Below are 481122 nucleotides of genomic sequence, written 5' to 3' on the forward strand. Positions count from 1 at the left end.
GAAAGGAGCGACAACTGATAAATTTGTTCCTCATTGTGACGTGACAATCTTTAGTGCGCAGCAGAGGGTCAAGCTTGTCACTCTTTTTGGTTAGTCCTTTTCAATTATAAGAATTTTGTTAAGTAAACCATTTATATTTGAAAGAGTCTAGCCAAAAAGAGCGACAAGCTTGACCCTCTGGCGCAAAGAACCCATTTCTCAGTCTCGTCACCAGCCTGAGGACGAAGTTCATATGCAGTTCTTTGCGCAATAAAGATTGTCACGTCACAATGACCCACATGGCTGATTTGAAAAAATATTTTCTCACACATTAAAATAAAGGATCAAATTTATCAATTGCAATTGTCGCTCCTTCTTTCCTTTGCTTCACTTCATTTTTGCACTCTCCCTCTTCCTTTACCCTTTTTTTTTTTTTTCACTTTTTTCATATTTCACCCCTCCCATCAATTTTGCTCTTTTATTTATTCCAAGCCTTCATCTATTGCCTTTCCTTTCCTTTCCTTTCCTTTCCTTTTCTTTCCTTTTTTTTTTTTGCCTTACATATTTTTCATTTTTGTTTTCATACAGCGACCACGAGTGTGAAAGAGTATAGAATATACCTTTGCCTATTTAACCATCATTCTCCCTGCATTTCAACCACACTCAGTCCCACTCATCTTAATTTTCAATGGCCACCACAAGGAGCTCAACACAAAAAAACATGGCTGCAAATGATTCCACAGAGAGCCAAGCACAAAAAAAAATGACTGCAAATAAGCCTGAGGATGCCTCCACACTCAATAAACGAAAAAGAGTAAACCAGCACCCACAACGAAAAAAGCGCGCCATCCCACTGCTACTGCTGAACTGCGTTGTCGAAGGAGAAGCAACGTCGTTCCCAGTAGAGATTTTCTGCGATAAAACGGTCGGGATGCTCAAGCAAGCCATCAAGGTAGCAAAGAAGCCAGAACTTGATCATGTTGCTGCAGATAAGCTCATCCTCTACAAGGTCTCCATCCCTGACAAAGGCGAGGCCATCTTTGAGTCAGAAATCGAGTCAAAAGAGGCTCTCACAATCGCGTCAATGGAGCTTTGGGAGATATTTAATTCTGAACTTCCAAGGAAAACTATCCGTGTTTTTGTCAAGCCACCACAGCGAGGTATATCCTTGGCTCTTGATGGACTGATTGTTGATATTTTCAGCTGATGAAGCTTGGTTTGTATCTTAAACGGCCATGTGCATAATATCACCATTTGGTTTGTGTCTTGATAACTCAACGTTCTTTCTCATTATTCGCTTTTGATACTTAGCTCAGAAAAGAAAACAAGATGGAGATTCTGGTGAGTGCTTTTGGCCGAGAATCTGGTTATTGATCATTTTAGAGTGATGTGCAATAAATCAAAAATATTGACTTTGATCACTCTATCTCCTTTATCAGAGTCACCCTCTAAAAAAGCTCGTCCAAGTATAAGTAGCAGAGGTGCTCTTAGGGATGCGATTACAGAAGCAGGGCTTGTAACGAAAGGGATAGTGAATGGTAGGCCTGCCATCTCGCGTCTAAACTCGAAAGAGAGGGTCAAGCTGCTTTCGTACATGGGAGAGGAGTTATCAGAAGATACTATTTACTGCAGCATTATTAGCGTGGCTTGCGAGCTCCGAAATTCTGGTGGTATCAAGGGTTCCAAAATATTGACTGCCCCTGAGGGTTGTATCTTCCCTGTTGCCGGAACAAGGCATCTTTATATCAGAGATGAATATAAAGAGCTTTATGACCATATTACATCCGAATTAAGTACCCCTCATGAAGTAACTCGTTTGAACCGACTCTTTGTCACTGGAACGCCTGGAATTGGGAAGTCAGCCTTTTTGGTCTATTTTGCCATCCGCCTCCTTGCCGAACACGATGAGGAAAATCCACCGATTATTATTTTCCAAGAGAAGCAGAGTACCGAATGTTATGCCTACGGAGGAACAACTTGCCAACGTTATGGGGAGAGAGTAGATTTCAAAAATTTCCTTGACCAACGTGAAACGTGGTATTTAGTTGATAGTGGTAAAAATCCTCAACCAGGTGAAGCCAGGACGATATTTTCAGCATCGCCAAGAACTCTCTATGGGCATTACGATGAACTCACCAAGGAAAATACACCAAATAGCTACTATCACATGTCACTCTGGAGTCTGGATGAGCTTAAGGAATGTAGAGCCAATGTAAAGTTTTTTCATGTAGTGAGTGAAGCATTTTTGGAGGAGCTTTTTTACGACTTGGGGGGCGTGCCAAGACAGGTTCTACAGTGTCCAGCCAATGTACTATCCAAAAATCAAAAACATACTGAGCGTGCTAAAGAAGCTGCGTTTCTCCGCGTCAATGATGCCATTAGAACACTCGAGAAACCAGCAGATCTTCTAAGCCTCTTTGCACGAGGAAAAGATGCGAGTGGATTTAGTTGTTTACTCCATAGAGTCCCCACTTCTGACCATCTCCACTTCTACCTGGTGTGGGCATCTCGTTGGGTCGAATCACAGATTATGGACAAAATAAAGGATGACACGTGGGTCGATGTGTTGGCGAGACTTGTCATAGGCGGAGAGGATATAGATAAAGGCCCACTGTTTGAAATCTATGCTCATCACTTATTTCGACGTGGTGATATTAGATTTCCCTTTAGGGATCTCCAGTCAGGCGAAACAGGATTTCTTGATTTTCCAGCAAATCCAGAAGAGGTGTTTATCCGGACTTCAGAGGAATTATCAAGGCTCACTCAAGCAGCTGGCAAGTTGTTTGTACCAGAACATTCTAAATTTCCGTGCATTGATTTTGCATTGGGACCCAACAAGCTATTTCAGGTCACAGTATCAGAGGAGCATGCGATCAAGCAAGCACCATTCAAGGAGATAATTGATTGTATTACTGGACCCTGCTTGAAAGGAGACCAATCAAAGTCGAAGGGAAGTGATGATACTATTTTCCTCTATTTTGTGGTGCCAGGAGACGTATATGACGATTTTCAAGTTCAGGACTTTCTTACCACCAGAAATACGGTCGTCCAGAATCCATATAAATGCTTAAAACATGTAAGACAGCGTGTCATAAAAATCGACATCGAAGCTGCATATTCAGGAGGATCAGCCGGTACGAATCTGAAGAATTAAATCGAATAGCAATCAAGTGGATGAAATTTTGTCTTTTTTTAAAAAAAGCATTATACCCGTTCCTTGAGAACTTTTTACAATGGTTCATTCTTTATGAATGAAGCCATCATTATTCACTTACCTTCTAGACGAATAGATAGAGCGGTTTAATCCGTCCTCCCTTCTACTGGGGCATTTAGAACTTTATAAAGTTGTGATCATTGTGCGATCTTGTGTGCAAGAAAAGGCAGGATTTTGTGATACTATTATCAAAGAGTTTTGTAAAAACGGATAGAGATGAAGAATCCTGTGGAGAACCCAGTGAGAGTCTGATGATGAGACCCAAAATCATATTATTATCACCAGGACAGCTGGTATTGGAAATTATCCTTTCTCGTATGCTTTGTCATCTGGATGCTTGCCATTTGCGGAAGACCTATCAATTATCATCATCCAGGGCGCCAAAACGTTTACCGGGAGCTAGGATGATAGCTCCACTCTAAAGACATAAATGTCCCATGGTGCGCGTGCACGGGATGGCAACCTGTGGCCAATGAAATCATATTAGTTGTATGTTCGGCCAATTCAGTGTCAGTATGTGAAGGCGGCGCGTCTTGAATCTCTAGGCGTCCAGGGACATGGAATAAAAAAACATCAAGAATTTGGCCAAGGCTGCCACGCGCTTGATCGGTAAAATGTGATACAACATTGGATTGTGTCGTCAGTATATTAATAGTTCTCGGTATATTAATGCTGCATGCTGCTGCTGAGGGCATCAATCTCGCCAGAATCATCCCCTCTCACATCAATTCATGCTAGACGGATGAAAGATTAGGAGGAAAAGGTCCTTGATGTCTGGGATATCCACGCTTGTTTATAATCTCACCAAAAGTTCTGTGTCTTGCGTTCATAGGCGGTTAATCGCAGTTTGGTTTTCGTATACCCCTTGAAGAACGCAAGCAAAAATGCCTTTATGTTTTATATTTGATACTCATCAATTTACCCTTTTTACTTGTCCGAAGGTAGAATGACGCCTAGCCAATGGATGCTATTGCAAGTGTGTCCACAGGTCCTTGGAGAAGTCCATTGAGGAAACTCGGTTCCATCCAGGACAGATTTATTCCTAGCGCTCTTCACAAAAGTAGCAGAATTACTTGGTGGAGTTGGCTTTAATTGCCTTGACAAGCTCCTGCAAGATTGGTTCGACAATCTAATCAGGGTCCTTTCGGAGCGGCATCAAAGCAACTCTATGTTTTTGGTTGTTTTGAACGAGGTGCAGGATATGGGGAGGGGAGGCTAAATACCAGTTTATTAATAACGACGACACTATGCGACCAATATTATCAGCATTCTTTCATGGATTGGAGGGCTTATCAGAGGATTTACCACGAATTTGCATAGTTCCTTGCGGGATAGGCTTTTGTATTTATGATCCTGCTTGGGTTAAGGGAACTGGCAAAGCTTCAAGGAATATCGAGAAGTTCTCGATGACTCGAGGTTCAAGAGTGCAGTATCGTTTCCTAGATGGGATAATCAAGCAAAAGTCCGGACATACTTCAAGACACTTGTGCGATATTTGGAGAAATAAAGTTACTCAAGCTCTGCATCAAAGCGGAGAGGCCATTTTAATGATCAAGCAATCGAGATGCTATATGCTTGGTCCTGTGGTCGTCTCCGTCCAATGATCACTATAATAGAGAACGTCATTGGACGTGCCGATGCAGGCCTTTGGAAGCAAGAAATCAAGGGCCTGGTGTGGTCGCTCACTGATCCGGGATATAAAGAATCTGGTAACCTATGCCATGAGTAATCTAGAATTCTGAAGCGTATTAACAAAGGGGATGCAGGAATTAAAACCAGTGTCGACATCAGGGAAACCTTCGGTCGAGCCGTAAAGAATGAATAGATTACTATATAGTAAAGACTTGATATTGGAGTACAATGAGCCTGTTCCGGTCGAGGTTTCGTTTGCTCGAATTGTCGTTAATCAAAGGAAGAAGGAGTTTACAATTATCGTTGAGCCAATATCATTTATAGCAGCAATTAACTTGTTTGAAGTGGATGACTCTTGATTGGCTAAATTGGTTAATAGTGTGTTGCTAGACACCCCTACGTCTCGCACAAAGGGCACACACATTTTGAGTATTTCAGTCCCGCTTTGTTTAATTTCAATCTTCCAGAATTATAACAATGAACGAATTCTTAGATACTCACTGTAACAAAGACTCCATACATGAATCCAAGTTAATCTCGCTTTTTTTTTTTTGTTTTGTTTCCAAAAGAGAACCCATCTGGACCAGATATCGTCTTTGTATTAGAATCGGAGGGTAAATATTATCCTGGTTCCGTACAGTCAAAAATCGGCGATAAGGTCAAGAATTAAGGATGCCCACAATACAACTTGCCATAATTGCATCAAAGAACACCTCTCATCACCGTCTTCTCTCGGCTTTTGCTCGAATGGCATATCCTTGTTGCTGTTGTTTAGGCCTTACTTATCATGTTGCCTTATCACGAACAGGGTGATTATTCGCTAGCTAAAGTCAAAGAAGTTCCTGCCATCAAAGACAAACGAATAGAAACGACGTACTCAATATTAGCTTGTTGAACTTCCTTGAAAGTGCAAGGGAGTCCCTCAAGAAGTCAGAATTGACTCGAGCTGTGGAGGATGAGGGAGAAGGAAGCAAGCCCAAAGAACCACAGGCAAGGAGGACATCAAAGAGAATTGCCGATAAAGCTCAAGCTATGGAGCATCGCCCTAGCTCATGGGATATGAGTCCAACGTTTTCAAGAAGTTTGGGGCTCCTCTTCCAGTTTATGTTTGCGTAGTCTTCATCAGTCAGGTCTTCACCGGCTGCCTTTAAAACACGCCGTGTTAAGGAACCCTTGTGAAAGTTTCAATCCCTGGCTGAGATCTTCTTCATCTACGTCAGACTGCTGCTGTCTCTTCGTCTGGATTGTGCCATAGGCAAGTGGATTCAGAACAAGGCCATTGGTAAAATCGTCCCTTTGAGTTTGAACCGAGTTATACCTTTGTCTTGTGCCTGTAGGGGTACCTTGTCTCGATAGCCATGAAACATGCGATCTCCTTCAATGTCACAAAGAGAGCCTGTATCTAGACCTCTTTTGTTCCCTGTACACATTCAAACACTGCAGCCTTGGGAGGATTGTCGAGAGGATGTCAGTTAGAACGTGTTCAGACAGATACACATACCGAGGGGGGACGTAAGGAAGTCTGTTTTTTTTTTTTTTTTTTTTTTTTTTTTCACTCCATTGTTCTCTGGCAAGAAAAGCTCATCGAACAATAAAAAAATAGAGAGCTTTAATAGAGAGCAATCGACTGCAGAATATGCATGAGGATACTCTACACAAAGTTATATCTTTGTGCTCCTGTGGTGAATACATGGGTAGATTTGACTCGGTCTGTAGGAACTGATTTGAAACAAGTGGCTACATCCTTGTCAAAGGTAACAACAAAAGAAAAGAAGTCTTCTTTCTTCTTTTTATCAGAGAATGGCCTCATATGATGCTCTTTGCTCCAACAGCTCCAGCACTTTTGCGTTAAAGCAGAGATATTCGTTGGCTCTCGGGTTCCGGCATCATTGGTGGAGATAGGAGTGATGTAGTTGCATGCGCTTATTGCTTGTAGTAAGAACTATCTTAGTACCCTTCCTTACTAGACGACGCCCTGTTAATGGTGATATTGTGCAGCGCCTTGTGGAAGGAGGGAGAGCAGAAGCGAGATTAATACCGATGCGTTTGATCCTCTCCTAGGAGTATTTTTGATTATGGAGTGATCGCCAAAATAAAGTTTGTTCATTTCTTCTGCTTGTGTTTTAGCAAAATGTGTTTATGCATGTGCTACTCATGCTCTCTTGCCAAGGACTTGAACAGGCATACCAACCCCTTCTTCCTTGCTCTCATAACCGCTCACATCCTTTCGATGCATTCTTTCGCCGTTTATGTCCACTACATCTGAACCACACACAGTTCACCACTCACTCCAACAGAGATATTTGTATCACCTTGGGTATGATATGTTGCTGTGGTTCCCTCTGGTTTCAACAGGCCCAACAAACTCTATTAGCAGTGTTTATCAACCCAAATACATCAAGGGAACGCAAGAAGACGAGTAGGCAAATGATGCGACAAATCAAGTCTCGTCGAGCTGTACAGAAAAAGATCAAGTTAGTCAGGCTGTAGAACGAATCAACTCAGATTGCCTCAATCATACGACGAATATTATCATCACTATATCACATCAATCAATCAATAAACGATACAATGAGGCCCCCCAAGCGGACAATGGAGTCATGCGAAAGTCTTCGTGAGTATTATGGTCTAACCCAACAGTTCGAGAGGAAATAGTCCAATTGTTGGAACTAAACATGAGTACCAAGGGGGCTGCAGAGGACAAGATCCTTAACCACAAGGGGATATTGTTGCAGGAGCTGTTTTCCTTGAAAGGATACAAGGACGTTGGACTGCAATCTGATGATGGCCCTAGAAGGAAACTACGGACATCGTTCTTTACAAACGGCCTTACCCTAACACTTCTTGCCTATGACACATCGAAGCAAAAAAGAGGAAGAGGTTCGCAAGCTGCCCAACCTTCGGATACTCAAAGATCTCAAGCAGTCCAGGCTTCTTCAAGTGCTCAGCAGGGATCCTCGTCTTCAGGCCATGGTGCAGGCGATGGTGGTGATGATGGAGACGACGACGGAAATGAAGATGACGATATCTTGCTGGGTATCAGCGATATTGACTTGCTGGAAGTTGATGAACCATTCTTAGATGGCAATGAGGGAGAAGAAGCAGCTGAAGAAGGTACATCGAGCACAAATCCACTGTCCCCGGCGAGTCCCAGTCCCCGGCGTGAGATCAACTGGAAGCAGAGATCCCGTCTCCTCGAGAATGTAGAAGTTAAATATGACACCCAGGCAGCATGGGACCAGTGACGACAATAAGGAGACTATATATAGGGCGCTTGTCGATTTCTATAATGACGGGTGGTTTGTTCGGAATAGCTGGGATAATAGAAAAGCACAGAACGGATGGGTTGATTATGTGATCAAGGCAATTCTGAAGCTTGCGGGCGGAAGCAATGGAAGAAGAAGAGATGCCAATACGAATGCGATGATCTGTATTGGACTAGGATCATTCAAGACAAACCGAGGACAAGTATCGAAGCATGGGATATTGATGAAGAAGCTTGTTGAAAAGGTAAAAAAAAAATCCTTTGATCAATGACATTTAATTTTTGAGTCTTTTTTTTAACGAGTATTAAATCTGGCTCGAACAGGCAAAATCTCTAGACTACCCCATTGCAGGTTGTCATGAATACTACACATCTGCCAAGTGTCCACGGCCTCACTGCGACAGTATATTGGAGAATGTTCCTTTTCGATCCAAGTACTGTCGAAATTGTAAAGCATACTTTGATCGAGATGCTGTTGGTGCTGAGAACATCGCAAGGGTCTGTGAGTCGCAGACAAGAGAGCAAAAACGACCTGCAAAGTATATGCCGCCGGACGGAGGAACTCAAGGCCAAGCTTCTAGCGGTAGTGGCGACGGTGGAGGTAGTGGTGGCAGTGGTGGCAGTGGTGGTGGTAGTAGCAGACCCACAAAAAGGAAATTTTCAGATGAAGGAGGAGGAGGAGTAGGGGGATCAAGACCACCGAAAGGACCTTTGCTGGGTCCAGGAGGAGGGGGAGAGACAAGCCGGCAACAACAGTAGGACACAATCTACTACAAACATGACTAGGTCCAGAAAGGCCTTCGTCTTAAAAAAATTGTAAGTATTGGCTTGATAGTACTTTTTTTTCTTGGTTAATTTATTTATTTATTTATTTATTTCTGTCTCTTTTTGAATAATGCAAAACAGCAAATAATAAATGCATGATACATGAAAAATGTAATTATATAGATCAAACATAAATGAATGAAAGGATGAATGTGGGACACACATCCTTGGGTGTATATCGATCTATATCAATATTTTTTTGTCAATCAATGTCACTATGTCTATACATATCACATCACGTCAATCAAGATGTATTATTTACGTTTTAGTGTAACAATGCTTTTTTTATTATTTTTATCTCGATCCCTCCATCTCAAATGGATATAAATACTGTATATATATATATATATATATATATGTGTGTATATATATATTATATGTAAATGTATAAATATATATTGTGTGTGGTGTGCAACCAGTCAAGGTTTGCTTTTTACAAAGGTGCACGAGGTCCAGTGACATGAAGATCCACTATAACAAGGAAAAAAAAAAGAAAAAAAAAAAATTAGAATTAATTATAAAGATTCAATTCCATAACGCTTGATGAAGAAAGAGAAAAAAAAAAAAAAAAAAAAAAAGGAGAGAGAGGAAGATGCAAACAGAAAAAAAGGGACAAGACAAAAAAAAAAAAGCAAAAAACTCTTGCTTGATTGGCTGGCAAGTCCATTAGCTGATGTTTGTTGTTATTGTTGTTCAAAAACTTACTCTCAAGTCTAAACTCTTTGTTCACTCCAGGTGGAGTGATGTTCGCCGGAACGGCTACCTCTCCATCCTGTTGAACCAGTCCACACAGAAGAATCAATTGGAGCTTATGTCTTTTGGCAATATGCTTCGTCTCCGTAAACGTCGCTAGTTCAGCAGGACCCGGAAGTCGTATCGGGAACCGTTGTCTGCCATATTCCTCTCTCCAGATCTGAACAACGTTCCTGATGTCGACGCTCTCGAACATTTTCATCTTCATCTTCATCCTCATCTTCATCTTCATCTTCATTATCTTCTTCTTCAGACAATCCCTCTGCATGCTTTCCTTTGCCTTCATCCTTTACTGTTGCTCTGTAAAGACTGCGCTGGTATTGTTTCTCTCGCTTCTGCAGGTGCATAGTCAAATAAAGTGTCACTACATCCGTCTTAAACTTTGCCTCAATGCTATTGATAATCCGAGCATTCGAATTCGAACCCGAATGATTTTTGCTAACGTTGATACTATTGTTATTGTTTTGTCCTTCCCGAGAAGAGCGCTCATACTTTTGTTGAAGAGTAAAGTCTACGCTATGTCGCTTTGGCTTGAAAAAAAAGTTGCGTCTAGTTTCCAGAGATTCATTCTGCCGAGACTGCTGCTGCTGTTGTTGTTGTTGTTGTTCCTGTTGGTGTTGCGTCGTCAACTCCTTGCTTGAAAGATACCTGGAGTGTTGTTGATGAGGTTGACGGGCCTCATCCTGTAAGAGATCATACAGATGAGAATGGCTTCCATTATACGTCTTCTCCTGATACATCTGTGGTAGACTCGACTTCTTATTCAACCCCGCTTTCGTCCGCAATTTATTGGCCCCTCCATCCTCAGCCGTTGTCGTTGTCGTCGGTTGCTCATAAGTAACGGATTGTCCATCTTGTTGATTATGTAGCTGTCCTGGTTGCTCCTGCTGCTGCTGTTGATGTCGCTGCTTTTTCGTGCCAACGGACTCTTGACTCATCCTAGGAGACCTTAATGAGCTCGTGGACTTTGGCGATGACAACTTCTTCAGCTTGGGTGTCGTCGGCAACACCGTGACCTCCCGAAGTAACGTGTGCTCAACCACCCTCACAATCCCCTTCTTAACCACAAACCGCGGTCCTTGGGGGAACGTCGAATCATTCGATGGTAGAGCCGAACCATTGCCACTGCTCTCCTGATCCGCTGTCGATCCAGATCCAAACTTGTTAGACTTCCCATCATGTCTCCTTCGATGATTACGCCTATTTGGCTTGAACCGGATCGTCAGAGGAACGGTCTGTCCAAGATGCACTGTTTCTGAAGGGATCGAGCAAGAGTAAGCCATCCCAAAGGGCTCCCACACTCCTGTATAGTTGGCCGAATTCTCATCATCCGACATCGAATCCTCAGACTCGGGTTCGTCATATCGTGATGATGACGACGAAACAGATGTGCTAGGGGACAATGGTAGTACAGAGTTTTGGGGTCGTGACACCTCTGCAGTCGGAGATGCAACCAAACTACTAGCCTTTGCATCACCATTCGAGCCTTCGGTCGAGGCCTTTTCTCTGTCCGTTTCGGGAGGAGAAGGTGGCGGGTTAGGTTTGGGCGACAATGGGGGGATCGAGAAGCTCAGCAGTTGTTTTGGACGCGAGAGATCAATAGTCGGGAGCATATTGAGGGCCGATTTGATAGCCTTCGTAGGCACGGTCAGAGAATTGAATGGGGATGTCAGGACAGATGAGGCTGGGGATGATTGTTTCGATGATTGTGTCTGGAGATCGGGTGATGGTGATGGTTGATCAGTAGCCTTCTCAATCCCATTGTTTCTTTCCTCCTTGTTAGGATAGTGTGGCGAACGAGGTGATGCAGGGGAATGCAAGGGGGATTTTGGCGGAGATGGTGGTGAAGCAGGGGCTAAGCAGGATTGTAATACCCAAACTTCCTGCGAGGCTTCAATGTCACTGATACAGGGGAATGGTCTGTGAAGGATGGCACGGATGGTGTATTTTATCTTTGCATTAGGACTATAACTGCTGGATGGTAGCAACAGAGCTGGGGATTGAGGAACAGGTGCTATATGTGTTGCGGTAGAGCCGAATGGTGCCTTGACAGAACCAGGCAGTAATGGGGCTGATGGTCTGGTCAGGGCCAAAGGGTGGATCAGAGGGACTTCAAACTCTTTTTCATAATCACCAGCAATTACTGTAAATCCTCCAGGCTTGGTATGCTCAAGTGGGAAATGCCAGATTTGGTGACCTAGAATCTCTTCCGTATGATGGTTAACAACTTTTTTGTTTTCTAATGCTATTAAAAGTGATGAGGGAAACAAACAAATCGGAGAAAATGCAACAAGCATGCGCGTTGCGCAGAGTGTGGATGAAAGTCAAAAAAGTAGAAATGAATATTAGTAAATAAGAGAAGAATCAAGTGATATATACGAAAGAGAGAGAAAGAGAGAGAAGAGAGAAAGAGAGAGCAGTATCATGGGGCATCATCTAATACCCGTGGATAAAAAGCAGGCCCGATTTTTTTTTTTTTTTTGTAATTCAAAGTGCCCAACCTGTTTTTTATTTTTTTTATTTTTTTCGTCATTTTTTTTATACTTTATTTTATTTCCTCCTTTACCTGTCCATTGGGCCTCTGCTTTTGCTTCGTACATGATGACAATATCACGACCACGACAATCATAGTTGGTTGCGAACTTGACTGTGCCCTTGATAACTCCAACCTTGTCTGGTGTAGAGCCATAGACAAGAGGCATGCCATGGGGGCCAACATGATCCGTGGCAATATGGATTGTAAGTGATTTGAATTTTGGATCGGAGGAGGAAGGAGTATTCTTATGAGCAGACATTGTAAATGTGTATATGTATAGATGTATATATTATGGTTGTATGTATTTTATCGTTTTTTTGTTCATAAAGTGATAAATCCAGGGCGAGCATATTTCCCGAGTCTAACCAGAGTAACAATCCCCGGTACTTGTCTGCAACTTCCTTGATGATCCCAGCCTTCCAACCGTACTCTCCACGGGCAACGTTGATGTCCCAAAAGGCTGGGTATTGATCGTAATCGAAATCCTTGTACTCATCAATATATTGGTTGTCTTTGAGGTACTGTAGTTGAGCCAGCTGTTCGTTGGTCATCCCGCCCAAGTTATAGACGACTAGGGTTGGTCTCGTTTCAGTCCGTTCCAGTCCTTCGAATACCTCTGATAATGAATAGAGAAAACTCTCCAGGGCACAAAAATGGTTGGCGGCGGCAGTGACGATGGTAAAGTTCTTGGTTAGGTTTTCTAGAGGAGAAACGGTATGGTCGATAACATAGGGCAGATCTCTTTCCGGATCGGGCAATCCATCCATGGTACTGTCATCAATAAAATCGGGATCGAACTCCATCTCTGGACCTGTACCATAATCGCTGTATGGGTTGTATGGAGTATTGCTGTGTAATGGTATTTTGTCCTCTATTAGATAAGTAAAGTTCAAGAAGAAAGAATGTTAGATAATGAAAACCGACGATTTCTTTTTTTTTTTTTTTTTTTTTTTTGCTGTCCTGTCCTGTCCGACATGGCAGAGAAGAAGAGAAAAGAGTCTTCTTCCAATTTGTCTTATTTAATTTGGGAAATGGGAAATGGAAAAAAAAAAAAAAGGAGGGGGGGAAAGAATAACGGAACTTTTTTTTTTTTTTTACAAATATCGATTTTAGTATATACTATGACAAAGCAGTGACAAGCAAATCATGTCATACATACTTATTTCCAAAACATCTGGAAAAAAAGGTTGAAGACCTTACAGAACCAAGCCAAGATTAGCATACGAATTAATTTAGATGTCTCATACTCCAGAGCTCCTTGACATGCCCGATGCAAATGTTATTTAGGGACATCTGAATATGGCCGTCAATTTCAACGGCACATGTCTCATTAGCCTGCAGCTGCCTAGCACTTTTTGTTACTTGGAGGGGTGGGTCTCACGCAAGATGCAAGCAATGTCTGTTTGGCAATGGATGTGCATGTCTCACAATCAAGGTAATTCGTTTCCTTTGGTACAAGAATAGGAAGACACATAGCACGACATAATTAAGCAAAGCAGCACCTTCGATTATTTCTGTCGATCCTCCCTTCTCTACTCCTCTCTTCTCTTTGATCAGACTTTCGGGATCCGGGTTGCTGTGGTTGTAGTAGCAATAAAGTCAAATATCCAATAACTTTAAATCTCGCTCGAACAACCGTCAAATGTCCGTGCACATGCAGATTTTAAGATTTTGATATTTCACAAGGTTGAAATTGAGGGGGAAAGAAATAGGGGTGAGTAGAAAAGTAGTTTATGACAATTGAGAAGGAAGGAAGTAGCGGCGCGTCTGTGTTTCCCCTATGATTTTTTTTTTTTTTTTTTTTTCTGATGTGAAAGAGCATGTTTCGGATGGACTTGAAGAAATAATAGCGAAAGCATCCCTTTTTATAGTCTATTACCCAAAGACAAAAGAAAAGAAAAAAGTTCAAGGAGGTGAAAGAGATGGCATAAATATTATGCAGAACATATAAATCTGCGCCCCTGCGTTTTGCTCTTTGCTATTCTGCAATCCAACCCCGGTTGGTGATCTTGCTTTCAACTTCCTCATAGCTATGGTATATAGACCTTTTTTTTTTTTTTTTTTTTTTTTTTTTTTTTTTTTTTAATTTTATTTTTTTACTTCGATTATCATTAAAATAAAAGATTTGTTATACTCTTATCAACAAAACGTACATGACCCGAAGCTGTGTACTGTATCAAGTAGATATTATATGTGTCTTAGGTTGCAGGGGTGGTCGTAAAAAGAAGGTGGTACAAAAAAAAGTTAAAGTTCAACGACAACAACGCTGAACCATGTATTTCGTCATCAGGGTTTTGACCTGGACGTGTTCCAACTAAGATATTCCTTTTATTTCCTTTATAGTGGATCAGTAGTAACTTATATCATCTCCATCTACAGATCTTTATGTAAAATGAGCATTAACATGTACGAGAAAGTTGCGTAGACGGACAACGACAAGGAGACGCGGATGAGACAAACAGTCAAAGTAAGCCTTATTATCCTTTTACTTCAGTAAGAGACAAAAATTTATTCTTTTTTTGAAGTGGTTTCGCTCCACATACCGAGTTCTTATCCCCTTTGGTATTGGCCTTGCAACCGTCATTTCCTTCCTAGGAGGTGTCAGTATATTATGTCGTAGAATAGGATATCAATAGTCCCATAAAGGGTTCTAATATGTTCTTACGACAGGCAAAAATGACACTAACGTTTCACCTCGCATGGCATGATATATGTTACCTATCGAACTTGGAACCGTCAATATCGACATGCTTACATCCAACATATATATATTTACTTCAAACCATATGTAGATGTAATATACGCTGGTCATGCTATGATGACGCATAGCATAAGTATTATTAAGAAGTAACATATGCGCGTATGTGTGCTGATGTATTCTGATACAGCAAGTATTAAGAGTATGAACATTTTTTATTCATTCATAGATATATTTATTGTTCGTTTTCCTCCCTTCCCCTTTCAATTAGTCTACAGATTGAATGAGTGTATCAATTCCCTCTTTCTCTTATCCTTATTATCACTCTACCCTGAAGTACGCCTTCTAAATTACTTTAAATATCTCCTTCTTCCCGCTTTCCCCAGTGTCCACGTTCCGGATTAAAGACAATCCACCTTTCCTGTCTCTAGTTGTCGTCGGTTTCTTGAGAAGTATTCGCGTAAGCATCGGCGATTTTGAGCTCCTTTTTTTAACACCCATGAATTGGTACCCTCCTTTTTTTTTTTATTATTTTTTTTTATTGCTGCTGCCCAACCTTGCTATATTTGTGCATTTGAAACTTCTTTTTTACTAGCCCTTCTTGGATATGGAAGCGGGCTCCCTTCTACCTCCGTTTCGCTCAGATCAGCTTCCTCCTTATCATTATTCCCAATTGTTTTTTTAGAGTCTTTTTGATGACGATCGGATATAAATTTTCAATATTCTCGAGTGTATTGGCTGCCACCAAATTTAATTCAATGGTCGTTTTTAGATTTAAAAATATATTCTATGACCAAAAAAAGAAATGGACGACATCTTCCTATGCAATGTTGCAATGCCTTGGCTAGCGTTTTTTTAAAATTCAAGTGATACATGTATAAATATTCATGCTTGCAGAAGATGGGAGCGCTGTATGATCTGGCTCCTCGTTTAATTCCCCCCTATTTACTACTACAGGACTAAAAAAAGAGGCTATTTTATTTTATTTTTATTTTTAACATTTACACTCTGTAGACCTCTAAACCAGAGAGTTTGTAGACGTTGACTTGAATATTTTTGGATATCGTGTCCTGCTGGATCGTTTTCTGCTCACTTTCTTGCATTTCTAGTCCACTGCATGGCGAATGCAGCACACACTTTTTTTTTTTTTTTTTTTTTTTATTGTTATATATTATTATTACAAGAATGCTTTCTCTATTTCCATCCCTTTTCATCCTCCGCCTCACTTTGCTCTGAAGCGACAATGCAACTAGCCAATTCCCGTCTGCGTGTTGGTTTTGCGACTAAAACTATGGCCAATCTATCTCCTCTCCACAACCCACCTGTTGTCCTACTCCTTTATCCTACATAGTGCTCATAATCCCCTTCCTAAATGCTCAAATGCTTCGAAACCAGGCCTTGGAATATTCAGATTAAAAAGAATTTGAAAGCTGTGTAGTAGATAAAGGGCGGGTCCCTTCTCATTTCAAGCTCCCATTTTTTTATTAATATGCATACATATTTTAAACTAACCTCCACTATCACCTTATCCATTATGCAAAAAAACTGGTGATGTGAGTTCCTGTCAGATCTTCACAGTTGTTGCTCATTATCATTTCCTTGTCTTCTCACCCCATATTTGTTTTTTCCCTTACTCTATTATTCTCCTACTCTCCTACTCTCCTACTTTCGTACTCTCCTTCTCTCTTTCTTCCTCTCTTCTTCTTTTCTATTCTCTTCCTCCCTTTTTTATCCCCATTTTTTTTCCTCTTTTTCATTTGTTTGTTTCCTTAGACACGTCTATATACTTATTTTAATTTTTATATCTTTCTTAATTTTTTATTTTTTATATCCACTAATAATCTTAATACATTCCCCAGGCATTTGTATAACATCATTTCTGGTAATACTTCACCCCTTCCTCCCCCTCACCTATACAATCCCAAGACCAACAACCATATAGAGCCTCATGAACCCTTCCTTGGGCATCAATCCATGATTTTCTTTCCCTATTTGATCCCATTTCAGTTTATGTCTTTAAATCTATATCATTTCAGCCCAGCTTCACGACATATACCATCTATAACTTTTTCTAGCTTTTTCTAGACTATACATGTCTTTGTTTTTCTTCTTTGTTTTCTTGCGATTCTTCAGGACGTAAGGATGGAATAATTGACGGCGTAGTTCGGGTTTACACCAATCAACATCCAACATTTTTTTTTGTTCATTACCCAACTTACTGTCTTTTACTTGGGTATGCTCAGGGAATATCATCAAACTATAATCCTTGATATACACAAACGCATCATTAGGCCCTATCTACACTATTCCATCCTATTATGTTCATTTCCCATACCTTGTATTTTCTTTCTTCTCTTTCTGTGAAAAGAAAAGAATAAAAAAAAAAAAAAGCTGGCCTTTACTTTTTGGTGTAACAGGTCTTGGAGCACATGGACGCACGGACATAAACATTAAGAATTTTTACACTTTATTTATCTGTTTGTTTGTTTTGCATTGACCATTGGAAAAGGGTTCTTCCGCTAATTCTGATATTCGCTGATCGTCCTTGTTCCATTATTTTGAATCCAACCTTCAATAAGCATTTTGGATCAGCGCATTACTACTTCTTTTCTTGGCGACAAGCAGACTAGGGAAAGAAAAAGAAAAAAAGAAACTAATATTTTTTTTTCTTTTTTTTTTTTCTTCCAAATAGATACCAGCTGGACAACACAACCCAAAAGGATCCTCGACATTTTCTTTTAATGACCCATCACTTACCCCAGTTTTTACCTGATTAATTTTTTATCTTTAAAAGAAATATGGCCTCAAAATATCAAGAACGTTCCTTCTCATTCTCATCCTTTTCAACATCCATTTCAACTGCTGCGGGTCAGCGACTCTCCTCATCACAATCCTTCTCTACATCAACTTGTTCTTCAAATGGCCTACAACAGCAAGTATCACAAGCACCCGAACGGACAATGGGTCTCATGAGTGCAATTCTGATGGTAATGACAGGGTATGGTGACTATTTCCCTACTTCTTATTTTCCTTTTTCTTCTCCTTTCCTTTCCTTTCCTTCACCCTCTGCTTGTTTCCTGTTCAACATACAAAATGATGGAACAATCCATAGACTAACATCACCTTGACTTTTTTTTTTTACCTTTTTCTCCCTCCCTGGCCAAACCTTCAGATCATTGGAACTCTCATCGGCACTGGTATCTTTGCATCTCCAGGGCCTTTGTTCGATTCCGTAAACTGTACCCAAACAAGCTTCATGATCTGGGCATTCGCAGGTATTATTTGCACAATCGGTGCATTTGCCTATGCTGAGCTGGGGACCATGTTTCCAGAGTCAGGTGGGGACTATCAATACCTGGCTCGAGCCTATGGCAAAAAGATGGCATTGGTCTTCGGATGGTCTTTTATTACCATCTTGAACCCAATTGGCACTGCAGGGATTTCTGGCGTCCTAGGACGGTACGCAGTTGATATGATTATATATTTCAAGACAGGGACCAGTTCAGGTGCGGGTCCTGCTGTTGCAGCTGTTGGCGCTGCAATGGTGACCGGTGCAGGAAGTGTTTTGAATGGGACAAATTACGTCGCTCCACAGGTACATTCACCCTTTGCACCAGGGACGCCTTCTTATGCATCGTTCCCTAATGACCCTTTAGCCCAGAACCAGACAGGCGCGGTCTTGCCTAGTTCAGGTCATTCGGATGATATGCCATGGGTCGTACGCTCCTTTTCGATCGGTTCCATCTTAGTGATGGGAATGATCAACATATTTTTCTTGGAGGGAGGCAAATATGCGAGCAACATCCTGGCTATGTTCAAAATCGGCGGCATGTGTATGTTAATCGTCATTGGGAGTATGCAAGCTGCGAAAAACCATGCACAAAGTGAAGCCTTTAGTATCCCGATCGAACAATCCAGCCACAATATTTCCGATTATGTGAGCGCGTTGTGTTTCGCATTTTTCGCTGTAAGTTATGCAAAAAAAAAAAAAAAGATTTCTCCCATTACTTTCTCTTCCTCACAGCTTCTTTTTCTAATCTTTTTCCAATCTTTTTTTTTTTTTTTTTTATTCCTCTTCATTAGTATAATGGATTCAATAACATCAATCTCGGTCTGGGAGAGCTTCGTGACCCTGAAAGGAATCTCAAGCGTGCCGTCTGGATAGCAATGCCCTTCGTCACTATCCTGTTCTTACTCGCCAATTTTGCATTCTTTTCCATCCTATCTTCTCACGACCTACGTCATGTCCATTCTTTATCTCTCCATGCGGGTCACACAGTCTTGGGTCAACCTGGAGGGTTTATGATGGCAGGCACAGTCGTCGCATCAGCTCTTGGATCTATCAACGCTAATATCTGGGCTGGATCTCGGTTGTTAGTTATTATGGCCAAAGATAATGCCATCATCCCCTACCCCATCGGTAAAGTCTGGGCACGAACTGGCACGCAAGCCACTGCAATGGGTATCTTGGTTGTCCAAGCTTCGATCCATGCATTGATCAGTTTAGATTTCAAGACGTTTTCTAAAATCTATTCAGCAGTCGGATGGACTTGGTATGGCCTTTCTATCCTAGGCCTCCTGTACTTGCGCAAGAAGAAGCCAACATTCCCAAGGCCTGTAAAAGTGTTTTGGCCTCTAGCGCTCGTGTTCGTGATGGTGGCATTCTTCCTGGTGTTTGGGTCCTTGACATTGGCATTTATGAGCACTGGTATTAGCCCGGAGCTACAACAGTCGGAGGGTAGCAAGGGAGAGCCAGATGATGCCGAGTCCGGAAGATACACACCTGTGATTATGTTTGGTATGGCTATTTTGTTCATGACAGGCGTTGTTCCCGCGTTCTATCTGACAAAGTGCTTCAATCGACGACAGCAACGCAAGCGTGCAACCAAATATGGGCAATCTGAAGAAACCCTTAACCCATACAACAATACCGATGGTCAGAGCAAAGACCCAAATGGACATGCTGGTGCTCTTGGGTGCCCTCAGCCCGACTTCGAACGCAAAAAGCTATCGAGACGGTTTTCAAGTTCATCCTCTATCACCTTGGTCATCGAACAAAAGAAGATTAAGAAGAGGCAGTACCAACAACATCAACAACTAGAAGGCTCTCGATGCAACAGTCCTCAACCTGCACATTTTGAAAGCGATAGTGATGATGAATATGGTGACAATGAAAAAGAGATTGCCCGCGTGCAAGAGCTTCGCTCTTCAAAACTTTCATATGACCAACGCTCTCACAATCCCCTGGATGATGTTGAGATGGGAGGTGCTCGTACAAATAATAATACCCAACATCAAAACAGCAGCAATAACAATAATGACCGGATCGATACCTACTCTCCATTTTCGGGTCCAGTAATGGCCATTACAATACCATCGCCGGAAGCTTACAGAGCCGCTGTAAACTCTCCATACAGACAGTGTCCGTCTCAGTTTTTGGACATCCATGGAAATGGTAGATCAGGTCCAAGCTGTTCCGAGATCACTTTGAGTCTCGCGGATGAGTATGTTTGCAGTACTAATGGCGAAGATGATGATGATCGCACCAAGGAAAAGGACTCCCAGAGTCAAGACAAGATGGGATGAAAGATCTTCAATTCTGTATTTATATTTCCTCTTTTTTTTTTCTTTTTTTTTCTTTATTTTTTTTCTTTCTTTTTTTTATAAAGTTGTCTTTAATTATTTCTTTTTGCATTGTAGATAGAGCATAGATAACATTCTTTATCCCGATCATTAAAAACAAAAAAGACAATAGATAAATATGGCTTGAGTATTTTTAAAAAAGTACTCCACGGGAGGAGAAGGTCTTTTTATTTATATGGTACAAGTTGATAAAAAAAAGTATAGGGTGGAAGCGCCCTACACCAATATCCAGTTTTTCGTCCTTAATTTTTTTTTTTTTTTTTTTTTTTTTTTGGAATATCCGTAGTAATCTGTCACTCAGTCTTCGTCCAACTCATCAACTTCTTCTTCGTCATCATTCCTATGCCGCGAAGGAGCTTCTATATCTTCGTCTTCTTCTTCCAACTCATCCTCATCTTCTTCCTCTTGGCCGTCATGGTCATTATCATTGCCTCCTCCGTCCACATCTTCCTCTTCTTCGTCCCCGTCTCCGCCTCCATCATCATCCTCATCTTCATCTTCATCCTCATCTTCATCTGTATCTTCTCCAAGGCTTTCTTCCTCCAAATCCTCTTCATCATCCTCTTCAACTACTTGCTGTTTCTTAGATTTTTTCTTATTTGTGGTACTAACATCTTCACCATTTTCATTATCACTGTCACTGCCCTCTGCATCCGAATCATATTCTTCCATAATTTCATCTTCGCTTTCCGGTGCAAAATCCTCATCATCTTCATCATCGTCATCGTCATCCAGAGGGTTAGCCGAGATTGTCGCTCCTGCTGCTGCCCCCGCTCCTGCCCCTGCAGCTATTCCACGTTGCTTTTTCTTCGTGTTCGCTTCACTCTGTTGTGATGATTGACTAGCGCTTTCAGACATTAAATCATCATCATCTGCAGCTCGTTCTCTCTTCTTGGAACTTGCAGAAGAAGATGCAGTCGTGGGTCCTTTATCCTTCGCTTTTAGATCTGCACTCAAGCTTCTGTCTCGAATCCCAGCCTTCTTGATCCATTCTTCAACTTGACCGAATTCCTTAGTATCAATCATACTAAAGCCTACTACTCGACGGTTATCACCCTTAGTCTCTTGTGGGACGCCCTCAAGATCTTCTGTTGTAGCGTTTCCGCTGGTATTGTCCATCACAATCTCCATATCAAATGTTCTTGACGTGACAGAATGAAAACCAATTGCTTCTATCACAGCTGATCGCATGAAGAGAATAGGCTTCCGGAACGCAAACAGGATCCCTGTTGGGAGTAAATACATCGTTCCTTGATTTGATTTTAAATGTGCAGAGAAATTGGGGTATGCTTGTGTGCGACTTGCAATGATATCGATCGCAGAAGAGTTATAGTTGGTTGGATTGGAACGATGCAGAAAATAGGAAAGAATTGAAATTATGATGGGGTCAGGTCGTTTGGAGCCTGTAATGAAAGGGATCGGCGGAGTCTGTTTCTTTTTGTTCGTAGCAACCACAGAAGAGTCAGCTGACATTGATCGTAAATCATCCTCAAGTCCTACAAGCTGTTGATGTTGTTTATGAAACTCGAGTGTAAAATCTTTACCGTCGTCCGCCAAGGGTACGGCCCAGACGGCGTCCTTGCTGCTGCCTGTACTAATTCCAGAGTGTTTAAAAAACAAGATTAATGCTGTCTGTTTGGTGGTGCGTTCTAAAAACGGTACTGCAATGACACGATAGAGAGATTCATAGGGTGCACTACAGATAATTTCTGTATTATTTGTGTTGTTGGCAGCGGAAATGAGAGCTAGATCTCGTTGATGGAAAGAGAGGACTAGTTTCTTGCGGATAGGATGCAAAAACGATTGAGGGGAGGTGGAGTAGATAGCAGGACCAATGTCCTCAATTGTTGTATTAAGCTTTGCTGGCGCTGTTGCAACCGCAGTGGATATGTTGGACCCCGTTGTTGTGGCTTCAGAGGGAGTCCTGTTAAAGTATTGAGCGATTCCTTGTACAGGCTTGGAGGGAGATCCTGATTGCTTGATCTGAAAGTATGTGAGCAATCTTGTCATTACTCCAGCAGTGTCTGGGTAAGTCGTGACCAGGTCCTGCACTGCCTTGGCCAAATCCTTGTCATCCTGAATCGTTGCCGTGACAAGCTGCGGCGAGAGAGTCATGTTGAAGAGAGAGGGAGGGACAAGTAGTACACGGAAGAAAAAAAGAGCTAATTGTTGTGAAATGAATCAAAAGAAAATCTATTTGCCACCATGTAGGAGACGCTGGCTGCAACTTGTAAGGAACATCAGCAGCCTGAGTGGCTTATGCACAATGCACGACATTTTTTTAAGTTGATACACGCTCCAAGGATGACAATCAGAAGCAATTGTCCCTTATTAAGGTTATTTTGTTTTCTGAGCATTATTCCAAACCAGACAGTTTGATGATTTGACTTCAACGCAAGCAAAGCGCAAGGGATATCTGTTTACTTATTGAGTGATGCATCTAGAGAGGAGCCGCTGCACAGCACTACTTGGTTTTTTTTATTAAGCATATGTTTGCTATTGAGCTATCTACATCTTACCTGGCTACTATCTTAAGCTATATAAGGCCAGACTCTTAGCCACCTTGGAAAGTACTTTCCTTTGTCACTATCGAAAAGTCTCTCCAAGATGTTGTCCGGAGCACACCACGTGGAGGTGGTCTGGCATCGTGCTCCGATAGGTCAGGCCCCATGGCCTTGCAAACGCCCGCACACACACCCATTAACCCATTTACCCATTTACCCGTTTACCCATTCCCGCCCAGCCGAAGGGGCTCCACCATCGCATAGCTCATTCAAGAACCAGCGTAGGTATATGCCCATTCGGACTCTTGGATATGCATTATTGCTATATTAAAGTGTTTTGTGTTAGTAGGTTTTTTTTGTTTTGTTTTGTTTTGTTTTTTTTTTTTTTTTGTTCTCTTTTAGTTTTTCATCGTCTTTTGAACTTTTTTTTATAGACACATATCTTTTGTGTATTTTTTTATTGTCTTTTTTCTTGTTTTGTTTTCTTTACTTTTGTTTTTCTGAATATTTATGTATCTTTTTTCTTTTTTTCTTTTCTTTTCTTTTTTTTTTTGTTCTTTGTTCTTTATTCTTTGTTCTTTGTTTTTTTTTTTTGATTTTTGATTTTTGAATTTTTTTTGCTTTTTTGTTTTTTGTTTCTTTTTTTGTTTCTTTTTTTGTTTCTTTGTTTTCTTTTTTTTTTTTTGTTCTTTTTTGTTCTTTTTTTGTTCTTTTTTTTTGTTTTGTTTTCTTTTTTTTTTTTTTTTTGTGTGTTTCTTTTGGTAGGTGTTTGTTTTTGTCTTGATGGGTCTCGTTTGACTTTTCTTTAGTTTCATACTTCAGTTGGTGGCGTCAGCCTTTGGGTACCAGTGCCTCCTAGAGCACACCGTGAAGAGATGGCTCGGTCATCATGCCCTGGGGCTGCTTGAGGCTGTCAGGTTGTTCTGGGAGGGCTTTCAAGTGAAGCAGTCGGGTCGCTTTAGCGAGGCCGTTTGAGCGAGGCCGTTTGAGCGAGGCCGTTTGAGCGAGGCCGTTTGAGCGAGGCCGTTTGAGCGAGGCCGTTTGAGCGAGGCCGTTTGAGTGAGGCCGTTCGAGTGGAGTGCGACTATGCGAGTGCGACTGTTTGAGTACGGCTGTTTGAGCGAGGCCGTTCAAGTGCGGCTGTTTGAGTGGGGTCGTTTGAGTGGGGCTGTTCGAATGTGGCAGCATGGCCGTGACTTAGACTCGAGCTATGAAGCTCAAGCTGGCTTAGATGGATCTGCACCGTTTAGAGTCTAATCGTGAAATGAAAAGAGAGAGAGACAGACAGAAGAACAAAAATCAGAACAAGAACAGTGCAGCATAGACTGAGGAAGCTAAGAAACTCAGTAGGGGTGTGTGTTTAGAGAGTGTTGCTTACCTTTCATCTTGGTCAGGAGGCCGATGGTCGGGGAGACCGAGGAGAAAAGAAAAAAAAAAAGAAGAGAGTCAAAATTGGTCCTTTTATTTTCTTTTTCTTTTTTTTTAACAATAAAAAAAAAAGCTTGACATGTGCTGAGTGACTTCTGAAAGCGCAATATCAAAGTAATGGATATAATAAATATATACATGTAGCTTGCTTGTTGTACGCTCAAGAGTGACCAATAAGAATATAGAAATACAAAGAAAAAAAAGCGGCATTGCGGCTATCTACGCGTTTTTTACGTCATTCATTTTATTTCACATGAAGAATGGGAAAGCTCTCACGGCTGGAGGTGGGAAAACAACTGTCTTCAAGCTCTGCAAGCTCATGCAAGCAGCATTCGAACCCCAACTGCTCTTGAACTATTTACTCCTGTTAGTAAAGCTGGTTTTCTTTATTCCCTTCGCCTATTCTTTCTCTTCACTCCTGACAAGAGGTGGGATAGACTATTGTGGGAACTCTACCGCAGCAGGCTGCCTTTTTTCGAGAACGTGATAGAAAATAACACATGACAATCCTCAGAATACCTCTGCGCCTTTTTTTTTTTTTTTTTTTTTTCTTTTTCTTTTTCTTTTTCTTCATCCAATGCAATACAATGTAAAATAAATATACAATATAATTCAGGACATTATAGTTGATCAGGGTGTGCATTTGTGATTTCTTTATTTGAAGGTGAAACCAAGTATTAACATTTGTATGTGGACCAATAAAAAGCACACAAGTGCCGGAAATATGACATGTCTCACTTTTATCGCGTTCTGAATAGAAAAAAAAAAAAAAAAAAAAAAAAAAAAAGGGCGAGCTGAATACAGCCTGCTGAAGCACAGTTCCCACAATAGTCTATCCCACCTCTTGTCAGGAGTGAAGAGAAAGAATAGGCGAAGGGAATAAAGAAAACCAGCTTTACTAACAGGAGTAAATAGTTCAAGAGCAGTTGGGGTTCGAATGCTGCTTGCATGAGCTTGCAGAGCTTGAAGACAGTTGTTTTCCCACCTCCAGCCGTGAGAGCTTTCCCATTCTTCATGTGAAATAAAATGAATGACGTAAAAAACGCGTAGATAGCCGCAATGCCGCTTTTTTTTCTTTGTATTTCTATATTCTTATTGGTCACTCTTGAGCGTACAACAAGCAAGCTACATGTATATATTTATTATATCCATTACTTTGATATTGCGCTTTCAGAAGTCACTCAGCACATGTCAAGCTTTTTTTTTTATTGTTAAAAAAAAAGAAAAAGAAAATAAAAGGACCAATTTTGACTCTCTTCTTTTTTTTTTTCTTTTCTCCTCGGTCTCCCCGACCATCGGCCTCCTGACCAAGATGAAAGGTAAGCAACACTCTCTAAACACACACCCCTACTGAGTTTCTTAGCTTCCTCAGTCTATGCTGCACTGTTCTTGTTCTGATTTTTGTTCTTCTGTCTGTCTCTCTCTCTTTTCATTTCACGATTAGACTCTAAACGGTGCAGATCCATCTAAGCCAGCTTGAGCTTCATAGCTCGAGTCTAAGTCACGGCCATGCTGCCACATTCGAACAGCCCCACTCAAACGACCCCACTCAAACAGCCGCACTTGAACGGCCTCGCTCAAACAGCCGTACTCAAACAGTCGCACTCGCATAGTCGCACTCCACTCGAACGGCCTCACTCAAACGGCCTCGCTCAAACGGCCTCGCTCAAACGGCCTCGCTCAAACGGCCTCGCTCAAACGGCCTCGCTCAAACGGCCTCGCTCAAACGGCCTCGCTAAAGCGACCCGACTGCTTCACTTGAAAGCCCTCCCAGAACAACCTGACAGCCTCAAGCAGCCCCAGGGCATGATGACCGAGCCATCTCTTCACGGTGTGCTCTAGGAGGCACTGGTACCCAAAGGCTGACGCCACCAACTGAAGTATGAAACTAAAGAAAAGTCAAACGAGACCCATCAAGACAAAAACAAACACCTACCAAAAGAAACACACAAAAAAAAAAAAAAAAAGAAAACAAAACAAAAAAAAAGAACAAAAAAAGAACAAAAAAGAACAAAAAAAAAAAAAGAAAACAAAGAAACAAAAAAAGAAACAAAAAAAGAAACAAAAAACAAAAAAGCAAAAAAAATTCAAAAATCAAAAATCAAAAAAAAAAAACAAAGAACAAAGAATAAAGAACAAAGAACAAAAAAAAAAAGAAAAGAAAAGAAAAAAAGAAAAAAGATACATAAATATTCAGAAAAACAAAAGTAAAGAAAACAAAACAAGAAAAAAGACAATAAAAAAATACACAAAAGATATGTGTCTATAAAAAAAAGTTCAAAAGACGATGAAAAACTAAAAGAGAACAAAAAAAAAAAAAAAACAAAACAAAACAAAACAAAAAAAACCTACTAACACAAAACACTTTAATATAGCAATAATGCATATCCAAGAGTCCGAATGGGCATATACCTACGCTGGTTCTTGAATGAGCTATGCGATGGTGGAGCCCCTTCGGCTGGGCGGGAATGGGTAAACGGGTAAATGGGTAAATGGGTTAATGGGTGTGTGTGCGGGCGTTTGCAAGGCCATGGGGCCTGACCTATCGGAGCACGATGCCAGACCACCTCCACGTGGTGTGCTCCGGACAACATCTTGGAGAGACTTTTCGATAGTGACAAAGGAAAGTACTTTCCAAGGTGGCTAAGAGTCTGGCCTTATATAGCTTAAGATAGTAGCCAGGTAAGATGTAGATAGCTCAATAGCAAACATATGCTTAATAAAAAAAACCAAGTAGTGCTGTGCAGCGGCTCCTCTCTAGATGCATCACTCAATAAGTAAACAGATATCCCTTGCGCTTTGCTCGTGTCGATCGTGCTTAAGGGAAGATGCCATTCTTGGGAAAAAAGAGAGCTACACAGGCAAGGGTGTCGAATTATTATTCGGATCTCAGTGACCTTGAATGTCCTTGTCCTTATTCTCTCCAAGGACTGGGTTATCTTCGCCTATCTATTCTCCTCTCCAACAAAACACTTTCCAGAAAGACATTAATAGCGTATACGCCCTTTATGTTTTGATCAAGGCGCTGTCGACCTAATGTTTCCAGGAACACTCGCAATTGCTCACTGAATACACCTGAACCTTTAATTTCATTTCATTATTCCATTTTTGAAGCGATGGCTGCTACGTGTTCCACGCGTCTCACACCTTCATCTGTCATATACGCTTCGTCTATCAAGCACCCTCGCCCTGTTTATAGCTTTCTGAACCATCCGACACCATTTCTCAGTCGGGATCTACATCAGGCGTGCAACATATGGGCCATGCAACACACCATCCGAGTTATTGCATACCGAGGCTTGGGAGTGCGTCTCAAGGGCACTTCCATTTAAAAGATTAGAATATTGTGCGAAGGCTATGGTGGGGCTTTATAAACGGCTTCCGCCCGGTAACAATAGTAAAACAACTTCTTAGTCTCCTTGACTATCAGTCACCAAACATTTCGCGAATTACAAAACCAATGAGCGGCGGAAGATATGAGGCTGTATGACAAGATTTACAGCTCACCCCTATCGATGAGTACACTGCACCATATAGACCCATATAGCGTATACGATGAATTAATTTACCACTCACGTGGGGCAGACGATATTGTTGGTTTTAGTTTTAGTCACGTGTAGAGGGTTCGCCACCAACTATTTAACGAGCAACAGCTCAGGAAAATCTGGCTCCTTGTTCCTTATTTTTACACAAGAGCCATTTGAGTACTGACTGTTCTCGTCCAGGTAAAGAGCCCTCACAACGTTCGTCGTCAGTAGCCATAGATCATTAAAGGTTCCTTATTTTTACACAAGAGCCATTTGAGTACTGACTGTTCTCGTCCAGTCTTTGAGTAGTGTGTGTGTTCTTTTATTGTGTTAGAATTATTTATCTATCTGCAGCTGGAAGTGACCGGCTTCATAATCCACCAAAACGACCTAAATCTCCTACCACATCTGCCCCTAAATTTTGCAACAATATCTTATAGTATATAAGATGTCGTCTGTCCAGAAATAAAGACCCCTCTCTTTGTCCTATTGAACTTTGGTTCCATATACATAGTAAGCTATATCAATTAGGTTAAAACATTGCATACACTTCGATTGACTTTCTTGAACAGGAGAAGAGGAGGGAAGAAGGAAAGGCAGCAAGAACTGAGATTGCTTCCAAAGTTGGCTATACCGATTGCATGAACACAGGTTGTTTTTCTTAATGCGGGTGAATTTGTCCTACTTTAGAGGGTTACAAGCTGGAGCTGTCCCGGATACAAGAGACATTGGTCTCTCAGTTACACCAAGCTTAAATCATCAAGTTGCTGCTGAGCTCAATTTCACTACCAACCTACATTGAATCACAATCTCCTTCATAAAAAGCATGTGTACCATGCTGAAGAAGCTTTATACTTTTGCTCTGAAACCAGTTAGAGAAAGTATAAATATTGGTATGAATCTCGTGCACGAACAGGCCGCAAACCTGCTAGACCCTACTCCGATACATAGTCTCTATTTGACCCCCGTTTACTAAGAGACCGGTAATGATTAGTGACATTATCCTTCCTATGCTAGCAGCTCTCTATTATGTGTAATCAATCTTTTTATTGGTACTCGAGATTTTAGAACTAGACTAAAATAAATAAATAGCATATGATGCCGTAATCCTCATCTTTCTTTTTTGATGTGGTAGAAAAATGAATGGGTGTGGTGGGGCAAGAGAGAGTCGCTAGCTCGGATAATGGACGCAAAGACGTCCTTTGTCGTCTTAGTATTGCATGATCATACATATAATCGACTGCAGCGAGTGGAATATAGACATCAATGGTAATAGCCCAAGAGCAAGCTGAGGCTGCCTGAGATAGTGAACCTTACCAAAGATACTGAAAGCGTGTTATTTAGCAAAAGATAGGGAGCGACTAAAATATATTTAGTAGTAAATGGGTTTAAGCATATATATTTATTATGAACGTTAGAGGTTTAAACTAAGTCGCTACAAAGCTGAAGTATTGGCGTAAAGCATCCGCAAGGGTCTCGGGAAGACTGTTGATGTTCTGCAGGACCACGTAGTAGTCAAATGGGAAGGTTTCAAGATATGGGTTCAACGACAGCTTAGGCACACCATTAACGGTTGTGAAGCTAGCAGTTGTCATTTTCATAATCGACTCCTTCTCAGGCTTATTGTCCAGGATAATGAAGATCAGCATGATTTGGTGCTCAGCTGCCTGGCGGACTAACGCCTTAAGTGTGTCATCATGGTTATCGCAAATTCCATCTGAAATAATAATTTGAAGTTGCCACAGCTCTTGAGATCGTGCTGCTCCAGATTGATTCATCTTGGCATGCTGTAACAGTGCAATTGAGGCTTCCATCATCTCCTTGACTTTGGTCTTGTGTTGATCAAATCCAAATCGCTGCAGAACCTTTGCTCCGGCCTCTCCTGTGAAGGGTTGGTCAAATGGATGGAGCAATTCAACCCGCTCTCCAAAACTCATAATGCCAATCTCCCCAACTTCCAGCTGTGAAAGCGCTTTAGAGATCAAGGCTAGCGACTCGTAAGCTAGTTGAACAGAGCGAGATTCGGACATGGAGGTAGAGTCATCAATGGCAATCATGACCTGATACTGCCGCTTCGAGGGTTTTGTACGGCGAAGCCAGATCTTGTCCTTCTTGAACTGCGAAGCAATGTAGGGGATGATCTTTTTCATGTTTAGGCGCTTTCCAGTCCTATAATCGCCCTTCAGTTTGGTTGCCTGTGTAGGCTCCAGGATCAATCGTAATTGCTCACAGAGACCAAGAGCAAGATCCTGAGTCAAATTGTCGTATTTTTGCCAAAGTGCTTGAGCCTCTTTGGGATCCCGTCCTCCTGATCTCCAATCGCCAAGAGAGGTTTCCAGCTGCTGACGAAGCGCCTCAATCTCCTCAGGCTTGAGTGGTTCATGGACGGCAGCAGCCTTATCGGCTTCTTCACGCTTCCTCTGCTCCTCTTCATCGTCATCATTCTCTTGATCCTTCTTGCGCTTGTCCATGCGCTGAGAGAAAAAAGCACCTGCCGCATTCTCAGGGTTGGTCTGCTCCATGACATCCTCATCCAGCTTAGGCTTCTGCTCCTCAGGGCCTTGGTCCATGTCCACATCTTCGTCTTTAGGGTCAACATCCATATCTGCAAATTGATCCTCTTTTCCGTCGTCTTTCTTCATTTGTTCCTCATCAATGGCCCCTAAATCCTTGCGGTCTTGCATTTGCTGCTCATTTGCATTGCCCATAGTCTCCATGTCATACGCCTCATCATCATTTTGAAGGTATTCAAATGCCTGGTTTTCATCGACTTCCATCTCCTCACCTTCCTTTTCGGCATTCTCATCCTCCTTAGGCGTTTCCTCCGCTTCCCTTTCATCCTTTTCCTCCTCTTCAGGATCAGCAAGGTCTTGCAACTTTTGTTTCCAGTTTTTAAGCGCCTCAGCCAAGGATCGATGGGGATTTGTCTCCGGCTTCTTGAAGTTATCTTTTTCTTGTTCATTTGAGGGGCGATTTTTCTTTTGTGAGTTATCACCACGGTCCCGAGGCTTATTCTGTTGATCCTGTTGATCCTCCATAGTTGGATCAGTTCTAGAAGATGATGTAGGCGCACTCTCCATCGAGCGTTGGCTGTCAGCTTCAGCCTTAGGATTCTCACTTGAGTTAGCCTTGCCCTGTTCACCCTCAACTCCAAACTCTTGTTTGGCCTCAGCATCTTGATCGGGCTGTTCTTCCTGCTCTGAAGACTTCACTTCATCGCCTTCTTCATTTTCTTCGTCTTCCTCCTGCTTCTGTTCCTCCATCTTTGAGCGAGCTTGTTCGTTAGGTCGTTGACGTGAGTCATCACGGGATGCTTCATCGTCCTCTTCTTCCTGCTCTTTCTCTTCGCCATCTTCCACCTCTTCATCGTTAACAATAGGCTCTGCCATCTCTTCGTCCTCATCGTTGTCAAGACCCTTCATCTCCTCATCTTCCATCTTCTCTCCTGAAGCAGTTTCTTCATCTTCCCTACCATCATCTTCATCCTCATCCTCATCCCTACCTCCTTCATCTTTCTTGTTTTTAGGATCCTGTTGCTCTTCAACATCCATCTGGTCTTGAAAAGGCTCTTCATCAAGACCTTCATCATTGTCGTCTTCTTCTTTTTCATTACCATCCAAATTTAGATCATCAGGTAAATCCAATGTCTCTGCTTCTGGGATCTCAACTTGTTGTTGATCATCCGGTCGATGTTCGGCTGTCTCCTCCTCATTATGGTCTTCGAACTCTTCTTCTTCAGCTTCATCGTCTTCTTCTGCTTCTTGGTCCTTCCTTTCTTCATCACCACCTTCTTGGGTTTCAGCCTCTTGATTATCATCTTTACCTTTCTCCTTCTTTTCTTTCTTATTCTTTTTATCATTGATATCTTGCTTGCCAGAGTCCTCCTCATCCTTGGCAACCATATCAGATTCCTGCTCATTCTGTTCTGTTGATTTATCTTCATCAATCATCTTGTCGTTATCACGAGCATCCTCAGCTTCATCATCTCCCCACATCTTTTCATCAATGGCTTCTGGATTATCGTCGTCGACATCGCCAATAGCCTCGTCAGGCTCTTCTTTATCTTCATCGTCCTCGTCATCCTCGTTATCATCTTGATCTGAGGAAGGCTCAACGTCCTCCAAGTTGCCTTCAAAGTCGTTCTCCATTTCAATACCTTTGTCCTCTTCTTGAGTCTCTTTCTTATCCTGGTCCTCTTGCTTCTTCTCGTTCTGAGTACCAAGAACCTGCTCTTCATCCTCAATTTCATCACTAACATCCTTCCCACCTTCACCCTCACCAATACCCGTGCCTGCAACACCTGTTTCCTCTTCACCTTCTTTCATCTCTTGCTCCATCTCTGGAATACAAAAGCCCTTGCTGAAAAGAATCGAGAAGGTATTGCAAAGGACATAGGTCAATTTGTTAATAGTCTTATGGTACTGGACAAAGTGGAACAAGTGGTGTTGAGCTAGGAAGAGATATTGTTCGATAAATGGATAGAGTTCCTGGAGACGCATTGTAATGAAAGCCTCGGCCGCTGCTGCTGCTGCTGCTGCTGCTGCACCTGGAACGCGAATGGCTTGATGAATCTTTTGGCTGATCGAGCGGGTTTTCTTGATCATTGATTCCATTTGAAGGATGCGGTGCATGGTCGTCAGCTTCTTATTCTCAGACGTGATGAACTTTTCAGGCATACCGTATTGATCCTTCTCTTCCTCGTCCTCCTTTTCGCTATTTTCACTCATACCAACTGTATTATTGGAAGAGAGAGTTCCAACAGCAGCTACAGCTTTGGTCTTTTTACTAATATCTTGGACCCGTAGAAGCACGAAGGTAATACATCCATCAATCTCGTCATTGATTTCTTGAACAAGTTTTTGCATGGACACAGTACCCTGGAATGATAGATTAGAGGGATCGATGGTGGTAGTAGAGAATGACCATTGGCGAGGAAAAGATTCGGTGATCTGACACAGCAGAGGATCTAGGACACTTTGCGCTTCTGGCATCTCTTTGAGAAGGGAGACGAGAATATGCTCGATCTCGTGAACAGCATCCAAGCTTTGCGATAAGGTCTCCAGGATCAAGCCTGACAAAATTGGAGAGACCCCTCCAGTCATAACAGGGGTTAGATACCATCGGTCAACGACCTTATCTAAAGAATGTTTGAGTGACTTTGTCTTGACCAAAGCAGCTTGAGCATTGACCAAAAATTGGTTACGACCAGGAGTTGTGGAGTGACGAGCAGTTGCCTCAAGTACTAACATGGCGTCTACAAAAAGATCATAAAGCTTGTCGAGCGCAACCTTATGATAGATGAGTGTATGGGGACCATGAACATCGAGCGAGACAGTCTTGCCCTTGGGGAGAGCAAAGATACCTTGGAACTGTGAGGTTACTCCACGGAGTATGTCCATAGAGGCCTTCATGGACCGCAGCTCCTGGCGCTGTTCAATTACCAAGTTGACAAGATGCTCAGTATATCCACGACTCTTCTCGGCCTCGACAATGGTGATGTCCTTGGGGGGCTGCTGCGACAGACTACGGAGTTGCATCATGCGGCCCACAATTTTGTAAAAATAATCATCAGACCTCTTCCACAGTTGAGCCACCTGTGAACCCGCAGGGACAATTTTGTCATTTAATTTAGCTTGCGCCTCAATATCCTGGATCTCAGTGGGAGGCAAATGGAAAACATAACCCAATAGATCTTCCTCAAGACGAACCATGCGGTGACGGTTCAACCCCAAACGTTGTAGCAGTTTGAGTAGATCAACAAGTGCACGCTTGCGGATCGTCTTCATGTTTTTGAGCTGAGACTTATTCTCTTCTGTCATTTTAGATGGAGTTTCTTTTTGGAAATCTTCGATCTGTTGGATGATGTCGCCAATGAGTTCCTCTAGAGGCGCACTCTCTGAGCTTGACATTACTACATTTTTGGCCATGATTTTCTTCAAGCGATTAAAAGTAGAAGGTAAGTTGAGAAGCGCCTCACTGGGACTTAGTGTAATTGACTGCTGAAGCAGTTGTCGAATAGGCTCTGAGATATCTGTTACCATAGTTGTTTGTGTGATCCAAACATCTATGTTTGGCTGATTGACCTCAGGAGCCTGCTTCTTGTTGGCGCGGACAACAGGTGCTTCCATCTGGTAGGCTGTGATGATATCTGTGAGGGGTTTGCGGAGAATATCTCTGTACTTTCGGAGCAGCTTGTTGAGACGACGATGGGTCTTTAGAGCACTTGCCTTGAGTGCATGAATGTTTGTGTCCTTCCAGCTGGCAATTTTGACATGTTCCTTCATCTCCTTCTCAATGGGTTTCCTTGAGGTGGAGACATAGGTCTGAATGCTCTCAATAAACTGACTGTAATACTGATGAACATTCCAAATAGCGTCTGCAACCTTGGAAGCGACTGCGACGGCTGCTGTCGCGGTAACATTGTTGATGCTGCTCTCATCTTGGCTCTCCTTGAGACGCTTCTGACGCTCTGCAAATGTGAGTTCGCCTCGGATTTTAAGATGACGGTGGAAGGATTTGAGGAGATCCATACGAGGCAAGAAGTCCCCAACGCTGGAAGCCTGTAAGAACTGGTCCAAAACACCGAGAAGCGCTTTAACATGAGCAAGGACATCGACTTCGATCCCTTCATCCACCGCTAAATCCATATCTCTAGTAGGCTTTATAATCGATCCATAGAAATGGAACCACCATGAAAAGACGCTCTCAGCCTGGCTCTTGTCCTGGATTTCAAGCAACTTGGGCCAACAAGTCAACTCAAGCTGTCTCCACGAGATGATCAATGTCTTAAGTTCTTCTTGATTTTCAAGAATAGAGTATTCGCGACTAGCATTCATCTGCCAGTCCTCGGTTTTAAGCAAGAGAACTTCAATACCTGCAAGTATTTTGGCAACAGGGGAGTCTAGCGGGAAAGCCAGTAACTTGTCGCAGAATTCAATCAGAGATTCGAGGATCGCGTGTTCCGACCAGATAGAGTGGATGCTCTGGAGACGATAGCGGAGCTTCGTTAAAATAGGAATAATCCTGACAACTTCCGCCACACGCTGATCCTTGTAGAAATCATACGTGGGGTCTGACGACCAATAGTTGTTATCTTTTCCTGTCAACCATTCCTCCGTCAGAACACTCGAGAGCAGGTGTGCGCCTTGAGAAGCTGTATCGAGTTGGTGCCCAAATGAGCATTCGCTGACATCTGACAGCTCGGAAGCACGATTGTACCAAGACCAAATTAGAAATTTGCGTTCCTGGATCGTCATAGTCGGAGTGTCTGAGCATTTGTCGAGTTCAGCTGCACTGAACAAGATCTTGTGAAGGTTGCCAATTGAGATTACATCGTGCTCATCAAACGTCTTTTCCTCAACAGCAGGTGCTTCTTTTTGTTGATGTTTGTTCTGATCTTCATCATCTGGAATAGTCATATTCTCATCAGGAGCTTTGAAATCATCTGCAAAGTCCGGAAACATCTCCTTAAATGTAGCCTCGTCGATCGCATCATCGTCCATACCCTCATACTTATTGACTCGCTGCTTGTAGAGTGATTCTTGCTCGATCTTCATCTTGGCTGCATGCTCTTCACCTTTAGTCCAAATATCCGTTACTTCTGTAAACAGGTCATCCAAAGTATCAATTGAAGGCTTATCAAGAATACCTGTTGCAGCAATTGCACGACGTTGACGCTGAAGTGCAGTGATCAGATACTTTAAGTAGAATGACCAAGGCTTCGTGACAATGCTCTTGCCAAACACAGTGCGTTTAACAACTTGAAGAGTTGCGGGCTGAGTGACCACGTGGAGCGAGTCAAACTTGTCGTTGTTGTTATGACCCAAGCTTTCCAAGCGATGGTAGTCTGGAACTCGGATAAGGCAAGTGACAATTGACTCTAGTGCCTCGCGATCTCGAATATAGCTTAACGCTGACGCTGAAGCCACCAATCGCATACCAAATTTGATTTGATAGATTGAAACAATGAGTGGCTGCAAAATATCTCTATAGGCTCTAAACTTTAGCCCATTACGGCGGATAAATTCGGAAGTCACATCTTGGAACAGCTTTTCTTGATCCAGCTGCGATCCATCTTTGTTGGCACCTTCGATTTTGTCTATAACTCCCGAGATGGTCTCCTTATTAATCGCAGCCTTTTGAATCTGCCAAATTTGCTTGAATAATTCTTCGAGCTGAGAATTTGAGGGACGCAAGGCCACATCTATCGCAAAATGTTCAATCTCGTCTTCGATTCGACGCAATTCAGCCAGTTTTTCCAAGATTATGGCGTTCTCATGAGACCCTGTGAAGGAAATCTCTATTTCTTGACGGACCTTGATCTCTGTCTGAAGAGAGTCTTGCTTCGTTCGAAGAGCATGAAGCATCAAACGAGGTTTTGCAGTTGGGTCAAGAGAATAATCAGGAATATATAATGCAATGAAAGCGAGACCTATGTTGACCCAGGATTTGCCGTGAAGATTCTGGAGTTGAGTATCGATGCTGTTGTTGCTGCTATCGTTACTTACTCCAGATTGATAAAATCGAATGCATTGTATCAATTGAGAAATAGCAAGCGCAAGATGACGACCCACTGAAGACGGTTTAAGTGTGATATCCGTAGATTTGAAGTGGGACAAGGTTGAAAGAGAAGACTCGTAGGCTTCGCTCTGATGGGCTTCACTGTCCAATGAACTGGCAATGGTATCCAACGCTACGCGGTATTGTGTAAAATCTAACTCTGTGTGCACTTGAACTATCACATCGATAATCTATTGATATAAAAGAAAAAATGACTCTAATGTTAAAGAATTGTTACTTGAGAAACAGAAATAGCCACAATCCCATGAAAATTAGAGTGACACGTTACCAAGTTGATAGATGAGATCAGGCTGATTAAGGAAGCAGCAACGCGGTTAATATGCTTGGAAATACGAGCCTGATGGGCCACTAAGGAACGTGTTTGCTCCAATTGAGTATCCATCGTGCTGATAGCTGCCTTCGGTAGAGTGGTTCTAAAGGAATGATGATACATTAACATAGTGAAAAAAAAAAAAAAAAAAAAAAAAGTTAATAGGCTTATCCAAGTGACTAAACATAATAGGAACCAATGAATCTATGGACTTCTTTGATTATACTTACAGATAATTGAAGTAAGCAGCAGTGTTCACACTTTGGAATAACTTGGCGGGACCTTGAAGTGCAAATAACTCACGCACATCCTCATTTAAAATTTTCCCGCCAAAAGAGTCAAACTTGGTATCCTTGAATGCATTATTCCAGAGACGCGCATGCCAGTTGTGAAGAACATCCTGAATCAACCGATTAAAAAGTGCCTGAGTGTTTTCATTCAAACCTTTATAGTAGCGGCGTATAAAAACAAATTTTTTTATATTAGTAAGCCATTTAATGCTAATACACAAAAAAAAATTTTTTTGTGTTTACCTTTAGCATCAGAGTCAAAGACCCATATCAAGCGCTTATGTGGCACAAAGTCGATTGCAGAGCGAGTTGTAGATTTCAACGAGAACTCATACAGGGTCCTAATCTCTTCTAAGGTCTTCCTGGATAAACGATCGTTTTGTGGTAATTGTTGTTGCAGTTTTGAAAGCAAGCCCATCTCTGCCACTGTGCTTGAAAAATCCATAATGGGGTGCATGAAATTCTCTGTATCCTGAATATTTTTAGATTTGATCTTGGGATATCCTTCAAGTTGCTTTTGAACACCTTCGATTTGCTTTTGCAAGTGCTATTTTTTTTAGGGAAAAAAGAAAAAGATAAAGAAAATTAGTCTATAGGAGGATATCCATTTCTTCTTAATCTGAAATATATCATCACTTACAGCTGGGACATGTTTGATCGTTTTAAGCAAAACTGCTCCATTCTCAGGGCTCTGGTCCACAAAGTAAAGTGTCGCAATGGCATCGATCAATGTGTCCTTGAATTCGGGAATATTGGCAATCGCCCTAGCTTTTGCCAATACATCTTGGTCTAGGATGGCTTCATCAGACCAGACATCGACCGTATGGGCAATCTTGAGTAATTCATGCTCTATAGCGACCAATTCTTCAGATGCCAAAACCGAGGGGTGTAAGCGTCTCCACAAATTCTTCATTAATGTTCCTGTGGTCAATACCATGGCTTCAGTCATCACACTGAGACTATGAAATAATGGACCAAAGAATTCTGGAGACAACAATAATAAGAAATCACCGGATTCTGACATCAATTTAACCAGAATCATAAGTTCGCCCACGTTGATAGTTGATTCCTGAACAGCATCCCAGATCATGTCACGCTTATCAAGGAACAGATGGAGTTTCGTAGCCTGGATATATATAACAACATCAACGATCACCGAACGAATGTTAGCTTAACGGTGAAATAGTCATCAATGGTTTCAAAAAAAAGGGGGGGAAGAGGTTTGACGCAAACTTACATTCTCATCGCTTGCTCCATTCAACGCTTCAATCCATCGCAAGATGATCATGCGAACAGCCGTGAGACAAGGGCTGATCTGTGCCACTACCTGATGCTGCAGCGGCTTGTCCCAAAGTTGTTGCTGGTACAAATATGAGATTTGCACAGTGTTTGGCTTTTTGCCCCTCGCTTGTGCATAGACTTTAGCTTCAATGTACTCCATCTTCTTGACTCGGATAAAGAGCGCGATCAGACGAGCTACAGACTGATACTCAATCCATACATTCTTCGCTTCCGTATTAGTCTCACAAAGTCTGTCGATCGCCCAGAACAAATTCGGGTTCCGACGCATATCAACAGGCTAGGCAAAATTTCCATAAATAAAGTCATTTTGCACATTAGGATACTTTTGCTCATTCCACTAAAATGAAAGCTTGCCCACTTTTTTTTTGTCTCACCTGAAATTCCAAAAACTTCTTATTGAGGGCTAGTTTGGATGCCAATGCTTCTTTCAGCTCTACAAGACGAGGCATCATAGGACTTTGTGACAATTGATCCAAGATATGATCAGCCATCAGTGCCTGTGCTCTGTTTGTCTCATTCAAATCATTATTCTTTAACAGATTTTGAAGCCAGGTCTTTCGTAAACAGGCGTCAAAGAGAGAGCTTGTCTCTAAAAAGTAATGAGCTGCAGTCCAAATCATGGTCGCTGTCGTAATTCCATTAGACTCATCATCCAAGAGTAAGAGATACATCAAGTAGGATCCATCCAATGACACAGTTGCCAATTTTGATTCCTGAGAAAACATGCGGCCTTCGAGCAAGTGAGGGCAGTTCGTAACTGACAATGTACTCCTAATGCTCATTGATTCCACATCAAATGAAGGCGACGCCTCCAGAGCATCAACTTTGGGCAGCTCGAACCAGTGATGGGATTCATCATTCTGTTGCTGCATCGCTGCCTTGGGGACACCCTCAAATGTATATACTTGCTGGACACCGTTTCGAAGCGCCATCTCAAGATATTCTCCACGTTGTAGTCTCTCGACCACAAAACGTGTGTAGAGTAACATATCCTTAGCATGAACTGTCTTCCATGGCATGGTCAATTTGAAGTAGTCGTGAATGTAACGATGGATTTGGCTGATCTTAGACGGAACACCGGATCCTCGAATGCCGAGCGAGTTTGCAATCTTTACTGAATCTTGTATACTGTTGATCCACTCTGCATCCACTAGCGTAATCTCGACTCCACGGTTTCGCATGGCTCTCGAAAGCTCGCCATACCGAGGATCAACCGTCATAAATATCCTAAAATTGGGATGCGGACGGATAATCTTAACTTCGCCATCGATTAATCCACGCTCGTTCACCATTAAAGTGCCATTGGGCTCCATTAATGAATTGAGCCGGTCCAAGACAGAAGGGTTACTCAGGTTGGCATTGTCGATCAACAACCAATATCCATGCTCTAGCGCGTTAATCAACGATCCATCAATCCATTCAAATCGTCCGCTAACAGAAGTCAATTCCAAGTTACGCAGAAGCTTGAACTTTTCATCTAACTCTTGAGCATCCTTTTCGAACTCACTCAGCTTGAACTCTCGGACTAGATACCACAATTGATTCAACAAGGACTCGATTGCATTGTTACGCATCACACGTTCATCTGCAACATGACGTGCCAAAGAAGTTGAGGTACGTTTTGAGAATTTATCTTGTGAATGAAGCAAGTAAAGACTCTGGCTGACCTCGCGAGCGTAAGCAAGTGTGCTATGCTGACCTGGGATTAACAGCATCTCGCGAGAAATACGGCTTGCGAGGCGAGATAGTCCGAAGAGGATATGCTCTTGATGCCGCGCAACATCAACTTGCTCAAACCCACCTAAAAGCTCCATAGTGTCGACTCCAGAATTCATCGAAAACTCCTCCAGCTTGTTTCCAGTTAGGTTGGCTAGGAGTCGGACAATCGAGGTTTTACCACTCGAAGCTGGGCCTGTCAAGATGGCCATCCAATTGACTTCCACACATTTCATTATACCCTCCAATGGTCCAAGGAGCGACTGAAGTAGGTGTAAATCCTTCCCAAGAACATTACTTGTATCTCCATGTCGACGGGGAAGAAGCGAATGCCCAACTTGTAAGTGCATTTCGTCCACGTGGAAGTAAGGGGATTTAGTGCGAGTGTAAGGTTGGTCAAAGATCTTCTCAAACAATGCAACTGTTGCAGCACGATCCTCCTCAGTTCTCATACGCTGTAAGTAGATCAAGTCCAGATGTTCTGCAGGGTCATGATTGTATCCAAGACCATGGTTAGACATAGTCATCAGCTCCATCCAGCGGAAAACATCGCGCAGGTTGAACTCCCATGGACTGCCCTTACGGCCAAAACTAAGCTTGACCATCGTCTCTTCAAACATCTGGTAATTGAACTCAATCATTTTCCGCAACATCGAGTCTTCAACTTGAGGAAACAGGTGCTTACAGATAAAGAGGATGTCGCTATCCAAGAGTTGCTCCACGAAGACCTGTGTGAAGCGGTTTACGAATGACTTGGGCAGCCCTTTACGACCGCCTCCTTGTTGCAGAGGGTTCTGCGCTGCAAAGACTCGGAAATTCATGTTACACTCGAATGTTCTGTCTAGCTCTGGGATATAAACCGACCCACGATGGTCTAGACAGGAATTCAAGCCCTCGAGCACACTCTGACTTGCCAAATTGATTTCATCGAGCAGCACCCAGTCACCACTCTTCATTGCTTGCAAGAACGGTGCGTCTCTCCAGGCAAACTCGCCACTATTTCCACCTTCGACTGGTAGATCAGATCCAAACAAATCCATTAAATCAGTCTGCTCTGACAAGTTAATCCTAACCAAGTTGTGCGCAGAAGCTGTCGCAAGAGCAGAGATGAGTGATGTCTTCCCTACACCAGGTGAACCCTCCAAAAGGATGGGTTTCTTAAGCTGCATCGCACGAAGGACTCGCATGGCATTGTCGGTTGTAGTGGGTGCCAGCAGCGTAAACTTGATTTTTTGGTCTTGTAGGTTTCCCTTCTTAATGTAAAACGGGGTGATTCCAAAGAGTCCACTGTCATTCTTAACTGTGCCAAAGCCCTCTGTAAAGATTGCAGCCTCACCCTGTTGCAAGACCTGTTCATTCTTACTCAATGCCATTAAACACTTGAGACGGAACTCTCTCAAAAGAGCTCCTGTCATGGATGCACCTCCAGCAGAAGCATTCGATCCAAGGCCATCCAAGAGGACCAAGCTTCCTCCATGAACGAATGCCTCCTCAGCTGTCAATTGGCCCTTAGCCATCAATGCGTTCATAAAGCGAACCCAAGCCAGGATATCTCTCAAGCTGACCACAATATGACTCTTACCCAACTCATGTGTGAACCAAGTAACAAAGTCAAGAATCCTTTCTGCAAAGCCCGCCATCTCAGCCTTGTATTGGATTTGCTCCTCAATGATCTTGACCAAATCTTCGCGGTCTGTAACAGCGGGGACCCAGATCTCCGTGAAACGGTTTCGGAGGGCAGGCGACAGTTCTTTCTTACCATAGTCTCCACCAGGGTTCATGGTAGCCAGAAACTGGAAGCCAGGGACTCCATTCATGACCTCAACTGTCTTACCTCCCTTCTCTGCCAAAACCAGCAAACGTTGTGGTTCTAGAACACTGTTCAGACGCTCCAGTACCGAATCGTCTGCCAACGAAATCTCATCCAGCAAGAACAAATGACCGTCCTTCATTGACTGAACCAAAGGACCGTCATGCCACTCAAACAGTGTAGTTGCTTGGCGGTACATGCGACGGAGCTCTGCTATGACTGCAATGACTTCAGCTCCATCTTCTGTAGTTCGACTCTCAAGTTGATTAACTTTGACAAATTTCTCAAATGCAGTGACTACCACATCCAAGTCTGCTTCATCCAGCACAAATGTTACTTCGCCTCCCATCTTGACAATAAAGTTGACAAGCTCATTCTTAGTAGACACAACCATACCCTGATTATTTCGAACTGGGCGTTGGCCTCCTAAAAGGTCCGCAGTTTCTGTGTTCTGATGACAGTTGACGATCACCAGTTCGCGGCCCAGATACTCGGACAACATCTGACAAACTGTGGTCTTACCACATCCAGTCTCTCCAACAAGCAACACGGGCTCATTATTCTTGAGGCAATGGCTCACCAACGTGAAGAGACGCTTCATGGCTTTGGTCCAAACCACATTCTCGCGTCCACCATGGAATCTCTGCATATAATCCAAGACCTCGGGGCAGTTATACATGCGATCCAAATTAATTGTGCTTCGCATCACTTCCTCCAAGACCTCCTTGACCACAGCTCGCTCTTCATCTTTACGACATCTTTCTGCCAAAATCATGTATCCATCCTGAGCTAGTTCCTCATAGCTGCCTGCACCTCGTCCTGCCCATCGGAACAAATCTCGTAGTGTGATAAATCCATGTCCCTGTTCAAACAGTCGGGTGGTCTGGCGACGAGCCATCAGTTTCTTGTAAACTTCTACGAGGCGTTTACAATATGAAGGAGCCATCGTACAACGACGAGACAGGATAGTTTCCAGCTCGGCCTCTGGGATCTCATCAAAAAATAGTTCCAGAAATCGGTTCCTAAAGGCTCTTGAGAGTTGCTTGCGTCCCCCATACAATCCCGCTGGGTTCTGAGTCGCAAACAGTATAAAATCCTGATGAGGCTTCACAATCTCACCTGTTTCAGGGATCACTAACTCTCGATTATCATCCAACAATCGATTCAGAGCCTCAAGAACATCACTAGGAGCCAAATTGAGCTCGTCCAATACAATCCAGTATCCATTTTTAAGTGCTTCCACTAAAACACCTTCTTGAAAAACGAGCTGTCCCTCCGAATTAGAGATATAAGTCCCAATGTACTCTTGCAAATCCGTATGCTCATGATTGTTAATTCGAACAAACTTGTGGCCCAACCGATGTGCCAGATATTCAATCATAGAGGTCTTTCCTGCAGAAGTAGGACCTTGAATCAAGATTGGGAATCGACGTGTCATGACCACACGAGACAAATTATTGAGGTTGTGCTCCACAGATGGCGTCAAAATATACTGCCCATCATCTCGAATCGGATGAGAGCCGCATTGGAGCCAGAAATGACCAAATTGGATCATCTCTCTTCCTTCTTGAAGAGGATAATCTGGCTTGCGTGGGATCTGAGTGATGACTTGACGTGGGTTCTTGACACCGTTCAACAAATACTTCTCGACCAATGCTCGGACAGTTCGCTCACTTTCTCTGCTCAGCTGAGTCAAAAAGGTCATACTGAAAGCTTCATACATCGATCGACGCAATCCATATGTGGCCACGATCTCACGAACAAACTGTAAGGCCCTTGTTAATGTTCTCATTGAGAAATGAGGCCGTTGATTAGCACCATCTACCAACTTGTGTGCATAACTTAAAGCCTTGACTGCCAAATAAAAATCCGCAATGTCGGGGATGGCTCTTGAATCGCTCAGTGTACAGGATTCGAGATATTTTTTGATGATTTCCAACAGATCCTCACGTCTAGCATCTGGTGGATGGACATAAAACTCTGTGAACCGATTCCGTAAACCTGGAGGCAAATCCCGTTTGCCTACATCTGTTGCAGGATTCATACAGGCAAACACACGGAAGTTCTTGTGACGGACTACCGGTTCAGAATCTCCTCGTTCTGCCAAGAGAATGCTGCCATGTTCGTCCTGAAGCAATCCACTAAGACATTCTAGCGTTTCGGTCGTCGCCAAGTTGATCTCATCCAACAAAATCCAGTCTCCACGACGGACTGCCTTGACAAGTGCACCCTCCAAGAATGAGAACACGAATTTTGCAGACGACACAGAATAAGTTTCTTTGAGAATCGCGAGCTGATCTGCAAATGTTTGCCATTCTCTTTGAAGTTTGGGTGAAAGCTTCTTTGATGCTGTGCTCGCTGCTGTTGTCGCTCCTACTGCTGCCGTACTGTCGACATTTGTATCAACATCTCTTTGTTGTTTCCTACTCGTGTCTAGTTTACTCTCTGCCATCTGAATCGACTGTGACCAAGCCTTGATCAATGCATCCCATTTGCTGTGCATATAGAGCTTATCGACTAGGTTTATGAACTGCTGATTTTTCTTTCTTGAAAACGTTCTCGAAAAGAGATCATCAAACATGTTCTTCAATGGTACTGCAAGGACCTTCACATCCACAGGTTTAAATCCTCCCAATAGATCTGAAGAATCTGATTGTTGAGATAAATTAATGACTGTAAGGTTATGGTTCAACAAACTGGCTAGATGTTGAACTACAGTTGTTTTTCCCGTTCCAGTTTCACCAACCAATAACACTGGTTCGTTTAAATGGACCGAAACTGCAATCCGCTCCATTAGTTTTGCAGCATGTGCAGTCTTCGCGAAATCTGATTTTCTTATTCCTTTCTTGACTTTACGATGACTTCCCCCTTGATCAATACCCAAGATTGGAAGTGTCACGCGGCCGATCGTAATATTGTCTGGGTCGCGATCATTGAGTTCTGGTGTATAGCTGTTGATATAATGTCGAACCATTTGCTCTGGAATCGTCAAAGCAGCACCTAATCGGACCAAGACTCGCTCCCAAACATCATATTCTGCAATCATGGAACAGAAACAGTCCACGGCTTCTGAGAACAGATCTTGAAGAATCTTTTCATCCACTCCTCTCTTAGTACTGATCAGGTTCCCTAACGCCATGAACCCCCCTTTCGCCTTGATTAAAGTATCTATACGAGTACACCACTTCATCAAATCACGAGGCGAAATAACGCGAGAAACCATGGATTGAGAGGATGAGAACTCTGATGATGCAAAGGTAGCGGAGATGGCTTCAAAGACATGCATGATCAAGTTGGGCAGAATTTGATCAGGTCCTAGCTCCTGGAACCGTTCATGGATAATTTGAGATAACTCCTGATGCGAAAGCGAGTTGACCTGAACGCGTGTCCAGAGGTTGGCTCCAATACTAGCATCAGCCCCGCCGACATTACGTGCCATTAATCGCCCACCACCCGAACGAGATGGAATCATGGATTGAGTCGCGAATAGCTGAAATCCCTCATGAGCAGGGATCTTTTCGCCACGACTAGGGATAAAAAGTGTCCTGGATTCCAGTAATGGAAGGAGAACTGATAGAACTTCCATGGGGGCTAAATCGATGTCCTCGATCAACAGCCACTTTCCTTCCCTGACAGCCGTCGTAAGCACGCCTGCTTGCCATTTAAACGATCCTGGTTTTGAAGTGGAGACATATGTACCCAATAGTACTTTTGAATCTGTTTGATCGCCCAAATGGATCTTGACAAGATCTTTGAAGAAAAAAAAAAATTAAAAAAATTAAAAATAAAAAGAAAAAGAAAATAAGTAATACTGAAATATCATTAATCCACTGCAACTTATAAAAAAGGACAGAAGTAACTTTTTATACCATCACGACCGGTCACTCTGGCAACTTCTTCTACTAGTGCAGTCTTTCCAGCACCTGTGACACCCTCTAATAAGACGGGTGCGCCAATTGAGAGCGCGAGTCCGATAGAATGTAGATTATGTTTTGTGGTTTCTGTCAAGACTAGTTTATGGCCCGACAATAATGATTGTTGAGGATGTGGATTGTTGGATCTTGGCAGGAGTACACCACAGAGGTTGACTGTCAATGGTGAAAGATCTTCAACCATGATACGTCGATCCGCTAATGATGCAGTGGATGATGATAATGATGTCGACGTTGGTGGATTCTTGAATAATGCAAGTTGAGCCGCTGAAATCCGATCCTGCTCCAGTAGACTGAACAATTTCAAGTCATAACGAGTAATATAAAAGTAAAAAGAACATTCAAGTTAGATACCTCTCTTCCTTCTTCCATCCCTGTGAGCAATGACAAGCAATAATAACTATACATCAATCCTCTTCCTCTCCCTCTTTAATTCAGACATAGACACTTACGACAACAGATCCGCGCGATACTTTTGGAATCCGACGCTCCATTCAATACTGTCCTTGATATTCAAGTGGACCTTTAGGGCTTCCGATATCTGATCGTCCCGAATATCAAGCACAACTGCTAAACATTGGATCGCCAAATATTTTAATGGCTCATCACTGAATCCCAAACAGCTATAAACCGGTGTCCAATCCCACAACGTCGAAAATGTTGACGATGAGAATTTCAAAAGTCGATAACAAGTCATCAATGTATCGTGAGCTCTTTTTATTTCATCCTATATACAAGGAGAGGACAAGACAATGATTATTAATAATTTGTGCGATCCATAGAGTATCCGTTTGAGAAACATGAAAACACTGGATTTTTTTTTCTTTACATAATAATAATAACTATAACAATATACCTGTTGAGGATCCTGAATGTGTTTGTCTGTAAGTGTATTGAGCCATTCCAGTGGCGATGGATATTGTAAAAATATACGAACTGCAAAGCTATTCATTTTGGAAACAAGAGGGCAATGGAATGAAGTGGACCATGGTTTAGTAATTAAAGTTGTTTTTCACCCAAAACCCAAATCTTTCTTAGTTTCTTTTCTTTCTTTCTTTCTTTTTTTCCTTTTCTTTTTTTCCAATACCTCTTAACTTGTGGAACTATAGGAAGGATCAGCCCAAAGACCTGTGCAATCCTTTGTAGGTCCTGCTGTAATGAAAAATTTGTAGGAAATGAATCAATGTCTGTGATTGAGTCTATGTTATCAGTGTCCATATTCATCTTGGGTGATGATGCTGCTGAAACTGATGCTGAAACTGATGCTGATGCTGATACTGATGCTGATGCTGATGTTGATGTTGAAACAGAGTCTGGAATCATCCATCGAGCGACCAGATCAAGGACAATAGGTCGATACAATTCTACGATCTTTATTGCCAAATGCTGGTTCTTAAGCAGGTTCGACAAAATGTTGAGCACTTGTGAAATCTCTGAACGTTGAAAAGGGTTTGATCGATCAGCCAAAGCATGCAGTAATTGGAGTTGCGATGCAGTCATAACTTTGTTATTGTATGAGGCCATTTCTTTGCCCTTCTCCTTGAAGGTATCCAAAAACTCAAGAAAGTTTGTGGTTGCAGCCGCGAGATCCATGCTGAGTGGATCATGGATAGTTGACACTGAGGTGAAAGGGCCAGAAGATGCCATGATTTAATAAAGATGAAGTGAAAAGTAAAAGTTTTTTTTTATAGTGTGTGTGAAGAGATTAAAAGATGAATGCTATGAATAGTAAATGATATGCAGATGATAGTGTGATAAAAATGAAATGAAATATGAAGGGTCTTTTTCCTGCTTATACTATTGCTCTTATTCTTCCTTTCTAGTTTTTCTAGTCTTTGTGCGCAGACGAAGAAAAAAAAAAAAAAAAAAAAATGAGAAGGAAGGAAAGAAGGAAGGAAGCATAAAAAAGCAAGGTGCAAAGTTCAAGGGAACCTTTCTAAATAATTAGACCAAGTGATTTTTTTTTTTTTTTTTTTTATTGTGGCGCATGCTGAAATAAAAACATAAGAGTGACTGGTTTATTAAAACACATAAAAAAACTACTGAAAAAAAAAAGTAATTAGGCTTCACTGCGCCTTTGCCTTCGATACACCACTGGCAGTGCTACTACTTGGCCTGTACTTGGGAAGCAAATAGAACTTGTAGATGGGATACACAGTGAGTAGTGTCAGGAACACCATCCAAAAATAAATAACCGGCTTGGGTGCAGGATCAGGAAACTCTCCTTGGCCAAACTTGAAAACGATTAACACTTCGGTTGCAATATTGGCGATCAACAACCAAGCCTGTGGCCCAATGCGCTTGCAATTGCTATTACACAAAGCGAAAGGAAATAAACCAATAGAGTATGAGTAATGGCATATCCTAGATTAGATATGTAATCACAGATCTCAAATACAAGACGCTACTTACGCATCGTGGAAGTACTGATAAGCCTCGCGCACACCAGGGATCCCGAACATAAAGAAGGCAAAGATTCGAATCACATTGATGATATGTGCGGGAGGAATCCACAGTAACGTCTTAAGGTAGAATGCGTTCAACTCGCAAATTAAGAACTTGAGAATGAGAGTTGTAGAAAGGAAAAGAGGTCTCTGTGAGTACGATACAAGAAAAGCACAATGTACAGACTAGCAAGAGTTCCGGGTGAGGATCCTGATTGATCTCTTTACCATAGTGAGTAGAAAGATAACAGTACAATAACTCTTAAAGTTCTTGGTGGAATTCCATTCAAACTTCGTCCAGGACTTTGGTGTGAACTGCTGCATCGTGCGCTTCATCTTTCCCTTGATGGTTGGGATATCTGACCATCCTTGCCAAGAATACTGCTTCATCTCAAAGTACTCACAGGTCTTGACACCCAAGTACATGCCCAACCAGTTGCAAAGTAAAACATCCAGAATCCACTAGCAAAAGCAAACAAACAAGGTAAAAATAGCTCTGCTTAATTAAAATGATGGGTCAGGGACAATTAGCAAGAATGAGATCGTAGAGCAGCAACAAAAAAAAACCTACATGGTCCCACCAGCACTCGTCAAAGTTGTTGAGCTGGTGCGAGAGCGAATATTCCATGACTTCGAACATGATTGACAAAATCCAACAGAAAGTGTAGTCACGTATGATCAACGCCTTACAGAACCATCCGATAGCATGAGCAAGGACAAACTCATCAAATACTTGACCCTACATTAAGAAGTAATATAATAAAGGATCCCAGATGGCGGGAAGAGACAAGAAAAGGATATATCAAAAAGATACGAGATGAATGAATTCTCCTCACATAACATTCAGAATGGAAGAAATGCTCTCTGACCAACTGAAAAGGCCATAAATCAAGATGCTAAAAAAAAAAAAAAAAAAAAAAAAAACGGGGGAAGGGGAGGGCCAATGAGGGCCTTGCACCTACCACAACGTTGTCCCAAGTCAATTCACAGGCGTCGCCATATGATTTTTCGGGCAATGGAACACCAAGAGACGGATCAAGATACTTGAAGAACATTCTCGCATCATGCTTGTTCTAGTAGGTGTAACAATGTTTAAGTCTGTTTAAGTTTGTGTTCCCTCGTTTGATCATCGACAACATAAACAAATGATGCGAGAGTGAGAGTGGGAAAGTTGTAAACTACAGATGACGAAAAATATAGAATGGTCCAGCAACTTCTTATCTTTCTAGCCTTTTTTTTTTTTTTTTTTTTTTTTTTTTTCCACTGTTTTACCTGGAAAAGTAGAAAGACGAGAAAGAGCTGATACACGACACCTAAAGCCAAGACAACTCGCCAGAGAGCAGGATGGGGTCTCAGTAGTAAACTGTCTCGGAATTGAAGCATACCGAAGACGCAAAAGGATCCAATTGCTGCTGTCACACCACTAATTTGGCAAGGATGAATCGGAAAAGAAGGGGAAGACCTCTGTCATCAGTATATTAAATGTATTAAGTAAGCACTTTATGAAAGCTTTTATGAGAAAAAGGACTCGTACAGCTTCACGTTTGCACTTGTATCATCAATATCGGGAGTCATCGCCACGTAGACAAGACCGAGCAACATGGCTCCGAGGATGGTAAGAGTTCTTGGCGTATCTATTAGTCAATAATAGCACCGTAAGGTATGTTAGATTCCCTAGTTCCTGGATCTGATATCACTGGAATTTGTTTTGCCATACTAAGTGTCCTTTTTTTTATTAGCATAATAATCATTACAGAAGAATCCTACGGCAGGGTCCTGCTCCGTATGTGTTTTTTGAAACTGAACCGAAGTGTCTTTAGTGAACCATTCAGGCTTATCGTCAAGTGAAGAGGATGCATCCGAAAGAGTAGACAATGCAGACGAACTGGATGCCTGGCGTGACTTGAGGAGAGTAGACCGAAAAGTCATCTCTGCATGAACATGGTCATGCTCTTCACTTGTGGAAGCATTCGAGAGGTGATCCTGTGAGATGGTCATTGTATAAAAACTCTCTCTCTCACACCCTTTTTTGTTGTTGTTGTTCTGCTGTTCTGCTGTTCTTCCGAATAAAAAAAAAAAAAAAAAAAAAAAAAAAAAAAAGTGGAATTGTTCTTCCTGTGAATCCAACAATTAACGAATGAGAAAAGAAATAGACGAGTGAGAAGTTGATTGAATCAATATAAAAAAAAAAAAAAAAAAAAAAAAAAAGAAGCAAAAGGACGAAATATTACTGAACAAAATAAGCATTTTTTTGATCTTCCTCCCAGGTGTCCAGTCATCTGCTTCTTCCCTGTTTCTGCTTCTGCTTCTATTTCGGCTTCTGAATCTGAATCTGAGACTGGTACCAGCAACCGTTGATTGGCGGTGATGACTCTTCTCGAACTTCCTTGGCAAGGCCACGTTGCTTGGCTTTCTTTTTTTATTATTATTATTTTCCTTTCACGGGTTGCTGTTACAAAGGATTGAACCACAGATCCGGACATTGTAAGCTTTGAATATCATGAGTCGTGCCAGTACTTCACTCGGACAATATTAATGATTTGTACAGTAATATATCTCTTACTTGGATGTATCACCAACCTGTAGTGTAATCACTACACGCCAAGATCATATTAAAGCCCTATACGATGCAAGCTGTTTCATTTCGCCACCAGAACAATAACATACTATCACAGATGGCAAATCTGGATACAATAAATATTAAATATGGTAAGAGAGACAACAAAGATAGTCCGAAAAAAAAAAAAAAAAAAAAAAAAAGATAGAGAGCCATGCTTGGCAAGATTAAACTGATTCATCAAGACCAAACCCAGATGTCAGAGGCTACCTGCTATATCAAGACTTCTACAATAGGAAAGCTTAACTGTTCACTCATTTGATTTTGCTCAGTGTCCCTTGATCCACGTTCTTATGAAAGGTCGGTCATTCTTAGAAAAAGTTCTGAATGTGGACAAGAGGATAATCAAAACAAATGGGTAGATTGGCAGAATAAAATTAATGCCCATCAAATTGAACGCGTTCATCCGGTCATTTCAACTCGGGTATTTTTTAGTAGTAACAAAAGCTACTTCACTTTTTGAAAGAAAATACCAGAAAATACCACAAAGAAATGAACCACTTCTTCTACCAGAAAAGTTCTTCCTCACCCTCCAGCAGTAACAGTCGGGATATTTTGGTCATACTTCATTATGTCATAGTTAGTGGATTTGACTGGTTATCTCTTAGATTTGCACTCTGTCACGCACTGTTTCTCGGCTCCCTTGTAGAAGTAACATTGGAGCGACCTGGAGGTAGGATCACTTTACTGTTGAAAACAATAAAAAAACGATATGGATAAAAGGTATGACAGCTCCTCTTCTCTGGCAAACAAGCAACATCGATTTCACTTCAGAGGAAGTAATGTTTCCAGCACTCTAGTACGTTTGTATGGATTGATACAGAGGACACACCGTGGGCGATTCATATCATTAGTTCTGTTGAGACATTCTTGGTGAAAGCAAGTAGGATCAAGAATTGAAGAAAGTGAAAGGATGAGTATGACTTTTGCTTCTTAAGCATGGTCTTTCCCATCCAAATCTAATATTTGCCACCAATACACATCATTTTAAATGTAAACGGGAATGTCCATGCATGCTGCTAGGAAAGGGGAAAGAAACCCAGGCCACTGTGTCTGTGCCTGCCTGAAACAGAAAAGGTGGTATACAAAAGTTTGTCGCCATTTGCCCTGGAAAGACTTCTGTTTTCTCTCAACAAAGCTCACGTGCTCTGGTGCCAAAGTGCACTGGTGCATCGGTTGCTTGGATATAACAGCACTATTCTATGATAAGCAGATGACAGACTGCACCGGCTGTTTCATGAACTATAGACAAAAGGATATGCAAACACAGACGCAACGACAGAAATTGTGCATTAAACATGGATAGTTGTGTTGTCTGACCATCTCTTTTCAACGTCTCTCTCATTCATCCTTTTCTTTTTCGTTCGTTCACCCCCTTTTGGAGGGTTCTCTTGTTGTTGGTACCCTACACATTATCTGTCAAGCGACCCGTATACCATCACTATCGATCCCCACTTTTCGCTGCTTCAACGGCTAGAACTGCCATTACCGTTTGCTTTCTGTTGTTCAGTCAGTTTGTTTTCATTAATTGTAAGTGTTTAATCAGAATTTTTAACAATACTTGACATGCCTAACCCCTTATGAATAGTAAACAAAGGAAAACTTCCCCCTGTGTTCCCCCTGTGTCATTCACGGGACCCCCGGCGGTGAAGAATAAAAAAGAAATGTTCTACGAAAATGTTGTTGAATGTTTGAATGTCTGCCAAATACAAAAAAGGCTGAGAAACGGATGACATCCTTATTCACCCCTTTATTCCAGCGTATGTTGTATTACATATGTCATGATGTCGCTGTTGAAGCTTGTTTGTTTGTTTATGTACACTACTCCGCTCAGGGACACAGACAGGGCACGCGCACGCGTGGGCGCATTTTTGGGAAAAGAAGAGAAAACAATGATTATAATATAGCCATTAACATCAAGAAGCATCTCTTTTTCCTTCTTCTTCCTTTCCCTTTTCTTTTTCTTTTCTCATTCCACTCTTCGTTTCAACGCGTTCTCATCTATTTGTACATAGTCTTTATTCGATTACCCTCTAATCAACCTTTTTAGAATCCATCTTAAGAAAACGCCTTTTTTTTTTATCCGTTGATTACACCTATTTATCAAGACAGATATACCTCTTTTATTTTTTCTTGTTGTTGTTAATCATCATCACTGACCTTTGTTTAATTCATTCTCTTCCTTATTGATGTCTTCAGCGCAGGCCAATTGAGGACAAAAACAAAAACAACAACAATAAGGAAAAAAGAAAAGCAAAGCAAAAGCACCACACTTTACAATATACCACAAAAGAGGATAGCAGGAGTCCCCGCTTTCATTTGTACAACCCACTCCCCCTTCCTTCACTCCTATTCCTTCCTCTCTCAAAAGCTGTTACAAAAGCATCAAGATATTAAACCATGTTGTCCAATGCAAGACCCATGTCGGCACTGATCTCAGTCTCGTCATTAGGCGACCTGACCATGAATGGAGATACCGAAGATGTCACAGGTAAGAAAAAAAAAGTGAACAGATAACAAGATGACAATATACATGTGTCTGCATCACCATTCGTTCTGTCAGGAAAGGAAAAATAGGGAAGACCTTGACAGTACACAAGGAAAAGCTAGTCTAACCACCAAGGACACAGAAATGAGAGAGATGAAGTGCAGTTATTTTTTATTTTTTCATCATAACCAACGCACTATACGCACAAACCATGTCTTTGTTGTTGATGGTGCTGGACAGGTTTGGTTTAGTGCCTTTTCTGTGTATTGTGAACTTTATTGAAAATAATCATTGCAGTTGGAAATGTCCCGACCGATGATCGATGTGTGATGCCATTACACCCTTATTTTGGTAAATGATTAAACGGGCGAAAGAAGACTAGTGGTCAGGTCCATACAATTTATGAACAGATGGCCCAAAACGACACTTTTCCTCCTGAAATTTCCCGGCATATGGCTTCAGTAACAGCGGTTGTGCCTAAGGGAATTCACCACGACAACAGAGACAACAACAGCAAAAGATAGGAAAGTTTTTTTGCTTACAAAGGGGCTCCTCCAATGTGGGGTGTGTGAAAGTGGATGGATCGGATGAACACATGATTTTATTACTATTCCAAACCTGTGTAGGTGATGCTTTCACAATTCAAGAAACCCAAAGTGGATTCAAAAGAAGGGATGGAAAGAGCAACTATACGATGCTGGGATACATTGCTGAACATGGCTCATTCAGATGATGACATTACTCATTCATTCGGTATATACAATTCATTACTAACACTATCTTTGCCCTTGTAAAATACTTTTACTTAGGCATGAGAGGTCGTATTCGACTGACACGCGAAGACGGGGCAAGAGGAGGCCGCTGGATGGATCAGTCTCGCAAGCAAGTGCAAGCATACGACTACCTGTGCCATATTGGAGAAGCCAAAGAGTAAGCACATTTCATCCATTATACTTTTATATATATAACAAGAAATGCCATCTAATGGACCCTAATTATTTATCGATACATCCTTATTGTAAATTAAAGGTGGATTGAGGCCTGTATTAATGAAGAGATCGACCCAATTATCACATTGGAAGAGGGTCTTCGGAATGGCGTTGCATTAGCAAAGCTGGCACGGTTCTTTGATCCATCTTCAGTAAAAAAAATCTTTGAGCATCCAGTTCTTCAGTATAAGCATTCCGATAATATCAACTGTCTCTTTAAGGCTATGCGCAACATCAAACTACCAGAGGTAACCACAACAACAGCAAATTATGATTTCTGCATTTTATGACATCTGTGCTCTCAAAATTTTTCCCTCTGACATCATTTTTTTTTTTTTTTTCAGATTTTTATTTTTGAGTTGACAGATCTATACGACAAGAAAAACATCCCCAAGGTCATCTACTGCATCCATGCACTCTCACACATGCTTGCTCAAAAGGGAATGGCTCCCAACATTAAGAATCTTGTAGGAGAACTTCAATTCACAGACGCAGAAATTCATGCAACCCGTCAGGGTTTAGATGCAGCAGGCGTATCTCTTCCTAGTTTCGGTAATGTTGGATCAGCACTAGCGAGGGAATTAAAAGGACCCGAGTTTGCAATTGCAGAAGCAATCCCTGAAGAAATAGAAGAAGAAGAACCAGAACCGGAGACTTTACTATCAAATCAGGAACTACGGGATCTTTTCTGGGCCAACAATACAGATTCAATTGTAAGGTGTCAAGCCATATGGAGGGGTGCTTTAGAGAGGAAACGATTCTTGGCACGGAGAAATATGCTTATGGAGGCCGAAGAGTTCTTTATTAAGCTTCAGGCCCAGACACGTGGTTTGCTTGTGAGGCGGAAATTCCATAACCGACTACAAGAGCTACATACGTTTGAGCCGCAAGCGATAACAGTAAGTCTTGCTTCTTTTTTTCACTCCTTTTCCAGCTCTAGGCCCTTGGGCTTAAAATTGGGGATATATAAAGAGGAAATGTGATCTAACATTCCTTTATCATAACAAACTGTAGATCCAAAAACATGTTCGTGGCTATCTACAACGCAAAAAATACCAGGGCCGTCAACAACATTTTAAGAACCATGTTGACAGCGTTATTAAGATGCAAAGTCTTTTCCGTGCCAAAGCTGCCAAAGACGCCTATCGCAGTTTGAGTAGGTTTTTTTTTCTCTTTAATTGAGATTATTGAGAAGCGTTGAGGTCTCATCTGAAAGTGCTTTTCCTTTTGTAGCTACCTTACGGATGCTGATTTCAATCTTTTTTTTTTTTTTTTTTTTTTTTTTTAAGCTTCGGGCATCAACCCCCCTATCTCGACGCTCAAGTCTTTCTTGCATCTCTTGAATGACAGCGATTTTGATTTCGAAGAAGAACTAGAACTTGAAAACTTACGTCAGCTGGTGGTTCGCCGTATTCGCGAGAACACTCAGTCAGATGCTCAATTAAACGAGTTGGATATTAAGATTGCATTGCTGGTTCAGAACCACATTACACTGGATGAAGTGATCAAGACCACAACTTCGTTGACGAAAAAGAAACAACAGCGTCGCATGTCAATGCCAGTCTCCGCTACCAGCAACCCTTATACGCTAAAGTCGTTGGACCGTGAGAGTCGTGACCGATTAGTGTTGTATCAGCAGCTCTTCTATTTACTACAGACTCAGCCCACGTACTTTAGCAGGCTGTTCTTTATGATGTCTAAGACTGGATTGTTCACAGACAGAATCAAGAAGCAGATTGAGAGCATTGTCCTCACGCTTTTCGGATATGCACAAAACTCACGAGAGGAGTACTTGTTGCTCAAGTTGTTCAAGGTAAAAAAAAAAAAAGCACATTACACACGCTTTGGCTTAACAATGCCAAGCACATCCGTGAAGCGAATGATGAATCCTAATTGAACTTTTTTTTTTTTTTTTTTTTTTTTGTAGCAATCTATCTTTGAGGAAGTAGGAGAAATTCTGAATGTCAATGACTTCATGCGTGGCAACTTTATGTTCGTGAAAATGGTCATGGTCTACGTCCGCGGAGCCAAAGAACGTCGTTACTTGCGTGATCTTCTTGGCCCCCTGGTTCGCCAAGTCCTTGAAGATGACTTTTTGGACCTCGAAAGTGATCCACTCATGGTAAAAAAAAAAAAAAAAAAAAAAAAAAAAAAAAGCTAATGTGTTGATGCTCTTAACGCTTCCTTGCCCATTAATACGTCAACCTCTGCTTCCCGAATAAAAACGTAGATCTACAAAGCCAGTATCAACAATGAAGAATTGCGCACGGGTCGACCTTCAGAGCGTCCACTCCATATTGATCACACCGAGGCATTGGCTGACCCAGAGACCCGCACAACATTCATTCATCATTTGCAAGAATTACGCCTGCGCACTGAGATGTTTTTGAATGCAATTCTGGAAAGCTTACCAAGGATGCCTTATGGTATCCGTTACATTGCCAAGGAGGTTGGAAACGCTCTTCGCTTAAAATTCCCTGAGGAACCTGAGGAAAACATCATGAAGGCTGTCGGCAATTTGATCTACTACCGATACCTCAACCCTGCGATTGTGTACGTTTGACTACTTTTTGAAAAAGAGGAAAAACGTATGCCATGAATGAAAAGACATTCTAAGCGTATCTCGCTTTCTTAATTTCTCATTTGCACTTTTTTTTTTTTTTTTTTTTTTTTTTTTTTCTCTCTCGCCATGTTATAGTGCGCCAGAAGGTTTTGATGTCATTGAGGGAGTTGTCAATCCTATGCAACGTAAGAATTTGGCCGAAATCTCCAAGATGCTCAACCAGATTTCAGTCGGAAAGTTATTCTCGGACGACAATGTGTACCTCAAGCCTCTAAACGAGTATGTAGGCTATGCAGGAGCACGTTTCGCCACATACTTTAAGAATGGTAAGGCTTACAAGCAGGAAAGAATCACCTAACGGAGGATTAGAAAACCCGAATGCTCCTTGCTTTCTTACTGACCCTTTCAATTATTTTATTTTGTTTTTATGCTTCTCCCAATAGTTGTGGAAGTCGAGGAGCCTGAGATGCAATTCCAGATTAACGAGTATGTTGATCAGGTGAACACAATCCGTCCCACTGTCTATATCTCGCCCTATGAAATCTTCAACATGCATGCTATGCTTATCGATAAGATTGATTTCCTTGCACCAGAGATGGAGGACCCTCTTCGTGTCATTCTTTCAGAGCTTGGTAATCCTCCAGCTGGTTATGAGGAACATTCTCAGGGTCATGGTGAAGTCTGTTTAACGTTGCAGAATCGGTTTACAGCCAATTTGGATGACCCTGATATGGATCTGAAACATTTGTTTGTGGAGACCAAGCGTTATATCCTGGCCATCATTCGCATTCAGTCTGGTCAGAACTTGATGGAAATTTTAGAGCGTCGTGTGACAATTCATGAGGAGCAAGCTTGGGAGGAACTGAAAGCCACAGAACTGAACCGTCAACAACATCATCAACGGAGAATAGAAAACGTGTCGGAGTCTTCGTTAAATGACCATTTCCGTGCTGCAGCGAATAATATGATGGCGGACATGAATGCGATGAGATTCATTGAGTTGAAGCAGCATGCAATTGACGGTATCTTGCAGCTCGAGTCAACGGGCAAGGTGACACGAAAGAATGGGTACCAGGATATGATCAATGCAATTGCACTTGATATCCGAACTAAGCACCGTCGTCGTCTCCAGCGTGCAGCAGAATTGAACCAGGTGAAGCAGACGTTGAGCAACTTGAATGAGAAGAGACAATACTTGGAGAGTCAGATTAAGTCGTACCATGATTATGTCGAGTCATGTATGAACAATATTACGACCAAGAAGGGCAAGAAGCAACGCTATGTGATGCCCTTCACGAAGCAATATTTCCATATCCGCAACTTGCAGCGACATGGCAAGGTGCCTCAGTTTGGATCGTTCAAGTACACGGCTCAAAAGTTGTTTGAGAAGGGAGTGTTAATTAAGCTTGAAGGAGTGTCTCCTAAGCAGTACTCACAGATTTCGTTGACAATTTCATGTGACGAACCAGGATTGTTCCAGATTGAGGCCGAGACCTCGATTCTGATGATGAAGATGCCAGTGACGAGTATGGAGTTGAGGTTAGAAGATCTATTGCAATGCCAGTTCAACAACATCCAGATCATGAGTCTGTTTGATGATATGGCAAAGGTCAATGTGAATCTTTTGCTTTTCTTGGTTAACAAAAAGTAAGTTTTTGGTGCTCTTTTTCTCTTTCTCTCTGTGTGCTTGTGTGTGTATGTGGCCATCAAGCCCATCAGTTTATGCAACTTTACTAACGTATGATTGGACAATTGTTATTGTTACAGGTTCTACATCTAGACATACACACGCGGTCCATATTCACACACAGCAGGAAGATGACAGGTGTAATAGACGTGCCGCTGCATTTCTCCCCTTTCCTCGCCTCACCCCTAATGTTAATAATCATTGTGACCAAATAAATTTTTTTTATCTATTCACCACACGCGTCCAAATCTTTGACACGTCACAGGAGACGAATTTTTTTTTTTTTTTTTGCATCTCTTTCCTTCCCTTTTTTGTTTTCTTTTTTTTTTTTTTGCTCCCATTGCCATTTGACCTTGGCCTTCATTGGCCAAGGCACTGGTTTTTGTAATGTCGACCTTCTGATGCGTCGGGTTTATACATTTACTTTTCCAGGATAAAAAAAAAAAAAAAAAAAAAAAAGTAAGAACATTGAATTCAATTATGAACATGTACAGAAAAAAACTTGGAATGAATGCTGACTCGACAATATCTTTGATGCAGTTAGATGCTCCGCTCGAGTTTTCTTGAGCGTTAACATGAAGTTGGTGGGAGTGTCTTCAGGGAGCACAGCTGGTATTACCACTATGTGCTCCACCTACAAAGTAAGAACAATTGATGATACTGGATGGTTCTGCCGTTTTTTTTTCCTTTTTCCTTTTTTCCTTTTATAATGATACTTACTACCCGGATGCTGTCTTTGTTTTAATAACATCAATTAGAATAAAAAACGAGATTCAAAAGAGACACGGGTATGGATCTGTTATCCTTGATTCATCAATTTTGCATAATTGACTCGTCCTATTAACTTTTCTTTTTTCTTTTTTCTTCCAACAGCTACAGAAACGGTCTTTCGATCCGTTTCTTAGCCGGCGGCGGGCGGGGAGAGGGAAGTGAATCGGAGATTGTTGGATGGAAACCAATTTCATCCAAAATCCAAGAAATCAGCCAGTCCCCGCATAGGGGTTGGTTAATCGGGCGGCGCCCCCCCTCCCCCTTATTATACCCTGCTGTGTCTTGTAATCAGTTTTTTTTTTTTTTTCTTTTATTGCGCTGGAGCGCCGGATGATGGCTTAATTTTAATCAACATACCTGCCTCATTCGGAGTGAACTCCATGTACATTAATAAAATAGATTTTTTTTAAAAAAAAAAAAAAAAAAAAAAAAAAAAGAGTATCGCGTATGATGTCGAGAAAGAAAAATGGAATAACTCATTCACTAATATTCAAAGGAACTGTTTAGTAAAAAACATTACAGAATACAGAGCGAGTAGTTGGATAAAAGAAAGAGGACTACAAGAGAAGAATGAATTCCCCCCTGATTCCCCCTGTCCGTTCAACAGCTCTGATTGGATGTGTGAAATAATTGCTAAGGATCTGATCTTTGTGTTCAAACTGCAGTGTTCATGCAGCTCCAACTATTGTTCCAATTGTTCTGGGACGATCTTGATTAATAACCACATGCTTTCTCCCTCTATCCCTGTACCCACCTGCTCCAATCTTTTCTAAACATCAGGAGGCGAGATATCTCTTTGGACGGAGGATATTCCATGGATTCTTTCAGTCTGAATCACAGATCCACTCATAAATCTTTGGGAGAGATGGGCTCAGAACCCGTTATTTTTGTCGGAGTACCTAGTCTGGTCACTTCGTTCGAAATAATTTTTAAATACATCCGCGGAAACTGTTATCCATATTCTCTCCTTCAATAGAGCGCCTATCCCAAACCTGTTCTTCCTACCGCACCTGTTATGACCACACAATCGTCGTGTAGACTTGTTGATCTTTTTGAATCTCATTTCTGACGACATGCTCCCGATTGTTGGTTTGCTACTCTTTTGTACTCCTGTTGCCATTTGAGTGTTATGTGTAGAATTTTATTACAGACATGCTTTTTTCATTCAATAGCCTGCCTGATACATCTAGGCAATCCTCCTACTACTCATCCTTTTGATAGCCATATCGTGGAAAAATTATTCATCATCATATCATTTGTATATGCATCATGCCCCATGGGGCTATTGGGGTGTTTTTTTTTTTTTTTTTTTTTTTTTTTTTTTGGAAAAAATGCTAATAGTATTTTGTTTAGCCAGTACGACCACCTCGGTTACCCCACCCTTTAGGATTATCGTCTTTAAAATCGTCCCAGGCTCTAGCCTTTAACGTCTCTGCTTCTAGACCTGCTTCGTCATTATCATCAACTTCCTTCTTCGTTGGCTCTTCAGTTCCTCCAGACAAAATGTTACCACGCTCCATCTCTTGATCCAGATATTGCTCAATGGTCATAGTCGGCAAACTATGGCCTGGCCGGAAGACACCTCTCATCATTTCAGTTTTCTTGCTGGTAATCACAAATGGTCTCAAGGGTCGCCCTTGAGGGTCCATTAATGGTCCTGTAGCATTCCTAATTCGACTGTCCACTCGTGTACCATCTTCGCCCCCATTTTCATTACTACTACCCTGTGCCGCTCTATGATCATTGGATCCTTGCGCTGCTTTCCGTGCTTGCATTTCTTTAAGCATTGGTAACTCTTCTTGAATCCCTACTAATTGCTCCATACTTTGGAAGATTGAGTATTGTAAATGCAACAAAACAAAATCACGGTATTGATCTTCCAACTCTGGGCTTAATTCGCCCTCATATCCACTGCTGGTAGTCCCTAACGCCTTGTGGAATTCCTTATGATATACCAAACAATATATAAATATAATATATAAAATTGAATAAAATCAGAGTGTCAGAACTTTGTCTAGTAAGGCTGAGTTATCATTGTCTGAGATTGGTGTTTTTTTTTTTTTTTTTTAAAAAAAAAAAAATAAAAAAAAAAAAAAAAGCGTTACTTCGATCCGATTCCTCATTTCCTTTTCACGTTTGAATCGTGCAATCTTTTCGCCTCGTCGGGTAGCTGCATCCCGAGGGGTATTTGCTGTGAGTTGTTCCAGGTATTTCTTATCCTGAGCAGTCAGAATCTCGTGTGTCTCGCATTGAAGAAGAAAATGATCAAAATGGTCCTATAAAATGAAAAAGGAAGCTCAGTAAAGGAAAATCAAGGTCGTTTCCTCTCTATCAATGCTACAGCAATAAATGAGATCGCTATAGGCGCCTGTTGACGCGCTTTTTCGTGCAAAAAAAATAAATAAATAAATGCGGAATCAATTTTTTTTTTATTCTACCTTAGAGGTGTTCAGAGCAGAAAGGCGATCCTGACTAACGCGCTTGAGAAACAATTCGCCAAGATAATATTTAGTCAAAAGGAATCTAAACCAAAGAAAAAAAGAAAAAAAAAGTCAGATCTCAAGCAAAAGGTTTTCATTCTTAACTATCCACCCCACAACTGTGTGTTACCTAAGATCCTTAGTGCTGATATCCTCCATAAACTCGTTCTCGCTAAACAGGCTCAATTGCTGCACCATCGCCTCAGCCCTTTCGAAACCTTTGATAGACTCATTGACTTTTGACTAATTTAGAAGAAAAAAAATACAAAAGAAAGAGTTTGTAAATGTATGTATGCATAAAGAGATAAAGTCCTTTTGTTTGTTTCAAAAGTCAACCTTGGGCTCCCAAAAGTGGAGTATCCGTGTGTTATTAATACATATACAATATATACAATTGCATTGTTTCTCCTTCTTCCAAGGTTGTCTAAAAACAAAGGTTTTAGCTGTTTTACCTGATATTCCTCCGAAGTTGAAGAGAGAGTAGTTTTCTGCAGGTCTAGATAGAGGGTCTCTGCTTTTTGGAAGACCTGGGCAAGAGATGCGTCATTTTCAGCCATGGAAAGGGCAGTTGACTGAGGAAAAGCGGAAGAATTAAATGTTGAATGGTAAATAAAGAAAAGGTTTTCTACGAATGCCAATTACACATGCTCAATTGCCTCTCATTTAATGCAAGTGAGAATTGCCATTCACACTGTGGCTTACACGTGTAAATCGTGTCATACAAGGAATTATTTTTTTTTCTCGGAGAGACTTTAGGTACTCTTTAGAAAAAGCATAGTCTAGTCGAACTTTTTTTTTCTTCTTCACTCTTCAACACGCATTCGTCTAGGCTTTCGGCTTCCGGGCAAGGACATAAATATCACACGTCCTCCCCCATTGCATAATTTACAAAGCAATGGCATTTCAAGCTCATCGAGTGATCTCTGGACGTGGACTGATCAGATCCGAGTGTAGTCGAGGCAGAGTCCACACGCATTATTTCACACGAACCTATATCCATACAACTGGCAGCCGGCTGCAAAATAGGCACCCTATTGCCATTTTCCACTCTATCCCTTCAACTACTTCTAATCATCAAATATCTCTTAAGAGATCCCGCATTATCATTACTCGCACATCATCCTCGGCACCCGTACGCTCTGCAGCTGCTCTTCCAACAGGGGCTCAAAATATTTTCACAAAACATGATCAGGACCAGGATTTTAAAGAAGGCTTCTTTACAAGCCAATCCATAGCTTCATTATCATCAATTCCATTGTCACCATCAACATCAACAGCAATAGTAGCAGCATCAATACCCTCATCTACATCTACAAGCGCTTCCACGAATCTTGCTCCCGAGGGGTTCCAAGATTATGATATTCGATGGAAGGAGATCAAAAAACCAACTTTGACAGGATTAGTTCCTATATACATGGATCTGGCCAAGGCACGTCTCGGAGCCTTGGTAACACTGACGACGATGGCAGGATATGCCATGACACCAACTGCTGCTAGCTTACCCACCCTGTTCTCCTTGACAGTCGGAACAGCACTCTGTATTACCTCCGCTAACGCCTATAATCAATTTGTGGAACCACCCTATGATGCTCAAATGTCCAGGACAAGGAACAGGATTTTGGTCCGCAAGGCAGTCTCACCTTTACATGCATGGTCTTTTGCCACGGTTACGGGAATTGGAGGTGTCAGTCTATTGGCTACGGCTGTTAACCCATTGACGGCTGCTTTGGGAGCTGCCAACTTATTTCTTTATGCATCTGTTTATACGCCTATGAAGCGCATGTCCATTGCTAATACGTGGGTGGGAGCCATTGTAGGGGCTATCCCTCCAATGATGGGTTGGGCTGCGTGTACGAATTCACTAGACCCAGAGGCTTGGCTTTTAGGAGGATTACTCTATGCATGGCAATTCCCACACTTTAATTCGTTGGCCTGGAATTTGAGGGCAGATTACTCCAAGGCGGGATATCGTATGATGGCAGTGACGGATCCAAAACTGAATGCTCGTGTTAGTCTTCGGTATACATTAGCGTTGGTTCCTTTGGTGACCTTGGCACCCTATCTAGATATGACGACTTGGTGGTTTGCGATTGATGGTAACATTGTGAATGCGGTCATATTGGCAGGTGCAACCAACTTTTGGCGCAAGAGAGATGACAAAAGTGCTCGGCAGTTGTTCTTTGGAAGTTTGATTTATCTACCAATAATTTTAGCATTGATGATGATTCATAAGAAGGGGCACCAGAGTATTGAGGCTGAACCTGTGTTACCCTCACAGCACGCTTTAGAGGACGATGATGATGAGTATGAATATGTGGATGAGGATGAGGATGATGGGGAGGAAGAAGAAGAAGCACAGCTTAGTAGTTCAAAAGTCAACACAGCCAATAGAACATAGTCCTCATCAAAGTAATGAACTTTTTTGCATTGACACCTTGGTTATCCTTGTTTCTTTTTTGAAATTAACGTTGGACAAGCTTTTTTTTTTTTTTTTTTTTTTTTTTTCTTTTATCCTTCAGTTGTCCATACATACCATGGTAGAGCATCAACTGCAACAAAGAACAGCATCGTACCTGAGACAGAATCAGAAATGGCATTCATTTTAATGTTGCTAACATGCTACAACATCCTTTTTTTTTTTTTTTTTTTTTTTTTTTTTGAATCCTTTCTGCCTACAAGCCTATTCTTGCTCTTCAGATCAAAGCCGAGCTCGAGAACATCACCGAGCTGATTCCTGCTGATGCAGATCACACCTGGCACTTCAAGGTGCAATGTACCAAGTGTCGCGAGATTGACCCTAACGTCATTACCATGAACGCCATTGTAAGAAAAACACATTCATGTGCTATATATTAAACATTAATTAATACAAAGAGAGGATACAGCCTGATACTTTTGTTTCGCGGCATTTTTTTTTTTTTTTTTTTTAACTTCAAATAATAGGAGAGAGCCGAAATGGGATCTGGACGCGGTGAAGCCAACTTGGTAATGAAGTGCAAGTTCTGCAAATGTGAAATTTCAGCTGGTAAGGATCTTATAAATCTGTGAGAGGAAAAGGTCTTTGCAACAGCATTGAAGCCATTGATGTCTTTTTTTTTTTTTTTTGACTAATAATATCTTTTTACATTAATGGATGTGTACGATAACGATAGACTTTGTATCCAAGCCTGTTCCTTATTTGATTGAGAACAACGACAAATTTGCGACAATTGCTACGATTGAATGCCGAGGATTGGAACTTGTTGGATTTGAACCTAGATCAGGATGGACAGCCAAGGGTGCAGAGTCTGGCACTGTCTTTGAGGACATTGATCTTACAGATGGCGACTGGGCTGATTATGATGAAAAGGTAAGCAAATACGTTTTTTTATTTTCTTACCTCCACCTTCTTTAAATGATCTAATTCTTTTTTTTTATTATTATTATTGCTATTCAGAGTCAAATGCCTGTTGGAATCTCCAATATCGAATCCAAGTTTATCAAGACCAAGTAAAAGAGAAGACTACAAGTGAGGGAAGCAAAACTAGGGTCGATAACAGACAACAGAATCTGTTGTTCATTAATAATAAAAGAAATCTCCCATCTCTTTCAAAGGCTATTGCAATAAGAATGACCATAAACTTCGATTACTCGCCATGATCTACTTAGTCCCTATCAATTTACTTATCCAGGTTTGGTTCATTGTGGTAAAAATGTTTAACCACATTTCGCCACATTAAATCCTGGTCAGCGTCATGGCCATTACTGCTGATAATACTTGAAGCATACTTTTCCATTGCTCTTATGACTGATAGTCACCTACCGCCACTAGTTAACTTTCTACCCACTTACAATGCATGATATTCATCAGTTTCGGCCAACGAGTATCCTTGACAATCCTTCGACTCATAAAACAGATACAGAGCCGGTACCTATGGCATCCACAGTTCCAAAAGGAGAAGAACGAACCAAACTTGCTATAGCACCTTCTCTAGGTCTCTGCGCAAAGCTTTCGCATACAATTGCGTCTTATACCGTCATTTTCCTGCTCATATCCGCTTATCGTCTCTATCAAACTCGTAGCGCTGTTGAAACTTTTGCCTTACAAGCCAAGCAGACGTTTGCAAAGGATTGCTATGCACTGGAAGATACCATTACTACATTTATATCTATGCCTCAGTTCGCCTCCCAGGCTGCTCATCGGGGTCTTGTGACAAGCCTTGATGCTATGATAAGTCAGATAGGATATGGACTTGTCATGGTTATCAATGGTATTATAGCAACACTCGAGTTTGCTGTCGGGCTCTTAACAGGTACCTGGCGTTGTTTCTTGGACAATATAGCAAAGATAGAGATACCATTGCTGACCGAGGTAGGACTGGGAGGCATTGAGGCCATAGATCAAGTGAACAAAGTATTGATCGGTCTCCTAGTTCTACCACTGAACGAGCTCCAAATCGTGATACAAGGAAAAATGGCAGATCCGCAAGTTGATTTAGTTTTACAAATGTCAAAAGCAAAAACAAGAGCAATTATTTCAACCTCCCAGAAAAAAATTATCTTTTGTGATAAAGCTTTACAAGATTTGGTTGCTGTGGACACGTTCACACAGGAGCTTCAGTATTGGATCCGTATTGGGACTTATTTAATGGTGGCTGCTGCATTGATAGTGATCATAGGTAATATGGTATGGACAATATATTCCCATAGAAGATGGAAAATGCATGTTGAACGCATCCAAGATCGACTCACTGCCTACTCGCTTTCGCAACAACAAATTGCTACGTCTGGTATTTCTGTCGATTCAAAGCCCTGTGCAATACAAATAAGTCAAATGGTCCGCAATCCACTCATGTATCGGTTCACCCACTGGTCTGCCAAGCGTATCTTTCCCAGAAACAAAGACCACCAACACCTGTACAACTGGTTTATCTCCTATATCACGCAGCCTCAAGCGGTCGTCTGTCTAGTTTTAGGGCTCATGGGCTTGATAATGATTTACAGTCAAGTTATCTTTATCAACTATATGCGGACGGCGACTCACCATTACTATTATGGCCCTATGATGAACAGGGCAGCCACTTCATTGACAGAACTCTCAATTACCGTCTCAAGGCAAGTCAACGATGCCATATCCAGCCATTCTACCTTGTTTGCAACGGGAGTCAATGACGGGCTCCTGAATATTGAGACAGAGCTAAATACACATGTATTTGATTTGATCGCTGTGGCTGCAAGAAGGATAAGTGCAGCTTTGATAGATGTGGAAAGAGTCATTGTAGACGGAGTCCGTTCAGTCTTTGGAGAGGACAATGTATTTGAGAAAGTGACTCTGACAGTTTTACAATGTCTATTGTTCAACAGAATGATGATGATTGAGTCTGGGTTATCATGGGTACAACATAATGCAAGGCTTGAGCTTCCAAGGGTCTCCGAGAACATTTTGATGGTGAACTCGACAGAGATCAACAGATTTGTGGCGGAAACCCTTCATGGCGCAGCTCTTTTTGATCGCCTTGCCAACGCTATCAATACTAACAAAGAGGACAAAGGGGCGATTAAGCTAGCTCAGATTGTGATTGAGAAAGTGCTTTTAGAGTATGAACGCAAGTTGCACCAAGACCTGCCTATCTATTATGCTTTGATGAGCGTTTGGTGTGCTATAGTGTTGATGGGTCTATTAGCCGTGATGCTGACCACTTCACAAAGTTAGAATCTTGTGTATTAAATTCACTATCTATTAGAGCATTCCTTGTGCGTCATCTTTCTTTCTTCAGTATCCCATTTCACAGATCCATTTTAGTCGCTCTTTTTTTCCAACTCCAGACAGTTTCATTAAAATGTTAAAATGCACTGGCGAAAATCACTGCTTGCTTCAAAATAATTTGGCATATTTGCCAAATTAAATATGCAAAATTAGCAACATTGAATCTACAGTTTCTCAATGTCTCCGGAAGAGGCATCATTAGTGGATCAAAGATCTTAGCTCGTCTTTCCTTTTCTTTGTGGCACAACCTTCCGCATCAATTTTATTCGTTTTACTGGTATTTCAGAGTGTCCAGGATTCATCAAATGCGCGCTACAGACTCATTAGTTTCTATAGTTATGCGGATATTAATGATCGGAGGGGTACCAAAGCCCAGCCCCCTCCCACACTGGTACATCTCTGTAACAAAGGCATGTTTTTTTCGGTAGAAGTCGATTTCATTGTCTGACATCCTGGTCACAGGTGAGGATGAAGTCCTGGTGACTTCGAATGTCTTTTCAAACACGATAGCTTCACTTTGCCTACCCTCTTTAAGATCCTCACGAGCCATCGTCGTGCCAGAGGCAGTGGAATGAGTGGATTGAGTAATTCTCGGCAAATATGGCTCCTCGGGAGACTTAGCAGTTGCAAACTCGATCCATACTTCCTGAACTTTCTTTGCAAATTCCTTCTCATCTTCATTGAGGAACTTTTGTGTATATGAGTTGTAGTTATTACTTATCTGTCTAAAATTTTTCACTGAGGGTAGAAGTGGCTCCATCGACCAGCTTTGTAGCTGTTTTCGCAACTTTACCAAAAAAAAACCGCTTTTATCAGCGGTCAAGGAAAAGTTACAATTCGATAATCCAGAGATCTTCAATGTAGGAAACGATGGAATCAATGTGAAGTACGTTGTCCGATGTTTAAATCACAGTGCCAATTCGTTCCGAGATCTACATTTTTTGTAGGACGGGATTAAGACGATTGTCTATTTCCAGAGTATCTGGGGAACAGAAAATGCAGAAAATTATCTTTGATATGTCTTCAGTAGTGTTAAAATTGCTGTCTATCACTCTGTCAAGTCGGAAGCAAAATATGGATTTTGACAAAAAATGAAATGGCGAAGACGCCAACTAATAAGTGACTTTTGTCCCCAGACTGTCCACTAGGACGTTTTTTTTGAAAACTCTCGCCGTCGATGGTTTCTGGTATGGTGCATCCAGGGTGCATCGGGATATTTTTGTATCAGACTACATTATACCCCATTGGATGAGAGCTGATGCTGCGGGATATTCAAAGGGTTTTAAAGATGGGTCCGAAAGAAGTGAATTGGGGAAGGAACAAAATCCTTTTTTAGTTGCTTTATTTCCTCACAAGAATTTTTTATTTTTTTTTATTTTTTATATTTTTTTCTTCCTTTTCTTTTATTCGCCTGCCAGCTTGGCATTGGGCGGAGTAGCAACAGATTCATGCAGAGCTAGGAACTGTGCAAGTCGTCGACAAAGGTTTTCTGCCTGTATTAATCGTGTGGTGATCTCTGTCAACATCGGACTCTCCACCTGCACAACCTTGTCCTCGATTGTTGTTGCAATCTTACCACGGTATTTACTATTTTTTTTTTTTTTTTTTTTTTTAAAAAAAAATTGTAAGCTTTTTCCTTTCAATTATTGATAATTCAACAATAACAATAAATATATATATATTTTCATATACATACTTGATGCCTCCTTTTGACGTCTGACCGACTTTACTGGATGCTGGTAAAACTACTGATTCTAATTCCATACGCATATCATTGTGATAGAACATTGTGAGCAAAAACAAGCTCAAAAAAAAAAAAAAAAAAAAAAAAAGGCAATACAAGGACTTCTACTTCTCTACTTCATACCATTCGTTGGGGGAATTAGAGATGTCGTAGCGCTGGAGTTTGGTTGGTATTCGGAACCGGCATAACGAGGCTGCTGTGACGAAGATGGCGATCTGGAAGGCGACCACGGAAGAGCCTTTGAAGCGAGCTGCTGCTGCTGATGATGATGGTTAGGTTGAGAGGATATGGTATGATGATGCGACACTGGAGAAGGTGGACGAAGTGTCGCCTGTCCTTTCTGGTTTCCACGGTCTCCTCCATCACGCCCCGCTTGCGTAGCACCCTTCTGTTGTTGTTGTTGCTGTTGATGCTGTTGCTGTGAAGTATTTGATGGTCCGTGTAGGTGCTGATGACGAAGATGATGCCCTTCCAAAGATGGTGACGAGCCAGATGAAGACTGCGTCGGTGCCCCTGTGGGGGTTTGTTGTAAATAATTGGTACGCGTGTTGCCTCCTGAATACGATCCGCTAGTATTACCACCTGTTAACTGCAAAGCATAAGCAGCACAGACCACTTGGGAATCCCGGATGAAGAACTCAATGACAAAATCTTCGCTCAACGCAGGACTAAATATCTTTATAATAGAGATAAAATAAAAAAAAGCAAAAAAAAAAAAAAAAAAAAAAAAAAAAATGCGATATGAAGGTATTAGGTAAAAGAATCAGAATTTCTGGGATCCCATGCTAGCAATAATAAATATGTATAAAACATCCTTGTTGGCTCAACGTACTTTGGGATCACAAACTCGGAAAGGATACAACTTTTCTTTTCTTGGTCGTGCCATGGCATCAATTGCTGCGCGAATATGTCTCTCCACCAGTCCCAAAAGCGTTTTCAGAGTCCGTGTTGTTTCCTGAATATCTAGCGTTAATGGGGTCTTCGATGATAACGATGATGGTGATGATGATGATGAAGAAGTGGCATTAGCTTGCTCCTGACGTTCAAGGTGGTGACTATTGCTACCAAAGCCGTTGTTGTTATTGCTGGCTATGATCATAGCCCAATAGTCTTCCAGTCGATGCATTGCCTCCATGATATGGTTCTGTACATCCTTAATCTGCTCCAACAAATACGGCTGTGTGACATGACCGGGGGTTCTATGTGAGTGAAGCAGTTGATTTGTATTTGATGGAGGTAACGGGACAACTACTGCTGGAGCTAAAAGAGACCCTGATGTCGCTGTAATCACTACCGCTGCTGTTCCGCTTGGTGGTGCACTCGACGTAGGGGTTGTAGTCCCAGTTCCAGTGCCAGATGTTGTCCCTCCTGTCGTTGCTGTTACTGTTGCTGACGAATGAGGCAAAGACCCGAGAGTCTGCTGTAGTATTAGATTAGGTCCTTGCATAGGGACAGTAACAGATTGAGGACCAGTCATTGATCCTTCATCTCCTTCCTCATCTCCTTCCCCTTCTTCTTTTTCTTCCCCTTCTTCTCTTCTAGGTGCAGAGGCAACAGTTAATGTGGATGTAGCAGGATCAGAAGCTGTTGTTGTTGCTGTTGTTGCTTCAGAACTTGTATTTTCTGTATTGGCTGTGGTAGCACCAATATCCATTTTAATAGATGATGCAGCTGATGAGACTGCCGTTGAAGAGGCATTGGAGAGTGCTGGGATAGATAATCCTGTTGCTCCAGATGAAGGCGCAGTCGCATTGATGGGAACATAGGAATGAATAGCTGTTTTGACGACTGCTAACTTTGGCAACTTGATTGTCAGTTCCTTGATGGATATCGAAAAAAATACGTGTATAAAAAAAAAAAAAAGCAGAGCATGTAAGTGTCACGTTGTAATATAGAAGTCAGTTTCGAGGTATATGTTAGATATAAATACTTTTTTAAAAAAAAAAAAAAAGCCTTACTCCTTTGACAATAAAGCTGCCCGAGAGTGTCACATATCCCTTGAGTGTATCATTGCTAAAAAAAAAAAAAAAAAAAAAAAAAAATGCACATTGTTGAGCATTCTTTTAATATGGCCAAAAATAATCTAAATGTTATCACTCAAAGGGAGGACATACTTTCCAGAGGAAATAGCAAGCGTCAATGCTCCTTTGGTATCATCCTGTAGTCGCGCTGCTTCTTGACAAGCCTATGTATGTGCATTGCATTGCACCGAATGATTTTTCCAGATAAAGAACGTTGATCACTTTGTAAGAAAAACGAGAGCGATTCATATAGAATGATGGTTGTATCCTTTTTCTTTTTCTTTTTCTTTTTCTTTTTCATTTTCTAATGACGTTTCTTTATTTCTCTACCATACCACAAGTGCCAGTTGTATAGTTCGAAGATTTGGTTCAACTTGTGTCGTCAAGAACCATTCCTGCTCTGTTCGCTGTCCATTAGAATCATGTAGAATGAGTTGATTGCCAATAAAGAAGAGTCTACAATGACTGGAGAAGAGGGAAAAGGGGACTTTATTCTTACGAGAACTCTTTCTTCTTCCGCCAGTTCTTCTTCAAGTGTTGTCAATGGTGCCATTATGTGAAAATGGGAGGTATGTGTGTATGTAATGAACTGAATGAACTGGCACAAACATGCACACGCCATTTTTTTTTTTTTTTTTTTTTTTTTTGATCCCACGTGGTGCTCATACCCATGTAGATTTTTATTCAACTGCCCTAAAATTATGATCTTATATCTTTTTCATACTACTGATGAGATGGTAGTGGAGGGACTGCAGGGATATCTGAGGCGGATGGATCCAACAATACGTTCTCAGATGCCATCATGAAAGAGGATCTAGATGCAACGGAAGCAGGCCTAGTGGCTTTCGGGACAGGAGGAGGAATTGTTGCTGTTGTAGAGGTTGTTTCTGTTAATGGAGTACTAACAACTGGCTTATTAGTTCCAGTACCCTCCAACAAACTTGAATCGTTCAACAAGTCATAAAAACCTGCAGGGGGTTGTGAAGGGCTAGGCCTTGATTGGTCCTGTTGTCCTGTCAAAGGTGGAGGAGGCATGTAGTCCTGAAAGTTATTATTGACGGGATATGTATCTGCTGTTGTTGTTGTTGACGGTGCGCCTTGATATATTACAGGAGATGGTGATACTATTGACGAGGATACAGTGGGATGAACGCGATAGGGCGAGACATTATGGTAATTATTAGTGCTATTGTTATTATTATTGTTGTTATTATTATTATTAATGTCAATTCTTTTTGAAGATAAAGGCGAGCGTGATCCAGAGGGCGAAGATGGCTGTCGATGTATTTGTGTGCTGGTTCGAGGTTGTCGGTAGTCCTGTTGGTGATAAGTCTCTGGGACAGGTGGCGACGATGGTAAGACAGAAGTGCTAGCAGGGTAAGGAGTAATAGCCTTTTCAATGGGTGGCTTTGTATTGCTCGAGGTCACATTCTTTGGTGCCATTACTGCTTCTTGCTGCGTAAACGCGTCTGAAGAGGATGCGGTTGATTTGGGGCTGTGAGTCGTGCTACCTATTTCTTGTTTCTGTTGTTGATGTTGTTGTAATTGACGATGTTCTTGGTCTTGCTGCTCCAATTGCCCCAATGGTGGAACTTGTGAATGGTACTCTAATGGCGACTTTTTAGCGAACCACGCCGGTTGCTTTGCCAGGCGTTGCTGCAGGAACGGTGGGTAGTGTCGCTGTTGCTGTTGAAAAAGTGCGACGTTACTTTCAGTACCATCATTATTAGCAAATCCATGTGGTATTGGGCTTTCGGAGTATTTGCGCATCATTGACAGTTGTTGATAAAGCTCCGTATCTCGAGCCTCCTGTTCACGCTTCCGTTTGGCCCTGAAGAGCAGTCCGGCTATCAATATTAGTAAAGCCACGGCCCCTGTAGCAATGCCAGCGATAAGGGCCACATTAGTTGTTGACTTTGGATTAGAGATGGAGCCGCTGCTTGATTCAGACTCATTTGAGGGGACAACAGTTATATCAGTCGTTAAAGATGTCTGGACTGGATCAATGGATGACGTTAAATTATCTATGGAGGTTGTTAGAGTTGATGTCATGACTGGTGCAGTGTGGGTTGTGGTAACCACAATTGGAGGTTTGGGCCTAGGCTTGCGAGAAGGTGCTGGAGCCGGGACAGCAGCAACTGGATGTGACCCGGGGTAACCCTCTGTTTGAAGAGAGGTCGCACCATAGTCATGACTCTTTAGGCTCATTTTTTTGTTTGTTTATGTTGTTTCTTTTTGACTAATGATGCCTATCAATGTTGCAATTGCTGTTACTATTGTAGTTACTTTGCCGCTATTATTGCTGTTACAACTGCTGGTGTTATTCGTGCTAGTCAAGCTGAGGAGGCGAAGAAGTGAGATAGAGAGATGAAAGGCGTGAGTGTACGGGAGGTTGATATTTCGGCGTAAATTTAATTATTTCCAAACAGAAATGGGATTAGTGTGCTTGTGTGGTAACTAGGATATTAGAAAGGAAAGGAAAGGACAAAAAAAAAAAAAAAAAAAAAAAAAGAATGAATAAATAAATGAAGATGAGAATGAAATGCGAATGCATAAAGAATGAAAAAAAAGGAGGGAAGGTGAAAGAAAAAAAAAAAAAAAAAAAAAAAAAAAAAAAAAACACAACCCCGGGCATACGTGCCGCCGAGTGAAGAGTTGTTTTGTTCAAAGCAAATAAAACAAACAAAAATTCAGGCACAAAAGTGCGAAAAAAGAGATGCATGTCAATCCAAGCTTAACAAATGATGTGACACAAGTGCCTTTTTCAACATCTCCTATGCGCAGGCGAAAATGGGCTGCTGCAGTTGCTCACTCTCACTCTCATGACTCTTGTGTAAACATGTTTGATACTAACTGGCCCAATTAGATGAGGCTATTGAAACACAATAGGTAAGCTGGATACTCTACTTGGACACTTCAATTGCACCTGAATGTTCACAAGGTGAATATATACATGTAGCATTCAACAAATAAAACAAAATGAAGGGGAGACAGCTGCAATAAAAACTTTGGGAGACTGAACAATCATATATATATAGTATTTTCTTTATTAGTTCATAATCCTTTCTCCTTTATAGCTGCAACAATTAAAGAAAAAGTAGACTTGATCGTCATTGCATTAAGCTTGATAAATTTAATAAATTACACATTCATGTACACGTACACATATACACATACACATTAACTTGTACATGCACATGTTGTAGTCTAAAGATTGGACATGCTCACTTTTTTCAAATGAAATCGCCTGTGCGCAGGGGAGGGAGGCTGTTGCTTACCTGGATCCATCCCTGTGTAATTTAATCAGCTTCATCCCCCCCCCCCCACTCCCCACAATCATGCACCGGATTGTTACAGCCAAAAAAAAAAAAAAAAAAAAAAAAAAAAAAAATCCTTAATTGGCTCTTTAATGATTTGATAATTTAAAAAGGGTTCATGTGTCAAGCAGCAAAGCACAGCCTATAGCGTATGAGAACCTTGATGGTAAGGCCACTATTAACGCTGCATCAAGATCTCAGATCGTAGTGTAAGGAAGTAAGAGTAATGTATACATTTACACGATTGACATAGCACGACGCGTCACGAACGACCAAACTTTTATTCCTATCATTGAATCTTTGAAACAAGTGCGTTTCAGTTTTAATCACATGATACATCATTGCGCCACTCATTTGAAATGGATTTCCAGGGCAGTGGTTTCAGCCTTTTTATTTTTTTTATTTTTTTTTTTAATCTGTGTAATAATGTCATGAAGCAATGCGCATCATGCTGTTACAAGAAGAGGAAATGGAAAAGAGTCGTGTTGTTTTCAAGAACGAGAATTTTTTTTTTATTTATTTTATTTTTGTTGCAGAGTATGGAATGACAGTTGGTTAAAAAAAGATTGCTTACTGTGTAATGTAAAGTTTAATACATCAAAAACTTTGGGGAGAACGCGCATTTTGTGTTAGTAACAAGAAATTCAAAAGAATGCAGCCAAACTCAAATCACTTTTTTTGCACAAAACCCAGCATTTCAGCCAATTCCGTATCCCAACCTACCTGTCTTTTGGAAGTGAGTGTGGACACATTGCTGTTCGCATGAATATGAAGAAAAGAAGAAGAGGAAAAAAAAGGCAGTAATGACACTATACATTTTTTTTACTGTTCTCGCAAATTCGCATTACTATCCTCGCAAGAAATGTTTGTCAATCATATTGATCTTATTGATCACATTGATGGATAGGAGATAAAGACGAAGAAGGAGGGGTGAATCGGGGATGAGGGGGAAGGATGCTTCGTATTCGCGATATTCCGTTTATTTTTTGAACCTATAATAAATTGGAACGAGATGACCCCGTATGCTGTGCTGTCGAATGTAAATAAGGATCCTTCTTGTAATGAGTTTCTCTTATTTGACAAGATCGTTAAGGAATTTAGGGGCCGAATATATATTTTTATACTTAAACTAACACATCTTTTTGGGGAGTTTTTTTTTTTTTTTTTTTTTTTTTCGTTCTTTTCCTACTCCTTCACTTCCTTTCTTTCTTTCTTTCTTTCTTTCTTTTCACTTTTCTTGCCTCCTCACTTGTTCTCTTTTCTCTTTGCATAGGTTGTTTTCAATCTATGCTCCTTGGATCACACATTTCCTCACCCTCTCCTTTCTCATTCACCTCCGAGGACGTGGCACGGTCAATTTGAACAACAAAAAGAATTTTCTTTACTTTTTGAGGATATCTGCTTCGCCGATTGTTTTAAATAATTTTTTTTGATATCCCCGACGACTTTCTTGATCAAAGAGATCAAAAGGAAAAAAATACACACAATGCTGAACTCGTTCTTCGATTCCCTTTCAGAGGCCGCGTCTTTCCCAGTGGACCAGGTCCGATGTTTGACAGCATTGCTGTTGGCCTATCCCTTGGCTTTTGCGTTCCGTCTGTTACCTGCCAACAACCCCAATCTCAAACATATAGCCTCAGTTCTGACCTCATTCTTCCTCATTGTTGTCATTGTCGATGATCTGGTCGGACTGATGCATTTGCTCGGATCAAGTATTGCTGTCTGGCGGATCATGGGCTCTGTCAAGGGCAAATGGGGTCCCAGGATTGTCTTTATCGGTGTAATGATCCACATGAGTGTGAGGTAAGAAAAAAAAGGAAACATTGCACCGTTACTTCGTTTATTTGTAACGATAATTAAAAAAAAAAAAAAAAAAAAAAAAACTCTTGATTGATCAATGCCATCACTTTCTTTCTTTTCTTTGTTTGTTTGTTTGTTTGTTTGTTCGTTTATAAATGGCTGTGCCTGATCAGCCATTTAATGCGACAGATTACTGACTACCGCGGCTACAAGTTGGACCATACCGGACCACAAATGATCCTTACAATGAAACTTACCTCTTGGGCTTTTAACGTCCATGATGGCCGTCGCAATCCCAAGGTAACAATCAACAGCAACAAGATGCACCTGTATTGCAACGTTGTCATTGTCATTACCATCAATCCATCCTCATCCCATCATTAACAAATATCTCTCCTTTTTTTTTCTTTTCCTTCCTTCCCTCCTCCCTTATAAGGAGTTGAGCCGATACCAGCAAGAACATGCTATAACAACATTCCCATCCCTTCTCCACTACTTGAGCTACGTTTTCTTCTTCCCCAGTGTCCTTGTCGGCCCTACATTCGAGTACATGGATTACATCCGTTTCATCGAACTCTCTCAGTTCCGGGATTCCAGGACTGGAAAGATTCATTGGCCTGCTGGCAGGGTCAAGGCCTCAATGAAATGCTTCTTGTTCGCCTTGGTTGCTCTCGCCTCTTTAGCGGTCCTTGCTCCTAAAATGGATGCCAGCTGGACGGTTGAACCCGAATGGAAGGCCTTGCCCTATCTGTTGCGTCTTGGCTATGTTCAGTTGGCTGCATTTAGCGCTCGCTTCAAATACTATGCTGTCTGGAAGATGGCAGAAGGCGCTTGTGCTTTGGCTGGATTTGGTTATAATGGTGTGGACCCAAAGACAGGAGAACAGCGATGGGATGCAACCTCCAACGTTGATGTGTGGGCATACGAGTCTGGTGAGAGTTTGAAGGAACAGCTGGATGCTTGGAACAAGGGCACGAACCTTTGGTTGAAACACTACGTGTACTTTAGAGTGATGAAACCCGGTGGAAAACCAGGGGCGTTCGAGACTTTCTCTACATTTGCTATCAGCGCATTATGGCATGGGTTCTACCCCGGCTATTACCTCACATTCATGTCCTCTGCTTTCGCATTGACAGCTGCAAAGATCTTGAGGAAACATCTTCGCCCACGTGTTATTTCAGCCACTGGACAACCTCCTGCATGGTACAACTTTATGGGAACTCTCCTGTCACAGTTCTCGATGAATTTCCTGACCATGCCATTCTTGCTCTTGACATTCAAGGACAGTATTGAGGTCTGGAAGGATTTGTATTTTATAGTTCACATCGGTTCCATTGCTGTCGTATTCCTTATCCCTGTTCTCTTCCCATCCAAGCGGAAATCCAACAAGGAACAGCAACAACAAGAAGAAAAGTCAGGGATTAATAAGATCAAGGAAGTTGCTCACCTCGTTGCCGAAGAGGCCTCAACAGAGTCCGTAGAGGCCGTGACTGAGATCCTGAGCGTTTCCAGTAGCACTAAACTCAAGACCTACTAAAAAAAGGGAAAAAAAAAAAAAAAAAAAAAAAAAAATAGTCATTGTATAAAGTATTTCATACAAAAGACATTCTAAACAGCAACATTGCATATTAAAAAGTTTATGATGTGAGTGTAAAATATATATACAGGACCTTCAAAGATGAAACAAAAAGCTAAGCTCGCCAGACAACTCCTCTTCATGTAATAATAATAACAACAATAGTAATAAATATCCAAGTCAAGAAGTGCTAAATAAAAAAATATATATATTATATTTATTATACAATTACAAAAAGAATGAAAATGAGAGACTGCAAGGATTTATACCGACAGCAGCAGTAGCAAAAAGTCAATATAGATCCTGAACGAACAAGAAACCATATGAAATCTGGCAACCTTGGCTCGGACTTTTTTTTTTTTTTTTTTTTTTTTTTTTCCTATTTTTTCAAGTAAGGTAATGAACGATGGCCCACATGGCGAGCAAGGTGATAATGACACCAGCATAAAATATCCATTTATCCTCTGCGCTCCTGCGTTCGATCAACTGTATCACATTGCGAGACAGACCAAGGGTATTGGCAGCATCCAATATCTTGCGTTGCGTTGACTATTCGATCAGTTGTAAAATAAATGAATAAGGTTCCCAATATGTCAGTTATCAATGCTTCCAAAAATAAAAAAAACTCATCAGTCATTTCTTTATGTGGATAAAAAAAAAAAGGCTTACTTTAAGCATCGGTCGCTGTTGATAGAGATCGTCAAGCACATCTTTTCCTTGTTGCAGCATGTCGTCCAAAACTGAGCTTGTCTTTTGAGCAAAATCTCGCTCTCTGATAGCATGAGCCTGCTGCAGATAAGGCGATACTGATGCTGTTTGGTATGGGTGTTCCACTGCCCGTGAGTGTCTTCTCTCCAGCAACTGCGAACGATTCCTAGCATGCGACGCCTACATATATATACATATACATGCACATAAAAAGGGTATATACAATATCAACATAACAAAATAGTCAGTCAAAATGCTCAATTTTCGACTTGGATTGTTGAAAAAAAGGCCGATGATAATGATGAGCTCAGAAAAAAGAAATAGCCTTGGACATCTCCGAACGACATATTACCTGCTCTTCTCGATTCTTTAGTTGCGCGAAGCTTTTGTTGATAGAGTCATAGTCTTCTCTAAACTTTGTAACACGTCTAAGGAAAGAGAAGAAGTAATAATAGTAATCTTCTTTTTGTTAGAATCTGATCTGATACGCCTGCAAAAAAGTTAAAAATCTGAATTATTTGAGCAAATACATACGCAAACGCTTTTTCTCGCTTGGCATCAATCATCTCCTTCTTGGCCATAGCATCATAATCATCAATCGATCGCTTGAAGGCATTGACGGTAGCAGCAATCTGGCCTAAATAAAAAAAAAAAAAAAAAAAGAAATTATTAGGATACAATAGATCTTTTTTAAGAGTAAAGTTGTCCATTTTAAATTGTGAACGGTGTGTCTATTCGTATTCGCCCAAAAGAATTATTCCAAAAATAAAAATACAAAAAAAAAACCGTCTGTCATTGTCAACGTGGCAGTAAATTCTTCCGGCTGTTAACTTCTTCCCCTCCACCCTCGATTTGGGCTGGAGCTTCTTTGATACTGGATAAACACAATGTTTGCAAGTTTTGTCAACGTGTCAAGTTCGAAACTATGTTGCCATGCCGTGCTTTTTTTTTTTTTTTTTTTTTTTTTTTTTCCTCTTAGCAAAAAGGATGTCTCGGACAAGATGGTTCCAAGCTTACTCTCCTGAGTATTTGGTGCTTAACATTCCTGATGGCGGGAGTTTTTTTTTTTTTTTTTTTTTTTTTTTTTTTTGGTGAAATAATAATACATCATTGTTGAATAATGCTTTGCTTAGCTTTGTTCTGCTTTGTCTTCGAAGGGTGTAAAAAAAAAAGGGAGTCTTTTTTTTTTCTTCTTCTTACCCTGAAGAGCTACACTGGTGTCTTCGCCAGACTGAAACTTTTCGAGGTCCCGTTGTAGAGCGTTGACCTGCTTCAATGCATGATTGTAGAGTGAATTCATTGGTGCTAAATAGTATCCTTGTAATTCCTTTCCTGACAATGAGTGTTTAATGAAAGAAAGAGAGAATGAGGTGTAAGAGCATGACACAGTTGAGGAACAATGTAATGACAGAAATGAAGACAGAAGGATGAGCAAAGTGGAGTGGGCTCGAAGCTGCTGTGGATATCAGTCACGTGTATCACGTGGAATAAGCGAACGAACATTCCTCAATGCTTTTTCTAGGACAAAGGATAAATAAATAATGTATGCTGCACGCGTATTATATTTTTTGATTACTATTATTCCTCACAATGGACATTGTCTATGAGATCAAATGACATCTAGCCTGTAGAAATATCTATGACTATCTTGAATGAAACGACGCGTCTTTAGTATATAATGTCTTTAGCTCAGGCTGTGCGAGAGAAAAATAAAAAAAATTAAAATAAAATGCCGAGAGATTTGATTTAGCCAATGGGTAAATGGTAAATGAGAAATGGGGGAAAAGGGTAACAAAAACATTACAAAAAAGTCAAAAAAAGTCGCATAACTGCTCACAGCTCTTATGCAACTGTTTAATTGTTTAATTGTTTATTAGTTCCAGTATCCAACTCTATCGTCCCAAAATGGGAATTTCTGATATTTTGTCCTCCTCCGCACATCATACTTTAAAAACGCGACCCTTTTCCCCCCTCTTCCTCCTTCTTCTCCCATCATTATCCCCTCTACATTTCAAAAAATAAATATACGTATATATATACACACGCACACACTTGCATCCATACTTTTTTTAATCCCTAATTCTTCTTTTACTTTGCCTTCTTGTTCATTAACACAAAAAAAGAAAGAAAGAAAAAGACAATGTCTGCAAGTCCAATAGCACGAATAGTCTCGATCGCAAACGCAGCTAGGTTGGCTCGCGTTCTATCCAACCGTGCTTTTACCACTGCCAGCAAAGCCAGTTTCGCGCCTTCAAGTTCCCCTCTCCGCAGAGCTATCAATGCCTCTGCTCACTCTTCGCTTCGAAATGAATCCATCAGCAACCGATTCAATTTCAATCGGTTGACTGCTCAGCAGCAGCAGAAGCAGCAAGTATCGTCCTCAAGGCTCTTCTCCTCCTATGCTTCAGCTCTTAAACACACCAGTACCACCACCAACTCAACTTTGCCATTATTCTCCACAAAGAATACTGCTATGGCATCCTCTCCATATCTTCAAGGCCAAGCCATCCGTGGGTTCTGTAAAAAAGCGTGGCGTAACGAATTCGAGTCGAAACACCAAGCTGGATATGACTATTGGAATAGCCTTTACGGCGCTCATGGCCATGATTACCGTCGTGGTCGTGGCTGGCATGGTTGGGGCCAAAACCTGCATGATTATCACAAGCACATCCGGAGGTTCCATCGTCATCATATGCACTATCATCGTCGCCGCCCTATGCGCTTCGTCTTCCGTATGATGGCCCTATCCACCTTATTCGTGGCTGTCCCTGCTATCGTCGTATTTGACGCCCCTTATAGGACCTTGGCTGTCGTTCCATTGACTGTCTTTGGTACCGGTGCAGTGCTTATACTAGCGGGTCGATTGCTTTATGTTGCACTCCCCATCTTGGCCATCGGTGGCGCCACAGCCTTTTGGGTCACCACCATGCCAGCTGCTAGCACCGTGAAGGATCTACAAAAGATCTTGAAGCGTGATGAGAAGGGAGGCCAATACTCTACTGCTTTAGGCGCTTTGGGTTCAGAGTGGGAAATCCAACGAGCTCAGCCCAACGAATGGTTCCGATGGACATTCCCTGAATCCGGTGATAAGAAGCAGCTTGATAAGGTTGATATCCGTATCGCTGTTTTTGATCCCAATGATTATAGTGACCGTAAAGCCAGGGCCATGCGTTTCTTGGACAAATTCCAGGGCCATGATGACTTGGACGCTACGGAGGATATGAGGCATCATTGGAAAAAGAATAAGAAGTACGAAGATAACTGTGAGATCCTGAAAAGCCTCCAAGTCAAGCGTGAGGGTGATCAGTTTGTGATCAAGATGGAGGAAGATGGAGAGAAAGTCATGGAACATCCGTTGGCCAAGAAGTATTTGGCACTCGGACGTATTGTTGACAGAGCCGCCAAGGAGATGGAGGCTTCCCAACCAGGTCTTAAGCTGGGTGAGCAGGTCGTCTTGGTTCACAAGAATAAGAAACATGAAGACTCGTTCTGGAACCGCTGGTCTCCCTATGGCGATCTGTCGCTCCGTATCCCTTTTAACCGTACCTGGATTAATGATCTGGATGATTTTGAGACCAAGGATTGTATGCGGTTCAAGTTAAATACATGTCAGGAATATGCAATTTATTTATTTATTTATTTTTTATTGTAGCCATGTCCAAATGTACAAGAAAGTTAAAAAGAAGGATGAGATTCTAAAGAAAAAAAAAACAAAATTGACCAATTTTTTTTTTTTTTTTTTTTTTTTTTTGCTGTTGTAGAGAAAAATGACTAGAGTAGATTATATGGATAACATCGTCATGTTGCTGAGAAACAACAAAATACCCCGTGAATCGGATGGTGGCGTCAGTATTCAATAATAACTTCCCCTCCTTCTCCCAGCTTTTTTTTTTTTTTTTTTTCCTGTTGTTACTGCTGTAGTAGCAGTCGTAGTCACTGTTGTAGTAGCAGTCGTAGTCACTGTTGTAGCTACTACTGTAGTAGTGGTAGTAGTAGTAGTGGTAGTAGTGGTTGTTGTTGTTTTAATGATAATGAGGAGGAAAGGAGTTATATCATCTGCGTATGGTAGAAAGAAAAATCTCTTTTTTTTTTTTTTTTTTTTTTTTTTTAAACATTCTTTGGTTGACTCTCCAACAATTGACGTTCCTCCTTGCGCTTCTTATCATAATACATGCCTCCACCCAAGAGTGCTGCTATCGTAAAGAACTGGAAGCCTACACGGGCCCTGAACATGTGTTGAGCAAACTCACGACGACCTGTCCTGACACCATAACTAGCTCCCAAAAACGCTGCGATGGTCAAACCAACACCTATTTGTTTTTTTTTAAAAAAAAAAGACGAGGAGAAACATTTGTCAGCCAATGTTTGGAATGGAGTTTTATGCCTCTTATGCATAGCTCTTATTATTTTTTCTTCACTCAAGTCAATAAAAAAAAAAAAAAAAAAAAAAAAAAAAAAAAAGACATTTGACTTGCCTGCACTGACAGCCTTGTTCTCACGGAACATTCGTTTGACTTTTTCCAAGGCAGTCTCGGTTTCCTCATCGTAATAATGATCGTCTGACATGGTGTTTTTATGAATGAACAGTTTGAAGACAAAGTAGAGAAAAAGAAACAAAAAAGTTATGTGTGTGGTTGCTGCGTGTGTGGAGAAAGAGATAGAGAGGGAGAGTCTTTTTCCTTCGGGAAAAATTGTATTACAAAAACACTTGCGTCCGGCACTTTTTCATTATTAAACCCTTCGCAGTCACGTGGCTGGATCCAGTTCCGCGCACACGCTTTTTCGCACGAATAAAATGATTTTTATTTCCAATGGATCAAAAGCACTTTGACATATACATCTATATACAAACTATAAACAAAAAAGCAAAAGAGTGTAGAGAAGAGGACAGAAAGGGTGCGAGAGAGAAGCCGATCTAAGGTGCCCATGTCTCACGATGGAAATCCACTGCCCACTTGGCTCTCAAGATCTGGCGTTCTACATGCTCTACAAATGCCTCAGGTCCACCCCCAAAGACTGTGATCAAGCCCCGGTCTTTGCCTGCAAGGCCTACTCCCTTCTCCATGAACCTATCAATCACTACTTTCACATTCATCCTTCCAACAGAGTACACGACATCACCTTCATCCCAATTACCATCTTCCACACTCAAGTCTTCATCTTCAAGTTCAAATTTTGGGTATGGCAAATCCGCTGAGGCTGAAGCTGAGGCTTCGTTGGTATTGGGGTTTTTTACGAAGTGTTTCCCAGTCTCGATATCCTTCAAATTGCTGGCATTCAAAGACTTGATCAAGACCTTGCGAGCGTACCAAACTGCAAAATAACCAATGATCGAAACTAGGACCGCATGACCAAATACGGGAGCAACCGAATAGAAACCATAACAGATCTTGTACTGGGTCGCTGTCATCTTTGCTCGGACATTACAATAATGCTCAGGCCCCTCCCATTTGATTGCACGGAGGATAAACCAAAACCCAAGCGGGATACAGACCATGATCGCAGTGACATGCAAATCCAGTTTAGCAAGACGAGTCGATACAGAATTCGACTGGGCATCATGGAACGTTGGCAGACGCTTGGAATCATAAGTCATGGCACATGTCGGTGACGAAGAAGTGAAAGCTGTGCCGTTCGCTCGAAAGTCCTCTTCAATCCTCATCTTCTCAGAGATAGCAGACTCATCAAATTTAGTCGAGACTGGACTACAAACCAAGGAGACTGGAGTAGAAGACGAGACACTGGACGAGTCACATCGTTCTGACTGCCTTTTATTTTCGTTGTTGTTGCCAGCCGTGGGTTTGTCAGTTGATTCAGAGTGGGTGTGGCTCTCTACATCTGTAAGGCTTACATTGCTTTGATCAGTAGCAACATCACCATTAGAAGCAGACGAAGTGGCCTTTCCATTAGCAGACTGATCCACAGGCTTTGACTCCTTATTAAGGCCACTAATCACAGTAATAGGTGGGGGCATCCCCTCAGTAACAGTACGCCCGGATAATGCACGCTTGAGCATTGTACCCGTACGTCTCAAGGACTGGAAACGCTTCCTCTTTTGTTGCTTCTTCGTCAAGGACTGTCCAGGAACTTGAATATCATTCTTGATCACATGTGCATGTGCACCCATCAATGTCTTGGCCTTGTCAGGACGAGAGACATAGACCTCTACGTGTAACCAAGTGGTGAAACGAGGGTCGCGTGTAATCTGATGTAAAAATGAGCCATAGGCATGAAGTTCACTACGGGTTCGGAACGTGCAAATCAAATAGAACTGCATTCGAAGGGGCTCTTTGGAGGATGCGATCTGTGCAGCAATAGCCTTGATCAGAGCCATGAATGTAGTGATAGCGGCACCAGCTAACATTTGTATTTTTTTTTTTAAAAAAAAATGTTGATAAATCACTCTAATATTTGCTAAAAGCTAAAGAAAAAAAAAAAAGAAAAAAAAAAAAAAAAAAAAAAAAAAAAAATGAATGGATCCAAGAGATGGCATTAGTCTTACCAACAAAGACAATGAGCACTTCAGACTTTAGGTAACCATGCTGGCGATCTCCAAAGACACCATCGACATTTGCCTTGATACGAATACGTTTATCCTCGGTTCCACAAAGTTTGGCCATGGCCCCTGTCCAACTCTTCTTGGTTTCATTGTATGTTCGGATGAATAAAACGATCGACTGTGGATCTTCTGGCCAGTAGCTGGCGATTGTGAAAGGATGATACAATATCCCCAGCTCCGGTACCTGAACTAAGATATAGTCACCGGGGTAATAGGGCTTCATGGGTTCAGGAGATCGGAGAGTCATCCGAATAATATCTGCATCTGCATTCAAAGCAATTGAGGCCTCTGGATAGAGGGTCCTAGCTTGGATCGTCTTTGGAACAAAGCGGTCGATAAAGAACAGGATGACCGAGGGTAAGACGTAGTACCAAAGCATATAGTATGGATAATGTACAACGGTAGCCACCAAGAAGATCACCGTTATAATACGGTGCACTGTCATGAAGACTGTGTAGAGTCGACGGCGGACTTGAGGGATCGAAAGAGCAGCAAGGATTAGAAGCGCAAACTATTGGCATCAATGATAAGCAGTAGTAGGGAAAAGATTATCAGGCTTTGATAACTTTTCAAACAAATGAATAAATAAACAGACGTTAACATGCAGCATGTCTTGCTTACCCAGGCAACAAAGCCCATGAGATTCATAGTTGCACGTCCCGTATCATAGAAATTAAAGTTCTCTTCCCAGGTTCCGTTTGCGATATAGTATATGCAATACCCAATCGTGTGGAGAACAGACCAGACCACAACCACCACACCAAGCCATCGATGAAGAGGTAGGAGCTCCGAGTAGGTGAACCCCAGGGAATGAAGCATCGAACGACGCAGGATCAGGAACAGAATAATGGAGCAGCTAGCGAGGGAAGCATACCCGCCGATGAAGCCAATGATCACTATACGGGGCGAGATCGATATCATATTTATAAATGCTATGTTGTCAGCTCACCTCGTAAAGAAATAATTATAAGGTCATGGCAACATATTCAACTTACAGCCAAATGCCTGTAAAAAGCCATATTTAGCAAAGTATCTCATCCCTGTTGGGATCGTAGAGAGGATCCACGAGAGTTTCAAGAGGACAATGGTTCCGACAAGACACCAATATTTGACTGTGTAGCCCCATAGGATATGGTGTTCCCACAACGAGATCTTTTGTTGCATATTTGCTGGTGTGGTCACCTTTGCGATCCCATGTTGAAACTCGCGTTCTGATCGGAAATAATGGCCCCAGACGGTGGCCATGTGGCCTATGACTGAGGGCAGGATCCAAAGTGCAGTTGTGAAATAGTCACGGTTGTTGAGATAGAAGATCCATTCACGAGTCTTAACCCAGGTTACCCAGCCATCGAGCAAGAACCAGACTACGATAATGAATAGACAGCACAAGACGATCCCTTGAAGTGGATCTATACGTAGCAGCCTCATATTTATATGGGCGTGTTCGAATGTGTATTATGAAGAGAAGAAAGCTGTCAGTTAGATGACAGTGAGAAATGAAACTAAAGGGAGAGAGAGAGAGAGAGAGAGAGAGAGAGATAGGAAAGGTATAAGAGAGGAGATAAAAGGAGGGAGAATGGAGGGGGTATGAGATTGACAGCGAAGGCGCCTCCTCAAACTGATAATTGATTTACAAGAAGGGACAAAGGATGGATAATGAAGAGGAGGAGTAGACTATCAATCCACTCCTTTTATATAAGCGAAATCTAAGGAGGACTAGAATCCAAAAAGGCTTGAAAAGTAGATCATGATCGGTTCACGGGGGCACCATGTAGTACATCCCTTCTTTGTTCTTTTCGTTGCCTTTGATCGTGTACATTACTGCAAATACCTACAGACAATGTGGTGAGTGCGAGCTGCGAGATTGTCCGGCCAAATAAGATCAGACAAGGTCGAATGAAGAAAAAACAGATCAGACTAGCCATTTTCTCACAAATCAGCGCATGTTATCGAAAAAAAAGAAAACAACAACAACAACAAAAAAAAGGTATAGTATTATAATTCAACTGATCATGATAACATTAAATAATTTAAAAAGAAAAAAAAGAAAAAAAGAAAGCTCTAGTAGCATCAGAATGGGGGCAACATGTGGCAAAACCATCCAGATCATTCAAAAAAAAAAAAAAAAGCAAAAAAGCAAAAAAAAAAAAAGCTCTACGAATAAAATGATACGTTGTGATCCCTCATGATATGTTTATCAGATCCTAGTCCATGCTCACTGTCCCTCTTCCTGCACAAAAACAAGGGACTAGGCGCTTTTAGGGAAGCGAGAAGTATAAAATGTTTATAGCAAAAGCCAAGAACTAAAAAGAAACTATGCAACAAGGGTCATTAACTTTTCTTTGAGGTAGAAAGGTGTTACTTCAGAGGGCTTTGGAGGGGACCCTGGAGGCAAGGATCAGACAAAAACAAAACAAAAACATTATATGTAAATGATGCTTGTGAATGGCGCTGCTGAGCATGAACTCTTTTTTTATATTTTTTTTTTTTTTTTTTTTTTTTGTTTCCTTTGCAACGCTTATTAGATTGAGTTAAAGTGTAATAAAGCGCGCATGAAAAAGATTGCCACAATAAAAAAATGTATAAACTTACTGAATGGTGTTGGTGCTGGTGCTGATGGTTTGCATCATACCCGTCGCAAAAGTCTGAAGCCCGATCGGGCATGGGTACATGTATATATATATTATACATTACAATATGATATAATGTACAAATGCACTCACAAATTCAGCTATAAGTCGAATGGGACGACAAGTTTGTGTTAATTGAAAGGTGTTTTGTGTATTCTTTTATCCTTTTCTGAAATTCTTGTAGATGAAGGCACTAGCCGGTATATTGCCACTTTGGGTCTAATCATCTCATCGGGCCAAGAAAAAAGCTTCAACAAAAAACACGCATGTTTATGTATCTATATAGTATAATATAATACCTTTTTTTTTTTTTTTTTTAATCTTGTTTCCTTTTCATCTTGTTTTTTTTTTTTTTTTTTTTTTTTTTCTTTGTCTTAAAAAAGATCATCTCTTTGACTCCTCTGCAGCCCGCCTATTCTGTTTATTAAGAGAAGCTTAATTTGACATGAATATGATGCGAATCACATGGATGATCGCCGAGTATATGAGTATATGCAGGTGTCCAACTATCTCCTTCTCTCGCCTATGATATGCTTTTTTTATTTTGTTTATACGTCAGTCCAGTCATCGTTTCAAGCGCCCTGCTGTATAGTTGCAAACGGAGATGCAATTAGAAAAAAAAAAAAAAAAAAAAAAAAAAAAAAAAAACGCGTCAAGGAATTTTTTTTTTTTTTTTTTTTTTGGATCTGATAAGGAATTTTAATTTGCATACGTGACCCGGGAAATACCGCTTTTGGATGTATTTGCATCTGATAACAACAATTGACTCGGACAAGAGGACAAGAGGACAAGAGTGCAAATCTTTGAGCTAATGACATCAAAACACAAATACAAACAAAAATAAGAACCGGCTCTCTTTTTTTTTTCTTTTCTTTTTTTTTTCCAAATGATGGTTGAAACTCAGTATACACTATTCCTATCCAATGCTACCAGTAAGGACAAAACTCTTCCTTTCATTCGTTCTTCAAAGATCGATATGGAATGGTTCCATTAGCTGGTGTTGACAATAACAAGTTCAGGCAGGGAAAAGAAAAATTACTATTATGAAGCTACTGTCAGTTGGTAAAGCAGCAATCATAAAGACTTTTTATATATATCTATCTTTGTTCTATAAACTTTCCTCTTCTTTTTTTCCTCTAAAAACCACAGCAGGATATCATTGTTTATGATACTCCATGGGTCCCACTCACATCGGTACATTGGACGATATATCTTTGTATTTTTGTATACTTGAATCTGAGCGTAGGATAAAGATCGTCATATTAATCCATGTATCTTTTTAAATGGTGATCTTTTGTCCATCATATGCAATTCTGATTTTGGGCAGACCCTCGCCATCCAGAGCTCGTACTCGTTCATCTTCAGTATAGTGATCAGCCGAATGACAAAACCCAACAATGAATGCACGCTCCAACTTTGGTTCAAGGCTAGCAATGTAGTCAAGCGCCTGAGGAATGCTGAAATGTGAGGGATGAGTCGATTCTTATTATTGATCAATGAAGTCACATGTTTTGTTATTGTCGTTGGGCATTCGTCATTGAAAAAGTGGGAAGGAAAAAAAAAAAAAAAAAAAAAAAGATTAGGATTAAGTTCAGCGACAATGACATTATAAGAGCGTTCTCTCATGCCTGTCGCCTCGCTCAATTAATGTTTTACGTATTCTATTTCCCTTGATAACTTTCTTGTTTTTAAAAGTTGTTTTTTACCTTTAAGTCCATCAATGACTAAAACCTTGGAGCCTCGGATTTTCTCTGTAGTACTCTCAGGTATAGTGGAACAATCTGAGACCCAGCTCACGTCCTTGAATCGGAAACCAAGTGACCAAAATGGTTCGCCTGTTGCAAAGTACTTGCCATGATGCACTAAGTTTAAATCACAAACGCATATAAAGCATAAGAATTGACATGATCATTTTGCATGTTACGACCGCAGTTGAAATTGGCCATTAAAGAGTCTGTCGATATCTCCCAAAGCCATAGGGGCCTCCTTGACGGTGTCCTTCCGTTTGTCCTCTGTTTCCTTCTGGTGCGACCTCCTTTGACTTCATACAAAATATTATTTTCACTTTTTTTTTTTTTTTTTTTGGAGGAGGAGGAGGGTTAAAATAGTTTTTACCTGGCAACGGTGTGAATTTGAGTCCTTCAACCTCAAAGTCTTTATCATGTTCAATAATATGATATGTGAATGAAGGAATATCACCGCCTCCTGTAGCTTGTGAGGCATCGACCATATATGGAAAGGCGGCTGCGATGCAATTCATGGTGACTTGATCCAGATACACTGGAATACTATGTGGGGTATCCTTGTCCAATAAACACCATGACCTGAGATCATCCAGTCCAAAAAAGGCATCCGCATGTCCATGAGTGATCACCTAATGAGTTTGAGCGGAAGAAGAAAAATAAAGAAAGAAAGAAAGAAAAACCAACGGGCAGCACGGATCAAAATACTGTTATTTGAAGGCAGTCGATTCTATTTCCTCTTTTAATTTCCTTTGAACGTTTTTTTTTTTTTTTTTTTTTTCTGTGATCATTATTCCGTCCTCATATTTACCAAAGCATCAATGTGATTGATGTTGTATTTAGGAAACCATTGCCTTGCTGATTCGTAATAACTCTTCCCACAATCAATCAGGATGTTTCTATTCCAAGATCAAAAATCGAGGAAATGTCAGCCATGTTCGCTTTGATGAAACAGGATCTATATACCTCTTTTTCTATATATATACATATATATGTATTCATATATACCTTTGACGTCCATCAGCTTGGGAGAGGCGGACCATGGCACTAGTATTACGCCTAACATTCTTAGCGCCCTCTGGTGTCAACGTTGACAGACATACTTTACAAGCAGACTCTGGGTTTGAAATACATGGAACTGAAGGCTAAAAAATCCACAGATTCATTCAAGCAAAGGGTTGTTAAGATACTGTTGCATTCCAATGGATTCATATGTTACGCATAACGTTCTTCCAAAAACTAGATCCTAATGCACAGACATTGTATTTTGTTCTTTTTTTTTTTTTTTTTTTTTTTGTCTGTCATGCTATGCTTATGCCTATGCTACGTTTTTCTTTGCTTTGTTTTGCCATGCACAACTTTTTTATTGTCTACTGTTGTGTTCATTCTCATCCATTCTCATTCAAAAAAAAACGGATTCATCATTACAGTCACATTACCACGCTGCTAGAGGTTCCAGTTCCGAGAAAGATGAGTTCTGCTGATTCAATCATTGTGAGGAATTCTATGTTCAATGTTCTATGTTTACTTGTTAAAGATGATTAGATTTGGAGGAAGGGGGAAATGTATGAGAGAGAAGCGGAAAGAGAAGTTGGACAATGGGAATTCAACAAGACAAACAAACAAAAAAAAAAAAAAAAACTTTTTAAAGGCGAAGACCAAAAAAGACTGACTTGTCCGAAGAAGCCTTTTTTTTTTTTTTTTTTTTTTTGAGCTTCAAGAGTATCAGAAGTTGGAAGCAGTCATAGTCCTCACCCAAAGGATGACACACACAATGGGTCAGTGATTATATCATCAATTACACTTCATAACTTTATAATCGTTGTCAATTAGAACCGGAGAGTTATGAATACACACCATTCCTTTCATCTTCATCCAACTTCTTGACCACTCTGTCAAAACACTCTAATGTACTTGCCATATTCGGATAGCTCTGTCCCCTAAAGACGGTGATCTGCAGGCTCTCTTTTTAATGTTGCTTAATTAACAAAACAAGGGTCCATCCACTTTATTCTTTACTTGTAACCAGTTATTCTTTCTCCCACAGTGCCATGCTGCTTATTGATGTCCTCAGTCGTGAGGCTTGCATGAAATAACATGCGCAAATCTACACTCGCTGCACATACTGTATTTGAACCGGTAATCTATGATCGATCTACCTGGTGCCGTTGCTGTTATCAGCGGTATTCTTTCTCCCAAAATTGCTGTCGCTGAAGCTGTCTCTACTGATAGGACTTGATGATTATCAGCTTGAATTGAGACTGCTTTGGACTTGTGTGCCATTGACGATGCTGTCACAATCTGTTCGGACGCCTCACTTACGACCAACGGATGGGATTGCTCTTTTATTGCTCCTCGTTGCATCAGAAGCTCCCTGTTGACTGCGCCCAATCCAACTACATCTTGAATACACATGTTGCTAGCATTGAGAAATGTTTATTTGGTGCTCCATTTCAGTCAATACTGATATTGATCTCTCCCTTTCACAATCTGCCACATCCGAACAAAGGCATCCTCAGATCCTGTGACCAGAAAGCAGCCTCCTTCAAAAGTACTCCATACAAGTGTCCTAACACGTCCGACTTCAGATGGGATTACTACCAAACACTCGTCTGTCCCTGCATCCCACACTCGCACTGTCCTATCACCACTGCCTGAGGCAATATACTTTCCATCAGGTGAAAAAGCCATTTCCGTGATCCATTTAGTGTGTCCTTCAAGAGTATGCAAAACAATTCCCGTTTCCATATCCATCACATCAATTTGTCCATCGTCATAGGCACCAGTCATCCGCTGACTACATGGTGAAAATGGTCCTTTTCTTGTATAAGCTCTAGTTGTGTAACAAAGCTCCCCCCGTTTCTGTATTCCGTACTTGCAGCTCATAAGAGGGATAGCTGTGATAAACCACTATTTTTCGACCGTGTCCCAAAGCTGTACTGTGATGTCGGTACCACAAGTGGCTATTTGTTCTCCATTTGGCGAGTATTTTAGGTCCATGATATAAAGGGAACGCCCTACAAGGATATGGATGAGCTTTCCTGTTTGCGCATTCCATTGGTATACCATACTCTCGGAAAATGAAGCAGCGAGTTTTCCACTAGGAGAATACTGAATGCCGCGGACGCTATTCCTATGCTCCAACTCGTACTTTTTCTGACCAGATCTAACATCTAACATCCCATACATACAAGTAACGATCAGAAGTGCAGCGAGATATAATTTCCTCGCCATTAGGTGAATACACAATTCGTTCAATTCCATATCCATGGTCCATCTACATCATCTGCTCCCCTGATATCGCATCCCACAGTCGTACTGTCTTGTCACGGCTGCCGCTTGCAATGTGAAGTCCATCAGGAGAGTATGCCACACTTCTCACCTGGTCCGTATGACCCTCTAAGCTGTATTTGAGCATCCCCGCTTGAGTGTCCCACACCCGTACTGACCCATCATCGCTAGCTGAGACAAGATCGTTTCTACCTGGTGAGTACACTGCACTGTTTACTTGAGCTTTATGGCCCTTCAATCGGTGAATCAGTGCTCCTGAGGTTGTATTCCAAATTGAAACTGCAGTTTGGAAAGAACCCCAGATGGCGGTATATCGACTGTCTGGCGAGTATATAAACCTCGTACCAATCTCAGTACCCTCAAGAGTTGAAAGCATTTCCTATGTTGACGCATCATAGAAAGAAATTGAATATTTACGTGAATCATCTTCGATAACGGAGGCAGCGAGTGTCTTGCCATCAGGCGAGTATGATCCTTCCAATACCTCGCCACCAACTTTGAGAAGCGGTCATTCTCCAAGCTGTACACCTGCCATCTTTGCTCCGCTTAGGTCTGCTTCACGAAGCCAGCAGTTCCGTAAGTTGACCTTCCTCAGATCCGCTCCTTGTAGCTGAGCATACTCAAATATACCATGGCTGAGATCTGCTCCTGGGATCCGGATACCTCGCAAGTCTGCTTCAATAAATGACTCGCCTGCTTGGATCAAGATTGTCATCGCATTGGCTGCTGCTATCCGCCACTTGCTATTGCTCTTCGAGAGCTCCACATATGCGTACAGCTCCTGTTTGAACACCGGTTCAAGACGAACACGGTCCTCTAAGAATTGAAGGATAGATGACTCACTCACAAAGCTTCTCCATACTAAAGGTGACACCTCATCAATCTCCACTACTTCCACTTCCTGCTCTTCCTTCTTGGTGCCCATGGCTTCGAAACTATATACTGAACTGATGCTCTGCCGACGAGAAGTTGCTATCGTCGCCTTTGCTACTTCATCGATCGCGGAAGCACTCATTGATTTCTTCGGCTCAAAGATCGCTCGTACTAGACTGTACTCTAGCAGTGAGCGATGCATAAACCGGTGCTGGCTGCCTGTATGAGTAAGTGGTGAAGCCTCGCATAGAAGGTTCCTTCCATTTGCTTTGCCGAAGTACGCTTCTTTCCATGTGTCCTTGTCCTTGTATGGTGAGTAATCCACTACTGGGTTACCACCTTGATGTTTGTAGATTGCTATGGCTAGCTCGGTGAGATATCTGTGCAAACCCTTCATCTAATAGTTTGTGAAACATCCTTCTGTCTTCCAGTCCTAATGCACCGTTTAGTCGCTTCTTGCCTCGCTCGAGCCATTGCTCAACGAACTGATCATACAGTGTGACGCGTTTGATCTTGGTGTTGGAGCCTCCTTGATCTGGATCTACCATTCGTGGGAGTACTTCTAGTGACATCGATAGTATGAAAGGGCTCTTTACAAGGTCTTGTAGACTAGGGATCAGCTTGAGTGCATGTCGGTAGTCCTTCGCACGCCACATAGGATTTATGGCATCGACATACTGTTCGATGTAGTCATCGATCTGAGTCTCAGAGAATGGCATGATCACAGCCTCTTCAAACAATCCAGCGTCTGCTTGGTGATTGCGATTCGTAGGCTGGAACCGATCTTGATAGTCCAATCCGAGGTACTCGCTGCGGCAGCTAATCACCATCTGAGCCATCCACTCTCCAGGCTTATTCAGTTGATTGGCGACATACAAGTTGTTGGTCTGCATGCTCTCATCATACCCATCACAGATCAGGATGAATGACCGATTCTTCTTCAGCTCCTTGATGCGTGAGTCTGTAAAATCATAGTCTCGCAGTTGCTTTGTAACCAGATCCTTCTCTGGCTTGTCGATGGCTGGAAGATTAATAAATAGTGGAATCCGACCATGTCTCTTTTGGTATGTCTCCCAGAGTGTGCGCTCTAGAGTGCGATTGAATGTGGACTTGCCTGCTCCTGAATCTCCTTGGATAAGTAACACTTTCTGATCGCTGCCCAGGAACTCGCTCACCTTGTCCATCAGCAAGAACAGCTTATTATCGCTTGCTTGAGGACTTGCTTTAGCATATTGTTGGATGTAGAATCCATGGTTGCTTCCAATCTCCATCCGCCGTCGCTTTAGCTGCCGTAGACTGTCCTCAACACTGGGTCGGTTTTGTGCACGATCAAGCAAATGTGAAGATGTAGATGGAGGATGTGTGACGAAGAAGGGATGCTGGGTCGTTGACCCTTGAAGACAATTCTTATATAGTTCTTGTTTCTTGAGGTCTCCATATTCCTCTAGATCATTCAAGAGAGTGTCTGCAGCTGGAAAGAGAAGGAATAAGAGTATGTGTATGGAGTGAGTAGGTAAAATCATCATATACTGAGCGCCGCCAATATCCAAGTATATCCACAGAAAAAGAGAAAATATATGCACCTTGTAGGCCATTCGGTGATAATAAGGATAGCTGTCTAACGATACTTATGATCCATTGCTTGACATGTGTATGGTAAGGCCACTCTTGGTCATTCTTGTAGATCTCTCCTAGGAACGTGATGGCATCATGTCGAGTATCCATACTCCACTGTGTATCTGCTGCAATCTGTCCCAGCCTCTGACATAGTCCCCATTGGAATGCTGCATCATTTCTGCAGGGTGCTTCACACATAGGAGTCTTGAACTTGGTCAGTTCGCCTATCTGGAGTAGTGCGTCGGCTCCACGCAGTGTTGGATACCATGCTGTTTTGCGACTAAAACTGAATCCTTCCTCCATACATTGTCTGAATGCCGATCCACTCTCATATAGTGATGTTGCATTTTCATATATCCCTAAGCTCATGTAAATAGCAGCTGTCACAGAAGGAAGTCCTCTCTGGGTGTTGCTTATCTCATCCATGAAGGCATTCAGATCTAAGCCTTTGACTGCACTCACTACTCCAAACAGTCCTCGGAGCACTGCTGATGCCCGTCGAAGCATGGCTTGCATTGTTGATTCATCGTCTGGAATATACAATAGAGCTTGGAAAGCATAAGCTGCTTGGTAGACAAGGTGTGGATCTGAGCTATCTTTTAGTCCCTGGAGGTATACAGCAAGTGGCTCATGAAGTTGTTCTCGCTTCAGACCCTTGACTTGGTTGTTGACCATGACATCGAGCACATGTGAAACTGCAGCAGACAGGCGATAAAGGTGGTCTCCAGATTGGCCATGGGTACCTTGTAAGCGGGAGCTGAGAGTGTTAAGGGTTAAGACAAGGTCATCCGAGCCAAGGTATCCAGAAGGGCCATTTTGCATCAACTGGGCCAATCCCTCCAATAAATGAACCGCAAGCATGATGTTCTGACTGATCCCATTGACTAAAGTCATAAGCAGTCTCCTAAATTGGGCTTGATCCAGGATTGGAGTCAGGGCCACAACTTCAGTGACAGTGGACTCGGTCTTGATGTCCTCGTTGATGAACATGTCAATCACATCTGATGCCAGTTTATGCAGTCGCTCATGCTCATCTTGGTCGTTTGATATGGCCTGGCACCACTCTTTCTCGCGGTCATTAAGATCACTTGTTGAAACAGAACCAATAGAAAGCAGACTAAGACAATACACGAGCTGGTGGATATCGTTCAGATGGGTATTAGCATCTGGTAGGCTGTGCCTGATGATCGTTGGAGGTTCATTGTGATCAAATATGTCCTCAGGAATAGTTGTATTGGTCAGCGCTGGCACAACTTTATTGGATCTGGTGCTACTGGCTCCACTACTTCCTTGTTTAGCGCCGGTGCTGTTATCGCTGCTATCGCTATTATTGTTGCCATTGGCGCTGTTTCCCTGGACGTATCCCCATTTCTCAGCTTTCCTGGCACGTCTTTGAGCACTGTCTGAATGACCTAGTTGTTCATATAAGCGAGCAAGTTCATGGTAGGCTATGGCTATGTTTTGGCGCAGTGCTAGGTTTTCATTGGAAGCTATAGAGGCTGAAGACATTAGGATGTGGGATATTCTCGCAGGCCGCTGCATCCGAGATAACGCAGAGTCAGCATCGAGACATAGCTCCATCAGAATGTCATTATCGTCGTCTATAATGCGAGTACCCTTCATGTAGAAATCAAAGAGTCTCAGGGCCTGTGCTGGCAAGAGTGCGCGTCGTGACAGAGTTCCCATAGAGTCAAACATGGCTAAGGTAGTATAGTTTTTTTATTTTTTTATTTTTTTATTTTTTTATTTTTTATTTTTTAATTGACAATGTTTATTGAATAAAGAGAGGAAGAAAGATAGAAAGGGAAAAAAAGTTCTTCTTTCCGCACGTGGCTCTTGAAGAACTCGAGTATCTGTGAATGATGCCATGCTTTCTAATCCATCTTTTTTTTTTTTCCCTCTCCACCTTCGTTTGCATTCCACACATTGTTTGTCTCTCGGGTCTGCTTCACATTCCCTTTTCCCGCACATTCTTCTTTACTTGGGCTGTTTTGCACGAATCTTTAATCTAATTTTGAATACAAACCATCATTTGCATGTCACACAACGATGATCAGCAACCATGGAAGAGAAGGAACCCGTTATGGACAGTCATTTTCTTGTCTTGTATCGTCGCCTTTGCTGTCTTGACACCATTAGTAGAAGCTCAACCTCCTCCTAGTCCGCCTCTTCCCTCTTCTGGAGCCTCACCCCGGGCAACAAATACTGTTTCTACCTCAACAAGGACAGCAGCACCCTTACCGTCTCAGATACCTATCCCGCCACCGGATCCACCAACGCCCATTGTTAACCTTCCTCCGGGGACTCGTGAGTTACAGGATGGACAGGTTGTCGCAGACAGAGTTGGACAAGGTCAACTTCAGACCTACCATTTATCAGTTGTTCAACAACATCTTCCTGTTCGACGACAATTGGAGCGGATCATTTTTCATCCAGGCCCAAAGGAACTCTACAAACGACAAGTAACGTACTCGCCGACATCATCGGCAGGCTCTGGATCATTAATACCCACGTCAACTACTTTTGGGGTTGGAGGGCCTATACCAGCACCTACCAGAACCATTGCACCTACACTTCCTTCGCCTTTTGCAAATGGTACATATGCGGTGTACATATCGGTATCAACGTGCTCAACACCCAAATCAGGAGCCAATTTATGTCCACCGTTAATGATGTACATATCCGTTTCAGCTAGTCAACCCCTACCAGGACCAGGGCAGGACCCTAAAGTGGTGCAGGTAGTTACGAGTCAGGAGGGTTTGATCCAGTTCACAGCTTATACGAATAAGGATATTTTCTTTAGTCTCCAAGCACCGGCCTTGCAAGGTGCCTGGACAGGTGATTGGGCTGTAGAAGTAGGCGCATCAAGCCAAGGTAAGGGAGGAAAAAGTTAAAATAAAAAGCGTTCGTTGCGATAGAGTATAATGGCACAGCCCTTTTTGAGTTTTTTTTTTTTTTTTTTTTTTTTTTTTTTTTTGGTTTGTTTAGGATATGTGCAAGGATATCAGAGTTCACAAGGATTAGTTCTCGATGATTCGGATAGTACCAATGCCAGCTTCTTGACACATAATTTCACAGCAGTTCCGACGTTCAAAGTTTATTTGGTCAATTCGACTTCTTTACCTGTAGGGCTGACCCATTCGTTATGTGCGATCGAGGTCATTCAACCCATGCCTCTTACCAAAGCCAACATGGTGGTGACTCAGACGAATAGGACGAGTAATTTGGATGGGTCTCAAGGGAGGTTGATCCTTCCACCAGAGCCAACGTTTGAACAGTTTGGACAACGACGACAGGTATTGGTTCAGGGCTTGAGACCGGGAACAGAATATACTGCGTTCTTTATTACGGATGTGTTGAATCAAGCAGGAGCTGAGGTGATGTATGCGATGACACCCTTTAGGACTAAACGACGTGATAATTGTGTGTTGATCACGGATCTACAACTTTGCAGGGAGGTAGCCTATGCAGTCCCAGTCACGCCTCTCTCGACGTTACCGGGCAGCAGTAGTGGCACGACGGTCCAGCAGGATGTGAAGCATTACTATGATGATTTCACAAGTCGGTTGATGGAGACTTTTACAAAAGTGTTGAAGCAGTACGATTGTTCGAAATCACAATATTCATTTATCAGGAACTGTACAGATTGTGAGCGGGCCTATCGACGGTGGCTGTGCGGTGTTTCGATCCCTCGGTGTACGGATGTGGAGGATATTACGGATTCGAACAATTACGGATATGTGAGGCCTGAGGACATCGATCCTCATGCGGCAGAGAACCCCTATTTACTTGACCGATCGAATGGACCTGTGGTCGTTGGGAGAAATACCAGTACATCGAGAGGAGCGGTTGCTCAACTGTCTGCTGAGAATAATACGTTGATGAACCCAGGAGAGTATGGGGAGGTGTTGCCATGTGTGGATCTGTGTTATGATGTTGTGCAGAGCTGTCCAAGTTTCTTGGGATTTAATTGCCCGGTCAAGAACATGGGTGGTAATTATGCACGGATGAATGCTGGGGGATTCCAATGCAATGGATTGGGCATAGTATCGATTCCATCAGGAGCAAGGGCCTCAAGGTTGTCGATGTTGAAAAAGCAAGGGATTGTTGCGATCATGGTCATAGTGTCGATTCTCGTTTCATAAAGGGTGACAAAGAAAGAAAGGGAGAAAGAAAGTAAATGACCCTGAAAAGAAATATGGATTAAACTAGGATGAACAACAAAAAACTGTCTTTGATATCTCTTGGACATAATAGAGTTGAGCTGGTTAGTTGATTAGTTTGTTAGTTTGTTAGTGAATGTTGTGAAAAAGAACAAGGACAATTGAGTGTACAACAAACAAACAAATGACAAATGAGAGAACGTGCTAAAAGAAAAAAAAAAGGTGGCTGTGGTTTTTTATTTAAAAAAAAGGGTTAGGCCATGCAGCAGCAGCAAAGAGCTAAAAGGGAGTAAAGTAAAGCCGTAGCTAGGCATGCTATGACAGAAGTAACCTTCGAGTGAATCTCTTCACCCCCGTTCTGCCCCTAGTCCAACTCCCTTTTCTCTCTTTTCTGTATTCCCTTATTCCCTTTTCCTCTTTTTCTTTTTCTCCTTCTAATTTCTCCTTTCATTCTCCTACTCTGCATGTGTGTGTCACTGTCTAAATATGAAGAAGATGAAGATGAAGATGGATGCATGCATACCACTTTGAGAGCAGTTTTTTTTTTTTTTTTTTTTTTTTTTTTGTTCCTGGAAGCAAGAGGCGCGTGTTAATGTGTTAATCAAAGTATAATTTTTTTTTTTTTTTTTTTTTTTAGTCTAAGGGACAATCAACTCAACTTCACACCTTCTTCTCTTCATCATCATCTCTCATCCATCCCATCCATTCGTATTCATTTTCCCTTTTTTTCCTTTATTCTTTTTTTCTTTTTTCTTTTCCCTTGATCCCCAGCTTGGTTCCATCTGTTGCGTGCGTCTGTGTGTGTTGTTGTTGTCGCACGTAGCAACCCGGTTTGGACCTTCTTTCTTACCCTAAAAGAGAGAGTATTTCTTTTAATTTGTCATCTGTTCATCACCCCCAATCAATCAATCAATCAATCAATCAATCACACTCAATCAATCATTCATTCATTTAATCAATCAATCAACCCATTCAATTACATTTAATTACTTTTAATCTTTCAATCCAAATGATCTCTCCTTCCAATCTACCTTCCCCTGCTGGGTACTCCTTTGGGTCTTATGAACCCATCCATAATAACACAAACAATAGTAACCATCGAGGGAAAAGTGATAGCCACGAAGCCTTTATTCGACAGCGTCGAAAGAGTTCTGTAACACCATCACTCTCTTTGCTTCGTAATAACAACAACAACAACTCAATTCGTACACGTAGTCAAAGTCTGGATAACAACAACAACAACAGTAACAACACCATCTTCAGCCTTCACAGCTCTTCTTCTTATTCTACTTCTACTTCCACCTCTACCTCCATTGCAACTCTTGCTGGGAAAATTGCTCATTCTGCTCATTCGGCTCATATCACAAACACTGCCACTGTTGCTGCCACTGCTAATGCCTCTGGAACCACAATGTCCTCAACAACATTCCAAAAAATCAATGCCCTCTCTTCTACAACAACTACAACAACTGCAACTACAACGACTGCATCTTTATCGGTAGCACTCTGTCGCTCTTTGGTCTTGAAATACATTTACATGACCTACTTATTCTTTCTCCAGCTCTTGGTCTGGCCTACAGCCGCAGTCAAGAAATTCCTTTATCAACAACAACATAAACGGGCAGGAATGGCAATAGCTACAGGATCAGGACTAGGATTCGGAGCAGTCGACATAGGCAGAGTTGCTCAGGACTTTTTAAAACAATATACCTTGGATAACCATCTTGCACCTGTCCATGACAGTGACAAACTTAACAATAATACCGACACCAGCACTAACATTAGCATTAATAGTAATAATCATAACAGCAACAATAACAACAACAATAGCAATAATAACCAACACCAGGGTACTACAATGCTGAGAAGATCTTCTCGGTTCAAGTCACGATCAGATCTAGAAGAGATTGCTCAATCATCTACACCATCATCATCATACTCAACAACAACAACAACAACAACAACAGCAACAACAACAACAACAACAAAACGAAATAGTGGTGGTTTAGTTTCTAGATCATCTTTATTATCATCAGGATATGGAACAGATTCCATGGCCGAGGATGGAGGCTCTGGGGATAACTCGACCACCCCAACGTCCTCCATGATCCGTGGGAATCAAGGGCGGTTAAGACAACGGATGTCTCGGCCCATGTCGGGCCTTGGACATGGAGGATTCGGAGCAAGGAAAAAAACCTTAGTGTTAGATTTGGACGAGACATTGATACATTCCACATCCAGAGGATCACGCTCTCAAGGATACATGGTCGAAGTATTGGTTGATCGACATGCATGTCTATATTATGTCTATAAACGACCTCATGTGGACTACTTTCTGAAGAAGGTATTTTAAGCCATGCAGACAACTCATATTACTATTATTATTATTATTATTATTGTCACTATCATTATTTACTAATACTCATTATTATTCCATTATTCATGGAAATATAAAAAATATAGGTGTCTGAATGGTACAAGCTGGTGATTTTTACAGCTTCCATGGCAGAATATGCAGATCCTGTCATCGATTGGTTGGATCAGAACCGCACCCTGTTTGAAAAACGGTATTTTCGCCAGGTAATTATGAACACATTCAACATCATCCATGCGGGTCGGTTCACATCATGATCCTTTCTTTTCTTTTTTCTTTTTATTTTACAGAACAGAGCACTGACCTCTTTTTTTTTTTTTTTTTTTTTTTTTACGTTATTCTTCTTATTTTTACGTTTACGCCTATGTTTGTTTATGTTTACGTTCATGTTTTCGTTTACTTTTATGTTACTGTTACATTTACGTTTACTTTTTTTTATCATAGGCTTGTTTCTTCCGTAATGGTAGTTACTTGAAGGACCTTACGGTAGTAGAACAGGATTTGTCCTCTGTCTGTCTACTTGATAATTCACCTGTATCATATTCACTCAATAAAGGTAAGCAAGTAGGAAACATGTGTGTGTATGTGTGTATGTGTGGATGTGTGGATGTGTGGATGTGTGGATGTGTGTATATACAGCATGGCATGACCTATTTTTTTTTTTTTTTTATTGAATTTTTTTTTCCTTTTTCCTTCTTTTTTCTTTTTTCTTGTTTTGTTTTCTTGCTTCTTTTTGTCATGGTAACAACACATAAACACAGAAAATGGTATCCCTATCGACAGTTGGATCGATGACCCGAACGATGAGGCCCTGTTGGACCTACTTCCGTTCCTTGATGCTCTTCGATTCACAGAAGATGTGCGGTCTATCTTATCTTTGAGAACCATTTAAAAAGAAAAAAATAATAATAATAATAATAATAATCTTCCTTCAAAATCTAACAAGATTTATTAAAATTAAAATATATAATTAAAAAGTAAAAGTAGAATTAAAAATAAAATTAAAATAAAAATAAAGCAAAGTAAAAGAGGGAATGAAAATGAAACAAATGCGCTCCTCTTTCATTTTTCATTGATCATTTTCCAGATTAATTTAATTGTATTTACATGTCTATCTCCTTGTCGGATTTTATTTTTAATATCAATTTTATCGATTTGCTTATTGTATATATTGCTGACCATTCTATTGATCTATTGCTTTACTCCTTGCTTTGCAACTTACTCTGACCACACCATCGGCTCTCACCGTTCATCCTCTTCCTTAGCCAACTCAGTCTTGACTTCAGCTGCTGTCTCCTTCTCCTCCTCCTTCTCCTCCTCCTTTTCCTTCTCCTTCTCCTCTTCAATTTCTTTATTTCCTTCTTCTTCATCATCATCGTCTAGCAGCTCTTGCCAGTCATCCACTACCTCGTCTGTAAATTCCCCTTCCTTTATAACCACAAACTTTGCCAAATCATCTTTCATCTTTGAATGACGGCCGCTGCTACTGCTCTCAGCTGAGGTCGAGCTAGATCCACCAGCTGTCAGGACCGATGGTGGCAACGATGATATAGATCCAGCACCTGCTACTTCCTCATCCCATGCATCCGAACTCAATGTTCCTGCTGCCTCCTTGGCCTTCAAGATCCTCTCCTCTTCGGCCCTTTTGGCTGCCGCAATACGCTCATCATCATCCAATAATGCAAACGTATTTGCTACTTTTGCAGGCGCATGTTTCTGTTGTAACCATTGATTACCCTGGCTAGCATTGAAGAATCGTTTTTGAGATCCACCCCCAATACTTGTATGACTAACCACCTCTCCCTCCTTATTGACCCAACACAACTCAACTCGATCGCAGAGGTTATTGCTCTTGGCAGCCGCAGCCTTGATCCCTGTTCGTAAGCGGATGAGCACAGCTTCTAATTCATCCATCTGCATCGAACCAGGATGTGGTACCAATACAGCGTCATCATCTGTCAACCACCGGATGCCATACTTGATGTTCCCGAAAATGGGCGCCAATTGTGCCGCTAGCTCTGAGCGTGTAAGTCCAAAGGCCAAATCATGCAAGTAGATCGCATTCACGGGATCTTTGATCGTTGGCTTCCGAAGTTGCTCCACAGCATTGGTAGTGCCACTGCTAGAAGAGGATGCCCCAGTTGATCGTCTCTGACGACAAGCTTGAGAGACCAACAGGTCAGGCACAGATGTGTTATGTTGTCTCATGATATTGACACTTCGATAGGGCTCAACATCCACACTCTCCGAGATGACATTGTAGTGAGCAGCGAGCTCATGAACAAACTTGCGGCGATGGCCCTTCATTGGCGGGAAATAAAGGATCGGTTTCGAAGTATCTGCAACCCATTCTGCCAATTGCTTCTCAATCTTGAGCGTAAACTCCATACTAGCAGAAGCATAGTCCAAAACATAATCATCGTATTCAGGTATGCGAGGACCCCTAAAATAACAAGTAAATAAATAAATAAATAAAACGTTGATATTTAAACAACGAGTTCGTTTTCTGGGAGGAAGAAGAAGAGAAGAAAAAAAAAAAAAAAAAAACACACTTTCAGATACTTACGGTGCATGCGTTCCTTCCTCAATCTCGAGGGCAAGAGCAACTCGTCGGTTACGCTCTGCGATCAAGCAATAATCATTGCATTTGATGATTCTTGGTTTGCCATCCCATGGATTCTCTGTAGTCGCATTACAGGCCGATTCCATTGTCAAGTGTCCGCATTTGCAGCTTGAAGGTACAATCACAGAACAAGGTTGATCTTCAGGGCATGGTGTGTCACCATGACATGTCATACCACACTTGTGTCCGCAGCTCTTGCGCGGTTTGGGACAAGGCTGATGACAGACATCTGTTGGTGGTGATAGACATCCGCCAGAGTGACATGACTTGATACACGTATGCAAGTTACAATCCAGTCGCTTGCCACAGACCTTGCCACATGATGGGTTATTCTTGTGACAAGGTACATTGGGCATAAGGGTCTTTTTACACATACATTCTTTTGGTACGAGCATAATACAGGGCGGACATGGCTCACTATCGGGATGGCAAGGATGGTTGGAGAAGGAAGTGTGTCCACAAGCGCGTGGACGCGTGCAACTATACCGACACTTTGGAATAGGAGTGCCACATGGGATAGGAGCTTGCACAACAGTGCGGCCGCATGCACATGAGAGGTCTTCAAATGAAGCGCCTATTTTTAAAAACAAAATACAGATTGTTTAATCAAATCAATTCCAAAAACGTGCATACCCAAATGACCGTTGAAAGAAAAAAAGGACATTAAAAAAAACTTACGCAGGCAAGGGTTGCAATGTCCTTTGTGGCACAACATTTCACAGGTATGAACACCACATTGGAGCTTTTTGCCACACACTAACGGACAAGTATGGGCCTCCAAAGCGGCAGGATCGATCTTTCCTGTTTTCGTCTTGTTCTTACCAGGACAACATCGATTCGTGCATTCATGTTTGCCACAGGTACGAAGGCCCCTACACAGACGGTCACACGTTGGGAGCTCATCTCCATAAAGACCCAACTCTGAGCAAACTCTCTGGACCCTGGTGGATCCACAACGACAGTTCACTTCAACTTTCATCCTACATGGTGAGCATTCACCGAGATGACATTTTTGCATGCAGCGATGTCCACAGTTCAAGGGTTTTTTACAAACACCTCCACAGACAGGAATCGGGTCAGTACAGGACTCTCTTGTCTTGCCCTTCAACAAAACCTCGACGGACTTTGATCCACAGGGACATGTCTTGACTACTTCAGGTCTGGCAGGGCATTGCCCTAACTCTTTATCTAATGGATGACAGCCCTTGGTGCACTCATGATTACCACATGCAAGAGGCCTAATTTTGAGATCAAATAGATAAACAGTTAAGATCGATTGAATTGATATCTCATGAATAGAGAGAGGAAGCCCATGATCCTAAAAAAGACCTCAAACGTTCACAACATACCTATTACAGGTCTCTTCACAGCCATAAAATCCTGTCACATCCTTGCCATCTACTATAGAAGTTCTAGGCTCCCCATCGCCACAGCGCGCTTGGCGTTGATGCTTTCCACAGTAACATTGCTGCTCCTCTACTTCTTCACAGGGTGGACACAGCCCAGGGTGACAAACAGATGAACATGTGTGTTTTCCACATCCTAAAAGCTCATCACAAACTTTGTTGCATGATCTTCCTGTTTGGAATGTAAAATCTGTGTCAACACAGCGCAGTTGGAAGGTATCGTTTCCACAGTAGCATGATTGAATAGGGCCGAGACCACTGCATGGGGGACATGGCCCAGGATGGCAAGGACTATAGGAAAAAGTAAAAATAAAAGTAAAACCAATTCATGTGTGAAAAATAAATAAATAATAGATAAAATAAAATGTTTAGCGCAGCAAAGCAGAGATAGAAAGACTTACATATTACATGGATGAGGACACTCTCTAGAGCGACCGCAACGCTCCCCACAGGAATGGGGAGTGAAATAACGGTTGAACTCTGGGTTATTGACCTTTCCACAGAAACAGACATACTCCTTTGGAATCGACATCTGAGTGTTCTGGCATCCAGGGCAGCGCCATCCAGTTCCGTTATTATTGGCATCTAAGTATCAAAGAAAAAAAAAACCCCCCAATACGACACAGAGTACAGAATTAGTCGTCTCTCCTTTTCCTTTTATACACATGTTAAAATAGCAGAGCCATCCTAACCCAAAGTTTCTTTTTTTTTTTTTTTCTTTTCCTCTTTTTTACCTTCAGACGATTTCTTGGCCCATTTAGAAAGACAGTCCAGATGGAATGCAGCCCAACAGACCTGACAATTCCAAATCTTGTGGGCTGGCCGGATGACATCCCAACAAACCATACAATCATACGTCGAGTTCGTAAGGCCAGTCGTAAGCGCAGCCATCAGATCTTTATCTTCTTCCGCCTTTCGTACAGACTTCCTGGAATGAACAAACCGTTGTTGCTGTTGTCCGTTCCTTGGACCATTTCGTTGAGGCCTAGAGCTCTCTCCTGTCTGCTGCTGATGATCTGCGCCGTTGAACGATGCTACTGCTGCAGAAGGAAATGCACGACCACCCTGATCAGCTGTCTTTCGATTTCTCTGTCGTCTATTGTTATTATTGTTGCTGCTGCTACCTTCACCATCGCCTTGTTGAGAGCTACTATTATTGCTATTGTTATTGTATCGGCTATTGTTGTTAGATCTACGGGGATTAGAAGAAGATGTTTCTGCTTGTGTATTATTTGCTCCATCTTCTTTAGTTCGTCGTGATCCTCCCCTGTTTTCGCCTCTACTTTGCTGATGTGATTTTAATACGGAAGTTGATGATGGCGAGGGTGATGATGATAATGAAGATGCGGTAATGTTGGCTTCCTTGTCTTTGCCTTTGCCTTTACGACGTCTTTCACGACGACGATCTAACCCAGATCCAGATCCAGAAGCACCAGATTGATTCTTCCTGACCGATTCTCCTTCTTCTGAAGGCTCAACAGGACGCTCCATATTGATTTCAATATCATCTTCGTCGTCATCGATGCGTGCACCACCACCACCACTGAAACGATTCTCGGGGGTTTGTTTTGGCGTACGTCTGCGACGGCTCTTGCTTTTGTTGTTAGTGCTGTTGGTGGTATTGGTATTGGTATTGGTATTGGCATCGACATCGGCATTGGTATTGGAGGTGGTAGTGTCAACGGATGCAGATCCGATAGCATGATCTGAAGGTTTGTTGTCCTTTACTATCGTTCTACCGTTGGCGTTATTGTTTGATTTATGGACTGAATTACCTTGACGTCTACTTCGATTCCGTGGATTAGTGCTATTACTATTCGATCCTGATGGTTCTGCAGAGGAGCCTTCCTGAGAGACTAGAGCAGCTTGAGGGACATAATCCTTGGCAGCTGGGTTGAGCTTGCCTTTACCCTTGGCTGGCAATGATTTCTTTGAAGATCCTGACCCTTCAGTTCCAGTTCCAGTTCCAGTTCCTGATACTGCTGAGGCATTGCTCATACCAGTTCCAGCTGAGGCAGCACTGTTGTTAGTGGTGTTGTTGTTGGTAGTGTTGTTACTTGAGTGGCCATGATTGACAGTGTTAGCTGAATCACCCATGGAGATCTGAATGTGAGATTCTGGAATTGTTTTATTCTTCCTTGTTATTGTTTAATATGCGCTTTTTGTTTCTGTGAAACAAGGACACGAGTGTAAGGTGGGCAAAGAAAGAAGAAGAAGAAGAAGAAGAAGAAGAAGAAGAAGAAGAAGAAGAAGAAGAGAGAGAGAGAAAGATAGAAAGAAGGACCTAGAAGATAAAAAGTCCACTCCCTTTCCGTTTCAGTTACATGTACTGAACAAGTAAAACACTACACCGCAAATGAGGCTTCATTCCACTATTGGATAATTTCTTTTTTTGATCATTGACTCTGACAACTTCACTGCGGCAATTCAATCGCTTAATAAGCCACCCGCAGTTCTTGGCTTCTAACCTTTATTATTCCTATTCCATAGACCCTGTAAAGATGTAAAAAAAAAAAAAAAAAAAAAACTAACCCAATCTAGAAAAATAAATGTTCAAAGTGATTAGATAATGTGGTTTATTTTTATTTTTTTTTTTTTTTTGTCTGTTTAAGTTCATGATAGATCCGTAATAAATGCTATATCATAAAAGAAAAAAAGATATGAAATGAGATAAAATGATGAGAAAGGGGTATAAGGGAGATACTGGGAATATGAGAATGAAACCAGTTACTGTACAAAAAAAAAAAAATAATAAGAAATAAAAAATAAAGAGAGAGAGATATCTATAATAATATATCCTTATTTAAGGCGACATGGGCCCTTCGTTACGAGGAGCCAAGCGAATGCTGCCAGAGTGCATAGGAGTTCCGCTCGGAGGTGACATTGTTCTGTAGCCTGGACCGGGACTAGGCATTCCACCCGGGGGTGACAGTGTTCTATAGCCTAGACCAGGGCTAGGCGTTCCAGTTGGGGGCGATAACGCTCTGCAACCTGGACCAGGGCTGGGCATCGGACGCATCATAGGCGAACCAGCCATAGTGGGAGGATGTCTTGGCACAGGGGCTACCATCATAGGACCACCAGGAGGCGACATTGGATGTTGCTGTTGCTGCCAGCCCTGAGAAGGAGACATGTGTGGGCGCATATTAGGAGATCCCTGTCCCCAATGTGACGATTGTTGGTGGAAGGATGGTTGACGATGAGGTCCTGGTACAAGAGATGCAGTTGATCCATTGTTGCTTGGGGTATTGGGGCTCAAAGGTCCAAGAGGGCTTCCCATCATCATAGGTCGAGGTGGGTTACCAGCCAAGGGTGGAGTCATTGCCTGTCTGCCATTATAGTCAAAGTGATGTTGCTGTGGTCCAAGCTCGGGCGTGACCTCCGTTTTGGATTCACCATTTTCGGTGTAGATACTGGGAGAACTGCTGAGACCTCGTAAGAAGGGTGATCCATGGATACGCTGTCGCTCTGCGCGCTCAATCCGTTTAGCCTGACGAACACGAGCCTTCTCATAATCATCCCATCGCTTGAGAGGTACCTTGGATGAGTCAAAGATCCCATCTGCATTACCGTGTGCCTCTCCCTTGGCTTCTCCCTGCACCTTACGGGTCTCACCCCAGGAAAAGTCATCAAAGTGCCAGTACGCGTACAAAGGAAGGACAAAGTTCCAGACTGGGAGCGCCAGCAAGTACACAAACATCCAGGCGACGTAAATCAGCTTGCGGGTTGTGAGCAAGATCAGGATAGCGGGCATCGTCAGGACGAACACAAGCAGGATCAGAGGTGCAGCCTGAGCCAAGTTGGTAATCGTAATCAAAGACAGGTTCACGATCAAGACTACAGTCAAGAGCATGGCCACGGGCAAGACCACTGTTCCGATCAACTCCATGAAAATCACAAACTGCATTGAGAAGCAGAACGTTCCACACAAATTACGAACCAAAACCAACTCTAACAAGTTGTGAATAGTGGAGTTGATCCACCGCCTCCTCTGAGACAACAGCACGTTAAATTCATCCGGCACAACAGTCTTGCAGATAGCCTGAGGCATAAACATCATCTTACGATTGGGGAAGTTACGAAGCATCAATGTTGTCAAGAAACGATCCTCTCCCAGTAACAGCAAGTTCTTTTGATGAAGGGTGTCGACAATGTTTTGGGAGTATTCCTGAACAATTTCGGGCTTTGTAATGATCGGTACCCAATCCTCTCCCTTGCGTGCCTTGAGACGGTACATACAGAAACATCCAGGCAAACAGGTCACACCTCCAAAGACTGACTCGAATCCCTTTCCAAGATGATGTGAGATGTAGTACTCAAACACTTGAATTGCCGTGACCCAGGACTGACGTTTGTTGGCGATCTTGGTTTCCCCACAGAGTCCCATAATCAACGGATCGTTATTCATACAGTTCATCAATAACTTCAATGAGCTTGGGTATACTTTTGTGTCTGCGTCCACCATCAAAACAATCTCAAACTTGTCCGGGGTGACCTGCATCAGATGTTGGATCTTGCGGAAAAGTTCATAGTCCAGGGGAGTCATCCGATCGTTATAGGTAACACGCGAGAAAAAGTTCATCAGAATCAGCTGAGAATCACGTTTGCCACGGTTTCCGGCCTTGGGTTTATCATGCTCTGCTTCGTTTCCGCATTTGACAACAAGGACTGTTGGGACACGATGGTTTTTCCAGCGGAAGTAGCCAGCATAAACCTTGGCGCGGTTGTGCTGTTTTGATCCAGCAGCGACAGCAATGTAGGATTGAGGGGTTGGGTCCGAGTCGAAGGCGGGGTCGAGTTCCATGAGGCTAGAACAAATCTCTGGGGTGGAACGGTCATTGCCGGATCCTGTGATGATTCCATCGCAGATAATGAAGAGCAGCTTTTTGTTGTCCGGATACTCTGTGCCCGCAAGGGACTCGATCGTAGTGCGGAGTGAAGCCTCTCCTTCAGAGTAACAAGTGACAAGCATGACTGTGTGCAGATCCTCAAAGGTAGCCTCACCGCCTACTGGGGTTGTTGTGCGCGACAAGCCTTTTCCGGGTGCTGAGGCGACGATCGTTGTTCCTGAGGAGGCTGCGGAAGAGCTACTGTGGATCTTTGCCTTGGAAGGTGGTCTGGCGAGTTTAGCGGACAAGAACCAGTCAAAGATGATGGCCATTGCAAAGCGAGACATGACAATGCCGAGCACGACTGTTAACGACACAAACATGAACAGGTCCGAGGCAAAGCATCCAGGTGTGGCCTTGTCAATGAAGCCAGCGCCGAATTTCTCGACCAGGCACGAGGCTGAATTCTTGAGGGATTCGCGTTTGAAGAATGTCTTTGTAGCATCCCGTCCTCCCTCGGGCATGGGTAGATCTCTGACATAACGCAAAACTGTATCGAGCTCATCGTTGGGGATGGGTGATTTATAAAATGCAAAGTACTTGTCGAGGTTGAGCACATTGCCGTCAATGACCATATAATTCGCTAGCTCACTTCTCTCCATCTGGTTCCAGTCATATCCAGCTTTTTTTTTGGGAACCTGACGAAGTTTATATTTTGAATAAAGAGATTCTCGTGTGGCTGTGATTTCACCGGGACAGCCTCCTGGAGCCAAACAGTTGTCGAACTTTGCTGCAGCAGATTCGAGTCCGATGCAGTGAGGAGTATCCTTGGCAAAAAAATTGCTGAGGTCCTGGCCTGGGGTCAAATCATCGAGGAAAAGGTCTTTAGGGTAGGTTGCGTCACTGGCCGAGAAATCATAAATATTTCCATTAATTCCATATAGGCCTAAAGTATTCCCCCATTACGAAATGAATTGAATATTAGTCATTTAAATTAAACATGATGGTTCTCCTTCAATTGGGAGCGGCGCGAATTAAAGGTGATCAATGGTCATTGGTGTCGGAACAATAAACATGAGAAATAGAAAGAAAGAAAAATGCTCAGCTTTCCATGGCACATGGCTCATAATAATGAGAAAATCATGTCAAAGAAAGGCTCACAAAAAAAAAAAAAAACTCGATCTTCTCCCCCCCTTTTTTTTTTCTTTCTTTTAATTCATTTGTTACAATGAAGGGACAGGAAGTGGTCGTGTGTGTGTGTGTATGTAAATGTGTGTGTGTGAATGTGTATTTGTGGTTGGGATATTGATGTGTGGTGCAACACAATGTGATACAAAATGAATGTTGTAACACTTTACATGCAACAGAAATACCCAGCTTTGATTGACAAAGCAGACAACGACTCTTTTTTTTTTTTCTTTTTTCTTTTTTCTTCTTTTGCAGGGAGAAGTTAGGGCAGGGCAGGGCAGGGCAGCAAAGACAAAAGTGGACAGGGGCCCTTTTCAAAAAAATCTCTGATTTCGGACTTGTAATCCCAAGGATGATTTTTTAGTTCCTGGGCTGGATCTTTCATTGGAACGATAACTCGATATCCAATTGATGGTCAGTGTTTTTTGGATTAGTTGCAAAGTTGATTATTCTGGACCGAGCAATATAGTCCAAGAATCTGAACAATGACTGTCTGAATCTTTTTCTTTTTCCTTTGCTTTTGAGAGGCGCTATAGCAGTAGACTATCTCCTTTACTCCAAAATGAGCAAGCTTAGCATCGTTGTTCCTGAGAAATCGACTCTTTGTCTCCCCTTCTCCCATTTGTCTATTTCGCCCTGTGTCTTTTTTAACAATCCAATCCTTTCCCTTTCCCTTTCCTTCCCCATCAAGAATTACTGCTTGTCCAAATCCAATCATTATGAAATGGATAAAGGGAGGACAGTAAAAGAAGAAAAAGGATAACTAAAGTCCTTAAGACTTTTTTTTTTTTTTTTTTTTTTTTTTACCTTGGGATTGCACATCTGCATATCGAACAAATGTCTGTGCTCCTTGTCTGTCACTGCTAGGACACAACAGAAAGGAGAATCCGACTGTCAAGAAGGCAACGATACCGCCGATGAACAAGATGATCAGACATAAAGTGACCTTCTCTCGCCAGGCCTGTTGAACCTGTTTGTCGGACATGCCGCACATCTTCAAGAACGGTGGCAATGCCCAACAGGTCATGATTCGAGAACAGATCACCCAACAGGATGCTGGTTCGTCCTCCTTCCGCTTCTTGAACATCGTCTCTGGGGTCTGGAAACGATCGGGACGGGAGAGGGTCTTGCCACGATTCAGAGTGTTTCCCCGGCGGAGGGTGCCACTCCTAACAGGAGGACCTCCGCCAGGGCCATGCACAGATCGTGCGCCTGTTCCATTGGGAACCCCAGTCATACTCTTACTGTCCTGGGGAGAGCAAAGTGTGGAGTGAAAGGGATGAGACTATATCGCCCTTGGTTGATCAATTGAGCAAAGAGTTTTTTTTTTTTTGTTTTTGTTTTTTTGGTTGTTGTTGTGGTTGATGTCGTAAGAAGATGGAAGGATTGAGGGAGGATCGAGGAGGAAGGGAAGAGGAAAAAGGGAGGTAGACAGAACGGGTGTACTTTAGGTTTTTCAAACGATTTTATTTCCCCCCCTGTTGATTTAAAGTGTTTGATGAGTGGCGGGTTGTACAGTCCAAGGTTATTAGAGACGGATGATGGATCAAAAAAGAATAAAGAAAAAAGAAAAAAGAAAAAAAAAAAAAAAAGTGATGGCAAAAGGGAGTAGATAAATGTATCTTTGTGTGTATTGTTCTTCTTTGTCAATGAGAATAAAAGTGTCTCCCTTGACTGTTGATGATGTTTGTTTAGATAGAAAGAAGGAATCAATGAAGGAGAAAGAGAGAGGATGGAGGAAGGATGAAGAAAGATGATTGTCTGTTACCGAGGAATAGAGAGAGAGAGAGAGAGAGAGAGTGGAGAAGAAGAAGGGTGAGAAGGATGAAGAAGAAGAAGGGTGAGAAGGATGAAGAGGAACAAGGGTAAAAAGTAGACAAAGGAAGAGAAAAAAAAAAAAAAAAAAAAATTAATTAAACTGGGTTTAGCTTGAAGATCAAACGGGACCTGAATTTTATTGTTCCACCCATTAAATTGCAAAGACACCTAACAAAGAAAACACACCAAAAAGGACAAAGTCATGGCTGTAGCAACTGTTGACAACAAAAAGTGCAATGGATAAAGAAAAACCACCACTGCACTTACTACGTTGACGTGTGATACCTAAAGGAAGGGGAGGGAGGAGGGGGGGGGGGGGGGAGAGGGGCTAGGCTGTGTAGATTTGTATATAACTTCTGTAACTCTTCTCGATTCAATACTGCTTTATCTTTGCCTCTGTCTCTGTTATAGCCCTTTCAACTCTCCTTTATTCATTCATTCATGTTTCTTTATTCATCCCATTTCATTCCATTCCATTCACTCATCAATCCCATTGCCAACCAAGCAAGTGTGAACCAAATAAAGAAAAAGAGGGTCCCATTGGACTCTAGACTGCAGCTGGGTTACATGTACATGTAAAAAAAACTTTATACGCGTACAGTGTATTCACACTTTATCTTGTCCCACGAGCCAGGTCGGATCAAAAGTGAGCAATGGCCAAGCATTGTCTAATATGTTTAATATTAATTATATATAATTATATAAATAAATATGTAATGTTAATATTAATATTAATCTGAAAGATGGCAAAGTAACCCATGGCTGTCTTATCTAATTTCAATGTTGGAACAAAGAGACAGTAGAAACAAGGGTGTGGATGACCCTATTTTTATAAATATGTAAAACATAACATGTAGATATAATATCTTTCAGGACTCTTTTTTTATCTTTCCTTCTTTCTTTCTATCTTTTCTTATTTCTTAATCAAATTATATAAATACAAATGTGATAATTAAATCTCAAATACCCATGTGGAGAAAGTGGTAAGAGGGAATAGGGATTGAAGTGAAGGCGAGGGGATCCCAAAGGTTTCTGTCTGATCTAGGATCAAGTTCGAATCAAATGTTCAGGCACACTTTTACCCTCTTTATTTGACTGGTTTGCGCCCAAGTGATTTTAGTTTTATTTTTAGCTTTTATTTTTTTTTTTTTTTCAGAGGTGCTTCGACCAAATCGACTCTTTGAATAAAGTTTTGTCAGGGTAACATGTCCTACCTCGACCATTACCATAGACATGCATATTTTTATACAAAAAAAAAAAAAAAAAAGTGATCGTGGCGTACATGCTGCCAAAACGCATGGACTTCAATGTGTGTGACAGAGAGGTACATGAACACGTTGTGTTTGTCTACCGTACATACACATAAAACGCATTCACCCCTTCGCATAGTCTGGCTCCTAAAACACGAATAAAGTCTATTGCTGTGCACAAGCCAATGATTTATCTTACACCATTTAGACACAGCATTACTTTGCACGTGTATTAAAAACAAAACTAGAAAGCAAGCAAAACTATCTTTTGCAACCATTGTCCATTTCATTTTTTGTTTCCCTTCTCAGTAACATCCCTCGTCAGAGATAATGAAGGGGAGCGACTTGATCTTTGGCTCAAACACCGTCAGAGGCTCCACCTTCGTGCTTGGTCGGATATACACGCTCGAACCCATAGATACCGAGGAACGATCCAAGCTTTGGTCCGCACATGGTGCTGCCTCAACAATCGTGGCCTTGTTTTTAACCGAAGGTTGATAGATCGTTGACGGATTCACCTTGGTCAGAGGTTGGATACGAGTATCAGAACCCAAGTTCACGTTCGATTGACTGAGAACCCTATGTTCTGCTGAAGCAGCAATGATCTCGGGTCCTTTATCCTTTACATGTCCCTGATAAACAGTAGAAGGCAGAATCACATTCTTGGGCTTGGCAGTGACAACTGAACCCATATCCACATTGCTAGCAGGGATACTCTGCTCACAACTCTGAGTTGCAGAGGGAATACATTCGACCTTGGTTTCCTTCTCCTTCTCCTTCTTCTCTCCCTCTTTCATCTCCTCCTTCATCTCTTCCTTCTTGACAATATTGCGCTTCATTAAGCCGTGGCTCGAAGGGCTCGCATGGCCCATACGTCCAAAATCATCACCCTTGAACATTCGCATGGCAGGGCCCTCCATAGAAGGCATCTCACCACCTCCCAGGGATTGAAAGTCCATGCCTTCCGCAAGAGGGACCGGGCAGGCTGACTGGACGATGGGTGCATACGCCTTGACTATGGGTTGATATCGCGTGACCGGGATCACTTGAGTTACTGGGACGATGTTTGTAGTCGATCCAACATTCACATTCCCAGAATTAGCCCTTTGGTGGCAAACATTGCCGGGACAATCGCTTGTTCTCAATGGAATGGCTTGAACCGCATAGACAGCGATGATAGCAACGGCAGAAACGATCTTGAGCATGACAAAATCTCTCTTTTTTTTTTTTTTTTTTTTTATTGTTTGCTAGTTTTCGTTGGTGATAAATGTGTATATATGAACTTGCTGTTTTAAAGAAGGAAGAGATGCAGTAAAGGAAAGTGTCTGACGAATAATGGTGCCATCGCTCAAACTACATTTATACTTGACATCAGCAGAAGATGTTTTTCTATTTCATTAAAAGAAGCTCACAAGCAAGTGTTTAAAGGATATTAACAAATGTAGTCGAAGAGTTGATCAGCTTCAACTAGACGAACGGAGATTTAGATCCGGCAATTTTTTTTTTTTTTTTTTTTTTTTCTTTTTCTTTTTCTTTGCTCGATATCGCCTTGGCCTGTTTATACGATAAAGAAAAAAAAGGGTCCTTTTTTTCTTTAATGAACAGAACCATTAAGTGCTGATATTTTTTTTTTTTTTTTTTTTTAAGCCAAAGTAAAAGGAAGATGGAGGTCAAGTTGTCAGGATCACTACTGATGAACATTACCCCACAATGTCACTTGATCTCGTCCTAGGCTACAAATGAATGCGCGTAACCTGGAATAGAATACTGGAACACTAGAACACTAGAACACGTTTTTTGCAACGCGTCTCTCTTTCTTTTTTTCTTTTTTTTTTAAAAAAAAAAAAAAAACATCATTGGCGATTTAGCCTTTGTGCTCACTTATGGGTATTAGTTCGCTCCCAAGAAAGCGGCTACGTATTTAATTTTAGCATTGCGATCTGACAAATAAAAAATATTGAAAACGTTCCAGACTTTCAGCCCGCCAGTAGGCTGTGATGCTTAAAAGTCAAAAGAATACCACATCTCTCATTTGATTCCAAAAAGAAATCCAAACACTTTCTTTACTTGACGGCATAAAGAGAAATCTGAAAACGTGCGTGAATGGGTTCCACATTTCTTTTTTTTTTTTTTTTTTTTAAAAATAAATTTGAAATAAAAAAAAAAAAAAAAAAAAAAAGAGTTACACAGCATTGGATTGTAAGAAAAGGTGAGACACGAGATTTCGGGGGCGAGATGTAGAATGTCAAGATTCCTTTTCCTTTGTTTCGCACAGAGACACAAGACGCATGGGGTTGCATGCATGGCTTTATTGATATTGAAGCGAAGCATGTGTATTCCGAACCAAGTATTCATCTACTCTACACAACAGAATAAAAGCAAAAGTATGCAAGAGCAAAAAAAAAAAAAAAAAGTTCAGGCGGTGGATTTGGATTTGGGTAGGGGCTCAACTCAACTATTGCTCAGAATAAAAAAAAAATTGATAAAAGGATTTATAGACTTATTCAAAGACTTGACGCGTTTCTTTTGGGTGAATGTGGGATGGAGAGAAAGAAATAGAGGAACAAGCGTAGATGATGACAATACAGTAATACAACTACTATACGAAACTGAGAAATGATTGCGCGTGAAGTAAAAAAAGAATGGATTTTAGTAAAGTAATAAATGACTTGCACAAAGTCTTTCTTATCGCACGCGCGCGGCATAGACTTTCACACACCACTTGACAGTGAATGTGCTCATTTCCGCTCGACATGGTCATTCATCTCTTTTGTAGATTGGCATGTATACACTTCTATATTCCCATAGTTACTATAGCACCGTAGCTCCTTTAGCACAAGTAAAGCTTGTAGTTGTTTGTTGTTTGCAGTTGTCCAAAATGATAATAGCAATATACAGACAGGCTGACAAGTAGCAAAAGGAAAGAACCATAGTCAAAAAACAATAACACGCATTCACACACGATGAATGGCAGTGCAAGAGCCTGTAGTGAGGGCGCGCGCATTCTTGCTTGCCTTTTGCCTAAACGGCAAGGGGACAAGGGAAATACGAACTAGGAGAAGAGAAGGAGAACCTTTTTTTTTTTGCCATCATCTCGCTCCTTTCAACTCTCTCTCTCTCTTTCTCTCGTCATCGCCATTTTATTTTATCGTTCCATCCCATCCCATCCATTCTGCACTCATCTGTGCCAGCTTTTACAGCCACTTTTTTTTTTTTTTTTTACGCCTACTTCTTTTTCTCACTTACTCATTCTCACATAAACAGTCTTTCATCAACGACTCACATTCTCTCTCACTCTCACCCTCATTCTCATTCTCACTTACTTTCTCATTCTCTCACAGCGTACCATTGCTCCTGCATCTCTTGCGTAGGGTTGTGTGAAATATACAGACTTAATTGCAAGTTCCTTTTTTTTTTTTTTTTTTTTTTTTTTTTTTGTTTCAGCCGAGAGATGCATCTGTTCAAGAGCAAGAAAAAACCTGAAGATCCTCTGGCTCCACCACAACCAACCTCTCCAGGCCGTGGATCCGATCGAGGTTCATCCGTTAACGGTATGAGTATGGCACCTAGACCTGGCGGCCAACAGCAACAACAGGGGCAGCAAGCTCCCGCTCAAGGTCAAGTCCAAGGTCAAGGGCAGGGTCAGGGTCAGGGTCAGGGTCAGGGTCAGGGTCAGGGCCAGGGCCAGGGCCAGGGTCAGGGAGGATTTACAATGAGCATGAGTAACGGAAGTAACATCAGTAACATATCCAACGCTAACCTTAGTAATACTGGCTCGGGCAATAGCCCAAGGAACAACAACGCGGATCCAGTCCAACAACAACAGCAACAACAGCAGCAATACTACATGTCCCAACAGCCGCAACAACAGTTCTCTCAGCAATTGCATGCACCACCCTCTTCGCGGGAGAGCGATAATCTCTCGATCAATAACGGCATCCAGGGTGGACAACAAATACATCAACAACCATACCAGCAGCAACAGCATGGTTCTTATGGAAATGAGTCCATACTCAATTCGCAGACTGTTCAATATCCTTATCAACAACAGCAGAATGATATGCAGAGCCAAGGATATACTGTACCTAATATGGACAATGCCGGAAATGGAGGATATGGCATGGATGGTGATCAACAACATCAATATCAACAGCAGCAGCAGCAACATATGGACATGAGTGGTGGAAATGGTCAGGATGGGTACTATGGCATGAATAACAACAACAATGGAAATCCCAATCCTGGTGGTTACGACGTGAATGCATTGACAAGTGCGACATTGAACCTATCAGGCCTTGGTGGCAACGGTGGCAACTATCAGAATGGCATGGACAATAACAACATCAATAATAACAATATGAACATGAACAACAATGGTCTTGCCAACGGTAATCCTATGAACAATGGTGGTAATAGCAACAATGATAGTAACAACAACTCTGGGGAGCTGGTTCTCTCAGCAGATGTACGCAAGCTTCAAGATGAAGTCTTGAGTTGGAAAAAGTCTCAAGAATCGTCTCAGGCCAAAGTGAACCAGTTACGAACGACGTTGACACAAAAGTCTCAGGAGAACCGGGAGCTCCATCAATCGCTGACACAAGTGACGCAGGATCGACTGAGACTTCAAGAGTTAGTACATAAGCGTGAGAAGGAGATGGATGAGCTTCGATCAAAGTATTTGAATGATGTCCGCCAGATCCGTGCTACAGATGACGACCATTCCACGATTGAGAACCGAGTCCGTGTGCTCCAGGCTGCCATCCTCCAATTAACTAAATCGTCTGCAGGTGACCGAGCTGCAAACTTGAATGTGGAGGAGGTACAGTTGCTTGTCAAGAAAAAGTACAAGTTTGGAAACACTCAACCTTATATCCTCAATATGTTCTTGGAAAAATACATCATGGATACTCTATTGGAGGAGGTTTTTAATGGACCACCTTTTTATGTCGGATTTGAACTATGCAAGGAGTATGGTGCGATCCATAAGTGGATGGTGGAAAACAATTTCCATGACCAGGCAGTTCGCTTCCGACAACAGTTATGTTTCCTATCAGCCAGGGCACCGGTTGCTCAAGCATATGCAACTCAAGAGGCACAACGGATTGCTAAAGGGTTTGAAATTAAACTAGAGCGCCTGTACCATAACTGGTCTGGACATCAAAAGGTATGATGAAGAAAGAAGTAGAAGAAAAAAAAAAGCTTAATATCCAAACAGCTTGAGATGATGCTAACAAGTTCATATTTTTTTTTTTTTTTTTTTTGTAGGTGCTGGATATGGTGACGAAAGCTATTGAGCTTAGCTTGACGATGCGGAGTCAGAATGCAGAGATTGTAGCACAGGTGATTTCTAATGAGACAGACTTTGATCCTGAGCGGATGGTACCAGCACACAAGAGCAAGGAAGGTGGCAAGGTCAAGGTGTGCGTGATGCCATGCTTTGTTGACACGAATGGAGTGATCATTGGCAAGGCTAAAGTGTTTTGCGGATAAATTTTAGAAAGAAAAAAGAAGAGTGAAAGAAAGAAAGAAAGAAAGAAAAACTTCCGAGCCAAATGTGGGGCAGACAATGCAAATTGCAGGCGTTATTTATACCGTGTGAATAATAAAAAGAAGATTCCGAAAGAAAGAAAGAAAAGATATTGTCAATGGCTATTTTCTAATATGTCAATGGATATATACACATGCTCCACTGTAGGTTATTCATCTTACATTATACCACATTGTGAACGAAATATGTGTATCAAAGTAATAGCTGTGGTGCTGTAGGCTACTCTCTGTGGTATGTTTCTGCGGCTGAGATGCCATCAGAAAAGTTTAATTTTCACAGAAAAGGAAAGAACTTTTTTTTTTTTTTTTTTTTTTTTTTTTTGGCTCCTCTTCCTCATTGCTCCTCACTCACTTGTTCACACTTTTTTTTTTTTTTTTTTTTTTTTTTTTTCTTCTTCTTCTTCCCACTTTCTCTCATCTCCATCGCAACTTCATTTTTCTTCTTCATGGCAGCAAAGCAACAAGGTCAGATTCTATACCTTGGATCTACTGGATCAAAGAATGGTCCTGGAGGATCCCTAAGCACTAGGCATGTCTTTTATATATATAATTGTTTTTTATTCATGATTAGATGAAAGGATTAACAAGCAGAATGGTTGAATGAATGAGTGTTCATTGAGGTTTACTTTCGCTAACCTTTTTTTTTTTTTTTTTTTTTTGTTGCTTAAATAAAGGTTTCAAAAACTTGCTCAAGCACGCAACAGTGGTATCACGATTGTCAATCAACCTGTGGCAGGCGCAGACCCTGTCGGTGGTCGTGGACTAGGTCTTGGCTACAAAACAGGAACCTCCCCATCAGGGCTAACGGGTCAACGTATTATTACAAATAACAAGCGAGGAGGGACAGGAATAGAAGCAGGAGCAGGAGTTAAAGGACTGTCTTTAACAGCCTCTGGGAAGGGTCTTCACACCCCTGGAGGACTGGCTAGAGCCATGCAGGAACGCGGAACAGGAGTAACGGATGAATTCCTGTTGGCGCCAGCTGTTGCTCTTGGGGGCTCGCCAGGCCATGAAGGCAGAAATGGAAAGAAAGGAGGGCCTGTTTCTAGAAATATCAAGGGTACCAGCAATCACCCTAATCATACTCAATCTAATCGACACAAGGCGATGGTATTAGGAAATCGTCCTGGAAGGAAACAATCAGGAAAGAGCTCAAGTACATCGTCGTCATCATCAAGTCCACAGCTACAATCTAACAAGAAAGAAAACGGTTTACAGCAACAGAAACAAAAACAAAAAGGAGCAAATGCTAGCAAGGCAACAGCAAAAGGAGCTGGGAAGGCTAAGGGTGCAAAACCTGGAAAGCCCGATGTAAAGAGCCTGGATTCGGAATTGGATTCATATATGATGGCCAACAGCCATACAGCAGCAAGTCTACTTGACAATGATTTAGACTCTTACATGGCAGAAAGATCAGAAGATGCATCCTGGTGATTGCTTTTACTATTCTACCTATTTATCTACCTACCTACCTTCCTATCAACCAATCTATCAAGTTACCTCTCTTTTTCTTTTTGCTTTCCTTTTCTGGGACAAAGCATCGCATTACCGTCGCTAACGATTTAATATCCTCTTTTCCTGCTTGACGAAGGAAAGAGGGAGGATACATTTTTTAAAAATAAAACAATTCAAGTACGACAGATGTTCCTGAGTACAAAGACCCTTAAGCACGTTGACTCTCAATGTCTGTGCGAATCAAATTGATCCAGCAATCCCATATTCAATAAAAATAGGCTTTTTGCATGTTAAGCTCCTTCTCCCATCTCCACGTTTTTCGACTGCCTCTTTCCTCTTTTTTGTCCATTCAGCTCTTGGTTCCGCTTTAAACCATCGCCAGCACTTTCAATAAAAAAAATAGACATGGCTTACAGCACACGGCAGAGGTAAATCGTGGAGTCGAAGAAAAAAAAAACTCCATCATAGACTGCAGAGATTCCCGATTCCATGTAGACTTTTAAACCCTCCTCTTTCACCTCTTTTTTTTTTTTTTTTTTTTTTTTTTTTCCTAACGCAAACTCGTCCTTTCATGGAAATGTTTTTATAATAATTACTATATTAATAGGCAGCAAAATGCCTGGCAACGGAATCAACTTTTTGCTGAGAGCAACACACCATCATCATCAGGGCGAAGCACACCTTATGACCCAGCACGCATGTCGGACCGGGAATTACTTTCATTGGAAAGTCAAAACGATGAGGAGCTTTCCGGATTGCATTCCAAGGTAGCAATGCTAAAGAAGGTACGACATGGAGTAGCAAAATGAGGACGATGTCTTTGAAGGAATGGAAAAAAATAAGAAAAAGACGTTGGAACTATGGAGCGTGCTTTTACTGTTTTATATAATGCCCAAAGAAGAAGAAGAAAAAGGAATTAAGAAAAAAAAAAAACAACGATTTTTTATTTTTTTTTTATTATGTTTGGTAGATCACAATGGACATTGGACAAGAAGTTCGTGATTCAACGACTTTCATTAGTGAATTGGTAAGGCTTTTATTCTTCCTCTTTTATTTACTCAGGAATATATCTTTTAAGCAGAAGGGGGGTTCAATGAGCTTACGAATTCACCTTTGATCTATGTGTCTACGGGATGAATTTTCACTTTTAAAATAGGATCAAGACTTTGGACGGACAGGAGGATTATTGAACACAACGTATACACGACTAAAGGTCATGGCATCAACACAGAATGGTCGATACATGTGCTATATGGTCTCATTTTGCATTTTCGTGTTTTTCTTTGCTTATTTCTTCATATACCGCCGTTAATTGCATATACATGTCTGTTAATTTGATGAATAAATATATTATATACAGATATACAAGCGGATAATTAAAGTGCAATGAAATGAACCATGCATATGCAAGAAAATAGGATGTTCTCCTGGCTACATATTCTAAGCTTAGACCATACGCCGTAATATTACCTTGCAGAGAGCAATTGAGTCTCGCGCCACCAAATTTATAGGCTCATTCTCATTGAAAGAGGAATGAGAAAGAGAATACATACTTGAAGTCTCTAATTTTTTTTTTTTTTTCTATTTTCTTTATTTATTTTTTTTTATTTTTGCCTCCAAGTAGTTTGTTTATTATTATGGAGCAGTTCTGATATTAAACATGTTAATAAAAGAGACCTGACCACCATCAACAACTGCAAACAGAACTTTGGGCCATTCTGGTGCGATTTTCTTCTTTTTTTCTTTATCAGATTTGGATCCAGTAGTAGTAGTAGTAGTGGTGGTGGTGGTGGTAGTAGCAGTAGCTACTGTTGTAGGTGTAGTGGTGGTGGTAGTAGCGAGAGTAGTAGCAGGAGTAGTAGCAGGAGTAAGAGTAGTGGAAGTGGTAGCGGGAGTAGCTGCAGTAGTGGTAGTAGGTGTTGTAGTAGTAGATGTAACGATAGCAGTATTGCTCGCCAAAACATCTCGAGATATGACCTCTTCCTGCGCTGGATCTGGTTGACCACTCATCATACCCTTTAGTTCATCAAGAGAAGGCAAGGAAGCATCAGCGTGGACAACGACAACTCGATAATCTGGAATACCTGGTTGTCGCTTCTTAAAAGTACCCGCAGGTTTGTAAACATCAAAATCAATTCTATGATTTCCATTGATATCTATGGTGTCTTGGTTACCACTGACTGTGGAATGAGTCCGTTTTTCTGAATGAGTAGGAGCAGAAGCTGGAGCACGAGCAGGATCAAGAGCAGGATCAGAAGTAGGTGTCTGTTGGACAAGGCGCATCGTGGGTATAATCTGTAGTTTCTGTAAAATCTGATCTAGGAGTTATTTAATGAGGAAAAAACGTTAGACTTTTTTTTTTTTTTTTTTTTTTTTTTTTTAAAAAAAAAAGATAAAATAAATTAAAATAAATAAAATAAGAGGAATAATGCTTTACTGTAAGACAGCTGATCGTTGTGAGCAACAAGAGGTCGGCTAGAGGGACTATTCCAGATAGTTGGGATGGATCCCAATCTCAGCCCTAGCCCGACAATGCTTGTTATTGCTCCTCTCCATGATGCAGTAAAATAGTTCCAGAATAATGACCACCATTTCAAAACGCTTGTCCAGGGCCTTATGAGCGCTTGGCTTTGTGATTTTAGCTTATCCTGAGCTCCAGATCCACGTACATGGCTATCATAGGTCCCAGGTCTAATGACAATAAAGCCCAGTCGCTTAAGATATGCATATGTGATGTATCTATCCATTGCTATTGAGGCATTGTTCTTGCGCTCTTTCCCTGAAACAGTCTGTTGAGCTTGAGCTTGAGCTTGAGCCTGTGAGAGATAGACATTCCACATCTGCTGCACAGTCATATTATTGCCATGATAGTCAACCAAGAATGATCCACGATCGACAAGATAAAGTGCCTCTTCTGGATAGAGATAGATTTGCCCATGTAGAGTATGTCCCATGCTCACAAAATGCGTCCCTCTATTTACTGTCAACCTGAACAAACCAAGCCCCGGGTCGTAGACAGCACAGGAAAATGTCCGTCTATTTTAAAGAGAAGAGTGTTACTAAAAAAAAAAAAAAAAATAAAGATCTCAGAACGTTATTATATGGTAATATTTCGTTCCGAATCTACTTACTCAGCAGCATGACGCTCTTCAGAAAGAACTTGAAAGTAGGCGTCAAGTTTCTCTTCAAGTAAAGCTGGGTTCTGGGACTCTTTGCCTTGCTTACTTGGTAGAGCTTGTGAAGATGAAGCATCCTTGCCTCTGTTAGAAAAGAACTGTTAGACATAAACGGCTCAGAAAAAGAAAAGAAATAAAAAAATAATAAATAAATAAAATCATTTGAGTGATATGGAGATGATGTACCCTTTGGAGCCGCTCAGAAGGGTACGAAAGTCTGGATGTTGGTCATTGTCGTCCTGATCCGCTGCATCCATGCTAATGAATTATAGAATGAGCTGCGCCTTGCGGTGAGCACAGGGTTGATCAATTAATATCACGTGCAAAATTTTACCCACAGACGTTTTTTCATCATTGCATGTCTGTGCCTGAACTTTTATTTTTTAATTTGGTGGCGCACATACCGTTGGACAGGGATCTGACATTGATCATTTGGGCCAAGCAAGAGCTTTTTTTTGGAGTAACATTGGGGGAATTGTTATACTAAAGAACCTAATCTAAAGCCAAGTAGTATTTCCAACCTGTGGGATGCATGGAGATCTCCCGATCTTTCTAAGGAAAGGACTAGCAGCAGGTTCCTGGTGTAAAGTTTGCTGAACATAGCTGACTGACACTACACTATGATCGGCCTAGGAGATACGAATGAAAAGTGACTCAAAGTCTGGCAGCAATGGTCGAGGGTACGATCTTAGTTCGCTTCAAAGTGATGACAGTGACACATGTAGTCGGAATCATGATCCCTATCATACGACCCTTATGAGAAATAAAGTTACTCTCCGGTCTTAATCTCCACAAGCAAAGGCTGAATGATTTGCCCGTCATCTCTATAAAGTGCTCTTTCAGAGTATCGTATGTCATCGATCTTTTTCTCTCTCTCTCTCTCTTTTTTTTTTTTTTTTTTTTTTTTTTACATTCTCATTTCATTTTGCTCATTCAACGTTCTTTTTATTTCATCTCATTGTCTTTCGAGAGTTGTGTATAACGTCTTCACTCCGCTCTTCCTTTCCACTCTTTCACTCCTACCTTATATATATTCTCATTAAATACCTCTTATTCACTTTATCAATTGCTCGTCACCAGACAGGAATAGAGATCATGGGTAACCTTCGATCGCAGATGGTTCATGTCCGCTACATTCTCGCTTCTACTTTTTTTTTTTATGGCTTTCTAACAACCCTCTAATGTCTATTCTGATCTATTGGAACCATTAGCAAGCAGCGTTAACGATTTCATTGCAGGCAAGTGGATTGACATTCTCCTTATTCTTTTCAAAGGATTGTTGTTTTTTTTTCTATGCATGCTATGATATGCATGCTTGGATCGCTTGAAAAAAAAAAAAAAATTTTTTTTTGTCCCCCATTTTTGTCCTTTCCGGTCTAATCCGTTTCAATTGCACATGTTTTTTCTCTTTGACATGTCGCACGGAATTTGCCATGTGGAGTTTTGATCTTGATTATCATCGTTGCAAGGGATTGTCTGTTTCTCTTTACTAAATTAGCCAAGATATTATATCTCTTCTGTTTTGTTTTTCATTTTGTTACAAATAGGTTATATCAGTGGAGTAGCAGGTTTGATTGTCGGAAGTCCTCTGGATGTTCTCAAGGTAAGTAAATCGATCAAAAACTGAGCGAGTTTAGTACGGGGAGATTTGTCTTGGTTTAATCAGGAAACATATTCAATACAATTGCGATCCGACAGTGTCTTTTTTTTTGTTTTTCTTCTCAAAACCTATATGCTTTTTCTTTTTTTTTTTTTTTTCTTTTCTTTTTTGATCAACGTAGGTTCGGTTACAAGCTCAAGCCGGTTCGGACATAGCCAGAAATGCTTCTACAAACAAGAACAATTTGGTTAGCATGGTTCAAAATGAAGGAGTAAGTCTTGATAAGAAAAAAAAAAAAAAAAAAAAAAAAGAAAGTCTGGAGCTTGGCAGTAAAAGCTGATAGAAAGCATGAACAACAGTAACAACAGCAACAGTGACATGCATGATTCTGCAAAGAGGGGAAAAAAAAAAAAAAAGAAGAAAACGCTTACTCAAAGTATCATCTTTGTCTTGTGCAACGTTTCTGAAATTAAACCTGGAAAACAAAACAGTTCGGATCATTGTTCAAGGGTATCACCTCACCCATCATTGGCTTGGCGGGACTCAATTCGATCCTCTTTGCATCATACTCGGCATCCATGCGATTGTTCGAGACACTTTCACCCTCTCCTGTGTCACCGTTCTATGCCAGTAATGGTGCAGAATCATACCAGTCTTTGTCACATGTTTTTGCAGCAGGATTTGTAGCGGGCGTTGCTTGTTTCCTAGTCAGTACACCCACAGAGCTGGTCAAATGTAGAGCGCAGGTGATCGCCTCACGTCTGGATCCTACTTCCTCAGCTGCAGCACAACGTGCCATCATGAGTGAATCGAGCTCGTGGCAAGTAACGAAGGATGTTCTTCGGCGGTTTGGACTCCGAGGATTCTATCAAGGAGGTCTCGTCACCATCCTTAGAGACGCTCCTGGATACGGAGTATACTTTTGGTAATCGTTATTAATGACTCTTTATTTTAATATGTCTTGTATTTTATCAAAGCAACAACAAAAGAGTGACAATCTAACTGTCTTATTATTATTATTATTATTATTTATATATTGTTGCTGTTGCCTTAAATAGGTCTTATGAAGGGCTGAAGAGGGCATTAGAAATCCCACCAGGAGAGACAGGTGGAATCAACACATGGAAGCTGCTTCTTGCTGGAGGTGTTGCAGGAATTTGTTCTTGGGTTTCTGTATACCCATTAGGTAAAGACAACAAGGCAAAAAAAAAAAAGATCAGTTTCTTGTAACTTTGGCTAACTTTTATTTTATTTTTTTTTTTTTGTAGATGTAATCAAGACGAGACTTCAGACACAACCACACCTTGTAACTACAGACCCATACAGCAATATCCGGACACTTCCTATCACAGCGGCTGCCCGCATCCCCACTCCAACCACTAGCCTCCTCTCAAAGACCCATACAGATCAGCGTGGAGGATTGTTGCACCAGACAAGCCGTCAAGGACATTCACAAGTATCATCCTCAGTACCATACAAGGGCATGGTCGACTGCGCATTACGATCTTACAGAAGTGAGGGCTTGGGTGTATTCGTGCGTGGGATGACACCGGCAGTCCTACGTGCTTTCCCAGTCAATGCAGTGACCTTTTTCGTCTACGAGCTGGTGATGGCAGAGCTGCAAAGAAATGACTAGATTGCTTAGACATTTAAAGTGAAATATTAAAAAAACAGTGATTAGATTTGACCACTACACAGGTTTTTAGTTCATTTTTTTTTAAAAAAAAAAAAAAAAAAAAAAAAAAAAAAAAAAGGAGGATGTGTGTCAAGCCGGGATGCCTGCCACTCCTTTAAAAATGAGCCAATATGCTCCTACGCGCAGTATATAGTGAAATGGACCCTGAGGGTTACAGATTGATTGTACATTAGGATTGTAAAGAGATACTCTGTCAAACTTATCAGGAAACAGATTCTAGATCGATTTTATAGAGAATTTGCGCAGGACTTAAAAAAGCAGATTTAATTTAATATCAATGCATATCCCTCTTTTCTGCCCCTCACTTTCTGGTTCCACTCCTCTCGATCCACCCTTCCTCATCCACTCCTGATCCCACCCTTCTTATCCTCAGCCGAAATATGGCAAGTCATCCATTTTCACTTTTCAAGTCTGATTTTGACTGAGGACGAGCTCGAGAAGGGTGGAAGCAGAAAAATAGATCAAGAAGGATGGGTCAAGAAGGGAGGAATGAGAGGGGGTAGATCGAGAAGAGTAGAACCAGAAAAGTGGGAGCCAGAAAGGGGCATAGAAATAAACTTGGCTTATATCACGTGAAAATGTTTATTTATTTATTTATTTTTTTCGCGTCTTTTTTTTTTAATAGCGTATGTGTGCAAGTCCTACAAGTGTGTTTTCCCCTGTGTGCTCAGCTTTCTTACTCCAGCCTCGACTCGCCCTCACATTCATCCTTTCTTCAGAGAATTCTCTCTAGAAAAAAAAAAAAATAAAACAAGAACAATAATAATAATAGACCAAGATGAACAGAGCCAACGTCAGGGTGAAATACGCGGATGAGATTGGTAATACTCTTTCTCTTTATATTTTTTTTTTCTAAAGCCGAGGGGTAACAACAATCAACATGTCGAACTTGCCCTAAGGGCTAACAACCTCGCATTCTGTTTATTCTTAGGGCACATCAAGAACTTTCTGCAGTCCTTCAAGTCTGCAGTGACTGAGGCTGATGTCGAGGATACTGGAATGCAGGTTGATGACACCCCTCAGTTGAAGTACCTCATCCAACTGGTAAATTCAGAAAGCATAGCGTTCTCAACAAAAAGAAAAGAAAAGAAAGAAAAACCTCCGTCTTATTAGAACACCAAAAACTAATACAAATAATAATAATCAACAATTGCTAGCAAAGGATCGCCAATCGCAGACAAAAGAAACTCCTTATTCATCTTGATGATGTTATCAAGGCAAGTTGATAAGGAGATCAAAGGAACCAAAGGAAAAAAACCTCAAAGTGAAAAAGCTCACGACTAACTCGATCTTCGTTATTACGGTATCATATCATTAGCATGATCGTACATCAACATCCAACTTGGCTCAAAACATCTTATCCAACACCAAGCGTTATGTGGGATTGTTCTGCAGTGCCATCGTATGTATCTGGACGCGTTTTATCAGAATCATACGGTCTTTTTTTTTTTTTTTTTTTTTCCTTCCTTCCTTCCTTCTTTCTTTAATGAATTAATGAAATGGGTTCTTCTTTTGTGTTCATAGGATGCAATTATGCCAGCACCAACCGAGGACATGGATCATACTACCTCAGTTCTGGATGTCATTCTTAGCCAACGCAGGAGCCACAACAATAACTTCATTGCTGCTAATGGAGAGGTTCCTTTGGATCAATTGCCTTTCCCACCCGCGTTGACTAGAAGATAGTAAGTTTGGTCTGGCGAGAAGGAAAAAAAAAAAAAAAAAAAGACGTCCTGGCAGGAAGTAAATTTTTTATAATCAAGTAAATAGCCAATTAATTTTTTTTTCTTTCTTTCTTTTCCACTTTCTATGTTGTATGGGTCAGCCAAGTTGTCTTCAAACCACCTACGCAGCAAAAGGCACTATCAGTTCGTGAGATCAAAGCTGAATACTTGGGCAAATTGGTGACACTCCAAGGAATCGTCACCCGTGTCACGGCTGTGAAGCCCTTTGTTGAAGTAGCGGCTTATACCTGTGAGATCTGTGGTAACGAGAACTTCCAGGAGGTGACAGCACGTCAATTCATGCCCCTGACAGAGTGTAATTCACAGGTCTGCAAGACGAATCAGACCAAGGGCAAACTTCATGAGCAAACTCGTGCCAATAAGTTTTTGGAGTTCCAAGAAGTCAAGATTCAGGAACTTGTACGTTTACCTTTTTTTTTTTTTTTTTTTTTTTTTTTCTTCTTGTTTTCTTCATTATGATGGATGATCATATTCGTATAATCGCGACAACTATTTCGAAACAGGATGTGATCAGTACAGTTCCGTGTCAGTCATTATTTTATTATCAAATGTACCCATGGATGTCTCACCAGAAACCATTGGCCATGGCTATCTTTTTTATCTTTATCTCCTCCTTTTCCAACACCAGACACACCAAGTCCCTGTTGGACATATTCCTCGCTCAATTAAGGTGCACCTGTATGGAGTCATGACTAGGAGCATGAATCCCGGTGACACTGTTGCGGTCTCTGGTATCTATGTTCCAATCCCCTATACTGGATTCCAAGCCATGCGTGCAGGACTTTTGACGGATACGTACCTGGAGTGCCATCATGTAGAGCAGGCAAAGAAGCAGTATACAGAAATGACAATCTCAAGTGAAGTTCAGGAAGAATTAGAAGAGATGGCTCAGGATCCAGATATCTACAACAAGTTGGCTCGATCGATCGCACCAGAGATCTTTGGTCATGAGGATGTGAAAAAGGCGTTGTTGTTGCTCATGATCGGTGCGCCCACCAAGATTATGGGCGATGGCATGAAGATTCGTGGAGATATCAATGTCTGTCTGATGGGTGATCCAGGAGTGGCTAAATCGCAGTTGCTGAAATATATCTCGAAGGCTGCGCCCCGTGGTGTGTACACGACTGGTAAAGGAAGTTCAGGCGTTGGTCTCACGGCTGCAGTCATGAGAGATCCCGTCACGGACGAGATGATTCTTGGTAAGTGATTTACCTTTCAGTTACTAATTTGATAAAATAGGAAGAATGTTTTTAGGGAAGGGCGAATATTGCCAATAGTGTTCATCTAATTTTTTTTTTTTTTTTTTTTTTTTTTTACAGAGGGAGGAGCATTGGTTTTGGCAGATAATGGTATCTGCTGCATTGATGAGTTTGACAAGATGGACGAGTCAGACAGGACGGCAATTCACGAAGTGATGGAACAACAGACAATCTCAATCTCAAAGGCTGGAATCACGACTACACTCAATGCTCGCTCTTCGATCTTGGCAGCCGCTAATCCTATTTATGGTCGTTATAACCCTCGCAAGTCACCTGTCGAGAATATCAATTTGCCTGCAGCTCTGTTATCACGTTTCGATATCTTATTCTTGATTCTGGATACCGCTAATGAGGAGAATGACTCGAGATTGGCCTCTCATATTACATACGTTCATATGCACAACCAAGCACCTAGAATGGAGTTTGAGGCATACAGTGCTAGTTTGATGAGGTAAGAAAGGTTTTTTTTTTTTTTTTTTTTTTTTTTTTTTTTGAGTGTATTCACTCCATATTTCAATTAACATCTCATGGGACACTGGTTTTTTTTTCTTTTTTTCTATTACTTTTTTTTTAAAAAAAAAAAAAAAAAAAAAAAAAAAAAAACAGACACTACATCGCTGCTGCACGACAGAAGCGCCCTGTAGTCCCCAAAGCAGTTTCTGAACACATTGTGGATGCGTATGTGCAATCACGCCAAAATGGCAAGGCTGACCGCGAGAACGGACAAGAATTTACATATGTGAGCGCACGTACGCTGTTGGGAGTGTTGCGTCTTGCTCAAGCAATGGCTCGACTCCGATTCTCAGATGAGGTGTCAGTAGAAGACGTGAATGAGGCACTGCGCCTAGTCGATGTTTCAAAGGCATCGTTGTACGATCATGACGGCAGTGGACAGCATGGTGATGGAAATGGCAAGACATATTCCAGCCCTACGGATAGAATTTACAACATTATCCGTACAATGAGCAAGGATCCTGAAGATAACTGGCGTCTTGTGGAAGAATTGAGGTTACAAGATATTCGGGATCGTGTTCTTGCAAAGGGATTCAAAATTCAGGAGTTGGAGGATTGTTTGCGAGAGTATGAAGAGATGAACATTTGGTTCGTGAACGATGCACAGACCAAGTTGACCTGGATTACGAGGGACTAAAAACGAAGACAAGAACAGAAATGAAAACAAAAAAGAAAGTGAGGATGAATGAAAGCAGACCTTTTTTTTTTTTTTTTCGCATGTAGACCAAGTCCATGGACTTACGAATGAAGATGCCAAAGAGTAGCTGTTGACACAGATACCAAGTAACCGAGGACTTATAACATTTTGAAAAATAAATAAATAAATAAATAAATAATATTACATTACAATTTTTTTTTTCCTAGGCTTTAAATGTCATCGCGCGTGCTTCCTTATCTTCTCAATCTGCTCTTTTATTGAATAAATATTTAGTTAGTAAACTTTAGTAGACTGGCCACATTTGCTATCTTCGTCTATTATAAATCTCGAATGACAACCATTTCAAGATCAATATGGAGATTCGGCAACATTCCTCTAATGAAAAAAGGGTCCGGAAGAAGGCAGAAATTAATAGGGGGAGCACTTGGTGCTTTGTTTTTCTTTAGGCTATGGAGAAGAAGGAATGAAAATGGTAAGAGTAGAGGAAAGTGAATGGCAGTGCTTCGTGATGATACAGCTTGATATGGACCATGTTATATTCAGGATCACAGATACCGATCATTGAAGTTAGGATGATACACATTTACGTATGTTATACATACTTAACAAAGGAGTTTCTGTCTTTGTACTTAAACCCAGAGCTCCTATCCGATAATCGAATAGAATTCGTAAAAAAATTTCACCCCCTTTTTATATGCACTCGAATTTCATTTGATTATCGAATAGGAGCCCTGGTTTAATGTATGTTCGCATTCATTTTTCTTTTTTGGTAGGGGTTGTAGATTATCTTGCTGGATGATGATGGCGATGAAGATGATGATGACGGCCCAAAGGATGGTATTGGCTTCCTAGACAATGATGATGACGGCTCTAGGGATGATGGTGCTTTCACCGATGATGATGGCTCCACTGGTGCTTGGGGCATTCGTGATTGGAGCTGTGACCTTGCCAACAATGGTGTTGATAGTTGCTCCTGTAAATGGTCAATCCAAACCACTTCCTCTATTATTGATTCAAATCCAGGTTAGTTATTTTTTATTTTATTTTTTATTTTTGATTTTATGTTTCACTTTGGAATACTTTCCATACTTTTGACGACTGCGTTAAGTTTCTCGATCTCTTCTTGCAAGGCGACCGCATTGTTTGTGGCATTTGCATTCATCTTCTCTATCTCCTCTTCCAAGGCGGTTGCTCTGTTCGATATGGTTCAGACTATCCCCTCCATCTGGATCACTCTTTGCTCAGCACATAATTCTCTTTCCTCTGAACGCTTTTCCCTTTCCTCTAAACCTTCTTTCAAACGCGCATCCCTTTCCTCTGAACGTCTTTCCAGACGTGTGTCCCTTTCCACAAAGAACTGTTGTAATTGCGTTAATATGGCCTCCTCTTTCATCATCCTGTCATTCTCTAAATTTTGTAGGCGCTGTCGCTGCTGTGGGTGAGCTGCCTTGTTGTAGTGGACATTTATCTCCTCCTGGCTCCCTGGCTCTCGTCATCTTCATTCTCATTAGATTATTAGACTCTAGACTGTTACAACTCTCATACTCCTCTTCAACTACCTCTTTTCCCTTCCTCGGGACACATTCTCTTTTTGATGGATAAGTGTATTGTACGAGTTTGTTATACTGTTGTTGTATCAAACTTGGCTTATGGCAAAGGTGGCTATTGTTGTCTTCATTAAAGTCCTTTTCATCCTTATTTCTTTTTCGGCTCGTTTTACTGGACTGTGGCAAAAGGCTAGATTGCTCTTGAAATTGACTTTGTGATTCTTGGGCACGTGTATTTTTAGGTGGGCATCTACTATTGCCACCTTTGTCTTGGTGACAGGCCAGTGCTCCTATTCGATAATCGAATAGGAGTCCTGGTGACGGCATTAACCAACGCTTTAATAACCATACATTTTCTGGCATGGTGGCGCAGGGTATCTCCTCGTTTACAAGTCCACTTTGGTTGGCACTCGCACATAAAGTGTCTGTCGTTGGTCCGAATATATATACTCAACGCGGGCTTTGTCAACATAACATGTGTAAGACTTTCTATAATATGGAACTGGATATGCCTATCATCTGATGCGATGGTTGGGTATCCAAGCTCACACCACGAAAGAGTACATTTTGCTGGGGGCGCTTTAGGCACTTTGCTGAGATTAAGGCGGAAGAAGAAGTGTATTTTTTTTTGGATGAAGTTGATAGAAGTGTCTCTTCATGCAACCAGTTTTGTCTTTTATACGGTATAAAAACTCGGCCGATGACTTTTTTCCACAGGCGAGGTCAGATCTTGGCAGGAAACAATCATTGGGTCATGCGGTTTGATCCTTTTCTATTTTGAATCAGCACATCTCGGAAGTTGTATCACTGATCTGTCCAACGGATCAACAGTTGTCCACGATCCTTACCGGAAAAAGTAAAGAGTGCACAACTAACATAGTCTGTCATGAACTGGATACATTTTTTCATTATTTTAAGTGAGTTACCTCGTTTTTCATAATTCAGTTCATACTGAGTCTTTTAGAACACGAGCACTCTAATTCTCATTTTCTACCAAAAATAAAAGATAGGCAATGGTTTATGCAGTTTGATGCAAATCCAACAATAGTCAATGAACTCAACAAGAGGCTCAAGGTCAATCCTCGTGTTCTTCGACATGCTGTCATTCGCTTGGGATCCAAGTTGGAGGATATTGTTGCGTCTGCTGAAAAGACCGCCACGAAACTTACCATTCCTTTCTAATTTAACAATTTTCTTTTATTAGAAGAAGAAGAAAGAAAAAAAAAAAAAAAAAAAAAAAAGGAAAAGGATGAAGAACTTCTGATGGTATTAACATAAAAAAAGGAAAAAGAAAGGAATAACCGTCTAAAATTGGATCAAGTCAATTTGGATGCCTTCTCATAGAGGGATTCCACAACATTGGCCATATTCTTCATCGTATCCAATGCACTATCATATGTCTTGTCCACAGGTGTGTCCTCAAAAACAACAAGACATCCAGCTCCTTGATCTAATACTCCCAACAATGTCTTGTCCAAAATCATCTGCGAAAGTTTCACTTCCACATGCTGTGCAGGAAGTTTGATGATCTCTGCAATATGAGAGATCTCGACCCTTGAGAATGGCTCAATCACACGAATCAAGTTTTGCTCCAACAACTTGTCATACAGTGATGCAAGATGGGATTTAATGATAGGGTCGTTATCCAGCTCTGTGAAAATAAGAATAAAAACAAAAATAAAAATAAAAAGACCACTTAATCAGTTGGAGAGCTCCGAATCAGTCAATACAAACGAAAACTAATCATATACGCAACAAGAAATACTCTCACCTTCACGGTAAGTGGTCAATGCCTGTTCAAATTCCTGTAGGGAGCGATTCTGATGAGCTGCTGCAATGGCCTTCATGGCTTCGACCTCTATTCCACGGTATTTGAGTGCAACTTTGCTGTTCAAGATTGCTTGAATATCTTCAGACTGATTTTAATTGACAAAAAAAAAAAAAAAAAAAAAACATTAGGACGATAAAAACTCAACAATGGAAAAGATTCACTTAATCGTGTGACAAGTTAATAGTACTAACCAAATTGAGCATGACTTTGCAAAGAAGCATGTACTTCAACGCAGAGATGGCTCTTGGATCTTCAAGTGAAGAATATCCCTCCAATGTTTCATAAAAGTACGAGAATGCAGTCTTGTAATCCTTTTCTTCAGCATGGAGGATTCCAGATTGCATATCTAGAGCAGCCTGCAACAAGGGTGGACAATAAATAGAATTGGCAGAAGTACGTGCTGATGTGAGAGCAGCCTAATAATGATTTAAAAAAAAAAAAAAAAATCGTTACGAAATTGATCATCTTCCGCTTTTTGCAACAAGAGATGAATATTTCGTGTCATAACAGCTAGATCTTTTATTACCCTAGCCTTGGGCAAATTGCGCAAAGCATGGCAGACGCGACTCTCAAGCAATTGCACTTCAACAAGGACCATCTTGTCATCTAATTTCTTGAGCTCCTTGAGCAATGTTGCTACCAATGCCAAAGAATCACTGTACATCTTATTGTCGAGATACAATGCAATCAACCGTGTCTCCAATGCTTGTTTCAAAAAGATGCGTTTTTCCTGGATCGTCCATTCGATGGTCTGCTTACACACCTCAATTTGAAGAGGGAGGGTGTTTGGGATCTCTGAGAAATAATCGATCAATGTTCGAACTGTTTTGTAAAATAAAAGGAAAAGAAAATGGGAGAGAAAGAGAGAGAGAAAGAAATGAAAGCCCAGAAGAGCCAGCATTTGATATTAGATGAGGATTCAATTCTTGATTGCAATAAAGCCCGTCTTCATCTGATCGCCTATTTTTTTTCGATTTTTTTTTTTTCTTTTTCCATAGCGTGTCATAACGTACTGATCTTTGCAGTCTTGGCCTTGGGGATAGATGTGATCAGTGTTCGAGAGTCATGGATAAGGGCAGCGAGCTCATTTGGACGACTATATGAGGTGAGTTGAAGAAGTGTTAGTCATTGGATCTTACAGATATTTATTCTTGTACATAAAAAAAAATAACTTACTGAAGATCGCGATAGCATTGTGCAAGCTTTAACAATGCTGCCTCTTGCTCATTTCTGGCATTTGCGTCTATTATTCAGAGGAATAGGTAGGTGTTAACGATCTTTGCTCAATTCAACGCGTATTGTAAAAAAAACCCCCGTTTCACATGCCTGTTCCTGCAGCAGCCAGTATTCCCTGGTAAAGGGGAATGGCCTGTTCTGGTGAGGTCTTTTGGATTTCCTCAGCTTGAGCAATTGAGGCGATGGAAGGCATGGTTATGTCGTATATGGATGTGTGCTTGAAAGCGCGTTTTTTTAAAAAGAATGTAAGAATGTAAAAAAAAAAAAACGGACAAAAGGCAGGCGAAGCTTTACTCTCAAAACGTAAGCCTACCCTTTTTTCCTACGAGGATGACGTCACACAAATCACAGTTGGAGAAGGACGCGCGAGCAAAATGCATGCGCGTTCCCTCTCTCTCTAAAATTATTGACACGCATTTCATCCTTCTATTCTTTCATTCTTATCGACTTGCAACACTATCTCGTAGCTATTACGACAGTATCCAGCAAGGCATCTTCCTTCAAGCACTCTCTTTTATAGACCTGTCTTTTTTACCAAATAAGCGCCAAACAGCATTCATACCATGTCGTCTGAAGAAGTTCCAAAGATCCCTAGCATTGAGCTGTCTCAAAATCGCTTTTTGCTGACCAGTGGTCCAAAGGAAACCCACGCCCAAGCTCAGGAAGAAGTCATGAAGAAGATCAAAGAAGACAGTACGGCCTTTGTTTCTCTTTTTCTTTAATACTTTCAGCATTGAAAAATATTTGTTTTTTATGTCCAAGTCTGATCAATTGGATACTATGCTTTTTACATTTGAAATATAGATATGGCTCCATTCTATGAGCTGATTTGTGAAGAGCAGGGATGGGTTGTGGACCAGGCATTACTGAACCAGATGAAGAAAGCAAACGAGGAAGAACTCAAGAAGCTGGATGAGAAACTCAAGGATGCAGAGGAGAACTTGGGAGAGACTGAAATCTCAGATGCCCTTCTCGCCAGGGCAGAGCATTTTGCAAAGATTGGTGATAAGGTAAAGAACCATTCACATATATATATTAGTCAAATACGATCCTTGGCTTTATATCGTCAATGGCAAATTTCGGACCATCCGCCGCATTTATTCTAATAAAGTAATCCCTCTCGTCATTGGACTTTATAGGAGAAGAGCTTGACAGCTTACCGTGTTGCATTCGAAAAGACAGTGGCATTGGGAAGCCGTCTTGATATTCTCTTCGCTAATATTCGTTCAGGATTTTTCTATCGGGATAACGATATTGTTAGCAGAAATATCGAGAAGGCTAGAACGTAAGGACCCAGATGAGAAAAAAAAAAATACTTTTTTATTGGTGTATTTATCAAAACACAGCATAGATTATGAGATTTTTAACCTTCCAACTTTTGCTACTGGAAAACCGCTCAAAAACTAGCATGATTGAGGAAGGAGGTGATTGGGACCGTAGAAATCGTCTCAAGGTCTATGAGGGCGCTTACTTGCTGACAATCCGTAACTTTAAAGGTGCAGCAGATCTGTTCATTGCCACATTGTCAACGTTCACCTCAACAGAGCTTATGGAGTACAAGGAATTTGTTACCTACGCTGTTCTCTCTAGTGTATTGGCCTTGAAGCGTGTGGATATCAAGAACAAGGTATAGTCACCTTTCTTCCTCTTTGATATCAATGGTTATTTGTTTACCAAAACAAGGGTTTCCAACATCCTCAGACTTTTTTTTCTTTCCCTTCTCTAGGTGATTGATTCACCTGAAGTCCTGGAAGTCCTGCATGAGATTCCCCATCTTGAGGATTACTTGCGCTCACTTTATGCAGGAGACTATGCCAAATTCTTTGTTTCATTGGCGGCCTTGGAGACATCATGCATGAAGCGATCCTGGGTCCTTTTCCCTCATTACCGTTACTATATCCGTGAGATGCGCATCCGAGGATATGCTCAGCTCTTGGAGTCTTACCGATCTGTTACTATTCAGAGCATGGCACATTCCTTTGGAGTGAGCGAGGAGTTCATTGACAAGTATGTAACATCTGCCATTTTTTTTTTTTTTTTTTTAAAAAAAAAAAAAAAAAAAAAAAACTCTTGATAGTTCTTGTCCTATTCTTTTTGCATTCCACTAATAAGCCCTTTTTCTATTTTTCTTCACCTGATAACTATTATTATATAGGGATCTATCCAAGTTTATTTCAGCAGGTCGCCTCAACTGTGTGATCGACAAGGTGAACGGGATTGTTGAAACGAACAGACCTGATGCGAAGAACGCGCAATATCAACAGGCGATTAAGCAAGGAGACATTCTTTTGAATCGTGTGCAAAAGTTGAGCCGTGTAATTAATGTGTAGAAAATGAAGAGGTTGAAGCTAGAAAGAATATCCTGGATGTGCAACAGTATTTCGGAACTGAATAAAAAAAAAAAAAAAAAACTAAACACTACAAAGAAGTGCGTCCCGTGACTATTTTGGACATAATGTATAAATTAACCCACAAAGATAGGAAAAAGAATATGCCCGCTTTTATCGCAAGAAAGGTCTCATCTGTCCTTCATTACGTGCTAAAAAGGACGCTCATTTCACTTTGCACTAGACGGGCAACTCGTGAGGCTCGTTTACGCTGGAGATATCAACACCAAAGAATCAGTCCCAAATAAAAAACTAAGATCTCTCAAATATCGGTATTGTCCACCTTATCCACCTTGTCCACCTTGGTCTCCGCGTCACTGGCACGTGTGTCTGTGTCTGTCTAGTTATCTTCCATGTTTATTCACGTCTTATTTTCGTTTTCTTTAATTTTTTGTTCCTTCTGTTGTATATTCAACGGTTCGAGTAACTGTCGATACCACTATTGATTGAGGACAGTGTCTTACCTGGAAATTGTCACTGGTCAGGGCAAACATCTGGGGAATTGGACGAGGTACAGATTGCCTGCCTGGAAGCAGTAAAACATGTATTCATGGGATCACTGTGGACTGAGTAGCCATGAAGAATGCTAATATACTTTTCATACGAACAGGAGTATTTTTTAGGTTTGTTTTTACCTAAGAGAAAAGTAAATATCAGTAAAATATAGACCGATATTTTACTTTGGTAAATTTACCTCATGTTCGTTTGAAAAGTATATTGGTATGCTTCACTGCTGAGTAGACATGGCACAGATGAAATCCTTTATAATTATTTTGGGCCTGATTTCAAAACAGCCATTGGCGGAGGATACATTCAATCATCACGATTCAACTCAAGGCCTTGCAGGACAAGGCTCCGAATCTGCTGCTTGGGATAGCTTCCATATCGTACACTGAGCATTGGTGCTTGGTGGTTTACCAGCATAAATATTCAAGCACAAAAGAGGTGGGTTGGAAAGAACAGCGAAGGCGAAGAGTAAAAGATTCTCAGTGATAGCTGAAGGGAAACCAATCAGCTTGGACTTCTTTGTCTTTTATGACTGGAAATGAAGCACGAGTAGAAGGAGGGGCAGGAAGCGAGGAGAGGAGGACCTTCTCCTTCTGAGTTTGACTTTTTTTTTTTTTTTTTTTTTTTTTTGTCAAGCGGATTTTTGAAGATTGGTCCTCCAAGGCAGACTTGATGACATGACGGTTTAGGTGAAAGGAAGACAAAGACTTTATTTTATTTGGAACGCACAGCCATTTGCTTTTCAATCCATAATGTCAATTGAAGTCCATTCATAATGGAGGGGTATTAAACGCATTAACGAAAAAAAAAAAAAAACCCCCCGCTGCAGAAAATATTTACACGCATTATATATACTACATTCATGGATTATAGCATTGGTTTTTCATTATGATAAGTATGATATGTTCAAATACAACGGGAATGAATTGGGAGTTGGTTAAATACTTTTCTTCTTTTTATCATTTTTGGTCAAGTCATCCTTCATGACGTCTCTTGGTTTTCACGTCCTTGACCCTGTATATCAGTCTCTTCTTTTAGAGTCCTTGAAGATGCCATAAGACTAAACAAGAAAGCAAGGAACCCGCATTATGAATGTCAGTAACCTTAATCAAATTAAAGGATACCAAAAGGGGAGGGGGGTTTTTTTTTTTTTTTCGGTCTGTATTACAGTGAAGAGTGGATGGTCATTAGTCTCTTCATCCATTCTGCTTGCACGACTGTGTCCTCGACAGTGTCCTTCAACACCTCTAGATTCCGCTGTAGTTTCTCCAGTGACTCATTGAGAACCGTGTATTGTGTAGCACGTGAGGTTGTCGCTGCTATGGAGGAAATTCCAGAAGACATCGTTGTTGATCCCACTGAGAAAGATTAGTTGAAAGAATGCAAGCCAATGTTCAATTTCACAAAAAAAAAAAAGGCATCCTTAAGGGTGATTGCGATGTCAACTTTAAACACCCTACAACACGTATGAACCAAAACGTAGTTTGAGGAAACAGCTTAGGTGTCATCATCTTTTTGTTGCCATGTCCATGAAAACTTTTTTTTTTTCGAGTCTTTGTTTATAAAAATAAGAATAAAAACATGTCCGTGAGAATTTGCAAGAGTGATGTTCAGCAGATTCGTGTTGTGGGTTCGTGCATTCTTTTCTTTCATCAGACTGAAATTGATTTCAAAAGAACTTTTTTTAATTGCTAAAGTCAAACCTTGATTCATCTTATTCAATATATTGTTTTTTACCTACGACTTCATTTGTTGCTTCATAAAGGATACGGTGGCAGCAATGAAGTAAAGAATATGCATACTTATTGTCTGAGGATTTCCATGTTTTAACCTCAATCCCGGCTCATGGAGCGAGAACGTCCACGACGAGTAGGGCTTTTGCTTCGGTCGCGTTCAGAGCGTCCACCACGGTCACGACCACGATCTGAGCGGTTTCCACGCTCCTTGCTGCGAGAGCGGCGACGATCACGGCTGCGAGAACGTCTGCGATCACCGCTGCGGGAATGAGAGCGCTCGCGTTCTCTGCGGTCACGACCTCTGTCTCTATCGCGACGGTTATCAAAGTCACGGTCCCTACGCTCGCGTCCATCATAACGGTCACGATCACGTCCACCGCCTCCACGACCCATTTCACGAGGGACATTGTCGCGTGTAGGGTCAAACTAGAAATGATATGTAGGAGAAAAAAAAAAAAGAAAAAAAAAAAAAAAAAAAAAAAAGTTGGAAAAAACGCATCTTTTTGTCTGTCAAGTTCCTTGAAGGATAGTTCGAATGAGGACTTACCAAGCGGAGAGAGATGGGTTTGCCTTTCAGATTCTCTCCATCCAACGTTTTGAGGGCATTCTGTACATCTCGCTCGGATGAAAACTCTACAACACTACAAGAGAACCAAAAAAAAAAAAAAAAAAAAAAAAAAAAGAGATAAATCAGCAAACACAGCCTGCGTTAAAATGATTACAAACCATTTCTTCCACTAAAAAACTTACCCTTCATCATCGCGCCCCTTGCTGAGATCCGCAAAAGTGACTTCGCCTGCTCTGCGCATCAAGTCCTTGATGTCCTGTTATTGGTTCGTGAGGAGAGTTCCATAAGTCACATAGATGGATGAGAGGGCAAAACGTGTTTAGGGACCAAGTACAAGAACGCGGACTGGACATGAGAGGAAAAATGCGATGCAGGTCATCCTCAGCCCCTCCTCAGGCTGTTTCAAGGAAGGGAAAGGAAGAGCCAACCCATCCGCTATCATCTTTAAACGAGGACACGGTCATCAATGGCAAGAGAGGAGCTATATCATCGATCCTTTGGCCAGAGTTTTTGACTGCTAGCTTTTGATGACATGTTCCTTAAGGGCCTGGGTTCTCCTAGAGAGCCAGCTTGTAGCCTCGGAATATAGTCAAGTGCTGCCATGCGCTGGAGTGTCGAGCCTCTTGGTACAAGTTGATTCGAATTACCAAGGCTAATTGATTGGTCTGTGGCCCTGCACTCCATTGTCACATTGGTCACAGTTTTGAAGATAGATATCCCTCCATCTTATATGCTTATGTTGTTTCAATCTCCAGCAATCTCAGCAATCTACAGGCATCTGATCTATCCCGGACCACTGATGTGTTGCATTGTCGAACACGAACACTTCATTTGTTCTGTGATGCCCCTGGATAACCGAAACACTGCTCTTTTTTTTTTTTTTTTTTTTTTTTTTCCTCTCTCAAGTATTATCCAAATAACTCTCAGGAGCCAGATAGTCCAAAGATGATAGGGAAGAGGGGGTATGAAAAGGAGAAGGGAAAAGGGTCGAGCTGGCTCATTTGAGTCCTTCAGTTTTTCGTACCTGCCAACTGACACCATGTGCCAGATTCTCGACAATAAGACGGAACTCGGTTCGCTCAGGTGGTCCATATCTAATTAATGAGCAGTGCAAAAAATTGGTAAGAGGTGAGTCGAATGCCATTTGCTCATGTTTTTTATGTGTTCATTAATATGTAGGCGCATCAATTCTGTATTAATTATGTTTAATTTGTATGGTTTGCAGATGGCATGAATTGCGCAATCAAAAACAGAGCATTTTTGCCACGCGGTTTAGCCTTAAAAAAAATTCATTCAAATAAAGGAAATATCATTGTATAATGAGTACTCTACCTTCGTTCATCACGGTCTTCTCTTCGGCCATCGCGTCTGCGTTCCCCACGCGCAAGCTCAACCACGAGTCTAATTTTGACATAAAAAAAAAGTTCAGAAACCAGACGTTTAGTGTTCAGGAAACAGAGAGTTTGTAATGTATTTGTATTAAAAGTCAGCATGCACAGAGCAAGTATAAATGTATAAATGTAACAAAAAAAAAGAAAAAAGAAAAAACAATGTTCCTGTCTTACCTGTCACCCATGAATTCCTTGCCATTGAGATCGTACACTGCATCCTCTGCATCTTTTGTCTCTGAAAATTCTACAAAGCCAAAACCATTCTTCAAAGTCACCTCACGGATTCTACCGTAGCTCTTGAAGAGATTTTCAATGTCTCGGTCCGAAGCATCACGAGAGAGATGACCCAAGTATACACGAGATGTCATCCTTGGAAATATGAATTCAGAAAAAAAAATAAAAATAAAAGAAAGTGGACAATAGATGGAGGGAAGGATAAGGAGAGAGAATGGGTTGGAAAAGGGAAAGCCAAGAAGTTTTTTTTTTTTTTTTTTTTTTTTTTTTGGCTTGCCATTTTCGGCATCAGGTGACATTTGTGCTAAAACTTCCAATGGAGCACAGCCCAAGAAGATGGCGATCGCCTTTGAACACGTTCTAAACTTGACTACTCGACATGTTTGAAGGTTGTGTGTTTCAATGTCACTAATGTAAAATACCCGATTAAATGCTTATGTAACTCTGATATTGCATCATGCAGAACTATTTTTTTTAACGTGTCAGTAGTATATTTCTCATCTCTATCCCCCTGTGCATCTATGGCAGTTTCTTCAATTCTTTTTCTTTTTTTTTTTTTTATTCATTTCCAGTTGTGGTAGAGCCTATGAATGCTATGCAGGAGCCTACTGCTTCTCCATATTTTGCAGCTTCGTTGAAAAGTAACAGCCTCTCGTTTCATTATCTGCTTTGTTGTTTTCGTGTTTAAGCACAACCAGCAGTGCTGCCAGTCATGGCGCCAGCTTGACCACCAGTAGTCATCGCGCCAGACGATTCAAACTGACCGGGGGTAACACCCATGGGCATCCTGTTACGATGCAATGATGAGGAAGAGAAGGTAGAGCCAAAATTTTGACCAGCAAAAGCACCTCCGCGAGCATCCTGGGCTCCACTCATAGAAAAAGATCCTTCCGAGGCAGCGGATCCGAAGGGTGGCATAGGAGAGAAGCCTGATTGATCAATGCAGGGAGCCGCATGGATGATGAAAGGCAGAGATTCGATCGTGGGCTGGAAGGTCGTCAAAGGTTTAACATGGACGTTGGGTGAGATATGAACCTGTGAGCCCAAGAGGACGCTCGATTGAGGCAAAGACTGATCCTGTTGAGGAGCTGCATCAATCTGCGTGGTGAGCTGGTTAACCTCGGGCTGATATGATGTCTTGGGCAACACTTGGGTCGTAGGCTGAATAAAGACATTGGAGCCCAGGTCCACGTTTTGTTGAGGCAGGGAGCTGGATTGAGCAGGAGCAGCAGCAATGTTGGAATCCAGTGACTGGACGTGGCTTTGGTATGTGGTCGAAGGGAGGACCTTGTTCGTTGGTTGAATCAACACTTGCGAACCCATGTCGACATTCTGAGCAGGGATGCTGGCCTGGCAATCTGCAGGTGCTTGGAACTGCTTAAAGAGCAAGCTGCCAGACGAGGGACAAGTAGCGGCTTCTGATTCAGGAGCAGTTCCAGACTCAGGAACGTTTCCAGTAGGGGCTCCAGCAGTGGCTCCGATAGTAGTCTGGTTAGGATCCTGGCGTTTTACAAAGCGACGAGCATTCAAGGGATCAAGAGGAGAGTAAGTGCGTCCATAGTAACCGCGACCACAGTAACCGCGACCATAGCGACTATATGGGTAGTTGTCATAGTCATAGCCACCATATAAGCCTTTGTCATAGTAATCGCATTCCGAATCAACCAGAGGGGCAAAAGCCTTGACAATAGGCTGGTAGCGGGTGATAGGCGTGACATCTGTGATGGGCTTGATATTGGTGCTAGAGCTGACATCAACATTGCCAGAGTCGGCAACTTGGTAGCAGGCATCGCGGATAGGAACGGCCTGGACCGAGGCAGCGGCCAAGACGAGGGCAACAGTGAGCTTGAGAGAGATGGAGGCCATGGTTAATATTCTTTTAAGGAATGAGTCTTTGTTGTTTTTTATTGTGTTTTGGATATTGCTCTGAAGCTGTGAGGCTGTATGGTTCGGAGTTCTTGAAAGCTGGTAAGGCTGAAGTAGGATTTTGGAAGGTTGGGCAAGATCGGTCGCGCTTTTATACACAAGCAAAGGATGTAAGAAGAAGAGAAGTCTTTGGAACCCTCTGTAATATCATAGATAATTATCCGAGGTTGGAGCAGATACATATTCCTGATCATGATTAATGTCATTGTCTTTGATGATTCTGCAGCATCTTTTGCTGTCCAAGGCATAAGAAGGCCAACCAAAAAACTGTTTGATAGTAAGACACACATGGAACAAAAAGTTGATGGTGACTTTTGCTGAATTGTAGTCGCCGCAAATGTAGATGGTGTCTCGGCGCGTTCGGATGAAGTACTTAGACATTGATCGCAGGCCTTTTGTGTTCTAGAAAATGAATTAGACCGATGGTATGGAGTGATGGTAGGCAATATTAACTTCCTAACCTGTGAATGCATCGGACAGATCCCCAATGAACGAAATGTTTGCGGATATCCGGTCAATCACGATTACATGTAGTTTTCTTCTAAGGACTACAGTTGACCCCAAAATGCTTTCCACTTTGGCATATGAATCAGTAGAGCAAAAGAAGCAAGAAGCGGGAAGGCGTAAAGGATAGTCATGTCAATAATACTTTTCAACCATTGCTGTGGTGTGTTTAGGCTGTGTGCCAGAGAGTTCAGATTTTTATTATTGTTTCCCGCGCAATATGGACGTTCATTTTATTTTTATTATTTTATTGCATTGCCTGTTTGGACTTTGCCAAATCGACTGGCTTACACAACGATCTTGATAACCTTGTGGTGCTCTGCTGTCTCTTTGATTTTATTTCGGTTTTGCATTTGCTTGATCTCTCCTGTTGATCGCATGCAAATATAAGGTCATTCATTCTCTCTTCTAGGTGAATTGACTTTTTTGTAGGTAAAGAATAGCAATGCTCATTGTTGTCGTCTTTATATTTTATTTTTATTTTTATTCATCTTTTTTTTTTTTTTTACTCCAAACTGATCAACCAAGTAAGAGAAAAAATATTTATTTACAAGAAAAACGTATCTTCCATGACAGTGGGCAATGGAAGGATCAACAATAAAGATCATGTCCTTGAAACGAAAAGGAGCAATACTAAAAAGTATCTTTCTCTACTCTCCACTCCTTCCTCATCTTTTGCTCACCATATGATCCATATGATCCATATGATCAGAGGCAACCGAACATTGTCATCCCCATCAACAACAAGTCCTTTATTCCTCTAGGGTATTTATCTAACATCAGTGTTCCTTCTTTGACCGCATCCTTTTATATATATATATCTATCCATTGCTTTCTTTGAATGGTCTTCAATGATGGGTCTTTGGCCTATTCAGAAAGAAAAACAAAAAAAAAAAAAAAACGTTGGGGACGATATTGGATTGACGAGTGCCAGACTCAATACGGGTATGGGTTCGTCATGAAAGGAGCCTGGAAATGACTACAGATGATCAAAAGGATTTGTGTAGCCAAAGTAGAACTGTCTTTCTTCAACCGATAATAGAAAGTGGGGGAGTGAAGAGTGAGAATGAATGCATGGCGTGAATACGTTGTCGCTGGTGATCGACCAATGATTCCTTTCATCATGTCCACCCTTATCCCTGACCATCTTTGATGGAAATGCATTAATACATTGATGGCTAGATGAGCTATCTCTGAGGAGTCCCTCTGTATCATCTACGAAGCAAAGCAGTGTCAAGGATGATGATGATGGTGATGGGTATAGCATCAGCAAAAACGCTCAAGGAACACAGCAACAACATCATAAAGTGTTTTCCTTGTCTTGCTTCTTTGAAAAGCGACGCAAATTCGCACTGGCTCGTACACACTTTTTCCGAAGAAGGAAGTCAATCAGCTCCACCATCGTCCTTTTCCTTTTTTTTTTTTTTTTTTTTTTTTTTTCTGTTTTCTAATTCCTATTCTAATTGCCATTGCTCCCTCAATTACTACAGCTCCATCTCCCCTTTTACTTCTTTGGATCTTCCTTTTAGCGATTGTCTGCCACAACGAACGTGTTATTTTTACTTTATATTTCTGTGTATTCGACTATAAGATCTTTTGCCATAGCCGCGCACATACCCTTTTACACCAGCGTATCCGTAGGCCATCTTCCTAAGCGCCCCATCTTTATCTTTTTTATAATATTTATTTCTTTCCTTCTTCTTGTTCAACTTCTTCATTCTCCTCTACTCTTCACCGCTAATACAGTGTCTTGTTATTTCTTGTTTGTTGCTCTTTTCACTTTTCGCTGCTCAGTACAAGTGTGCTCTCTCCTTATCATCTCTCGCAGCATTTCCAGGCTGCAACGCTGAGCCGTACTCCGACAAAGTCCTCTCGCAATACCTGGCAACATCAATACTAATATCGCCGCCAAGGCGATTACTGCAAACCCATCCACACCAAAAAAAGGTATCTCTTGTGACAACCAACTACACTTCAACCTGACAGATATTCACGACGAGGCAGCATTGCCTCCACAAGCCCTTCGGGGAAGCCAACAAGCCATTATCGAGGCCATCAACAACAGACGTCGCGCTGAACGATCTCATGAGATGATTGCGCTTGCTAGAGGGTCACTTGCCACAGGCAGTGGTAACCATCATAACCCTTCTTCTTCAACTAAGCATTCTTCTGCATGGATGAGTCCATCTCGCCTATCTTCACAGCAAAACAATCGCTCTCTTGGTGCAGGTAAAAAAAAAAAAAAAAAAAAATATATAGAAAAAGGCTTCAAATTTAGCCAAGCAATATAGCAAAGTGAATCACATCTGCCCCAAGACATCCTAGACATCGCTGATCACTTTTTGTCTTCCTGTTATCTGCAATGAATAGTGCGCCAAGATGGTCAGCCTATAGCCATACCGTTAAGCATAGATTCAGTATCATCTGGTCTCAAGATTCGTATCCCTAGAGATTTGCCTAACTTGCCAGAAGCCTTCCGCAAGAGGGGAGCTGTTCGTTCCCAGTCATCCACAACAGCATCAACAAGCACCGGATCAGGAACACAACCTGGAATCAAGCGCAGCCATAGTACTATGGTACAAGAAGACCACCCGGAATCTAATGATTACGTTTCCTATGGTAATCCAAAATTTGACAATGTACATGTAAATAAAACGGCGGATGATGAAAAAAAAAAAAAAAAAAAAAAAAAAAAACCAATACTCAATAACAATTATCATTATCATTATTATTTTTAACTGTCATAATCTTAGCTGTACAAGGTGAAGGTCCCAGGATCAAGATTGTTAGAAGACATCCACCAGCACCAGGATCCATCTATGTGTCACCACATCTTGCTGGTGCAAAGAATTTGGCCATCCGCACCGTCCGAAACCCTACTTCAACATCTGCCTCAACCATTAATAATGCCTCCACATCATTGCTATCAGCACCTTCATCGGCTTCAGCTCCCATTCTACCTCCTTCAGTTCAAAAGCATCGCAATCACTCTAAATCAAAGTCAAACTCACCGAGCTCCACACCAGCTCGCATCCCCTCACCGGCTGCTGGCGTTTCAGAGACGACTATTGTATTACCAATATCATCACCTGCGGCTGAATCTTCAAGGAGCGCACAAACAACTGCTGGCTCACGATCAGTAGATGGGGTTCTGCAAATGGCCACTGCGGGCAGTGGCACACCAAACAATTCGGCATCAGCAGCAGCCAAGGATGAACAGAATTTGTCCTCATCAATATCCTCAACGATTCTGGACTCTGAATTTGATGCTCTAAAACCTATTGAGCTTGTGCGCGTGGGCATGGCCATCTTGGGCCTGTTGACCAGCAACACATTCTGTAAGAGCTTTATCAATAAGGTGCCGACCACACTAACTAACTACCATTTGACGATCAAGAAGCCTATGGATTTGACAACAATCGAGCACAAGCTGTACAAAACCCTGGCCCTTGCTGGAGCGGAGTCGGGTACATTTTCCAATACGCTAATTAAATCGGCTGAATGGCTTAGCTCGGGGGTCACAGAAGGATATGCGACCCTACAGGACTTTGAACGCGATCTGAGGAGGATCTCTCAGAATGCCACATATTACAATTCACCAACTCATATCATCTACAAAGATGCACAGGAGTTTCAAAACTTATTCACCAACCTATTAACTAGTTATCGTCAAGGGTAAGATCCAATATTTTAGAAACATAAGGTTCTTGTTAAAGTTTATTTGTCCTTAAGAATGCACTATCGCTATAACTGTAGTTGCTAAAAGCGAGCTTGCTTGATGGGAATAGGAAACTTATTTTGAATATTGCACTACCACAAGAAGCATATAGACCGGAAATTATATCAATATCGGAACCAGGGTTCGTAAAGAGTCGACACTTATGCTGGACGCGATGAGTATAAGACTTGTTTCTTGGGTATCAATGACTTATTTTTTTTATTTTTTATTTTTTTACTTTGAATTCAATAGTCCGCTTTATCTCTTCCGAGCTCATACCTTGCGAGAGATGGAGCGTAAAATGACTGATATTTCGACCGATCTCTACGCGAGCTTTCATCAGCCTATTTTCGACATTTGTGCAGAGCAAATTGGCCAGCTCTCTCCTGAAAAACCTCGCTTTGTTAGGATGTACATCAATAAGAATAGGAGTATTTTAGCGAAAAGTCGAGACGAGCGATTTGCCAGGATAGCCATCATCAGTGACCTTCAAGTGGGAAAACCTTACACTGTCTCCAACCCTACACCAGATAGTCCTAGCAACGCCAACTCATCTATTAGCGCCAAACCAGGTACTGGATCAAACGGTGCTGGTAATGCAGGAACGAGCATGGTGCATATGACGGCCAAAATCCTGATTGGCAAACCAATTGGTGATCGACATGACATGGTCACCGTTGGCGATTTGGACTGTCCTAACGCATGGATTACAGTTGCCTGTGTCAGAGCGTTGGAAATCGATATTGAAGTCCCCGCCAAGTTTGACAAAATCCTCGCAAAGATGCGGCATGAGGTTGTTGCGTACTCTTCGGACGCAAAGATAGGACTAGAACACCAACGGTCTTTTGCTGACGCCTTAGGGTTGCTTTTACCTTCATCTGCTAAAGGTAGTTCGATCGGACAACGGTCTTCCATTCCTGGCACGAGCCCTGCTCTTAGCAGCACAGCTACTGCACCCCAAACTATACCTCTGCCCTCATCCAATGGACTTGGACTCGGGATTAGTGTCGCTGCTCCACATCCTACGCCCACACCTGCCCCAACTATAACAACACGCGCCTCGGCATTAGGGGGCACGCTTGCCCAGAAAAACACTGCAAACGATCAAAAGACCGAGAGATTCGTTAAACACAAGTGGGTGGATCTTCATGACCAGGGACCTGACGGCCAATATCTAGTCAAACTACGGATACCCAGCCTGCAGAAGGCATCCCATCGTCCAACACCAGTCTCAGCGGTGACCTCTGTCACAGCAGCTCCACCATTGCATCCCATTGCAGACTCGACACCTTCCACGTCGCTCTTGCCCACCCGCGTCAATGTTCTGTCAAGTCAGGTGCCCGCCACTCCTTTTTCTGGAGCTTCCGAAAGAGAATCCTTATCTGCTCCTGATCGTATTATGCTAAAGGAGCAGATCACAAAGCGAGGATACAAGATGCTTCAAGACCTGAAGGCTACTGCCAATGAAAAGAATGTTCCTTATGTCCGTTGGAGCGCCATTGAGCCGACACTGACCATTGACTCTGCGCATGGACTGTTCAAACGGATCTATCACGTTCGTGGTGAAGAAGGTCTTGTGGTTCAAAATTTTAAAGAGATGGATGCAGAGTCGTTTGAGCAGAGGGTACGAGAAGTCGCATGTCTGCTCAAGCTACGAGATTTGGAGGGCGTTGGACAAATTCAGTCAATCATTGATGATGAGGATGATCGGCTCGTTGGACTTTCAATGACAAAGTATGAGTACACTCTCAAGCAATACGCAACCAATGCACGTCGTCACCCCACCCCATACCAAAAACTGTGTCTTATTCAGGAGATGGTCTCAGCCATGTGCGCTATCCATCAGGCTGGTTTAGCGCATCGGGATCTGAGCGAAGTCAATATCATGGTGAATGAAGACCCTAATAACTTGCTAGAGGACGGTTCCCCTCGACCTCATGTAAAAGTGATTGACTTTGGAAAATCTGTCTTTGTGGATCGGGATGAAGTCCAGCGTTGGAGTATGCAAGAACATATCCCAGAAGATGAATTGGCACTGCTTCCCTTTGTGGTCCTTCCTCCAGACCATGGCTATAAACTGTATAGATCTATCTTGACGCTTCCCCGAACTAAGAATGATCACACGCCGTTACCTCCTGTAGACCCTAGGTCCGAGGACGTGTACTCACTAGGCGTATTGATATGGAGGACATTCAGTGGCAAGTCACCGTGGAATGGTGCGATTGAAGATGATCTAAAGACGATTCGTTATTTGGTGTCGACTGACTCTCAAATCAAGTTTCAGCTGGAGCGAGAGATTACAGGGCCCGTCTCCCGTGAATTGTTGCTACGCTGTCTGACAGCCCAAGCCGATACTCGATACACGACGCAACAGCTCAAAGAATGGCTGGATCAGCCCAGTGTTGCTGCAGAATTACTAAAGGAATTTGAGGCGCTGGGAGGTGGCCGCAAGAAGCTAAAGAAGAATTTGGATTAACAGAGAGAATCGTTCGCCCGCATCAGATTTTGGGGAGGCTCATATTTCATGGACCATGCCTCTCCCAAGTACCCACCTATTGTTTTACCCTTAACTCTATACTTTCCGTTATTGTATTCTTTTTATTTCCTGTCTGTTATATTTATTTTTTAACCTTGTTTACTTCTGGCATTTTAATCGATCATACATGTACTCTCCAAACATTATTCCACTTATCATCTTTTTTTTTTTTTTTTTTTTTTTTTTTTACAAAAAGGAAAAGAATCATAACATCATTATTGATATCAACATTACTATTAATAAAAAGCCTTCGTGTTTATTGTATATTAGAGGACACTGAAATATAAAAGTAAAAAAAAAAAAAATAGCAAGTAGTAATAGGTTTAATTTCGTTTCGCATTAACATAAAATGGATGTAAAGACACTGATGACGATCAGGATGGTCGCTAATGAAGTGGAGACCTTTTGGATAGGGGCAGCGGACGACCCTGATCCCGATCCCCCCCTGGCTCCGGTGTGGACGCCTGCAACTACCCCGGTTTTAGGCTTACTGCTGTCTGAACTGCCGCCACGTCCACCACCACTACGTCCACCACCACCACGGCCACCACTGCTACCCTTTCTTTTGATGAGCGGATGTGTCTGGACGACTACTGACGGGAGGATATTAGGGGTCTTGGATAGTACGTCCTTGCTGTTGCTACCGTCCTTTTTGTCGTTGTCCTTGAGGTCTAAAAAATCAGATAATATCGTGTCAATGTCCTCGTGCTGGTGAAGCTCCTTGTTCTGGCTGTGGATCGCTTGTTGAGGTGCAGAAGCTAGGACGGAATTTGGATCCGAGATCTTGAAGGCAGGGATATCAACTGAGTTCTTGGGGCTGCTTAAATTTTTGTGAGCGTCTAAAAGGTGTTTTCTATTGTCCACAGGAGATGCATTGGCAAAAGTAGAGGCGAAAGTGACGGAGAGGAGAGCGATACAGGCAAGTGTGATTGTAGACCTGATTGATATTGTTTTTTTAGTTGTCATGATGCTGATGCTGGTGGTGCTGATAGTAGAAAAAGAAGGTGAAGAAAGTAAAGAAGAAGAAGAAGAAGTAGTAGTGATGATGGGAGGACGAGAAGGCATGGTATGAGGAAGTGACGAGACTGTGGACCAAGTTGAAGGATAAGGGACGACGGCCGTGTTTTTGAGCGTAGCTTTTTTTTTTTTTTTTTTTTTTTTGATGAGTGACTTTGCAAAATGGACCCCTTGTAAGGAATTTGTGGTAAAAGACTTTTTGTTTGCTTGCTCGTTTGTTGTTTGTTTGTGGATAAGCAACAAGTGATGGGGTGCGTAAGGAGAAGAGAGGGACCACGTGTACGTGAACGCGTTTTGTGACTAGAGCCCTCTTTGAATAAGAGACGAACGACGGGAAGGAAAAAAAAAAATAAGAGTCGAAAAATAAAGACGTGATTTTTTACTAGTGTTATAGTTGTTAGTTGAAGAAAGTAGAAAAGTAGGGGAGAAGAAAATAGAGAAAAAAAAAAGGGTGGGGAGCCTGAAGGTATTTATTCAATTCTTTATGGCAATAAGGTTCATCCACATGTCAAAAGATGCTTCTACTTCTCTTGACGTGCTGACTATGTCAGTCCTTCTTTACAGAGCACATGTACATGTACAGAGGGTAAATGACCGTCGTAACAACGAACAGTAGTTGTGGTGTTGAGCATGCCGCCGTCCAGAATTTCTTTTTTTTCTTTTTTCTTTTTTTTTGTACACCATTTGCCCATTTGCCCAACTGAGAGCAATGTACTGTACCAATGACACCGCCACTGGTACACAAGCACCTCTGAAATAAATTTTTTACCAGTCCTTCCTTGATGCGCCGTGAAAAAAAAAAAAAAAAAAAAAAATCCTAGCGAAGGAAAAATATAGAAAATGGGAAGATTATATGGGCAGACCGAAAGTGAGGAAAGAGAATGAAAAAGGGGGGAAAGGGGGAAAGGAGGAAAGGAATGGATATAGCCCTAAATTCTAATGCATTCTTATCGAATGACTATCACCATAATTGACAACCACACATCTACGCGAGATGATGTGGTGGCAAAGATCTCCCATTTTACGTCATCTCTTCTTTTCGCTCTCTTTCTTACAAAAACCACTATGATACCCAGGATATGTTTATGAACCTAGCCTAGAACCCTAGAGATTGATTAATATGATTTATACGTGACGCGTCTTTTATGCAACCACGGGCTAGATAACACTTTATCTTTAAAAAAAAAAAAAAAAAAAAAACTCTGTGTTCGACAGCGTACCATACGAGGCATATCAGTGCATGAGGGCCACTATATCCTCATAGTCGAGATAAAAATGGCCCTCCGTATCCTCAAACTCTTACATTCTTGAGGAAAGATGGAAACGGAAAAAAAAACACTGATTGTTGCATGTATTCCATCATATCAAGTAAACAAACAAAACGCCGTAGTAATTAATGTAACCATAAATATCGACCGCATACTGAGACATCAAATTTCTTTGTTACAGCATTTGAAAAGCATCGAGGAAGGCAGGTTTTTTCCTTGGAATAAGCAGACAAGCCCAGCTAGTAAGGAGTTGACCCAGAGAGTCTCAATATAAGATGAGCGAAAAACAAAATGAGATTGAAGCAGTTTGGTACTGGTTTACCAGCACTAGTACTATTAAAAAGATTGTAAATCGTTCATTTTGGAGCTCCTTCGCGCAGCAGGCGCAGTGTTGTTGACACAGACATCATAGAGCATTTTTTGTGATTTGTAATTCGTGTAACAGTGGCTGCGATGATCGGTGTGCACATTGTAAACTTTATTCCTCGACTTTTGCGCAGTATAGACCCTATTGTTTATCTTCAAGTGAGGAATAGAACCAAAAACGAATAATATGCTTGGTGCTAGGGCCTGATGTCAACTGATAGATGTTCCCCTTTTGACCCCTGTTCCTACTCTCTATTGTCCTCTCTGCCACAAGGGAAATGATACTCCCGTCATCCTAGCCTTGTTATCATGTGTAATTGTACATGTGGCAAATGTCGATTTTATTTTATCTTTTTTTTTCATATCTTCCTGAACTTCCTCTATTGATCTAACTTTGGTTACTAATACCCTAATACCGATATCTATTATGCCCTACTAAGCGCTTTAGGTCTTTGCAGTCTTTCATTTGTGTGTACGACTTACGCAGCAATAGTGATGCAAAGGCGTGATGAACCGGGGTCACCATAAAGAATCCATGCCATGAATTGTTGTCGCACGTCTCTTTGGATTTGGCTATACAACCCTCCGTTCATGGCATGTGCCCTTATATGGCAGGTATACGGCCGTATCGGGCCTTAACGCTTAAGATTGAGGACTGTTAACGATTATGTCTGCAGCGGATGCAGCCAGACATCTTTGTGGTTGATTCTTGTGATTATAGTGGCGTTTATAGCTATTATTTTTGTAGGGTGTTTGACCCTTTTCAAGACAAGATCTATTGCGTTTATAATTGCTCTATGGTTTCAACTTTAGGTACATCCTTTGATCTTGATGAAATATACCGGGTAATCTGATAGGCAAGATTTTTTGGAGGGAAGGGGAAGTCTGGAGGCCATACTGGCATGAATTGACGTATTGGCGCCATGTATTAAGGAGCTGGGTTAACTTTTATTTCTTTTAATAGCATATAGCCGTATAATCATTATACCAGTTGAGAAGATGCCAGTTAGGAAAGAAAATACTATACCAGAAAAGAACTCTTGTCAGACGTGAGTGCTACAGAGGTTCTAGGTTGAATGTAGTCAAAAAAAAAAAAAAAAAAAAAAAAAAAATCAAGGAGAAGAGGAGACAATCCAATCTGCTACAAAATGGTAAAAAGGGTTGTTTGGCATGGTCCATGATCAGAGCGTGATGCAAGTAAAATAACAAAGTTTTTTTGCACATGAGCAATTAATTTTTTGTAAAATAGCAATGTCTGATGAAGAGAAAGAGGAGAAGGAGACTCAATTGGGACAAAGGTCCAGGTCTATTCGTCTCCATTGGCAATCAAAGAGTTGACATGTTTGAGCGACAGGGGGTGCTGGATAATTGAATATCCTTGATGGGATGAGAGCAAAAATATATTAATAATAAATAACACGACTGCTTCTTTTTTCATTGAAACCAACGGCAATGGGTTTTCTTCAGACCCGCAACAACGTACATAAACATGGATATGAACATGAACATGCACAGACAAGTGCACAGTGTGGTGAAGCAGAGACAGGCACGGTTAGCGAAGCAGCATAAAACGATAATAGTAGTTTGATACAATTAGCAACAGGGGCAAGTGGGGGGAGTGATGGTGGATGTGAAATGCGTATGTACGAAGTATTTGTTTGCATGTGTGTAGGATGGACATGTGTGTATCACTTGTCTTTCCTTTTTCGTTTTCCGTGGTAACAAAAAAATAATTTTTAAATTATCCTGTAATTGTAATGACATTGAACACCCGCGACCTCTGATCACCTCACTCTGATCACCCTCTCTCTCTTTAAATCACTTTCTTCTCTCTATCTCTTTCTCTCTTCCTCTCTTCCCTTCTTCTCTTCCTCACCTTCTTTATCTTCTTTCAACTCTTTTATCACCATCTCTCATTTACAAAATCAAAGAACAAAAAAACAACATGCAGACCGCCGACTCGTCTACAATTGCCTCTTCAGCATCTGTACACTCAAAACATCCCTTCAAGGAACCCAAGCAGATCGAGGCCCTCAAAAACTTCCGAGCTTTGCTCGGCCCTGACAATGTCAACTTTGATGACGCTGTGAGTTTCATTTCATTTCACCTTTTTTTTTTTTCATTCTCATTCTTTTTCATTTCATTCATACAAAATTTGGAAAAAAAAAAAAAAACGCGCATGGCCGACGTGTTCAGTTTCTACAACCCATTAGATTCTGATCTATCGTTCTCTTTACTACTATTATTATTTAATTAGGAATTGATGCGATTCCTTGTGGCAAGGGGTTTTGATATTGTAAGTATTCTTCCAAGATAATTGATAGTATCATTGACGCAATGACGAGAAAAGTGAAGGAGACACTCGAACTTTATGCATCTAAAAAAGAGCGCGGATAATGAAAAAAAAATAAATTGCAAAAAATAAAACGATGACATCGATGGACATCGTTTTATTATTATCCGGCTCTTTTTTTATTTGTTTTTTTATTTGTTCGACTCGACCCAGATAAAACTGTAATCAAGAACGTTTATCACCAAGCAGTGTCAGTATTCGCCCAAGTAATAGTATATAACACATACAACAACACAAAGAATGAGGGGAACTGGGGAAGGGGAAGGAAGACAGGGATCAATGGACAAAAAAATATAAAAATGGCGGAATGTAACCGAAATTAGGATGCAATACAGAAAGGGATAGACCGAAAATAACCACAGATCTATCTGTCTGTGATATTTAACTCATTGCATCCCTGGTTTGTCGTTTTTTTTGTCCTTTACTCTTTCCGCAAACCTCCTCACCTCTTTTTTTTTTTTTTTTTTTTCTTTTGCAACATAGAACGGTGCAAAAGCTCAGTTGTTTGCTTCCTTGGAATGGCGAAAGACAAATAAGGTGGATGAGCTCCCCATCCCAGGACCTAACAATCATAACGGAGTCATGTACGCTGTTCGTGGTTGGCATTCAGTTCCCGATGCCAACGTTGAAGCTGGTCAACCTAATGTTCCAGAGCACGCTGTCCGTCTTCAAAGATATATGGGAGGCAGTTGTCTTCATAAATGGGACAAGACTGGACGACCCATCTATATTGAGCGCATGGTAAGAAAGATAACAGAGATTAACAATCGAAACTAGATTCTCTAAACATGGCTGGGTTTGACTGCGCATTGCTCTGAACTGAACGACAAATAATCGATTTAATTCATTCGAAAGCACAGCGAGCATATTGAACTGAATGCTCTTTTTTTCTTCTTCTTCTCTTCTCCTCTCCTTGATTAGGGTCAACACAATGTCAAAGGTTTGGCCAAGAATGTTACAACTGCCGAATTAACAGACTATCACATTCGTTGCTGTGAATTCGTCCACAATACTATTATGCCAGAGTGTGAAGAGCGCTTTGGGACAGATGACAAAGCCATTGACAAGGAAACCGTTATTTTCGACTGTACTGGCATGGGATTCCACCGTAAGTGAAAAAAGCATGGTTACTTTATGGTTTTTTTTTTTTTTTTTTTTTTTTTCTTTTGTATCGACATAATTTCATTGATTACTGACCATTTTAATTTGTTCAAAAACGTTTAGAATTGCATATGGAGGGCTTAAACATGCTGAGATCATTGACCGACATGGATCAGAAAGCATACCCCGAACGTCTTGGGAAGCTTTTCATTGTTAACAGTCCCATGGTCTTTGTCAAAGTATACTCTATGATCAAGAAGTGGCTTGATCCTGGTGGTAAGTCCACATGTTGAAGGTCTTAAAAAATGATCGCATGTGATAGATGTGCATTATTTTTTAGTATTGACCTAATTGCTCCATTTCTTTCTTTCTTTCTTTCTTTTTTTTTTTTTTTTTTTTTTTGTTTAATAGTCATCCAAAAGATTCATATTCTGGGCAAGGACTACAAAAAAGTATTGTTGGAACATATTGATGAAGAAAATTTGCCTGATTTCCTTGGTGGAACTTGCACCTGCAGCCATATGCCTGGCGGATGTGTACCCTCCGAGATCTTGAAAAACATCAAGCCTGTTGAAAAGTCATCCCCTACAAATAACAATGACCTCCTTGCCGTACCTTCCTATGTACGCCCTCGATCCTCGTCCATATCATCTGCAAATTCAATCATGGACATTGTGATGCCTGGTAAACCCAAGGATGGCTTTTATCAGATGGTGTCGACTATTCCTTCTGGAAATACATGTGAATATGAGATCGTAGTTGCTGATGAGGAAGTAGAACAGCAACCAGAGGTGATTATCAAATTCCGTAGTAAAGGAGTACGTGCTGCCTGCGATGGATTTCACTTCACAGTAGTGCGGTTCATGTTTGGTGAACAGGCAGATAGTGGTACTATGTAAGTTTCTTTGGCTTGATTGTTCTTTTATATATATACATGTATTTAACTATTAATATTGTCCTGTCAAATAATCGATATTTTTAATATTCATCTATATTCTAACTCTCCGTTCCGTCGCCACATTTCCCTTCTGAAATACAATAGTGTTGTCCCTACAAAGTTCTACCCGCTTACAGAGTGCCCTGATAGTGGAGAGGGGATCGAAGTCAAGTTCAGAGCAAAGGATGCAGGATTGTATGTCATGTCATGGAAGCCTGAGAGTTCTCGAGGTCTAGTTCAAATGGAGTATGGCGTCACAATCGATGGTATCCTTGGAGAGCAAGGATCTGATTCGCCTTGAACAAAGCGAATGGAATTCCTCCAGGGTGGCTGCCTTTGAAGAAACAGCTTAATGTAATATTTTTCCCTTCACTAAAGCTAAGATTAGTAGGTAGAATGCATCAATGTAAATCACAAAAAAGATGTAAAAAAAATTAAGAGCATAACAGAAATAACCAGCTTATTAAGAATGGAGACTTCAACGTTTTATTATGTTGTGTTTTGATCCGATGGATACAAGTGTAGAAGTTGACATGGAGACAGAATAACACTACTGCGCAGTTACCAGGTCTTTCTGGGCGAAATGTTGTGAACTCAGATTAAGCAGTTTCGATAATTTCTTACTTTCTCCGTCGATAGACTATGGCAATAGTTGATTTCCATTTGGAGTAATTTCAATGCCTTACCGTTTTTACTCAGCAATGACGCCAAGTTCCAGGTCGAATTTGTAAAAAAAAACCCCCGATCAGTCACGTGCAAAAGGGACAGAAAGAAATACATAGCCCGACAGACTTATTGATGGGGATCATGATCCATGTTGACTGGCTGGCTGAGTAAAAAAAAAATATAAAAAGACGTTATTCACCCACTCTCTTTCCATCTTTTTCATTCTTGCTCTAAACCTCTTTACTCTACTTCCTTACTCTCATTCTATTTTAATGTAAGCTATGCCTCCCTTTTACAGAAATACTCATTGCTGCGCTCTCATTCATTCTGGCAACACTTGTTTGTGAATCCCTTTACGACGACTTTGTAGATCTTCTCTTGTTACTTTACTTTATTTGTTTTATTTTATTTTATTATTTATTTCGCCTCTTATTTTTTTTTTTTTGTATTTCTCTTTCCATTTGGTTCCAAACTTTCATCATTCATTTTGATCATGTCCTTCGCAACCTCTGCGCTGTCTCGCATTCGACTGGCTGCAGTCTCTGGACGCACCAGACTTCTTTCCACACCATGGAATCGCTTGCCATACAGTGGTGGTGCTGCCACTTTTGGTGCGATCCCATCTGTGATTCACAGCGCAGCAGCAAAAGAAGAACCTAACCGCGACTCTACTACTGTTACTTCCACCTCCACTGACCCTTCTACTGATCATAAAGATAAAAAAAGAAGAATGTCTTCCTCTTCAACTTCAGCCATTATCGCATCTGCTTCCGCGATTCTAACTACTGCTTCCATTGCCTCTTCTTCGTCGCCTACAGATACAAGACATTTCTCGACCATGCCACCAGTTGCTCAGGAACCTCACCACTCCAAGGTCGTGATCATTGGATCGGGTCCTGCTGGACACACTGCTGCTGTGTACCTTGCTCGTGCTAACCTCAAGCCTGTCATGTTTGAGGGAATGATGGCCAATGGCTTTGCCCCTGGTGGACAGCTTACTACCACCACTGATGTTGAGAACTACCCTGGTATGTCTTATTAATTATTTATTTGGTTTTGGTTTTGGATTTGGATTTTTTTTTCTTTTCTTTTTTGAGCAGTTGGGTCAATGACGAAATTACACTTTCCCCTTTTGACCGCTGGGATCGGGATTGATCGGGATTGGGATGGGGATAAGCGTGGAAAGTGTAACCAGTCTGGCTCACTTTTTTTTTTACATATTTTAACAGAACTTTAAGAAGATGGCATGCAATGAAAAAGGAAGAGAGAGTTAAAAGTGGTCATTGTTGAGGAATCAAACTGAATGGTTAGACGGGCGATAAGGCAGGGGGCTGAATGGAACAGTAAGGAACAAAAATAAAGCTTTAATGGATAAAAACCGGGTCGTTACTAAAGAGCGTGCACGCGGAATATGAAATGGATTGGACAAATATATTTCTAGTGTGTACAACAGTATCATTGTGTAGTAATAGATAATGTTGGAATTTGTATAATTAATCTGATAACCATTTGTATTTATCTATCCTATTATATAACAATTAGGTTTCCCTGAGGGTATTATGGGTGGTGAGATGATGGACAAGTTCCGCGAGCAGTCTATTCGCTTCGGCACTGTCATCCACACTGAGACCATCGGCAAGGTTGACTTGACTTCTCAACCCTTCAAGCTCTGGCGTGAGGGTCAAGAGGGAAGTGAGCATCCTACTGACACTGCTAACTCTGTTATCATTGCCACTGGTGCCTCTGCTAAGCGTATGAACTTGCCTGGTGAGGAGACCTACTGGCAGGCTGGCATCTCCGCCTGCGCTGTCTGTGATGGTGCTGTCCCCATCTTCAGAAACAAGCCTCTTGCTGTTGTTGGTGGTGGTGATTCTGCTGCTGAGGAGGCCGTCTATTTGACCAAGTATGGTATGTATACTCACCGCACTCAACTTTTTTTTTTTTTTTTTCTCCTGACATGTGATGAGCTAAAACAAGCTCCTTTTGATCTTACTGACGAACATCACTTTTATCACTTTTTATCCCCTCTTTGAAAACAGCATCTCATGTCTATGTTCTTGTCCGTCGCGATAAGCTTCGTGCTTCCAAGGTCATGGCCAATCGTCTGTTGAGTCACCCCAAGGTTACTGTTTTGTTCAACACTGTCCCCGTTGAGGCCAAGGGCGATGGCAAACTTCTCAAGTCACTTGTCCTCCAGGACACTGTCACCAAAGAGACCCGCACAATGGATGCTAACGGTTTGTTCTATGCTATTGGTCATATCCCTGCCACCTCTCTCTTCAAGGGCCAGTTGGATTTGGATGAGGATGGCTACATCAAGACTATTCCTGGTTCGACCTTGACCAACATTCCTGGTGTCTTTGCTGCAGGAGATGTTCAAGACAAGCGTTATCGCCAGGCTGTTACCAGTGCTGGAACTGGATGCATGGCTGCTCTTGACTCTGAAAGATGGTTGGAGGAGCACTACCCTGATCAGCATTAAGCATTCGTTTTGAATAGTTTTCATTTTCCATGTAGATAGACAATAACCAATTTATCATCAATTAAAAAAGTTAAAAAAAAAGAAAAAAAAAAAAAAGACGCGTGTAGAATATACATGTAGAAGGATTGACCTTTGACTTGGCTTGGATCCGAAATTTATTTAAAGAGCTAACTGAACTAATCTTAATCGTGTGGGATGGATGCTACTGCACGTGCGCACGGTGTAACCTTGCACCATTCGTGCGCCACAAACACTGAGCATGGGATACGACAACAAATAAACAACTCCACAACTTTAGGTGGATTCAAAGAAAGACGAGAAGGAAGGAGAAAGAGGGAAGGAGAAGTGGGTGCGATGCCACTGCAAAAAAAAAAAAAAAAAAATTGTTGAAGAGTCTATGAGCCCAATTGGTCGCATAAGCAGCTTTTTCTTTTTCTTTTTCTTTTTCTTTTTCACAAGTGCTCAATGCGCGCGCGTAAAAAAGCTTCTTTTTCTCCTTCTTTCTCCTCCTTCCCCCTTCTCCTTTCCTCCTTTTTCTCTCCTTTTCTCTTTTTCATAAATTGAATTTGTTTTATTTCTCTAAACCTCCCTTACGACCTCCATCTTGTCATTTCTCATTCACTTCCTTCTCTGCTTAAACACACATTTGCATTCAACATTCAAACAAAGCTCAAAAGAGAAACCTTCAAAAAAAAAAAAAAAAAAAAAAAAATTTAAAATAAAAAAAAAAAAAAAAATGAATAGCGTCCAGCAGCCAAGTGATATCATGGCGGCCTCTTTTACGTCGCCTGTATTCGAAGTCAACGACCCCTGGGGCTCGACAGCGCCTAGAGGATTCGAGCCATTGGACGTCAGCACTGTTCTCTGTAAAAATAAATTTGTTTATTCTTTTACTTGCTTTAGTTGCCATGCTTTTAATCTTCAAGCTCTTTATTTAAACTCTGTCTGCCTTTTCCACCTTTTTTTTTTTATTTTTTTTATCATTGCGGTCGATGCTGTCCTGTCTGTGCCCTGTCTGCGTCCTGTCTGTCTAATTCATGTTTGTAATTGCATTACCGCACATCAAATATTTATCATTTCATAAAATACTTGCGAATGGTTTTTATAACATTCTTCCCCCCCCCAAAAAAATTGTGATACAATGGGATGATGGTCCTTTCAAATGGGGATTAAAAAAATGTGATGACTGCATTAGCGGGACTTCCTCTTCCAGGAATCTACACCACAGCGTTTGATCTGGCCCAGCCCGAGGGCGGGAAGATTACAATGTCGGCGTTGAATAAGATTCTAAGCGTCAGTGGTCTTCCTCATGCCACTATTGACAAGGTAATTAACACAAAAAAAAAAAAAAAAAAAAAAAAAAAAAGAGAAGAGTGAGAGGAAGCAAAATAATAGGTCGAGGACTTTTAAAAAAATGCAAACAGGAACAAATCGGCATGATTTTCATGCGAAAGAGATGAAAGAGGACAAGTGACGACAGCTTATAAAAGTAAGAGAATGGGAGAAAAAATAAAGGAAAGAAATATTCCCGTGGATATTCCGTAGATGAGGAAAAAAAAAAAAAAAAAAAAAAAAAAAAAAAGGTACAATACATTGCTATGCGTGGAAATATTTCCATTATTTAACCTCATTCCTTGGATATGCTGTTGCTCGGTCTTGCTGAACTTAGATCATGAATATTGTGGTCGCACCCACGCGATCAAGAATCACAAAAGGAGAATGCAGTGTTACACTGGCCTTAGTAGCCATGGCTCAGAAAAACATGGACCTTACCATCGAGAACTTGGCGATGCACCGGGAAGGTAAACAGGACCACTCAAAAAAAAAAAAAAAAAAAAAAAAAAAAAGAGACAGGCATGCAAGAAAGCAAAAGGAAAAATGGAGATTCATGTGCAAGCCAAGTGATGTCCTTGCCTTGTCAAGTTTTTTCTTTCTATGTTTTCCATCTGACTTTTGCCCATCTTTCTTGTTCAACTATTTTTCACCTTAACGCCCCAAGACTTGCCGATCCCTCATTTGCCAGGACTGGAACTCATTGATTTTGGGCACAATAATGATACAGATATCTATGCAACATCATCATCATTACCCCGACACCATCGTCCAATTCATGTCGGAACTAATGTGGCAGATCCTTGGAGAAATATGTCTTTTGTCTCCATATCTCCAAAGGGTAATGGAGGATACCCGCCAGCACCATCTTATCTAGCCTCACCTCCACTTCATTCGCTTGAACCTGAACCTCAAACCACATTAGATCCAGAAGTGACAAGGAAGGAAATGTACCAATGGTTCTTGAATGTTGATACTATTAGGATTAGCTTTGCACCAGAAAAAGAAGGCATATTTCTATTCAGGCACACCAATTATATTGTCGAATCGAAGGTTAGCTTGCATGGATAAATGGAGATATTGGTTTGGAGTGTGTGCCCATGAATTCCCCCGTTGACCTCATTATTACTGCTTGGCTTCAATGTAGAACCGCCAAACGACGGTCGTAAGACGGTACAGCGATTTTTGGTGGATGCTAGAAGTCCTGTCCAAGAGATTCCCATTCAGGATTTTGCCCAATCTCCCACCTAAGAGATTAGGAGGTAAATCGATAAACTTCAGCCCTCGATAGCATATGTCACTGGTTATACAAGCAGAATTACAGATACTAAACATCGGTCGGGAAACTTCAATGCATCTATAAATTGTGGACAGTAGCTGATGAGGCCTTCTTGGAGCGGAGACTACGTGGGCTCACGAGATTTATGAACGCACTAGTCAGACATCCAGTCCTGAGGAATGACCCACTTGTTGTGTCCTTCTTGACAGAGCCGGTGGTATGTAATGATAGGGAATAGACTGAACACACTCATACTGTGATGAAACATTACGTCGAATTGAATCTTTGACTTTTATTCTAAACGCCTCTTTTAAACAAATAGGAATTGGCATTATGGAGGAAGGAAGTGGTGATTTCAACAGAGGACGAGTTTACGACACGACTCCCTATCTCTCCAGCACTCGCAGAGCAAATCCCTCTGGCATTGGATCTGGAACTAGAAACCATCAAGAAGCGGCTACCTGCTTCAATAGAATACTACCGCAGCATGGTACATGTGTTTGACCGTATTCAAAAGAGAACGGAGGCCAATGCGGCCGACTATACCCGGCTCAGTCTTGCTCTGAAGTAAGCCCATTGGCCTGTAATGTTTTTGACTTTGTCAATAAGCGATATACCAATATAATCAAATATTGACATTGGCTCTTTTTACTAATTGCAGTGCGTTAGCGGATTGTGAGAGGAAATGTCATATTGATGATTGTTATAATTGTGGGCAATTAAGTCAAGGCTACAACAAGATTGGTTCTCATTTTAGTCAAACATCTGGGCTGTTGGAGGAACAGGCACATGCTACACAGCGTGGAATGGTAGAAAATCTGAAGAGACATCGTGACTTGCTGGTCTCTGTCCAAGAATTGCTACAGCGGCGGGACTATTCAAAAGAGGGTAGTCTTTCAGAGGTTTTGAGGAAGAGGATTGCCTCAAACGAAAACAAGCTCAAGTCATTAAAGAACTCGGCTGAAACTGCCGCAGCAGCTACTCCTAACTCGGGCTCTGGAAGCCCATCAGCTGTAGGTGATTCTGTGGGACTGTACGACGCACAAATCGAAAGGGTTACCAACAACATCAACTCTGTAAGTTGATTTAATACTTTTTTTTTTTTTTTTGCCTGGCCATCACTATTATTGCTGTAGTGCTTTTCCATTTTTATTAAGCATACTTTTATTATGATAATTACTATTATCATCGTTATCATTATTACTGTATCATTTTAGGATCGCGCTGAGCTTGAGATCCAAAACCAAAGAGCAATTTTGTTACAGCACACACTTTGGATGGAGATCACGTATTATCATAAGTGCCACGCACAGATCGCAACAATGTATCAGGCATTTGTTCATGGTCAAATGAAGACCTGCCAAAGTCTGTACGATAATTGGAAGGCGCTCTCACCAACTGTGCATGATCTACCTATGGAAGTCAATGGGTTCAACTAGCCCCACACTCCATGAGATGAACCAAGCGATAATTCTCTAAGATGAAAACACTCTTTCTCAATTATCTCAACCTTATCCCATTCCACCATTTGATCTGAAATAACCATTCATTCATCCTTGCACAGACCATTCACATATTTTTCACCAAAATACCATTTGTAAACGGAATACTTTGTGTATAACATTAAAAAAAGGCTCAAAATAGCATCATTTTCGAAAACTTGAAACACTATTGTTATTAATGATGGGTTATCGTCATGATTTGGGAGCCGCCTTGAAAAACCTTGAAATGCTGGTTAGACTGACTTCCTCTTTCTTGACCTTTTTGTTCTTGTCGAGCCCTGCTGTTGGCTTCCTACGCTTGGACCCATGGCTAGTGACAGAATTATCCTCAACTTGGTCACTGATATTTGTAGAGACCTTATATTTTTGAAGGAGCTGGAAAGTTTTATTAATTCCTGTGGGGATTGCTGCTGTGGCCAACTCCTCTGCTGTCAACCATGCTGTCTCAAGATTGGTGGTGACGTTGATGGGACTACTGTCATTATTACTTTTCTTGCCACCACTGTTGCCTCTGCCTTTGCTACTCGACTCTATGTTTTTGGTCCCTTTGCTTTTTTCTGCATCAGAGCTCTGGACCAGGACATGAGTTTGCATGTGAATCAAGATCCATTCTACGTGATATACTTTTCTAATATGAGAAAACAGATGTTGAACGCTCCCAAGATCACGCCTTTGAATCTCTTTGTCTGTATGATCCTCGATCCATCGTTGTTGAAGTGTCTCGATCAAATACTTGTGACTAGATTCGGAGCGTTGTTTGTAAGTGGAAAGTATTGATGTATCCGAGGGATCCTTGCTTTTACTACTGTTGTTGGCCCCATGATCCAGTTGTAATTGATCTTGCTCTACGGTTGGGAACTCCCACATCCCAGCCAGAAGGCCCTTATCAGGCCGTTTGACCAACAAAAATTCTGATATAGACTCTCCCGACTCAAGGCTGCGCACACGTTCCAAAATAGACACTGCACACTCTACAAGATTGAAAAAAAGCACTTTCATTTAATAAAGGAGACAATATGGGGGGTTTTTTTTTCTTCATCCTCAATCATCTGTGTTACCTTCATCTCTCGGGGCTTTCTTGATGGCTTTTCGTGGATATTGTGTCACTATTCCTTGATCTTTGCTCTCTACATCAGCCGCAGGCAAACATAATGTACATTCATCGCTATCGTCTTTTCCGACGATGGCTCCATCTTCTTCCTCTATCTGACGTTTCTGAGACGCGCCGATAGTTTCCTGACGATTCTTCTTCAAGTCCAGCATCTAAAACAGTAAGATATAAAGATATAGTTTCCTTTTTCTTTTTCTTTTTCCTTTTATTATCTCTGCAGTTCTTAGGCGCCCTTGCTTTATCAAAAATGAATTACCTCCGCATAAGCCCTACAACTTGTCCGCACAGGACATTTACCGCATTGAGGGTTCTGTGGCGTACAGATTACAGCACCAAGCTCCATTAGTCCTTGATTAAAACATCCCGGACGATCTTGATGCACTAATTCCTTGGCGATTTGCCTTGATATTAAAAATTAAAAAAATAAAAAAATAAAAAAAAAAAATCTCGATTTCTTTTTTTCCTTCTTCTTCCTCTTTTATCGATCTAAATATGAGGAGAAAGTATATAAACAGTCTACTTACCAGTGAAGATCAATAACCTTAGGGCTCTTTACATCTCCTCCAATGGCACGTAGCCGTGATAGCACACGTATCACATTACCATCCACGAGCTCTGCTGGTACATTGTATGCATGCGATGCGATTGCGCCTGCAGTATACCTCCCGATCCCTGGGATTTCCTTCTCTAGTACCACAGGGTCCCTATATGTGTTTTATATATATTGTGTGTCAACATCATAACAGTCAAACCATAACCCTTTAATCATAAAAGCAATCAACCTCTTTCCTTTCTTTCTTTCTTTCTTTCATTCTGTCTCTTTTTGATATAAAATCAATACCTTGGTAGTACACCGTTGAACTCTTTGACGACCTTCTGTGCTCCAGAATGCAGGCGTGAAGCACGAGAGTAATACCCCAGCCCTGTCCAAACCTTATTAACATCCTCAAGGTCTGCAGCAGCCAAATCATGTATAGTAGGCCATTTCTCCATCCATGTATTATAATATGGAATCACAGTGGCGACTTGAGTCTGCTGGCACATGATCTCCGACACCCAAACCTCATATGCGCGTTGACCAGGATGTTGCTTTTCATATTCTTGCATAGATAAAGCTTCCATTTCTGCCGCTACTGCCGCTGCTGCTGCCGGTAGTGTTGGTGTTGATGCTGCGGTAGTTGTGGTGGCTGTGGTGGTGACTGTTTTGTTTTCTGATGCTTCTGTTGGCTCTAATGTTTTAGGGGTCCAGAAATCACGCCGCCAAGGTAATTTCCGATGATAAATGTCATACCAGGCTAAGATATCATCATGAACTCGTTTCCGAGATTCATTTCCCAAAAAGCGATGATACTTGAAAGAATGTTTCCCATTAGAAAGACGGACCCGAGCAGCATCCGTTACTAGATCTTCCATGTCGGAGATATGGTCCGAGATCACTGCAGAAGAAGAAGAAGAAACTGCCGGTGATGTAAAAGTAGAGGTGGTTTTCTTCCGCGTTTTTGGCGTTGGCGTTGCTGTTGTTGATGCTGCTGTTGATGCTATTGTTGGTGCTGGCATTGTCCGTGATCGGCTAGACATTATCTCTGCAAATGCATTATGACCCTTGCTCTTCTTGTTACTATCGTTGTTGCTAATATCTTCAACCTGATTGCTGTCCTCCGCCTCAGTCTTGATAGCGAGCGCTGCTTTAGTAGCTGCTTTTCTTGCGGGCCTCATTTCGGCTTTAAATGATGTCTGATTCTTAAATTCCAACATTGTCTTTTAGCAAGATTTCTCAGGAGAGGGTTTTTATTGCGCCACTAATTTCTTTGTTTCCAAATTTGGTAAAGCAACGTCTGAAACATTTTTTTTTATCTAATGCCTTCTCTATGCTTTGGTGGAGATAAGCCCTTTCAGCATATCAAACGAATTGCCATCAGGCTGAAGTCTATGTTCTTCGTTTGGAATATCTCTACCCTGATCATCTACAGCAATTGTCCTCAACAACCCATAATCCAATGAGATACCTTGGATTCGCACTCGTTGATGAGGTGTCATTGTTGTCAGGGTCACAAACGCATTCGAGTGTAACCACCGCTTGTAATACAGCTCTTCTAGCTGTGCGAAACCCGTCCCATTGCCATGCAGGAACAAATTATACATCTCCTCCAACTTCACAAGGATATTGGCCAACAGCGATTCTTGTGTGAATAGTGCTAAATTCTTGCCTGTCACCCTATTATGATATCGAATCAGATGATTTATTGAAGTCGTTGGGTTCGGATTGGTTGTATTGACCCCACATCCTAGAATAATGCGAAAAGGATGATTAGTGGTTTGAAGTAACGTCCATTGAGCTTGGTCATGTATCTGCTAATCGACTTTATCCCTTCTTACCAATGACTAGTAAAAATTCAGATCCACTAAAGTTTGAGTTAACAAGAACTCCTCCAATCTTGACCATCTTGGGGAGGACACCCTGTTGCTGTTGCTGCTGCTCTTGTTCGTTCTCTTCTAAGGGCGCCTCTGCATAAATATCATTAGGCCACTTGAGCTTCAATGGAACACCCTCATATCCGGGCAATGAGCATACACTTTCCACAACGGCTAAAGCGACCAGATATTGCACAAAGACCGCAGAGGCATGACGTGCCTGTACAGGATGTCTTAACACCATCGAAAACTGCAGACATCCTGGTGGCGAAATCCAAGAATTACGGCCGCGTCCTCGCCCTGCTATCTGCGTCGTGGCATTACACACAAATCCATCGGGCAAGCGTTGGCAGAGCGCGAAATTCTTGTCCAGCATGGTCTGTGTAGACGTGACAACTTGGCCATACAGGAGCGAGTTGCCAAATTTGAAATTATTGAAACTACTCATTTTATTTTGCCCACGAACTGAATGCAGATGCTTAAAATAGTTGTCCATGTTGAAATAGGGCGTCAAGGAAGGCGCAGGTGGCTGCTCTGGGCAGAGAACAAGGTTCTTAATGATCTTCTCTTCACTCTCGCCTTCTGTTGCCTCTGAGAGGGTTGGTGTATGAACAGGAACTGTATGCTGTGGAGAAGCAATCAATTGAAAGGTGTCATTGGGCTCTTTAATCAATCCTTCAGGTGTAGCTAACCCTTTCAATATTTTAGTCAAATCTGCTGTATAATTTGAGTTGATTGAGGCCAGATACAACGATGACAGATCTGGGATCCCCTGGATGGCACCAGGAGGCAATACACCATTAGCGCTCGTATCGACTTGTTCGGCCATTGACGATGATGTATCCGCGGCATCTGGATGCGTTAACTTCAGCCCAAGCTTGGTAAGTAGACTCCTCAGCAGCGAGGTACGTTCTCTCTCGCTTTCAAGTAAACAGGTTACTACATTAGGCAATGGTCCATACTCGGGATTACCTGAATCCAGGTGAGCGGGATCATACTCTAGGTGAACACCAGTCAGCAGCGCCAGGCCATTCCCAACTTGACAGATAATTATTGCAGGTGCATTCACTCCATGGCTTTCCTCTCCGTTTCTCCCACTGTATCTTGCTAATACTTGTGTTCCGGGATACTTTTCGGCGTCCAAAAAACAACCTCCTCCATTAAAATATACTCGCGTACTGCTAAATCCCAACTTGTGAGTTGCAAGCAATTCTCTGTCCAATTGAATTTCTACCGCTTTGGCTCCTTGTTCCGAGTCGTAGACGAACCCAGGAACCACCACTCCGCGACACTCGCCCGCAAAGAACTTGAGCTCCCGTTCCCCTTGGACCTCAATAGGAGTACCGACCTGAAAAACGATATGATCAGATGCAAAGTATGCTCCCGCACAGATTCCACAGAATCGTCCACCACCCTGTACATATGCCTGGATCTTTTGGTTGATAGCACCATTGAGATCCTTGGTATAGGGGATATCGCGTCCTCCCGGGATAACTAGCAGTGCTGTGGACTCTTCCCAAGGCTCGGTCAGCAAACCTTTGGCATCGATCTTCATAACGTCGTAATGCTGCCCAACAAGACTGCGCAGTGAGCGAACTGTATGAGCAAGTGATATACGCGAGGTACCCTCGCCAGAGTAGACCAGGACATTCATGTTGAATTCTGATTGCAACAGATGTTTTTGTAAGATTAAACTGGGCGACCAAGAATGAGTGGAAAAAAAAAAAAAAAAAAAAAAAAGGAATTCAATGGGGATGTTGCTAGTGACTGCCTGTAAAAAACTACCACATTGCTCGTTTATGGATCAAATATCGTACAGAAAATTATATGCTCGACACTTTATCTTTTGTTCAACTTCTATAAATCTTTAAATTTTTTTTTTTTCATCTGTTGCTTGTCCTTTGGTTTAGTCAACAGACTCCTGTTCCAAAATGACATGCGATGATGATTCCTCGGTGGCATCATGCTGGAAGAAGTCTGACAGACGCAATGGGCGCACTTCATCCCGATCCAAGACTACTCCCTCAAGAGCCCCTTTCGTATCTGACCCCTTTGAACGCAGATACTCGCGCAGGGGCAGCATGGATGCATTCCTGCAAGCTTCCTTCAAATCGCTTCCTGAAAACCCAGCTGTCTTCTGTACCAGCTTTTTGAAGTCAAAGCTTGGATCGAGTTTAGTCGAAGAAAGCATCTAAAAAGCAATAATAAACATTACAAAGTATAAAAAGATCAGTAAGCCTAACTTGGACAACTCTTAATGAACCTGATCCGATAACCAATAATACGAATCATTTTACTTTTTTCCTTTCTTTTCTCTCTCTCTCTTTTTTTTTTTAAAAAAAAAAAAAAAAAAAAAAAAAAAGAGAGACGCATCAAGAAATGCTTACCAACTTTAAAATGTTCATGCGCTGCTCGTCTGAAGGCAATTTAATCGCAAACCGTTTTGGCATTCTCCTGAGAATAGCAGAGTCAATATCGTTTGGACGGTTGGTAGCTCCCAGAACAATGATCCTAGTGTCCTCGCCAGTTGTAAGACCATCCCACATGCTCATAAACTCGGCTTTCATCATGCTCGTGATTTCATGATCGTTACTCCTGCGTTCTCTCAAGAAAGAGTCGATTTCATCTATAAAGATAATGGCTGGTTGCATCTTGTGTGCAAGAGAGAACAAGGCTGCAACAAGTTTGTTGGATTCTCCAAACCACTTGTCAGTCAAAGTTGAAACGTGCATATTAATAAATGTTGCACCTGATTCCTTGGCGAGAGCCTTGGCCAGCATGGTCTTGCCACATCCCGGAGGTCCATACAACAATACTCCTTTAGGTGCGCCCAACAATCCAGAAGCGCTTGTGAACAACGCAGGGTGATTCAGGGGCAAAATAACACTCTCGCGTAGAGAACGGATAATCGGATCCAATCCACCAATCTCTATAAAAGTAAAGATCAAGTAAAAGCAGTAAAGCAGGAACAAATATTAATAAGGGAGAGGCGAGGTTACACTAAAGGTTACCCTAAACTGTGTTGATGCAACTCCCCACAGACGTAAGTCATTCCCTTTCATCCCTACATTAAAACCACAGTGCACTACTTACGATCAAAATCGACCTTGATGTCCTCTGGATGGATCACTTCTGAAGCAATCACTTGTTCATACTCATTAAGTTTAATATCGCGGTGCTTGTTGGTTTACGGCGAAATGGTGGAAATAAGAATACATGAAAATGAAAGATAGTAAGTACCAAAAGATTTTCTTTTTGATTTTTTGCTCAGACCATAATAGTATTCGTAAACTGAACTGTAGAAAAAGGATCTTCATACCCCGAGCCGATCCAGGACCTTGGCACTCTTTTCATGCGCATCCTTCTTCTTTGTCTTCAGTGGATCCATGGATGATATAATGTACTTGAACGCATAGTAAAACGCAGCCTGCGACAAGGCAAACAGTGCCACTAAATAGGTTCAAGAAGGAGACATAATTAGATTTGTGGGGGGGGGGGGGGGATTTTCTTCTCAAAGTGGCATAACGATAGACTTAGGATCCTAGAGTTTTATTGATATTTTAGGGTTTTGCCAATAGTTGAATTCAACTATGGGCGCTTTTTTACCCAAACTCAGAGGAATCCAGAATGGTAAAAAAAAAAAAAAAAGTGATGCATTTAACAAACTAGAGTTAAAACACTTCGACTGCAAGCGCTTGCGCATAAACAAGTTTGATTCCTGCGGATGCGTTGTCCGTTCCAAATGCTGATCGGACATGTTTATGTTTATAACTAAATGGGGTCGCTGTCCTGAATAGCAAACATTTATGAATCACTTACGGTCTGCAAGGTATTTTTTAGTTTGAGGCTGCATCACAATTTTTAGAAGGAAGTAAGGAACGATGCAAAGAATGTGAACAGAATGAGCAGAATGAGCAGAATGAGACAAAGACCCTTCTTATTTTTTAGCCAATTTGGGTCATTTACACGTGACAGCAACAGCAATGATGAAGGAAGGAATAAAAAGATGAACAAGTGCCTTTTTTATTGACAAATAATAAAAACAAGTGTATGTACAATCGATCGCTGCACAACACAACCAAGGGAACAAAAACCGTGTTTAAACGCTGAAGCGGTTCTTGCTCTGAACACCAGCGCGGTCAAAGGCGTTGAGATTCTTGTGGGCAACGATCTGGAAGGCGGTGGAGGATCCCTGGCGAGCGATGATGGTGGACCAAGCAAGGAAGATCTCCCAGGTGCGGAACCACCTCTTGCCATAAGTGGCAGTGATAGACTCCTGGTTAGACATCCAGTTGAGGTACCAGCGGTAGATAGTAGCAGAGTAATGGACTCCGATAGTGTCAATGTTGTTGATCTCGAAACCAGAGCACTCAAGTTGTTTGATAACCCAGTACAAGGGCATGGATGCATCGGCACCAGGGAAAACATACTTGGCCATAAAAAGACCCCAGATAAAGTCCTCGTATTGCCAGGTAGCACGAAGACCGGCGATCTGAACGAAGAAGAGACCATCATCGTGGAGCATTTCTCTGACCTGAAGCAAAAACTCGTTGAATCTGCGAATACCGACGTGCTCAGCCATTTCAAGACAGGTAATCTTGTCCCATTTTTCGTTGGGGATATCACGGTAGTCCACGCACTTGATGCGGGCTTGAGTTTCAGGGACACCAAACTCCTTGATGCGATTATTTCCGAATTCAGCCTGTTTGCGTGCGAGGGTGATTCCAGTCGAGTCAGTTCCATAGTTCTTGGCAGCATAAGCAGTGAGAGTACCCCAGCCGCATCCGATATCGAGATGGCGTTCACCCTTCTTGAGCTGCATCTTCTCGCAAACGAGCTTCATCTTGTTGTCCTGCAGTTCTTCGAGAGTTTCCTTCTTGTTAACATCAGACATGATGCCGGAGGTGTAGACCATGCGAGGACCAAGGAAAGCAGCATAGAAATCGTCACCTCTATCGTAGTGATCACGGACCTGATCCTCATCTTGCTTCTTTGAGTGCCAGATGACCTCAGGGATCCATTGGGTGACAAAGAATTTGGCCTGGCCAGCAGTCATTTTGAACACAGCCCAATCGTGGCGGTTCTCGAACAATTCGAGACAGTCCATGTTAATGTCGATCTATTGAAAAAAAGTCATTAAGGGATGTTAGAAATAACAACAAAAAAGTCCTACAGCTATGTGTACATGTAACAGGGAATACGTGCATGGGTCTGAAGAGCACAAGGTTTTCCTCAGCTGCCTCATTAGACTAGTCTAAACCGGTATTTTCAGTTTGTCGATGATCCGGTTCAGACTTTTTTGTCATGGGCGTGTGAACGAAAAGAAAAAGAGAAGGGAAGGGGAAGGGAAGGGGAAGCGAAGCGAAAAGAACACAGTCCTACACGAACTTCTTTCTCACACAGCATAAAACACCGACCGAAACAAAAACAGAGCTAAGAAAACTCTGTCTGATTCCTGCAATATTTGAATAAGCGATTGACAGTAAACACTAAAACTAAGATCGCTACAATTGCATTTCCTGCTCAGTAAGACTTGAAGTCTTCTCCCTCACTCTACTTATGATGATTGCAGTGAGCAAAGCTATGGCCAGAGCAGTAGTGACAGTATGAAAGCCCTCTATCTCAATAAGAATAAATAACAACAAAGGCCATCGCTTGGAAGCACGACAAGAAATTTCAGGAACACAAAAATAAAATAAGAGCAAGCCCGCGCGCTTTTTTACCAATGGCACGTTCCCCTCAGCGCATCGCCACGTTGTGAAATCTCAAGAAAAAGAAAATCATAACGAATAGAGAATGTAAGAGGAAAGGATGAAAATACTTTTTTTTTTTTTTTTTTTTCTTTTACCTTGCCGTCAAAGTAAGCCTCGAAGAAGGTCTCCATGGGAATTCTGTTCCTGCCCTTGTACTTCTGGAAAGCGGGGTCGATAATGGTCAAGTAGTCCTCAACCTTCTTGCCAGGGGTTTGTACGCGGTTGTTGAAGGGAAGAGCATACTTGGATCCATACACAAAGTAGGTGGCAAAGATGGGCAACGCAAGGAGAATGGTCAAAATAGGATAAGTCCAGAAAGGCAACTTTAGGATCGTGACGAGGACGAAGGGAACTCCGAAAATTGTTCCAGCAAGATAAAGGTTGTTGAATGACTCATTGCCAGCGACCTCGACAGGGTAATCTGCGTTCTTGATATTGGGGTAGTTGGTCTTTTTCCAGCTTGCGCCAGGCTTGACGGGGAGCGACATCTTTTTTTTTTTTTTTCAGATGAGAAATGAGATGAAGATTGTCACAAAAAAAAAAAAAAAAAAAAAAAAAAAAGAAAAGAAAAGAAAAGAAAAAAGAAGTGGTGAGGACAGGAAAAAAGACAAACTCCTTTTCATGTCTTCCGAACCAATTGATTTATACAGAATGCATTTGTTGAATAGATCCATCTCATCTCTTATGCCTCTTAATAACCCTCCTTTGAATGAAACCCACATCTGCAGCAAGGAATGCAACTATACGCCATTTATCACATGTTGAAACGCGCAACCTTTGGATCCATTCAAACTGGAACACCCTATAACGCGTCCTTGATGATAAAGTGCTTCCTTATGCTGATGATCACTTTCTTTTTTTTTTTTTTTTTTTTTTTTTTTTGATGTGTAACCAGCTCAAGATTAACACAGGTCTCTGTTTTCCTTCACGCTGACAGATCGATCGTTGGGTGGGACTCAAAAAAAGGAGGAATGAACAAGACAACAGAAGGTAATAAATCCTTTTTTTCGTGATAATCGACTGTTGACATGCAGCACACGTGCTAGAGTACATACCTTGTAAGAACTGAAGATGGGTTGTGACAAAGATGAAGTATAAAAAAAAAAAGAAAAGAAAAGAAAAAGAGAAAAGAAAAGAAGAAAAGGAGAGAAGAAAAGTTAGAAGAATGCAAAAAAGGAGACAGAAAAGAAAGACAGAAAAGAGAGACAAGAGTCTAGTTCCGGTCAACAGTCTCTGGACTAAACTCTGATTGATTTGTACTCAATGAAATACATCTCATCAACCAATTCTGGGCTGCCATTGCACCTGGTTAACCTTCTATTTTCCGCCTCCTTCATAGGAACAAGCGGTAAACCAAAAACCCAACTTGGACAAGTCGTCTTTTAACTGGTCAATGCCTGGACACCTTCATTTTCTTTTAATCTTTTCAAGTAGAATGCAGGTGAATCGAGACAAAACCAAAAGACTAGACAAACAAGGACGGCATATTCAAAAACCAGGTTCAATTCCTCTATCAAGTGGACACGATTGATTCGATCCACCTTATTCCTCTTCCTCTTCTTTTGTACCCCTTCATCTTTTTTTGTGTGCAAGTCGTAGTAGGACGAGAAATTAGAATAGAATCTCTATACAATCACTCTACTCTAATGCGTTCACATATTGAAAATGGGTGATTGAGACAAGGGCAAAGAGTTTTTAACCATAACGCGATCTTTTTTTTTTTTTTTTTTTTTTTTCTTTCCTCGAAAGCAAAAGTAAAAAAAAAAGAGCCCATGTTAATCAGAAATAAGCTATTCTTTGGAAAGACACAATATTTCTTGGATGATCGACCTCTTCTCCCTCTATAGCCTCCTTTTTTTTGTTTTTTTTTTTTTGCTTACCATAATTGATTAAGAGAGAAAGTCAGGGACATAAATATTCGTCACGTTTTTGAATTGAATAAAATACTTTCATTTTTAAACACAAAAAACAACACGTACAAACTCAAAATTTTAATTTTTTCGGAAGCGTTTTCTGTTATCAACAAGACGCTCCTCCTCAGACTCGCATTCCTCTTCAAAATTGAAGACGCTACCAATACCTTGACAAAGGTCCACTACCTCAGGCTCCAGGATAACAGCCTCGATGTGCTCTTGGTTAATTACTCTATCAAGTTCTGTATCCCACTCACTGCTGTCGACTATAATCATGTCGCCAAAATCCTCAGTAATCTCCTCTTCATCAAAGACCTCTTGGTAAACCTCCCCGCTCATATTCTCTTGTACGCGACCCCTGTCATTATATATATAATAGTATCTCATACCATTGTCATAGGTACCATGTCCGTATGTGTGTCACCTTTCTTCATTGAAAATCCGACGAGAAATAAAGAAATAAACTAAATAAAAGATCCCTCTGCCCTGCAACTCTGATCTACATCTACTTCTCGAGCCAAAAGGGTGGTGTGGGTGGGACATTCGTCCATGGTACTTATGACAATGTGAATAGGTCGTCCTTCGTAGACCAATTCAGTAGACCAATTTTTACAGACTAAGGGTAATCAAGACTTCAAAAAAGGAAATACAATGGACACAACATTCAAAAAATGAATTTATGGTGGAAGTGGGATTTGAACCCACGCCTCTCTCGAGACCGCAACTTGAGTGCGGCGCCTTAGACCAACTCGGCCATCCCACCGTTATACAAAATTCTCTTGAATAGATAAATTATATAAACGTATAACCATCTATGAGCTCTGTCACGTGTATACATTTAGGATTAGGTTGTAAATTGGTCAACCTGATAATAATAAGGGTGGATTAGTAACTGGACGTGATTGAGCGGCTAGGTGGAATGAAGTTTTTGATGACTATGGATAGCGAGCGGATAATTTGTCGCGCTGCGCAACAGGCCACGGCGGAAAGGTGGACTTTGAGTACCAACCACGGTGGTCAGGGTTTATGAAATCATGGATGCAGCGGCTTTCGCCGTTTGTGCAGTAATAGCTGTTTATTGACTATAGTTTCTGGAGCATTTTGTTCATAGAATGTAGAAAATAAATCCCATGACCCTGAGGGTCCTTGTTATCAAAAAAAAAAAAAAAAAAAAAAAAAGCCTAGAGGTGATCAACATCTCTCTGAGTGTCGCTCAGAACGGGCCCTGAAACAACGGCCGAACGCTAGAAGAAACTGTCATTAATCTCCACCACCTCCGTTCTCTATCGGCGATTGAGAAAGACCCTTAATGGTTAAATTTGTCAAAGACATTTCTAGTAATAATTAAGAAAAAAAGGGAGGTTTAAAAAAAAAAAAAAAAAAAAAAAAAACCAGAAGTGGTTTGTGAATAAGGATGTCGTTCAGTGACAGCACGTTGATGCGATTATTGGCACCCGCTTTTGTTACGCCCCTTGTAAAAGAGCAACTCATTTATAAAGTCCAAGTCTACGGAAAAAAAAAAAAAAAAAAAAAAAAAAAAAGCAAACCCAATCCTAGTGATTAAACCCGTCGATGGATTCTCTCCTATGATTGGCTCTTTGAGTTTTAATTTAATCCAATGTGAAGGCTTTGTTGCCTTGCGCGGATATGTAGAGCTTCAGGGTCTAGCCAATCATGCGGATCTGTTCTAACACGCTTTCGCTACCCGAGTCATCTTATTTCTGGGATGAAACGCTTTTTAAAGACTAGCATTTGTGATGGATCGATGGACAGTGGAGTCATTGCTTGATGCGCCCTCAGAGTTCGGCCAGGTTGGAGTCAGCTAAGGCATACTATTGATGCATCACCTTCAAGTCATAATCTCAAGACAAATTAGGGGAATTCTGGTACCTAGGTCGGTCAACTCAATCCTTACGATCGTAGATGGCATCATTATAAAAAAAAATAAAATAAAAAAAAAAAAGAAAGAAAGCTTGTGGCTCTGTGTAGCAGCATACAAAATGTCAGAACATGAACCTTGTACACAAAAAGTCAAATAAGAAACTTCCTATAGATCAAGGGATATGGGTCGTATGGTGACGGAACGGCGGATGCAAACAAATCCTAATGATCTCATGGGCACTCGCTACTGCAAAAAAAAAAAAAAAAAAAAAAAAAAAAACTATTCCGACACGCTTCTACATGTTTACTTTCTCTAATATATATACACACCATTCCCCGTCTTTCTTTCTTTTTCTTCTTCCTGCTCCTGCTCCTGCATCTCACTCCTACTATTCCTTTTCCCTCTTCTTTTTCTTTCAAAGAGGCACGCAAAGTAAATTAGCATGTAAGTATACATTAAACAGCTTTTCGTTGCTATCCACCCATACCTTGTCAAATCTTCACATATGCGAATCTCCACGCATTCACTGGCTCAAGCTTCACTCATAATCTGTTCCTAATCCTAATCCTACATCCAATACATTATATCTCTAAACAGCAGCCCAAGCTAAAAAAAAAGAAAAAAAGAAAAAGAAACATAATTTACGCGAGCATCTTAATTCAAAATGTTGCGATTGAATTCCCTCATTACCCTGGCGCTTGTGTGCCTTCAAGCCGCCAACTTGCACCAGATTATTGCCAGGCCTGTCACTAGTGCTGTCAGCAACCGCATTGTGGCTATTGGTGATCTCCATAGTGATTATCCTCAGACATTGAATGCTCTTCGTCTAGCTAACCTCATTGACAGCAGCAACAACTGGTCTGGAGGATCAGACACCTTGGTCCAAATAGTAAGTGATCTTGGCTTTTGTCAATAGATTGGTCCAAGACTGTAATACTGAGGTGCAACTTCTATAATGTTTTTCTAATCCTCAATATGCCATTATTGATATCACTACTCATTTCCTCAGGGCGACTTAGTTGATCGGGGCTCAGGCACAATCCCAATCTACCAACTGTTTCAGAAGCTCCGCCAGCAAGCCAAGGATGCCGGCGGTGAGGTAACCCAGTTTAATCTAATTGCAATTATCCTTTGTTTACTCTCGTACGCGCGCTTTGTTCGCGATGGCTCTAATACACTAGGCTTGTACCTGAAGACATCCAAACAATATTTGTTTACTAACCATTTGTTCCATCATGGTAAAATACGCGATCTGATAGGTTGTCAATCTCTACGGAAAGTATGTGCAGGTGCTCTGACGCGCGACTTGATTTGCTGCTCTTATATTGACTCGAGTTCACACGAAGAGCAATTTGCTCTTAGTGGCTCCTTACTAAATTTTGTGTCCCAATCTTTTCCTTGTTTTCTTCCCTTGACTAACATGCATGACAAATCGACGTCCAATCCAATGATGTTGCTTTAGCCACGAGCTCATGAACATTGCTGGGGACTGGCGCTACGTTACCCAAGAGGACATTGATTCGTTCGGAGGATCGGCCAAAAGAAAGGCAGCTTGGGACATCCGTACAGGCTGGCTTGGCCAGTTCGTCTTTAACAGCTTCAATATCTCCCACATCCAGCACGGGCACACTCTTTTCAGCCATGCTGACATGCATCCTGACTGGGCCCGTCTTGGTGTCGACACCCTGAATCAACAGGCCCATGACGCTTTGTCGAAGGGTAAATATGACGCACCCATCTTCAAGACAAACGGTAAGCTGAACTTTCATATTTGTAGATACAATTCAAGTTTGGTTTATTCACTTTCGCATAGTGCAACCAAATATGCCTCTCTATTCAAGTATCTATAACAACCGTCCATTCACGTTTGCCGCTTGTTTCCTTGTTTCATGACATGTAGGTCCTATTTGGAACCGTGAACTCGCTAAGCAAGAGGATGGCGCAGCTGCTACTTGCGAAACCATTGAGAGTATCAAGAAGACCCTAGGTGTAAGTGACCTCAAACCTACTTCTTACACCAATTGTATCACTTCTTCGAAGTGATACTAGCGATTGATCATACTAAGTTGACGGATGGATGTGCCATTAATGCATGGGTAAAATTGTATATTTTTAGGTTAACCGTCTCGTCTCTGGACACACTGTCCAAAAGACTGGCAAGATTCTCTCCCTTTGCAAGGGCTCTTACTTTGTGATTGATGTCGGCATCTCCAACTACTATGGTAAAGCTACATTTGAATAATTATCCATTAAATCGCCTATAAATGCTGTGCCATGGCCTGACTAGATCCTTTGTCCATCTTATACTATTAGACGGAAACCTGGCTGCATTGGAGATCCTTGAGCATAGCGATGGTACCCAGACTGTGAATGCTCTCTACCCTGATGGCAAGCGCCAGCTCTCTAGCTAGAGCTTTTAGTAACTAAAGCATTGCTTATCTGTTACTTTACAAGGACGAGATATTGTAATTAGGATACGAGCGTCCCATGCTTGTTAAATGGTTGTTAAATAGATTGAATATATATATGTAACAAACAAGAGTTGAAAAAATAAAAAATGCTTTCCGAGGATGGCCATGCCAAGAAAGAGTTACCTGGGGAAATAAATAAATAAATAAAAAAAAAAATCAAGCTTTTTTACTGTCTATTATATACCTTGTTCATGAGGACTTTATGAAATAATATTGCAAAATTACATCCGCTGAACACGTTGTATTTGAATTGGTAATCTTTGATCAATCTACTTGGTACTGTTGTTGTTGTCAACAGTATCCTTCTCTCTAAATCATTGCCTCTAAAGTCGTTTCTACTTTCTCTTGATGATAAATGTCTCGAGAGAGTCTTGAGTGGGGTCGCTTAGATGGCCCATGTATGATCAAAGGAAGGATTACTCGTCTATAGTACCTCATTGCTCCAACAACTTCCTGTTGGCTTCGCTCAATCCCGTTATGCCTTGAATACACATGTTGCGAGCATTAAGAGCCGTTTGTCTGGCGCTCCACTTCAGGCGGTACTCATCAAGATCGTCATCGCATTGGCTGCTCTATCCGCCACTTGCTGCTGTCCTTCGAGAGTTCTACAAATGTATGTATGCAGCTGCTGTTTGAATATCGGCCCAAGGTGAACACGATCCTCTAGGAACTGAATGATTGATGGTTCATCTACAAAGTTTCTCCATACTAGAGATACTAGAGGTGATGCCTCATCAACCTTGATTGGGTCGACCTCCCTCCCGCTTTCCTTAATATCTATGGCTCCGAAGCTATACACTGAACTTGCGCAATTTCGACAAGAAGTTAAGGTTGTCGTCTTTGCCACTTCATCCGTTGCTGAGTTGAAGCAAGTTTCCTTGTCCCTTATTTTCATCATAAAGAATGATACAAGCTGAAATTAACAAATTCATAAAGGTTTGCTGCAGAGGCAAAGCATATCATCAAGAAAATGATTGAATTCTCACGCTATGCGGTATACAGATGAACGTTTATTTAATATTTATCATTTCAAAGTTTGGATGGTGGAAATTCACAAACATCTGAATTGCATTCAGTCTGTCCTTTGGCAGCAGCAGCATCAGCACGCTCTTGCACCTGTGCCTCCTGAGCCTTTGCTCTTTGTACAGAAGCCTCAGTGAGATCCACTCCAGAAATATCGCTACAGACCTTCAAGATATCACCAATTGGTGCGATATTGCCAAGGACGGTTTCTTCAAACTTGTAGGCAATACCTTCATCGCCTTTACGAACAATATAGAGTCCTCCAAAGATACGCCCTTCACCCACTAGCAGGTTTCCGCGCACGCCTGAACGCAAGTTACGAATAGCGTTGAACCATAGACTTGGACGGATCAATTGATCTAATGATGCCCATCGAAGCTGCCCGCCACTAGTTCAAAGGAAAAGAAAAAAAAAAAAAAAAAAAAGAAAAGGTTTGTATACAGAATACATGTAAGAGATTCCATTCAAACATTCGCCCAAAAGTTGTTCATTATGTTTTTGTTTTCTTTACCCAAGTGCTTTGTAAAATCCTTTAGATTCATCCCAATAGGTCTCGCCACCATTCCAATAATCCCTTTTGAAAGTTGTTGCTCCAAGCTTCTCATGCAAAACCACGGCCATTCGGAAACCCTATTTTTTTTTTTGCAGTCATGATGAAGTTAAGAATGACGACATCGAGTTGATAGAACGAAAAAAAAAAAAAAAAGGAAACAGAATGCTTTTTTTTTTTTTTTTTTTTTTTTTTTTTCAACTCGTACCATTTGCTTCTCGATAATATTGCGATGCTCATCCAGGATGCGGACTTCTTCACGGCAGAAAGGGCAACCAGGACGACGGATAACTACGTGTAAATTATAAGTTTTTTATTTTTATTTTTTGTGTTAATGATTTTTTAGTAACTGGTTTAGTTTATTGTGGGAGTTGAGTGTGAGAGAAGATGAATGATAGCTGCCTTCTATTCCATACCAATGACTATAGCCGGCTTTTCTTTCCAAAGTTCATGCGCTTTGAATGTTGTTTCTCCGTTTTTGTCGATAAAGTCGGTCAGAACAACATCCTTGATGGCCTTGTATTGCTCGGGACTCACGTCTGTTGAAGCCATGATATATTATATATTAGTAAAAAAAAAAAAAAAAAAAAAAAGGATAAACCGAGGTTGTTGTGGGGTTGAAAGCGATATGTGAGAGAGAGAGAGAGAGAGAGAGAGAATGAGAGAGAGAGAATGAGAAAGAGAGAGAATGAGTTATGAGAGAGTAAAGAGAAAGAAAGAGAAAAGAAGAGAGAGGAAAGAGGAAAAAGATTGGTCAAAATAGGAAAATGATGATCATGACATGATGAAAGAAAAGATCAAAATGAGACCTTATTACAACCAGACAACAAAACTTTCGAGCGTTCATTAATCCCCATTAATCTTGGTTGTATCAGCGCAAAGGGGAAAAGTATTAACGCATGGACCGGAACAGCAATGCTCAACCGAAAAAACAATAAAAAAATAAAGTATAACATGATTGTCTTGTTGTGTCTTTTAATCTTTTACTTTCACGCGCCAATGATGCATGCATTAAGGCTTGATTGATCTTGTCCATTGAACAATCTGGACAACAGCAACAGCAACAACCACAATGACATGAGGTCTTTTTTTTTTTTTTTTTTTTTTTTTTTTCTGGCTTGAGCGTATTTTACGTAAGACATTTTAATGTGATGATTTCCGGTCTGCATTCTCATAGGGGGCGCATGCTGTATTTGATTATGCGATCGAGATCTGCTTTTCTTTTGATCGAACTCTAATAACAGCATTTTTCACTTCAGAACTACGAACGGACATGATTATTATTATAAAAGCGTCCTGAGCGATAACCAAGTGCAGTTTTATTTATATTTTGACGTTTTTTTTTTTTTTTTATTGTTTAATTTTGCTTTGCTTGAATAAAAAAAAAAAAAAAAAAAAAAAAACAGAGTTGCTACACTGTTAATAATCCATGCCAGTTGCAAAGGAAGAGCCCAACATGCCTTCTCTGTAAAGACCATATTCTTGGTTTTGAGCAGCTTGGTCTCCAAATGTCATGAGGCCCTGATTAAAAGCATCATCACCATACAAGCCCTGGAACTGATCTGGGCGGTAATAATAACAATCTTGACCATATTGATCAATGTCATTGGCAACACCCATATACATATCCATATCCATATTCATATCATAGACTGGTCTCTGACCATAATATGCAGCAGAGTCACTGCCATAGTCAAAGGGCTTATAAATCTCAGTCTCATCTACACATGGCTCGACTTCAATAATGAACGGCAACGATTTGACGGTTGGTTGAAAGATCGTCAAGGGTTTCACCGCCACTGTGGGTCGGATATGAACAGAACTGCCCAAGTCAACACTGGACTGGGGTAAAGACTGATCTTCTTGTGGCGTGGCTTCGATCGTCGTAGTCAATTGTTGCACTTTTGGTTGATAAGTCGTTTGGGGCAGAACTTGTGTCAGAGGTTGAATAAAAACATTTGAGCCTAAATCCACATTCTGTTGAGGCAACATGCTTGATTCAGCGGGTGCAGCCTCAATGGCTGATTCTAACGCCTGGACATGGGGTTGATAAACCGTTGAAGGGTTCACGTCCGTGGAGGGGACTGCAGAGACAAAGGAACCCATATCAACAGTGGATGGAGGCACAGTGGTACTGCAGCTTTCCACATCCACATCTCTGTTGATAGGAGGGAATTGACGACGCTTCAAGACATTGCCACGAGGAAGAGGGTCTGACTGAGAGGGGTTGTCAATGGTGCTAGCGCAGCCATAGAGGCTACCATTAAAAACGTCATCGTAGTCATCGTAGTCATCGTAGTCATCGTAGTCATCGTAGTCATCGTAGTCATCGTAGTCATCGTAGTCATCATAAACATCGGCACCATGGTTGTCAAGCCCACACGTTGACTGCACAATGGGCGCAAAGGCCTGAACAATGGGTTGGTATCGATTAACAGGTGTCACATTGGTGATAGGGACTGTGTTGACGGTCGACGCGAGCGAGACAGAACCCGAGTCAATATCTTGATTGCAAGTGGGCGCTAAATCAGGATCAGGGGCGTTTAAATCCATACTACCCAGAGCAGATGGATCTTGAGGCACTGGCACTGTTTGTGCAGCAAGGACGAAAAGAGACAGAGCGAGAGTGATGCGAATAACACTTGCGAACGTCATGATCAGGGGAAGTTGCACGTGTATCGGTATTGAGTTATCGATTGGAAAGTAGCGATGTCAAGCTTTAGAAAAAAAAAAAAAACTCTCTCTTTCCCATGGCATTTCTTTTATACAATCTCAGAATCCATGGTTGCAACCCTTTGAGACCGAGATCAATATACCCAAAGTCAATGTCAAGGAGGAGTGAAGTCAATTTCCGACATCCAGGTCGATTTTTCATGATAAATTGGTTTGGGAGTCTATAGATCAACAATAAAAAAAAAAAAAAAAAACGCGTGGGATCTTTTGCGATACCAGATTTGTATTGGACTGCATTACTTATGAAAAGAAACCAGGTCTTCGCCGATGATAAAAGATGGACTGATATTCACTGAGGGGGTTGGTTGTTTAGTTCTTTGAACTGCCATGGGTTGTTGAAACCTGAGGGTTTAAGAAGCATATTTATCAGCATGACAAGGGCCAAAAATATAAGATATTTCACACGATTTAGGGGGGTGCAAGATCCGCTCCACCCCGATTGTTCTTTTTTTTTTTTTTTATTGAGATTATATTGCTGTTAAAAAGAGTTTACTCGTAGATCAACTTCTCCATAACACGGGTGTGAGAGATGACACCGTTGGGGAACCACAAGGCGATCTCCTTCTCAGCGTTCTCAACAGAGTCAGAGCCGTGGCACAAGTTGCGGCCGACATCAATGCAGAAGTCTATATGAGCGTAAAAATAAAATAAAATAAAAAATTAGCATATAAAAATTCTTTTAAATGCGCCAGATGATTTCTCTGAGACACTGGAAAGAGACAAGTATATATAATATATATATACGTACCACCGCGGATAGTTCCGGGCAAAGAGGCCAAGGGGTTGGTCTCACCGAGGAGAACACGGCCAGACTTGACGACACCCTTGCCAGACCAGACCATGGCAACCTATAATGATATTATCAAAGGGACAAAGTGTTGCAAATTAGCAATCAAAGAGAAATAATTAAAAAAAGTTCCTCTGTATTGGGATCACATAAACAATCTTATCATCCAAAATGCATTGAATGATGCTCTTTTTGTGGTTGAATATACGTACAACAGGGCCGGAGGTCATGTAGTTCATGAGACCACCGAAGAAAGGCTTGGAGGCAAGATCAGCGTAGTGCTTCTCGAGGAGCTCACGGGTGGGCTATTGTGTGTCGTGAAGAACAGAAAAAAATATGCTTTTTTTTTTTAGTATGATTACAAAAAAAAAAAAAAAAAAAAAAAATAATAATGACAAAATCGAAGCGATCTTCATGAAGATAGGACATACAGTCTTGAGTTCAAGAGCAATGAGCTGGAAGCCCTTGTTCTCGAAACGCTTGATGATCTCACCAACGAGACCGCGCTCGACACCGTCGGGCTTGACCTATTTTCATCGATATAAAAAAGCAAATAGTACAACAGGGTGAGCGTGTGAACTGGGGGAAAAGCGTCATTATTTTCCTTTTTGCTTGGATATAAAAAAAAAAAATTTTTTTTCCACGCGCGACAAGAAAATAAGAATGTGTCCAATGTCGAATCTAATCTCGACAAGCCAAGGTTAGAATGGTACAATGAACAAATGAACACATACCATAATGTAAGTGCGCTCCAAAGTCATTTTGATTAGTTGTTGCTGTGAAAATGAATGAAAAGGGGGTAAAGAACAGAAAAGAAAAACAGAAAACTTTCTGACCTCAAAAAAAAAAGTCCTTTAGTTGTGAGATATTTTTTTTTCAGTTTCCTATATCGCAGTTCATGCGACCGTTGGCTGTTCCAACCGTCATCGCCACTATTTTTCAAGTCAGCCTTCATTAAGAACCAAATGTTGAGTATTCATCTCTATGGGTTCTCATTAATATCGATCAATTCAGCAGAAGCTTGAACATCGAACAAAAGTAAACATTTTAAAAAAGTGGGATTGGCATGTCATAAACTACAACATTGAGAGGATCTGTATTCGAACATCAACCACATATTGGTCAAAAGAGAAAAGCTTCCCGAATGTCCCTGTTGGTCAATGTTCCACGTGATATCGTCTTCAAAGCAACGCCAGATCCCTTTCTGTTGAAGGGGTCCCTTCTCATACCATTGAGCATATCAGACATAACCTTCTTCTACCCATCGGGTCTTTGACTCTTGAGAGGCGCAATTTATGCGCTCCTTGAAGCTCACGTGGGCGAGTGTACCTTCAAGAATTCTCGAACGGCTGGCTAAAGGGCTTCAAGCAACGGTATGGTCTCCGCAGGTACAATCTTAAAGAGGAAGCGGCATCAGTAAACATGGAGCTCCGGCTGCAGCTGGAAATGATTAAACATACACTCAGCCGATTTAGCCTTGACGACATCTACACTTGCGATGAGACCGGGTTATTCTTTCAGTCCACGTCCAACTGAACAATGGATTACGGCAAAGTCTCTGGCACCAAGCGGAGTACCAGGATTTCAATCCTTTTCTGTACAAATGCAACAGGGACCGATCAATGCAAGTCCTTCATGTGGAGCGAGTAATTCTTTTTTTTTTTTTTTTTTTTTGCGCCTATAATTGGTCACCAACTCGTCAGCCTCCTCATGATAGGATGGATGGCGAGGATTTCCTGCTTGGAGCGCACGAAAGATATCTTTGCCTGCGATTTGGTCATGGACCATGCTTCAGTGCTGCCTCACTGCAACACGTTGCGGAGCCAGTTCCTTTCGGGAAGAGACGAGACGATCACCGCATTATGGAACTTCTCGGAAAATTTAATTCGTTTTACCAGATGCTGAAAGAAGGAAGCTCGAACTCATTGTATTTCCATTTAGTAGATATATATAGAAAAGCTATGTGAATACTGTACAGTACAGATGAGGACGCTTCAGGAGTTAACAGCCTCCGTTCTAGTTGCAATAGATTGCCCTTGTATCATTAAGGGTGGATTGAGTGATGTTGATCTTGTGCGAGTACTCCAACACTTAATGAACTCTGCTTCAGCTTTGTTAGGAAGATCCAAGATCTAAGGATCAAAGAGCCTGATATCTTTTTTTTTTTTTTTTTTTTTTTTAAAGCTTTGTTTAACATGGTCATTTTGACCGCGGAATATTAAATAGGAATCATTATTAATACCAATTAAATGTCTGTATCATAAAGAACTTTAGACTTGAATGTATAGCATGGTACATTTACAGGGTTTATTTGTCTAGCAAGCACGGTAAAAGAATGTCGATAAAGTAAAAAAAAAAAAAAAAAAAAAAAAAGATAAAAAAGAATACAGATCGTTTATATAGGTACAGTTAAGGAGTAATAAGTGGATAGGAAGAAGGATAGAAAAGGAATTAAAAAGAGAGAAAGAATAAAAAGGTGTAATGGGTATAGTTGAAGATTGTATATAAACCCTTCAAAGCTATTATTCAATTGACCACCGTTTTCCGGATCCGTTGACGGATTCCATGGGATAGATGTTTGTTCCAGAAACCTTGCCAACTAGTAAAAGAATAAGGCGCAATGTGTCATTAGATATATCAACAACCACAAAGGCTTTTTTTAAAAAAGGAAGAAAAAAAAAAAAATTCTTCACACTTACTATGTGCGTTCAGTCCATTGTTAAAGTTCTTCATGCAAACCCATGCAAGATATATTGTAACCATTCCGAGAATCAAATTGACAATCACTAGTATGGAGATATGGAAAGGGAAACAAAAATGAAAACTATGTTAGTATACATGAACATGAACATGAACACGATCCGTTTCCATTAAAGAAAAAAAAGTGGGGCTGAAAATGATAATAAGATGGCTGTTGTTGACATTACAGAAGAATGTGAGGAACTTGTTTGCGCCAGTGAACCTATCTGGGCTGTTGAATACTTGATTAAGCTTAATAATGTTGTAGACAAGCGTTGCAAATCCACCAGCATTAAAGCAATACATCGCGATCTTGCTCTCACGTTTCAGCTAGATGTATAAAAAAAAAAAAAAAAAAAAAAGATTAATTAAACAAGGGTCAAAAAAATGTGAAGCAATGGATTTTTGGACACAGACGACCGTTGTAATCTGTGGGCTGTAACTTACTCCCCACCACGCCAAGATTGGCAAAATGATAGATGCACCCGTTGACATGATTAGGTGAAAAATTAAAATTCGCCTCATTTCCTCATCCGACAAGTTGTAGGTAGAAGACTCGGGGGACTCTGCTTGCAACACAACCACTGACAAGAATTGGGCCGAAAAGCCCAGCTGGAAAAAGATATCAAACTTGACGATCATGATGAAGATTTGATAGACCTTGTACATGTCTAAAATAAACAAACAGCCCATTTGACGCCATCATTGTGTTTTTGGAGTGAATATAACAGATTCCTCGGTTTCGTAGATCAATTGAACAGTTTAAAAAAAAAAAAAAAAAAAAAAAAGCCCTGAGGAAGACAACATACCTCGCATAGCTAGATCAGCGCCAATCTTTTTATAGATGCTCCATCCAAATTCCTTGTAGAGTTTATATGCAATAATTGCGAATCCTGAGGCGAATATGACCATGAAGCAAATGACCGCGATTTCATAAGGCAATGAAGCATGGTGAATCGTTGGGTTAGGCGTTGCCTTGAAAATGTCGAGAATTGTGTTGGAGAGTGAGTCGTTTGGTGTTTCGACGAGAATATCCGTTGCCTGCTTTATCTGAACTCCTGCGTAAGCAACCATGGCACAGTTGAATGCGACGATAGCAATGATCTGAATTGTATTTTTGTTGAACATCTAAAGTAAAATAAAATAAATAAAAAAGGGGGGGGGATTAGAAGAAATTCTCCAGCTAGATTGCTCGCATTTTTTATATTTTTTTTCCCTAGTATCCTGCATTACCGCGTCGCACAAGAGAATGAGCTGAAAGAGTTGAGCAACAATAAACAGCACATGGTATACGGACAAAACGCGAGCACTCTGGATTACTTGTGTTGGATTCGGAATATCGTGAATGTTCTTTGATTGGAGCACTACCAAGGCAGCGGGAACAACGAGCTTAATGTTGCGAGCCTCTGTCGCGTGCAGCTTAAAAATGACAGACTCGAGAGCCACGATTACCAGGGCCTGGATACCAGACCAAGCCAGTGAGTATCTGGCCCAGGTTGAGTCACCAGCCTAAGAAGATAAAAATAAACATTTTTTGACACCAGTCAAATCAGTAACGCTTTCTTTTTTTTATTTTATTTTATTTTATTTTTTTCTTAATTATTATTGTTGTTTTCATCAGTGCTTGGGATATTCCGTCATCGTGGTGTTTGTAGTGATAGTTTTACTATCCACTGGTTTATTTCGCGATTAAACTCGAGTACGTTAATGCAGCAGAGGCGGAGTATGTTGTCCTGTGTTTCCTCGCAAAGCTGTGCAACAATGATACTGAAGAAAGGAAAAAAAAAAAAAAAAAAAAAGGGGAGGGAAAAAGAAAAGGAATGACTTACAAGTCTTGAAATCATGCTTGGGGCCAGTTCTCTTTTTTTTCTTCTTTCACAATTCAGTTGAAAGGTGTTCAAAAGGAGAAGATGAATGTAAAAAAAAAAAAAAAAAAAAAAATTGTAAAAATCAAGGTGTTCAATCGGTGAGCAAGCGAGTGAATATGTGAGAGTGAAAGTTGAGAGAGAGAGAAAGTGAGAGAAAGTGAGAAGAGAATGTAATTGAGAGAGAGAAAGAGAGTTGGAGGGAAAAGGGAGACGGACAAAGGGAGACAGAAAAGAAAAAGAAGAAAGAAAAAAAGCAGCGAATATGTGTATGTGTGTATGTGTATATGTGCCTTGATGTCCTGAGAGCCAGCCAGAACACAAACAAACAAAAAAAAAAAAAAAAAAAAAAAAAAAAAAAAGTGATTTGGAGTGAAGAAAATGAGCAGTAGTTTAAAGTAATGCAATGAATGATGAAAATGAAATAATGAAATGGACTGAAATGTAATGTAATCAAGTGCAATCTAATGCAAGCCTAACATATATAAATGTATATACACAGACAGGATGGGATAAAGAGGAATGAAGAAGAAAAGAGGAGGGGGGAAAAAGAATGAGCGATGCAAAACTACTGTCAACCTTTTGGGAACACAATAAGCGAGTTAGCAAAGCATAAAATAACAGAATCGGGGTTGCTGATTTCCTATTGATTGGTTGTAAGATAAAGAGGTCAAGTGTGTTTCGAATGCATGCTTTACAAACAGAAGCATACAACATCTATACATTATGTATTTATATAACAAATATAACATGTACACATGCACTCATTGCTTCATTGCTTGATTGCTCGATCGCTTGAAAGCATCCACACATGGGCCACATGGATATTATGTTTCAAACAGTAAAGTCTTCCTTGGGCAATCAAACCCATGAACCACAGTGATTATGGCAGTTAAAAAAAAATAAAAAAATAAAAATAAAAAGACTTTCTTGATTGATCGATTAATTTGTGACAAGACTAAAAGGTGTCTGTCCTCTTTCCTTTCCATCTTGTCTGGGTCCTTTGTTATCGCATTGGGTCATCTCATAATCCTCATAATCACAAAAAGTGTAGATTGTGTCGTCAACAGAATGAGAAATAAAAAAAAAAGGGTCCAAAATAATTTATTAATCAACTAAAATAAAATAAAAAAAATCTTTCGAAACGAATGAAAGGAATGCCATAACATGTCTAGACAGGGTCATTGTACTGCAATGCTATATGATATCAGATCATACAGACAGAAAAAAAAAAAAAAAAAAAAAGGAAAATGTTAGCTGAGCGTTGAAGCATCAGCAAAAAGATGATCCTTTTACTTTTTTTTGGTTTTTTGGCCCTTCGCATTTGTACCATTTGTACCACCTTGCTTTTGAAATAAGGTGTGATTCCATCAATTCAAAGGCAACATCGCCTTGGACGACATCAAGCGGTAGTACAATAGCACAAGAATACTCATTTCTGAGAAATATTCCTAACGTCTCACAGCCCCCCACGCCACTCACAATCACACAGACCTGACAGCTGCACCCTGATTGGCTGTATCCAGTGGCCTGTTTGTTCAACTTCAAGTCTCTCTCTTTCCCAGCGGACTAGGGATCTAGCTTCACGTCCTAGGGTGAACATTCCACTCTTCTTTTTATCTACTTTTGTTTCTTCTTTTTTCTCTCTCTCTCTTTTTTTTTTTTTTTTTTTTTAATACCTCCTCGTATCATCATCATCATTAAAATGGCTTCCGCTACTATAAAGTGTCTCATTACTGGAGGAAACGGATTCCTTGGACGTTGGATCGTTGAGGAATTCATCAAACGCACTGATTACTCCCTCACCATCCTCGACATCTTCATCCCCACTAATGCTCAACCCAATGAGCGCATCTCTTACATTCAAGGCGACATCACTGACAAGGAAGCTGTCCGCACAGCCCTCAAGGGCCATCATATCTGTATTCATGTAGCCTCACCCCCTCACCACTTCCCTGCTGAAAAGTTCAAGCGGATCAATATCGAGGGCACTCAGAATGTGATCGATGCCTGTCTGAGTGAAAACGTCGGCCGCCTCGTCTACACCTCCTCCGCCAGTGTCCTTCAGGATGGTTCCCCCCTTGAAAACGCTGACGAAACCTTCCCTATCCCAAAGACCTTCATTGAGACTTATGCAGAGACAAAGGCCATTGCTGAGGGTATGATCCTCAGAGCCAATTGCGATCGATTGCTCACCTGTTCTCTTCGTCCCAGCGGTATCTTTGGACCAGGCGATACCCAGGGAACTCCAGGATTCTTGGACGTCATGAAGAAGGGTCAGCATGTCCTCCAGATCGGTGACAACTCTGGACTCTTTGACTGGACCTATGTTGAGAATGTCGCTTATTCACATGTTCTTGCTGCACAAAAACTTGTTCCTGGCTCTGGGGTTGCTGGACAGGTAACTTACATTCTTTTTTTTTTTTTTTTTTTTTTTTCAGCTGCTCCTAATTATTTTCATCTGATTTTTATATCCATCTCTTTTTTTTTTTTTTATTTTTTTTATAGGCATTCTTCATTACCAATGGAACTCCAACACCGTTCTGGAACCATCCACGTGCATTGATGGCTGAAAAGAATATTGTTGCTCCCTACGTGATTGTTATCAACTACCATGTCGCGCTTGTCATTGCTTTCTTGTCAGAAATGGCTAGCCTTATCAAGAAGATGCTGGGCAAGGAATCCAAAGAGGGCTTCACACGTGTCCGTGTCCGTTATATCTCCTTCAATCGCTATTTCAACATCAACAAGGCTAGGACCCTTCTGGTAATGCGCTGTTTTCTCATTCATTCGTAGTCGTACTTTTTGAACAAGGCAAAGGAGATGTGAAGAAATCTAATTTTATTTTTTATTTTTTTTATGCTACTATAATAGGGGTATGCGCCTGTAGTTGGATACAAGGAAGGAATCAAGAGGACAATGGCCCATTTCATCGAGCAGGAGGAATTAGAGGCAAAAAAGACAAAGTAAAGTAAAGTAAAATTAGATTAGCATCAACCGCAAAAGCACACCTAGAGACCTAGAGACCTAGAGACCTAGAGAATGAGCTGTAATTCCACTCTTCAAATAAACTACCGTATGAGCATCTTTTTTTTTTTTTTTTTTTTTTTTTGTTAAAAGAGTATGAGATTTGACATCTATGCGAATTATTCACAATGAAGAAGGAAACTCTTTGATGACGGCTTCCTACACCTCCGCAACATTCTTCCTCCGTCAATTACTGAGTGATGTCATAGAGCCTAACTGGAAAAGTTTTCGGTGAGCAAAGTTTTTTGGAGTTTATCATCTTCAACGTGCACGTAATGATCTTTTAAGCACCAGATGTTGCATTATTGGGTGACCAGCCTCTTCATTACAACGGCTCATCTCATCAGCCAGTCAGTTCATGGACTTAATAGAGTGACACGCCGAAAGAAGGAAAAAAAAAAAAAAAAAAAAAAAAGGTTTATTTACAACGAAAGAAAATCGAGTGCCCTTCAGTTCTTCTTGTACTCTGTCCACCAAGTCAATCAATGGTATCTCTTTTTTATTATTATTATTGTTTTCCATTTATTTATTTATCTACCTCAGCTTTCAATGAAAATTGTATCTTTTTTCTTTTAGTGATCCTCAACCTTCTTGAGCGCTGACATGTCAGTGCCTTCAAGCGAGTTTCCAATAAAAGTAAGTTGCTGGATCTTGGTCGTGTCTTCGTCTCCCAAGTTATCCTCAACAAACAGAATCACCTTATTGACACTCTGGAACTTCACGAAGCGAAGAGGAATCAATCCATTGCCCTCGTAATCCTTCTCAGTCAATTCGATCTTTTGTGTTTCCTCCACGCTCTCAACATCATCGAATCCCAATGTCACCCTGTTCACATACAACTTGATCGTCTTGGGGGCGTGAGCTAATATATAGATATATTTCACAATCTGTAAGCGCAAAATCTAGGAAAAAAAAAAAAAAAACTCCCCTTTACGAAACCTAACAAAGGTAATCTTTTTTTTTTTTTTTTTTTTTTTTTTGTATACTTACAGATATCCTTGGGAGTAATCTTAATCGAGTGCAACTTGACGGCCTAATTATATACGAGTTACAGGAGATAAGGTAAATAAACCAAGATAAAATGAATGATACAAGATTATTAACATGGTATTTTTATGCCCTGATGCTGTTGAGATCGTACAGATTGTCCAAGTCAGCGCCCGCGGCATTTTTTTTTTTTTTTTTTAAGTAGTATATACTTTACCTGATTGAAAGGAATTGAAATGATCAACTGCTCGTCCACATCACTTTCAAGGTACTTGTCATCAGCAGTCAATGCATTTCGGACATGATTAGCATTCTGTTGGTTTAAGCAATCGACCTGATTCAGAGTGATTTGATCTGAAATGTCAGTCTGTCCAGCCACCAATGATGATGATCCAGAGCTAGATCCAGATCCTTCAGCCCCACCTTCCTCAACTGGTCCCTGGTGCTGCTTGATCAGACTCTCAAGCTGAGCTGCGTTAGCGCCCTTGAATTCTGCAATCTTTTTGTTGGCCTTGAAGAATTGGAAAGTTGGCCTAAGAACATTCGGGAATGTCAATCATTTTTTTCAAATTATTTTAAATATCATATATATGTATCATATTACAAGATGAGAAAAGTGATAAATGATGTTGCGAAGATGCATGGTGATGGTATTTGAAATAAAGGCAATAAAAACTTACATGGCAGATACTCCAGCTTCCGCAGCAATTTCGCTTTGCTGATCCACATCAACCTATTAAAGCAAAAGCAAAAGCAAAAGCAAAAGCAAAAGCAAAAAGAAGGAAAAAAAAAAAAAAAAAAAAAAAAAAAAAAACGCACGTCAAAATCAGCTTCAACTTCAAGGGACACTTCTTCTATTAAAATCAAGGACTGAAATATGAATTATTTTTTGCTTTACCTGAAGGAAAATGACATGACGGTATTGGTTTGAAAGCTTCTCAAAGGTGGGCTTGATCATTCTGCATGGTCCACACCAAGTCTATTGGACCAACCGATACAGATACACAACGTAAAGAAACAAGAAGAAAAAAAAAAAAAAAAAAAAAAAAAAGAAAAAGAAAAAGAAAAGCCATTCATCAACATCAACACAAACCTCCTTTCCAATCACACAAATAAAAAAATTATATAAAAAAAAAAAAAAAAAAAAATCCAGATATTATGGGTCTATTAAACAAGTCCTTACAGCAGTAAAGTCGACAACAATCTACCAATGAAGCAACAAAATGAAGAATAAAAGACAATTAGCTTATTACGTTATAGTCAATACCTTTTTTTTTTTATTTTTATTTTTATTTTTTTTATAGAATAGCTACAGCTATTTCGATTAGACATACAAGCTTGCTGGGAAGAGCCTTGGAAATAGTATTTGTATAGTCCTCCTTGTTGGTGATTTCCTTGATTGGCATTGTGAATTGGATTTGTTGATGGATGGAGTTTGGGTTGGAGGATTGAAAAGGATTGAAAAGGATTTAAAAGGATTAAGGATTAAGGATTAAAAAGAAAAAGAAAAAGAAAGAATTGCGCAGAACTAACAGAGATAAGCCCAGAAATCAAGGACGTGACGCGAATTTATTCTTTTTCAATTCACCTGACATCAATAATCTCCCCCACTCCCCCCCTCTCCCATTAACAATCAACCAATCAACCAATTAACAATTAGCCAATTGTTTGTAGTTGACGCGATTTCCTTTAATGATTGCAAATAACACGTCTCTCTCCAGCTTGGATCTTTTCACGCGAGAAAAAAAAAAAAAAAAAAAAAAAAAATTGACCAATGGTAACCCTTAAGTGAATGACGATAATGAATATGAATAATGATGATGCAAATTGAGAACCATTCTGGGTGATGACCCTGCATTGGATTTTGGATTTTGGATTTTGGATTTTTTTCTTTTGTTTTTTCCCGTGGCGGAACTTGCTTTTTGTCACCGTCACCTCACATTTCGTAAACATATTTTTGCATAAAATGCAACTAAAAAGGCATACACATTACCAAAGGACATCGTCAGTCATTCTATATAAATCTTTAAACGGTCTTCTTACATCTAATATAAATATATAATTAATCTTATTATTTGATTATTATTATTTTTTTTGTTTAATGACGAAAATTGTTCTGTTTAGGGTTTTTTTTAAAAAAAAAAGAGAGAGGAAAAACAATCATTATAAAACATAACGGTGGGAAGAGAAGCTATACATTAGGATATGAGGCAAAAGGAAAAAAAAAAAATATAGATAATAGTGCCTAATAATCCTTTTTGAGAAGAGGGAAGGGAATTTGATCATAACGGGGTTTTGACAAATTGTGAAAGATTATATCTTGTCTATATTGATACATTAACACATCGATCTTAAAACGCTACGGCCTCTGCCCCAGGACGGGTCGCATATCGTCCAACCTGGTCAGGCTATTGAAATTGAACGGTTTCAAACAAGAAGGTCCAAGACAAATCAGAAGATGGTAAATTACAGTTTAGTGATAATGCCCAATTAAAATAAAAAAAGAAACGCGTAAAGAGGAAAAGAGATTACAAACTTACCCCGTTGTATACGTTTTCTCGGTTATCGGCCAGGACAGGAATGGTCTTGAGTGTAGGCATGGGTGAATTCATATCCAGTTTGAGGCAAGCAGCCACCTCCATCATTTGGTTCTTGATCTTGTTAGGCTGTAATTCACAAGTTACAAAATAAAGTGTATGAGTTACATGCAAGTCAATAAATAAAGTAAATAGATCAATGATGCAAGTCTTTTTTAAAGAGCCTAGACTTTTTTTTTTTTTTTTTAGTGAAAATGGATAAATGGTTTCCGTCCTATTTGAATAGGGACTGCAAGTGATGAAGAGGGCGCCGGATATTGAGAATATCAAAATGGGATAGTGGGATCTTTTGGACCTTTCTTTGGTTTGAGTGACGGAGTAAAATTCAGGATAAATGGGAACTTTTTGCCTTTATAGTACTTACATCAATCTGCCCACTGCGAACCTCACCTGCACCGATATGGCCAGTATGCTACAGGACAAATAATGCAATCATGAAAGAAAAGAAAAGAAAGAAGAAGAAAAAAAAAAAAAAAAAAAAAAAAAAAAAAAAGATTAGGGATATAATAATTATTGACAAGCCATTGTGGCAAAGCGCTAGATAAATAAAGATCATAAAAAAGTCAAAAGGAAAGACTTACTCGGAAGTCTGAAGGAAGGCTGATCAAGTTCTTTGAAATGACCTTGCGTTGTCCCCCGCTCTTGGGATCCATCTTGAGCAACAACATGATCTTTGATGATTTTCCCTTGGCTGGTGCAGGCTTTGTAGGTCTTGTGTTATTGTTGTTCATCCGACTGTCCAAGGTGGCGAGAGTGTGTGATCGTGACTGATTATCTTGGTTTGAGGATGGGGAGTTGGGAAGAGGGGTATTGGGACCAATCCCTTGCCATTTAGGATCCTTTGGCTTTTGGGTCTTTGATTGTTTTGAGAAAAGTGAACCCATGATGGTTGAGTTTGTATAGCTATGAGGGGGTATTAGATTAGGTGGGTATGTTTATGAGACAGCAAAGTTGCTAGTAGTGTAAGATAGATGGTGTTGTTTTCTTTTAAAAGGAAAGAAAATAAGAAAAAAAAAAAAGCAAAATAAGAAACAGTAAAGGGCAAGGTGGTAGTAGAGAGTTAGCAAAAAAAAAAAAAAAAAAAAAAAAAAAGAAAGTCGAGGGTAATAAAAAAGCTAAAGAACAACAGTAGTGACAGTAATGTTCATCAAGAGAGCATACAATTCTTTTTGCTACTGCTTCTGTTGACTGTTGTGCTGCAAGGGTTTGTGGAGAGCAAGGGATGGCAGTAAAGCTGTTTGAAATACGTGTGCAAAATGACTCCTGTGAGTCGGGAAAACGTTGAAGCAAGGAAGGAGGAAAAAGGAGGAAGAGTGGAAAAGAGAAGGAGAAGATAATGACGATAGTCAGTATAAAAAAAAAGTGGCGAGTTGTTGAAAAAAAAGGGGAAGGAGGAAGATGAAGATGTAGAAAAGAAAGAAAGAAGAAAAGAGAGTAAAGTAAAAAAAGAAGAGAAGAAAGATAAAAAAGTTGCTTTTGCTTTTTTTTTTTTTTTAACCGACAACTGCAAAGATCGGTGCTTGTTCAAAAAGGCCCTTTTGTGTCTTTTTGTGTGCATACATGAGTGAATGTTGACAGCTTTTTTTATTTTGTTGCACAGTTTGTTTGTGTTTAGTCGGTCATTCAGTCATTCAGTCATTCAGTCAGTCAGTCAGTCAGTCAGTCAGTCAGTCCAACCTTGCCTGACAACGATCGTGCATCATCCTTCCCAATTGTCTACACTATTTTATAGTTGAAATGCATTCAAATGCAATACAATCGAATACATAACCATGTAATAATCAAAAAGAAGAAGAAACAGAGAAAGCAGGCACACCCGTCGCAAATAAATAAAAAAAAAAAAAAAAGGGGGTAATGGAGTTAGCATTGAGCTGACAGGATAGGTGATTATGACGATGCTCTTTTTTTAACAAAAAATAGGAGGCGATACTGTGATCATCAGTGCTTTCTTGTGCAATCTCTAGTCATGGACCAGATGACCCCATGGACAACCATAATTATGCACAAACAGTCGGACAAAGAACATACCCATGGCCACACAACCTGTTACATCCGATGGTCTGTTCTCTTTCCAAAGAGTCTTCTGTCTCTGCTGTGCATGTCTCCCTTTTCTCAAGGGCTGAACCATGATATGAACAAGTTCCTCAAAAAGCTTGTCTTGCACACCCAGTTCCTGTTAGTCACATGTGGCCAATATATATATATATACTTTCTTCTTTTCTTTAAGGGAAAAAAAAAAAAAAAAAAAGCCAAAACGCGTTTCTTTATTTTGTTGTTGTAATCCGTAACTCTGGCCTATTTTAGCCTTTTCTAATATTCTTTGGCTATTACACACATTCTTGGTCTTGGTACTGCTGCACGCAAAGTAAAGTAGAGAGAATTTGCAACAATGTTTGTGATCTCTGTATCAGGCATACTGAAATACAATAGAGGCTTTGGCTTGTATACATTATATAAAACACAGTAGAACGGAAAAGGGACACGATCCTAAAGTTTAGTCTTCACACGAGGACACCGCAAGGAGATGATGTGCCCTCGTTCTCTGGCCTATTGATAATGATTCACCTATTACAGTCCTTAAAGGAATCTAACGGCTTGTTCCGATCTTCAGGTCCTGGCTCCTGCAATTCTCCTCTGAAGCAAGTTGAGTCGATTCTTTATCGATTGAATAACTGCATACATGATGATACGCAGTGATGATGCGAAAAAAAAAAAAAAAAAAAAAAAAAATATTGCATAAGCTTTCTTTCAAAAAAGTTTGGATGATGTATGAATACATGGTACTAAAATTAAAATAGTAAGAAGCATTACATTTGTTTAAAATTTCACGGTCATCCTCTTCAATAGCCTCGCTGCGCCCATCTTCACCAGCGCCGTCAAGGATAGCATGGAGCATCCATATAGATGTCTGATAAGATTTCTCGCTCTCACCATAGTCGTCATTAAGAAGTTCTTTCATGGCCGCTGCTTTACTCTATTCACCACGACAAAAAAAAAAAAAACAAAAAAAACAAAAAAAACAAAAAAACAAAAAAAAAAGCAAATAAACAAAATAAATTATAATTAATTCAAAAAAAAAAAAAAAAAAAAAAAAAAAAAAAAAAAAAAAAACTGTACATGTCAGTACAGTTTAGAGAACAAGTTTATAGTATATTGTAATCAGTCAAGCAGGCAGGTAGATGGGTAGGTAAGACTACCAATAACCTACCAGTTCTAACGCCCGCTCATAAATAAGCTTCTCAATGACCACGCCGCTCTCCTCGCGATGATCAATTCCGGAACGAGCCTTGGCAGCCTCCGCCTTTTCGAGACACTCATTGAATCGATCTCGGATCCACTGAACCCCATTGTTGAGCCTTCGTGACGCTGGCTTAGATCCTGGACGCCTTTCTTCCCAGTAGCGTCGGGCAACGTCCATACCGGACTGCAATAATGCAAGGGCTCGAAGATACAAGAAAAAGGCTTCCTCTGCCAAAATGCTATCCGCTGTGGGGCTATTGTCCTCAGAAGGAGAATATTCTAGTTCATCTAACGGACGAATGCCTTCCATTTTCGAATCCGCAAACTGTGATACCACATACGCCTTGTGGGCAGTGTCCTCAACAGCCTGAAGCACAGATCCCTCCTCAGGAAACGACTCCTCATCAGTCCCACCCTTATTAGTGCTGTCCATGAACCCGATCAGCGACGTATTGCTCCTCCAAGAAGGCGGAGAGGAGGATGCGCCAAACAAGCGCATCGATGCCATCGAGATAGCTTTGGCCAGAGCAGACGTCCTGCCACTATCGCGCGGGCTACCTGATCTAGCGCTGTTGGGTGATGACATCGGCTGGATCTGGCCTAATGATGGGCGGTGCAGGAGCTGAGCCGATTTCGACTCTTCTGGTGAAGGCGTTATTGGGAGCGCGAATGGAGGCGTCGTTGCGAAATAACTGGTGTTTGAAGGCGGTGACTGAGATGAAGACGAGTATGGAAATGGTGGTGGCGGTGTCCTGTATTGTGTAGCCAGAGATGTGGGAATTGGTGGTGAGAGTGTATTTATTTGACCAGCCCCAGTCTTGGATCGTGTTGAGTTCGATGTAGGGGGTCCTGCCACCTCTGTCAGAGATTCAATTCATAAAACATAGTATGAGCATAATCTAGCACTGAATACTTTTTTTTAAAAAAAAAAATAAAAATAAAATAGTTCAAGAGATCAAGTTAAAATTCACACCTACCGTCTGCTAGAACGTTGAGCTCCACTGCTCGCTTCTCGACTACAACGTAATCCTTGTCCAGAAGCGCGTCATCGTCTGGTGTACTATATCGGCGTGGTCCATCTGGTACACCTACCAGGGTGCTACGTCGATAAGGTTGTGATAATGGATGGGCTGTTGCCGCTCTATTTGCGACCTCTGAGCCGATATCCATTGATTTCATACGGCGAGCGGATACATTGGTTGGTCCTGAGCTAGGTTGGGTTTGGTAGTCTGCAGGGAAGGACTGTATCTTGGGTGAAGATATTGGGAGTTGAAGTGGCGGTCGACTTTCTGGAAGGGCGGATGGTGATCCACTTTTCAAAGACCTTGACCGCGAATGTGATCGAAACTCTGTCGCCCTTTCAGATTGCTCTCTGCTTCCCGATGGGATAGTAATTGGCTTTTTGTCCCCTCTTTCCCTATGGCCTATATCCGGTGAATAACGAGACGGATCAAGAGTCATTGGTCGCCTACTCGAATCGGTGGATGCTGATTCAACTCTTGAATAGTCCTGAGCCGAAGAACTGCTTTGTGTAGATCTCGACCTATTACGGGCAGCTAGATTCGACACCGTAGGGTTCATGAAGAACTCTTCAAAGGAGATCCTCTCCACCGGATTGCGCTTCAATAGCTGTCGGATCAAGTCCTTGATATCCTCAGTTATTGGAGCCATCGATTGATTGTTCTGTTGTGAAGGAGATGATCCTGCTCTATTATCTGTCAAGGTTTCACCTGGAAACGTGATCACGTCCTGAGCTTTCTCTATTCTTTTAAGCAACTCAACATGGTTTTGTGCCCTGAATGGCGGCTTTCCTGTACACATTTCGTACAAGACTGTTCCCACACTCCATAGATCTGCCTTGGCATCATATTTTTCATAGCGGAGAATTTCTGGAGCCATATAAAGGGGTGAGCCACATAGTGTTTCAGCAAGACTAAGATGAGGTAACGAGCGTGCAAAGCCAAAATCTGCTACTTTCAATATAGGGAGCCCATATCCACTGCCTTCTTTGCTATTACTTGGAGGATGAAGGAGGAGATTCTAATAGAGTGCAAAAACAAGTCATGTCTTTAGTATCGCTATCCCATGGTCCATTCTACTTGTCCATATTACATCAAAACGCTGTATTCTGTACCTGAGGCTTCAGGTCTCGGTGAATAAGGTTTTTTGAACGGAGGAACTCCAGAGCAGAAGCTATAATGGGATGCACACAATTTTGTCAGTTTTGTGGTAAAAAATTTAACCCCTGTGACACAGATCCCTGTATGGTAAACAATGATGGTTTACTGACCCAGCTGCTTCAGGAAATGACGCACCACTACTTCATGTAGGCCACCGCCAGGTGGAGGAGGAAGCGAGGGTGGTCCATCACCTCTTCTTTTGATATACTGTGATAGATCACCTTGTGAGCAGTACTCCATGACAAGATGGATATGTGACTCCGTTTCCTAACCATGCAAGCCCACAGTGGATTTATTAAGGTTCAATCGTTGCATCCCCTTCATTATGCATAGATGACAGTAATGGCAAGACACAATTCATTCCTTACCTTGCAATCAACAAGAGCCACGATATGGTCATGACGAATGCCTTTCAGAATATTGATCTCGCTTGCCAGGTTCTCAAGCAGCTTCTTTGTCAGTTTGGAGCGGAGGACTGACTTGATAGCAACCAGCTCTTTCGTCACCTACATGAAGGAAGAAAAAATAAATAAATAAGCCCAGTAAAAAAGCAGAGTGTCAGTCAACAATAATGATCTTTTCCTTGGCAACTCTCTTGTCCACGAAGCTCTCTTTAATGTGGAACAAATTGGGTGTGCCCCATAAAAAAAAAAATGCTCATATCGTCCCCAGTGTAAGCGACTCACTCTATGATGGCCCTTGTAAACGGTGGCAAAAGACCCCCGACCAATTTCCTGCTCCACAATATAGTCGCCGACCTGTATTGTCTCTTGCATGGGCTTGGCAGATGCCATGGCGAGAATATGACAATGACTGAGGTCTTTTTGGCGAAAAAGGTCAAGTTGAGAAGGTGTGTCTTTATGCTCTTTTAATGAATGCTACAATCCAAAGGGTGTCAGCATTTATTGAGACTGGATTTGCTAAAAGACCAAAAAAAGAAAAGAAAAGAAAAAAAAGCGTGGCCCCCTATTCTTTTTTGACGCAGAGTGGGTATGGTGAATATGAACTTGTAGTAAAGTGCGAGTCTGCGAATAAATGATAAGAAAAAAAGAGAGACAAGGAGGGGGAGAGAAACAGAGGGAGACGGAGACGGAGACGGAGAGGGAGAGGGAGAGAGGAGAGTTGCTTTATGTTTTAAGGTATAGATAGATAGGACGAGATGTGGAATGACAAAGATGAAGGGAAAGATGAATAAGAGCTTCATGCATAGAATGAATGAAGCATTCTGCCGCAGACTCTTGTCTTTTTAGTGACTGCGCGTCGTATTCAAAGTTGAGAAGCTCTTTAAGAGTGTGTTCCCAAGTAAAATGCATCGCATCACGTGGAGTAGAGCGCAAGACCCAAAGTCTTATGACAAATAGACAAGAGTGCCCAAAATAAAATGTCTCTGAATCAGCCTCTGTTAGGAGGTAGTGGAAGAGATAAGCATTCCAACCCTGAGACGGAAGGTATATATATTCATGTCATCTTATTTATTCAACATTACGATTGATAGACAAAGAGATTAGAAATAGAAATATTGTCTAATCAGCTGACAATAGGTGAAGGCCATATCTTCATGCTTCTACGCGTGTTTGTAGTCTTCGTTAACCAGACTCGCTTTCATTCCAAATAAGAGATTGCATTATTCAAAATATTTTTCATCTAGCCTGAAAAAGAGAAAAAAAGAAACTTTACGCTCAGAAATACATGAAGCAATAAAGATCAGCCAATTGGCGGGCGCCTTCATTGGCGATCAAAAAAAGAAAAAAAAAAAAGTGTTGAAGTCTGCATTTGTTCGGCAACCTTGGGCAGCATTTAAACTCTCTAGATAAATACTCTAAAAAAAAAAAAAAAAAAAAAAAAAAAAAGACACACTCATATAGAAAGCGGATGCACCTTTTTATTTTTAATGCTTCTCTGCCTTTATTACCATGGATGGTGACGAAAATAAAGTTCATTAGAAGGATGTAGTGGCCATGACCTTCAGCAAATGAGGCGAAACAGGGTGTCCGTGGGTTTTCTACGCTTTCATTGGTGGCTGTTTAAAAAAAATTAAAAAAATAAATCCTATTTCTGTTACACTTATTTTTGGAACGGGTTCACTGGTGCAGAGGTTTAGGTCCAGAGCGGGGTTCCGTGGAAAAGAAATTCCTTCTCCATAGAATGATTACCTTACACTACGCAGTCGATGCCACTGGAGAGGGGGAGGAGAAAGTGTTGGATACTACTCACAATTATACTCATAATTCCCCTGTCCTGTCTAGTGAAGCGTAGGGGGGAAGCAGGAAGCATCAGATTTTCAGTGTTGTATTACGAATGCGTGGTGCTGCATCAGTGGGGAGTAAAATAAGGAGGGTTGGTCGCAGAAAATTCGTCCCGTCTGCAACCTCTATAGAAACCCTCCCCTATCCGAACAGGCCTCACCGCAAGAAAACCCCTGAGAGAAAAAGGAAAAAAAAGGGAAAAAAGTACGATTGACCCACAGGCGCCTTCTTACTCTCATTTATCTATATTGTAGCATATCTTTCAAACCCAAGCTCGTGTCATACTTCTTCCTTTCAACAAGGATGAACAGGAACCAAGGGCACACACTGTTTGATTTGGTCATCTCCTTGAAATATTTTAGAGAGTGATTCAAGGTGGCTGGTTGGTTAGTTTTGAAGGGGCATGCGTGTGAAGAACAAAAATGTTGGCAATTATTTTGAATACGCCCAATAATAATTGAATGAATTGCGCACTGTAGAAAAGCATATAAAAGGAAGGCCTAATCTCTGCTTCTCATCTGTTCTTTTTCCACTCCAATTCATTCCATCCTACCTCCAAACGTTCATTTCCTCATCTCAACCTTTTTCCTAGTAACTTCCCTTAATCTTTCTTCCTTTCCACAACAACACAACCACTCGATTTTTTTTTGTATACCCTCCGACATGTGTGGAATTTTTGCTTACCTCAACTACCTTACCGCTGTCGATCGCCAGACCATTGCCGATATCCTGGTAAATGGTCTCAAGCGTCTCGAGTACCGTGGATACGACTCTGCTGGTAGGTTTCTAATACGTTTATCCATACTGTTTCTAATTGACGTATGTCTTTGTTATGCCTCTATGTGGTTGTAAGCTAATCACCAATATCCTTGATGATACTCAGGTCTTGCTATTGATGGTGATGGTGAGAAGGAGGTTTTGATCTACAAGGAGGTCGGAAAGGTTGCTGCCCTCCAAAAGCTCGTTGAGGAACAGAAATCGATCAACTGGGAAAAGACCTTTACTTCTCACTGCGGTATGGCCCATACCCGCTGGGCCACTCACGGTCAGCCTTCACCTATCAACTCCCACCCTCACCGCTCGGATCCCAAGAACGAATTCACTGTCGTCCACAACGGTATCATTACCAACTACCGCGAGCTCAAGCTTGTCCTCGAGAAGAAGGGTTATACCTTTGAGAGTGAGACCGATACCGAGGCCATTGCCAAGTTGGCCAAGTACATCTGGGACTCTCAGAAGGGCAACAAGCAGTTGACCTTCACTGATCTCGTCAAGGGTGTTGTCAAGGAGTTGGTAAGTTGTTGGTAAAAAAAAAAAAAAAAAAAAAAAAAGGATGCAGAATTAATGTTAAGATGAAGATATCAATGTCCGCGTCAGCATGTTGCAATTGAAAACAAAATGCATTCTTGATTAATCATATCTCGTTAACACTCTCTATTTTTATAGGAGGGAGCTTTCGCCATGATCTTCAAGAGTGTACACTTCCCCAATGAGGTTGTTGCCACTCGCCGTGGATCTCCTCTTCTGATTGGTGTCAAGACCCCTAAGAAGCTCAAGGTCGACTTTGTCGATGTAGAGTTTGGAGGAGTTGCCGAGGAACGCGAACGTAAGTGCAATTACCGAGATTTTTTACTACCAACCATCTGTGGGAAATTCAGTGTGTTTACATTAAATGAAAGAGCCCATGCTAAAATTGGTTAATGTGTGATGTCGTTTGAAAAATGATAGTTCCAGGCGAGGTCGAAGCAGCCCCTTCCACCTTGAACACTCTTGAGGTGCCTCAGCTTCGTCGCAGCGAGTCCCGTGCTTTCTTGAGCGAGGACGGTATGCCTCAGCAGATTGAGTACTTCTTGGCCTCAGATCCCTCTGCTGTTGTCGAACACACCAAGACCGTCCTCTACCTTCTCGACGACGATATCGCCAACATCCGTGAGGGCGAGCTCCGCATTCACCGTCTCCGCCGTGATGATGGCATCTCTTCAATCCGTTCCATCCAGACCTTGGAGATCGAATTGGCCGAGATCATGAAGGGCTCCTTCGACCACTTCATGCAGAAGGAGATCTACGAACAGCCCGACTCTGTCGTCAACACCATGCGTGGCCGTGTCAACTTTGATACCCACAAGATCACTCTTGGAGGCCTCAAGTCATATCTTCCCACCATCCGCCGCTGCCGCCGCATTGTATTCATTGCTTGTGGAACCAGCTACCACAGTGCTTTGGCTGTATGTTACTGATACTCATGCTCTTAATGACAGCTTGTCTGGATATTGGTTGTTGATATCATGTATCTATCTTTTGTATTGACAATGAGCTGCTTTGTGTTCTATGACTCTTTCTCTAGACTCGCGCCATCTTTGAGGAACTGACCGAGATTCCCGTCTCGACCGAGTTGGCAAGCGACTTTTTGGATCGCAAGACTCCCATCTTCCGTGACGATGTTTGCGTTTTCATCTCTCAGTCTGGTGAGACTGCTGACACCATTTTGGCCATGAGATACTGCTTGGAGCGCGGAGCTCTCTGCGTTGGTGTCACCAACACTGTCGGAAGCTCAATCTCCCGTGAGTCCCACTGTGGTGTCCACATTAACGCTGGTCCCGAAATCGGTGTTGCATCCACCAAGGTATGTGCTGTGAATGTGATGGACCGCCGGATGCGATACCATTTTCTAGTTTTGTAATTGAGCTGTAACAGCAGCACTTTTTAGCCTTTTTACTCACCAACGCTTTCTTCCTTGTTGGTCCCTATTCTTTTTCCATTACTTGTAGGCCTATACCTCCCAATACATTGCCTTGGTCATGATTGCCATCCAGTTGTCTGAGGATCGTACATCGATGACAGCACGCCGCAATGAGATCATTGACGGTCTTCATGCCCTTCCAACACACATCAAGGAGGTTTTGGCTATTGATCAGGAGTTGCAGCGCCTTGCCAAGGATGTCTTGCACAAGGAGAAGAGCTTGTTGATCATGGGTCGTGGATTCCAGAACGCCACCTGCTTGGAGGGAGCATTGAAGATCAAGGAGGTGTCATACATGCACAGCGAGGGTATTCTGGCTGGTGAGCTCAAGCACGGACCCTTGGCTCTTGTGGATGAGAACATGCCAGTAATCTTGATCATGACACGTGACTCTTTGTACCCCAAGGTCCGCTCGGCATTGGAGCAGGTTGCAGCCAGAAAGGGTCAGCCCATCATTATTTGCAACAAGGGCGACGACGCAATCAGCGCCGACTTTAAGACGATCCGTGTTCCTCAGACAGTGGACTGCCTCCAAGGTCTGTTGACGATCATCCCTCTCCAACTCCTCTCGTACCACCTCGCTTGCCTTGCTGGAGTTGATGTTGATTTCCCCCGTAACTTGGCCAAGTCCGTCACCGTCGAGTAAATCTGAATCACGCTTCTCGTAGTAGTAATATCACTCATGTCTTTATAGACTTTTGTACAAATATCCTCCAAAACATTAAAGAAATTTGACCAACAATCACGTTGATACCCTTTTTTGCTTTGATAACGAGATGGAGCTTTAAATCAAATTGACTATTAAAAAGATGTATCTATAGAAATCAATGTTCTGATACTTGGCATCAATGAATTAATTTATCATAACCTGGGCCAGCCAGGACAATACATTTAAACATATGCAAAGTTGGTTTGCAGTCTGCCCTCAAGAAGCGGGCCAAAATGGCCTGCTTGTTAATGGAATTTGTTGAGTCTATTTGATTCAGTCAAATAAACAAAAAAGATTTCACAAAGATCATGTTTTTCATTTACAGAGGTTTATGAAGTCCTTCAGGCCAAGACATTGACAAGGCAAGTGTCAACTACATTTGGCAATTCTCTTGAATTAATCTCTAGAGAGTTTTGTGTATTAGTCAGCGATACTTTGACTCGTAACTATTTAAGATGTAGATGTGAATCGAAGCCTATTACTATCCTTGTTCCAATAAACCCTAAAGAACCATATGGAAAACTCAATGAACGGTGGAATGAACCCAGTCAATAATGAAGAGGGCTCGGGGGGAGGGCTTCTCTTGCTGCGTGACATGGTGAATAATAACCCTTTTACAGCTGCGTACGGCTCAAAGACGGACACCTAGGATCGGATCGCAAATAACCTCAAGATTCATGATCAGGAGGCTGCTAGACGAAATGAAGCGCCAATGTTTGAAGGAGTCACTGCAAAAACTTGCGAGGAAAGATGGGTTGTTTTATTTCAGAAACATAAGGACCGCGTATCGCAAATGTACTCTCTTCCACTCCTTGTTTTCATTATATCCGGCATACGAAATGCGACAATAGTACGTAAAAGCGCATGTTGATCAAAATGAAATTGTTAAAGCTGCTAAAGTCAAAGCTTAAGTTGAGTAAAAAAAAAAAAAAAAAGAGTGGATTCTCTATTGCCAGGTCCTGAACATCGTTTTCCTCTTCTTCCTCTTCCTCTCTCTCTCTTCGTCCCCCGCTCTTTCTTCATCTTCTTCCATACCAACTTCAGGGGCATCTTCAAGATCTACTTTTTCACGAGCGATAAGCTCTTCTATTAGCAATGCAAAACTCAAGACCCAGACAAAACTGAAATAAGTACAATAAGGTAAGTGATAAAAGTATAAGTGAATAAGTGGAATAAATGGAATAAGGGAATGAAAGAACAATAGGATTTACAAACTCTCTTAGCAAGCGGGCCAAAATGGCCCGCTTCTTGAGGGCAACTATACATTAAAATTTGTTCAACGCGTCAATCCTTCTCGGGAAATATATTATTAACATAAATTGTTGAAACATTATGTTGTCCGAGTACAAAAATAAAAAGTTTGCATTACTTCTTCTTTGCTTCGTACTCCATGCATTATCTTGTCACTGTTTTTTTTTTCTTAAAAAAAAAAAAAAAAAAAGACCTAGGACAGCCCTGTCGCCAGAAGGTTTACAGGCACGAATATTATTATGCTTGACCATTGGTCAGTCAGGGCGACCATAGCATAGATCCATCATCTTTCAGGCCCGCCTCTACAACGGTTAACCGTGAGAGTAGCTAATGAATCGATTGGTTGACTAAATTCCTATGACGAGGAAATAGGCACATAAAGACTTCCACTGGTCAACTGCTTGGCGAATAAGACCGATATCCGTTCTCATGTTGCCGATTCAATGGGTATGGTTACATCATTATCAGATTTGTTTGATACTTCTATCGCCATGCTCCCTTCGGAATGCTCATATATTACTGCAATTTTCCCATTTTCAACTTGAATGATGTATACAGGCACAACAGATCGGCAGAATAGAAAAGGCGTACAGTATGTCTGTAAGTCTGCAATGAAGCTTCTTCATAGATACATTTTACTGTATATTTTGAATGCCGTTAATCTTTTGCATGTACCAGTAGATACCAGTAGCTGAATGTTGGTGAATAGACCCTAGGCCCTTCATCCTTTCGCTGAAGCTATTATTATTATTATTATTATTACTGTTATTGGATTTATGTGGTACATGTATATTGGTTCTTTTAAAATCTGAAAACCGGTGTTTGGAAACAAGTTTTTTTAGTCCCTCCAAACTTTAATAAAGGCAATCATTACATATTGCACGCGGTTAATACATTCGCTCAAAGAAGACATCATGAATAGCATAAGAAATATCCAAAAAGACGACCCATGTGCCATAATGGAAACCGGGAAATAGATTTTTTTCCTTTTTAAAAAAAAAATGGGTAACGCGTCAAATCTTACTAAAGGACAGGGAAGAAACCGCCCAACGAAACGCTCGAAATGTATCCACGCGTGCCATTGACTTCCAACTTTACCCACGTGTGAACATTTACACACAATGCGCATTCGGGTTAAAGTCCAAATCCCCTTCTTTGTCATCATCTTTTATTTACAATAAACAAAACGAGCCTTCCCTTTCACATCTACACCATTAAAGGATGACCAAAAGGCTATAAAAGCCTTAATGAAGTCCCTTTCTTTCTTTCTTTCTTTTTTTTTTTTTTCTTTTTCTTTTTTATTGCCCTCTTCACCACTTGAATATATTGGTTCTCTAAACCTGGTCTTCTTCCCCGATCACGCTAGATTTATTATTGTCGTCCACAGGTTTCTTCACTGATGAAAATTGCTACTGGCTTCCTGTCTTTTGCAGCAGCCGCTATCCTCCCCTCCTTGAGCATGGCTATCACCACATTCAGCGTGTTATCCAACAATGTATACTTCCTAAACGAGCTTATTAGCCCTGATTGGGGACAGCGTAAGGATGTGAGCTTCACCTCAACACGCAAACTATATGCCAGTAACTCTCGTACCGAAACATAACTTTTCTTTTTTTTTTTTTTTTTTTTTTTTTCAATTAGAAACTAGGGCCAAGTTGATTGCAGAGTCAGACTACATTAAAGGCCATGATGTTATCGTGCTTCAAGAATGCTTTTCTAAACGAGCTTGCGACATTCTCCGTGAGGGCCTGCGTTCTCAATGTAATTTTTTTTTTTTTTTTTTTTTTTTTTTCTTAAAAAAAATTAAGTACGAGCGTCCATCATAACACATGGCGTTAATTGGACTGCGTTTAGATCCCTACCAAACCCCAACATTAGGAGTATCCAAGGAAGGGTGGGACTCGACTTCAGGATATTATCACTGGTCTGTTCCTCTGAATGGTGGTGTGGTCATCATGAGCAAATGGCCTATCACACAGAAGCACCAATACGTCTTCAAGAATGGTTGTGCAAGTGAATGGTAACGGTTTTTTTTATTTTTTTTTTATCATCTTAACTAATACTCTAACGACCATGTCGCTATAAGCCTTACTCACCACAGGTTGCGTTCCAAAAAAAAAAAAAAAAAAAAAAAAAAAAACAACAACGTATGATTTTTTTTATTTTTTTATAATAGGTTTCAAAATAAAGGATTCGCCTATGCTGTGTTGAACTACCAGGGCAAGAACGTCCATGTCTTTGGCACGCACATGCAGAGTGACGATTCCGCTTGTCTGCCTGGTCAACCAGCCCGTTACCGTGGTCAAGCATTGGACGCCTGGCGCTCTTATATCGATTCACTCAACATCCCTGCAAACGAGTTGGTGATCATGGCGGGTGATTTCAACATCAAGCGCGACACAGAGGAGTTCAGCTCGATGCTCAAGCGGTTAAATGCGACTCAGCCCACGGTTTATGATGGCCATCCTTGGACTTGGGACACTCAAACGAATGAAATTGCGCGGTACAACTATCCAGATTTGATTCCAGAGTACCTTGATTTTGTTGTGACAGACAAGGAACACTTGGCTGTCAAATCCTCGGTCCAGACAACACTGAAGGTTCAGTCACCAGAGTACCATATCAAGGGAGCGGCCTATCACGAGTATAGTGACCATTACCCTGTCAAAACCGTTATCGAGGCTGATCTGTAAAAAAAAAAGACTCCCTTGCGTGCCATTACATAGTTTTTAAACATCACATAGAATACATTAAGCCTTCATCATAAGGCACCATCACTTTTTTGTTGTCTTGTGCAAGTCAAGGAAATAAATAAATATAAAAACCTCATGATGTTTACGCGTCTGGTTTGCATATGCTTATACTTTGCATGTTTAGTGTTTGTAATGGTAACTAAGGTACTCTACTTTTTTTAAACTTCTCTCTCTTTTTTTTTTTATGCATGCTGATAATTATTAACATGCTTCAAAAGATGGATAGTATTCATGCTATGGATTGGCCATAGATTGCTATGGTTTTTACACTTTTGAAATTAATTCCTCATACAAGTAATTCTACAGCTTTTTTCAGTGTCTGTAACAAGATCTCTACCCAATAGAAATCCAGGAAGCGTTTTGTGAGGATGGCAAAGTAAGTAGAGGAAGATCCAAGTGAGCATCCTCGTGGTTGCTAGAGCTTAGGACAAAGCTTGCGGAGAATTCTTTCCTTTTCCTTTTTTCCTTTTTTTTAAAGTTCTTTCTGAGGGATCGTGGCGTCGCTGTGACCGACTCGTTGCATTTGTATTAGATCTCGTTGATCTCTCATTTCACTCATTCTTTGTCTAATTCTAAATTGCAGAGGAAAAAAAAAAAAAAAAAAAACTAAATAAAATGATAAAGACACTTTCTCAAGGATATCAACTACTCAAAACAACAAGGGCTGCAAAGAGATGTAGTATATGCAGTGGCGACAGCAGCGGCAACAGTAGAGCGTTTGGAATCTTTAGCACGATAAACATGTCTGTAAAAGAGAATCGCTCGTCTACGATCGTCTCTAGTCGGGACCGGACGACGAAAGCAAAATCCGGGATTGACACAGATCTGAGGACTGTGGTCCAGGAGGTGGCCATCCCAGGAAAATACCAGATGTATTTCAAACCAGATAAGCGAGCAACTCGAAAGGCGGTAATTTTTTTTTTTTCTGCCATTTATTAGTTGAAAATGGATATGGCTCAAGGGTGTCAACTGATTGAGAGCTGCTGTTCTAAAATAACTAGGAAGGAGACATCCAAGTAGGCCGATCAAGATCACCAAAGAAGATTAATGCAGCAAAGTGGAAGAATGCGCTTGATCTTACACAGGACATGCCAGGTGCCCAGCAGCCATCAAATGACTCAAATTCTAAAAATCCTCAGAAGACACGAGGCTTTGAGAATGTAGGCTGGCGGGCACTTGAGCAGGTTTATGCGTGTGATGCGCTGCCACATCCTCTATTTCATCGTGATCATTTGGAAATAACCAAGGTAGATGATCGAGAATATCCATGCAAATACTAAATATATGTTTATATATATAAATGTCCATTATGAAAACTCATCTTGTGCTCTGTTAATTAATTTAACAAGATCAAGTTATTGCCAGACCGAAAAACTTTTCAACTCTGGTATAGACCTAAAGCAGATAACCGAGTGTCAGCGGTATGTTTCTGAGACCTGGGTTACTGAAAATGTTAATTCGAATGACCTGTTTCCTCAACGATTGGTCGCGCTTCATGATCTGGATTATATAGGATGATATTGCCGAAGCTGTAGCTCAATACTCTGGAACCTTTACGGCAATGCTGGCAAGACGCGCGCGTACATCGGGATCCTCCAGACTGACGTTCCACCTGGTCCGACAAAGTGATCTAGTCGCGAGTTTGGATGAAGCGTGGGCCAAGATTGAGCAGGAAATAGCGGAGCAAGAGAAAAGCGAGTTGGAGATGACTTTGCAGAACAGGAGTATAAAAGAATTGAAATAAAGGAATGAAAATAAAAATAAAAATAAAAACAAAAGCAAAACAAATGCTTGAAAGGTGACAAAAGTATATAACAATCGTGTCTTTTGAAAAAGAGTCTCAGATGTGTGTGAATCCATTACTTTGGTTCCAAGAGCCCCAAGCGTCCAAAGCGTGATATGGTGCGAAAACGAATGAGGATTTGAAACAAACTCACTCACCAGAGTGAGTTTGTGTCGAAGGGAAGGCTCTCTTAACTTGTTCTGTCAATACGCCCCAAGTCCATAAAAGAAAAAAAAAACTTGGAGCCTTAGACGCCTTTGCTAGAATCCATCTCTGTGAATTTTATCCCTTTCACAATGGTGGTTTCCATTAGGGTCTACAGCTCAAGAACCGTTCATATTGAAAGGTATAAATATACCCTGGAATTTTTTTTTTTTAAGAAAGGGGATATACATTTGGTTCCTTGAAGTGAAGTTTATCTGTCCCCCTTTTGTCATCGTTGTCATTGTAACCATTGTAAACAATCATTGCCGGCACAATCACGCCAAAAAAACATTAACCACTCAGAAGAAAGAAAACAAGGGCACATGCTCAGCTCGTTCCTTCGAGCTTTGAACATCTGTCACATTCATGTATTACATTTGACTGACGGTACTGCAACCGTCTCATGAACGAACACAACACCCCGGGGACAGCCAGGACGAGAACAAGGAGAGGATATATATATACGACCTTGTCCTTGAACAAGTAACATTGCTTTATTTTTATTTCTCTGATAGTCTGCGTATTGATTACCCCCTTGATGCTCTCTGCTTTTCTTTTTCTTTTCTTTTTTTTGCTTACATAGCAAAGTCGTTAATTGTTGAGTATAGACATGTGCACATGTGCATGAAAGATTAGAGCAACTAGGCTAGCTTAAACCAAGCAGACTGGGTAAGGATGATGTCCAAGTTTTAGTTCATTTTCCCATCACATTGAGGGACAGTAGAGTTGATTCGAGAAATACATGATGTAGTCGATGTAGAGATGTGTTAGTGTATGTGTTGTGTAGGATGATAGGATGAGGGATATAAATATTGTCCAACAGAGGTAATTGAGTGTATAATTGTCCAGAAGGGACAGGACTAAATTCTGGCATCAAGACAAGGTTGATCACACACATTCAGGCATTGCATTGGAACATGTCACATACCGCAATCCTCTCTCCCCTTTCACCATTTTGGGGAAACAACAAAAAACAAGGCGATGAAGAGTGAACACATGGCCATGGGATCACCCTTTTTTTTTCTTTTTTTTTTTTTTGTCATCTGTTTTTGTTTTTTTTTTCTTTCTTGTTTGATGTTCGGGATACTTCATCGTAATCAGGCCTGGTCTTGTAATTCATTTTTCTCTTTGACTTTCTTTCTTTCTCTCTCTCTCTCCTTTTTCTCCAGAGGTGGGTGCATTTTCCCGTTTGGTTGCACATTTTCCTTCTTCTTTCCTTCTTTTCTTCCTTCCTCCTTCTCCTCCTCCAAAAAAAAAAAAAGCTGCACATCGAATTGTTTCTTCTTTTTCATTCTTTTCTCTCTCTTTCTCTTTCCCCCACGTTTTTTTTTTTTTTATATTTTTATTGTTTTTGTATTATTTTCATTCGTCTGCATCATTTCATAATCGTTCATTTCACTTCTTGCCACCACAACATCATTCATATCATTCATATCATTCTCTGTTATAAACATTGATTCTGTCCTTTTCTTTCCCCAGCTTTGGTCATCCATTACACGCATCTTCATGCTGTATCTGATCAGCCCATCCTTCGTCTTTTAAACATAAACAAGCATTTCCAGGGTGACAAAAAAATAACAACAACCTTCTAATCAACTTGTGTATGTTGACTGATTGTTTAAAGTATTATTTATTTTATTTTTTTTATCCTCCTCTTTGCACTTTGTGAACCCATTGTGCCATCATCACATCCGATATCAACCCAGCTTCAGTTTTTATTTCTTTTGGGTTATGCCATTACTCTGCTTTGTTCCATATTCCTCATGTTCTCTCAATGTTTGTTGATGTCTTTTTGTTTTGCTTCAGCAAAAAAACTCGACGCGCCTGATTTGCTCCTCAATCATCCTTCTATTTCTACTTTTCTCTCTCTTTCTCTTTCCCCGTTTCCTCTTTCCCTCTTTCCCTCTTTCCTCCCTCTTTCCTTCGTCGCTCCTTTTTCTTACAGTCTCTTCATTTTCAATTGTTCATTGTTCCATCAACGTTTAGGCCTCTTTTCTTCAAATAACCTGGACATCTTATCTCAGAACCAGTTCGGTTATCTCATTCAAGATCAGCTGTGGTGAGTAGGACGCGACTACAATCGTGAAAAAATAAAAATAAAAAATAAAAAATAAAAAAGAGAATTGATTGATATGACCGCCTATCAACCCTCCACCAATCATCATTCTCAAAGTTGTCTTGGATACTATCGCTCTATCCTAATCCCAATACAAATAAACAGTTGTCTGTAGTCAACAGGACCTGAAAGAACCAGAAGAAAGCTTTTTTACTTTAAAAAAAAAAAAAAATTATACCTCTTTCTAACCTTTGGTTAAACGATTGTGTGGGCACGGTTGTTCGCGCCATGGCACCCATGCAGAATGTCAAAGTGGCTTTAGGGATTCGTCTTGTTGATCGTAACACTGGACTCGATTGTTACATTTCTTACACTCAAGCACCAGCGACACTTTCCATCCAAAGACTTTCACAGACTATAACCCTTACACCATCCAGGTCTCCCCCAATCCAACCATCATGACATATCTTCAACAACAGCAGCAACAACCGCCCCCACTACCCCCTTTTGCTCTTCCTTCACAGCAATTCTCGCAGCATCAGCTACACCAGCAGCGAATGTATCAGCACAAACAACAGCTGCATCATCAGAGCCAACACCAAAACCGTTTTCAACAACTACAACAGAACCAACAGCAACGAGTCAAGCGCATGGATGCAGTCTATCCTCATGTTAGGCAGGAATCAGCGGCAAAAGTTGCAGAATACTCTCTTGTCCATCATCTGAATTATCCAGCCGCCATGAAAGCAACAGTGTCCTCCCTTCAAAGTTCAAAAGACCAAACAAGGGAGGAGCTCACAACTGCAATGCAGAGTCACATGGAGAACCAACCAAAGCTCAGCCAAAACTTACCTCCAGAGTCCATTCAACCTTCTATCCAATCAAACACACATCATGCGGCTTCAGGCAAGGACGTTGAGGAGAGTGACAACGAAGACTATTATTATGATGATGGTGAGGATGATGGTGAGGATGATAGTGAGTTCAGCGATGATGAGGACGTAGATGAGGATGAGTATGGAGATCACGATAACGTGGCTCATCATAATAACAATAGTAATCACAAAAAGCCCGAGCATCCTATCAGGCAGATGAATCCTGACACAATAACAACGGATCGAAACATTAGCAACGGTAGTGCTCAAATGGTACAACAAGAATTGACTCGACAAATGACTATGGCTGCTGGCGCATGGAAAAAGAATGGCATTGATGAAGCAAAGCATTCTTTGCCCTCCAAAAGCAGCAAAGGCATCAATCACCTCAATAGGAGTCCACCTTCAACTCGTAATAATGAGGCATCTATTAAAGGAGCCTCTATCGGAACTTCTGCAGCAACACCAGGCCTTGGAACTGAAAGAAACAACGAGAGTCGTTTGCCTCACCTATCGAAAGCACAGATGATGCCCTATGTTGGTAATGAGGATGAAGATGAAGATGAAGACGAAGATCAGGACGAGGACGAAGACGATGATGGTTATGATGATGAAGATTCAGAGGACTATGATCCCGAAGAGGATGAGGACTATTCATATTCTGAAGATGAAGGCGATGAAGAAGACGAGGAAGACGAAGATGGGCCGCCTACGGCATATCAATATAGCACACGGGACGGTCCAAGAGCGACAACAGGCATTAAATCCCGCACTGCACAGACTGGACATTATTCTCGTGCTCCATACAACCATTATCGACCCCCAAGGCTAGATGAAAATTACCTTAAAAAGCGGGCTATTACCAAACATGTTGTACGTCGGTCAAGCTTGACCGCATTGTTAGGCGAAGCAACTCAGTCAGAGTCAGATCTTGGGGATCGGACCATCCACCCTTCAATGTCATTGCTTGGACAACATCACCGACAGAGTGGTCACAACAACCGGCGTCCTGCCCTTTCAGACGTCTGGATACAACATGATCATGATCAAATGATCATGCCTTCGTCAGGCGCTGCAAATATGGGTTCAACCGTCACTGCGGACAACCGCAGAGATAGGCAGATTCAGTTGGTTACCAGTCCATTGGTAAATGAGCATCGCAGATCTATGATGGACCGCGCCACCACCATCACTTCTGGGGCTCTTTCGTCAAATACAACGTTACAAGATCCTCATCGACCCAGGCGAACGGATTCTGGAGTGGAGGTCAAGCTCTCTCCACAGGAACATCGCGGATCTGGTGGCATTGATAGCGGCTCTGACGATCGGCAATCGCGGCAGCTCCAAGATAAGGCCATGACCGATCCATCGTCTCTTTCCTCGACTGGCCATTCATCCGTTATTGTATCAAGTTCTACTTCATCTTTTGTGGATGCGTCTGCTTGCCAGTCAAGGATAAAGCTTGAGGACAACAGCCTAGGTAGGGAATCCCCTAGCCCAGGCTCATCTACAGGAACTCATGTAAACCCAACAGGATCATCCAGCTCTGCGAGCGGATCAAACGCTCTTCAATGCACAAAGCCCCTCAAATCATCCATTAGCTGTCACACTTTCCCTCGTGCTGTTGGGAAAAAGCATGTCTCCTGGCATCACTCACTCTTCCCAACAGAACATGTACTGCGTGTCAAACCAAGCCTACCAAGCCTATCAAGTGTTGCTGTTGAGTCTGCAAATGCCATTTTATCTCAGCTTCCAAGCATCCCTGTGATGACTAGAGATAGAGTTGAGGGCTTCCATCAATCTATTAGGAGTCTACGGACGTTATCGAGGATTGAGATTACAAAGATGAGCTACAAACAGCAAGGACGACAAGAGCTTACGTCTTCTGTGCCAATATCTAAATCTGCTTATGATTCGCTTCCATGGTGGAATCTATCAAGATGGTTCAGAGGTTCCGTTACTATTGATAAAAGACATTGGAAGGTAAGCAAATCATGACAGGTTATCATCCATCAATATTATCTGAATAGGCCTTTATGACTGCCTGATTCTGTATTAACATAATGCTCATCTAAACATGTTGTAGCCCGATAGCTCGCGTGAGTCATGCGCTTATTGTTTTGCTCCCTTCCACCGCCTCACTAACCCTCGTCATCACTGCCGTAAGTGTGGGGATTTGTTTTGTGGCAAATGCGCAAGTGCCGAGATTCTTATGGATGCCAAGAACTGTGTCTATGTACAGCAGTCGCAGCTCGCACGCTGGTCACGAAGAGTAGATCTCCAGCGACATAGTCTTTGGATCGACACTCTGCCACAACTACACCCTGTCCGAACCGCAGCTGAGTCTGCACTAATAGCAGGGTCAGATGGCCATGGCTCCATTGGACATGCGAACGGTCTCAGCGGTGGGGCGGGAACGCTCGGCAGTATAAACATGGGTCACCGTATCAACGGAAGCGGTAGTGGTAATGGCCACAGAAGCCCCTGGCAATTGGCACCCGGCTCTACCAAAAAATCTCGTCTTAGCATTTTCGGTCTTTTCGGCAATGGAGTGCATGGATCCGCAGCAGGCAACACTGCTTCTGACTCTAGAAGGGGGAGCATGGATATCCCAAATACTGAGGGTCATTATGCCAATCCTATGACAGTCACATTTGCCACAGGTAGACGATCCAGTTCATCATCCATTCTCAGAAGCGCCACTGGTACTTCTAGTCATTTGTTAATGACGGGTGCAGCACTGGGATCCAATGAGGGTGCATTACCAACGATCGCTATGTCGCGTAGAATGAGCTCTGGTGGTGTGGGAGAGGTTTGCCTAGCTAGAATTTGTGTAGGATGTGAACGAGAGTTGCTCAAACCTGTTCCGAGATGCAATTCAATTGCAAAGTACTATGGATCTGTCAAACCAAGAGGAGGCTATCAACCGCCCATCCATGGCTATTCGAGTCTTGGCCCTCACGCGGGACGCCAGCATGTTGGCCCTCAACTAAAAGCTCCGTATCTAGTTGAGGACGATATCGATCCGACGGTGACCGGACGCCATGAATACCTTGCCCACGGTGTTCGCCGACACTCTCCTCTCCGAAAGTCAAGTCATATGGCAGATATAACTGCTCATTGTGACAATGACTCAAGGATGACACCTCACGATCGTCCCAGCGGTAACCCTGCATATTTCAACCAAGGTGGAAGAGCCCATCAGAGCCAGGTTCATGGTCAAGGATGTGGTTATGGTCCATGTGCGAACGGTGGATGGGTTTCACAGGGAAACGAAATAGGGCCACACGGAGAGACGAGATACCATCAGAACATTCTTACCTTTCAGGAGCAACAACTCCATTATACCCAACAGGCAGTAGGCCCGTTCTGTCGTGAAATGTGCTGACCTTCAATACTTCAATCTTTATGTTATCATCGCTCGCTACATGTTCCGAGTTCCAAATAAAAAGCATTCACAAACCTTCCTTTGTCCAAGGCACCAGAATAGAAGTTTTTATTAGATTTTTTGGTTTTAGTAAAAAAAAAAAAAAAAAAAAAAAAAAAGTGTTTTTGATTAGGCTACCCTTAAGGAAGTAGTCCGGAATTCAGCGCCACAGCTGTTAAGAAAGTCTTCATGTCTAGAATAGTTCTCTCTTTCTTTTTCAATCAATTTATCAAGAAAAATGTAAATATCACGTGATGTTATCCGGATGTGGTGCGAGCAGAGTACAGCTATCCATCGATGGTGACCAAAGGATTCGGGATTGACGATGGCGTGTGAGACGATCCATCCATCATCAATAACGACATCAGTGGTTACTTCGCTTGCAGCTTTCATACCAGGGGAAAAGAATGAAAGATGAAGAGATTGATTTGATCTGCTTGAGACATGTCATCTAACAACGCTTTGCTTCTCCTTCCCAATAGCAAATGGCTGACGCAGCAACGGCCGATACTCGTGGTGAGTGAAACGACATCAAGCTTTCGGGATCAGTTTAGTTTGCTTGATTACTTCTTTAAAAAATAATAATAATAATAGTAGAGCAGATCAGACGACCAGCTTACACAGACATACGGGACGGAGGAGTGACAACAATCAATTGATAAATACGGGATTGATGATCAATAATAGAGTGAAGGACACAAAGAAGTATTAAAGGAGGATAGATATTGATATCGACATTTAATTTTTCAGGAATATGCTCTCGAACACTGCATAATTCCCAATATTGCGAGTTTAGTTCAAGTTTGTGACGCAACAAAGCTGTGTTTATGAAAGGAACATGACCTGGCGATTTCAAACAATTATACAAACATGAGAGTTTTCATTATATGAATGGAAGAGTCACAGAGATGAGAGACATAAGTCATTGCTGCAGAAGACTTTAAGACTGGAGTGGCTGTAGATTGCGTCTTTCAATATATCATACATATAACGAATAACAACACTATCAACATGACTTGCAACGTTACAGGAAATACTCGGCTCTAGCACTAAAAAAAAAAAAAAAAAAAAAGGTGTACAGCATCGGAGAGGAAATAAGACAGGAAGAAGTTCACTATGAAATACCATAAGATAGTCTTCTAAAAAAAATACTGTTTTCGTTCCTTTTCTTTCTCATGTTCTCCATTTTGTGCAGGACGTGGTGGTTTTGGACGTGGTCGTGGACGTGGTGGTGACCGCGGTCGTGGACGTGGACGTGGACGTGGAGGCAAGGATGAGAAGGAGACCTGGACCCCCGTCACCAAGCTTGGACGTCTTGTCAAGGACCGCAAGATCCAGTCGATCGAACAGATCTACTTGTTCTCGCTCCCCATCAAGGAGTACCAGATTGTCGACTACTTCTTGCCCTCGCTCAAGGATGAGGTCATGAAGATTATGCCTGTCCAGAAGCAGACCCGTGCCGGTCAGCGTACCCGCTTCAAGGCCTTCGTTGTCATTGGAGACTCTAACGGCCACGTCGGTTTGGGAGTCAAGTGCTCGAAGGAAGTTGCCACTGCCATTCGTGGCGCCATCATCTTGGCCAAGCTCTCGGTGATCCCTGTCCGTCGCGGTTACTGGGGTTCGATCTTGAACGAGCCTCACACTGTTCCCTGCAAGGTTACTGGCAAGTGCGGTTCTGCCGTCACCCGCTTGGTTCCTGCTCCCCGTGGTACCGGTATTGTCGCCGCCCCCGTCCCCAAGAAGCTTCTCCAGCTCGCTGGTGTCACCGACTGCTACACCCAGGCTTTCGGCTCCACCCGCACCTTGGGCAACTTTGTCAAGGCTACGTTTGCCGCTATTGGTAACACCTACAGCTACTTGACCCCCGATCTTTGGACCGAGACCAAGTTCACCATGTCTCCTTACCAGCAGTACACTGACTTCCTTGCCAAGCCTCAGGAGAAGCGTCGCGCTTAAACGCACCTAAACGTGCCTTTCTTTTTTTTTTTTTTTATTCCTTGAGACAAAAGTTATTGATTGTTTTTAAAAAAAGATTTTATTAAAGCAATCAAGCAGCTTTTTTTTTATATACAAAAAAAAAAAGAAAAGGGAAATTAAACGAGCTTGATCTTGTTGCAAATATGATTACTTTTGTTGGATTCACTGTAAAGTTGGATTTAGAGGTAAAAGCTCCAATAGTATAGTATTAGATCAACAATGTTTTGAAGCAAGCCCTCAATGCATTGATTCCAAGTTTCCGTGTAAAATGGTAGCACAATGTTTCTACTACATATCGGGATTCAAGCCGATCACATTTCATGCTTTTCTCTGTAAGATCCACCCAGATCGTAAACCGAGCAATTGGTCTGAGCCGCTTTTCTCTTTCGATAAAGAAAGAATATATCTCTCTCTCTCTCTCTAATTTTCTTTTTTCTTTTCGTTTTATCCTATACATCGCACTGACGCACTCTTCTCTCTATCCATCTACTCATTCCTTCATTCATCTGTTTCGGTCTCATTCGCTGACTCTTCCATTTCGCTTCATTCCACTTCAAGCTACTTTTGTCTTCATCTCACCTATGGCACCCAAGGAACACGGCCAAAGCACAACCAACGTGCGCAAAGGGTAGACAGGAATTACTTTTTTAGCAATAAGCAACATTCTCATTCTACTATTACATTCTAGGCTCTTGACTTCTAATATTTTCAATATGTTATCGATCGATTCCTCATTAGCTATCAGCTGGACTCGAGTAAGTTGGATCCGTACCTTACAAAGTCAATCTCTGGTTTTGCTGCCCCCGTCAAGGTCTCACAATTCAAACTGGGTCAAAGCAATCCCACCTACCTTTTGACTGACGCAAAGTAAGGAATAGTCATCATTTCATTTTAAAGGATTGATGTCTGATATTCGACGCAATGCCAAACAGAGCTCCTACTGAAAAAAAAACTCCTTTAAAAAATTAAAATACAGTAATACACGTTATGTCCTCCGCAAGAAGCCAGCTGGTACTCTTTTGTCCTCCACTGCCCATGCAGTCGAGCGAGAGTATAGGATCTTGAAGGCTCTAGGCGAAAAATCGGACGTCCCCGTACCTAAAGTCTACACTCTCTGTGAAGACTCGTCCATCATTGGAACGCCTTTCTATGTAAGATCTATGATCAGAAACAAGATCGTAGTTAAGTTCACGATCAAGCTGCTATGTACGCCGTCTTAAGCTTACTTTGCCTTTCTCATTTTGTTTCATCTCACTCAGGTTATGGAGTTCTTGCAGGGTCGCATCTTTTCAGATGTGACATTGAAAAAGCTTCCTTTTGAGGAACGACGTCTATGGTAAATCTTCATACAAGAAGGATATTACTGCCTATTATCATCATTTATCATCATGTTAGTCATACGTATTAACATGCTGATCATTTAATTTATAGCTGGATCTCCGCGATCGACACTCTCGCAAAGTTGCATAAAGTTGATTATGTTGCAGTGGGTCTTGAGGGCTATGGCAAACCCAGCGGTTTCTATCCTCGCCAGATTGCGTCACTTTCAAAGGTTTCAGCGGCTCAAGCAGCAGTAAAAGACGCCGATGGTAAAGAAGTTGGTCCAATCCCTGGCATGGAGGAATTGGCTGCATGGTTCAAGAAGTATGAAGTCAAGGATTCAACCTCGATCGTACATGGAGATTATAAGGTAGATTTTATTACCAGCGTTGGCAGCTCGCTTTTTTTTTTTTTTTTTTTTTTTTTTTTTCTCGTGATCCTCAGACTAATTCTCATCTCACATCAATCACATATAGATGGACAACTTGGTTTTCCACCCAACAGAGCCTCGTGTCATTGGAATCCTTGACTGGGAACTGTCGACAATTGGTCATCCTTTCTCTGACCTAGCCAATCTTGTCAACCCATACTATGTGCCAGCAATGGATGGCAACCCCATAGGTGGTCTAAAGGGCATCCCAGAGAAAGACTTGCCTATCCCACCAGTCGATGTCCTGTTAGAACGGTACTGCCAGCAAACCTCCAGACCCTTCCCAATTGAGAATTGGATGTTCTGCATCGCATTTTCATTCTTCAGAGTAAGTTCTGGCGTGATTATATCCCGAATATGCACGCGTCCATTAATGCTGATGAATTGCACTTTGAAGCTCTTCCTCAATTGTTACTAACCTGACTTTTAAATATGTGGATCAGTTGGCGGTGATCTTACACGGCATCAAAGCTCGTGTCGCGCGTGGCCAAGCAAGCTCTGCAGAGGCAATGGTCTATGCTGCCCTAGTGGATTCAGTTGCGGAACTTGCTATGGATATCGCACATGAAGAAGAAGCAAAAAATAGTCCCAAATCCAAGCTCTAATGAACAGGACATTTATGCTATGTAAAAAAATAAAAATAAAAAAATAAAATAAGAACATTTGAAATACATTTGTACACATCAAATATCCGAATTACAATGATGATTTTATTCTCTTAAGATTGAATCGTTGCATTACTGTTAAAATGCACTCGATTGAGTGATAGCCATAGAGCAATGTGTCTCTATAAAGATACAGTTGTTATTGCTAACTAGATCGCTGTTTGCACTACAATCATTTGAGAGTCTAGGAGCACCATTTCCTGATTGTGGTGGGAGGAAGTTTATACGGACTGCAAATAATTTAATATCAGAGAAGGAGGATAATCACGCCGGAAACAGCTACTTCAATGAAGCAATAACCATGGGAATGAAAAAAAAAAAAAAAAAAAAAAAAAAATCTATGGCAATACATTTGGATAAACCAACGCTAACATGTAACGTTTGATCTCAGAACGTATCATTGCTTAAAACACACCGTTGCAAAATGTCAGCCAAGGCGTTAGCTTGGGGGGCACCTGATGAGGAGTGTATTTTTATAGTACAATTCACTGTAAGCACGAGTGGATAAGCTAAAATGGTGCCAGCCTTGTTACTTCTTTAAAATTCATGTCCGTGAAGGTTCAAGTCTGATCATACGCCAAAAGGACAGCAGCATGTGTTGTGCTGTGAAACCATTCTTGTTACGCGCTCTAGATCATTTCATAGTGGTCGTAACTCAAAAAAAAAAAAGAAAAGAAAAGAAAACGAGCAGTAGCGACAGCAGTAAGAGAAGTCATGGTGATTCTACGCGCATCGTATAAAAGGACACTATCCTTTTTTTTTCTTCGGTATCGCCTTTGCTCTTCAGGTCTTTCCAGCTTCGCGAACACAGCAACATCTATCCCAAGGCTTTTTTTTTTTTTTTTTTTTGCTTCATCTTTATTATCTTTATTATTTTGCAAAAAAATAAAAAAAAATAAAAAAAAAAATGGCAACAGTAAGAACATACTATGATCCCTCTATTGAATATACGTTGATGAGGGGAGACTCTGGACATCGCTTCCGGAAAATCGTAAAGATTTCAGGCGTCCTTTCGATTTTTATGGTGATCTCAGTTCTGATCGCGTTACTTTTTTATGGCGCCAAACCCACCAGTTCATCCTCTGATAAGGACTTTGAATGGATTCGTCAACGACTGGGTACCAAGACTCCTTACCCTCATGAGGATAGGCCCGAGGGCCCATTAAAGGATACACCTAAAGGATATGAACTCGTTCAACTTCATTTGGTACTTTTTTTTATTTTTGGTTATAATGAGCTATGAATTTATTCTTCGTGCTATCACGATAATTACAAACGCAAAATAACGTTCCCTCGATATTCGTTGATTCCTCATAAACCAGATCAATAGACATGGTAATTTATTCCAATTCAATGGCGTTACAATGATCAGATACTTGAAAAAACTATTCATGATGAAATAACATTTTTTTTTTTTGTTGCCAGGAACGAGATACCCAGACCCCGATGACTACGTTAGTTTTAAGGATTTGTGGGACAAACTCAGTGACACAACTGTACCAGGCTTCGAATGGATCAAAACTTGGGTAAGAGAAAAACACGAAGTCAGATATGTTGTCTTATCACAACTAATCTTAAACTAAGATATATACTCTTTTTTTTTTTTTTTTTTTTTCTTTCTTTCTACAGTCAATAGAGAAATTTTATCCCGCTGCAAAAAGTAATCTTCTCGCTTCCTCCGGTGATGCTGACCTCTACGAGATTGGTCGTCGCTTCTCGAGACGTTATAAAGACTTCTTGGACAGGTACCCTTACGATCCCTACAACTTTGAATTCCGAAGTTCTGTCAAGCCGAGGAGCAGCCAGTCGGCCTATGCTTTCGCGCTCGCTCTCTTTGAAGACCGGCCACCCGGTGGCGATAACGGCGACGATGCTGATGACGATGACAAAGGCCATCATCGTTCTACTAAAGAGAAGCGGCTTACTTTGCCTCCTTCCCAGCCTATCGCTATTTATACTGTGCCAGCGGTATGTCGTCTTCTACTTGCTTAAGCTGGGTATCAAGACTGACATATAGAGGTATCTCCAATGCCCCTGTACTGAATAGTCCTTTTTTTTTTTTTTTTTTTTTTTTTAATATAACAAATACTAGGGAATTGATCAACAAATGAAACTCAAGTCCTCTTGTCCAAAATGGTTAGACGAGGTCAGTGGGCAGGATATTGTTTACAAGCAAAAGAGACTGTATGAAAGCAAGTTTGCCCCCCAATTGGCCAAGAGTCTCAGTGCTACTTTTGGTATCAATATCAGCGCCGAGGATGCCTCGACGATCTACAGGCTGTGTGGGTTTGAAGTTTCGATTTACGATGAGGCATCGACCTGGTGCCAGATGCTGCTTCCTCTCGGTACTGATAAGACCAGCAAGGAGGGCTCTCATGCCGGTGATGAGGAGCGGTACATCAACTTTTTGAACTTTGAAATCGCAACTGATTTGGAAAAGTATTATATCAACGGCCCTGGTGTGCCTTTCAATCGTGAGATGGGATGTAAGCTGGGCTCATCACTTGTTCAGACAATTGACTTGGTTCTTTCCGATTCCACTGATAAACCTCGGCTTCCTGAAGATGATGAAGGCGGAGCAAATATCCCCCATCATGGGCACTTCAAGTTTGGTCATTCCGAGACGATCATATTCTTTTCAACTTTCTTGGTAAGGGGAGGTTTTTTTTTTTTCTTGTTCTCAACGCTCCAGTCATGTGTATAATAACTATATATGATAGCAGTAAGATCTTTATTATATATATATATATATATGTTTTTCCTTCTTCTTCTTCACCAGAACCTCTACAACCAAAGCGGCGCCATTTTGACCGGCAATTTGACTGCTGAGCAATATGAGAAGCGTGAGTTCCGCTCTAGCCTGATTTCGCCCTTCTCTGCCAATATGGCATTCGAGGTGTACAAACCCAAGACTATGCAGTCCAAGACTGGTTCTCCTCATGGGCTGGTTCGTTTACTCGTGAATGAGAAGCCTCACCTGATTCCTGGCTGTGGTTCGTCCATGTTCTGTGATTGGTCTTTGTTCAAGGACATCTTGATTCAACGTGGCACTGGATGTGACTTTGAAGCTTGCTGTAGCACATCCAAATCAACCTTCACGGTTGCTTCTAATGTGACATGTCCTTCGACTACCCCTATTGTCACTTGAAAAAAACGAAAGTTGGATTTCGGCAGATCCCTTTGTATGTATACATACAGTTATATGTGTATAATACATGTACGCTTCCCGGAAAAAATACAGCTTATGGCTTATGCAGTAAATTTATTTATATATATTTATTTGCATTTATTACTTTACACAAATAAATATTAAAATTGATTTCTCTCCTTTTTCCTGGGTGTCCATTAAACTTTTTTTTTACCAGTGCTCATTATTCTTTGTCTATTTGTGTAAATGGATACAGGTAGAGTGCATGGATATATAAATGTACTAAAATGTATATATCTACATGGGTAAACAAAAATGGATAAAAATGCTCATGTCCTTGCATGGTGAACACTAAAAAAAGGAACTGGAAACTAAAAAAGAGGGTAACAAGATCGAGACGGTGGGAGGCAACTAAGTTCATTCGAGACCATCGGCAACAGATAAGCAGTGAAATGAAAGCTCCAGACTCCCCCAACTTACAGACTAGTGCCCATATGTTTATGAGGAATTTTTTTTTTTTTTTTAAAAAAAAAAAAAAAAAAAAAAAAAAAAAAAAATCTAATAAGCATATCTTCATGGATGTGATGATTGGGGTTACAGAAAGCGAAAAAAGAGGATATGTAGCGCACCCGTTACTACTGCTATTTCTTTTTCCAATTTACAGAGAAAAAAATTAGACATAAACACCTGATAGTATTTGGGAAGCTGACATGCTTACTGTCTTCATTGATTATAACATCCAGAAAACATTTTCAGTAATTTTGCACAATATCTTTTTTCTTTTATGTGAAGGATATTATTTTTGGATAAGTAAGGATTACGGAATTATTAAACGGGATATACTAATACAATGAAGGTTGCCTAATTTAAAGCATGTAAACGGCCGACAAAAGGACACCAGCAGCACCAAGAACGATAGATGCCTTGTTTCCGTTTGCGCTGCTGGGCAGGGTAGAAGGCGAGCTACCGGCAGGAGCGGATGTGCGTGCGGGAGTGCCAGCAGGGGCAGTGGTGGGAGCACCAGTGGGGACACCAGCGGGGGCAGTAGTGGGAGCACCAGTAGGAACACCAGTAGGGGCGCCAGTGGGAGCACCGGACACTGTAGTGGATTTCGGAATTACAGGGGATGGAGTGAGAGCCAAGCAGCAATCACCAGCAGTGACGGAGACACAGATGGGTTGGCCTTCATCGAGGTTCGCGCAGTCGTCCCTAAGCTTCTCGTTCCATTTCTGAAGGTCCTGGAAGGTGACTCCATGTGCTTTAGCGAATGCAAGACAAGTTCCGGCATCAGCTGAAAACGGTTTTTGAACATTAAGACGGTTAGACAGAGAGGTCATTTTCACTTAAATAGATTGGTCGATATTGTACACACAGCGAACATGACATACGTGGGACGATGATAGACTTAGTGCAGTTCTTGACTGGAATGGGAACAACAGCCATGGCCTGGGAGGCAGCAAGGGCAAGGACAGCGAGAGAGAGAGAGAACTTCATGATGTATTGTATGAGTTTGAGAAGGGTGTGTTCGCGACGAAGAGATGTGTAGGTGGAAAGTGCTAAGAGATTTTTTTGTCAAAAAAAAATGAGAAAAAAAGTGGAATGGATTGAGGATTGCAGGAAGAGGAGTAAGGATAAAGAAGGGAAAAAAGAAGAGAATGAGAAGGTCGAACTGGACGTTTTATAGCAGGAAAAAAGAATCCAGAAAAAGAATCAGTGTATAAATATACATATTTGTGTGCATTTGAAAGTAGGCTCTGGGTGAATTTCTTAGCGCGTGGACAAGGTCAGGTACCAATAAGCCAAATTAAGCGATGGCCATTGGACAGGCAGCCCTCATTTGGCAAGCATCGGATGTCTTTTATTTATATAATATCATTGTGGGTCTTGTGTAACCCCTGCACCAATATTCTTTTGCTCACATCGCGTTTGAATCTCGCCAAAAAGTCATAAACTGGATATATTTTTCAGGCTTTTAAATTGAATAGAATACTTCCACTTTTAGACGCAGGAAAAATACGTACAAACTCAAAATTTTAATTTTTACGAGAGCGTTTTCGATTGATAAGAGGCTCGTCCTCAGACTCGCTATCCTCTATCACATTAAACATGCTTCCAGCATCTAGCGTAAGATCCACTATCTCAGGGCCTAGGGTAACAGCTTCAGCTCGCTCTTGATTTAGTACTCTAATGAGTTCTGCATCCCACTCACTATTGTCGACTTTGAAAGTGTCACTAAGGTCCACAATAGGCTCGTTTTCATCAAAAACCTCTTGATAAACCTCTTCGACTATTTCTTCCTGTGCATGACTCCTCTCGTTATAGTATCTCATGCCAATTTTCACAGACTTCTTCCATACAGAGTAAAAGACTTTACACGGAATCTGGGAAAACAAGCTTAGTAGCCTTTTTTTCAGCAAGATGGATGTCATTGTCACCATTGCTCTCGAGGCAATTATGTTTTTCACAACTGCCCAGATCTTCTCAATAGGTTGTAGCTCGCAATGGTAGGGTGGAGTCTTGAGGATTTCATGTCCACCATTCTCCTGGGCTATTTTACTGATAGAGAAATACGACTCATCAGGAAGAGCGTTAACCAATTCCATAAGCTCGTTTTTGTTCAGTGCTTTTCCATTTTCCCTTGTTGGAATAACAATCTCCTTGCCCGTGAGCCACTCTTTGATAGTTTTCACAGTGTCGCTCTTGGTTGGTTTCCTGTTTTTCTTGTGAAAGTGATATGAAGCGCCATCAAGATGGATTTTACAAGGGCCAAGTCCCATCTTATTGAGATTCTCACAAAGTCGCTTAAAGATACTATCGAACAAACTAGCGTTGAAGTTTCCATGATAATCGTGATCTGTTGCCACGACCCCTGCATTCCTGATCTCCTCAGGTACGTCATCCCACAGTTCAGCCTCCTGCTCTTGGCCTTTTTTTGATTGAGGCTTTGGTCCCTTTGATGGCCAAACATACACGCTATCATTAACGAATTTGCCTTCAACCTTTTTAGCAGCTTCATCATAATATACAATGAAGGCTGCAAATATAACCATGATTGGTTTCCTTCCTGCATCGTTAATGACATCACCGCCACTTTGCACCCAACGTCTTGCTGCAGCATGGTCAATGTGGCAGTAAGACTCGTCCAAGAAGACCTCTGGAGTCCTAGGCACCCAACTGCCGTCTACTAGTTTTAAATTCTTAAGACGGCGCTTCAGGTAAGTAGCTCGGAAGGCAATATTCTCCTTGGAGTCGTGCAAAAAGTTCTGTCGGATCCCTTTGCCCCAATACAGTCCCATTTTACGGAGGTCGCGAGTGATTGATCTTGCTGATCTGTCGATTTCAAAGTCTTCTTTCAGTTGGTTTGCAATTAAACCCGCAGAATTAGGAGTCCCGCTCTTGTTTGATTCAACTATGATATTCAGCACCTTCGAGTTTAAATCCTTGTCCGCTTCTTTTTTAGGGCGTCCAGTTCTTCCTCGCCCTGTCATTTCGACGATGCCTGTTTGTGCATATTTAATTGCTGCCACACAAGTGTTTCTCCCTACACCCATCAGAATCGAAAGGTCCATTGCTCTGTTGTCTGTCTTCTTAAACCAGTCTTGGACTGCTGGTGGCGCATTCATTATAGCATTATATGTATGAGCTATTATCGCGTATTCGTCTTTAGTAACGGACGCTTTACTGCGTGTAAATGCCTTTTTTCTCTCTCCAGTTTGTTTGTCTGACAAGAATGGATTTAAATCGAGGGTATTGGGACGCTCACCGAATTGCTCTAATGAGGTAGAACTCCTTGGCTCGTTTCTGGGAGGAGTAATCCATTGATATTCGGTAGGAGACCTAATAGGGGAGAGATCGGCTTCAGTGGGCAGTTGTGGCGATCTTCGAGGCGGAGTGAAGGGTGTGCCTGAAATCATTTGGTCGATATTTCCTTCGCTATACCAACCACCAAGATCGTTGTATGAGAGTAGGTTATTGATATCAAAAGGGAAAGACATTTTACTATCTGAAGATTGCGAATAAAGTAGGTTGACAATGAGGATGAGATCGAGAATGAGATTGAGAATGATGTTGCCCATTTCTCGCAAATTCTAATATTTCTAATTAAAAACGAAGATTGAATTGGTTTGGTGGTCATGCATCTAATTCATTCCTTCTATTCAAAAAATATATGCATTTTTGTCTTCGTACGTAAATTTTTATTTTTCAAATTTTTAATTCAAATTGAGTATTGTAAAATATATCCAGTTTATGACTTTTTGGCGAGGACTCTAGTATTCATTTGGAGATCAACTCCAGCCGGACTAGTAAACCAGGAAGTAATAATGGTCCTCGACTTTTTTAAGGCGCATCTTTGATAATCTAGCTTAGGTACTCTCTAATATTATCAAAAATAAAAATGGCCATCTTACTCTTCTTTTTTCTTTTTTAATAATCACCCCCCTGTTTCCCGTGGTCTTCTCTTCTTTATAATTTGACAAGTGTGACAGATAAGCAACTGAAGCAACGAAAGCCTCAAAAAGCAATACCTTTGACGTTTACTCAATCCTCCATACAAAATCACTTTAGAACCTTAATTACAGAATGTCAAATTCACTTTCTGATCCTGATGAGCTATTTTTTTTTTCAGCCCTAAAAAAATTGTTGCTCTGGTAATCTTGGAAAATAATTTGAGTTAGACGAATAACAATGGTTCAGTTTCATTTTGGCTTTTGGTTTACATTTTCTATCGTATTCATTTATCAGAGAATGAACAAAATGGAACTCCCAGAATCATTATTTGAGAGCACAGAGCATTTTTTTATTTTTTGGAGCATGATGATAGAGAGGTTCAACTATGGACATTAACGCCCAGCGCTCCGTATCAACCGCCCTTCTCTCATTTCCTTTAATTGTATGCATCGTAGTTTATTGAAAAGAACATGTCGGATTGAAGATTAAGGCTTGCTGGTAATTAGGTGGTGACATCTAATGATGAAGGGTATGGTTTGTTGGTTATAATTTAAACGGTGGGGAAGCGATGATAGACTTTGAAATGCTTTAGGACAGTTTCTGTTGAAATATATGAACCAACAGGGCTCTCTACCCTTCAAAAGTCCTAGTTCATCATGCATTACCATCCCCTTTTTCCCGCACATGCGATAGCGATGATGCTTAAAGCATGTAAACAGCCGAGAGCAAGACACCAGCAGCTGCCAGAATCATAGAGCCCTTGGAGCTAGCAGCACTGCTTGGCGCGCCGGCGGTGGTGGTAGCAGATGCAGGTGGGGTTGTCACAGTCCTGGGAGCACCGGTGGTGGTGGTAGTGACGACGGGAGCCCCGGTTGGTTGGACAGGGAGGCCTGTGGTAGAGACGCCACCAGTGGGAACACCAGTGGGAACACCAGTGGGAACACTTGTAGGAGCAGTAGGAACACCAGTTGCAGGGCTGGTGGCTACTGGAATTTCAGGAGATGGAGTAAGTTGCAAACAGCAGTCGCCCTTAGTGACAGAGACACAGATGGGATGGTTTACATCGAGGTTTTCGCAATCATCCCTAAGCTTCTCATTCCATTTAAGGAGATCGTCGAAGGTGACACCATGGCGTTTAGCGAATTCAATGCAACCATCTTTGTCGTTTTCTATCAAAGGTGGATTATAAAAATGTTGTAAGAATCTCTTAACTATATTCATACTCATCATTGTAGCTCTGCTGAGAAGTATAAGTAGAAAACATACCTGTGACGATAACAGATTTGGTGCACTCCTTGATTGGCTTGGGAACGACAGCCATGGCCTGGGAGGCAGCAAGGGCAAGCACAACGGCAGAGAAAGTGAACTTCATGATGTTAGATGGAACGTAAAGGAGTAAGTTTGAAAGGGAGCGAGGGATAGAGGTGTTGTTGTTGCTGAGGGTCTTGAAGGAAGGGGAGGGTGAGATCTGAAGTAAAAAAAAAAAAAAAAAATTGATGTGCCACTCCATTTTATATGACTTGCAAATCCGCGCCTCGGGGCTGTTGAAAAGTGTAAAATGTTTATTCCTTCATCGTTCGTCATCTGGTTGTTTTGGTTGGTTATTGACAGTTACCGAGAAATCAACCATATCTTTACAGCATGGTGACCGCAGAGCCCTACTGTTTAAGATTACAGAGGACAATCTTTTTTGCATGAACACAAGCTAACTACAATCATATATATATATATATATATCCCTTGGTCCCTCTTTAGCTCAACATTCTGTGATTTTGCTTAGTGCATTTCATGTGCTCATGCCTAGAATCTGTAAACTTACCGAAATTTAACAAATTGCTCTCCTCAACTTCATTTTGTCTGACAGCCCTGAACAGACTCTCCATTTGGGTGGTTACACTGCATTTTTGAAATGAACTTGACTAATATCTAAAAATACATCTATGATTAGCAAAGGGCCAATCAGTCCAAGGAATGTGTGATAGGATTCAAGAAAGCTGGGAAAAGACAGAAAATAGATTTCCGTTCTTCACAGTTATTCTTAAGTTCATATCTGGACAAAGATAGGTCTATTAAACATGCTTTTTCTTCTTTTTTCCAGAAACTTCCCCTTGTTCTGTTGAGCCTTTCAGCAAGATTTCTTCCACGAGAGCCTCACATGTTCTCCACCAATGCTTCATTTTTGAGCACTAAAAGCAGCGTCGCATGGTTATCCGAAAGTCCATTCTCATTTCTGTGCTACAACGCTGGACAAGAAGAGCGCAACAGGGACTCTAATGTTCTCATTCGTCTCACAAGGCTAACAAGGATTACTTTAAGTTTTTTTTTTTTTTTTTTTTTTTTTTTCATTTATTACGAGATTTTATATTCTATTAAATGGATTATGTGTTGTACAATTATGAATGAAATGATCCGCATTGAAACAGAAAAAAAGGAGAGAAGCTTAGAATCCAAGAGTGTCGTTCACAAGAACAACCTGAATACGATTGGGGTTAAAGGGGTTAGCCTTGCGGATTACTTCATAGTTGACAATGGCAGAAGCAGGAACACCGTAAGCATCCCGGGCACGTGCACTCTCCGCAGCAAGCGCAAATTCATTAGTACGCTTCCAAGCCTCATCCTCATCTTTGACAATCTTGTTGGTTCCAACAACAACAATCACGTTGGCGGCTCCAAAGGCAACGCCACCGACTTTGGAGCCAGAAAGGTCAGCATGAGCCAATTTGCCATCCTCAGTAACGGCGCTCATTGAAGTCAAATAGTAATCGACAGTTGTACCGATGGTACGGCGAAGCTCAGCCTGCTTGGCCATGTCTTTCTCGGCAAGAATCTGGGCATGAACATTGCTCCATCCACTGTAGTATTAAATAACATATTAGAAAATGTATTAGCATGACATACGTCGACGTTAAAGGATGACCAAGGATTTGAATTTGCAACTACAAAACAAAAGCTTACGTTTCGCCTTTAAGGTAGGTAATGAATCCAATCTCCTCAAGAGTAGTTGAATGAGCATTGTTGACGCTGGCCCCAGCGGGGATCAGGCCTTTGAGAGTCTCGAATGCTTCTCCACAGCTGTTGACGAGGTGGACTTTGAAGCCATTAGCCTCAAGGGCAGCTTTAGCAGCATCCACGCACTCAGCGTTAGCAGGTTTAGTGTAGTGATGATCAGCGAGAGCAGCTAACTGAGCGTCAGACTTTACAAGCGCTGCAAAAGTGTGGTTGACATGAGTGTTCTCAGGATGAGATAGAGCGCGCGGGGTCTGAGCAGTAGTAGAAGCAACGACGGTAGCAATTGGGGCAGTGACGGCAGTCGTGACAGCAGCTGAAGTTGGAGCGATAGCTTTCTTTGTAGAACTCTTTTTTGTGTCTGGCTTGAAAGCGTTCTTGATCTTTTTGATAAGGGAAGGCATGATAGAGATTGTACGAGTTGTGCTAATGAAAGGATAGTAATAGGCTATAGTAACAATGACAGTTGATGTTGCAGTCGAGTAGATTGAATGAAATGTATCCGAAGTTGGTAATTTTCGTTTGGCTGTTGAGGGATCGCGGCAACTTTTATAGTTTTTGCTTTTTGCATTGACTTAAAGTTCGCATGGATTTCTCATCTTCGATTTGAAATCAATAATACAACTGGATGTGGCTTGAAACCCTGATTTTCAATCCTACAAGCTGAGACTGAATAGCTTATGCTTAATTGTCAAACTGTTGCTGGACTATTTATATAATATCGTTGGATTATTTTATTTCAATTCATTCGGACCTGACTTACTTAATTTACAGCCTGATCGGCCCCGATCTACAACATTACACCTTAATTTAAGTTGAAAAGTGGCTTAATTCGCTTGTATTCTATTTATTAATCCAGTAGATGAACCATATCAAACGCATGCAACCTCACAGGCAACCTACCTGAGACGTGGACACTTTATTGGATCAAAGCATTAGACATGTACCCAGCACTGTCCTATATTGATTCAAAATGGACTTCGAAGGTAGATATTGGTGGTCTCTATGCTTTGAAAATCAAAGAGCATCTGCAAAATATGCTGGTTCGAGAAAGTTATATTTGGGTGGTCATCATTAATAATCACCAACAAGGTTCCAAGAGTTTATTCTGAAGACTTTTAATCCAAACCCTCAGCTGTGCCAAACAGTCAAACAGCCACTGAAACGTTGAAAACATATAAAAACAATAACTTGCTAACTACTATCCAAGAATAATGAATATTGCTTCGTCCCAAAGAGAACCCCAAGTGAATTGGACTCAATTGGAGAAAACAAGGGTATGTGATGTTGCATTGCCATATTACACATCGATGCTTGTACAGTGTTGGTGCTATTTCGGAATGGATTTATTTTTTTTTTATTTTTATTTTTTACTGAAGGAAGATAAAGACATTACGACATTACATTGCGCAAATACTCCTCGTCAAGGATAGCCTTGCTTCTTTGCGACTTATGGCCCTCACTTCTGCTCTACTGAGACCAGACTCCTTCACATCATTTACTTCTCTCTCACTGTCGTTCCCATTCCACTCAAGGAATTCATCAAAATTTTTGATCCAGGTCACAAACAGCCACGATGATTTGTAAGCACAGGCATCATTAGCATGCTTATACAACCTTGTTTACTTTATTTGAATTATTATTCACACTACCATGAATGGTACACCTCCCAATACCTTCTCGCGTAGAACTCGAAGTCGCGTACTGTACATGTACAGGGGTCTTCGCTAAATATGGTAAATATATTTGCAGAATGGTGTAATTTGGATAATCAAAAGACACTATTTTATTCAGTTACAGGTTCCACTGATGGGCAAAACGGAACATCCAAAGTATCCTTGCTCAAGATATCTGAAGAGTTTAGACTAGTGCAGCAGCCCTCAAAATCACATCCCGAGCCGGCCTGCTGAAGGATTTTCTTGAATGTCGACCACTCGCAAAAGTATCCTGATCCACAACCAGGAATGATCATAGGCTCTTCATTTACAAGTAATCGAATCAAACCTCTCGGAGTCTCTGCCTCTGTCATGAAATGAGCCTGAACTGAGTCTTTGTCATAAACAAGGCGTCGCTTTCTGCGCACCTCTCCGTCATTAGGTCGAAACACCTCAAACGCCATGTTGGAAGCAAACTGCGAGAGCTTACTTGACCTGAATTCCCTCTTTGCATATTCTTCTGGGGTCATGTCTCCTCGCAAAGGGATCTTCTTTTGATCGTACAAGCCCTAGTGCCAAAAGTAAGCGTTAGCATCTTGACTTGAAATGAATTGTAGTAAAAGGAATAAAAAGAAGCGCCATTAGTAGACTCAGCCAATAAAAAGAAAAGCAACATACCAGGAAGCTAGAAAAGAAAAAAATGGTTTCCGAATGACCAAACTTGAAGACCCCTCGAAATAGACCCAACCTTTCATCATCATTATCGCCCCCTTGCTTGCCACTGTAAGGATGGCCCGCTTCCTGACCTAGAGCTGCCTCAATCGAATTGAAAAGTGTCGTCCCGAGGATGCAGCCTAGATGTCTATTGAACGGTATGCCTGGACCAAAGGTATAGTAATCTTCTAAATCTTTGACAATCTCCATATTCAGGAAGCTTAATTTGGGACCATAGGCTTTGCTAGCTGATGACTCAACATTGACAGCCTTCCTCAAGAGTTGACACCAGGTTTGGTCGTTGTTATAAGACGCTACTTCGAACGCGCACATGTCATAGATTGTCATCACATCTTTTGTCGTGACGTTACTTTGCTTAGACCCGTTCCGTGAAGTTAATAATGTCGACATCTGTTCTGCAAGTTTTGGTAAAAATTTTGCTTGAAAGGTCTGTACCTCGCGCAAGACACTTGGCCCATATCTGACACTCTTGAGCCATCTAGGGCATGCATACTTGACAGCAAGCTCCCTATCGAGGCCCTAAAGACGACAAGCATATTCGATAGTTATACAACTTATTCATTATATGTATATCGGTCACTGGACAAGGATGCAAGACTGAGGATTCGGTGTCTGGACCTACGATTGGAGTGGTAAACATGTCGATAGGTTGAGTCGGAGGGTAGTCCTCCACTCCTGGGTCGTTCACCAGACGTCCCTCAAGAAGGCCGACAGAAAAGGCATATGCTGATTGGCTGCATCGCGACTTGGCGGAACTCTGGAATTGAAATGTTTTGGCATCGTAGGGATATCGGTCAAGGAATTCCTTGTACCTGACTGCGAAACGCCGCCCGATCCGATACAAGTCTGAATCACCTTTTGGCGATAAAAGGTTCCCTTTGGCGACAGGATACAGTGTCTCGCTTGGCTTCGATAGTTATACCGCGAATAAGAATAAATTAGGTACTTTCATAAAATAACCAAGGAGGTTTGTACAGGCTTTAGTTAGAAGCAGTCATGCTACTTACCCAGTTCCGTAGCCACTCAAAGCCAGGAACATCAAGCAATCTTAGTCTTTCGGTCATTTTTTGGAATGAAATTGCATTGGATGAGCTTGGGTACCTCGTTCCTAGCGATCAAAGTGATTGTTAAGATGTACACATGATCTTTTTTAAAATATTTCGACTGAATTGGAAAGATGCCTCGCCTCATGAACCGTACCATGTCGACATATCTAGATAAAGGTGACACGGTGGAAACTGTCAATCATTGATCTCAGGGTTAAAGTTGAAAGGGCAATCTATTGTATGAGCAAAAGAAAAAATGAGTAGCCATACCAAATGTAACTGGGTGAGTTCATAACCTTCAGGAGTATCATTCAACGGTCCTATTGGTCGATCTTCATGTGGGTATGGCGATTTTGTGCCCAAATGTCGGCGAAGCCAATTTAAGGAAAGTGATGAATCATCTCCGTAGTTGATATGAGGATGACCGTCTACACTTTTCTGCATCACCGTCTCAAACTCTGTGGACTTCGGACCTGTTAGAGGAATGGTCCAGCGGTTTGTAGATTTGGACGCCGAGAATGTAGACATATTGCTGGGATCTTCAAGATGATGGAGCTCTCCTATCCTTTTAGAAGATCTCCATTCATGTGATCGTGAAGCCAAACTTGACACCGACAAAAGCTCAAAGACAAAAAATGAGGACAGAGTAAGGAGAGTAAAGCATGTGCATAGAGGCCGCAGGAAACTTTGTGCCACCATTTTCGTTCGGGACTATGGCTAGCAAGATGTGCGCAAAAAAAAAAAAAAAAAAAAAAAAGAGAAAAAAGAATCAGGAATAAAAGAAGGAAGAAAGGAAGGAAGGAAGGAGAGAATGAGGGAATGAGGGAATAAGGGAATGGAGAATGAAGGAATGAAAAAAAAAAAAAAAAAAAAAAAAAAAATTAACAAGTGAGCGAAATATTAAACGGACAAAGGTCAGGGTTTGCAAGCATAAACCGTTGCGGTATTGCGGCTGCTTTTGCATGAACAAACTGTCTTTGTGTTTAGACCACCTTTTGTCTGTCAAAGACATGTTCCCTGATACTGCTCTGCCAGACGAGGAATATCAGGGGATGTTGCCTAATAAGCAACACACCAATGGAAATTAAGGACATCCCAATGCTCAATGCGAAACAAAGTATGATTGACAACGTGGATAGATAGCATCCCTTTTGTATTTGTTTAGAGAAGCAGGAAAAAGTTTGCAAATCAGACAATATAATCAGAATGAAATGAAGCTTTTCTATCTAGTTTAAACGCGCTCTCGATCAAAGCTCCAGTATACCCTCAGGAATAGCAAGAGGACTTTTACATCAAGTCGGACACGCGATTTACGACAAAAAAATATCTAAACAAATCACCCAAGAATATAGTCGTATTTTGTTCCGAGCACCCAGCCGCATGGAAGGTTATTAAACACAATCATCTCGTAAATGTAGCTCATAATGTCTATACCTCAGATGGCTCTCATCCTGGCGGTTATTCCACATCAGGTATAAAACTATCCAACAGAGGAGTTGAAGGCGCAAATGGCGTACCATAAACTGCTGGCTTTTCAGTTGAAGAGATGTCAACTCAATTCAGAGACATATAAGGAGTCTGGGGCAACGTATGGCCGAAAATGTCAAAGCCAAGCTGAATTATGTTTTCCTCAGGAATGGTGCTCTCCTGCAAGTTTCGTGATTGTTTTCGCTCCATCATATCTATCATTGAGGAGACAATCGAAACGAATGATAGCCTAACTGAAATAGCTCCATTACTAAACGAATGTGTCGATTACATTTCTAAGGATACGGACCCATCAAATGGAAGCATAGATTGAACTTCCTGTCGCTATTGGAGGCGTAAACAAAGCTATTCAAGGAATGAAAATGACGTTACTTATGGCTTCATCAGGGACGGGTCGTTGTTGTGCCTAGTTGTTTGGGTGAGGGCTGACTCTTGCGATAGGGACACAGCTGGTCATCGTTATTATTGTAGTTCATTAACTCCATATTATATCCTTGAATGCCACTGTAACATTAGTTCTGAAGTGAAGTTTTTGGTGAATATAAAAGGAAATTAAGATATGATGGAGATGCAGCAAGTGAACTGCAAGGAGAGAGGGCAAAAATCCGTGCCTATTGTTTTGAAAACATCGAAGGGATGCCTCAGATTAGATGAACCAAGAGAAAACCACTGGCGTTCACAAGGAGTAGAACATGCAAAAAGGTCGTCTGAGAAGTGCCGATGATTGTTAGAAGAAAAAAAAAAAAACAATTTTCTTTCTAGTGGGGTATGCTTCTTTCAGCTTTTCTCTCTTTCCTTAACATTTCACTCTTCTTTACTCTCTTTCACCTGCATCAAACTCTTTTCAGTATTCTGCTTTAAAAAATTCGTCCACCATTCAACCATTCAAAAGTAAACACCGTCAGATCAGCAGTAAGTCCTTGTTTAAATACACATCCTCGTAAGTTCTCCTTGACAGCAGAAGTAGCCAACGAGTATAAGGTATTTTTTATTTTCCTCTCACTCATCAACATGTAATTCCTTGCGACTCTTAGTTACACATCAGTTAGACATTTAATCAAAAGTAGCACAACCAAGAGACCTACATTAGTAGTTTCATCCCCGTAAGTAGACGTAGCGACATAAAGTATCAAGAAGTCGTATTGAAGAATGTAGCGAAAATATGAGCATACAGCTAAGACTCACCTACAGATAGTTGCAGCCACTGGGATCCAAGGAATAGGAAGGCGCTGCTGATACATACAACATCGACAGGATTCAGTTGGACGTCCTTTCCATCTATTTCGTACATCACTGCGACGATGGAGCCGCTCCAATTCGCAACATTTCGGCTGGAGAACGCCCAGGTTCCGCATCCTTCTCTGCAGAACATGCGGAATGGTCTTGCAGGGACTCTATCGAGGCTCCTTGACCGGAAGGTGCGCCGCTTCTTCAATCGAGCCGCCACATCGCATTTCGATGGTCCTGCTGCTGTCCGAAAGACTAGGGCCCATAATACAAGAACCACGGCATCCACGCGTAACCAAAATGAAGCATTAGAGGCTATAAATCAGATCGCAAGTCACGTAGCTATTTATTATGCTATGCGTGTCCCCAGAGCTCTTGTCAAAAACATCATTAGATACAACAAGCCAGCTATCGCAAAGTGGCGGTCAACAGTGTTTTTGGGTACAACCCTCAAGGCCCTATTTGCCACAGGTCTAAGGGATATGGGCTGGAATGTATGCGAATGCCAAGGCGAAACAGATCTATGTAGCTCCCACCAGTTAAGGGTCACCGCTGCCACGGCTGACTCTGACTTTCTTTCCCACTCTAGCGACATCACCCTTCGACCTGACCTCGATGACAGGCTGTCCTTCCGTGAATATAAGTTCACGTCGATTTTAACTAAGCTCAACTTCTCTGGACCCATGTGTAGAGTGTTTGTCGCCGTGTCCAATGCTGACAACATGAGCTACGTAAGGGGCTGCGAGTTTGCATCGAGCATGAATGTCTTCAAGAATTTAGACCAAACCTCCCATATCACCCAGCAATATTTCTTAACAAAATACAACAATCAGATTAAGGACGATGGGCGCTTCCCTGCAAGTATGATGCGGCTGCGTCCGAGCCACCTTAAATACTCGATGGATTTATTCTTCCGTCATATGAAGCAGCAACAACGACAATCGCAATCGCAATCGCAAAATGGGGACTCTATTCAAGCCATTGTCGATGGGGTCTTCAAGAGCTTAGTACATACAATAAACCCCTTTTTTTGGCAGAATAGGAATGTCAGGTGCCAGATAGCATCCCCTACCAACCTCTCTGCACCGTTACCTGCATCATCTCCACTATTTATCACCTTATCTGGCTTTGCGGGCAAAGCATATTCACCCAAGCAAATGGCGTCGAACTACAGCTACAAAATCACCGCTTATAACAAACCCTTTAGCCTTGAACATGAAGCTGCTGTAAATGAGGCAGAGCAGCCAGCTAAACTCCTCAGCAAAAAGAAAAAGACACGCAAAGTCGGAATTAGATACAACTCTTCATTTAGAGAGGCACGCGCTGGTTCTTCAAGAACCACCAGGACTAGCAGGCCAAAATTGAACAAACTTACCACTGTCCTTGACTATGCACCTGCAGTGAAGTCCGTCACCATGAACTGTGAAATACTCTCTATACGTCTGAAGCGAAGCCATGAATCAGATTTAAGCGCAATGACTCTAATGAATGCTCCATTGATCCTTCAGCAATGCAAAGACCTGCATAGTACTATATTAAAAGCGACTCAAGAATTGATCCGTATCGCAACAGAGACGGCACGATGTGTTCAAACTATTTGCCTGTACATCGCCCAATTTTTCAGAACTTTTCCAGATATGACTCCCGCGCACATCAGAAGAAGAGGACCATTTATATCAATTCATTATAACACCCTCTTCAAGATTCCACCACAAAACACATACTCATGGCATGGTAATCTCCAGCAAGCACAGGATACGAATGCACAACAAGGAAGGCCTCGACAAAGTACACTGGCAGTTATCTTCTTTAGATGGACTGTCCAACACGACAAAACTACATTGACTCGAAAACCATCTAAAGCAGTCCTACGGTTGAAAAATACACTCAGAACATCTCTAGCTCATTTTTTCGAGCAAGCCGGGATCCGACTTGAGGATCAAATCCAGATGTACTACCTGAATGCCGCAGACTTAATGCAACAACTATGTCGATACAATCGAGCTTGGTATGTTGATCAAGAAAGATGCGCAGTTAATATAATCGATACCAAGAAGAGCACCTTGAACATCCACGACCAAGTGTCTTTGTTTTGGATCCTAAGCTCAAACACCTTACAAGTGCGCTTTATACCAGGATCATCCTTTACTGATTCTTTCTTTATCATCAAACTTCAACCCATCGATGTTTTGTACACGCGACAAGGCATCACTGATATTTTGAAGCCCTTCAAGAGTTATTTTGGTGAAACTGCCACGGACACCAGGAATTATATAAGTGACCATTCTGAAGAGTTGATGTATCACTTATACTTCAACGATCAGCTCATGTATGATAAGCACACGTCGGCAATGACAAATGAACTAAGACTGCCTGCACTAAATGGATACTCATTCTTGCAGCTCGACCAAGGACTTAAAAACCAATGCAAGTGATTTGTCGAGAATTTGGAGTCGGATCCAAGGGATAATGATTTCATGAAGGCACTGAAGATTCCCTAAGAGAACAAGCCCAACCCCCCGACGATTACAAACAGATTCTTGACAATGGTGACACTACCAACTGGTAGTCATATTTTTAGCTGTAATAAACAAAACCATGGCATGGTGTATGCATTTGAATAATTACAATGCTACAATATTACAACCACCTTTTCTTTCATCAATCCGTAACAGAAAAACCACTTGGTCCCACTTAAAAATATCAGATTTATTTCAGCGATAGGAAAAAAAATAGTATAAAAAAGAAAAAGTATATGCCAGTGCAATTGACGATTTTTTCTTCAATTCAAAAATAGTGAGAAAGGGATGATCGACAAGGCACGTTTAGGCGCGACGCTTCTCCTGAGGCTTGGCAAGGAAGTCAGTGTACTGCTGGTAGGGAGACATGGTGAACTTGGTCTCGGTCCAAAGATCGGGGGTCAAGTAGCTGTAGGTGTTACCAATAGCGGCAAACGTAGCCTTGACAAAGTTGCCCAAGGTGCGGGTGGAGCCGAAAGCCTGGGTGTAGCAGTCGGTGACACCAGCGAGCTGGAGAAGCTTCTTGGGGACGGGGGCGGCGACAATACCGGTACCACGGGGAGCAGGAACCAAGCGGGTGACGGCAGAACCGCACTTGCCAGTAACCTTGCAGGGAACAGTGTGAGGCTCGTTCAAGATCGAACCCCAGTAACCGCGACGGACAGGGATCACCGAGAGCTTGGCCAAGATGATGGCGCCACGAATGGCAGTGGCAACTTCCTTCGAGCACTTGACTCCCAAACCGACGTGGCCGTTAGAGTCTCCAATGACAACGAAGGCCTTGAAGCGGGTACGCTGACCGGCACGGGTCTGCTTCTGGACAGGCATAATCTTCATGACCTCATCCTTGAGCGAGGGCAAGAAGTAGTCGACAATCTGGTACTCCTTGATGGGGAGCGAGAACAAGTAGATCTGTTCGATCGACTGGATCTTGCGGTCCTTGACAAGACGTCCAAGCTTGGTGACGGGGGTCCAGGTCTCCTTCTCATCCTTGCCTCCACGTCCACGTCCACGGCCACGACCGCGGTCACCACCACGTCCACGACCACGTCCAAAACCACCACGTCCTGGAGAGAAAGCAAGAGAAAGTAACATGGAATAGATAGCGATTTAGTATTTAATATTAACAAAAAAAAAAAAAAAAAATAAAAATAAAAAGGCAAAGTGATCGCTTGAAGTCAAGACAAAAGCCAATTGCTTCCGGTTTGTTTCCTCCGTTGTCAGTAAAAGCGATTCATCATTATGCTTCTAATTGGTCGTAGATGTTCCAGTAAGATTGCACGATGCAGATTGTATTCATTGCACTGAATATTTTTCTAGTGATAGGATCGTATTAATTCTTCCGTGGACCTTCCATATCCAGTGTCTTTGAGTCGTTTATTTGGTCAGGAGTTCAAACAGGTCACAAGGCCTATCTTTCTCATCAAGGTCATATGAAAATGAATCATGATGTACTTTATCGCAAGCGTCATATTCGATGAACCATCAGTAAATCCTGACAGCCGCCACTTTTCTTCGTTGTCGTCTAAACAATGCTCAATCATGAAATCCACACCAATGGTGATGACGATTTTATCTGATGTCATGTATGGATTTATCTGTATAATCTGGGTTTCAGTGACTCAGAGTTACTGAATGATGAGCCCCTCTTCCCGAACATATTAAAACATTTTGCTGTTTTCAAATATACGCACCACGTTGAGTATCGGCCGTTGCTGCGTCAGCCATTTTCTAAAAAGTCAGTTAGAAGGCGATGAAAGATGATGTTAGAGTCGACTGCTAGCCTGTTTCTGATTATAGTAAAGTTGTCCAATCCTGCTCATCTGGTGCCAGAGTAGCCTCTTGATGAGGCAGTTGTCGACTAGGTCTATAGTAGTCTATGTATGACTAAAATGGAGATGTTTTCTCAATGATTGATAGCGTTGGATGTCTTAACACTGCAATTGATGGCTGGATGGGTGTGTATGTTTGCATAGGATACATCCGTTTTTGAAAGTAGAGCAGTCCAGAACCAGCAAGTGTTGCACTTCCACATACAAATTTCTGTTTGTTAATCGAAAGAGGGAGATCTTCTGGTACAAAGCATACAATAATTATAACACTAAACATTGGATATGTAGTCACATGATTCAACTAAATTTCCCAGAGTTTATTCGAATGGGATTGTCAAGCACTCGAATTAATTATGAAGAAAAAACTAGATATACAAAAGACGGAGAAAATAATGCTAGGAGGATTTAACTTGGTTTAGGAAAGTAGAAGGAAAATATGGAAGGATAGGAAGGTAGGTGGATATATTGCAGGTATTTGCTCTTCTACCCACGATCCATATTCAATCCTTTTTGCTCCTTTGAGTATCAACCCTAATTTACTCGACGGTGACGGACTTGGCCAAGTTACGGGGGAAATCAACATCAACTCCAGCAAGGCAAGCGAGGTGGTACGAGAGGAGTTGGAGAGGGATGATCGTCAACAGACCTTGGAGGCAGTCCACTGTCTGAGGAACACGGATCGTCTTAAAGTCGGCGCTGATTGCGTCGTCGCCCTTGTTGCAAATAATGATGGGCTGACCCTTTCTGGCTGCAACCTGCTCCAATGCCGAGCGGACCTTGGGGTACAAAGAGTCGCGTGTCATGATCAAGATTACTGGCATGTTCTCATCCACAAGAGCCAAGGGTCCGTGCTTGAGCTCACCAGCCAGAATACCCTCGCTGTGCATGTATGACACCTCCTTGATCTTCAATGCTCCCTCCAAGCAGGTGGCGTTCTGGAATCCACGACCCATGATCAACAAGCTCTTCTCCTTGTGCAAGACATCCTTGGCAAGGCGCTGCAACTCCTGATCAATAGCCAAAACCTCCTTGATGTGTGTTGGAAGGGCATGAAGACCGTCAATGATCTCATTGCGGCGTGCTGTCATCGATGTACGATCCTCAGACAACTGGATGGCAATCATGACCAAGGCAATGTATTGGGAGGTATAGGCCTACAAGTAATGGAAAAAGAATAGGGACCAACAAGGAAGAAAGCATTGGTGAGTAAAAAGGCTAAAAAGTGCTGCTGTTGCAGCTCAATTACAAAACTAGAAAATGGTATCGCATCCGGCGGTCCATCACATTCACAGCACATACCTTGGTGGATGCAACACCGATTTCGGGACCAGCGTTAATGTGGACACCACAGTGGGACTCACGGGAGATTGAGCTTCCGACAGTGTTGGTGACACCAACGCAGAGAGCTCCGCGCTCCAAGCAGTATCTCATGGCCAAAATGGTGTCAGCAGTCTCACCAGACTGAGAGATGAAAACGCAAACATCGTCACGGAAGATGGGAGTCTTGCGATCCAAAAAGTCGCTTGCCAACTCGGTCGAAACGGGGATCTCGGTCAGTTCCTCAAAGATGGCGCGGGTCTAGAGAAAGAGTCATAGAACACAAAGCAGCTCATTGTCAATACAAAAGATAGATACATGATATCAACAACCAATATCCAGACAAGCTGTCATTAAGAGCATGAGTATCAGTAACATACAGCCAAAGCACTGTGGTAGCTGGTTCCACAAGCAATGAATACAATGCGGCGGCAGCGGCGGATGGTGGGAAGATATGACTTGAGACCTCCAAGAGTGATCTTGTGGGTATCAAAGTTGACACGGCCACGCATGGTGTTGACGACAGAGTCGGGCTGTTCGTAGATCTCCTTCTGCATGAAGTGGTCGAAGGAGCCCTTCATGATCTCGGCCAATTCGATCTCCAAGGTCTGGATGGAACGGATTGAAGAGATGCCATCATCACGGCGGAGACGGTGAATGCGGAGCTCGCCCTCACGGATGTTGGCGATATCGTCGTCGAGAAGGTAGAGGACGGTCTTGGTGTGTTCGACAACAGCAGAGGGATCTGAGGCCAAGAAGTACTCAATCTGCTGAGGCATACCGTCCTCGCTCAAGAAAGCACGGGACTCGCTGCGACGAAGCTGAGGCACCTCAAGAGTGTTCAAGCTCTCTGTTTTACCCTCAACACTTGGGACTGAAAAAAGGGCTATATTTAGCATCTTTTTTTTTTTTTATTTTTTTTTTTAACCCTCTTCCGTATACGAAAGTAAAATATTGTTTCTCAATAACTTACTCTCTTCGGCAATTCCACCAAACTCTACATCGACAAAGTCGACCTTGAGCTTCTTAGGGGTCTTGACACCAATCAGAAGAGGAGATCCACGGCGAGTGGCAACAACCTCATTGGGGAAGTGTACACTCTTGAAGATCATGGCGAAAGCTCCCTCCTATAAAAATAGAGAGTGTTGACGAGATATGATTAATCAAGAATGCATTTTGTTTTCAATTGCAACATGCTGACGCGGACATTGATATCTTCATCTTAACATTAATTCTGCATCCTTTTTTTTTTTTTTTTTTTACCAACAACTTACCAACTCCTTGACAACACCCTTGACGAGATCAGTGAAGGTCAACTGCTTGTTGCCCTTCTGAGAGTCCCAGATGTACTTGGCCAACTTGGCAATGGCCTCGGTATCGGTCTCGCTCTCAAAGGTATAACCCTTCTTCTCGAGGACAAGCTTGAGCTCGCGGTAGTTGGTAATGATACCGTTGTGGACGACAGTGAATTCGTTCTTGGTATCTGAACGGTGAGGGTGGGAGTTGATAGGTGAAGGCTGACCGTGAGTGGCCCAGCGGGTATGAGCCATACCACAGTGAGAAGTGAAAGTCTTTTCCCAATTGATCGATTTCTGTTCCTCAATGAGCTTCTGGAGGGCAGCAACCTTTCCGACCTGCTTGTAGATCAAAACCTCCTTCTCACCATCGCCATCAATGGCAAGACCTAAAAGAGGATTTACAGGAGATGTGGGAGTTAGTTTTCAAAAGCCGTGCAGAAACAAATGTATAGTTCGTTCAGCACCAAGGAATCCCTCGCCTGGAACGTCTTCAAGGCCCAACTTGATTTAACAACGTCACAAACAAAAAATGGGCCTCTGACAGCAAAATGCGCCGAAAATTCTCAATAATCGGTTGTGTTCCAGAATGCCAGCGCTAAGATCCTACTTGATTTACCAGGCCTGATAGGACAAATAAGCAAAGACAAATATGAGGCTTACCAGCAGAGTCATATCCACGGTACTCGAGACGCTTGAGACCATTAGTAAGAATATCGGCAATAGTTTGACGGTCGACTTCGGTCAGATAGTTGAGATAAGCAAAAATTCCGCACATATTGTTCTCTAGAAATTTGGAGGGTTATTGAGAGAATGAAGAAATGGAATAGAATGAAATGAGGTTTTGAGAGATGGTGATTGTCTGAAGATAGGAGTTATTAGCGAGGGCAAGAGTTGGTAGAAAGGGAAAAGAACAGATGAGCAAATGGAATGAGGCCGCCTTTTATGCATTTTTTTTTGCACACGGAGCACTCTCTATTATAATCTCAACTATATTCAGTTACAAGTCCCAATTTGTATTTCATTCTTCACTCAAACCTTGTCCCTGCCTACTTTATTGTTTGTAGTTGGCATGAATCTTGCCTCACGTTTCATTATCGGGTCGTTTTTCCAACAACACTCGCCGTACTCTCTTTGCATAGAGCGTATTCCTGTATATTAAATATTGCTTTCAGCCTACGCTCTCTACCCAACGTTGTTGCTTCATCATTCACTGCCTACTCCTACTCTACAGCCATTTTATCGCTGTTGACCTTACGCACATGTAATGACCAGCAAAGCAAGTTTTCTCTACTTGTTTCATTATCCTATCCTTATTGGACGCCATTATTGAAATTGACTAATTTCCTCCAATATACATTTTCAAACAATGTATGTCAGGTTTAATATTGTGTATACTTCTCGGTAGATCTGGTCTTATACATCACAAACCCGCTACGAATGATTATGATAGACTATTGGTGTATCTCCCATGCAAGTAAAGGTGAGAAACGATAAACACTGCCAGGCAAAAAGGCGCATGTACCCAGCCCAAATTTTTCCTCAGAAACAGAACACACACAATTGAACTTCCTCCATTGTTCCTAAAATCCAAAAATAAATAAACTTTACGCAACCCGTAAAAACTGCCCACGGACAACGCAAAAAATGATGTGCTCATTTTTTCATGTTCATGTGTAAACTATTTGAAGATATTGTGTATATTTATTATTGATCAGACAATCCTCTAAAATTAAAAAGTTCAACAAGTGTCTTGAGAAGGGTGTATGCAGCACAATACACAGCGTTCATTTAACCTTGCACAGATTCATGTGTAAGTTTCCACCACTGCACTAAGTGCCGATCTGTGGGCCATTCTGTGTTGCTTCAGGTACAGGCATACTTTTGCTGTCATTGAGAAGTGATCGTACGTGCGAGTCGATTCGTGATGCTTGCTTACTGCATTTAGGATTTATAAAAATAGCAATCCTTTATTTTCTTGTTATTCTTTGTTTCTGCTCTTCTTATCTTTTTTTTTTTATGGCACCGCACCTCTTATCGTTCACGCCAACTAGATTTTATGTGTCCTATTTTCTGCCTTGCTCACCGTGATTTTCTTTGTTCCTCTTCTCATCTCATTTCCTCTTTCTGCTATCTATCCTAATGTCCTATCACTTCATTTCATTACTCTTAGTTATTCCAACAATTAAACCCCGAAAGCAACTGAAAGAATTATTCTTGGTTGCATATATATCTCGTCTTTCCTTTATCCTTCGGCGTACATCAGCCTCTGAGCATGTCGCTTGTCTAATCTGTCTTTGACATGAGAGTAAGAATGTAAAAAACACGTTTGTCGATAAGCATCATTCTAGTTAAATTAAAGCTCATGACGCGATAGGCGTGGTTTGTAATGTAAAGCACAAGCAGTGCCACCACGCCACGATCTAGTCGCATTTCGAACGAATTATCACACGACCTACACAGATATTTTTGGACGCTAAGAATAATAAATGTCTATTTTTAATCATTTATGGTCTTATGGATAAAGGCGCGCGTATGGGGCGTGCTCTGGACTGGTACTCCACGGTCAGCATTAAGAAATATATTCAGACATACAAATGAAAAACAAAAGATCCTATTATTGTTCTTATTAACAAATACTCAATGACCTTGAAAGCGCATCATCAGCCAATATTTAGAATACTAAATGTCATGTCAGAGTTAGTGAAGACAAAAAGTATTTAAAGGATTAAAAGTGCTGAACTGTACTTGTGTCTTTACACTTTAACTGTACGCACGTGTCCGATAACGAAACTATGAGTTCAGCTATCATTGACAGCTTTTATTAATATGTGAGTGCGATGCGTGTTCACGATACGGTGGGGATGTAAGCAAGGAACGGAAATTAAGACAACCCAAGGCTACCTCCCACCTAATGAATGGTGCGATAAATGCCCGCGATGATCCAACAAAGTATGGCACCAGATAGAATCGGAATCTGGCTCTAGGACAACACTTTTCTTAATAAAAATCATGAGTGCTATTCATTCAGAATGTGCAAATATCCTTGGCATTAGCAACCAACCAAAAATGCCCATAGTGACGAAAACATCGATAGACCAAAGAGACAGATGATCGATTTTTTGTAAGATGTGAAATGGCTGAGCCACAATCGGAGAACTCATTTAAAGCAAGGATGTTGGAAACTGTGAAAATAAAGGCAAAGATGATGATCTGAGTAATGCCTTTTGACGTGGATGCATGGCAGTGCTCTAGTTGCATCATTCCATACTGTCTGTAATGTCCACTTTTTACATAAACTGACAAATGTGCTGATTTAGAAACACGCCTAGCGCGCAGCTAAGCTTGTCTAGTCACTTTTGTTTTACATCCTTTTTCCGCCATCAACCCAACCCCTTACGACCCATTACAATAGTCATCTACACCCCTGCACCGAGCTACTAGGGCATCTGCTCTAATCTCATTACTGATTTCGACATTTTCCATCTTGAGCTCAGTACTTTTCATCGACTGGTCATGGAATCGACATCGTCTTCGGGTAGATCGCCAAACTATGTGGTCGATATCGAAAAAGGTCTTCCTTTGTCACTCAATGACCCATACGGTTCTTCTCAGGGTTCACCTGAGCACCACTCATCTCCAAAGGCTGTTGGTTCCTCATCATCTGCAGCCTTTGCTGTCGCACCTCTTGCTAGTCTGAAGAGGCTGTTTGAACGCAACCCCTCTGCTGTGGTCAGTGGGCGCTATACAATCAATTTTCGCCAGCTCCTTATCCTCTTGTGTATTCTCATAAGTTTGACTCTGCTGTGGTTCTTCAGCGATTCAGGTGCTGCTGAAGTCGGTCTCGACAAAGCTCGACAGCGACTCAACCCCCCTGATAGAACAGCTCTAGAAGATCAGGTCGAGAAGGAGCAACACATCCCTCAGCAACCTGTGCATGTCGACCCTTACAATGAAAGATATGATCGCGTTCGTGGAAAAGGAACAAGGACCAGTTTGAAGAAGATTCAATTCGCGTTTGGGCCTGAATCGCAGCAGGATCGCGTAGAGCGCGAGGGACGCTTGAAGGCAGTAAGAGATGGGTTCGAACATGCGTGGTCCGGCTATAAAAAGCATGCATGGGGTCACGATGAAGTTCGCCCAGTATCAGGAGGGTACAGGAATCAGTTCAATGGCTGGGGGGCCACAATGATTGACAGTTTAGATACGCTTGTGATCATGGGCTTCAATAAGGAGTTTGATGAGGCGTTGGAATGGGTTAAAACCTCATTCAACATGAGGAAAGACACCACTGCTCAGCTTCAATTCTTCGAAACCATCATTCGCTACCTTGGAGGATTGTTGAGTGCCTATGATCTCACAGGCGAGAAGGTGCTGTTGGACAAGGCAGAGGAACTTGGTAATTACATGTTGAACGCATTCCAAGGCAGGATTATGCCTGATGGTAGGGTTGCAGTCGCAGAATCTGCCAACCGCAATTCGCCTAACAGCTTTGTGCTGGCTGAGGTTGGCACAATTCAGCTCGAGTTCTCCCGCTTGTCCATGCTTACCAAGAACCCCATTTATGATCAAAAGGTAATAGAGCGCAAGGGCTCATGAAAATTACTACCTACACCCATCAAAAAGATATCATTGTGTCGAGACTAATGTCACAACCCGCCCTGGTTTTTATAATATCCATAGGCCCAGAAAATCTTTGAGGCTTTAGGATCAGCCACCTCTGACTTACCAGGCTTGCTCCCTTCCTATGTGCAAGATGGAATGGGCCGACACTACAGCAATTACCGAGCGACCGTCGGTGGTATGGTTGACAGCTATTATGAGGTAAAGATTGCCACATGCGGCATCTACCGAAAATTTTTTATCAATGGCCATTTTCCTAACTATATTGGCTTGGATGCGCAATGGTTTATAGTACCTCCTAAAGGAATGGATCTTGTTGGATGGCAAGCCCACTCAATACAAGGAAACATGTAAGCTTTTTTATTTTTATTTTTATTTTTAAATCGGTAAATAACTGTCTAAGTTAAACTCCATGCTCCTATTGAAATATCTAATAGTTGAAAAGTCGGTTAACTCTATGCATAAGTATATGGTGATGACACCCGACAATGGATCGAAAGAATATGCTATTCTCGGTGCTGTCAGTTCGGGCACAAAGGACGTTGATGCCGACATGGAGCACTTGGTAAAGAGTTTTGGTGTTGATACAAAGCTTGCTTGAAGTATATAACATCTCTTTATGTGTTTATTCTGTATCTAATCAATATTAACCAATTTTATTGCTGTTTGACACAGGCTTGCTTTATAGCTGGATCGCTCGCGATGAGTTCCAAGTACTATGATCGACCAGATGACATGATCCTGGCGAAGCAGGTTGCAGAGGGTTGCTATCTCGGATATCATCATTCTGTGACAGGTATCGGCCCCGAGGCAATGAAGTTTCATAAGGGTAGAGAAAGCAAGACCTTTGTGGCAAATCCCCAAACATTCTATGCTCGTGAGATCAGCCGCAGTGAGTATATTCTTAGACCTGGTAAGCTAATTTGTATTTGTTTAGCAATGGGTAATGTGTATTTTTCAGGCCTCGCAATTAGAATTTACATAAAACCCCTATTTATTTACTTGTAGAAACTTTGGAGAGTCTTTGGATCTTGTACCGTCTCACGGGTGAGAAGAAGTATCAGGATCAAGCTTGGGAGATCTTCCAGGTACGGCTTACTGAATCTTGATTTTCCTTTTGACAGCCATCACGAAACTTATTAACCTTGTACATATCATCTAATGGTCTCATATTAGTCATTGGAAAAGAGTTGCCGCACAAACATTGCTTATTCTGGTCTCAAGGATGTCAACCGACCAGGTTCACACGATGACAAGATGGAAAGGTAAGAAAGAACCTGCGATCTTTTTTTGTTGTTGCTGTTGTTGTCGTGTGAATACTTGTCTTAAACTCCTCTCACTTGTTTCTCAAAATACAATTATCGATAGTTTCTTCTTGGCCGAAACTATGAAGTACCTTTACTTGATGTTTTCTACACCGGACGTCATTTCACTTGATAACTTTGTACTTAACACAGAAGCTCATCCTTTTCGCAGGACTTAAGGATATCTCTCTTCTTTTTTATGTCACCTCAGTATTGAAATTATTCTTTATCTTTTGTAGCTCTGTATCTCTCTTGCAATGCTTCAGTCAATGATCAATAAATGCAGGATTCTGTTTCCATTAATTGATCCTTCTCTTTGCAGAATTGCCAGTCTTTGATTTATTGCTGTTGACGTACATTAATATGCAAAAAAAGGCTCTTAGGCCATCTCGACGTCCTGCTGCACTTGTGAGTCTTTTTCCTCTTCTTCCTCCTCTTCTTCTTCACCATCATCGGCGGATAATTTTTGCTTCTTCGATTTCTTGCTGCTGCTAGTCGAGTCCTGATCTTTCAGATAACTTGGAAGCTTACCCTCCTTCAATGCCCTCTCTAGTTTTGTAATTTCCTCCAATGTCGTTGCTTTTGCAAGAGCAGCCTTAATCTTATCCTGATCCTCTTTACTTAATGTTAACGTTGGGACGTTTGATTTTAATGGTAGGGGGATGCCTTCGCCAGGCTCGAAGGTTGATGATTTCGTCGCCGCAATTGACTCTGCTAGTGCGGTTGGACCAGCTTTGCCCTCAAATAATTTTTTCGCCTCGTCTCTTTCCTAATAATGGCAATAATAATAAAAATAATGCATTTTACATATCGATCAGTCTTGTTGACCAAGCTTCAAGAATAAATACCCCTTTTGATTTGGGATAATACTTTACCTTTTTCTTTACTTTCTCAAAGTCAAGCACTCTGATACTTGGTATCTTCCAAATGACCCATTCACGATAATACTTTTTCTTTACCACAGGATTGTCAAGAAGAGAAAGAACCTCAAGTGATTTACATCCTGCAAGTCCGTCTAGATCTGAGAGTTCAGTAATAGCGTTATTCGTGAGGACTACTATGGTAAGATTGGGTAAGTATTGACTCAAATTGGAGTCAATCTTGCTGATTCTGTTGTTGCTAAGCAAAAGACATTTTAGACGCGGAAGCGATGGAAAATTGCTAAGTTGTCGAATGTCGTTATCTGTCAAATCCAGCGAATCGTTCAAGTCCTTATTTATTGAACATAAAGTTGTTAATAGAAACATTCAGACCTCAACAACGTGACTCGACCATAAAAGATACCCTTGTATTTAAACTTTGTCTGAACAAATATCTACCTTTGTCACTCCAAGGTTCTCAATAGCAGGGATTTTGTGGCCTGGAGAGGGATGAAAAGAAAGCCAGTGAATGGTTAATGTTATGGAAAAATATTGTATTTTTTTTTCTGATAATGAGGATCCATGAGGTCATGTAGGAGTAATATTGTAAAGCTCCCCCAATAGCTTTATTAGCATTTTTCCTATTGGCACTCTCACATATTGTTTCTTCGACCAGCAGCATATATTGAGATCATGTGAATACACAAGTACATACTTCGCAAATCGAGCTCTCTGTCCTGAAGAGGATTCAAATAACATGGTGCACGCGTGATGAGCTCCGGTGTCAACTTCATCTTGATTGCTTTAACGTCCTTATGTCAAAAGGTGGGCTTAAAAACCAAAGGGTAGAAGGTTGAAGCGATCTGATCCTGAATGCTGATGCTAGCCTATAAAACCACTGTTAACCATACAGCACGTGATAGAAGATCACGTGCCGTAATATCTGTACTTAGAGATTTATAATCCATCGTATCATCAGAGGTGGGATGGCCGAGTTGGTCTAAGGCGCCGCACTCAAGTTGCGGTCTCGAGAGAGGCGTGGGTTCAAATCCCACTTCCACCAAGTATTTTGCGCTTGCTTTTGCATGCAGTCTTAGATACCATTACCAGAAGGATTAATCTATTTGGCAGCCCAGTTGCCAAATAACATTCATTATTTACTTGGCAGCCTACCCAGCGTTATTTGGCCTCTAACTTATTTTTTTTTTCATTCCTAGGAACCGTATATGTATATAACGCTCATACTTCAAATTAATAAAGCTCCCGTCTTCTACGTCATAGTTATGTGTAGTGACATTGTCTTGTCTCATTTAGAAAACTAATGACTTTTTTTTTCAAGTAGGTCGCTCATACAGTTTTGGAGGTGCCATTTGGAGATCAATGCCTATGAGAGGTTTTCGCTCGGAGCAAACGCGTCTCACCTGCTACCTAGACGTCTTCAATAAATCATTCCCTAACCGTGTACATTGAAGGCTGTTTTGTGAAGATGTCATCGCCGCTACCCTTAGTACCTCCGGCGGCATTAGCTGTGCAAGGCAATGTATCCACAGAACGCTGCTTGTTTTACCAAAAAAAAAAAAAAAAAAAAAAAAAAGTAATGTATTTGGCAGCCCAGCTGCCACCCAAGAGTGCGAAGTTAAGTAGCAGCCCCCAGAAGTAGGCTGCCAAATAGAGGCAAAAATTACTATATTTGGTATGGGCTGCCAAATATCACTTTCCTTTCCAGAAAGCCTTTCAAGTAAAAATCCACCTTTAATTGGCGGGCTTTCTCTCAATAAAAATGTCAATAGGGAGAAGGCATTAGGATCACGTAAATACATTGATGTGTCTCTAAGTCACGATCAAAAAGGTATATTGACCTACAACAGTGAGTCTTTTTTTTGTTGGATGTCAACAAGTTCAACAGGAACTCCTGTGCTTCTCATCAACATAGGATTATCCTCAGTGAAGGTCTCAATAGACGGCACATTGTAAGCCGTTGTTCTTCCTTCGAACACTAGGTACTTACTATATGCTGCCATATCCAACGTACAAAAGAGAGCGCCAGATATAACAGTCTGTTCAGTGTTAATCGAAACTGCACCAAAAAATTGCGACAGGTTGACTTTAAGTACGGATGGTTCCAGTTAGAGTGAGCGACAAATGGAGCTTGCTTCGATTTAAAATAATTCTTAAAAGAATCTACGGAGTTTCAATTGTATTATACGTATGCTTTAAAATAAGCTTTATCTGTAATTCTTATTACATCGTTCCAAGGAATAAATAAATTGTCCAAAGGTAAGTTAAAAGCTCGCTGAAAAGGGTCGAGAAATTTATCCAAACATTTGCAAATTATGTCCAGGTGGCCATGTGGAATAAGCCATGGAGTTTTGTGGGACATGGTGTTGGATATTTGTGATAGTTGGTTCGGTTTCCACTTTTGGAAAAATAGATAACTTTTAGGATAATTATGTTAGCTTAAATCCAGAGACCCTTTCAAGACCGAATGGTATCGCTGTGGAGGTGGAAGCGTATGCTATTTTTTTTAAAAGTTGCCCAATAGACAACAAAAAAAATGCAATATGGCGTTCGATGGTACAATACACAAAAGATGAGAATTTTGCCGTCGAATGCTAATCTGGCTTAAGGATCGGCGTGAGATCCAAACAAAATAGCATTCGATCCAAAAAAAATAGCATTCGATAATCATTCGATGGCACAGTTCTCATTTTTTTGCGTATTGTGCCATCGAATGCCGTATTGCATTTTTTTTGGTCACATCTTTTTCTACTGGGCAACTTTAAATAAAATAGCAAAGCCAAAACAGGACTGACTACAAATGGTAATTTGCACGGACCCAGAGTGTTATTTTATGAACATGTCGATATCCTTAATGCTATAGGTAAAGTCATTCATTTCAAACCCAATTGGGCTTGCACCGTCCGGAACCGCTAGCAGGCGCCGAAGCACAACTTATCCAGGCGGTCTTTACGCTTTCTAACGAATCTAGTAGTTGTAGCTGTGTGATGAGTGCAACAAGGCATAGTATGTGATAATCTAGACAACCATTTCAAAATTAGCTTTGCAAACCTTGATAAAGTAATGGAACGCACTATAGACATGCTCAAAGCTCATTAAGTCTTCAGAAAATATGTATTTTTCAATTTTGAAGAGACTCTGCTAGGCCGCGAAAATAGCAATTATCGGATATTCTAAACTCATTCTCTCAAGAAGCACTGCATAAAGTGTTGAAAAATGGGGTCCATATCATAGCAATAGTCTAGGCGAGTGATCCCTGCTTTGGTTAATTTCTGCTTCTCAATAACCCATACGGTCATCAATAATAGGATGGTTTTACTTTTTCTACACTTGTAATAGTTCATACAGGTATTACTCTACGGATCCTAAATAGATTCTTTTAAAAAATTATTTTAAATCGAAGATAAGAAGCCCCACTTCTTGCTCACTTTAACAAGGGCTATTCATGCTTAGTCTATATTAACACTGGGTGGACTTTTATATCTAGAGCCCTCTTTTGTACTTTGAATACAGCAGTGTGTAATAAGCACCTGGTGCTCGAAGGAAGAAACAACAGTTTACAGTGCACCGTCCATTGACATCTTTACTAAGGATAATTCTGAGTTGATGAAAAGCACAAGAGCTCCTATTGAATTTGTTGACATCCAACGAAAAGAGGTTCACCCACTGTAAGTCAATATAGCTCTTCGGTCGTGACATCCAGCTACGATCCAGTAGCAGTAATGGTTAGAAGCACATCGACGTATTTATACGATCACAATGCTTCCTGTTTATTGGCAGTTTTTATTTTGAGAAGGCCCTACCAAATAAAGCAGATTTTACTTGAAAGGCTGAAATAAAACTCCAAGCCAAACAAATATTCACACGGGCCATGCGAATAAGGCGTGTACAGGTCCATGCGAACTCATTTTCTGAATATGTGAACATCTCATATGGCCTTCGACCTTCGGTCCCCCAATATAGTTGCAGAATAATCGGATGAAATCAATTCTTATTATTGAATAGATTCCTTTGCCTTCGATCCTTCTAATTGTACATTTCTAAATTAAAGAGAAGTGGTTGAATATCTTAACTGGCTACGCTCCATTCATCTTATTGGAAAAACTGTAAAATCTATCAGACATCTATGCAGGAGGTTTTCCTTAACTTTTGGACAAGTTAAAGGTCCCTCTTTTTTTGTTTGTATTAATTAGATAAGTTAATTCTTATTTTTATACAACCATGAAGCCTTTGGATAAGACTATAGGCATTAGATATTAGTTTATGATGAGATGAAAATTGAAATGTGATTATGCTTAAAGGATTATTGATAACTAGATGTTGGTATATGGTAGTAGGAAGAGGTAGTGTGTGGATTAGATGGGGTGGATGGCGGTACGGCAAAGTACATTTCCTTCGGTAGGCCATCGGAATGTTGGAAGTTCGTTGGACTAGTATGTGGGTTCTTTGAAAGGTTCTGTGCTCCATAAGCTCCTAGTTGTGGACGGCCCACCACTCTTGATGCGCTTGGTGGATGTTTCTCGATCAGCGTATTAGGCGAACGTGCCCTGGATGAGGGTGGGGGAGGATAATAAGGGGACTTTCCATCATCGCTCACGGAAAAGGAGCTATTATGATGAGGCCTATCTTGGAAATCGTTCGTTGACCGGAGTGAGTTGAAACTAGGAGGTGGGGGTGGGTAAGCTTGGTTCTGTAGCCGAGACATTGAATAGCCGTCTGGTGAATCTGATCGCTTGTTGTAGTCACCCTTGCTGTTTGTTGTCACGTTGTCTGAGCCATCATCGGAACCTGCTTTTTGCGCCAAAGAGTTTCCATCATCCGCCGAGCGTCTACGACGTGCGCGATACCAAAACAGGCCTCCAACAACGACCACAACGACTAAAACGCCAATGACTGCTCCTAATATAATAGGGATGCGCGAGCCTCCTTCTGTTTTTCCTTCATTAGTGGCCTTATTGTCGTTAGGTGATGTACTATTGCCAGCTGTACTTGATGGCTGGAGTGAAGAAGTAGCCGTGGTACGTTGCGTGGTAGTGGTTTTTGAAGGAGGTGGAGCAACATAGCGAGAGACCCAGGTGTTTGTCTTCAGGTTGAAAATGACCGGATTCATGGGGGCAAATGAATCATTCGTTGCAGTAATTTGTACCCCACCCCATGCAATAAACTGTCCATTTGAAACAGCACAGGCTGCGCCACTGCGTCTATTGGCTTCTATAATACTGGGGCCGCTTGTCCAGGTCATAGTTGCGACATCCAGTATATGAATATCACTCAATGTATTGCTAAACTCTCTTGAATATCCACCAAAGTAAACCATTTTTGCCCCATCATTAAAGGATAAGAGACAAGCAGAGCTTCGTCGAGATGGTATTTGTCCTTTTTGTACTTCGGTATTCCATCCCTTCGATGGAATGTAGCTTTGTAGGTTACCATCTGTATCCAACAGAAGGAGCATATTTCCTGTTCTGCTCCATGCAGCGGAATAGAATGGATTTATACTGTAGGTAGGGTCCATAGGTACGCGTTCGAATGAACTGGTGGCAAGATTCACCTGAAGCATACTGTTTATGTTGCTACTCTCGATATACCCTCCGGGAACATAAATAAGACCCGTGATTGGGTCAGTTACAGCGGAAAGTCCCCAACTACCGACGAGACGATTATAGGCATTGCCAATGTTGCCGTCGCTGAACATAGGACTCCATTTCTGTGTGCCAAAATTCAAGGTGTACCCGGTGCCTCCGGACACGATAAACCAACTCTGTCCATCGGATGAAATGGCACTTGGTGTCTCTGCGTTGATAGGTCCATTTGGTAGACTTGGGACCAGTGCGTACCGAGGCGTAGTTGCATTCCACGAAGCTGAAAGGTCGATCATAAATGATTGTTTTGCCGAAGCTAGATTGATACCGGTTGGATCCCTGGAGCCTCCAAGAATATACAATCCTTTACCATCGATATATGCACTAAAGCCTTGATAAACAGGATATGGTTGAAATGGTTGAGCATAGACATGTAGAATAGATGGAATAAAGGAAAAGAATAGAAGCAGATATGAAAGAGTAAGACACACCCTGCAAGGGAGAGTCATCATGTCGATGTTGAAGTTTTTTTTTTTTTTTTTTTTTTTTTTTAAAAAAAAAAAAAAAAAGAGAGAGAAAGAGAGAGAAAGGGGAAAGGATAGAGGGAAGAGAAAGGAAGGAGAGATGAGTGAGTAGCGAGATTGGAGTAAAAGTGGTGAGAGTGGAAGAAAAAGAGTAGAGTAGGAGAAAGAGGGTAAAGAGAAAGCAGGGGATTGTCTGTGTTAAACAAGTAAAAGTGGAAAGAACCAAGCCCTTGTTTTTTTTTTTGAAACTAAGCACAGCAGAGGATGGGAAATCGCCGAGAGAGCAGAGAGCCTGTCCTGATTCTCATGAGTAGAGCCAATCTGTTGTTGTTTACACATGCCACTGACCCCCTGTTTCAAACACAGTGCACAAAATCTATTAGAATTAGATTAGTCTAGTCTAGACAGAAACCTATCCCGCCACCCAATTCTTTATGCATGTCAGGAACGACCAAAAGAATGACAGAGTAAAAAAATAAGCTCTTTTTTCAAAATACTTGTACCTCTTACGATCAGGCTCAACTGGCAATGACATAAAAGGTGCGAGCCGACATGTGGAGACCATCAAAAACATCTTTGACAGAATCAATACCATTATCCCTTTTGTCGAGGATACAGAATTGATGTTTCCGATCCTATGTATATGATACTATATAGATATATGAATGAATTCGATTGACAAATTTAAAAAATTTATTGTATTTATTCACATTGCCTTGGTCCAAAAATTTAATAACCGCCTCGTCCTTGACCCACACCTCCAGCACGCCCGTTTATAATTCGATCTCCAGACGAGCCAAGAGCACTATGATTCGCCATGCTGGCACCGAGAACACCATCATTGGCAGGATTGTAGGTGAAACCCTTGAACTGTAGTTGGACAGTCTCGCTCAAGAAGGATGACTCCACAACTGAATCCATAGGCTCCTCGCTCGTGAACTCTTCGTCAAAATTGGATGTATCAATCGCTGATGAGACTGAGGGCTTGAAAGGTGGTTGTATTTTTTTAGCCATCAACAGAGGGAAAGAAATGGGCTTGAAGAACGGATGTGATTTGATTGCGCTTGAACCATTGTTACCCAGACGTTGATTGGGATCTCTTGTCAAGAGTGCAGACAAGAGCGCACGTGCGTCTGGAGCGACCTCATCTGGGAAGCGGAGCTCATCTTGTAGAATCTTTCTGTACATCTCATGAATGTTTTCGTCGTAGAATGGGGGAAGTCCGGTCAACATCTCGTAGAGAAGAACACCAAGGGTCCACCAATCTACTGTCTTGGTATATCCCTGACCGAGAAGAAGCTCTGGCGCGAGATACTCAGGTGTGCCACAGAACGTGTTAGTAGTCTCAGTTTCAGTCATGCCAAGCTTGCAGAGACCAAAGTCACACAGAGCAATATGGCCAGTGTAATCCAGCAAGATATTTTCTGGCTTGAGATCTCTGTAGACAACATTGAATCCATGCAGGCACTCGAGTGCGCACATCAGTTCTGCAGCATAAAATCGAGACCGCTCTTCACTGAATCGGCCCTCACGTTGCAGATGATGGAACAGTTCTCCGCCGTTGACAAATGCAAGAACAAGATACAGTTTCTCCGGCGACTGGAAAGAAAATTTAAGAGGGACAATGAAAGGGTTGTTGATCTGAGCCAAGACTGTTCGTTCTGCCAACGTGTGGTTGACTTCACTGCGTGAGATGATATGTGCCTTGCGGATAATCTTCATGGCATAGATACGGGATGTATCGCGCTTCCGTACTTGCATGACCTGTAGTTGGTATATACAACATCCATGACAAACATTGGTGTTAGTAGGATGATTTACAAAAAAAAAAATTCCGTCATTGATAGTTTATGGATGAAATACTTTACCTTGCCAAAACTGCCTTTTCCGATGACCTTCAGCAAATCGAATGCATCTATTGTCAATGGCGTGTTTGCCTGGAATTATAATAATAAAGTTGAAATTATTATAGAGATCTCAAAATTGTGATTTAGAACCAAAACACGCTTAATCAAATAATGTATCACTTACACTTCTTTTGAAGGCCACTTGCACACGCACTTTGCCTGTACCTCCTTGAAGAGTGAACCACTCATCTTGCATCTGTTCGTCCCAACGGGGTTCAAGCTTGACATTTCCTAAAAATACATCCTCACTATCGTTCTCCGTGATGTTGCCAGTCTTATCCAAAGCTGCCATTGCCTTGGGACTAGGAATGCGAATATAGAGCGACAACTGGATGTCCGAAACTCTTGAGACATCACTATTGTGACACGGTATTGAGGATTATAGATAGTAGGTAAGCTTAAGGGTATTTGAATGAATAAAAAAAAGTATATGATAACAGTAGCGATATTATCATAAAATTGTCTGGCTTCGACTTACAAATGAGCTCTGTATTGCCAGACAGGGTTAGCCAATTCGCCACCCAATGCGTCAATCAGAACTTCGTTCTTGTCGAATTCCAGCACAGCATATGGCAGCCACCACTTGCGTTGGAGTGATTCTCTGTTACTGGCTGTGGCGACAGGTTGTTGCTTTGGAACGAATGGTTGGCTATTAGAACCAGGAGGCAGCGTCAAGCCTCGTGCTTCAACAACTCGGATGACTAAGAACCCATTTTTGGATGCGCCTCCTTCGGCCTTCGCGCTAGAGGAGCCATTCTGTTGCGACTGTCCTGAAATTGATGGCAAGTGACCAGACCCAGGTGGGGTGATTGAGTGCGTTGAGGAAGTGGAAGCTGTCTGAGAGTGGCCGTTCGATTTTGGTGGGGACGTTGCCGAGGCAGAGGATGCTGTGGGCGAGGGGCTTATCTGTAGCGACGAGTTGAAAGTGGCGGACAAGGCAGCTTCCTTTTCTTTTTCCTTTTCTCTCTCCTTCTCCTTCTCCTTCTCCTTATGTTCTACAGATGAGGCAAAAAAAAAAAAAAAAAGGTACAGTGCACAATACAAAAAGGAGGGGTAACCTTTTAGTCAACTTTTTTCTAACAGTCCATTTTCTCAATATATGGGTGTTTCCTCGAGATGATCAGCCCTGCAAAACTCAGTGTTGTGGTGGCCATTATCATTCATACGAAAGGTAAAACTGGTTTTTCTTCTCTTTTTGTTTCTACACTTTCTTCTTTCTCTCACTCCAGCTCTAAGTATTATTCTTATTGTTATTATTGTTTCATTGCTGCTTACTCTTGGAATGCAACCAGGACATGATGAACGCTCGACGGGACTGGAGTGACTAATGAGATAGCAACAAAAAAAGAGGAAAAAAGAGGTTTGAGGGTTATTAATCCAGTTAATCACATCGATAATTGCCTTTTTCTAATTCTCTTATGGATCGCTGAAAGCAAAAAATAATAATATAAAAGATAGGCAAAAGATAAGAAGCGACAAATGTTGTTGCTTGTCTTTTTCATCTAAAACCAATGAGTATTTCTTTGCTTACGTTGAAAGTTGACGATTAGTTCTCTTGTGAGATATATAAAATAAAATAAATAGAGCGAAATGATCCTTATGGATGGAGAGAGCAAGTGCCGAAGGATGCCCTAGGTATTAGGGCAAAATTGTGATAGAAAATGAGTAAAGAGCGTGAGGAGGAAGGACGGAAGAATATAAATAAGAGCGGAGAGAGAAAGAGAGAAAAGAGATGAAGAAAAGGAAGAGATGAAAAATAAGAATAAAAGGGGGGAAAGGGAGATTATGTGCAATGGTTGGAACAAGATGAACTTTTTTTCAGAGGAATGGATGGATGGGACAAGAGAAAAGAAGGGGTTGGTTGGTATGAAGGAGGGTTGGCAGGGGATGTGTGTGAGAAAGAACAACAGTCGGATTGAGCTTAGCAGAGCCATGCTGACTGCACTGAACAAACTGCATGGATGTGGGAGTTTCAAACAGTACAGACAAATGATTGGACAGGCACCCCACCCCTATTTCCACCCCCTGATCCATAGCCATTGCACGCCTCCCGCACCAGAAAAAAACCATAAAATAGTGCCTCTCCCTTGCTTCTTTTGCCCTGTTTTTCGTGTAATATTATTCTTTGCTCACATTGACTCCTTCTGCCTCTTTCCTTCAAAGAAGCCTTCATCTTGTATTGATCACTCTGTATTGCTTACTCTTTCTCTAGCTTTATTCTCTCAATCATCCCAAGCCATGTCACTCGGCAGAAACAAGTTAAAGAAATAAAAATTCTCGTGCGTTCTTCTTTCTTCCTTGGCTCTTATATATCTTCAACCCGAGCAGGTTTTGCTAAACCTGTCACTTATCGTAATGTATAATGTCCACAATGAATGTCCTGGAGGTAATGAGCAGCCTTAACGGAAGATAATGAATTCAGCTTTTGCCTGGCAAGTTTCAAGGCTGTGATACTGATGAATGACTTTCCCTTGTTCTTAATTTTCTCGCCCGTCTTTATACTGGCGTTCGTCTTTTCCTTTGGGTATCATAGTTAACCGGACTCGGACACTATCGCTCTTTACCAACTGTTCTTAAGGCATCGGCGGCGAGGTATCACAATTTAATTACGATTGCCCCTATTTACTGTCACACGTACGCTTTGATGGTAGCAAGCCATTGTACCCACTGTGGCGCCTGATGTCTAGATTACTGGAAGATCGTTTAATGTGGGTGCTCAAATGTGCGACTTAATTTGCCTTGCAGGAACATGATTTTTTTTTTTTTTTTTTTTTTTTTTTTGGATTCAATATCCAATGCCAATGTCACGGAGTTGTGAGATTTGGCAGACGCTGGCGCAATGAGGATATTGATTTGCTCAGAGGATTGGCCAGAAGAGAGATTGTTGTAGTCTTCAGTAGGCAGTTCCTTTCAGCCGTGCTGACATGAATCCTGATTGGGACCCTCAATCCAAACATCCTATACCAGATACCCACGATGCTTTGTGGAGGAGCAACAACGCACCCACCTTCAAGGCAAATGATAAATCGTACCTTCATATTTGTAGATACGCTCTGTGGATGATATGTTTACTATTAAATACATCCATTCACTTAGTCATCCATTTATAGTTGTCTTCTAATGTGAATCAAGTGTCCCGATGGTAATGTCGCTGAGATTGTCAAGGAGGGTTTTGGTATAAGTTGCCTCAAGCCATCCATGTATCGTCATCGCGATTGATGTTGACATCATGTATTGCAAGTACTATACAGTACGCTGTAGCTAAACTTATCTGCATTGGAGATCTTTGAGCACTCAGAATGTGGACCCAGACTGTCTGTGCCAAATAAATTATCCCAGCGCCCATGTGTTAACATGGAAGTTGGCTCTGAAAAAAAAGCATGGTTGCATCAATTCGTACCTGAAACAACCCGAGAGGTACTAGCGTCTGCTGCTGTGCTGAAAGTTGAATTGAGCTTTCCAATCAACCCGCCTCCTTACCCAGATAATCTGTTTACACTTGCTGCTTGTAATTTTTATGAGCATGTTGAGTGTTGAAACAGAGAAGGGACAGTATGTGGAATGTGGTCCGCTTTTCCTGGTTCGCAGAAGCTTTCTTCCTCCTTTCTCTTTACCCTCATCTTCACCCCCAAACTTCCCTTTTTGCTGCCTTCACCTCCATCACCTGTGCTACTTGCACTTCATCTGCCTCCTTCCTCTTCTGGTCACCATGATAATACACAGCCATAGCTTCGCCACATATTTCTCTCTCATCGTTTCTCATGTCCTTGTCTTGTTCTTGCTTGTGGCCCTAATGCCTTTCGTCCAAGCTCAGTCCTTTGATCCCATCGTTACTTATTCACCAGCCAGCATGTTCATAGAAGGGAAGGGATTATATATCTCTGGCGGAGCTCCACAGCCAGAGACAGCTACTAGTCAAGCGTTCATGATTGACCTTTCAGTTTCTTGGAACGCAAGCAGCCCTGTATACAGACCATTGGCGGATGGCCCATATGGCCTTTCAATACCAAGTGCTCTCTCTGCCGACGGAGAGAATTGGTTTTTGTTAGTGAACAGTACAGGTCATGTCTACAACATGCGAACAGGATCTTGGGACACCATTTTTGCCAGCGTCCGTATCGGTACTGAATTAGCTTTTGGAATAGCTGCAGTTACAGATCCTAACACGGGTATTATTTACATACCAAACGGACATGAGGAGGTACATCCATTCAAACAATGGTCCATGTTGACAGTGGATGTAAAGGCCAAAAAGTTTGATAATGTTCCTATGATGCAAGGACTGAATAGGACGGGGTTATATGCAGTAGCATGGAGCAATGTACGAGGAGAGTTCATTCTCACTGGAGGGTTTGCTCCTGGAATATTCGCCTACAGCCCAAAAAACGGGTGGAGCGCCCTGAATGTGAGTGGAAGCATTCCGTCTCACCGCCACAGTCAATGTCTTGTACCAGCATATGGAGGAAAAAAGCTTATTATGTTTGGAGGCCACTCGTCGGCGATGGGCTTGACTTTAAACGATCTGCACATTCTGGACGTCGCAAGTTTGACCTGGACCGCTGCTCCTAGTATAGACGCGCTGAATAGGAGACAAGAATCAGCATGTGCTGTTTCAGGAGACTATTTAATTGTATGGGGCGGTAGGAACACAGGGACCGTAGAAGACTTTATGGCCTCAAAAACGCCACTCATCTTCAATATGAAAACAAACAAATGGACGTCCACCTATATTGCGCCGCGCTCATCGACCACTACTACAAGCAGTGCAACTACAACTGGGACGTCGCCACCATCCAATTCGCCTACTGAAACAGTTGGTTCTTCTGGCGGCAGCTCTGTCCCCGTTATTGCAGGTGCTGTTGCTGGTGTGCTTGTTGTCTTGATCGCCTTCCTGGGGATTCTCTGGTACCGCAGGCGTGCAGCTGCGTCTAAAAATCAGGATAGTTACACATCAACGGTGGGAAAGCCTCCAGGGGATTCGGGCGAAGCCATTTCGAAGGAACCTATTGATACATGTTCAAGATCGTCAATGAGCAATCGTATGGCAGATCCACTTAGCAGAAACAAGAGTAGCAATAACAGTACTGCATACCCGTCACCGCCTCCTGTCCAAAATGTTAATAGTACTTATTTCAGTGGTGAATACGCCAATTCTAACAAATCATCACCTCGTAATCCAAGTGCCATTGTCGATGAAAGGATGCATTCCTATCAGAGTAATACCAAAATGCGACGACCTCCCCAAATGGGCGCCTATGGCGCAAGCCGTCTCTCTCAACACCCACATACAGATCCCATAGGTCGTTTTGAACAAGACAAGCAGCCACCAGTCCAAATGAATTATTATGTTGCGCCACCACCTGTCCCCTCCAACCCACAGGTCACCACTGCATACCATATTCCAACATCCAATTTTCAATAGTAATTTTAATAACTTTATTATTCAGTTTACTAGTCTAATAATTATAATATTCATAAAAATAGCATTCATCTCATCTCACCAAATAGACTATTCAAATTTTGTAAAGGAGATTCTCATGTCATGTTGGAAAAAAATGCCTGCGAAATAGGTCTATATCAGATGCTGCAGCCCGCAGGGTTTACCACCTCTCCATCGGCGGATGTAGCATAAGCAATGAAACAGAAACACATCTCCCTGTCCCTAACGCAAGGTCGGGAGAAACCGAGGCAAAAAAGATCTGTTCGCAGACACAAAAACGCAAAAAAACACAAGCATGACCCAAAAGATATGCATGGTGAGAAACAGGGTATTGAGCGGGAGTAAGAAAAAAGGGGCCATTGCGGGCCATTGCTCAATTATTGGCCCGATCTTCCGAAAAGGTGTCTTCAGGGTTGTTGCTCTTGTTTTATTGTTTAAATATGCGGGTTTTACCAACGTAATCCCTTCTTTCTTTCTTGTCCATACCATCCCCATTCTCATCTCTTCTTTTTCTTCTTCCTTGCCTTGCTGGTCATATTCCGCTTCCTTCTCCTTTTTTGTAATCACAGCCAGCCATGCATTCTCGCTCAATATATTGCGGCTGTGCATTTCTCTTGCTCTCTAGTGTTTCCATCCACGCTCAACAACAAACGTTCCAGCCAGATGTCAAAATCGGATCACTCAATGCATTTGTAGATGGACGGGCCATGTATGTCTTGGGGGGAGAGTCCGGTACAGCACCGGGCCAAGCAAATTCACAGGCCTTTTCTATCGATCTTTCGGTTTCCTGGCCCACTAATGCTCCTGTGTTCACAAAATTGCCTGACGGACCTTCTATTAAAGGCGGTTTCCATCATGGAGCCAGCGCAATTTCATCGGATGGTCGTACCTGGTTCGTTGCCTCTTCCTCATCTTCTGGTGGCAATACGGGCTACTTTTACAATTTCCGGACGGAAGAATGGAGCGAGATATCGAACAAGCAGATTTCATTTGAAGGTGACAAGGCTATCAGCTTTGTTTTGGGCTCAGGAGCTGCGACAGACCCATCGAGCGGTATGATCTATGTTCCTAATGGTCTAGTCGATCCTACGGGTCAGCGGTCGATGCTACAGATTGAGGAAGACAATGTGGATAGACCAATCAACAGTGTTGAAATGCCAGATGCATTGCAGACCACGATCGGCGCTGGAGCTAGTACTAGCATGATGAGCTCTACTTTTGTTGCATGGAGCGCGGCGCGGGAGAGTATGATCTACTTGGACATGTCGACGATAAGTACTGCTAGGGCGTTTGCATACAACCCTGAAAAAGGATGGAGCCAGCTTGAGATGCATGGGTCAATTCCTCATTCTCGATCAGATGCATGTTTTGTTGCTGCGCAGGGTGGATCAAAGCTGGTGCTGTTTGGGGGATTTGACTCGAGTCTACAGTCCAGTCTTAATGATATCCATATCCTGGACACTACCACGATGACTTGGACGAGCGGTGGCAACTCAATGGATAATGGCCGCATGGGTGCAGCCTGTGCAGCCTCTGGGGATTACTTCATTGCATGGGGTGGGCAAAGTCGTTTGTCTGGCAATAATGTCCTAGCTGGTACTGGCACGAGTACGAACACTATCATGGTATATGATATGAAAACTCAGTTATGGACATCCGAATACGTTGCGCCCAGCCCTGTGCGTTCAAAAAAATCAACTGGATATATCCTTGCAGTTATAGGCACAGTGCTCGGCTCATTGTCTGTTGTGTTGGCCATTGGCGCATGTATATTACACCGTGCTCGAAAGATGAGGATCCAGGCAAGCAAGGATGCTTCCATGGATGGTGACGATGATTACGCGTTGGGCAAGTACATTTACGTGCAGCCAGGAGCACGGAATGGCTCTCAGGTGACCTTACAGGAGCCACCTACGTATGCAGCAGCAGCACTACCTCAACCTTTGCCTCCAGCTTACCAGGCATAAAAAAAAAACACATTCGCATTTAATATCATTTAATACCACTTCCTTTTCTAATTTGTAATATATCATAGTTTGGTTACGTGAATAAAAAAAACATAATAATAGCAATTTGTTCTTTACAAACTTAATGGATGGTTTGTAAAATAAGAGTACTGTAAACAAGTCTGACTTACCCTTTGTCCCTTTTTTTTGTACAGCACTGTCAATGTGGTTCCTTCACAGTACAATTGAGAAGATAGTCTGAGACGCAAACACTGTTGGTCGGCTGCAGAATGCAATGTTTCCCCATTGGCTGGCCTTGTGACGGGACAGGGGAGACAGAAAGGGAGTCCTGTAAGCGAATGAGAGACAGAGGAGTGAGCGGGTCATTTGTCTCATCTTTCCTTCTCTCTCTTTCTCTCTCTCTCTCTCTCTCTTTTCATCAACACCTCGTCTTCCTTCCCGTCATCTGCCTCATACATATTCGTCCGTTCATTTATCTATTCACTCGTCCGCTATTCGTTCATCCATTTTCTCCATTACTTTTAATTAAAGCGATTCTTTACATCCATAGAAGCGCCTCACTTCATCGCTTCTCTCTCTTCACTTATACACATATTGTCTTTACTTTTCACTCTAGCCTCTCAGGACTTTATTCGTCTTTGTGCAGAAAAGAACAAAAGTCTATCTCTTCATTAATCAAAAAATAAAAGTCTGAATTGTCATGGCCTGGGCCACTGCAACTTTTGACAATGTTCTCGACGACCTCTCGAGGTAACAAAACTTGCTACTATCAGGAATATCTAATAATTAGCCTAAGAGCTGTGTATTCAACTCTAAACATCCTAATGTGTCTCCTGTCTCTTCATTGTGTATAGTCGGTTCATTATCAATGTTCCAGACGAAGAATTAGCCTCAGTAGAACGCATCTGTTTTCAAATCGAGCAAGCACATTGGTTTTATGAAGACTTTGTACGGGAGCAGAACCCTTCTTTACCAAGTTTCAATCTCAAGAACTTTTCAGCCAAATTCTTTCAGCATTGTCCATTGTTACATGAATGGTCCAATGAGCACGAGACCGCATTCGCCAATTTCATGGAGTACAAGATCAGGGTACCCGTCTGTGGCGCCATTATTCTGAACGAGGCAATGGATAAGGTATTTTTTTTTTTTTTTTTTTTTTTTTGAATGAATTAAAGGGTAGACACAAGGATAAGCTTATTATTAGAATGCTTTTCTTACTTCACTTTTGTCATTTTTTTCTCTATTACTTAGTGTATATTGGTCAAGGGATGGACTGCTCGGTCAGGATGGGGCTTTCCAAAAGGCAAGATCAACAAAGACGAGCTTGATAGCTCTTGTGCAGTTCGAGAGGTGATTTTTTTTTTTTTTTTTTTTTTTTTGCTAATAATGTTTTCTATGCATTCAAGTACTGATGTCTGATGTCTTTTATTATCATATTTCTGAATATTTAGGTTTGGGAGGAGACTGGGTTTGACCTGACAGACAAGATTAATGACAATGATTATGTGGAGCAAACCATCAAAGATCAAAGGATCCGCTTGTATATTGTCAAAGGAGTTCCTGAAAGCACCGTCTTTGAGCCTCAGACCAGGAAGGAGATCAGTGTACGCTGTTTTCTAGATTCTTCCTCTCCTCTACATTTAGCAAATGCAATGTGCTAACAGGACAACAGAGTGGAAGTGCCTGACCGTGATCATGAGGAATTTATTTTTCTTTTCTCTTTTCACCTTCATTGCAATAGAAAATCGAATGGCACTCTATTGCTGACCTACCAACATCTAAACCGAAACCAGTCGAGAAAGGAACACAGTCAGGAAAGGAGAGTGGGACTGAAAGGGCCAGTGGGGCCAAGAGCGCTAGCAGATACTACATGGTGACGCCTTTTGTTCAGTAAGTCTATTTTCCATCCTATATTTTTGTCTTTACCCAGACCTATTATGTGTCGGAATAAAAGTCAAAGCTTGGAAGCGAGATATTCATAACCTGACGCCTTATTTTTTTTTTCCTTTGCTTTTTTTAAAACATCTAGCAAACTCAAGATTTGGATTAACCAACAACGGAGGAATTCAAAACGCAATAATGGGTATAGGGGCCAGAATCCCCAGGGTACGTCACAGCAGCAACATACCCATGTCTCTGAAAATCATGCCACAAGCATATCTCGTCATCAGCAACATCAGCACAGCCCTCATCAAGCAGCAGGTGCAGCAGCAAGTGCAGCACCAGTGGTTACCCCTACAGAGGCGCGCTTGGATTCGGACATTTTGAAGAGCATGCTGGGCATAGGAAAGAGTCCATCATCGTCTACACCATCGCATGATCAGAGCCAAAATCAGAACCAAAACCAACAGCATCCACAGTATCAGTATCAGCACCCTGTGCACCACAACGGCCCTGTTCAGGACCACAGAAACAGCAGTGATTCTTTGAAGGCTCTTTTAGGCATTCAAAGCCCTGTTAATAATCCAAATATGTTTCTGCGCGACGGAATGGCCATGGGATCTCCTACGATCCAGTCAACATCCACAACACACCCAATGCGTCCACTATCAACCCCATCGATGTCATCTTCTTCTGTGCCGTATCAGAATGGAAGCGACGCATTGAAGGCCATGCTCGGAATCCCCTCTCAGCCCAATAGTCCACTGTTACGCTTTGCAGCCGGCGACGCCCCTTCACCAGTAGCGCCGCAACACACAGGCGCCATCCCTAATGGTCATTATCATGGCCTGCAACAGCAGCAACAAAGACCAGATTTCTCGCCACGGATGCATTATCAACCTGCAGTAACAGGTTCACCTACATTCTCGCGCAATAGCCCCGTGGACCTTTTGGCGCTTTTGAAAAATGGAACAGGGGCTGTTGGGAGTGGGGGAGGAGGAGGAGGAGAGGGAGGAGGAGCAGGAACTGAAGGTTCGAACGGTGGGTATCACGCATTCAATCAGAGCAATGGCAATGGTCAGAATCATGGCCATGACTTTAACGGTTATAAAGCTAATTCAAACGGCGGCAGTCATAACCCCCACAGCAACAACAACAGCAGCGGTGTGAGCATGGGTGATCATGGTGTCCCTGCTGCAGTCAAAGCCCCCAAGACCACGAGCATGCAGAACTTTAGTTTTGACGTGGATGCCATGTTTTAAAAGAAAACCGAACAGAAGAGGCAGACCTCATCCTTTTATTTGTCGTTCCTGGTTTGTGTCAACGTCATTTAAAACTTGGGACTTGATGATGGGGAGCTTATCCTCTTCATTTACACTATGGGATTGTATGGATTGTATCCTACATGGAGCATTTGAGGAGGAGAAAAGAAGAAGGATAAACATGAAAAAGTAAGTAACTACAGATAAAAAAAAAAAAAAGTAAAAATGAATAAAGTAAAAAACAGGGCCTGTCTTCTTTCAAGGACGCCATTGTTTTGTTGCCATAAGCATCAAAAAGCAATAAGCAAAACAAAAACAAAAAAAGAAAAAAGAAATAAGAGGACATTTCATTTCAACAAAAAAACAAGGGTAGCGTTTGTCTTTTTTTAAGTGTAAGAAAAAAAAGTTAGATAATTATATCATTCTACATTGTGAAGTGGATGGATTTCTTTTTGTTATTGTTAATCAAAGGACGATTGACAGCAAAGCTGTTTGTATCCAGTGAATTTGGCTTGGGCTCTCAAGCAAGAGCATGAAGAAGCAGAGGAGTGACACCATCAATAGTCCCGAGAGGCCATAGGACTCTGTAAAGGACCAAGCCTCTCCTTCGTCCCAAGTATCGCTTCTGCTATGACTGGAGTGTAACCTGTTACTGTTACTGATAATGTCTCTTCGATCAGCGCTCTTTACGTTGCGCAGAATGGACGTTCCCGGGCACCGTTGGTTCATCAAGGCTTGATGGTACGAGTCCAAGGCCGAGGAGGTGGTCTCGTTTTGAGAAATGGCTCCAATCCGGCGACGCGCATTTTTGATTTTACCAGACCAAGATGACTTCGCAGTATTACCAACGATGAAGTTATAATCATATAGTTGATCGTTGAGTACATGATTGTTGTGGTGCTGACGATATTGAGAATGGTTGGAAGTGGGTATTGCTGATATAAGAGGGTTTTGAAGGATATAATATTGTACGTCCTCTTTTGCGTCGACAGAATGCGTAGTGGCCATATGTCGATACCTTTGTTTGTGTTTATTCCTTTGCAATGTGTGATTCCTCCTTTGCTCTTGTTCTCCTCCTTCTTCTTCTTCTTCTTCTTTTTCTTCTCCTTCTCCTTCTTCCTCCTCTTCAAGACTTTCGCATTCATTATCACTATCGATCTCTGGATCCCCATCGTCTTCAGAGGCCTGAATCGGATGATGATGAGAAGCATTAAGCCCTCCTCTTGTTATACTTGCGGTTGAGGCTGTCCTTGCTTTCATTGAGCTGATGCGTCCACCAAGCTCCAGCTCCTCGAACCGTTTTGTCGAGTATAGATCGGTTTTTAGTGGCGACAAAGGAATCAAGTTGTTGGAAGAGCTTTTTTTTAAAGAGAGTGATTTTGATAACGACTGTCTCCAGGAATTGGAGAGTCCTATCATTGACTTTGCCTTTAATACCCATCCTTCTAGGCCCTCAATAGGCTCGCATGGCGCTGAGAAAGGCTGCTGTTGCTGTTGCTGTTGCTGTTGCTGTTGCTGTTGCTGTTGCTGTTCTTGCTGTTGCAGCTGTTGTAGCCGTGAGATGGTAAAGGCTCTTTGTCTCAATTTCTCTCTATCAAGTGCTTGCTGTTCCTTTTCAGATCGGATCGTCATCACATGGAGACCCAATTTGGAAGGCACCTTTGGCCTTGCACTCAATCCTTTTCTGGCCTCTGACCCGAGCCCAGTCGGCTTGGGTTGCGCCCCTGTGGATGGTCCAGGTGCTCGAGGCATCTCTGCGCGTAGGCGACCGTATTGTGTCACTTCAGCTTGAGTCATAATCATCTTCATCAAGACATATCTGCGAATTGGTTGATGTGAATGTAGGTGGTACGCTGCATGGACATAAAGCCTTGCTAGATCTTTGGAAGAAATGGTCGACAATAGTTGATTAGCCAAGGCGGAGCCAGGCATGAGTGAATGAATAGAATCGTACTGTCGATAACGACGAGGTTGAGATTGAGGCATATGTGACGATGTTTGCAAAGGCTGACATTCCGTATCTGCTGTTGTAGGTGCAGCCACAGCAGGAGCGCCAAGCGATGGTGATGGAGACAACTCAGGAGATAGCGGTGACAAGGTCTTTTGCTTTGTGTTTAAGCTGGCAAGATTATCACAGCGAGTGAGCCAAGGTACTGAAGCTGTGTCATTCTCTGCTCTATTAGACGTTTCTATAACTGCCATAGTGTCCAGCGTAGGTGTTGTAGGAGACACATTATTGCTCCGTGGTGAGACTTGATAAATTACGTCATGACGAGTAAAGGGTTGCGAAGATTCCAACGTATTACTGGGAGCAACGATTTCTGGGGTTAGTGGTGGAGGTGATGGCAATGGTGAAGGTAAGGACTTATTAGGGTACGTAGACGTATTAGTTCCTAGTCCAGGCTCCGGGGAAGTTAGAGATGTACTCAAGGGTGAAAGAAGCCATGGTGGCTGTGAATGAAGGGAGAGAGAGTGCTCTAAGTTTGGTGTATCGGACGAGAACGGAGTTGATGCAAATATTGTAGCAGACACTGGTGAAGGCTCTGGTTGTGGTTGTGAGTGGTGATGATGATGATGGACATAGAGGTGAATAGCAAGACTTGAAGGAGATTCTGGAGACATGGCTGAGTGTGCTGGCGATGGTAATTGTTGTGGCTGTGTATGTATTGTGATTATGTCCTTTCTGTCATATACCGATGGATGCTGCTGCTGGGGCGGCTGAGATAAAGACGCGTCTTCTGGGATTAAGATCGGTGGAGGCAATAAATGCTGTCTTGTGAGCTTTGATGTGATGCCTCTTGATGGAGGCTCTGCACCAAGAGATTCCTTCAGATACATATGGTCTCGTGGAATAGGCGCTGTTGGACTGGTTACAGTTGTAGACGGTTGCTTTTGTTCAATCATGGGGTCATGCAGTGGATGAAACATGGCTTCGAGGTGATTCATATCGGTGCGTGGACAGTGAGGATAATGGCGGTCGTTGTCACTGCCGTCATACTGCTGGTGATAATTGGAATCGTGACGGCGATGAAACGTACTGACGTTAGCGTTGGTAGTGTTGTGACCAAAAGAAGGAAGGGGCGACAGAGGCGAATATCGTTGTGATGAACGGCGATACTCTTGATGTTGGGTAGGCTGTTGCTGACCATCCACCTGTTGTTGCTGGGAATGATGTTTTTGAGATTGATATTCTGGTGCACAATTCTCGTCTGTACTGTAGCGGTATTGTTGATGCACGGGCAGGTTAGCATGACGATGATGATGATGATGATACTTTTGGTTCTGTCGCGAGTACGGCCGCGGTAGCAAGTATTGGTGCTTGTTTAATAGATGAGTTCCTCGTAAACTCTTTCCTAAATGTGTATAGTGCCTCTTATAATCAGGAGTCCTGACCATCTTGACCTCAGAGTCTGTTTGCAGAGCATTGTCCTCTCGTTCGTGTCTTTGATTTCTTTGTTGGCCATTAGTGTGCACTAGGTCTTGGTATTGTTGGTTCGCTTCTGTGTTCTTTTTGTTTTCGGTGCTGGTAATATCACTGTTACTATTGTTGCTGCGGATGTTACCAAGGTAGTTTTGAGCGAAGACGCATCGTGGGATAGGATGATTGACGGACTGCATTGTCTTTCACTATTTCTTTTTTATTATTATTTGTTTTCGTACTGGAGACGTCCTACTCTAGATTAAAAGAGGCTGAAGTATCAGATATCACAGTTGATTAGAGTTCATATGAAAAAAGAAACAAAGATAATAAAAGATATCAAGCAATACCTCAATGACTACTGATGTGTGTAGAGGCGTAGAGGAGCCAAGTAATAGTAGATATTGCGTTAGATGCTAAGGGATTGTGGATACAGATGATTGATTTGTTCGACCTCAAGGAGGTACAAGAAATAAAAGTGAGGGTATATAAAATAAAAAAAAAAAAAAAAAAAAGATATGAACGTTAAAAGTCAAAGGCAAGAATCAGGCTACAGATGAGGGATAGGAACGGTACAGGGGTCAGAGAGCTCTGAGGGCCGGAAATCAGAAGAAAAGGGGCAATAAAGAAAGGAAGGAGGAGGAAGCAAAGGAGCAATGAATTGGAGAAGTAAGAGCTGAGTAAGTGAGTTACAGTCTTGAACCTCAGACTATTCCAGCTTGTGTTTTGCTGTGCTGTTGAAGATAGGATAACGAAAAGAGCGGGGAAAGGAAAAGCAATAAAAAGGAAAGAGAAGGAAGGGAAGAAGAGGAAGAATAGAAAGCAGGTTTGTGGAAATAAAGATTGAAGAGGAGGAGGTCAGTCAACAATTGCAATAGAAAATCAACGCGACGTTAGACTACTGCAGGCAAAGATTTAAATTATAGACAAAGCAAAATGCATTCTTACTTTTTTAATTTTTTTTATCAGCTTCAGTCGTGTCTGAGATAATCCCAAAAAAATTAAATGCATTCGCAAAGTGGTGGCGGGGCATCAAGAGAACAATGATCTTCTATATGAACCAGGGTAGTCGTGTACCGGGCTAGTAATAAAAAAAAAAAAAAAAAAAAAGCAGCGAGAGGATCATGACTTGGATACTGTTGGATAGCGATAGCGCAGGTGCAGGTTCTCCCCTCTCGGCCTCGATTCCAATATCATCGTTCCATACTTCTTTGTATCCATTGGGCGATAGAGACTTGCAGCAGATTACTAAATTAAAACCTGGAATCTGGGATATTGGCTGCAATCGAAACCGCTTCTTTCCTTGTTCACCAAACCTGGTTTCCTTGGTTTCCTTGATTTTGTCCTTTGGGTCCTTTCCTATCAAAATTCCTTTCTATTCCTTAAGCTAAACTTATAGGGACACGCACACAATCTTCTATAACCGTCTTTAGAGTCACTTTTAAAACTGCTTTTATACAACGTGTGCAGGTAAAAACATGAATGGAATAAGCAAAGCTTATATGGGGGGTTTTTTTTATTTATTTTAAACGAGATAAGAGGAGTATCAGGTCAAAAGCAGCTTTTACTTTATTAACTGACATATACTTTAACTTTGTCATCACTGCTCTGACTATTAGGTTTATGAATGTGAGGTGATGGATGATGTAGATCTGGAGAGAGTGAATATGGTTGCTGATAGGCCGGTAATGGTGATGGCACTGTGCCAGGATGGTGTGGTAACGGCATTGATGCGGAGTACTGCTGAGGCATCGGATACTGCTGAGGGGTTGGATACTGCTGATGTTGCCCAGGCATTGAAGGAGGTATAGTGACCTGGGAGTGATGATGAAGATATGTATGCTGTTGATGATCTACAGGAGACATGAGGTGCTGCGGTAACGGTAAAGTATGTTGAGCAGGTGTTGGCATTGGGGTTGGCCACGGAAGCAACGGTGCAGATTGATGGTGGCTCAGTGGAGATGAGTATGGTATTGATACTGGTAGTGGCTGCGGCATTGATGGGATAGGCGGCGATTCCGCTGGGGATTCCCCCACTGCTGGGACTGTAAACTGTTTTGGGCGAGTGACACGCGTGATTTTATGCTTTGGCGGAGGCAGTGGGGGAGCTGTTGAATGGGGCGTTGCAGGCAGAGGCCTGAATTGTGCAGCCGAAGTAGTCTTGTATGGTGGCTGGGCTGGACGTTCGCCTTGCGGGCCCTGAGGTCGCGTATGGGGAGCTGGGACTGTGCTGGCACGCGGTGGGGGGATGTTGTGTGGATTAGGTGGGTATATTGGCGATGAAGAATACTCTCCAGAAACAGCAGGGTGTGGTTGAAAATGAAGAGTCGGATCAGGATATGAAATGGATGGGTGATTGTAATGCGGAGCTGCAGTAATGTGGCTATAATGTGCAGCGCTGATATAAGTCGAGGAGTCTTCATATATTGTTGGGGCTGGTCCTATACTGCTATGGTTCTCAATGATTGCATGAGCTGTCTGGACCCTCTGAGGAGGTTGTGAAGGGGATGTTGATCCTGCGGAAGCAGATGTGTCAACTGATGCCAGACGCTCTTGTGATCCTGTGGGGACACCGTTAGCTAAAAGTGGAGGGAAGTAAGTCGTTTCTGATTCCTGGAAAGGAGATGTCAATGGAGTTGGTGGTAAAGGACGATCCAGAGTCTGGGTAGGGACAGAGGGGACGGGTGACAGATATGTACTTCCGCTCGAGCTACTTATTGTCGATTCCGAGAGATCGGCCGCAGGAGCTATAGGCAGAGGACGAGGGGGTAGCTTCAGAGTTGTGTTCTTCAGCTCCTGAGCTACTTCCAAAGCTTCTGTTAGCACATGATCAATCGCTTCATGCCTAAGAATTTTTGCAAGATCGAGTGCTATTTTAAGTCATGATTTACGATTGAATCGCAGTATGTCAGTCCGCTGATTTTTTTTTTTTTTTTTTTTTTTAAGGAGCATCTTCATTACTAACAGTACTATTTTTTCTAGCAATATCAGACCTGACTCTCCATTCTTATTCCTGGCGAAGAGCTCGCTGTCGCTGGTAATTGGATGTGTTCGAAACCATGTGAGCAAGTGTCGAACAATCTCTCTTACTAATGTTCTCTGGCCCTGAATGACAGCTAAATGTAACATATCGTGTCCTTCCTTTGTTGCTCTTCGTATAATGTCCAGACTCTCTGTTGAGATTTGATCATGTTCATTGCAGAGCATGTATAAAACACCTAGTGCCAAGTGCTCTGACCGTGTTACATTGGGAGGCTGCTCCAACTTCAGCAAAGTCAACGTCTTTTGTCTGGACTACATCATAGCGTTGTATTAATTGAGAATTTGTCAGTAAGAATGACGACGTGTAGCATATGTTGTAGGTATAGAAGGCCTAAGTATAAAATGTCTTACTGTTTTATTTGCCTCCAAGTCCAATGTACTCGTAAGGTTTGTCAGGATCAATTGACGATGGAGTTCAATGATATTATGCAGCAGCTCAGTTTCGGAATCTAGATTTATGAATATCCAAACATGAGCAACCGGGGAAAAAAAAATACACAGAGGCTCGGCTGCGCTTTGCCACCGAAAAGAGAGCAAAGTAATACAAACCACACAGCTTGTGTACTGCGTATTCGGATCCTATTTTAAACAGTCTTCATGTTGGCGGCGATGCCATGTTTGATTATTTCTATTTCCTTACCTTCAACAGCAGTCATCTCAAATGTAGTGTCCATATCCTCTTCGCCTTTTGCACCAGCACAGATTAACGAGACAGACAGATTCAACTCCTTGCATGGATGTATGCCCTTGTTCATTGCTAACCAGTCAAGAAGATTAGGCGACGTAAATTCCATCTCTGTGTTTTTGTGGATCCGAGGAGTGATCACCTTTGACTTGACGCTGTCACCCAGCTGTGGACACTCAAAGACAACTTCTATACCCTCTGGAAATTATAGTTGTTGACACCCAACATAAAGAAAAAAATAGAGGGTAAATAGGTGATGAGAATGGTTCCTAAACTTCACGCCTGCACAAGAGCAAAAAAAAAAAAATAAAAAGTAAAGGAGAGTTCATCCAACCTCTAAAGTTGACACCGGTTAATATGATATGACTTCCACCTCTAGCAGGTATCAGACGCTGAGAGATTTCGCCTAATAGCAACGGAAAATGGCCCTGGTCAGCCCATGCATCTCTGGGATGTTGAGCTGTGGTACTCAATTGTTGATCATGATTATCTAGGGCTGTATTGGTGTGATGATGCATCAATTGAGGGTTGCCGGGCGCATTTTGCTTATGTTGCTGTTTGTAATAATATTAAGATTGTCCAGTAAGAAGAGTGAACAGTTTAAATCAATAGGTCAACTTGGTTTCTCAAAGGATTTGGTTGTTGTACTCTTACTGAGTCAAGTGAAGGATCTCCTGGAGTATCGAGTGTGAGATGCATGGTATTGTGTACGAGAGAATTGGTGTCTTGTGAATCTGACATGTGAAATGCAAGTTGCATTCAGCAAGCAGACAAAAAAGTGATTGAGATGGAAGAAGAGAGGAAAGGGAGCTGAATAGAGATGAGAGAGAGTGAGGAGCAAACTTTGGGAAATATAATGCAATGCCCTGCTCACAGATTGTTGTCTATTATCAGCAAAGGCGATCAAATTAACCCAAAAATTCAGATTGAATGCAGGCATGTGGAACCAAAAAAAAGTCCAGGCTCTTTTTTTTTATTGCATTGCCATGGCCATGGATCGATGACTACGCGATCTGATGTAGTGCGGGTACTCTAACCTTTAGTTTCCGGAACGACAATGGCGCATCAGGGACATTCGATATAGTCTTTCATTGCAATAGCTTATCATTAATAGAGTCTGTATTTAGAAATAAATGTTGACCATGGTTTTTGCTGCTTTGGTCCTAGTTGGCTTCAACAGCTTACAGAGCAGTTAAGACCCAGAATCTGGATTGGGATATGACTAACGAAAAAGGAAAGTGCCACCGTTGAACAGGTGGCTTTTCCCTTGACTATTATCCAATCAACATACGAGATCAAGATTCGCTCGTTCGCTTTTTTTTCCCACTTCTCCTACCTGTTGCTTCTCTTTTTGATGAGGATGTGTCGCATTTATTTCACTTGACACTTTGACTTCCCTATTTAATATTTGGACCTTGTTTTTCTTTTTTTTTTTTTTTCCCTCTCTTCTTTTCTCTCTTCAACACACACTCTTCTCTTATTTTCCTTGTTTCAAATATCATCCGCTATGACCTTCGCTACCCCCACTAACTTGGTTCCTGCTCAGGAGAACGGCTCTTCTGCTGTTGACAACACCTCCGAGGTGCCTGAAGTCGCTTCCTTCCACGTCAAGGCTGGTCTTGCTCAAATGCTCAAGGTAAGGGCATTATAGATTAAGACTATTACTGTTATCATCGTTATCATTCATTTTGGAAGAAATCAATCAAGTCAAAGGAAGGAAAAAAAAAAAAAAAAAAGATGCACCAGTCAACATCAGTGCACAAAAGCAGAAAAAAAAAAAAAAAAAATCAAAACAAATCAAAACAAAGAACTTGGAAATAATGTTGTTCATTCGACTGATCAACTCATTTTATAATGTCTCTTCATTGCTACTCATGCATTAGGGAGGTGTGATCATGGATGTCATTAACGTCGAGCAGGCTCTTATTGCCGAGGCTGCTGGCGCCTGCGCTGTCATGGCCTTGGAGCGTGTCCCTGCTGATATTCGCAAGAACGGTATGTATACATACTTTCGATTTGATTTTGAGGGGACTTTGTTCTGACCTGAGCCACTATTCTGGGAAAAAAACAAATAAAAAAGCTTTACCATGTTGACTCATGGTATCACCTACTAGGATGATACACACCACACACAATATGCAGCTCTGGCGGAACTCTAATGAGATTAAAGAAACTCTTTACGCCCTACTTTTCCACGCTTTTGACTCATCAATCTTTTTTATCCACTGTTTGAATATCGTCGGATCTTTATAGGCGGTGTTGCCCGTATGTCTGATCCTCGCATGATCCGTGAGATCATTGACGCTGTCTCCATCCCTGTCATGGCCAAGGTCCGAATTGGACACTTTGTTGAGGCTCAGGTATGTAGTACATAACGACGCAGCACAGAAAGAGAGAGTAGATGATTGTTGTGATCCTTCAATTTCAATAGATCAAGTGGATACTCAATGTCCTTGTTTTTCTTATACTTCCACTTCCCAAACAGATTATCGAGTCCCTTGGAGTTGACTACATTGATGAATCAGAGGTTTTGACCCCTGCCGACGAATCCAACCATATCAACAAGCATGACTTCAAGGTTCCCTTTGTCTGCGGTGCCAAGAACCTTGGTGAGGCTCTTCGCCGCATCAATGAGGGTGCTGGTATGATCCGCACCAAGGGTGAGGCTGGCACTGGTAATGTTGTTGAGGCTGTCCGCCACTGCCGTACCGTCAAGGCTGAGATCCGCAAGGCCCAGTTGATGGATGATGCTGAGCTTTTCACCTATGCCAAGGAGATCCAAGCTCCCTATCACTTGCTTAAGGAGACTGCCAAGTTGGGTCGTTTGCCTGTTGTCAACTTTGCTGCTGGTGGTGTTGCCACCCCCGCTGATGCTGCCTTGATGATGCAGCTTGGATGCGACGGTGTCTTTGTTGGATCTGGTATCTTCAAGTCAGGTGACCCAGCCAAGCGTGCTCGTGCTATTGTTCAGGCTGTTACTCACTACAAAGACCCCAAGGTCCTTGCTGAGGTCTCTGAGGATTTGGGTGAGGCCATGGTTGGCATCAACATTTCAGACATCCCTGAGGACCAGCTTTACGCCAAGCGTGGCTGGTAAAAAAACAACAACCGAACCTTTTAGGCCTCCACTGTTAAAAGTTGTATTCTTTACATTTTTCCTACCCCCTTCCATTGCGATATGTAAATTCTTGTTTTTTATTTATTTTTTTAGACATCCATTAAAAAATTGTATTCGTATCAATTTGATTTATCATTACAATGTTTCTTCTGCAATGTCTGCTATTGATTGTGGACAGTTTCAGCTTTTCAAAGATTGTCGATATTGTACATGTGCATGAAGTTTATAGGATGAGTCAGAGAACATGTTTTGTGCAGATTGAAATGGTGCGCAAGCTTTACTCATCCGTGACATCGTGAACCCAAGTGCGACTCACGGGGATGCGAAGGGCCATCTTATTGTATGAAAGCTTTCTCCAGAACGAATCTTTACTGTTTTTCTTTTGGACCAGCACAACTTGATCGCCCAATTTCAGTTCCGGGTCAACGACAGTCTCCAACTCGTCTGCAGCCTTATTCACAATTCCAGCTAGTTGCAAATATTTCTTTCCCCATTTTTGGTTTAACAATTTTGCGCCATGATCTTGAACCTCGATCAAAAGGTGGTCGTGGTCTTGACTAATGAGCATGTTATTGATTGCAAATGTCGAAACATTCTTATAGTTGCCCCTTGGGGTAGAGATTGAAGGTAATGATGTTGAAGTTGATAGCGACGAGGTCTTGTCATTATCGTTGTCAATGTCGTTATTATTATTCCAATACACATCATTATCCTGTACAAAAGTCCCAATGTTGCCACTTTCTTCCGTATCACCCCATTTGTGATGATCACTTGGCTTGTCTGAGTGAAAGAGACCCAAACGAATGCTGACTCTATCAAGTTGTCTCTCATTCTCGGGGAAGACCCAGTGGAACCACTCTTGGTTGGGTCTTGCCCTTTGGATCTCCCATTCAGAACCCAGCAGATCCAATGCAGGTGTAGAGCTATAGATCCCTGATGCTGCTTGTTTCTGAGCACGTTTCAAAATTTTGTCCAAATCCCTGTTGGCCAACATAGCGGGCATTGCATAGGTTATCGACGAAATCGTTCCCCCGAGGAAGAGGATGGGCAAGAGAATGAAAAGGATTCCGCCTGTTAATAATAATAACGCCCCACCATAGACGCCTCCAATAACGACGGGAATAAAGAGGACGGTGGCAAAGGGCGCTCCGAACATCAATATGACCGGTACAGCCACGACCACAGCAGAAATGATCATCACTTTGAACATAAACCGAATGGGTCTCCTTGGTGGCCTCGGAGGCCTCGGCATATTGTAGTTGTTGTAGTTGTTGTAGTTGTTGTAGTTGTTGTAGTTGTTATATGATGATCTCTGTCGAATCTGTTGTTTTAGTCCATGGTGTTGTTGTCGAAATGTTAGCAGCGAACGGCGACAAGATAAAAATATGTGTGTAGGAGGTATTGTTGTTACGAATTGGCGAGGTTTGGTCCACTGTATGAGGCCTCTCTTAGCCGTTACATGGCGTGGGAAAAAGCTTTGACATGTTTCGAACAAGTTGGTAGGCCTTCTGATAGATGATAACAGTAATAGCGATGATGATGGTGGTAGTGGTAACAATGCTGGTGTTGTAAAGCAGCTATAGCACTGGTTTAAAAGAGGTGGTTTTGTAGCACTATGTCTGATAGCTGGTCCTCCTTCTGTTACTGCTCCCATTCCTATCCCTACGCAAGAAAACGTATGATTATTTCTATAGATTAATCTATTCCGGATAGATGTTTGGCCAATAGGTGTGCATAAGACGCTGTTTTTTGGACGGATAGTCCTGAGAATCCTTGTTAGGCTGCTATCGCCAAATGGCATGGTTATGCACTGCAGACGCTGTTGAAGATACGGAGTTCTTTACGGAGAGCTTTTTTTTTTTTTTTTTTTTTTTTTTTTTTTTTGTTTTGGTCGAAGTAAGGCAGGTTAAAAAAAAGAGTAGAAAGTAGAAGGTGCGGAAAAGAGTGATGCCGGATGTGGCTTGTGGGTATACACAAATTACGATAGAAGTTTGTCTGCCCAATTGCCCAATGGGAGTAATGCTTGTTAAGGCGTTGGAAAAACGCAACGCGCGTGATAATAGATCTCAACAGTCCAGATTCCCATCATCATTGAGGCCTCGTGTAAGATATACAGCTCTTTGATCCTTTCCTCCAATGCTCATCCTGCATGACAAATCCAATCAAATGTTCTAGTGTAGAGTAAGGAGTAGGGTGCATTGACAAAAAAGAAAAGAAGGGAGGAAGGGGGGGATGAGGACTAAATTAGATGCCGCTCCAGAGCAGATGCGCCCCTCATTTTGGACTAACATCTCTTTTTTATTATCCATTGCCACTCAGCCCAGGAACAAACCACAGCATGCACTAACGCTCAGAAAGTTCTCGCTCAATTACAGTATCATCGAAATTATTCATTGTCGTGTATCCCTTATTTTTTTATTTTTTTATTTTTTCATCTTGCCTTTTTTTTTTTTTTTTTTTTCTTCATTCTTCTCCCTTCACAACATGTTCTCTCCTTTTTTTTTATTTCTTAAAATAACAAGAGGTTCCGGTTACTTGGCTGGATTTACTTCTTTATAGCTCCAAACTCCAGACTATTAAAATTTGAGGCGTATAGCTTTTTTTTATATCCTATTGGTTGTTCCTTCGATATGCCCTACATACCTTTGGACTTCAGGGTTTTATTTTTTCTCTTGCCAATTTAATTTAAGTTGATTCGTTTATTTTTTTAATGCCATACTACTTTATGCCTTTTCTTCTTCTTCTTCTTCTTCTTCATCATCTTCTTTTGCAACACTTCTTTTAATAGTATCGTAGAGGTTCCCTCAGCATCATATGCCTTTTTAAAGAAATATATCTCAAATTGGCCTTTTCCGGTTATGATTCTAAAGCGTTCGAGACTTGCAGAAAGTTAGAGCGACTTTCAACGGCTGAGCAACAACAACGTGGATAACAGAGCACAAAAAAAAAAAAAGAAAGAAAGAAAGAAAAAAGAAAAGAAAAGAAGGTAAGGAGATCATCTTTTATTTATGTATTCTACGGCAATGGGATGGTAGATAGTGTATAAGAGAAGGAAGCTAAATGAAGGGATTGACAAGGGAAGAGGTCGCTTGCTTTGTTTGTTGAGCAAAAGGTCCTTCTCTCCATACCTCAGTCGTCCCTGCTAGCCATGTGCTCCTTGGGGATCGAGGGATAAAATAGTTATTTCGAGGAGAGTCGATCTTTCTCCTCCTTCAATGATATGATCGCAATTCCTTAAGAACTACAGCCCCTCTTCCATCCATGTCGTCCATGTTCTTTTTTTTTTTTATTTTTTTATTTTTTTTTATTTTATTATTTTTTTTATATTGCCCATGCATACAACATGGCTCCTTCTCCTTTTTTTTTTTTTTTTTTTTTTTTTTCTGAAGGAATCTGACTATCCTGTTTGTGGCACTTTCATTTGCATAACCATTATTATGTAAAAGAAGGGGCACCAGAAAAAAAGAACATCATCTAGGCATCTAGACTTATTACGTTGCCCCTTCCCTTCCTTCGCTCTGTTTCCCAATATCTACTCACGTTTCACTACTACAAAGAGTCCATGTTGCTCTTAAACAATAACGTGATTTCAGTAACCAGCAACATAAATTCTACATTTGCCAATCCTCCTTTGAATACGTAAACATTCTATGGGTACAGTTGCGAGTACGAGAGTATAAGAGAGAGAGAGAGAGTAATGTGGCTCGGAAAAAAGAAAAAGAGAAAGAAGAGGATACCAAAGAGACAGCCCCATTCCGCATGATTGACGACCTTGGAATGGAGAATGGATAAATAGAGTATTACATACAAAAAAGGCGTTATTTTTAGGTTGCAGCAATGATATAAAACTCCATTTGTGCGCGTAAAAGGCCGGGCTGAAGGAATACGATCGAGTGGTATGCTTAGGGAAAAGACATGGTCGCGAGCATATGCAACTGTATTTTAGTGATTGGTTCTTAGCCCCGTTTCGTAATGGATAAGACGAAGCGGTCAATGCTAAAGGATAAAAAAAAAAAAAGACAATAAGCACATATAAAAAAAAAGGAAAAGGAAAGAGGAAAAAAAAAAAAAAAAAAAAAAAAGAAATCTCATCTCATCCCATAATGGTGTTGCTTGTGATCATTTTATTACAACGCAATTAGTTCTTCCCTTTTGTTCACGGAAAGCATTACTGCTTCTCAACTGGAGCTCTCCATAGTGTCCATAGTTTTGCCAGGTTTCTTTTAAAGAAGCGGATTATATTTCATCTGTTCAATTGCCGATGCAAGTAACCTATCATCCCATGTCTTAACCACCATCTTCCATCTCTTACCCGTGCGCAAGTGTTATTGCGAAGCAAAAGCTATTCATTTCTATCCAGATTTTTTTTTTGATTGAGTCCATCTTCTGGCTCCCTATTGATTGATTGTGTATGCACCCTTGTTTTGTTCTCATGTTTTTTTATTGATTGTTTGTTTTTTTATTTTGAGCCTTTCTCTTTTTTCCTCTATCCTCAATCCATTTAGTTGCTCCCGTTCCTCCTTATTTTGATTGTTTCTAGCTGTCTTTATTCGACGTAAAGGATCATTATAGTGTCAATGTGTTATGCATCTATATCAATAGTGAGTATTATATCCTTGCGGGGTCGTTTTTTTTTTTTTTTTTTTTTTTTTGCTGCTGACACAACAAACAAGAGCAACAATAATAAAAAAAACCACAAAAAAAAAAAAAAAAAAAAAAAGAAAAAAAAGAAAAAGTAAAGCATGTCTCTTTGTACTCTTTTCTTACTAACATATCCTTCTCTTCGTCTCTTTCTATTCTCCTTCTGTTCTTTCCCTTTCTTCCTCTCCTCTCTATCTTTTTTATTCATGTACTCTGATGTGACTTTAATTCCACCGTCTTGATTGTTTTTGTCTATTTCTACTTCTAATTCTCTTCTTTATGATTGTAATGCCACAAACCTTTTTTTTTTTTTGCTTCGGCGCTTGTTTACTATAACTGCCTTTCTTATTACTTATTAGCTTGGAAAATACCCTAGAACAAATACATCCAACTCATAATATCACTCATTTGATCTGCAAAAAAAAAAAAAAAAAAAAAAAAAAAACGTTTGTTACACATACAAAACGCCAACTCGAACACGGACCAACTCTCACTTCTCAAACCCTAATTTATATTTTGTATTTTATATTTTATATCCTGTCTCCTATACATACGCCATGAAGTTCCTTTGGACACAGACATGCACACAAATGCGGACAAAGGCACAGACTCTACAAAAGAGGCATTCCACCACTATCGCTACTTGCCTCATGGTAGCCTCATTCTTAGCCGGCAGCCTTCATTGTTGTGCATCCGCACAGTCAACTTATACCCCTTCCGACTCTTGGCATACCTCGACAACTCACCCAACCGCGTCTTTGTCACACCAGGGAAATCGTCTCACAGACCGGAGAATTAACAATGCTCTTCAGGTACCAACAGCAGCAGAGACACGTTTGAATCAGTATCATCAACAACATCAACATCGACATCGACATCACCGACTACACCGACAACAACAAAAAGCTCCTACTTCCACTTCAACCGATTCTTCCTCTCACTCTTTAATGACAGCTCATGATGATAATGATAAGCACCTTTTAACGATAATGAAACATTCAAAACCACCCCTCCCAGAACGAATATTACGACTACAGAAACGTCAAACACATAGTACTCCCGTACACATGAAGCATTTACCTTCTCCCTCTTCTCCCTCTTCGTCTCTGCCGCCATCGTCTCCATTGCCCTCACTATTACCAACATCTAGTCCGTCTGCACCTCAACCTTTGATCGCCATCCTTCCATTACCATCACAGGGTTCTTCATCAGGGCCTGACCCATCTTCTACGGCATCACAGCCTCAGAAACCAATCTCATTGATATCTTCTCAAAATGGGGCGAATGCGTCGCAGATTAATTTTCCTTATACCCCTGCCACAGGAGCCAGGAACGAGTTGACACTGACACCTAATGTGACATCGGTAGAAGGATTAGTCGAAATTCGAATCGGAGTCATCCTACCGTACTCCTTGCCCAGCAACCTTACACAGCAGTTAACTTATAGGTGGGAATGCCAAGGATATATATATATATATATATATAAAAAGGAGAAAAAGTGATTTAATGAGGAATGTTGAATAGGCAGGAAAATACAGATCCTACTGCTTAAAAAAAAGACGTTAAACGCGTCATTGCCTTTTAAGATGGGGTTTCCTGCGGCAGTATTAATAGATATAATTTCCTAATTTGAGATGTCTATCCTTTTTTATTTTATTTTATTTTATTTTATTTTATTTCTTCTTTACTGCTTCAAACTCAATAGTGGGACATCAGCCATCCGACTGGCTGCAAGTGAGATCAATGCGAATCAGTTAATCCCTGGTGCTTATGTGACACTTGTTCTCAAGGACTCGTTCAATGGACGTGATCCCGAGAACTCGGGGGCTTCTCAGGCCATCTTTTCGACTGTATCGTTGCTTCAGGCCAATGGAGGTGTTTCAGCCGTGATTGGTGATGTAAGCAGCGCGCTTTCGATGCAATCAGCTCTCTTGACAAGTCGGTTGTCAATCCCACAGTGCTCCTATTCTGCAGGGTCCAGTAGGTGTCTTTATTTGTTTTATATTTTATTTCGTTTCCCTATTTTTATATTTTATTATTATTATAATAATTACTAACATCGAGTGTCATTGGGTATATCTAGCACAACTTTCAAACAAGGATGATTATGATTATTTCTTTCGGACTATCCCTACAGAGCTGATGTTTGGCAAGGTGATGATTGATTTTGTTGCCAGTCGTGGGTGGAAAACAATTGCAGTGTTATATACTGGAGATTCTCTTGGTGTTGGAAGTAAGGATAGTTTAGCTGATGTTGGTGTCTTTTATTCCGAGTCAACATTTGACACTTTTTTTTTTTTTTTTTTTTTTTGACTTACGCATTCTTTCTTTCTTTCTTTCTTTTTTTTTTTTTTTTTTTCCTCTCTCTCTCTTTCTTGTTCTAAAGTAATGGACAATATTGTATTACAGGCAGCTCAGAAAAATATCACTGTTGGGTTCAAGCAAGCATTCTGGGAGTCGGGTACGTCCTTGGATATTGATGCTACATTAAATTCTGTCAAGGAGTCTGGGCAACGGATTATCCTAGTGGCAGCAGTGAACGAGCCCCAGATCCGATTGATGATTGAAGCTGTGTAGGCAATTTTTTTTTTTTCTGTAACCATTCTATCATGGCGACCCTTCTATTCCAAGTCATTTAAGCCTTGCTACTTTTCATGCACTAATTTTTATTTTATTTTTATTTTTATTTTTATTTTTATATTTGAACAGCAACAAAGGCCTGGTGTCAAAAAATTATGTCTGGCTTACGATCAATCAAATTGCAGAACCAATGTTGGAGGAGAATTCAGGATTGAAGCCATCGGATCTGAATGGGTTGTTTATGTTTGATAATCTGCTAAAGTTAAATGGCTATGAACCCTACGAGAGGTTCTTAGACAAGTGGGCAGCTCTTGACCCGTCGCAGTAAGGAACCAAAGAAAAAAAAAAAAAAAAAAAAGGAAAAAAATCATCTTAACAGCTCTTCTTTTTTCTTGCAATTATTCTAATTGGGGAAAAAATTACTTCAAAATGTAAACTAGATATCCTTATGCTGGTCAACGGGATATTTCTAGCAATGAGCCGTAAGTCTTGTTGCTTATCCTTTTTTATTTTTTTTTTTCCTTCTTCTTTATTATTGTTGAAAGTTTGGAGGCTTACTTTTTATTTTATTTTATTTTATTTTATTTTATTTTATTTCCTTTGCGTGCCATACTTGCTTAAAGTCAAGCTTATTCATGCATGATGGTCATAGCGAGCGCGTTCGCAAAAGTAACCAAAGGCAACACGACAGCATTGCAGGCGTTGGCTGCAGGAAGGAAAGGATATCATTTGAAACCATTGGAGATGAACACCAATTATACAGGACCTGGTGGGCCCATGGTCTTTGATGTAAATGGCGACATGGTTTATGCGTAAGTCATGGCAAAAAAAAAAAAAAAAAAAAAAAAAAAAGAAAGCTCTAGCATCATTTATAGCCACAATCCCTCGGCTAATACTTTTTTTTTTTTTTTTTTTTTTTTTTTTTTTGCTTATGGGGTTTATTGGGGACTCGAAAAAGGAACTTCATCCTATACAACTTTCAAAATGGGAAGGTAGTGCCGATCGGAACATCGTATTCTGGTGTTTTCAATTTGACGTCGCCACCCATGTTCTTTGATGGGTCACACAAGACACCTGCAGATTTAGCGCCACTTCTTGTCTTGAATCCCAAATTTGGGTCACCGATCGGGATTGTCATCATCGCAGTGGCTGGAGTGAGTATCCTGTTTTCGCTTTTGACCATGCTCATTGTAGTTGTTCATAGGAATGCACAAGTTATCAAAGCATCTAGGTAAAGAGGGAAAAAAAAAAAAAAAAAAAAAAAAAGGTCTTTATATATTTATTTCTTTTATAGAGCTCTGCAATATTTGCGCTTACTAATTTAGACGTGATCACATCTTTATCCTATCTGGGACTTTAGTCCTCTGTTCTGCTGTTTAGAACTATGTGGGTTTATTATACTGTATGTTGCCACGATCATTGGTTTGGACATCCCAACAGAGTTTTTGTGCATGGCGCGGCCCCTTGCATTGAATTTGGGGCTTGTGTTGGTGGTGAGTAACATTGTGGCGAAGAACTTTCGGATTTACAGGATCTTTCATAATATCTATGTGACCAAACGCGTCATCAAGGATTCACATCTGCTCAAGATCGTCGGCACTATTATGATGGGCAACTTGGTAAATTAAAATTGACTTTTCTTTTTATTTTTTTATTTTCTTTTTATTTTTTTGTTTGCTAAGTTTTATTTATTTATTTATTTAATTTTTTAATACACGTCCAATGTGTTAATTTAATAGATTATTATCATTTCTTGGTTCATAAAGTCACCACCAACGCTGGAGCAGATCGCCATGCCAGATTTCACCTCGTATTGGTCATGCGATAATACGAGTGGGGGGAGTGTTCCATTCTTTGTCCTTTTGTTTGTGTATAACGGTGTATTACTTTTGATCGCGACTTACTTGGCTTATATGAACCGGAATGTTGCAACCAACTATAACGAATGTCGACAAATTGCGTTTGTCGTGTAGTAAGTAAAGCCCTTTTCATTTTTTTTTTTTTTAAGCAATGCTAAAAAAACAAAACAAAGCAAAGAAATAAGGAAAAAAAGTAATGTTTTGAAATACTTATTGACAACTTTTGTATCTTTTATTTTTTATTTTTTATTATTTTGAACAGCAATATTCTGTTGTCTGGATGCTTAGCTTTGCCTACAGTGTTTTTACCACGATCACAATTCCTGATAAAGTTCTTTCTGTCGACAGGGGTATTCCTGTTTGGCACTACATTTTCACTCTTATTCTTGTTTCTGCCCAAGCTCTGGGAATTGTATTCACAAATCGAGCGAACGCAGCAACAGCAAAGGCAAAACAACTGTAGCTCGGCTGTCCATGGAGAGCGATCCACTCATATGGGGCTAGGTCCAGGCTTGAGTCCGGGTTCAGTTTTAGAGTCAAGGAGTGCTGAGAATTTTATCTATAACATGGCATCTACATGGATGAATAGTTCCAGCAACATTGGAGTCCTCGGTCCTAGTGCTTCGAGCGACATGATGCTTGGTAGTACAGGTGCAGGAGGAGGAGACCATTCGAGCTATGGGAATGGAAACGGAGCAAGGAGTAGCACATATTTATCCTACGGACGAAAGGGCAGTGCAGCAAGCTTGGAAGACTATAAGGGAGGAGGAGGAGAAGATGATGGTAATACGCTCAAGGAGATGCATATGGGATATATGGGTGTCAAGTTTCAGAGCCGGTTCTGGCCCCTATCCTTCATATCCAATTGGCGGATGGGGCGCATTGTTCTATATCCCACCGGGCGATACTTTACATGCTTTGAATTGGTAAGCTCTTTTTTCTTTCTTTCTTTCTTTCTTTTTTTTTTTTTTTTTTTTTTGAAATTATGTATTTCATATATAGCAAAGATATGAACCCATTCGATGGCTAACATTTCATTTTTCTTTTTCTTTTTCTGTTCACAATGTAGGGAAAGCCAGAGACTGGCAGGACGTATACCTATACTTCAGTTTGTATCCACTCCAGGGAACCAGGTGAATATATATTGGTGGTGATGGGAACTCGTCGCTACGATTTTTTGCTTCAAGTTCGAGATGAAGAAAGGTTGATGTATTGGTACAATCTGTTTGACAGCTACCCGAGACCACGTCAGGGCAGCAATGGGAATATCAACACGATTGCGTACTCTAGTTCGCATGACATGAGAAGTATTATGCTCCCGCTTGGGGATCTATCGATGGCTAATCTGGCTGCTGCTGCTAATGCAGCCACTGCCAACGCTGCAACAGAAAGTGGCAATGCTAGTGGCATTGCTAGTGGTAATGCTACCGCGGCTGTTGTTGAGTCACAATAACCATTTGAACTGTTTAGTTAGGAACAGACACCGAAGCAGGTTCTTCGTAGAAATGGTGGTGGCAGCGATAGCAGCAATTGCAGCAGCGGCAGCAGGCAGTACCAGTAGACTAGAAACTATCATTGAAGAGCATTTCTTTTTGCATTCGCCCTCACACGTTTATCACAGTAGCAGAGGGTCAAAAGATCTAAAGAATGTAGATTGATAGATTGATCATTAAAAGGAGGAAAAAAGGGTTTGGCGCGCAGTTGATCTGAGAGCTTTAAATTGACGCGTGTATGGGAAGAGATGGGTTACATTTATATTTTTTTTCATAGATTGAATGTTTATCAGCCTGATTCAGCCCTATTGAGCTTAGACCAATCAAAACGGGCAATTGTCACAATTGTATTTCCGAAAGGGTGGCTTGCCAGTCCAACTAATGGACGGGCATATGAATGAGGGTAAAAAGGCAGTTAAAGGCTTGTTGGAGACACAGCAGGGTTGAGTGTAGATTTGTGATTTGGATCAACTGACTCAAAGAGAGAACTGACAAATCCATTTTCATTTTTTCCACATTGTTTGTTCGGGCATCAAGATAAACTCGAATCTTTTTTCTTCAACAAAGGACTCTTTAGCTGCGGATAGCATACAACTCCTCCCCTTTTACTCTCTTTTTTATCTTTCTCTCTTGTCTGTCTCCCATAAAAGCTTCTTTTCTTTCTCTTTCCCATTACACATTTCTCACTTTTCCATTTTCCATTCTATTCCATTCCATTCCATTCCATTCCATTCCATTCCATTCAATCATATACCAAATGGCTCCAGTCGCAACTCCCGCACTCGTCACTCAGGGACAGAAGGTTTTGCTCGTCGGCACTGCCTCTGCCTCTGCTGCTGACCTCACCGACGCACGCAACGCTATCGTCGCTTCTGTTGGAACTCAAGGATCCGTTACCTTTGAACAGCTCGACCGACTTGCTTCCAGTAAGTTGCTTTTTCTTTCTTGTTCTATACTTGCTTATTCTTTTCTAATGTGTATCCATTCACTGCATTGCATAATTACTCTTGCTTGAGGAAAAAGTCAATAGGATCTAAAAACTAACTTTTTTTATTTATTTCTTTTTTACTTTTTTTTAAAAGTTGCTCTTCCTGCTTCGACTTATAATACGATTGTTACGGGCGCGGTGGCTCCATCGGCCTATCAGCACTCGGATGCAGTGCTTGCGGCTTTAGCAAAGACGCTTTTGCCAGGAGGAGGATTGGCATTGACTGAGCCTGTATTATCATCATCAGCATCAACAACAGTGCAGCAACCGGCGCTCAATCAAGCTTTGGCACGCTCTGCGGGGGATCTTGTGTCTGCACTCAAGATCTCTGGATTTGTTGAAATCACGACTGTGAACCAGCGCAAGGCTACTTTGGAGGAGATTCAAGCTTTGCTCCAGGCCTGGAACGTTCAGGCAGATGCCTCTGCCCTGGAAGGCCAGATCGAGTTTGTTGAGGTAAATAATCATAATGAAATGATACAAAATACAGAGCGTTGGGTCTTTTTTTTTTTTTTTTTTTTGTTATTGTTATAAGAGATGTTTACAGATTGTATAATAATATGAAATACAAAAAAGAAACTTTTGTGGAAAAAAAAAAAAAAAAAAATTCAAGAGCAGCTGATTACAAAAAAGTTCGGATCTCGTTTTCTTTTTCTGGGTTTGACTAATTATCGCAATGCTGTATGTGTATACTGATACCATCTGTTTTTGTCTATTTTTTTCCGATCTTTCTTTTTTGTATTTTGTGTTTGGTCCATTGTATCATTTTATCATTTTACGTTTTTTTTTTGCATTACAGATTTCCGCCAAAAAGCCCGCCTATGAGCTCGGTGCTACTGCTGCATTGCCCTGGGCTAAAAAGCGTGCTACCAATGCCAGCCCTGTTGCCAAACCAAAGCCTGCTCCCAAAGTCAACAAGGCTGCTGTCTGGACCATCTCTGCCAATGATGACGAGGATGCAGAGCTTGAGGATGAGGATGCGTTGTTGGACGAATCGGATCTGATCAAGCCAACGATGGAACAACTCGCTGCCCCTGAATGTGGACCCAACAGTGTAAAGAAAAAGAAGTGCAAGAACTGTACCTGTGGTATGGAGTCAGAGGGTGAGGATGCTGTTGAGACAAAGACAACTTTGTCTTCAGGACCTGTGCCTGATGATGCGATTGTGGCCTCAAAGAGCAACCGATGGAAGGAATCTGCCATTACTGAAGTTGTTCCTAAGGCCCTGCAACCCAAGTCATCATGTGGTAACTGTTATCTTGGAGATGCATTCCGTTGCGGATCATGTCCCTATCTTGGTATGCCTGCATTCCAACCAGGAGAAAAGGTTCAACTGGGTGGAAGCATGCTCAAGGATGACATTGACTTTTAAATACTTTTTCTTCTTTTTATTCCGTTTTGGCATCTCCTTTGTCTCTCCTACCTCCTGTCTATCCCCTCTATCCCTTGAGAGTTTGTAGTCGCATATTTGTTATATAATTCACTTTTTTTTTTTTTTTTTTCTTTTAACCACTCTTCACTTGTACGAATAACAAAAAAAAAAAACATTCATGTATGTGTAATATCATGTTATTTACTTATTTATTTATTTTATCCGCGTGATTATTTTTTTTTTCTTTAAACAAATAAAATAAAGTAAAAATTAAAAAATTAAATATTAAAAATAAAATATGTTTTACATTTTAATGGTTTGACAGACTGTTATTTATTTATTGGGGAATATTGGATCATTGCCAGATCAATCAAAGCCGAAATATCCAATGACGGATTTAAAGTGTAAAAAGGATTGTTACACATTCACTTTTCTGCCCACGGGGGAAGGAAAAAAAGACTTTTGCATGGTTTACATGGTTTACATGGTTTACATGGTTAACATGTCCTTTGTTTTTTTTTTTTTTTTTTTTCCCCTTTGTCCTCTGTCCTTTGTGCTTTGTGCTTTGTGCATTAGCCATAGCCCTTTTGCCCAAAACACCATTTGTTTCATTCAATACGACTTTTGGGGAACAGGTCAGTCACAATAGTATTTTCCCAACAACTACATGTACAAACAACCCCTCCACAAGCCAACAAAGCATGATGTATCTGTTTATAAAAGGATATAGGGACAGAGAGTGGGGCTACAATATGCTGTGGTCATGGTTTATTCATATACATGAACATGAACATGAACATGAATGGATGAAACATGTGTTTAGCAACATGCAGCATGTATATACATACACCATGCTTTCTATGAACTGTTCCCTGGGCATAATAAAAAACGACAATGTAGTGCGGCAGCAAGGCTCTCTGGGAACAGTGATTGGATGGTAAGATGGAACCCAGTCTTGAATTTTTTTTTTATTGTTGCGCAATGCGGCAGACTTGCATGCACCGACCTGTTTTTGGTGAGAAGAAGAGAAACGAAAGGAGTGTGTGTGTCCGAGGACGATTGATTTGAGACAACCTCAGCTTGATTTGCTTTTTCTTTCTTGGTTTGTTTGTCTCGAACCTCCACATTCCCCTCCCTCTCCACATTCATCCCCCTTGTTCACATTCATTTCAACACTAACAGATCCTTTTTTACATTCCACTGCATTGTTTCCCAAGGAAAGGTTTTTTTTTTTTTTTTTTTTTTTTTACATTTCATTCTGACTAGACATAAACAATGGCTAGTCCATTCTCTCATACACAACCACCATCTTCTTCAAGGTGGATGTCTGTGGGACCTCATTGGTATTCTGTCAAACAAACGAGGTCTAGTTCCGGTGTCTCTAGTCCAACAACTTCTTCTAGCACTACTACAACAACAACTACAACAACAACAGCTGCTCCAGTCCTTGGTACATTAGCAACGATGCAACAGGGTGTGCATTCATCTTTTCTGAATGCAATCTCTCGACCCGACTTGAACACACATGAAAACCTTAAAAAAAATGCTCTCAACCAGCCCAAGGTTGCGGTCCCATCTTGTTCCTGTCCATCCTATGCTGCATCCTCGTTGGTTCCTTCCATCTTTGGTCAGGCGGGCTATCCCAATGGGACCCATGACCAGCGATGTCCTGTTCTGTCTTTACAGAAGCAACAGCTACCGTCTCAACAACAGCAACAGCAACAACAACAACAACAACAACAACAAGAGCAGCATCTACATCAACACTTTACTCATCAAGGAACACCGCCCTATTTGCTCTCTGAACAGGAACGACAACAGCAGCTTTTTATGCAGCAACAAGATTTGATGCAACGGCTTCATATCATGCCTGGGAGCCCGATTCGACCATGGTACCCGACCTTTGGACCAGCTCAAACCACCTCGTGTAGTAACAACAAGATCTTGCTTCACAGCCCTCGTTCCTATAATAATAGCAATAATAGCAATAACAACAACAACAACAACAACAACAACAGTAATAATAATAAGCAACCTGTAGGACCTCATTGGAAATCAGTCCACTCAAACGCGTCCTCTTCTAGTTCACCTACACCTACACCTACACCTACGGCCACATCTACACCCACGCCTATGCCCACACCTACATCATCACCTTCTCCATGTTTCCCACAGTCTCCTTCACTTTTACACTCTATAAGCAATCCTTTTGAAGCCAAGGAGGATCATCCAAATCATCATCTTCATCCTTTCCAGCAACAGCAGGAGTATCAATATCCTGATCAAAAAACAGCATTCACTTCGTCCTCAACCCTGACTCTGACCTCCTTAAGTTGTGATACAACCACACTAAGTCCACCTCCATCACCATCAGCCTCATCGCTGATTTCATCGTCTTCGAGCGTTGTCTCATCTATAGGACCCATGAACCTCTTGATATCATCATCGTCATCGTCATCAAATCGGACCGAGTCTGATCAAGATATGATGGAGGTGAGAGGACCATTTACACCAACGAGCCCGCAGGATGTTCAGAAGGTTCTTTCTAATACGAGTAGTAATCCATGGAGTTCAAGTAGTCCTACAGAATCCAATAGTCGCCATCATCATCAGCAATTTCAGAAAATGGCTTTTTCAGGTGGAGATGCTGTTGGGGAATCCTCTTTTAGCCGGAATATGAAACGCAAGGCCACATGGCAAGACGAGGATGTGTCAACTGATCCTGTGATGTCTCTTCCACCACAGTTTGTATCAGACGTATCAGCAAATGCGAGCTTTGAAACAGGCGTTGAAATATCTACCCTGCCGACCCATCAGTACGTTTCACTTGAGTCTGATGGACATTGTAATAACCAGCAGAATGTACATGTGCTTCAGAGATCTCACTTCGATATGGACATGACACCTGTGATGGATCAAGATCAAGGTCAATCGACCGTGCATGCAATGTCGGGTATGGGATCATCATTGACAGGGAGTGCTCATGAGCAAATGATGTCGATGAGCATGGATGTCAGTACTTTTGATAGTGTAGATCAGGATGATCTTGAGGCAGAAGAAAGAGAAAAGGAAAAGGAAAAGGAAAAGGAAAAGGAAAAGGAAAAAGAAAAAGAAAAAGAAGCGGTAGACGAGGCAGGTGTGCTTGCGAAGCGTACGAAGCTACGGTTTGAATTGAGTGCGATTCGGGATGCAGAGCTTGCGGAGATTGAGACGAGACGACATGAGACTGGACAGGTTGCTCTGGATATCTTTCAACAGTGTTTCTATAACGCAGCAGCGGCATCGCGGTAGAAGACTGATCTGTGTTTACAAAGTTATTTTATTTCTTATATTTATCTATTTTATATAATTTATTTATTTATTTATTTTATATCTTAACTTATTTATTTTAACTCTTGTCTTATAATTGTAACACTAAAGGAAAAAGAAAAAGAAAAGAAAAAGTTCATTGTTACCCTGTAATAAAAACAAAAAGAAAAAGAAAAAGAAAAATCTCTTTTAGTAATAGGGAGTATTCACCCAATATAATATGATATACACATTGGTTTGCGATGTGATGTGATATGATGCTGTTACATGCATGTTATGTTGTACGTTACATATATAGAGTGTTAGTGTTGCAACGTTATGTAAAGTCGTGAGACTGATTAAGTTATGTTGGAATGTTTAACAAAAAAAAAGACGCGTTTCTTTTTCTTGTTGGTTCGTGTCGTGTCGTGTCGTGTCCTGAAATTTTATTTTCCAAACAATAAACAAACAATAACACAAAGCAGTCCCTCTTACTTACTTTGTTTAAAAAACGCGTTTTAATTTATTTTTTTTTTATCTTGGATAGCCACTCTTTCCCTTTCCCTTTCCCTTTCCTTTCCTTTTTCTCTTTCTCTTTCTCTTTCTCTTTCTCTTTCTCTATCTCTTTGGTCTTTGTGTCCCTTTGTTCACTCTGTTGTTTCTTGCTGTACTGTGTCAGTGACCTGGAATACCCTTTCTTTCTTTCTTTCTCTCATTTCTTATTCCCATATCTTCAATTCTCATTTTATTTCTTCTTCTTTTTCAACAGTCATGTTTGTGTTTAAACGAGGTATGGCTACAGCTACTTTGACTGTAGTATAACCTGCCTGCGCTTTTTTTTTTTTTTTTTTTTTTTTTTTCCTTTTGGCATGACCATTGATACCATGTCAAACTTTGTTTCCAAAAGAAAAGAAAAGAAAAAGAAAAAAAAGAAAAAGGTTTACTAATGAACACTTTTTATTCTTCATGATGCCATGTTTACTCTCTCCATTCATTGAAAACGCACAACACAGATGGTAATAAAAAAAAGTTTTGTTTTGTTCTTTCAGTTCAATTCAATTCAATTCATTTTCATCGTGTCATGACTAATTGAACCCATTATTTTGCATTGGTTGCATCCAATCTAATTCATTAATGGAACAGGCCGCAAAGAGCGTGTTGCATTTGACAAGATTACGGCTAGAATCGTCAAGCTTTGTTATGGCCTCGACATGAACTTTGTGGACCCTGTCCAGGTTACTCAAAAGGTATATCAAGGAAACACTCCCAGTGAGCACACACCACGCAAAAGACGAAAAAAAAAAAAAAAAAAAAAAAAAAAAAACAGACAAGGCAGATTGCTATAGAGGTTGTTTACAGAGTCGTGTGTGTTGTGTGTTGTGTGTTTGAGGGAAACAAAAAGAATAAAGTGTTTGACAAAATGAGAGAAGAGAAAGAGAGGTGTGAAGTGGCTTTGTTTTATCACTGTTTCACTGATTTTTTTTATTATAAATCGCCACCAACTTTTTCATAGGTCATCTCAGGTGTCTATCAAGGTGTCAGCACTGTTGAACTCGACAACCTCGCTGCGGAAACGGTATGTGGCGCCTCTTTGTTTGGACTGACTGCGCAGTGCAATCATGCAATCATGCAATCATGCAATTGTTTTTGTGCAATTGCTGATCCCATTTTACTTTTTTCTTTTTTTGCCATAAAAATGTTCACACAAACACAACATTATTAGGCAGCTTACATGACCACAAAGCATCCCGATTATGCCATCCTTGCTGCTCGTATCGCTGTTTCCAATCTTCATAAAGAGACCAAGAAGGTTTTCTCTCAGGTGGTCGAAGATCTCTACAAGTATATTAACCCCAAGACTGGCAAGAATGCCTCCATGATCTCCGAGACAACCTATAACAATGTTATGAAGAATGCAGAACGCCTCAACTCGGCAATCATCTACGATCGTGACTTCAATTACAATTACTTTGGATTCAAAACCCTTGAGCGCTCTTACCTTCTCCGGATCAATGGCAAGGTTGCGGAGAGACCTCAGCATATGTTGATGCGTGTCTCGGTCGGGATCCATGGAGATAATGTGGACAAGGCTATTGAGACCTACAATTACATGTCTGAAAAATACTTCACCCATGCTTCGCCCACGCTCTTCAATGCTGGAACACCTCGCCCTCAGATGTCATCTTGTTTCTTGTTGACGATGAAGGATGATTCGATCGAGGGTATCTATGATACCCTCAAGACCTGTGCCATGATCTCGAAAACCGCTGGAGGCATTGGTCTTAATATTCACAACATTCGTGCGTCGGGTTCATACATTGCTGGAACGAACGGATATTCCAATGGGTTGATTCCTATGCTTCGTGTCTACAACAATACGGCTCGTTATGTTGATCAGGGCGGCAACAAGCGTCCTGGTGCCTTTGCCATGTATCTCGAACCCTGGCATGCCGATGTCTTTGAATTCCTGGATCTTCGCAAGAACACTGGAAAGGAGGAGACCCGTGCTCGTGATTTGTTCTATGCTCTCTGGATCCCTGATCTGTTCATGAGACGTATCGAGGAAAACGCTGACTGGAGTCTGTTCTGTCCTGCGGAGGCACCTGGACTTCAAGATGTGTGGGGCGAAGAATTCGAGGAACTCTATCATCGATATGAGCGTGAGGGTCGTGCCCGCAAGACCATCAAGGCCCAGAAACTCTGGTATGCTATTCTGGAGGCCCAGACCGAGACCGGTACGCCTTACATGCTTTACAAGGATGCTTGCAACCGTAAATCGAATCAACAGAACCTTGGAACGATCAAGTGCAGTAATTTGTGTACAGAGATTGTTGAATACAGCAGTCCAGACGAAGTAGCGGTCTGTAACTTGGCCAGTATTGCGCTGCCGACTTTTATCAATAATCAGACGTATGACTTCAAGATGCTTCACCAGGTCACCAAGGTCGTGACCCGCAACTTGAACAAGATTATTGATCAGAACTACTATCCTGTTCCAGAGGCAGAGCGGTCCAACAAGCGTCATCGTCCTGTGGGTGTGGGTGTCCAGGGTCTAGCGGATGCATTCATCAAGATGCGCATGCCCTTTGACTCACCCGAGGCACGTCAGTTGAACAAGCAGATTTTCGAGACCATCTATCATGCGGCTTTGGAATCATCCTGTGAGATGGCTCAGGAGGAGGGTACTTATGAGACCTATGAGGGCTCACCCGTTTCGAAGGGAATCTTGCAACCGGACATGTGGGGGGTAACGCCCTCCGATCTCTGGGACTGGGATACGCTCCGGGCCAGTATCAAGCAGCATGGAGTGCGCAACTCACTCTTGGTGGCACCGATGCCTACGGCTTCGACCTCACAGATCCTGGGTTTCAATGAATGTTTCGAGCCCTATACCTCTAATATCTACACACGTCGAGTGCTTGCGGGAGAGTTCCAGATTGTGAATCCGTGGATGTTGAAGGACTTGGTGGAGATGGGACTGTGGAACGATCAACTGAAGAACCGGATCATTGCAGAGAACGGATCGATTCAGAGGATCCCGAGTATTCCGGATGATTTGAAGGCGCTGTACAAGACCACGTGGGAGATTTCACAAAAGGTGGTAATTGATATGGCAGCGGACCGGGGGGCATTTATTGATCAATCTCAATCGATGAATATCCATATGGCGGATGTGAATTATGGAAAGTTGACGTCGATGGCGTTTTATGGATGGAAGCGGGGGTTGAAGACGGGGATGTATTATCTTCGAACACGACCGGCTGTGGACGCGATCAAGTTTACGGTGGATCAGTTGTCGATTAATAAGGAGACGGAGCGGGAGGCGAACGAGGCTGCGATGGTATGCTCGATTGACAATAAGGAAGCGTGCATGAGCTGCAGTGGATAGACAATTTTTTTATTATTGTTATTATATACTATTGCTATTACCATTTTGCTTAGAAGAGAAGAGAAGAGAAGAGAAGAGAAGAGAGATAGTGCTGATGTATTCAGCTTGTTACATTCAAGGAAAAGAAAAAAAAGAAACAAAAAAATAAGAAAAAATAATGTTATTTATTTTACTGTATTTTATACATGTCTATACTTTGACTTTACAAGTCTATGTCGACTTTGTACGCGAGACATGATGATATTATATTTCTGGTGTATAATAGGCCAAGTGGGAGAGGAAAAGAAAAAAAAAAGAAAAAGAATGAGCATTATGCGAGATGCCATAATGGATATGCTTTTTACTTTTTGAGCGTCTTTCTTTCTTTTTTTTTTTTAAAAAAAAAAGTCGATCAACCTTGCCTATGCATATATACATGCATGTGTTACCGAATATCTTTTTTTTTTTTTTTTTTTTTTTTTTCGTGCTAGCTCGCATAAGCAAGTTTAGTTTTTTTTTGTCCCGCGCGGACCTTTAATGTAGCATGTTTGTCTTTTTTTTTTTCTACTGGTTTTAATCGCTTTCTTTCATTTTCTAAGACTGTCTCGTCAGGTTAAGATAATAAAGCTGAGAGAAAGAAAAGAAAAGAAGAAAAAGGGAAAAAAAGCAAATTAGCGAGTATGAGAAGTATGAAAAGTTTGAGAAGTATGAGAAGGAGTATGGATATCAGTATTTCTCATGTTTATTAGTTTCGCATTGGGTAAGGAAATAGAAAAAATAGGAGATCTTGAACATTGCGCATGCGGCATTCAGACCTATCATACCATCTATGCATCTATACATGTCTGTATATATATATATATAAATACATTTATTTATTTATTTGTCCTTTCCTACCAACTGTTGCTGTATATCTGTTATACAGTAATATTTATTTACTTTGTATAATTAGCATATATAGATAATAAATTTCTTTGATGAGAAAGAGAGAGCAAAGGGATTGAAGTCAAAAGAATATTTTTTTATATAATCTTGGTTAAGAAACCTAGGGCTTAAAGGACTCAAGAAAGATGCGGAAAAGAAAGAGAATAAGAAAGAGAAAGAGAGAGGGCAAATACAGACAAATGATGTTTTATGTAAGGGAAAGGAAAAAGCATAGCAGTTGCAATGTTGCATGTGTGATCAACGTGGGTAAGAATCAGGGGAGGTCAATAAGGGCGTACAAGCACTGCTGTGTAAAAAAGGAGAGTGGCGGGCTAAATTTGAAAAAAACTAGGGTATCATTCGAAATTACATGCTTTTTTTTCTTTTGTTTTTTATTTCTCCTTTGCGTTTGGGTTGTGTGTGTTACGGTGTATATTTGAATAAAGATTGATACCACCCATGGTATATATGTACTTCATAAATGAAGATGACATTAACATGACACGAGTAAAGTTGCAATCGATTGTGTTGTGCGCCCTTTTTTGCCCTAGTCATTTTTTTTGTTCTCGAGTTGCTTTCAATCCAAGTATGCATGTACTGTACAATGTAGATATATAAATAATAGACAAGACCATGGCAACATGGCAAATGTTTCAACAGTAATACATGTGCTTTTTAACTGACCTCCTTTATTTCTTTTTTACGTTTCTTTTTTTTTTTTTTTTTTTTTTTCTAACCCCCCCTTGCTTGACCATGACTAATAAGGAAGGGTGAGCAATTAGAACGAAAAGAAGTAGCGTGGAGCAAGGGTTGGAGAAGAATGCCGTTTTTTTTTTTTTTTTTGTTTTTGTTTTTGTTTTGTGCAGACTAAAAAAGACAAACGAGTAATACATTATAATAAAATATATATACATTTGAATGAGTAGAGAGAGGAGAGGTAGGAGAGAGATACATAGTGAATGAAAGAGAAAGAGGAGAAAAGAGGAAAGAGAAAAGAGAGAAGAACAATGTTGACATGACAACCACAAATGATCGAAATTGATTGATTGATTTGACACATTTATATTTTAATAACTATGAACTCTAAATAAACCGCCCAATCAGCGGACTCTGACCAGCACTAAAAAAAAAAAGAAAAATTCAATTCAATTCAATTCAATTCAATGCGATTCAATTTTACTTTTTATACTTTCAGGCACCATTTTCTCTTCTCTGCTCTGTCTCTCTTTTTCCCTCACACCTCTTTTTCCCTCACACCTCTTTTGACCTCACACCTTCTCTTCATCTCCATCATTGTTTATGCATCAGTGCATTGCATTCAATTCGTGCATACCCTTACTTCTTCCCATCACTCGTCATTGCCCCATTGATTGATTGGTTTGATTGATTTGATTGATTCATTCATTCATTCATTCATTCTCGCACACACTTTCACATCCATATACCTTTCTAATCTAATCCTTACAGCCCTCTCTTTCTCTCTCCCTACATCTCTCTCGCTCACTGACACCCATCCTTTCCCCTTTCCCCCTCCCCCTCATTCTAATTCTCCTGCTCTCCAGCATCACTTCCATTCCCTTTTCTTCTCTCCATCACTCAAACTCGCCCCACCCTCCCTCACCATCCTTTCGACATAATCATCTAGACGCTCCCTCCAAGAGAACTGAGAACTGCAGTCTCTTCATAGTGTGCTCCATCCTCTCGATCCTCACAGGATGGCAACACCCGTAGGGATGCACTCTCCCTCATCTTCCTCCTCATCCCCATCCTCATCTTCACATAGGCCATGCACCCATATACCCCATCATTCAAGGACACGGTCAAAGACATACGCACACCATAGAAAACCCTCCTTCTCTTCCTCAATAATGTCCAATTCCCTCTCCTCGTCCCTACTCCTATTCCTCTCAATTGCTCTCTTTTTCTCCTCCTTCTCCTTCGCCGCACCACCTGTAACGAAACCTACTAAAGCAACTACAGTAGCACCAACAACCACGACAGCGGCAGAAACAGCGACAGCATCATTAATAGCAGCACCTTCACCCTCACCAGGCCCATTGTTTCTTCTCCCTCGACATGGTCACACCGGAACACTCATTCAACACACAATCTACTTCGTTGGCGGGCTTGGCTCTGATGGAAAGCCGTTGAAATCCATTACTGCCTACAATCTCAGGGATCTTACCTCAACTGAGATCCCAACGACTTTATCTGTCTACAACCATACTGCTACACCCAACAGAACAGCAGAAGCTGACCATTCTGGACTTGATAAGGTCCGGATTGGAATCAGCTTTGGGCTTTCTGCTCCTAATACCCCCTCCGAGGCTTTGCTCTGGCTCTACCCAACCACAGGTGAATACATCTCTGAAGGAGACAGCAATCTTCCAGCACCGGCCGGCGGTACTGGAACGGTCTCTGGAAAGACCCTCACCGGTCGTGTTGGACATACCCTTGTGGAGCTTGAATCCAAACTGAGAGTCTTTGGAGGACATCGGGTACCCTCTGGAAACGGCATCTCTGGAGCACCCGACACGCCCGCCTATGACATCTCTTCCCAAACTTGGTCCAACCTCACCAAGGGCTTGGCTCGCTATGGTCATGCCTCTGCCTCAGTAGGAGACGACAACATTGTATCTTGTTTTGGTATCAGCATCGCTGCTCTACAGCCGCCTCCACAGACGATGACTGTGCTCGATACAGCCGAGTGTGTCTATTTCTCTGTAACCGCTGCAGCCTATAGACCCGCCAGCCTGGTCTGGAGGGATACATCTGATACTATCAGCGGTGGTCGAATCGGGCACACTCTCGTCCCAGATGTTGCTCATCCCGGTATTCTGTACATGTTTGGAGGATCCAACACAGGAAGGACTCAATATTTCTCTGATGTCTATCGATTGGATGCATCCAAACTACCAAACATTGCCATCTCCAAAGTTTTGCAACCCATCACAGAGGGATCTCTGCCACCTTCAAATGGCGATGGTGACAACACTACCAACCCTACCATCCCCAACAGCGGCATCCGGAGTGTTGTTCCTGAAGCGCGTTCACAACATGCTGCTGTCGCTGTAGGATCCGAGATCGGATTTATGGTCATTCACGGAGGCGTGACGACCAATAACGCGATGGCTAGTGGCGACCACCCATATTTCTTCAACATGGATACACAGAGGTGGGTCGATCCTGATACGTTCAATCATCAGTATTTGCAACAGAAGTCCCATTCGGTCGACAACGTTAGTGTGGCAGTGATCCTTGTGGGGATCTTGGCATTCGTTTGTCTCCTCGGTGGTCTTGTTGTGCTGTATATCTGGAAGGGTAACCGGGATGATGAGCGCGAGCGAAAGGAAAGAGAGGAAGCCGATGCAGCAGCGCTCGCAGCAGCAGAGGCCGAAGGGATGGATTCACCCGCCTTTTCGATTTTGGAGGATTATTACTTGCCAGAGAGGAATGGCAGCGGAGCCTCAGAAAGGAAGGGACACCCAGTCTATCCAATGAGGGCAGCAAGTCGACATGAACAGCATTCCATGGTTAATGGCCCCTTCAAAAGCACGACTCCTTTGCTTCAGGACGATGACGATGATAGCATCAAGAAGGCAAAGAAGAAGAATAATAGCAACAACAAGAGTCAACAACAACAACAACAACAACAACAACAACAACAACAGCAGACAGAGACGTATCAATCCAACCAATCAAAACCATGGGCAAGCAATCGTGAGCCTCAATCACCTGGAGGAACAACACTGACGGAGAATGAAAGTATAAACGGCTACATTTCGTCCTCATCATCCTCAACGCCTTCAAGACAGGGACGGGACAGAGCCAACACACCCAATACGAATGATACGACAACAACAGCAACAGTAGCAGAAGCAGCTGGAGTTATAACAACAACGACAACAGTGTCAAATGGAAATACATTAAATCCAGGAGGAGGAGGTATTTCAGGTGGACCATTGGCTCGTGGTTCGTACTACAATACGAGGGATTTATATGTGGATGGGGATGATGATGATGAGTCGACGATAATGTCTTCGATGGCGTCTGAACCGACGATGTCTCCATGGGCTGGACCCGGAAGAGGCGTGCCCCTGGATCTGGTACCACCGAACCCACAATTCAGTCGAGGAGCGATCCCACAGGCACATCGACAGTTGGTAGGAAGTATTTCGTCCCCTTCCCCCTATTATCCACACCATCAGAGGAACGACAGCAATGGCACATGGGATCCTAGTTCTCCAGGGGGTTCACTCTCCAGTCGAGATGATTTAGAACATCACCGACGATCTGTCAATTCCATGCAGTAAGTGACTTTTCTTTCTTTCTTTCTTTCTTTCTTTCTTTTGTTTATTTATTTATTTATTTTTTGTTGTTGTTGTTGTTGCAAGAATGAGAATGAAAGCGATATTGATTTTTTTTTTTCCTGCACTTTCTGTATGAATAATGAATAGATGGGTATCGTTTGATCCATTAGAGTTCGCTGGTAGACCGGAATCAATGTAAGTTTTTTCTTTTTTTCTTTTTTGATCATAAAAAGGGAAAATGAATCATGCAAAATCAGACTAATAATCTAATTTTATTTTTATTTTTATTTTTACTTTTTAGAATCCATGACCCTCTTGCGCAACGTTCACTCACTGTGCGAAATGCATCGATGTATGGTGGCAACTACGACCGTAATAGCATGCTCATGCAATACACAGTGACCAATGGTAGCAATCCCCGAATGTCGATGTATGGCGGTAGCAGCGTCTCGGACAGCAATACTGAGGATTCGGGATCGTGGTATTCAGGCCCATCTGCCGGTAATGGCGCTGGAGGAAGACGTGTTTCAGCAGCCTTGGCGGCTCGACAGCAGAGACGATCTATGCGATACAGTCAAGACAGTCAGGCATCTTTGTCATCTTCGGGTAGAGGATTAACAGAAGGGATAACAGCAACAGCAACAACAGCTTCAGGAGATGATCCTCTCATGACAAGAGCTTTGCCAATGATTACGACACCTCCAAAGATCACTCGACCTACTTCAATTAAAATGATGCCTCCACGATTGGGTAACGGAGCCAATGGAGCACTTTGGGAGGAAGATGAGGAGGGTAATGGAGAAGGAGGAGGAGGCCTTGGACTTGATTTCTCATCTTTTAGTGTTTCGAATGAGATCAATCTGAGTCGACTGTCGACCAATAATCCTAGCCGGACAAGCTTTAGTAATCCAGCAGCAGCGTATCAACCTAGACGGGGATCTAAACTATCATCGAGTCTGACAGTGAATGAAGTGACGAATGAGGAGACAAATCCGACAAGTACAGCGCTCTCGACCTCCACATTATCCTTATCGTCCTCACCCTCCAGAGCCAGTACATCGATGACCAGTGTGATTTTGAGGATGCCACCGCCTCCTAAACATATTCATGGTCAAACCGGTAGCGATGCTGACATTGACAACATTAACATTGGCATTGACTTTGACTTTGATAATATTGACACTACTACCAACAACAACAACAACAACAGCAGCAATTATGGTGATAGAAATGCCAATGATAACGGTAATGGTATTAACATGAGACCACCCAAGCCAGTATCATCAGCATTAAGGACTAGCATTTTAGAGCTAGGTAAAGAGATGCCAGGGTTTTTGAATTATGGCAATAATTAAAGAAGAAGAAGAAGAAGAAGAAGAAGAAAACTTGTAACAACACTATTTTATTTATTACTATCATTCCCCACACGCATTTTTAATTAATACTAAAATAATAAAAAAATAAAATAAAATGATAGGCATCATGATAAATATACAGAGTTATAAACAACCTAGCAATCATATAGAAAACACACCCAATTTCAATATTGTGGCTATTAGCTGCTAAACACGCCCTGTGTAACTTTGCGACACCAGAGGGTGACATTGGCGGCATCAACGCAGTATCGATGCAGTAGTATCGGTGGTTACGATCAGCGCAAGTCTTCGAAGGGTACATAGCATAAACAGGGCAGTGTTTATTAACTATCACTTGGACCGTAGAACGGGCAAATTTGCCCATTTAGCTTTCATCAACTCATGGGCAGGCCAGATCCAGTTCCTACAAGAAGAAAACAGCCGGCTATTGGGCTCTTGCCACCCATATGAGGTCACAGTTATGGTGCGTAGGAGCAACGCTGGTGTCCCGGTCTCTCGGTTTGCATGCCAAGGATGCAAACAAAAAAGATCAATCAACAAAATCAATCAACCAGCTGTAGCCAAGCAAAAATCAATCAGATAATCCATTTATCAAGCCATGTCATCACGATGCCACCACAGTTATCTTTAAATAGCCTCCACCCCTCTGCTCATTTCGCAGCTTTCGCCTACACTAAAGATAAAGAAGTACCTACCTCTATTATTCCCCTCCTTCTTGATTTCTTTTTCGCTAGAGGTATGTCGCCGAATCAGCCTCCATATTGGTCTAAAAAATGTTTGAAAAAAAAAAAAAAAAAAAAAAAAAAAAAAAAAACGATTGATTGCAGGCTCGCATTACTAGGATATGGTGCTGTTGACGTTCACAAATAGCTTGCCAGCGCACGTTACCACCATACCAACCGCACCAGCTCCTTGGGATATGGTGTCGAAAATACTGGTGGGAAGTGCCTTGCGCATATGGTGTCTCAAATGCGACCCAAGAAGTTTAAACCTATCACGGCGGCAGCGAGGACTGTGAGGGGTTCCCGCGTTAGCCCCGCTCGAGAAAACAATATTGGGAAGAGCAACTCTCCCTTCACACCCTCACAAATTTGCAAGTGAAAGGATCATAGTTTTCATATGCTCGAGCAATACCATTCTTCAGCCCATCAAGGGACATGCCACAATATGGAATTGGGCGTGTTCTCTATGTGACTGCTGGGTATGCTTAAAACTAACAGTCTTGCACACACCACACACCTAAATCACTTTTTTTCCCACGATCACATTGGCCATAATCATCACACCATTGACTTTATTATTATCATCACTACCAACATCCTTTGCCTCTTTCATTGATCATTTGATTTGTGTGAGGACACTGAATTACACTCTCGATTGCCTGTAATCACTACAAATCTCATCACATAAATCATTTGAATCTCTTTCTCTTCTCTCGCTCTCTGTTTCTTTTGCTCTTTGTTTCTCTCGCACTCTTTCTCTCGCTCTCTCTTTCTCTACTATCTCTTTCTCTCGTACTACTCTATCAAAGGTAATAGAGAGCATTGTGTCTATGATTATCAATAGGGGTTTCGGGATCGTTGCCCTTCATTAAAGATTGTCAGTAAATGTGAGTTGTCTATTTGTGTAGTTGTTCCTTCATACTGCTTGCCACAAGTAGTATGTCCAAGAATGTGCTATTGTAGTTTACTGGCATGGCCATTTTAGATGTATGTAGTCAAAGGCGGGGGGCTTGGATGTGCGTAGTCTAATGTCACAAACGAATCAGTGGTTTCAAAGTGGCATTTCCATTATTCATTATCATTAACCATTACATTTCACCTTTTAGATCACAAATGCCACCTTTGAATCAGAACTACACTCGTTTGTTCTATATAATACACAACGCTTGGCTGACTATCTCCTGATGAATGATGGCTCCTTTGAACCTGCAGCAAACAATATCAAGGAGTTTAATAATATCCAGCCAGTTCATCTTGACAATTGGATTGCAGAGAATATACTTCGATATAAGCAAGGATGGGGCAATATTGAGAGGAAGATCCTAAATTAAAAACCATGGATACCTCACATAAGAAACATGTAGCAGCAAAAATTCACCACGCTATGACCTCTCTTTGGATGATCTATAGCAATCACAACAACACATTGCCTGGCAATATGAGTGAACACTTGGATAGTAATAGCATTTGGCGTATATTCCTTGATATGATTAGTTTCAAGAATTAAGAGTTGGTTCTGTCCCTTGGAGAAACAATGTCAAATGTATTGTCTATTAGGAGGAACAACGATGGAGGAATAGGGAACTGGAAGAAACGTGGACATAAGAAATGATGAACCCTTCAAATGTTTCAAGGCGAAACTGGGGATTGGCGCTGTTGAAACTGGAAAATAAGATGGAGGTTCAGGAACCAAAGCCCTAGCAGATGGAAGAAAGCTCTACAAAACATTGAAGGATATGTTTGACCTCATCTGGACAAAATGTGCCAGAAATGGCATTGCAGGCAAACTTGCTGTCTATGGTTTACTTTTATCTGGTTACTGCATTGGATTTGCATGTTTTGGAAAGTTTGACAAAGGTCCATTCTACAAACTCTCCCAAAATCTTGGAATCAGGATTCAATTGTCACAATACTCATCATTGTGACTGAGATACTCATACTTGAACAACGTCTCCGACACACAATGCAGTTGATTGATAAATATTCTTATCCTGACCCACAAGAACTGTTCTCTCGTTTATCTGGCTTCTCTCTTATTACTTCAGATCAAGCTAAGTTTTCTCCTCTAAAAACTCTTACAACGCCACTGCCATCAAGATCGTGCTCACCAAATCCATCAAAGCAAACTAAGTTAACCTACGGTCTCTGCAACAGTTAAAAAAAAAAATACAGGCTATAAAATACAACATGATATGAATCAAAACTATGAAATTTAGGATGATATTGCTCTTTTGCTCTTGGCAACAAAATGGTTGTCTTCATTAATAAATGATCTATTTACTTTTTTTTATCAAACGATTCTTTTGGTTGCAGATCTATGGGGACTCGGTGGGACTGCTCTTGAAATCGGAAATGCGCGTCGCGTTTGGATGTGTGTGTAACAAAAAATTGAAGAGGTATTAATACATTCACGTCCATGGTTTCTTTTTTTTTTTTTTTTTTTTTTCTTTTTTTCTTGTTGTAAACTTGTCTGCTCGTCTCAGTACTCAGCATTCATTCAGCAGAAAACTATTCAATTCGACCTTTTCCTCATCAAGATTAAAAAAAAAGCTCATTAGCATCAATCAAATTAAAAAAGGGCTTTTTCCTTATTTCTTAACTTTTTTTTTTTACAAACATCAAGGACAAGGACGTGGAAAACAAAAAGACGTGGCAATTATCATAACTTTTATAAGGAACGATGCACATCATCAAACCCGAATGGGTATGCCATCATGGTACGAGAAAGGGGCTCTAATGGCGTTTGCATCAATTCCATTTCAAAAGCAACAACACCAGCAACAACAACAACAACAACTGGTGCCACTAACTCATTCACATTGTCACTGCCAAACACGATCGCATGCATGCACTCACATATATACACCCGTTTTATTTTATTTTTTTTTTTCGAAATGAACTGAATTAGATGAAAAGGGAAAGAAGGCGCCCATCTATTCTTTACATGTACATCCAGATGGGACACGGCTGGCCACTGGAGCTCAAGGTAAAGAAAAATAAAAAAAATAAAAATAAAAATAATAACAATATTAATAAAATTAAAATGAAAAATAAAAATGAAGAGTAAAAAATTATGACTACTTTTTCTTATTATTATTATTTTCGCCACTGACACTCTTTTCTCTCCTTTTCCTTTTCCTTTGAACTAATATGGTGAAATGAATAGATGCCAAAGTAAAAATATGGAGTCTGGCGCCAATTATCGATGCAAATCAGGATCAGGATCCAGAGGCATGGAAACATCTTTGTACAATGTCACTACACAATGGTAAAAAAAAAAAAAAAAAAAAAAAAATTGTTTCTTTCAACTGTGGTTAACAATGGGCAGCAGCAGCGTGAATATATTAATAGAAATGGAGGTGCATCTCCATATCATACTATCAAGCTCATGCCTCTCCTCAAGAATCATGGGGGGCCATCATGGTCAAAACAATAACCGTTCTTTCTTACTCTCCTTTCTTTCTGTTTTATTGCTTTTCAAAGGCGCTGTACTTTGTGTAAAATGGTCAAACGGAGAAGGTACATATCTTGCAACAGGGTCCGATGATATGATTGTGATGATCTGGCAGTTGGACAGGTATATACATATATAATATATTTTCTTTTTCTTCGATAGTAATGATTGACGCTCTCAAAGTATACTAAAAGAATGGCATTTTGGACTTTTTTTTTTTTTTTTTTTAATTTCATAAACTATAGATCTTCAGATGCATGGGGTGGCACATCCTTTGGGAACTCTGATGGACCTAATGTGGAGAATTGGCGTGCAGTAAAACGACTTTCTGGACATGAATCAGGTACAGAGGATAATCATTATGGCGTTGTAATGCCTTTTCATCAGCTGAACTCTTGAAGGCGCTAACCCTACAATTATGCCACTTTTTATTTTATTCCTTCCCGGTATTGTATGATAGATGTCACTGATGTTGCATGGTCACCCGAGAATTCATATTTGGCATCAGCAGGACTGGACTCGAAAATTATCATTTGGGATGGAAGGACATTTGGTAAAATGACCTTTTTTTTTTGTTCGACTAAAGGAAAAAAAAAAAAAAAAAAAAAAAAAAAAAAGTCAACATTTCGGATAATATGGTTACAGTATACAATCGAATGAAGGCTCATAAAAAGCATTATGTATCCATGTATCGTAGACCGCATCATATTACTAGACCAGCATCAAGGATTTGTAAAAGGTCTCACTTGGGATCCTGTCGGGAAATACATGGCATCACAGGTATCATTCGTGGACGATTCACTCTTCTGTTCTATTAAAAAAAAGAAAAAGAAAAATTATTAGAATGACTGACACATTTTTTTTACTCCTTCATCATAACAAATCGTAGTCTGATGACAAGACAGTCAAAATATGGAGAATAACGGACTGGGAAGTGGAGGTCGAGATCACAGAGCCATTCTTACAGTCTTCAGGGACAACTTTTTTTAGGCGTCTGAGGTAAATGGTCATGGTGTAAAAGCTTTTGTTTTTTATTTCCCCTTTTGTTTCCTCTTTCCGCCACAGTTGGCTAATCGCATACAGATCTGCTACTCATATATAGTTGGTCTCCTGATGGCGGCCAAATCGCTACAGCAAATGCATTCAACGGATCAATACCAGTGGCAGCAGTTATTTCTAGAGACACCTGGAAAGCCGATATTTCGCTCGTTGGTCATAGTGCGCCTATCGAGGTGGTCGCATTCAATCCTTTGCTTTTCAAATACACTGACAGCACCGGAAACTCTGGATTCACATCCATTTGTGCAGTAGGGAGTCAAGATCGAGGACTCTCTGTATGGAGAACTCATGAGCCTAGACCGTTCGTAGGCATTAAAGAGTTATTTGATCACAGCTTTTTGGATTTCAGTTGGGCACCGGATGGACAATCTCTTTTTACGTGCTCTTATGATGGGACGATCGCAGTCTTACTTTTTCAATCCGAAAACCTAGGGGAGGCTGTACCGGCAGAGGAGCGGCATCGATTACTAGCAAAATATGGTTATGAGAGACGTGGAGAGATCATGGCAGAGACACCGGTTCAACTGGCAATGGAGGAACAGCTGAAAGAAAGTTCTGCAAAGTCAAGGATGGATGAACTAATGCAGCATGAATCCTCCATGGAAGGAGTCACTTCAACGTTTGCTACACCCTCAGATCCGAGTGTCTTTGCGAATGCAGCAGCAGCAGCAGCAATAGCGGCGACCAATGGAACATCTTCAACACCTTCGTCATCTTCAACTACATCTTCATCATCATCTATGCCTTCACGGCCAATACAAACACATATTGTGGCAAGCGAACAAACCGTTACATTGACGAGCGATGGAAAGAAACGGATTAAACCTTTGTTTTTGGGGAATGGCATGGGGACTGTGCCAGTGACCAGACCTCAGCCCCCGCCAGTCAGCCACGCAGCTGTAAGTCATATTTTTGTGTTACTGCTGTTTAATATAAAAATCATGATTTTTTTTTTTAATTTTTAATTTTTTTTTGTATTCGTTTTTATTTTTTCTCACGTTATATTTATGTGAATCCTTACACGCTAAATAGGGATCAAACATCAACAGCATGAATCATGTGGAGCGCGGAGAGCCCTCGATGGCAATACCTGATGGAGGAATTCCTTCTGTTGTCGTTGGAATGAAGCGTAAGGAGATTAATGGTGGATCCTCTACCGGAGGACCTTCGAAAAAGGGGCCAGAGACGGTAAAAGGCAAGGGTGGATCAGGCAAGGTGGAGGAAGAAGTTGTCACAAGGATACCGATTGCTTCACCATTGCTTTCGGTTTCAAAGGTACGGCTAGGGGTCCCTAAAGTCCGATCTCATATCACCAGGAACAGGGCAGGTCTGGAGTGTCACAATAGTCTTTCAGGAGATCATCCATCCAAAGTCATCTACAGTCAGAAAGGGGCAGTGATATGGGTCGATTACCTGCCATCTTCAGTGTTGCTTATGACTGGAAATTCACGCTTTAGTGCAGTTGCGTGTGAAGACGCTGGGGTCTATGTGTACTCTCCAGCTGGACGGAGGTAAATGGATAAAAGGTTTTACAAATTTCTAGCATTGCTTATTCCATTTTTCTTTTTCGAGTTTGACTTAATTAACATATTGTCTACTACATGTGTAAAAAAAAAAAAAAAAAAAAAAAAAAAAAATCGGTTCATCAAATAGGCTAATGCCCTGCCTAATCTTGGAGTCGGCCGCAACACTGATGGAATGTGATGGCGAATATCTGATGGTCCTTACATCATGTGGACTTGTTCATTCATGGTACATATATGGAGGATTTCCTATATTATCATGAATGTCGTCAAACGATATGAACAAATGTTGTCTGTTTTTTTGGTTGCACTGACCGATTTTTTTTATTTCTTTTTTCTTTACTTTATCTGATATGACGTTTGTTATTGTTATTATTATTATTATTATTATTATTATTATTTTATTATTATTATTTTTCGTTAGGAATGTTATTCAACAGAGAGCCGTTCTATCCTCCATCTCCATTTCACCGATCCTACAATTGACCGCTCATGCTGCAGATTCTCCATCAAGTTCAGTCTCTATCAGCTCAGCAACAGTGCGTCAGAATGGTTTGCCTTTGCTTACAACGTCCTCAGGTCAAGGTTATACGTATCATGAGATGATGAGAACTTGGGTGAAGGTTGTTGATCCTTGGTTTGCCATATCATCCTTCTTTGGAACGGATCCAATGTTGGGTGGTCGTGACTCCTTTGGAGATATCGCAGCGCCTTCTGTCTCTCAAAAGAAAGGCATCCTCTCACAACTCCAGGCTGCAGCCACGGGTGGACGTCTCGAGAAGGATGTGGCGTTTGCACAGGAGCTCTTGAATGTCGAAGATTCGGTACAAGGCGTCGTCACCTTGACACATCTCGAGGTACAGAACTACACATATATATGGGGCTATTAATACGACTACGAGGACATTTAATACATTGATCATTGATCATTGATCAGATTGGGTTGGATTGTAACTGATTTTTAATTTCATTTTTGGAATCGAACACCTTTAGAATCAAATGGCAGCGGCACAAGTCCTAGGGTCATCTACTGAGTACAAACAATGGTTGCGATGTTATGTCCAAAGACTTGCAGATGAGAGCTCGGTAGCACGTGTGGAAGAGCTCTGTAAATTCCTTTTGGGACCCGTGTACCAAGGGTAAGTAAGAGAAGTGAGGAGTAGCTTGAAGTGGTTCAAAGTAGATTGGATAAGTATTAACGGTAAAATTTACTATTATTATTATTATTATTATTGTTTTTATTTTTATCATTTTTATGGATGATCATACATATTTTTTTAAGAGGTGACAAGTCAGGATGGCAACCGACTATCCTAGGATTCCAGAAACATGAGTTGCTACGAGAGTTACTTCCTGTGCTAAGCTCGAATAGGTCTTTGCAACGGATTGTAAAGGAGTATCTGTCGGGGCTAGAGATGGTGGCGAAGGCAAAGCAAAGTGCCACAGCAGCACCAGACACGTCCAAAGCCTCAAGCTAGAATTAAAAAAAAAAAAAAAAAAAAAAAAATCAATTCGAGTTAGACAAGACTCTTAATAAACCATTAAGAGAAAATCGTGCGCTTGGCCTTTTTTTTTCTCTGTCTTCCTTCCTTCCTCCTCCTCTCAAGAAGAGCTATAAGATGGTTCAGCAAGCCTCACACACCTATGCTTTGCTAATGCTTGTTTATTACTGCCAGTAATAAGAGATTCTCACATAATAAATTGACTTGATTTCGAGCAATCTATTATCCAATTCAATTAGGAAGAATATGATTTGCATAAAATTAATCCGTTAGAGAAAGGCGACAATTGACTTTTTTTTTTGGGGGGGGGGGGGGTTGAAAACGGATCATCGCCTTCTGGGTATATCAACAATGTCATGTATTTGTTCAAAAGACGCAAGCATTCCTCCGACTCTATCCTCTGTTTTTAATGGTATGCCGTTTATTGATTTCCTCAGTTGTGAGGACTACATGTAATGACATGTGCAAATCTACATTTGTCACACATGCTGTATTTGAACTGGTAGTCTTTGATCGATCCACTTGGTGCTGTTGCGGCAGTCAATGGTAACTCTTCTCTCAAAACCACTGTTTGTGGAACTGTCTCTACTTGGTCTTGGTGAGGTACCATAAATAATGTTGCTGTATTCTGTTTAGAAGCCTCATTAATGACCAATGGAATAGGTTGCTCGCTTATAGCCCCTCGTTGCTCCAGAAACTTTCTGTTGACATCACTCAATCCAGTTACATCTTGAATACGCATATTGCGAACTTTAAGAGCTGCATGTATGGTGCTCGACTTCAGCCGATACTGTTATTGGTCGTTCTCCTGCACAATCTGCCACATCCGAATAGAACCATCTGCACATCCTGTGACTAGAAAGTAGCCTTCTTCATAGTTACTCCATACAAATGTTTCAACAGCTCCACCTTCAGGTAAGATTTCAACCAAACAATGGCCTGTCTCTGGATCCCACACTCGCACGGTGTTATCATAACTGCTTGAGGCAAGGTATTTTCCATCAGGCGAATAAGATACCTCACTGATAATACCGGTATGCCCTTCAAGCGTACGTAGGACTGCTCCCAATTCCAAATCAATCACTCTAATTCCCGTCAATGAGGTTCTATAAGCCATTCGTCGATTACATAGTGAAAATTCTGCTTTTCCTACACTGTATCCATCCTGCGCTATGTAACAGCGTTCACCTGTTTCTGCATTCAGTACTTGGAGGCAATTGGAGTGTTGGTGGTAGATCACAATCTTTCGACTATCAGGCGTGTATTCGATAATATTGATGTATTCGTTAGACTTTACTGAATATTGAAGGCTCCATGAACGAACTGTCCAGACTCTAAGAATATCATATAAGCCACACGAAGCGAGCTGGCGACCATCGGGTGAGAATGCCACATATATATAAGACTCGTTGCTGCTCTGTAGAGTGTATCGGCTGTATCATTTTGCTCATGTAAAAGTTGTAAATTCTTTTTTTCTTTTTATCCATTGTTCTCTCAATGACATGCTGCTTAATGATTTCTTTAGTCGTGAGATCTGCGTGAAAATGACATGGGCTAATCTTTGTTATTCGAGGAGGGTATATGCAGCATGTGTTTGCCTGCAACTTTAAAGCCAAGCGCGTCCAGTGAACCAATGATAAGCCGCTATTCTCGTAGTAAGCTCAATCTGCCTCGGTTCAATCTCGGGTTCTTGGATTTAAAATTCTCAAGCTTTATTTCACGTCTTTTACATCAATAGCCATCAGAACAACCGGTTCTTCCTCTTCCCCTTCCTCTTAATCTTCCTCTTAATCTTCATCATAATCTTCTTCCTCATCCTCATCGTATAAATAGTATCGAAATGAGTAACACACCACTTCATAGTTCTAGCCGTATCTCATCTGGACCATTCACGCGTGATCCACTCGACATTGTGCCAAAGCTCAAACAATCTGTGATCAGTGGTCAATTGAAAAAGTAACCTCTTCAAGTGGCATTATCATTATCACAAGCACAAAAGCGCTTCATCAAAAAACCAGATCAACGGGCCTCATTTAATCATATCCATTTAGCAAAGAGACCAGGACTGCAAACGTGTACAACTATTACGTCCCCACCCCACTGCGCCCCCATGGCGCTACAGACTAATATAAATAGTCATGATCAGCGTAACAACTTACGGTAGACTCCATGAAATAAATATCGTCCATACCTAGACTTACTCTGCTTGTTACTATTTACAAGAGCAAAAAAGCTCTTAATGAGTGAATAGATGCAGTAAAGCTATGACGAGCAGAAGTAGGGCCACCAGAGTCCCTCAAAGGTCGTTTCTGGTGATAAAATAGACATGTTGCTTAATGGTCCCGTTTAATGTCAGCTTTCAGTGCTCCTGGATGAGATTTCATCCTTGGATCAGGATTGGGTTCTCGCTTTCTTCTTTATCCTCCCTTGAATAGAGCGAACAATTTTTTGCCCCTTCTTCGGTGGATTAAAGATTGAATTGAATGTAGCACAGATGTCAGAATCTTATATCTTTTCACCTTGAGGACGTAATGATAACGATGTGAAGCCTTTGGGTTTTGTCGTATACTAAGCAAGAGCTTACCCAAAATATGAAACGATAAAACCAAAACCACGGCATTGCTATGCATTTCCTACTCATTGGTTTATGAAACGTCATTCTTCTTGTCCTCCCTTTGCTCTTTACGCGCTTTTAACAGTAAGAAAAAAAAAAAAAAAAAAAAAAAAAAAAAGATCGACCTCAAGGTTCTTATTTTCTAGTATCTCGGACTGGTCACACATGATTTTTATTATTATTTGTTCATGTCCCAAGGACATATCCTGTTTTCCATTGAAGACAGGAAAAAGTATTGCAATACCATCGACTTGTTGGCAAAGTCATTTACTTCCTTTACCTTTCCCTTCGGCAGTTATATATTATTATTCGACCGATCTATTTTTTTTGGCCCTCTAAGCTTCTGCAGTATCATCATGAGTAAAGTCAGTTCACCCAACTCAGACCAAGAGGAGACTCTTACAAATAGTGATTCTAGTTTTGTTCAAGAGAAGACAGACGAAAGCTCGCCTAGCCTAGCCTACGAATCCGCGATACAGGACAATAAACTTGATCTGGATAAGGATGAGCGTTACGATACCCCATACCATAGTCGTCCTGTGTCTGTCGATACGTCGTCGACAGTTGAAGGTGAAGAAGATGGGGCTGTAATGGAGTCTGGATTCCGAGGCTATCTTATTGTCCTTGGATGTTTCTTGGTAAGAGACTTGACATGTTTTTTTTTTTTATAACGAAAAAACGATATCATTTTCCGTTTGTGGAGAAGCGCGTTTGATCCAGCAATACATGTTTGTCGCTGGTTAAAAACAAAGATTCGCTGAACATATACGTCCCAGACATGAAACTTTACAAGGGCTCTTTGCAGATCCGGTATTGATGGAATAACCTGTTGATCAGAGAACTTCTTTTTCCTAAATATTTCTTTGTATACGAACTACATCCCTCTCTGGGGTTAATCTATTAGTCTAACTCGCTTCTTCCTCATTCCTGCTGACGATAATAATACGGGTAACTTAGACCCTTATGACTGCAATCGGCTACGCCCTCATGTATGGCATTTTTCAGTCTCATTACACAGACATTTATGCCGCACAAGGTGCAGCCGCCTCTAGTGTCTCCATTGTCGGATCCCTGGCTGTTGGTTTCCAGTTTGGTTTCTGCATTATCGCCGGCCCCGTAATGAATCGCTTTGGTTACAAGGTCGTCCTCTGGTCTGGTAGCATCATCGGCTCACTGGGCTTGCTGCTTGCGTCATGGGGCACTAAACTTTGGCATCTATATCTTACCCAGGGCGTCATGTTCGGCATTGGCGTCTCACTTCTTAACCTCGCTGCGACTGCTATCCCTCCTCTGTGGTTCGAGAAGCGTCGTTCGCTCGCTATGGCCTTATCTACGGTTTTGTAATGCCTGCATTGATCAATACTGTAGGGCTTTATTGGGCCCTTCGCATGTTTGCAATCTTTCATTTTGTCTGCACAGCATTCGCTTCGATTGTGATGCGAGCACCTCGTCAGCTCTCAGGCCCACCGATTGAAGTCCGCAAGGATGCGATCAATCTTCAAATCCTCAAAAATCCACGCTTCATACTCTTGTTCATAAGCACTGCTTTTTTCGGATTTGGATACATGATTCCATTCACTTATATCCCCTCCTACGCTAAGGATATTGTTAGCCTTGACCCAAATATCCAAGGTGCTCATTTAATATCTATAATGTCAGCCGCCAACGCTGTGGGTCTTATCACAGTAGGGTTCGCCGCTGATTACATAGGAGCCATCCGAGTGACCGCATTTATATTTGTGGCAGCTGGAGCATCTTGTTTCGTTTGGATGTTTTCGCATTCGTACGGTGCCCTTCTTGGGTTTTCTATCCTGTACGGCCTCTTCTCGGGTGGGTTCTTCATTTTGGTGGCGTCAATTATAGCTAACATCATAGGTTTGGCTAATTTGGGATCTGGCTTGACAATTATCTTTCTGTTCAATACGCCCGGCAACTTGGTTACTCTTCCTATTGCTGGCAAGATGGTGGAGTCCGCTGGTGGCTACAGGACGATGATTGGGTACAACGCAGCCATGTACTTCAGTGCGGCCCTATTTCTGTGCATCCTAATGCTTTATAATCATCACACCAGTAGGGTTAATGCTGCTTGACCAAAATAAAAAAGATTCCTTACTTATCCTAACCCTCAAGCTTACAACAAAAAAAAAAAAAAAAAAAAAAAAAATAGTATGTAGTAAAACCATCTCAATACCGCGTTCAACGCCATAATTGGACGCGAATTTTTTTTTTTTAGACATAAGCTCCTTTCACATGGAATATGCATGTATATGCGCTTCTTACCAAAAGTCACCCGTTTGAGGTTTATGATTCACAGGGACTACATGCATATTACTACATTTGGAGGATCAAAGGTTTGTAGTATGTCAACACAAGAGGGAATGTTGAAGAGCCTCTGTATGAAGACAGAGCAATAGGCCTTGCGGGCCGAAAAAGCAACTATAATCATCACGCTCAATACAGAATGGTTATTACTTCCTCGTGTATGTAATATTCTTATCGGCATTTACTATTTAATGGCTCCCTTAGTTGTGAGGTCTGCATGAAATAACGTCCAAAACTACATTTGTCGCACATGCTGTATTTGAACTGATAGTCTTTGATCGATCTACAAGGTGCTGTTGCTGCTGTCAATGGTATCCTTTCTCTCAAAAGTACTACCTCCGAAGCTGTCTCTGCTTGGTCTTGATGAGGATTCGCTTGACTTGAAGAGACATTGAACTTGGGTGTCATGGATTGTTGCTACAGTCTGTTTAGACGCCTCATACACGGCTAATGAAAGAGACTGCTCGCTTATAGCTCCTCGTTGCTCCAGGAGCTTCCTGTTGACTTCACTCAATCCAACCACATCTTGAATACGCATATTACAAGCATTAAGAGCTGTTTGTATGGTACTCCATTTCAGCTGATGCTGATATTGGTCGTTCTCCTGCATAATCTACCACATCCGAATAGAACCATCTGCACATCCTGTGACCAGAAAGTAGCCTTCTTCATAGCTATTCCATACAAACGTTTCAACAGCTCCACCTTCTGGCAAGATTTCAACCAAATAATGGCCTGTCTCTGGATCCCACACTCGCACGGTGCTATCACAACTGCTTGAGGCAAGGTATTTTCCATCAGACGAATAAGATACCTCAGTGATAGTACCGGTATGCCCTTTAAGTGTATGTAGGACTAGTAGGAAGTAGACAAAGGCGATATACAAGCTGATGGATATCATTCAGATGAGCTCCAGGTCTTGGTAAGGTGTGCTTGATGGCCATTGGAGGGTCATTGTGATTGAATATATCCTTTGAAATAGTTACAATGGTATGTGCTGGTACTGTTTTAACTGTTCTATCCGACTTGTCGTTACTGATTTCACTACTTCCTTGTCTGGCGTTTTTAATACTGCCGTTGTTATTGTTTTCTCGGATATATCCCCATTTCTCAGCTTTCTTCTCACGTCTTTGAGCGCCATTCGAATGACCCAGCTGTTCAAATAGACGAGCAAGCTCATGGTAGGCTGAGGTGATACTTTGGTGTAATACCATGTCTTCAATGGGGATTGAAGAGGCAGAGGAGTTTGAGGCGATGGACTTTTGCTTAGGCCTCTGAATCCGAGAAAGCACAGAGTCAGCATCGAGACAGAGCTCCAATTATGTCGTTATCGTCGTCTATGGTGCGAGCGCCCTCGATGTAGAGCCTGAAGAGCCTCAGGGCCTGTGCTGGCGAGAGTATGCTTCTTGGGGGAGTTTTTGTAGCGCCAAACATGGAGTATTGTTTCCCTTTTTCTTCTTTGGGCTGTATAGACTATTCATTCCCGAGGAAGCAGAGTGGTAATGGTTGTTAGCTGTGATATTTATGAGCGGATGGCGCTCTTATTGTTAGTTCGGAGTGGATATCAGTCTTTTTACACTTTTTGATTCGACTGAGCACTTGACTGTGACGTGTGGTGAAGAGAGTCAAGAACAGGAAGGAGAGATGCCATTTATTTATTTTGTTTCTTTCAGGAACTCCTTTCCATCTGTCTCTCTTCCTCTCTTCTTTGTCTTCATCCTCACTTCTTCAGTCCTCTTGTCAGACACATTCATTCGTATACATCTTTGTGGACACTTTATAGTCATTTAATCAACCATGTTGACCACTTCATTTCTGCAATTGCATACAGCAATGTATGAATGGAATAAAGAATGCCCACAGGATCTCAAGAGGGACCTTGACGTGTTCTTTGGTTCGAAAGAGTTCCTCGATAGACCCGATGTCTTTTACAAAGGTGTGCCATCTTGTCTTTTTACACTATTGAATAGTTGGAGTTTTGGTAATTTTTCTTTTCTCTTTCTTTCTTTACAAATAAATAACAAATATTTATATATATTTCATAGGCATGGAGGATTCCTCTCAAAAATGGGTTGCTTTGATTTCAATGACTGGCTTAGAAGAGACAAGGGCGATGTTATCAAGGGTATTGGAGTACGACTTTACACAACTGCATGAGGCACGGAATGGAACATTTTCAAAAATCTCTGCTGCGCCTCGAATGCCATTGGCGGCGGCGTATAATAAATTCCTCAAGGATCTTGTCAGGGACAACAAAGCGCTCAAGAGACAACACAAGATCACGGGCTGGACTCGAGAATTGGATCGAGCTACAGAGATGATTATGTTGGGGCCCAAAAATGATGCGACAACAACAACAACAACAACAGCAACAAGTCAAAGAGAGGATCCTACAAAAGTCAAGCCTCGACTTTTGACCCCATTAGAATATGCAGCAGCACAACATGGCATGTGGTTTATCTCGGTGGATATTGAATCATTTGAGTTTGATCACTCCAAGATCCTAGAGATTGGATGGTCGATTCATGACTCGAGGCTCAACAAAATGTTCGATAAACATTATGCGATTTCAGAATACCGTCATCTCAAGAATGGGAAATATGTAGCGGATCGACGAGATCGCTTCATATTTGGACAGACCATCTGGGCAAGTTTACAGGATGCGATCGCAGTCTTCCAAGAGGATTTGACAAAGGCCACCAAGAGGAATCCTGAGGGAGTCTTTGCGTTGATTGCTCATGACATGTCGAGCGATGAGGGTTATTTGCGGAAGATGGGCGTTATCTTCCCAGAGAAGATGGTGAAATTTGATACATTGCATTTGAATGGTGCTAGAGCCAAAGATGCAACCATGACTGGATTAGGCAGATTATTGGATGAATTGGACATTGAAAACTATTCTCTCCATAATGCAGGTAAAAGAAGAAAAAAAAAAAAAAAAAAAAAAAAAAAAAAGAGGGGTTCTTCTTTCATAACTTGCTCTTATTGTCCTTTCGATATAAACTCATTCTTCGTCTTCTTTCTTCCTTTAGGAAATGATGCCCATTATACAATGGAATTGTTCCTTTGGCTTGTCCGAAATCATGAGGCACAAAAGGTTGCTGCGGCCCAAGAGAATTTGCCAAATTAAATGATTAAAAAAAAAGCAGCGAAGGACATTGTACTTTATTCTTTTTTTTTTTTTTTCTTTTTTTTTTCTTCTTCTTCTTCTTTACTTTTCTTTTCATACTCTTTTATCTTTCTGCTATTCCTTCCTTTCTGTGTTTGTAAAAAAAGAAAAGAAAAGAATACTTGTATCTTTACCAATGTTACGAACAAGAAGCGAAAAATTGCATATACATTCATACAAAGCCGATACATCAAAAGTTTTCTATTACGAGAAATATGTAGTGAGTGAACTCAATAAAAAAAAATAAAAAAAAATGAAATTGCTTTATGCTTGTACATGCATATGCCATTCAAATCTCTGTTTTTTTTTATTTTTATTTTTATTTTTATTTTTATTTTTATTTTTATTTTTTGGAAGGGAAAGAGATGGATATTTGTTCAATGTTAAGTATTAAAAAAAAAAAAAAAAAAAAAAAAAAAAAGGCTAGACTCTGATACTTGTCTTTCCTGTGAGGTTTGGTAAGGAAGAAGGAGCCCCTGGGGAGACGACAGAACTGTAATCTCTGTTGGCTATTGCGTCCTTATCTCTTACCTCATTACCATCACTGCTATCACCATCACCGTCCTGTCACTGCTCATACCACCTCTCAACCTTACTCACAAGTTCTTCGATCCAGAACTGATGTTCATTATCAAATGAGCATCCCCAAGCACCTCCCAATCCCCTACGATCCGGATATGGACACTGAGACAGATTAACCCTCCTCTAGTGCAGATGTGATCGTGAATGGATGCCATTAAAAACATAAAGATATCTGGACAATTCAGAAAGACATATTGCCCAGCTTTAGCTCGGAAGTAGAAACATGAAAATATACCGCTATTACTATTGCTATGATTATTGTTAATGATTATTACTATAATTACTCTCGTCCAACGTGCAACCCGTTGAAGAAGAAAAAAAAAGAAAAAAAGTTCGCGTTTGGATTTGAACTTGGATCACTTTTTGATAGATAAAGTACAATCTTGGTAATAGGGCTTTTCCTTGTTGGATATCGGGTCCAGATCTCTCGCGTTCGCTCCAAGAGTTAGGCCACCAAGGAACTCAAGGTGGATTTGTAGGGACTAGGAGAGGATTTGCAATAGGTGTAAGTCTCTGCATGAAAGAAGCAGAATGCACCGGGATACACCGATCGTATATCGCTAATGAGATATAAAAGATTAGAGTCTGGAAAAGACACCAAAAGAATAATAATAATAATAAAAAATCCGATGTCCTAATGTTATACCACATTCATAAAAAAAAGATAAATAAAAGAAATGCTTCATTTCTATCTTTATTTTTTTTATTTTTGCGCCTATAAACCCACTCAGCAGCTTCTTGATATTAAGATTTTTATGTTTGGTTTGATGAAAATAGGATCTTAGGCTCCTCTTCGTTACTCCTTTCCCCGTCATAAAACCCTCTGTTGCCAGCCAGCTATTTTAAGAGATGTTTACCATGAAGCTACAAAATCAAGTATGAGGTCTGATCTGCTTCCTTGAATTAACTACTTGGACTAAAGCTTTAGCTTTGAGCAAATATGTAATATCGGACATTGAATTCCTATACGCGTTCTATTTTTTTTTTTTTTCTTTTGTGGCAAAATATGTAGCCAAGACACGCGACGTGACGCGATACGACATGCATAAATGTAGCAATTTTTTTTATTGTTTAATGGCTGTATAAATATTGTGCAGTGAGGCAATGTAATATACAATATAGAATGAGATCTTGAACAAAGAAAGAAGTAAGGGACTTGAATTAAAATAAAATAAAAATAATAAAATAAAAAAGATAATAGAAAAAAAAGCTTCTAAAAAATAAAAATTATATATTTTACAATTTCTACATGGTAGTACTTCGCTGCAATATTTCACGCTCGGATGCCATGGACGATACGGGACTACTATTCCCACCAGCGGTACTACTATCATCATCACCACTACTACGTCCACCCTTCCCAGATCGCCTTCGGCGGTTCGACCGTGCTAGACGAGCCTTCACAGAATCGATCAACTGTTCACGCTGTTCTCCAAATCTCCAAACTTTGAGCAATGACCCGATTTCCTGGATTCGACTAATGGATGCAGCTGCTATAGCAATCGATTTTGGTGTAACAGCATTGCTGCTGCTGCCACCGCTACTGCCACCACCTCCATTGCTGAGATTAACATTGATACTTTTCTTTTGAGGACTATTCGACAAAGATAACACAGTGCTCGCGCTATTACTGATGACGCTGTCCCGCCTATGGCGTGAGAGAAAAGTCGAGGCAGATGAGCAAGTTGACTCGAAGGAGGAACGTGTTGTTGCCATGTCGCTTTCACTATACTGACTCTGACTCTGACCATGCGGATGAGCTGCCGAATTGAGTGCGCTCAACATCTCTTCAATCAACTGAAGAGCATCATCAAGAACATATGCCTCACTCATCACTAGACTTATCTCTAGCAGCACTGCCACAATTGGTCGCATTCCCAATCGGATGGCTTGGAAAAGTACATGCTGATTCTTGGGATGGGCTGGTGGGTATGGATCATCATACTCCAGAGTGGTTTCCAATTGAACGCCACAGTCCACAACTAGCCATCGTATCAACTCTGCTAGTTTCTTGAGGGTTTCTTCCTTGGCTTCCTCTTCGGATGTCAAAATTATATTTCCTGAATTCATCAACTCTGGTTGGGTAGAAGATAAAGATTCGTTATTGTCAACAACAGTGCTATTTCTGGTCAGGTTTTGTCCATTGGATGAGCTGCCTGAAGATAAGGTAGAGATTGTAGACATTCTTCGATTGTGGCCTCCAAATTGCCCAAGCATGGCTAGTCCTGAGCTAGCTGCAGCAGGTAATCCATTACGGTTGGCTGTAGATGATGATGGCGTGTTCTCGAATGTTGTCAAGTCCACGGCTGCTAGTCGATCAATGCTCTTACTCTTGAGTAAGATTTGGATCACGCCTTCATGTCGTTTCGTTAGTGCGTTCACATCCGCTCCAGCATCGACCAATATCTTGAGTGCTGCTGCAGGGTCCTGGTTATAGTGCGCTACAAAATGCAGAGCCGTCCACTGATTGTTATCCCGCGCATTCACATCGATTCCGCGGGTCAAGAGCAGCATCATGGCATCCAAATGGGGTTTCTCGCTCGCACTTAACAAGTGAAGAGCTGTCCACATGACTGGTCCCTTTGCATCTAGATCAGCTCCAGAGTCCAATAGTAGGCGCATGGATTCCAAAGGTGATGACTTTGCTCTTTCGGCCAAATAATGTAGCGGTGTTTGACGGGCAGAGCTGACTGCATTCGGGTTAGCTCCTCGATCTAGTAAGAACTGGAGCACAGCAGGTGGTGGTGGGTTAGGTCGCGAGCAGAGATGATGGAGGATTGTCTGTTTCGTCTTTTGATCGAATGCATTGATTTCTGCGCCACGGTTGATCAAGAGCTCCAGAGCTGGGATACTAGGGACCTGCTGTGGGTTCTCTATATCAGTCACAGCAGCAATTAATGGTGTATGGTCCGTGAGAGGGTCTCGCTGATTGACAGAGATACCTTGAGAGAGTAATGAGTTGATGCTCTTGGTGTCACCCTTGGCTGCTGCTTCCCAGATATGGAGTGCTTTACGTTTTGGCGATGCTGGAGGTGAATTGAGAGACATGTCGAGTGCTTTGCGAAGGATTGATGTGCGTTTCTTAATTTGATTAGGTGACTTTGGTGTCAGTGGCTCAATCAGTGATCTTGAACTATAACCATTGTTTTCAAGGGTCGGCGTACTAGACTCTAAATAGAGAGATAAAAAAAAAAAAAAAAAAAAAAAAAGACAGACAGACCAGATCAGACCAGATCAGATCAGAGCACTTAAAAATATATAACTTTAGTTGCATATTTGTGAGCTCAAGGGAAATTGTTCTACCCTACCTGCAATGACAGAGGGTGTGGTGACGACTGAGATCAGTGAGATGGGCTTTTTGGCATTCAACTGAATACCGGTCGTTCCTTTGCTAATAGGCTCACGCACATGTAGATCAAAGGATGTGTTGGCCATTTCTTTCAGTTGTGATCGAATAACTAACAAACCGGGCCGTTGAGCAGGATCACGCGAGCATATCTTTCGGATAAGTGACTCTAATGCTGCAGGTAGTGCTAATGTTCCTTGTGATGTTGAGAGGGTCGGGATTGGTGAAGATCTTCCTGAGGCTGCTGCTGCTCTCTCGCGAAACTGAAGAGAATTCTCTGTTGAGGCAGAGGATGAGGTCAGGAATTGACTAGCGAGGGATCGATGGCCGGTCAGGATCTCTAGCATGATGACACCAAAAGAATAAATATCGGATGCAGTTGTACATGGGTTCAATTCTGGATTGGCCCGTCGCTCTGGAGCGGTGTAGATGAGACCCTTTTCATAAACACCTCCTGAATGGATCCATCTAGTTCCGGATTTAGGAGAGGTGACTGGTAATGATGCAGAACTTGGGTCTGTAACGGGCTCTGGTCCGCGTGTGGAACGCGAGATTTGGCCGAAATCTGTAAGGACAGCGATAGGGCCAGTAGGGCCCTTTTCGACTAGGACGTTGTCGCTATGCAAGTTCATGTGCAAGAGCCCGCGCTCATGCAGATGCAGCAATCCGCTAGCAACCCCTCGAATCAGGCGAACCTTATCCATCCAGTCTAACGCTTTTCCCTGAGGAGATTTTAGATATTCGTGCAGCGTTCCATGAGCCGCGGGTTTAGTCACGATCCAATCCCGCGCAGCAACGCGTTGTGGGGAGGCAGGAGTAGTAGTGTTTGAAGAAAGAGAGAGGGTGGAGATGGTGTTTGTCACTAGGCCAAAAGAACTTGTTCTTCTGGACCAACTACCGTGGTTATTTCTACTATTGGTTTCGTTCCTGGGTGAATTGAGGGTGGATGAGGAGGCAGAGGGATGTTCGCGTGCAGCGCCGATGAAGACAACAAGGTTAGGTGCCTGAGGTACATCGCGCAATTTGCTAAAGGCATGCAACAGGTCGCGAAAGTCTGCAGCATGGCGACAACACTTTAGGACAACGGGTTTGTATTCTGGATCGTCTGATGAGGCGTTGGCAGGTGGGGTGGATGTGGATGTGGATGACAGGGTGGTGTGGACAGATGCAGTGGAGGTCTGCGCAGGTGTGATCAGGGTGCCTCCATAAACCTCTGAATACTCTGTAGCCTTTATGAGTGGATGTTTTATTATCTATGGAAAGATCAGGGCCAAGGACAGGAGAAAGCATGAGGCCATAAGACTGATTAGTTTTTCTGTAGTAGCTAAAGCAAGCCTGTGTATAAGAGAGAGAAAGAGAGAGAGTGTGGTGTATTTGTGTCAAACTTGATCATGTCCTGCAGGACAAGAATAAAAAGAAGAGCCGACAGAATGGACACAGCCCAGAGCGAGAATGATTCGGACGCGGTAAAAGGTACAGATGTGCATGGAGGAGAAGATATGTTTTCGCTGACAAAAGAGTTGGTCGCTGCTTACATTGTTAAAGTCGATAGTAGGGACCATAGTCATGGTGGAGTGTGAAGCAGTAAAAAATTGAAACAATGGATGACAATAACTAGACTAGGCTTAAAAAAGTAGTGGAGAGAATGAAGACTGAAAGAGAGAGAGAGAGAGAGAGAGAGAGAGAGAGAGAGAGAGAGAGAGAGAGAGAGAGAGAGAAAGAAAAGTAAAAAAAGAAGAAGTGATGGCGTAGAGGAAGGAAGGGAATGAGAGCGAGTAGAGGAATGGAGAGGAATGAAGAGGGATGAAGAGGAATGAAAGAGGAGAAGAGGAAAAGAAGAATTTTATTTTTCCCATGTCTATTTTCCAATTCACCTTGTTCTTTGTTCTGTTAACCTGACGATGGTATTTGGTATTTGGTATTTGAGATATGGTATTTTAAATAGCAGATGGCATATGGTGCATGGGCATATGGAGTTATAATGTGGTCATCATCCAAAGCAACTCCTTTTGTCAATAGCGTAGCGTTGCATTACCCGGTGTTTGTAATGGTTATGTTGCTTCTGTTGCTTCTGTTGCTTCTGTTTTCTAGTTCAATGTCGTACACACCCATTTCATTACATTCAACAAAACTGTTTTTCCCTCAGAGACGGTTGTGTCTGTGTCTGTGCCTTTTTCTACTTTTGGACTGCACAGTCACTTTGTTCTTCTCTTTTTCCCTAGCCCAGCTCACTTTGCACGTTCCATTGTTTTTACTTTACTTCTTACCTTTTACTTTTACCTTTGCTTTGTTCTTGTTCTTGTTCTTGTAGTCATGGCTGCCAAAGATAGCACAAAGAGCACTCTCTACATCGGTAATAACAATAACAATAACACAATCTCGCATTTCATAACTGACTTGACTGCACTCGACCTACAAAATTAATTAGTAATGTGGAAATAAAAAAAAAACCACTCCCACCAAAGCACACCAAAGCACACCAATGCAATTCAAACCGAACAAGAAAAAGCAACCACAACTGACCAATCTACTTTAACTTTTATTCGCTTTCCTTCGTCTACCTGGTCTACTCTGCAGGTGGTTTGGATGAGCAAGTGACTCCACAGATTCTGCATTCTGCATTTATTCCTTTTGGTGAGATCACTCACATTGAAATCCCTCCTGATCCCACTTCAAGTAAGTACTTTCCATAATAAAAAAAAATACGCGTTTTTTATTTTTATTTTTATTTTTATTTTATTTTTATTTTTATTTTTTTTATTTTTATTAACCTTTGTTGTTGCTGCTGCTTTATTTCTTATCCTTATCATAGCGGCCCCCCATCGTGGATTCGGATTCGTCGAGTTTGATTTGCCTGCGGACGCAAAGGCTGCTCAGGATAATATGCATCTGTCAGAGTTATTCGGAAGAACTATCAAAGTTAATCTTGCCAAACCATTGAGAGGGACAGGAACAGGACCAGGTGGAATCGGTCGTGGACCTGAAAAAGCCATCTGGGCTGACGAGGATTGGTTAAAAAGAAATGTCCTTGGTGATGATCCAGTAGCAGATACCCAAGCACAGGACAGCTCATCATCATCAACCGTACCCACCGTAGGACCATCAACATCATAAAAATAAATAATAATACAAATGTTAATTATATCCATACAATAATATCGCAGAACTATTGGTACACAGCCACTGTGATACAGTCATAAGTTGTTACAGTTTATACAAGAAAAATATGTTGACATTTAAACAACGGATATTCATCTTCAACTCATATTGACCCTATCATGTCTTACCAAGCATCCCTTCAACCTCATTCTTTATTCTCAATCGTGTGGCTTTCTCCATGAGGTCTGCATGAAATGACATGTGCAAAACTACATTTGTCACATATGCTGTATTCGAATTGGTAGTCTTTGATCGATCCACTCGGTGCTGTTGCTGAAGTCAATGGTATCTCTCCCCTCAAAATCACTGTCTGTGAAGCTGTCTCTACTAGATCTTGGCAATAATTCGCTTGACTAGAGGAGGCACTGAGCTTGGGTGCCACGAATTGTCTCGCTACAATTTGTTTAGATGCCCCATGCATGACCAACGAAAGAGGTTGCTCGCTTATAGCTCCTCGTTGCTCCAGAAGCTTCCTGTTGGCTTCACTCAACCCAACTACACCTTGCATATGCATGTTGCGAGCATTAAGGGTCGTTTGCCTGGTACTCCATCTCAGGTGATACTGATATTGATCGCCCTCCTTCACAATCTGCCACATTCGAACGGAGGCATCCTTAGATCCTGTGACCAGAAAATAGCCTTCTTCAAAGGTATTCCATATAAGCGTAGCAACAAGTCCACCTTCAGATGGAATTACAATCAAATACTCGCCTGTCTCTGCATCCCACACCCGCACTGTCCTATCTTCACTGCTTGAGGCAATGTACTTTCCATCAGGCGAATAAGCTATCTCTGTGATCCTCTTGGTGTGCCCTTCAAGCGTATGCAATACTTCTCCCGTTTCCATATCAACCATATTAATTTGTCCATTGTCACACGCATTAGCCATCCGCTGACTAAATGGTGAAAATGATCCTATGCTTTTATAATCCCCAGGTATTGTATAACAAAGCTCACCCGTTTCTACGTTCCGTACTTGCAGTTCATAAGAGGCATAGCTGTGATAAACCACTATTTTTCGACCGTCAGGTGTGTATTTGATAGAATTACCAATTCTTTCTCCATCCTTTACTTCAAAACGAAGGCCACCCGAATGAACTGTCCAGACTCTAAGAGCGCCATCTTTATCATATGAAGCAAGGTGGTGACCATCAGGTGAGAATACCACACAGTTTACAAGGCTATTGTGGCCCTGTAGAATGCGAATGAACTCTCCTGTCTGTGCGTTCCATATAGTCACATCTCCATCGGAATGGCCACAGGCAATTCGATAGTCAGTAGGTGAGAAATCCAAGGTGTAAATCTTATCGTCTTGCCTGTTCTGTAGCTCCAAGGTATGAGCGACTTGGCCTGTTCGAGCATCCCAAAGGTAGACACGTGAAGAATGATGGCAAGAAGCAAGCAACTGACCATCAGGCGAATACTTGATATCGCGCGTGTATCCATCGAGGCTTTGTAAAACATGGATGGACTGTCCTGTCCTTGCATCCCATATACGCACTGTTTCATCACCACTGCGCGAAGCTATCTGCTGTCCATCCGATGAGCTCCTAACACCAGCGATCGACGCTGAATGGCCACGCGAATCATGGTTAGATTGCTGTAATCGAGTATCCCAAAGGCGTATTGTTTTATCTTTGCTGAAGGTTGCAAGCTGATGATTATTTGGCGAGTATGCCATACGAAATATAGTGCTAGAGTGGCCATAAAAGATATTCATGAGTTGTCCTGACCTCGTGTCCCAAAGCTGTACTGTGTTATCACGACTGCAAGTGGCTATCTGTTCTCCATTTGGTGAGTATTTTAGATCTATGATACGATCGGAACGCCCTTCAAGAGTATGGATGACTTTGGCTGCTTGCATATCCCATTGGTATGCCGTCCCCCAGGCGAATGAAGCAGCGAATTTCCCGCTAGGAGAATACTGAATGCCATGGACGCTACTCCTATGTTTCAACTCGTACTTTTTCTGACCGGATCCAACATCCCATACATGCAAGTAAAAACTAAGGAAATAGCGAGATATAATTTCCTGCCCATTAGGTGAATATATAATTTGTTCAATTCCATTTCTATGGTCCATCCGCATCAGCTGCTGCCCTGATATTGCATCCCACAACCTTACTGTCTCGTCATGACTGCCGCTTGCAATCCGGAGTCCATCAGGAGAGTATGCCACACTGCTCACATCGTCTGTATGACCTTCTAGGCTGTATTTGAGCACCCCTGCTTGGGTATCCCACACTCGCACTGACCTATCCCTACTTGCTGAAGCAAGATGATTCCCGCTTGGCGAGTACACTGCACAGTTTATTCGACCTGTATGACCCTCCAATAGGTGAACCAATGCTCCTGAGGTTGCATTCCAAATTGAAACTGTAGTTTGGGAAGAATCCCAGGTGGCGATATATCGACTGTCTGGCGAGCATATGAACCTCGTGTCAATCCCAATGCCTTTCAGAGCCGAAAGTATCCCCCATGTTGATGTATCATAGATAGTAATTGAATTTTTATATGAGTCATCTTCGATAACAGCAGCGAGTGTCTTGCCATCAGGCGAGTATGACCCTCCCAATACCTCGCCCCCAATTTCGAGAAGCGGCCATTCTCCAAACTGTACACCTGCCATCTTTGCTCCGCTTAGGTCTGCTTCACGAAGCCAACAATTCTGTAAGTTGACCTTCCTCAGATCTGCTCCTTGTAGCTGAGCATACTCAAATATGCCATGGCTGAGATCTGCTCCTGGGATATGGATTCCTCGCAAGTCTGCTCCGATAAATGATTCGCCTGCTTGGACCAAGATTGTCATCGCATTGGCTGCTGCTATCCGCCACTTGTTATTGCTCTTCGAGAGCTCCACATATGTATACAGCTGTTGTTGAAATATCGGCTCGAGACGGACACGGTCCTCTAAGAATTGAAGGATAGATAGTTCACCCACAAAGCTTCTCCATACTAATGGTGACGTCTCATCAATCTCCACTACTTCCACTTCCCGCTCGTCCTCCTTGATGTCCAGGGCTTCGAAACTAAACACTGAACTGACGCTCTGCCGACGAGAAGTTTCTGTTGACGTCTTTGTTACTTTATCGATCGCGGAAACACTCATTGCTCTCTTCGGCTCAAAGATCGCTCGTACCAAACTGTACTCTAGGAGTGACCGATGGATAAACCGGTGCTGGTTGCCTGTACGAGTAAGTGGTGAAGCCTCGCGTAGAAGCTTCTTTCCATTCTCTTTGCTGAAGTACGCTTCTTTCCATGTACTCTTGTCCTTCGATGGTGAGTAGTCCACTACTGGGTTGCCATCTTGATGTCTGTAGATTGCTATGGCTAGCTCGGTGAGATATCTGATCCCATTCTCTGCAAACCCTTCATCTAATAGCTTGTGAAACACCCTTCTGTCTTCCAGTGCTAATGTATCGCTTAGTCGCTTCTTGCCTCGCTCGAGCCACTGCTCAACGAACTGATCATACAGTGTGACGCGTTTGATCTTGGTGTTGGAGCCTCCTTGATCTGGATCTACTATTCGTGGGAGTACTTCTAGTGACATCGATAGAATAAATGGGTTCTTCACAAGGTCTTGTAGGCTAGGGATCTCTCTGAGCGCACGTCGGTAGTCCTCCGCGCGCCACAGTGGATCCATGGCATCGACATATTGTTCAATATAGTCATCGATCTGAGTCTCAGAGAATGGCATGAGCACAGCCTCTTCAAACAATCCATCATCTGCTTGGTGATTGCGGTCCATAGGTTGGAAGCGATCTTGATAGTCCAATCCAAGGTACTCACTACGACAACTGATCACCATCTGAGCCATCCACTCTCCAGGCTTATTCAGTTGATTGGTGACATACAGGTTGCTAGTCTGTAGACTCTCATCATATCCATCACAGATCAGGATGAATGGCCGACTCTTCTTCAGCTCCTTGATCTGTGAGTCTGTGAAATCGTAGTCCCGCAGTTGCTTTGCAACCAGACCCTTCTCTGGCTTGTCGATGGCTGGGAGATTGATAAATAGTGGGATCCGACCATGTCTATTTTGATATGTCTCCCAGAGTGTGCGCTCTAGAGTGCGATTGAATGTGGACTTGCCTGCTCCTGAATCTCCTTGGACAAGTAGCACTTTCCGGCCGCTATCCAGGAACTCTTTCACCTTGTCCACCAGCAAGAACAGCTTGTCATCGCTTACTTGAGAACTTGCTTTGGCATATTGTGGGATATAGAATTCTTGATTATTTCCAACCTCCATCCGCCGTCTCTTTAGTTGCCGTATACTGTCCTCAACACCGGGTCTATTTTGTGCACGGTCAAGCAAATGTGAAGATGTAAGTGGAGGATGTGTGATGATGAAGGGATGCTGAGCCATTGGTCCTTGAACACAATTCCTATATAGCTCTTGTTTCTTGAGGTCTCCATATTTCTCTAGATCATCCAAGAGAGTGCCTGTAGCTGGAAAGAGAAGGATAAGGATATATGTATCGAGTGAGTAGGTAGATAAATCACATGTACTGAGCACTGCCGACATCCAAACATATCCACAGAAAAAGAGAGAAAATATGCACCTTGTAGACCATCCGGTGATAATGAGGATAGCTCTCTAAGGATACTTATGATCCACTGCTTGATATGTGTATGGTCACTCCACTCCTGATCATTCTTGTAGATCTCTCCTAGGAGCGTGATGGCATCCCGTCGAGTATCCATACTCCATTGTGTACCAGCTGCAATCTGTCCCAGCCTCTGGCATAGCCCCCATTGGAACGCTGCATCTTTTCGACAGGGTGCTTCACACACAAGAGCCTTGAACTGAGTGAGTTTGCCTGTCTGGAGTAGTGCATCAGCTCCACGCAATGCTGGATACCATGCTGACTTGTGACTAAAGCTGAGTCCTTCTTCCATGCACTGTTTGAATGTTGTTCCACTCTCGTATAGTGATGTTACACTGGTATATCCTTTCAGACTCATATCAATGGTACCTGTCACAGAAGGAAGTCCTCTCTGAATGTTGCTTATCTCATCCATGAAGGTATTCAGATCTAAGCCTTTGGCTGCACTCACTACTCCAAACACTCCTCGGAGCACTACTGATGTCCGCCGAAGCATGGCTTGCATTGTTGTTTCGTCGTCAGGTATATATTGCAGGGCTTGAAAGGCATAAGCTGCTTGGTAGACTAGTTTAGGATCTGAGCTGTCTTTTAGTCCCTGGAGGTATGCAGCAAGTGGTTCATGGAGTTGCTCTCGCTTCAAGCCTTTGACTTGGTTGTTGACCATGACATCGAGGACATGTGAGACTGTAACAGACAGGCGATAGAGGTGATCGCCAGATTGATTATGCGTGCACTGTAAGCGAGAATTGAAGGTGTTGAGGATTGTGACGAGGTCATCGGAGTCAAGGTGTCCAGGAGGAGCGTGCTGCATCAATTGAGCCAATCCTTCTAACAAATGAGTCTCCAGCATGATGTTCTGGCTGATCCTATTGATTAAAGCTATGAGCAGTGTTCTGAATTGCGCTTGATCGAGGACTGGGGAGAGAGCCACAACTTCAGCAACAGATACCTCAGTGTTGATGTCATCGCTGATGAACATTTCAATCACATCTGATGCCAGTTTACACGGTCGCTCACGCTCATCTTGATCGTTCAATATGGCCTGGCGCCATTCCTTCTCGTGATCATTAAGGCCATTTGTTGGGATGGGACTAGTAGGAAGTAGACAAAGACAATACACAAGCTGGTGGATATCATTCAGATGGGTCTCAGGTTCTGGTAAGGTGTACCTGATGAACATTGGAGGCTCATTGTGATTGAATATGTCTTTTGCAATTGTTGCAATTCTCTGTGCTGGTATTGCTTTAGTCATTCTATTTGGTTTGCTGCTTTTGGTTCCATTTTCTTCTTGCTTGGTGCTGTTGCTATTGCTGTTGTTGTTGCTTTCTTGAATGAACCCCCACTTCTCAGCTTTTTTTTTACGTTTTTGAGCGTCATCGGAGTGACCCAGTTGTTCAAATAAGCAAGCTCGTGATAGGCTGAGGTAACACCTTGGCGCAATGCCATGTCTTCAGTAGGAGCTAAAGAAGCTGAAGTCAGTGAGGCGAGGGCCTTTCTCGCAGGCCGTTGTATTCGAGACAGCACAGAGTCGGCATCAAGGCATAGCTCCGTCACTATATCAGTATCGTCCTTCATGTTACGAGCACCCTCAATGTAGAAATCAAAGAGCCTCAGAGCCTGTGCCGGTAAGAGTGCACTTCGTGACAGTGTGTTCGTCGTGCCAAACATGGATAATTGCTTTCCTTTTCTCCCTTGGATTGTAATCTATTCGTTCCTGAGATAGAAAAATGATTTTGATTGAGGTGTTCGTAGCGATATTTATGAGCGGACAATGCTTGTTAATCCTAAGAGTATCTCCCTTACATTTATGACTCAAGATTAAGTAAAAAAAAATGGAGTGTGTGACTTTACTGCGATGAGGAGAGAGTAGCATAGGCTTGGTTGTCAACCTGTCTGCAAAGCGGCAAGCCACATATTCATATCACCGTACCAAAAACAGAAGGTGGGCTCTACCTTTTCGACAGTTGACTTCAATGCACCCTTTTTCTCATTTTCTGATTACATGTCTAACGACTTAATTCAATGCCATTGAATCCCTCCCTTTTTTCTATTCACTATAGAGTGGAGCAGTAGACAAGTTGGTGAATGATCCTCTCCCTAGCCTGTGTTCACGACTAGGCTCAGAACCTTTAAAACCTTCAGAAACCCTCAGCACCTTTACATGCACTACATGAGCCCAATGGTGCATGCCGGAACAGAGGCACTTTTCAACAATTCCTCGTTCTCTCTCCCCTTTCTTATGATCTTCCTGTCTCTCGCCTGCTTAGTTGCTTATTATGATCCGAATCACGTCCCTTTTCTTTTCTCTAGACAGCTCCATAGCCACAATAAATCGCTTCCACATGTTACCAGCTGATCCAAGGCGTGTAAAAGAGACTTTGGTTAACTCAAAGTAATCCAGAACTGTTAATATACACAAATAAACCATTTTTCATTTATACAAGGCATTAAAATGTAAAGCTTTAGTCCCATTCATTTGGATATCCGAATTCATCTACTGCAGGGTCTGTCGAGAGATCAATTTCGTCGGCGTCTATCAAATAAAATCTGCTCTGCTACCAAGTTGGATCTGCATCTTCTTGATAGTGAGCCAGGAAAAGAATCAAAGTAAAAAACAAAAGGGTGGCTCTCGGATAATCTGAGGGTATGTATACTCATTTGCAGCAGCATCTCTCCTATTCAGAGCAAACCACCCCATGAGCTGACTACTGGTATTTCGCTCGTCAAGCAGTGCGGCGAGGTTGTCGTCTTCACTAAAAATGACATTTTGATGGCCCTCGAGGTGGACTTGGAGACGTATGATTGTGTGTGACAGATCAAACATCTTGAACGCAAAGATCCTCCATATCGATTCACAAGCAGAGATATAGCGTGCATCCCAGTATTCCTTGATCTCATCATGAGGCTGCAACTGCTGCTGCTCTTGAACATCTTCTTTAACTACAGTCACCCTTGCACGATCCTGTCCCTTGTGCACATATTTGTACAAATACTTTACTGATGTGATTGAAGAACAAATCTCGACATTTATGTGGGCGTTGTATTTCGTTGATAAATAAGGGTTATATGGCACGACCCAATGATTATCGATGGCGAAGTTGGTATTATTACGCCGGACCACATGATCACGTCGTCTATAGAACGGATAGCCATCCTCTCTTAGAACTGACTCCGCTAAGAGTTGCCGTGGGTACTTCTTGGTGCACACATTGGACTCCATACAGGGAGATTTGATTCCAGGGCCACAAGGGCCATGGATCATTGTCGTCATCACAGTTTTGTACAAATTAGGGTGTCTAAGTGGGTCAGAGATCTCAGCGCAAACGATGTTGTCAATATCCTGAGCCGTACGGGGCTTATCTTCTTCGTCTAAGGTCAGTAGGATATGAGCGTGTGGCAGTCCTCGCTTTTGGAATTCGGTTGCAAGACAGTATCCGATAACTTTTCCAAGGACATATTTTTCAGTAAGGTCATGCATAAGAGCCTCGAGCTTGACCTTGAATACCCTATCCAACAGATCGGGACGATCATTTGGGGTCTGTCCAGCATACCCCTGTCTTGCAATTTCATGTTGAATCTCTGGCCATTGTGGATTGCAAGTGAAGGTAATAAATAGATCCGGCCTACCTACACGTTGAGTCATAGCCATTGAGTCTTGGAATCGCTGTTGCATATCGCGAGGTTCCTCCAGTAATGGAAGAAGGCAGGATGATACTTTTGCCAATGTTAGACGCTGATGATACATTATTATCGTGGACTGCATCAACGATGCCCTTATAAAGGTCTGCACGGAGCTTCACTTGATTCATTTCTATATATCGAAGTCGATCGCTCATAACTTTGCACTCTTGGTCGACGCAATATTGATGGCTGAGACGACCAAACATCCAAAAGTAGCAACGGTTATCTGTGTCGCTTATTGGTCGTGCTTGCAATCGATAAGAATAGAACTCACGTGCAGATATCCTCTTGTCAGCGTCTTGCCCATGTCGGTGGTAACAATTATAGGTCCAGCCAAGATCGCCCTGGGGGATGAAGAAGAACGTATGCCAAGGGATCGTAGGCATCTTGTGTTTCAAAGATTCTTTTCAACCCTGTGCCCTTACTCTCGACAATAATGTCTCTGGGATCGGTCGCGTTTTCTTCGCCAGGGAGCAAAGCAGCAATCTCAAAAGCGGAGGGCAGATCATATTGTCGGCGACTTCGGTCACTTTTTAGAACAAAGCTCTTCTCAAGGACTGCATGGCCGCCCTCACGTTCGCGGATGGTTTTGTAGTGCTGAGCGAACGGATTTCTGCAATCCTCCAACCACTGCTGAATTCTCCTCAAGAGGTCTACCCTTAGATCGTTGTCAAATATTTCTCTTCGACGGATAGCCTGTTCATTAGGGTCGAGGAAGTAGATCCGTGCAAATTTTGCTGACTGATTATCTGGAGGTAACAAAGACCCGATCCTGTGCACCACTGTTCCGTTGATTCGGAATGTATATACACCACTTCTAGCATCCGCAAGTTCATGGTCGTAGTTGGCGCCCATCGAAACATACGAAAGTGAAGAGTTGTACTTCCTGATGTGGGACTGGAAGTGGTGGCTTTCCTCAGTTGCCACTAATGAGGTCAAGTTAGGAATTGGACGAAGTTCAGGGAGCCTGATTTTGTCATTCCCACAACAGAGCGAGAACTCTGATGCATGGATGGTAGAGGCTTTAAGACGCTCTTCAAGCCATAAGTACGCCTTACAGTGCGTGCATCGGGTCATTTCACCAATCGTAAGCCTGTGTGAGAGAGGATCGATGCTGTTGCCAGTTACCATCTCTTCATGAAACTCATCTATTGTGACATAAGCGATGCCTCTTAAATTGGCTCTGCTGAAATATACATTTATGAATGAATAAAATAAAACTGATAACTTTTTTTTTTTTTTTTTTTTTTTATTTTTATTTTTTTGTACCTTGTTAGAAATTGGAAGCTCGATCCCGACGTTGCATATCTTCGCGGACATTTAGGGCTTCTGAAGATTGATTTCACCAGAAGACGTAGTTAACCTCCAATAGCCATAGTCTTTTATATATTACTAATATACTCATATTATTCAGTCATCTAACTACCTATTTTCAGGCAGAGTGGCATGGATTTGAATGTTCTTTGGATTGCGAGGACATGAACTATGTGTACTCCATGGGTGCAGAATACTCCCGCATTTTGCATGGTTTATTTGCTAAATTTGCTGATTTGGGGCCGGTGTATGGATTTATTATGTACTGTACATTTGCATCAACCTGTGGATCCTTATCTGGAGAGCGACGGGGTACCTCCGCCTTGAGACTCATAAGGACGTCCTGACCAGACTGGATCAGGGCGCTCTGCAACCTCCTTACCAGAGTTTATCGTTATCACCGACCGGCGTATACCCATTCTTCTTCACCGGTCGACTATACTTGTAAGGCTTTAAGGCCAATATCAAATCAACATCCTACAGCACCTCCTCTGGTTGATTTTTCAAGGGACACACAAAGGCGACCTTCCCTTCTTCGCCCAGTCGGTAGGCAGTGGGGGCAAGTATAAAACCAAACAGCTTCTTGCCACCCGTCGCATTCAACGCGACTGAGACAAACATTTTCTTGGCCATCTCGGTGCATGCATGATCCTTCGTGGTGTCGGCAAGCTTCATCTCAAATAACACCAGTCCTCTTGCTGACACCCATCAACCATTGGCCATGAGCTGAATTGGTAACTATATTCTGCCAAAATCGCAATATCCTTAAACTCCTCCTTCTTCCTACGTTGCCTCCATCGGCTTACACCACAAACAATGTCTTGAGAATGTGAGTCCGCCGACCTTTAGGCAGTTGAGCATATGCTGCTTCAGAGCCTTGCGGCTCTGGAAAGGATTGTTGCAGTAATTGCATTTGAGTTTTGAGATCCGTTGGCTGATCCCATTATGCAATCCACTCCTGTGGGTTATGGGGGGAAGCAGTCGTAGCAAGCCCAGCCATACAAAGATGGCAAATAAGCTGGTTGTCTTTGCAATCCCTGATTCTCTTCTGACCTCTCCTCGACATGACCGACTATAAAAAAATAAATAAATAAATAAGTAAAAAAAAAAAAGAAAGAGTAAAATAGAAATCTGGCAAAGAAACGAACGACAGGGAGGAGGAGGCAAAGATAAGAAATAGTGACAAAGGATACTTTGCAAACGGATAAAGGATGCGTAAGCGAGGGAGAAAGGGCGAAAGGAACACGAGAGTGAAAGAGGCACGAGAAAGGAATGACAATAGAGAAAGAGGCAAAAGCAAAGGTGGGACGAGAGATGGATCCCAGAAGAGAAGGAAAAAGCTTTTGATTTCTTATCTGAGATGCCATATGCACAAGACACATCCTACCAATATTTTCGGCACCAGGTTCCAGAGGACAGGTACGGTGGGTACGGCGCCAACGTGGGCTGGCAGAATACCTATATGTGCCAATAGAACCATATAGCGATGTGAGCCTGCAACCAATTTTTTAGACCAGTATGGAGGCTTACTCGGTAATCTACCTTTTGCAAAAAATGAAGTCAGGAAAGAGGTAGGAAGTAATAGAGGTAGACAAGGTTGGGTTAGAAGAAGGTGAAAGTAGAAAACCTTGAATCTTATAAATGCCTTATGTTCCTCTTCAAAAGCCCGATCTGTTTTAAAAAATATGGAGATAGTAGCATATCCTTCATTGTTATCCTACTCAATGATAAAAACTTGAGCGACACCGCTCCTAATAACTAGATCCATGTACTTTTTCGCACAGTGCGTGCGCGTCCCGTTTGTAGTGGTTCCCTAACTCAACCTTGAACTGCGTGGCAGCTAGTTCCAGAACAACAGACCACAGATAGCGCATCCTTACATTGATCGAGCCAGCATCGGCCATAGCTGGCAAAATGTCATTGACCTTCTGGATGAAGCCAAAGGCAGGGATCCTCCCCTTTACCGGCTTCTTATTGTAGGAGCACATGAGAAGCGAGAAAAGGAAGATTGTGTTACTGCGGTTTAGCCGTTCTGGCTAACGATACATAGTAGTGTCGAGTATCTTTGCACCTATTCATTACCCTCACTAGCACAGTGGTTATTGCATGTACAAAGCCACTCTTTTTTTTATATTTTATATTTTTTATGTTTATACCCTTAGTTGTGAAGCCTGATGGGGCAGCGCCAAGCACAGGGCTGCCTCTAAATATTCATTCAGTCACCATCTGAGCGGGAAAGCAGTCGAAGGATGCTCCGAACGTAGAGAGCAGATTCATATGTAAAGCCATTGCTTCCATTTTGCGTTGCCACTCGGTATCATTGAATGTAAAGGCAAGAGAGTCAACAAGGCATGCCAAGGGGTTAAATGGTTCTTCGGGGGAACCAGCCAGTTTCTGATGGTCCTCGCTCTCGCTCTTGAGGATGAAAGTGATTGAAGCCCAAATTAGGGAAGTTGATGCACGAATGCGCGCACAAACCCTCCCTCTTCCCGGATTTCTTTTTGTTTTGCTTGGTCATTCATTCTCTTGTGTGGGACTGCCTTGATCAACATAATTCATTGCTCACTTCCAATCTAAACACACGCTCTCTTCAACTTTTTGGTTACTCCTGCCATAGCATTCTAATACTATAAAAAGGCATCACTCTTGACCAAAAAAAAATCTTCCTCAAACCTCATTTCTAATTTACACACCGACCGATCTCATACCTGCCCTTTCTTCAGAAAAAAAGAAAAGAAAAGAAAAGAAAAGAAAAAAAAAAAAAAAAAAAACCAGAATCACAGCTCGAAATAACATCCAATCCTGTTCTTCTTCTGGATCTTCTTACATGGCAGAAAGACACACTGGCTTCAGCCCTTCCTTGGTACGACCGATGCAATTTCGTAACCCGGCAGGCGGCTTTCTACTTTATCGTCGTACTCGTTCAGATGAAGTATCAGCTTTTGCGGAGAGGCCAACATCTGCTGCTGAAATTTCAAGGATACTTGCAAAACTTTGGAGAAACGAATCATCCGAGACCAAGGCCCGGTATCGAGCTTTGTCAGAGAGACTGCCATCAGAAGCGGCGCATGCCTACCCTATTTACCATATCCCTCTGCGAAGACAGATCATGGGAAGAGAAGGGGAAAAAAAGGCAGTCGGCATCTTTGCTCGCTTATAACTAAACCAAACCAGACTAAGCTAATCAAAATGCAGACTTTGTGTTTACTCGAGTATACAGAATAACAATAAAAAAAATTTTTTTTTTATTTTTTTTATTTGACTTGACACAGATTTCAGATTTCATCATATTCGTTTCATTCAGCAGATTAAAACCTGTACGTCGTCAACTGTCAATTGAATATATTCATTATTGACGCGTTTCTTTTTTTAATAAACGCGTCCATCAATGGTTCATTCACGAAACTCAAGAATAGCCTTCGGAGAATAAAAAAAAAAAAAGCATCATTCTTGTAGTCACATGCTTCATTATTCTAATTGATCAACGAGACAGAAGACGTTTTAAATGCGAGCGCGCTTGTTGTGTTATACAATCATCAATACAACTGGCTTTTTTTTTTTTTTCCTTGACTTGAAGGAAAAAAAAAAAAAAGGCCTCTAATAGTTTGATCAAGATATATATTTTTTCTAAGTATATATACCATTTTATCCTTATACGATGTAAGCAAAGAAAGCTAGATATATGATTTGATGGGGAAAAAAAAGCCTATATAAAAGAAGTTCTTTGGAGCCTCTTTTAACAAGGCAAACCACACCACAGATCCGTTTCCTTCTTATTTCTCTCTACAGCCTATTCTTTTACAACCATCAAGTTATTCAAAAAACATGCATGCCGCACTCAAGTTCACTACCGCTTTTGTCGGTCTCGCTTGTGTCATCCAAGCTGCTCCCGTGAGTAGCCGCTGTATCGGTGCTGAATGTTCCCAATCCGCAAATTCCGGATCCGTCCTTGTGGGCTCTACTACCAATGTGGTCCCATTGACGCAAGTCGTGCCAGTGACGCGCTACCAACCTCTCGTCCAAGCATACGCGCCCATTGTCCAGTCTGCATGCGCTGAGCCTCTGACGGAGAGCTTACCGTTCTCCAAGGCTTCGCTCCAATATGACCGATTTGGCCCCATGAGGTCCGGTGAGAGATTGATGTTCGAAAGCGGTCGTCGTATGCCTTTCGAGCCCATGTTGAGCCGATTCATCAAGCGTAGTGAAGAGGAAAACGAGGCCAGTAAGCACCACATGACCAAGCCTGAGGGATGCGTCCTGGATACCAAAGGCACAGAGTCATGTGAGCAAAGCGTACCTGCAAGCACTGTAGATATGGGTTCGATGGTCACTGCGGAGCCCAAAAACGTGATTTTGCCCTCGACAGTTTATCAAGGCCACGTCAAGGATAAAGGGCCTGATATCTATGCTGCGCCTGAACAACATAGTGCATTGAGCCAAGCAAATGTGAACCTGGGTTCTAACGCGATTGTCCAGCCTGTGACCAAGGTGGTGCCTTCGACCACTTACCAGCCCTCAGTTGAGAACAAGGCTACGATTGTGGAAGCAGCCGAGCCACAAGACCAGAGCTTGGAACGATCTTCGGCCTCGTTGGGGTCGACTGTGACGATCCGGCCTGTGACGACGGTCAAGCCCTTGACGATCTATCAACCCAAGATTGAGAGTTTGCCATTCCGTATCCATGATGAGGGTTGTAAAGTTGTATATGTGCATCCCACTGAGGAAAAGAAGGTTGAATATATCCCCTGGTAAACAAGAAAAAAAAAAAAAAAGAAAGAAAGAAAGAAAGAAAGAAAGATAGATATGGAATAATAGCTTGAAAGAGTAGGTGTCCAGACTAGGAACTCTAGTAATGAATGAATGAAACAAATAAAAACAGAAATAAAAAGAAAAAAAAGAAAAAGAAAAAGAAAAAGAAAAATAAAAACTAGCATGTTTTTATTTTTCTCTGATCTCGATAAGCGACGAGTATAAAAATAGGAAGAGAAGAGTAGGGCGCTCAGAAAAGTATAGTCGCGTAAAAAAAAAAATATTCGCCTTTGGTTATTAGGTTTTTGATGTTACACGACGCGCGTTTCTAGGACGGCGAGAGAACACGGTGTTCCTGTGCTCCTTTGTGTTTGTGGCAGTGTTTTAAAAGAATAACCCCCTCGCCACTTGTGGCGATGTGCTCCTGTAACTGTGCCTGTAAATGTGCCATGTGCCATGTGCCGTGCTGTCATGCGTCATGCGAAAAAAAGGCATATTGTTGTTCTCTTCTTGTGTATATATATGATGCTAAAACAAAAAACAAAAAGAAAAAAAAAAATAGAAACGCCATTCTTTGTTTTTTAATGGCTATGCTGCACACTTTACTATACCGTTTTAACAATAATAATGATAATAAAAACAATGAGGATTGAGCTGTAGAAATGTCCGTTCCCATTTCCGAGATGGTGAAGTATGATGACAAGTACATGTACACATATATAGTTCATGTAAATGTATATATAGCCTTTTAGTATTCAAAAAAAAAAAAGGGTTTGATCCCAAACAGGAGGTTGATCATGTCCCATGTTCATAAAGAAAGACGCATCGCTTTCTAAAAGACGTATATAATATATATCAAAAGAGGAAAGAAAAGAAAAGAAAGGAAACAGATATATATCTGTTCAGGTTCAGTTACTGCACATTATTCCCTACATTCCTCCTCAAAGGGGATTCATATACAGCACCATCTGTATAACATGTAAATCCGTGTTGGATGGATTGGGCCCTGTAGATTTTTGGGTGACATTCATGTAAAAAAGAGATCAATCTAAAAATAGAACGCATCTTTTATATTTTCCGTTAATGTTTTTGTCAGCCAAATCAGTCAATCTGTTGAACCTAAACAAATCCCTCTCTCTGCTGTACGTACTCTCTTTCTCTTTTACTTACACAACAGTCTACATGAACCTGAGTTATTGTTACTACTGGCTGTGTGTTTTTTTTTTTTTTTTTTTTTTTTTGGGAAAAAATAAAAAAAAAAAAAAAAAAAAAAGGTGGCAGGGTTTGATCGATTTTTGTACAAATATATATTATTGGACCCATCGTGATTCTGCCTGCACCATCGTGATTTGTGATCGATCGTAGTTGCACTGCAGGAACAATTGGCAAGGAAGAAGGAAAGGAAGGGAAAGGGAAAGGGAAAGGGAAAGGGAAAGGGAAAGGGAAAGGGAAAGGGAAACAAGGCTTTTTTTGTTGTTGTTGTTGTTGTTGTTGTTGTTGTGTAATAGTCTATCCAACTACAGGTATACGTGAACATGTACGATAGACGACAAGAGTTTCTCTTTACCCTCATCATGCATCTGTATTACCTAGGCCTAAGGATTATCTGACGAGAGCAAATAAACGCAAGAACATGGCTTTTGTAAAACATTGGCAAAGACATGGAGATTGAGCAATTCTTTTTTACTTTTATGAAATGAAATACATGTATATACGCATATATATACAGTAAATGATTGCTAGGATCTAAAACGATGAGAGAAAGACAAATGTATTTGTTCGAGAGCATATAGAGAGTGTAAACAGGACAGGTAAAGAAGGAGTCTTTTTCTTTTATATATATTTATATGTATATATAAATATGTATAGATATAAATGTATTGACAGTAATGGGGGGTGTTGTTCGGTTAATTGATAAACAAGTTTATTTTTTACTTGTCAATGTAATACACCCTAAAACAAAGGCGTTGGCGAATAACGAGTTGATGGTGGTGCAAGGTTATAGTAAAAGAAAGCGAGATGGACAGATGAACATGGCCACTTTAAACACAAGTAAGTAAAAAAGTAAAAATGTTTACATCCAGTTAGCCTGTGCCTGTTGCATAATGTCAAATACTTTCACAGCCAAAAGAAAGAAATTTTTTTGTTTTTAATACTGCTGGGAAACTTTAAAAAAAAAAAAAAAAAAAGCCTTTGAATGGTGAATGGACCATCATCTTTTAATCTCATCTCTTTCATTTGTCATTCTTCCTCTTCTTCATCCTCCTTCTCCTCCTTTCCAGCTAGCACACAGGCACTTGCTTCTTTCATTAGCATCCATATCATTTGCCAATTCCACTTTGTCTTTGAGATATAACCCGTGGGGGTGAGAGTGTGAAGAATAACGTTACAGAGGTATGTGTTACATGAGTTTGGTATATGAACAATATAAAAATGACAATGTATATATTTCTTCCCCCCTAAAGAAGATATCAAACTCATTCCATTCCACTCAAACACTCCACACCATTGCACACCAACACATTCATTAATTCAATATACCCTCGTCTTCTCTATTGCTCACAAAGCTACTTTTTCTTTTTCTTTTTCTTCTTCTTCTTTTCTTCTCTTCATTCATTCATTCACCCATTCACTCATTCACCCATTCACTCATTCACTCAAGCATCCATCCTTCTTCTCCACATATTTCTGTCCTTTTATTTTTTTTTTTTATTTTCTTCTTTCTTCCTTCTCTCTTTACTTTTTTCATTTCCACATTCTTGACACAGCACACTTATTTTTTTTCTGTTCCTGAATAATTTTGAAACAAAACTCACGACGATCGACCCCAGACTTCGTTCTTTCAAAACCAGACCAACGAACGAATTATATCCCAAAATAGTGTCTGTCCTTCCTTCCTCCCCTCCCCACTCTCTCTCCTTTGCTCCCCTTGCTCCATCCCCAATATCTCTAAAGAATCAACAGTAACTGAACAATTACTGCAAGCAGGGGAAAAGAAAAAAAAAACAAAAGCAAAGCAAAGCAAAGCAAAGCAAAGCAAAGGACCTTTAGTCATTTCCTTCCTCCTACCTTTTTCCTCATCCTCTTCTTCCCCTCCCTCCTCCTTTCTATAAACCCTTTTATATATATATATAAACGCCCTTTATCTTATTCTTTTTTTTAATAGAATCACCTAATATCAAAATAAATAATGTCTGGCAGACCGAGCGGTGTGGGGCCCCGTCGAGGGGCGACCCTGAATCGTGGCAAGACCTTGTCTCGGCCAGATCGATTCCAGACTCCAGAGACGATGTTCAAGAAACGAAAGGAGAATGAGCCCGCGTCCTGTTGGGTGATTTGTTCCAGAATCGTCACCTGTTGGGCTCTACCCCCGTTCTTACGTTGGGCCGGCATCCATGAAAAACCCGTTCAACAGGCCTGGCGTGAAAAGGTCACCCTTTGTTTCATCATCCTGTTGATCGGAGGAATGGTCGCCTTCTTGACCATCGGATTCGCCTTCTTGCTCTGTCCTTCCGACCAGAGACAAGGTCAACAGAACTTTGTTCGATTCAATGATACTCAAGGTAAAATTTTTTGCTTCTGTTGTCATCAAAACGGATCTAGGAGAAAGGAGATAAAGAGAGAGAGAAAAGGAGAGGGAGAAAGGACTAATTGATTCGCAAATTAAAGGATGGATAGTCTCTATGGCAGTTCTCCCCCTTCCTCCTTTCATTATCTTTTGCTTTTTTGCTCTCATTCCTTTTTTTTTTTTTTTTTTTACCACAAAAGAGATGGAGAGAGTTGTTGAAAGGAAATTACGGTGTGTGCTATATGTATCATATTATCAATGTCGATGACAAAAAAAAAAAACTAACCCCCCTTCCTTGGCCTTTGTGTTATAATATATATTTTTAACAACTCCTCAGCTGCCGGTCTTTATGGTATCAATGGCTATATCTACGACTTCCGCAAAGGTACTTGGCCTCCAGGCTTCAACGCCAGCAACTTCAAACCAGCGGGCGATATCAGCAACATCTTTATCCATGGTCGAGACTCAATCAACTGTCAAGGCCTCACCAGTACAGCAGCTCAATTCGATAACTGTCATACCGCTGCAGGAGGATGTAACAATCACGTGGCGACCAAGGAATATCTCAACGGCCTGGGGATCTTTGATGACAACAAACGTAAAGCGGGCTATGATTGGAGTCAGATGGGATTGGAGGAACTTTCCAACTACATGGTCATCGATGGCAATGTCTTGAATCTGGATCGGTATTTCCAACGATATAGACAACCCATCCAAGGAGACGAAATCGATGCCATCTTTCGACATGTCAGGAGCTTACCCATGCCCTCCGGAGGTCGTGATGCCACAAAGCTCTTCTTCCGACGAGAGTCTGTCAAGGCGAATGTGAATTGTTTGGTCGACAAGTTTGGTGCGGGATTCATCGATAAGGCCACACCGGGTTGTTTCGCCGCAGATCTGTTCATGTATGTGTCCCTGACCGTGGTCTTGGGCATTGTCCTCTCTCGTTTTGCGATGGCCATCATCTTTGACTGGTTCCTCTCTGCAAAATTGGCCAAGCCTCCGGTCAAGCCCAAGGTCCATACCATGGCCTCGGCCGCATCCTCTGGTTCATCCATCTCCGGTTCCACCATCGTCGGCTCTGCCGCTTCTGCCAACTCTGGGAAATCAGGTGCCCTGTCTCGATCCCCCACCAACACCAGTATTGCCGGTGGAAACGTTTTGGAATTGCACACAGTCTTGTTGGTCACCTGTTACTCCGAAGGTGAATCATCCCTCCGTACCACCATCGAGTCCTTAGCAGCGACTGAATACCCCGACAACAAAAAGTTGCTCTTTATTATCTGCGATGGTATCATTACAGGATCAGGCAATGACCGTTCAACGCCCGATATCTGTGCTAGTCTAATGGAACTCGACCCAGCCTTTGATTCAGAGCCCACGCCCCAGTCCTACATCGCCGTCGCTGCAGGATCGAAACAACATAACCGAGCCAAGGTCTATGCAGGCTATTTCCGTTGGAAGAACAAACGTGTGCCCACAGTGCTGGTGGTGAAGTGCGGTAATGAGGAGGAACATGAGAAGCCCAAGGCCGGTAACCGTGGAAAGCGTGATTCCCAGTTGATTTTGATGAACTTCTTCTCACGTGTGACCTATAACGACCGAATGACACCTCTGGACTATGAACTCTTCCGGAAGATTCAACATCTGATGGGCGTTACCCCGGATCGATTCGAGATTGTGTTGATGGTGGATGCAGACACAAAGGTCTATCCGAGTTCATTAAGGCTGTTGATGAACTGTATGAATAACGATCCGTTGATTATGGGGCTCTGTGGAGAGACCAAGATTGCGAACAAGCGCCAGTCCTGGGTCACGGCAATTCAGGTATTCGAGTACTACATCTCACATCATCTTGGAAAGGGGTTCGAGTCCGTCTTTGGAGGTGTGACCTGTTTACCAGGATGTTTCTGTATGTACCGCCTCAAGGCCCGGAAGGGCGATGACTGGGTCCCGATTATTACCAAACCGGAAATTGTTCAGGAATATTCACAAAACATTGTCGAGACACTCCATCAAAAGAACTTGTTGCTGTTGGGAGAGGATCGGTTCTTGACCACGTTGATGCTTCGTAATTTCCCACACCGAAAGATGATGTTTATGCCCCAGGCGATCTGTAAGACAGTTGTACCGGATGAGTTCAATGTGTTGTTGTCTCAGAGACGTCGTTGGATCAACTCTACGATCCATAATTTGCTCGAATTGGTGTTGGTGCGTAATCTGTGCGGGACATTCTGTTTCTCGATGCAGTTTGTGATTTTCATGGAGTTGATCGGAACAGTGGTCTTGCCCGTGGCGATGATCTTGACGTTTGTCCTGATTGCTAATCTGGCGGTGATGACGATTGAGACGATCTCACAGGCAGTGCCGTTGATCCTGTTGGTCTTTGTCATGACCATGCCCGCGATCCTGATCTTGTTGACGACTCGAAAACTGATTTATATTGCTTGGATGTTTGCTTATCTCTTGGCTTTGCCTGTCTGGAACTTTATCCTTCCCGTGTACGCCTACTGGCATTTCGATGACTTTTCCTGGGGAGAAACCCGCAAGGTGGAGGGAGAAGCCAAGGGAGAAGCTCATGGAAATGCAGATGGAATCTTTGATGCCTCTCGTGTGCCTCTCAAGCGTTGGGATGATTACGAGAAGGCTCGTGTTCGACAAGTGAAGCGTATCGAACGTGCAGAACGTCAACGGGCTCAGGGATCACCCTATCTTCAATCGGCTGCACCGAGTGTCTTTACGGCGGATGATAACGAGTCGGATATGATGAGTGATCTGGGTCCACAACAACAACATTATGATTATAACGGTCGTCAAGTCATGAGTACTCCGCTGGTCGGGAACCAGGCTCGACCTATGATGGGTCTTGGTATTGGACCAGGAGGTCCTCCAGGAGGTGTTCGATTTGGTCCTCCTTCACCTGGCTTCCAGCCCATGTCTCCTAATAGCCCTGGTGGTGGCCCTATGCCCACAAGTCCTATGATGCCCCCTCCTGCTAGCCCTGGCGGCATGCGGAGGAATCGCAGTAATGCAGGACAAGGATCACCTGCTCCTCCACCACAGTAGATAATAGATATATATATATATATAAAATACCACTGCATATTGTCTGTACACACTACATTATTCCAAAAAAAAATAAAAAAAAGAAAGAAGGATACAAATAAATATATATATATAATCTCATTCATTGTATATAAAAAAAAAAAAACCAAAAAGGCATGGGCAAAGATAGCAATTGAATCTCCTCTTTACTCCTTTTATTTTCTTAATGTGTTTCGAATGTTGCCATGTGTGTGTCCAGTAAAGTGTTTAAGATGGAGTTACATGTACAAATATTATTGTTACACATTAAAGTTTAAAGGGATGCATCATCTACATGTATCAAATTTTATTTTTTTTTTCTTTCTTTTGTACGACTCCTCTGATTTGCTCGTTTTGTTGGCAAAGTTTAATTATTTTATTTATTTGGTAAGCAAAATGAGAAGAGGCATGTTGATTTGTTTAAAGGCATGCAAGCTAAAATGTAATGCAGATGAATGAATAATTGGACAAAAAACAAAAAAAAAAAAAAAAAAAAAAAAATATGTGTGTATGTGCAAAATGGGGAGGAATTTGTTTTTTCCCTTGATAAATGTGTAAAATAAAAAAAAAATATAAAAAAAAAAAAGATGGTCTATGTGCATAATAGGAGTAAACAGGGGAGGGGAAAGTAAGGAATGAGTCCAAAACTGTAAATTAAGATGAAGCAATCAAAGAGTGCTTCTGATTTTTTTTTTTTTTTTTTTTTTTTTTTTAAGCTGATCCATCAAAGGTCTTTTTTCGGACACGAGGCATGCGTCCACCCATACGAGGCATATCACTCTCGTCCTGTTGTGAAATTCCTGACCTTTGTGAAAGATCAGAGGCTGTATGTGAAAGAACACCTCTTGTGGCTGTCTGATACTGACTGCTGTTATTAATGCCATTATTGCCGCCGTTGATGCTATTGTTATTATTGTTGCTGCCGCTGCTACCGCTGCTACTGTTGTTGTTGTTGTTGTTGTTGTTGCTGTTGTTGTTGGTGTCGCCATTGGTATTATTGATCTTCATTTGTGGCTCACCGTTGACACCATCATTAAAAGCGTTGTAGGGTACTGGGGGAGCATCCAAGGATGATCTTAATTCGCTGGTAACAAGGGCTGTCATGCTGGCAGAGCGGAGCGAGGTTGGACGCGTGGATTTTGGGATAGGTGGTGGAGAGGATGTTTGGGTGATAGCTGGCTCTGCAGCAGGCATGGCTACTGGAGATGGAGTCCTGATCGATGTAAACGGAGCTGGGACACGAACAGGAGCTGGAGCCTGGACTGGGGCTGGAGTGAGACTCGGGCCTGCAGCGGGGATTGGATGGAGATCAGCAATTGAGGCGGGTAGTGGTGCTGTATGTCGCACAAGGTCTGGCGCAGAAGATTGCTTGAGACCCATGGAATAGAGCGGAGATTTGATGACTGGCCTTTCCAGTAACGAGGGTTCCAAAGGATCGTCCAGAAAATCGTTAAAGTAGTCGTAGAAGCTAGAAGAAGGAGGCTCGACATTTATAGGGGGCAAGATGCTTCGTCTTACGGGGAAAGGTGAGGGTGGTGGTACAGAGAAAACAACGGGAGGAGGAGGACGATAATAGGGATTGAGTGCTGGGTCGATGGGTGGAGGAGGAGGATGGTATGTTGGGTCGTATTGCGAATTGTGTCGGGTGGTTCCTCCATCTGCAGAGACATAAACAGATCCCAGAGGGCTGAGAGGCTGAATTGGAGATATGGACCGAGGTACCTCTGATGATGGATCATTGCGTGGTCCAAAGCGCTGCTGTTGCTGCTGTTGCTGCTGTTGCTGCTGTTGAGAGGGTGGGGGAGGAAGGGGAGGGGCGGTAACAAACTGCTGCGAGAAATGTCTAAACTCGTGAGGATGGTTGGCTACAGGTGGAGGAGGAGGAGGAAAGTCCATGGAATGCGAACGATGCGGAACCCATGGTAGGGATGAACGACGCCCATGGTCCTCGCTACGTCCGCGAGCGGAGCTATCCCATCCGTTGTTGTTGCTAGTGTTGTTGGTTAGATTAAGTGGAGCGGAGCTCCTGGATTGACTCTCGCACACCACGCCTGCTGGGAAACTTTCATGTCCCGAAGGTTGGTCTACTGGTACCATGGTTGTATTACTTGTGGTGGAGGAACTAGTGTTAGTGGTGGGGGAGGTCTCCCGGGACCGGAGTTCCTCATGACTCTGCTGCTCCTGCAAACGCTGTGATTGATCTTGCAAGCCATTTTGATCCTGAGACCTTGGGACAGGCCCGTACAGGTCTTGGACAGGCGGGACCTGCTGATAATACTCTAGGGGTGATTTCTTGTTCCACCACTCTGGTTGTTGTTGATGCAGTTGGCGTTGGCGTTCGTCTTCGTAATCGTCGCTGTTCTGTCCTATGCTACGGGCATTAGAAATGAGGCCTTGGCCAGGTAAGAGTCCGTGGACAGAAGATCCGCTCCGATGATGTTGACGGACAGAGTCTGTACCAGAGCCTCGTCTGCTACGACCACCTGCAAGGGCAGCAGCAGCAGCGGCCATCATGTTTTGACCACTGCCTCGGAGACTTGATCTTGATCCTCCGATTTCAGTCATACGCTGCTGTTGGTGATACAGTTCAGCCTCCCGTAGTTCATTTCCACGCTGTTTGAGCCTGTTTCGATCTCTTCTCCTACCCCGACATATTACGAGGATCAGGGCCAGGACGACCAAGAGCACTGCAAGACCGGCTCCAGCAATGATTGCAATCACATTCTGGGGTAGACCTCCTTTGCCACCACCGGTACTTGCATCCGAACCTGAGAACAATGTTGTAGTTGTAGTTGTAGTTGTTTGAGTGAGAGGAGAGGTTGAAAGGGAGAATGTAGGGGAGAATGTTGCCATAGTAGTTGAGGCTGTCAAGCGCAAAGATGTCGTGACAGGTTTGGCAGGACCTGGTGGTTTAGGTGTTGTGGAGGTGGGTTTTGGCTTTGGCTTTGGTTTTGGTGGATTTGTAGGTTGAGGATTCGGAGGGTCAGGGACGACAGCCATGGGTGGGGTTTTATATTCCTGAGCGATTGGAGTTTTAAGTGAGAGTGGTATGGACGAGGGGGAGGATGACCCCTGACGGGAAGGACGACCCTTTCCGCTGGACGGGCGTAGTGTAGAGGAAAGCATTGTGCTTTCGATTGATGTTGAAGTGAATGGGATGGACAGGATAGGATAAGGATAGGATAGGAATGCAACAAGGATGGGGTGATTGAGAGGGCTGAATAATGAAATATCTAATGAAGCGCGACCGTTAAACCGAGGGGAATGAGACAAGCCCTTTTTTTTTTTTTTTTTTTTTTTTTTTTTTTTCTTTGTTGAAGAGAATGGGGAATGAGGAATGAGGAATCAAAAAAAAAAAAAAAGAAAAAAAAGCAAGTGAGTGAGTGAATGACCAAGAAAAAGAGAGAAGGAGAAAGAGAAGGAAAGGAAGAAAACAAAGAGTGGATTCAATGGGTCAAAAAAGGATTGTTGGATTGTTGGATTGTTGGATTGTTGGATTGTTAAGTGACAGTCAACCTTTTAATGAAAAGGAAAACTTGTTACTGTTGTGATACAGTTTCTACCCTAGGAGATTTATTTTCTTTACATTTCACACAAAAGAGGAGGCGATGGATATTTTCCTCATCGCCCATCCGATGGTATCGATCTCGAAATTGTTGTACAGCCCCCTTCCCATCCCATCCCATCCCCCTTCATTCTCCATCATCATTCTCTTGTCCTACTTTTTTCTTACCTTTACTTTCCCACTCTTATTGGTCTTGGAAGAAAAAACCTTTTGGTTTGTTATTTGTACGCTGTTGCATGTTTATTATGTTGTACAAATTTGTGTTGTGTGTGTATTGACTATCTCCATCATGCCCATGCTATGCCATTTACACTCTTGCACCTCTTGCCATTATGCCATGCTATCCTCCTTCCCCTACTCTCTTGGCATGACCAACCAAAACAGATGTAAACAATCCATCCAAATTCATATCTCAACGTGCGCACGTTTTTTCTTTTTTTATTTTTTATTTTTTTTATTCTGCCATGTTGTCACGCTCTTTGGCTATGATTCGATCGCTTTACTTTTGCTTCTTTTGCACAAGCCTTTTCTTTAAAAAAGAAGGAAAAGAAAACAAAGAAAAAAAAAAAAATGTCATCATGTCATTTCCATCAGATCCTTTTTTTTTTTTTTTTTTTTTTCATTTCATTGTTGTTCTGTTTATGGTTGGTGCCCTTTATTCTTTGTTTCTGAGTAGCATGAACGTGAACATATCTTCTTTCTTTTCTTTCTTTTTCTGTCTTGGATGTTTAAAAATAAAAAAATATAAAAATATAAAAGGTCTCTTTATCCAAAGAAGTAAAAAAACAAAAAGAAAGAAAAAACCTCCTCCTCCTCCTCAGATGGCTATAGATCGAATGCAGGTCTTCAGATGTTGCAATGGATTCAAGTCACATTGTTCACACGCTCCAAAGAGGATAGATATTTTAGATTTGTATTTGTTATGCATGTCATGTGCAAATCAGGGTTAGAGGCGAAATGCTCATTAATTTTATCCCTCCGATGCATGCACTGAAGCAAGGGTTAATGCTAATGGCATGCAATCAAAATTTTTTTATTTATTTCCCTTTTGGTCGATGCGGGAAGTCCCCTCACCGCAAAATTTTTTTTTTTTTTTTTTTTTTGGTTCTTTTCTTTTCTTACATGGTGTCAATGCAGCTTGTTGCGGCTATATAAATGCTCATCTACATGCTCATTTCTCATGTCAATTATCCGAAACGATTACAATTTATGCTTGTGCTTGTGCTTGTGCTTGTGCTTATGATTATGGCTATGAATTAGATTATGATTATGATTATGACTATGATAGTTGCTGCAAGCCTCCTTGTCTACTTGTTGACAACATAACTTGGTGCGCAGAGGAATGTGTACACCTCTCCATCCTCAAGCCCACTGTCTGAAAACGTCCATCGACTCGACAATCGACCTGCTCGTTCCCTTGCCCTTCGTCCAAGCACCACCACATCATACAAATCATCCACCAACATCCTGTTCAGATTAAAGAAATTATGTCGGATCGAATGAATGTTCACATCCAAACTCGTCGTATCAATCACATCCACATCCAACACCTCTCCCGTAGGTCCATACACCAACGTCCGTGGATGACGACCCAGTGATTTCTGACGCGTTAAAAGCTCACTCCAAAACAACGCTCCATCATGTGCATCCGCATACAGCGTAATATGTGGACAGTATTTAGACAGCGTCCAGTAATCCTCCTCTAAAAAGATCTCCAAATCTGCATCTGGATTGAGCAATGTGAACGTCGCAAGCTGGATCGGTGTCGTCGGATCATCCGAATTCGAAAAACTGTCCGAGATTGCCGCCTGTTGAGTCGATGATCTCGTTGTCTTGAAAGACCTTCCCGACATCGTATCTCGATACCGGACAGAGGCCCTCGCATGTAACGCTGTCTTGCTTCCACCATGAGCCGACTCTAACGAGGGCTCTTCCACAGCCACGACCTCACGTTCCGCAACCACCCCATCAAAGTATCCCTTCCGAAGTGCTGATAGAACAATCCGTGCTCCCATACTATGCGCCAGAATATGCACCCTTCGGAACCCTGCCTCACGCAGATCCTCAATAAACTGTCGCAAATCCTTGGCAACAACATCTGAACATCCAACAGCATTCGCAGTGAAATAGCCTAATGTGGTGGAAGATGGCCAGTTGAAAACAAATGGTTTGATATAGGGTGGAAACTCTCCCAGTGAGAGCAATTGACCAAGGCGACCAATTCCATAGGTGAGCGGACAATTATATCCATGAATAAACACTAGTGCCTCATATCCTGCTCTTGACGCTGCCAATGCTGAGGGCGTTTTCCCATCAATATCCATCACCTGACGCCAACCTTCCACCATCAGTCCTTCCTGATTGAGTCGCTTCCTCCTACCATACTCCCCCGACCGACGACGATCCTCAGGGCTGTTTGAGGGTCCGTCCAAGATAGCATCGGCAGGGCCATAATCCGAATCATCACTGGCACTGCCACCGCCGTTGCTTCCTTCGGCTTGGTTAGTAGGTACGAGCAAAGTCGGTACCGGTGTTTGAGATGTCGAGCGATCACGACCAGCATCACTGCCCTCGATCACCACATTCTGACCTTCAGTCCCCATATTTGGTGGACAGATCCGTCGAATAACAACCTCATTCACATCACCCCGACGTCTACTCCTGATATATCCCGGTATAAGGATACCCCGATCCGTGTACCGTACCACAATTGACTTTGAAAGAGGTATACTCTTCTTGGATTTCCCATTACGGAAGCTGCCACGGATAGAAGGACGAGTCTGTAAACTCTCTGCGAATGTTGAAAGAAAAGACAAAGGGTATGATAATGCAATCGATGGTGCCTCCAGATCCTCCTTTGCTATATGGTCCAGTTCTGATCTGTAGATTCCTTTGCCAATTATCCGAACAAATGGGAGATGGTGGAAGAATTTGCTAAAAGATGTTTGCAAGACAATTTTTTTTTTTTTTTTTTTTCTAGTAAGTAATTGCACATCCATAGACGTTATTTCTGGCCAAGTCAGGGACTACAGAGAGGAAAAAAAAAAAAAAAAAAAAAAAAAAAAATGACGAGGACATACCCAGAGACTGAGCATTCTACAGCTGCTGCACCATAAGATAACCCTTTTGGATCCCGTGCTGCTTTGAAAGCAGTTGAATCATCCTTATCAATAGAGTTTTTGCAAAATCCAATCCGAATGTTGTTGAATGCATTGCCAGTTCCATACTCCTGACTCTTGAATGGTCCAATGGGCTCACCATGGTCCCAAATGCCTATGATATGGGATAGGTAAGTTATTAAAATGAAAAAGAGATGATAGAGTTGCAATTTGCTTCATAGTCGGTATTTTTTTTTTTTTTTTTTTTTTTGTATATATATATATATAAAAAGAGTCATCCCCGTGCCATACCTTGTAATGCCTCTCCTGTAAACGTATGATCTGTCCATTCTCCCAACCCATGGGGCCGACCTTCTTCATCAAACTCGCCAACATAAGAGACAGAACTTCGTTGGAGACGATACTCATCCTCATCCCAGGAGACATAGGAAAACATGATGGTCCGATAGTTGACACTTCTGGAGGATGGGCTTGGGACGTCTCGAATACGCCACCATTTCTTAACATTGAGCCATTGAGCACGTAGGACAATGCGAGGGTAAACAACACGGAGAAAAACCACGGTCCCCAAAGTAAAGACTTCCAAGGATGCAAGCACAATGAGGACAATCTTGGCTCGCAGTGCATTCTTGCCATCGGGGTCCGCCTTGGCTTCGGGTCCGTTCCTGACTGTCTCAAAGAAGGATCCTTTGTTAATTACAAATAGTACTAGTGTCGCTAACACTAGCCTAAAAAGACAAGATTTAGGGACGTTAGATGTCTAATGGCTCGATACCATTCCACAAGGGAAAGGGATCTGCATGTTCAATTGAGGGATTTTTTTTTTTTTTAAAAAAAAAAAATAGTATTTTACCAGTAGAAGCACCAACGGACAACAATAGAGACCTTGACAACGACATAAATCATGAGAATGAGGAGAATGATAATCAGCAAAAGCTCTGGCCAAGAGGAAGCCAATTCCAGTCGTTGCGCTCCAATGCCTATCAAGCTCAGAAAGAGGGCAATGACAATAGCAGAGAAGATGTAACGTCGTGTGCTATGACGTCTGTACTGACCTGCAAGGGGGGGGAGGGGAACATGTAAGGGGAGAAGAGAAAATGGACCCAATCGTTGAAAAACAATAGACAGCAATTAATATAATTAGCAACAATAGCATTGGTGATATGAATGGATGGGCACTATTTTTTTTTCTTTTTCTTCTCCTTCTTCTTCTTCCAATTGCTTTCACACAATAATAGCAAAAACAAACATGCCATGTGCTTTTCTCCTCATTTTGCGGTGGATCATGAATCGAAATGTGGGTATAAGTGTGTCGATGGATGGCTCGACAGAAGAGTCCGATGGCGGTCTTGTAGAGTCCATGTTTGAATTAGAATTGAGGAGTTTTTTTTTTTTTTTTTTTTTTGTTTTGTCGGTTCCAAGAATGAAGGATCAGTCAAGGTAATTGCTGTGTTTAGAGAGGGAATATGTATGTATGATTCAAGTTTGCAGAATCACATTCATAAAACGCATTCACTCAATGCACAATGTTCACCAACACAAAAGGATATTTCTTCTATGTTAAATGATGTGCAATGAATGAAGGTGAAAGAGAAAGAGCGGGAAACAGTGGGTGGACGTGAATTAGAGGAGAGGGGGAAAAAAGAGAAAAAGAGAGAGAGAGAGAGAGAGAGAGAGAGAGAGAGAGAGAGAGAGAAAGAAGATTGTGCGGGGCGAAGCTCCTCTTTGTTAATAAAATTGCTTGGCGGCCAATCAGTCTCACGCCGCCATCATTTGTATCCAATATCCAAATAAAAAAAAAATATTCAGGTCCTAATAGTCATTGGGTAATGAATGGAGCTGTTGCGCCACCAATGTCCTCAACAAACATCACCAATAAAAGAAAGAAAAAAAAAAAAAAGACCACCCCACTTTGGAGTCAAATGAAAAAGAATAAAAAAAAAAGCTGAACTGAACAGGGATTGATTTGACATGAAAAAAAAAAAAAAAAAAAAGAAAAGAAAAGAGGATTTATAATATTAAAATGATGAGCCTAAATCCTAATTGCATTTGACAGCAGTTTGTCAATCGTCTATGACGTGATGTTCTCATTCCGTTCATTTGTTTATTGGCCATGTTCTTGTCGTTCAGGGGTTGCAACTTAGCAGAAACACATCTACTTTTTCAATTTCTTCCTCCTTGAAAAAGAATCCACTCAGATCTCTGGCAGATCAATTGTGTATCGCGGCTCCGCTGGACGAGTGAAATGATGCCGCACTGCTGTGGTAGCCACCTTTTGGCCTGGTTTCTCCCACCTATACACGGCTTGCACATGAGGATCGTAATCAGGTTGCGGCTTGTTATTATGATGATGAGGATAATGATGATGGTCATGACTTTTATGACCATGCCCCTTGGGTAGATTGTGTAGGTGCTGGTGGTGATGTTGTTGATGATGGTGATGCTGTTGATTGTGATAGCGCTGCTGATATTGATTTTGAACCCGTGGTGCACTATGGCTTGAAGCGAGATAAGACGAGATGAATGCAGCCAGCACAATCGCAAGTACTACCATCAACAGTGCGGCCAAATTAGGGATAGCTGCCAACCACCTCAGGTGCACCTTACTCGACACTACCTTTTGTGGTAATGGAATCCATCGATGAATCGATTTGATTGTTTTTTGCCACTAAAATCAAATCACAATCATTAATAAACCATGTTTGATAAATCGAATCATTATTCATTTCCAATAGAGTGAAATTACACTGTAAAGTAATGTTATTACCTTTGGAGTAAGATAGCGTTCTGCTCGCCGGGTCAGCTTGACAAGATATTCGCTCTCATATGTCAATACCAGCTGCTCAGCGCGTGTTCCTCTGGCCTTCACATCGTCAATAGGTCGCTTGACCAAGCCGCGGGGCACATATTTACGTTGTTTCTCTGGATTGAGCAGACCATCAGAATCAGATTCTTCTAATGGGAGGATCAGCGCCTGTAATTGCTCATCTGACAGCGTGCTTCCATTCTCATGTGTTGTTTGATGTTGCTTCTCAAACGATGTCACCACACTAGGATAGAGGTCAAATACTTCGCCCACAAGTGCCATTGTCTCTCTCAGCCCCTTTAATTCGCTCATATATACAACTGGGTCTTGTAAAGCAGTCTTGGGGGCTGGTTGTGCAAACATGCTGCTGATCATTGATGAAATGGCACTCAAACCCGTACCCTGCTCTGATCCTGATTTGTTCTTCGCTTCTAAGGCTGCAAGTCGCTCTTGACGAATGTCAACTGCATTGCCAAGTTTCGTCAGGAGCATTCGAATCTGAGAGAAAGTACATAGAAAATTTTTTTTTTTTAAAAAAAAAAAAAAAAAAAAAAAAAAAAGTTTAATGGAGGCACATTCATGCATATAAACATCATCCAAGAAATCACAATTGAAGGTACCTTGCTTCGAGCAGTTCCTTCTACCAAGAAAAGCGCCTCATACTTGAACTGATGTCCTTCAAGCTGTTGCAACTGTCTTTGCAATGCATTGACCATTGACGCAAGGAACGTTGATGTGACATCTGGTCTTGCCGTTGCTGCAGCGGCAAGCCCCCCTCCTTCTGTAAGCGACTCAAACAGAGCATAGGACGAATCCGAAAAATTCTCTGGCCACACAATCGCCTGTTCAGCCACTTTGAGGATCTCTTTGAGATTCTCTGCCTTGTACACCTTCATAACCCTTTGAATCGATCGTAACTCCATCTTCAATGTCATTGGTGCTGGTACTGTAAGTGAACGACTGGTTTGAGGTGCATGTGAAAGTCGAGGCATATAGAGTTCTAAAAATTCCGTGTAAAACAATAGGTTGTCAAAGATGAATGGTTGCCTATTTGGGAATAAAGGGAAAGTACAGATTTTCAAGAGATCAGCAATCAACTACTGCATTTATGATCACTCTAGCCATGTCCACGTCAAACCTTCTCCCAAAAGTCTTCAAAAGACTTGCCATTTTTCAGATACAATATCTCCTGAAACCGATGGATCGCGTCGACCGTATCGCCAAGGCGTGATCCAGATCATCCATGTGTTGATTAAGCTTGGGAATGTGTTATCCAGGGGCCAGAATTGAAGGCCCAGCTTCAAGAACGTAAACAGTTGAGGTCGAAGATATTGATAGGTGCTTCTTCTCGCCATTCCTGCCAAGTTCAAGACTGATTTTCCGGTAGAATCGATTACATGACTTGGCATCAAGTCACCACCAAGGACGTACGGTGAGACATCATGCGCATACAGATGAGAAATTAACACTGTGATACACTCTGCAATATCTGCCCCCGGTTGCACATATCGAATTGTCTATGATATTCCAACAGAAGTGAGTGATGTCGATGTTTAATCATCAGTACGAGGGAGGCATGCCTTGCGTTGCTTCAATAAGTGAATAAAAAAAAAAATAAAAAAAAAAAAAAAAGAAATTCTTTTTCTTTTTTCCTTCTTACTCTGTTGTCCGCATTTTTATCGTTCTGGCCAAGCCAAAGTTCTACTAGTGTTCCAATAAAGAATTCTGATAGCGATAGCTGCGTCTGATTTCTGTCCAAAGAATTCTCAATAGCCTGGTCGTTAAAAACATTTAATGATCGCTGTACAGAAGTGGAATTCGAAGCGCCAGCAGATGCATCCTTGGGTCGCTCTGGCGCTGGGATGAAGTAATGAAGATATTGATGGAATAAGTTGAAGAATGATCCGTCGACGAGTACGCGTGAGGTAGGCTGCTTTGGTGCATTTCCTGATGTCCAATCTGATGCTCGTGATGAACCTGCTTGTGTAGCACTAGGCGCAGGTCCACTGATCTTAAAAGCCAGCTTAGGATCCGTCTAATATTTTTTAAGAAGAAAAAAAAAAAAAAAAAAAAAAAAAAAGACTTTTCAGGAAAGGTTGAACTCAAGTAAAGAGAAATTAAAATAATAATTACATTGAGATCCTAGAACATGAAAGTAATCCGGTTTCATACCCTGCGTAATCCACGGCCTTGTGTGTCGTCGTCATCCAAAGTCAATGCATATGCAAAGTAAAATAAAAAGTACTCCAGCATGTCTAATTGATAGAAAAGGTAAAGTCGTATTGGCGATTAGAGCTGGTCATATTTCCCATGCTAAAAAAAATCCTTCTTAAACTTTTCTCCATGTCTCCAACGACGAGACTGATATGAACAGTCCAGGAATGCAAAACGTACTGAAGTTTAGATTGACTTTGGTGATTTGTGCCATTGTCTTTTGAGTACCAACGGGTGCAACAGTCTTCACCAAGTTGACGCGAGAAAGGTAGATTGGAGGAAGGGTGAGGTATTGGGTTGGGTCCAGCTTTGACTGTGTCCGTTTCTGCGAAAGAATGATGATAAGGGTACTATATTAGTATATTTATGAAGTTATCTTTTACAAACAGATAAGATTACTATAATAGAGATCAAAAAAAAATAACATACTGGTAATGAATCTGGCACCATTTCGTATATAAAAGTCGTGTCTGTGTACCGACTGAGCAAAAACCGCATTAGGATTCCTCTGGGACGAATCAGCTCATACAGTGGATCTTCCTCTGCCTTGGATAATGGTAAATGTAGCCAGCCACTAATATTCCAATTCATGGAAAAAAAAAAAAAAAAAAAAAAAAAAAAGCTTGAATATAAACAAAGTGGTCCAGTTCCGTAACATTCTATTTTTTTTTTTTTTTTTTTTTTTTCCTGCTTCAGTTATCCCATGGAATGCAAGTGCAAGGTCCTCGTGTCTTACCGCGATTCTTTAGAACCGAAGAGGATCTGACAAAGTCGAGGCAAAAACTCGAAAAAGCTCTTTGCACAAGCATCTGAATCAAAAGACTGATTCAAATGGTTGGTGAGATTTGCACAAGCTGTCGGCACTGAGCCGACTAAGAGACGATCCAGACCCTCGAAGCTCATGTCAATCTGTCAAATGCTTCTCTTGCTTTTTTTTATTTTTTGCTGAATCCTGAATTGATTAATGTGGCACTTGACGAAAGAAGATTGATGCAGGCTCATGAAACTTCTGGTGGCGAATTAGGTTCGCGTATGTTCACGTGATCAGATCATTCAACAATTTTTTGAAAGTGAATGAATTGGTTTATGGAGACAAAAACATTGCTGTATTTTAAAACGTGGTATAAATATATCTTTTTTTTTTTTTTGTTATAAACAGTTTTTGCTAACAGTTATTACATTGAAAGCCTGAGCAAGCACGCACGAATTCTTTGACCGATTTTCGAACCCCTTGCCCCGCTCTCTGTGTAATTTGTTTGAGGCCATCGATAGTGAGAACGTCGTTGTCTCCTGCAAAAGTTTTTAGTGTTTGAATGGTCGCATCAAGGTCAACATCATCGATCGGTGAGCTTGCAGATCCATCATGACTTGAGGACGTATCACACCCAACTTCCTCCCCTAAATTACCGTCCTGCTTATTCTCTTTGACAGCTACCTGGTGTAGAGCTTCGTCGGTTATCTCTTCCATATTTTCTATTTTTCTGATATCCAAGATATCTTCTTGACTAACTCTGGCGATGAGATGCTCGAAATAAATCTTCATCTGCTCTTTGTGTTGGAGATGCCGGATATACTGAAGATTCAGCTTTGGTTCGTCCTCACTTGGTAGTCGTCGCCAAAGTTCTTCGCGCATTTCCATTGGGAGCACGGGGGTTTTGGCAAAGCAGTTACGTAGTGTAGAAGCCTTGACCCTATTCCACGCATATGGGATCAGTGTCCAAGCACGACTATTAGCGATGCAGCCTGGTTTGGCAAAATTACGCACAAGATTTGTTTCGTAGCCAAGCATCTCCAAGAATGCCCGCTTGAAAACACTAATAACCCCAGCATCAAGAGGCTGAGTGACTGATGTGGAATTTTTGGGTAGCCGCTGTATGCAAAGATGCCTCCAAGGGATCCCTTTTTCTGGGTCACGCATCTCAATATTGTCGTGCGCTGTAGCGGAGTCTAGGAGGAGAAGAGCCGGCTCCGAGAGATCATCGTCCAGCATCGATAGCCAGTCGGCGAATATTGTGTGGTTCATCCATCCTGATTGTGTCCTTGCTATGGTCATTTCTGATAACGCTCCTTCTTCGACCTCTCTTGCAAAGTGTTGAGCTAACCAATATTAAGCGATCAACATAGTTAAAATGGGAAATAATAATAATAATAATAATAATAATAAAATAAAATTAAAAAAAAATAAAAATAAAAATAAAAAAAAAAAAAAAAAAGAGATGACTGATAAGAAGTTCACTCTACATATTACCTATAACCAATGGTTTTAACGAACGCTTAGTCTTGGCCATGCTGAGAGATGTGCCAGAGGCATTGATGCAAAATAAAACAGACACTTTGCATTCTCTGAAGGCCTTGGCGCCAGATCTAGAAAGCGGGGTTGTGTAAGACCTGGTATCCAATTCCTTCAAATAAAATCCAGTCTCGTCACAGCTGAAGATGTTATCAGGTGAGTATCTAGTGCAAAGCCGACGGATTTCGACGAGCTCGGGTTCAATCGCCTCCAGATCGACTGATCCTGCTTCTCTTTGAAGCTGGCAATACGTTATGTGATGCTGGCTCAGGATAGAGTCAAACCACCAAGCTGAAAAGGATAGTGGTGCTTCGGACGCAGTGTCACCAGATTCATCTTCAAGGTCACAAAGAACCGTACATGCAAAATAAGCTGTATTCTTCATCTTTCCTGACGCAGGAACGTTTTTCTTTCGCTGGTTATGAAGCCAATGAAGAAGGACTTGCTCGAGCATGAGCGTCCTACGATTAACGATATAGTGACTGCCTGAAGGGAGCCTCTTGGCCGCAGCACGTATTTCATTTTCTCGCTTGAGCATGCGTTGAAGGCTACTACATGAAAGATCGAGTCCTATTGTAGGGCCGAAGGAACGCTGGGAAAGTCTGTACGGAAGGTTTGTCTTCCGCTTTTCAAGATAATGGTATATATCCAAAATCTCAACTTGTTCATCCAGGGTGCGAGACACCCTGGACATGGGCACTTCAAATGGATCAGCGCCAGGAAGCACAAGGACAGCGGCCATGTCTCCCGTCCTGGCAGAATTCAGGAGGTCATTATATCGCATTTGGCGAATTCTTTGAATCTCCTCAAGTTCCTTTTTGGTATATGTTTTGTCCTTATTTGATGAGGGCAAAGGGAGGGCAGGCTTCAGTTTTTTAACCCGCGTCTTCACCTCATCCGAGAACGACTGTCGTCTCTTGTTCTCAAACTTTTTGGTCATGGTGTTGTGTAATGTTGAATGAGGAATGAAGACGTTTTTTTGTCATGTGCGCCAATAAATAGAACTGGAAATTTCACGTTTTAAAATACATCATTTTTACGGTCAGTTTCACTGTCCACATAAACCACTTTCGACTGCTAATGACATGAGTGTGGATGGATTTGCCGCAATACGCCTTGTTTTTTTTAAATAAACAAATCGTTCGACTAGGGATTGTTTATTATGCTATTCAACTTTAATGCCTGATGCTTCTTGCTATTTCATCGAATTATAAATAACATCGTCAAGTGTCTTGTCCACGATATCCTCATCCATGTCCCTCAACAAAAACCACGAACCGATCACTGCTATGAATCTGAGTGTGCGAATGCGTAAAATCTTGATAGACTACAAAGTATTGGTCTCGATATCGAGCTACAGGTTTAAATAAAGACCTTGCGTTGATAATACATACCATGCAGAAGGATAATCACATCCCTTATCCATTTTTCCAAGACGGAGAACATACGGTAACTTGTGATCGGACCCGGCAAGGAGGCAGGAGATTGTAGGTACCAAGGCAGAACCATGTCTCGGAGAAAAAAAAGAAATAAAAAAAAAAAAAAGAAGACAGACTCGTTGGAACTGCGGGGCTAGAGCCTTTGCAGTAGACCAAAGCCTATTCAAAGGCTTTCATCACTACGAATAGCCTCCTCGTAACGATCTTCGAGGTCAGAGAAAAAAAAAAAAAAAAAGAGAGAAGCTGCAATACTCTTATTGGATCGGAAGAGTCCACGTCTCCTCATTGTAAGAAACAAGGTATTACTCACAGATGATACTGGAAGCGTAGATAAATGATAAAGATAGTGGCCATGTTTGGTTGTTGAGGACATGGTGGGAAAAAAAAAAAAATGGTGACGCATAATAGCTAAGACAAGCTTGCAAGGAGCGAAAATAGGGTTGGTTCTTCAATATAATTTAGTTTTCAAGTCTGGCTAACCATTACCATTCAAACCCCTTACATTCAACTTTTTTTTTTTATTCGCCATTCAAACCAACAATGCACCGAACACCATTAACAATGTCAATACACATGCTGCGCGCAAGGACCATTGCTACCGCAGTTCGTGCCACCGCAAACATCCCTATCTCTCACAATCTGAGACGTGGTACATTGAACTGGAAGGGGAGTAGTCTGAACTTTTCTACCACCGGAACTGGGAATGGAACCATGTTTGCAGCAAGTGCTGCAGTAGGACTTGCCTCAACATCTGCATCCCCCGGTGCAGGAGATGCCGGCTCGGCTTCAAACTTCTTTTCTCTCAAAGCCAAGGATAAAGGCCATCAAGAGGTTGATTTGTCCCAGTATGCGAACAAGGTTATCCTGGTCGTGAATGTGGCCTCCCGATGTGGATTTACGGAGCAATACACAGAGTTGGAGCAGCTTTACAAGGATTACAAGGACCGAGGATTTGTTGTCATTGGATTTCCTTGCAACCAATTTGGAGCACAAGTAAGTTTTGTAGCCATAAAAAAAAAAAAAAAAAAAAAAATACTCACGGTTCTTTTATTGATTGAGTTGGTAATCCTTGAACCTGCGCGGAATGTCAACAGCATTTGACAATTCACACTATTCTTTCTCTGTTTAATGCTGGTGATTCAGGAACCTGGTTCAAATGAAGGTGAGTAGTTTATATCATAAGCTGAATTCAGGAGCAATCTTTTATTATTATTATTATTATTATTATTATTTATTCTATTGTTATTAACGGCATTCTGAATATTCCATCCGTCGCACTCATGTCATTGACCGCTAACTAATGGCAGAGATTGAGAAGTTTTGCAAGCTCAACTATGGAGTGACATTCCCCATCATGGATAAGATCGAGGTCAACGGTAATAACGAAGATCCGGTCTATGCTTTCCTCAAGTCACAGAAGTCTGGCCTGATGGGTCTGACACGGATCAAGTGGAATTTTGAGAAATTCTTGGTCAACAAAGACGGCACAGTGTATAAGCGCTATTCATCCGCTACAAAGCCCAGCAGCATAGCTGAGGATATCGAGAAGTTGTTGTAATGCTATCATTTTGAGTCATTAACCTGACTTCATGTCAGTAAAACCATAACAGGCGGAAGGAATGAAATAAAAATAATAATAAAAAAACGTATGTGGCATATTATGGGCACAAGCGTATGCTTTGCTTGTCTAGAGGCTTTTATCCAGTAATGTTATAAATATATTGTTGTTGTAATGAAGATGTGGATTCACATAGCAGAAGGCTTGGGTAGGATGGCACCAGAGTTGGCCAACTTGTCTGCCATTTCGTTTCCGAATGTGCCGGCATGTCCCTTAACAAACACCTAAAAATTAATACGACAAAGTAGAGCTTAATTGTTTCTTCATCATATACTGACGTTCCGCTCGAAGATAGAGAGATCGTTCTTTTTTTGTCCATTCTTACCCATTTGATAGGGCCAGGCCGACTCTTGACTTTGTTAATAAGAGGTTCGATTATATCGCGATTCTGTACACTACCACCATCACCGCGCTTCCAGTCATTCTTAATCCAGCTCTCAGCCCACTTTGTTACAACTATCGGAAAAAGGCAGTGGGGAAGACATCTAATCAGTACCAGTGTCGACTATAGTCTATGGCCCATTGAATAAAAGAAAGAAAAAAAGACCTACTGTTTATGGTATACATGCTGTCTGTTCTGATCTCGAGTGGTGCAGTGTCGCTTCCACACACTTCCAGTGCTCTGAGTGCAGCCTATTTTTTTTTTTTTTTTTTTTTTTTTTAAAAAAAAAAAATGATACGAGTCGAATAAAGAGGAGTGAAGAGTCAGTAATGATGGATCGTGGGTTTTACAATAATATACCATATTAAAGCAATTGCTTGTAGCTTATCGTACAGTCAGCTCTGCTCTCTGATTAGTTTGAAGATCTCCATCCAGTCTTTCGCTCACATTTCTAGGGTCATTCACCCCAAAGAAGACTCCTACTCCTGCTCGTGAATTCGATTTGCCATTCCCAAGTGAGCTGCCATCAGTGTATGCTACAATTGCATCTGATATGACTCGGACACCGTTAACTATACGATGATCTTTACTACTCTCTGTTCCAGTTGACGTTGATGTTGTGGCTGTATTAGATGATGAAGAAGCCCCTGAAGCTTTTGATGAGGATGCAGCGGCGTTATAGGGCGATGGCCTAGCACTTGATGATCCTACAGCTGCTTTGTATGAAGGTTTTGTGTATGCTTTGGGACCGTTTTTGACAAATTCCTCTGCTTCTTTTTGGGTCTCAAACTTCTTATACTTGGCACCGATAAATCCTTTGACCTGCTTCTCACATTCTGGCCTATTTGTCATAACAGTGATAAGGTGTATCTTTCTTATCAGGTGGGAAGGTCTTGCTATTAATGTTGGTTTGAATGTAGAAAGCAGTAAGGCTGTAATTTGGTTTTACCATGTAAAGTAAATGCCTTTGGTCTTTCCGACATGAACAGCGTAGAAACCTTTTGCGGGTGCTTTAGATGCTTTGGGCATGATGATTATAGGGAGGAGCCTTAACATGCAATGAAAAGAAAGGAAAGAAAAAAAATTAAAAAATAGGCCCATAAAGTAGTAATTTGACACACGATCCTGAGCACAAACAAAAAGCACCCCTGTTAATGCTAATGTCCTCTAATAGATGCAAAAAGCCACATAATGAGCGAAAGGGTCTCTTTCATAGAACTTCTTCAAAAGGCTCTAGCCCTCCGGATACGTTCTCTTTCAATTATTTGCATGCTCTCTTTCTCTTTTTTTTACCTCATTCCTTCTTATTTTTTTTTTACTTAACGTACTGGGCTCTTCTTCCTTTTACATCCTTATTCACGTTCACGTTCACATTCACACCCATTCGCACTCCCATTCCCATTCTTTTGCCTTGCCTCACCACTAAACTACCCCCGATACCTTATTTTTGTTTATAAAAATGGAGTCCTATCCTCTTGAAGCAGTACCTGGAACTGGTGAGGTTCATATGGCTTGCTTCACGTCCGTTAAAAATGCACCTGAGCTCAAGGAGCGCCTCCAAGCTCAGGATAAGACGTTGACCTTCGCTATGGTTGAATCGAATTTGGTAATGATATTATTATTATTTTTTTATACTTTTTACTGTTGAGTTCAGTTTCAAAACATTCCTTTTTATCGTTTCGATCTAACTTGTTTGACATTTACTGCTGAAATTAAATTCTTATTTCTTTTTTTCTTTTTTTCTTTCGAATAAAACAGATCATGGATGTATTCCAGCTTCTAACAGCAGCTACCAAGGCTGCAAAGGATCATGAGGCTGGGAAATTGAGTACTCAATCACTCAGTTCAGAAATCATTTATAACCTCTCACCTACTAGAAACGTATGTCATCAAATGCTCATTGTTATCATGGGACGTCATTTGTATCTCCTAGAAATCAACAATTTCCACAACGCGTCCCTCGATGAGCTTTTGACTAAGGTCTATCATTGGCTAACATAATTTAGTAATTTCTTTTTTTTTTTTTTTTTTTTTTCCCTTTTTCTTGTGCTCTCTTGGAATGCATAGATCGCAGAATCTCTGAAACGCTTTGGAATCAATGAAGACACAACGTCCTTAATAGCAGTCAAGATTGGTGGCAACCCCGACGAAGTTTTGGAGGATATGTCCAAGACAGTAGATGGGATTCTGATCTCGTTTTCAAAACTAGATCAAGAGAAGGATATGGTTAGGCTTCGCCAGGTAAAAAAAAAAAAAAAAAAAAAAAAAAAAAAGGCGTGTATTAATTAGACTTATCGCGCTTTATGGGCTCATGCAATTTAGCTAACGGAATCTGTCATGATTCTCTTCATCTAGTACTACAAAATTGATCCCAAGGTGACAGAGCATAAGGATATTTTGAACTGGATAATCGGAGCAATGGCAATGAAGAATATTCAATAGTGATAAAAGAATAAAGCTTTAATCATGGCCTCAAAAAAAAAAAAAAAGAAAAAGAAAAATGAAAGAGTTCGCTATGAAGGACTCGTTCATTCAAAGATGTATTTCATCCTTATTAGCGCAGGGCCTTTAGCTTCGGTACTGACAAGAGTATGAACATTAAAAGCTTTTGTCTGAGCTTAGATCATGTGTATCGTCCCAATTAACTCGCTGTTTCCTGATCAAAGTATTGTTGATATAGCATCACACTGATCTAGAATATTGCCAACTTTCATTATCACAAACCGTACATTTCTAACCTATTGAATATCCAGGATATAGTTTTTGTTAGCACATAAAAGTAAGTAGATCTGAGGGGTTGCTTCATAAAAAGTGTTTCACATCAAGCATTTACAACACCTTGATGATATCACTCCGAGCTTGACACGTCGGACCGTCGCCTCCGGGCCAATCTCCATTTTGTTCAAAGGGTTTGGAAATATTGTTATAGAAAGGATAGAATGGCCAGGTCGAATAGTACTACCATCAAAACTTGTTATTCGAGGGTCAGGGCCATATAAAAATGTCTTCCATGCTCTTTGCCACGGACTCTACTTTTTCTATTTTGAGAGTTGTTCTATATTTCAGTACTATAACATTACATACCCATCTTGACTCGATGAAGCAGGAACAGGAGGGCGCATCCACACTTTATGAAACCACCAAACGATGATGATGTGCGTGATATTTTCGCTTCGAATGGTACTGCTTGATTGTTTTATATGATGAAAATAATAGGTCCCAAGTCTAGAAAACTCGACTATTGGATCTCCACTATGGAGATATGAAGAACTACTCGACTTTATATTGAATACGCATCCAACACCCAAGGACGCCATTTATTTGAAGCTGTAGTTATATATAGGCGTGAAAACAATTTCAATTAATGCAACGAAGAAGTTCATGGCGCTGAGAATAAGGTTTAAATTAAATAATCTCACAGGAGCCACCAAGTGACCATTTCGGCCTGCACCATCATCCCTCTACTAGTGTGGCTTCCTCCATTTGCTGTAAAGCCTTTGCATTGTATAAGAGTAGGTACGTGTATTATCTCGACAGGGACAAGATTACTCTTTTTTTTTTTTTTTTTTTTTTTTTAATAGGAATGATAGGCTACGTTTTTATGCTGAGGAAAGAATTGTCTTCGAAGCTGAGCTGCGAGCTTGGCCTGGACCCTCGACCGTCTACTCGCTGGGTTCTTCTTCTGGGTAGACTCTTGCAAACTTCCAGCCCTTGATGTAGCCTTCTTGGCCTTCATACCTAAAAGAAACCCAGTTTATTTTACCTTCTTCCTCATTGGAGTTGCTCTCGCTGACAACAAGTGTCTGGTTATTGACCTTTCTTGGGTGAGCGAGGACGTGCCTGGTGAAAGGACCGCCTGCAATCCTGGTAATGAACCACCTTTGCGGCTTTTCAGTAACACCAAGAGATGCTCCTGGAAGAGCCCCAGATCTTCCTTCCGAGAGGTATTTTCTCTTATCTGCGTTCTTGTCATAAATTTGAAGAGACACCTGCCCTTTGCTATGGTTGCGAAGTTGCCATACTTGAAGTTTAGCTTCATCTTTGGGCTCAATCCTCACGGAGCCAGTTCTAGCATCTGGATAAGCAGTGAAGTAGCGGTTTCGGGAGGGTACATGCTGATTTCCTTTGAAAATGCGGTAGTAGCCATTGGGAAGCAAAGGCTCCGCGATGGCAACACTAATGATCGCAAGGATCGCAATCAATAAGACGGCGACTTGGTGCATACTATTCATTAGACATAGGCTTTGTGAGTACAGAGGAATAGATTGAATGGATACTCTTATGACAAAAATAATGGCATACGAGATAGTATCCAAAAGATTATTCTCACCTTGAGATAAGGTCGACTTGAAGAAGTGGGGCAGAATTGAATGTGTATGAGGGATAGAGGTATGTTGTTGGACGGGGGTAAGCTTTGCTTTTATATATGTTTTTTTTTTTTTTTTTCTCATGTGTAATATTGTACGAGGAACCCTTGGCGTAGAGCTGCAACAGCGCGTGGTATGTTGGTATGTTACACATAACACACGGCATGCAAAAAAGAAATCGCGAATCAATCCGAGTGAAGAATGGTCTAAATTTAATACAGCGTTTGTACAAGAAAATGCAGAGATCACGCAAGGTTGGTGCATTTGGTCAATTAATATGCATTGCAAACACGGCGTCCCTCTGTTGACATTTCTTTTTTTTTTCTTTCTTTGATTCGTATGTCCTAAACCAACGGCCAAAAACATCTCAAAATATAAACATTCTGTGTGAAACAACCGATCTGAACGCAAAGACCTCATTGTTACCGAGGGTTGGCGTTTTTTTTTTTTTCCTTTCTTTTCTGTTATTTTTAGACTACGCCATCTCTTACCTTAATTGAACTCAAGCTAAATCGCAAATAGGGAAACCATCTCCAACCCTACCGCCACCAATAAATATCTGTTTTTCTCAATAGTCTTCTCTTTTTTTCTTACAGGAACTCATTGATTTTTGAGACGAACCACTTGTGCTCGTAGATTTTGTGTTTAGTCTTCTCTGTCTTACTTTACCGAGGGATCCTATTTGCCTTTTATTCACCGATTCGCTTGCCACAGTAAGCAGTGATCACCTTCAGAAGTCTCTCCCACACACTCCATTGGAACAACAGCACCAAGCAACGGGAAATCTGCAACAGGGCTTTTGTGTACCCAGTGATTTCGTCCAATTTTTCTTAAATGTGGCGACGGTCAAAATGTGATAACATGTATTGAGAGCACTTTTATTACTTTATTGATATATATTTTTTGATACGACGGAAGCAGTGGCGATATGGAGTACTCGTTGTGACTCAGGCTGTAGAAAAGAAAAGAAAAAAAGGAAAAGAAAAGATCCTGAGTTCCTCCTAATGATGTCATCTCCTTTTTTTCTTTTTTTTTCCATTCCTATTTCCTATTCCTAGTAAGGTCCCAATTAACACACTTCTACTTCCGTTCATAATAGTACATGTACGGTACTGTTGTTTTATTTACAACAATTGGCATCATCACTAACGATCTTTTAAACTAGTGTCTTGGCAAGCTCACTTTCAACATTAAGAATAAAATAATTGCCGTTTCTCCATCTTTTGCTAGAATAAGGAGCAGGGACATGGCGTTGACATGGAATTACAAGGGTCAGACAGGAACAAGAGTGGCCATTACCACAGGTATAATTAAGCTGTGACTTCATTTTCCCTGCATTGGCTAAATTCAGGGCTCGCACAGACAGACTTTGCAGGCATACTCAGTCATTGATGTGTCTTATGAAAAATGTATTTCATGTCTGAACAAGAATGAGGGAGGTCTCTATGGCTTTAAAGGAGAGAGTTAGGACATTCTCACTAAGCCCTCCAATGACACCCTAGTTTTGACTGTAGCAGTAACGATAACCTAGGGTTACATCGGGAAGGGGCTTTTTTTTGTACTCGAGCCTCTCAAACAGAAGTGAACCAAAAGTCACTTTTATCCTGCTCAAAAACCAAATTGCCCAAGGACGCTATTAAGGTCAGTCATGAACCTATATATCATAGCAGGTCAGCATCACTCGCATTAATTGCTTACTATTTTACGCCCTGACAGTTCAACTGCCTCAAGTATCTAGCATCAGTGTGCAAGTAAGAGTTAGGGATAAGAACCTTGATTGTTGATTTCATGCCTCCTTCAGATTTCACTTTGCAAAACGATTTCCTTTTTTTTTTTTTTTTTTTTTTTTTGTCGCGTCTTCCCTGTTTACTCCATTGATACTCTCTCTAGTGCCCAAAGACTTGTCTGACTGATTATCGCTTTTATTTCCATACTTTCATTTTCCATATTTTCAAACTAAATACTAAAATAGAACCAAGACTATTCTCGATACATAGGACAAGGCTTTAAAGATCTCCTTTTGATTTCAAAAGGATGTCAGACGCTCGCCTTTAGTGAACACGAGTAATGTTCCAAGGCTGCTTAGCTCTGGGATTGCCCTCAGAAAGAAGAGCAATGCGCTTGGGAAGTAGAGCGTTAGGGCTGACATCGACATTGAGCCACTTGCCATGGACCTTCACTGGGTACACGATCTTGTACTTGTCGCCAGCCTTTTCGAGCGTCCACCTCTGGCTAGTGCCGCTAACAGCCAAGTAGGCATACTCCCTGGCACCAAGTGGGCTCAAAGAAAGATATCGCGGCTGGTGTCCGCGAGTAGAAAGAGTGATCTTGTTACCGGCATAGTTACGAAGGTACCATACTTGATGGTAGCCAGGAGTTGGCAGGGACGCCTGGTAAGTGGCAGGCCAGAACCCGGCACTTCCCGTTTTAGTGGTGATATAGCGGTTGGCGATCGAGATCCGGTAGTATCCATTAGGAAGAAGCGCGGCCATGGCCACGTTGACAATTGCAAGGATTGCAACCAAGAAAGTGAGTGGTTGATGCATCCTATTCAATAGCCACAGACATAGCAAAGCGTTAACAAGAGATATAGTCTGCTTAAAAAAAAAAAAAAAAAAAAAAAAAAAAAAAGAAAAGAAGCAACCCTGTCAGCGTGGTACTTAGAATTAGGATAGGAGGCTTACCTGAGGGAGCTGAGTTGGAGTAAGCTAGAAGAAGACTGGGGAAGTAGGTAAGGTAAGTAGAGTGCAAGAGCTGCGAGCGTTGGTTGATGGTTGAGAATTGCTCTGAGGAACCCGCCTTTTTTATATGGATTTTGTCTTCTTTGTAACGTCTAGATTGATATGATCGCGCAGCCAGCTTAGTGTTACCTGGTAGTTACTCTCAGGGGTTCTAGACGCATAAGTACGCGCAGCTCGCAACTATAGCCAATGAGATTGATGTTTAAAGTGTCTTTCTTTTTTCCTTTCCTTCGACGGTCTACTTTTCCTCGCGGTCATGTATCTCAAAGATAGGCCATGTTTCATTGATCTAAACGCAGCCACCTCATTGTCTATGGTATGAATTTGCATTTTTATTTTTAGGAGGGCCAATCCATGTGCCTGTTCTCTTTTTTATTTTTATTTCTTCATACTTTTTGCTTTGTCATCCATCGTGTGCTTCTAATCACTAGAGTCGCGAAGAGGCCCAGACATAGCCCATCATAGGAAGCTGAGACTTCTCTAATACAACGAAAATATATAAGAACTGAGAAGAGTATAAGCCTTGACCCAAGGAACATGTGGATATTTTGGACTTGAAGTCTAAATTAGTGGCAATGTGCTAAATCAGTTTAGAGTTTGGTTCCAGGCCTTTCTTTTTAACGCCCTACATCACAATTGCTTGAAAGCATGCGGAGTGGAACCTGTAGGTTCCAATAAAATGTCGCAATAGATCACAGAAACTTGACCACCAGTCAAATGAGTTGGTATTGATAGGCTATGCTTTATATTTGCCTTTAGCACTGCCCTTTGCCTCACAAGGTCAATGCGAAGTCCTTTCCTTCTTGCCAATCAATGAACAGTAAGCTGCACTCCTCCTGACTGGATGGTTTTGAGTACCTAAAATATCTCGTGCCAACTATGACTCAAGCATAGATTCTCTAACTAAAAAAAAATAAAATAAAATAAAATAAAAAAAAAACGTATACATGTCCTGTATTTTTACTTATTGAATAGGTCACTACTTTTTTATATGCGCTCAGCAAACATGTGCAAGTTAATCAATAACCTCTTTTTAATGGAAGTAGTAGTAGCCGTTAACAAAGCATTACTTTCGGTATATTATGCTCTATTTCTTCCGAGCCATGAGATTTCCCCCCTTAACATCTTAACATTAATTAGTCGACCTTTGAACACTAGCACTAGCAATGTCAACAGATGTATTCGTCTAAGGAGGTAATGATAAGGACACTATTTTTATTTTTACTTTTTTATTTATCTCATCTGAATAAAACAGTTCATGAATGTATTCCAACCTCTAACAGCGGCTACCAAGGCTGCAAAGGATTATGAGGCTGGAAAATTGAGTACTCAATCCCTCAGTTCAAAAATCTTTATAATCTCTCACCTACTAAAAACGTATGTCATCAACTGTTCATTGTTATCATGGGACGTCATTTGTATCTCCTAGAAATCAACAATTTCCACAACGCGTCCCTCTATAAGCTTTTGACTATGGCCAATCATTGGCTAACCTAATTTAATATCTTTTTTTCTTGTGCTCTCTTGGAATGCATAGATCGCAGAATTTCTGAAGCGCTTTAGAATCAATGAGGACACAACACCCTTAATAGTAATCAAGATTGGTAGTAACCCCGACGAAGTTTTGGAGGATATGTCCAAGGCAGTAGATGAGATTCAGATCTCGTTTTCAAAACTAGATCAAGAGAAGGGTATGATTGGGCTTTACCAGGTAAAAATAAATAAATAAATAAAAAGCTCGCTGTGAAGAGCTTGGTCAACTACAAGTGTTTTCATACCTATTGATGCAGGGTCTCGCTCGGGTACTGATAAGAGCATGGATATCACGAACCTTTAGCTTCAGGCCTAGAACATATGTATTGTCAAAGTTAACTCGTTGTTGCCTGATCAAAGTACTGTTAATAGAAAATCAAGCTGATTTAGAACATTGTCAACTTTCATTACCACAAATCGTACATTTCTGACTGACTGAATATCTCGGATGCAGTTATTGTTAGCGCATAAAAGTGAGTAGGTCTGAAGGGTTGCTTCAAAGAAAATGTTTCGCATCGAACATTTACAGCACTTTGATGATATCGCTCAGATACGTCGGACCGTTCCTTTCGGTCAAGATCCATTTTGTCCAAGGAATTCGGAGATATTGCTATAACTAACTAGGTTGAGCAAAACTACAGCTTTGGCTTAATATCGGAGGATCATGGCCGTATATAAATGTCCTCCTCTTTCTTTGTCACCATTTTTACTTCTTCTATTTTAAGGAAGTGTCTTATACTGCCACGGCGAAAAGTATATCATCTCACACAGCGAAGAACGATTGTAGAATCTAGAGTTTGGTCAGTGCTTGTTAGTTGCCCCGTCCACAGATCTATATATTGAAACGTTTTCATGGAGTGCTTCGGAGGAAGGCTGCATTCTGGCTACACGACCTAGCTATACTTCTATTCAGCTGTATTTCATTGTGCAGGAGAGCAACAAGTAATGCCCGAAGTGGCTGCACAACCTAATAAACCATGCCTTTTGATTACAAGGGCCCTCAGGGGCAATGAGATTTATTTTTTTAAACGACGCAACCAAGGTTGAGGGCATCAGACAGATGGCTCGTAGTGCTAGCAACATGTCTATTCAAGATGTGGTTGAGTTGTGTGTCGCTAACACGAAGCTTTTGGTGCAACACGGACCTACAAGCAGGCGTGTTCTTTATCTAGTCGCGCATGGAGTATCCATTTGCACTTTGGTGACACTACCAATGACATCCATCTGAGTCCGCAGACCCTAGCCAAATGGGACATCGCCAAGGCCCATCGGAAGCAGTAATATGAGAAAAGGTGCTATTGAGTAGGGGGGCCGATGACTATATCGATGGTAATAAGCGATCTGGTCTAAGACCACCGGCGCATAAACAATTAATGCAACGAAGAGAGTCAATATGTAGCATGGCACTGACGATAAGCTTAAAGTAGCAAACTATCTAAAGGAAAAAAGGAGGCGCCTTCTCTTATTGACACTGCACAAGCCAAATAGTTTCACAGTAACCGCCAAGTAATCCGGCCATTGTGGCATAAACCATCATCATTTTGCTACTAGTGTGGCTCTCTCCGTTTGCCGTTAAGCCTTTGTGTCCTATAGGAAGGAGCAAGTGTTGTCACCTCAACAAAGTGGTGAGTTTTTTTTTTTTTTTTTTTTTTTTTTTATAGTTTTATTTAATAGAAACAAGAGGTTATAGATATCTGCAATGTGGAAAGAATTGCCTTCGCAGATGAACCGAAGCTGAACTGAGGGCCTGGCTTGAATCTTCGCCTACTTACTTGTCGTCTTCACCATCGCCGTTGTGTTGGTCGTCATCACCGTTGTTCATGTCGTCCTCACCGTTGTTCATGTCGTCCTCACCGTTGTTCATGTCGTCCTCACCGTTGTTCATGTCGTCCTCACCGTTGTTCATGTCGTCCTCACCGTTGTTCATGTCACCGTCGCCGTTATGCTTGTCTTCTTCGTCTTCGTCGTCGTCGGGGTAGACTCTCGCAAATCTCCAGGCCAGAGTGTAGTTAGTTTGGCTTTCATACTTGAAAGAAACCCAGTTCATTTTGTCATCATTCTCCTCAAAAGTGTTGCTCTCACTGACAACAAGTGTCTGGTTACGGAACTTTCTCGGGTGAGTGAGCTTATATCTGATGTATCTGCCTCTTCCCACTCTGGAAATGAACCACTTTTGACGAGTCTTAGTAACACCCAGGCTTGCTGATGGAAGGGCTCCGGATCTTCCTTCCGAGAGGTATTTGCTCTCATCTGCATCTTCATCATAGACTTCAAGAGACACCTGGTCTTTGCTATGGTTGCGGAGTCGCCACACTTGAAGCTTATCTTCATTGTTAAGCTCAATCTTCACGGAACCAGACCTAGCGTCTGGATAAGCAGTGAAGTAACGGTTCCTGGCGGGCAAGCGATAGTACCCTTTGAAGATACGATAGTAACCGTTAGGAAGCAAAGGCTCTGCAATGGCCACACTGATGGCTGCGAGGATCGCAACCAATAAGACGGTAGCTTGATGCATACTATCCGTTGAGCACAGACTTAGTGAGCACTGCATTCATGATAAATGTAAAAGCATACAAAATATTTATTCTCACCTTGAGGTAGGGTAAACTTAGGAAATAGTTGTGTAGGGCAGACTAGAGTGTAGGCTTGAGAGAGTAAGGCAGACTTGAGTGCGTGAGAGAGGTAGAGAGATGTTGGTGAGCGAAGAAAAGCTTTGCTTTTATATACGATTTAGGTACTCTTGGCGTAGAGCTGCAGCGCGTGGTATATGACAAATAGTGCATGGCATGCAAAAAGGGAAGTCGCAAATAAATCTGACAAAATGAAGAGTGACTCTCCTACTTCTAAATTTAACGAAGGTCAACATATTTGGCCAATTGGCATGCATTGTTGATACGGCACCCCTTTATTGATATTTCCCTTTTTTTCTTCGCTGTTTTTTATTTCCCGGTTATGCTTGAAGCAGCTGCCAAACTCCTCAAATCGCAAGCTTTCTGTGTGAAACAATTGATTTGAACGCGAAGACCTCATTGTTACCGAGGGTTGGCTTATTTTTAGCATACGCCGTCTCTCATCTCAACCAGATTCCTACCGCCACCAACATCTGATTGATTCAATAGTCTTCTCTTTTCTTACAGGACCTATTGATTGTTGAGGCTAATCTATGCTCGCACACTTTGTGATTGGTTGTTTTTTTCTTATTGTACTGAGAGACCCCTATTATATTTATCTAATTTATCCATCCGTTTGCCACAGCTAGCTGTAATCAGTTTCACAAGTCTCTCTCACGTCACTCCGTTTGGGCAATAGCACCAATTATATAAAAGAGATCTGCAACGGGGCTCTATGAATTGTCCAATTTTTTTTTCGGATACTACTAAACGTGGCAGCGGCTATAATAGAGTAATATTGGGAGCTTTTTATTATTGATATTATTATTGGCAATAAAATCGACTCGGCAGCATGAAGCGCTCATTGTAACTCAGGCTATAGAAAAAAAGAAAAAAAGAAAAAAAAAAAGAAAAGACTCTCAGACCCTCCTAATAATGTCATCCATTTCCAATCAATGTGCAAGATAGCGCAATTCTACATGCACTTATGATGGTAGCATTATTTTAAAAATTGTAAACTTTTAAACCAATGTCTCGGCTTGCCCATTCTGAAAATGAAGAAAAAAAAAAAAAAAAAAAAAAACCACTATCTCCCCATCTTTTGCTAAAAATTGAGGCAAAAAAAGGAGTACCGGAATGGCATTGATATGGAGCTATAAGGGCCAAGACAGGAGCAAGAGTGCCATTACCACAGATATGAACTGAGCTGTGACTTTGCATGTATCGCCTAAATTCAGGAGGACCGCACAGACAATCACAGACAGGTTTTGTGAAAAATGTATTCATTCATGCCTGGACAGGAATGAAGGAAAATCCCCATGACTTTAAAGGAGAGAGCTATGCCTCCAATGACATCCTGACTTGGCTGTAGCAGTAATGATAACCTAGAGTCACATCTGCAAGCAAAAAGGGATGGGAATCTCTCTTCTTCGGAAAGAACCCCTTTCTTTCTGTACTCGAGCCTCCCAGGTAAAAAGAAATCAAAAAGCCACCTTTATCCCGCTCAAAAGCCAAGTTGTCCTAGGATGCTGCTAAGACCAGTCATGAGCTTATATATCACAACAGGTCAGTATCACTCGTATCAATTGCTCGCTATTTTACAGCTTGGCATTCCCATTGCCTCAAGTCATTATCAGTGCAAATGAAAGTTACAGCTAAAGAGTCTTGGTTGTTGATTTCTCCTTCAGATTTCATATGTAAAATGATCTCTTTTTTTTGTCGCGCCTTTACTATTTACTCTGCATAGTGCACAAAGCCATATCTGACCGCTTATTGCTTTTGTGTTCATACTTTCATTTTCTATATTTTTAAACTCAATACTAAAACAGTAGTGAGACTATTCTCGGTAGCTAGGACAAGGCTTTTGAAGGGTTCTTTTTAGTTTCAAAAGGATGTCAGAGGCTCGCCTCTAGTGGACAGGAGTGAAGTTCCAAGGCTGCTTGCCTCTGGGATTGCCATCGGAGAGGTGAGCAATGCGCTTGGGATATACAGTGTCAGGAGTGACATCGACATTGAGCCACTTGTCATGGACCTTCACTGGGTACACGATCTTGTACTTGCCGTCATCAGCCTTTTCGAGCGTCCACTTCTGGCTAGTGCCACTAACAGCCAAGTAAGCATACTCCTTGGCACCAGATCGGCTCAATGAGAGGTATCGCTGGTGGTATCCGCGAGGAGAAAGAGTGACCTTGTCACCAGCATGGTTACGGAGATACCATTCCTGATAATAACCAGGAGCTGACAGAGACTCCTGGTAAGTGGCAGGCCAGTACCCGGTGCCTCCTGTTTTAGTGGTGATATAGCGGTTATCGATGGAGATGCGGTAGTATCCATCAGGGAGAAGCGCAGCCACGGCCACGTTAACGATTGCGAGGGCTGTAGCCAAGAAAGCGAGTGGTTGATACATCCTATTCAATAGTCGCAGACATAGCAAAGCGTTAGCATGAGATATAGTCCGTTAAAAGAAAATATAACGACAAACCCCTGTCAGAGCGGTGCTCAGGATCAGGTAAGAAGGCTTACCTGAAAAGGTTGAGTTGAAGAAGTAGGCTAGAGAAGGAGGCTAAAGAAGTAGGTAAGACAGGTAGAGTGCAAGAGCTGTGAGCGTTGGTTGATGATTGAGGATTGCTCTGAGGAACCCGTCCTTTTTATATGGATTTTGTCTTCTTTGTAACGTCTAGATTGACATGGCCGCGCAGCCAGCTTTACGTACCTGATAGTTACTCCCAGGGGTTCTAGATAAGTAAGTACGCGCAGCTCGCAACTATAGCCAATGAGACTGATGTTTAAAGTGCCTTTGTTCTTTCATGCTTTCCTTCCAACGGTCTACTCTTCCTCCCGATCATGTATCTCGCAGATAGGCCATGTTTCATTGATCTAAACGCAGCCACCTCATTGTCTATGGTATGAATTTGCATTTTTATTTTTAGGAGGGCCAATCCATGTGCCTGTTCTCTTTTTTATTTTTATTTCTTCATACTTTTTACCTTGTCATCCATCGTGTGCTTCTAATCACTAGAGTCGCGAAGAGGCTCAGACATAGCCCATCATAGAAAGGTGAGGCTTCTCTAATACAACGAAAATATATAAGGACTGAGATACGATTCCCTTTTTTATTTTTGAGATAGAGGGATCTATGGCTTAAGTCGTAATTGACACGATTTATTCTAAGCACTCAAAACCATCCAGCCAGGGCAAGTGTGCTTTGCTGTTCATTGATTCGCAGGAAGGAAGGGACTTCGTCCTTATGAGGCAAATGGCAATGCCAAAGATAAATATAGCCAACTGACAATGAAGCATAGCCTACCAATATCAGCTCATGTGACTGATGCTTAATAAAATCTGCCCTTGCCTCATTTTCCTGCTCCTTGCGACATTTTATTGCAGTCCATAGATCTCACTTCCCAGCAATCATGATGTAAGGCGTAAATGGAAAAGGTCTGGAACCAACTCTAAACTGATTTAGCAAATTGCCACTAATTTAGGCTTCAAGTCCAAGATATTCACATATTCCTAAGATCAAGGCTTATACTCTTACGTGTACTGCACTTTGCGCTTATTAACTAAATCCTTGCTTTTTTATACATGTTCGGCCAGCATGTGCAAGTGATTCAATATCTTGTATTGAATAGAAGTACATTCAAGTGGATCAGTAGTAGTTGTTAACAAAGCATTGCTTTCGGTATATCGTGTTGTATTTCTTCTGAGCCATGAGATTTCTCTCAACATTAGTTAATCTATCTTTGAACACTAACACCAGCAATGCCAACAGATTATATTCGTCTAAGGAGGTAATGATAAGGATATAGACTGGAGTTTTCTCTCGCTTTACGCTCTTTTTATTTATATTTTTTAATTTTTTAATTTTTTGAATAAAACAGTTCATGGATGTATTCCAACTTCTAACAGCAGTTACCAAGACTGCAAAGGATTATGAAGCTTAGGGGCTGAAGATTCACTCGCTCAGCTCAGGAATCATTTATAACCTCTCACCTACTAAAAAGGTATGTCATCAACTGTTGATTGCTATCATGGGACGTCGTTTGTATCTCCTAGAAATCAACAATTTCCACAACGCGTCCCTCTATGAGCTTTTGACTATGGCCAATCATTGGCTAACCTAATTTAGTAGTTTTTTTTTTTATTTTCTTGTGGGTGCATAGATCACAGAATCTCAATCATACATTTCTAATTGACTGAAAACCCAGGATGTAGTTCTCATTAGCACATAAAAATGAGTAGACCTGAAGGGCTATTTCATAAAAAATGTTTCACAACGAGCATTTATAGTACTCTGATGGTATCGCTCAGGTCCAGATCCATTTTTTCCAATGAGCTTGGAAATATTACTATTACTGGCCAGATTGAATAACATGGCACCTTATAAATGTACGTAGTTTCCTTAGCTATCTTTTTACTTCTGTTTTGGGAGCGGCTCTAGGTTATGTTACTATTCGATAATAAAAAAGTACAGATTTGTCGTTTTGGCTCGATGAATAAAGTAAAGGACATGAACAAGGGGACTCATCCATACTTTACGAGGCTACCATATGATAGTGGTATACGTGGTTTTTTTGCCTCGTGGTCACTTAGTTGTTTCGTATGATGAAAATGGTAAGATCCGGGCCTAGGCAGCAGGATCATTGGATCTTCTATATGGAGAAATACATGAAAACTACTCGAGGTTAATATTGGATACGTAACCGGCAGCCGGGGGACATTATTCAGTTATAGCTCTGGTTATATAGGCTTGCAGGTGCAAGATGCAGGGCACAACGAGCTTGGTATGGATCACAGTGAGACTACACATTTATATGTGCCCAACACATGTCCACCACATAGCCAACAGATGATTGGTGGAGGTGATAGTGAGTCAGTAAGTCTGGTAGATAGAGAATCAGAAATAGGACTGCATACAAACAGGCTAGAAGAGCATGTTATGAAGATCAATGAAGTACCTTATTCACCTGATGGGAAGCATAGATTTTCTCGCACAGTGAAGAATGATTGTTGGATTTCGATTTCGATCAGTGCTTGATTGTGGGCATAAGATTTATTTTTAAATAAAACGACCAAGGTAGAGGGTATCAGACAAATGCCCTCATAGTGCTAGCAGCATGTGTATTTAAGATGTAGTTGAATTGTATGTTGCTAACAGGAAGCTTTGGTGCAACATGGAGCTACAAACAAGCATGCTCTTTCCTAGCCACACATGAGGCATCTATTCACACTATGACGACATTACCAATGTCATCCATTCAAGTTCAAAAACTCTAGCCTTTTGAAACTTATCATCAAGATCCACTAAGAGGGACAGACTGAGAGGCATCATTGGTTATATTTACGGTAGTAAGCAGCTCGGCCAAAGACTACCGGCTCAAAAGCAATCAGTGCAACGAAGAAGATCAATATGCGGTGTAGCGCTGAGGATAAGTCTAAGAGGGGAAAAGTGTGCAGGAATATCTAAAAAAAAAGGAGCACCTTTTATTGACATTGCCAAATCAAATAGTCTCACACTAACCACCAAATAAATCGACCACTTTGGCCTGGATCAACATCTCTCTACTAGTGTGGTTTCCTCCATTTACTGTTTAGCCTTTGCATTGTAAAGGAGTGGGCACGAGGGGTTATCTCAACAAGGACAGTTTTTTTTTCTTTTTTTTTTTTTATAGTATATATATATTTTATTTAATTAATAGAATTGAGAGTACAAACATCTGCGTTACGGAAGAATTGCCTTCGAAGCTGAACTGAAGCTGGACTGAGAACTTGGCCTGAACTTTCGACTATTTACTTATCATCTTCGTCGTCGTTGTGCTTGTCGCCTTCACTGTCGTTAATGTTGACTTTCGCAAATTTCCACGCCTGGGTGTAGCCTTCTTGGCCTTCATACCTAAAAGAAACGAAATTTATTTTATCTTCGTCGGAGCCGCTCTCGCTGACAACAAGTGTCTGGTTATCGAACTTTCTCGGATGGGTGAGCATATATCTGGTGTAAGAGCTTACTCCAACCTTAGTAATGAACCACCTTTGTCGCTCTTCAGTAACGCCCAGATGTGCTCCTGGAAGGGCGCCAGATCTTCCTTCCGAGAGGTATTTCCTCTCATCTGCATCCTTATCATAGACCTCAAGGGACACTCGGCCTTTGCTATGGTTGCGAAGCCGCCACACTTGAAGTTTGCCTTCATCTTTGAGCTCAAGCCTCACGGAGCCAGTTCTAGCATCTGGATAAGCAGTGAAGTAGCGGTTTCTGGCGGGCACGTGGAAGGTTCCTTTATAAATGCGGTAGTAACCATCTTGAAGCAAAGGCTCCGCGATGGCAACACTAATGATCGCAAGGATCGCAATCAATAAGACGGCGACTTGGTGCATACTATACATTAGATGTAGTCTTAGTGAGTAGGGAGGAATAAACTGAATGGATACTTTTATGACAAAAATAATGGCATACGAAATATAACTCAAAAGCCTATGCTCACCTTAAGATTAGATAGACTTGAGGGAGGCAGAATTGAATGTGTGTTAGGGGATTGAGGAATGTTGTTGAACGGAGGTAAACTTTGCTTTTATATGTTTTTTTTTATGTGTAATGCTGTACGAGGAACCCTTGGCGTAGAGCTGCAACAGCGCGTGGTATGTTACACATAACACACGGCATGCAAAAAGAAATCACGAATCAATCCAAATGATGAATGGTCCCTCCTTTATCTAAATTTAACGCAAAGTCAACGCCTTCAGCAAGCTGACATGCATTTCTGACACGGCGTCCCTTTATTGACATTTACTTTTTTTTTTTTTTTTTTTTTTCGGTCCATATGCCCAAAGCAACGGCCAAAACATAAAGCATAAGCTTTTTGTGTGAAACAATTGATCTGAGCGCAAAGACCTCATTGTTACCGACAGTTAGCTTATTTTTAGACTACGCCGCCTCACCTTAAATATCTGTGCCTCAATAGGTTTCTCTTTTCTTACAGAACTCGTTGGTTGTTGAGACCAGTTACTATTTCTAGCTTTTTTTTTCTTCCTATTACTGAGAGGCCACTATCTTATTTATTGACTTGCTTGTCATAGTTGGATGCGATCAGCTTCACAAGTCGTCATACCATTTAGGCAACAGTGTCAAGTATATAAAGCGAGATCTGTACGGCGTTCTATAAATTGCCAGAAGTTACTAAACGTGGCAATGGTCATAGTAGAAAATATTGAGAGTTTTTTTTTTATTTATTTTTTTTATAATATTGTTAATATGAGGTGCTCGTTGAGTGTCAGACTACAGATAAAAAAAAAAAGGAAAATATCCTTAGACTCTCCTAGTGATGTCACCTCTATTTTCTCCCAAGGTAGCACATTTCTACTTGTGTTTATAACAGAAACATTACTTTAAAATGGCTAGCTCATTTTCAAAAATAAAAATAAAATTTAAAAACCACCATCTTTTGCTAGAAATCAAGGTAAAAGAAGGAGTGCCGCCATGACATTGACCAAGACAGGAACAAGAGTGCCATCACCATAGTAGCTTAGACATGAGCTGAGTTGTGACTTCATTTTACATGCACCGCCTGAATTCAGGAGAACCTGCACAGACAATCACAGACAGGTTTTGCAGGTATACTCAATCATCGATGTATCATGAAAAATGTACTCATTCATGCCTGCAGGAGTGAAGGACAATCCCCATGGCTTTAAAGGAGAGGACTATGGACATTCTCACTAAGCCTCCAATGACACCCTGACTTTGGCTGTAGCAGTAATGGTAACTTAGGATAACATCTGCAAGCAAAAAGGAGAGGACTCTCTCTTCTTCGGAAAGAACCCCTTTCTTTTTGTACTCGAGTTTCCCAGATGAAAAGGAGTCAGAAAGCTACCTTTATCCTGCTCAGGAGTCGAGTTGGCTGGGAAGGCTATTAAAACCAGTTGTGGGTCCATAGATCACAGCAGGTCAGCAGTGCTCGGTAAAATTGCTTACTTTACATCTTGGCGTCCATGTGTTCCTAGTTACCTCAAGTCATATGTACCAATGCAAATGAAAGTTACAGATAAAGGAGCTTATTGTTTTCAAGTCTTGCTCAGATTCCGCTTTGTAAGACGACCTTTTTGTATTGTCGCATATTTACTATTTACTCCATGGGAATCCTGTATAATGCACAAAGGGTCTATCTGATCGCTTTATTGCCTTTATGTTCATACTTTCATTTCTATTTTTTTTCAAACACTTAATACTATAACAGCAGCGAGACTATCCTCAATATCTAGGACAAGGCCTTTGAGGGTTTCATTTAGTTTAAAAGGGATGTCAGGGACTCGCCTCTAGTGGACAGGAGTGAAGTTCCAAGGTTGCTTGCCTCTGGGATTGCCATCAGGGAGAAGAGCAATGCGCTTGGGATATACAGTGTCAGGAGTGACATCGACATTGAGCCACTTGCCATGGACCTTCACTGGGTACACGATCTTGTACTTGCCGTCATCAGCCTTTTCGAGCGTCCACTTCTGGCTAGTGCCACTAACAGCCAAGTAAGCATACTCTTTGCCATCAGATCGGCTCAACGAGAGGTATCGCTGGTGGTATCCGCGAGGAGAAAGAGTGACCTTGTCACCAGCATGGTTACGGAGATACCATTCCTGATAATAGCCAGAAACTGACAAAGCCTCCTGCCTGGCAATATCATTCACGAACTTACAAGAGTCAATGCCAAGATGAAGAAACACCTGATGAAATCAAATCGTACTTTAGCATGGATGAGATTTTTGGGTTTTTATTCCACTGGTTTGTTATTGGTGATAAGGATTTTATTCTTGAATATCAGGCGCAATTAGTGGAGGCTGCATTGGGTCGAATCTAGATGCTTGGAGCCCAAGTTCTTGTGGTTATAAACGAACTATCCATCCTAAAGGCTGTCATCAATTATCTTAGGGAGATTGACTCTTTGTTTTTTAATGCCGTGCAACAGTCAATGCTTCGATCAACAAATGCCTGTGTTCGTGGGACAATGTGGGGAGCCCCATGCCAGTCCTCTTAATTGAAACACTCGAAACACGGCCTCTGGATTCATGGCCACTACTTCCAAATAATACTATATCTGCGGCGTACACAGAAATACGAAGATCGTCGAATAAAGCGTATCCATTGGGTGAATGTATCAGTCACGTGGGAGGATTTGTTGTGACTGGTCATTAATAGTTATTTTATTATTTTGTATCTACTAATTAGGACAAGCTAAAGGAATCTTAAAGCCTTTTAAGCTACAGGCGAGTCCACCTCACCTAGAAAGCACCACAGTCAGCCCTGTGGCTAGATCAGTGCTCCTATTCGATTCGAATAAGCTATCCTGGATCGATTCGAATGACGTGAATGGTTCGATTCGAGTATTGAATGGCTCGAGTATCGAATGGTTCGAATGAATCGAATGAATCGAATTTAGATATCTATTCGAATGGTTCGAATAGGAGCACCGCGCTGCAATCGATACTGTCTTTCTTTTATTAAGGAATGATGGCTATGGTGAACATAAGTCTACTCTAAACTGCGGTTATATTCACCGTCTGTGTGGGTTAACAGCATCAAGGAAGTTGCACGGTTATGCTTTGACTTCAGTCAATTGACCATTTTCCTATTTTTTTACCCCTCTGCCTCCTATATCATCTTTAGATAATGTTTATAGCTGGACAAGAGCAGGATCACCACCACTGCTGTTCTCCAGTCATGTGGCTAAACAGATATAAGTGAGTGAATGGGAACACCAACTTTTCTTATTACACTGTTGAGTAGACTCGTAGCAAATAAACAAGTAATTTGATAAAAGAAGAAAAATAAAAGCGAGTGTGGATTTCTCATGACGATCAAGACTTTACTAAAATGAAAAGTGGTTAAATGATGTAAGATTCCGGGTCCAATTGGTGAGGGATGCATTTATACAACTCAAGGTCGCAAAAAAAGGGGCACCACTCCCCGTTAGTCAGCATACGATGATTATTATCAGATACGAATCCTCGTAGATCACATTCATTTATTAAAAAAAAAAAAAAAAAAAAAAATATGAAAGACACCTTCAGCACTATCTTAGGCAGCTAGCTGTGCCTACTCCTGTTCATACATGCTCTTATGGCCATAGGGGCTCCTGCAGCATCATATGGGCCCGATTGGCTGCAGTGATTTTCGCTGATGCATTTTTTTTCACCAATGTGCCAAAGCCTAGATATTTTTTCACTGGTGGGCTTGACAAGCGCGATGCGCTACTGACCTACAAGTAGCGGTATGGTGTATTCTAATACTAAGGTATCCTGGTGCGCCCTTAATACACCATATCAGAAAGCACTGATGATGAGAATTTCTGAGTGGTAGTGCGCCGCATTGATACCAGGCTAGTGTATTGCCATTCCAAGCTCTTTAAGAGGTATGAACCCTAGGATATGTCGCTATAGTTAAAGTTTCGTAACAAATAAACAAATAAATAAACTAAGCCTTTTCTAGGGCGACAAATGTCGTTCAATTATATCGATCATTATGTTACATACGTCTCTTATTCATGACTCTTGTCCTATATATTCCTTTAGGAAGAGGTGCTTGCTTTCATCATGTAAATCTGATTCAATAAATATCTGTAAGCAAAATGGGTTGTCGTGTTTGTATCTGCTTTACTTCAAAAGAATAATTAACCGGATCATTTCTAAACGATATTCAGTAATACAGCAGTCGAATCGTTGTTTCAGCAGGATGTTGACGAAATCAATATTGAACAACCATTTTCCCTCTTTTCCCTTTTGGATAAATATCCTCACCTCGACAGTGAAAGAAGTGTGTATTTGACTGCCGTAGTTGCTCGGAAGTGGCCACAATTGGGTAAGAGGTCTCGAACCTACAGGTGCCTGTGGTGGATAGTAACTTGTATCAAGAGCTGGGTAATATGAATATTATTAAGACCGTCCCATCAAAACTGGGCGTTGACCATCAGCCCTTGGTTTGTGAGGGAAAAGAAAATGCCTTTGAGGTTTGTGTAATTGTGAACATTGACGCTTGAAATACTTGAAATCCTACTCCAACTCTGTTTCGCACCTCGCCCATTTCCCACTCTTTTCCGTAATCGTGAGTTATCCGTCGACCATGCAGCAGGGTCAAGCTTGTCGCTCTTTTTGGCTTGACTCTTTCAAATATAAATGGTTTACTTAACAAAATTCTAATAATTGAAAAGGACTAACCAAAAGAGCGACAAGCTTGACCCTCTGAAATGGGCGAATCATTGGTGTGTAGATTGCCAATGACTCAGCTCACATTTGTTCTGCATATTTCATACAAAAATAATTTTTTTGTACCTCTGCATCTCGCGTGTGTAACAACATGCATTCTACATGCGCTCTGTAAAAACATCTGTTCTTATAGAGACGCGTGGTTATATTTTTTGATATGACTTTAATAACAACATCAATAAATACCTCATGGGCGTGGTGTGCGGACCTGCGCCTTTATCCCTACTTTATCACCTGTATACTTCTCTGTCCATACAGAGCAGCCCAATCCAATTGTGTATTATTTACCTAACACCTCAACTGCGTACCCATAGTCAACTGGAAAAGCGGTATTGGGGTTGCACAACAAAAAATCATCTCCGACCCGTAGCACAACTATATTGCGTACCATATATCCAGCAGTTTAGCCCTTACTTGTACCTGTGTTATGATCTGACAAGTTCCTGGAAAATGTATAAATACCCTTCTATTTCCTCACAGAGGTTGTCACACAGACAATCTCTTTCACAGAGCCATTACAAGAACAATCTCCCACACCGGACCTTCGCCAGAGCACCTTAGACCCCTAGCAAGGACGTCCACATCCCTTGACCAGATCCTTGTAAGACTATATTATTGAACTTTCGTATTATAATTAAACATATGTTCGCATTCATAACTGCCCCTTTTTAAAAATGACTTCCTATTTTATTAATACTTTTGTTTTATTTTTTTTCTATTCAACACATCTAGTACTCATCCTTAGCATTATTCACAATGATCATTCCCTATGCTCTTTTGGTTCCCTTATTGCTTCTGAATTCAGCCTCTGCTAGCCATTGGACTTGTTACAGAAAACGGATGAAGGGTATTGGTTATGATGTTGATGCTGTTATTGCAGATCCAAGTGGCATTATTATTGCACAAACTAGTTGGCACAGTGACTGGGCCGACGTTTACACAAAAAAGAACCATAGAGGGAGGATGGACATTAGAAAAAATTTCCAAAGTTGGTCTTTTGCTATTGATGGTAATGACTATGGAACCTTCTATCCTGCAGAAGTGAACAGACTTGAAAACAACATTGACAGAATTGCTTTTGGGTGTTATGACACGAGTGCAACAGACTACTGCACGCAATATAACTACATCAGGAATATGTACTACAGATGGCTAGACGAGGTCAGGGACGGGAAGTTGAATGTCTAGAGCAAATATCAAATATACATGTAGGAAAAAAAAACTTATTAGCATCACCAGCCCATACCTGTAGTATTGGTTCATCATAGCCATAGTCCATCTTCACCCAGCACACAAACAAATAAAGGCCGATTGAGTTTGCAAGGGCGCTCTTAGTTGCACTGATACTAATGACTTGAAATGCCAAGATGTAAAGTAAGCAATTTTACCGAGCACTGCTGACCTGCTGTGATCTATGGACCCACAACTGGTTTTAATAGCCTTCCCAGCCAACTCGACTCCTGAGCAGGATAAAGGTAGCTTTCTGACTCCTTTTCATCTGGGAAACTCGAGTACAAAAAGAAAGGGGTTCTTTCCGAAGAAGAGAGAGTCCTCTCCTTTTTGCTTGCAGATGTTATCCTAAGTTACCATTACTGCTACAGCCAAAGTCAGGGTGTCATTGGAGGCTTAGTGAGAATGTCCATAGTCCTCTCCTTTAAAGCCATGGGGATTGTCCTTCACTCCTGCAGGCATGAATGAGTACATTTTTCATGATACATCGATGATTGAGTATACCTGCAAAACCTGTCTGTGATTGTCTGTGCAGGTTCTCCTGAATTCAGGCGGTGCATGTAAAATGAAGTCACAACTCAGCTCATGTCTAAGCTACTATGGTGATGGCACTCTTGTTCCTGTCTTGGTCAATGTCATGGCGGCACTCCTTCTTTTACCTTGATTTCTAGCAAAAGATGGTGGTTCTTTATTTTTATTTTCGTTTATGAGAATGGGCTAGCCGAGATGCTAGTTTAAAAGATCACAGTTTTTAAAATAGTGCTGCTATTGTGAACAGATGTAGAAATCTGTTATCTTGGGCACTGATTGTGAATGGAAATGGGGTGAGGGTCTGAGGGCCTTTTCTTTTCTTTTCTTTTTCTTTCTTTCTTTCTTTTCATAGCCTGAGCCACAACGAGCGCTTCATGTCGCCCGAATTGGCAACATTACTTCCGCCGTACCAGTTGATATCAGTGATGATAATAATAATAAGCTCTCAATCTACTCTACCGCGACCGTTATCATGTTTAGTAGTTTCTGAGGAATATTGTACAATCCATAGAGCCCCGTCGCAGCTCTCTCTTTATATACTTGGCGCTTTTGCCCAAATAGAGTGGCGTAGGGGAAACTTATGAAGCTGACCATTATGACAAGCGGACGGATAGGTAAAGGAAAGAGAAGAAGTGTTGAGTCAATCAGATATTGGTGGCGATAGTAGTCCAATTGAGGTGAGGGACGGCGTATGCTAAAAATAAGCCAACCCTCAGTAACAATGAGGTCTTTGCGCTCAGGACAGTTGTTTCACAAAGAATACTTATATTTTTGGGAGTTTTGGCCGTTGCTCCAAGCATATGAACTTAAGAAAATAAAAAAGAAACCACCGAAGGAAAAAAAAAAAAAAAAAAAAAAAAGAAGTATCAGTAAAGGGGCACCGTATCAACAATGCATACCAATTGGCCAAATATGTTGACCTTCGTTAAATTTAGACGTAGAAGGGGCCACTCATCATTCTTCGGGCTGATCTGAGGCTTTCCTTTTTGTATGTCGTGTATTGTGTGCATCATACCACGCACTGTTGCCAAGAGTACCTCGTACAATACACATGAAATCGAAAAAAAAAATAATAAAAAAAAGTCTATAAAAGCAAAGCTTTCCTTCATACGGCAACATCTCTCTATCCACTTGCACACATTCAAGCCTGCCTTACTCCCTCAAGCCTACACTCTAGCCTGCCCTATACTACCATTTCCTAAATTTACCCTACCTCAAGGTGAGAATAAGTATTTTGTATGCTTTTACTTTTATCGTGAGTCCATCCATCCATTCTATTCCTCAGTGCTCACTAAGTCTGCGCTCAACGAATAGTATGCATCAAGCCGTCGCCTTATTGGTTGCGATCTTTGCGATCATTAGTGTGGTCATTGCAGAACCCTTGCTTCCAAATGGCTACTACCGTATTTACAAGGGAAACCACCGCGTGCCCTCCAAGAACCGTTATTTCACTGCTTATCCAGATGACAGGACTGGCTCTGTGAAGATTGAGCTCAAAACTGAAGATGAACTTCAAGTATGGCGACTCCGCAATCATGACAACGGCAAAGTGTCCCTTGAAGTCTACGATGAAGATGCAGATGAGAGCAAATACCTTTCGGAAGGAAGATCTGGAGCCCTTCCAGGAGCACATCTTGGTGTTACTGAAAAGCGTCAAAAGTGGTTCATCACCAAGGTTGGAAGAAGCTATTACACTAGATATATGCTCACTCACCCGAGAAAGTTCCATAACCAGACACTTGTTGTCAGCGAGAGCAACTCTTATGAGGAGGATGTTACCAAGCCAAACTGGGTGTCTTTTAGGTGCGAAGGCCAAACTAACTACACTCTGGCCTGGAAGTTTGCGAGGGTCTACCCCGACGAAGATGAAGACGCGAAGCACAATGAGAACGGCGAAGACGACAAGTAAATAGTCGAAGATTCGAGCCAGGCCTTCAGTTAAGCTTCAAATTCATCTTTGAAAACAATCCTTTTCCCAATGCAGATATTTGTAGCCTCTCAATTATATTAAATAAATAATATATATATATAAAAGAAAAAGAAAAGAAAAAACCCTTGTTTTGATGGCAACGCGCTCGTTCCTATACAATGCAAAGGCTAAACAACACGAGGAAAATCACACTACTAGAAAGGTGATGATGGTTTATGCCACAATGGCGGAATTGCTTCGGCTACTGCGGGATTATTTGTCTTGAGCATTCTCAATAGGAGAAGGCGCCTCATTTTTCTTTTAGATAACTTGCCACTTTAACCTTTTCGTCAGCATATCGACTCTCTTCATTGCATTAATTGTTTTTGACCCGGTGGCCTTAGACCAAACTGCTTATTACCATCGATATAATCGTCGGTTCCCTTACTCATTAGCCCTTTTTCTTAGCCTACTGCTTCTGATGGGTCTTGGTGATGCCCCATTTAGCTAGGTCTATGGACTTGGATGGATGTAATTAGTAGTGTCACTACTAATTACATCCATCCAAGTCCATAGACCTTCGAACCGAAATCGAATTGACCAAGGTAAGGTTCATATCGAATCGAAACCGAATGAATATATATTGTCGAAACCGAATCGAATGTATCGAATATTCGATGCATTCGGTAAACCGAATCATTCGGTGCCTCGATTGTACCGATTCAATTCATTTGATATACCGAATCATTCGGTACATTGATAAACCGATTAAAATTTTTATAAATTTTTTCTCACGGCACTCTTAATCAAAATGTGGATTTACAGTCGTCCCTCAGTAATTCGCGAATTACTGAGGGACCTGGTCTGTTATTATTCACTTCAATTCAATTTCAATTATATTGGTGGGCTCCTTTATTCTTTTTTTTTTCTCATTTTTTGAATTTTTCATTTTTTTAAACAGCCACCCTATGTATTTTTCATGAAAATTTATTTTTTTATTTTTTGTGTGTTTTGTATGCAGAATAGTGAAAAATACATAGGGTGGCTGTTTAAAAAAATATGAAAAATTCAAAAAAAGAGAAAAAAAAAGAATAAAGGAGCCCATCAATATAACTGAAATTGAATTGAAGTGAATAAAAACAGACCAGTTCCCTCAGTAATTCGCGAATTACTGAGGGACGACTGTAAATCATGGATTAAGAAAAATATTACCATGAAGATAAGGTTAAAACACATGTTTATAGAAAATAAAGCCTAACAACGAGTGCGAGATATCTGGTGCGTTATACTTAAATACTCAACTGCGGCATCAGGACAACAAATGTGTTTGCATTCGCTTCAGTTCGCCTCATTTCCTTTCCTTTTCCTTTTTTTTTTTTTTTTTTTTTTCTCTCTTTTCCTTTTCATGCATTATCTCAATTCAGCCCAAAACATCTCTTAAAATGAGTAAACGACGTCGTCGAATTATCGAGGAGGAAGCAGAAGAAGTATTTATTGATTACATTTGCCATATTACTTTGTATTAAGAAAAGAAGGAAAAAACTTAACCTTAATGTTTAAATTAATACCTCCATAGCAATTTTATCATACATGAACTTAAGGTTTATGACGTTGGTAACACTTCTATGTCTGCCAGCTTTGACGCACCTGACAACGATATGGATATGGAGAGCGTGATGAGCGGCAGCGTGATGAATGAGAGCTTAGTGACGAGGAGCGTGGGAAGCTCCAGCGTGGCAAGCAGCACGGCGATCAACCGAAGCTGGGCGTGGTCACTGAAGAACAAGTGGGCCGAGCGTGTTAAAACTAAGAGTGGCTCTGGTATGCGCTGCTGTTACCCTAGCTGCGGGAAAACCTTTGGTTCATCAAATATGTCAACTTCAGGGGTCATCCAGCATCTGTGGCGAGTACATCGCATCACTAAAGATAGCAATGCCAATGATGGCAGTCTCTCCAAGCAAGGCCCAATGGACAAGATGCTTAATTCATTTTCTCAGCCAAAAGTATTTGACCCTACGAGATTTGACGAATTGCTTGTCCGATTCGTTATCACAACAAAGCAGCCATTTACGATTGTCAAAAGCACTGCTCTCCAGGAGCTTCTAGTCCATGCTACAATGGCTACAGCATCTCAAGTAAAGCTACCGTCTGATGACACCATGGCAACCAAGGTAAAACTATTATTACTATGATTATGATTATTATTATTATTATTATTATTACTCTTCAATTATTATTTTTTTTTTATAACAAACATCAACCAAACACTGACAAAAAGATGGATTAAAAATAGGCTAAGCTAAAATGCCAATACATGGAGCATCAAGTCATAAGCTTATTTGAGGATATTAACAAGGTATCACTGACCGTTGATGGCTGGACAAGCCCTTTCCAAGACAACTTCCTGGGGGTAACAGCTCACTGGATTGATCATGACTGGCGCCAACAAGAGCTGGTCATTGGATTTGAGCCATTGTATGGAGCGCATACAGGTGAGAACTTAGCGGAATCTCTGGCTAAGGTCATCGATCGATTTAAAATTGGTGACAAGCTTCTAAGTATCACCACCGACAATGCGTCAAATATGTCCAAAATGATCCGAGAGCTTGAAAAGCATCCCAAGGCAGTAGAATGGGAATTCTCAGTCACTTTTAATAATGCTAGCGCATCTAGTAATGAGTTATCTCTAACGCTTCTCTTAAAAAAAATAAAAATAAATAAAAATAAAAAACATTAGGCCGCTCAAGGATGGCTTATACCATGTGCCATGCCTTGGACACATCATTAATCTGGCAGTTCAGGCGATTTTGGGCCCAAGTGGTTTGAATGACTTGGCTCCTGAAAATGACAGTCTCTACGTGAACAACAATGAGTGTGAGGATGCGGTTGGGTTAACGCTTGTAACGCTGAGTACATTACAGAAACTCAGAAAAGGCATTGTTAAGATCAGGTCAGTATTACTATATAATCTTGACTGCAAATATAAACTTGAATCATGAAACTTAACTATAAAATACCTTTTATATCGACTTATACATAGAGCTTCGCCACAAAGAATTGACAAGTTTGGCCAGGTCTGCGCTATCCTGAAATGCCCAAACCTTGATCTGAAAAGGGATAACTGCACACGTTGGAACTCTACTTTCATCATGGTGGATAGGGCAATAACGTTAAGGCTAGCCTACCAGAGCATGTGCCAGAACGAACCGTTTTTATCGGCCTTCTCCCTGAAAGACGAAGAATGGGGATACCTGAAGAAGCTCCATATTTTGCTTAGCCAGTTTAATGATATCACAGCTACGGTGTCTTCTAGCCTGGGATACCCGACAATCAACAGAGCCATGTCTGCTTATAACAACATGATCGACCACCTAGAAGATTATATTGAAAAAGAAGAGGATCCTCCACTAAAAAACGCAGCAGGTCAAGGGTTAAAGAAGCTTTTGCGTTATTATTCTAAAACTGATTCCTCAGCGGTCTATGCCATCGCCACTGCTATGGACCCGAGGATGCGGTTTGACTGGTGGGAAGCTAACGAATGGGGTGAATATATTCAAAGCAGTCAAGACATGGTAACGAAGGTCTGGGAAGATGAATATAAGGGCAAAGAAGGCCCAAGTCAGCTTCCAGCTGAAGAAGAAATGGAGATGAGACGCTATGGTATCAAGAAAAAAGGTGGAGAGCTTGAATTATACGTTCGAGAAGGAAGTTCTCTAGTTGCTAGTAAACATGAGCCTCCAGAGTTAGTGTACTGGCGATCACAAAAGGAGCGCTTGCCCAATTTGGCGAATATGGCAAAGGACTGTCTTGCAGTCCCTGTGACATCAACCCCGGCGGAAAGATGCTTTTCGCAAGCCAAGTTCTTCCTGCCACCTGAAAGAAATAGCCTTAGCCCTACGACGATCCAGCGCTTGGTCATCCTGGACTCTTGGATGAATGTTCTCCCATAAATTAGTTGCTATAGTTCTGTATACATTCGTTATAAGTGATAAGTCAAAATTTAAATATATTTCCAACATTTGAACGTTAGTCGAATGTACCGTGGCGCATCAAATTGTGTAAGCCCATTCTAACCTGTCAAGTTTTTTATTCAAAAAGCCGATATAGTCGTATTAAATAGTGCATAGATACATTCGATGCGCTTAAAAAATCGGTTTCGATGCATTCGGTAAACGGTTTCGATACATTCGGTAAACGGTTTCGATACATTCGATGCATTCGATATAATCATACGACCCATGCTACACATTAAGGGTATCATTCAACACATTCGATTCATTCGATTCGATACAGGAATGGAGCATTCAATTTCGGTACAAACTTACCCTGAGCCGAAACCGAATCGAATGCATTCAATCCCATTCAATTTCGGTTGTATCGAATCGATTAGGAGCGCTGAGTAGTGTTACCAAAGATAAATGCCTCATATGCGACCAGATAAGAAAGATGCCTGCTTGTAGCTCCGCGTCGCATCATAAGCTTTCTGCTGGCAGCACACAACCCAACCGCATCTTGAATACACATGTTGTTAGCACTATGAGCCATTTGTCTGATGCCCTCAAACCCGGTCATTTTGTTTAAAGAAATAAATATCGTGGCTCCGAGGGCCCCTGTAGTAAAAAGAGAAATAACTATTTCCCTTTCTTACACGAGATAACCCTTGTTGCCCTCTTACACAATGCAATTTAGCTGAGAGAAGTATAGTTGGGCTCTGTAGCCAGGGAGCGGCCTCCTTTCGAAGCACTCCACGAAAGCGTTCTAATGAATCAATCTATGAATCTTGATCTCACAATCATTTTTCACTGTGCGAGGTAATATACTTCCCACCGCGACGTATAAAGCACTTCCTTAAAATAGAAGAAAGATAGTAGCAAAGAAAGAGGAGAACATTTATACACGTCCATGATTCTCAGATAATAAGCTAAAAAGCGTAGTGTGGTTCGACTTGATTAATTATAGTAATATTTCTAAGCTCATTGGGAAAAATGGGGCTTTTCCGGAGGTAACGGCTCGACGTGTCTGAGCAATATCGTCAAAGTACTGTAAATGCTCGATGTGAAGCATTTATTATAAAATAACTCACTTTTGTGTGTAAATGAGAACTGCATCCTAAATATCCAGTCAGTTAGAAATGTATGATTTGCGGTAATGAAGTTAGCAATGATCTAGATCAGTGTTAAATTCTATTAACAGTACTTTGACCAGGCAACAGTGAGCTAGCTCTGGCGGTACATATGAAGTAAGCTCAAAGGCAAGGGTTCGAGGTATTCATGCTCTTATCAGTACCCGAGCTAAAGTCTCTGTTTTAATAAGGATGAAAACACCTGCGGTTGAACAAGCTCTTCATAATGAACTTTTTTTTTATTTATACCTGGCAAAGTCTAACCATACCCTTCTCTTGATATAGTTTTGGAAATGAGGTCAGAATTCCGTCCACTGTCTTGGACATATCCTCCAAAGCCTCGTTGGGGTCGCCACCAACCTTGACTGCTATTAAGGACGTTGTGTCTTCATTGATTCCAAAGCGTTTCAGAGATTCTGCGGCCTATGCACCTCAAGAGAGGACTAGAAAAATAAAAAATAGCATTAAATTAGATTAGCCAATGATTGACCACAGCCAAAAGCTCATGGGGGACGCGTTGTGGAAATTGTTAATATTTGATATAAATGACGTCCTATAGTAACGATGAGCAGTTGATGACATACGTTTTTAGTAGATGAGAGATTATAAATGGTTTCTGAACTGGGGGATTGAGTACTCAATCCCTAGCGTCATAATCCATTGCTTCCTTGGTAGCTGCTGTTAGAAGCTGGAATACATCCATGATCTGTTTCATTCGAAAGAAATAAATAAAATAAAAATAGAGTAAATTCCAACAGTGTATTCTTACCTACACCTCCCGAGACGAATTTATCTGTTGACATTGCTGGTGTTAACGTTCAAAGGCAAACTAGTTAATGTTGAGGAGAGACCTCACAGCTCGAAAAAATGAAACATAATATACCGAAGGTAGTACTTTGTTAACATCTACTACTGACCCCATCGGGTATATTTCTATTCAAAACAGGATATTGAATCACTTGCACATGCTTGATGAGCACGTATAAAAAAGTATTGACTTATTCAATAAGTACAGAGTACAGTCCATGTATACGATCTCCTTTCTTATTCCTAGGATAGAGGAAGTCTATGGCTTGAGTCATAGTTGGCACGAGTTATTCTAAGCACTCAAAGCCATCCAGCCAGGGCAAGTGTGCTTTGCTGCTCATTGATTGGCAGGAAGGAAGGGACTTTGCGGCGGCCTTGTGAGGCAAATGGCGGTGCCAAAGACAAATACAGCCAACTGACAATGAAGCATAGCCTATCAACATCAGCTCATGTGACTGATGCCTAATAAAACTCTGCCTTTCCTTTGTTCTTTGCGACATTTTACTGCAGTCTATAGGTTTCGTTTCCCAGCAATTATGATGTGGGGTGTTAAAAAAGAAAGGTCTGGAACCAACTCTAGACTGATTTAGTAAATTGCCACTAATTTAGGCTTCAAGTCCAAGATATTCACATATTCCTGAGGTCAAGGCTTATACTCTTCTCAGTCCTTGTATATTTTCGTTGTATTAGAGAAGCCTCACCTTTCTATGATGGGCTATGTCTGGGCCTCTTCGCGACTCTAGTGATTAGAAGCACACGATGGATGACAAGGTAAAAAGTATGAAGAAATAAAAATAAAAAAGAGAACAGGCACATGGATTGGCCCTCCTAAAAATAAAAATGCAAATTCATACCGTAGTCAATGAGGTGGCTGCGTTTAGATCAATGAAACATGGCCTATCTGCGAGATACATGATCGGGAGGAAGAGTAGACCGTTGGAGGGAAAGCATGAAAGAACAAAAGCACTTTGAACATCAGTCTCATTGGCTATAGTTGCGAGCTGCGCGTACTTACTTATCTAGAACCCCTGAGAGTAACTATCAGGTACGTAAAGCTGGCTGCGCGGTCATGTCAATCTAGACGTTACAAAGAAGACAGAATCCATATAAAAAGGACGGGTTCCTCAGAGCAATTCTCAATCATCAACCAACGCTCACAGCTCTTGCACTCTACTTGCTTTACCTACTTCTTTAACCTCCTTTTCTAGCCTACTTCTTCAACTCAACCTTCTCAGGTAAGCCTTATCTCCTGATCCTGAGTACTGCGCTAGCAGGTTGCTCTATTGTCTTTGCTTTGCTTTGTTTTTTTTTTTTTTTTTTTTTTTTTTTTTGGCAGGCTGCCTCCCCTGTTAACGCTTCGTTATATCTGCGACTATTGAATAGGATGTATCAACCACTCGCTTTCTTGGCTACAGCCCTCGCAATCGTTAACGTGGCCATGGCTGCGCTTCTCCCTGATGGATACTACCGCATCTCCATCGATAACCGCTATATCACCACTAAAACAGGAGGCACCGGGTACTGGCCTGCCACTTACCAGGAGTCTCTGTCAGCTCCTGGTTATTATCAGGAATGGTATCTCCGTAACCATGCTGGTGACAAGGTCACTCTTTCTCCTCGCGGATACCACCAGCGATACCTCTCATTGAGCCGATCTGGTGCCAAGGAGTATGCTTACTTGGCTGTTAGTGGCACTAGCCAGAAGTGGACGCTCGAAAAGGCTGATGACGGCAAGTACAAGATCGTGTACCCAGTGAAGGTCCATGACAAGTGGCTCAATGTCGATGTCACTCCTGACACTGTATATCCCAAGCGCATTGCTCACCTCTCCGATGGCAATCCCAGAGGCAAGCAGCCTTGGAACTTCACTCCTGTCCACTAGAGGCGAGCCTCTGACATCCTTTTGAAACTAAAAAGAACCCTTCAAAAGCCTTGTCCTAGCTACCGAGAATAGTCTCACTACTGTTTTAGTATTGAGTTTAAAAATATAGAAAATGAAAGTATGAACACAAAAGCAATAAGCGGTCAGATATGGCTTTGTGCACTATGCAGAGTAAATAGTAAAGGCGCGACAAAAAAAAGAGATCATTTTACATATGAAATCTGAAGGAGAAATCAACAACCAAGACTCTTTAGCTGTAACTTTCATTTGCACTGATAATGACTTGAGGCAATGGGAATGCCAAGCTGTAAAATAGCGAGCAATTGATACGAGTGATACTGAACTGCTGTGATATATAAGCTCATGACTGACCTTAGCAGCGTCCTCGGGCAACTTGGCTTCTGAGCAGGATAAAAGTGACCTTTGGTTCACTTCTGTTTGAGTACGAAAAAAAAAAAAAAAAAAAAAAAAAAAGAGCTCCTTCCGAAGAAGAGAGAATTCTCCCCTTCCTCTTGACATGTAATCCTTGGCTATCATTACCGTTACAGCCAAAGTCAGGGTGTCATTGGAGGGCTTAGTGAGAATGTCCTAACTCTCTCCTTTAAAGCCATAGAGACCTCCCTCATTCTTGTTCAGACATGAAATACATTTTTCATAAGACACATTGATGATTGAGTATGCCTGCAAAGCCTGTCTGTGCGAGCCCTGAAATTAGCCAATGCATGGAAAATGAAGTCACAGCTTATTTTTTTAGTTTCTGTCTGACCCCTTCTTTTAGCAAAAGATAAAGAGATGGCAATTTTCTTATTCTTAATGTTAAAAGCGAGCTAGCCGAGACGCCAGTTTAAAAGATCGTTAGTGATGCCAATTGTTGTAAATAAAACAACAGTACCGTACATGTACTATTATGAACGGAAGTAGAAGTGTGTTAATTGGGACCTTACTAGGAATAGGAAATAGGAATGGAAAAAAAAAGAAAAAAAAGGAGATGACATCATTAGGAGGAACTCAGGATCTTTTCTTTTCCTTTTTTTCTTTTCTTTTCTACAACCTGAGTCACAACGAGTACTCCATATCGCCACTGCTTACGTTGTATCAAAAAATATATATCAATAAAGTAATAAAAGTGCTCTCAATACATGTTATCACATTTTGACCGTCGCCACATTTAAGAAAAATTGGACGAAATCACTGGGTACACAAAAGCCCTGTTGCAGATTTCCCGTTGCTTGGTGCTGTTGTTCCAATGGAGTGTGTGGGAGAGACTTCTGAAGGTGATCACTGCTTACTGTGGCAAGCGAATCGGCGAATAAAAGGCAAATAGGATCCCTCAGTAAAGTAAGACAGAGAACACTAAACATAAAATCTACGAGCACAAGTGGTTCGTCTCAAAAATCAATGAGTTCCTGTAAGAAAAAAAGAGAAGACTATTGAGAAAACAGATATTTATTGGTGGCGGTAGGGTTGGAGATGGTTTCCCTATTTGCGATTTAGCTTGAGTTCAATTAAGGTAAGAGATGGCGTAGTCTAAAAATAACAGAAAAGAAAGAAAAAGAGAGAAAAAACGCCAACCCTCGGTAACAATGAGGTCTTTGCGTTCAGATCGGTTGTTTCACACAGAATGTTTATATTTTGAGATGTTTTTGGCCGTTGGTTTAGGACATACGAATCAAAGAAAGAAAAAAAAAAGAAATGTCAACACAGGGACGCCGTGTCAACAATGCATGTCAATTGGCCAAATGTGTCGACCTTGCGTGACCTCTGCATTTTCAAGCGTTAAATTTAGAGAAAGGAGGGGCCCATTCATCATTTGTGATTTCTTTTTGCATGCTGTGTGTTATGTGTAACATACCACGCGCTGTTGCAGCTCTACGCCAAGGGTTCCTCGTACAATATTACACATGAGAAAAAAAACACATATAAAAGCAAAGTTTACTCCCGTTCAAAAGCATCTCTCTATTTTCAAGCACATTTAATTCTGCCTCCCTCAAGTCTACCTTATCTCAAGGTGAGAATAATCTTTTGGATACTACTATTTCGTATGCCATTACTTTTGCCATCAGAGTATTCATTCAGTCTATTCCTCTGTACTTACTAAGACTACATCTAATGAATAGTATGCACCAAGTCACCGTCTTATTGATTGCGATCCTTGCGATCATCAGTGTTGCCATCGCGGAGCCTTTGCTTCCCAATGGCTACTACCGCATTTTCAAAGGAATTCAGCATGTACCCTCACAAAACCGCTACTTCACAGCTTACCCAAATGCTAGAGCTGGCTCCGTGAGGACTGAGCCCAAAGATGAAGCTAAACTTCAAGTGTGGCGACTTCGCAACCATAGCAAAGGGCAGGTGTCTCTTCAAATTTATGACAAGAACGCAGATAAGAGAAAATACCTCTCGGAAGGAAGATCTGGGGCTCTTCCAGGAGCATCTCTTGGTGTTACTGAAAAGGCACAAAGGTGGTTTATTACTAAGATTGCAGGTGGTCCTTTCACCAGATACATTCTCACACATCCGAGAAAGTTCCGCAATCAGACACTTATTGTCAGCGAGAGCTACCCCTATGGGGAGGATGATGACAAAATAAACTGGGTTGCTTTCAGGTATCAAGGCCAGTCGAACCACACCCAGGCCTGGAAGTTTGCAAGAGTCTACCCCGAGGACGAGTAGACAGTTGAGGATTCAGGCCAAGCTCGTAGCTCAGCTTTGAAGACAATACTTTCCTCAGCACAAAAACTTGTAACCTATTTCTATTAAAAAAGATAAAAGATAAAAGAAAAACCTTGTTGAGATAAGATACGTGCCCGGCCCTACACAACGCAAAAGCTAAGCAGCAAATAGAGAAAACCACACGAGTAGAGGGATGATGGTGCAGGCCAAAATAGCCGACCTATTTTGTGGCTCCTGTGAGGCTATTTGGCTTGAGCAATGTCAATGGGAAAAGATACTGGAACATTCCTTTTTATTAGACATGTATTAGTTTTGTACACGTTTTAGTTGCACGAATTGAATTTGAGCCGGAAGTCTTTGACCGATCTTCCTGTTTTGCACCTTCAAGCTTATATATAACCACGGCTATAAATAAATGGAGTCCTCGGCTGCTGGGTACATATTCAATATAAAGTCGAGTGATCCTTCATATCTCGATATTGGAGATCTAATAGTCGAGTTTTCTAGACTTGGGACTTATTATTTTCATCATACAGAACAATCAAGTAGCCATTAAGCAAAAATATCGCGCACATCATCATCATTTGGTGGTTTCATAAAGCGTGGATGCACCTCCTGCTCGTACCTCATCGAGTCAAGATGACAAATATGTAATGTTATAGTACCGAAATATAGAACAACTCTCAAAATGGGAAATGTAGCATGCGTGGCAAAGAATGAGGAAGACACTTTTATATGGCCTTGGCTCTCGAATAACAAGTTTTTATGCTAATAATGTTCGACCTGGTCATTCTATAGTAATGTTTCTAAACCCTTTGGACAAAATGGCGCTTGATCGGAGGCAACAATCCGACGCATCAAGCTCTAAGTGAAGTCATCAAGGTGTTGTAAATGCTTGATGTGAAGAACTTTTTATGAAACAACCCTTCATATCTACTTAATTTTATGTGCTAACAAAATCTATATCCTGGATATTCAGTTGGTTTGTATTGTACGATTTGCAAAAGCGAGTTAATTCGGACGATACACATGATCTAGGCCCAAAGGCTTGTAATGTTCATACTCTTGTCAGTACCGAAGCTAAAGGCCCTGCGCTAATAAGGATGAAATACATCTTTGAATGAACGAGTCCTTCATAGCGAACTCTTTCATTTTTCTTTTTTTTTTTTTTTTTTGAGGCCATGATTAAAGCTTTATTCTTTTATCACTATTGAATATTCTTCATTGCCATTGCTCCGATTATCCAGTTCAAAATATCCTTATGCTCTGTCACCTTGGGATCAATTTTGTAGTACTAGATGAAGAGAATCATGACAGCTAAATTGCATGTGCCCATAAAGCGCGATGAGTCTAATTAATACACACTTTTTTTTTTTTTTTTTTTTTTTTACCTGACGAAGCCTAACCATATCCCTTTCTTCATATAGTTTTAGAAATGCGGTCAGAATCCAAACTACAGCCTTGGGCATATCCTCCAAGATCTCATCTACCACCAACCTTGACTGCAATTAGGGATGTTGTATCTTCATGGATTCCAAGACGTTTCAGAAAATTCTGCGATCTATGCACCCCAAGATTCACAAGAAAAAAAAAAAAAAAAAAAAAATCAAATTAGGTTAGCCAATGATTGGCCATAGTCAAATCTTATAGAGGGACGTGTTGTGGAAATTGTTGATGTCTAGGAGATACAAACGATGTCCCATGATAACAATGAGTAGTTGGTGGCATACCCTTTTGGTAGGTGAGAGATTATAAATGATTACTGAACTGAGTGATTGAGTACTCAATTATCCAGCCTCATAATCCTTCGCAGCCTTGATAGCGGCTGTTAGAAGCTGGAATACTTCCATGACCTGTTTTATTCAAAGAAATAAATAAAAATAATATAAAATAAAAATAGAGTAAATTCCAGCAGTGTATTCTTACCTACACCTCCTAGAGGCGAATTAATCTATTGACATTGCTGGTGTTAACGTTCAAAGGTAAATTAGTTAATGTTGAGGAGAAACCTCATAGCTGAAACAAATGAAACATATACATATCGAAGGCAGTGCTTTGTTAAAGCTACTACTGATGTAGTTCTTTCAAAACAGGATATTGAATCACTTGCACATGCTGGCCGAGCACGTATAAAAAAGCAAGGGCCTATTCAATAAGCGCAAAGTGCAGTACATGTATACCATTTCCTTTTTATTCTTGAGATAGAGGGAATCTATGGCTTAAGTTGTAGTTGACATGAGTTATTTTAAGCACTCAAAGCCATCCAGCCAGGGCAAGTGTGCTTTGCTGCTCATTGATTGGCAGGAAGGAAGGAACTTCGACCTTGTGAAGCAAATGGCGGTGCCAAAGACAAATATAGCCAACTGACAATGAAGTATAGCCTATCAATATCAGCTCATGTGACTGATGCTTAATAAAATCTGCCGAATTAATCTATTTGACAACCCGGGTTGTCACTCTTATTTGACAACCCCCCCCTTAATTATTTTTCTCAATTTTTTTTCTTTGCGTGACAACCCGGGTTGCCAAATAGTAAAATATCTAATTTGACAACCCCAAGCTCACTGTTATTTGACAACCCTTTTTTTATTGGCAAGATTATTATGTGAAAATCGTTTCTATTGCTATCCCTCAGCAACATGAAATCCCTCCAGCAATCTAAAAGCTTCCATCAAATAACAAACTTTTTTTTTTTGGTTACGAGGTGTTGTTTTTTTATTACAACTGATTTCTAAAACAAGGGTTTGCTTTTATAGAAAATGTGCCTATACGGGTAACATGCACTAAGGGGTTTTTTTGGATAAATAAGCATGCATAAATTCGGAGTGGTTTTGCGACGCTTGATGGCGCATGCGTAAGACGCGGAAAGGAAAAAAAAGAGAGCTATAACCACAGTCATGATAATGGAGTGTTGCCACCATTTTAGAAATCCAGCTGAGAAAGGCCCTCCATAAGTACAAGAGGGTGAAGACTTGTCATGTGACAGGTTGAAAAAGACAATTTTTCTTCTTTTTTTGACAACCCGGGTTGTCAAATAACAAAAAAGTGAAAATTGAAGACCTGGGTTGCCAAATAAGCCGATGTGATTGCTAAATTAGGGGGGGGCTGTCAAATAAGAGTGACAACCCGGGTTGTCAAATAGATTCACCCAAATCTGCCCTTGCCTCAATTTCCTGCTCCCTGCGACATTTTATTGCAGTCCATAAATCTCGCTTCCCAGCAATCATGATGTAGGGCGTTAAATGGAAAAGGTCTGGAACCAACTCTAAACTGATTTAGCAAATTGCTGCTAATTTAGGCTTCAAGTCCAAGATATCCACATATTCCTTAGATCAAGGCTTATTCTTTCTCAGCCTTTATATATTTTCGTTGTATTAGAGGAGTCTCACCTTTCTATGATGGGCTATGTCTGGGCCTCTTCGCGACTCTAGTGATTAGAAGCACACGATGGATGACAAGGTAAAAAGTATGAAGAAATAAAAATAAAAAAGAGAACAGGCACATGGATTGGCCCTCCTAAAAATAAAAATGCAAATTCATACCGTAGTCAATGAGGTGGCTGCGTTTAGATCAATGAAACATGGCCTATCTGCGAGATACATGATCGGGAGGAAGAGTAGACCGTTGGAGGGAAAGCATGAAAGAACAAAAGCACTTTGAACATCAGTCTCATTGGCTATAGTTGCGAGCTGCGCGTACTTACTTATCTAGAACCCCTGAGAGTAACTATCAGGTACGTAAAGCTGGCTGCGCGGTCATGTCAATCTAGACGTTACAAAGAAGACAGAATCCATATAAAAAGGACGGGTTCCTCAGAGCAATTCTCAATCATCAACCAACGCTCACAGCTCTTGCACTCTACTTGCTTTACCTACTTCTTTAACCTCCTTTTCTAGCCTACTTCTTCAACTCAACCTTCTCAGGTAAGCCTTATCTCCTGTTCCTGAGTACTGCGCTAGCAGGTTGCTCTATTGTCTTTGCTTTGCTTTGTTTTTTTTTTTTTTTTTTTTTTTTTTTTTTGGCAGGCTGCCTCCCCTGTTAACGCTTCGTTATATCTGCGACTATTGAATAGGATGTATCAACCACTCGCTTTCTTGACTATAGCCCTCGCAATCGTCAACGTGGCCGTGGCTGCACTCCTCCCTGATGGATACTACCGCATCTCCATCGATAACCGCTATATCACCACTAAAACAGGAGGCACCGGGTACTGGCCTGCCACTTACCAGGAGTCTCTGTCAGCTCCTGGCTATTATCAGGAATGGTATCTCCGTAACCATGCTGGTGACAAGGTCACTCTTTCTCCTCGCGGATACCACCAGCGATACCTCTCATTGAGCCGATCTGGTGCCAAGGAGTATGCTTACTTGGCTGTTAGTGGCACTAGCCAGAAGTGGACGCTCGAAAAGGCTGATGACGGCAAGTACAAGATCGTGTACCCAGTGAAGGTCCATGGCAAGTGGCTCAATGTCGATGTCACTCCTGACACTGTATATCCCAAGCGCATTGCTCTCCTCTCCGATGGCAATCCCAGAGGCAAGCAGCCTTGGAACTTCACTCCTGTCCACTAGAGGCGAGCCTCTGACATCCTTTTGAAACTAAATGAAACCCTCAAAGGCCTTGTCCTAGATATTGAGGATAGTCTCGCTGCTGTTATAGTATTAAGTGTTTGAAAAAAAATAGAAATGAAAGTATGAACATAAAGGCAATAAAGCGATCAGATAGACCCTTTGTGCATTATACAGGATTCCCATGGAGTAAATAGTAAATATGCGACAATACAAAAAGGTCGTCTTACAAAGCGGAATCTGAGCAAGACTTGAAAACAATAAGCTCCTTTATCTGTAACTTTCATTTGCATTGGTACATATGACTTGAGGTAACTAGGAACACATGGACGCCAAGATGTAAAGTAAGCAATTTTACCGAGCACTGCTGACCTGCTTTGATCTATGGGCCCACAACTGGTTTTAATAGCCTTCCCAGCCAACTCGACTCCTGAGCAGGATAAAGGTAGCTTTCTGGCTCCTTTTCATCTGGGAAACTCGAGTACAAAAAGAAAGGGGTTCTTTCCGAAGAAGAAGGGAGTCCTCTCCTTTTTGCTTGCAGATGTAATCCTAGGTTACCATTACTGCTACAGCCAAAGTCAGGGTGTCATTGGAGGCTTAGTGAGAATGTCCATAGTCCTCTCCTTTAAAGCCATGGGGATTGTCCTTCACTCCTGCAGGCATGAATGAGTACATTTTTCATGATACATCGATGATTGAGTATACCTGCAAAACCTGTCTGTGATTGTCTGTGCAGGTTCTCCTGAATTCAGGCGGTGCATGTAAAATGAAGTCACAACTCAGCTCATGTCTAAGCTACTATGGTGATGGCACTCTTGTTCCTGTCTTGGTCAATGTCATGGCGGCACTCCTTCTTTTACCTTGATTTCTAGCAAAAGATGGTGGTTTTTTTAATTTTTATATTCATTTATGAGAATTAGCTAGCCAAGGTGCTGGTTTAAAAAATCATAGTTTTCAAAATAGTGCTACTATTATGAACAGACATAGATATGTGTTATATTGGGCACTGATTGCGAATGGAAATGGGGTGAGGGTCTGAGGGCCTTTTCTTTTCTTTTCTTTCTTTTTTGCTTTTCATAGCCTGAGCGCTTCATGTCGCCCGAATTGGCAACATTGCTTCCGCCATACTAGATGATATCAATGATGATGATAATAAGCTCTCAATACTACTCTACCATGACCGTTATCGTGTTTAGTAGTTTCTAAGGAATCAATCACAAAGTCTGCGAGCATAGTGATTAGTCTCAACAATCAATGAGCTCTGTAAGGAAAGAGAAGAAGTGTTGAGTCAATCAGATATTGGTGGTGATAGTAGTCCAATTGAGGTAAGAAACGGCGCAATCTAAAAATAAGCTAACTCTTGGTTACAATGAGGTCTTTACGTTCATATCAATTGTTTCACAAAGCTTATATATTATGTATTAGCCGTTGCTCCAAGCATATGAACTTCAGAAAATAAAAAAGAAATCACTGAAGGGAAAAAAAAAGACGTGTCAGTAAAGGGGCACCGTATCAACAATGCATACCAATTGGCCAAATATGTTGACCTTCGTTAAATTTAGACGTAGAAGGGGCCACTCATCATTCTTCGGACTGATCTGAGGCTTTCCTTTTTGTATGTCGTGTATTGTGTGCATCATACCACGCGCTGTTGCCAAGAGTACCTCGTACAATACACATGAAATCGAAAAAAAAAAATAATAAAAAAAAGTCTATAAAAGCAAAGCTTTCCTTCATACGGCAACATCTCTCTATCCACTTGCACACATTCAAGCCTGCCTTACTCCCTCAAGCCTACACTCTAGCCTGCCCTATACTACCATTTCCTAAATTTACCCTACCTCAAGGTGAGAATAAGTATTTTGTATGCTTTTACTTTTATCGTGAGTCCATCCATCCATTCTATTCCTCAGTGCTCACTAAGTCTGCGCTCAACGAGTAGTATGCATCAAGCCGTCGCCTTATTGGTTGCGATCTTTGCGATCATTAGTGTGGTCATTGCAGAACCCTTGCTTCCAAATGGCTACTACCGTATTTACAAGGGAAACCACCGCGTGCCCTCCAAGCACCGTTACTTCACTGCTTATCCAGATGACAGGACTGGCTCTGTGAAGATTGAGCTCAAAAATGAAGATGAACTTCAAGTATGGCGACTCCGCAATCATGACAACGGCAAAGTGTCCCTTGAAGTCTACGATGAAGATGCAGATGAGAGCAAATACCTTTCGGAAGGAAGATTTGGAGCCCTTCCAGGAGCATATCTAGGTGTTACTGAAAAGCGCCAAAAATGGTTCATTACCAGGGTTGGGAGAGGTGCTTACACAAGATACGCACTCACTCACCCGAGGAAGTTCAATAACCAAACGCTTATCGTGAGTGAAAGCAACACCTATGACGATGACATTAATAAACCGAACCGGGTTTCCTTTAGATATGAAGGCCAAGAAGGTTACACTCATGCCTGGATGTTTTGGAGAGTCTACCCTGATGGCGACAACGGAGACGATAAGCACGAAGGCGACAAGTAGATGGCCAAAGATCCAGACCAAACTCTTAGTTCAGCTCCAAAAGCAATTATTTCTTCAACGCAGATATCTGTAGTCTCTTATTTCTGTTGGATCTATAAAGATAAAGCTAAAAATATAAAAAAGGCACAGAGTGATTTCGACTTGATGAGATGACCACGCGTACTCGCTCATATTGTGCACAAAGGCAAAGCATCACATTAGTAGCAAGGCGATGATGATTTAGGCCGCGATGTATGCTTTTACTTGGCGATTACTGTGAGACTACTTGGCTTGAGCAATGTCAATAGGATGAGATGTCTCCTTCTCTCCTTTAAACAGTTTACCACTTCAGCCTTATCGTCAGCACCATACTACATGTTGATCTTCTTTATCGCATGGATTGTGTTACCTACTTTCACTACAGCAGATCGTACATTTCTAACTGACTGAAAATCCAGGATATAGTTTTTATTAGCACATAAAAGCAAATAGATCTGAAGAATTATTTTATAAAAAGTGTTTCACATCGAGCATTTACAGCACTTTAATGATGCCATTCAGAGTTTGCTATGTCGAACTTTTGCCTCCAGTCAAGATTTATTTTGCCTTGAAGCTTGGAGCTATCACTATAACTAGTCAGGTCGAGTAGCATCACGACTTTAGCTTATTATCTAGGAGTTAGAGCCATATATAAATATCTTCCTCCTTCTTCGTCACCATTTTTAGTTCCATTTGAAGGCCTGCAATTCGCGTCTTTCAAGTCCTCACTGAGCCAAGACGACAAATATGTAATGTTTACTAAATAGTACCGAAGCCTAAAACCGGCTCATTAGACCCTATAAAGCCACTATGCGATGGCAGTATATATGACACTCTCGCTCTGTGACGACTTAATTGTTTCGTATGATGGAAATAACATGACTCAAGCTTAGACAGCTCGGCCATGGAACCCCCATTATGGAGGAAATATATGAAGAGCCACTCGGGACTCATATTGTATAGACATTCAGTTGTTGAAATACAGCAATAAATTGCAGCTACGGCTATTGATATACAATCTTATAAGTATAGGGCGCAAGGTACGCATGAATTCTGTTACAGCCCGCAATATGGCTACAGATTAATGTATGCCCAGCACATTTCCACCATGTAACTGGCAGTTGGCTGATGGAGACGATGATGGGTCGGTAAGTGCGATAGATGCGAAATCAGGAACAGCACTGCATCCAGCGGACTCGAAGGGCCTATAAATAGGGTCGTTGAAATATCCTATTTACCACGATGGGAAGTACAATTACCTCACACAGTAAAGGACGATTGTGGGGCCTAGAGTTTAATCAGAGTTTGATTGTTACCCTGTTCATAGATTGATTCATTGGGGCGCTTTCGTAGAATGCTTAGAAAGAAGGCTGCTTCCTGGCTACAGGACCCAATTATACTTCTATTCATATGTGATGCATTGTGTAGGAGGGCAACAAGATATGCTGAAGAGTATAAGACAAACAGATTATTATTATTGTTATTACAAGGGCCCTAAGGGCCATGAGATATATATTTTACAAAGCAACCAAGGTTGAGGGCATCAGACAGACGGCTCATAGTGCTATCGGCAGGAGTATTCAAAATGTGAATGGACTGTGCCTTGCCAGCAGCAAGCTTCTGGCGCAACACGGATCAGCGGGATCCAAGTCAAAAGACTCTAGTCAAATAGAACAACACCAGGCCCATCAGGGGAGACAGTCTGAGGAAACGAAACTATGGGATAAGAAGGATCGCTGGTTACACTGGCGGTAACAAGCAGCTTGGTCAATGACTACCGGCCCAAGCATAATCCATGCAACGAAATCCAATATGCAGCATAATACTACCGATAAGGCTAAAGTGGCAAACTTTTTAAACAACAAGGGGAGCATCTCCTCTTATTGGCATTATTCAAGTCAAATAGTCGCACAGTAGCCGCCAAGCAATTTGGCCATTGTGACCTAAACCATAATCGCCTTTCTACTAGATTGGTTTCACCCGTTTGCTGTCTAGCTTTTGCATTGCATACACGTTGTCATCTCAACGAAGACGACCTTAATTTTTTTATAATTTTATTTATTTAATAGAAACGAGAGGCTACAAATATTTGCAATGAAGAAGGAATTGCCTTCAAAGATGAATTGAAGCTAATCAGAGCGCCTGGCCTGAATTTTCGACAATTTACTTGTCGTCTTCGCCGTCATCATTGTGCTTGTCGTCGCTGTCATCGTCGTCAGGGTAGACTCTCGCAAACTTCCAAGCTTGAGTATAGTTTGTTTGGCCTTGATACCTAAAAGAAACCCAGTTTGGCTTGCCAATATCCTCGTCATAGGTGTTGCTTTCACTCACAATAAGCGTTTGGTTATTGACCTTTCTTGGGTGAGCGAGCATATATCTGGTATATAAGCTTACTCCGACCTTGGTGATGAACCACTTTTGTCGCTTTTCAGTGACACCAAGATGTGCTCCTGGAAGAGCCCCAGACCTTCCCTCTGAGAGATACTTTCTCTCGTCTGCGTCCTCGTTATAAACTTGAAGGGATACTTGGCCTTTGCCATGGTTGCGGAGCCGCCACACTTGAAGCTCATCATCATTTTTGGTTTCGATTCTCACAGAGCCAGTTCTAGCATCTAGGTAAGCAGTGAAGTAACGGTTTCTGGAGGGAACGCGGTGGTTCCCTTTGTAAATACGATAGTAGCCATCAGGAAGCAAGGGCTTTGCAGCGGCCACACTAATGACCGCAATAATCGCAATCAATAAGATGGTAATTTGATGCATACTATTCATTGGATGTAGACTTAGTGAGTGCAGATGGACAGATTGAATGGATACTTTTATTATAAAAGTAAAGGCATAGGAAATATTGTTCAAAAGCTTATCCACACCTTGAGAAAAGATAGACTTGAAGTAGTGGTTAGGGTAGACGAGTATAGGCTTGAGGAAGCGAGGCAGAATTGAATGTGTGTTAGAGGGTGGAGAGGTGCTGCTGAACGGGGGAAAGCTTTGCTTTTATACGATTTAGGCACTCTTGGCATAGAGCTGTCGCGCGTGGTATATGACATATAGTGCATAGCATGTAAAAGGAAAGTCGCAAATCAATCTGACAATATGACATGTAGCTCTTCCTACCTCTAAATTTAACGCAAGGTCGACACATTTGGCCAATTGGAATGCATTGTTGACACGGCGTCACTTATTGATATGTATCTTTTTTCTTCGGTGGTTTTTTCTTTGGTCCAAATGCTTAAAGCAACGGCCAATACATAATATATAAGCTTTGTGAAACAATTGATATGAACGTAAAGACCTCATTGTAACCAAGAGTTAGCTTATTTTTAGATTGCGCCGTTTCTTACCTCAATTGGACTACTATCACCACCAATATCTGATTGACTCAACACTTCTTCTCTTTCCTTACAGAGCTCATTGATTGTTGAGACTAATCACTATGCTCGCAGACTTTGTGATTGATTCCTTAGAAACTACTAAACACGATAACGGTCATGGTAGAGTAGTATTGAGAGCTTATTATCATCATCATTGATATCATCTAGTATGGCGGAAGCAATGTTGCCAATTCGGGCGACATGAAGCGCTCAGGCTATGAAAAGCAAAAAAGAAAGAAAAGAAAAGAAAAGGCCCTCAGACCCTCACCCCATTTCCATTCGCAATCAGTGCCCAATATAACACATATCTATGTCTGTTCATAATAGTAGCACTATTTTGAAAACTATGATTTTTTAAACCAGCACCTTGGCTAGCTAATTCTCATAAATGAATATAAAAATTAAAAAAACCACCATCTTTTGCTAGAAATCAAGGTAAAAGAAGGAGTGCCGCCATGACATTGACCAAGACAGGAACAAGAGTGCCATCACCATAGTAGCTTAGACATGAGCTGAGTTGTGACTTCATTTTACATGCACCGCCTGAATTCAGGAGAACCTGCACAGACAATCACAGACAGGTTTTGCAGGTATACTCAATCATCGATGTATCATGAAAAATGTACTCATTCATGCCTGCAGGAGTGAAGGACAATCCCCATGGCTTTAAAGGAGAGGACTATGGACATTCTCACTAAGCCTCCAATGACACCCTGACTTTGGCTGTAGCAGTAATGGTAACCTAGGATTACATCTGCAAGCAAAAAGGAGAGGACTCCCTTCTTCTTCGGAAAGAACCCCTTTCTTTTTGTACTCGAGTTTCCCAGATGAAAAGGAGCCAGAAAGCTACCTTTATCCTGCTCAGGAGTCGAGTTGGCTGGGAAGGCTATTAAAACCAGTTGTGGGCCCATAGATCAAAGCAGGTCAGCAGTGCTCGGTAAAATTGCTTACTTTACATCTTGGCGTCCATGTGTTCCTAGTTACCTCAAGTCATATGTACCAATGCAAATGAAAGTTACAGATAAAGGAGCTTATTGTTTTCAAGTCTTGCTCAGATTCCGCTTTGTAAGACGACCTTTTTGTATTGTCGCATATTTACTATTTACTCCATGGGAATCCTGTATAATGCACAAAGGGTCTATCTGATCGCTTTATTGCCTTTATGTTCATACTTTCATTTCTATTTTTTTTCAAACACTTAATACTATAACAGCAGCGAGACTATCCTCAATATCTAGGACAAGGCCTTTGAGGGTTTCATTTAGTTTCAAAAGGATGTCAGAGGCTCGCCTCTAGTGGACAGGAGTGAAGTTCCAAGGCTGCTTGCCTCTGGGATTGCCATCGGAGAGGAGAGCAATGCGCTTGGGATATACAGTGTCAGGAGTGACATCGACATTGAGCCACTTGCCATGGACCTTCACTGGGTACACGATCTTGTACTTGCCGTCATCAGCCTTTTCGAGCGTCCACTTCTGGCTAGTGCCACTAACAGCCAAGTAAGCATACTCCTTGGCACCAGATCGGCTCAATGAGAGGTATCGCTGGTGGTATCCGCGAGGAGAAAGAGTGACCTTGTCACCAGCATGGTTACGGAGATACCATTCCTGATAATAGCCAGGAGCTGACAGAGACTCCTGGTAAGTGGCAGGCCAGTACCCGGTGCCTCCTGTTTTAGTGGTGATATAGCGGTTATCGATGGAGATGCGGTAGTATCCATCAGGGAGAAGCGCAGCCACGGCCACGTTAACGATTGCGAGGGCTGTAGCCAAGAAAGCGAGTGGTTGATACATCCTATTCAATAGTCGCAGACATAGCAAAGCGTTAGCATGAGATATAGTCCGTTAAAAGAAAATATAACGACAAACCCCTGTCAGAGCGGTGCTCAGGATCAGGTAAGAAGGCTTACCTGAAAAGGTTGAGTTGAAGAAGTAGGCTAGAGAAGGAGGCTAAAGAAGTAGGTAAGACAGGTAGAGTGCAAGAGCTGTGAGCGTTGGTTGATGATTGAGGATTGCTCTGAGGAACCCGTCCTTTTTATATGGATTTTGTCTTCTTTGTAACGTCTAGATTGACATGGCCGCGCAGCCAGCTTTACGTACCTGATAGTTACTCCCAGGGGTTCTAGATAAGTAAGTACGCGCAGCTCGCAACTATAGCCAATGAGACTGATGTTTAAAGTGCCTTTGTTCTTTCATGCTTTCCTTCCAACGGTCTACTCTTCCTCCCGATGATGTATCTCGCAGATAGGCCATGTTTCATTGATCTAAACGCAGCGACTTCATTGTCTAAAGTGTGAATTCGCACTTTTATTTTTAGGAGGGCCAATCCATGTGCCTGTTCTCTTTTTTATTTTTATTTCTTCATACTTTTTACCTTGTCATCCATCGTGTGCTTCTAATCACTAGAGTCGCGAAGAGGCCCAGACATAGCCCATCATAGAAAGGTGAGGCTTCTCTAATACAACGAAAATATACAAGGACTGAGAAGAGTATAAGCCTTGACCTCAGGAATATGTGAATATCTTGGACTTGAAGCCTAAATTAGTGGCAATTTACTAAATCAGTCTAGAGTTGGTTCCAGACCTTTCTTTTTTAACACCCCACATCATAATTGCTGGGAAACGAAACCTATAGACTGCAGTAAAATGTCGCAAAGAACAAAGGAAAGGCAGAGTTTTATTAGGCATCAGTCACATGAGCTGATGTTGATAGGCTATGCTTCATTGTCAGTTGGCTGTATTTGTCTTTGGCACCGCCATTTGCCTCACAAGGCCGCCGCAAAGTCCCTTCCTTCCTGCCAACCAATATTTGTCCTGGCTGGATGGCTTTAAGTACTTAAAATAACTCGTGCCAACTATGGCTTAAGCCATAGATTTCCTCTATCCTAGGAATAAGAAAGGAGATTGTATACATGTACTATACTCTGTACTTATTGAACAAGTCAACACTCTTTTATACGTGCTCATCAAGCATGTGCGAGTGATTCAATATCCTGTTTTGAATAGAACTATACCCGGTTGGGCCAGTAATAGCTGTTAACAAAGCGCTACCTTCGGTATATTATGCTATATTTTATCCGAGCTATGAGGTCTCCCTCCTTAACATTAATTAGTCTATCCTTGAGCACTAACACCAGCAATGTCCCTTGACCTAACGGTACTCACTCCAACAAGTTGGTCCCCAGCAACCGTCCCGCACACTTCCACATGAACGACTGTTCGCTCTTCGAACCCCGCCATCAGTCTACGAAGGGCTACAATCCCCCTTACAAAAAAGGGATAGGGAACTTACCATACTGAGGCGATACACATCAATCACCCTAGCTATTTAACAGAATTACGATTGTTTTTTTTTTTTTTTTTTTTTTTTTTTTTAGAAAATCAAGCCGAAAAAGACCAAGCGAATTTCTTCCACTCCACGTCTGTAGTGGATGCAGTCGTCCAAATCATGTGCATAGCTCATGCCCAAATAAGGAAGAGTAATTTAACAGTCGTAGAGAACTTTTTTTTTTGACACAGTGGTTGGCGCATGCTGAGCTTAAGCTTATATGTACATCTTCTATAACTATAATAGCGCTACCAGCAACCATGTACAGGATGTTGGGTCAATTCAAAGACAAAGGTTCCTCATTTTATATTCAAGCGCTTTTCATTGGTTTTTGATTCTTTTTTAGCCTCCCATCATTATTACTTACCCGGAGGGCAAGCACCGCCAACCAGCCTCCTACAGCGTATAAATGCAGTGTTTGCAGTTGCAGTTGGTTTTAGTTTTAGTCACGTGTAGAGAGTTCGCCACCAACTATTTAACGAGCAACAGCTCAGGAAAATCTGGCTCCTTGTTCCTTATTTTTACACAAGAGCCATTTGAGTACTGACTGTTCTCGTTCAGTCTTTGAGTAGTGTGTGTGTTCTTTTTATTGTGTTAGAATTATTTTATCTATCTGCAGCTGGAAGTGACCGGCTTCACAATCCACCAAAACGACCTAAATCTCCTACCGCATCTGCCCCTAAATTTTACAACATTGCCTAGGGTATAGTTGAAGAGCATATCCAAGCAATAAAGGGGAGTTTTATTTTCAACGGTTCGATTTTGCCGCTCTCTCATCAATAGACATTAAAACCTTAGTTTTCCCCTTTTCACTGCTTTAATAGCATTGCTAGTGGTTCAGCGCGAAATGGTACTAGGCCTATACGCACACGAAGTATCGCTTTTGAAGGTGGTGAAGATGAAAACGAAAGACCCGTGCAAAGACAAAGGCGCGCTACTTTTTGTTCGATTTTTTATTGACTTATTGTATTATACATTATAAGTTCTTAATCTTACACCATTACCATTTACCATTGACCTTCAGAATACACAAACGTGAAGATGACCCTTCCTGTTGAAGATAACTCCTTTGCCGAAGACAACTCCCTACCACTCGCTAGAAAAAGGTTTCGGTAAGACTTGGTTTCGGCTCCCAATGTTATGCATTAGGTAAAGCACAAAGAGAAGATAAACATGGCGAAGCAAAAAACAGGAAGAGCCAATATATGGCAGAGTAGAAAATACATAGTCCACAAACATGGCGAAGTAAGAAATAAAGAAAACATGAACATATCAAAGTAAATATTAGACCTGTTCCTAAATCGACAGAGAATTGAGTCAGAGAATTAAATAAAGGAACAGGCATAATGACAGGTAATCAGAAATGTGTAAAGCAGGCAAAGCAAGGGAATGCAATCACATTTGGTAATATAAACTCAACCTTTATGTACTTCCTTTAGATCCTTATCAAATTTTTCAGAAACCTCAAGTGGTATGAAATTACAATTCACTCCCCTTGTACACTCAAATAAATATTTTCCAATGTTCTCCTAACAAACTTCTCTCTCTCTAGGCCCAGGATGATGATCATATGCGCTGGTTGCGACACTCCTTGGGTTGAAGGCTTTTTTCTGAATGAGGAGGAATTGAAGGAATGGAAGAAACAGATGCCTCATTCTGGAAATTTAAATATTTGCTACGAGTGTTATGAGAAGATCAAGTCAATTGCAGAGAAAACAACTTGGGATATTGCTCTCAATATTTTTCGTGTAGAGAGAAAGGCTGGCAGGAAACTGTTTACTCCAGATGGCTTTGATCTTTACAGATAGTAGCCAAACATAGTGACGGCCACAGGCTATTGTTTGGCAAAAGGGAGATAATGAATTGTTACTGTAATTTGCAATGAAAACAATTTTTTTTAAATTACGAATTTTGCAAACTAATCTTATTGGGTGGCGTCCCGAAGGGTGATTATATTTATGACTTGTGAACTTCCAACGTGCTGGCGTGCTAGAATTCAATGAAGGAGTAAGAGTCGACATTGAAGGACCAAAAAGCAATACCACTATGAGCGCTTGGCTGCCACAAGCCATTAATTATACCCTATGATAAGTTTTCCTGCCCAAATCTTATACTAAGTTCGACCGTAAAAAACTGCGGCTGCCAAGAAGGTGAAGTGGCTGCTATGAAAAATGAAGGACAACTTGAGTCCCGACCTGGCAAGGTCCTCATAAAATCCATGGAGAATAAAATGTAGCGCTCTCCGTTGTATGTCTTGCAAAAGCATCTGTACAAATAAAATTTTTTGAGTGTCCTCTGTCGATACCTTGCTTGAGCATAAGCAAAAACTAGCAAAAACTAGCAAAAATAAAATATGATGTTACTGACAAGGCCGCTTATTTTTTTCTATACATCTCAAGTAGAGGCTCATACCGATCTCTCTTTTAGAGAGGTCTTTGTCAATTATAAGCTTACTACTTAATAAACCTTTTGTAATTGGTAACAGACTAACCAAAAGTGGCATCAGTGCTCTGGTCTCTAGTAGTGTGGATACTGGCAGCTGTGAACGCGGCCACCGATCTTCTTCCAACATTTTTGACAGCTTTTCAAGGAGATGGTAACACATGGACTAGCTGCCCTAAAAAATGGCCCACTGAATGGTCTACGAAGGACGACCTATTCACTTTGTCAGAGGTGCCATTGACGTATGTCCCACCCATACCATCCTTTTGGCTCGAGTAGATGCAGATCAGATTTGCAGGGTAGAGAAGTCTTTGTTTATTTTCTTTATTTCTCGTGGTACACATTATACAAAAATGATGGATTTTTGGGTTAAATAAACACTTGCTCGAAGTGTCTATTAACAATCTCCACAATACGTCCTTTTATGGCTTTTAGCTTTGGCCAATCATTGGCTAATATAATTTAGCAATTTCTTTTTTTCATGCAAAGATCGCAGAACCTCTGAAATGCTTTGGAATCAATATCCTTAATAACAGTCAAGATTGGTAGGGGGCATTATTTAGTTACATCCCTGGTTATATATAAGCTTACAGGTGTAAAACGCGGGGCGCAAACCAGCTCTGTGCGGACCACGATTTGACTACAAATTTATATGTACCCAACACATGCCCACCACATAGCCAACAGATGGCTGGTGGAGGTGATAATGAGCCAGTAAGTGCGGTTGATACAGAGCCATGGACAGGACCGCATACAAGCAGACTAGAAGAGCACTTTGCGAAGACATTGAAGCGCCTTATTCGCTCAGTGGGGAGAATATTATCTCACTCAATGAAGAACGATTGTTGGATTTCGATTTCGATTATGATCATTGCTTGATTGTTACCACATTCATAGATCGATACATTAAAAAGCTTTTATAGATGTTTCGGGGAGAGACTGATTCCCGGCTATAGGTCCCAAGTATTCTTCTATTCAACTATAGTGCATTGTGCAGGAGTGCAACAAGCGATGTCTGAGGTGGACATAAGGCTAACAGTCTTTTTTTTTTTTTTTTTTTTTTTTTTTTCACTACAAGGCCCCTCAAGGCCATGGGATCTATTTTTAAACAAAACGACCGAGGTAGAGGGTATCAGGCAAATGCCCCATAGTACTAGCAACATGTGTATTTAGGATGTGGTTAAATTGTATGTTGCCAACAGGTAGATTTCGGTGCAACATGGAGCTACAAACAAGCATGCTCTTTCTCTAGCCACACATGAGGCATCTATTCACACTATGACGACATTGTCAATGTCATCCATTCAAGTTCAAAGATTCTAGCCAAATGGAACATTACCAAGGTCCATTAGGGGGGCAGGCTGAGAAACATTGTTATATTTACGGTAGTAAGCGGTTCAGCCAAAGACTACTGGCTCAAAAACAATCAATGCAACGAAGAAGATCAATATGCAGTATAGCGCTGAGGAAAAGTCTAAGATGAAAGAAGTATGCAGGAATATCTAAAAAAAAAAAGGAGCACCTCCCCCTATTGACATTACCAAGTCGAATAGTCTCACAGGCGCCACTAAGTGAATCAATCATTTTGGCCTGCACCACCGTCTCTATACTGGTGTGGTATCCTCCATTTACTGTATAACCTTTGTGTTTAAAGGAACAGGCACGCGAGGTCATCACAACAAGGGCAAGTTTTTTTTTTTTTTTTTTTTTTTTTTTTTTTATATTTTATTTACTTAATAGAATTCAGAGGTTACAAATATCTGCGTTATGGAAGAATTGCCTTCGAAGCTGAACTGAAGCTGAACTGAGGACTTGGTCTGAACTTTCGACTATTTACTCGTCATCTTCGTCATCGTTGTGCTTGTCAACTTCGTCATCGTTGTGCTTGTCATCTTCGTCATCGTCGATGACGGCTTTCAGAAACCTCCACTCCCTGGTGTAGTCTTCTTGGTCTTCACCCCTAAAAGTAACCCAGTTTGGCTTATTAATATCCTCGTCACGGGAGTTGCCCTCGCTGGCAACAAGTGTCTGGTTGTAGTACTTTATTGGGTGAGTGAGGATGTATCTGGTCCAAATGTTTTCCCCAACCGAGGTAAAGAACCACTTTCGTCGCTTTTCAATAACACCCAGATGCGCTCCTGGAAGGATGCCAGGTCTTCCTTCCGAGAGGAATTTTCTCTTATCTGCGTTCTTGTCATAGACTTCAAGGGACACCCTGCCTTTGCCATGGTTGCGAAGTCGCCACACTTGAAGTTTAGCTTCATCTCTGGGCTCAAGTCTCACGGAGCCAACATTAGCATTTGGGTAAGCAGTGAAGTAGCGGTATGTTCTGGGCAAGCGGTGCTTTCCTTTGCAAATACGATAGTAGCCGTCAGGGAGCAAAGGCTCCGCAATGGCCACACTAATGATCGCAAGGATCGCAATCAATAAGACGGTGACTTGGTGCATACTATTCATTAGATATAGGCTTTGTGAGTACAGAGGACTAGATTGAATGGACGCTTTTATGACAAAAGTAATGGTATACGAAATAGGGTCTAAAAACTTATTCTCACCTTGAGGTAGGTCGACTTGAAGTAGTGGGGCGGATGTGTATGAGGGATAGAGATATGTTGTTGGACAGGGGTAAGCTTTGCTTTTATATATGTTTTTTTTTCCTCATGTGTAATACTGTACGAGGAACCCTTGGCGTAGAGCTGCAATAGCGCGTGGTATGTTACACAAAACACACGGCATGCAAAAAGAAATCACGAGTGATGAATGGGCCCTCCTTTCTCTAAATTTAACGCGGCGTTTGTACGGGAAAATGCTGAGGTCACGCAAGATCGACAAATCTGGCCAATTAATTTGCATTGTTGACATGGCGTCTCTTATTGACATCTACTTTTTTTTTCTGGTCCAAATATCCAACTGATCTGAACGCAAAGACCTCATTGTTACCGAGAATTGGCTTATTTTTAGACTACGCCGCCTCACCTTAAATATCTGTGCCTCAATAGGTTTCTCTTTTCTTACAGAACTCGTTGGTTGTCGAGACCAGTTACTATTTCTAGCTTTTTTTTTCTTCCTATTACTGAGAGGCCACTATCTTATTTATTGACTTGCTTGTCATAGTTGGATGCGATCAGCTTCACAAGTCGTCATACCATTTAGGCAACAGTGTCAAGTATATAAAGCGAGATCTGTACGGCGTTCTATAAATTGCCAGAAGTTACTAAACGTGGCAATGGTCATAGTAGAAAATATTGAGAGTTTTTTTTTTATTTATTTTTTTTATAATATTGTTAATATGAGGTGCTCGTTGAGTGTCAGACTACAGATAAAAAAAAAAAGGAAAATATCCTTAGACTCTCCTAGTGATGTCACCTCTATTTTCTCCCAAGGTAGCACATTTCTACTTGTGTTTATAACAGAAACATTACTTTAAAATGGCTAGCTCATTTTCAAAAATAAAAATAAAATTTAAAAACCACCATCTTTTGCTAGAAATCAAGGTAAAAGAAGGAGTGCCGCCATGACATTGACCAAGACAGGAACAAGAGTGCCATCACCATAGTAGCTTAGACATGAGCTGAGTTTGACTTCATTTTACATGCACCGCCTGAATTCAGGAGAACCTGCACAGACAATCACAGACAGGTTTTGCAGGTATACTCAATCATCGATGTATCATGAAAAATGTACTCATTCATGCCTGCAGGAGTGAAGGACAATCCCCATGGCTTTAAAGGAGAGGACTATGGACATTCTCACTAAGCCTCCAATGACACCCTGACTTTGGCTGTAGCAGTAATGGTAACCTAGGATTACATCTGCAAGCAAAAAGGAGAGGACTCCCTTCTTCTTCGGAAAGAACCCCTTTCTTTTTGTACTCGAGTTTCCCAGATGAAAAGGAGCCAGAAAGCTACCTTTATCCTGCTCAGGAGTCGAGTTGGCTGGGAAGGCTATTAAAACCAGTTGTGGGCCCATAGATCAAAGCAGGTCAGCAGTGCTCGGTAAAATTGCTTACTTTACATCTTGGCGTCCATGTGTTCCTAGTTACCTCAAGTCATATGTACCAATGCAAATGAAAGTTACAGATAAAGGAGCTTATTGTTTTCAAGTCTTGCTCAGATTCCGCTTTGTAAGACGACCTTTTTGTATTGTCGCATATTTACTATTTACTCCATGGGAATCCTGTATAATGCACAAAGGGTCTATCTGATCGCTTTATTGCCTTTATGTTCATACTTTCATTTCTATTTTTTTTCAAACACTTAATACTATAACAGCAGCGAGACTATCCTCAATATCTAGGACAAGGCCTTTGAGGGTTTCATTTAGTTTCAAAAGGATGTCAGAGGCTCGCCTCTAGTGGACAGGAGTGAAGTTCCAAGGCTGCTTGCCTCTGGGATTGCCATCGGAGAGGAGAGCAATGCGCTTGGGATATACAGTGTCAGGAGTGACATCGACATTGAGCCACTTGTCATGGACCTTCACTGGGTACACGATCTTGTACTTGCCGTCATCAGCCTTTTCGAGCGTCCACTTCTGGCTAGTGCCACTAACAGCCAAGTAAGCATACTCCTTGGCACCAGATCGGCTCAATGAGAGGTATCGCTGGTGGTATCCGCGAGGAGAAAGAGTGACCTTGTCACCAGCATGGTTACGGAGATACCATTCCTGATAATAGCCAGGAGCTGACAGAGACTCCTGGTAAGTGGCAGGCCAGTACCCGGTGCCTCCTGTTTTAGTGGTGATATAGCGGTTATCGATGGAGATGCGGTAGTATCCATCAGGGAGAAGCGCAGCCATGGCCACGTTAACGATTGCGAGGGCTGTAGCCAAGAAAGCGAGTGGTTGATACATCCTATTCATTAGTCGCAGATATAACGAAGCGTTAACAGGGGAGGCAGCCTGCCAAAAAAAAAAAAAAAAAAAAAAAAAAAAAAAAAAAAAAAAAAACAAAGCAAAGCAAAGACAATAGAGCAACCTGCTAGCGCAGTACTCAGGAACAGGAGATAAGGCTTACCTGAGAAGGTTGAGTTGAAGAAGTAGGCTAGAAAAGGAGGTTAAAGAAGTAGGTAAAGCAAGTAGAGTGCAAGAGCTGTGAGTGTTGGTTGATGATTGAGAATTGCTCTGAGGAACCCGTCCCTTTTATATGGATTTTGTCTTCTTTGTAACGTCTAGATTGACATGACCGCGCAGCCAGCTTTACGTACCTGATAGTTACTCTCAGGGGTTCTAGATGAGTAAGTACGCGCAGCTCGCAGCTATAGCCAATGAGACTGATGTTCAAAGTGCTTTTGTTCTTTCATGCTTTCCCTCCAACGGCCTACTCTTCCTCCCGATCATGTATCTCGCAGATAGGCCATGTTCCATTGATCTAAACGCAGCCACCTCATTGTCTATGGTATGAATTTGCATTTTTATTTTTAGGAGGGCCAATCCATGTGCCTGTTCTCTTTTTTATTTTTATTTCCTCATACTTTTTACCTTGCCATCCATTGTGTACTTCTAATCACTAGAGTCGCGAAGAGGCCCAGACATAGCCCATCATAGGAAGCTGAAGCTTCTCTAATACAACGAAAATATACAAGGACTGAGAAGAGTATAAGCCTTGACCTTAGGAATATGTGAATATCTTGGACTTGAAGCCTAAATTAGTGGCAATTTACTAAATCAGTCTAGAGTTGGTTCCAGGCCTTTCTTTTTAACGCTCCACATCATAATTGCTGAGAAACGAAACCTATAGACTGCAGTAAAATGTCGCAAAGAACGAAGGAAAGGCAGAGTTTTATTAGGCATCAGTCACATGAGCTGATGTTGATAGGCTATGCTTCATTGTCAGTTGGCTATATTTGTCTTTGGCACCGCCATTTGCCTCACAAGGCCGCCGCAAAGTCCCTTCCTTCCTGCCAATCAATGAGCAGCAAAGCACACTTGCCCTGGCTGGATGGCTTTGAGTGCTTAGAATAACTCGTGCCAACTATGACTCAAGCCATAGATTTTCTCTATGCTAGGAATAAGAAAGGAGATCGTATACATGTACTGTGCTTTGTACTTATTGAATAAGTCAATACTTTTTTATACGTGCTCATCAAACATGTGCAAGTGATTCAATATCCTGTTTTGAATAGAAGTATACCCGGTCGGGCCAGTAGTAGCTGTTAACAAAGCGTTACCTTCGGTATATTATATCGCATTATATTCTAGTTCAACAGAAGCGGCTGAGGTACAGCCATCCTATCTCTCCGCAACATGAGACGAGACTTCTCAGATAAATTATTCTTTCGTTGAGCGCTAATACCAGAACAAGCTATTTATATGCATTGGGCATAGACTACGAAGCAACATGGCGTGTATCTCAGTACTCAACTGAAGAAAGCAAGCTATTGCATGGTATAAAGGTGTGTAGGGCTATGCTTATGGTTTCTGCAATGTCATCCACTGATACATTCTGTCAATATCCAGATATCATAGGTAAAATCTCAGATATTTTGGCCCTGAGATATCATGGGCGCTAGGCGCGTGCCAGAATTCTGAGCCAATGAACGGTCCAAGCGTTGGAATCAGGAACAACCGCTAGCGAGTTTGTCAGAGCTCATATCCAATCAAGTTGCAAAGGCCTGTCACACACTTTACTCCATTACATTAGCGCAAAATCAAGTGATGCTAACATATCCGGGCCGTTTTCTTACTAATAAAATCTTCACAAACCCCTGACTCTAATCCTGATCACAAAGGCAGGAACTGTACAACAAACCATGGCCCCTCTGAGTGAACTCAACATTAAGTTTTTATTTATTTATTTGAAAAAATATTTTTCTTTACAATAAGAAGAGTATATACATATGTATAATATATATATATATACATATATATATATAAATATGGTGGATCTGGGTACTATGGGGACGTGGGAAACCGATGGCAGCTCTCCCTCTTTGTAATCCAATCCCTGGCTCACGCGGTCATTATGCATGGATACTCCGAGGCCAATCAACTTGGCCTGCATTCCCACGTCATGGTGCAACCGTACGCTTAAAAGAATTTGTTGTCCGAAATACAAAGTTCAGAATTTGTGCCCTGAATTCAAGATGTTTGTACTCTGCAAATGATGTGGGTTGGTGTGCATTGGTTCTCTCCTCCAATAAAACCAAACATTTTATGCGTTTTGTTGATGATAGGCTGGACAATGCCAATGCGGTTGTAAGATTAGTCATGGAATTGAGAAAGCTCCTTCGTTGGCAAGCATACAACGCGTCCATTAAACAAAAAGTGTGTCTAGACCAGGGAAGGCAGATCGGAGCATTTGTGGGTTTGTTTGCATGCTAGCAAAGCACACTGAACCGTTTGTACGGCTGATTCTTGCTTTAATGCATGTATAGATTTAGATGGCCGGCTCTGTGTAGGATGCGGAAAATCTTTTAGGTAACTTTGATTGAAAAAACTAATCTTCAGATGGTATTATGCTATCCGCTAATGGGTCATAATACTATAAAAACCAAGGTGGGCTATCCTTAACAACTCTTCTATCTTTTCTTCACGAGTCTCAACTCTCTTACCTTATCCTTCCTTCCTCCGCTTTTTTTTTTTTTAACAAACAAGCCCATTAGACACCATGAAAATCACAACTACTCTCTTCTCTCTAGCAGCCGCAGCCGCAGTCATGTTGCCTTCCGCTGTTGTAGCTGCCAAGAATGCGACAATCAGTGTATTAAGCGACAATGTTTACTTCTTGAGCGAAACATTGTACCCTAATTGGGGACAGAGTAAGTGGGGACAATGATCGTTTTGGTCACCTTATGCGACCTTATCGCCAGCTGACATTCATTTTTTTTTTTTTTTTTTTTTTTAGAAATTAGGGCAGATTTGATTGCAAAAGCGGACTATGTCAAGAATCACGATGTTGTTGTAATTCAAGAATGTTTCGCCAACAATGCTTGCGACGTCCTTCGTAGTGGCCTTAATTCTCAATGTAAGTGTGTTCTTTTTTACGCAAACTGGAAATATTTCTGTGTATCTCTTTTTATAAGACTAAACTTTTTTTTTTTTTTTTTTTTTTTTTAAACCGTTCTTCCCAGACCCATATCAAACCCCTACTCTTGGACGAAACAAAAATGGGTGGGATTCTACTTCAGGCGAATACTCTTGGGTCTATCCTGAGAACGGTGGTGTGGCCATCATGAGCAAATGGCCCATCAAGCAGAAGCATCAATTCATTTTCAGTCATGGCTGTGGATGGGATAAGTAAGGATCAAAAGAGGAAGTTCTGCTGTTATACTTTATTTTGCTCATCCCGTCTGGTATTCTGACATAAACAATTTTTATTTTTTCTCTGAAACTTTCAGATTATCAAATAAGGGGTTTGTGTATGCTGTCCTTGATTACAAAGGGACAAATATCCATGTCTTTGGCACACACACACAAAGTGATGACAGTCAGTGTGGACAGGGCGAAGCAGCAAGTTACCGTGCCCAAGCCATGGATGCCTGGCGTCGCTTCATCGATTCCCGCAATATCCCCAAAAACGAGTTAGTGATCATGGCAGGTGACTTCAACATTGATCGCGACACCAATGAGTTCAAGGATTTGTTGACACGGTTGGATGTGCACCAACCCACAACCTACAAGGGTCATGCTTGGACCTATGACCCAAAGAACAATCAGATTGCACGTTACAATGATCCAAATCATCCTCAACAGTATCTTGATTATGTCTTTACGGACAAGAGGCATTTGGCTGTCAGATCTGCAATCCAAACATCGCTCAATATCCAATCTCCACAATATCATCTCCAAGGAGTAGCCTATAATGAGTATAGCGACCACTATCCTGTCATAACCGTCATTGAGGCAGATCTAGAAACTACACCATAAGCAATCCTCCTGCATACCAATAATATTAAACAGTTCTTTTCATCTTTTTAAACCATTTTTTATGCATTTTCTCTGTTCGGAGCATTGAGGGATTGGCAATAGGTCTTCATGTCTCAATTGCGATATTGAGTATTTTATTTCATTGTGGTTTGAGACATATTAAATTTGATGGCGCTATTTCACTTCATTCCGCTGCCATGCATCGATGAATATAATGGACGAAGAATAGGAGAACAAAAAGGGCAAAAATAAGGTGTCAATTATGAATGTCTAGTCGCGGCTGCCACTGCGAGAGCGTTCCCTGCGAGGAGCAGGGCTACCAGAGCGATCGCGGGAGGGTGTACGCTCTCTGACAGGGCTACGATCTCTTGGGGCAGGGCTGCGGTCACGGGGAGCGGGGCTACGCGAGCGACGACTACTACGGCCAGAGCGACGGTCTCTGCTACTGTCACGGCGGCGAGGGCTACGTGAACGAGAGCGACGGCGATCTCTGTCGCGACGATCTCTACTACGAGAACGGGAGTTGCGGCGGTAGCGGTCGTGACGGTCTCTACTGCGAGAGCGGGAGCGGCGGCGGTCTCGATCACGACCAAACTCACGGCCACGATCTCTGTCGCGTCCACCACGGCCCATGTCACGAGGGGCAGTGTCGCGTGAAGGATCGAACTAACGGTCGTGCAACATATTTTGGGTGATGTATAGAAGATTACGTTTAAAAAAAAAAAAAAAAAAAAAAAATAGTCCAAATGACAGCAGGTAAACTACATTGGAATTCAGCTTACCTCACGGAGAGAAACAGGGTTGCCTCTTAGGTCCTCGCCATTCAAGGTTTTGATGGCGTTTTGAACATCTTCTGCAGAAGAGAACTCGACAACACTGTTTTAATTATGAAGATAGAAGCAAATAGGTTAGATACCTGGGCTAAAGCAGCAATCATATGGATATCAACTTTTCAAATTATAAAAAAAAAAAAAAGACTCACCCTTGGCTGTCATTATCCTTGCTAATATCAGCAAATGTGACTTCGCCGGCTCTACGCATCAAATCTTTGATATCCTGAGAAACCAAATACGGAAAAAGAGTTCATAGAGAGAAGGAGAAACGAAACAGGAGGGAGGGTTTAGGGTCCACAGAGCGGCATGAAAGATAAAGATAAATCGTGAACAAAGTTGGGACCATTGATCGCATGCGCTCCGTCCTTGTGGATAGTAAAACGAAGAATCCCAGGCTGGCCAACAAACAGCTCTCCATTTTTTTTTTCCATATCGATCGCATAGGCACATAGCATTAGGGCAGATGGCGGCAACAACTTGTCGACCTTTCTGGCACGTGAATGCATTTTTTTTTTCTTCCATTCTTTCTATTTTCTTTTCCTTTTAAGCATAAACCATCTGGAACCTTGGCTGAGGAGAATTGTTTTCATCCAAGGGAAAAAAAAAAAAAAGAAATCCAGGTATGCACGCACTTCTTGGACCCAGTGTCAAGCAATTGGTCCCGAGAGGCGGGGCTAGCAAGCTAGCGAGCACGTCCAATGGTTCCAATCTGTCGGCCACAAAGTCCATGATTTGATAATCAAGTCCCGCAGCCACATCTGGTTAAGGTGTCTAAATAAATTGGGGAAGTCTACTCCATGTCTGACGAATATGTGTATGCATTTTTTTCTTTTTTTTAAGGCAGCAGAGGAGCTTGCTGAAAGGGGAAATAGGAATCACAGGTACGGAGGCATGGCCGCAAGATCAAGGCTCGCAATCAGATCCTACTATGGCCTCCGATGGTATAAAGAGAATGGGCCCGCAAACTTGAGGGATAAAAGTAGTTCGTACCTGCCAGCTGACACCATGGGCCAAATTTTCGACAATCAAGCGATGTTCGGTTCTCTCTGGGGGGCGGAATCTAATTCAAATCAATGTGATGGCGCAGAAATAGAAAAGAGAAAAGTTGAGCCAATCATTTCAAATCTGTAATCAGCAGACAATTGCTCAAAATACATGACAAATACAGTAAGGAAACCCGTCACAGCATAGCAGATAAGCACAACATACCTGCGATCATCTCTATCATCACGACGATCCCGTCTGTCACCGCGAGCAAGCTCGACAACAAGTCTAAAAAGTGATCGTTTTTTTTTTTGTTTTTATCAGTGTACCAAATTTAAATCTGATTTACATTTATACTAAATTCATCAAGAAACGAACTAGGATAGCAAGAATGTGGAAGAGTAACGAAAATACAATAATAACAATAATTAAAAAAAAGAAAAAAAAAAAAGACATACCGCTCACCCATAAAATCCTTGCCATGAATGTCGTAGACAGCATCCTTAGCATCTCGAGGATCACTGAACTCAACAAAGCCGAATCCATTCTTGAGAGTAACTTCTCGGAGTCTGCCGTAATTCTTAAACAGACTCTCTACATCACGATCAGATGCATCTCTGGAGAGATGACCAAGATATACACGAGTTCCCATGATGCTGTTCTTTTTTTTCAGGTTGCTGATGAAGAGATGGGAAGACAAAGAAGAGAAAAACAAAAAGGAAAAAAGAGAAAAACGGGGACGAAAGGAACATGGCACAATGGCCGCCTGAGTTACGTCATCGAAGTCACGAGACGTTCGACCCAATGATCTGCCTACTACCTGTTGCTCTTCATCTGTACACTTGTGTCAGTTCATTACTTCATTCACTTTTACCATTTAACTTACTTCCCCTTAGGCGATCTTGTCCATAGCTTATCATCACCATTATAACTGCTATCGTCAAAACAACTCCATAAGCAATAAGATAACTTCTCATCACTCTTCTCCTATCATTCCTCTTATATTTTACTTCCTTAATACATAAGAATATATACACAAGATGGTGTTGGCAGATTTAGGGCGTAAAATCAATGGGGCTATTCAGAACATGTCCAAGGCCAATGTCGTCGACGACAAGGTGACTTTACTAGAATACATCCTAGTTTCTATATTTACCGAGGCAACACAGGACTTTGTATGGTTCGCTTTTCTGACATCAAAAAACGTATTTCTTTAGGTCGTTGATGACATGCTGAAAGAAATCAGTAATGCGTTGATGGAGTCCGATATCAATATTAAACTTGTCATGAATCTTCGCAAGAATGTCAAGGCTACAGTTAGTCTTGATGAAAATACTGGTGCTGTCAATAAGAAGAGAACCATTCAGAAGGTATAGGAGCTAGCTGATTTATCTTCATATTATTAGTTCTTGGCGGTGGTCTCAACTATCATCGATGTAAAAATGTGGCTAAATATTCTACTCCTTTCTTTTTTTTTTTTTTTTTTTTTTTTTTTTCTTCTATATTATTATTATTACTATTATTGATATGGTTATTACCAGGCTGTCATGGATGAACTCACTCGACTTGTCGATCCAGGTGTAGAGGCATGGAAGCCAAAGAAGGGAAAAGCGAACGTGATCATGTTTGTCGGCCTTCAAGGAAGTGGAAAGACAACAACCTGTACTAAGGTTCGTCTATTATCCTTTTATAATGATTGGCACACAAAGAATTGCGCCCATATTAATCTAGATCCTGTAAACTGATGTCACCTTAATCATCTCATAGTTGGCATCATTCTATCAACGCAAAGGATGGAAGACCTGCTTGGTCTGTACAGATACATTCCGTGCTGGTGCTTTTGATCAATTAAAGCAGAATGCCACCAAAGCAAAAATTCCATACTACGGAAGGTGAGTAATCAGCAACCCTCGTCCTGGATTTCGTGTGAAAAGTTCTCGTGCTGATCTCTAGTTTACTCTTTTTTTGTATCTCTAGTTATACAGAGACCGATCCTGTTCAGCTTGCACATGAGGGTGTATCAAAGTTCAAGAAGGAAAACTTCGAGATTATCATTGTTGATACATCTGGTCGTCATAAGCAGGAGCAGGAGCTATTCAACGAAATGCAGCAGATTTCCTCCGCAGTGGTATGAATCAATATTATTGTCAATCTCTCAGGACAAGAAAACATGAAGCAATTCAGAAGTGATCTCTCATACCTTTTTAACTTCATGGATCATTAGACCCCCGATAGCACTATATTTGTCATGGATGGTACAATCGGTCAAGCTGCTGATGGACAAGCACGAGCTTTCAAAGAAGCTGCCAATGTCGGGTCAATCATTGTTACAAAGATGGATGGTCATGCCAAAGGAGGAGGAGCCATTTCAGCGTAAGTTTTTTTTAAAGTTAAGCTATAAAGGTATATTGAGAATGATGAGATTCTTACATTTTTTTTCTTTTTGATTTTCTAATGGACTTTTTGATATGTAGTGTTGCCGCAACCAAATGCCCAATCATTTTTATCGGAACAGGAGAGCATATGCATGACCTTGAACGATTTGCACCGGGGCCTTTTATTTCAAAAATGATGGGAATGGGTGACATCAGCGGATTGATGGAGACTGTTCAAGATTTGAAACTGGACCAAAACAAAGATTTGATGAAGAAGTTGGAGCAAGGACAATTCAGCATTGGCGATATGTACGAACAATTTACAACCATTCTGAAAATGGGTCCTCTGAGTAAGGTGATGGGCATGATGCCGGGAATTCCTCCAGAGCTATTGGCTGGATCAGATGCAGAAGGCGGTAATCGTATTAAACGCTTTATGTGTATCATGGACAGCATGAGTGCTAAAGAGCTGGCTGGTGAGGGTAAAGAGTTTGTAGATGAACCAAAGCGCTTGGTTCGTGTTGCTCGTGGATCAGGCACGTCAGTTGCTGAGGTAGAGACGTTGCTTCAACAGTACAAGACATTCGCTGCAATGGTCAAGAAGATGGGAGGTCAGAACGGCCTGCTAAAGAACATGCAGGGCATGCAGCAGGGAGGCGCTGGAAATCCCATGTTGAACAACAACAGGATGCAACAGGCGATGAAGCAACTCCAGAGTGGTGCAATTCCCAACATTCCTGGCATGAATGGTATGGATATTCAAGGCATGATCAACCAGATGGGTGGCATGTCTGGTGTACAAAACATGATGAAGAGCATGATGGGAGGAGGAGGTTTCCCTGGTATGCCTGGTATGGGCGGCGCAGGAGGTTCAGGGAGTGCAGGCGGCATGCCCGACTTTTCACAAATGGCCAAGATGATGAAGTCGATGGGTATGGGCTAAAGCAAAGTCATTTTCAGTCGTTTATACGTTTATAAGGATTTTAGGGGACATGCATGAATAAATAATAAATCATACTAGTAAAGTAAACAGCCTTCGACTCTTGACCACTATTTATATGCTTTTGCAACTTTGCCCTCGGACTTCAGCCCAGAAATTGCAAAACAATGAGGCATCGCCACAACATAAAAAAGCACGTCACGTGCCTATTTTTAGCCTTCTTTTTGTGGACTGGAACATCATGCTTCTGCTCATCTCACCAACCAACCCAGCTCATTGCTACTCCAGCTCTCTTCAATCATTCTCTCTCTCCCTCTATCTTTATCTCTCTCTCTCTTTCTTTATCTCTCTTTTTTTTTTTTTTTTTTTTTTCCTACTATCCCATCATCTTTCTTAACTCATCTTCATAATTTCATATTAATCATGTCATATAATAACAACAGTTACGGCCCAAATAGCAACGGAGGAGGTTATGGCGGCAACAGCTACGGTAACAATAATAGCTATGGTGGTAATAGCAACGGCAGTCCTGGCTCTTATGGAGGGTACGGAGCTGGGCAGAGGCCTGGCCAGTACGGTCAACAGCAACAGTATGGTGGTGGCCAGTATGGTGGTGGCCAGTATGGTCAAAACCAGGGCTACGGCGGTAACCAGCCAGGCCAGTATGGCCAACAACAACAATATGGCGGGCAGTATGGCCAGAACCATTATGGTCAAAACCAATACGGCCAAAATCAATACTATGGTGACCAGAATGGGCCAGCCCCTGAACAAGTAACTGCTGAGGATGTGGACAAAGTCGCACAGCAAATCCGTGATGTGCGTCAAGAGTCCGTCCAATCGACCCGAAATGCACTGCGTGCGCTTCAAGAAGCTGACGAGAGTGCTGGACGCACTATGAATCAGTTGTCCGAACAGTCTGAACAGCTGGGTCGCATCGAACGCAACCTTGATTCTGCCCAAATCCATGCAGACAATGCACAACAAAAAGCTGGTGAGCTCAAGACTGTGAACCGGTCCATGTTCGCTATTCATATCAAGAACCCATTCAATTCGACCAAGAAGAAGGAACGTGAGCTTGAAGAGGCTAAGCGTAAGGCTGCAGAAGAGATGGCGCAGCGTGAAGCGATCCGTAAAGAGGAATATGAATCGAAGCAAAGAGTTAATGCTGCACGTGGCCAGGGACCTTACGCTAGCAATGGATATAACAGTAACTCGAACAGCTACAGTAATAATGGGCGTGGAGGTACTGGAGAGCAATCAATGTACTCGTTTGAGAACACTGCAGAGGATGATGCTGCAGAAGCCGAGATTAACCAAAACTTGGATATGATGGGTGGCTTCATGGACCGCCTCAAGAACAGCGCCATGGCCATGAATGTGGAGGTCAATCGGCAGAATGAGCGCATGGTTGGCGTCTCTAGGAAGACGGATGATGTTCATGGCTCTGTTCAACACAACACACAGCTGTTACAAAAGATTGCTAAGCGTGGATAAGATACCGAAAAGAAAAAAGAAAAAAATCGTTTTGCAAAGCTGTAATTCCTATGATAAAAAACGACGGGTTTTGTTTTCTGAAGATATAACACTTACTTTTATATACCTGTTTTTGAAATAAACATTAAAAAAAAAAGGTAACGATGTGCCTGCAATGAGTCCTAGTTTGGCCTCTGTGGTATGGCTAGATGCATACAAAAATAAACTAATTCTGATAATGTACTTCATCCATAATGATTGCCATCCATGGCGATATTGATCCCAACTCGCCCAAAAAAATAAAAGCGTCAAATCGCGTTAAATCTTTGTGTAACGACGGAACGGAGGCAATAAATTATTTTTAATAATAAAATATCATGAGCATTAAGACAAAGGAGAAGGTACAAGCGATCCAAAAGCTCATCCTTCACTAATTTTAAATTGATCTAATAATTTATTTCTTATTATTTCTTTATTTGTTCCAGGTTCAGTGACAAAACGGGCTTCCGCATCCAAAAACGTCGTATCGCTTATTGCATCTGATTATCTAAAGGATAGCACTAAGAAGTAGCTTATTTTATGATGCGTTTCCCAATGATTTTTTGCCAGTGCACTAAAGTCTAGAATTTTTTTTTTTTTTTTTTTTTTTCACTGATCAACTTGATTAGTATGATGTGTGTCTGGTGTATCAGCGATGGGATGGCATGGCGTACTTAATATTCTGTATGCTGGAGTACCAGCCTAGAAATTACTTACAGTGAGAGTATTCTGAGTGGTGGCGTATCACACTAAAAAAAAAAAAAAAAAAAAAAAAACTACACACAGTGCAAAATTTGCAAGTGAAATCTCTGTAAATTATAACATTTAAATGTGTGGATCGCGATTAAAATCAAGTAATCTAATAGGCAGGAGAAAAGGCATGAATTCGATAAGAGTACCTCTCTTTTATCCCCTTTATCAACTTGTATGTTTGGCCTCTCAAGGTCTTGATATGATGAACTGGGTCATCGGGTTAACATTCATATTTGGCAACAACAATAACAATAATAATAAAAAAATGCACTGTATGATACTCCTCCATTCAAGACATAGTAGGCTGTTACGCATGGGTACCGATTTGAAAAGGATGAAAATCTGGAATTTCTGTTGATCCTTGTCAACCAGATAAGGATGTTAGAATACAATTTAGTAGCCCTCATTTGACAATAGATAATTGCTTCTATAAGGGAAATTTTATAAAACGGAGAAGGTGTCCAACGTGTCGACGCCTCACATTGTTTCGGTTGTAAATTTTTTGAATACGAATTGTAGAATCCAATGACGGAGTATGACTTTGGCATGAGCTAAAGTTTGTCCTGTGTTACTGAACGTGGCGTGAAACCTGGCTCCTCATGACGCATTTTCATTTTATTATTAATTTCACAATAGGAGGGTACGGGTATGCTAAAAAAAAAAAAAAAAAAAAAACCCTAAACACTCTGAATAGTTTGTAGTAACGCGCTTCAATCCAGTAGCAGAGATTTGTCAGGATTGCAACAGCTGCTCTCATAGGAAGGGAGGTTACAAAGTTTTCTCGACCTGAGAAGGATCAAATCATTTTAATAATTAGATCCGCATGGACTTGTGAAGAGTTCGCGTCAAGGATAGTAGGGTTTGTTCTCTATTCTGATGCCAAACAGAGTGTTGGAGAGTAGTGGACACTAGTTTTGGCATGGCACAGCTAAAGAGGAAAAGACACGTCCCTTTATTTTATTATATTTTATATCGGATGGATCATGAAAAAATATAGCAGGAAAAGATTGAGCATAACTCACCAGAAAGTTGATCGCATGCAACATGCCTAACTGTTACATCGCCTTCTGCTCCAGCGCATCATTGTTCGCTATTGACATTTGAATCAATTATTCATCATCACTCATCTTGACAACGAGCATCAACATACTAAAAAAAAAAAAGAAAAGAAAAGAAAAGAAAAGAAAAATTGTAATTCCACACCTTGGCCTCATTTCACGATCAGGTCATTTTGTTCTGGTCCATATTTTTTTTATTTGTTTTGTTATTATGCCTTTATCTGTATCCAGGGAATGCAGAGTTACTTGTAAACCATTCCTGATAGTCATATTCTTTGAGGCATTGGTTGACTTTATTTATTTTATTAATTAGATGTTTTATGAACTACAGCCACCAAGAATAACAATAAAAAAAATCTGTTAAAATCTGTGCCTTCATGGCTGTGTCATTGACATTCTTTGTACTCTTTCTTTTTTTTAAAAAAAAGCTGGAATATTCAGGACGTTCACTGTTTTCATTGACCTCAGTTGCCAGTCCTGCTTTTCTTTGCTTCCAACTCTTATCCCTTGTTCAAGATCGCTGTATTGTCCTGTTTATCAGTCTTAATAGCCGACATCAGCACCTGTGCTCTTTTCCTGGAAACAGCAACAGACTGAAGCTGGGGCCATCTAGTCTCAGCTAGACACGACTGTCGAAGACACAGACCTTTTTTTTTTTATCCAACTGGGTTTTTTTTTTTTTTTTTTTTTTTTTTTGAATGCCCTGCTTGTCTGGCAGTCTGACATACATATTGAATAAAAATAAAATAACATCTAAAATTCTTTCCCCCAAAACCTGTATCATTTTCAACTCCACCCTCCACTGCCCCTCCTGCTCCTTTATACTCTTTCTTTACTGCCCTCGCTATTCAACTGGCATACAAAGGTATTGTTCAGTCCCACTGTTGACCCACTTTTGTCTTTCTGGCAGAGACGATTGCGATTTCGAATAATAAAGTAAGACAGAAAAGACGTCCAACTGATTCTTAGTCGGAATCAACGTTTGACATCACTTTTTATTTCGAATCACTAAAAAAAAAAAGATCAACTAACTTTGAGTACCATCAATAACAACCCATATCACAACATTGTAATAACAATAGCAGCAAAGGGCAACAACGTCAACAATAACAACCTCTTTGCAACGATTCTTTGCCTATCTGCTTCTAACTGGGCATTGCCATCATCTATCCGCCACCACGTGCCTTGAAATATCGTTCCCTTACTTCATTTCCTCGCAATCAAAGATACATCGGTACGGTCAGCTCACCTCTTTATCCCTTCTTCATCGAAGCAACGTAATCCCTCGGATTCGAGTCTCCTTTCGTCACTTTCTGTCGACCCTGGATTGGCATACCATTATCTTGGCAACATCCAGAAGCACGCAACTGAATTTCGCCTCTTGAGAAAAACAAAACTTGTATCTGTCATCGAACTGTGGCGTCCAGAGTGTGTAAAAAAATACACACACATACACACACACACACGCAATACTCTTTCATTAGGAAGTATTTCCAATCGGCGGTTTAACTGACAGCTCAACCAGAGAAGTACAACTGCGGTGCACCTAGTTTCGCATTAACAGTGTATTCAAGGAGATTTCACGATCACCTACGACGCTGATCAGAACGGAGGCGATCAAATTTAAAACAAACCATGCCACTGTATCCGAAATTGCCGCCCACGTCTTCATCTGGCGCATCAAATTCTTCAAATTCTACCACACCTAGACAGCAGTCTAGCTCATGGTCGGGCATACGACCGGTCGCAGATAATACTCCTGCAGTTCCAATGGTCATGCCACGAGTCAGCCGTTTACCCGTATCTCCGGGTGTCCCCACAAATATTCGATTCTTGTCATCCACAAGTGGTCAATCAAGCACGTCTGAATCAGGTACAGAGCCAAGAGCGATCATTCTTTGTTTCGCAAAGGCATAAGAATATTTATATTTAAATTCTCATCTAATATTCAAAGCAAAGTAACCGCAACCCTCCTCCACAAAATTTCACATTGACTAACAATGCTTTTGCGTTCAGGCAAAACAACTTCTTCTAAAGACTCGACTGGTCTCAAGATCCGAATCCCTAGAGATCTTCCCAATCTCCCTGATGCATTCCGAACAAAAGGAAACCTACGGCCAGTGCCTCCGCCATCACGGTCTTCACGCAAACCAGCAACATCGCCTACTATTGGTCGTTCACGTTCCATTGCAAGTGAACCATTATTTCAAACAAAGTTAATGTTTCAGAGCCGTGGCGGATCTGTCGATAATAGCAAGCGGACTCATACAGATATGATTACTGAAGACTCAAAAGGCTTGAAAAGTTACATGATGCTCGGTATGTCAGTTCTGTCTTCCTATATATATGTATACCTTGCTTTTTGTAAAGTGCAGAGATCGTTTTCTGTCCATTTAAAATTTTTGATAGAGTTTTTAATACATCCCCATAATTTGCTCCGCATCGTTATCCTGCGCCTCTAGAACCAAAGGGAAGTCTCAACAAAAAGTTCAAGCCAGTAAAGTCGGAGTCGATGACACCGGGTGTAGCTAAAGTAAACCCGAGTGGCTCTGTATCTCGACCTTTTACTACTCAAGCATCCAAGCCGTTGCCTGTTCCCAGCTCCATTCCAAGAGCGACACCTATAATTCCTCAAAATCCACCAGTAGAGACTCCAATTTCATCATCATCCGTCAATACTACGTCTATCGGCCTTAATCTCAAACATACAGCAGAGAAATCCACGCCTACTGGTCCACCAGCTAAGCGACCCCGTGGTACGAATGGATCTCGAGCTGGATCACCTATACCAGTGTCGGTACGAGCAATACTCCCAAAGCCGAACTCCCCTGCCAGCAGAGTTGCTGTTGATGATGAGAATGCAATGAAAGTGTCAAGACCGGCACCTATGGACGTAGAACGTCCATCCGAGCCGATCGTTGCTATCGATAGCACTAGTACCCTTGGTGCCGGCCCAGGAACTGTAGAGCCAACTAAGACTTCATCAGAAACCACCGCTCTAGATACTCTTAATCCAGAGCCCCTCAGCGTTAATACAGTCACTGCCTCTAATTATCTGCATGACCCCAATATTCCATCGAACGCAATGATTGAAGACGCGGCTAAACAAGCTAGCACGCACTCTGACCCGGGTGTAGCAAGTGTTTCTACTCCAGATCCAATGATAACGGTCTCCGAGTCTGGTAAAGGGATACGGTCGACTGATCTCGGAACAACTGACATTGCAGCCAAGGGTCTCAGTCCACGCAGAGAGGAAAGCACATCAACCTCAATTGTACCTGAAACCATACCCAGTTCAACGGAACCCATCCTGACAAGTCTTGAGTTTTTGCGCCTAGGCACTACAGTCTTGAATCGAATTTTGAGCAACCCTGTTTGCCACTATTTTATCAACAAAGTGCCCCTCGTCATGACAAAATACCACGCAGTTATCAAAAAGCCTGTGGACCTGAGCCTGATTGAATGCAAACTTTGGCGAACTGTCTTAAAAGTCCCAGCTGTGTCCGAAGGCGAGATGCCATCCACACTACGCGCTGCCAGGAGCTATGTTGGTGACGATGTATTGGAAGAAGGATACTCAGGTTACAAAGACTTTGAGGATGACCTGAAGCAAATATATCAGAATGCAGTCGTTTTTAATCCTCCGCATAGCACAGTCTACAAGGAGGCACAGGCATTCCAGGAGCTCTTTGTTACCGTGCTTCAAGCAATTCGTGACAAGTAGGCTTTTTTTTTTTTTTTTTTTTTTTTTTTTTAAAGAAAGGAGAACAAGGGTAAATCTGAAAGTTGCTCAACTCGCAACTATAATCAAATGGCTAATTGAACACGTGCCTTTTCTTTTTTTTAAATCAAATTCACATTCCAGTATCATTATTCCGCCACCTCAGGTCCCCCAAGAGATGTATACGCCCTCATTGGCTTCCCTGTCTAAGCCGGGGTATGTGATAACACGCTCATTACTGCAGGCATTGTGAATGTTTGAATAGATTATGATGTTTTTATTGCTTTCTAGCATCGCCAATACCCATTATTGAGTTCAAAATTACTACATGATCTCATTTAGGCCACTCTATCTTTTTCGAACGCATAACGTCCGTGAGATGGATCGTAAAATGACTGATCTTTCCATTGAATTATACGCAACCTTTCATCTGCCTCTTTTGCAGATCGCGCTGAGTTCTACACCACTATCTCCAGAGATGCCAAAGTTTACACGGCTATATATCACTAAAAACAGGAGTTTATTGCATCATTGCCGTGATGAGCCCTATGCGAAGATTGCGATCTTGGTTGATTATCATGCAGGCAAGCCATTCATTGCCGATGCTCAGACAACCCCTATTGGCGTAATAAAGCCAGGCTCGAGAGTGGTGCAGATCAAAGCGCGTGTAATCATTGCCAAGCCTATTGGGGATCGCCATGAGATGGTTACTGTGGGAGATCTCGATTGCCCAAGTGCCTGGATTATGATAGCATGCGTCAAAATTGTAGATATTGACGTGAATGTCCCCGCCAAGTTCGAAAGAGGCACTCTAAGCAAACTTCGCCATGAGATATTTGCTCTTAGCGGAAGCGCTCGACTCACTCCTGAGGAGGAGAGTGCATTTTCTGCGGCCTTAGGAATTGCGCCACCAAATGTAGTTGAGCACAAGCTGGAAGAATCTATTGCTGATACAGAATCCTTGAGTCAATCTACTGCTGTATCGAGCCCAACAGTCCTCGCGCCTGCTTCTTCTTCCTCTTCTTCCTCATATGATCAACAATCGGCTCAAGCAGCAAAAGCGCCCACTAAGACGATAGATACCATACTACCAGAAATAAGTTTAAGCTCATTTCGACATGCACCTTTGGCACTGGATAAAGAGTATGTGGGGTTGCAGTCTATTGTGAGGAATGTACCACTACCGCTAACAAAAAAAAAAAAAAAAAACTAAAATGGACTCAATTTAACTTTTAATTAATAGGAGCGCTGCTAAAACGGATCCTACACATCAAGAATCATCTGAGAAATCTCCTCCTCCCCCTATTCCTACATCACCTTCAATGCCTCTGAGTCACGTAAATGTCCCACTATCTTCAGTTCAGGCGCCCACACAAACCATGTCTTTACCTTCAAAGGACAAACTTGCACCAAAACGGTTGGAGCTTAATCCTGAAACAAATCTCCATGAATCAGAGCTGTCGAGCGAACAAATATCGCTAAGAGCCCTTTCAACACGTGAGATGCAGTTATTACGGGATCTAAAAGTGGTCTCTCAAGAAAAAGATGTACCGTACGTCTCCTGGAACTCGATTGAGCCAAGCTTGACAGTGGACTCTGCTCACGGCTTGTTTAAGAGAATATACCATGTTCAAGGCGACGACAGCCTTGTCGTTCAAAACTTTAAGGAGATGGACGCCGAGTCATTTGAGCAACGAGTCCGTGAGGTGGCATGCTTATTGAAGTTGCGTGGTTTGGAAGGAGTTGGCCAGATTCAGTCAATCATTGACGACGAGAGGGAGCAACTTGTTGGCCTCTCAATGACAAAGTGAGTGTTTCTCGATGGAGAAAATTTTTGGCCAATTTTCTCTATCTACAAAACCAATAACTAATTCCGTTGCATACATTTCTGAATATACTTTTTAGATATGCATATACACTGAAGACATATGCTACTAGTGCAAGGAACCCTCCGAGCGCAGAACAAAAGCTATGTGTCATTCGAGATATGGTTGCAGCACTCGCTTCTATCCACAGCGCCGGTCTAGCCCATCGCGACCTGAGTGAAGTTAATATTATGATTGATGAGGATCCAGTAGCAAAACTGGCAGATGAAACACCTCGCCCACTAGTCCGTGTTATTGATTTCGGAAAATCTGTCTTTGTTGAGCGAGAAGAGGTTATAAAATGGAGCATGAAAGAAGCGGTGCCTGAGGAGGAGCTGGATCTTCTTCCCTTAGTTGTTGTTCCACCTGATCATGGATATAAGCTCTACAGGTAAAGAACATTTTGTAGTCAATTTGGACGGTGTGTTCCATTTTAGTGTGTATTTGATGCTTAGCCTCTGATGAGATTGTGGACTTTGTCAACTGATCTGCGTTTTCTTTTCTATTTCCTTTTTTTTTTTTTATTATTATTATTATTATTAAAAAAAAAAAAAAAAAAAAAAAAATCACATTAGATCGATCCTGACGCTACCACGGTCTAAATTTGACCATGGACCTCTTCCACCTGTGGATCCTCAATTAGAAGACGTGTATTCAATGGGAGTCCTGATCTGGAGAGTATTTAGCGGCCAATCGCCATGGAGCGGCGTGATTGAAGACGACCTTACGAAGATTCGATATTTTGTCGGGACTGATAAACAAATCAGGTTCCAGTTGCAGCGTGAAGTAATCGGGGAGATGTCACGGGAGCTGCTGCTAAAGTGTTTGACTGCAGATCCAGCGACACGATGGAGTGCTCAGCAATTGAATGAGTGGCTTCAACGGCCGGAAGTCTTGAAAAAGCTGCTAGAAGAGTTCAAAGCCAGCGGTGGAGGGCGTAAAAAGAGGAGCACAAGGAAGGACTGAGGGGGAAACATAAATAGCTCCATTTTTTATTACTATAATCTTGGAGGATAAAACTTTGGAGCGAAATGGAGAGAACCAGAGATATAAGCAACCCCCATTCATGATTTTTCGTTACTTTACTAGAATATAATCTCAATCATCAAGGGACCCATTCTTTTCTTTTTCATTTTTTTCTTCCTTTTTTTGTTGTTTTCCCCTTTCCTTTATTCTCGTTTCTTTTTTCTTTTTTCTTTTTTCTCTCCCTTGTTCTTTCTTTTCTTCTTATGCAATCCATGTTTCTATTAACTTGTAATAAAATATAATATTTGGTTTAAAATAGAGGCAACGTAGAACAAGGTTTATATCATTGCAAACATTTCACTATTTCTAATGGACTGAAAAGAAGGAAAAAAAATAAAAATAAAAAAGCTAGAGTAGGATATAGGGTAGATACGTACAGATAACGGTATGGAAAGATAGGCCCTTGATGAGCTTTGGTAAATATATAAATACATAACGCATTTACCATTCAAAGAACGCAGCAATATAGAATACTGCCAGAACGGCTGCAGTCCAGGCATGATCAAGGCATAACCCCGTTTTAGCTGCAGAGGATTGTTTTGCGTTGTTATTGCTGTCGTTATTGTGGTTGATGGTGTTGATATTACTGAAATTGGAGATGTTATTCTTCGTATCCGAACTAGGCACAGATGTAAGAGAAGATCCAGCGGCAGAAGCAGGTACAGGGTCAGGGGCAGAAGCAGGAGCAGGGTCAGAAGATGCGACTCTATTGACATGTACCTTGGCGGGGTTGGGCTTTCCACCCGGAGACGCTTGCAAGCCTTTGATGCGGAACTGGCGATCCTGGACGATCATGACCTTAGGGTTAGAGGATAGGACGGCAGAATTTTGCGGTGAGGCCTTCAACGAGAATCTGTCATTGCCACTTGCAGTAACGCTGGTATCAAGGATATGTCTTGTCTTTCCTTTGACTAAAAACTCGAGCAATGAATCAAACCGTTTCTTCATGCTGTTGTTGTTGTTGTTGTTGTTGTTACCGCTATTGTCCACTTGTTGTTGTTGTGAAGCTTCAACTGGTTTCGAGTCCGAAGTCTTCAAGATAATCCTGAATTTTTCTGAAAAATCAAAATCGGCATTTAGAGTCTTTGGGATTTTCCAAGATTTCCAAAGAAATGGTTGGTTCTTGCTAGCTTCCTCTTGTGGCACTTTAGTGCCCTCAGGGACCAAGGTCGCTATACGGATTTTGCCAAATTCATCATAGAGCTCCAAGGAAGCAGTTTTAGGAGGTTGAGAACCTTGAGGGGTCAACATCCAGAAATCAATTTGGGATTCTCCAGCAAGGTACAATGGGCGATAATTGAGATAATAAAAATCTAGAGAAGGACCTGTAGTGGGTAAATAGGCCAGCTTTTGTTTGCCTGCAACCTGAGCCTCAATCCGAAGTTGAAGAGGCAATGCATTAGGATCAGACATCGAGAATGACATGGCGTTGACAACTTCCTTGGGCGCTATAGTATGTTTTGCTGGAGCAGCATCCGAGACTGAAAGAATACTTAAAGCGAAACATGTTAGACAAAAGAGTGTAATGGCCCTTCTTGCTGTCGAAAGAATAGAGTAGGAAGAGGAGGATCGGATATATTTTTGCTTGATCACTGATTTGGAAATTAATGAGCCACGTATTGGTAAAGTAGAGAAGGATGCTCCCGTGTTGATAGATGCAGGCTGGAAGAGGCCTCCTGTAGGCACTGGTATGGTCAAGGGCAGCATGAGCTTCCGGAGCGACGATCTCAAAAACGTTGACGAGACTGAGATCTTTAGCATTGTTTATAGTCAATGATTTCTGAGAACGCGTAGCGTAGGAAAAAAAGGCGACTATCAGAATGGAAAATGGGGACGATAGGAATACAAAGGAATAGGGGGGAGTCCTCAAAGAGAGAGTATTAAATACCCCAGTATCGAGAAGAAGCGAGTTGGGGGTTTTTTATTGTTTCGGTTCATTATGCAAGGACATTGCACGGCGGTCAGAAAATTAATTTTTACTCTTTTTACTGGTAGTCTTCGTATTTTATGTCATTCCACATTCTAACATTACCCAAGTTTATTTTTTATTTTTTATTTTTTATTTTTTTATTTTATGTAATACTATTTCCACTGTCGGAGGGAGACGATCAGCAGTTTGGAAAAATAACGATCAATAGGGAAAAAAGATGTTTTAACATCAATGTGTATTTATGAATATGTTCATGAGTATGTCTAGGATGATCATAGAATGTCTGACTCGAGGGTCTATTGCAATTTCAACTGAATCGAGTCTTAAGAACTTCGAGGAAATACAATTCACCGAAAAGAAAAGAAAAAAAAAACTTGCTGTGCAAGCCAGAAGTAAGAAGATTTAAAATCTCTAGATACGATAGCTACACGTTGACTATGGTGCATAGTTTTTTCAAGCCTCCTTTTTACTCTAATATTCAGTGTACTATTTGAGATGCCGTTGTTTTATGAGCAATGTGGTGTGCGATCGAGGCTGGATCCCTCTTACACTCTACCACCATACATAGATTAGAACGTATTCTAAACTTCGAGTCCGAGCCTCGGAAACTTCTTAGGCTGTCGATGATTCATTAGAAGTGGTTTACATTGATAAGCAAGCCTCTAGTGAGGAAAGAGCATCTAAAGCACATGGAATGAGCCTGCTTTTGATCTCTAAAACTAAGAAGAGATAGAAATAAAAGTATGAACAGGATGATTGCAGTATCTGGCGATGGATTTGAAATGAAAATGCGGGGGCGGTGAACTTTTTTTTTTTTTTTTTTTTTTTTCTATATTTTGTCTGTTCAAAGGGAAAAAAAAAAAAAAAAAAAAGAAAAAAAAAGTCTGATCTGCATGGCATGGTGCAAGGGAGTATTTTTACTAATGCTCGGTTGAAATTTTAAATTAAACAAATTTTTAATGATAGGGAGAGATAGAGAAGCGTAACTATATTTATTGGAGCATGCTTGTTAACTTTTCTTTTCTTTTTTTTCTTTGCGGGGTAATGCATATATGACGAAAGTTCAAATCCATTCCTATTGATAAGAGCATTACATCTTTTGCTAGAAGAATACTTTTTTTTGCCCGTCTGCATTAGCTTGGATATTCGAGGGCTGTCAAAAGTGGATAAAATATATACTTTAATTGATCAAAAAGTAAAAATGCGGGGTAAACTTTCATGTTGATCTTCTCCACTTTTTTCCATTTTCCATTTTCCATTTCCCTTTTCCTTTTCTCTTCTTTTTTTTTTTTTGTCATTTGCATAACTAACTTCCTTAGCGTCATTTTACCCCGCATTTCAATCCCAGTTCTTGAGCATTTGAGCATATCGGGCACTCATTAACGAGTGAAGTGATTTCTGTATATGGAATTCGAGACCAAGGGTTCTTTTGTAATTATTGCCAGGCAGGTCTCTTTATTGGGTCCTTATCATAATTGCCACGTAATATTTACATCTTTTGAATAAAAATGCAGCTGCACTTCCAAACTTCAGGAAGTAATAGTTGGAGCATGGATGAATTCGGAGATTCACATATGTTTGTCATTCAGCTACTGCGTTCTTTCAAGATAGTGAAAGCTAAAGCATTACCTTTTTTTTTTTTTTTTTGCTCTAGGCTAAGATAGAATGACTCGGTGCCTTCATCAAAATAAAGCAGTTTAGACGCGATCTTTTCGACATTATAAGAGCTATGAAATGCACTCCTTCATAGGATGATGATTGCTACAGAGGAAAAAGTCATCAACGTCAGCATCCTCAAAAAATAGACATTAGAGAAATAAATACTGTAATGGCTTAACGCTTTCTTTTCTTTCTTTCTTTCTTAAGAAATAAATAAGTAAAGGCCAGCAGAAGCCATTTGTTCATTTAAGCAACCTGGCAAAGCCTTATGCGGAAATGATCCATACAGATTTACTTCAGTGTTCCTGAATGAGGTTTTAGATCGAGGTTGGATCCTTTATTTATTTTATTTTTTTATTTTTTCTATGCTTTTTCTTATGTTGACCTTAATCCGAGTTCAGACCTCAAACAAGACTTGTCATAGTAATATTGCTTTAAATTTTTGGAAGACCCTCCTCTAACCAAGCTTCTCCTCTCACTTTTATCTCTTCTATGTCTAGGCCAAGTGCGCTTTGTTACTACCTTAGATGAAGCGGTGCATGCACACTTCAGTGACCCCAGGAAGAAATGGAGAAACGAACCAACCGTTAGCCAATAAATTCAGTTGAGCGTCGTACAGATGTGGGTGATGTAGGAATCTTAAATTTTTCCGTGCAAAATGTCGACGCAACACCAAAGTGGACGAAGATCTATACAATAGAGTTGTACCGAATAGAACTTTAAAATATCAAAGAGTAATTTAATATCTACTAATGTTCTTATATACATTTCCGGATGAAAGAAGCCGAGCAATACATCGTCTAGTTTTTAGTCTCCGAATACTTTTGGCATATACATGTACAGGAGTGAGTATGCAATGTAAACGAACAGAAAAACAAAACCTGTTACTCTTTTTTTTTTGTTTGTTTCTGTTTTTGAACCCTTCCTTACATTGTACACATTTCAATTTCCGAGGAGACCCTGCCCATTTAATACCATTTTTAATTTGAGGTACTTAAATGATCATGACACAAATCATTAAACAAATAAAGCAAAGAGATTTTGTTTTATAATTATCAGAGATTGAAGGATAAACGACGTGATTTATGTTGGAAATAATTTGGAAACTGGAAATATTCTAGTCTTGTTTCGAGCGTGCTTATGATATAGGTTACAAGTGAACGAAGGATAAAGAGTGAGAGAAGGTGGTTGTCAAGTGCATCCTTAATATTTGCCACAAACCCTCAAAATGTGGAGGAAATTGATCAGAAAAGCAAAAGAGGGAAGGAAGGCCATTTTTTACCTCCGAGATCCGGAACAATTGGATTCTTTTTTTTTTTTTTTTTTTTTTTTTGCTTTTTTGACAGCTGTTCCGTTACTATTACATTTCTATTTCAACTTCACTTGCCTCTAGGCAATCAATCTAACCCCCTATTTAAACGTATACTAAACAATTTTGCTATATTTTTTTCCAAGCCATTATCGCAGAACCTTGAATTCCTACCCTCCGATAACGCCTGCCCAAAAAAAGACTTATATGCATTCTCAAAAAAACTATAAAAGAGAAGCCCCGCTAGACCCTCATTCACTTTTTTCTCTTTTTTACTTGGCTCTTCCTTTCTCCGATCGGGCCTTCTTTATCCTGTCTTCTCCATTCTTATACATTCGTCTTCACTCTTCTGTATCTGTTGATCTACTCCAAACCATTTTTATCTGTGAAAAGTCTTTCCTTTTGACATCGTCATCTTGCACTTTGCAACAACAACAACAACAACAACAACAACAAGACCCCTTCTGCTTGTCAACAAAAATAACAACATCAATATACCCAAAATACCCCTGAGAATTCAGATTCAGTGTCTCAAATTTCCAAGCAGCTGTTTGACATCACGGACCTGGTCACACAGAATTCCTCTTCCTCTTTGCCTACACAACTGTAGTTCAAACATATCATATTCAACAAGTTTATTGCTTCATTACCCATATTGAAGAGAAAAAAAAAAATATTGCAATACTATCGACTTGTTGACAAGGTCGTTTACTTCTTTTATACTTCTCTTCCTCAAACACCATTTTTTGGTGTATGGTTCCAAAAAAATAATACATTCATATATCCTTTCTTCCATTTGTCAGATCAATCTGACCTCATATCACATTCTTTTTTGATTCCCCGCGCCTCGGCAATCTCAACATGACCAAATTCAACCTATTCCACTCAAGTCAAGGGAAGACTCTTACTAATAGCAGTGCTAGCTCTGTCCAGGAAAAGACAGAAAAGACAGCTGCTCATCATCATACCAAGCGACGTGCCTCATCTAGGCGTTCATCCTACGATTCTGCGATACAGGGCAATGGAGTTGTTCTGGCTAAAAATGAGCGTTATGATGCCGCACACCATGATCATGCCCATCATAGTCGTCCTGCCTCTATCAATGCACCTTTCGAGGATGGAGTTGTAATGGAATCCGGTATCCGAGGCTATCTCGTTGTCTTTGGTGGTTTCTTGGTAAGAGGCAAATATTTTTTTATAATTCCAATTACCAGTCCCTTTTTATTCACGGGACATGTTTTTATCCAGTGTTTGTTTCATTGATAAAGACCACTGTGTAAAAAAGCCACGTGTATTCCAGACACAGAGTTTGAACTTTAAAAGGGGGATTATTTTTTTTTTTTTTTTTTTTTTTTTTTTTTTTTCGTGGATTATCTCTACTTCCATGTGTTTGAGTGTTTGAACTACATATTCATGGGTTCATATTTAGTCTAACCTTTTCCTTTGTATGGTAATAATACGTTGAAAATGTAGATCATTTTGGCTGCAATCGGCTATGTCTCTATTTATGGGATTTTTCAGTCTCAATACACTGATATCTATGCTGCTAAAGGGGCATCCGCTTCTAGCGTCTCCTTTGTCGGATCCTTGGCTGTTGGCTTCCAGTTTGGCTTTACCATCATCTCTGGCCCCGTGATGAACCGCTTTGGATACAAGGTCGTCCTCTGGTCGGGTACCATCGTTGGTTCATTGGGTTTACTGCTTGCATCATGGGCTACTGAGCTTTGGCATCTATACTTAACTCAGGGTGTCATGTTTGGTATCGGTGTCTCACTCCTTAACCTCGCTGCGACTGCTATCCCTCCTCTGTGGTATGCCAAGAATCGCTCGCTTGCTATGGGTATATGCTTTTGCGGTGCTGGTGTAGGAGGTCTTGTTCTAGGCTTTATTATCCCTGCATTGATCAACGCAGTCGGAATCTACTGGACCCTTCGCATCTTTGCGATCTTCCATTTCGTCTGCACAGCATTTGCTTCGCTTGTGATGCGAGCGCCTCGCCAGCTCTCAGGTCCACCCATTGACATTCGCAAGGATACGATCAATCTTCAAATCCTCAAGGATCCAGGCTTCATGCTCTGGTTCATTAGCGCTGCCCTTTTCGGCTTTGCATATGTTGTTCCTTTTACTTATGTACCTTCATATGCTAAGGACGTCGTTGGCCTTGACCCTAATGTCCAAGGTGGTCAACTGTTGTCTATTATGTCAGCTGCCAATGCTGTGGGCCGAGTCATGATTGGCATCGCTGCTGATCGTATAGGGGCTATCCGAGTGGCTACTTTTACGTTCGTGGCTGCTGGAGCGTCTTGCTTCATTTGGATGTTCTCGCATTCGTATGGTGCCCTTGTTGGATTTGCAATCGTACACGGTTTCTTCTCGGGCGGATTCTTCACATTGGTGGCATCGATCACAGCCAACATTGTGGGATTGACTCATTTGGGGTCTGGTTTGACAATCATCTTTTTGACCAATACACCTGGTAACTTATTTACACTTCCTATTGCTGGCAAGATAGTGGATTCTGTTGGTGGCTACAAAGCGATGGTTGGGTATAATGCTGCCATGTACCTTGGTACAGGCCTGCTTCTGTGCATCTTGATGTTTTATAATCATTATACCAAGAGGGTTGATGCTATTTAAAAAAAAAAAAAAAAAAAAAAAAGTAGCTTTTCCCTGTTTATAATTTAAATTAATAAAGTATATATTTTCATTCTATCCATGTATAAAATAAAATACATCGTTGCCTCAAAAGGTCAATCAGGGTCTTGAAACAAAGTCTGTGCGCAAAAGCGTCAATGTCAACAGTCAATAGTTTTGAAACTTTCGTTCTCGATCATCGCAGCGTTGAAGAAATAGAGGGCATAAAGCGGATAGTCTCAATTGTTCTGGGGTGGCGGTGCTATTAGGCACGTGATCAGTTTACCATGTCAAGCATTGCTTTTTTTTTTTTTTTTTTTTTTTTAATCTGGAACTACACAACCTCCTGAGTTAGTCGAAAACAGGATACTCGAACAGAACAATGTGCTCATGTTATGCAAAGTCTAGTGGACGACAGCTGCTTGATAGCCAGTCAGTTGCCTCTTGCAATCATTTCAAAGATGTAAGTGTTCGCCTTTAGGATACTCAGTCTAGGTCACTTCATATGTGCTCTGCAGATAAACGTTTTGTATATAATATCCAGAGCGTTATTCTCACCCGGCAGCTATGTCAATAAAAGGGTATAAAACCAATATATATATAAAGACTAAAGCATCTCCAAGAAGCTGCACCTCTTTCTTCATTTTACTCCTATGGTTTGAATGTGATTCTGAAAAAATGCTAAGCAGTCTACATAAATATTTGTTTTTAAGTTTACTCTCTTATTCGTACATACACTTTTATCAATGGAAACTACTACTAAGTCTATGTAAAAAGGTACATAATACTTTCAAGCGGGCGCAAGTGAAACAAAGACGGCTCTTGTTTCGATAGGAAAATTAACATGGAGAAAATTTAGTCCACAACAGCAAAACGACGACAGAAGGTTTTTATTGTCACGCAGGGATTGGGACAATAAATACATGAAGGTGATCAAAACTTCGGGCCTTTTACTCATCCAAGTGCAAAAAAACATAAAAAAAAATAATAATAAAAAAAGAAAAAGGAAAATGCATTAACTAAATGTCGACCTTCTGCTGAAGGGATGTATCCAATGGGTTCTCCATAGGGCGAAGGTTTGCTGTCTGTTTATTGGCACCATACGGGCTGTGCCATGTTTCATGACAATCCTCATTTTGATTATGTAGGTCGCCAATTTTCTTTTGAAAGAGTAGTGATGATATTGTTGATAGATTTTTTAGTACTTTGAGATAAAGATGATGAAGAAAAAGAGGCATTGTCCTTTGTTATCACACAAAGGACGTGTTCCAACAATATACCCTTTTTATATGCCAACAAGTGTTCTTGCTATAATTTATCCTCAATGGCATGCTGAATATTAACTCTTTTAGTTGCGAGGCGCATATGAAATGACTACGGGCGCTGCAAACACTATTGTATATTTGGACCAGTAGTCTAAACGATTTATTTGGTAAAGTTCCCTTTTTTTTTAATTGTTATTATATACATTATTATATTTTTTGTTTTTGTTTAAACAGAGTCGACCCTTCTGGTATAATGGTTATAAAACATCAAGATGCATAGGAATAGAGCCGATCCAAAGTACATGGCTGCATTGTATCCAATCATTCCCTTGTAGCCGCCAGTAGATCCCAACATATTGCCAGCAATAGGAAGAGTAAGTATATTGCCGGGCGTATTCACCAAGAAGATAATTGTCAATCCGGACCCCAAGTTAGCCAGTCCTATGGTATTGGCTATAATCGCTGCCACCAAGATGAAGAATCCACCGGAGAAGAAACCGTACATGATTGAAAACCAAACAAGAGCACTATACGAATATGAGGCCATCCAAAGGAAACAAGACGCTCCAGCTGCCATTAAAATAAACGTAGTCACACGGATGACCCCTAGGCAATCAGCAGCAAAACCAATCGTGATAAGGCCTACCGCATTAGCGGCTGACATTATAGATATCAAATGGCCACCTTGGATATTGGGATCAAGGCCAACAACATCTTTAGTATATGAGGGGATATAAGTGAAAGGAACCATGTATGCGAAGCCGAAGAAGGCAGCACTAATAAGCAGGAATATGAACCCCGGGTCCTTGAGGATTTGAAGGTTGAGTACCTCCTTGGGAACGATAATGCGTGAGCCTGAGAGCTGACGAGGTGCTCGTATCACAATCGAAGCAAATGCTGTACAGACGAAATGAAGGATTGCAAAGATACGAAGGGCCCAGCGGAGTCCGACAGCATTGATCAATGCAGGGATAATGAAGCCGAAGACAAGGCCACCAATACCAGCACCACAGAAGCATATACCCATAGCAAACGATCGATATTTATCATACCACAGAGGAAGGATCGCTGTCACAGCAAGGTTAAGGAGTGAGACACCAATGCCAAACATGGCACCCTGAGTCAGGTATAGATGCCAAAGCTGACTACCCCATGAAGCAAGTAGCAAACCTAATGAGCCGATGATGCTACCTGACCAGAGGACAACCTTGTATCCAAAGCGGTTCATAAGAGGACCAGAGATGATAGTGAAACCAAACTGGAAACCAACAGCCAAGGATCCGACAAGGGAGACATCAGAAGTAGATGCTCCTTGAGCGCCATAGATATCATCATATTGAGACTGGAAAATACCGTAGATGGAAACATAGCCGATAGCAACCATAATGGTCTATGTTATTCAGATGTTTGTCATTTGTTGAGGAGTAGAAGAGCTGAGTTAGCACTAACAAATCAGGTTTTGTATTTGAGGAAGGATATGCAATTTTTTTCCTTTGAATCAGTGACACATCACTGAATCAGACACACGCGCCACCCCTTCCTAGAAACGGTATAGTCCCTTACCAAGAAACCGCCGAGGACAACGAGGTAACCTCGAAAACCAGACTCCATTACAACTTCCTCTCCGAATGTCGATGCCGTATCGACATACGTAAAAGGATCGCGGTAGTTATGTTCATGGTGGCCCAAATCATATGCCTCATCCTTTTCCAGAACAAGTTTATTCCCCTGTATCGGAGCCTCATAGGATGAACATCTAGAAAAAGTCTTTTCTGTCTTCCCTTGAGCAACGCTGGCATTGCTGTTCAAAAGAGTTTCCTCTTTGTTTGGATATAGCGGGCTGATTTTAGTCATGATGAGGTTGTAGGGGTGAGGGCTCAAAAAGGATTAAAAAATATAATAATCAGTTTGAAGAAAAGGATGTAAAAGTTTGTATAATATGAATGTTTTTGGAATAAAATACGAAAATAAGGTTATACTAGACCCGTCGAAAGTCTTCCAATCCACATGCTTGTTGCTTCCTTTTCCTTTCTCAAGGAAAAAGGACTCTCCTGCAGGGTATGGATGTTGCACTGTTTGTAAATCATTTGAGTTTCTATTATATACATATGCATATACAATTACACTATATATATTATGAATTCAGTTCCTTTCTAGAGCATATCGCCACACTTCTCCCTTCGGCTCTCTTTCCCACTTGACGGTTCCGTATCCTAGTCTACTTTTGTACTATTCAATACTGATCCCTAGATTCACCATGGAAGAATATGTGGAAGTGATGGGAAAGACTACAGTAATCCTAGGCTCGTTCCCATCCCTCTTCACTTTATAAAGGTGACAGGAAATTCCATTTCCTTTTTCACCCAAAGTGAAGGGACTGGGAATGAGCCTACAGTAAACCAGGAAAAATCCAGATCTCAAAAAGCCAAGTGCTCTAGACATTTGAAATGAAAAAACAATGAGGATGCAGAACCGTTTTATTTGTTTGTTTACGACAATCTAATAAAATTATTATTATACTGTGGCCCAAAAGAAAAATGTACTCAGCCCAGTGGATGGAGAAGTTGTATAAATACATCCTTTCCTTTCCTCTTTATTTTATTTTATTTTATTTTTTTCCTTAGCCATCAAGGACTCCCTTCATTGATCTACTATCCTTCTCCCTCCCTCAGCTCTTTAATCAGCCCCCTTCCCTCCCTCACCGGTCTTGACAGACAGATCCTAAAAAAATTCATACCCCATTATCCTTACTTCTTCCCCTTTAGATCCATACCCTTGCGTAAAGCATCACCATGAAACTCACAGCCACAATCCTTTCTGTTGTGGCAGCGGCCTCTTTGGTCTCTGCAGGCACATTCCACCCTCATAAGATCAATCCTAACGATACTATCTCCAATGGTTACATCATTCAGTATGATGACAATGTTAACCACGCTCAGGTACAGAACTCTTTGAAGTCTCATAAGGTCGACTTCAAGGTTCGTAACCAGTACAACGTCTTCAACGGAGCCGCTGTTACTCTCAAGTCTGGTCATAAGGGTGAGGAGCTTGCCAAGTTGCCTGGTGTCAAGAACGTCTGGCCCATCACCTTGTACAGAATCCCCAAGCTCCAGAAGAGCAACATGAATAGCAATGATCCAGCGGCCGCTTCTCTTCACACTATGACTGGTGTTGACATTGTCCACAAGAAGTACAAGTTGACCGGAAAGGGTGTCAAGGTCGGTGTCATCGATACTGGTATTGATTACAAGCACCCTTCCTTTGCTGCCCCTGGCGCTAAGGAGGGATGCTTTGCTCGCTATGGCAAGAACTGCCGTGTCAAGTACGGTTGGGACTTTGTTGGTGATGATTACACTGGAGAAGATCCCAAGCCTGACTCGGATCCTCGTGATTGCGGGGGACATGGTACTCACGTTGCTGGTATTCTCGGTGGTGGTGCTGTGGACTCCAAGACCTCTCCTAAGCCTCCTCAGCCGTTTGTTGGTGTTGCCCTGAAGTTACTTTTGGTGCCTATCGCATCTTCGGATGTAAAGGCTCTGCTGGAGATGATGTTATCCTTGCTGCCATGGAGCTGGCCTTCAGCGATGGCATGGACGTAAGTTTTAATTCACTCTTTGTATAAGCAGTGTATGTACGTGTTTTTTTTTTTTTTTTTTTTTTTTCAATTTGCTCACAGCCTTTTATTTATTTTGTTAGGTCATCAACATGTCACTTGGAAGTGGTTCCGCTTACAAGAACAAGCCAGTTTCTATCCTCGGTGATAAATTGATTGCTCACGGCATGGCTTTGGTTGCTGCTGCTGGCAACGATGGTTCTGACGGAGTCTGGATGGTTTCAGATGATGGTTTGGGCGACCTTGCTAGCTCCATTGCCTCTATCGACAACATCTACGGCAATTATGATTCCGTCTCCTATGGCGGTGCGGCACACCCTTATAGTCCATCTAAGCACTACAACAAACGCATCGATCTTCCTGCCAGCGCTACTCTCGTCCCTATCTTTGAGAAGGATGGTTCGCTTTCAGATGGATGCGATCCCAACATCTACAAGAGCACTGATGTCAAGGGTAAGGTCGTCCTTGTCTTTGGTGATCTCACTCGTTGCGAGTCTGCTCGTGGTGTCAACGCCAAGGATGCCGGTGCTGCTGGTATCCTGGTCCAGACCACTCCCATCGGACTCACAGCCTTGACCGGCAATCCCGGTTTCCCCATGGGTTCGATTGAAAACAAGGCTGGTAATGACATGCTTGCTGCCTGGAAAAAGGACCCCAAGACTCGATTGGTTTGGAGCAAGAAGCCCTCCAACTTCTTGATCGAAAATGGTGGAGCTCCTTCAGTCTTCTCTTCTTTCGGTTTGGATGGAGACCTTCGCTCCAAGCCTGATTTTGCTGGTCCTGGTGGCAATATCTTGTCAACGTTTCCCCTTGCTAAGGGTGGTTATGCTATCCTCTCCGGTACCTCCATGGCCAGCCCCTACGTTGCTGGTGCTCATGCGTTGTATATTCAAGCCAAGGAATCCAAGCCCCGTGGTGATAAACTTCGTCAGATTTTTAAGAACACTGCTACTATCGTCTCCAACTTTGGCCCCAAGACCAAGGCATCTGCTGCTAAGCAGGGTGCTGGTCTCATCAATGTCTTGAGCGCCATCACTACCAAAACCTCCATCTTCCCTGACCATATTGACCTTCTTGACTCGACCCATTTCAAGAAGACTGTCAAGATTTCGATTAAGAACGAGGGAAAGCACACTGAGACCTACACACTCTCTCACATCCCTGCCGATACTTTGAACTCGTACCCCAATAAGAACACCTTCCCTTTGGGTACCCCTGTCATTGAAGCTGCTTATGCCACTGTCAAATTCTCTGCTGACAAAGTCAATATCCCTGCTGGTAAGACTGCCAAGATCACTTTGACATTCAAGGAGCCCAAGAAGGGCGATGCTTCAGAATTCCCACTGTACTCTGGATATGTTGTTGCGATTCCTAAGACTAAGGGCGGTGTTGCTGTTCATGTTCCATACACTGGTGTCAAGGGAGATATTGCCAAGGTTCCAATCTTTGACACCGACAGTGGTTTCCCCTTGTTGCGCGCACATCAGGCTGATGATTCATTGGAGGAGGTTACTCCAGATTATCAATTCAATCTTACCAGCACAAAGTTGCCAGCTATTTTGACCCGTCTTGGTTCGCATACTCCTGAATTCAGCATCCGTATCTTCGATGATAAGAAGAACTTTGTTGGATATGCTCGTGCTCACAGATCCGGCCTTGTACAATTTTTTGGCTGGCTGGGACGTGATCCCACCTATAGAAATGATGGTTCTCTCTATTTCAATACCTGGATCTGGGATGGTATGTACACCAAAACCACGGATCCATCCGAGACTCCAGTGCTTCTCTCCAGACATGGAGTTTATAGCCTTGTTGTCGCTGCCCAGCACAAGTTGAGCAAGGGCGCCTATCCTAAGGACTTTGAAACACATGAGTTCAGCAACATTGTCATTACGGGACAGCAGAAGTAAAAGAGTTTTTATTCACTCAGGAGTGGAGGGGCGCCATCCTTCATCTTTATAGTGTATAATCTTCTATCATTATAACATTTCATATCATCATGAAATAAAATAAAACAATGGAAAAATGCCGTTTTCCTTGTCCCTGCAATGCCGATCATACGTCGCACTATTAGGAGATAGACCAGTCCGGCAATCAGTGTGGCCCCATAAAACTGGCACTTGCACTGGTCATGTTGAAGCTCTAGATAATTATTGCTACCATATCGGTTATCGCGGTATGACTTTATCCACCGTTATCTACGTCTCTTAGTGAAGCACTATCCCTTTGAGGCGTTTCCATGATTTTTCTCTTTTTTTTTTTTTTTTTTTTTTTTTTTTTCATAAAACCAACTCTTTTGTTACCGAGTGACTGAGAAGATAGATTATAGAGAAGAACAAAGCAGGGGTTCGTTCATTGCTACATACCAGAAGACCCAGTCTCCTGGCTCCTTATCAATCTCTTGAAATAAGCTCGAGAGCTTGTGGGCTGGGGATTTCATTATATAACCATAGACACAAATGAACAGCTAACTTCTTAACACTCAAAATAGGTAGAACGTAACAGGTATTTCTGTTGGTAATGCAACAGCTACTATTACTACAGCAGTAACTGTAACTATCCCTACGACCGTAAGGGTTGGAGGACACATTTGTCCTGTAAAAAGTCTGCAGTAGATCAATGTAAAGATATTGGCGCCACAGCCATAAATATATTTTTCGAGTAACCTCCGAATGTATTGCAGCCAATTAGTTTACTTGAAATGAGCCCGCCGCCACCACAATAAGCCACATAACCAATTCATTTTAGAATAGTATTAGTATATAGATGAGAAGGAGAAATTTAAATGAACCAAACGACTGTGTCAACAAGTCGGATATTACTTCAATATTTTTTTTTCTTCTTTTTCCTTTGAAAGAAATATATACTGAAGAACAAAATTATGCAGTGCACTTTGTGATGCCAAATAATAAGAACTTTGAGATAGGAGGAAATACACGTAAAGAAGAAGGAGACTTCTAGAGGAGCAATGTCCCATAAATCAAAAGACTATGGGAAAGAAAAAAAAAAAAAAAAAAAAAAAAAAAAAGAGGGAGAGAGAGAGGATGAAGAATAAAGAAGACAAGATCAAAGAAAAAAAAATAAAGTGAAGAAAATAAGCACAAAAAAAAAAGAAAAAAGAAAAAAAAAGAAGAGTGAGGATCTACAAGTGCCTCTTATATATATTGCAGATTCTCGAGACTTCATGCTAAATGCGTATAAGTGGAGCGAATTGTCATTTAACCTGTATTGAATAATTGGATAGTTTACTAAAAAAAAAAAAATACGCGTCCAAGTCAAAAACTGTATTGCAGGGGGCCAGAGTTTTATTTTTTATTTTTTACTGTCCTTTGCTTTCTGTTTAAACATTATCAGCTCTCTTGGCGTAACGGCTATAAATCATAAAGAGACACAGAAAAAAAGCTGTACCAAAGTACATCGCTGCATTGTACCCAATCATTGCCTTGTAGTTGCCAGTATATTCCAAAATCTTGCTAGCAATAGGAAGCGTAAGTAAGCTGCCAGGCGTACTGACCAAAAAGATCATCGTCATCCCAGACCCCAAGTTAGCCAATCCTACGGTGCTGGCTGTAATCGCTACCACCGAGGTGAAGAACCCACTCGAGAAGAAGCCATACATGATTGAAAAGCAAGCAAGCGCAGCATACGAATGTGAAAACATCCAAAGGAAACAGGATGCTCCAGTCACCATAAATACAAAGATGGTCACGCGGATAGCTCCTAGACGATCGGCAGCGTAACCAACTGTAATAACGGCCACAGCATAGGCGGCTGACATCAAAGACAACAACTGACCACCTTGGACATTAGGATCAAGGCCAACAACGTCCTTAGCATATGCGGGGATGTAGAGGAAAGGAACCATGCACCCAAAGCCGAAAAGAGCAGCACTCATGATCAAAAACACAAAGCCTGGGTCCTTGAGGATTTGAAAGTTAATCATAGTCTTGTGAACTACAATAGGTGGGCCTGAGAGCTGGCGAGGTACTCGCATCACAATCGAAGCGAATGCTGTGCAGACAAAATGGAAAATTGCATAGATGCGAAGGGTCCAACTGAGTCCAACAGCATTGATCAATGCAGGGACGACAAAGCCAAAGACAACACCCCCTGTACCGCTGCCGCAGTAGATTATGCCCATAGCAAGCGAACGGTGCTTCTTGTACCACAAAGGAGGAACAGCTGTCACAGCGAGGCTGAGGAAAGAGATACCTATGCCAAGCATGACTCCCAGGGTGAGGTATAGATGCCAAAGTTGAGTAGCCCATGAAGCAAGCAGCAAACCCAATGAGCCAATGATAGTACCCGACCAGAAGACGACCTTGTATCCAAAGCGGTTCATAAGAGGACCGGAGACGACGGCGAAACCATATTGAAAACCAGCAGCCAAGGATTGGATAATGGCGACGCTAGAATCAGATGCTCCACGAGCTCTATAAATATCAAGGTACTGAGAGTGGAAAATACCGTAAATGTTGACAAAACCGAACGGGGCCATAATGGCCTATGTTATCCGCATAATTGCCATACATTGAGAGGTATATAGAACGAATGAATTAGGCTAACAGATGAATCCAGAGGCATGCAGTCCGTATGCGAAGAAAAAAAAAAAAAAAAAAAGAAATTGGGGGAAAAAAGACAAATAAGAATCCTTGTTGGGAAAAAAAGACACGTCATCATCTTTTTTTTTTATTAATTAGTGACACACAATTGAATCAGACACGCCCCCCATAATCCTCACAGACGAAACACGACGGCAGTAATTTTAGGTTTTTCTTTAAGGAAAAAAAAAAAAAAAAAAAAAAAAAAAAGCATATCCTTTACCAAGAAACCGCCAAGGACAATGAGATAGCCTCGGAAGCCAGATTCCATTACAACGTCTTCGATTATTGTCAACGAATCAACAGAAGAAGGACCATCATGGTAATCATGGTCATGGTGTGTCGAGCCACAACGCTCCTCCTTATCCAGAGCAAGTTTATTGTCCTGTATCGCAGCGTTGTAGGATGAGCCCCTAGAAAAGCCCCTGTCTGTCTTTTCCTGGGTAAAGCTGGTATTGTTGTTTGTAAGGGGTTTCGCTTGGTTTGAGTCGAATGGACTGACTTTGGTCATGATGAAATCATAGAGGTACGCGAAGCGAAGGCGGAAGGGGAGAGAGAAGGAGAACAAGTAATGTGGTATATAGGTATATAATTGATTCAAGCAGATATATAATTATATTGATGGGTATTTGAGGAAGAGAAAGTCAAAAGAAGCAAATAACCTTATCAACAAGTTGATGATAGGTCAATAGAAAACAATAAATTTAATAAAGAATAAGATCACAGATTTAGATACGAAGCGCGACCGGTATGTAGTGTCGGATAATAGGAGCCTTGAGGTCTGGAGAGTGGGGTTTTTGTGATTATAGATGTTAAAAAGCATGGAATGAACAAAGATGATCGAGAGGAGCGACGTTTCGTAAATCAAATCACAGAAAAAAGAAAAGGGTTTGGACTAGACTCACTAATGATGAAAAGAAAAAGAAAAAAGAAAGAACGAGAAACCTCTTACATATTACGAGGATATTTCTATACCAAAGTTGTGCTGTCGTGTTTGCATTGGACAATTTCGTTCCAAGGTCTGTGACAAAGATAAGGTTTCAAGTCTGTGCCACGTTCGATTAATTTCATTGGCTTCGTTTCCGCATGAACGTTTTAAACAAAAGGACAATGGAAAGCTAAAGACGTAAAGCAATGTATTGAATGAATCTTTTGCATAATCAATTATTCAAGGCATAGCCTACAGGTCAAGATCAACACTACTTTAATGGTAAAGAGAGGATCAATAGTAATATATAGCAGTGGTAGTGATAATATAATAAAATACTAATAGCTTAAGAGATGGATGAAAGTGATGACTCGACCCCAAAATTTCCATTCAGGGCCACTTAAATTGGTCCCTACAGTCTTACTTAACCGAGTGCCCCTTTCAAGTACATGTAATTTTTTTTTTTTTAAAAAAACTGGCTTTTAAGGGATCCTAATAAGGCTTGTCGCCAGCCTGTCATTTATGTGCAATATACTAACGTTACTGACAGGGTCAACGTTTTCAAACTTCTCCAAGCGGCATGGGTTCTGCCTATATTTGGAAGTTATCCAGTACTCTTCACCTGTGTGAAATATACTATATCTGAATGGGTAGGGTTACAACGTAGCAACCTAGAAAGGCAAACCAGATGTGCCCAGTGCTCCATCAATTTGAACGAAACTTTTGAAGGAGCTCCTTGATCCACCTTTACCCCTCATGCATTTTTTTCGATCCACATACTCTATAAATTACTTGACTCTTTTTATTTCCTTTTGTTTTGTTTTTTTTTTGTTTACACAGCGTCGACTTTCCTGATATAATGATTATAAAACATCAGGATGCACAGAAACAGAGCTGCACCAAAGTACATGGCTGCATTGTATCCAATCATTCCCTTGTAGCCGCCAGTAGATCCCAACATATTGCCAGCAATAGGAAGAGTAAGTATATTGCCGGGCGTATTCACCAAGAAGATAATTGTCAATCCGGACCCCAAGTTAGCCAGTCCTATGGTATTGGCTATAATCGCTGCCACCAAGATGAAGAATCCACCGGAGAAGAAACCGTACATGATTGAAAACCAAACAAGAGCACTATACGAATATGAGGCCATCCAAAGGAAACAAGACGCTCCAGCTGCCATTAAAATAAACGTAGTCACACGGATGACCCCTAGGCAATCAGCAGCAAAACCAATCGTGATAAGGCCTACCGCATTAGCGGCTGACATTATAGATATCAAATGGCCACCTTGGATATTGGGATCAAGGCCAACAACATCTTTAGTATATGAGGGGATATAAGTGAAAGGAACCATGTATGCGAAGCCGAAGAAGGCAGCACTAATAAGCAGGAATATGAACCCCGGGTCCTTGAGGATTTGAAGGTTGAGTACCTCCTTGGGAACGATAATGCGTGAGCCTGAGAGCTGACGAGGTGCTCGTATCACAATCGAAGCAAATGCTGTACAGACGAAATGAAGGATTGCAAAGATACGAAGGGCCCAGCGGAGTCCGACAGCATTGATCAATGCAGGGATAATGAAGCCGAAGACAAGGCCACCAATACCAGCACCACAGAAGCATATACCCATAGCAAACGATCGATATTTATCATACCACAGAGGAAGGATCGCTGTCACAGCAAGGTTAAGGAGTGAGACACCAATGCCAAACATGGCACCCTGAGTCAGGTATAGATGCCAAAGCTGACTACCCCATGAAGCAAGTAGCAAACCTAATGAGCCGATGATGCTACCTGACCAGAGGACAACCTTGTATCCAAAGCGGTTCATAAGAGGACCAGAGATGATAGTGAAACCAAACTGGAAACCAACAGCCAAGGATCCGACAAGGGAGACATCAGAAGTAGATGCTCCTTGAGCGCCATAGATATCATCATATTGAGACTGGAAGATACCATAGATTGAAACATAGCCGATAGCAACCATAATGGTCTATGATATTTGTGTAATTGTCCAACGATGAGAGAGTGAAAAGAATGAGTTGAGAAGAATTTCCTAACCAACGGTGTTATTCCATTGACAGACTTGCATAAGAACTCTTTTTTAGTTTTTGATTGGAAGAGCGTGATTTTTTTTTTTTTATAACTATTAAGCATTGAAACATCACCCCATAAAAACAAATCAAAGAGAAAAAAACATGTCACTTACCAGGAAACCCCCAAAGACAACAAGGTAGCCTCGAGAACCGGACTCCATTACAGCTCCTTCTTCAAATGTCGACGTTGTATCGACAGATGTAGAACGATTGTGGTAGCCGTGGTCATGGCATGTGGCGCCATAACGCTCATTCTTGTCCAGAATAAAATTATTGGCCTGCATTGCAGACACGTAGGATGGTCGTCTAGATGAAGCCTTGTCCGGCTTTTCCTGAACAAAGCTGATATTGTTGGTTGTAGGCATTTTCTCCTTGGTTGGATGGAGTGGACTGACCCTGGCCATGATGAGAATGCAACAGTGTGGAGGGGAGATCAAGGGATGAGATGTGTAATCAATTCGATCAGGTAATTAGATAGAAAGAAAGGATATATACATTTTTTTTTTTCTTTTTTCTTTTTTCTGTTTCATGACTCCAAAAAAAAAAAAAAAAAAAGTTTCTTGAGGGAAGAAAAGTAAAACGACCTTGTGAACAAGTTACGGATGCTTCAATATCTTTTTTTTTTTTTTTTTTTTTTTTCTTTCTTCAATGGGAACAGCAAACATTTAATAGGTTGAGTTTTATTTATTTATTTATTTATTTATTTAATCCACAAAGGTATATAGTTAAGCTGGTGCTATGAAGGAGGAAGGGAGATGGCTAGTAGACTAGGATTAAGAATCAAGTTTCCAAAGAGTCCAAAACGTGTACCAGTAAAGCAAAATCTCATGAAATCTGTTCAAATGTTTAAACTGGTGAATCGAACCCTGGTCTAAGAACTGGAACCTCATTCAGGGCCACTGAGCAGCCCCTTTAAAGAGACTTCTGGCAATCCCACTGGAGCTTTTATTTTTTTTTTATATTCTATTTTGTTATTTGTTTCCTTGCTGGTTATGTTCATTCTTAATCCCTTTATTGAACCTATTGACTCGTTGAGTCCATTGCTCATTCTTATTTGTAAAATGGATCAGGCAAAACGAAGAGAGTCATCAATTCGATTTTTGATAATTTCAAAACAAGGAAAAGAAACAAGAATATGAAAGATGACTGACGCTCTATTCGTAAATCTCCCAATATTCCTGCAAGTAATACATTAATTTACTGATGTCCATACTAAACAGAGTCGCAGAAGATCACAAAGATGACCACTGCATTCAAAAGAGTACAATAGACGAACCAAGAAGCATCTAGAATGAAGATTTGGATAAGATGAAAAATTTTGACTGGCCTAGTCAATGCTTAAAAGAAAGGCTTATTTTCTAGCCTTTTAAAGTGCAATTGTCGCTTATCATGAGAGGGGATTCTAGTGGTCCTGCTTCTGCTCTGGCGAACAATAGTTGCAGACTTTTTTTTTGTTTTGTTTTTGTTATTGTTATTTTTGTTGGTACTATTGGCTTTAATTCGGTATAGCACTTGTTAAATGGAGTGGTGGAATGAAGGTTGTCATTCAGCTTGATTTCGTGTGGTAAGTAATTTCATTCGAAGAGGTTACATTTTATTTTTGTATCTGATCAGATACCGAACCATTCCCATCCAACTAGGAAAAAAGAAAGAAAGATTAAAGAAATGGATGTGAAATACAGCACTTATCTTTTATTCGCTCATTTTTATCAAGTAAAGAGCTTTGAGGCTTCTGTCAAAGTACGCTTACTGAGGGTGCCGTGCTTGGATATAGAGAGTTGCACAAGGCAAGGAAAGAGGCCGTAAGCGCTATATTCAAGATCTCCGGAGGTCTTTAGTGACTGAGATGATGGATTTTTTTTTTTTTTTTTTTTTTTTTTTTTCACGGAAGCAGGCACTGCATTTCTAGGTTGAATGTCTATTATTGCTCTTTTATTATATAGTATTGCTGTCATTATTGATATAGGTCTAAATAATCCATGTCTTTTTTCTCTTTCTTTATGATTTCTGTGAGATGAGTCCTTTGAGCATGTCAAAACTATTGCCATCCGGTTGAAGATGATATTCCTTCTCTCCCGGGATATCCCTCCCTTGATCATCCACCTTCACTGTCCTCAAGAGTCCAAAATCCAAAGTGATGCCCTTGATCCGTACCCGCTTATGAGGACTCAATGTCGTCAACGTCACAATCGCATCCGAATGTAACCATCGCTTGTAATACATCTCTTCAAACTGTTGGAACCCTCCTTGTCCATTCCTTCCTAAAAACTGTTTGTAGAGTTGTTCAAATTTGACCAACACCTGTGCTAACACTGTTTCTTGTGAAAGGAGTGCCAGATCCTTGCCTGTGATCTTATTGTGGTATCGAATGAGATGATTGATGGACGTCGTTGGGTTCGGATTCGTAGTATTAACCCCACATCCTTACCACAATCAGAGATTTGGTATAAAGCAAAGGAAAAAAAATGTCAGCTAGAGTTGCTTGACTTTGATCTTACTCATCTGTTTTTCAATGAGGTATCCATAAGGATTTTTTCTTCTGCTTCTTCTTTTTGACCCCTTACCAATGACAAGTAGGAATTCAGAGCCATTAAAGTTTGAATTAACAAGAATACCACCGATCTTGATCATTTTAGGTCTTCCTCCTCCGGTTGCTGCAAAAGATTGGGAGTAGATCTGGGAGGGGTGCTCCAACGGTGCTTCAGCATAAATATCGTTAGGCCATTTTAGCCTTAGTGGTAGATCCTCGTATCCTGGCATCGAGCATACCCCCTCCACCACAGCTAATGCCATCAGATATTGTATAAATACAGCCGATGCATTTTGACCAGCTTGAACAGGATGTCGTAGAGTCAGAGAGAATTGTAAACATCCAGGTGGAGATATCCATGAATTTCGTCCGCGTCCCCGTCCTGACACTTGGATTGTTGCATTGCATACAAACCCATCTGGAAGTTCTTGACAGAGGGAAAAGTTCTTGTCAAGCATCGTCTGTGTTGATGTAACCACTTGGCCGTACATTAGACTGTTCCCAAACGTGTATTCATTGTCTCTGCTGCTGAATGGGCTTCTCTGTGAATAATGACCCATTTGTGTCTCAGTCTCATTGATCTGTTGCCGAACCTGTCGCAAGTGCCTAAAATAGCGACCCATGTCGAATTCTGGCGTCAAAGCTGTAGGGGGTGGTTCATCAGGACAGAGAACAATGTTCTTTGTGATCTTTTCCTCTGCTTCGCCTTCTTCCGTCTCAATAGTAGTCAGGGTATGCACTGGGACTGGATGGTGGGGCGATGGTACCAATTGAAATGTATCATTGGCCTCCTGGATCTGACCTTCTGCATTAGCAAGTCTGGAGAGTATCCTTGAAAGCTCTGCAGTGTAGGACGGGTCTATCGAAGTAAGGTAAAGTGATGTGATAGCAGGGACACCACTCTGGCACATCCCAGATGGTAGTGCTGACCCATTCGGTGCTGATGTTACTGTCGTTATGTTTGTTGGCTCTGGCTGAGACACTTTTAGTCCCATCTTGGCCAAAACACTCCTCAGAAAGATCCGCCGTTCATGCTCTCTTTCCATGAGCCGTGTTACTACATTAGGCTGAGGCCCATAATCTGGGTTCCGAGGATCTAGGCGAGAAGCGTCATATTCAGGGTGAACTCCTGTCAAGACAGCCAAACCCTGACCAACTTGACATGCTACCATAGCAGCCTTGGGTGTTGTGGAATGATGATCGATCTGTCCCTGCTCACTTTGGTACCACGCTAGGATCTGCGTTCCTGGACATTTGTCTGCATCCACAAAATAACCTCCTCCGTTGAAGTACACCTTGACCTCTTCAAACCCAAGCTGGTCCTGAGCAAACACTTCCTTGTTGAGCCAAATGCTGACTGCATTGGCTCCCTTTTCAGATTCATAGACGAATCCTGGATAAACTGCGCCCCTACATTCCCCAGGGAAGAATTTTAGTTCCCTAGCTCCTTCAACATGTAAAGGTGAACCCGACTCGAATGTGATACGATCAGCTCCATAGTAAGCGCCTGCACAGATCCCAAAAAACCTTCCGCCTGAATGAACATAATTCCGAATCCTCTTGTTGATAGGTCCACTAAGATCTCGGACAAAGGGAAGATCTCGCCCTCCGGGGATGACTAATAACGAAGTGGATTCTTCCCAAGGTTCAGTCTCCAGTCCCTGAGCATCGATCTTCATGACATCGTAGTGCTGTCCGACGAGATAGCGTAGATTGTGGACAGTATGGGTGAGAGAGGTTCTTGAGACTCCATCACCAGAGTAAACGAGGATGTTCATGGGACTGAAGGGAACGTGGGTTGAGAAGTCAAAGATGGGCCGTTGTTGCTGTGGTTGTAGTGATGATGACCAAGAAGAGGAAAAAGGCGATGTTGAAGGTGATGTAAAGTGAAGTGGAGAGAAACAGACCAAGGGAGATGGGCCACTGAGTAGAGATGGTGATGAATATGAACGCAGGTGAGAAGGAAGGAATGAGCGAATGAGGGTCGTAGAAATGATCTTGTTCGAGTTCATGAAGTCAGGTCCAAGTCCAAGTTCGAGTCAAGCCAAGTCAAGTTCAAGTCAAGTTCAAGTCTGCAGTTTATTTAGTTTCCCACGAGGTTCATGGATTTTACTCCGAATAATTAGACCTCCATCTCTGATCAACAAAGCCATTCATCTCTTTTTTTTATTTTTTTTTATTTTTATTTTTATTTTTATTTTTATTTTTTGATTGCAAAGAGGGTGTGCAGCAAATCTACGATTAAAGGAATCAAATAAATAATGTCATTGAGAGAGGAAGAATGGATGATTGACCACTAGAATAATGTACACTTGTCTTTTTGCACCAGAAGAAAATGATACGACTGAGACAACTAAGGATTGTTCTACAATTACAATTCCTACACACAAAGTAGATGGGATGAACTTGAGAGGGACTGCAATGATACATGCGCACGCATGAATGCTCTTATGAATCACTCGATTAAAAAACCCCTCCGAATTTTAAGAAATGGTTACTTGAACTAACATGACCGAAAGGAATTTGATTCAGTGCAGGCCCAAAAATGCAACTGTGTAACACAGGGTGGTAAAGAAGGGAAAGAGACGTGTCTAGACCCTGGCAAGGTTGAAAACTCCAGCTTAAAAGAAGACTTGCATGCAGCCTTTATTGTTATTCATTCTTCATTCTTTCTTTCACCCTTCACATCGTAATTCTATTGCACTTCAAGTCCATTTCTTTGGATCATTCCTGTAAGTCGTCGCCTGCAAACACGCTTGGAACCCACAAAAATTACTATCTCCACCCACTAACCCTTTAAACCCATCCTTCTTTAGCAGACCTACGTAGAATTCAATTCAAAGATAAAAGGAAAGCATCAATCCATGTTCGGCTTGACGAAACCCCCATCACGAAGTGCACTTTCGCCAATACAGGCTCTGAGACTCTTCGATTTCTATATGAAGGGTACTCGCACCCTAGACGACGATAACGACATAGTGCTGGAGCTATGTCTTGATGCTGACTCTGTGCTATCTCGAATTCAGCGGCCTGCGCGAAAGTCCATTGTCCCAATCTCCTCAGGCTCTTCAACTTCGAATGGAGATATGACATTGCACCAAAGTATTGCCTCAGCCTACTATGATCTTGCTCGCTTATTTGAAAATCTTGGTCACTTAGATGATGCTCAAAGACGTGACAAGAAAGCTGAGAAATGGGGATACATCCAAAGAAATAACAACAATAACAACAATAGCAACAATACCAAACAAAAAGGCAACGTTACCAGTAGCGCCAAGTCGAATACAATGGTTAAAGCGATACCAGCACATACTACTGCAACGATTGCAAAGGACATATTCAATCACAATGAACTCCCAATTGTCATTAAGCATGCCTTACCAGAATCTGGGACTCACCTGAATGATATCCGTCAGCTTGTATATTGTCTTCGTTTACTCTCTACCGCTTCCATCCCAACAAATGGTCTTAATGATCATGAGAAGGAGTGGCGCAAAGCCATATCGAACGATCAAGATGAGTGTGAGCGATTACGTAAACTGGTATCGGATGTGATTGAAATGTTCATCAGGGAGGATGTCAAGAATGAGGCAGCTGTCGCTGAGGCGGTGAGTCTGGCTCCTATTCTCGACCAGTCTCAGTTCAGGACTTTGCTCATGACATTGGTCAATGGAATCAGTCGGAATATCATACTGGAGACTCATTTGCTAGGAGGGTTGGCTCAATTGATACAGCGTGCTCCCCTTGGATATCTCGAGTCGGGTGACCTCGTCTCAATCCTCAGCTCTCTCAGCTTCCGCTTACAAGGTACACATACTCAATCTGGAGACCATCTCTATCGCCTCTCAGCTACAGTCTCACATGTGCTTGATGCTATGGTCAACAATCAAGTCAAGGATCTGAAGCGAGAACAACTCCATGAACCACTTGTAGCATACCTTAAGGAACTGAAAGATAGCTCAAATCCACAGCTAGTCTATCAAGCTGCTTATGCCTTCCAAGCCTTGCAATATATCCCAGATGATGAAACAGCAATGCAAGCCATGCTTCGACGGACATCAGCAGTACTCCAAGGAGTGTTTGGAATAGTGGGTGCGGTCAAAGACGTGGATCTGAATGCTTTCATGGATGAGATAAGCAACATCCAGAAAGAACTTCCTTCTGCGACAAATCTCATTGACATGAGCCTGCGAGTATACAAGGGTACAACCTCACTATATGAGAGCGGAGCAATGTTCAAACAGTGTATGGAAGAAGGACTCAACTTCAGTCACAAGTCAGCATGGTATCCAGCACTTCTTGCAGCCGATGCACTACTCCAGACAGGCGAATTCATCAAGTTCAAGGCTCTTGTGTGTGGAGTATCCTGTCGAAATGATGCAGCATTCCAATGGGGTCTATGTCAGAGACTGGGACAGATTGCAGCAGATACACAATGGACCATGGATACTCGACAAGATGCCATCACATTCCTAGGAGAGATCTACAAGAATGAACATGAGTGGAACGATCATACACATGTCAAGCAATGGATCATAAACATCCTTAGAAGGATATCCTCAATATCATCGGATGTCCTACAAGGTGTGTGCCTCTTTCTTTATTTGCAAACATGTTTGATGATGATGTTGGTAGCATTCAGCATATGGTGGTTAATTCTTTTATTCCACACATTTTCTTTTCCGCTTTGCTTTCAGTCGTAGATGCTCTCCTGGATGATCTCAAATCATGTGGGGACATCAAGAAGCAAGAGCTGTGCAGGATATACCTCCAAGAGCCAATGATCCAGCATCCCCTCATTACCACACTCCCTCCACCTACATTGTCACATCTGCTTGATCGTGTACAAAAAAGATCAGGTGTCGAGGATGGTCTGCGCCAACTAAAGAGAAAACGAATGAGAGCTGAAAATAACCAAGGGTTCTACATCCCACAATATGCTAAAGCAAGTCCTCAAGCGAACGATGACGAGTTGTTCTTGCTGATGGACAAGGTAAAAGAGTTTTTGGATAGTGACAAGAGAGTATTGCTCATTCAAGGAGATTCAGGAGCAGGCAAGTCGACATTCAACCGCACTCTGGAGCGCACACTCTGGGATACATACCAAAAGAAACATAGTGAAATACCACTGTTTATCAATCTCCCAGCTATCGACAAGCCAGAGAAGGACCTGGTCGCAAAGCAGTTGCGAGACTATGGCTTTACAGATCTACAGATCAAAGAACTGAAGATGAATCGGTCATTCACCCTGATATGCGATGGATATGACGAGAGTATGCAGACCAATAACCTGTATGTAGCCAACCGGTTGAACCAGCCTGGAGAGTGGAGGGTCCAGATGGTGATCAGCTGTCGTAGTGAGTATCTTGGATTGGACTATCGAGATCGGTTCCAGCCTATGAGCCGTAATTACCAAGTAGATGTTGTATTGTTTCAAGAAGCTGTGATTGTGCCATTCTCTGAGGCTCAGATCGACGATTATATCGAACAATATGTCGATACCATAGACCCAATGTGGCAAGTGAAGGACTACCAACGAGCACTCCAGATGGTCCCTAGCCTACAGGATCTTGTAAAGAACCCATTCATGCTATCGATGTCCCTACAAGTGCTACCACGGATGGTAGATCCATATCAAGACATCTCCAACGCCAAGATCAAGCGTGTCATACTGTATGACCAGTTCGTTGAGCAGTGGCTCGAACGAGGCAAGAAGCGACTATACGAGACACTAAGGGCAGAAGACAGAAGGATGTTCCACAAACTATTGGATGGAGGGTTTGCACAGCATGGGATCAAGTATCTTACAGAGCTAGCTGTAGCGATCTATAAGCATCAAGATGGCAATCCAGTGGTGGAGTACTCACCATACAATGACAAGGGTACATGGAAAGAAAGACACTTTGACAAAGAAGAAGGAAGGGACCTACTACGCGAGGCATCACCTCTGAACCGTACAGGCAGTCAGCATCGGTTTATCCATCGATCTATTCTGGAGTACAGTCTTGTACGAGCGATCTTTGAGCCGCAGCTAGTAACGAATACTTCCGTAAAGGATGAGGAAACTAAGGTGGCAACTTCAACTTCTCGTCGACAGAGTATCAGTTCAGTGTTTAGCTTTGAAGGCATAGACATCAAGGAAGATGAACAAGGAATCGATGCAATCAAAGTTGATGAGATGTCGCCTTTAGTATGGAGGAGCTTTGTGGATGAACCATCTATCCTTCAGTTCCTAGAGGATCGCGTTCAACTTGAGGGAGTGTTCAGACAGCAGCTGCACATGTATGTGGAGCTCTCGAAGAGCGATAGCAAATGGCGAATAGCAGCAGCCAATGCGATGACAATCTTGGTACGAGCAGGCGAGTCATTCAACGAAGCAGACTTGCGAGGTATCCAGGTACCAAGAGCAGATCTCAGCCACGGTCTTTTTGAATATGCTCAGCTTCAAGGAGCAGATCTCAGGAAGGCCAACTTACGGAGCTGTTGGCTTCGTGGAGCAGACCTAAGTGGAGCAAAGATGGCAGGAGTACAGTTTGGAGAATGGCCGCATCTTAAAGTCAATGGCGAGACATCAAGAGGGTCATATTCACCTGATGGAAAGACACTATCTGCAGCTATCAGAGATGAATCACGCAGATGTTTGATTACAGTGTATGATACATCAACATGGGAGGAGCTTTGGACTCTAGAGGAGGATGAGCTCTGCGAATATTTTATATACTCACCTGACAGCCGATATATCGCCTCCTGGGGTCATT

The 481122-nt window shown here is 41.6% G+C and overlaps 138 protein-coding genes and 2 non-coding genes across 140 annotated transcripts; 71 read left to right on the forward strand and 69 right to left on the reverse strand.

Moving 5' to 3' along the window:
- Positions 1 to 4757: 4757 nt before the first annotated feature.
- BCR41DRAFT_395685 (hypothetical protein) lies at positions 4758 to 5941 on the forward strand (the record flags this gene model as incomplete). Its single annotated transcript, XM_022028746.1, has 2 exons — positions 4758 to 4918; positions 5713 to 5941. 2 exons carry the CDS (start codon positions 4758 to 4760, stop codon positions 5939 to 5941), a joined length of 390 nt encoding a protein of 129 aa, XP_021881792.1.
- A 1559-nt stretch (positions 5942 to 7500) lies between these two features.
- BCR41DRAFT_386062 (hypothetical protein) lies at positions 7501 to 8070 on the forward strand (the record flags this gene model as incomplete). Its single annotated transcript, XM_022027752.1, has 1 exon — positions 7501 to 8070. One exon carries the CDS (start codon positions 7501 to 7503, stop codon positions 8068 to 8070), a length of 570 nt encoding a protein of 189 aa, XP_021881793.1.
- A 1212-nt stretch (positions 8071 to 9282) lies between these two features.
- On the reverse strand, positions 9283 to 12924 carry BCR41DRAFT_386063 (hypothetical protein). Its single transcript, XM_022027753.1, has 3 exons — positions 12235 to 12924; positions 9621 to 11913; positions 9283 to 9386 (listed from the first exon to the last, which is right to left on the reverse strand). Exons 1-2 carry the CDS (start codon positions 12461 to 12463, stop codon positions 9770 to 9772), a joined length of 2373 nt encoding a protein of 790 aa, XP_021881794.1. The 5' UTR covers positions 12464 to 12924; the 3' UTR covers positions 9283 to 9386; positions 9621 to 9769.
- Positions 12925 to 18074: 5150 nt separating this feature from the next.
- Positions 18075 to 19552, forward strand: BCR41DRAFT_285868 (amino acid/polyamine transporter I; the record flags this gene model as incomplete). The annotated part of the gene is made up of 3 exons (XM_022020276.1): positions 18075 to 18402; positions 18595 to 18869; positions 18986 to 19552. Coding segments are annotated over 3 exons (1170 nt in total), but the record flags the coding sequence as incomplete, so codon positions are not given.
- A 1271-nt stretch (positions 19553 to 20823) lies between these two features.
- On the reverse strand, positions 20824 to 22732 carry BCR41DRAFT_352448 (histone chaperone Rttp106-like-domain-containing protein). Its single transcript, XM_022023952.1, has one exon. The coding sequence runs from the start codon at positions 22658 to 22660 to the stop codon at positions 20843 to 20845; it is 1818 nt and encodes a 605-aa protein (XP_021881796.1). The 5' UTR covers positions 22661 to 22732; the 3' UTR covers positions 20824 to 20842.
- A 6660-nt stretch (positions 22733 to 29392) lies between these two features.
- On the reverse strand, positions 29393 to 47591 carry BCR41DRAFT_421654 (hypothetical protein; the record flags this gene model as incomplete). Its single annotated transcript, XM_022030059.1, has 11 exons — positions 29393 to 36754; positions 36853 to 36997; positions 37125 to 37338; positions 37428 to 37731; positions 37825 to 38310; positions 38422 to 38763; positions 38861 to 45762; positions 45882 to 46237; positions 46397 to 46671; positions 46801 to 46888; positions 47032 to 47591. 11 exons carry the CDS (start codon positions 47589 to 47591, stop codon positions 29432 to 29434), a joined length of 16995 nt encoding a protein of 5664 aa, XP_021881797.1. The 3' UTR covers positions 29393 to 29431.
- A 364-nt stretch (positions 47592 to 47955) lies between these two features.
- Positions 47956 to 50452, reverse strand: BCR41DRAFT_352455 (phosphatidyl serine synthase-domain-containing protein). Its single transcript, XM_022023953.1, has 8 exons — positions 50143 to 50452; positions 49923 to 50022; positions 49661 to 49811; positions 49351 to 49461; positions 48960 to 49127; positions 48617 to 48850; positions 48357 to 48502; positions 47956 to 48254 (listed from the first exon to the last, which is right to left on the reverse strand). The coding sequence occupies exons 1-8, from the start codon at positions 50384 to 50386 to the stop codon at positions 48011 to 48013; spliced, it is 1398 nt and encodes a 465-aa protein (XP_021881798.1). The 5' UTR covers positions 50387 to 50452; the 3' UTR covers positions 47956 to 48010.
- A 2510-nt stretch (positions 50453 to 52962) lies between these two features.
- Positions 52963 to 58967, forward strand: BCR41DRAFT_352456 (hypothetical protein). The gene is made up of 11 exons (XM_022023954.1): positions 52963 to 53496; positions 54303 to 54423; positions 54523 to 54730; positions 54827 to 55381; positions 55497 to 55638; positions 55772 to 56295; positions 56410 to 56604; positions 56713 to 57035; positions 57181 to 57371; positions 57489 to 58692; positions 58813 to 58967. The coding sequence occupies exons 1-11, from the start codon at positions 53406 to 53408 to the stop codon at positions 58823 to 58825; spliced, it is 3567 nt and encodes a 1188-aa protein (XP_021881799.1). The 5' UTR covers positions 52963 to 53405; the 3' UTR covers positions 58826 to 58967.
- Positions 58968 to 60836: 1869 nt separating this feature from the next.
- Positions 60837 to 62607, reverse strand: BCR41DRAFT_321843 (TAP42-like protein). Its single transcript, XM_022021451.1, has 5 exons — positions 62436 to 62607; positions 62114 to 62226; positions 61942 to 62026; positions 61609 to 61779; positions 60837 to 61446 (listed from the first exon to the last, which is right to left on the reverse strand). Exons 1-5 carry the CDS (start codon positions 62538 to 62540, stop codon positions 60853 to 60855), a joined length of 1068 nt encoding a protein of 355 aa, XP_021881800.1. The 5' UTR covers positions 62541 to 62607; the 3' UTR covers positions 60837 to 60852.
- A 144-nt stretch (positions 62608 to 62751) lies between these two features.
- BCR41DRAFT_352460 (UbiA prenyltransferase family-domain-containing protein) lies at positions 62752 to 64414 on the forward strand. The gene has a single exon (XM_022023955.1). The coding sequence runs from the start codon at positions 62879 to 62881 to the stop codon at positions 64379 to 64381; it is 1503 nt and encodes a 500-aa protein (XP_021881801.1). The 5' UTR covers positions 62752 to 62878; the 3' UTR covers positions 64382 to 64414.
- An 82-nt stretch (positions 64415 to 64496) lies between these two features.
- On the forward strand, positions 64497 to 65577 carry BCR41DRAFT_352462 (hypothetical protein). Its single transcript, XM_022023956.1, has 5 exons — positions 64497 to 64520; positions 64663 to 64806; positions 64927 to 65008; positions 65136 to 65332; positions 65420 to 65577. Exons 1-5 carry the CDS (start codon positions 64518 to 64520, stop codon positions 65474 to 65476), a joined length of 483 nt encoding a protein of 160 aa, XP_021881802.1. The 5' UTR covers positions 64497 to 64517; the 3' UTR covers positions 65477 to 65577.
- A 238-nt stretch (positions 65578 to 65815) lies between these two features.
- On the forward strand, positions 65816 to 67675 carry BCR41DRAFT_395697 (hypothetical protein; the record flags this gene model as incomplete). The annotated part of the gene is made up of 1 exon (XM_022028747.1): positions 65816 to 67675. The coding sequence occupies one exon, from the start codon at positions 65816 to 65818 to the stop codon at positions 67673 to 67675; it is 1860 nt and encodes a 619-aa protein (XP_021881803.1).
- A 355-nt stretch (positions 67676 to 68030) lies between these two features.
- Positions 68031 to 68489, reverse strand: BCR41DRAFT_395698 (hypothetical protein; the record flags this gene model as incomplete). Its single annotated transcript, XM_022028748.1, has 1 exon — positions 68031 to 68489. The coding sequence occupies one exon, from the start codon at positions 68487 to 68489 to the stop codon at positions 68031 to 68033; it is 459 nt and encodes a 152-aa protein (XP_021881804.1).
- A 634-nt stretch (positions 68490 to 69123) lies between these two features.
- Positions 69124 to 72088, reverse strand: BCR41DRAFT_421659 (hypothetical protein). Its single transcript, XM_022030060.1, has 8 exons — positions 71994 to 72088; positions 71830 to 71901; positions 71588 to 71658; positions 71432 to 71486; positions 70306 to 71292; positions 69597 to 70149; positions 69426 to 69483; positions 69124 to 69316 (listed from the first exon to the last, which is right to left on the reverse strand). The coding sequence occupies exons 1-8, from the start codon at positions 72045 to 72047 to the stop codon at positions 69133 to 69135; spliced, it is 2034 nt and encodes a 677-aa protein (XP_021881805.1). The 5' UTR covers positions 72048 to 72088; the 3' UTR covers positions 69124 to 69132.
- Positions 72089 to 72144: 56 nt separating this feature from the next.
- Positions 72145 to 73988, reverse strand: BCR41DRAFT_352464 (hypothetical protein). Its single transcript, XM_022023957.1, has one exon. The coding sequence runs from the start codon at positions 73700 to 73702 to the stop codon at positions 72218 to 72220; it is 1485 nt and encodes a 494-aa protein (XP_021881806.1). The 5' UTR covers positions 73703 to 73988; the 3' UTR covers positions 72145 to 72217.
- Positions 73989 to 76002: 2014 nt separating this feature from the next.
- On the forward strand, positions 76003 to 78154 carry BCR41DRAFT_335762 (MBOAT, membrane-bound O-acyltransferase family-domain-containing protein). The gene is made up of 3 exons (XM_022022004.1): positions 76003 to 76614; positions 76785 to 76911; positions 77048 to 78154. Exons 1-3 carry the CDS (start codon positions 76298 to 76300, stop codon positions 78146 to 78148), a joined length of 1545 nt encoding a protein of 514 aa, XP_021881807.1. The 5' UTR covers positions 76003 to 76297; the 3' UTR covers positions 78149 to 78154.
- Positions 78155 to 78574: 420 nt separating this feature from the next.
- BCR41DRAFT_377585 (hypothetical protein) lies at positions 78575 to 80195 on the reverse strand (the record flags this gene model as incomplete). Its single annotated transcript, XM_022027113.1, has 5 exons — positions 78575 to 78736; positions 78857 to 79075; positions 79248 to 79323; positions 79430 to 79532; positions 80096 to 80195. The coding sequence occupies 5 exons, from the start codon at positions 80193 to 80195 to the stop codon at positions 78575 to 78577; spliced, it is 660 nt and encodes a 219-aa protein (XP_021881808.1).
- Positions 80196 to 80856: 661 nt separating this feature from the next.
- BCR41DRAFT_352468 (hypothetical protein) lies at positions 80857 to 82777 on the forward strand. Its single transcript, XM_022023958.1, has 2 exons — positions 80857 to 82493; positions 82657 to 82777. The coding sequence occupies exons 1-2, from the start codon at positions 81036 to 81038 to the stop codon at positions 82753 to 82755; spliced, it is 1557 nt and encodes a 518-aa protein (XP_021881809.1). The 5' UTR covers positions 80857 to 81035; the 3' UTR covers positions 82756 to 82777.
- A 225-nt stretch (positions 82778 to 83002) lies between these two features.
- On the reverse strand, positions 83003 to 83579 carry BCR41DRAFT_321857 (hypothetical protein; the record flags this gene model as incomplete). The annotated part of the gene is made up of 2 exons (XM_022021452.1): positions 83371 to 83579; positions 83003 to 83205 (listed from the first exon to the last, which is right to left on the reverse strand). The coding sequence occupies exons 1-2, from the start codon at positions 83459 to 83461 to the stop codon at positions 83003 to 83005; spliced, it is 294 nt and encodes a 97-aa protein (XP_021881810.1). The 5' UTR covers positions 83462 to 83579.
- Positions 83580 to 83778: 199 nt separating this feature from the next.
- On the reverse strand, positions 83779 to 87057 carry BCR41DRAFT_352476 (ferric reductase like transmembrane component-domain-containing protein). The gene is made up of 4 exons (XM_022023959.1): positions 86450 to 87057; positions 86076 to 86350; positions 85398 to 85965; positions 83779 to 85252 (listed from the first exon to the last, which is right to left on the reverse strand). Exons 1-4 carry the CDS (start codon positions 86880 to 86882, stop codon positions 83811 to 83813), a joined length of 2718 nt encoding a protein of 905 aa, XP_021881811.1. The 5' UTR covers positions 86883 to 87057; the 3' UTR covers positions 83779 to 83810.
- Positions 87058 to 89154: 2097 nt separating this feature from the next.
- Positions 89155 to 91319, reverse strand: BCR41DRAFT_335769 (putative hydrolase; the record flags this gene model as incomplete). Its single annotated transcript, XM_022022005.1, has 6 exons — positions 89155 to 89566; positions 89791 to 89946; positions 90200 to 90458; positions 90638 to 90725; positions 90835 to 90971; positions 91266 to 91319. The coding sequence occupies 6 exons, from the start codon at positions 91317 to 91319 to the stop codon at positions 89364 to 89366; spliced, it is 897 nt and encodes a 298-aa protein (XP_021881812.1). The 3' UTR covers positions 89155 to 89363.
- A 6183-nt stretch (positions 91320 to 97502) lies between these two features.
- BCR41DRAFT_421667 (stretch-activated Ca2+-permeable channel component-domain-containing protein) lies at positions 97503 to 99876 on the forward strand. Its single transcript, XM_022030061.1, has 2 exons — positions 97503 to 98481; positions 98596 to 99876. The coding sequence occupies exons 1-2, from the start codon at positions 97644 to 97646 to the stop codon at positions 99750 to 99752; spliced, it is 1995 nt and encodes a 664-aa protein (XP_021881813.1). The 5' UTR covers positions 97503 to 97643; the 3' UTR covers positions 99753 to 99876.
- A 2046-nt stretch (positions 99877 to 101922) lies between these two features.
- Positions 101923 to 103036, forward strand: BCR41DRAFT_305058 (NLI interacting factor; the record flags this gene model as incomplete). The annotated part of the gene is made up of 4 exons (XM_022020774.1): positions 101923 to 102114; positions 102234 to 102350; positions 102589 to 102700; positions 102906 to 103036. The coding sequence occupies 4 exons, from the start codon at positions 101923 to 101925 to the stop codon at positions 103034 to 103036; spliced, it is 552 nt and encodes a 183-aa protein (XP_021881814.1).
- A 217-nt stretch (positions 103037 to 103253) lies between these two features.
- On the reverse strand, positions 103254 to 108469 carry BCR41DRAFT_321867 (hypothetical protein). Its single transcript, XM_022021453.1, has 6 exons — positions 106908 to 108469; positions 106575 to 106758; positions 106117 to 106464; positions 105446 to 106005; positions 104711 to 105341; positions 103254 to 104587 (listed from the first exon to the last, which is right to left on the reverse strand). The coding sequence occupies exons 1-6, from the start codon at positions 108268 to 108270 to the stop codon at positions 103387 to 103389; spliced, it is 4287 nt and encodes a 1428-aa protein (XP_021881815.1). The 5' UTR covers positions 108271 to 108469; the 3' UTR covers positions 103254 to 103386.
- Positions 108470 to 108896: 427 nt separating this feature from the next.
- On the reverse strand, positions 108897 to 113623 carry BCR41DRAFT_352492 (chitin synthase-domain-containing protein). The gene is made up of 2 exons (XM_022023960.1): positions 112998 to 113623; positions 108897 to 111948 (listed from the first exon to the last, which is right to left on the reverse strand). The coding sequence occupies exons 1-2, from the start codon at positions 113425 to 113427 to the stop codon at positions 108977 to 108979; spliced, it is 3402 nt and encodes a 1133-aa protein (XP_021881816.1). The 5' UTR covers positions 113428 to 113623; the 3' UTR covers positions 108897 to 108976.
- A 1940-nt stretch (positions 113624 to 115563) lies between these two features.
- Positions 115564 to 116463, reverse strand: BCR41DRAFT_386081 (hypothetical protein; the record flags this gene model as incomplete). Its single annotated transcript, XM_022027754.1, has 1 exon — positions 115564 to 116463. One exon carries the CDS (start codon positions 116461 to 116463, stop codon positions 115564 to 115566), a length of 900 nt encoding a protein of 299 aa, XP_021881817.1.
- A 2642-nt stretch (positions 116464 to 119105) lies between these two features.
- On the forward strand, positions 119106 to 120748 carry BCR41DRAFT_370243 (hypothetical protein; the record flags this gene model as incomplete). The annotated part of the gene is made up of 2 exons (XM_022026517.1): positions 119106 to 120422; positions 120524 to 120748. The coding sequence occupies 2 exons, from the start codon at positions 119106 to 119108 to the stop codon at positions 120746 to 120748; spliced, it is 1542 nt and encodes a 513-aa protein (XP_021881818.1).
- Positions 120749 to 121188: 440 nt separating this feature from the next.
- BCR41DRAFT_352497 (hypothetical protein) lies at positions 121189 to 122464 on the forward strand. Its single transcript, XM_022023961.1, has 2 exons — positions 121189 to 121334; positions 121480 to 122464. The coding sequence occupies exons 1-2, from the start codon at positions 121252 to 121254 to the stop codon at positions 122237 to 122239; spliced, it is 843 nt and encodes a 280-aa protein (XP_021881819.1). The 5' UTR covers positions 121189 to 121251; the 3' UTR covers positions 122240 to 122464.
- A 95-nt stretch (positions 122465 to 122559) lies between these two features.
- Positions 122560 to 123600, forward strand: BCR41DRAFT_386083 (hypothetical protein). Its single transcript, XM_022027755.1, has 4 exons — positions 122560 to 122688; positions 122868 to 123045; positions 123231 to 123287; positions 123417 to 123600. Exons 1-4 carry the CDS (start codon positions 122666 to 122668, stop codon positions 123570 to 123572), a joined length of 414 nt encoding a protein of 137 aa, XP_021881820.1. The 5' UTR covers positions 122560 to 122665; the 3' UTR covers positions 123573 to 123600.
- A 274-nt stretch (positions 123601 to 123874) lies between these two features.
- BCR41DRAFT_421674 (hypothetical protein) lies at positions 123875 to 125703 on the reverse strand. Its single transcript, XM_022030062.1, has 4 exons — positions 125623 to 125703; positions 125392 to 125520; positions 124698 to 125296; positions 123875 to 124578 (listed from the first exon to the last, which is right to left on the reverse strand). The coding sequence occupies exons 1-4, from the start codon at positions 125691 to 125693 to the stop codon at positions 123896 to 123898; spliced, it is 1482 nt and encodes a 493-aa protein (XP_021881821.1). The 5' UTR covers positions 125694 to 125703; the 3' UTR covers positions 123875 to 123895.
- Positions 125704 to 126869: 1166 nt separating this feature from the next.
- Positions 126870 to 128672, forward strand: BCR41DRAFT_395715 (mitochondrial carrier domain-containing protein; the record flags this gene model as incomplete). Its single annotated transcript, XM_022028749.1, has 6 exons — positions 126870 to 126876; positions 126984 to 127039; positions 127218 to 127307; positions 127528 to 127961; positions 128095 to 128222; positions 128305 to 128672. The coding sequence occupies 6 exons, from the start codon at positions 126870 to 126872 to the stop codon at positions 128670 to 128672; spliced, it is 1083 nt and encodes a 360-aa protein (XP_021881822.1).
- A 693-nt stretch (positions 128673 to 129365) lies between these two features.
- On the forward strand, positions 129366 to 132992 carry BCR41DRAFT_321877 (DNA helicase and DNA replication licensing factor). Its single transcript, XM_022021454.1, has 9 exons — positions 129366 to 129553; positions 129664 to 129776; positions 129890 to 129949; positions 130051 to 130134; positions 130257 to 130417; positions 130558 to 130876; positions 131106 to 131676; positions 131797 to 132187; positions 132343 to 132992. The coding sequence occupies exons 1-9, from the start codon at positions 129511 to 129513 to the stop codon at positions 132884 to 132886; spliced, it is 2286 nt and encodes a 761-aa protein (XP_021881823.1). The 5' UTR covers positions 129366 to 129510; the 3' UTR covers positions 132887 to 132992.
- A 2709-nt stretch (positions 132993 to 135701) lies between these two features.
- Positions 135702 to 137792, reverse strand: BCR41DRAFT_335787 (PCI domain-domain-containing protein). The gene is made up of 7 exons (XM_022022006.1): positions 137612 to 137792; positions 137462 to 137528; positions 137299 to 137381; positions 136812 to 137107; positions 136477 to 136701; positions 136226 to 136370; positions 135702 to 136105 (listed from the first exon to the last, which is right to left on the reverse strand). Exons 1-7 carry the CDS (start codon positions 137712 to 137714, stop codon positions 135771 to 135773), a joined length of 1254 nt encoding a protein of 417 aa, XP_021881824.1. The 5' UTR covers positions 137715 to 137792; the 3' UTR covers positions 135702 to 135770.
- A 119-nt stretch (positions 137793 to 137911) lies between these two features.
- Positions 137912 to 139914, forward strand: BCR41DRAFT_335790 (26S proteasome non-ATPase regulatory subunit 6-like protein). The gene is made up of 6 exons (XM_022022007.1): positions 137912 to 138214; positions 138326 to 138531; positions 138661 to 138806; positions 138929 to 139148; positions 139248 to 139528; positions 139677 to 139914. The coding sequence occupies exons 1-6, from the start codon at positions 138085 to 138087 to the stop codon at positions 139849 to 139851; spliced, it is 1158 nt and encodes a 385-aa protein (XP_021881825.1). The 5' UTR covers positions 137912 to 138084; the 3' UTR covers positions 139852 to 139914.
- Positions 139915 to 141292: 1378 nt separating this feature from the next.
- BCR41DRAFT_352507 (hypothetical protein) lies at positions 141293 to 141810 on the reverse strand. The gene is made up of 2 exons (XM_022023962.1): positions 141584 to 141810; positions 141293 to 141475 (listed from the first exon to the last, which is right to left on the reverse strand). Exons 1-2 carry the CDS (start codon positions 141757 to 141759, stop codon positions 141397 to 141399), a joined length of 255 nt encoding a protein of 84 aa, XP_021881826.1. The 5' UTR covers positions 141760 to 141810; the 3' UTR covers positions 141293 to 141396.
- A 437-nt stretch (positions 141811 to 142247) lies between these two features.
- Positions 142248 to 144478, reverse strand: BCR41DRAFT_370251 (hypothetical protein; the record flags this gene model as incomplete). The annotated part of the gene is made up of 6 exons (XM_022026518.1): positions 142248 to 142577; positions 142699 to 142792; positions 142902 to 142975; positions 143744 to 143813; positions 144052 to 144120; positions 144285 to 144478. 6 exons carry the CDS (start codon positions 144476 to 144478, stop codon positions 142248 to 142250), a joined length of 831 nt encoding a protein of 276 aa, XP_021881827.1.
- A 190-nt stretch (positions 144479 to 144668) lies between these two features.
- On the reverse strand, positions 144669 to 146342 carry BCR41DRAFT_405213 (hypothetical protein; the record flags this gene model as incomplete). Its single annotated transcript, XM_022029378.1, has 1 exon — positions 144669 to 146342. A coding segment is annotated over one exon (1314 nt), but the record flags the coding sequence as incomplete, so codon positions are not given.
- Positions 146343 to 152218: 5876 nt separating this feature from the next.
- BCR41DRAFT_279948 (kinase-like domain-containing protein) lies at positions 152219 to 152929 on the forward strand (the record flags this gene model as incomplete). The annotated part of the gene is made up of 1 exon (XM_022020221.1): positions 152219 to 152929. A coding segment is annotated over one exon (711 nt), but the record flags the coding sequence as incomplete, so codon positions are not given.
- Positions 152930 to 153367: 438 nt separating this feature from the next.
- BCR41DRAFT_395724 (hypothetical protein) lies at positions 153368 to 154093 on the reverse strand (the record flags this gene model as incomplete). Its single annotated transcript, XM_022028750.1, has 1 exon — positions 153368 to 154093. The coding sequence occupies one exon, from the start codon at positions 154091 to 154093 to the stop codon at positions 153368 to 153370; it is 726 nt and encodes a 241-aa protein (XP_021881830.1).
- Positions 154094 to 157480: 3387 nt separating this feature from the next.
- Positions 157481 to 160545, forward strand: BCR41DRAFT_352511 (CRAL-TRIO domain-containing protein). The gene is made up of 7 exons (XM_022023963.1): positions 157481 to 157765; positions 157937 to 157975; positions 158516 to 158773; positions 158954 to 159140; positions 159257 to 159409; positions 159545 to 160028; positions 160176 to 160545. Exons 1-7 carry the CDS (start codon positions 157625 to 157627, stop codon positions 160369 to 160371), a joined length of 1458 nt encoding a protein of 485 aa, XP_021881831.1. The 5' UTR covers positions 157481 to 157624; the 3' UTR covers positions 160372 to 160545.
- Positions 160546 to 161168: 623 nt separating this feature from the next.
- Positions 161169 to 163298, forward strand: BCR41DRAFT_352513 (hypothetical protein). Its single transcript, XM_022023964.1, has 3 exons — positions 161169 to 161764; positions 162279 to 162644; positions 162776 to 163298. The coding sequence occupies exons 1-3, from the start codon at positions 161230 to 161232 to the stop codon at positions 163216 to 163218; spliced, it is 1344 nt and encodes a 447-aa protein (XP_021881832.1). The 5' UTR covers positions 161169 to 161229; the 3' UTR covers positions 163219 to 163298.
- Positions 163299 to 164400: 1102 nt separating this feature from the next.
- On the forward strand, positions 164401 to 167268 carry BCR41DRAFT_304804 (hypothetical protein; the record flags this gene model as incomplete). Its single annotated transcript, XM_022020769.1, has 9 exons — positions 164401 to 164544; positions 164888 to 165020; positions 165281 to 165603; positions 165698 to 165812; positions 165925 to 166046; positions 166152 to 166396; positions 166491 to 166772; positions 166833 to 166905; positions 167047 to 167268. 9 exons carry the CDS (start codon positions 164401 to 164403, stop codon positions 167266 to 167268), a joined length of 1659 nt encoding a protein of 552 aa, XP_021881833.1.
- Positions 167269 to 168183: 915 nt separating this feature from the next.
- Positions 168184 to 169855, reverse strand: BCR41DRAFT_304857 (DNA glycosylase; the record flags this gene model as incomplete). Its single annotated transcript, XM_022020770.1, has 6 exons — positions 168184 to 168302; positions 168390 to 168546; positions 168699 to 168843; positions 168967 to 169146; positions 169284 to 169566; positions 169699 to 169855. Coding segments are annotated over 6 exons (1041 nt in total), but the record flags the coding sequence as incomplete, so codon positions are not given.
- Positions 169856 to 170215: 360 nt separating this feature from the next.
- On the reverse strand, positions 170216 to 172570 carry BCR41DRAFT_380815 (biotin-protein ligase). The gene is made up of 2 exons (XM_022027278.1): positions 170819 to 172570; positions 170216 to 170727 (listed from the first exon to the last, which is right to left on the reverse strand). The coding sequence occupies exons 1-2, from the start codon at positions 172506 to 172508 to the stop codon at positions 170309 to 170311; spliced, it is 2109 nt and encodes a 702-aa protein (XP_021881835.1). The 5' UTR covers positions 172509 to 172570; the 3' UTR covers positions 170216 to 170308.
- Positions 172571 to 172627: 57 nt separating this feature from the next.
- On the reverse strand, positions 172628 to 174756 carry BCR41DRAFT_380816 (P-loop containing nucleoside triphosphate hydrolase protein). The gene is made up of 5 exons (XM_022027279.1): positions 174674 to 174756; positions 174174 to 174304; positions 173948 to 174032; positions 173242 to 173783; positions 172628 to 173045 (listed from the first exon to the last, which is right to left on the reverse strand). Exons 1-5 carry the CDS (start codon positions 174705 to 174707, stop codon positions 172761 to 172763), a joined length of 1077 nt encoding a protein of 358 aa, XP_021881836.1. The 5' UTR covers positions 174708 to 174756; the 3' UTR covers positions 172628 to 172760.
- A 197-nt stretch (positions 174757 to 174953) lies between these two features.
- On the reverse strand, positions 174954 to 177111 carry BCR41DRAFT_380817 (Mycolic acid cyclopropane synthetase-domain-containing protein; the record flags this gene model as incomplete). The annotated part of the gene is made up of 2 exons (XM_022027280.1): positions 176703 to 177111; positions 174954 to 175973 (listed from the first exon to the last, which is right to left on the reverse strand). The coding sequence occupies exons 1-2, from the start codon at positions 177093 to 177095 to the stop codon at positions 174954 to 174956; spliced, it is 1413 nt and encodes a 470-aa protein (XP_021881837.1). The 5' UTR covers positions 177096 to 177111.
- Positions 177112 to 179200: 2089 nt separating this feature from the next.
- On the reverse strand, positions 179201 to 179283 carry BCR41DRAFT_t63. The gene has a single exon. It is a non-coding gene; the product is annotated as a tRNA-Leu (tRNA).
- Positions 179284 to 180773: 1490 nt separating this feature from the next.
- BCR41DRAFT_321907 (Metallo-dependent phosphatase-like protein) lies at positions 180774 to 182996 on the forward strand. The gene is made up of 8 exons (XM_022021455.1): positions 180774 to 180846; positions 181000 to 181291; positions 181412 to 181501; positions 181662 to 181681; positions 181865 to 182154; positions 182303 to 182391; positions 182519 to 182624; positions 182716 to 182996. The coding sequence occupies exons 2-8, from the start codon at positions 181067 to 181069 to the stop codon at positions 182811 to 182813; spliced, it is 918 nt and encodes a 305-aa protein (XP_021881838.1). The 5' UTR covers positions 180774 to 180846; positions 181000 to 181066; the 3' UTR covers positions 182814 to 182996.
- An 869-nt stretch (positions 182997 to 183865) lies between these two features.
- BCR41DRAFT_352527 (hypothetical protein) lies at positions 183866 to 185025 on the reverse strand. Its single transcript, XM_022023965.1, has 4 exons — positions 184863 to 185025; positions 184655 to 184737; positions 184408 to 184526; positions 183866 to 184284 (listed from the first exon to the last, which is right to left on the reverse strand). Exons 1-4 carry the CDS (start codon positions 184996 to 184998, stop codon positions 183903 to 183905), a joined length of 720 nt encoding a protein of 239 aa, XP_021881839.1. The 5' UTR covers positions 184999 to 185025; the 3' UTR covers positions 183866 to 183902.
- Positions 185026 to 185865: 840 nt separating this feature from the next.
- Positions 185866 to 187141, reverse strand: BCR41DRAFT_421692 (hypothetical protein; the record flags this gene model as incomplete). Its single annotated transcript, XM_022030063.1, has 1 exon — positions 185866 to 187141. The coding sequence occupies exon 1, from the start codon at positions 187099 to 187101 to the stop codon at positions 185866 to 185868; it is 1236 nt and encodes a 411-aa protein (XP_021881840.1). The 5' UTR covers positions 187102 to 187141.
- Positions 187142 to 187668: 527 nt separating this feature from the next.
- Positions 187669 to 188727, reverse strand: BCR41DRAFT_386102 (nucleoside diphosphate kinase; the record flags this gene model as incomplete). The annotated part of the gene is made up of 5 exons (XM_022027756.1): positions 187669 to 187805; positions 187928 to 188027; positions 188179 to 188271; positions 188398 to 188493; positions 188701 to 188727. The coding sequence occupies 5 exons, from the start codon at positions 188725 to 188727 to the stop codon at positions 187669 to 187671; spliced, it is 453 nt and encodes a 150-aa protein (XP_021881841.1).
- A 1628-nt stretch (positions 188728 to 190355) lies between these two features.
- BCR41DRAFT_335821 (hypothetical protein) lies at positions 190356 to 192615 on the reverse strand. The gene is made up of 7 exons (XM_022022008.1): positions 192535 to 192615; positions 191939 to 192214; positions 191515 to 191833; positions 191153 to 191376; positions 190894 to 191035; positions 190666 to 190752; positions 190356 to 190565 (listed from the first exon to the last, which is right to left on the reverse strand). Exons 1-7 carry the CDS (start codon positions 192547 to 192549, stop codon positions 190489 to 190491), a joined length of 1140 nt encoding a protein of 379 aa, XP_021881842.1. The 5' UTR covers positions 192550 to 192615; the 3' UTR covers positions 190356 to 190488.
- A 1619-nt stretch (positions 192616 to 194234) lies between these two features.
- BCR41DRAFT_352532 (3-beta hydroxysteroid dehydrogenase/isomerase family-domain-containing protein) lies at positions 194235 to 195658 on the forward strand. Its single transcript, XM_022023966.1, has 3 exons — positions 194235 to 194971; positions 195079 to 195336; positions 195445 to 195658. The coding sequence occupies exons 1-3, from the start codon at positions 194276 to 194278 to the stop codon at positions 195538 to 195540; spliced, it is 1050 nt and encodes a 349-aa protein (XP_021881843.1). The 5' UTR covers positions 194235 to 194275; the 3' UTR covers positions 195541 to 195658.
- Positions 195659 to 196068: 410 nt separating this feature from the next.
- On the reverse strand, positions 196069 to 198110 carry BCR41DRAFT_421696 (PITH domain-domain-containing protein). The gene is made up of 7 exons (XM_022030064.1): positions 197919 to 198110; positions 197768 to 197788; positions 197483 to 197563; positions 197265 to 197317; positions 196802 to 197117; positions 196588 to 196630; positions 196069 to 196459 (listed from the first exon to the last, which is right to left on the reverse strand). Exons 1-7 carry the CDS (start codon positions 197988 to 197990, stop codon positions 196170 to 196172), a joined length of 876 nt encoding a protein of 291 aa, XP_021881844.1. The 5' UTR covers positions 197991 to 198110; the 3' UTR covers positions 196069 to 196169.
- A 1257-nt stretch (positions 198111 to 199367) lies between these two features.
- BCR41DRAFT_48651 (hypothetical protein) lies at positions 199368 to 200239 on the reverse strand. Its single transcript, XM_022030868.1, has 2 exons — positions 199763 to 200239; positions 199368 to 199593 (listed from the first exon to the last, which is right to left on the reverse strand). Exons 1-2 carry the CDS (start codon positions 200063 to 200065, stop codon positions 199507 to 199509), a joined length of 390 nt encoding a protein of 129 aa, XP_021881845.1. The 5' UTR covers positions 200066 to 200239; the 3' UTR covers positions 199368 to 199506.
- A 1192-nt stretch (positions 200240 to 201431) lies between these two features.
- Positions 201432 to 205804, reverse strand: BCR41DRAFT_386105 (kinase-like domain-containing protein). Its single transcript, XM_022027757.1, has 8 exons — positions 205288 to 205804; positions 204970 to 205107; positions 204712 to 204868; positions 204556 to 204614; positions 203399 to 204461; positions 202390 to 203279; positions 201993 to 202155; positions 201432 to 201853 (listed from the first exon to the last, which is right to left on the reverse strand). Exons 1-8 carry the CDS (start codon positions 205393 to 205395, stop codon positions 201789 to 201791), a joined length of 2643 nt encoding a protein of 880 aa, XP_021881846.1. The 5' UTR covers positions 205396 to 205804; the 3' UTR covers positions 201432 to 201788.
- Positions 205805 to 207379: 1575 nt separating this feature from the next.
- BCR41DRAFT_421699 (hypothetical protein) lies at positions 207380 to 210233 on the forward strand (the record flags this gene model as incomplete). Its single annotated transcript, XM_022030065.1, has 6 exons — positions 207380 to 207625; positions 207731 to 208140; positions 208294 to 208453; positions 208576 to 209072; positions 209192 to 209470; positions 209616 to 210233. The coding sequence occupies exons 1-6, from the start codon at positions 207511 to 207513 to the stop codon at positions 210231 to 210233; spliced, it is 2079 nt and encodes a 692-aa protein (XP_021881847.1). The 5' UTR covers positions 207380 to 207510.
- Positions 210234 to 210810: 577 nt separating this feature from the next.
- On the forward strand, positions 210811 to 212092 carry BCR41DRAFT_370273 (hypothetical protein; the record flags this gene model as incomplete). The annotated part of the gene is made up of 4 exons (XM_022026519.1): positions 210811 to 210894; positions 210946 to 211146; positions 211390 to 211436; positions 211930 to 212092. The coding sequence occupies 4 exons, from the start codon at positions 210811 to 210813 to the stop codon at positions 212090 to 212092; spliced, it is 495 nt and encodes a 164-aa protein (XP_021881848.1).
- A 737-nt stretch (positions 212093 to 212829) lies between these two features.
- On the forward strand, positions 212830 to 214360 carry BCR41DRAFT_421700 (sphingomyelin phosphodiesterase). The gene is made up of 4 exons (XM_022030066.1): positions 212830 to 213085; positions 213189 to 213308; positions 213402 to 213567; positions 213724 to 214360. The coding sequence occupies exons 1-4, from the start codon at positions 212947 to 212949 to the stop codon at positions 214238 to 214240; spliced, it is 942 nt and encodes a 313-aa protein (XP_021881849.1). The 5' UTR covers positions 212830 to 212946; the 3' UTR covers positions 214241 to 214360.
- A 538-nt stretch (positions 214361 to 214898) lies between these two features.
- Positions 214899 to 216050, forward strand: BCR41DRAFT_352543 (hypothetical protein). Its single transcript, XM_022023967.1, has 4 exons — positions 214899 to 215209; positions 215302 to 215547; positions 215650 to 215721; positions 215814 to 216050. Exons 1-4 carry the CDS (start codon positions 214916 to 214918, stop codon positions 216042 to 216044), a joined length of 843 nt encoding a protein of 280 aa, XP_021881850.1. The 5' UTR covers positions 214899 to 214915; the 3' UTR covers positions 216045 to 216050.
- Positions 216051 to 218801: 2751 nt separating this feature from the next.
- BCR41DRAFT_370276 (hypothetical protein) lies at positions 218802 to 222606 on the forward strand (the record flags this gene model as incomplete). The annotated part of the gene is made up of 2 exons (XM_022026520.1): positions 218802 to 221201; positions 221305 to 222606. The coding sequence occupies 2 exons, from the start codon at positions 218802 to 218804 to the stop codon at positions 222604 to 222606; spliced, it is 3702 nt and encodes a 1233-aa protein (XP_021881851.1).
- Positions 222607 to 223893: 1287 nt separating this feature from the next.
- BCR41DRAFT_352547 (S2 ribosomal protein) lies at positions 223894 to 224604 on the forward strand (the record flags this gene model as incomplete). The annotated part of the gene is made up of 1 exon (XM_022023968.1): positions 223894 to 224604. The coding sequence occupies exon 1, from the start codon at positions 224071 to 224073 to the stop codon at positions 224599 to 224601; it is 531 nt and encodes a 176-aa protein (XP_021881852.1). The 5' UTR covers positions 223894 to 224070.
- Positions 224605 to 224975: 371 nt separating this feature from the next.
- BCR41DRAFT_352548 (kinase-like domain-containing protein) lies at positions 224976 to 227007 on the forward strand. The gene is made up of 7 exons (XM_022023969.1): positions 224976 to 225250; positions 225361 to 225489; positions 225599 to 225773; positions 225882 to 225958; positions 226054 to 226312; positions 226419 to 226700; positions 226816 to 227007. Exons 1-7 carry the CDS (start codon positions 225204 to 225206, stop codon positions 226975 to 226977), a joined length of 1131 nt encoding a protein of 376 aa, XP_021881853.1. The 5' UTR covers positions 224976 to 225203; the 3' UTR covers positions 226978 to 227007.
- A 937-nt stretch (positions 227008 to 227944) lies between these two features.
- BCR41DRAFT_395747 (histidine phosphatase superfamily) lies at positions 227945 to 230185 on the forward strand (the record flags this gene model as incomplete). Its single annotated transcript, XM_022028751.1, has 6 exons — positions 227945 to 228244; positions 228360 to 228372; positions 228463 to 228563; positions 228667 to 229005; positions 229130 to 229687; positions 229817 to 230185. 6 exons carry the CDS (start codon positions 227945 to 227947, stop codon positions 230183 to 230185), a joined length of 1680 nt encoding a protein of 559 aa, XP_021881854.1.
- A 726-nt stretch (positions 230186 to 230911) lies between these two features.
- BCR41DRAFT_352550 (hypothetical protein) lies at positions 230912 to 231705 on the reverse strand. The gene is made up of 2 exons (XM_022023970.1): positions 231574 to 231705; positions 230912 to 231476 (listed from the first exon to the last, which is right to left on the reverse strand). The coding sequence occupies exons 1-2, from the start codon at positions 231677 to 231679 to the stop codon at positions 231052 to 231054; spliced, it is 531 nt and encodes a 176-aa protein (XP_021881855.1). The 5' UTR covers positions 231680 to 231705; the 3' UTR covers positions 230912 to 231051.
- A 3244-nt stretch (positions 231706 to 234949) lies between these two features.
- BCR41DRAFT_352552 (hypothetical protein) lies at positions 234950 to 236100 on the reverse strand. The gene is made up of 2 exons (XM_022023971.1): positions 235901 to 236100; positions 234950 to 235803 (listed from the first exon to the last, which is right to left on the reverse strand). Exons 1-2 carry the CDS (start codon positions 236004 to 236006, stop codon positions 235337 to 235339), a joined length of 573 nt encoding a protein of 190 aa, XP_021881856.1. The 5' UTR covers positions 236007 to 236100; the 3' UTR covers positions 234950 to 235336.
- Positions 236101 to 237074: 974 nt separating this feature from the next.
- On the reverse strand, positions 237075 to 238138 carry BCR41DRAFT_386114 (hypothetical protein; the record flags this gene model as incomplete). Its single annotated transcript, XM_022027758.1, has 2 exons — positions 237590 to 238138; positions 237075 to 237486 (listed from the first exon to the last, which is right to left on the reverse strand). The coding sequence occupies exons 1-2, from the start codon at positions 238042 to 238044 to the stop codon at positions 237075 to 237077; spliced, it is 867 nt and encodes a 288-aa protein (XP_021881857.1). The 5' UTR covers positions 238045 to 238138.
- Positions 238139 to 239255: 1117 nt separating this feature from the next.
- BCR41DRAFT_48900 (histidine phosphatase superfamily) lies at positions 239256 to 241806 on the reverse strand. Its single transcript, XM_022030869.1, has 6 exons — positions 241347 to 241806; positions 241231 to 241243; positions 241038 to 241138; positions 240653 to 240937; positions 239974 to 240549; positions 239256 to 239864 (listed from the first exon to the last, which is right to left on the reverse strand). The coding sequence occupies exons 1-6, from the start codon at positions 241773 to 241775 to the stop codon at positions 239427 to 239429; spliced, it is 1842 nt and encodes a 613-aa protein (XP_021881858.1). The 5' UTR covers positions 241776 to 241806; the 3' UTR covers positions 239256 to 239426.
- A 3957-nt stretch (positions 241807 to 245763) lies between these two features.
- Positions 245764 to 246388, forward strand: BCR41DRAFT_352556 (hypothetical protein). Its single transcript, XM_022023972.1, has one exon. It carries the CDS (start codon positions 245768 to 245770, stop codon positions 246224 to 246226), a length of 459 nt encoding a protein of 152 aa, XP_021881859.1. The 5' UTR covers positions 245764 to 245767; the 3' UTR covers positions 246227 to 246388.
- Positions 246389 to 246479: 91 nt separating this feature from the next.
- Positions 246480 to 247324, reverse strand: BCR41DRAFT_352557 (S2 ribosomal protein). Its single transcript, XM_022023973.1, has one exon. It carries the CDS (start codon positions 247145 to 247147, stop codon positions 246617 to 246619), a length of 531 nt encoding a protein of 176 aa, XP_021881860.1. The 5' UTR covers positions 247148 to 247324; the 3' UTR covers positions 246480 to 246616.
- A 1354-nt stretch (positions 247325 to 248678) lies between these two features.
- BCR41DRAFT_321940 (hypothetical protein) lies at positions 248679 to 251690 on the reverse strand (the record flags this gene model as incomplete). The annotated part of the gene is made up of 6 exons (XM_022021456.1): positions 251418 to 251690; positions 250734 to 251143; positions 250433 to 250586; positions 249840 to 250333; positions 249442 to 249720; positions 248679 to 249296 (listed from the first exon to the last, which is right to left on the reverse strand). The coding sequence occupies exons 1-6, from the start codon at positions 251530 to 251532 to the stop codon at positions 248679 to 248681; spliced, it is 2070 nt and encodes a 689-aa protein (XP_021881861.1). The 5' UTR covers positions 251533 to 251690.
- A 2295-nt stretch (positions 251691 to 253985) lies between these two features.
- On the forward strand, positions 253986 to 256975 carry BCR41DRAFT_352566 (glycosyl hydrolase family 47-domain-containing protein). Its single transcript, XM_022023974.1, has 8 exons — positions 253986 to 255329; positions 255438 to 255578; positions 255670 to 255727; positions 255815 to 255942; positions 256053 to 256290; positions 256386 to 256465; positions 256554 to 256642; positions 256746 to 256975. The coding sequence occupies exons 1-8, from the start codon at positions 254271 to 254273 to the stop codon at positions 256858 to 256860; spliced, it is 1908 nt and encodes a 635-aa protein (XP_021881862.1). The 5' UTR covers positions 253986 to 254270; the 3' UTR covers positions 256861 to 256975.
- Positions 256976 to 257027: 52 nt separating this feature from the next.
- Positions 257028 to 258394, reverse strand: BCR41DRAFT_352570 (U2 small nuclear ribonucleo protein A). The gene is made up of 4 exons (XM_022023975.1): positions 258257 to 258394; positions 258001 to 258041; positions 257557 to 257892; positions 257028 to 257450 (listed from the first exon to the last, which is right to left on the reverse strand). Exons 1-4 carry the CDS (start codon positions 258333 to 258335, stop codon positions 257061 to 257063), a joined length of 846 nt encoding a protein of 281 aa, XP_021881863.1. The 5' UTR covers positions 258336 to 258394; the 3' UTR covers positions 257028 to 257060.
- Positions 258395 to 258521: 127 nt separating this feature from the next.
- On the forward strand, positions 258522 to 258604 carry BCR41DRAFT_t62. The gene has a single exon. It is a non-coding gene; the product is annotated as a tRNA-Leu (tRNA).
- A 3201-nt stretch (positions 258605 to 261805) lies between these two features.
- On the reverse strand, positions 261806 to 263666 carry BCR41DRAFT_352571 (hypothetical protein). Its single transcript, XM_022023976.1, has one exon. It carries the CDS (start codon positions 263651 to 263653, stop codon positions 261863 to 261865), a length of 1791 nt encoding a protein of 596 aa, XP_021881864.1. The 5' UTR covers positions 263654 to 263666; the 3' UTR covers positions 261806 to 261862.
- Positions 263667 to 264353: 687 nt separating this feature from the next.
- On the reverse strand, positions 264354 to 267196 carry BCR41DRAFT_49169 (kinase-like domain-containing protein). Its single transcript, XM_022030870.1, has 6 exons — positions 267100 to 267196; positions 266848 to 266896; positions 266051 to 266567; positions 265697 to 265928; positions 265534 to 265602; positions 264354 to 265429 (listed from the first exon to the last, which is right to left on the reverse strand). Exons 2-6 carry the CDS (start codon positions 266867 to 266869, stop codon positions 264395 to 264397), a joined length of 1875 nt encoding a protein of 624 aa, XP_021881865.1. The 5' UTR covers positions 266870 to 266896; positions 267100 to 267196; the 3' UTR covers positions 264354 to 264394.
- Positions 266984 to 267617, reverse strand: BCR41DRAFT_49180 (hypothetical protein). The gene is made up of 2 exons (XM_022030871.1): positions 267104 to 267617; positions 266984 to 266998 (listed from the first exon to the last, which is right to left on the reverse strand). The coding sequence occupies exon 1, from the start codon at positions 267504 to 267506 to the stop codon at positions 267204 to 267206; it is 303 nt and encodes a 100-aa protein (XP_021881866.1). The 5' UTR covers positions 267507 to 267617; the 3' UTR covers positions 266984 to 266998; positions 267104 to 267203.
- Positions 267618 to 268976: 1359 nt separating this feature from the next.
- On the forward strand, positions 268977 to 271066 carry BCR41DRAFT_352575 (hypothetical protein). Its single transcript, XM_022023977.1, has one exon. The coding sequence runs from the start codon at positions 269090 to 269092 to the stop codon at positions 270992 to 270994; it is 1905 nt and encodes a 634-aa protein (XP_021881867.1). The 5' UTR covers positions 268977 to 269089; the 3' UTR covers positions 270995 to 271066.
- A 427-nt stretch (positions 271067 to 271493) lies between these two features.
- Positions 271494 to 273072, forward strand: BCR41DRAFT_352576 (hypothetical protein). The gene has a single exon (XM_022023978.1). The coding sequence runs from the start codon at positions 271588 to 271590 to the stop codon at positions 272977 to 272979; it is 1392 nt and encodes a 463-aa protein (XP_021881868.1). The 5' UTR covers positions 271494 to 271587; the 3' UTR covers positions 272980 to 273072.
- A 753-nt stretch (positions 273073 to 273825) lies between these two features.
- Positions 273826 to 274640, forward strand: BCR41DRAFT_304976 (Dcp2, box A domain-domain-containing protein; the record flags this gene model as incomplete). Its single annotated transcript, XM_022020772.1, has 3 exons — positions 273826 to 274113; positions 274231 to 274329; positions 274431 to 274640. Coding segments are annotated over 3 exons (597 nt in total), but the record flags the coding sequence as incomplete, so codon positions are not given.
- Positions 274641 to 276587: 1947 nt separating this feature from the next.
- On the reverse strand, positions 276588 to 279740 carry BCR41DRAFT_395761 (hypothetical protein; the record flags this gene model as incomplete). The annotated part of the gene is made up of 1 exon (XM_022028752.1): positions 276588 to 279740. The coding sequence occupies one exon, from the start codon at positions 279738 to 279740 to the stop codon at positions 276588 to 276590; it is 3153 nt and encodes a 1050-aa protein (XP_021881870.1).
- Positions 279741 to 281049: 1309 nt separating this feature from the next.
- Positions 281050 to 284103, reverse strand: BCR41DRAFT_352578 (hypothetical protein). The gene is made up of 6 exons (XM_022023979.1): positions 283922 to 284103; positions 283602 to 283821; positions 283223 to 283465; positions 282934 to 283031; positions 282534 to 282834; positions 281050 to 282410 (listed from the first exon to the last, which is right to left on the reverse strand). Exons 1-6 carry the CDS (start codon positions 284024 to 284026, stop codon positions 281113 to 281115), a joined length of 2265 nt encoding a protein of 754 aa, XP_021881871.1. The 5' UTR covers positions 284027 to 284103; the 3' UTR covers positions 281050 to 281112.
- A 595-nt stretch (positions 284104 to 284698) lies between these two features.
- On the forward strand, positions 284699 to 286508 carry BCR41DRAFT_352580 (SOR/SNZ family-domain-containing protein). Its single transcript, XM_022023980.1, has 4 exons — positions 284699 to 284903; positions 285151 to 285262; positions 285521 to 285627; positions 285753 to 286508. Exons 1-4 carry the CDS (start codon positions 284775 to 284777, stop codon positions 286362 to 286364), a joined length of 960 nt encoding a protein of 319 aa, XP_021881872.1. The 5' UTR covers positions 284699 to 284774; the 3' UTR covers positions 286365 to 286508.
- A 154-nt stretch (positions 286509 to 286662) lies between these two features.
- On the reverse strand, positions 286663 to 288186 carry BCR41DRAFT_395764 (hypothetical protein; the record flags this gene model as incomplete). The annotated part of the gene is made up of 1 exon (XM_022028753.1): positions 286663 to 288186. One exon carries the CDS (start codon positions 288184 to 288186, stop codon positions 286663 to 286665), a length of 1524 nt encoding a protein of 507 aa, XP_021881873.1.
- Positions 288187 to 291556: 3370 nt separating this feature from the next.
- On the forward strand, positions 291557 to 297158 carry BCR41DRAFT_352582 (periplasmic binding protein-like I). The gene is made up of 12 exons (XM_022023981.1): positions 291557 to 292473; positions 292732 to 293006; positions 293110 to 293259; positions 293413 to 293599; positions 293736 to 293930; positions 294047 to 294088; positions 294230 to 294418; positions 294565 to 294837; positions 294967 to 295225; positions 295346 to 295578; positions 295728 to 296391; positions 296535 to 297158. The coding sequence occupies exons 1-12, from the start codon at positions 291584 to 291586 to the stop codon at positions 296916 to 296918; spliced, it is 3741 nt and encodes a 1246-aa protein (XP_021881874.1). The 5' UTR covers positions 291557 to 291583; the 3' UTR covers positions 296919 to 297158.
- A 350-nt stretch (positions 297159 to 297508) lies between these two features.
- On the forward strand, positions 297509 to 299437 carry BCR41DRAFT_421718 (cytokine-induced anti-apoptosis inhibitor 1, Fe-S biogenesis-domain-containing protein). The gene is made up of 3 exons (XM_022030067.1): positions 297509 to 297884; positions 298041 to 298402; positions 298746 to 299437. Exons 1-3 carry the CDS (start codon positions 297716 to 297718, stop codon positions 299316 to 299318), a joined length of 1104 nt encoding a protein of 367 aa, XP_021881875.1. The 5' UTR covers positions 297509 to 297715; the 3' UTR covers positions 299319 to 299437.
- Positions 299438 to 300558: 1121 nt separating this feature from the next.
- BCR41DRAFT_352585 (hypothetical protein) lies at positions 300559 to 302773 on the forward strand. The gene has a single exon (XM_022023982.1). It carries the CDS (start codon positions 300594 to 300596, stop codon positions 302607 to 302609), a length of 2016 nt encoding a protein of 671 aa, XP_021881876.1. The 5' UTR covers positions 300559 to 300593; the 3' UTR covers positions 302610 to 302773.
- A 380-nt stretch (positions 302774 to 303153) lies between these two features.
- BCR41DRAFT_321963 (ribonucleotide reductase) lies at positions 303154 to 306633 on the forward strand. Its single transcript, XM_022021457.1, has 4 exons — positions 303154 to 303396; positions 303747 to 303853; positions 304120 to 304182; positions 304330 to 306633. The coding sequence occupies exons 1-4, from the start codon at positions 303378 to 303380 to the stop codon at positions 306493 to 306495; spliced, it is 2355 nt and encodes a 784-aa protein (XP_021881877.1). The 5' UTR covers positions 303154 to 303377; the 3' UTR covers positions 306496 to 306633.
- Positions 306634 to 308639: 2006 nt separating this feature from the next.
- On the forward strand, positions 308640 to 313182 carry BCR41DRAFT_352588 (hypothetical protein). Its single transcript, XM_022023983.1, has 3 exons — positions 308640 to 311707; positions 311856 to 311903; positions 312010 to 313182. Exons 1-3 carry the CDS (start codon positions 309114 to 309116, stop codon positions 313061 to 313063), a joined length of 3696 nt encoding a protein of 1231 aa, XP_021881878.1. The 5' UTR covers positions 308640 to 309113; the 3' UTR covers positions 313064 to 313182.
- Positions 313183 to 313928: 746 nt separating this feature from the next.
- On the forward strand, positions 313929 to 315137 carry BCR41DRAFT_370305 (hypothetical protein; the record flags this gene model as incomplete). The annotated part of the gene is made up of 4 exons (XM_022026521.1): positions 313929 to 314098; positions 314213 to 314285; positions 314651 to 314743; positions 314913 to 315137. The coding sequence occupies 4 exons, from the start codon at positions 313929 to 313931 to the stop codon at positions 315135 to 315137; spliced, it is 561 nt and encodes a 186-aa protein (XP_021881879.1).
- Positions 315138 to 316486: 1349 nt separating this feature from the next.
- Positions 316487 to 321320, forward strand: BCR41DRAFT_305065 (WD40-repeat-containing domain protein; the record flags this gene model as incomplete). The annotated part of the gene is made up of 14 exons (XM_022020775.1): positions 316487 to 316523; positions 316715 to 316792; positions 316973 to 317074; positions 317290 to 317383; positions 317506 to 317603; positions 317721 to 317813; positions 317958 to 318040; positions 318150 to 318259; positions 318363 to 319233; positions 319352 to 319830; positions 319973 to 320071; positions 320267 to 320699; positions 320836 to 320981; positions 321125 to 321320. The coding sequence occupies 14 exons, from the start codon at positions 316487 to 316489 to the stop codon at positions 321318 to 321320; spliced, it is 2919 nt and encodes a 972-aa protein (XP_021881880.1).
- A 2994-nt stretch (positions 321321 to 324314) lies between these two features.
- On the forward strand, positions 324315 to 326048 carry BCR41DRAFT_395773 (major facilitator superfamily domain-containing protein; the record flags this gene model as incomplete). The annotated part of the gene is made up of 3 exons (XM_022028754.1): positions 324315 to 324596; positions 324916 to 325267; positions 325378 to 326048. 3 exons carry the CDS (start codon positions 324315 to 324317, stop codon positions 326046 to 326048), a joined length of 1305 nt encoding a protein of 434 aa, XP_021881881.1.
- Positions 326049 to 327952: 1904 nt separating this feature from the next.
- Positions 327953 to 329444, forward strand: BCR41DRAFT_421724 (hypothetical protein). The gene is made up of 3 exons (XM_022030068.1): positions 327953 to 328216; positions 328326 to 329195; positions 329313 to 329444. Exons 1-3 carry the CDS (start codon positions 328078 to 328080, stop codon positions 329408 to 329410), a joined length of 1107 nt encoding a protein of 368 aa, XP_021881882.1. The 5' UTR covers positions 327953 to 328077; the 3' UTR covers positions 329411 to 329444.
- Positions 329445 to 331182: 1738 nt separating this feature from the next.
- BCR41DRAFT_421725 (hypothetical protein) lies at positions 331183 to 335095 on the reverse strand. Its single transcript, XM_022030069.1, has 3 exons — positions 334913 to 335095; positions 333340 to 334630; positions 331183 to 333201 (listed from the first exon to the last, which is right to left on the reverse strand). The coding sequence occupies exons 1-3, from the start codon at positions 334943 to 334945 to the stop codon at positions 331277 to 331279; spliced, it is 3249 nt and encodes a 1082-aa protein (XP_021881883.1). The 5' UTR covers positions 334946 to 335095; the 3' UTR covers positions 331183 to 331276.
- A 506-nt stretch (positions 335096 to 335601) lies between these two features.
- BCR41DRAFT_352594 (hypothetical protein) lies at positions 335602 to 336520 on the forward strand. The gene is made up of 3 exons (XM_022023984.1): positions 335602 to 335730; positions 335955 to 336053; positions 336190 to 336520. Exons 1-3 carry the CDS (start codon positions 335691 to 335693, stop codon positions 336489 to 336491), a joined length of 441 nt encoding a protein of 146 aa, XP_021881884.1. The 5' UTR covers positions 335602 to 335690; the 3' UTR covers positions 336492 to 336520.
- Positions 336521 to 348965: 12445 nt separating this feature from the next.
- Positions 348966 to 349298, forward strand: BCR41DRAFT_395780 (hypothetical protein; the record flags this gene model as incomplete). The annotated part of the gene is made up of 1 exon (XM_022028755.1): positions 348966 to 349298. The coding sequence occupies one exon, from the start codon at positions 348966 to 348968 to the stop codon at positions 349296 to 349298; it is 333 nt and encodes a 110-aa protein (XP_021881885.1).
- Positions 349299 to 349963: 665 nt separating this feature from the next.
- On the forward strand, positions 349964 to 350890 carry BCR41DRAFT_386135 (hypothetical protein; the record flags this gene model as incomplete). Its single annotated transcript, XM_022027759.1, has 1 exon — positions 349964 to 350890. The coding sequence occupies one exon, from the start codon at positions 349964 to 349966 to the stop codon at positions 350888 to 350890; it is 927 nt and encodes a 308-aa protein (XP_021881886.1).
- Positions 350891 to 351549: 659 nt separating this feature from the next.
- BCR41DRAFT_370313 (hypothetical protein) lies at positions 351550 to 353296 on the forward strand (the record flags this gene model as incomplete). The annotated part of the gene is made up of 7 exons (XM_022026522.1): positions 351550 to 351590; positions 351900 to 351918; positions 352396 to 352410; positions 352434 to 352529; positions 352647 to 352698; positions 352757 to 352939; positions 353238 to 353296. 7 exons carry the CDS (start codon positions 351550 to 351552, stop codon positions 353294 to 353296), a joined length of 465 nt encoding a protein of 154 aa, XP_021881887.1.
- A 781-nt stretch (positions 353297 to 354077) lies between these two features.
- On the forward strand, positions 354078 to 357521 carry BCR41DRAFT_304951 (chitin synthase-domain-containing protein; the record flags this gene model as incomplete). Its single annotated transcript, XM_022020771.1, has 2 exons — positions 354078 to 354450; positions 354793 to 357521. 2 exons carry the CDS (start codon positions 354078 to 354080, stop codon positions 357519 to 357521), a joined length of 3102 nt encoding a protein of 1033 aa, XP_021881888.1.
- Positions 357522 to 358042: 521 nt separating this feature from the next.
- BCR41DRAFT_49519 (hypothetical protein) lies at positions 358043 to 360914 on the reverse strand. Its single transcript, XM_022030872.1, has one exon. It carries the CDS (start codon positions 360663 to 360665, stop codon positions 358251 to 358253), a length of 2415 nt encoding a protein of 804 aa, XP_021881889.1. The 5' UTR covers positions 360666 to 360914; the 3' UTR covers positions 358043 to 358250.
- Positions 360915 to 362296: 1382 nt separating this feature from the next.
- BCR41DRAFT_421731 (hypothetical protein) lies at positions 362297 to 365620 on the reverse strand. Its single transcript, XM_022030070.1, has 5 exons — positions 365477 to 365620; positions 365077 to 365278; positions 364515 to 364951; positions 364185 to 364377; positions 362297 to 364038 (listed from the first exon to the last, which is right to left on the reverse strand). Exons 1-5 carry the CDS (start codon positions 365583 to 365585, stop codon positions 362412 to 362414), a joined length of 2568 nt encoding a protein of 855 aa, XP_021881890.1. The 5' UTR covers positions 365586 to 365620; the 3' UTR covers positions 362297 to 362411.
- Positions 365621 to 366229: 609 nt separating this feature from the next.
- Positions 366230 to 370222, reverse strand: BCR41DRAFT_386138 (mitochondrial-associated sphingomyelin phosphodiesterase-domain-containing protein). Its single transcript, XM_022027760.1, has 9 exons — positions 369980 to 370222; positions 369673 to 369817; positions 369424 to 369568; positions 369202 to 369284; positions 368690 to 369064; positions 368193 to 368546; positions 367650 to 368072; positions 366991 to 367527; positions 366230 to 366891 (listed from the first exon to the last, which is right to left on the reverse strand). The coding sequence occupies exons 1-9, from the start codon at positions 370144 to 370146 to the stop codon at positions 366418 to 366420; spliced, it is 2703 nt and encodes a 900-aa protein (XP_021881891.1). The 5' UTR covers positions 370147 to 370222; the 3' UTR covers positions 366230 to 366417.
- A 3227-nt stretch (positions 370223 to 373449) lies between these two features.
- Positions 373450 to 374664, forward strand: BCR41DRAFT_352612 (thioredoxin-like protein). Its single transcript, XM_022023985.1, has 3 exons — positions 373450 to 373965; positions 374116 to 374134; positions 374280 to 374664. Exons 1-3 carry the CDS (start codon positions 373513 to 373515, stop codon positions 374528 to 374530), a joined length of 723 nt encoding a protein of 240 aa, XP_021881892.1. The 5' UTR covers positions 373450 to 373512; the 3' UTR covers positions 374531 to 374664.
- On the reverse strand, positions 374625 to 376093 carry BCR41DRAFT_49587 (ribonuclease H-like domain-containing protein). The gene is made up of 5 exons (XM_022030873.1): positions 375922 to 376093; positions 375366 to 375842; positions 375142 to 375223; positions 374916 to 375046; positions 374625 to 374814 (listed from the first exon to the last, which is right to left on the reverse strand). The coding sequence occupies exons 1-5, from the start codon at positions 375922 to 375924 to the stop codon at positions 374719 to 374721; spliced, it is 789 nt and encodes a 262-aa protein (XP_021881893.1). The 5' UTR covers positions 375925 to 376093; the 3' UTR covers positions 374625 to 374718.
- Positions 376094 to 376245: 152 nt separating this feature from the next.
- On the forward strand, positions 376246 to 377414 carry BCR41DRAFT_386140 (kinase binding protein CGI-121-domain-containing protein; the record flags this gene model as incomplete). The annotated part of the gene is made up of 4 exons (XM_022027761.1): positions 376246 to 376578; positions 376731 to 376853; positions 377040 to 377213; positions 377328 to 377414. Exons 1-4 carry the CDS (start codon positions 376432 to 376434, stop codon positions 377412 to 377414), a joined length of 531 nt encoding a protein of 176 aa, XP_021881894.1. The 5' UTR covers positions 376246 to 376431.
- A 1117-nt stretch (positions 377415 to 378531) lies between these two features.
- Positions 378532 to 379360, reverse strand: BCR41DRAFT_352613 (hypothetical protein). The gene is made up of 2 exons (XM_022023986.1): positions 379303 to 379360; positions 378532 to 379196 (listed from the first exon to the last, which is right to left on the reverse strand). Exon 2 carries the CDS (start codon positions 379193 to 379195, stop codon positions 378635 to 378637), a length of 561 nt encoding a protein of 186 aa, XP_021881895.1. The 5' UTR covers position 379196; positions 379303 to 379360; the 3' UTR covers positions 378532 to 378634.
- A 2065-nt stretch (positions 379361 to 381425) lies between these two features.
- Positions 381426 to 382100, forward strand: BCR41DRAFT_352614 (hypothetical protein). The gene is made up of 2 exons (XM_022023987.1): positions 381426 to 381886; positions 382024 to 382100. The coding sequence occupies exons 1-2, from the start codon at positions 381508 to 381510 to the stop codon at positions 382044 to 382046; spliced, it is 402 nt and encodes a 133-aa protein (XP_021881896.1). The 5' UTR covers positions 381426 to 381507; the 3' UTR covers positions 382047 to 382100.
- Positions 382101 to 383256: 1156 nt separating this feature from the next.
- Positions 383257 to 383929, forward strand: BCR41DRAFT_395791 (hypothetical protein; the record flags this gene model as incomplete). The annotated part of the gene is made up of 3 exons (XM_022028756.1): positions 383257 to 383274; positions 383618 to 383791; positions 383918 to 383929. 3 exons carry the CDS (start codon positions 383257 to 383259, stop codon positions 383927 to 383929), a joined length of 204 nt encoding a protein of 67 aa, XP_021881897.1.
- A 1452-nt stretch (positions 383930 to 385381) lies between these two features.
- On the reverse strand, positions 385382 to 386305 carry BCR41DRAFT_421737 (hypothetical protein; the record flags this gene model as incomplete). The annotated part of the gene is made up of 2 exons (XM_022030071.1): positions 386205 to 386305; positions 385382 to 386129 (listed from the first exon to the last, which is right to left on the reverse strand). Exon 2 carries the CDS (start codon positions 386126 to 386128, stop codon positions 385382 to 385384), a length of 747 nt encoding a protein of 248 aa, XP_021881898.1. The 5' UTR covers position 386129; positions 386205 to 386305.
- Positions 386306 to 387992: 1687 nt separating this feature from the next.
- Positions 387993 to 388801, reverse strand: BCR41DRAFT_352617 (hypothetical protein; the record flags this gene model as incomplete). Its single annotated transcript, XM_022023988.1, has 2 exons — positions 388748 to 388801; positions 387993 to 388632 (listed from the first exon to the last, which is right to left on the reverse strand). A coding segment is annotated over exon 2 (491 nt), but the record flags the coding sequence as incomplete, so codon positions are not given.
- Positions 388802 to 391892: 3091 nt separating this feature from the next.
- BCR41DRAFT_352618 (hypothetical protein) lies at positions 391893 to 392758 on the reverse strand (the record flags this gene model as incomplete). The annotated part of the gene is made up of 2 exons (XM_022023989.1): positions 392702 to 392758; positions 391893 to 392595 (listed from the first exon to the last, which is right to left on the reverse strand). A coding segment is annotated over exon 2 (578 nt), but the record flags the coding sequence as incomplete, so codon positions are not given.
- Positions 392759 to 394239: 1481 nt separating this feature from the next.
- On the forward strand, positions 394240 to 395845 carry BCR41DRAFT_405261 (hypothetical protein; the record flags this gene model as incomplete). Its single annotated transcript, XM_022029379.1, has 5 exons — positions 394240 to 394302; positions 394503 to 394733; positions 394820 to 395051; positions 395171 to 395389; positions 395431 to 395845. The coding sequence occupies 5 exons, from the start codon at positions 394240 to 394242 to the stop codon at positions 395619 to 395621; spliced, it is 936 nt and encodes a 311-aa protein (XP_021881901.1). The 3' UTR covers positions 395622 to 395845.
- A 2116-nt stretch (positions 395846 to 397961) lies between these two features.
- BCR41DRAFT_386144 (hypothetical protein) lies at positions 397962 to 398787 on the forward strand. Its single transcript, XM_022027762.1, has 2 exons — positions 397962 to 398064; positions 398196 to 398787. Exon 2 carries the CDS (start codon positions 398220 to 398222, stop codon positions 398649 to 398651), a length of 432 nt encoding a protein of 143 aa, XP_021881902.1. The 5' UTR covers positions 397962 to 398064; positions 398196 to 398219; the 3' UTR covers positions 398652 to 398787.
- A 1573-nt stretch (positions 398788 to 400360) lies between these two features.
- BCR41DRAFT_421740 (hypothetical protein) lies at positions 400361 to 401218 on the forward strand. Its single transcript, XM_022030072.1, has 2 exons — positions 400361 to 400443; positions 400539 to 401218. Exon 2 carries the CDS (start codon positions 400540 to 400542, stop codon positions 401131 to 401133), a length of 594 nt encoding a protein of 197 aa, XP_021881903.1. The 5' UTR covers positions 400361 to 400443; position 400539; the 3' UTR covers positions 401134 to 401218.
- Positions 401219 to 405519: 4301 nt separating this feature from the next.
- Positions 405520 to 407058, reverse strand: BCR41DRAFT_395798 (hypothetical protein; the record flags this gene model as incomplete). Its single annotated transcript, XM_022028757.1, has 4 exons — positions 405520 to 405743; positions 406525 to 406678; positions 406840 to 406899; positions 407029 to 407058. The coding sequence occupies 4 exons, from the start codon at positions 407056 to 407058 to the stop codon at positions 405520 to 405522; spliced, it is 468 nt and encodes a 155-aa protein (XP_021881904.1).
- Positions 407059 to 408213: 1155 nt separating this feature from the next.
- Positions 408214 to 408993, forward strand: BCR41DRAFT_49735 (hypothetical protein). The gene is made up of 2 exons (XM_022030874.1): positions 408214 to 408297; positions 408446 to 408993. Exon 2 carries the CDS (start codon positions 408447 to 408449, stop codon positions 408942 to 408944), a length of 498 nt encoding a protein of 165 aa, XP_021881905.1. The 5' UTR covers positions 408214 to 408297; position 408446; the 3' UTR covers positions 408945 to 408993.
- A 48-nt stretch (positions 408994 to 409041) lies between these two features.
- Positions 409042 to 410305, reverse strand: BCR41DRAFT_405285 (hypothetical protein; the record flags this gene model as incomplete). Its single annotated transcript, XM_022029380.1, has 4 exons — positions 409042 to 409106; positions 409157 to 409378; positions 409538 to 409649; positions 410102 to 410305. 4 exons carry the CDS (start codon positions 410303 to 410305, stop codon positions 409042 to 409044), a joined length of 603 nt encoding a protein of 200 aa, XP_021881906.1.
- A 604-nt stretch (positions 410306 to 410909) lies between these two features.
- On the forward strand, positions 410910 to 411925 carry BCR41DRAFT_49757 (hypothetical protein). Its single transcript, XM_022030875.1, has 2 exons — positions 410910 to 410952; positions 411044 to 411925. Exon 2 carries the CDS (start codon positions 411054 to 411056, stop codon positions 411615 to 411617), a length of 564 nt encoding a protein of 187 aa, XP_021881907.1. The 5' UTR covers positions 410910 to 410952; positions 411044 to 411053; the 3' UTR covers positions 411618 to 411925.
- A 3533-nt stretch (positions 411926 to 415458) lies between these two features.
- BCR41DRAFT_49771 (hypothetical protein) lies at positions 415459 to 416344 on the forward strand. Its single transcript, XM_022030876.1, has 2 exons — positions 415459 to 415540; positions 415690 to 416344. The coding sequence occupies exon 2, from the start codon at positions 415691 to 415693 to the stop codon at positions 416186 to 416188; it is 498 nt and encodes a 165-aa protein (XP_021881908.1). The 5' UTR covers positions 415459 to 415540; position 415690; the 3' UTR covers positions 416189 to 416344.
- A 1784-nt stretch (positions 416345 to 418128) lies between these two features.
- BCR41DRAFT_370333 (hypothetical protein) lies at positions 418129 to 419341 on the forward strand (the record flags this gene model as incomplete). Its single annotated transcript, XM_022026523.1, has 2 exons — positions 418129 to 418709; positions 419233 to 419341. 2 exons carry the CDS (start codon positions 418129 to 418131, stop codon positions 419339 to 419341), a joined length of 690 nt encoding a protein of 229 aa, XP_021881909.1.
- A 1470-nt stretch (positions 419342 to 420811) lies between these two features.
- BCR41DRAFT_352632 (hypothetical protein) lies at positions 420812 to 421676 on the reverse strand. Its single transcript, XM_022023990.1, has 2 exons — positions 421599 to 421676; positions 420812 to 421492 (listed from the first exon to the last, which is right to left on the reverse strand). The coding sequence occupies exon 2, from the start codon at positions 421489 to 421491 to the stop codon at positions 420895 to 420897; it is 597 nt and encodes a 198-aa protein (XP_021881910.1). The 5' UTR covers position 421492; positions 421599 to 421676; the 3' UTR covers positions 420812 to 420894.
- A 1563-nt stretch (positions 421677 to 423239) lies between these two features.
- Positions 423240 to 424061, reverse strand: BCR41DRAFT_386149 (hypothetical protein). Its single transcript, XM_022027763.1, has 2 exons — positions 424006 to 424061; positions 423240 to 423890 (listed from the first exon to the last, which is right to left on the reverse strand). Exon 2 carries the CDS (start codon positions 423887 to 423889, stop codon positions 423392 to 423394), a length of 498 nt encoding a protein of 165 aa, XP_021881911.1. The 5' UTR covers position 423890; positions 424006 to 424061; the 3' UTR covers positions 423240 to 423391.
- A 2459-nt stretch (positions 424062 to 426520) lies between these two features.
- Positions 426521 to 426853, reverse strand: BCR41DRAFT_49792 (hypothetical protein). Its single transcript, XM_022030877.1, has one exon. It carries the CDS (start codon positions 426765 to 426767, stop codon positions 426561 to 426563), a length of 207 nt encoding a protein of 68 aa, XP_021881912.1. The 5' UTR covers positions 426768 to 426853; the 3' UTR covers positions 426521 to 426560.
- A 651-nt stretch (positions 426854 to 427504) lies between these two features.
- BCR41DRAFT_370336 (hypothetical protein) lies at positions 427505 to 427994 on the reverse strand (the record flags this gene model as incomplete). Its single annotated transcript, XM_022026524.1, has 2 exons — positions 427505 to 427749; positions 427877 to 427994. 2 exons carry the CDS (start codon positions 427992 to 427994, stop codon positions 427505 to 427507), a joined length of 363 nt encoding a protein of 120 aa, XP_021881913.1.
- A 1602-nt stretch (positions 427995 to 429596) lies between these two features.
- On the reverse strand, positions 429597 to 430463 carry BCR41DRAFT_421745 (hypothetical protein). Its single transcript, XM_022030073.1, has 2 exons — positions 430420 to 430463; positions 429597 to 430313 (listed from the first exon to the last, which is right to left on the reverse strand). Exon 2 carries the CDS (start codon positions 430310 to 430312, stop codon positions 429698 to 429700), a length of 615 nt encoding a protein of 204 aa, XP_021881914.1. The 5' UTR covers position 430313; positions 430420 to 430463; the 3' UTR covers positions 429597 to 429697.
- Positions 430464 to 432082: 1619 nt separating this feature from the next.
- On the reverse strand, positions 432083 to 432959 carry BCR41DRAFT_49801 (hypothetical protein). Its single transcript, XM_022030878.1, has 2 exons — positions 432876 to 432959; positions 432083 to 432713 (listed from the first exon to the last, which is right to left on the reverse strand). Exon 2 carries the CDS (start codon positions 432710 to 432712, stop codon positions 432215 to 432217), a length of 498 nt encoding a protein of 165 aa, XP_021881915.1. The 5' UTR covers position 432713; positions 432876 to 432959; the 3' UTR covers positions 432083 to 432214.
- Positions 432960 to 434773: 1814 nt separating this feature from the next.
- BCR41DRAFT_370339 (hypothetical protein) lies at positions 434774 to 435181 on the forward strand (the record flags this gene model as incomplete). The annotated part of the gene is made up of 1 exon (XM_022026525.1): positions 434774 to 435181. The coding sequence occupies one exon, from the start codon at positions 434774 to 434776 to the stop codon at positions 435179 to 435181; it is 408 nt and encodes a 135-aa protein (XP_021881916.1).
- A 286-nt stretch (positions 435182 to 435467) lies between these two features.
- On the forward strand, positions 435468 to 436738 carry BCR41DRAFT_421747 (beta toxin; the record flags this gene model as incomplete). The annotated part of the gene is made up of 4 exons (XM_022030074.1): positions 435468 to 435618; positions 435705 to 435824; positions 435931 to 436096; positions 436198 to 436738. The coding sequence occupies 4 exons, from the start codon at positions 435468 to 435470 to the stop codon at positions 436724 to 436726; spliced, it is 966 nt and encodes a 321-aa protein (XP_021881917.1). The 3' UTR covers positions 436727 to 436738.
- Positions 436739 to 436820: 82 nt separating this feature from the next.
- On the reverse strand, positions 436821 to 439241 carry BCR41DRAFT_335888 (hypothetical protein). The gene is made up of 6 exons (XM_022022009.1): positions 439002 to 439241; positions 438769 to 438831; positions 438550 to 438619; positions 437709 to 437782; positions 437509 to 437602; positions 436821 to 437392 (listed from the first exon to the last, which is right to left on the reverse strand). The coding sequence occupies exons 1-6, from the start codon at positions 439193 to 439195 to the stop codon at positions 436997 to 436999; spliced, it is 891 nt and encodes a 296-aa protein (XP_021881918.1). The 5' UTR covers positions 439196 to 439241; the 3' UTR covers positions 436821 to 436996.
- Positions 439242 to 439583: 342 nt separating this feature from the next.
- Positions 439584 to 441861, forward strand: BCR41DRAFT_305067 (signal recognition particle-containing protein; the record flags this gene model as incomplete). The annotated part of the gene is made up of 7 exons (XM_022020776.1): positions 439584 to 439661; positions 439761 to 439913; positions 440085 to 440213; positions 440311 to 440435; positions 440521 to 440671; positions 440768 to 440916; positions 441018 to 441861. 7 exons carry the CDS (start codon positions 439584 to 439586, stop codon positions 441859 to 441861), a joined length of 1629 nt encoding a protein of 542 aa, XP_021881919.1.
- A 358-nt stretch (positions 441862 to 442219) lies between these two features.
- On the forward strand, positions 442220 to 443488 carry BCR41DRAFT_352640 (hypothetical protein). The gene has a single exon (XM_022023991.1). It carries the CDS (start codon positions 442282 to 442284, stop codon positions 443353 to 443355), a length of 1074 nt encoding a protein of 357 aa, XP_021881920.1. The 5' UTR covers positions 442220 to 442281; the 3' UTR covers positions 443356 to 443488.
- Positions 443489 to 446557: 3069 nt separating this feature from the next.
- On the forward strand, positions 446558 to 449292 carry BCR41DRAFT_49902 (hypothetical protein). The gene is made up of 4 exons (XM_022030880.1): positions 446558 to 447057; positions 447201 to 447503; positions 447647 to 448904; positions 449050 to 449292. Exons 1-4 carry the CDS (start codon positions 446820 to 446822, stop codon positions 449156 to 449158), a joined length of 1908 nt encoding a protein of 635 aa, XP_021881921.1. The 5' UTR covers positions 446558 to 446819; the 3' UTR covers positions 449159 to 449292.
- Positions 448792 to 452053, forward strand: BCR41DRAFT_49888 (kinase-like domain-containing protein). The gene is made up of 5 exons (XM_022030879.1): positions 448792 to 448904; positions 449050 to 450048; positions 450149 to 450712; positions 450811 to 451161; positions 451346 to 452053. Exons 2-5 carry the CDS (start codon positions 449234 to 449236, stop codon positions 451734 to 451736), a joined length of 2121 nt encoding a protein of 706 aa, XP_021881922.1. The 5' UTR covers positions 448792 to 448904; positions 449050 to 449233; the 3' UTR covers positions 451737 to 452053.
- A 184-nt stretch (positions 452054 to 452237) lies between these two features.
- On the reverse strand, positions 452238 to 453557 carry BCR41DRAFT_370346 (hypothetical protein; the record flags this gene model as incomplete). Its single annotated transcript, XM_022026526.1, has 1 exon — positions 452238 to 453557. The coding sequence occupies one exon, from the start codon at positions 453555 to 453557 to the stop codon at positions 452238 to 452240; it is 1320 nt and encodes a 439-aa protein (XP_021881923.1).
- A 3987-nt stretch (positions 453558 to 457544) lies between these two features.
- BCR41DRAFT_386157 (major facilitator superfamily domain-containing protein) lies at positions 457545 to 459331 on the forward strand (the record flags this gene model as incomplete). Its single annotated transcript, XM_022027764.1, has 2 exons — positions 457545 to 457870; positions 458168 to 459331. The coding sequence occupies exons 1-2, from the start codon at positions 457556 to 457558 to the stop codon at positions 459329 to 459331; spliced, it is 1479 nt and encodes a 492-aa protein (XP_021881924.1). The 5' UTR covers positions 457545 to 457555.
- Positions 459332 to 460819: 1488 nt separating this feature from the next.
- On the reverse strand, positions 460820 to 462018 carry BCR41DRAFT_405302 (major facilitator superfamily domain-containing protein; the record flags this gene model as incomplete). The annotated part of the gene is made up of 1 exon (XM_022029381.1): positions 460820 to 462018. Exon 1 carries the CDS (start codon positions 461975 to 461977, stop codon positions 460820 to 460822), a length of 1158 nt encoding a protein of 385 aa, XP_021881925.1. The 5' UTR covers positions 461978 to 462018.
- A 1202-nt stretch (positions 462019 to 463220) lies between these two features.
- Positions 463221 to 466236, forward strand: BCR41DRAFT_352645 (peptidase S8/S53 domain-containing protein). The gene is made up of 3 exons (XM_022023992.1): positions 463221 to 464076; positions 464127 to 464188; positions 464290 to 466236. The coding sequence occupies exons 1-3, from the start codon at positions 463386 to 463388 to the stop codon at positions 466114 to 466116; spliced, it is 2580 nt and encodes an 859-aa protein (XP_021881926.1). The 5' UTR covers positions 463221 to 463385; the 3' UTR covers positions 466117 to 466236.
- Positions 466237 to 467546: 1310 nt separating this feature from the next.
- Positions 467547 to 469318, reverse strand: BCR41DRAFT_405318 (major facilitator superfamily domain-containing protein; the record flags this gene model as incomplete). The annotated part of the gene is made up of 2 exons (XM_022029382.1): positions 467547 to 468710; positions 469031 to 469318. The coding sequence occupies 2 exons, from the start codon at positions 469316 to 469318 to the stop codon at positions 467547 to 467549; spliced, it is 1452 nt and encodes a 483-aa protein (XP_021881927.1).
- A 1212-nt stretch (positions 469319 to 470530) lies between these two features.
- Positions 470531 to 472362, reverse strand: BCR41DRAFT_335904 (major facilitator superfamily domain-containing protein). Its single transcript, XM_022022010.1, has 2 exons — positions 471948 to 472362; positions 470531 to 471731 (listed from the first exon to the last, which is right to left on the reverse strand). Exons 1-2 carry the CDS (start codon positions 472236 to 472238, stop codon positions 470568 to 470570), a joined length of 1455 nt encoding a protein of 484 aa, XP_021881928.1. The 5' UTR covers positions 472239 to 472362; the 3' UTR covers positions 470531 to 470567.
- Positions 472363 to 473761: 1399 nt separating this feature from the next.
- Positions 473762 to 476473, reverse strand: BCR41DRAFT_386159 (biotin-protein ligase). Its single transcript, XM_022027765.1, has 2 exons — positions 474399 to 476473; positions 473762 to 474257 (listed from the first exon to the last, which is right to left on the reverse strand). The coding sequence occupies exons 1-2, from the start codon at positions 476374 to 476376 to the stop codon at positions 473833 to 473835; spliced, it is 2403 nt and encodes an 800-aa protein (XP_021881929.1). The 5' UTR covers positions 476377 to 476473; the 3' UTR covers positions 473762 to 473832.
- Positions 476474 to 481122: the final 4649 nt, after the last annotated feature.

The sequence above is a fragment of the Lobosporangium transversale genome (genome assembly GCF_002105155.1).
Source record: "Lobosporangium transversale strain NRRL 3116 chromosome Unknown BCR41scaffold_16, whole genome shotgun sequence".
Taxonomy (NCBI): Eukaryota; Fungi; Mortierellomycota; class Mortierellomycetes; order Mortierellales; family Mortierellaceae; genus Lobosporangium; species Lobosporangium transversale.

Bases quoted from the DNA above. Each gene is read 5' to 3' on its own strand.
- BCR41DRAFT_49757 (XM_022030875.1), top strand. From the start codon at position 411,054: ATGAATAGTATGCACCAAGTCACCGTCTTATTGATTGCGATCCTTGCG.
- BCR41DRAFT_321843 (XM_022021451.1), bottom strand. From the start codon at position 62,540: ATGGCTGAAAATGACGCATCTCTTGCCCAGGTCTTCCAAAAAGCAGAG. The intron at 62,227-62,435 runs GTAAAACAGCTA...CTTCTAAATTAG, and splicing joins CAACTTCGGAGGAATATCAG to TCAAAAGTCAATGAGTCTAT. The intron at 61,447-61,608 runs GTAACGCTTTTT...GTATATCATAAG, and splicing joins AAATGAGGAATCGGATCGAA to GAATTCCACAAGGCGTTAGG.
- BCR41DRAFT_335904 (XM_022022010.1), bottom strand. From the start codon at position 472,238: ATGGCCAGGGTCAGTCCACTCCATCCAACCAAGGAGAAAATGCCTACA. The intron at 471,732-471,947 runs GTAAGTGACATG...CAAATATCATAG, and splicing joins TTGTCTTTGGGGGTTTCCTG to ACCATTATGGTTGCTATCGG.
- BCR41DRAFT_352612 (XM_022023985.1), top strand. From the start codon at position 373,513: ATGCACCGAACACCATTAACAATGTCAATACACATGCTGCGCGCAAGG.
- BCR41DRAFT_352588 (XM_022023983.1), top strand. From the start codon at position 309,114: ATGGCAACACCCGTAGGGATGCACTCTCCCTCATCTTCCTCCTCATCC. The intron at 311,708-311,855 runs GTAAGTGACTTT...AATAATGAATAG, and splicing joins CGATCTGTCAATTCCATGCA to ATGGGTATCGTTTGATCCAT. The intron at 311,904-312,009 runs GTAAGTTTTTTC...TTTACTTTTTAG, and splicing joins GCTGGTAGACCGGAATCAAT to AATCCATGACCCTCTTGCGC.
- BCR41DRAFT_352527 (XM_022023965.1), bottom strand. From the start codon at position 184,998: ATGGCTTCAACAGACGTGAGTCCCGAGCAATACAAGGCCATCAAGGAT. The intron at 184,527-184,654 runs GTACGAGTTGAA...AAAAAAAAATAG, and splicing joins ATATTATCGAGAAGCAAATG to GGTTTCCGAATGGCCGTGGT. The intron at 184,285-184,407 runs GTAAAGAAAACA...CCTTTGAACTAG, and splicing joins GGATTTTACAAAGCACTTGG to TGGCGGGCAGCTTCGATGGG.
- BCR41DRAFT_352580 (XM_022023980.1), top strand. From the start codon at position 284,775: ATGACCTTCGCTACCCCCACTAACTTGGTTCCTGCTCAGGAGAACGGC. The intron at 284,904-285,150 runs GTAAGGGCATTA...CTCATGCATTAG, and splicing joins GTCTTGCTCAAATGCTCAAG to GGAGGTGTGATCATGGATGT. The intron at 285,263-285,520 runs GTATGTATACAT...GGATCTTTATAG, and splicing joins TGCTGATATTCGCAAGAACG to GCGGTGTTGCCCGTATGTCT.
- BCR41DRAFT_421667 (XM_022030061.1), top strand. From the start codon at position 97,644: ATGTCACACAACGATGATCAGCAACCATGGAAGAGAAGGAACCCGTTA. The intron at 98,482-98,595 runs GTAAGGGAGGAA...TGGTTTGTTTAG, and splicing joins AGTAGGCGCATCAAGCCAAG to GATATGTGCAAGGATATCAG.
- BCR41DRAFT_386138 (XM_022027760.1), bottom strand. From the start codon at position 370,146: ATGAGCTTCGAGGGTCTGGATCGTCTCTTAGTCGGCTCAGTGCCGACA. The intron at 368,547-368,689 runs GTAAGAAGGAAA...GGAATATCATAG, and splicing joins ATAAAAATGCGGACAACAGA to ACAATTCGATATGTGCAACC. The intron at 368,073-368,192 runs GTCTTTTGAAGA...CCAAATAGGCAA, and splicing joins TTGTATCTGAAAAATGGCAA to CCATTCATCTTTGACAACCT.
- BCR41DRAFT_352462 (XM_022023956.1), top strand. The intron at 64,807-64,926 runs GTAAGAAAAACA...TTCAAATAATAG, and splicing joins TCATTACCATGAACGCCATT to GAGAGAGCCGAAATGGGATC. The intron at 65,009-65,135 runs GTAAGGATCTTA...CGATAACGATAG, and splicing joins CAAATGTGAAATTTCAGCTG to ACTTTGTATCCAAGCCTGTT.
- BCR41DRAFT_352507 (XM_022023962.1), bottom strand. From the start codon at position 141,759: ATGTCTTCTGGAATTTCCTCCATAGCAGCGACAACCTCACGTGCTACA. The intron at 141,476-141,583 runs GTAATACAGACC...TTTCTTGTTTAG, and splicing joins ATGACCATCCACTCTTCACT to TCTTATGGCATCTTCAAGGA.
- BCR41DRAFT_352632 (XM_022023990.1), bottom strand. From the start codon at position 421,491: ATGCATCAAATTACCATCTTATTGATTGCGATTATTGCGGTCATTAGT.
- BCR41DRAFT_49519 (XM_022030872.1), bottom strand. From the start codon at position 360,665: ATGCTTTCCTCTACACTACGCCCGTCCAGCGGAAAGGGTCGTCCTTCC.
- BCR41DRAFT_352585 (XM_022023982.1), top strand. From the start codon at position 300,594: ATGGCTAGTCCATTCTCTCATACACAACCACCATCTTCTTCAAGGTGG.
- BCR41DRAFT_386159 (XM_022027765.1), bottom strand. From the start codon at position 476,376: ATGAACTCGAACAAGATCATTTCTACGACCCTCATTCGCTCATTCCTT. The intron at 474,258-474,398 runs GTAAGGGGTCAA...GATTGTGGTAAG, and splicing joins TGAATTCCTACTTGTCATTG to GATGTGGGGTTAATACTACG.
- BCR41DRAFT_380815 (XM_022027278.1), bottom strand. From the start codon at position 172,508: ATGAATGTCCTGGTCTACTCTGGCGAGGGTACCTCGCGTATATCACTT. The intron at 170,728-170,818 runs GTAAGAAGGGAT...GCATTATTCTAG, and splicing joins TGAATTTTTACTAGTCATTG to GATGTGGGGTCAATACAACC.
- BCR41DRAFT_49771 (XM_022030876.1), top strand. From the start codon at position 415,691: ATGTATCAACCACTCGCTTTCTTGACTATAGCCCTCGCAATCGTCAAC.
- BCR41DRAFT_48651 (XM_022030868.1), bottom strand. From the start codon at position 200,065: ATGGGTTCACTTTTCTCAAAACAATCAAAGACCCAAAAGCCAAAGGAT. The intron at 199,594-199,762 runs GTAAGTCTTTCC...TTTGTCCTGTAG, and splicing joins GCCTTCCTTCAGACTTCCGA to CATACTGGCCATATCGGTGC.
- BCR41DRAFT_49902 (XM_022030880.1), top strand. From the start codon at position 446,820: ATGCCACTGTATCCGAAATTGCCGCCCACGTCTTCATCTGGCGCATCA. The intron at 447,504-447,646 runs GTATGTCAGTTC...CTGCGCCTCTAG, and splicing joins GAAAAGTTACATGATGCTCG to AACCAAAGGGAAGTCTCAAC. The intron at 448,905-449,049 runs GTAGGCTTTTTT...TTCACATTCCAG, and splicing joins CTTCAAGCAATTCGTGACAA to TATCATTATTCCGCCACCTC.
- BCR41DRAFT_335762 (XM_022022004.1), top strand. From the start codon at position 76,298: ATGCTGAACTCGTTCTTCGATTCCCTTTCAGAGGCCGCGTCTTTCCCA. The intron at 76,615-76,784 runs GTAAGAAAAAAA...GTGCCTGATCAG, and splicing joins ATGATCCACATGAGTGTGAG to CCATTTAATGCGACAGATTA. The intron at 76,912-77,047 runs GTAACAATCAAC...CTCCCTTATAAG, and splicing joins ATGGCCGTCGCAATCCCAAG to GAGTTGAGCCGATACCAGCA.
- BCR41DRAFT_421718 (XM_022030067.1), top strand. From the start codon at position 297,716: ATGGCTCCAGTCGCAACTCCCGCACTCGTCACTCAGGGACAGAAGGTT. The intron at 297,885-298,040 runs GTAAGTTGCTTT...TTTTTTTAAAAG, and splicing joins GCTCGACCGACTTGCTTCCA to TTGCTCTTCCTGCTTCGACT. The intron at 298,403-298,745 runs GTAAATAATCAT...TTTGCATTACAG, and splicing joins GCCAGATCGAGTTTGTTGAG to ATTTCCGCCAAAAAGCCCGC.
- BCR41DRAFT_321963 (XM_022021457.1), top strand. The intron at 303,854-304,119 runs GTATATCAAGGA...ACTTTTTCATAG, and splicing joins CTGTCCAGGTTACTCAAAAG to GTCATCTCAGGTGTCTATCA. The intron at 304,183-304,329 runs GTATGTGGCGCC...CAACATTATTAG, and splicing joins ACAACCTCGCTGCGGAAACG to GCAGCTTACATGACCACAAA.
- BCR41DRAFT_352468 (XM_022023958.1), top strand. From the start codon at position 81,036: ATGTCTGCAAGTCCAATAGCACGAATAGTCTCGATCGCAAACGCAGCT. The intron at 82,494-82,656 runs TTAAATACATGT...TTGCTGTTGTAG, and splicing joins AGGATTGTATGCGGTTCAAG to AGAAAAATGACTAGAGTAGA.
- BCR41DRAFT_352566 (XM_022023974.1), top strand. From the start codon at position 254,271: ATGGAATCGACATCGTCTTCGGGTAGATCGCCAAACTATGTGGTCGAT. The intron at 255,728-255,814 runs GTAAGCTTTTTT...AATATCTAATAG, and splicing joins CACTCAATACAAGGAAACAT to TTGAAAAGTCGGTTAACTCT. The intron at 255,943-256,052 runs GTAAAGAGTTTT...TGTTTGACACAG, and splicing joins ATGCCGACATGGAGCACTTG to GCTTGCTTTATAGCTGGATC.
- BCR41DRAFT_352464 (XM_022023957.1), bottom strand. From the start codon at position 73,702: ATGAGCCTAAAGAGTCATGACTATGGTGCGACCTCTCTTCAAACAGAG.
- BCR41DRAFT_352548 (XM_022023969.1), top strand. From the start codon at position 225,204: ATGGCACCCAAGGAACACGGCCAAAGCACAACCAACGTGCGCAAAGG. The intron at 225,774-225,881 runs GTAAGATCTATG...CATCTCACTCAG, and splicing joins TCATTGGAACGCCTTTCTAT to GTTATGGAGTTCTTGCAGGG. The intron at 226,313-226,418 runs GTAGATTTTATT...AATCACATATAG, and splicing joins TCGTACATGGAGATTATAAG to ATGGACAACTTGGTTTTCCA.
- BCR41DRAFT_352578 (XM_022023979.1), bottom strand. From the start codon at position 284,026: ATGCAACTTGCATTTCACATGTCAGATTCACAAGACACCAATTCTCTC. The intron at 283,822-283,921 runs GTAAGAGTACAA...TATTACAAACAG, and splicing joins GAGATCCTTCACTTGACTCA to CAACATAAGCAAAATGCGCC. The intron at 283,466-283,601 runs GTTGGATGAACT...TATAATTTCCAG, and splicing joins AACCGGTGTCAACTTTAGAG to AGGGTATAGAAGTTGTCTTT.
- BCR41DRAFT_386144 (XM_022027762.1), top strand. From the start codon at position 398,220: ATGATCATTCCCTATGCTCTTTTGGTTCCCTTATTGCTTCTGAATTCA.
- BCR41DRAFT_321877 (XM_022021454.1), top strand. From the start codon at position 129,511: ATGAACAGAGCCAACGTCAGGGTGAAATACGCGGATGAGATTG. The intron at 129,950-130,050 runs GCAAGTTGATAA...TCATATCATTAG, and splicing joins ATCTTGATGATGTTATCAAG to CATGATCGTACATCAACATC. The intron at 130,418-130,557 runs GTAAGTTTGGTC...TGTATGGGTCAG, and splicing joins CCCGCGTTGACTAGAAGATA to CCAAGTTGTCTTCAAACCAC.
- BCR41DRAFT_352532 (XM_022023966.1), top strand. From the start codon at position 194,276: ATGGCTTCCGCTACTATAAAGTGTCTCATTACTGGAGGAAACGGATTC. The intron at 194,972-195,078 runs GTAACTTACATT...TTTTTTTTATAG, and splicing joins GCTCTGGGGTTGCTGGACAG to GCATTCTTCATTACCAATGG. The intron at 195,337-195,444 runs GTAATGCGCTGT...CTACTATAATAG, and splicing joins ACAAGGCTAGGACCCTTCTG to GGGTATGCGCCTGTAGTTGG.
- BCR41DRAFT_352594 (XM_022023984.1), top strand. From the start codon at position 335,691: ATGGCTGCCAAAGATAGCACAAAGAGCACTCTCTACATCG. The intron at 335,731-335,954 runs GTAATAACAATA...TCTACTCTGCAG, and splicing joins AAAGAGCACTCTCTACATCG to GTGGTTTGGATGAGCAAGTG. The intron at 336,054-336,189 runs GTAAGTACTTTC...TCCTTATCATAG, and splicing joins CCCTCCTGATCCCACTTCAA to CGGCCCCCCATCGTGGATTC.
- BCR41DRAFT_352497 (XM_022023961.1), top strand. From the start codon at position 121,252: ATGGCAGCAAAGCAACAAGGTCAGATTCTATACCTTGGATCTACTGGA. The intron at 121,335-121,479 runs GCATGTCTTTTA...GCTTAAATAAAG, and splicing joins GGAGGATCCCTAAGCACTAG to GTTTCAAAAACTTGCTCAAG.
- BCR41DRAFT_335790 (XM_022022007.1), top strand. From the start codon at position 138,085: ATGTCGTCTGAAGAAGTTCCAAAGATCCCTAGCATTGAGCTGTCTCAA. The intron at 138,215-138,325 runs GTACGGCCTTTG...TTTGAAATATAG, and splicing joins GAAGAAGATCAAAGAAGACA to ATATGGCTCCATTCTATGAG. The intron at 138,532-138,660 runs GTAAAGAACCAT...TGGACTTTATAG, and splicing joins TTGCAAAGATTGGTGATAAG to GAGAAGAGCTTGACAGCTTA.
- BCR41DRAFT_421725 (XM_022030069.1), bottom strand. From the start codon at position 334,945: ATGACTATGGTCCCTACTATCGACTTTAACAAT. The intron at 334,631-334,912 runs GTAAGCAGCGAC...ATCTTTCCATAG, and splicing joins CTACTATCGACTTTAACAAT to ATAATAAAACATCCACTCAT. The intron at 333,202-333,339 runs GTAGGGTAGAAC...CTCTCTATTTAG, and splicing joins CACACCCTCTGTCATTGCAG to AGTCTAGTACGCCGACCCTT.
- BCR41DRAFT_352570 (XM_022023975.1), bottom strand. From the start codon at position 258,335: ATGAAGTTGACACCGGAGCTCATCACGCGTGCACCATGTTATTTGAAT. The intron at 258,042-258,256 runs GTATGTACTTGT...ATCCCTCTCCAG, and splicing joins CAGAGAGCTCGATTTGCGAA to GCCACAAAATCCCTGCTATT. The intron at 257,893-258,000 runs GTAGATATTTGT...TCAATAAATAAG, and splicing joins AGAACCTTGGAGTGACAAAG to GACTTGAACGATTCGCTGGA.
- BCR41DRAFT_352613 (XM_022023986.1), bottom strand. From the start codon at position 379,195: ATGCACCAAGTCGCCGTCTTATTGATTGCGATCCTTGCGATCATTAGT.
- BCR41DRAFT_421731 (XM_022030070.1), bottom strand. From the start codon at position 365,585: ATGGACTCTACAAGACCGCCATCGGACTCTTCTGTCGAGCCATCCATC. The intron at 365,279-365,476 runs GCATGTTTGTTT...CCCCCCTTGCAG, and splicing joins AATGAGGAGAAAAGCACATG to GTCAGTACAGACGTCATAGC. The intron at 364,378-364,514 runs GTATGGCACGGG...CCCATATCATAG, and splicing joins TACAGGAGAGGCATTACAAG to GCATTTGGGACCATGGTGAG.
- BCR41DRAFT_421724 (XM_022030068.1), top strand. From the start codon at position 328,078: ATGTTGACCACTTCATTTCTGCAATTGCATACAGCAATGTATGAATGG. The intron at 328,217-328,325 runs GTGTGCCATCTT...TATATTTCATAG, and splicing joins ACCCGATGTCTTTTACAAAG to GCATGGAGGATTCCTCTCAA. The intron at 329,196-329,312 runs GTAAAAGAAGAA...TTCTTCCTTTAG, and splicing joins CTATTCTCTCCATAATGCAG to GAAATGATGCCCATTATACA.
- BCR41DRAFT_49180 (XM_022030871.1), bottom strand. From the start codon at position 267,506: ATGGCTCTGCTAAGCTCAATCCGACTGTTGTTCTTTCTCACACACATC.
- BCR41DRAFT_49888 (XM_022030879.1), top strand. From the start codon at position 449,234: ATGATCTCATTTAGGCCACTCTATCTTTTTCGAACGCATAACGTCCGT. The intron at 450,049-450,148 runs GTATGTGGGGTT...TTTAATTAATAG, and splicing joins CCTTTGGCACTGGATAAAGA to GAGCGCTGCTAAAACGGATC. The intron at 451,162-451,345 runs GTAAAGAACATT...AAATCACATTAG, and splicing joins CATGGATATAAGCTCTACAG to ATCGATCCTGACGCTACCAC.
- BCR41DRAFT_352448 (XM_022023952.1), bottom strand. From the start codon at position 22,660: ATGACTCTCTCGCCGCAGCTTGTCACGGCAACGATTCAGGATGACAAG.
- BCR41DRAFT_421700 (XM_022030066.1), top strand. From the start codon at position 212,947: ATGAAAATTGCTACTGGCTTCCTGTCTTTTGCAGCAGCCGCTATCCTC. The intron at 213,086-213,188 runs GTAAGGATGTGA...TTTTTCAATTAG, and splicing joins TAGCCCTGATTGGGGACAGC to AAACTAGGGCCAAGTTGATT. The intron at 213,568-213,723 runs GTAACGGTTTTT...TTTTTATAATAG, and splicing joins AATGGTTGTGCAAGTGAATG to GTTTCAAAATAAAGGATTCG.
- BCR41DRAFT_49801 (XM_022030878.1), bottom strand. From the start codon at position 432,712: ATGTATCAACCACTCGCTTTCTTGGCTACAGCCCTCGCAATCGTTAAC.
- BCR41DRAFT_386083 (XM_022027755.1), top strand. From the start codon at position 122,666: ATGGCTTACAGCACACGGCAGAG. The intron at 123,046-123,230 runs GTACGACATGGA...TATGTTTGGTAG, and splicing joins AGGTAGCAATGCTAAAGAAG to ATCACAATGGACATTGGACA. The intron at 123,288-123,416 runs GTAAGGCTTTTA...CTTTTAAAATAG, and splicing joins CGACTTTCATTAGTGAATTG to GATCAAGACTTTGGACGGAC.
- BCR41DRAFT_352557 (XM_022023973.1), bottom strand. From the start codon at position 247,147: ATGAAGATTATGCCTGTCCAGAAGCAGACCCGTGCCGGTCAGCGTACC.
- BCR41DRAFT_421696 (XM_022030064.1), bottom strand. From the start codon at position 197,990: ATGCCAATCAAGGAAATCACCAACAAGGAGGACTATACAAATACTATT. The intron at 197,564-197,767 runs GTAAGGACTTGT...TTGGTCCAATAG, and splicing joins TTGTTGTCGACTTTACTGCT to ACTTGGTGTGGACCATGCAG. The intron at 196,460-196,587 runs GTAAGTATACAA...TCTATATATTAG, and splicing joins GATTACTCCCAAGGATATCT to CTCACGCCCCCAAGACGATC.
- BCR41DRAFT_386105 (XM_022027757.1), bottom strand. From the start codon at position 205,395: ATGGCATCTGCCAAGCCCATGCAAGAGACAATACAGGTCGGCGACTAT. The intron at 204,615-204,711 runs GTCAGTAAACCA...ATCCCATTATAG, and splicing joins TCATTTCCTGAAGCAGCTGG to CTTCTGCTCTGGAGTTCCTC. The intron at 201,854-201,992 runs GTAATGCTTCTT...TCATGTATGCAG, and splicing joins CCGTGAAATTTTAAACAAAT to TTATTCAATCGATAAAGAAT.
- BCR41DRAFT_352456 (XM_022023954.1), top strand. From the start codon at position 53,406: ATGTTGTCCAATGCAAGACCCATGTCGGCACTGATCTCAGTCTCGTCA. The intron at 56,296-56,409 runs GTAAAAAAAAAA...TTTTTTTTGTAG, and splicing joins TGTTGCTCAAGTTGTTCAAG to CAATCTATCTTTGAGGAAGT. The intron at 57,036-57,180 runs GTACGTTTGACT...GCCATGTTATAG, and splicing joins TACCTCAACCCTGCGATTGT to TGCGCCAGAAGGTTTTGATG.
- BCR41DRAFT_421674 (XM_022030062.1), bottom strand. From the start codon at position 125,693: ATGGATGCAGCGGATCAGGACGACAATGACCAACATCCAGACTTTCGT. The intron at 125,521-125,622 runs GTACATCATCTC...CTTTTCTAACAG, and splicing joins CTTCTGAGCGGCTCCAAAGG to AGGCAAGGATGCTTCATCTT. The intron at 124,579-124,697 runs GTAAAGCATTAT...AATAACTCCTAG, and splicing joins CAACGATCAGCTGTCTTACA to ATCAGATTTTACAGAAACTA.
- BCR41DRAFT_335787 (XM_022022006.1), bottom strand. From the start codon at position 137,714: ATGCCTTCCATCGCCTCAATTGCTCAAGCTGAGGAAATCCAAAAGACC. The intron at 137,529-137,611 runs GCATGTGAAACG...TCTGAATAATAG, and splicing joins ACTGGCTGCTGCAGGAACAG to ACGCAAATGCCAGAAATGAG. The intron at 137,108-137,298 runs GTACGTTATGAC...TTTACAAAACAG, and splicing joins GGCCAAGACTGCAAAGATCA to TTCGAACATTGATCGATTAT.
- BCR41DRAFT_352543 (XM_022023967.1), top strand. From the start codon at position 214,916: ATGATAAAGACACTTTCTCAAGGATATCAACTACTCAAAACAACAAGG. The intron at 215,548-215,649 runs GTAGATGATCGA...TAATTTAACAAG, and splicing joins ATCATTTGGAAATAACCAAG to ATCAAGTTATTGCCAGACCG. The intron at 215,722-215,813 runs GTATGTTTCTGA...TGGATTATATAG, and splicing joins CAGATAACCGAGTGTCAGCG to GATGATATTGCCGAAGCTGT.
- BCR41DRAFT_352492 (XM_022023960.1), bottom strand. From the start codon at position 113,427: ATGACTGGGGTTCCCAATGGAACAGGCGCACGATCTGTGCATGGCCCT. The intron at 111,949-112,997 runs GTAAAAAAAAAA...GGAATACTTTAG, and splicing joins TGCAGATGTGCAATCCCAAG to GCCTATATGGAATTAATGGA.
- BCR41DRAFT_352476 (XM_022023959.1), bottom strand. From the start codon at position 86,882: ATGAGGCTGCTACGTATAGATCCACTTCAAGGGATCGTCTTGTGCTGT. The intron at 85,966-86,075 runs GTAAGCAAGACA...TGATGCCAATAG, and splicing joins TCATGGGCTTTGTTGCCTGG to TTTGCGCTTCTAATCCTTGC. The intron at 85,253-85,397 runs GTAAGACTAATG...TACAAATGTTAG, and splicing joins AGTGCTCATTGTCTTTGTTG to CTGGTGCCGCTATCACTACA.
- BCR41DRAFT_386149 (XM_022027763.1), bottom strand. From the start codon at position 423,889: ATGTATCAACCACTCGCTTTCTTGGCTACAGCCCTCGCAATCGTTAAC.
- BCR41DRAFT_421745 (XM_022030073.1), bottom strand. From the start codon at position 430,312: ATGCACCAAGTCACCGTCTTATTGATTGCGATCCTTGCGATCATTAGT.
- BCR41DRAFT_48900 (XM_022030869.1), bottom strand. From the start codon at position 241,775: ATGGTGGCACAAAGTTTCCTGCGGCCTCTATGCACATGCTTTACTCTC. The intron at 240,938-241,037 runs GTAAGTAGCATG...TAACTATCGAAG, and splicing joins TTGAGTGGCTACGGAACTGG to CCAAGCGAGACACTGTATCC. The intron at 239,865-239,973 runs GTATGTTGCTTT...TTTTGGCACTAG, and splicing joins TTTTCTTTTCTAGCTTCCTG to GGCTTGTACGATCAAAAGAA.
- BCR41DRAFT_380816 (XM_022027279.1), bottom strand. From the start codon at position 174,707: ATGCAGCCTCAAACTAAAAAATACCTTGCAGACC. The intron at 173,784-173,947 runs GTAAGTAGTGCA...TTACTTTTATAG, and splicing joins CATCAAGGTCGATTTTGATC to AGATTGGTGGATTGGATCCG. The intron at 173,046-173,241 runs GTAAGCATTTCT...ATTGCTTTTTAG, and splicing joins GCATGAACATTTTAAAGTTG to ATGCTTTCTTCGACTAAACT.
- BCR41DRAFT_352640 (XM_022023991.1), top strand. From the start codon at position 442,282: ATGTCATATAATAACAACAGTTACGGCCCAAATAGCAACGGAGGAGGT.
- BCR41DRAFT_352571 (XM_022023976.1), bottom strand. From the start codon at position 263,653: ATGATGACTCTCCCTTGCAGGGTGTGTCTTACTCTTTCATATCTGCTT.
- BCR41DRAFT_352550 (XM_022023970.1), bottom strand. From the start codon at position 231,679: ATGAAGTTCTCTCTCTCTCTCGCTGTCCTTGCCCTTGCTGCCTCCCAG. The intron at 231,477-231,573 runs GTATGTCATGTT...AACCGTTTTCAG, and splicing joins TAAGTCTATCATCGTCCCAC to CTGATGCCGGAACTTGTCTT.
- BCR41DRAFT_352511 (XM_022023963.1), top strand. From the start codon at position 157,625: ATGCAGACCGCCGACTCGTCTACAATTGCCTCTTCAGCATCTGTACAC. The intron at 157,976-158,515 runs GTAAGTATTCTT...TTTGCAACATAG, and splicing joins TGGCAAGGGGTTTTGATATT to AACGGTGCAAAAGCTCAGTT. The intron at 160,029-160,175 runs GTAAGTTTCTTT...GAAATACAATAG, and splicing joins CAGGCAGATAGTGGTACTAT to TGTTGTCCCTACAAAGTTCT.
- BCR41DRAFT_352645 (XM_022023992.1), top strand. From the start codon at position 463,386: ATGAAACTCACAGCCACAATCCTTTCTGTTGTGGCAGCGGCCTCTTTG. The intron at 464,077-464,126 runs GTGTTGCCCTGA...TCGGATGTAAAG, and splicing joins GCCTCCTCAGCCGTTTGTTG to GCTCTGCTGGAGATGATGTT. The intron at 464,189-464,289 runs GTAAGTTTTAAT...TTATTTTGTTAG, and splicing joins CCTTCAGCGATGGCATGGAC to GTCATCAACATGTCACTTGG.
- BCR41DRAFT_352460 (XM_022023955.1), top strand. From the start codon at position 62,879: ATGGCATTTCAAGCTCATCGAGTGATCTCTGGACGTGGACTGATCAGA.
- BCR41DRAFT_352576 (XM_022023978.1), top strand. From the start codon at position 271,588: ATGCATTCTCGCTCAATATATTGCGGCTGTGCATTTCTCTTGCTCTCT.
- BCR41DRAFT_335821 (XM_022022008.1), bottom strand. The intron at 191,834-191,938 runs GTAATGCAGGAT...ATTTTACTTTAG, and splicing joins TCATTCTCTTGTGCGACGCG to ATGTTCAACAAAAATACAAT. The intron at 190,753-190,893 runs GTAATGTCAACA...TCTCCATACTAG, and splicing joins CAAGTTCCTCACATTCTTCT to TGATTGTCAATTTGATTCTC.
- BCR41DRAFT_352582 (XM_022023981.1), top strand. From the start codon at position 291,584: ATGAAGTTCCTTTGGACACAGACATGCACACAAATGCGGACAAAGGCA. The intron at 292,474-292,731 runs GTGGGAATGCCA...CAAACTCAATAG, and splicing joins ACACAGCAGTTAACTTATAG to TGGGACATCAGCCATCCGAC. The intron at 294,089-294,229 runs GTAAGTCTTGTT...ACTTGCTTAAAG, and splicing joins GATATTTCTAGCAATGAGCC to TCAAGCTTATTCATGCATGA.
- BCR41DRAFT_49735 (XM_022030874.1), top strand. From the start codon at position 408,447: ATGTATCAACCACTCGCTTTCTTGGCTACAGCCCTCGCAATCGTTAAC.
- BCR41DRAFT_49792 (XM_022030877.1), bottom strand. From the start codon at position 426,767: ATGCCTGTTCCTTTATTTAATTCTCTGACTCAATTCTCTGTCGATTTA.
- BCR41DRAFT_352552 (XM_022023971.1), bottom strand. From the start codon at position 236,006: ATGAAGTTCACTTTCTCTGCCGTTGTGCTTGCCCTTGCTGCCTCCCAG. The intron at 235,804-235,900 runs GTATGTTTTCTA...CACCTTTGATAG, and splicing joins CAAATCTGTTATCGTCACAG to AAAACGACAAAGATGGTTGC.
- BCR41DRAFT_49169 (XM_022030870.1), bottom strand. From the start codon at position 266,869: ATGTCCTGGTTGCATTCCAAGA. The intron at 266,568-266,847 runs GTAAGCAGCAAT...CCTCATCTGTAG, and splicing joins GTCCTGGTTGCATTCCAAGA to AACATAAGGAGAAGGAGAAG. The intron at 265,430-265,533 runs GTAAAGTATTTC...TACCAACTACAG, and splicing joins GAAAAGGCAGTTTTGGCAAG to GTCATGCAAGTACGGAAGCG.
- BCR41DRAFT_352513 (XM_022023964.1), top strand. From the start codon at position 161,230: ATGTCCTTCGCAACCTCTGCGCTGTCTCGCATTCGACTGGCTGCAGTC. The intron at 161,765-162,278 runs GTATGTCTTATT...TATAACAATTAG, and splicing joins TGATGTTGAGAACTACCCTG to GTTTCCCTGAGGGTATTATG. The intron at 162,645-162,775 runs GTATGTATACTC...CTTTGAAAACAG, and splicing joins CGTCTATTTGACCAAGTATG to CATCTCATGTCTATGTTCTT.
- BCR41DRAFT_352455 (XM_022023953.1), bottom strand. From the start codon at position 50,386: ATGACCATCTCACAGGATCACCTCTCGAATGCTTCCACAAGTGAAGAG. The intron at 49,462-49,660 runs GTAAAACAGTGG...TACACCTACTAG, and splicing joins TCGTCTTTCTACTTTTCCAG to AACAAGCATGATGCGAGAAT. The intron at 48,851-48,959 runs GTAGGTTTTTTT...TGCTTTTGCTAG, and splicing joins ACGAGTGCTGGTGGGACCAT to TGGATTCTGGATGTTTTACT.
- BCR41DRAFT_321867 (XM_022021453.1), bottom strand. From the start codon at position 108,270: ATGGGTGATTCAGCTAACACTGTCAATCATGGCCACTCAAGTAACAAC. The intron at 106,759-106,907 runs GTAAAAAAGAGG...TTTGATACTTAG, and splicing joins GGCCAAGAAATCGTCTGAAG to ATGCCAATAATAACGGAACT. The intron at 105,342-105,445 runs GTAAGTTTTTTT...TTTTAAAAATAG, and splicing joins ACATTGCAACCCTTGCCTGC to GCGCTTCATTTGAAGACCTC.
- BCR41DRAFT_335888 (XM_022022009.1), bottom strand. From the start codon at position 439,195: ATGGGAACTCGTGTATATCTTGGTCATCTCTCCAGAGATGCATCTGAT. The intron at 438,832-439,001 runs GTATGTCTTTTT...ATCACTTTTTAG, and splicing joins AAGGATTTTATGGGTGAGCG to ACTTGTTGTCGAGCTTGCTC. The intron at 437,603-437,708 runs GTGAGTCTTTTT...TAATTAAAACAG, and splicing joins AAGGATAATGACAGCCAAGG to TGTTGTCGAGTTCTCTTCTG.
- BCR41DRAFT_352614 (XM_022023987.1), top strand. From the start codon at position 381,508: ATGGACCTTCACTGGGTACACGATCTTGTACTTGTCGCCAGCCTTTTC. The intron at 381,887-382,023 runs CTATTCAATAGC...TAGGAGGCTTAC, and splicing joins AAGTGAGTGGTTGATGCATC to CTGAGGGAGCTGAGTTGGAG.
- BCR41DRAFT_386063 (XM_022027753.1), bottom strand. From the start codon at position 12,463: ATGTCTGCTCATAAGAATACTCCTTCCTCCTCCGATCCAAAATTCAAA. The intron at 11,914-12,234 runs GTAAAGGAGGAA...CACTTTTAATAG, and splicing joins AGCAGAGGCCCAATGGACAG to CATTAGAAAACAAAAAAGTT.
- BCR41DRAFT_49587 (XM_022030873.1), bottom strand. The intron at 375,224-375,365 runs GTACGATAAGCT...AAAAAAAAATAG, and splicing joins ATCAGAGAGCAGAGCTGACT to GCTGCACTCAGAGCACTGGA. The intron at 375,047-375,141 runs GTAGGTCTTTTT...TTTTTCCGATAG, and splicing joins CAGCATGTATACCATAAACA to TTGTAACAAAGTGGGCTGAG.
- BCR41DRAFT_352575 (XM_022023977.1), top strand. From the start codon at position 269,090: ATGAGCATGTTGAGTGTTGAAACAGAGAAGGGACAGTATGTGGAATGT.
- BCR41DRAFT_421659 (XM_022030060.1), bottom strand. From the start codon at position 72,047: ATGGCACCATTGACAACACTTGAAGAAGAACTGGCGGAAGAAGAAAGA. The intron at 71,659-71,829 runs GTATGGTAGAGA...GCACATACATAG, and splicing joins CTATACAACTGGCACTTGTG to GCTTGTCAAGAAGCAGCGCG. The intron at 71,487-71,587 runs GTATGTCCTCCC...TTTTTTTTTTAG, and splicing joins CTTGCTATTTCCTCTGGAAA to CAATGATACACTCAAGGGAT.
- BCR41DRAFT_352556 (XM_022023972.1), top strand. From the start codon at position 245,768: ATGCAACAACTATGTCGATACAATCGAGCTTGGTATGTTGATCAAGAA.
- BCR41DRAFT_421740 (XM_022030072.1), top strand. From the start codon at position 400,540: ATGCATCAAGCCGTCGCCTTATTGGTTGCGATCTTTGCGATCATTAGT.
- BCR41DRAFT_321907 (XM_022021455.1), top strand. From the start codon at position 181,067: ATGTTGCGATTGAATTCCCTCATTACCCTGGCGCTTGTGTGCCTTCAA. The intron at 181,682-181,864 runs GTATGTGCAGGT...ATGTTGCTTTAG, and splicing joins GTTGTCAATCTCTACGGAAA to CCACGAGCTCATGAACATTG. The intron at 182,155-182,302 runs GTAAGCTGAACT...CATGACATGTAG, and splicing joins ACCCATCTTCAAGACAAACG to GTCCTATTTGGAACCGTGAA.